Here is a 498,900-nt window from a genome sequence, read left to right as displayed (position 1 = left end):
AAACTAATTAATAAGATCCCTATATTTATGACAGGTTTTAACACTTTTGTTTTGTTTTTTTCTTATAAACAACTTATATATTTCCTAAACAATTCTTGAAATATAGTTTTGGTGATGTTAAATCGTGTTATTTCAGATGTGCATGGCTCACATATATCAATTTTAATATTTTTAAATCTATTTGTGAAGTTTAAACATCACAGGACAATTTAAAACATAATTTAATGTACTTTTTTAGACATTTTTCTTCCTTTCACATAGAACGAGCTCTTGTATGGAGCTGTCTAAAGGACATATTTTGGACCAAACAGATTTAGTCATTTTGTTGGAGTGGGAGAAATGAAAAATGCATGAAAAATAGAAAATGTACTGCATTCACCTAGCTTGAACATATACTTCTGGCTTACAGCTAAAGGTGACTTATTTTGTATAATGGTACATCAATATTTAACATGATCATGTTTATATGGATTCACTATCTGATATTTGTTTTACCCTGAGCAATGTCTATATAAACAATGTTTTGCTTGTTTACCTATCCAAATTTCATTTATGAAAACAAGAATATATTTAAACCAAATAGAAATCTAAAAAATATGTGATATGCTAACAGGTTTATTACTTTACAAAACCATTAAGATTACATATTTCCAATCAATACAGTATTTTTCTTTGCAAAACTGTTTAGCTACATTCATCGGACCTTAATGTTTGTTTGTTTGTTTATTTGTTTGTTGTTTAATGCCACTCAGCAATTTCCAGCTATGTGGAGGCGTGGCTTGCCAAGCATAAACTTTTTGCCCAAAATGAACTTAAGAAAAACCAACCGAGTTTTGATCAAATCACTATTACAAAGATGCAATCTGGGTAACATATGTTCTTAACAGAAAACATTCAGATAAGTGTAAGGAGTGTGAAAAACATAACCTTATATTCCAGTGAGTGAGTGAGTGAGGAGGAGTGGTGGGTGGGTGGGTGGGTGGGTGGGTGGGTGGGTGAGTGAGTGAGTGAGGAGGTGAGTGAGTGAGTGAGTGAGTGAGTGAGTGACTGAGTGGGTGGGTGGGTGGTGAGTTAGTGGAGTGGGTGGGTGGGTGGGTGGTGGTGGGTGAGTGGGTGAGTGGTGAGGTGGTGAGTGAGTGGTGGTGGAGTGAGTGAGTGAGTGGTGAGTGAGTGAGTGAGTGGTGAGTGAGTGAGTGAGTGAGTGAGGTTAGTGAGTGAGTGGGTGGGTGGGTGAGTGAGTGAGTGAGTGAGTGAGTGAGTGAGTGAGTGGTGAGTGAGTGAGTGAGTGAGTGAGTGGTAAGAGTGAGTGAGTGGGTGGGTGAGTGGTGTGGGAGTGTGGTGAGTGTGAGTGAGTGAGTGAGTGAGTGAGGTGGGTGGGTGGGTGAGTGGGTGAGTGAGTGGGAGGGTGGGTGGGTGGAGTGAGTGAGTGGTGAGTGAGTGGAGTGGGTGGGTGAGTGAGTGAGTGAGTGAGTGAGTGAGTAGGTGGGTGAGTGAATGGGTGAGTGTGGTGAGTGGGTGGTGGAGTGGGTGGGTGGGTGGGTGGGAGTGGGTGAGTGTGGTGGGGTGGGTGGGTGGGTGAGGTGGTGAGTGGAGTGGGTTGGTGGGTGAGTTAGTGAGTGAGTGGGTGAATGGGTGAGTGAGTGAGTGTGGTGAGTGAGGTGAGTGGGTGGGTGGGTGGGGGGTGGGTGGGTGGGTGGATGGGTGAGTGAGTGAGTGAGTGGGTGGGTGGGTGGGTGGGTGGGTGAGTGGGTGAGTGAGTGAGTGAGTGGGTTGGTGGGTGAGTTAGTGAGTGAGTGGGTGAATGGGTGAGTGAGTGAGTGTGGTGAGTGAGTGAGTGGGTGGGTGGAGTGGGTGGGTGAGTGGGAGTGAGTGAGTGAGTGAGTGAGTGGGTGGGTGGGGTGAGTAAGAGTGAGTGAGTGGGTGGGTGGGTGGGTGGGTGAGTGGGTGTGAGTGGGTGAGTGAGTGAGTGAGTGGGTTGGTGGGTGAGTTAGTGAGTGAGTGAGTGAATGGGTGAGTGAGTGAGTGTGGTGAGTGGAGTGAGTGAGTGGGTGGAGTGAGTGGGTGAGTGAGTGAGTGAGGTGAGTGGGTGGGTGGGTGGGTGAGTGAGTGAGTGAGTGAGTGAGTGGGTGACTGGGTGGGTTGGTGTGTGTTGGGTGAGTGAGTGAGTGAAGTAGGGAGGGAAGGAGGGAGGGAGCAAGCAAATGCATTAACAACTAGGCTACCCATCGCCCCGATGGTCTAGACCATGTATTGTGGAAGCTATGGTGTAATCCCAAATATTACATATATGACATTTGACCAATTTCTATGAGGCAGTGTAAAGTAATGATATAAGTGAGAATTTAGATCTGGTCTTCACTGATCACAAGTATCAGTAAACAAAAGAATCACCGTGTGCGAAATATGCATTATGTTAAAAGTGCACATAAATATCAATGCCCTTGATGTCAATCACTGGATTGTCCAGTCTGGACTCAATTATCTTCAGACCAATGTCACATAGCTTGAATATTGTTTAATTTGGCATTTAAAATACCTACAACAACTTAAACAATAAATACAACAAATATCATATAAATTTCACTATCACTATACCTGATCTTCCTCACTATGTCACGTAAGTGACTTTCTAAGAAATGTTGCTAAGAGACCAAAGGAAGCAAAAGTACCTTATCTTGCAGCACAGATCAACTTTGAGTTGAAACATCATGGTTTGACTGTTCAAATCACATCATCAGTGTATCCATGGTAATGACACTGTTCTGTAATTACTGTCACACAAGATGAACCATAACATGTGTGGATGAAATATATTTTTCAAAATGAGTTTTCAAAATAAGACACTGACAATGGTTAGACAAATACCATGTGGGATGTCTTCCTCCTTGTTGTTAACAATTAGTGATTTTCGTGTTTGCACATTTCCTGTCAAAATGGAATTATTGATATTTTTGGAAGCACGTGGGGATAAACAGTCATAGAAAGATTACTAACTACCTGCCAAGACATGCTTACTATAACAACTGTTAGTGGCACACCCATGCATAAAGGGCGGCGGGGTAGCCTAGTGGTTAAGGCTTTCGCTAGTCAAACCGAAGACCCAGGTTCGATTCCCCACATGGGTACAATGTGTGAAGCTCATTTCTTGTGCCCCTGCTGTGATATTGCTGGAATATTGCTAAAAGCGGTGTAAAACCATACTCACACACCCATGCATGAACCACTGTGTCAGTGATAAAAACATGCTTAAGCCATACTGGCAGTGCTGCAAACATCCCTAAACTACAAGCAAGACAGATATGTCTGAGGCAGGAATTATGAGACAATGGTTACACGAAAATGCATACTTTCAAAATTTACATAATCACACCTTCTGTTGTTCAGCCCAATATATTTAGGCCAGACCAATTTAATTTCTTGTTATACACATTTTTGTCCTAAAAAAAAATCACCAGTCAAAGCAAAAACCCAGTTTTCAATGTTAACTCTTTGGGTTTGTTTATATCAACTAAAAATAAGTTGAGTGAGGGTTCACGCTGATTTCAAGAGTATTTCACTTATATCATCATTGACATTAGGATTTTAGTTTTTGAGAGGGGAAAATCAATTTTTTTCTTCTTATTCCTGTAGCGTAGGTACAGGATGCCCGGGTTGATGCCATGGGTGACACTCCGCTAGTCAACAATGCCGTCCGCTTCATCGGCTACATCATGACCGCCTGGGTCGACGACGACACCAAGTTCCCCAATGCCTTGTGGAATCACCACCGCAATCTTGGATCCCGAACAAACAACAATCTGGATGGGTTCCATTATGGAATGAACAAGACCCTGCCTCATGACCACCCCAACATCTTCAGGTCATGGAGCTAATCCAGAGGATCGAGAAGTCGGAGTCAGCAAAAATGGCACAGCTGGATATTGTACTCCCCAGGAAACAGGTGTATTGTGAATAGAACAGACTTGTCAGGCTCTGGGACCAACATCAAGTTGGCCAGAAAACGTTTCTGGACGCTGCTGAATATCTGTATCTGCCAGAGATCCAGGTAGTGAAACTGACTATGTTGTAAAGTAAAAAGAAAAAGTGAAGATTTTCCCTGAGGTAAAATCAGAAGTACTGAAGAAATGTTTTATATATTTATACTTGTATGAAAATAAATAAAATCTGCTGGTTAAAGATTCTGTTTTGTGGTCGTTTCATATGGGTCATTCCAATACCTACAGAGGTACTTTGGGTTCATATGTAAGAGCAATCAACCATGACATGTGTTTAGTAAAGGCACATAACTAATGGGTCGTTTGACTGATGGGGTGCCACCTAAGTAATTATACAGTCATCACTATGTTATATAAGTAATTATACAGTCATCACTATGTTACATAAGTAATTATACAGTCACCACTATGTTACATAAGTAATTATACAGTCATCACTATGTTACATAAGTAATTATACAGTCATCACTATGTTACATAAGTAATTATACAGTCACAACTTATTACATAAGTAATTATACAGTCATCACTATGTTACATAAGTAATTATACAGTCATCACTATGTTACATAAGTAATTATACAGTCATCACTATGTTACATAAGTAATTATACAGTCATCACTATGTTACATAAGTAATTATACAGTCATCACTATGTTACATAAGTAATTATACAGTCATCACTATGTTACATAAGTAATTATACAGTCATCACTATGTTATATGTTTTATACAGTAACTATGTTACATAAGTAATTATAGTCATCACTATGTTACATAAGTAATTATACAGTCATCACTATGTTACATAAGTAATTATACAGTCATCACTATGTTACATAAGTAATTATACAGTCATCACTGTGTTACATAAAGTAATTATACAGTCATCACTATGTTACATAAGTAATTATACAGTCATCACTATGTTACATAAGTAATTATACAGTCATCACTATGTTACATAAGTAATTATACAGTCATCACTATGTTACATAGTAATTAAGTCATCAATTATAAGTAGTCATCACATCACTATGTTACATAAGTAATTATACAGTCATCACTATGTTACATAAGTAATTATACAGTCATCACTATGTTACATAAGTAATTATACAGTCATCACTATGTTACATAAGTAATTATACAGTCATCACTATGTTACATAAGTAATTATACAGTCATCACTATGTTATGCAAATGATTACACAGTGATCACTGTACACATCAGGTTGGTGATTATACACTGTGATTACTTCATACAAGTGACTTATTATAATGGCCAACGATCACTAATGACCAATGTTGGTCCAACATATAAACATCATCTGACTTATTATAATACACCCATATAAAATCAGGGCTCCAGATAAGGGCCGTAACGGCCTATGTACGGATTAAAAATATGCATGATACGGTAGGAAATAAATGAGAAAACGTAGCAGATACGCACTACAGCAATGGTGTATGGTCTTAAAATCATTTATAGATGTATTTATCTGAAAAGGTATTGTTTTATTGTTTATTTACCTGTTTACACTAGAGTAGCAATGTTGTGGTGCATATATGAAACTAAACACAAGATTACAGATACTCCATTAAATTCCATTCAGGGCCTACATTTTCGAAGCTCTCTTAGAGCTATGATAGTCGTAAGTTAATGTTAATGTATGGCACTTATGACTATCTTAGCAATAAGAGAGCTTGGAAAATCTAGGCCCAGTACTCTAAATGTACTCTTAAGGTTTTCCAGTACTCCTATATTGAAAAAATAAGGAGTACGTACTCCTGATCATGAAAAATTATCTGGAGCCCTTTAAAATGGTTGCTATGGTCTTTAAGTGACTACACCATTATCAAATTTGATATAAATGGGTACACATATGATAATCACATGGTGAATATATATGTAAATAGGGTGACAGACATTTATAACCGTTATATACTTGACCAAGTTGTCCATCAAGATTTGATGCTCATTTACATTATTACTTTTGAATAGTTATTGATAAACACTTTCACCTTCAGTCTTTTCCTTGATGACCGCCTCTGTGGTGTAGTGGTTAGAGCGTCCGCTCAGAGAGCGGAAGGTCGCGGGTTGGATCCCCGACCGCGTCATACCAAAAGACGTTAAAATATGGTACTTGTTGGTCCCTGCCTGGTGCTCGGCATTAATGGCTACAACAAGGACTGGTCGGCTCGGAGTCAGTATAATGTGTCTGAGTGGGGTATTCATGCTTCACTGCGGCATGATATCTCAGTGGGCTAGCACTATAAAACCAGCTTGAGTCTGGGCTAGTACAAGCAGCCGCACATACACATACACAGGCATGCACATCGTCATATGAGCGAAATATTCTCAAGCACAACGTTAAACCCAATTTCACCTCACCTCACCTTTTCCTTGACAGATGATATTGTTATAGATTTACTTCATTTTACAGCTATAACTGTTTATCAGGTAAACATATTTCAACCTTGTTTGTTGTGAAATATCTTCCTTGATCCATTTTGATAAAACCATGTCAATAACTTCTTGAAGAACAGACAATTAGCAACTCATATAAACATGCTGCCTATCCAAAACTTGTTCAATTTCATAATCAGGAAAATTTCAGGATCCCTCAAACATTAATATTTGATTGGTCATTTGGGTCTAGGTCAAAAGCCTCTTGGTACAAAAGCACCTCGACCAAAAGCCCCTCAGGACAAAAGCCCATCAAAAGATGACTAAAAGCCCCTCACTTTATGTATTAATGGGAAAATAAGGTTAAAGACAAGAAGTGATTAATGGCATGAAACATTTTATTGCTTCATAAAATAATGGCCCTAAATAATATATAAATTGCTATGTAATTAGCAAATAATTTTAGTGAATAAGAAATATATATCATCAAACAAATGATAACAAATCAACAAGAAATGATTAATGGCATGAAAAATTATATTGCATCATAATTAATATTTAAACAAATCAACACAACCTAATGCTGCGGCCTATGGCGGAAAGAAGTCCTCAGTAGAGGACAACGGATAGTGTGCTGTTTTTTTCCAAATTTTTTGTTTTGCAAAATACCAATTTCCTTCATAGGTTGCAGACTTTCCAAGTAATAAATTATCATATTTTCTCCATTTCCTTTACATTTTAATGATAAAATACTTAAAATACTTTATAAAACACATAACAGCAATGAGAAAAGTTCATTATACTTTATGAAATATAAAATACTTTTTCATACTTGAAATACTAAAATTTTATTGAATACATGAATTGAAGGGCTTTTGACAGGGGTGCTAAAATTAGCAAGTGTTTTTTGTCCAGAGGGGCTTTTGGTCGAGAAGCTTTTGTACCAAGGGACTTTTGTCCTGAGGGTGTGAGTACGGTTTTACGCTGCTTTTAGCAATATTACAGCAATATCACGGCCAGGGACACCAGAAATGGGCTTCACACATTGTACCCATGTGGGGAATCGAACCCGGGTCTTTGGCGTGACGAGCTAACGCTTTAACCACTAGGCTACCCCACCGCCCCTGAGGGCATTCAATGTTCATGACTAATGCAATAAGCATTTTGCTGTGAATTAATATGTAATACATCAATGTGTCAGGAAGCAGTCACCAATGCATGATTATACAGTCATTATTATGCTATCTAATGAATGATCCAGTGAGGCCTATACACAAGCATCTGTCCAGTCATCACTATGTTATATTATACAATTACAGACTGGTGATGAGGTCGAAGTCCGAGGTCAATATTGCTTTTCGCGGGTCCATAAAAACAGGTATTGACCGAATTCACCAGTCCATAATTGTTTTATTATGTAATTACCAAAAACAAAAGCTTCTAAAAACCAAAACATGTCCATTTAGTCAAGAAAAGTAATTTTATTTTTGCTACAAACCAAAAACGTTATGTCAACAATACCGTGACATGTTAACAATAGAATAACGTCATAGCTTGACGTCAAAATCTATTATTAGTAACTCAAGTCAATATGACTTTTGGTCGGACCTGGGTTGGAGTCAATATGCTTTTCTGTTGACGGTCACGTGACCACCTCTAGACCAATCAGGTGGCCGGAACAATATGCTTACATTATAACACTGAACATGGATTGTACTAACATTTGCTATAGATTGTAGTAACACTGGATATGGATTGTTACATAAATAACACTGAACATGGATTGTAATAACATTTGCTATAGACTGTAGTAACACTGGATATGGATTGTTATAGCACTGAACATGGATTGTAATAACATTTGCTATAGATTGCAAAACACTGGATATGGATTGTTACATAAATAACACTGAACATGGATTGTAATAACATTTGCTATAGATTGTAATAACACTGGATATGGATTGTTACATAAATAACACTGAACATGGATTGTAATAACATTTTCTATAGATTGTAAAACACTGGATATGGATTGTAATAACACTGAACATGGATTGTAATAACATTTGCTATAGATTGTAATAACACTGGATATGGATTGTTACATAAATAACACTGAACATGGATTGTAATAACATTTGCTATAGATTGTAATAACACTGGATATGGATTGTAATAACACTGAACACAGATTGTAATAACATTTGCTATAGATTGCAGTAACACTGGATATGGATTGTTACATAAATAACACTGAACATGGATTGTAATAACATTTGCTATAGATTGCAGTAACACTGGATATGGATTGTAATAACACTGAACATGGATTGTAATAACATTTGCTATAGATTGTAATAACACTGAACATGGATTGTAATAACATTTGCTATAGATTGTAATAACACTGAACATGGATTGTAATAACACTGAACATGGATTGTAATAACATTTGCTATAGATTGTAATAACACTGAACATGGATTGTAATAACATTTGCTATAGATTGCAGTAACACTGAACATGGATTGTACTAACACTGAACATGGATTGTAATAACATTTGCTATAGATTGTAATAACACTGAACATGGATTGTAATAACATTTGCTATAGATTGTAATAACACTGAACACAGATTGTAATAACATTTGCTATAGATTGTAATAACACTGGATATGGATTGTAATAACACTGAACATGGATTGTAATAACATTTGCTATAGATTGCAGTAACACTGGATATGGATTGTAATAACACTGAACATGGATTGTAACAACTCTGCATATGGATTAGAATAACTCTGATCCCTTATTGTGGAACTGTCCTCCAAATATTTGAAACCGAAATGGCTCTACTTTCTTGTTCTGTATAACATATGTTCAAATTGTTCACACATTATTTTAAGTTATATCAACAGTCAGATTCAATTCTGAGTTGAAAGCAATAGTTAGATGTTACATTTCTTATCACAACTATATTATCACAGAGAAGATAACGTGTATTTTTGTCACACAGTTTAGGACTCAGTTCAATCAAGTGACAGGAAATTACCTCCCAAAAAGCAATATTTGGAATTAAGTTTGATTTTTTATCATTTAAAATTGTACATGCGTGACATTGAATATGGCTGTCTTGAGCTGTCAGAATTGCATTACTTTCTATCTTGGCCTGCAATGCCACAGTGGTTGAGAAGGTATACTGAACCAATATCTTGTTCTTATGCATGGCCATGTTGCAAGTTAACAGAAAGGGCAATGTTTATATTTTAAACTAAGAACTTATTTGCTTATTGTATAAACAGATTATCCCTATTTTTTAAAACAAAAAATACATAATTTTGTTCATTAAAACTATGTTATTTAAATATATGTTATACCTTATCTCAAGAGGTTGTGTTAATGAAATTGACCACAAATAAACTTGAAATGGTACTTAATAGAATTCCGATGACTTTTCCACTTAAACTTGACAATTTCACTGACTAAAAACCATTACAAAATATAAAAAATTAAACATGAAAAGCAGTTAATTTAATAATTCACCAATGAAATATAAGTACACATTAAAAAACAAGTATTGCACTGTTGCTATGCATATACTCATCAAAAGAAGTTAAGCAACATGATATGGTAATTGCATTGATGATGCAAGTTCACATTGTACAATAAAACAATGGCAAATCAGTTTTTCATGGATTACATCAGCAATATTCCAGCTATATGGCTGCTGTCTGTAAATAATCAAGTCTGGACCAGACAATCCAGTGATCAACAGCACGAGCATCGATCAAGGCAATTGGGTTAAGATGACACTTTTCTCACGAACCGCTTCACCCGATACGATCCGCAACTTCATGCTTGGTAATTTTCTTGATGTAGTCACAAAAACTAGTAACATTTGTATTTCCTTTATATTACTATACATTAATAGTTTTGAAAATGTTTATTGGTCATATAATTGCATTTGCGTGACTTTTAAACCATATGAATAAAAAAATAGATTGGTACTGACACTCGTTGTAGGGATAAACAAGCGAAAAATGGCGGACGCTACTGCAGACGCTTTTTCTCGAGTTCCAAACTTTAGAGTGAGGTCTTCAATTTGGAAACATTTTCAATTGATCTCTTGTACAATCACACCTGAGTCCTGACAGTGTTTCAAAAGAAAGGAAACAGTAATTTCATTACCTTAAACCATGTGTTACACTTTCACAATACATCGCGGTACGAAAATGTTTGGCAATACCCAACCCTAATAGGAACAGCAGTGCCATCAAGAACACATCTCTCATGCATCTACTCCACATCATTTTTTTTCATGTAAAATTGATGACCTATCATTTTCCAGTGTTTAGTGGGATGTATCAAACAACAAAAATAGTTTAATTCAAATTGATCTGCACAATTAGATCTACAAAATTTTCAGAAAAAAATGGAATTTGAAAAAATGAGAATTTTATTCAAATTTTAAATAACTTCTTTGAGTGGCATTTTAGAAGTTGGGAAGTACAATATAGAACAAACTTTATGGATAACAACTTCTTTTTATTCTATGGTTTAGTCCTCTGTCTAGACATAATGAGACATATATTTTAGATGCCATCGATGACACAGATTCTTGTACACCATAAATAGCCCATTGTCGAGCAGGGACTCGAATGTACTAGAATCTGTACTTTACTATATGAAAGTGTAATGCCAAAAATATAATGTGTTACTTTTGACCACTTTCTAAATGGCATTGTGTAACAAATTGAAAATTAGCCCATATGTGAGAATGGTTGATAGTGATAGTCTATTACAACTATTGCAATAGTGATGTCTATTATGCGACCGACTATTGCAATAGATTTTTTCTCCTTGAATTGTCTAATTTGAAATCATTTCCAAATGAATGACATATATGTATAGTTTATATGAAATAAATACAAGCTGAAATAGTTTCAGTCTCTCTTAATGACACTTGAAACCCAGATCAAGTTTGTTTAAGAGGTAACAGAAAAATCTAAATCAAAGTGAACAAATCTGGTACTTCCTGTATTTTGCGCTGCACATTTATCAACGGAAGTCAATTGCTAAACTATCGATAGTCACACATACTATCGATGCATCGATAGTTTTTCGTGTCTACTATTGATTAATTGCTATCGGATACTCAACAATTGCAATCCATTGATAGTTTGATGCTTTGTTAGGAAATATATTCACATGTCTGTCAAAATCTTCATAGTATCATGGTAAGAAATCATTGTTAAAATGCATACATGGACAAAGTTTACAGACGGTACCCTAGTCTCTTGGCATGCTCAAATTTTGCAGCAACAAATCTGGATTGTCATGTTACTGTGTTTGGGATGCAATTCTTTACAGCGAATTGTGGTGCCTTATCTCATTTGGACAGACAGACAGACAGACAGACAGACAGACAGATGAATCAACAGACAGATGGATGGGCAGACAGACGGATGGCCGGATAGATAGACAAGTTTTTGGCAAGTATGTAAGTTCATGTTGCAGCTGCAGACCAGAAGTGATGACGCATTTGGATGGCATGTAAATATTGTCCTGTGAAGACAAAATGGCACCTTCCACAGATAATTTGCTATTTTCATCCATCAGGAGACAATTTGATCAGCACATTCAGACCAAGTAAGAGTGCAAGAGGTGTCAGACAGTTCCCCACTGGAACATTACCCAACAGGACATTTTCCAGTCACCAATTAGTGTCCACAAACACTTCTAAATTCCTAAGGGTAGTTTTTTAGATAATACTATTTTAGACATTTTGGGGCACAGTTATGAAAACACAAATTTGATATTTCTCTATCATTATTCATAAAAAGTCAATGGTTATTGTCTGAACAAACATAGAATATTCTCACTGTTGACCTCTCACTTGTGAATGGAAAGTCACGAAGCAATATCTCAAAACCATCATAAATCTTGGTAGATGTACAATTCATGTGTGGTGGGTCAGTGAAAAGGCATTTTATGAGGTGACCGTGGTCAAGATTATGTCAACAGCAATAAGACAGCATGTACCAGGATCACCTGACCTGAGTGTTGATACAAGACTGATGTCCTTGGACATCGTCCAACAGGACCGAGAGTCATCTATCACTGTCACAGGTCCAACCCAAGTAGAACAAGTCTTATCATAAGTGCTGGTTTATAGTGGAGAACATCTACCGAAACATAAGCAGTTGTTAGGGGTCTGATTTTGCTGATCAAATTGTGGTGGTGTGTGGTCCTGTGTATAGAGCTCAGGTCACAAATCAGTTGAAGTTAAGCAACGTTGGGCGCGGAGAGTCCTTGGATGGGTGACCGTGTTTGGCAGTTTGACTCCTGAGAGTTTCTAGAACTACAGTCCTGCCCCACAACAAAGCACATGTGATACATGTGGTCTCACCTTAGGCAAGGGAGTTTGTTCAAAATTGCCTCTGTTCACCCAGCAGAAGATGGGTACCCGGTGGGATAAGCCATGTGACTATTAACCTTCTAGCACCTCACAGGCAGCTTGGGTTGTCCAGGGTAATAATAATCAAATTGTGCCCTTTGAGCAGGATATTAAGTTGGGAAAGGTGTGTTGTAAATATTTTTAACTATGAATGAAATTAAAATTAAATTATAACCAGTGCATAGCAACCGGGACAAAAGACCCTATGGATGTAATCCCCATAGGTAAAAATCTCACTGTCCAAAATCCCAAAAGGATGAAAGCCTGGGGGAAACCCCTTATTTGTAAAGGAAGTCATAAATCATATTAAAGGCTCAATATTTTATTTTGTCATTTTTTGTCAATAAGATTTACTTGAAATAACAATGTTCATCTGCTCCCTTACAGAAATTTGCTACAAGGCCTCTGGATTCCATGGGATGAACATAGAGGATAGGGGGAGCGTGTACAAGTGTGTTCATTAAATACAAGACATAAAACTAGCAGTGAGTGAGTGAGTTAAGTTTTAGACCACATTCAGCAATATTCCAGCTAAGTGGCGATGGTCTGTAAATAATCGAGTCTGGATTAATAAACCAATCCAGTGATCAACAGCATGAGCATTGCTCTGCGCAATTGGGAACCGATGACATGTGTCAAACAAGCCAGCGAGCCTGACCACCCGATCCCGTTAGTCGCCTCTTACGACAAGTGTGGGTTACTGAAGGCTCATTCTAACCCGGACCTTCATGGGTCGCGACTCATAGGAACTGATTTGCTGACTTGCTGATGTCATCATATCCACATTGCATAGATCGATGCTCATGACATCAATCATTGGATCGGTCAAAACTCCTTTGTTTACATGTTCCCAGCATAAGGATAAAATCTTGTTGAATGCAGTGTCAAACAGGAAAAATCTGTTTCACACAACAATACATTTTATTGATTAATCTGTGGCATGTATTAATTATTTCCTGAATGAATTGTTGTACTTTTTGAATTCATGTAGTACTTAAAGTGCACTCAGGCTAAAAAGAAAGTTGAGCATATCTCCATTTTATTCAGAAATCCAAAACCAGGCACCAGTTCACCTCTAGACCTACCTATGTATGAAATTTGGTGATGAAACAGTGAACAGTTTTTAAGCTCTGCTCCGGAAAATAGTACTACCTACAATTTTAGTCTAAGTCAAACTTGTTGCCATGGAAACTCAAAAAATATTTTATTCAGAAATCCAAAAATACCAAAAGGCACCAGTTCACCACCAGATCTATCTATGTGCCACGTTTGGTGAAGAAACATTGAATAGTTTTTTAGAGTTGTTCTCGAAAAGAGTACTATCACCAATTTCAGTCTAAGTCAAACTTAATGTTGCCATGGAAATGCAAAAAAAATATTTTATTCAGAAACCAAAAAATACCAAAAGGCACCAGGAGACCATCAGATCTATCTATGTGCCAAGTTTGGTGAAGAAATAGTGAAATGCTTTCGGAAAAAGAGTTATGCTAAGTCAAACTTGTTGAAAAGTCAAATGTGCACAAAGGCACCAGGACGGAGTCCATTTTGAAGAAAATACGGTTTTAGCAGTCAAATGTGTTGACCTTACGGGGATAATACCCCCTGCAAAATGTGTTGCTGGGATAACAAGTGGTTCATATTTTAGATGGATGAAAGCCTTTGTGCAAGTAGAACAAAGAATAAGTATTATTTTGTCTTAAAACTACCATCTGGTTGACCCTTGCTGTTATAAGATGATCTTGACCCCTTGACATTAAAGGCAAAGAGTTGCCTATAAAAACCCACAGATCTAGAAAATCATGTTGACAAGCAGTCTACAGAAAAAGAGCCATTTTCTTTCCTGTCATACCAGGTTGTCTCCATCATGAAGGACTTCCAGGTGACTTTAATCACTGGACACATCCATCTTGGTAAACTGACCCATGATGACATGGCCGGGTTATAAGTGATCTTCAGTAACCCCTGCTTGTTGTAAGATTGGTTGGTTGGTTTGTTGTTTAAACGCCACACTCAGCAATATTCCAGCTATATGGCGGTCACCGGGTCTGTAAATAATCAAATCTGTACCAGACAATCCAGTGATCAACAGGATGAGCATCAGTCTATGCAGTTAGGATACGATAACATATGTGAACCAAGTCAGTGAGTCTGAGCACCCAATCCTGTTAGTCGCCTCTTACGTATGCGATAAACATGGGTCGTCGTTGTAAGAGATAATCAGGCTTGCTGATATCATGTCATGTCATCCCAATAGATGCTCATGATGTCAATCCCTGGATCGTATGTTCCAAGGGAAATTGCTGAGTTCACCGGTAACAGCAAGCAAGAAAAAAACGTACAGTCATACGCCAATGCATCAGCATATCTGTGCAATAATCTTGAATATGTTTGACAAAATTTTGCATCTCCTAATTCTGTTCTAATTCTTTAAATAGTTTCTTTAAAGCTCCTAATTTCCAGCATCATATAATGACTAGTGTTCTCAATATAATAAACCAATCCAAAAACTTTGATATCACTGTCTGATAAATATGCAAATGAACTCACCAACCCAAAGAAACTTGTTTGCTCCACATGTCCATGCAATGCCTTATTTCTCAATAAACCTTCCCTGATATCTGTTTGACTGGCATTTTACCCTGATAACAGTATTAGAATACTCACCGAAATGTATCATAATGTAATAAAGAAGTTGTCATCTGTAACGTGTCCTACCTTTCTTACTTCCCCAGAGAAATATTCTCCTAATATATCATCGTGTTTGTGATAAATTGGACAATTCACTCAAACATTATATTCCTACAGTTTCTAAAGCTACATGATTATATGAAATTAAAATTTAAACATCCATTATCCATTTATTTTGAAATAAAATGATAAAGAGATTCTTTCCCTTGTGTATTTCCAGATTACAAATTTTGTATTAAGACCAAAGCCTGTGGCTGTGTGGCGGTGGCTGAGTGGGTTAGGCGTCTGACTTTGTGTGCTGGCTATTAGGTGCCTGACTCTGAGGGTGTGGGTTCGAATCCCGGATGGGACTCAACGCAACAAAAGTACTAGAATTTGTACTTTACTAAGAAAGTGTAATCCAAATTATGACATATGTTACATTTGACCACTTTCTAAATGGCATTGTGTATTTCTAAATCTGTGACCTAAGGTTTACAAGTAAGAACAGGGTGCTGTTGTTCAAAACAACCTTAGCGCTAAGGCTACCTTAAGTCAGTGTTAAAGTATGGGAGTTACGGTCACCTTAGCTCTAAGATCGCTTTGTACAACGGCATCCTGGTCAAGATCTCTGACTTAAGAATTAGATGTAAAGATCCCCAGTAACCAGGCTTGCTTAGTGGTCAGGATCTTGGTCTAAAGGTTCCCACTGACCCATGGTTGCACAATGGTCAAGGAAAGATCGTTCCAACAGAACCCTTTGCATGACCAGTGTCCAGATGTGTGACTTGAGGATTACAAGGAAAGACAGGTCGCCCAAGTAGCCCCAGTAGCCAGTAAATTGTCCATCAGTCTGGATCTGTTAATGGACTATGTGATTTGCAAAATGATGGCATTGATCATGGTCTATTGGTTCCATTGTGTTAACTTAGTTCCTTAGAGTCTTCCTCAAAACAAATAAAGTAATATGGCTGACCACTTCAGTTGGGAAGGGCTTGGAGATATATTTTTAAGTAAATACATTCCCAAAAATTGTTAGAAAGATTTTCCAGTCTTTTTCACCCCAAAACTAGAACTTGTTAATCCAAATGTTTGATGTTCTAAAAATAATAGAAGTGGTAAAAATTCATTTTATTTACTCTTTCAAGTGAGTGAGTTTAGTTTTATGCCACTTTTAGCAATATTCCAGCAATATCACAGTGGAGGACACCAGAAATGGGCTTCACACATTACCCCTATGGAGAATTGAACCCAGATCTTCGGCATGATGAGCAAACGTCATAACCACTAGGCTACCTCCCTGCCCCTACTCCTTTAAGAGAAAATAATTGTAAGCATAAATATATGTTCAGTCTGAATGAATAATCCCAGTCTTTCCTGCCCCTGAACATGAAATGGTTGGTCCCATAGGTGTATATACATAATGGTAGCTCTGGGTCACTTGGAAGCTATGCAATAAAGGGAAAAACATAAACTCATAACAGCTCATGACTGCTTGTCCATTCACAGTGATGTTTCTGTATCTGTGAGTGATCTAAATCTAACCCAACTGTCATTACAGCAAGACAAATTGTCTCCTACAGTCACAGTGCTGTCAGTGTTGATGTCTCCTCTTTGATGATGAGATGTAGATAGACTCTGAGCTGAGGAATTTATTGTTCTCTTATCACATTTATAAGAAATGTTTGTGAGGCATGTCGACAAAACATGTTGTTGACAAGGACATATTTGTTGTGTGAACTTCGAGCATTCATCAGAGTGAAGTGTCAGTATGACGGTGGTGAGTCTTGGTTGAGTAAGTAAGTAAGTTTAGTTTTACGCAGCTGTTAGCAATATTCCAGCAATATATGTTGTTTGTTTTTAAATTTTTTATAATTGGATATTTATATAGCGCACATATCCATACAACTAGTACATGCTCAAGGCGCTGGTATTTTTTCCCTCGATCAGTGGATTTCAATCTCAACGGCACATTGTATTATCAATCTCAACTCCCTGGGGAGTATACAACTCTTGCAGCCACTAGGCGTACCGAGCTATTGCGGCTTTCTCATCCTTACAAGGTACCCATTCACAGCTGGGTGGACTGGGACACATTATCACAGTACTTTTTCCAAGTTTGCTGCAAGCTGATGTATCCGCAACTAAAGTACTGTCGGAAATGCTAGAAAAATGCTTTTTAGCCTTAATATCTTTATAAAGGTGATAAATGTACTATGTTGTCAATATATCAACTCGCCTATTGTCTACCTAATTTTTATTTCAATCGATTTAACATTCCCATGCATTTAAAGGGCAGTTTACAGGAGAGAATTTGGTACCAAAACAGCAACTTAAGATTTTTTCAGAGTTCAACAACAGAAATCTGAAATAGTCTTTACATTTATGCTAATAATACAGGTGCTGTAAAAACATGAATTAACGTTTATCCTAAACAAATAAATGTTGAATGTTTGTGTTACTTTACTAAAGTATCGTTTTCTTTATTGAAGAAATATTAATATAAATGTTAAGTCTTGATAAATAAGTTTCCCGTCATGCATGCACATCTTTATCACAGCGTCCACTATGGCCAACGATTTGCAGTCGATTGTTGCAAAGGTTTATAGTTTTTTTCTGCTTAAAAAAGACAGAGGTAAACCTTTCATTAGTTTAGAAAGGGTTTATTACAGAACTTGTAGAGCTGTTGGCATGTCTTACCAACAAGTTTACAATATTGTAAACAAATCAGACAAGACAGGGACCGTCTCAAATGCAAAACCGGGGACGAAAACCATCCTTGACAACTTTGACAAGAGAGTGCTTAGACGGGCGGTCTACAAACTTTATGAGAAGAAAAATATATATATTCTAAAGAAGCTACACCAGTGACTTCGTTAAATCTTTGGCCAATGTTCACAACTAGATTAAACTGACCGAATTACATCCATATTTTTCAATGAAATATACTGTTGACATGCAAAACATTTATTAAAACGTTGCACATTTCTACAATCAGTCGATAAGATAACACAAGTGATAGGATTCTTTCCAATGTACAGTAATTCGTATGTTTATTTCAAAACAAACACACATACACAAATGATCCCTTACATAACTGATAATGCGATACTATAATGCACATATTCAACATTTTGCAGAAAACATCTATTGAGCGCGGTGTGCTCAGGTGTCAATTTCACCTGTCGATACCGTGCATGCTGATGACGTAACACAGGCAGTTAATGTTTGTTTCAAATAACGTCCAACTACCCCTTATTTTTCTAAGTTTTTGGTATTTTCATCAGTAAAAACACATTTTAGAGCATGTCTCAACATTTATTCCCTCGGTCTACATTAGGTAGATGTTTCTTGAAGTGATATTTGTTATTTAAGTAACTGTAATACCTCTGAATTTTAAATATAAGTCAAAAAGCATTTTTCTAGCATTTCCGACAGTACTTTAGGTGTTTGCACGTATTCATGTGGCCACCATCTGTCATATATTATGACAGGGAACACCAGAAATGGGCTTCACTCATTGTACCCATGTGGAGAATCGAACCCGGGTCTTTGGCATGATGAGTGAATGCTTTAACCACTAGGCTACCCAACCACCTCATCAAGTAAAAGTGTCATGTCAATATACAACATATTATACAAAAGATACGCCATACGTTTGGCGCCCAAAATATGAAATCCCATTCTGCTACTGCATATTGTATATTCTATTCACTATGGGCTGTAAAGTGAAAATATTCCTTGCCGTTTTAAATATTGAATAAATAAAAAATGTATATGGTGAGGTGAGGTGAAATTGGGTTTAACGTTGTGCTTGAGAATATTTCGCTCATATGACGACGTGCATGCGTGTGTATGTGTATGTGTGCGGCTGCTTGTACTAGCCCAGACTGAAGCTGGTTTTATAGTGCTAGCCCACTGAGATACCATGCCGCAGTGAAGCATGAATACCCCACTCAACACATTATACTGACTCCCAGCAGACCAGTCCTTGTTGTACCCATGAATGCCGAGCGCCAGGCAGGGACCAACAAGTTCCATATTTTAACGTCTTTTGGTATGACGCGGTCGGGGATCGAACCCGCGACCTTCCGCTCTCCAGGCGGACGCTCTAACCACTACACCACGGAGGTGGTCTAAAAAATTGCTATGTCATATATCTTATTATGTCAAGACAGAAGACTAAACCATAGCATAAAACCCTCATCTGAGCCTCAGTTCAACTTGTTAAAATAAAACTCAGCTACCCCTCCGCTCCTGAGTCTTGGTTGAGGTTTTGGAGGTATCAGGACACTGAGATCCTTTTTGAAATATGGTGATGGATCCCTTGGGATCTCTGCTTTGTGTTTCAGGAAGTAACTGGTGCAGTTGGCATCACTGTTTGTAAAGTGAGTGAGTGAGTTGGTGGATGAGTGGGTAAATTAAAGAAGCTAGTGATGGAGACTGCATGAGAGATGGGTATGTGGGTGAGTGAGAGAGTGACAGTCAGTGAGTAAATGAGTTTGTGGGTGAGTGAGTGAGTGAGGGAGTGATGGATGAGTGGGTGAATTTAACCAGTGTGTGAGTGTTTATGTGAATGACGGTAAGTGAGTAAGTGGGTTTGTGAGTGAGTGAGTGAGTGAGTGAGTGATAGACTGAGTGATAGACTGAGTCGTGGATGAGTGGGTGAATTTAACCTGCAGTGTGTGAGTGATATAAAGTAAGTGAATAGATGTGTTTTTGTGAGTGAGTATGTGAATGACGGTAAGTGAGTAAGTGGATTTGTGGGTGAGTGAGAGAGTCACAGTCAGTGAGTAAGTGGGTTTGTGGGTGAGTGAGTGAGTGAGTGATAGATTGAGTCGTGGTGGTCGAGTGAGTGAATAACCCGCATGTGAGTGATATAGAGTGTGTGAATAGATGTGTTTTTTGTGAGTGAGTATGTGACAGTAAGTGAGTGAGTGGATTTGTGGGTGAGTGAGTGAGTATGTGATGGTAAGTGAGTAAGTGAGTGAGTGGATTTGTGGGTGAGTGAGTGAGTATGTGATGGTAAGTGAGTGAGAGACATAGTGAGTGGATGGTTTTGAGAATGAGTGAGTGAGTGAGCATGATTCTCATGGCTTTGATTTACAGAAATATGTATCATACATCAAGAATTTCATAAAGGTGCTGGTCAAAGAATATTTTGGTTACAAAGTAAAATGACAATATAATAACAATAATATGATAATATTATTCCAAAGATAAATACGGCAAACAAGGGCATAGTTTTCAGCATGATCACATGTGCGACAATTAAATAATATGCAAGCTGTATTAAACTGTTCCAGCTTCAGGGTATAGTTTTACATAGAACCTTCTCTCATTCTTCACTAAACTCTCACAGTACACTACATACTCATAAGCATGAAATGTTGACTTTATGTTTTGAGATAAAAATATCATAATCAATAAATATGTACTTAAATTCCTTTGTTACTAGGTTACAACAAGCAAGCATATCATCCATTTGAATCATGAGCTTACGGGAACATACGACAATTTTTATTATTTTCAAATCCCATTTATATGAAATTTTCAAACCCATGTACATTTCAATACCTTTATTTTCCATAGTGGAATATGAAATTCAGTTCATGCTTCATTACGAACTGGGAGAGTTCCATCACAGCAATGGCAAGCACAGGTGGATTATTGATTAAAGAGTGGTATCTAGGTACTTCATAACTATACTACCCATCAAAAGTTTAGACTCACTAGTGTAAATGTAGCCACTTACTTCAGTCAACTGTTCTGAACAAGATTTTGCAAAATATTCCATACTGTTTTAAGGTACTGTTTACACATGAACTGATGTATTGTAAAACAAATTTGTAACCTTGAACAGATTATTGTCATATGAGTTCAACAAATAATGAAATTCAGTGAAAATTGGCAAATTCTTAACAAAACTTTACACCTAAACGCAACTATTCACATGCACGATATTTGCACATGGTTTACAGCAATTTGGTGCATGATCCAATTCATCTGCATAAGGTCTGCAGTTGGTTCCCCCAAGTTAGTGGAGAATTTCATCTTCGATGTAACCATACATATAAACATAACATATAGTGAGTGCTTTAAGTGAGGCTAAACTTTTGCTGGGTAGTATACATTATTAAAAACGTGTCTTGTGGAAGTAGCTCGGAGAATTGAATTACTATTCAAACAAAGTGTACCTTAGGATTGCATTTTGCCTTTTGTAATTTGTTTTCTTGTCACAACTCATGTTCATAATGATTTTAAAGAACCGCGTGTGTGTGGTCTGGTGCACCGAGCCAAGGTCACACAGTTGAAGTTAAGTAACAGTGGTCACGATGAGTCTTTGGATAGGTGACCGTGTTTGGCAGCCTGACTTTTGAGAGTTTCTAGGACTTCTGTCCAGCTCCACAATGAAGCACAAAGATCAAAATTAGTAGTTTGACCATGGCATACAATTAGTAGTCAACTAAATACATTTTAGACTAGACCCTCGCACTCGTATTAAATTTGTGTCGTATTAATTTCATGATTTACAGTACTTAAAATCATGATGGACTCTGAGAAAGATTTAGTATGACACTAATCAAGAGTGAAGCTTTAATTTCACATACCTCCAACAGAAGATTTTCAAATTATCAGCATTATGTTTCATCTTGTCGTCTCTTTTTGGCGAAATTGTTTTTAATCGATGAAAATATATGTTTTTGTCAATATATTTGAATTTTAATGGATTTTCTTCAAATTTTGTAGAATTTCTAGTGCAATTGTATTAGCGTAGTTTGTAGCGACCACAATAAAATCGTAGAGGTTGGCATCTCTGCATAAGTCACATGACTTGTTAACCTTCTAGCCCGACAGCTTGGGTTAACTGGGGTAATAATGTCTTGTTGCTTTTAAAATGCACAAGTGCGTATACATACAGACACTTTATAAATATCCATTATTATTATTATGTTTTACAGATTAAGATGAAAATGCAGGGTTCAGGTGATCCTGGCACAGTCAGGCTGGTAAGGCTCATCATCAGCTCAGGGCCCCTCCCCCTCTACACACAGCCCAGACAGTGAATGGGACTTCTCCCAGGAAACACTGCCTAGACGAACCCACCAAGAACTTTCCAGAGAATATGTAGACTCCCCGGCACTGCAGCCTTCTGCATCACCCAGAGTGTCAGAAGGGCTGTGCTCCCGGTGGAGAACCCGGGCACTCTCCTGATCTGCGCCAAGAGATCAGGAGGTACCAAACCAAGGGCACCGAGAACAATGGGGAGTCTGATGACAGTGTACTTTGGATGCAAGCGAGACATTTCAAAGGTGAAGTCCGCATATTTCGTATGCTTTTCCTGAATCTTGCCAATCACATTGCTGTCAAAAGGGACAGAAAATTCAATTATATAAATAAATTCATTTGCTTTATCAAAAAGGACAAGATCAGGTTTGTTGGCAGGAATTCTTCTCAGGCTGTATATGGGCCTATTCCACAGCAGTTATGAAAGCATCATTTTCCATGACGCCCTGGACATGTTCAGGGTCGTACCATGGATGGACCTCGGAGTCAAAGCCACAGGCATGGCGAAGATGATAGTAGAAATAACAAGCCATGCCATCATGTCGTTTAAGGTATGCTGTTTATGCCAAGGAAGGGCATCCACTGACTATTATTATTATCATTATTAAACTGAATTTATAACATGAGTGTTCAAATGATACTTTTAGTGTTGTTAAATCAACAGGTTACCTTGAAAACACAGTATGTATGTCTCCATTCTGCCATGATTAAAATATGTCTCCACTCTGCCATGATTAAATAGAACGCAAACTCTTTAGTCCTGCAAATATGTTAAGTGAAGCAGAATTGTTCAGTCCAATGTTTTCAGTGGTGGTTGATCTGTATTACAGAATCTAAACAAAATATATGTTCAAGCAGTTTGGTTACATCTTAATAGTTCTGTTAACCATGAAATAAACCCTGAACACTGCCACTAATCTATATGTTCACTTTTAACTCTATACTTGTACAATTGTCTATATTATTCACAATGATATATCTTCTTTGAGTTGCATTTTAGAAGTCAGGACGTTCAATCTATTGAACAGAGTTTATGAACAACAACTTGTTCTATTTCTTGAGAGCAATGTTTCGATACAGATTCTTGTACCATTGTCAAGCAGAGATGATGAAGCTCTGGCTTCCACTCCTGTCCTTTGTCAACTCACTGGCTTCATCTGCTTACTGCCTAGCCAGTTATGTTAATTATGTTGTTTTCCTTGTTACATTCAGTATATACACATCTCCTCCTCTTCGTGTCCCATTCCTGCTTGACAAAGGTACAAGAATCTGCATCAAAACATCGCACTCAAGAAAAAAAAGAAGTTTACCCATAAGGCTTGTTCAGTATTACACATTGATATAGCCCTAAAGTGTCTGTATGAAAAAAAAACACCACCAATGAAAGTCGTCGAATAAACAATTTATCTATGGTGAGTTCCAAAATCAAATGTAATGAGATGCCATTGAATGTACAACCACTCGCCAGTTAAGTTCAAACACTAATTTAACGAGAGGCTGTTGAATATATGACTGATCGCGTCTAGGTTCTGTCATGAATGACTAAATGCTCTCAAATGTTCATATTTCATAAAACACCCATGAAGATCTGGGTAAGAGTTGGTCTTCAGTAATCCATGCTTGTCAAAAGAGGCCAATAACAGGATCCTTCGGTCATGCTCGCTGACTTGGTATACACCTGTCATCATATCCCAATTGTGTAGATCGATGCTCATGCTGTTGATCAAAGGATTGTCGGGTCTAGACTCGATTATTTAAAGACCACCAACATATAGCTGGAATATTGCTGAGTGCATCCTTAAACAACAAACCAACCAACCAAAACCTCAAAACAGCTCCTTACACTCTCCTTACATAAGATGATCAACAGTCAGCCCCTGAGAACTCAAAGCTCTGGTGCACTGCTAGTGCACTTACAGGTACACAATACTCACCCAGCCAAAATTCTCAGTGACGGATACATTTGTTGCCAGGGTATTCTGACATAATGTTCTTTTAATAATAATAATGATAATACTAATAATGAGTGCCCAGGTTCTCCACCAGGAGCACAGCCCTTCTGACACTCAGGGTCATGCAGAAGGCTGCAGTGTTGGGGAGTCTACATATTCTCCGGAAAGTTCTTGGTGGGTTCGACTAGGCAGTGTTTCCTGGTAGAAGTCCCATTCACTGTCTGGGCTGTGTGTAGAGTGGGAAGGGCCCTGAGCCCATGATGAGCCTTACCAGCCTGACTGTGCCAGGATCACCCGAACCCTCTCTGTTGCATTTTTCATCTAAATCTGTAAAAAATAATGGAAAGCATTTATATAGTGCTAATCTCCGAAATGACTCTTTGTGCATTTCCGTGCAGCATCGTGTCTGTGCTATTTCGGACTTCATATTTATAGCCGTTGTAATTTCCGAAGAACCAGATGAACAATGAGAATCATATCCTCTTTGTAATTTCCATTATAATTGAACTAATTTGCTCCAGCAGTGATTCCTGCATCTTGATTTTCTAAAAATATTTACTCCTGAAAAATAATGAACCAACTCACACTATGTTTGCCATATGAAATGAAATTTTCAGTGCAGTGTTAGAATTTAACATTATGCCATCAATATTTCGGGCATCTCATGATAAGAGAAACTTATACATTACTTAGTACCACATTTCATCTAATAAGCGCCCAGGTGTTTAATTTTTCAACGGATTTCCAGACCCGGTGCTTACTGGCATTTATTGCACTTACTGGGTGTACCGTAAGTAATTGTTAGTGAGCGCCGCATCAAAGTTAGGGAGTATTCCTCAATAAATGTGTTTTTGGATCAAGAGATATTACATTTTTTAAAAAGTACCTGGCACTGGGAAAATATGATGTATACAAATCATATGGTAGCTTCTTTACCTCACATTGTCTTTCTATTCTGTCTTTGTTTTAAAATATACTTTTCGTTTTTATACAGTTGTTCATGGAAACACAATTTTTCATGTTTTAGAGTATGGAAATAATTTATATTATTATAGGATATTTATATAGCGCACATATGCAGGCAACTAGTGCATGCTCAAGGTGCTGGTATTTTTCCCTCGATCATTGGATGTCAATCTCAACGGCACATCGTATCATCAATCTCAACTCCTTGAGGAGTATACAACTCTTGCAGCCAATAGGCGCGCCGAGTTATTGTGGCTTTCTCATCCTTACGAGGTACCCATTCACAGCTGGGTGGACTGGGACACATAGTCACAGTACTTTGTCCAAGTTCACTTGCTGTACCTGCAACTAGGTGTTTGCACGTATTCATGTGGCCACCATCTGGTCATATACCAACGGATTCGTGGGTTCTTGTGTACTGTACACTAGGGGTTGTGACAACACTGAAAGAGTCTGCACACAAAGCTGGATCCAAGGTTTTTACACCTGGTCACAGGTGGGCTCGATCCCGACACCTCGACCTTGCTGGATCACTAGCCTGGCGCCTGAGCCAGCTCGCCCACCGCGATGTTTGATCTAAACCTTCATCCAATTAATTTGTCAAACATATATAACAATACATGTTTACACAAAATAGCAATGTAATAACAATAGACAAAATATCATGTTTCTCTGTTTTCTGAATGCAAAACCACCTTACAGCCGGAATATTGCTGAGTGCCGCGTAAAACTCAACTCACTCTGAATGCAAAAAAACTGGAAAACATTTGATTTAATATTCTCTTTTTTTCATTCAATACCATACACATATAAATCGACACTACATAAACCAATTCATAAATCAAATCAGAAAATGTTTTAAAAAAACACCTGGACTGACTTTCATTAAGTATATCTATGAATTTGAAATATTCCATTCATCCCATCACTCAATAGGCCAAAACCTCTCATGCAACTCTCACAAAGAAATTTGACTGCTCTTTCCAAACTCGGTGGGTGATATTGACATTCTCCACGGCCTCTGAATCTAATCGTATTTAGGGGGATAGCAATTCCTATGAACTCTCCCAGAAACTTATTAATCTGACATGGCTTGTTCAAGCTTCTAATTTTCCTTCTACCATTTGGTATTACTTTGGGGACACATTATTCAATATTTATGAATTTAGTTCCTGGAATTGATTTCTCAGCAGTATTTGTAAGGAATCATATATACAGCTGACATGAAACCAGTTAGAGAGATGCTTTTCATGGGATAAAGCACTTTATCAATATTATATTTTTTATGGGATAAAGCGCTTTATAAATATATATTACATATACAAAATCAAGCCAATTTTATAGTGTTTCCTGATGATGTGCTGAACAATCTCATTTCTTGTACAAACAAAAAGAACGAGAGAGTGGGTGAGTTTAGTTTTACACCACTTTTTGCAATATCACGCTGAGGGACACCAGAAATGGGCTTCACACATATTATCATCCAAAACTGTGTTCTGCAGGAGATATTGCTTGTGTGAGATCAAACGATATCCCCTAAGAGATATCATGTTGACAGTAGATTTTGTACAATGCCCTGACAATGCTATGGCGTCATGAACTTGATGACGTCACAATGCTTTGACATCGCTGCACTGCAAGTCTAATGGTAGAACCGTGTTCAGTGATGTACATTTATCATTGAAAACTAATGAAGAGTGATTCTGGATGATAAAATAAAATCTCACCCTCGTGTCTTCTGATATCAAATATATCAACAGTCATTCTACCATGAATCAAGAAAATACTAGATTCTGATTGGTTGTTCAGAAAAATCAGACGGCATCAATTGTGGATTGACGCTCATCTGATTGTAAGGCCGCTTCACCGCGCATTAACAAATCTTATTGTGAGAACTACTTCCGTTTGACCACAATGATGGCGGATCATAACAACAACTCCATGGATTTTGACGCTGACTTTCGAATTTTACACATAGGCAATTGGAAATTTTTGGATTAAAAATGCGTTTGATTTCATTGCGCTTCACTGCGCACGTATAGAACACTGCCCCACTACTTCAGCTTGACCACCAACATGACTAATATCAACACAACAGACGTGATGGAAATGCTGATGAAACATTTATTAAACTCGAAAAATACAGTTATATGATTTTCCCCCCTACAATTATGAGGGAACTCACTATCATATTACCTTCTATTATAAAAAATATTCAAACTCAATTACAATACACAGCCCCAAGCATAAACAAAACAATATCTAACATATAAATCAGAAAGCCTTGTAAAAATACATCCCTATCTATACAAAATATGCAGCAAAACATTAGTAAATATTTACCTACCTGGTAAATGGTATATTTAATTCCGTTTAGAATGGGAAATTTGCAAGATAGATCTAAGGGTCTGGCAAAACACCACATTTATGCCACTCATAGTCATACTCCAACATATCCCGTTGCATCGTTCACAAAATAATTCTGCCCTCTGCCAGTTTCCCCGCAAGGTTGTCACTGTTATGTTCATCTACTTTGAAAAACGCTTGGACACATCCCAGTCCCAAACGATGAAAACAAAGTTCCAAGGAATCACAAGTTAGTCGCATGTACAATAAGCAGCAGTACTGTCACTCTTTTGTCGCGATGCCGGGTGGAGGCAGTACGGAAATCATGATCGGCCGGTCATAAAAATCAACAGTCTTTGATAAGTTACAGGTCGTAGGTTGATCAGGAAAGGATCTATTCTTCGATTCTGCAGGGTTCAGATTCAACAGTCAGTCAAGTATTGTCCACTGTCACTTCAAATTTCAACCTTCGCGAAAATGTAAACAACACTGGCTCGTCCGCCATTTCAAACTGTTGCGTAACTGTCTACTTCCAAGAAAATAAGTAGGTCAGACGATTTCATTATAGTGTGGCCAGGGGGGTACAGTTTCACGGCACACAAAACAATAGGCTGGTTTTAGTCGTGTGGAGTTGGTATTACTCGGGTATTACCTAATTGCATTGAATAAACAGTAGTTTGATTTCTTTGGACAGAATATTGTTATGTTGTAATGTTAAAAAAATACGAACAGCATCTACCGCTCCCTTCACAGACGAGTTCAATTCGCCTCTCGTCCCATGCCGGATTACGCAGTGTCTTCCGCAGAGCGAGGAAGTTCGATTTTAAATGGGTCATGGTAGAATGGAGATAACCCTAGTGTGTTTGAAAATCAGAGACATGCTTTACTGAATTGATGGCGACTAAATATTTCAATTGAAACCTCACGCTACGCGTTGACACATGTCATCGTATCCCTTAGTTGACACATGTCATCGTATCCCAGTTGGGTAGATCGATGCTCATCATGTTGTCTGGTCCAGATTTGATTATTTACAGACCGCCGCCATGTCGTTAGAATATTGCTCAATGTGATGTTTAACAACAAATATTTCAATTGAAACCTCACGCTACGCGTTCGGTTCCAATTGAAATTTAGTCGCCATCAATTCAGTAAAGCATGTCTCTGATTTTCAAACACACTAGGTTTATCTCCTAATTGATAAATGTTAAAATATCCTCGGCAAGCCTTTATCAACTCGTGGTGATATAATTGATATCAGAAGACACTTGGGTCAGATTCTGTATGTATCCAGTATGGAATTGAGCACCAACAAAGAGCTATGGATCTGTAGGTCACTTACACATGAACATACAGTTTAAAATTTTACACCCTGAAAAATGTTGCTGTTACAATAAGAACAATTTAAACTGAAAACTGTTAAGTTGAACAAATTAACCTGCTGAGCAAAACAAAATATACACCTGAAAATCTGAAATAGCTAAAACGTTAACAGTTTTATTAAAACTTACTAGCTGAAAACAATTGCTCGAAAAGAGCAAGATACTATCAATTGTGGTCCGGAACAGTGGTTCTGTTTCAGCATTTAAAGGCCAAATACAACTGATACAAAACCTCGGTGCCTCTTTACTTTGCGAATGGTATTAGAAAATTAAATATCATCCATACCAGACTGAGATATATGACCAGTATATATATGACTTATATAAATACTGAATAATGATACTAACTGAATCAGCATGTCAGTTTAGTTCTCCATGTGAATACCCATGAAGAATTGATGCTCATGCTATTGATCACTGGCTTTTCTGGTCCAGACTTAATTATTTACGGGCTGCCACCATATTGCTGGAATACTGCTGAGTTCGTTTTTAAATAACAACCAAACCAAACTCATGAAGATCCAGGTTAGAATTGGTCTTCAGCATCCAATGCTTGTCATAAGAGGCGACTAACAGGATCGGGTGGTCAGGTTCACTGACTTAGTTGACACATGTCATCGTATCCCAATTGGGTAGATGGATGCTCATCATGTTGTCTGGTCCAGATTTGATTATTTACAGACCGCCGCCATGTCGCTAGAATATTGCTCAATGTGATGTTTAACAACAAACCAACCAATCTGTACATGAAAATCCTGTTCATTATTATTTTAAAATGTCCATTTTACATTTCAAAGAGAGATGCTATGTTTGCTGGTTTAAAGAACATTGTACAGAATCTTGATCTAATTTTACATGGCAATGCAGGTCTCTCAATCAGTGAGAATCAGAATATTTTCAAATGTGTCCATATGTATTTAAGTAGAATTAAAGGCAATCTCTGATTGTAAACAGACAGTAGTATTCCTTTGAACGATCACTAGATTGTCTGTTCCAGATTCGATTTGTTTATAAATGCCATCATAGAGCTTTTAAACTGCTGATACCAATATATACTCGTATAGTCACAATTGTACAATCGATTCTGCTTTCAGCAGAGATTTCTTATGAATGTGGAAAGAGTATTGTCAGCTTCTATTTATCCTTTACTCTCTGTAATTATTCATTTTTGTCACATTCTGTTTATGCATACTGCAAATATATGCATGCAACTGCTAAGAAAGGGATTTTCTCAAAGTTGGACAACTATTTACCAATCTCTTTTCTCTCATGGATTAAATATGTTTCCACAAAACAGAGCAGACTTACCATCCAGCTGCAATACCGTTATCAATTACTTCACCGTCTTGTTTGTACAATTTATTTCCAACAGCAAACATGGGTGTTTGCTTTCTTTTCCAGCATTTTATAGCATCATAAGGTCAGACCAATTGTATTTCTTGTTTTATGGATTTTTGTCCTCAGAAAACCGAAGGCAGGGGGGAAAAAAATCAAAATCAAAATCACCATTCAAAGTAATATTCCTTCTAAATACTAAAAGTATTTTACTTTTGGCATGTATATGGGGCAAAAAACAATCTAAAAATATTTTCTTGCACATTTACATTTTTTGCCAACAGAAATATTAAAATTTTATTTTTTTGAGTGTTGAAAATTAAGTTTAATGTTTTTTCTTATTCTTGAAAACATATGACCAGCGGATCTGTAAAACAAGAAATAAAATTGGTCTGGCCTAAGGGAGAAACATTTTTGCAATAATTCAGCTTGTTCAGTTTGTCAGTTTCAGAGAAGACAATACTGAGACAAATCTGCATTTTGAGACAATCTACAGGTAACTTCTTTGAGTTGCATTACCTGAGTGAAGAAGTTTTTCATCCATAAAGTCTGTCCTTATCCAATCTACAAAAAAGAGATATGAAAAAAAATTGACCCCTCCTAATCCCAAGGAAAATAATTATTATTATGTGTTCCCTTCCACAACAACCAAACAACCATCATGTTTCATAACATTGTGTACAAGCTTGAATAACTGGCTTTTCAATATGGCTGATGTGGTGGCCATTTTGAAAATTGAATTTTAACCCCTTGGAAAAGGTCATTGGTGGGCACAAGCATCTGAGGTGCATACACAATGCCATTCGGAAAGTGGTCAAATGTAACATATGTTATATTTGGGATTACACTTTCTCAGTAAAGTACAGACTTTTGTACATTTGTTGAGTTGAGTCCCATCCGGCTTCAGCTTCATTGGTCAGGTATTTTCTGAGGACCACTACTGCTATTGCCACGGCGACACCGATAAGGACATCCTGCTATGACATAAGTCCTTAAGTCAAGTGTGTATCCTGTTCCATCACCCACTAGTTTATTCAGGATCCAGGTCCTTTTTCCGGAATCACTCTCATCCCGATCTGTTTGTGACTGAGTCTGTTCATAATCAGGTTGAAAAACAAGACCAATTTTCTTCCGTTGAATTGCGTATAGTCGCATCTTCGGACTACAGACCAGACGATTGAAGTGAGTGAATGAATATTGTTTTATGCCACAATGTTCCAGTTATATCCCAGTGGCCTGTATACAATCATGCCTGGACCAGACAAGGAAGAAATACTTGAGCTATGATCCATGCTGGTTTTGGCATGATGACATGCAAGCCAAAGAGCCTCACAGCACAACCTAAATTTCTCTTTTGATTAACGCAGGGTGTTTTTGACTGAAGCATCTGGGTGTCAGTTGGATTTAGAAAAGGCCAAAAGTATTCAAACTGTTGAGAGAAATGACTGGTTTTGCTACAATGTTGATAGGGTGGACACAAAGATGACTTGGTGGATACAATGATTGGGTGATTGGATGGACACATTAGAGATTTACTGGAAACAATCATGATTGGTTCAATACAGGGATGATTTGGTTGATTGAGTGAGTTGAGTTTTAGCTTTAGCAATATTCCAGAAATAACACGGCGTGGGACACCAGAAATGGGTTTCACACATTGTACCCATGTGGGGAATGGAACTCGGGTCTTCGGCGTGACACTTTAACCACTGGGCTACCCCACTGTCCTGGTATGACTGAAGCAATAACATTTCCCTGGAAACACAATAGTGATTAGGTGATTGGTTGGACACAATGATGAACTGGTTGAAACAGTAAGAAGTCACTGGTGACAATGATTATTAGGTGATTGGTTGGATACAATGGTGATTGAAGGATAAGAATCTGCACGACAATGATTTATGGACACAGTGTTGGATATGGTTGACAAAATGGTCATTGGATGGTTGGTTTGTTGGTTGGTTGGCTGTTTGGTTGGTTTGTTGTTTAACGCCACACTCAGCAATATTCCAACTATATGGTGGCAGTCTGTAAATAATCACATCTGGATCAAATCAAGTGACAATCAAGTGATCAACAGCATAAGCATCTACGCAATTGGGATATGATGACATGTGTCAACCAAGTGAGCGAGTCTGACCACCCGATCCCGTTAGGAACCTCTTATGACAAGCATGGGTTACTGAAGATCAATTCTAACTCGGATCTGCATGGGTTAGGTTTAGCTTGTAAGATCAGACAATGAGGTGATTGAGTCACAAGGCTCTGTAGCTCACCCGACGTATAAAGTAATAACAATTCAAGATTATTATGGTATCTACAGTGAATGCAAAAGAGTTTTGAAAACAAAACAAAAACTATATTATGCCTTTATGCAGATTTGAACAATCTTGACTCTTCTTGTGATCCCTACATTAACACATAATTTAAGTTTAAGTGGTTCAGTGAAAGAAACACTGAAACTTTGCAAATTTGGATATTTTGACACAAATTTGTCATAAAATTAAGAGGATGGTCAAAGAGAAAAGTCAGTATCAAGGTCACTGGGGGTCATTGGGAGATTACCTTCCCATCAAAAGAAAGAGCTATCTCTTTGACCTGCTGGAGATCTCCTCGCCCTTGATTTAGTGTCCCATGTCCCAATTATATCTCGTTACACTCATAGCACTATAGATGAATAGTTTGGCTCTTCATGTGCACAGAAAGCCCTCCAGTTTTATCACAGAATGGCAGGTTAATTCCAACAAAAGTCCAAGGTGTCACATGTGCCACAAACATGAGTAGATCAAGAAACATATCATCATCATCATCATCACTCATCATCATCATCATCATCATCAATTTCATCATCATCATCATCATCATCGCCATCATCATCATCATTGCCATCAGCACCATCATCATCAACATCATCATCACCACCACACCATCGTCATCATCATCATTGCCATCAGCACCATCATCATCATCATCACCACCACACCACCATCATCATCATCATTGCCATCAGCACCACCATCATCATCATCATCACCACCACACCACCACACCATCATCATCACTACCACCACCATCATCATCATCATCATCGCCATCATCATCACCATCACCATCAGCACCATCATCATCATCATCATCACCACCACACCTCCATCATCATTGCCATCAGCACCCCCATCATCATCATCATCACCACCAGGCAGGTTAATATCCAACAAAAGTCCAAGTGGTCACAGTTGAAGCCACAAACATGGTAGATCAAGAAACATATCATCATCATCATCACCATAATAATAATAATAATAATAATCATCATCATCATCATCATCATCATCATCATCATTGCCATCATCAGCACCATCATCATCATCATCATCATTGCCATCATCATCATCATCATCATCATCACCACCACCAGCACCATCATCATCATCACCACCACACCACCATCATCATCATCATTGCTAGCAGCACCACCATCATCATCACCACACCACCATCATCATCACCACCACCACCATCATCATCATCATCATCATCATCATCATCATCATCATCATCATCATCATCGCCATCATCATCACCATCATCATTGCCATCAGCATCATCATCATCATCATCATCACCAGCAGCAGGAGTAGTAGTGCTTCACAAACATGCGTGAGGGTCCAACTCACCATACTGTCACTACAATTTATTAATTCTTTTTTCAAAACAATACTTTTTTCCAATCCATCCATTTTGATACCAAACAGTTCTGTCAATACAGAAAATGCTGTCATAACTTTATGTCATGGATAATGTTTACTTACATGACACATTGCAATACAGGTATCTGCATTGTAATGCATATTATTACGTTTTTGGAGTGAAAGTGTTTCACAGTGAGTGAGTGATTGAGTGAGTGTTTAGTTTTACGCTGCTTTTAACAATATTCCACCGGTGGACACCTTTAATGGGCTTCCCATATTGTGCCCTCATGGGGGTATCAAGATAACTGTCCTCAGACAACTGCCCCTCCATCCATTATGCCCCCAGACAACTGCCCCTAGGCTAATTACCCCCTAGGACAAGTGCCCCCATCATAACAAAAACACACAAACTAAAAGTAATAGTTTTAAATTTTTAATTTATAGCACTATGTAATACAACACAACATATCAATCTTCAGATTCACTTAGAGCTCATTTTTCAGAAAGTTCATAAATATCAATTCACTTAAAAGGACAGATAGTGGGAGATGGCTCTGTAAAAGTTCCATACACCATACCTAGAACCAGTGCCGACCTGATAGTCCCAGAGGAACTTACACAAACTTGGCAGGAGAACCTTTCCTTCTGTATGACAATGGTGCTGAGCAAGATCGTCTGTTATTGTTTTCCACTGCCAAAAATCTAAACCTCCTCGAAACGTCATCTACATGGTTAAGTGATGGTACATTCCAGGTAGTTCCAGAGCTTTTTTATCAACTTATAAATTATAAAATTTGAAACTATTACTTTTAGTTTGTGTGTTTTTGTTATGATGGGGGGGCAGTTGTCCTAGGGGGCAATTAACCCAGGGGCAATTGTCTGGGGGGCACAATGGATTAGGGGCAGATAGCCAGGGGGCAGTTGTTCGGGGGCAGTTAGCCTAGACCCCTTATGGGGAATAGAACCTGGGTCTCCATTGTCATCAGCGAACGCTTTAACCACAAGGCTACCCCACTGCCCTTGTTTGACAGTGATTCTGCATGCAAATCCTGTTTTCTTCATATTAAGATAAGCATTACCATTTCATCTTCATGGATAGTCAAGCAAGAAAAACCTGAGAAAAACATCACTTCAAGGTTTTCACCAATTTCAACAGAAAAGATCACTTGTGAATGAATTTTACTGTAGAGTTTAAGTTAAATAATACAAATAATAATAAAATAAAGAAAAGAAATCAAATGAACAGAAAAAAATGAAGCCATATCATTTGACGTTTATTGCAGCATTCCGGTAATGCCATGGATTCCTGGTCCAACAAGCAGCTTGTCAATAACCATGAATGATTGACTGCTATTGATTGTGTACTTAAAGACTGAATGGAGGATCCTCAATACAATGTCCGATCCTTGCCTGATATTGATTTGTGGGCAGATACAATCACATTTACAATAGTTGGTCGCAGAATACCAGGTTTGGCAGCAATTAGTGAAAATAGTGCCAATTAGGCCCTTGATAGACTAGGTGTTGATTGAGAGGTCTTCATAGTTTGGAGGACAAGGTTGCTGGGTGTGACAGTGAGTAAGTGAGTGAGTTGGTTTGAACATTATTTCATTATATCACAGTTTGATATGTGAAGACGTGAGGCTGGTCTTTGACCTTTACCAATTTTGTGAAATGAACTTACAGGTGTACAGTATGGGCAAACCTAGAGACATAATCAGTGTGCAATGGGATTCCAACACATGATGACACAATCCTGTCTATAGCAAGGGACATAACTCCTTTCAATGAATTGCAGCACAGATGAGCCACCTGTGCTTTTGTTGACTGAGAGGGTGGTGGGGTAGCCTAGTGGTTAAAGCGTTTGCTCATCATACTGAAGACCTGGGTTCGATTCCCCATATGGGTACGATGTGTGAAGCACATTTTTGGTGTCCCCCTTCTTGACACTGCTGGAATATTGCTAAAAGCAGCATAAAACCATACTCACTCACGTATGTGTCATATTTCATAAGTCAGCTGGGGCGCTGGACATTGGTAAGCCTAATGGTTAAAGCATCCCCTTGTCACACCGAAGATCCGGGTTCTAATCCCCGTATGGACACAATGTGTGAAGCCAATTTCTGGTGTTTCATGATATTGCTGGAATGTTCCTAAAAGTGGTGAAAAACTAAACTCACTCACTCACATGTTGACTGAGATACAAGGGAATATTTCATTCTTGTCACCTGTTAAACACAGTTAACAATGATTTATATCAGCTGTCCACATTATCATGCTGATTCTGTCTTAATGTTTGTTATTATCTGATTTTGAACTTCTAATAGACCATACAAGCTGATGAAGTTGACCATTCCTTGTTTACAGCCTACCTTAAAGCCAAGCCTCCAGTATTAATAGCCATTGCAAGGAAACAGGTACACGTTGCTGTTCGAAATCTCACCGTACAAAAGAGATGAGATAACAGCCCCATGAAATCTGGTACCATTCAGGATGAATTGGCATTTCTATTGCAGTGCTCTGGTCTTGGAGGATGGTAATGTTACCATGATGGAAATGTGGTGCTTATATTTGGCAGCATGGCATATGTGGGATGGAGTGGCTTCTGGCGCTTTAAATGAACATCTCTGGGATTAACTTGGGTTATCTGTTTACAGTAAACGTTTATAATAAACACGCTTATAATGAACTGATGGATATTCTGAACTGTTTTTTTTGTTCCTGTTTTTTAGCTGTATATTTTTGCATAACATTATGGTTTTAATGAACCAAAATTTATGGTCCCTTTGAGTTGGTTATAGTGTTGTTTGGTCCTTGCTTAACGCTGCACTTAGTAATATTCCAGCTATATGGCGGCGATCTGTAAATAATAGAGCTTGGACTAGACAATCCAGTGATTAACAGCATGTGCATTGACCTATGCAATAGGGATACGATGACTTGTGTCAACCAAGACAATGAGCCTGACCACCTGGTCCCCTTAGTCACCTCAAATGACAAGCATGGTTTACTGAAGACCAATTCTAACCCAGACCTTCACAAGTCGAGTTGGTTATAACTTTAGTTTAGTGAATCACATGCCTCTCTTAAGACCCTGATGGAACCATGTCATAATTGTTTTAGTTAAAATCAGTTCACCAGGTGTAACTTCATATAAGATCCACACAAAACTATACAGGTCAACTAAACTTAAGAAGATCTGAAGTCATTTTATGAAATCTTCATAACGTAAAGAATACAGTGAAACACTTCTGTGTCAAGTTTGAACGAACCAAGGTAAATATGTGAAGGATAAAAACCGACTCCAAGGTTTTGATCCAACTTATGAACTGACCAAAGATATACTTTAGATATAAATTTAATATTTGGTATTTACTGTTGAAATCAACTGAGATGCGACTGGCAGCTGATACCTTGCCTTGCATGCACAATCGAATGCTCTGCACATGCTACCTGTGTCCTGCATGTGCGCTGCATGCACTACCAATCTGGTGAGGAACACACGGTTCATATTGACAAACAATAACGTTCTCAACAGCAATCCTTCGTAGCCTAGTGGATAAAACCACCAAGCTAGTGGGCAAATGGTTGTAGGTTCGAAACCATGGGCACAATTTATTGGACGTTTTCAATAATGTGATATTTTATGACTGTATTCAGTTATATCAATCTTCAAAATGTGTAACATAGCTCAAAGTCAAGGACTGTTCCTCAGAAAATCCCTGGGACCTTGGCAGTTCTGAAGAAAATCCCTGGGACCTGGGATTTCTTGGAGAATGCCCGCGAAAGTGCTTGTAGAGGTTCACTCGGTAAAAGAAGACCTGGCGAGACAATAGAATAATGTCACTGGAGGTTTATAATTCAAGTAAGTCAATACTTGGCACAGCCTGACGACAAACCCAAAACAAATACAGACAAAGACCCTTCTCAGATCAACTACAGACCACATACAGACCAACAACAAATACAAAGACCCATCTCAGATCAACAACAGGCCACATACAGACCAACAAGAAATACAAAGACCCATCTCAGATCAACTACAGGCCACATACAGACCAACAGCAAATACAAAGACCAGTCTCAGATCAACAACAGGCCACATACAGACCAACAAGAAATACAAAGACCCATCTCAGATCAACTACAGGCCACATACAGACCAACAGCAAATACAGACAAAGACCCATCTCAGATCAACAACAGGCCACATACAGACCAACAACAAACTAACTAACCTGTATTACAGGCAGAATTGAATAATATTTCCTTTTTGCTAATGCATGGCAATCAGTGTTCGAGACAATCTGGATACAAACTGTAATTAACTCATCAGGATGTTCCAACTGGAACATAATCAACATTGACCAAAGAATGGCGCCAATGTCCCTGGTTGACCAAGAGTTCATCATCGGGCTGTTACACCTCATACTGACTGCCACTGACCAATGTCCAGACTGACAATGCTTAATATTGATGCCCACAATGACTGGTCAAGCAGAAGTTTCCATTGAGTTGACCTGATGAGGATGCAGTTACTTCACCAGCCAACTGGCAAATGAAGTTTCGAGGTAAACATTGGCGCCAGATTACTGTCTTTGAGGGCTATTTATCTTCACTGAGGACATCCATGGGGTCATGTTTTGCTTTCTTTTCAACATATTGACTGGGAAAGTGTGGGGTACTGAGTGCTGCTGTTGTTAGAGGGGGATGCCACTGAAGTGTGAACCGCACCCTTATCTGTGAGTGAAAGGACGTCAATGAAGTGTTTATTTAACCTTTAAACTGAAAATATGCAAAGAGATTTTGATTTGACATACCTGAACCATTCTTGAATATGTGACTAAAGCAATATTTTGTTTTGTTTCTTTTCAGAAAAAGCTTTCTGAGTGGATGAGTGAGTGGGTTGAGTGAGTGAGTGAAGAGAGAGTGAGTGAGTGTGTGTGTGTGTGTGTGTGTGTGAGTGAGTGAAAGAGAGGATGAGTGTGTGAGTGAGTGAGTGAAAGAGGGTGAGTGAGTGAAAGAGAGGGTGAGTGAGTGTGTGAGTGAGTGAAAGAGAGAGTGATTGAGTGTGTGAGTGAGTGAGTGAGTGAGTGTGAGTGAATGAAAGAGAGGGTGAGTGAGTGAGTGTGTGAGTGAGTGAAAGAGTAGGTGAAGGAGTGAGTGTGTTTGAGTGAGCGAGTGAGAGATTGAGTGAGTGAGTGAGATGGTGAGTGAGTGAGTGAGTGGCACTCATTAATGTGGAGGGAGGCCTGAAGTGAGCAAAGACCAATTCACTGATGACCTGATAATATTCTCTGAAACATGGTGTACACTTATTTCCCACCCCACCAGAACCACACAGGACTTGAATCCTCATCTTGGATGCACATTGGACTTTATTATCCCCACATCAACAAAGGGCTGTCCTATCCCCTGAGCCAAAAAAGGACTTCCCTATCCCCAAATCCAACCCAGATTATCCCATTTGCACATCCACAAAGGACTATCCTTTCCCCTGAGACCAAACAGACTACTGTAACTACTACATCCACACAAGACTATCTCCTTTACACATCCACAAAGGACTATCCTATCCACTCATACTATCCAGATCTACAGAGGCCTCTGTTTAATAACCCAGGTGGGGATTCAGCTATTTTATAAGGCAATGTGCTCTCCAAACAACATATCTGATAAAATAAACATCATGAAACTACCAGGTCTGGGTAATATTTTTAAACTAAATAGTTTAGTAGGATTATATTCACCTTTACACTATTGATACAGTATGTATACAAGAAAATTGCATGCATTTATGGTGATCTAATCTTAAAAGAAAGGAAAAGTTGGTTTGTTTGTTTGTTGTTTAATGCCGCACTCAGCAATATTAAAGCTATATGATGACAGTCTGTAAATAATCAAGTCTGGACCACACAATCCAGTGATCAACATCATGAGCATTGATCTACACAATTGGGATATGATGACATGTGTCAACCAAGTCAGCGAGTCTGACTGCCCGATCCCGTTAGTCGCCTTTTACGACAACCGTGGGTTCTGAAGACCAAATTCTAACCCAGATCTTCACGGATCGAAAGAATTGGCAGTTGCCCCAGTCAACAATTCTACTGACAATAGTTCCACTATATATCATCACACCAACTTCAAAGCAGGATCTAAGTATGTCAGCACGAAACAAATATATTTCAAACACCTGCTCCTCAACGCACTGACAACAAGAAATATGTGTCATGCTTGTGGTGTTTTCTTTCATTTTAAATCTTCTCAAAACTCAAGCACCATTCAGACTGAGTGAGTACAAGCAGTAAACCTTGGCCTATCAGAAACGTCTAATTAGTAATGTGACATGCCACGAACCCCTCCTCCAGCGTCTGCCAGAGTGCTTGTATACTTGTGTGTGCGTCATAGAGTTGTGATTAAACACCTGAGACACTCTACTTGACAGGGGTGGCCTGTCATCTGTGTTCATGTTTACCCATGTTTACACATGTTTACCCGATCTGGCCTTCCTGCTGGGAGATGTAGGTCACAGGCGATAAGTAATTCTCATCATTTTGAAGATTCTTTTCATGTGTTTGTGCATGTGAAATTGAAACATGTGTGTCCATTGTTGAAGTGTGGGAGGGAGTTGACTGCAGTTCCATTATATCACTAAGTAGGAAGAAAGATCAAAGGTATTCATCATGTCATTTTGGTTAAACCAGAGGCATTGATATGGTGCAGACAAAACTAGGATAACAGTCATAGCAGATATGGTATTCAAACCTGGAAACAGTGGATCCTAGCACCTTGAGGGCATGTAACTCAGGGTAAACCTTCTAATTCAAATCCATATGTTGCGGCAATAAAATTTCCAAGTCCCATGCTGAGATTGGAACCACGGACCTTCCGATCTGTGGTCGGACACCTTGACCACTTGATCAAAGAGGTTAACCCCGTCGGCAAGCTGACAAGGTAAGGATGTCATCTGTGGGATGACTCTACGCCCTGTTACATATTCCCCCATCAACAGAACGCATGTCCCGAGCCACATTGCAGGGTACTAAGATGTATTTCATATGAGACGTACTCAGCCTAGTGTTGGGAGCCAATTTAGCGGGCATAAAATGTCTGAGTCCTGTGCTGAGATTCGAACCACAGACCTTCGAATACAAAGTTGGACACTTTGTCCACTTAATCAAAGAGGTTAACCCTGTCAGCATTGTAAGCTGACATGGTAAGGATGTCATCCATGGGATGACTCCACGCCTTGCTACTAGTGTTGGGAATTGGTTAAAATCTAATAATTGATGATTGGTCTGTTACAACCGATCAATCATCGAAAATAATTGGTTAGCTTCATTTATAAAATGTTCCTGTTATTTTTGTTAATGCACACAAAATAATAAAGAAAAAACATGTAGTAATTTGGTTTTTTTGCAAATTGCATAAAGTCCATTTGCAAATTTTGCATATTTAAATGATGATTAGTATGTTAGGAACACATATTTCCTGGATTCTTTAAGATAAATTTAATCATGACTTGTAGTGCTTATGAAATGTAAATTTAATGACACAGACAAAACCAGCCTTGTGAAAAATATTGTTAATGCAAACAAGTGTTGCAAGATTGGTCGTGTTCGATCATGGGAAAACATGTTCGATTGCTTGGTTGTTTAGTCACTGCGACCAATCTTCGATTATTTCAAGTAATCGGAACACCACTACTTGCTACACATACATCTAAAATCATATCACAGAACACCTGATTCAATCATATTACAATAGTTAATCTGAAATGGCACTCAAATTAAATTAAAGGACACCTGCTTCTATCTAATTACTATAGTTAATCTGTCGTGCCACTCACATATAAGTCAAAGAACACCTGATTCTATCATATTACTAGAATTAATCAGCCGTAGCACTCAAATGAAATTAATGAACACATGATTATTCTGTGATGTGGCAGGTTAGTAACATGACAGGATCAGGTGTTGTTTGAATACTTTGAGTTTAAAGGGTGAAATTCTTTAGTATGAGAAACACAACATTTTGGAGAATATCCTTACTCCTTCATCATGTGAATGAGGTGAGGTGAGGTGAAATGGGGTTTAACATCGTACTTAAGAATATTTCACTCATATGACGATGTGCATGCGTGTGTCTATGTGTGGCTGTGACTAAAGCTTAAGCTGGTTTTGTAGTGCTAGCTCACTGAGATACCATGCCGCAGTGAAGCATGAATACCCCACTCAGACACATTATACTGACTCCAAGCCGACCAGTCCTTGTTGTACCCATTAATTCCGAGCGCCAGGCAGGGACCAACAAGTATCATATTTTAACGTCTTTTGGTATGACGTGGCAGGGGATCGAACCCGCGACCTTCCACTCTCCGGGCGGACACTCTAACCTCTACACCACTGGGGCATTCATCAGGTCAATGAAAGGTAGGAAGCAAAGAGATATATATGAACATGTGAGAACAACTAAAGTCAAATGACAACAAGTGTTTGCCACTGATATGGCAATGTCCCCCGCCGCTAAAGAATGGAATATTCATAACATATTTACTACTTTTTATTGTTTGGTCACATACAAGATGCCTGAAATGACTGGTGTCTGCATAATCACCCAATGTAGGTTGTCGACATAATTGAAAACATTGGGTTCAATGTTTTATGAGATATCACGTTTACATAAGTTTGAAAAGTGGTCAAAGTGTGGTGGTGACCCTGAAAATAAGGTCAAGGTCACCCAAATCAACTGCTGTCTGGGTAATCCCCCCAATGTAGGCTGTCACCAAATTTGAAGACATTGGGTACAACAGTTCAAGAGATATCGCGTTAACAAGAATCGGACGCATACGAATGACATGGTCCCCGCTCCGGATGCGCAACAAAGCTTAATACAGTGGTCCCCCGTTCCACATTAATTGGGGCAGGGGACAACAAAGCTTCCATTCCACTGCCATTAGTGGCAACTAACTTACTGACTTCCCTTGTAAGTGTTATCTTATGACTTTATAAAAGTTGACATCCATACAATTTTCCCATTTGATAGGTGTCACTTCTAAATGCCATTCAAAGATTTTTTTTACTGCAGTAAATGTATTTATATCTATAAATATTTCATTACAAAATACAACCCATGAAGATCCGGGTTAGAACTGAGCTTCAGTAACCAATGCTTGTCATAACAGATGACTAACGGGATCGGGTGGTCAGGCTTGCTGACTTGGCTGACACATGTTCATCATATCCAAATTGTGTCAGTCGATGCTCATGCTGTTGATCACTATATTGTCTGGTCCAGATTTGATTATTTACAGACCGCTGCCATATAGCTGGAATATTGCTGAGTGCGGCGTTAAACAACAACCAACGAACCTATGTGCTTTGTTCTGAGGGCCTTCTAAGTGAGTGAGTGAGTGAGTGAGTGAGTTAATATTTAACGTCACATCGGCAATACTGCAGCCATATCGTGACGAGCCTTTTAAGTCAACCCCTGAACCCCACATACCACAGGGGGTTGCAACCTCATCTAAACCTCGGTCAACAGACTTCTGTTAGATTCAAGGATGCTGACCTGTATACTGATTGTGGTTCCTCAGATGACTGGGTCATCTGTTCCCCACAAGTGACAAGGCTGTGACAGTTTCATTTATTGTTAATTACAGAATGTAGATTCCACCCTAGAATGAGGCAACATCAAACACATATGTTATTAGCCTTACCCAGTACAGTAGACTGACTGACCATCTTGTCCTCTTGAATGAAATTCAGAATTTAATACTTTGTTTTGTACAGTAGATGATTTCGTTACATTGTAGGTGTCTGTCGCCTTCAAGCCCTCCAAAACACTGCTGCAAGAATCATTACAAAGTCTTTGATCACATTACTCCAATACTAAAAGATTTACACTGCCTACCAATCCATTGGCGGAACCAGATGGGGGGTTCAGGGGGTTCGACATCACCCCCTTTTGAAAATGACTTAACACCACATTGAAGATTTTTTTTTTCATTGGCAGAGCCAATGGGGAGAACCCCCTCCCCGCCCCAAAATTCCTGCATCCGCCCTGCAATCACTCCAGAATTGACTACAAAACCGTTGTAATGACGTACAAGCGTCTCAACAGAATGGCCCCTGACTACCTCGCAGAGTTACTGCCCCTGTATCAGCCCTCACGCTCACTGAGATCACAAAAACAAATGCTAGTGACAGTGCCAAACATCAAGAATAACTTTGGCAGAAAGTCATTTGCTTTCAATGCAGCAATGAAATGGGAACTCTACTGCTTGAAAACCTGCGTGTCACAAACATCTTTTTAGACTGCCCTCAAAACATATCTTTTCCAGTGTCAATTTCCATCTTAAGTGCACAGAGCATTTACTAGTGAATGATGGGCTATGTAAATGCAAGTATTATTATTATTATGTGTCACCTGTGAAGATCCAGGTTAAAATTGGTCTTCAGCAACCCATGCTTGTTGTAAGAGGCCACTAATGGATCGGATGGTCAGACTTGTTGACTTGGTTGACACATGTCATCGTATAGATCGATGCTCATGATGTTGATCAGGTCATTTCCTGGGAAGCAAAATAGTTTCACGTTCTAGATTTTTACATCACCCACTGTTTTAATCCCATAAAATCACATTACCACCACATCAAAGGGATTATACTAAAACAACCCATTCTGATACCCAGAGGAATACCTTGTTGATCATGGGATTGTCTGGTCCAGACTCAAGACTCAATATAGCTGGGTTATTGTTGAGTGTGGCAAAAAACAGACAGACAGATAGAAAGAAAATAAATGAAGGAATGAATGAATAAAAATAGAATGAATGAATGAATAAAAATAGAATGAATAAATAAATAAATAAATAAATAAATAAATAAATAAATAAATAAATAAATAAATAAATAAATAAATAAATGTAAATAAATAAATAAATAGATAAATATTGTATGTGCACATCACTCTCCCCTGACCCTAGAGAATTAGAAAATGAATCCAATTCAAGGCTGTAACAATTGAGAAAGTCTAGACTTCTTCAGCTCTGGGCTGAAATGAACCATTGTTTTGGGCTCTGTTTGGATTATAGTTACTAAGTTGTATTTCTAGTCCTCAATGTAAACTACAGTAACAACATGCCATTTAGAAAGTGGTCAAACGTAACATATGTTATATTTGGGATAACACTTTCTCATTAAAGTTCCGATTCAAGTTCTGTTGTTAGTTGAGTCCCATCCGGGATTCAAACCCACACTCTAAGAGTCAGGCACCTAACTGACAGCACACAAAGTCAGCCATCTAACCCACTCAGCCACTGCTACTGCCAAGGTAACAACAGGAACTGATGTATGCACGCTAACGTAGTTATAAGCTAAATTAAGTCAGTAATGTAGATACATTTTTGTGAATAAAATCTTTACAGAAAGGACTGATAGAGGGGTAGCATGGAAATGGATAAAACAAATAAAGTTAAAGTTAAAAAATATATATTGATAAAGCTCTGTGGCATCCTTGTCCTACATAAGATATCTCTGTTCTTAGATGATAGATACCCTGAGTCCATTTGTCACTGTAGCTTGGACAAGGTAGACCCAGTTTTAGTGGCCCTTCACTATAGAGCTCATACTGTAGTCAAACAGGTCTGAATACCTTGACTTGAGTCTACTTCAAAGAAATATCTATTAAATAAATCACTCAATCCGATTCTGCCCACACAACAAAAACAGAAACCCATCCATCTAGTTCTTACTCATTCACAGAAACATCCACCTGCATGGATAAACACCCACCCACCTGAAGACAAACTCTCACATCCACCTACTCACTCGATCACTCACACGACTCAATCTATCACTCACTCACTCACCCACAAACCCACTTACTCACTGACTGTCACTCTCTCACTCACAAAAACACATCTATTCACTCACTTTATATCACTCACACACTGGTTAAATTCACCCACTCATCCACGACTCAATCTATCACTCACTCACTCACTCTCTCACTCACCTCACAAATCCACTCACTCACTTACCGTCATTCACATACTCACTCACAAAAACACATCTATTTACTCACTTTATATCACTCACACACTGGTTAAATTCACCCACTCATCCATCACTCATTCACAAATCCACTCTTAATCATTTACTCACTCACAAAACTCACTGTCACTCACTCACTCACTCACTCACTCACTCACTCACACAGACACTAATCCATCTGCCCCATCACTTGGCACACCAGCCCTTTCAACCATCCACCTCTCACTCTCTCACTCACTCTGAGCACAGAAACTACAGAACACAAAACTCCACCAACTTGCTCTCATACACCTATCCACACACCTTCACAATACCACTCACTTATCCACTCACTCACTCACACACCTTCACAAAACCACTCACTTATCCGCTCACACACCTTCACAATACCACTCACACACCTTCACAATACTACTCACTTATCCACTCACACTCCTTCACAATACCACTCACTTATCCACTCACTCACACACCCTCACAAGACCACTCACTTATCCACTCACACACACTCACAATACCACTCACTTATCCACTCACTCACACACCTTCACAATACCACTGACACTCACTCAGACACTCCTCACATGACCACTCACTCACACTTCCCACCACTCACCACACACACACACTCACAATACCACTCACTTATCCACCTCACTCACTCACACACACTTCACAATACCACTCACTTATCCACTCACTCACACACCTTCACAATACCACTCACTTATACACTCACCCTCCTTCACAAAACCACTCACTTATCCACTCACTCACACACCCTCACAATACCACTCACTTATCCACTCACTCACACACCTTCACAATACCACCACTTCACTCACACACTCCACTCACACACCACTCACACATCTTTCCACATACCACTCACTTATCCACTCACTCACTCAAACACCCTCACAAGACCACTCACTTATTCACTCACTCACTCACACACACTCACATACTTATCACTTATCCACTCACTCACACACTCCTTCACAATACCACTCACTTATCCACTCAATCACTCAAACACATTCTTAATACACAATACACACTCACAATACCACTCCACTTACTCACACACTCACACACACTCACCACCACTCACTTATCCACTCACTCACTCACACACCCTCACAATACCACTCACTTATCCCTCACTCACTCACACACCCTCATAATACCACTCACTTATCCACTCACTCACACACCTTCCTGCCTACCATTTACTCACTCATTCACCATCAACCCACACACCCACACACTCACTCACTCACACAAACATCTGAACACAGAAACCCTCATGCTCCACTTACTCCATCCACTTGTTCTCAAACACCCATCCTGCACACCTTAAATTTCCACTCACTCACTCATTACATCCATATACATACCAGCCCACCCACCTGCCGACTCACTCACTCACCAACCAATCACCCACTCACTCCTTGAAAGATTCCCACTACAAAACCCCTCACCAAATTTCAATCAGAAATCTACATTACAAAAGTTTCAAATCAATATTCCCCACAATTTTAAAAGAAATTCAAACAGCAATCTTAAAACACGAATCAGCTCATCCCCATTGCCAGAGAATCCCATAAACCATAGAATCCCAACATAAAGAGGGGATTGTCCATGTATTCTTAATGAAATACAAGTAATTACACACTGGTGGTGATTTCACAGCTTGGCACTAAGCTAGACATGTTACAAGAAGTCTGAGTTTTAATACGTGTTTTTGCGTCACTGGGGCCATGACTGTATTGCCGTAATTACTTTGCCTCGAGTCATGACAGTCAGTCTCATATTGTCATTTTTTTCTTCATCTTTATAATGTAAAATCTTGAAGCGTTCATCTGGACAGACAAAAAGTCGCAAGAAGTTGTTATTTTTATCCGAATGTGTTTCATATACACAGGTGGAAAATTAAGGGAACAGCAGAAAAGAGAAGCGTGATTTTCCGTAAGATTCTTGTGTGCCCTGAAAATATAAACGTGCTTCTTGTCAATTTAGAAACTATCATCTCTCTCACTTGTGAGTATTTAGTACACAATATACGGTAAAATATGCATGCATATGTACAGATATATTTGAATCCCTGAGAACTCATCACTTGTGTCAGTGCTCTGAACAATGCTCTGCGGTGTAGAACATGCATACTACTACTTCCCTACCACCAGGAACTGACTAGCCCCCTCTCTAATGTATTTACATCATCATCATCATCATCATCATCATCATCATCATCATCATCCTCATCCTCATCCTCATCATCACCACCACCACCACCACCACCACCACCATCACCACCACCACCATCATCATCATCATCATCATCATCATCACCATCATCATCATCATCACCACCACCACCATCACCACCACCACCACCACCACCACCATCATCATCATCATCATCATCATCATCATCATCATCATCATCATCATCATCATCATCCTAATACCACCACCACCACATGACCACCCCACCCAAACCACCGGGAGGGATGTCATCTGTGGCTGATCATCATCCTCATCATCATCATCATCATCACTCATCATCATCATCACCATCACCATCACCACCACCACCACCATCATCATCATCATCATCATCACCACCACCATCACCATCATCATCCTAATATCACCACTTTGTCCACATGACCAAAGAGGTTAACCCCACCCACCACCTGTGACACGGGAGGGATGTCATCTGTGGTCATCATCATCAATGCCATCATCATCATCATCATCATCATCACCATCACCATCACCATCACCATCATCATCCTAATATAAACTTGGATACTTTGTCCACATGACCAAAGAGGTTAACCCCACCCAAAACCTGTGACACGGTAGGGATGTCATCTGTGGCTGACTCAATGCCATCATCATCATCATCCTCATCATCATCATCATCATCATCATCACCATCACCATCACCATCATCATCATCATCATCATCATCATCATCACCATCATCATCATCATCCTTTGTCCAATCATAAACATGGATATCTTTGTCCACATCACCCATCAGGTTATCACCATCATCCCAAAACCATGACCGGAGGTAGGGATGTCATCTGTGGCTGACTCACCACTCACCACCATCATCATCATCATCATCACCATCACCATCACCATCATCATCATCACCATCACCATCATCATCCTAATATAAACTTGGATACTTTGTCCACATGACCAAAGAGGTTAACCCCACCCAAAACCTGTGACACGGTAGGGATGTCATCTGTGGCTGACTCAATGCCTTGCTCCATATTTCCACAGAAGGCATGACTCTGGTTGCATTAAATGGTACTGAGAAATATTAGGCTCAAAGTTGATATGTGAACATACTCAGCTGCACATTGGTTTTCAGTGTAGGATTTCCAGGTCCCAAAATGGGATTTGAACCAAGGACCTGATGATCCAAGGCCTTGTCCATATGACAAAAGAGGTTAGTGCAACCATCTAGAGCATGGAATGAGTGAGCGAGTATGAGTTTGCGCCACTTTCAGCAATATTCCAGCAACATCACAGCAGGGTACACCAGAAGTGGGCTTCACACATTGTACCCATGTGGGGAATCTTCAGGGTGACGAGCAGACGCTTAAACCATCAGGCAGCATTATGCATAAATCGAATGAATGTATGAACAAATGAATAAACAAACGAAACAAACGACACCAGAAGGAATAAACAACCCGGTCGAGCAACGAATGAACGAAGGAATAAACAAACAAACGACCAACAGTGGAGGCGGACTAGCCTTGTGGTTCAAGTGAGAGAGTTGGGATTAATGCCTCATTTAACAGTATTCCATTCCATTGGCATATCATATATTTATGTTATGTACATCACACTTAATGAAGTACATTCAGGTGAGATCACAGGGACTGAGAAACTCTTGCAATATCAGGTATATTGTGCAGTTGTCAAAGAATTATGCTTAATATTTAACCAATGTCAGCCAATCAGAATTATGGAAAGGAGAATTTCATGCACACTTTGCTATTATTAAACATTTACAAGTGTCACGCCTGAAGCGCTGGTGTTCATTAGACATCAGGAAACTATTTAATATAAATTCCAGAAATAAAACCTTTTACAAAGAGACACAACATAATGTTTAAATCATGCTGTATTTCATGTTTTGATAAAAAACATATTTTCTTTTATTCATCACCAGGTGTTAAATGGAATATCATTGTATTGTAAATGACTGTAGTCTACAGTTAGGTGATAAATATTCATGATAACTATTTCTAAATAATTTAAGAATTGATTCACTACAGAAAAATGGATAAAACATTTGGCCATATATCCTGTATATGAGCATAGCTGATGTATTGGATAAGCCTTTAGAATTGTTTACAAATAATTCCTGGAATATATTGGCCGATTCTTATTTACCCGCCATTTATCATAATTTTATTTTCTCGTTATCCAGTAAGTTAAAAAGACTAGATGAATATGTTCCCCAAAATTCTTAAAACAGAAAATGAAAAGCTTTATTTGATTAAAAGGAATCTATTTCTTTTAAATGTTATTTCAAGGGGTTTCTAACTTCAACACAAATGACACAATGTTCATAGTGTATTTGTTTTTCTCCTACATCTTTGACAAACAAACCCTGTGAAACAAGAAATTTATCAACAAGACCAAAATCAAACTTTAAGAATAGACTTTATTAACCAAGAATTTTTACATATCAAATTTCCTTTTTAGGAATAAAAATTGTATTGTGCAAAGCTTTGACAGGCATAATACTAAGGGCCTGTTCGATTATTGCGAAACTGGTTTTGGTTTTTGAAACTGGTTTTCCTGTTATAAACGAGTGTCTAGTTTCGGATACATGGTTTCAAAGTGAAACTAGTTTCTAGTTTTATAAACAAGTGGATGGTTTCACCATCTGGTTTCAAAATGGATACCAAAACAATGTCTCAGCTACTGTATATGTGGAACGAATTGGATGACAGCATGTGTTTTTCATTTTATCAGTGAATTAACAAATAATAAAGAGATGAGATGCTTTTGGAAGTAAATATTTGCATATATGTAATTATACTGTTACAAGTAATTATATGTATACAAGTTACATAACATAGTCATGTTCAATAGACTGGGGTTTTAAATAATATTTTCCTAGTTCTCAGTTGATTTTTTATCATTATTTTGGTTAACAAAACTATTTTGCCACCAGGATCAGTTGAACTTGGCGTTTTCGTTTCCGCCATGGTTGTTGGGAGAGAACGCGAAACTGAAACTGCGAAACCTGCTTCGTAGATGTTTTCGAAGTTTCAGAACCCAGTTTTAGGTTTCGACATAATCGAGTGCATGGTTTTCCCGAAAACAAAACTGGTTTAGCATAATCGAATAGGCCCTAAGTTTCTGTTTTTATATATTATTTGGCAATCTGAAAATACACATGGCTTGGAATTTTACCTCAAAATAATCCAGATGATGGACAGTTAAGATTTGATTTCACACAATCATGAAGCTTTAAAATTTGTGTATGAATATAATGTTTGAGTTAACTGTCCAATTTACCACAACACGATGATGTATTTGAAAATCTTTCCCTCAGCATATTAGGGAGGGTTTATTGAGAAAGAAGACATTGCATGGACAAATGGAGCTTAAACCGGTTCTTGCTTGGTGACCTAATTTGCATATTTATCAGATAGTGATACCAAAGTTACCTGCTTTGTTTATTGCATTGATAACACAAGCCAAAATATGGTGATTGACATCATGAGCATCAATCTATACAAATGGGACACGATGACATGTGTCAATTAAGTTAGTGTGCCTGACCACCCGACCCGTTAGTTGCCCTTTACGACAAGCATGGGTTGCTGACGACCAATTCTAACCCGGATCTTCACGGGTTATGTGTAAGTTTGTATGTTAGTGCATGTGTGTGTTAGTGTGTTAGTGTTTAGTGAGTGAGTGAGTGAGTGAGTGAGTGAGTGAGTGAGTGAGTGAGTGAGTGAGTGAGTGAGTGAGTGAGTGAGTGAGTGAGTGAGTGAGTGAGTGAGTGAGTGAGTGAGTGAGTGAGTGAGTGAGTGAGTGAGTGAGTGAGTGAGTGAGTGAGTTTAGTTTTACACCGCTTTCAGCAATATCCTAGCAATATCCTAGCAGGGAACACCTGAAATGGGTTTCACACATTGTACCCATGTGGAGAATCGAACCCGGGACGAGCGAACACTTTAACCACTTGGCTTGTTACTCCACTGCCCCTCTTCATGATACTCTACTTATCTATCCACCAACTCAAATATTGAAATATGACCAAAAATATGTAAATGAAAAGCAGTGGGGTTTTTTAAAATAAAGATATTATGCTGACCAGATATTTAGAAGAAAATAACTCATCTACATGTTGCTTTCGGTATAAATACTCTAATTAGAATGTGTTGAAATTTTATCAAAAAATGAGAATAATTGTAAAAGAATATATTAAAAAAATTATTTTTATTATCTTTTATTTCCTACTGACCTCAATTTTTGGGGCCCAAATAAATGTGCTTAGAGTGAGTGGGTGAGTGAGTGAGTTTAGTTTTACACCGCTTTCAGCATATCATAGCAATATCATAGCAGGGAACACCTGAAATGGGCTTCACACATTGTGCCCATGTGGGGAATTGAACCCGGGTCTTTGGTGTGACAAGCAAACACCTTAACCACTAGGCTAGCCAACCACCCTGTTAGTGCTTAGAGTGTCTGTGTGTGCTTGTATTAGTCCAAATACAATGCCTCAGTTTAACATGGGCAGCCATACTCAGTTGACCAGTGGGGCAGTGGGGTAGCCTAGCGGATAAAGCGTCCGCCGAAAACCCGGGTTTAATTCCCCACATGGGTACAATGTGTGAAGCCCATTTCTGGTGTCCCCCGCTGTGATATTGCTGGAATATTGCTACTAGTGGCATAAAACTAATCTCACTCACTCACTCAGTTGACCAGTCCTTGTTCATCCTCTTAATGCTGAACACAAGGCAGGGCAACAACATGTACATCTTTTAGTTCCGGCAGCCAGTTGGATGAACCACTGACCTTTCACTCTCAGTGCAGATGCTCTATCCACTGAACTATAAGAAGAAGTCAGACATTATGAAACTCTAACAATAAAGTTTTCATGACGACTAACGAGATCGGGGGGTTCAGACTCGCTGACTTGATTGATGCATGTCATCGTATCCCAATTGCGTAGATCAATGCTCACGATGTTGATCGCTGGATTGTCTTGTCCAGACTCGATTATTTACAGGCTGCCATTATATAGCTGAAATATTGCTGAGTGTGGCGTTACACAATAAACAAACAAAAAAACTACTTTTTCAAACAGGGGCAGTGGGTAGCCTAGTGGTTAAATTGTTAACTTGTCACGTTGAATACCCATGCTTCTTCTCAACATGAGTACAATATATGAAACCCATTTCTTGTGTCCCCTGCAAGATATTGCTGGGATATTGCTAAAAGTTGCATAAAACCCAACTCACTCATTCTTTTTAAACAGACATTGTCAATATTTCATAGGTTGGTAATTTGGTATGGATGACAATTTCCCCCATGAATCCTTTCTGCCAAAATATGATATAGTTGTGTCTAATTTTTCTGTCCAAGTGAAACTCACAGAAGTCAAATGAGCATTTGCATAAATTTGCTCAAATCCTTCTGATGAATGTAAAGCAGGCTGGAGCAAGGCTGTTGCACGTTGCATGATCCCCAGGGAGTTGAGATTGATAATACATTGTGCCGTTTGAGACTGACATCCAATGATCGAGGGAAAAACAAAGCGCCTTTGAGCAGGTGATCTGGATAATGGTGCTATATAAATATATATAAATAAAATATAAATAAAAAAACACACATGTGCAATATATCGTGAGTACACACTGACTTCCAAACCAGTGGGAACCACAATCTGGTATGATTTATCCATGTATCATAAAGGATCATTGTATAAACAAATCAGTAAAATACCCATGATATACGGAATGCCAAGTAATGCATATTAAGAGAAAATGTTCCATGTTTAAGAGATGTGTTACATATATGAAATATTGAACCACATGAATTTTTTTCTGATTCTGAATCTAAATAATTACAGTATTACAGAGTTCGGTGCAGATGAATACCAAATCAATAAATTCCAGACTAAGTAGTAATAATGCATTAATGTCCTCATAAACATACTTTGAAGTTTGACAAGAAAATTCATTAACGCTAACAATGGGAGATGAAAGTACTCAGAGCTCCAGTAATCGATGTAGTTAATAGCTTTGTCTTTATACTTATAAGCACTAGATGTCTTTTTCCTATATGTGATACAGGATATCTAAAGAGCAATGGAAAAACACAATAGAGACTAGCACATGTAATAATATTAACATGCCCAGTACAAAGCAATTAACAATCTCAGTGCCCTGTTGCCATAGGAATAGGCTGTGTGACTTTGCAGTTTCATCCAGCAGTTATAGCAGGATCTGCTGAAATTGAGTTTGAATCCTATATTGTGATGGTTTGTGTGTGCCATTGCTCATATGTTTGGCTGAAGTAATGCATGTCTTGATAAATTGTCAAGTTTAGAATGCAGGTATATATACCTGTAGTACTGTTCAAAGTGGTATAAAAGCAATTATCTTGGCTATGTTAACTGTTCGTAGCAATATATAGCAATATATATATATATATATATATTATATATATCAATATATATAATATATATGTGTTTGTAATAATTGTCAGTAGCAGCAAATGATTGAAATACTAGTAACACAACATCAAATGCTGCTATGGCTGGATTTGAACCTGAGTCAACTGAACAGCACTAAGTGCCTTTTGAAAAGGGTTTTGTACTCTATTTAGAGTTACCTGCCCCTTGTTTTTCCACAAGGAAATGGCTGACTTGATTGACATTGATAATTTGAGAAGTTTGGGAATGTGATAGATTCTAGATGGTTGGTTGTGCCTGTGTAAGTGTGTCTAGAGAGACCGGATTTGTATTTAACCTAACTGTCTGGAAACACTGATTTATTTCATGCAGTTTGTAACCATAATTCTGATTCTCAGTTCAAGCCACACAGTGTTACGATCCAGGTTAGATTTGGTCTTTAGTAACCCATGCTTGTCATAAGATACGACTAACGGGATCTGATGGCCAGGCTCGCTGACTTGGTTGACACATGTCATGGTATTCCAATTGCGTAGAATGATGCTCATGCTGTTGATCTTTGGATTGTCTGGTCTAGACTCGATTATTTACAGACCGCCGCCATATAGCTGGAATATTGCTGAGTGCAGTGTTAAAACAACATCAAAACCAAACCAGTTCCAGCAGAGAGACCGAGCTCTTTCAAGACAATCAACAATGAAAATATTCTAAGCAATCATGAGTGCACGTACATTAATTCCATGGCCTGCTACTTCTTGTTATTACAGTGTTTTACATTTTTTATTGAATACCCAAAATTGTGTTTTTTAATACATTTATAAAATTTACTGACGATTATACATTAATCTTCTCTGGTTTTCACAATTCAGCTCTGTACACACACCCCTGGGGGCAGTGGGCTAGCCTAGTGGTTAAAGCAATCGCTTGTCACGCCATAGATCCAGGTCTGATCACACACCCACCCCACCCCACCCCACCCCATGGGTACAATGTGTGAGGTCCACTTCTGCTGTCCCCAGTTGTCATATTTAGGATATAAATGTACTGTGTTGGAAAACCAGAGGTATATAACGAAATTATAATAGCTCTAAATTTGATTTAATACCGAACACGTAGCGTGAGGTTTTAAATAAATTTTTTTAGATCTATTATAATTTCGTTATATACCTCTGGTTTTCCAACACAGTACGTTTATCTCCATTCTACCATAACCGCGTTATTAAGATTTTGCAAAAATACATACTGTGTTGGAAAATCAGAGGTATATAACGTGATTATATACCTCAGAATGACTTTGATTAACCAATCACAATCCAGTATGAGAAATCTAGACTTGCTTCATTTAGGGCTTTAGCACTGCAGGGAGGTCAAGGTTGTAGGGAAAATAATATGGTTCAGGGACTGTGAGACAGACTAAACGAAACTCACTCTCACCAATTTCTGGGTTAATGTTTAATTTGAAATCACCTCATAACACTTAGTAAACAGTAAATACCATTTTCTCCTGCTTAGTCATTGAAGACTATAAAGGACTGAAGTTAGACCCAGTCAAAGAATAAACCTCAAAGAGGTTGACATTTCTTGAACCTGTTAGACTTGCTTCATTTGTGGCTGTAGAATTAGCATTACAATAAGGGCTATTGTATTATATTGTTCATGGACTCTTAGACAAACAAGGGCATGGCAAAAACCAGACTTGTATTAGAGGATTTACGGTACGTCAAAACCATGATTCCTTGCTACAGAAAACATGGCTTAGCACAGGTATGACATCAAACAAGCACGTGGTATATACACAGGCTAAAAGCAGACATCAGCAGTACTGTTAATTAAACAAACACATTAACAGCCCCAGTTTATAGGGGATGGTTTCTAAATGACTTAGTAAACGCCCAACCCGCTTGCTGTAGCAGATGGTATCGAAGCCAGACATGTTAACCACAGATGAGCTGAGTGTTTTGTCAATATGAAGACATTGGCAAAATACTGAATGAAGACCACAGTCAACAGATTCATCTAATAGGATAATAGCTTTTTGACATTTGTAAATCAATGATGAAATGTACATCATTGTCAATATCAATTTTTGTTAATCACAGTAATATAACATTTTACTTTAAAAAACCCTGAGTGCTGGAGAAATAAACTGATGGGTTTGACGCAAACAACCTGAATTATTACTGTCTGATCAACCATGCTGCCATAGAAAGTAAATGTACTATATTGTTCATGTTAGGTATATCACATTTACTTAAACAGAAATAGAAACAGAAGTATTAGTTGTAAGGTGATGATAATTGATAAAACATTGACTGTAGGGTTTCGACCTATTTCATGACCTATCAATATATTTTGGATGATTGGGACCATGAATTAGTTTTGAGATATTGGAATTTGACACTCCTGTTCCAGGCTCAGTGATAGATACAGGACAAGGCAAAGCCAAACCATTTGTTCTTGTACCCATGCTGTAATGTCAATCTAAAGTACTGGCACAGGTTCTTCACCTATCCTTGCTTGAAATAGTACTTACAGATTTAGGAATTTGTGACAGGAACTTAAGATGTGATTTTTTAGATAGAGAGAAAGAAGCTCGAGAAAAGAGTATGAGATAATAAGAAGCTAATTAGACAGGATCTTGTGATTATTGCTGGAAGTATAAGCTGGAAGTAACATGTGTTATATTTGGGTTTACACTTTCTTAGTAAAGTACAAATTCTAGTACTTTTTGAGTTGAGCCCCATCCGGGATTCAAACTCACACCCTCAGAGTCAGCCACCTAATCGCCAGCACACAAAGTCAGCCGCCTAACCCTCTCAGCTACCGCATGACTTCCACTTCCACTTAGCTGAGGTGTGTGAGTTGAATCCTGGATGGGGCTCAACTCAAAAAGTACTAGAATTTGTAGTGTAATCCCAAATATAACACATGTTAAGAAAGTGTAATCCCAAATATAACACATGTTAAGAAAGTGTAATCCCAAATATAACACATGTTACATTTGACGACTTTCTAAATGGCATTGTGTAATCATAAGAAGCTGGAGGCCAGAGTTTGACATACGGGTTTGAGATAGGAAGTTGAGGTAGGAGTTTGAGATAGGATGGTAGGAAGTTGAGGTAGGAGTTTGAAATAGGATGATAGTAAGTTGAGGTAGGAGTTTGAAATAGGATGATAGGAAGTTGAGGTAGGAGTTTGAGATAGGATGGTAGGAAGTTGAGGTAAGAGTTTGAGATGAAGGAGTTGAGGTAGGAGTTTGAGATAGGATGGTAGGTTTGAGAATGGGATGGTAGGAAGTTGAGGTAGGAGTTTGAGATAGGATAGTAGGAAGTTGAGGTAGGCGTTTGAGATAGGATGGTAGGAAGTTGAGGTAGGAGTTTGAGATAGGATGGCGTTTAGGAAGTTGAGTTAGGAGTTTGAGAAAGGATGGTAGGAAGTTGAGGTAGGAGTTTGAGATAGGATGGTAGGAAGTTGAGGTAGGAGTTTGAGATAGGAGAAATGGTGCCGGGGAAGTAAGTTCATACATGAAGCAGCAGTGACAGGTTGGTCCTGAGTATGTATCATAATACAGTGGAGATATAATGTACTCTGGAGAATCAAGGCAGACTGTTTATAACTACTGGCATCATCAGTTTCCACTCCGATAAGACATACATGGTCATAAAATACAAACAAATATAAGGGTAGTTATAATATGGTAACTACATCCTGATACGGTTGATAACATTTAGTTCAAATGTTCAATAGGGAAGTCTGTGAAGTGAAAGTCTGTTTCAATCACTTTGAAACTTCCGAGTGCAAACATGACTCAATGACGTCACATGTTTTTTTTCACCTACTTGACGTGCTATTTACATCGTGCACAAGCCATATGATTTTCTGATAGGAGATGTTAACAGCAAATGGACGATCTATCACTTAGGATTTTGACAGCACTAATTTTGAAAACTTTTAAAAATACTATATCAATTTCCAAATGCAGATCACTAAATACAATACGAGAACCATCATGTTCCAGGACTCAGCTGATGATAACCGTGGCTACCTCTGATGTGAATGGGGTGCCTTCTGTCAATAACAGAAGTTTGAAAGTTTGATTTTGTCCATTTCCATGGCAACAAGTGGCACTGACAGTCAATGAGATAAGGCCATTTCCGGACCTTATCTGAGATCCACTGAACATTTCTATAAAAACATTGCAATAAGTGAGGATGGTAATTGTCCCAGCTCTTGTAAGTGTAGCTGCACAGTTTGCGCTCTGGATGTTGGTTGTAAAAAATTAGGGATATTTTTTATCGATGTTTCATCTGGATTTATTATGGGAAAATCTGTACTCATATCTGATATTAAGAATGGGCTGACCCTGAGCTTTGAGTGAGTGAGTGAGTTTGGTTTTACGCCACTTTGAGCAATATTCCAGCAATATTACGCTGAATGTTCTTCACACATTTCACCCATGTGGGGGATTGAACCCGGGTCTTAGGCGCAACAAGCGTACGCTTTAACCACAAGGCTACCCCACCGCCCCTATGAGTTTGAGCTTGGAGCAGTGTTGAGAATGAACCCATCCCACTATTGGCTAGAGTTGATCTTGTGTTACAGTATAAACAATAAGCTGAACATGTTACAGGCTTTAGCTGGTCTTGGTTTAACATGGAGAATGAACTGATCATTCATGCATTTAAGCTGGTATAAATAATGCTTTTTATCAGAACATATTAGGGGTGGTTATTGCACAAATGAAACAAGGAAATATCCGAAGATTTCCGAGTGTTACGAAGTTTTCCGAATGCAAGTCAAAATACCGGTTTTCGATCGGCGTACCGCAATACGTATCGTTGTTATGTCTGAACCGGCAAATACCGGTAAACCGGTTATATTGCACAGCCCTAGAAAATATCTATAATAATATCAAATTTTGCACATTAAAGTAAAATGGGGTCAAGGCATATATTAATGCAAAACCCATGCAAAGTCTATTAGAGATTGTTTTTAATATCTCCGTCAACATCACACATAGTGATGTATATATATATATATTCCCTGTTTTCAAATTTTCGGTAAATTGAAATGGAATTAATTAAAGCAACATGCATGTGTCAAAGCTGCAAATGAACATGCAATATATTGTGTGGTTCTTTTTAAAAAAGGCGGTGGGGTAGCCTAGTGGTTAAAGCGTTGGCTCGTCACGCCAAAGACCGGGTTTGAATCCCCTACATGGGTACAATTTGTGAAGCCCATTTCTGGTGTCCCCGCCGTGATGTTGCTGGAATATTGCTAAAAGAAGCGTAAAACCAAATTCTGTCAGTCTTTTTAACAAAGCTCTATTGTATTCAGGGAAACAGTGTTTATGAATATTACACTGGAGCCTATTGTACAGTGGGAACAGGTGCCCCCACAAGAGTGACATGGAACTTCAGTGTTCTTGGCATCAGGCACGTCTCACACGTTGAAGGGGCAGACCCGGAACAAATAAAACAATGCAAAATGCAAAATGTGAACTGAATCTCACTAGCTTCTCATCAGAATTGCAAGTGTGGTGCTGTTTTGAAGAATAATGACGTGCTGAAACAATAGACTTAACCCAGAGTAGATGTGTGATATATCATATGAGAATATCAGATATGATGAATATTTTTGAAATTTGTAATGATAAGCTTTTTTTCACTGATATGATACATCTGTATGTGTGTGAATATATTTTGACACCTCCGAAGAAGGTCCCATTGGGTGTACCATGAGCAAACTTGGACCAATCGATCTGAGAGAACAAGGGCAGTAAGATAGCCTAATTGTTAAGGTGTTTGCTTATCATGGTGAAGACTTGGGTTTGATTCCCCACATGGGTCCAATGTGTGAAGCTCATTTCTGGTGTCCGATGCCATGATATTGATGGAATATTGCTAAAAGTGGCATAGAACCAGACTTATTCACTCTAAATATACAAAGTGTGGATTTTTGAACTAGTCAGCAGTCAGCTTTCTAAAACAATTCAGTATGATGACAAAGACATGATGACATGGTGAAATGTTAAAAAACCACCAGATTTCAACATCTCTAAATCTGATTTCCCTGAAACTTGAAATACAATTGCCTAGTTGAATCTTATACTCAGACCAGGGGGCGGTGGGGTAGCCTAGTGGTTAAAGTGCCAAAGACCTGGGTTCGATGGACTTCACACATTGTACCCATGTGGGGAAGCAAACCCGAGTCTTTGGTGTGACGAGCGAACACTTTAACCACTAGGCTACCCCACCACCCCTGTTTTTTATAATAACCATGACTTTGTAAACTATCACCATGCTTTAGATTCCTGGGTGGTGTGGCCATTAAAGTGGCTCTTTTACTCAAGGCAGAGATGCCAACCCTAATTTAGCACAATTAATATTTTTGCCAAAATTAGTATTAACCTTTCGAAAGAATTTTCATATTTAATAAAGAAGCGATATATATTCTAAGAACTTGTTGTTAACATTGTATTCACCTCAATCAGTAGTAAATATCCGCATATACCTTGATACTGAATAAAATGTCGCGGGTTCGATCCCCGGCCGCGTCATACCAAAAGACGTTAAATTATGGTACTTGTTGGTTCCTGCCTGGCGCTCGGCATTAATAGGTTCAACAAGGACTGGTCGGCTCGGAGTCAGTATAATGTGTCTGAGTGGGGTATTCATGCTTCACTGCGACATGGTATCTCCGTGAGCTAGCACTACAAAACCAGCTTCAGTCTGGGCTAGTACAAGCAGCCGCACATACACATACACACGCATGCACGTTGTCATATGAGCGAAAGATTCTCAAGCACGACGTTAAACCCAATTTCACCTCACCTCACCTCTCTGCAATGATGAAGCCCTAAATGAAGCAAGTCTAGATTTCCTCAGGTTTATGGGTGATTTAATGTTTCTGTATTTAGTCTTTTATCTAGTGGTTGTATAAGTCATTTTTTTATTGATAATCACCCACAAGTAGCCAATTAGTGAGAATCTCCCATCTCACTGGGGCTTCTTTTCAATTTAAATGGAATTATTTGTTTTTTTATCAAACTTATATATATTCAGCGTTAGTCTTCATTACCACCAAATATCAAGTTCATGGTAACTGATTCTTTACATATTCATCCCCAAACTTTAAACAGGATTGTTAGAACTGACCACTATCTGTTGGGAGGCCAGAATTTATCAAGAATAATTTATCTCACTAAAAGTTGTTCCTAGTCCTGTTGAATGGAACAAAGTTGTGTGTTTTATAAAACATTACATTGTTCATCTTTTTCAAGGAAACAAATATATACATGTATTTTGAATTAGCAACTTAAAGGCACAAATTTACACCACACTTCTCTAAAAATAAATAATGCATTTCTCTCAATAATACTATCAGCCCCCAGGGAAGCTACCATATACAGTACAACCAGAAATTATTGAGAATTTAAGATTGTAATTTTTAAAAAAATTCATTCATTACTCACGTATTAAATGTGAATATTAGCAGAACATAACTCCAGATTCAAAGACAGGTGAACAGTTAGTATTTTGTCAAGTCACCATGGGCAGCAATGCAGGCTTCAATGCTGGCGGGGCATACTACTGATCAAAGAAGTTAGAAAGTCGTGGTCCATGCTGTCCCAATATCGGACCACCTCTTCTTTCATTTCAGCAATATTTGTCTGATTTTTCTTATTGACTCTTTCCTTCATAAGTCCCCAAACATTTTCTATTGGATTTAGGTCATGGCTATAGCTTGGCCAATCTAATAATGTCATATTTTGTGTCTGAAACCAGGCCTGTGAATGCTTTGAACGATGTTTTGAGTCGTTGTCCTGCTGGAAAATCCAAACATTGCCTTAGAACACGTGAGCAGATGGAAGTAAATGTCCTCGATAAAATATCTATGTACCGCTCACTGTTCGTATTCCCTTCAAAAACACAGAGGGGCGTTGCCCCTAACACAGATATGCCACCCCACACGTTACATTTCGGACTGTACTTTGGGCGCTGATACAAAGGTTTTCAGTTTGTTTGGTCCAGAATTTCAGTGTATTAGGAAACAGCCACACAGAACTTTCATCTGAGAAAATCACATTGTCCCAGTTAAAATTCCTATGCTGTAAGCACCAGTTCAACCTTCGCTCCTTTTGTTCAGGTTTCATGATCGGTGATGGAATTCCTCGACTTTTCTGCCAACCCATTGCATGCAGCTCAGTTCTACTTGTCTCCTTACAGACAGCCACAGTTCCTCTATCAATCATATCCAGCCTTAAGTTTTCTAAACTCCTTCGTTTGTTTTTAGAAACAAGAATACCAAGCCGCCTCCTGTCACCGACAGTCAATGCTCTGGGCCTACCTGCGCCTCCCTGGTGCTCAATGCCATATCCATTTGCAATATTTTTCAAAACACGATAAACAGTGGACGAAGGGATGCCTGTTCTACTTGAAATCACTTTAGCTGATCTGATGTCCTTGTTATAATACTCTAAAATCAACTTCCTCTTACGTATTTAGATTACAATATTTAATTTAAAAATTCGAATGAATTAATGCAACGTTGCCCTCTTCTGGCTGAATATTATTACTAGCGAACCCGATAAAACGTCCCTTGGAACGATCTTTACGAATATCATATAACACAACTTGGGATTGAAACCAGTTCGGCAAATACCCACAACACTGTATACGATAATTTTCGATGCACGGAGTAATTTACATTCCATATATGGCAATTATTCTCTGTTTGGAAGCTGTTCGCCTCGATGTTTCAATTATCAATTTCAGGCAAGTCATAAGGGATAATAAGTCTTTTATTGCATCAACAGAAAGCTAAAGTGAGTACATATGCCCCAATATATGTAATATAGGCCAAAACATTGTTGAAAATGTGTGACATTGTGCCTTTAAATATCCTGTATGGAAACAAGTTTCGGTCTAGAATATCAAATACTGGCTTCCTGGTGGTTACAGAGATCTACTAAAAAGCCAAGCTGTCATAAAAACCAGATGAGCTCATACTGGTGACAAAATGTTCTGTCAGAAATTTTAAGTGCTGCAATCTGTCACATGAATACACACTACTGTAATAATTTTACGGAAAGGATAAAAACTCTGGCAATGATAAATGCATTTCATAACAGTTGCTTCCTTAAAAGTTGTCATTAACCATAAAATAAATGCACAGTCAAAATAATTATCATTTATGTCTGTGTAGCCACATGGTAATATAAAAAAACAACCAAAACACTGGAAATTATGCTCAGGATGTTGAACTTTATTATTTAGAGTTTCTCGGACAAATTGCCATGTATCTGGAGGGACATTTATATACATGATAAAGTTTATAATGTTTTGTTGCTTTACACATTTATTTGGGCCCCCAAAATTGAGGTAAGTAGGAAATAAAAGATAACAAAAATATATTTTTTAATATATTCTTTTACAATTATTCTCATTTTTGGATAAAATTTCAGCACATTCTAATTAGAGTATTTATACCGAAAGCAATATGTAGATGAGTTATTTTTTTCTAAATATCTGGTCAGCATGATATCTTTATTTTTAAAAAACCCACTGCTTTTCATTTACATATTTTTTGTCATATTTCAATATTTGAGTTGTTTGATAGATAAATAGAGTATCATGAAGAGGGGCAGTGGGGCAGCCAAGTGGTTAAAGCGTTCGCTCGTCCCGGGTTCGATTCTCCACAGAGTACAATGTGTGAAACCCATTTCTGGTGTCCCCCACCGTGATATTGCTGGAGTATTGCTAAAAGCGGCGTAAAGCTAAACTCACTCACTCACTCACTATTTTTATTTCAAAGAAATCTGGATAGGTAAAAAAGCAAAACTTGCTCCAGGTAATGTGCTGAATCAGCTGGTTAGTATGCACAGATAGTGTAAACATAATGTACAATTGCATAAATGAAATACATAAAGTCAGTGGTATCTGTGGAAAATTGTAATTATGCAGATATTCTTGCTAGGTAAGTTTAAAATTGCTCAAATCTTTTGCTTTTGACAATAAAATCTTTAAATTTGTTTGGACCAGCCAAAATACAGTACTAGAAAACTATGATTAATTTATTTCATGCTTTGGATTTATCAAATCTGTAAAATGAAAAAGTGATACTTCAGCTTCACAGAAATAGGTTACCTTATTTGAAAATAAATATCTTAGAAAAATAAATAACACAAAGTCAACAATTCAACCCACTCAGCCACCATTGCTTCCAAAAATATTGAAGTCTGACAATTGGTAGTCTTTTAAATTTGTGTTCCACTATGATATCGGGATTGGGTGGTCAGGCTTGCTGACTTGGTTGAATCATGTCATCATATCCCAATTGTTGAGATCGATGCTCATGCTGTTGATCACTGGATTGTCTGGTCCAGACTTGATTATTTACAGACCACCGCTTTATAGCTGGAATATTGCTGAGTGTGGCATAAAACTAAACTCACTCACTCACTCAACAGACTGTCCCATGGCAGTTGTGGTGTAGAATTACCTTTATAATGAGTTGAAACATGGGCATATCTATGCCCAAACTCTACTGCACAAGATTAGATCATGATTCATCAGAATAGATAACAGCGTGTGTACAACAAGGAAAAAAGATTACCTGAGAACAAACATCCCAGCACAAATCAGGTTTGAGACTTTATCGCTGACCTACATAGTGAGACAAAAATGTGTGTTTTTAAGGCAAGTTTGGATTAAACTGAAACTCCCCAAATCCATTAATCTCTTTAAATAATCTGATCAAATACCACTATCTCCTTAAGATGCTTGTATCTCTACAAGCCTATATCTAATGACACCTCTTTGGAAAGTTATGTCAGGTTAACCCTGAACGAAATATTTTTAAGAATATGTGGCTTCTTGACCCAATCAGATATGAGCTTTCTTTATCTGTTTGGCTTAATTTCTGAGCCACTTCCATGGTAATTAGAAATGGCAAAGTGAATGAAATATTCAAAAAGAAATGGTGCCACATTTTCGTTCAGAACAGGACAATTCTAATAAATTTTGTCACCCATGAAGATCCAGGTTAGAATTGGTCTTCCATAACCCATGCTTGTCCTAAGAGGCAACTAACAGGATTTGGTGGTCAGGCTCGCTGGCTTGGTTGACACATGTCATAGTATCCCAATTGTGCAGATTGATGCTCATGCTGTTGATCAGTGGATTGTCTGGTCCTGGCTTGATTATTTACAGACTGCCGCCATATTGCTGAGTGCGGAGTGAAACTAAACTCACTCACTCACTAATAATTTTTATGATGCTACATCTGATATAGGGGTGACTATTGATGGGGAAACAACTATTGCGATAGATTCACGACTATTGCAATAGTTTTTTCCTCTCCTTGAATTGTCTCATTTGATTAGTCATTTCCCCAATGAATGTATAGTTTATACGGAATAAATACAAGCTGAAGTAGTTTAAGTGTCTTTCTGACAAGAAACTTGAAACCCAGATCAAAGACGTACCCGGGGTATATACGTCTTTGCCCAGATCAAGTTTGCTTAAGAGGTAACAGGGGTGGGCAACTCTAAATCAAAGTGAACGAATCTGAAACTTGCTGTATTTTGCGCTGCACATTTATCAACGGAAGTCAATAATTAAACTATCGATAGTCACACATACTATCGATGCATCAACAATTTTTCGGTTCTACCATCGATTAATTGCTATCGGAGAATCAACAATTGCAATCCATCGATAGTTTGATGCATCGTTACAGCCCTAATCTGATATGAGAATCCAGGAAAAGAGCAATGGCTGGCTATGTATAAGTTCAGCTGACAGGACCTCTGGACATCCTGTCAGAACATCATTCACAGAAGTATCATATTAATGTAAACAATCTGACATTGCAAAATTCATCATTCACTCTACATTCATACATCACTCATGAATATTCATAGCCAATAGGATGGAGACCAGAGAACAATGAGGGTTCACACAATGGCAGCCTTTCTCATACAACACCACAGCCTTGCAACCAGCCACGTGCACTCTGCACAACTTCATCATCGGACAATGGTCACATCCATTCATGATTCATGAATATAGTTGGGCTCATTTGACTTCAGTGACTTAAAATGGACATGCTGAATTTATTGATGGAGGAATGGACTGTACACAAAGCCATGAAGTATTGACTGTGCACCGTGACAGACTTTAGAGTTGTTTGAATGACATTGATGACAAATCAGTCACATCTGCAAGAGAATACTGTGATAGGTTTATTGAACATAAAGACGAGGATAACCATTAAGGGTTTTATATGAGGAAGTCTTCAGACTCTGGAAGCTGTCTTATGTAAACATAGAGGCAATGTTGTATTTATTACCGTGGCATGAAGGTAATTGTTGGCTGGAACAGGTGGAGATCATATAAACTATTTATAACACCATGACCAGATGTACCTCAAGGTCAGATCCAGGACACAAAATCAGAAATGTTGCAATGAGATTTTGTCAAAGATAAGAATTTGTATCTGTGTTTGTGTTTATTTCTTATGTGTGGTTTTGTTACCCAATTTATGCTTATGGTTTACAGCTAATTCACTGGGTGAGTGAGTGAGTTTAGTTTTACACAGATTTTAGCAATATTCCAGCAATATCATGGCAGGGGACACCAGAAATGGGCTTCACACATTGTAACCATGTGGGGAATCGAACCGGGTCTTAGCGTGACGAGCGAATGCTTTAACCACTAGGCTACCCCACTGCCCCCTGTTTTACTGGGTCTAAGCAGGATTGGTTTAACACTGTTTAATAATATTCAAATTATATTCATGTCGACATGACGGGGAAGGAAAGCCCACAGTGATACCATTGCTTGTTTGATATTTACTAATGCTGCAATTAATAAACTATGAGGTAAATACGATATGTTTTAAGAACTTAGAGAACAAGTTTGAATATGTATTCATAAACTACTCTATGTTAAATATAAAGATATTAAAATAACAAACATGTCATGTAATTTCTTAAGTTGAAACATTTACATATGTTCTATACACCAAAAACAGCAATACATTGCAAATGCCAAAGATGATGACTTTTATGGAGAAGCATGTACAGTGTGAATGCCCCACCCACCCAAGTTTATGTACAAAATCAATGACCCCCTCCCCCCCATAATTTCTAAGCATAATTTTAAACATGCATTTATGTACAAAATTGCTGCCTCTTGACATTAGTGTTGGAATTGGTTATAATCTCATAATTGATGATTGGTTCATTACACCCGATCAATCATCGAAAATAATTTGTTAGTGTCAATTATCAAATTTTCTTGTTATGTTTGTTAATGGACAAAAGTATTGTTGCTTTTTTCTCAAATTGCACAAAACACATTTGCAAATTTCACATCTTTAAAGGATTACTAGTATATTTGGAACATAAATTTCCTGGAATCTTTAAGATAAATTCAGTCATGACTGGCACATGCTTGTAGTGCATGAAATGTAACTTTAATGACACAGACAAAACCAACCTTGTGAAAAATATTGTTGATGCAAACAAGTGTTTGAAAGTTGTTTGTGTTTTATGAGAAAACATGATTGATTGCTTGGTAGTTTAGTCACTACAACCAATCATCGATAATTTGAATTAATCGGAACATTGACATGAGGATAAAACAAGGAATTGTGGATTCATAATTAGTGTGAGTGGAGTATCCAGAGTAAACTGAAACATGGTATCTATAAGTTGGCTAGCACAGTAAAACATAAACCATAAGTGGTGCAAGAATGGCACAAGCACCAACATACATAGTTTGTCATAAGGGCTGGATATTGCCCTGATTCTCATATTGCGATATATTGCAATAATTTAAGAGATATTGCAATATATATTGTGATATATTGAATGGAGGGTTTCTGCCCAAGTACGTACATCATAAATTCATAATTAAGCTCTCTGTGTGTGACATCACCTTCTTAGTTACACCATACTGTCAGGCTCCCAGTCCTCATTGTGCATTGCTGTATGCCAATGGATTAGAGATAAATAAAATGGATATAGAACCTTAATGTGGAATGTTTAATTGAGGTATTGCAACAAAGGTTTGAGAACATAATGATAAAGTATAGTAATAGTATAACATAAGTTTCATGGTCAGTGCTTCAACAGAATGCACTTCAATGCAGTATGTTGTAATGATTGTTACTGTATGTCAGTGATGAATTCAGATTCAACTCCAATATAAACATGTGTTAACATAAACTATTGCAAAATGAAACAAAAACAAGATTCAGGTGAACTGCTTGAGCTTAAACCCCTCATGTAACCTCCAACAACTGAGAGCCTTGACTACTATTTCATTATACAGTTAGTAAGACTTAGACCTTTTATAAATGACAAATTGATAACATATGTCTTATTATGAAACAAACAAAAATAACAAAATAATGGGAATCGTGAAATGGTCACTCAGAGCCAGAGCCTCTACTGATAAGTCCAAATAAAGAATTGGTCCATTTGAGGCCACTTAATTCCTCCAAAATGTAACATATATGAAACCATGAAACCCACAAAACGTAAAGTATTTGGTAGAATATTTAATTGGCACTTTTTGAGCCACTTATAAAGATACTCCAACTTGTAAAATGGTACATGAAACCAACAGAAATATAAATATATTTGGCACTTTTTGAGCACATTTGTTTGCTTTGGAAACCAAGGGCAGATAATTCAAAGGGAGTTAACTCTGGATGACCGGATATATTGCAGAATCTGAACCATATTGCGTACACAGCCCTATTTGTCATACACACTCTGAAACAAGTATATCTAATGCACCCAATGTGTAATAAACCTTTGGCAAGTCTAGATTACTACTGCACTGAAAATGATGAAAGTTTCTGGCTTTAATAATTTATTGAGATAATTTAACAACTTTGTTTCTTTAAAATGTTTTCATCTTCATGAGTAGATGTAAGTCTACCACACACATACAGGTACAGGCATATTTATATTTGAATGCAATTATTTTGATTCTGATGTTCAAATGAAATCTTCATTTACAATTTACAATTCATCTGAGTAGGAGCTTTATAACAGGTATATGATTAATGATTCTCATTCTCCTTTTATTAATCTTTCTCTGTAGTGGATCAGTTAAAGGCAATCAATTACCATATGTTTTGCTGCATCTAGTAAAATCATATCTTTATCAGCTTCAGAATACATCACAGCTGAGTGAGTGAGTGAGTTGGGTTTTACACCACTTTTAGCAATATTCCAGCACATCACAGCTGGAATTGCAGATCCATATATATTTGGTCCTAAACCTTAGTCCCATTGGAAGCTTCCATAAACAGTCGGACAACTGATAAACCAGATCACCTACTTTGTGTAACCCTCTGGAACTGCGTATACCTTTGAGATCAATATATACAAAAAAAATATCTCTGGCACTGTTCAAAATATCTAGCATTTCTAAAATACAAATTATATAATAACCCGTAAACAAGATTTATCTAGTGTTTTGTGGTCATGAGTCATGCGACGGTGTCATGTTGGTGTTCAGTTTAGCGACAGACTTTCCCGTTGTTATCATGACACGATCTGTGTCAGACTCCCAGGTCATCAGCTGAGCCTTGTTTGGCTCTAACGACGGTTCGCCACACCCTGATTATGTTATCAGAACCAATCAATAATGATCACGATCATGAATGAAGGAGGCAATCTCGACATAATAACACAATGACTGCTACGACTCTATCAGCTTAGCGAAAACAATTGGCAATAATCCAAATCGGATGACTGCTAAACCCTCAAAAGTGAAGGTTTCACAGATACACTTCCGGATTCCGTTTCGTTAGCAAACGCATGTTGTGGATCTTCAAACACATGCCAAATGATTTGACTGCAGATATAATGTATATTTTATACACCACAATAAGAAATAAATGAAATAAAACCGATATTACTTACCAACTGCAATCCAAAATTCCAGATCCCCTACGCAAAGGCGACAGTTCGACACAATGTCTGTGGTTCCAAATTATGTTCTCACGTCCCCACTGTATAATTTTACTGTTATATTACTTTCTACATGCTTGACGCATTTAGGTTCGCTTTAATATAGCCATGCGATCCATAAACGGTCCACTCACGCCGGCCGCTGCGGTTTGGCGGTTATCCAAGCGATAAAACCGCAGGTGAAATTCGCGAACAACGTCAGACAAATATAACGCTAATTGTAACATTGCCCTAAGACGGTCCTGGCATTAATCTGACTCGTCTCATCTAAATATTTATGGATTGTAAATGCTACTTTCCCAGTAATTTCTGTCATGGATTATGAGTATATTGAAATACTGAGAAGCAGGGACACTTTATTGTCGAGCATGATACACACGCAAATCTATTGTGTTACTTTATACAAGGTTTAGTACGCTGATTCGTAAGAAGGCTTTACGAGCACGGGACAGTTGTAAACTATTTACGTTACTATGTGAGATTTTTTAGAGCCTTGGGTGTATAAAGCCCTTTCTGTTATCTTCTTTGAAAGGTCTGCACTGCCTGGTCGGCCTTCATCGACATATGAAAGACCTCAATTCTTCAGAAGCCGCGCCTTGACAAGAAACCGTGAATGGTCTTGCGGACTTCTTCGTTCTGAATGTGTAGATTTTGTCCTAACATTAAAAGAGCGGATCCTTAGAAATGGTTTTTCTTTCATGTTTTTTGCTGTTTGGAGAGCAGGTATGCCTTGGCTCTCGTTGTTGTAACACTCGCCAATAACAGAAAAGTCATTTATCTCTGTGTTGTAAAGAAATCGTTAGCTCTTTTTATACATGTTTTTTCCCAGACCTTGGAGAAGAGCTCTTAATTCTCACGTGCCAGCAGTGTTAGGGAGCTGAGGAATCTTTGTATTTTTTACATGGAAATAATTGTCAGGTATCGATTGTTAAGATCAAGGCCCTGTACACAATATTTGAGATTGTGTTAGGCATGTTGTTCTGATGAACCTAAGCATATGATATGCGGCATGGTGGACGAATGGTCCTATTTCATTTGTCATGTCCTCTGGTCAAGTCTGTTGGTAGTTGGGTCGTATTCATACCTCGTGGGAATATTCGCTACCATGACTGCTACGTTATGAGCCACGCTCTGGTGAAAATGCGAAGTAGTGAAATCCAGTTTTTATATTGCATGATGGCAGAGAGGTTTATACACAAAATAACTTGAGTTAATGTGCAGATTTTTTGGGTTGTGACAGGTCCGTAAAGTATGGAACTGTCCGTAACCCTTGGAAAGTGGCCAGACTCGGCGAGCTATCATTGATCAAGCTGAAACAAAAGGGCTTAACACCAAATGCCATCCATGCAGATAGGACTACAACATTAGGGGAAGGATGCCTCTTCCCATGTGACGTCAGTGGGTGGCTAGCAGTGTATAAACCTTGCAGGGAGAGTTTGAAGATTGAGAGTTTGAGGTCAGCGACCTCGAAAATGATCCAGAGAACCCACAACATGGCAATGATGACCGACGACGACTGTGCGTCGTTTTCAAGTTCAGTAGGGAATTCCTGGGAGAGAGTATATTCCATCATCACTACGAAGAAATGGCAAGGAAGAAAGTAACACTTTCGGTTCCAAAGTTTCTGATATCTGGTAAAAAATGCGCCTAGCACAACATGTCTCATGACTATCTAGCTCTGTTTGGAGTTTGTCCAGAAGGTTTCTTGCAGCGATAAATAATGTGATTGTGAATGAAACCTGGGTTCTGGGTTCACTTGAGACCTGAGACCAAACAACAACCAAAACAATGGAATCATGTTGCATCACCATCACGACAGAAGGTAAAGACTTTCCTATCAGCGAGAACGGTACCCTGTCATGGCGACGGGGTCATCAGCTCTTCAGAAAGGCCAGTCAATAAACAGAGGATATTATGCACTTTACGGGCAATTACTGGGTAATTAAGACTATGACACGAAGAAAGCCGACATGGTCTCTTCCGGCAAGGGAGGTGGGGTAGCCTAGTGGTTTAAGCGTTCGCTCGCCACGCCGAAGACCCGGGTTCGATTCCCCACATGGGTACGATGTGTGAAGCCCATTTCTGGTGTCCCCTCCGTGGTATTGGTAAAAGCGGCGTAAAACCATACTCACTCACTCACTCTTCCGTTGCTTCTTTACACAGTGCCAGGATATTCTGTTTGAGTATTCTTATCCCTGAGACCGCCTCCGTGGTGTAGTGGTTAGAGCGTCCGCCCAGAGAGCGGAAGGTCGCGGGTTCGATCCCCGACCGCGTCATACCAAAAGACGTTAAAATATGGTACTTGTTGGTCCCTGCCTGGCGCTCGGCATTAATGGGTACAACAAGGACTGGTCGGCTCGGAGTCAGTATAATGTGTCTGAGTGGGGTATTCATGCGGCATGGTATCTCAGTGGGCTAGCACTATAAAATCAGCTTCAGTCTGGGCTAGTACAAGCAGCCGCACATACACATACACACGCATGCAGGTCGTCATATGAGCGAAATATTCTCAAGCACGACGTTAAACCCAATTTCACCTCACCTCACAATCCGCTCTAGCACAAATCAGTACTTTAATATTTTCTACGTGTGTGTGTGGCTTTATGCTCCTTCAGTACCAACCCTATTCTCCTGGTCTGGTTCCCTCAGATTTCCAGCATGAATCTCATGAATTAAGCTCTGAACTGGAACCCATTTCGAACGATGATGTCACAGCAGTTAATTGGATTTGTTTGGACAACCAAAAGGACTTCAACAAAATCGGGATAAATTCCCCCAACATTGTGGGCAAATGTGTATCAATCTGGAAAGGGATTGTGTAGCAAAATATATCGTTTTAATTGGTTCAGTTGAAGTATTTCGATGTAAGGACCTTTACAATCGACCTACTCATCTTTGTTTAAGGAGTGACGACACGCTCTCCATATCTCCTATAGCACAACATTTCACTTTCTCATGGGAATAATTTGATTGGAAGGCTATATTTAACGTGTTCAAAAGAATTAAAAAAAAATAAGAAACATGGGTCATATTATTCTTCGACCAGTACCTGGAAACTTCTTCGAGTGGCATTTAGAAGTTGGTGTGATGAAAAGCGGGGGAGTTCTATGGATATACAACTTCTTTAATATCAAAATGAGCGAAGTTTCGGTGTAGCTACTAACACGAGATTTTGCGGTGTCAGGACATCCAGTATGTCCAACAAATAATTTATTTTTACTACTAATAATAATATAAAATCTGAGGATTGTTTTTTTTTATTTTCCGGAACATAATGGTTTTCTTTTGAGTCTGACAATCCGGTGATTGATATTGTCAGCAACGATCCATGTCTGTTAACCCGATCTATCAGGCGCCTCTAGCATAGTTTGCTGGGGAGCCATTCTTTCTGACCCGGAATCCACACGTGTATGTCCTTTATGAAACCTAGCAATATTCCATTCCATGCGAACAATGAGTTTTGAATTTTTCTCAAGGCAAATACCTAACAGGCAACATCATGTGATTAAATCCTTAGTGAAGTACACGAGTTAGTGCTGTTATTACGCTTTGTCTGGTGTATGTAGTGTAAGTGTAGCTTTCAATCGTTATTCCATTCAATTAATTTCATCCAATATTATTTTCTAATTTCTTCAACTGAGCGGCGTGTAATCTACCTTACAGTTCCTTTCACAGTGTTCGAAATTAACGTCGGTCCTTAGGCCCGAAGCCGACTGAAAACTATTTGGATCCACAGCTTTTGTTTTCTACAGGTCCTTATGGCCGACAGCTTTTTCATCCCCAGTAACTTTTCAGGAGTATTATTTTTTAGAAATATCATTCAGTAATTACTAGGTTGTATCAGTCCCTAGAGTTAAATTAAACTCTTTAACTCAGTTTGTTAGTTGTCACATTTTTGCTTGCCGGGAATAACTTATATTGTAGCTAAAATATAGGGCCTACACAATCTGATCAGGACCCACAACTTTTTATGGTTCTGGGTCCTTAGGGCCTGCGGCTTTTCAGGGTTGAGGGCAAACACTGTTCTTTCCTCACCAACATAATTGTTATGAAAAGAAGCTTTTGTGAAAGACCAAGAACTCGGGGCTTGTTGACAATCCGGGGATCAAACTGTGTGAACCAAATGTGTGATGTGTGTGAACCCAGACGGCGTTGGCAGCTGCAGCAACTACCCATGATCTGTTACTCTGGGTGTTAAACGCGGTGTAAAACAAAATTCACCTATACAATGTAGAATAAATCCGACGGATTACAGTTAACCTGCTTGATATATTTTTGGCCTTATTCAAAGTCACCCCAAAGCCCTTTAAACCTCTAAGTTTAAAATGTACCAGCAATGCTATCATCACTTCCTTGAACAGTAATCGAACGAGGTAACATCTCACATTTAAGGTCCGCTTCAAAAGTCCGCTAGTGTTCAAACATGACACTTTTCGCGCCACGAGGGAGCAATAAATTACCAATTTGTAAACTTAATTTTTTTGTGTATTTCAATTCCAAAATTGACTAAAATGTTGCAAAAGATATTTTACAAATTAATAAAATACTCACACCAGATGATATTTATAGTAACCATAAAAAATGAGAAAATTATCTTTATGTTTTTCGAATTAATAACTTGTCCCTAAGACGGAAGTGAACAGAACGTTTGTTGATATTCCTGTGCTCTCGTGTGTGTAAGTGTATCTGTTAACCTTGCGATGCTAAGTGTTGTCGAATACTCGAGCAGCTCTGATGAAAATGACATTCATGATTCAACGGAAGCAATTCTTCCACCCACCGTCTCTGACAAACGATCAGCTTCACCGTCAAATGACACCAGCGATTGCAAACGCTTAAAAACTGTCGAGCCAGAAATTCGGTGAGTGAATATAAGCATATTGACGCCATGCGCGTGTCTAAGTGCACAACACATTAATAAGATATTTACAGCCATCTCAGCAAAGTAGCTCAGTGTCGTCCGCATAAGCAACAGCGGATGTGGGGTTATTTATGTTTTTTTTTATTCTCGTCTAGAATACAGAATTTAAATAAATTGAATTTTAGTTCGATGGCTCAAGGATGGATCGTGTCAGCTGGACGCATAGACGAATGCAAAATATGATAAGCTTAAGGGGTTGGGGGAGTCTTTCTGGAATGTTGAAAGTTATGAAAGTTTATTATTTGAAATGTTTCCTTAAAAGGAACTGAAAAATTTACAATAGAGTATCCGGGATATCACTCATATCAGGAACACTAGTTGTTGCTTCAGTTACTAATATAAAGGTGTTGTTCGTTTGTATAGTCTGTTTGCAGTGAAAATGCACTGATGAATTTCACTCTAAACAAAAAAGTAAATCGATTAAAGCGAAATTAAGATTGCGAATCCTCATAATTTTACCTTGCCAATTGAACATTCAAATCTCAGAATTTTATTCAACTTAGGATAAAAGTTGTTTAACAAACGATCATAGTTTCAAATCGCTATTATTGGGTTGTATTACAGGGGGTATGCACATCAAATGAAACACCGAGAACAAGTAGGGCTGGTCTAAGTTAACGCTCATTACGTACCGCATGTGCATTTGTTTCACTGTTCCATCTACTGCGTTTTCATTGCAAACAGACTATAATCAGTGTTTATACATCAGGTAATTCGGTATTTCCTCAGACGTGAAGACCAGCTCCTCCCTCTGCCTTCAGCAATACAGAAGTTGTATGATGATGGAACTGAGAAGACTCGCAGGGTGGATAACAGTAAACATTGTGGCCGGATACGATCCTTTGCTCATGTGGAAGGCAACTGGGCCACATTTGTGTATGTCCCAGGTATGTATATAATGGTATGTGGGTTGGGTGGGTAGGGTGGTGACAGCAGTAGGGTTGGGGTGGACACCGGGGAGGGTAGGTAGGGTAGGGTGGTGACAGGAATACCTACATGTTGGGGTTTGGTGGACATGGATGAAGACAAGTGGAGACAGTAGGGACGGGAATACAATTTGGGGTGGGATGGATGTAGAGCTGGTGGGGACAGGTGGAAACAGGGATGGGTCACAGGTGACAGGGAATGGATAGGAGTGTGGGTTGGTCGGACACAGAGACAAGGGTGGGGATAGGCAAACAGTAGAAATGGATGCAGATTAGATCGATACAAGGGATGATGGGACAAGAATATGGGTTGGATGGAAACAGACAAGCAAGGGGACATGGGAAGCAGTGGAGACGGATGGTGATAGGTGGATACAGATAGATACACCATATACAGGGATAACTGGGTCAAGAAAGAGTTGTACTGTAGACAGCTTGTGCACAGAATCGGGTTTGGTCAGGGAGTATGGACGCAGGGAGTTGGGAAGAGTTGGACTGCTGGTACCTTTCCTCAGGGGTGGAAATAACCCATTGCCCGACGCCCGAGCCCAGTGTTTTTTTCTGTCGGGCAAGCAAATTTGTATATCACACTGTACCGGTGTCCAGTTGATATTCCAATGTTAATTATGTTGTTTATTTAAAAAATCAACAAGAAAACGGCCGGTATAGTGGAAAAATTATCAGGGCAAGTGATTTTACATGTGCCACTGTACCGGAGTACATTAGCAATTTTAGAGTTATTTCCACCCCTGTTACTGTTTGAACCATGATTCATCAGTGATTTTCCAAATGATTCCATGATTTCCATGGCATGCAAATTGAGAAAAAAAATTAGTTATCTTTTAGAATTTGATCATTTCCCTGTTCATACATTTACAAATTTTGAGATAATAGGAAATATTCATTTCAACTGGGCATTTTTATTGTCATTTGCTACAGACTCTGGATTGATTGTCAACGCAACAAATCCATGTTGAGTGTAAGACACTTATGTGTGATGCATATTACAGAAACCTAATTTTTTAGATATCTTTGCCATGTCATATATGCTGTCATGTGAACTGAATTCACACATTCTCTTTTGTTGTTGATGTAGAGAAAAACGTAAGATTCGTCAAGTGTTTGTGTTTCTGTGTTCCAGTCACCCCTGACGACAGACTTCTGGAACTGTTCACCTCCCTGCTCTCATGCCTCCGCCCCCTCAAGTTCCAACTGATGTCAGATCACCATGTGACCCTCTCTCGAACCGTAGTGATCCGGCACCACTGGATAGAGTCACTCAGAGACTCCCTGAAGGAAAATCTCTCATCTTGTGATGGGTAAGAATTTGTCGTGTGTATAATACGAAATGAGTGATTCAGTGGATGTCTTAATATTTCACGACCCGTGAAGCTCTGGGTTAGAAGGTCAGTAACCCACACTTGTCGTAAGAGGCGACTAACGGGATCTGGTGGTCAGGCTCACTAACTTGGTTGACACATGTCATCAGTTCCCAATTGCGCAGATCGATGCTCATGCTGTTGATCACTGGATCGTCTGGTCCAGACTCGATTATTTACAGACCGCCGCCATATTGCTGGAATATTGCTGAGTGCTGAGTGAGCGTAAAACTAAACTCACTCATTTAATATTTCACAGTTGCCTGCCCATGAAGATCGGGGTTAGAATTGGTCTTCAGCAGCCCATGTTTGTCATAATGACGAACTGGTTCAGACAGTTAGTTTGAATATTTTGGTGCATTTTATAACTGCACAGTATTACCGTTATACCGGTATATCGCAATACACAAACAATACATATTACAATATGTTTTCTGAGAGTGAGTGAGTGAGTTTGGTTTACGCCACTTTTAGCAATATTCCAGCAATATGTGGGGACACCAGAAATGGGCTTCACACATTGTGTTCATGGGGGGATTGAACCAGGGTCTTATATGACGAGCCAACGCTTTAACCACTAGGCTACCCCACCGCCCTGTTTTCTGAGAACTGGTATATTGGGTAAAGAGCATATATGAAGTTTTTGTGATTATCTCTATGGTTTAAATTAAAATCTACACAGACTTTCATTCACAACAAATGTTGCCTTCGTTATTCAATGACAGATTAATTTGTATAAAAAAGAAAATAGAACCCATGACTATGCAACCTAATTTTGAGATTGTTGTTGTAAGAAACATAACATATATGTTTAGGGACTTAGAATGTAGAAAATAGGATTGCAATTGACATGCACAATTAGTGTCACACACTGTCAAACACTTAAGTTTGCAATATATCGAAATACGTATCGCAATACAGGTGCCTCTATATATATATATACCTAGTGCATGTCATCATCCCAATTGTGTAGATTGAATGATGCCAGTCACCTGATTGTCTGGTCCAGTCTTGATTATTTACAGACTAATAGCTGGAATCCATCGTATAGCTGGAATATTGCTGAGTGTGGTATTAAACTACAAACAAGGTAAACATGTAACAGCTGGCCAGTTCATATTGTGATAGTAAAGCAGATGCCTATCCTTACGCTTTGGGCGTAATTATTACAATTGTAACCATTAAATTACGCCATTACACTTAATCTGCGAAAATTATGGTTTTCTACTCGTTTTACGAAAATCAGTAATGTGGATAAATTTTCACAGGAAAGTGTTTATAACGCACAGGTGCAGGGGTGCACAAATGGCCTTGCACCAGGATAGGAATCGCAATATTCCAGCTCTTAGCACTCTTAGCATCGCTCATTCCAATTAACTTGTAAGGAATTAAAGTATTTTGTGTCACATGACCAACAATTTTCAATGTATGGAGCTTCATAATGATTGGTCACATATGTTTCTGTCTAGAATCTTCCTTTCGTGAAAAGGTGCACCATGTCGAAGCGTTCGGCAGACAAGTATTACACTTTTTAGGTCCAAATTACACTTTTTGACCTCCAGTATTACACTTAGGCCCCAAATAGGGTTGGCATCTCTGGTAAAGCCTTAACATAGGTCATAGATGTTTTACCACATCGGTAGAACACACAAAGATGGGTATTGGGAAGACAGTGCTAGGTTCTAATCAGGGATAAGAATACTCAAACAGAATATCCTGGCACTATGTAAAGAACCAGCTCTACACTCCCAAGAAAATGTCGAAAAACTGAAGCTATCGAACCACCATCAGACAGAGGCAGACCTTATATTCTTCTCTGAGTTTGGGGGTGGTGGGGTAGCCTAGTGGTTAAAGTGTTTGCTCGTCACGCCTTCCGGTTTGATTCCCCACATGGGTACAATGTGTGAAGCCCATTTCTGGTGTCCCCCGCAGTGATATTGCTGGAATATTGCTAAAAGCGGCATAAAACTAAACTCACTCACTTCTCTGTGTTTCTTTGGGACCAGAATTGTCTCCCTTAGTTACAGATTTTGTAATCAGCAAATATTGAGTCACTCACTTCTCTGCATTTCTTTGGGACCAGAATTGTCTCCCTTAGTTACAGATTTTGTAATCAGCAAACATTGAGTTGTACATGTCAAGTTTTTCATCAGTTACATGTTAGAAAAAAATGTTAAGACCTGTTCATGTTTGTGTTGTTTCTTTGTGAAGGAAGCTGATCTGATTTGTGCTACTGCTGAATGTAGTTTATGGATCAATTTTGTTGGCACTTAGAGGAATAAAAATATGCTCTTTGTAGTTAGTTTGTTTCATTTGTCATGTTTTAGGGTCATCAGACCTGTGAACAAAGTATTAATAATCACCCCCTTACATTTTGCAGCATGCCTCATGTCTCAGGAATCGAATAATCTTTGGAGAAATCTGGAGTTGCTCTTGCAGAACACTGTACATAACCTTGCTAAACATAGATATCTATGTGTATTAATCGTTTGTTGTTTCAGCTGTATCTGTGATATTGTGCAACCACGACTCTACACCAATGATGAGAAGACCAGGTGAGTGAGTGAGTGAGTTACAATTTATGCCGCACTCAGCAATATTCCATCTGTATGGTGGCAGTCTGTAAATAATCGTGTCTGGACCAGACAATCCAGTGATCAACATCATGAGCATCAATATACTGGGATACGATGACATGTGTCAACCAAGTCAGCGAGCCTGACAACCCGATCCCGTTAGTCGCCTCTTACGACAAACATAGGTTACTGAAGATCAATTCTAACCCGATGAGTTATCAAGTGGCCTTATTCAGGGTTTTATCTTGGGTCTGAAATGTGTGCCTGTGACAGGAAACTTTGAAATGTTTTGGGGTCAAACATTGAGATTATTTTTGAATTCTCTATTTTCCTGAAATAAACATGATAAAATGACCATTTATTATGAGTGTAATAAAGTAAAGTTCAGTATTAATATAAAGCCCTTTTCGAATTCATTAGTTCACTTGTCACTGTTTTTCAGAAAATCCAAGTAATCTTTGCCAAGATAAAACACTGACTTATGACATGATGTTAGTGACAAACTGTTAAACACAAGTTTCACCTATCAGTGTACATTTCAACTAAAGTGTTTCCTCTTGGCTTTGACATCAAAAACAGAGCTCTCCGAAACATTTTATGTGCTGAGCTGGTTGAAAATTGTAGGTATTGTCTTGTATGACAGGGCTCGAAAACTTAAAAAATATGTAGGGCGAGTAATATGAACTTTCCACTCTTCCTTCGTCCAACTTTCCCAATAGATCATGCATCACAATGAATATACATTTAAATTATTTTATTTCAAAATGTTTGCTTGGAATAAAACTACAATAAACAGTACTTACTTTGTCTTCTGTACAAAATCTTTGACAAAATTGAATTCATTCACCATTTAAGATAGCTGAACTTCAAGGAAAAAGAAAAATGTTACTTTTGGGTCAGAAAACATACTCGTCCTCTAGGACGAGCAAATTATGTTTTTCACTTGCCCGAAACAAATTTTGACTCGTCAATACGAGCGGACGAGTGGAATTTTCGAGCCCTGCTGTATGGAAGGAACTCAGACACAAATTAACAAACATGTGGATGGTATCAAGTAAATGCGTTCTTAAGTGATCTTTGAGGAATGTTTCTACCCAGGACGTTCCTGAGTCTGGAAGTTCAGGAGGAGGGGACTCACTTACGTCACTATGTGGATGTGGTCAACAAATGCTTCAAGGAGTTCCGATTACAGTCGTACTACGAGGTAGGTTACTCTGGAAGCTAGACTTGCATTTAGGTGATATTGGCTACAGAGGTTCTATGCAGTACTCTACAGTAGGGTTTCTCTATGATTAATCATTTTGTTTGTGAGAAAGAAGCTGAATTCCCTACTTGGGTACATCCATGGCACACCCTTTGATGAGATTGGTGGAATTTTGCAGGCTTGCTCCTGTTAAATGTTTGACTATACAGTTGGCCATTGGAATTGGTTTGATGTTTGTTATACAGGGCTGCAGATAATTTTTCAACATCAGGGAGTACGTACTCCTTATTTATTCAATATAGGAGTACTGGAAAACAATAAGAGTACATTAGAGTACTGAATGGAATTTAATGGAGTATCAGTAATCTTGTGTTTCGTTTCATATATGCACCACAACATTGCTACTCTTGTGTAAACAGGTCAATAAACAATAAAACAATACTCTTTCACATGAATATGTCTGTAAATGATTCTAAGACTGTAAACCATTACTGTGGTGCGTATGTGCTACGTTTTCTAAATTATTTCCTACCGTATCGTGCATATTTTTTACCCGTACATACGCCGATACGGCCCTTATCTGGAGCCCTGTTATATCTTGGCCTCACATCAGTTTGACATCGTATTATGATTGAATGGTCAAGAACGAGTGAGTGAATGTAGTTTTACGCCACCCTCAGCAATATTCCAGCTATATGGCGGCAGTCTGTAAATAATTGAGTCCAGACAATCCAGTGATCAACATCATGAACATCGATCTCCGCAATTGGGATACGATGACGTGTCATCCAAATCAGTGAGCCTGACCACCCGATCCCGTTAGTCACTTCTTACAACAAGCATGGGTTGATGAAGATCAATTCTAACCCGGATCTTCATGGGTTGAGTGAGTGAGTGAATGACTGAACATGGATCCAGAAGAGGCTGATGCAATCAAATAACCCTGTTGCCAAACATTGAATCCCTCAATTCCAGTACTATAAGAACAAGCTTTGAGGAACATCTCTAACTTTCAAGTACTGTATAAAAATAGGATGTATTCAGTGTGTGTTACTACTGATCAGGCAATAGAATGTAGTATCATCATCAGTCATTCAGGGATACAGAGAAACATATAGTCCTCATGCCACCTGAATTGGTGGTATCTTCCTACCACTGATGTTGATTGACAGATATGAATATTCCCATATTTCAGAATCCATCTTTTCACATCAGCATCGCTTGGTGCTTGGGAGATGTTACAGCTGATGTAACCGACCAAAAGTTCCGTCAGATGAAGGTAAAGTGTTACAGCAGACAATTTAGATGCACCTTGGTTAATATTGCCCCTGTGTTATATGGGCCTCCTGACATGATATGTCTTTCACATGACCTAGAGGTTTCCACAGGTAATTCCTTGATGTACCTACTTGTATCAAATACAGCTCTGATGATGCTCTTCACATGGATTAGTAACTTGATAATTGGATGATTTGTTATGCCATGTTCAGACATATATTGACAATTCAAAACCTGCAAGTTGACCCATGAAGATCAGATTTAAAACTGATCTCCAGGAACCCTTTCTTGTCATAAAAGGTGACCCATTGGATTGGATGGCCTGGCTAGTTTGGTTGATGCGTATCTTCTTATCCCAATTCCAATGTTCATGATGTCAATCAGTGGATTGTCTGGTCCAGATTTGTTTTTACAGACTGCCCTCATATTGTTAGAAAAATAACAGTGAATTCTTAGATAATAGACGTTTAGAATAATTTTAAAATCCATACTTTTAATCTTGGCGTTTCGAAGGTTTATGGTCTGCAGCAATTGTGATTGTATTTCAGAAAATGGTTCAAGTGTTTGGCCGGGAGAATCCAGATCTCAGTGTCCTCGAGGTTCAGGAGATCGAGTGCAAGTCAGGGAACAAGGTGTTCCGGTTTCCACTACAGCAGGACAGCTGACCCTAGGCAAATAAAATCCTCACACAACATTGCTGTTTGTCGTTTTAGTTTTAATATACCACTGTCTCTGAATTATGGATGGCCTCAAAACACTAGATTCCTTCCACAGTTTCATCAATGCCGTTCGTGACAGTCCTACTGAACAAGGTTCCTGTTTCCTAAACAGAGGACCATCACCTGATTCTAGAATTCCAACTGAAACTCAAGGCAGGAAGAGATCAATTTTGCAGAATTTGATCAAGGAATGTATCTTCAGCAACCTATCCTTGTCGTAACAGGTGACTGATTGGATATGGTGGTCAGGTTTGCTGACTTGGTTGAGACATGTCGTAGCCAAATACTGTTGATGTTCATGATGTCGATCATTTTACTTAATTGTTTATAACGCGCCATCGCGAGGGTTCGAATCCCGGATGGGACTCAACCCAACAAATGTACTGGAATATGTACTTTTCCAAGACAGTGTAATCCCAGATATGACATGTTACATTTGACCACTTTCTAAATGGCACCGTGAAGGTCCGGGTTAGAATATTGGCCTTCAGTAACCCATGCTTGTGGTAAGAGGCGACTAACGGGATCGGGATCGGGTGTCAATTTACGACAGACTTGGTACTGTGTTTGAACTGAAATACCATATGGATGGTTTCACAAGGAAGTTAGCTGTTCACGTATATTTCTTGTCTTGCATGACATTTCCGGTATTAACTACCTGTGAAGATCCGGGTTAGAATTGATCTTCAGTAACCCATGCTTGTCGTAAGAGGCGACTAACGGGATCGTGTTGTCAGGCTCGCTGACTTGGTTGACACATGTCATCGGTTCCCAATTGCGCAGATCGATGCTCATGCTGTTGATCTCTTGATTGTCTGGTCCAGACTTGATTATTTACAGACCGCCGCCATATAGCTGGAATATTGCTAAGTGCAGCATAAAACTAAATTCACTCACTCACTTTCTAAATGGCATTGTGTATTCATCGCCCTTATATGTAGCTGGAAAATTGCTGACTGTGGTGTTAACAAGACAACAATAATGATGTTTGCAACAAAATCAGGTTAAGTTACATGTTATGGGTGTACAACATTAAGTGTATATAAATTGTCATAAAACGTACCATTTAGAGAGAAACGATTTGCTGATAGTTCTGTCCGTCCGCAAAATATCCCAAGAGGCGTTCGTAAAATCGTCTATCTGTCTTTGCTTTGGACTGTCGTCATTCAGCTGTAATATTGCGTTAAGCAAACAAACACATGCTCATGATACAGTCGGAATTTTAAGCAGAGATTTCTAATGGATGGGGAAAACGTTTTGTCGTGTTTATTGCAAATTTCACAACATAACGCGCTATTAGCTGAACGGCACCTAAAATTACGACTTCCCAACTTGTGTTAGTTTAGAGAAAATTCACTCCGTAATGAACAAACCTGAAACCAGAGTTTTCCGCATGAAAAACGGACGCGGGACATTGTAAGAGGGGTGTATTCATTTAATCATGACCAGTTACTTTTCTTTGAATTTAATGGGCTGAATTGAACGGCTCTTCGGCAAACGTCATGAAATGGCTGCTGAGACCAAGCGAAAGCGAAAGATAAAAGTAATCAATTTAATTAAAACGAAAAACGAATGTAATTTATCAGTTATGAGGCTACCCCATTTTCATTTCAGCATAATTAAATCCCAGGACATGGGAAGGGACAAGTGTTTATGAAACATGCTATTAAGAGTTAAAAGTAAGTGTTCTTGTGTCATCGATAGTGGTTAAACGAGTATAAATAGACTTGGAACTTGGAACTGTCCCCACATATTTACTGCCGGATTTCTAACACCTCTTGCAGACCTGGGCCTAGATTTTCGAAGCTCTCTTAGCGCCAAGAGAGCTTCGAAAATCTAGGCCCAGTCCGTTTAGCCAAATATGGACCCAAACCGGCACAGACTGCAACAGAAATGGTTTCTGCTGATTTGCACTCAGAATCTATTCCTCTATCAGGTTTGACCTAGAAGGTCAGGACCATCTCCAGCACTTTACGTGAGGTTAGTTATTCTTTTCGGTTGTGTTTTAACTGTGTCATGATGCATGTCAAATGAAGGCATTGGTCTGATTTGTTTTAGAAATTTATAATTTAACAACATCAGATATCTGCATTTTGAGAATCTGCATCCTTGAAATGCAAAACTGTTACACATATGATAAGTCTCAGATTAGTTTCATCCTTATCTACCCATTGTTTTTGCGATCGTATCGTACCGTGTGAGTTTACGTACAATTAAATAGATTTGGAATACATGCTAGAATAACTGATTTTCTGTTGAAATCCGTTTAGCCTGCAACCAACGAATCAGATCGTAAATAATAAAACACACACACACACACACACACGAAAAAACCCATCATATAATTTTTTTCACTTAGAAACGCAGTCATCTGCCACCTGCCTGTTGTGTCTTCAGGAACGGGGGCGGTGGGGTAGCCTAGTGGTTAAAGCGTTGGCTCGTCACGCCGAAGACCCGGGTTCGAATCCCCACATGGGTACAATGAGTGAAGCCCATTTCTGGTGTTCCCCGCCGTGATATTGCTGGAATATTGCTAAAAGCGGCGTTAAACCAAACTCAGTCAGTCAGTCAGTCAGTCTTCAGGAACGTGACTCGACACAGGTGAGCCCCTTGTTGTAATCACATTGTGCATGGATATTGTCACTGAAACATGGAACAGTGTGGGCAGTTCCAAGTTTTATAATACCTAAGTGCTATTTTTCAGATACGTAAAAGTTTAGACAGCTGCTGGTTTGATAGAACATAAACCTGCCGCTCATCAGTTTATTGCTTCAGATTTGAATTCGTTTTTAAATTACAAAGACATTAAAAATTTTAAGAACCTGATCTGATCGCTGTTGCATGTATAATAAACTGATTTACGACATGCAGTATTGCATTACAAGGGTGTTTTTCTACCACAGCAATGCCCTTAAAAATAGCCCTAATAGTTACATTGAGATCACAGACTTCTTACATTAAGATCATTGAAGCAAATGTCTCTGATATTGTATGGGTCTTTTTGCAAGAAATAGCGAATATTCTGGAGAAATTGCGTCAGATGTTCCCTGTAAAAGGTCAGATATTCAATTCGAGATCTTTGCCACACTTAGCTATCATCGGAAGTAAGGATTTCAGAAAAAAGCTAGTTTTGATGAGACTTCACAGTGAAAAGCGTAAGTGAAAATGACAGATGGCGAGGTTCGGGAATGAATGCCCGACTCCAGTAGCTTCCAGGGTGACGTCTACATTAAGACGTGACATTTATGTCGACGTGACCGACAGAACAACAACGTCTCTGACCGTGCCCGTAGAAGCCGCGACTAAGCTTCAACAGACATACGGCTTGGAACCTTGCATCTTGAACACAGGTTTCAGATTGTTGGGGCGATGGATAGCCTAGTGGTTAAAGCGTCCACTCGTCATGCCGAAGACCCGGGTTTGATTCCCAGTTCTGGTGTCCCTCGCCGTGATATTGCTATAATATTGCTAAAAGCGGCGTAAAGCCCTACTCACTTAATCACTCCAGGTAGTCCCGCTTCAACAGAGGCGTACCGGCGAAGACAGTCAGACGACGTCTTTCCATCCGCAGCAACATCTGCAACGACCCAGAGAGGCGCCAAGCAAGACCAATACTGACAGCAGAACAAGAGCGTTAACTCTTCATGTTGTGTAGACAAATACCAGCAGTGGACGGCACGTTAATTGATCAAGGTCCTATTCACTGGTCAGTCACGTTTCTTTCCTACTGCTGACTGAGTCACCCTGGCTTTCGAAACACATGATCTGTAACAGTCGCACTTGTCTGAGATGAAAAATAATGGAAACACGTTTTCATCATCCCAAGACACCTAGCAACGTTGCAAGAACTCCTGGCTGTCTCTAGGACTTTCTCCAACGTTTATGGCCGCCTGAAACATCGTCAACAACAGCAATGACAGCAGTCTGACCGATTTTATTTTTCTTTTGCGTGTCACAATAAATTTTGCCTTCGGTGTCCTTTTGAGCCATGTAATTTTGATATTATCTTATTATATAGCTTTGGTGACATACAAAAAATAAATTGTGGTAAAGTTCTTGTGTACCTCTAAAAGCGGTCGTAAAATCCTCCTGTATTCACTGTTCTGACTTATGTGACATTCAGTTTGAGACGCACGTAATACATCATAGGTAGATCTTATGTCGTTCTGTTTATCGATATTTAATCATTTACATACCCCGGGGTAACAACTAGCGTATTTTGAAGTGACAGCAGAAACAATCAACTGTCTTTGTCTTTGAAACCAATTAAGATTTACATTTTCAATTTTCAAGAAAGTACTTTTTCATTATTATCCATTTATTTCATATAAAGAAAACCGCAACTATAAACATGTCTGGTAATATACGCCGAAAGGCTTACAGAGGAATTGTGCGATCTGAGCTCTGGACATGTTTTTATAAGTTTACATACCACATTACTCAAATTATGCTAGGGATTATGCGTCAACGTTAGCGCGTCAAACTCTGTGTATATGTGCAAATAGTCAAAGCAATGCTTCGAGAAGCACCATTGTGCCATACTACCAATACGTGTCTGAGTGGTTGCCGATAGAGAGTAAGATAGTTCCAGGGTTCTTACTTGCGTTCTGCAGGTCATTTCTGAGTGTAGTGGCATCGAAGTGATGAAGTCTTGCTGTAATCGGGACAAACGCGTCTTCCAGATGTGTGGCCTAATGCTGTCGACCACTAGCGTGTCGGTGGGTAGCGGATCCAATAGTCTGATATCGATTTCTTGCCCTGATCACTCTTTGTCTGACAGCAATGGCATTTTTGTAGACCCAGTTTCAAGTATACAATCTTTCTCGGTCGGCGTTGACGCTGAGAAGGCACGCGTGTTGCAGTCTTCCGTAGCAGGTTGTCAGGTTCGTTGACATATGTAATCATATCCCAATTACGTAGTTCGATGCTCATGTCTTTGTCACCGGATTGTCTAGTCCAGACTCGAATTTATAGACAGCCGACATATTGCTGAATATTGCGCTGAGTGCTGTGTTACACAACAAACAAAAAACAAATGTAGCAAACGATGTTGTGCTCTCTGATAACTGCGTGCAAGGATTCTGCAATTCAAACAATTTATAGCATCTTGTGCAATGTCCGTTCATCATGAAACGTCCTATACGGGTGACCCAATCATTGTGTATTACATTATTTCAATATCCATTTGTTAATGGATCATTTGATATCTACAAATCTTGATCCTCGGTAAACTTTGAGCAGTATAATTCTTTATTGAATCACTTGAAAAACATGTTACACTCATTTATCGAAACGTCGAGTAAGTATTGTAGATCGAAGGCAAGAACCGGTAATGGTTTTAGCAAGGAAGATGACTTCATCGAAAACATTACCTGTTCTGTTTTCAATCTGGAATTCATATTCAGCGTCACTTTCCACATGGATCTGTGATAAAAGGGATGATTTCAATATCTCTTTATGCCGAGCAATAATCCAAGAACTTTTAAGGTACAATAGAGCATGCTGTTTACCAAGACTCCAAAGATGGTCGTACTACTCTTGCTCAGAAGTTGTTCGATCAAAATTACATTCAAGGTCTCAGTAAAGCTTCAAGAAGTTTAATGGGTGACATGCGGAGGACATTGCTAACTTTGATGCATTAATGTCAAAATGAAGTTCGATGCAATTCCCTATCAGGACTTGTACCATACATTCCCGACTTTTGCAGGTGAACAATTGACTAGCCTGTGGATGTGTGTGTGACATGCGTCATCGGTGTGCAAGATACCCTTACATTTTTGCGAACACCGGATACCATCATAAGCTGGGCCCCGTCTCGCATATCGCTTTGTCGCAAGGTGGCGCGCGAAAAGGGAGCCGGGAACCAGCTTAATATCATCACTACTTTATAGGGATTCACACACAAATGCTCATTTCATACTCAAAATTGTGACCCGTAAAGATCCGGTTAGAATATTGATCTTCAGTAACCCATGCTTGTCGTAAGAGGCGACTAACGGGATCGGGTGGTCAGGCTCGCTTACTTGGTTGACACATGTCATCGGTTCCCAATTGCGTAGATCGATGCTCATCCTGTTGATCACTGGATTGTCTGGTTCAGACTCGATTATTTACAGTCCGCCGCCATATAGCTGGAATATTGCTGGGTGCGGTGATAAACAACAAATCAACCAACCAGCGAAATCGCATCCTCAAACGACCTTGGAAAGTGTTCTATTTGTTTTTGTCTACGAACGATATTCTGCTTTCATAGTGAATTTTCTGATGACGAGATTTGTGTTAATGTGCATTCGGGTCTCAAGGATGAGCAAATGTGACAGGGTGAGACATGGACTATTCTAAATCTGTGAAGTGGTGCTTTGCAGCCTCATCACTGACTGTTTGCCTTCCACGTCTCTTTGACGTTACCACCGAAATTTTGACGTCATGCCTTGATATAGTGACAATTCCATGCACTTACCAACTACTATCGTTTATTTTGATACCATGAAGATCCTGTTTAGAACTGATCTTCAGCAACCCATGCATATTGGAAGAGGCGACTAACGGAATCGGGTGGTCAGGCTCGCTGATTTGGCTGATGCATGTTATCGTATCCCAAATGCGTTGATCGTTTCTCATGATGTCAAGTCACTGGATTGTCAGGTCCAGACTCGATAATTTACAGACTGACGTCATATAGCTGGAAAACTGCTTAGTTCCACGTCATACTACAAACAAACACAATTGATATTTTGTAAAGGAACGGGTGGCCAAGTAGAGTTACGTCCCCTGTGCGTGCCAGAATCCTGTGAGCATGGGTTCAAATACCATTCTCCTGGGTATCCTGCATCAGGATCAAATAGGAAAAATCACTCGTCAATAAAAATTCTGAAATCTCTCTCGAAACAGAATTCATTGTTCCAGGAGTAGATCAATAAATTGTTTGTGAAAATGCACGCCCTGAGATGTTTAAACTAAAAGTCCTTTAAGTAGAAATAAGGTGAACTCATATCTTTATTACATCAAACATATCCGACGTCAAATACACACTATCCCCGTGGACAATCATTTGATACCGCAAAACATGTCCTTAAATCCGAAACTGAGCAACAGAGATATTATTGGCTGCCTTTGATAATTACACTTTTTGTCTTTTTCCTTTATTATATTGAAGCCATTAAATACTTTAATCAGGAAGTAGAAACATTACAGAAAGGATCAAAGACTCGTTAATGGCTTCTTCTTGTGATTGTATTCAAGTGTTCCGCGACCGTAAAGACCAGCTACTTGCAAATAACACCAGGTGTCAAGTAGGGTCTTTACGCTCTTGGGTGTTAAAGCTGTTTCCTCACTCGTGCTGTTTTTTATTTCATTAGCAGAAGCTTTGTTACCGCCCTCTGCCTCTTTGTTGATTAACGCTACAATATATCAGCATTATAAACCAGCGATTGATATTACGAGTAAAGATGCACACCTATAGACGAGGTTAAGTGAGGTGAGGTGAAATTGGGTTTAACGTCGTGCTTGAGAATTATATTTCGCTCATATGACGACGTGCATGCGCGTGTGTATGTGTATGTGGATGTGGATGTGCGGCTGCTTGTACTAGCCCAGACTTAAGCTGGTTTTATAGTGCTAGCCCACTGAGATACCATGCCGCAGTGAAGCATGAATACCCCACTCAGACACATTATACTGACTCCGAGCCGACCAGTCCTTGTACCCATTAAAGCCGAGCGCCAGGCAGGGACCAACAAGTACAATATTTTAACGTCTTTTGGTATGACGCGGTCGGGGATCGAACCCGCGACCTTCCGCTCTCCGGCCGGACGCTCTAACCACTACACCACGGAGGGGGTCTTGTTTAGGCGAGACTTGGATGTTCACTGAGTGTCCTAGTATTATGAGACTACCTGATATTGGACTGTGAAGCCAGTGATTGATGTTATGATTAAAGATGCACGCTTTAAGGGAAGACACAGTTACAGGCGTTAGTTTGACACATGGTTGTTTATATATAATGGACGTATACCTATAAGTGCGTGTACGTGTACGTGTGCGTGTGCGTGTGCGTGTGTGTGTGTACAGACTTTATCTTCCAAAGCATGACCCACCTGGGCCCCATCTGAAATCAACACCGGGCTCCTTAATAGGGGTGAAACGGTACGCTCTTACCACGGCACGGTAAGTATTGCGGTATAAGGCCTTCGGTTTGGTTCGTTTTGGTTCGGAATATAAGATATGATCATAATGCAGAAAATTGACAACAAGAGCCAAACCTTACATTGTTTAGTAACATGGAATAAACATAACCATAATATTTGTTACTTTGAATAAACAAAACTGTCATTTCATGACTAGATAGAAGAACGGTACGAAAACCGAAAATACCGAAGTTTTGGATTGCATTGTATACCGAACCGAAGGCAAAATACCGCTGTTGTAATAATACCGCGGTATACCGTTTCACCTCTACTCCTTAAAGCGTCAGCTCGTCACGCCAAGACCCTGCTTTGTTTCCCCATATGGGTACTATGTGTGAAGCCCATTTCTGGTGTCCCTCGCTGTGATATTGCTGGAATATTGCTATAAGCGGCGTAAAACCAAACTCACTCACTCTCCCTATCTTAAATATCGACTTAACAGTTACCAATGAGTCTGATGTCTGGTCTGGCAGCTTGGACAGATCTTGCAAGGTATTGACTTCTAACCCTTTCCCGCTTTATAGATTGTGTCTTTGTTGTTGGCCATTCTTGACTTGAATTTGCGCAAAACATCGTGAAACTGTAGCCCATCATTCCAGTGTTTCACTTTAAACCGACTCGATGGAAATATTCCAGGGCAGAATATGTTTCCAAGCACCATTTCTTTGGAAGGATCCGGCCAGAATGAAGATCAATCGGTTATGTATGTGTTTCTGGCAACAGTGCTGGTTGATTGTAATCGAACGGCGAACATCGTATCAGTTTCCGGTTTATCTGATCCAGACACGACTGGTTACTTGTGGCATATTGGAATATTGCATCTAAAGACCTAAAATCACATTCGACCCTTGAAGGACCGGGTTAGAATGAACCTTCAGTAACACATGCTTGTCGTAAGAGGCGACTAACGGGATCGGGTGGTAAGGCTCGCTGACTGAGTTGACACGCAGATCGATGCTCATGATGTTGATCACTGGATTGTCTGGTCTAGACTCGATTATTTACACACCGCTGCCTGCCATATACCTGGAATATTGCTGAGTGCGGCGTAAAACAAAACTCACTCACTCACTCACTCAGAATCACATTCAATCGTTCAGGAAGGTTTCTATGGACCACCGTATTATCATCACCATGTTTTTGTTTCTGGAGAAAGGGACTGGGCATATGCCGAGGACATGGCAGCATGGCATACTGACTTCTTTCTTACCATACAATATGAATTGTTGCTCTCCCTATCAACCACTGGTTTGTCTGGTCTAGTTTCGATCACCTACACTCACGCACTCCAGGTTGTACAAGTGCACGGAACGTCCAGTTGCCTGTGCTAGTTGCACCGCCGTAGGCACGACAGAAACCTATGATTGTGTAACGCTTTCCCCCAAGGCTACCCCAGCGTCCCCCTGACTGGCCGCTGATTTAGCAAGTTTGAGTTTCTGACTATGTATCAGTGAACGACGGTATGCATGATCTAAAGCACACGTTCTTCAAATAATCTTCCTAGTCGTTCAAGGCGACGTGTTTCGCTGTGTAGAGTTGCGTACCTTGGCTGCACCAGAATCAGTGATGTGTTTGCCCGGTATATGTTTCAGGGTTTGTCAGCTGACACACCAAATTAAACTGGAAAATTATTCAAAGCAGCGATAAAACCCAACTCACTCACTCCTGCACCAGCCGGTCCTTTCTCAAAGGGGTAGGTGGGGTAGCCTAGTGGTTAAAGCGTTCACTCGTCACGCCGAAGACCGGGGTTCGATTCCCCACATGGGTACAATGTGTGAAGCTCATTTCTGGTGTCCCTCGACGTGATATTGCTGGAATATTGCTAAAAGCGGCGTAAAACTAAAGTCACTCACTCACTCCTTTCTCAAGTCAGAAAACTAACCTATTGTTTTCAACCCGGCCTTAAAGCACCGATTTACCTCGTTCAAATGTAGCTGTAAAACAGAATAGCTTCATCTTTCAACATAACAAATCGAAGTCAACAATTCCAATCCGGGTTCTCCTGGAGCATGAAATCACGGAGTTTATGTTTTGCAGGATAAGTGTCCCATATGACGGTTGTGCTTTACAGCCTTTGCCAGACAATAAAAAAATACGATTACGTTCGTGTACGCCGGGAATTGAAATGGAACGTTAAGCATAGTGCGTCGTGCACTCTCCAGAGAGGCTTCTAATGGCGTTTGCGACAAGTGGGTATTGTTGGCTAAACGTTAGACTAAAACTACACAGCCCCTTCCTACACAGGGTTACTGGACTGAATAGTAGTGCACCCAATGTGTATTGTAGAGTCGGGCCAGCTTTCATGTAGAGTTAAAAAACAGAGTCAACCAGTTTAATGTATCCGGCAAAGAATTTTGAAATCTGTGTAAAACCAGGCGTACCATTTGTCAAGCACCACTGGTAGAATTTCCTATTATGCCATGGCCCCGAGTATTTGGGGTGATCTGACACGTAATGACTCCAGACATTAACCCCCTGAGTCCAAACTGCTGGAACTGAACTTTGTTTTGAGTGCTTAGTTTGCTGATGTTTAAAAGTTAAAAATTAAAATGTTTGGTTTTTGTGTTCGTCTGTGTGCTTTTTGTTTAACAGACAGCTTGCAAATACTCCAATCTGGACCAGACAGTGTAATTGATGTCTTGAATATTACCTTCACCGTCGTAAATCAAGCCACACTGACAATATGTTTGCTTGGACGATTCACTAATTAGAATATTTTTTATTTTCAAAGCATTTCTTTATTTTCTTATAATTAATCATGTAATATCCGCATTAAAACTAATTTATCCGTAAGTAAAAATAATGTCAAAAATAAACTCTTCAGCAAATATACCGCCTCCGTGGTGTAGTGGTTAGAGCGTCCGCCCGGAGAGCGGAAGGTCGCGGGTTCGATCCCCGACCGCGTCATACCAAAAGACGTTAAAATATGGTACTTGTTGGTCCCTGCCTGGCGCTCGGCATTAATGGGTACAAGAAGGACTGGTCGGCTCGGAGTCAGTATAATGTGTTTGAGTGGGGTATTCATGCTTCACTGCGGCATGGTATCTCAGTGAGCTAGCACTATAAAACCAGCTTAAGTCTGGGCTAGTACAAGCAGCCGCACATACACATACACACGCATGCACGTCGTCATATGAGCGAAATATTCTCAAGCACGACGTTAAACCCAATTTCACCTCACCTCACCTTCAGCAAATATATCAAGCAATTTTAAACAGACAATAAACTTATCCCACTGGGTACCATACAGAGCCTAAAAACGTTCTAAAATGTTCAAGCACTTGAGGATGAAAAACATCCAAACACTATTCGTGCCTCTCCTTTCTCACAAACCACCAAATATTTCCGGCGTTTTGACAGAAGAGAGACCTGTCTCAAACCATGACTCTGTCACACTGATACAGATTGTTTCTCCAAGCCGATGTTATATATTACTGCTCCCGGGACACACGGTACTTTGGTACCCAGGTGTGCCCTAAAATCGAAGCTCCAGTTTTTCGAAAGCCATGTGGGTATCTAGGGGGCACTTCGCTGGGAAGAATGTTGTATTGTTTTTGTTTTTCTTGAAATACATCAACTGTAACAGAAGCAATATGTCTGATAAACAAATCCCCTCAGCATGGGCAAGAAATATGGTTGTCAAGTTCAGATGGAAGGAGAATCATTTTGCTTCATAAATATATAAAGTTTTGCATCACCGGATACGTCAGTTTCAGCTCTCCATAACTATGTGTGGGTGTGTAAAACACACTCCATCGATTGATCGGTATCGTCAACTTCTGAACGCCGCTGCTTCGGAATATTGGAATGTTTATTTGTAAAACGGTATTATCATTCCAAAGGGAATCGCTTATGTCAGCTTTTCCATGGGGAATGATAGACACGTTTTTGTGGAGTGAATAACATCCCCTGAAATCTTGAAGATGGCTACCTAGGCAGAATGTGTCGTGTTTGAATTATCAAATCTTGAATTAAAGGAAATAATATTGTCAGTTATAGACCCTAACCGCTTTTGCCAAGGTGTATTTCTAATGGAAATGGTGGTGAAACTTACGACAGACTTGGTACTGTGTCTTGACTGAAATAACATTAATCCTATGCATAGTTTCACAAGGAAGTTACGCTATTCTCGTATATTACGCTCATTCAGTGTCTTGCGAGGCATTTCTGATGGTATTAATTTCAGTAGTTTTTGAGAGCGGAGGAGCCGATGGGATGCGGTGTTAATCTGATGATCTGATGGTTGACTGATGTGGTGACGTGGTTATATGGATGGTGACGTCAATGATCAGGTGATGTGACGGATGACGCAAGTGTCGGAACGCTGACGTTGGTTTGGCCGCCATCAATAATGCCATGGCGTATAGAAGTTAAAATTGATTGAACTGTGAACTGTGTTCCTGTTATATCATGGCTTGCTGTGGTTGAAAGTCTGATGCGGGTCTGAGATATTTACAAATTGTGTGAAAGGACGGATATTATGCTGACAAATGAAGAAACACAACAGGACCTCACCCAAAGGATTCGAACTCAGGGTCATAGGTTGCTGGCTTGTACAAGGGACGCAACTCTGTAGGGCTGAGCCAACGGTGTCCTTCCTGTATTGGGAAGATTATTCGAGGAACATGCTTTGGAGATAATTCTAACCGTCTTGTATTGCTATCTTGTAATTGTCTGAATGTTGTAAACTGCCGTAGTCAGTTGCCACGTGAGGAGGACAGTAGGCTAGCCTATGGGCAGCATTTTGATTTTCTGTGTTTCTCATCGTCCGATCGACCCTTCTAATTTTATTGCCGACCCCCGAAAATAACATTTTTTTCATTCCAACACCGCCGACTCGAACCTAAAACATACCGCCTCGTCATGTAAAATGTTTATCTTTTAATCAGTCGCTGCCACAAGTCCAAAGAAGGCGAGAAATTGTAATAGGAATTACAATAAATGATAATCAAAAACATGATCCAGATAATTTTGTCTTTATTTTTTTTTTTTCATGACCGACCGACCCATGTTCAGAATTTGGTGGCTACGCGAAACACAAAAAAATGATGCCCTATTTGACAAAGCATTACTCTAGCAGTGGCTTATAGTTCCACTCCATTCAGTATGTCAGACGGTCTATGCCGTCTGAATAGATCAATCTATGATCAGGATGGTAATCAATAACTTGTGTTTTTGGGTGTGTCTAACCGTAGCCAGTAGATCAGATCGCCCGGTTTTATAACCAAGGTAATGGTACCCCGACAACGTTAGTTGATGCTTATAATATCAACCACTGGTTTGTCAGAACAACACTTAGATATTCCCATCCGGAAGGAAGGATTGACTATTGCTGACTTCCGCATCGCACAACAGATGCGCATATAATGGAGCGCCTCAAAGGTCGGAAGCCAGATACTTAAATGAACTTCATTGGGTCCGGATGGCTATATCCCATAACCCCTTTCACCAAATTGAAATACGGAAGTTACGCAATATAATCACTGCAGTCATGGGTAGGATTTCACGTGCATTTTATGAGGGCATAAATTGAGCCTTTCTGCTGTAATCGACGGACCGTTTCTTGAACCTGTTATTGTGTTAGATTTCACTATGTTCAGTACTTCCAATAAGAAACAATTAACTAACTGAATTTGTCAATAAAACAAGATTTTATCTTTCAAAACACGACCCACTGAGAACCCATCTGAAATCAGCACCATGATTTTTGAATGTGTATTGACACTTCGTTTATCGGACACAGTTCTCATTTTAAATATCAACTTAACAGTTGCAGTCGAGAGGCTGGTGGTTTTACTTGCAGTCTGTGAAGATCTTAAAGGGCATTGGCTTGTAACCACGTTCCCTCTTACAACTTGTAGTTTTGTTGCTCTTGATCAAAGTCAACATATATCCTTTATTGCTGTCTTTGGCCAATCCAGACTAGAATTTGAACAAAATATCTTGAAACATTACTTCACTTTAACGACTTTCTCTTTGAACAACTCCATTTCTCGTACCAGTAGTTTTCCGGCATCAGCACTTTCGAATAATTGTTTTGATATTGGCCACTCAGATAAGATTTTTGAAGGTTTGACAGCACATCACCCGTGCTCGTGGGATTTTAACAAACCGTTGAAGGTTTTAGATCTGCATGGCTTCAGGCTTCCCTCCCGCATTCAGCTGACACGTTATGGTGTGTCAGGAATACTGTCTAAAGTGGTGCTAAACCCAACTCCTTTGTGGTGCCGGTCGTTGGCTGCCTACTATTTCCCAATACAGCCATAACGCACCTGATCCAGCAAGTCCAAATGTAGCTGCAGGACAGAACAGCTTCTACTTCCAATACGCCAAACTGAAACCAACAATCCTAATCTGGGTTCTCCTGAAGCGTGGAATCACGGCGTTTATGTTTATGTCGTCCCATATGACGGTAGTGATTTACAGCCCTTGTGTGCACCGCTAGTTGAAATGGAACTCTAGCTATGCTTTATCACACTCTACAGAGAACTTTCTCATGGCAGTTAAGAGAGGTGGGTTTTGTTGGTGAAACGTTGGACTAAAACCTCTGCCACTTACTGGACCGAATAGTAGTGTATTGTAGAGTTGAGTCAGCCTGTAGAATGTATCCGGCAATGAATTTTGAAATCTGTGTAAAACTGGGCGGACCATTTGTCAAGCTCCATCAGCGGAATTTCATATTATGCCATGATCCCGAATATTTGAGGTTATTTGACACGTAATGTCTCCAGATAAAGTAACCCAAACTGCTGGAACCGATCTTTGGTTTAAAATGCCAGAATGATTAGCTTGCTGATGTTGATAGTGTCTGTTCCTTTGGTGTCTGATTTAAGAATGTTATTATTTACATGTAGTTTTTCTTATGTGTGGATAAGCCAAGATGTTAATTGGCAATGTTTCGTTATTCTTAAATATTTGCTGTCAACGTCTGAGAGACATATCTACTCAAAATTGGCACGCAAGTATTAAAAACCCAAAGTTTTTAAGATATTATAGTAATCTAAATTCTCTTTTAGAGCCTGAAATGTACATTCTCCATTTGAATGACATATCTTTAATCAGAGCATTTTGTAAATTTCGAATTTCTTTACACAACCTTAGAGTTAACAATTATCGTAAATCTAAAGATAACGATTTGAGTAATTCATTTTGTAAATTATGCAATATCGGGGCATTAGAAGATGAATTTCATAATATGTTTATCTGTGAGAAATATTCAACTATTCGTAAAAAATATATTCCATCTCACCTAAATTTGCATAGCATTCTGAGTACAAACATTGTCAAAATTATTAAAAATGTAGCCATATTTTTTAGAAATGTATTTAATTTACGTCTAACGTCACTGTCACGTGATACTTGAATGTATTTAATTAACTTTAGTGTACTCTAGGCCATGAGCCCCTTATACTGAATCAATTCTGTTCTGTTCTGTTCTTTTCTGTTTCTTTGTAGACAATCTCTGAGTCAGATATGTTCGTTTGTTTGTTGTTGACAGACAGTTTGTAAATATTCCAATCTGGACCAGACAATCCAGTGATTGACATCATGAGTATACATATGTCATATCTCAATTTCCACTTCATCTTCACATAATCCTTCCCATTTCAAAAGAATTTTTCAAACTGATAACAGCAACTCTCATGTTAAAATAGTAAAATAAAAACAATGGTCAGTGAACTTGCTTCTAGCCCACTGTGCGCTGTACAGAACCTAAACACGCCCTGAAAATGTTCACGCACCTGTTTCAAATGACATGCACGATAATGAGAAACATTTAAAGAATATTCGTACATCCCCATCTCACCAGCCAAACACATTATTTTCGGTGTTTTGACAGAAGAGACACCTATCTCAATTGACAATCTGTCAACTGTCATAGGTTATTGTAGATGTTTTCTTCAAGCCGATGGTATATACATGTTCATGTATGTAACCTACTCTGGGACTCGGGAAATTTTCAGAAAGCCTCTTGGGTGTCGAGAGGGCAGTTCGCAGAAGGTTACTGTTAGAATTAATGTGTTGTTTTTACTTTCTTTGTATCACACCGACTGTAATAGCGGCAATATACCTGACAAATTCCGTTAGCACGTGCGAGAAATATGACTTCCAAGTTTAGATGGAAGGAGAATCCTCTTGCTTCATAAATAAAATATGTTTTTCACGATCGGTTGCGGCAGTTTCGTCTTTTATAGCTATTCTCAACTATGTTTTGGGTATAAAACACGCTCCATCGATTGGTCGGTATCGACAACGTCTGCTATTGGAATTTCGATTTGGGACCGTTAAAAATAGTATCATTATCAAGTCCAAAAGGAAATAGTTATGTCAACTTTGGGATTGATGCTCACGTTTTTATGAAGTGAATAATATCCCCTGAAATCTTAAAGATTTATATGAGGGAAATTGTTTGGTGGTTGAATTATCAAATCTTGAAGGGAAGGGAAATGATATTGTCAGTTTTAGATCATAACAGCTTTTGCCAATAGTGTATGTTTATGGAAATGGTGCTGAAATTTGCGACACACTTTCTACTCCCTCTTGGCTAAAATAATATTAATCCTATGGATGGTTTCACAATGATGTTATGCTGGTCTCGTATATATACGATATATTATTTACTGTCTTGCAAGGCATGATATTAATTCCAATAGTTTCTGTGTCAGAGTGGAACCGGTGTTAATCTGATAATGTTATTGTTAATAGATCGATGTGGTGACGTGTTTATACGAATGTTGATGTCAGTGATCTGGGCCCTTATTCTCGAAACGTTCGTAGCCCTACGAACTTCTTAAGCCATTCGTAACACATTGGTTACGATCAAAGTTAAGAATTCTTAGGGTCTACGAACGTTTCGAGAATAAGGGCCCTGGTGATGTGATGGATACCGAAAAGGTGACTTGGTATCGACGCCATCATTAATGAGTTTATTAATGACATATATTGGTTTAAACTGCTATTTGAACAGTATTCAAAGCAGCGTCCAGGTGTCGAGGTGTGTGTTTAGCTTGAGTATTTAATTCCTCACTCATTGGTTTATTCCTCTTATTATTTTACTGACGCTAGTTTGCCTGAATGCAACACTCTGCAATGTTTCAGTATTGTGACAGTGGCATGAAACCAGTGATTGATGTAATGAGCAACAATGTATCCCTGGGGTAGGATGGTGATGGTGGGTTTAGTTCTACGCCGTTTTTAGCAACATCACGGCGGGGGACACCAGAAATGGGCTCCACACATTGTACCCATGTGGGGAATCGAACCCAGTACTTCGGCGTGACCCCCATTAGGCTACCGCACTGCCCTAATGGAGGTACGAACAACCGTGTCACCAGGTCTGCCCCCCTCCATCCTTCTTACCCCCCCATCTCTCCCCTCCCTCTCTCTGTCTCCGTTATGTATTGGGTCGCGCTTCAAGACTAGCATAAGTTTCTGAGGAGCTGTTCTATTCCGGAATCCCTGGGATGTGAGACTGTGGTGTGACACTAACCTATCTTAGGTGAAAGTTTATTCCCGGTTAGAATACACCCCCAATTAAGTCTGATCAGATGGCCAGGCTGTTTTACCTTCCTAGTCGATGCTTAACATATCATTCACTGTTTATTCAGGCCAACTCTGATATATTCGAACCCGGCCGTTGAAATGATTGAGCATTGCCAACTGCCGCTTTTCACAACAAATGCACCTATGTTCAAGCGTGTCCACGTCTAGATGTTGGGTACTTAAATGGGCTTCCGTAGGTCATGATACATCTCTACCATTACTGCTTTTACCAAATGGAGATCCGGAAGTTACGCAATATAATCACTGCAGTCGGAGATAAGGTTTCACGAGCATTTACAGAGGGTATAAATTGAACCTTCCTTCTGGAATCGAGACCCGTGAAGATCCGGTTTAGAATTGATCTTCAGTAACCCATGCTTGTCGTGAGAGGCGACCAACGGGATCGGGTCTCGTCTCGCATATTGCTTTGTCGCAAGGTGGGGCGCGCAAAGGGAGCCGGGAACCAGCTTAATATCATCACTACTTAATAGTGATTCACACACAAATGCACATTACATACTCAAAATTGTGATCCGTGAAGATCCGGTTAGAATATTGATCTTCAGTAACCCATGCTTGTCGTAAGAGGCGACCAACGGGATCGGGTGGTCAGGCTCGCTGACTTGGTTGACACATGTCATCGGTTCCCAATTGCGTAGGTCGATGCTCATGCTGTTGATCATTGGATTGTCTGGTCCAGACTCGATTATTTACAGACCGCCGCCATATAGCTGGAATATTGCTGAGTGTGGCGTACAACTAAACTCACTCATTATCCCGATACATCAGGTTCACATGTAGCTGTAAAACAGAACAATTTCATCCCTCAGTTTACCACTTATCCTAATGTTTTCACCTGAAGCGTCAAATCATGGCTTTTATGTTTTTCAGGTATGTCGTCCCATATGACGCTAGTGTTTTACAGCCTTTGCTAGACGATTAAAAAATCCGATTTCACTTGTGTGCGCCGGAGTTAAAATGGAACGCTGGCCATACTTTATGGCGTCTCTCAGAGAACTTTCTGATGACGGTTAAGGCAACTTCTTTGAGTGGCATTCAGAAGTTGGTGTGATGAAATAACGAGGAGAGTTCTAGGGATATAATACTTCTTTAACTTGCTTGATAACGGTGTTAGTAGCTACACCGAAACGTCGCTCATGTCAATATTAAAGAAATTGTATTTCCATAGAACTCTCCTCGTTGTCTCTGTTAAGACAAGTTGGCATTATTGGTTGAAATGTACAATAAAACCACGTTGGGCTACTGGACCCAGAAGCAATGTGCGAAATATATAGTTTTCAAATTTTGCAATCAGTCTGAAATTTACTAGCCCACAACATAATTCACTACCCCGAAATTTGAATGTAGACACAGGTTTTATCATTAAGATGCTAATGTGAATGACATTTTTATCAGGCCATAATCTTGATTTAAAAGTGTGTTATAATTTAACAAGCCGGAGAGAGTTATATATTTACAACATGACCCCATGAAAATGAACTAGCCAGTCGGGCCAGTGACTGTGGAGATTTACTGTCCCGACTGGATTTTTAATATCCATGGGCGAGCGGGCCAGTGACTGTGGAGATGTACTGGCACGACTGGATTTTTACTAGTTCCCAGTGTGAATTTTAAAATGGAACATTTTCATGGTCACTGATCAAGATTATGACTGGACTATCTGCGTGTCCCAGGATGTCCCACAAAGTTGATTTCAAGCATTTCCCATTCAAGTAAGTGTCCAATGTATATGACTTTAATATGTATATACAGCACTTGCTATTTCTTCATAGGCAATGTATTGCTCGACCACCAAATGTTAAAACAAATCTAGCTGAAGATCGGTTACAGTTTGATGTCAGCGGTAGTTGTGCTGATACAGAGATCCGTATCCGCTTAAACATGTGAATAGAATCCAGCAAAAGATACACAACACATACTTCTAAAATACAAACAGTTCAAAAATGCAAGATCAAATACACTAACACGTGGAGGTAATCACTCAAAGACATTGTAAAATTTCTTGATAATTCCAAAGTGCAAGATATTTTTTTTATTAACACACTTCCTTATAAAATGTTTTGCACAAATTGACTGCTTAAGAAAGATTACAAGTATTTACAAAAAAATCACAAAACAGCCAAAATGTACATTGGTTTTTTTTGTCTCGAGGCTCTGAAGAACTTTACATTGTTAAATACTCAAAAGGGCTCAACAACGTAAGGTCCCAATACTTACTTACGGGCCCTATTCTTCAAATTCGAGCAGTGGAATCTTTGATTGTGGGACAATGATGCCCCAGCAAATATAGTCAATGCTTGACATATCAATCACTGGTTTGTTAGGTCAGCAATCGAGCAATTACATCCCACCGCGAGAAGGTCTGACACATTAAACAACAGACGCATATATGATCAACTGCGTCAACGTTTGGAAGTTAGAAACATAAATAAGCTTCCATGGTTACGGTGGCTCTGTTCCGTTACCCCTTTCACCAAATAGAAGTTCGGAGGTTACACAATATAATCACTTCAGTCAGCGATAAGTTTTAACGAGCCATTTATGAGGGTAGAAATCGAGTCTTCCTCCTGGAATCGAGTTTTCAGACTCTGGAATTGTGTTCGACTTTTACCATGTTTAGTACGTTTCATTAAAAACAATTACGTCTGTAATAAAATGTGGTAATTTGAACAAGATTGTATCTTCCTAAACACGATCCAATTTGATACCATCTGAAATCAGTAGCAGCCACACGATTCTGTACTGACTCTCTGTTTATCGGATGCTATTCTCAGCTTGATTATCAGCTTAACAGATGCCATCGAGAGGCTGATGTTTGAACTAGCAGCCTGTAAATAAGATCTTAAAGTTCCGTTTCCGTTTTACAATTGGCCTTCAGTAACCCATGCTTGTCTTAAGAGGCGACTAACGGGATCGGGTGGTCAGGCTCGCTGACTTGGTTGACACATGTCATCGTATCCATATTGCGTAGATCGATGCTCATGATGTTGATCACTGGATTGTCTGGTCCAGACTCGATTATTTACAGACCGCTGCCATATAGCTGGAATATTGCTGAGTGTGGCGTACAACTAAACTCACTCATTATCCCGATACATCAGGTTCACATGTAGCTGTAAAACAGAACAATTTCATCCCTCAGTTTACCACTTATCCTAATGTTTTCACCTGAAGCGTCAAATCATGGTTTTTATGTTTTTCAGGTATGTCGTTCCATATGACGCTAGTGTTTTACAGCCTTACTGAGTCTTCTCGGTGGCTAGTCAGAAGACAGCGCCTTTGTCTCTCTGTACCCGATTCATCAGGTTCAAATGCAGCTGTAAAATAGAAAAGTTTCATATTTCAATTCACCAATGATCCTAATTTACGTTCTCCTGAAGCATGAAATCATGGCGTTTTTGTGGGGTTTTGTTTCAGGAAATGTTGTCCCCTATGATGGTCGTGCTTTGCAGCCTTTGCTAGGCGGTTAACAAAACTCCGACTTCACTTGTGTGCGCTGGGAGATGAAATGGAACCATAACCATGCTTTATCGCATTTTCTCGAGAGAACTTTCTGATGGCGGTTAAGACACAGTGGGTATTGTTGGTTGAACTTTAGACTTCCCCGTCACTTCCTACTTAGGGTTACTGGACCAAATAGTTCCCAGTGTGCATTTCAATATGGAGTGTATCCGAATTTTTTTCGAAAGTTTCGTAAAACCAGACGGACCATTTTCAAGCACCAACAGCGGCTGAAATGAAACGCTAGCCATGCTTTATGGCATTCTCCAGAGAACTTTCATTTGGCGGTTAAGACAAAAGGGTATTGTTCTTGTTCCGTGCCGCAACGCGGAACGGGGGACTATGTATTCAGCAGTGTCCGTACGTCCCGATTCTTGTTAATGCGATATTTCAAGAACTGTTGTACCCAATGTCTTCAAATTTGGTGACAGCCTACATTGGGGGATTACGCAGATGCCAGTCGATGTGAGTGACCTTGATCTTATCTTCAATTTCACAAAGACATTCTCCTAATCCTTTTCAAATCGTTTCTGGGTTATTTCGCAATCTACAAAATCAGAATTTTCCTATAAAAACGGTTCCACCATAGCACTCTGACTTCGACAAAATTGTCAGAAGGAAGGGCTGATTGACAGTATCAATTAGTATTCTTTTGTTTGTTTGTATTTTGTACATAAATGATTTCGCAATCTACAAAATCAGAAGTTTTTTTCAGAATAATGCACAAGGACACCCATGCACAAGGACACCCAGAATTTCTTTCCCAGAAAGGTGAGTACACATCTCATATACATTTCTCACTCATCATATTATCAATAATATATTACCAAGTAGCATTTCAAATAGATAGTAAAGGGATACATTTTTATGAAGTACATGTGTTTTGACATATGATCTGCGATCCACTTCCATTGATGTGTTACATTCATCACTTGTTTCAGGTTTCACAAATGTTTACTTCTTATTTATTTCCTGCCTAATATAATTCATGATGAGGACAAACACCAGAGCCTAGTAGAACGAGCTGCACGAGCAAGAGAGATGGAAAGGCAAAAACGACACGATGATAATTTTGAAAAGGCAACATACGTTCAATGTTTGCCATGATAAATGTATTTAAACAGACCTACTTCTTTCACTTTTCAAAACTGAAAATGGGACACTTGTCCACCCCATTGTGAATTGATTGGGCTTTTTCTGCCCCTGCTCAGGGCAGACGTCTTCATTTATTTTACAACTGAGTCCGTAGTCAGTAAAATGGGGGTAATTATGAAAACTCTTGAGTAAAGTTTTGCTTTAACAATCATTTTACTGTATGTTGCATTCATGATTTGTTGTTTTCTCCATTGTTTTCAGATAGCACCTTCAAACATAGCCCCCACCACAGTTTCCAGCACAGTGCAATGCATAGTAAGATTGACACATTACTAAGAACGCTTTACGTATGGTGAGGCGCTACAAAACAATGCACATGTACAAGCTTTGTGTTCTTCTTAAACTTCCTCCTTGTATCTGATATCTCCACGTGGACAAGAAATCTTTGGATTCTCTGATTCGCCATGGATCTGGACTTTACTTGGATGTTGTTGGTAGTGAATTCTATTTGTTAATAACTGAACTTCCTACTGGGATAAGGAGAAAACGGACCCCAGCGAAAACGGCCACCGCCCACGAGAAAACGGCCACTAAGCCAAGAGAAAAATTGTGCTTAGGGAAAACGGCCAACATAGTTGCACCAGGACCAAAGGATATATTATTTATCCTAAATAATACAGATTTACTTCATTGTGGATAAGCTTTTAAAATGTATTGATTGTTTTGTTAGTTTATTGAATTAAACATTTACCAACTGAAGTACTATTATTTGAGTATTAACATAATATATATATTGCATTTTTCAGTGTGCGTACATGGAGAACGGACGAGTGCAGAAATTCGTTGCGAAGCTGATGTCCACGTCCTTCCTCCCACACAATCACATCAAGCCTGTCTTCGGGGAGATCATCACCAGAGTGAAAGAACATGGGAAGATGAGAGATACGTCGAGAGACATTGGGTCTACAGTCCTTCCTCCCACACAATCACATCAAGCCTGTGTTCGGGGAGATCATCACCAGAGTGAAAGAACATGGGAAGATGAGAGATACGTCGAGAGACATTGGGTCTACAGTGGCACGTTCGGGATCTATCTATCTCATGCTTCAACCAGTCGGTTCGCACAAACAACCATGTTGAAGGTAATATGTCAAACACGTTTCTTAAACACTTGGTAAAATCAGTAAACACTGAATATAAACCTTTGTTTGAGTTTCCATATTTCAAAAGTATTTAAAGTCCCTTTCGTATTTTTAGGTTGGCATAGGCGATTAAATCAGAAGTGCGGGGAACAAGCCATCAACATGTACAGACTGGTACTCGTACTTCATCGTGAGGCGAAAATATTGATCAGCGGATTAGTTGAAGATTTAATTAAATCAAAGGTTAATAAAGACTGAGACATGAATAAAAGTAAAATAAACACTACAAATAGTTTGGCCGTTTTCTCTAGGCTTAAGGGCCGTTTTCTCTAGCAGCGGTGGACGTTTTCTCGTGAGCGGTGGACGTTTTTCGACGTTTTTTTTTTTTTTTGGGGGCATTTTTGCTGGGGTCCGTTTTCACTATAACCGTTCCTACTACTGTCTCCTATAAAACAATGATTTCAAAATGAATGTTTTCCCATCAGTCAGTGGATGTATGAAGTTATCTCAAAGTAGTGCACCATATTTTTCAATTGAAGATGCACTCCAAGTGTTGAAAACTCTCGCCCAAGACTATGTAATACTCTCTCTCTCTCTCTCTCTCTCTCTCTCTCTCTCTCTCTCTCTCTCTCTCATCCCCAAAATTACCCGCCGAACATATTATTTCTGGGGTATTGACAGACGAGAGACAGCAGGCGCCTGTCATACGTCAATGTATATAGATATCTATTCCAGGTCGGTGTGATACTTTACTATAACTAGTCAGTCTCACAGTCCCAGAACCATATTATCTCCCTTCACGCCAGCGCTGCCTGTAATGTAAACCTACACGTAGCAAGTCTAAATTTCCTCAGGTTAATGATCTCCAACCTCCTTGGGGCTCCTATTCAATCTTAATGGAGCTCTTTGTTTCTCTGAGAGTTTATATCAACAAGAAGTCCCTGTTTCCAGAATGCCATGGGTGTCAAGAGAGCATTCCGCTGAGAAGGTTACACTTAAGAATATTTCATGCAATACATCAAGTAAAACAGCAGCAAAATACCTGATAAGCCACAAAAAAATATATAAAAAATATGGAAGGAGAATCCTTTTGCCTCATAAATATAGAAAGCTTTGTTTGATTGGCCAAGACAGTTTCGTGTTTCCGAGCTGTTCTTAACAGGTTTTTTGTCGGCCTTCAAAACACGGCCAGTCGATTGGTCGGTATTGTCCACTGCTGCTTCGAAAAATTGGAATTTCGATTTAGGACCGTAAAAAATAGCATTTTCATTTTCTTTGAGTCCAAGAGGAAATAGTTATGCCAACTTTTCAACAGGGATTGATGTTTTTCAAGCATTGAACGACAGCCTTTAAATGTTCAAGATTAATTTTGAGATGAAATGTGTCGTGCTTAAATTATCAAGTCTTAAATTGAAATGAAATAATATTGTCAGTTATAAGTTGTAACCGCTTTTTAAGCGTGTATTTATAATGGAAATGGTGATGTCATTTACAACAGACTTAGTACTGTGTTTTAACTGAAGTTGACTGTTCTCGTATATTTATTGTCTTGCATGACATTTCTGGTATTAAGTACCCGTGAAGATCTGGGTTAGGATTGATCTTCAGTAACCCATGCTTGTCGTAAGAGGCGACTAACGGGATCGGGTGGTCAGGCTCGCTGACTTGGTTGACACATGTCATCGGTTCCCAATTGCTAAGATCGATGCTCATGATGTTGATCACTGGATTGTCTGGTCCAGACTCGATTATTTACAGACCGCCGCCATATAGCTGGAATATTGCTGAGTGCGGCATAAAACTAAACTGGCTTAATCTGGTATTAACTTCAATAGATTTTGTGTCTGTGGGGAGCCAAGGGGATTGTGTTAATGTTATGACGTGATTATTGATGCAGTTATGCAAATGGTGACGAATGTATTGGGAAGATTTTTTAAGGAGTATGTATTGTAGCTAATTCTAAGGGACTTGCTTTGCTATATAGTCAGTGACTGAATCTTGTTAAGCGCTGTAGCCAGTGGCAATGTCACGGGGTGGTAGGGTAGCCTATGTTGCAATGTACAATATAGAACAAACTTTATGGATAACAACTTCTTTTTATGCGTGAGTGCGACGTTTCGATACAGATTCTTGTACCGTTGTCAAGCATAATGGAACTTGAAGAAGGGGGAAGTGTATATATACTGGATGTAACAATGTAACAAAGAAAACAACATAATTAACATAATTGGCTAGGCAGAAAGCTGATGAAGCCAGAGAGTAGACAAAGGACAGGCGTGGAAGCCAATGATGTACAAATAATAATGAGATGTTTATACAGCAGAGTTTATACAGTAGATTGGGCTTGGTGGATGAGTGCATCATAAGCGGATGGAATGAAGTATCCTTGGTCTCGGTTGATGGTGGGCTTTTGGCGTTTGATGTGGATGGCTTCGGTGAGCTTGCGTTTAGTGAAGTCTGTTTGTTTGTTAGAGAGAATGGTGATGTCAGACCACTCTATTTGATGATTGGGGCTTGCTTTGATGTGGTCGGAAATGGCAAGAATCTGTGTCGAAACGTCGCACTCACGAATAAAAAGAAGTTGTTATCCATAAAGTTTGTTCTATATTGTACTTCCCAACTTCTAAAATGCTACTCAAAGAAGTTATTTGGCAATGCATTCACACTGGCTGTAGGCAGCAGTTCTACTCCATACGCTAGTCTTCAGATATGATGCGGTCATCTGGGCACCTAGCGCAAGATTTGACCACGGTATCTGTTTGAATGGCCACAAGTGAGGCCGACAGTCAAAGTTCTGTGTCCCTGTTGAGCCAACACATTCCAGTACCGTTCATGTGAGAATCCTTACATCGGACTCTCATCCATGCAGACACACAATAATACAACTGAAATATTTTTGAGAAAGAAAACTTCACTCATGAACTGATATTTTGAAAATTTCTCTCGAAACGGAACTCATTTGTTTCAAGAGTAGATTCATAATTTAAAAGTGTTCTGTGAACATTTATCAACTCATATGTTTGTTTTATCAAACATGTCTGATTTCAAATGCACACAATCATAGTTGAAAATATCATGCAAAACCCTAGAACATTTGCTTGAAACTGAAAATGCAACAGGGTTATGTTTGGCTGCTTTGAAAACTGCATCTTTCATCTATTTTTCTGAAAACATTTAAACATTGTAATGTAAATATAGAAATATTACAGAACAGATCAAAGGCCCTTGAAAAGCTTCAGCTGGCGAGTGAATGTGTTTCTCGACCGTGTCTTTCTTTAGCAGCTTGCACATAACACCAGGTGTTGAGTGATGCCATAACCCTATATCGGGTGAAAGCTGCTTCTGATGTTTGTCGTTAAAACTGCACTAATCAAAATTTCATTTGTGTGAAACAGGTGATTGATGTAATGAGCAACGACGTATACCATTGAGGTAGGGACAACCGTGCCACCAAGTCTGGCCCACGATCTACTGAGTCACCCTGAGGCCCAGTCCTAGCCCAGAATCCCGGGGGTGTGGGACTGTGGTGTCTCAGGCAATAGTTTATTCTTGGTTAGAATACGTCCCAAGGACTCCAGTCCTTGTCGGAAGTGCAGATATAATTTAACAAGATGTGCAACTGGCTAACGATACCCCGATTAATAGTCGATGCTTACAATATCACTCACTGGTTTGTCAGGTAACACTCGAACATTTACTTCCCACTTAAATAAACATCCTTAGGTTACGATGCGACCCGGGTTAGAATTGGTCTTCAGCAACCAATGCTTGTCGCAAGAGGCGACTAACGGGATCGGGTGGTCAGGCTCGCTGTATTGGTTGACACAAGTCATCGTATCGATGCTGATTCCAATAGATCGATGCTCATGATGTTGATCACTGGATTGTCTGGTGCAGACTCGATTATTTCCAGACCGCCGCCATATAGCTAGGGTATTGCTGAGTGCGGCGTTAAAAACAAACGAACCAAACCAGAAGGTTACAATGGCTCTCCTCTAACACCCCTTCACCAAATGGAAATGCGGAAGTTGCGCAGTATAATCGACGTACCGTTTCTGGGACCTATAATTGTGTCTGACCTTTACCATATTTAGTATTTTCCATGAGAAACAATAAAACCAAACAAATTTGTAAATTAAACAAGATTTTACCTTCCGAAACACGACCCACTTAGAACCCATCTCAAATCAGCATCACGCCATTTGAGTCAGTATTGACTCTACTTTCATTGGATGCAATTCTCAGCAAAACTATCAACTTAACAGCTGCAATCGAGAGGCTGATGTTTGGACTTGTGGTGAAGATCTTAAAGGGCATTAGCACGCAACAGCTTTCCCACTTACAGCTTGTAGTTTTGTTGTTTCTTGATCAAAGTCAATATTTAGCCTTTATGGCTGTCATTGGCTATTTCAGACTTGAGTCTGAGCGAAATGCCGTGAAACATTACTTCACTTTAACAAGTTGTTTCTCTTTAAACCAACTCCATTTCTCGTCACAGAAGTTTTCTCAAAAGATTATTTTTATGCTGGTCGACACGATTATGTTTTTCAAGGTTTGTCAGCTTTTTTGTCGTCATAGGCTATTCTTAACGTGAATTTGCGGTAAAAATCGCGAATAACTTCTCCACTTTAACATCTTTTACGATTTGACTTTGAACCAATTTCTTTCGCGGTCACAGTAGTTTCCCATCACCAGTTCTGTCTGAAGTTTACCTCATATATTGGTCAGCCCGATTACGTTTTCAAATATTTGTCAGCACCTGTGCTCGTGAGTTTTATGACATATATGTTAAAGGTCTGATATTTGCATCAATTCAGGCTTCCCTCCCACATTAAGCTGACATGCCATGATATATCTGGAATACTGTTTAAAGTGGTGCTAAACCCAGCTAACTCACTTAATCCTTTCTGCATACAGTGGTGCTGATCGTTGGCTTGTTAGAAAATGTACCTACTGTTTCTCAATGCAGCCATAACACACCCGATCCTGCACGTCCAACTGTACATGCAAAACAGAACAGATTCATCTTTCAATACACTGAATCGGATCCAACGATTCTAATCCGGGTTCTCCTGAAGAAGCCTGAGTTCACAGTGTATATTTTCCCCATATGACAGAAGTGTTTTACGGCCTTTGCTAGACGACAAAAAATCGAATTTTGCTTATGTGCTCGGGAATCTGAAATGGAACGCTAGCCATATTTTATGGCTATCACTCTCCAGAGAACTTCATGATGTTTGAAAATTTCAGAAAATTCCACGCAGTGTAAAATCGGGATTTGTCTTTGCTTACATTTCAAACAAGTTCAGTCTTTCGAGCACAGCGTTCGTTTTCACACCCAATATGTTTCGTCTCATTTTATCTAGACAGTTGATATTGGTGACAAAGACCAGTTGCAATTTGATTCTAAAATGTTTGGGGAATTCAGTGATGCATTTTTCGAGGCTGAATATGAAATATACGTCATGTAATAGGCGTCTCAATACCGGCCTTCGCGAAACGTGATTATGTAAACACTATCCAATATGGCGGAAAGCGCTCTACGGCGTTCGTGTAAGTGTATTTTCGAAAACATCCCAACCGATTCTAGATTCATCGGCAACGTTTCAGAATTATCATTAGCGATTTCATGTAAAACTGATATCAGTGATCATGAATCTGTTAATTTTGAAATTCAATACTCCCAGTAATTATCCGATTTTCACATTTCAAAATATACAGCAAATAACGCTGTGAATCGCGATTTCGTATTGTGTCAAAAATGACGACATTTTCGATGAAGCCTATTTTGAAATGTCATTTTCAGCACTTGAGCTTTGTCTAAAATAATAGTGGATGGTATCAAGAAACAGGAAATTTCCCGCAGAATTCGAAACTGTGAAGTGTATTTGTGTGCGTGGGAAATTTTGATTTTTATTGGACCTTAAAGTGAGGGTTGAAGGGGAAGGATATATATGTCCCTGTGGCACCCAGGGGGTTAGAACAAGTGGATATTGTTGGTTGAACTTTAGACTACGTAGGGTTTCTGGACCAAATAGTTCCAGTGTGAATTTTGAATGGAGTCACCGCGTGGAATGTTTGGAGCAATGAATTTAAATCCGTGTAAAACGAAACGGACAATTCCCATGAAACTGTAGGGCACATCCATTTATGCCACGGCCCGGAGTATTTGAGATGATATGACAGGTAATGACTCCAGACATTAACCCCCTGAGTCCAAACTGCTGCAACTGAACCTATTTTCATTTGGCTCGAATGCTTACTTTGCTGAAATTGAAAGGTGACTTAGATATGTCCTTAGGTCTTATTTAACAGGCAGTTCCAATCTATACAAGACAATATAGTGATTTACATCATGATAATAAATACGTCATCTCTCCATTTTCTATTCATCGTAACTGACGCCAACGCCCGGTGAATAACCCATGCTGACAATATATGTGTTATGGCAGTTTGTGACTTGTCAGAATGAAACCACTTTTCAAAGTATTAACTTTGGCAAAATAACCCCAAAGCACTTTCTGGCACAGGTGGGTACTTTCTTTTGTTTGACAGTTTGTTATCATCTTTTAAGGTCTTGGAGATCCACTTCTACCAATTCGACCACCGAAGTTTTACACGTATGTTGTCAATTTTCCACTTCATCCTACTTGACGTCAACGCCCGGTGAATCACCCATACTGACAATATGTTTGCATTTCAGATTCATTAATTTGAATACTCTTTGAAAGAATTTCTTTTAAATTTCCTATATTTTTTGTGTATGGAAAAGAATTTCCCCGTACGCAGAAATTTGATTCAAACTGTAATGGGGATTCAAACTATAAAAGGTAACTCAAACATAAACAAAAAAGGTCAGTGCACACGTACATAGCCCACACAGAGCCTAAATTCGCTGTAAAAATGTTCACGCGCTCGTTTTAAATCAACTGCACGATGATGAGAAACATCCCCAAAACAGTCGAGCCTCACCCGTCCACCGAGCCGAAAAAAATATTTCCAATGTTTTGACACAAAATCATAAATGTCTTAAATCATTTTAGATTTCTTTTACAAGCTGTTGTTTTATATCACTTCCTCTTTGACTCTTGGTATAAGATATTATGTGGTTTGGTTCATAGGTGTGCCCTAACACGAAGAGCAGGTTTCCAGAAAGCCGTGGGTGTGATGGCAGACCGCTGAAGAGGTTATTGTTGAGAATATTTTATTATTCTTTTGTGTTTCTTGTATTATATCGATTATAACAATGGCAATATCCCTGAAAAACAAATACCTTTTACAGGGCAGGAAAATAAGACTGTCAAGTTTAGATGAAAGGAGAATCCCTTTGCTTCAGAAATGAATAATGATTTGCATCGTCGGTTACAACATGTACAGTTTCGTCTTTTACAGCTGTTCATAACTGTTTTGTTGGTCTATAAAACACTCTCAGTGGATTAATGTTATTCTGAATACAGCTGCCTCGAACTATCGGAATTTCGATTTTGAACCTTGAAAAACGGTAGTATCATTTTCTGAAAGGTAATAGGTATCTCAAATTTTCAATGGGGATTCACACATACATTTTTTTAAAGTAGGATTTTAAGGATGATATCGAAGGAAGATTTATCATATTTGAAGTATCAAATCTTAAAATAATATTGCCAGTTATAGATCATAGCCTACCATGGAAATGGTGATGAAATTTACGACAGGCCTAGTACCGTGTCTTGACTGAAATAACATGAATCCTCTGCATGGTTTTACAAGGAAGTTAGGCTGTTCTCGTATGTTACGCCTATTAATGAGAATGAGGAATCGGATGAGTACATCTATATATATACTGTTCACTATCACCATTATCCACCTGAAGAAGGGGCAAGAACAAGTCCAGACACGTTGTGAAAAATAAATCAAGAAGTTGTTATCCATAAGATTTGTCTTGTATTACTACACCAATTTCTAAATGCCTTTGAAGAATTACTTTCCTTTAGCCCAGGGACAGATATAAACTGGTTGTTGGACAATGCTACTTTTACACTTTGTACTTGATGTTTTGTACACTGGTGCTCTGTGAACCACGTACTATAATGTACAGTTCAAGAATCCTCTTTTCTTCTTGTGTTTTTAGGTCTGAGATACTGTACAGAAAGCAAAAGATGAAGCAGCACACAGCGACCTCAGGTCACCAGTGGCCAAAATGCAAGACCAAATACACTAAAACAGGGAAGAAATCACTCAAAGATATTTCCTGTATTGTGAATGATACCAAACCAATACATGAAGTGTAATTGATAAATTAGACGTGTTGATGTTATGTACAACTGAACATGTTACGCCCTAAACAAAGGCTTAATGTGGCCGTAGTTATCAAACACATATACACATTACATTTATGAGAGACACCTATTGAGAGCTCTTAAAATGAAACATTGCGCATCTTTTGTTCTGTTGGAGTTCATATTGTTGATGTACATAATGCATCTTGCATGTGACATATTTATTCATAAGAGCTGCAGGAATAAGCCGTATTTTAATATTATCCATTTGTGCTTTTATATTAATGCAACTGTATCTGACGCGTGAAGAGATACTTTTTTTACAAGTTGGGATCATATTTATTAAAGTAAGTGTTTTCTATTCACGGTCCTGTGCGATCAACTAGGAACCAATTCTTTATATTAGTATAACTTCACTCATTTGCGGCTGCCACAAGGAATCGGACGTTTTGGGTTTGTGCTCTTAAATAAATCATAGTGAAGTAATTAATTTGGTCATTTATAATAAAAGGTGACTGAATGTTTAATAAATGATTCAGTTTAGATCACGTTAAATAATTTCTAGAGAAATCAGTACACAAGTTTATATCACAGACGATTCCAGAGAGAACTAGTTTGTGAGATTCTAGTTTATGGAAAGCATTAAATTCCAAAATAAGCAAGCCACTCTGATCTCTAATGCTCAGGAATTAATACCAATTATATGACAATAGTTTGAGATGAGTGTTCAAATCCGCAGTCGTCTAGATCTGCTGTTTAATGTGATTCTTAAAAGGCTTTAGGCGACATCTGCATGTTCATCTTTTGACGTATTGATATAAAATATGCCTCTTTAGTGACACCCGCGACGAAGGAACTTATATTTGTTTAGAACATGTTAAAACCTGGATGGACAACACAACACCAATCGTAACCCAATGCTTGTTTCATCGGCATTCTTAAAGTACGAATTCACCGATGCCGATTTCTTGTTGATTCATAGAGGGGCGTTTTCGTGTTTATTCTCACACCGTTATCGAGATAAAAGTTACTACAACCAGGTGAATAGAATTAAGTATATTTGCAGAGTGAGTGAGTGATAGATGTATATATGCATAGTGAGTGAGTGATAGATGTATATATGCATAGTGAGTGAGTGATAGATGTAATTATGCATAGTGAGTGAGTGATAGATGTATATATGCATAGTGAGTGAGTGATAGATGTATATATGCATAGTGAGTGAGTGATAGGTGTATATATGCATAGCGAGTGAGTGATAGATGTATATATGCATAGTGAGTGAGTGATAGATATATATATAGATAGTGATAGGTGTATATATGCATAGTGAGTGAGTGATAGGTGTATATATGCATAGCGAGTGAGTGATAGATGTATATTTGCATAGTGAGTGAGTGATAGATGTATATATGCATAATGAGTGAGTGATAGATGTATATATGCATAGTGAGTGATAGATGTATATATGCATAGTGAGTGAGTGATAGATGTATATATGCATAGTGAGTGAGTGATAGATGTATATATGCATAGTGAGTGAGTGATAGATGTATATATGCATAGTGAGTGAGTGATAGATGTATATATGCATAGTGAGTGAGTGATAGATGTATATATGCACAGTGAGTGAGTGATAGATGTATATATGCATAGTGAGTGAGTGATAGATGTATATATGCATAGTGAGTGAGTGATAGATGTATATATGCATAGTGAGTGAGTGATAGATGTATATATGCATAGTGAGTGAGTGATAGATGTATATATGCATAGTGAGTGAATGATAGATGTATATATGCACAGTGAGTGATAGAAGTATATATGCACAGTGAGTGAGTGATAGAAGTATATATGCATAGTGACCAGCAGAAGATCAACAACAACATGTAATTCAGCAAGTAGCACATCGTTGGATGGGGCCAGCAGGAGAGTAGGATCAACAAATTGTAAACAGGTTGATTGGATGCTAATTGAACAGCTGATTGACAGATTCTATCTGTAAATCAACTTCAGTATGACAAAGTCGAAATTCACTCCATTGTCCAAGTGATGGAATCAATCAACAATCAATCAGCTTGTTTATCCTGAAGGGTGTACATCGAAATGCCGCTCTATGCAATAAACGGAATAGTTATCACGTAAGCGGTATGTTTTTGTTATCATGTATCCACACACTGTTTACTGCAGTATAAGTGAGATTTGCTTCAGTTTGCGAATGACCAATCTTTTGAAGTTGAGTTGAAGTTCTACTTTAGTAAACTGCTTTCTAACAAATAGATCTCAGATTTAAACATCTCATTCCAAATTCTTGTAATCTTGTCCCAGTTACTAAGAAATACTTAATCTTTACATGATTATATGATCTTACTGATTATGTTGACATTTATCGTAACTCGTCTGTATTTGGTACTAAAAATAAATGGTCAAATCTTGTAAAAGATAAAGTCTCAAAATTTGAAGCAAATGTCGTTACCTCTGAACTTAACTACAGAGTCAATCTCCACAGATACTCTCTCTTACGCAATCCAGCTGCTGGTTAATAACTCTTAATGATTCAGATGATTTCTATGACATATCCTACCTTATCCGTGTCGGCACTTTCTCTTTACAATCTAAAGAATGTTTATGTGGCATACATGCTTATGACATTGTAAAACTTGTATTTCTGTTTTGTCCACAAACGGAATGTAACAGAGAGAGACTATTTAGCTCTCTTATTGATCCATTGGATTTGCTTGATAACGGTTTTAGTAGCTACACCGAAACGTCGCTCATATTATATTAAAGAAGTTGAATATCCATAGAACTCTCCTCGGTGTCTTAAGTGACTTGACTCTCTCATCAATTAACAAAGCAGTAGGCCTTGGGACGTACAAACAACAATCATTTACCATCACCCACCAGTTGTATCCCCTTGTTGACACTTTCAAGATTGTAAATTTTTGTAAATCTCATCTTTCCAAAATTGCAAATGTCTTGTAAACCTCATCTTTACAAGACATTTACAAGCTTGTAAATGTGGACATATTTTCCAGTGTTAAGTCTATTCGACCGTAAGATCTAGATGGTGCGATTTTATGGTGTTTAAGCAACATATTATTGTTCTCGTGTCTGTCAGATACCATTTATCTTACAACTCGTTGTTTCAAAACGTTCGTTTAGTAATCTCTATATCAACTATCACAAACGGGAAGGAAGATAAGATGTATATACCGGACGCTAGGCGATGGAAGATATACCGCATAAAGTGAGTGAGGAAGTTAACATTTTAAGTCACATCTGCAGTAGTTCAGTCACATCGATACAATAACAAGTTATACATTAATAATAATTAAAGATAAATAATAAAAACACATAAAAAGCACATTTCACAAGAATGACAGTCATCATAGTCATTACTGCTGTCCACGAGGTGACGTTGACGTTACTACCTTGTATGACCACCTCTTACTGCTAGAACTGCACGACACCTCCTTGACACTGATCGAATCAGTTGTTGGATGTTTCGTTGTGGAATCCTTCTCCATTCCTCCCGCAGCATGTTGAACAACTGTTAAAGGGTCAATGGCGGATTACGACGTTGACGTACACGTTTATCGATCTGATCCCACAGATATTCAATTGATTTCTGATCTGGGGATGTGGAGGCCCAGGGGAGGACATTGATGTTGTTATTGGCCAGGTAGTCCACTGTAGCACGTGCGGCGTGAAGTCTGGCGTTGTCCTGTTGGAACAGCTCCCTTTGGCGGGTTGACAAGGCGATGCACGCGAGGACAGAGAATCTGGTAGATATATCGAGCGGCGGTTAGATTGCTTTGGACGAGCACCAATTCCGTTCCGCAGATGTATGAGATGGCTCCCGACACCACGTCACCATCTTTCACCAAATCTGTCCACTTGCCTGATACAGTTGGGTGCAAAGGGTTCATTGCGTGGTCTATAGACACGTGGTCTTCCGTGATTCATCACTGAACCATATGTGCCTCCAGTTTCCAAGGTTCAATAGCTACACCGTGTTACACTTACACCACCTGACTCACGGACATTGATGTAATCGTGTCAGAAAGGGGGCAACATTTGGACGTCTGGCACGCATACCTGCCTTTCGGAGACGGTTCCTGATTGTCTGGTCGGACATTCTCCGGGCTCCAAACCGTTCTTGTGCTGTGTCCCGGGCGGAACGATGGCAGTCACGTAGGTGGGTTACCCGGATGTAGCGATTTTGGGGCTGGTGTGGTGACTCGCGGTCTTCCTGGTTTTGGATGGTCATTTGTCGAATTGGAATGCACAAAACAATCCCACAAACGAGTTATTGTTCTGGGATGAACGCTGAAGGTCCTTGCAACGACACTCTTTGATTGGCCAGCTTGTAATCATCCAATGGCAATACTTCGGTCGGCACCGTTGAGACGTCCCATTTTCTCATCAAGTATTTGCAAGGGTCTTGGATGAATTTGCGAGTTGCATATGGGTCTTTTTAATAGTCATAGGTTGTACTCATACTTTGCACGTGAAAAGCAATAATTGCGGCTTTGATTGTGTTCCAAAACAGTCAAGCTCATAATGACAATCATGATCGATAAAACCATTTAAAATCGTTTATGGTAGCATTCGCTCACGCATGTTCTTCTAAACCATACCAACAACAATATTCAACCCTCAAAACATGCTTAACTTGACATATGCGTACAAACTTTCGATCATTATTTTTCAATTATTTTCAAATTTTATTTTGCGTTTCTTTTTTGAAGAGTGTATGTTAAAGTACATGTACGCAGAGGTACTTTGAAAATAATCCTAAGGTTAAGTAGATTGGGAATATGAATAATATCTCAAAAAGTGATGGATAGATTTGAATGAATCTTGGTGGTTATGTTAGGTATGTCGAAAGGGCTATCTGCGTACGGTTTGGTGAAAGTACATTAACGTACAAGTACACAGTAGCACTTTAACAATGTAATAGTGAATGGAGATTGCTGTGCAAGGCAAAATTTTCAAAATTAAGAAACAAATATGCATAGAATTCATGCTCACATGTGTTTTGTATGTCAAATAATTTCGGAGATTGTATTTCAATAGCATATTCTGTTCTTGCAGGTTAATGACGGATTGATTGGCAATGCACGTTACCTAACAATGCTAAATCCTTGTGAAATTTAAAATAAATATACTAGTACACATTATACATTGCACTTGAATTCCCACTTGTAACATGTAGTTATCTGTTCACTATGATATAATTTGCCACTCCTGTATTAATACATTCAGTTTATATTGACTGCTGATTTGGCTTTATGTCATTCGTCATTTAATTACCCAGACACGAGTTTCTTTTTTTGAAGTGTGTCAGTGACTACTGGTAGGCCTGATTTGACACTTGTGCATGACTATATGTTAGTCACATTAACCTTACCTGGGTACTATTATTACTACATAAGTGTGTCACAGTTGTATGTATTATGAAATGGGAGAATACATTAATTGAATAATCGTTTCCATTAATATAGGCCAATACTTACAATGTTGGAGTCCGATGAAGGAAAGACAATATTTGATTAATTTGTCATCATCATCATCATCATCATCATCATCATCATCATCATCATTATAACCATTTGTAATGCGCTGGCATCCATGCAGTCCATGCTCAAAGCGCAGATAGAATGTAACAAATTACACGATGATATTTGAAAAGGCTATCCTGAACAAATGTGTTTTTAACTGGGATTTGAATGTGACAAAGTCAGTACAGTCCCTGAGATTCTGTGGAAGTTTGTTCCAGGCCACTGGTGCTGCATAGCCAAAGGATCTGTTTCCATACTGCACTGTTCTTGTTTTAGGGACAACAAGCAGAGTTTTATGGTCATTATTCCTGGATCTTGTGACAATGCTGGCTGCTACATTCTGGACTCTTTGTAGCTTTTGTATCTGAGACTTGGTTGCACCGGCCAACAGACAGTTGCAATAGTCAAGTCTGCCCATGACAAGGGATAGAACAAGAGTTGTTGCTGTTTCAGTAGTCAGGTATTGACCGATATTGCCAATGTTCCGGAGTGAGATGAAGCAGGTCTTAACTAAACTAGAGACATGATTGTCAAGTGACAAATCTGAGTCTAGGATTACACCAAGATCTCTGACTTGATCTGAAAAAAGGAATATGTGAGTTGTCGAACTCGAAGGAATCAATAGCACACAGATCCCTCCGTTTCACTGGACCCAGGAGAATAGATTCGGTCTTGCTGCTATGAAATTTTAGTTTATTTACTAGCATCCAGGATTTGATACCGACACAGCATTGGGGCATGCCTCTCGAGGCAATATCTGTTTGGTCCTTGTCAGGAGTGAAGCATCTGTTCACCTATGCATCATCTGCATAGTGATGACGCTTCACACGGTGCTCATCAATTACGCTTCTGTTATGTACAATGTGACCATACTTGATGCTGGCCGACTTAGAGTAATGCTCATCAATGATGACGGTCTGAACACGACCCGACAGATACGACTGGAACAAAGTAACAGGTGTTCCGTCAAAGGAGAAATCACCCCTGAGACGATTGATGAGTTTGTAATTGTCGATGGTATCAAAGGCACTGCTTAAATCGAGAAGGGTTAATATACCAACTTGTGTTCATCAACACCACGCCTCAGATCATCGAGGACCTTGACTAGTGCCGTCTCAGTACTGTGATGACCACGATATGCAGACTGGAGATTGTCATACAAATCGTGTTGTTGGAGATGTTCTGACAGTCAAACACACACTGCACGTTCATTGCGCTTGGAGACATAGGTGAGGTTAGAAACCGGTCTATAGTTGCTAAATTCATCACAATCCAGGTTTGGCTTTTTCAGCAATGGTTTTACAAGTGCTGATTTGAAGACATGAAGCATTTCACCAGATTCAAGGCTCGTATTGATGATAACCGTCAAGACTGGGAGAAGGACGTCAAGGTTGTTTAACAGCACGGACGTTGGTAAAGGATCCAGAGCACATGATGTTGGTTTAAGTCTCTTGATCAGCTTGAGTACTTCCTCCTCACTGAAAGATCTGAATTTAGTGAGCTTCTGCTGATTACGAACACTACTGTCAATGGACCTACTGATAGGTTCCAGATCAACTTCACTAGGGTCAGACACAGAATGGTGTTTCCATCTGCCATAGAGTCACGGATCTTTTGGATTTTGTTCTTGAAAAACTGCTGGCGGCGCTGTGGAAGACGGAAGAGGGTGCGTTGAAACCTTGCCTATGTCCACAGACGGGACATAGGTCTGTGTAATGATTTAGAATCATGCATTGATGCAGTGATTTCACTATTGAGGGATGCTTGCTTAGCTCACCTTATTTCAGAGGTGACCTTCAGGAGTTTCTGGCTTCACAAAATATTTGTCTGTCCACTTCAAGGCATGAACGTCTCCACGTCCTCTTGGCACGGCGACGCCTCTGTTTAGCAGCTAGTACTTCTGTTGTCATCGTCCATGGCGTAACAGATGTGTCTGTTATCCGTTTGTTACTAGCTGGTGCATGTTTATCCAAGGTTTCACAAAGCACAGAGTTGTACAGATTTGCGAGTTCATTCGGATCAGTGGGCGGACAAAGCACGAGGCTGCTGGCCGATAGAGCACCACTGAAGGCAGAGTGGTCAATACCCTTTATGTTTCTGTACTTTATGAGCTTCTGTGGAAGAGGAGGCTTCGCTGTGTCCAAGAAGAAGGAAACCAAATAGTGATCAGATATTTGGAGGTCAATTACAGTTGTGTCCACAACACAGCACACATCCTTAATAGACACAACCCAATCCAGATTGTGCCCACTCTTGTGTGTTGGAACTTTTACCAACTGTATGCACTGCAGGGATTCAAGGAGTTTTCTCCTCTTGAGGCATTGTATACTGCCTTCGTTATTAAAGTCAACATTAAAACCTCCAAAGGCAATGAGTCTTAAATGCAGGGTACACTTTGTTTCCAGCAATACATAGAATTCGTCATGGAATTGTATATTGCTGGAAGAGGGAGGTGGTCGATACCAGGCAACAAAATGTATTGCAGTTTTGCCAGCTGTTACGACAGCCGTAGCAGGGCTTTCAAAAGAGGAGACAGAAGAAGCATCATCAAGCATTTCACGCTGAGAAACAACTTGTAAACAATGGCCTCACCCCCACCACGTGATGGACGGGACTTGTGTTTAACCTCATAGCCTTTATACGATTATGTCATATTTTATGTCACCAAATTGAAATTACAAGCATATTGTAAGGTTATTTCTAGATCATGCATCATCAGTTATCTTTTGATATGCTACATTAAAATTGTTGTGATAAGTTTATGTAAATATTGTTTTATCGAAATGGTGTCGCAAGCAAATTTGGGAACTCATATTCAATCACCCTACAATGACACTTATAGCAAACAGAAAAAATAGAACCATGTTTTTTTCTGAATCCATGCACAAAAGTGATTACAGTTAGTATTGGTTCCAACAATTAACATGTAATTCCCACTGAGAGGAACATTATTTATGGAGAGACAACTTCTGTATTGCAGTGGATGCGACGTTTCGGTGTAGATCCTAACACTGTTATCAAGTAAATGATGTTCCTCTTCATCATAGCAGCTTCTCAGTGCCACTTAAGAAAGGAATTCCCACGGAATTGGTGGTGGCGCGTGGTCCTGTGCTCAAAGCTCAGGTCACAAGTTAAGCAGCGTCGAGCTCGGAGAGTCCTTGGATGGGTGACCGTGTTTGGCAGCTTGACTCCTGAGAGTTTCTAGGACTTGAGTCCTGCCCTCAACGAAGCACATGTGACACATGTGGTCTCACCTTAGGCAAGTGAGTTTGTTCAAAATTGTCTCTGTTCACCCAGCAGGAAAATGGGTACCCGGTGGAAAAAGTCATATGACTATAACTTTCTAGCGCCTAACAGGCAGCTTGGGTTATCCGGGGTAATAATGTGCTGTGCCTTTACAAAGAACGCATCTGAAATTTTGTAAGTATATACTTAAGGTAAGACAATCTACTCCAAATTTTATGGTTTATGGGGAACTCGGTAGATATCCTATTGAAGTAATGATTAAAACAAGAATAATAAGTTACTGGTGTAAAGTCATTACATCAATACATAAGTTTCCTCATATAGTGTATAATGTAATGGCTAATGTGTCAACTTGTTTGGGTATTCAATTTGATCTTTTAAATGTAGTGAAAAGTATACTTCAAAAAGTTGGGTTATCTTATATATGGCAGTCCCAAAGGTTTCCTTCCGCATCCTGGCTAAAAAAAATACGTTAAATACACACTTATAGATCAGTTTAAGCAATCATGGAATGCTGACCTTCAAAACTCATGAAAAGGTAAATACTACTCCTTATATAAGCATACTCCCAACTTAGAACCTTATTTAATCAGTCTCCCACTGAAACAACGTATCTGGTTAACAAAACTGCGAACATGCAATCACAGATTACCGATTGGAACCGGCAGATGGTATAATACAGACACAGAAAATAGAATATGTACAATTTGTAACCAGCCTGTTATATGTGACGAATTTCATATTGTATTATCATGCAGAGCTCTAGATGATGTAAGAAAAAGTATACTCCATAGCTATTTTTGTAATAACCCCCATATTGATAAATTTGTTTCCCTTATGAAATCTGACTATCATCCTTTGGTACAGAAACTGTCACGTTTAACGAAAATTGGATTATCCCTGTTTTAGTTATATATTTATATTATATTCATATGCATATAAGCCAAAATGGCACTTTGTATTTATCAAAATATATGTATGTTCTCGATATCATTTTGTATGATTTATGAGAATAAAATCCTGAGTCTGAGTCTGAGCCTTGATTGTTAGCGCTATGAGCATACCTAGTGTGGAGTTTGGCGCTATATAAATGGACACATTATTATTAGTGTGCTGGCAGAATAAATAATATACTGAAAGGCAAAGAAATGTTGTAATATTGGAAATGACATTTAAGTATCAATGGAATATTTGAACCTATGTTTTTAAAATATTACGCCACTGAAATGCAGTACCGACTTTCATCAGAGAAGATAGCCCCTCTCCATTGTCCCCCACGACAGTTTTGCCGCTGTTGTGTCCACTTGGAGACGTTCCCGGCGGTGACGTTGGGTGAATATGGGTCTCCTGGCAGGACGTCAACAAAACAGGTTCCTGAATTGGAGACGTCGCCGAATGGTTCGGTCACTGACTGGTCGCTGGTGGTTTCCTATGGTCACCCAAGCTGTTTCTCTTCCCCTTGCGAATAGGTCTTGCACGTGTTGATGGACGATATGACGGTCCTGGCGACGTGTTGTTACACGGGGTTGACCACTACGTGGACGGTCATCAGTGCTGCTGGTGGCGTTGTATCGCTCTCTAAGACGTTCTATCGTTCGTGCGCTGCAATTGAAGTCATTAGCAATGACTCGAGCATGTTGACCAGCATGTAGACGTCCAATGGCTTGTTGTCGTTGATCTCTCGTTAACCTAGCCATAGCTGCTGTGTTCAGACAACAAGTGAACGACTGCCATTCAAGCCGGCAATTTATGCCTGAATGCATTTATGATGCACGTGCATCTCGATTTCAATGTTGTGCTTGTGGGAACTCCTTCCTCTCCAAAAACAAAAACATTTCTAACTTCAATCTCCAACAATACTTTATTGGGCAATGCAGGCTATACGACCACGATTCATGTTTCCTCAAACTTGACTTCTGGTGTATATTTAAAAAAAATAGGTTCAAATACTCCAAATGTCATTTCAAATATTACGACGTTTCTTTTGCCTTTCAGTATATATTGCAAACGATGTACCCGCCGACTAATGGATTAAAAAGGAACAGCTTTGTCCGTGTGCATTCACGCCTGCCCTCTAAAGATGGCAGTGCTCTCACGGGATTTTGCCGTAAGTATATCCAGCATTCTTCCGTTTCGTTCCAATGAGTTAAAAGATTGCAGGCGAAAGGCAATAAATAGACATAGCGAAACAGAATTACATGAGATATTCAAAATGAGTTTGATGTCTGTTGGAGTATATGCTATAGCTCTATTGATGACGTATGTTGTGAAACAAAAGCAGTTTGTCAACAGTAGGTGTGAGGAGTGTGAAGTGAGATATGTCCCATCTTTTGACGACTTGATGGTCCTGGAGTACAAGATGTGGACGAAGCAAGCCCCGAGACAGGACCAATGTTACAGGCTCTGCCAGCTGGATGTCCCCTGCCTCAGTTTCCAATACAACGAAGTCACCAAGCTATGCCGCGGGTACGCCTCTGGTTTCACGTCGCCAACCATCGTCCAGACATCTGCGGAAAATGGGACTAAACTATACGTGACATGCAGAGGTGAGTGTTTTCATCACATGTTTGTTTATACTGATAGTCATAATCATTGGTCTTCAGAAGATCGGTGGTGAGTCTCTGTGTCTTGTTTGACGGCGTGAATGTTAGCCCATAATATCAATCCCTGGATTGACTCCGACCATCAGAGTGCAACGTTAAACAACAAAGACATATTCACAATTACAAAGGATATGTACGTGAAACAGTGTTGTATATGTATTACATTGTTTCTGTCAAGGGCAAAGACGTGCTGGTTACTATATTTAGAATGGGAGATAACAATGGTCTGAGAATGTGCCTCTTACAATATACCCAGATAGTTTGAAGGTCTGGAACCTCAGTCATCTCAAGTTAGATCAAATTAAACACCGTGACAAGGTCTGTATTGGAAGCTTGACTGTTGACGCAGTGAGGTAAATGTTATCAATGACATGTTTTGCTATGGTCATCTTTGTGTTATATATTGTCTTTCTGTTTGTGCTTCCACTGAATTTGCTGCAAGGGGTGGTTAATACAGCAAGGTATTTTGTTAACTGAGATAGTTGAAGTTAACCAACGTTGGGCGCGGAGAGTCCTTCGATTGGTGACCGTGTTTGGCAGCTTGACTCCTGAGAGTTTCTAGGACTTCAGTCCTGCCCCACAACGAAGCACATGTGATACATGTGGTCTCACCTTAGGCAAGTGGGTTTGTTCAAAATTGCTTCTGTTCACCCAGCAGAAAATCGGTACCCGGTGGGATAGGCCATGGGAACATTAACCTCCTAGCGCCTTACAGGCAGCTTGGCTTATCTGGGGTAATGATAATCAGATTGTGTGTTAGTGCTTTGAGCATGTGCCTTGTAAATTCACAATTATTGTTATCATCATATGGTTAGATGTTTGAGCGGAGGTGGTCGGACTGGTTGGCGGGCTTGATTTGATGCTGGATTTAATACACAATACTTTAACGTATAACTACTTCCGGGTTGTTTCCTGTGGCACCACAATACAATCCTAAAGCACTTTGTGGCACAGTACTCTCTCAGTCAGCGCATGTAGCTGAAACCGATTATCTTTTTTCTGGATGACTTAGATTATTGCCAGTTTTCGGTTCTTTGAAAACTGTAGTGATTTCCTCCAGTGTTCGAGCAGCAGCCTACACGTTACAGTTAGCATCATGCAAAGAAGAGTCGAATAAGAGTGGCAGGAATATTTCATGTAATCATTCTGTGGAAATTATTTCTTAAATTTCATAGTTGGCCTCCGTTTCTCAATCGGTAAATCAGAGTTTTTATTTTAAAGTGACATGAACAAAACATACAATGGATCCTCCACAACAAATATAGACGGAATCGAAAGAAACCTCCAACTCTCCGAGGTCCAAATGTGTTATTCTTATATTGGCTGGGTCGTCATTTCGCACGAGTAATGCTGAGTAAGTGAAAACCTTGCTATCGAACAACGCATTTTGTCTTTGCCTTGACACATGCAGATTATCCAGAAGACTTGGCTTTGTTCGTGAAGATTTTCTCATGATATGATGTCCATCACTATTCCAGCGACAAATCACATGGGCTCAGCGTGTGCCCTTGCTGGAGACTGTCTTGCCCCTGCAACTGGCTGTGTTGACGGGATCTGCAACTGTTCCACCGATCACAAGTACTCCATGCACACATGGTCGTGCTTCAAATGTAAGTCAATGCAAGACACAAAGGACAACACACGACAACTGTTCTGTTGACCCTCAGGATCCGAAGAGATTTTAAGAAAGGAGCAAAGGGTTCAGTGAATGAAATAAACATGATGATATCCGATGTATGCTTATGGATGGGTATCGGCATCTTTCTAAACCTTTATGTTTAATAACATCATTAAATATATACATATGCAAGGTTAATGTGAGCAAACATACACATAGTTGATTTTATAGCTTTTTGGTGCATTTTTGGAATATTTGACTCTTGATTAGTGGGATATGTTGACAAACGCCATACAAATATGTGGTACAATACAGACTTTCAGACTAATATGAGCCAGACCGATAAACTCTTAGAACAGAAAGAAAGCAGACTCGTTGTTAAGTACATTTACATGTCAGACAATCTTTGTGTCAACAATTTGAAGAAAGACAAGTTTTATGCAAGTATTTCGGAGGTTTCTGTAACTTCAATATTGGCGACTTCCAGTGAACAAGAACTGTTCCTATTATTTCGGCATTTGATCCGTTAATTGGAAACAACTTTCAGACATGTTCAATGCATGATCTACAGTGAGTGAGTGAGTTTAGTTTTACACCGCTTTTAGCTACGCTGGCAGCAGAACGATCACTTCGGTGAACGGCTCCGGAAGACGGCGTGTATCGTCTTTCATAACTCTCACTTGTTTTCTTTGTAGATTATCATGGGTGTTTTACCGACAATGAAAGTCGTATATTGGATTATGCAGGCTTGGATTGGACTAACATGACTAACGACATATGCGTCAGCCACTGTCGTACCCTTGGCTACCCGTTTGCTGGAACAGAGGTAAGTTACCATGACGGAACGGTATGTGGGGGTTTGTTCCATACAGTGTTCCTGACGCTGCGATGGTTGCCGCCTATGTATGGGAGTAACGATCACCTTAACGGGAAGATGGCGTATCACTACATCTATAAACAATAATGTTACACTTCACTACATCTATGAACAATAATGTTACACTTCACTACATCTTCTATGATAAAATAATGTAACACTTCACTACATCTTCTATGAACAATAATGTGACATTTGACTACATCTTCTATGAGCAATAATGTAACAATTCACTTCATCTTCTGTGAACAATAATATTCAACTTCACTACATCTATCAACAATTATGTGACACTTGACTACATTTTCTAGGAATAATAATGTTACACTTCAGTATATTGTATTCCACTGAACCTCCTATGAACAGTACGTGGTCAGGCTTATGCATGGCATCGAATCCCAACAGCGTCTATCTCACATTTAATCTAGTTAACCTCACCTCTGCCACTATACGTCATTGTGTTATATTTCAGCATTCTCAGAGCTGCTTCTGTGATAATGCTATAAGCCCGGCCTATCCGAAGCTACCAGATGATCGATGTAATTATAAATGTGCAGGGGACGCACAACATATTTGTGGCGGTTTCTATACCATCTCTATCTATGCAACTCAACAATGAACTGTCCGCTTGTGCTCCTTGGTATACACCGCCGTGATATTGCTGGAATATTGCTAAAAGCGGCGTAAAATCAAACTCACTCACTCACTCATTCCTTGGTACACCTGATATTGTCAAACATGTTATTATGTCTTGTACAGTTCTCAATCATCTGAGAAAGGAAATGTTTGAAAGGATATATGATATCATATCAGTTTCTGATTTTGTTGAAATCTCGGGAAATGATGACGATGCAGTAATTGCTGATTTGCTTGGTGGACAACATTTGTTAATTTAAATATGACAGGATGGGAGAAAGTTATGCTATTGGTGTCTGATTTTATGACTGTCTGTCACTCCAAATTATTCCCACAATAAACTGTGTATTGTTTCAATGTATATTCAACTTGTAATATTGTTGTAATATGTAACAATCTCCATATTTTTTGGAGGAAATAAAGATGATCTGTCTGACTATCCTACTTTGAGTGTAATCCTTCAAGTATATTTCCCCGCTTGAAACTGAGTGTGTGATTATGGTTTTACGCCGCTTTTAGCAATATTCCAGGAATGTCACGGCGGGGACACCAAATGGGCTTCACATGTGGGGAATCGAACCCGGTTGTTCAGCGTGACGAGTGGACGCTTTAACCATTAGGCTACTTCACCGCCCTCGCGTGAAACTGAACGGGTTGGGACAGCAATGTAGCAGTCAGCATGTCTGTCCACAGGCCTTCGTTTCCAACGAAAACCCCCCAAACCGTTGACTATACACATCAGCCTAGGGTCGAACTGGTGCCCTTTGATGATTTAGACTGTATGCTGTTCTATTATTTTTTAATCTTTTCATGACGGCAAGTAGTGAGTGAGTAAATTACAAATGATAGTCATATCGGCAGTATATGGTGACAAACTATTTATATATTTGTTATAAACACAGTTAAATGGAAATACCTGTCGACGAAGGACAACAAAACCAACTAGAATATCACAGCAACAGAATTTTAAAACTAGCATCTATTTCTAAAATTTGATTTGATTTCGATCAGGACAATATAATATAAAAACGGTCTGTAGATCGCCAGCAACTGAAGGCAGATCACCGTACTAAGGACCATGGGTACTTACAGTACCTTCGCTTCCAGCATGGACCCTACATAATCCCCTCAGCTGTTGGCAATTTGGACAAATTTAGCCATGAATTAAAACAATATATATGCTACGATTAGACATGTGTTCAGATTAAGCATATTTTAATGGCCTGGTCTTACATACCCTCTCAGGAGGACAATGATTTTACAACACCATTGTTCTATTTACAAAAAAACCCACGTTATTCAAAATTATTCCAACAATTCTATTTTTAAAAAAAACCCATTTATCAAATGATAATTAACTTTAATATAATGATCTTTAATTATTTGTACACTGAGTATTGAGGATATTGTTCTGGGTCCAATGACAGTGGCACAAGCAACTGCGCCACCCTCCTTGGATCCATCTGTTAATAAGGATTTGTATGTATTATATTAATCATTATTTACTTATCATTGAATTATTATGTAACTTTTTACACATTTATTACACTTGGTTTATTTTATGAAACCTGAAAATTCAACGTAGATAAAATTATCATCTTGATGTTATTTTTATTAACACACTTCCCCCTAAAATGTCTTTGTACAACTTGAATGCATGGAAAGATTACAAGTATTGACAGAAGTAATCACAAAGTTATCAAAATGTTTTACCCATCTCCTTTGGTCACCAAAACTATTTTTTGCCAGGTTCCAAAGTACTTTGATTAGCTATATACTGAAAAAGGCTTGAAATAATGAGTGAGTGAGTGAGTTTAGTTTTACGCCGCACTCAGCAATATTCCAGCTATATGGCGGTGATCTGTAAATAATCGAGTCTGGACAATGTTGATCAATGTCAACGTTTGGAAGCTAGAAACTTAAATAAGCTTCCTTGGGTCACGATGGCTCTCTCCCATTACCGCTTTCACCAAATAGAAATTCAGAAGTTTCACAATATAATCACTGCAGTCAGGTAAAGGTTTCAGCTGGCTTTATGTGATGGTAGAAATAGATCCTTCCTCCTGGAATCCCTGGCGTGTGGGACTGTGGTGTGACAGTCTCAGGTGAAGGTTTATTCACGGTTAGAACACAACCCCAGTAGTCCAGTACTTGTGGTAATAACTAGTGTTGGGAATTGGTTGAAATCTCACAATTGATGATTGGTTCAATACCAACGACCAATCATCGAAAAAAATTGGTTCGCGTCATTTTTTAGATTTTCCTTTTCAGGTTGGAGTTGCATTTGGTTCTCAGTTGTTTTTTGAAACTCACAAATTACATTTGCAAATTTCACATCCAGTGTAAAATGATTCAGTTCCAGTGTAACATAAACTTCCCAGATTCTTCAAGAAATATTCAGTCATGACTTTTCAGAAAGTGAAGTGAATTTTCTTAGAAATAAACACGTTTTCAGGCCCTGACAACGTCCTAAATATGTTCTCTCATCAAGTATTTCAAACTCTATTACAGCGGTTCCAAAATCTTTTGTGTTCGATTATGAGAAAATGTGATCGATTGCTTGGTCGTTTGGCCACTGCGACCAATCTTCGATTATTTCAATTAATCGGAACACCACTAGTAATAACAGATAAAATTCGATCAGATGGCCAGATGACAACGTTAGCCGATGTTTAACATGTTAATCACTGGTGTGGATGGATGGTCAGCACTCCGATATTCACTTTCCACCGTTGCAATGGCTGCTCCATTACACCACAGACGTATATATGATGAAGCACGTCCACGTTTGGAAGTTAGAAACTTAAGTAAGCTTCCCTAGGTCACGATGGCTCTCTTCCGTCAGCACTTTCACCAAACGTAAATGCGGAAGTTACGCAATATAATCACTGCAGCCAGGAAGTTTTAACGAGCTTTTTATGAGGGTAGAAATTGAGCCTTCCTGCTGGAATCGACGTACCGTTTCTGGAACCTGTAATTGTGTCGCACGTTTACCATATTCGGTGTTTTCAATAAGAAACAATTAAGCTAGCTACATTTGTTAATATAGGAAGATTTTATATTCCGAAACACGACCAACACAGGACTCATCTGAAATCAGCATCACGCCATTTGAGTCTGTATTGACTCTGCTTTTATCGGATGTAATTCTAAGCGGAAATATCAACTTATCAGCTGCAATCGAGAGACTGATGTTTGGACTTGTGGTGAAGATCTTAAAGGGCATTGGCATGTAACAGCTTTCCCACTTACATCTTGCAGTTTTGTTGTTTCTTGATCAAAGTCAAATGTTAGCCTTTATGGCTGTCATTGGCTATTTCAGACTTGAATCTGAGCGAAATGTCTTCATACATTACTTCACTTTAAACAAGTTGTTTCTCTTTCAACAAACTCCATTTCTCGCAACAGTGGCTTCCCAGCACCAGTTCTTTCGGAAGATTATTTTTATGTTGGTCGGCACGATAATGTTTTTGAAGATTTGCCACCCCCATGCCTGTGCCGTGGGTTTCAATAAATGAAGGTCTGAGATTTGCATCAGTTCGGGCTTCCCCCCGACATTTTATCTGGGGTACTGTTTAAAGTGGCGCTAAACCCATCTCACTCATTTACTACTTTCTGCATACAGAGGTACCGGTCGTTGGCTTGTCAGAAATAAACCTACTGTTTCCCAATACAGCCATAACACACCCTATCCATTACGTCCAAATATAGCTGCAAAACAGAACAGCTTCATCTTTCAAAACACCAAATCAAAACCAACAATCCTAATCTTGGTTCTCCCGAAGCGTGACATTACAGTTTATGTTTTCGAGGAATGTCGTCCCATATGACAATAATGTTTCACGGAAAACCCGATTTCTCTTGTGTGCGCTGGAAGTTGAAATGGAACGCTGGTCATTCTTTACGGCGTCTTGCACTCTCCAGAGAATATTCTGATGGTGGTTAAGCCAAGTGGGTATTGTTGGCTAAACGTTAGTCTAAAAGTTTAATCAGTCACTTCCTACGTACGGTTACTGGACCCAATAGTTCCCTGTGTGTATTGTAAAGTAGAGTCAGCCTGTGGAATGTTTTGGGCAATGAATTTTGGAATCGGTGTAAAACCAGGCAGACCATTTTTTTAAATAGCACAGCGGAATTACCTATTATGCCATGATCCCGAGTATTTGTGGGTGCTCGAACACGGAATGACCCTTGAATTCAAACTACTGGCCAGAATGCTTAATTTGCCTACCTTTAAAGGTTTCTGTTTTGTAGAAAGTTTCTGTTCGTTTGTTTGTGTTTTGTTTAACAGGCAGTTTGTAAATATTCAAATCTTTCCCAGACCGTATAGTTAATGACATCATTTAGTTTAAAGTGTAATTTTTACATCCTTAACATATATTCATGATAACTGCACGTTGACTTTTGTCAAATCCACATTCAGAAACTGGCCACAGTGCCAAAATTGTTTCAAATTTTACCGATCGGTGGAATGCGATGAATTTTAAGACGTTTTTAATTCGAGTCGCTTGGTAGCGTCAGTTCTCTCTCCCTCTCCCCTCTTTTATAGTTGATATGATAATCACTTCCCGTCATCCACCACTTTGGTGTACGCAGTTCCAGAAGTTGATTTGTCGTCTGCTTGGCTGTGTGACATAAACAATAACAACCATGTCACAAAACAGGTCACTATCAATATGATAAATGATGGATATAGATCAGCCGATGGTTGAAGAGATATCGAGAATGGGTAAGTATCGAAAACAGACGTCATTCTGGTAAGACCTGCAAAAATCACAGCATGGGGCAGTAACGAACTTTCGAGGATCGTTAAAATATATCGCCGGAAATCTTTCCAGAAGAACTGTTCAAAGAAATTTACATTCACTGGGATGTGTTCGACGGACCATTTGCAAAAAAGCTCGGAATACCTGAAGTCAACAGGAAAAAACATGTGGCATGGTGAAGAGGAAAACATCGTTGGACTGTTGATAGGGACAGGAAAAAGGTCATCTTTACCGATGAAATGACTATTGTTAAACCTGGTGGAAGAGTTAAAGTGTGGCAAAAGCGATCAGAAAGATCGGGGGTGGAGGAGGAATGTCTCGGGTATTTCACTCAGGGAATAGGGCGGTCTATGAAGTTGATGATGTGGGGGTGCATTACGTATTACGGTGTTTGGTATTCTTCGATGGAAATATGAACAGTGCCAAGAGTATTGATACACTTGACAACCTTTTGAGGCCTGTTGTTGTAAAGCATTTCCTAGGCTAACCATGGCTGTTTCAAGATGAGGGACTTGAGCCTCAAGTACTGAGGGGGGTGTATCCAGTCCGCTTGGGATGATCTGCCTCTTTTATACATTCAGAGACTGCATGGGTCGCTACCTAAACGTTTACGACAAGTACTAATCTCAAAGGGACACATAACAAAATATTAAAGCATCACGACATCGATAAGGTAAGCAACAAGTTCTTTATTATCCATAACCAGATGCGAGCGAAATGTCTGCCATCTTGAACACTGTCTACGTCTTCTCTGCATTTTCCACTTCATCTTCCTTGACGTCAGCGCGCGGTGACAAAACATACCGACAATATGTTTGCTTGGCAGGATCATCAATGAGAGTACTATTTGTTTTCGAAAGATTTTCATTTTAATTTCGTATTTTTTTCGCATCAAATAGAATTTCCTGGTACGCAGGAAACTCTTTCAAACTGAAAACGGTAACTCGTCAGTAAAACATAAATTTAAAAAAAAAGGGTCAACGAATTTGTAAATTGTCTCTGTTAACGTCGCTCTAGAAATGATGATGATGATGTGATGATGATGATGATGATTTTGAATGGTATTTCGAAGTGATACACATAAGGCAGAGAGTTTTATGAATGTCAGTTTCTTTATTACAACGTTTCGGAGTATACACTTACTCCTACATCACCTGAGTAAGAGGACCGCCTCCGTGGTGTAGTGGTTAGAGCGTCCGCCCGGAGAGCGGAAGGTCGTGGGTTCGATCCCGACCGCGTCATACCAAAAGACGTTAAAATATGGTACTTGTTGGTCCCTGCCTGGCGCTCGGCATTAATGGGTACAAGAAGGACTGGTCGGCTCGGAGTCATGTGTCTGAGTGGGGTATTCATGCTTCAGTTCGGCATGGTATCTCAGTGGGTTAGCACTATAAAACCAGCTTCAGTCTGGGCTAGTACAAGCAGCCGCACATACACATACACACGCATGCACGTCGTCATATGAGCGAAATATTCTCAAGCACGACGTTAAACCCAATTTCACCTCACCTCACCTCACCTGAGTAAGGAGTAAGCACATACTCCGGAACGTTATGTTTCTCACAATAAAGAAGTTGACATTCACAAACCAACCTTTTCTGGTGATGATGATTATGATTTGGAGATTTTACGTGCGCTTTCCGACATACTGCGTATTTCGCACTCGGGCCCGCCAGACAGAAAGACGTACATGGCAGCCTAAACGGAGTTTTAGGGATGCATTATTACAGCTTGTTCAGCTTGACCTGATCAAGTGAATACTAATGCATTGTGTGACCGTGTCACAACTGGTTGGGTCTATTATTGTGAAGGAGTGCACCTTTGTCAGTCGATTGTCAACATGTCCGCACAGCCGAGACAAGGTCGCCGTTTGACATTTCAGTGTCGAGAAATCAGCAATGTCCTAACTTTCTTTGAAACTTAAAAAAGAAGCTACATGTGGTTTAATGTTTCCGATTCGGGCTTAACATTAATAACATTCTCTGCTCCCCTATTTAAAAAAGTTAACTCGACCTGCCGTTTGCGTCATTTGACCTCCCGGGTCATGCATATGTCGAGTAGCTCAGGTCAAGCTAAACAAGCTGTAAGTGTTGTATGGATTCTGAATTTGTAAATTTGCCAGAAGTGGTAAAGGGAGCTGAACTACTGTGTGGTTTGGTTGGTATGTGTCTTTTTTGTGTGAGTTTTTTTCACAGTAGAGTGTTTCATGTTTTTTATATTGGTACTAATTGGTTATGTGGGATTATATGCGACCTAGGTGATTAGTTTTGAATAGATATATACCTAAAGCTTTGGAAGTTTGGGTCGTTTTATTGGGCTCAGGAGTGATTTAAACATATTTTATTCACAAATGTGAAGGTATTGGGGATAAGTTATCCAACTTAAAATACCCGCTCCCTAATATTTTCATACATACAATTTCAATTATGTACATCTTAGGAAAGAATACAGAGAAGAGATAGGAAGGTAGAAGAGAGGAAGGGACACGACTTATGTGATCACTCAAAACGTTTTGATTGATGAATAAAAGTTTGTACACATTTGAAAATGCATTCATTCTGTTGAATAGTCAGGTCAGGACTTCCAAGTAACATCAGCGACAATGTGATTGGAGAATCACGTTTTACAATATTTTTAATATTTAACATTAATATCTCTCTTTGAATGCTGTACAGTCTACATTCTAATAGGAAGTGATGTACATTTTCACAAGCATTGTGAGTCAGGAGTCTTTGTTGTGTTAGGTGTGTTTGGTGTCCAGAGAGCTCTGGAGCACCATTCAGTGTTGTTGGTAGTGTTTGCAGAGAAGGACGTGATCGGGCGTCTCTGTTTTGCTGCAGTGGGTGCACTTGTCTGCTTGGTGTGTTTTATGTAGATTAGAATTTAATTTTCTATGGCCTGTTTGTAATTTGGTTATCACCCTGTCAGTGTTTTCAGATTAATGGTAGATTTTATACGGTGGTTTTAGTTGTTTTTTTAGTTCATGTTTTAGTTTAGAATTTGAAATTTGCGCTTTGCAACTTTTGGAAGAATTTTAGTCTTGATAGGCTGTAAGAGCCGCTTTGGCTGCTTGGTCGGCATGTGTGTTGCCAAACACACCAGCATGGGCTTGGATCCATATGAACTCTAGGGGCGGTGGGGTAGCCTAGTAGTTAAAGCGTTGACTCGTCACGCCGAAGGCCCGGGTTCGATTCCCCACATGGGTACAGTGTGTGAAGCCCATTTCTGGTGTCCCCCCGCCGTGATATTGCTGGAATATTGCTAAAAGCGGCGTTAAACCATACTCACTCACTCACTCACTCATATGAACTCTACCTTTTTGCTGAAGGCGTTTAGATCCTGAGTGCTTTTTAGTATTTCGTTTATTCGTTTAGGATGTTTTTTGGTGTGTTTGTTTGTTAATGCTTGGAACCCGCTGAGTGAGCTCTAAAAATGTTCACAAGCCCGTTCTCAATGACCTGCACGATGATGAGAATATCCGTGGCTCACACGTCTCAAGCCAAACAAGTCATATCCTGTGTTTTGGCAGAAAAGAGACCGGTCCCAAACCAACACTCTGTCAGCTGTCATAAATGAGTGTAGATTTCGTCTCCAAGCTGGTGTTAGATATCACTACCCCAGGACTCCCTGTATTTAAGATACCCTTGAAGATCCGGGTTGGAATTTGTCTTCAGCAACCCATGCTTGTCGTAACAGGCGACTAACGGGATCGGGTGGTCAGGTTCACTGACTTAGTTGACAATATATCATCGTATCCCATTTGTGTAGATCAATGCTAATGCTGTTGATCACTGGATTGTCTGGTACAGACTCGATTTTTTACAGACCACCGCCATATAGCAAGAGTGCGGCGTAAAACAACAAACCAAACCAAAACCAGTATAAGAGGGGATGTGATTTTATACCCACCTGGGCCCAAAAAGGAAATGCTTGTTTTCGGAAGGCCGTGTGGGTGTCAAGAGGGCAGTTCGCTGAGAAGGTTACGGTCAAGAGTATTGTATTATTTCTGTTTTTCATGTATTATGGCAATATTCCTAATAAACAAATCTCAGCGTGGGTAAGAATATGACTGAGAGGTTCAGTTGGAAAGAGAATATTTTTGCTTGATAAATTAATAAAGTTATGCATGATTGGCTACGGCAGTTTCGTCTTTCAGAACTATCCATAACTACGCTTTGGCGTATAAAGCACTGTCAATCGATTGGTTCCGCTACTTTGGAATATTGGAATTTCGATTTAGGACCGTAATAAAGGGTATTATCATTTTCTTTAAGTCCGATAGGAAATAGTTCTGTCAGCTTTTCGATGGGGATTAATAGACACATTTTTATTGAGTGAATTATATCCCCATAAATCTCGAAGTTTAACATGAGGAGAAATGTGTCGTGTTTGAATTATCAAATTTTGAAAGGAAAGGAAATAATATTGACAGTTATAGATCCTAACAGCTTTTGCCAACGATGTATTTCTAATGGAAATGGTGCTGAAATTTACGACAAACTAAGTACTGTGTTTTGACTGACATAACATTAATCCTATGCATGGTTCCACAAGGAAGTTACGCTGTTCTCGTATATTGCGCTCATTGACTTCCTTGCATGGCATTTCTGGCATGGCATAAATTTCCATAGTTTGTGTGTGGAGGTGCCGAGGGGATGTGGCGATGGTGTGATCGTTGATTGATGTGGTGACGTGGTTATACGGAATGGTGACGTCAGTGATCAGATGATGTGACGGATGACACAAGTGACGTGAAGTTGATGCTGCATTCTGTCTCAATGCTGTATTGGGTAGATTATTCGAGGAGCATGCATTCTAGATAATTCTAACGGAATTGTATTGATATATAACCAGTAACTGAATGTTGTTTTACACCGCAGTCTGTGGCCATGTCGGGAGGGTGGTAGTGTGGCCTAGTTGGTAAAGCGTTCGCTCTGGCAGGATCCCGTAGTTCCACTCCATTCACTATGTTAGACTTTTGATCAGGTTGGTTGGTTAGCCGCCCTCAGCAATATTCCAGCTATATGGTGGCAGTCTGTGAATAATCGAGTCTGCTGTAAGATTTCCTTGAATCACCACTAGCTCTGATCTACCCGTGTAGGACATGGCTCCCCACGCCACGACGCTTTCGCCACCAAATCTGTCCACCTGTCGAACGCAGTTCGGCGCAAAGCTCAGCTCAGGTCGTTTGTTTTCCCTCCACTGGATGTCGACGTCGATAGACACGTTGTCTTCCATCCCGTCGTTGCAGAAGGAAAGGCGATCGAGTCATGGCATGAAATATACAAACTCGTCGCCAGTTCCCCAGGTTCCATACCGGTACCCTGTTGCACCACTGGATACGCCGTGTCAGGACAGGTTCAACTTTTGGTCGATATGTTCGAATTCCCACTTCTCTCAGACGATTTCTGATGGTTTGATTGGAAATTCTTCGAAGACCAGGCACCTGTCCTGCAGTACTCGTTGCTGTAGCAAATCGGTGACGTTGGTGAAACACCCGGATGAGTCGGTTCTCAGCAGGAGTGGTTCCTCTTTGTCTCCCACTTCTGGGATGATCTTGGTTCGAATTGAAGCGAGTATATTGATATCATAATCGAGATTTGGTGCTGTGGTGGACACTGATGTGTCGACAATGACAGACTGGGACTCCCCTGCTTCCACACGTCCAATGGCAATATTTCGGTCAGTTGCATTTAATTTTGGCATTTTTTATCTTCGTTTACGTCATAAATTTCGTAATGAAATGATGCATTAGGTTTGGCCTTTTACAGACGATGTCTCAACTCATGTTTCCAACACATTGTACATGCATTACGTGGAAAAGATTTTCTGCATACACTTTTCATGTATCGTTCTCATTTTTTATGACAAACTTTTACAAACACATTTTGGGATGCGCCCATGCAGGAAGCAAATGTACTGTTAGTCCCCATGGTCCCTAGTATGGTGATCTACCTTCAGTTGTTGGCAATCTATAGCCTGTTTTATATTGTATTGTCCAAATAGTGCTATTACTTTTAACTTTCCACACTTTGTAATTGTGATATGCTAGTTGTTTTACTGTCCTTTGACGACAGGTTTTTATAATATACACATATTCCATTTCAATGACAAACATGATCTCGTCACGATATGGCTGAAATATTGCCGATGTGACGTTAAATATTAACTCACTCACTCATTTTGGGATGCGTTTGCACGCAATACACAACAAACACGACATGATTAATGGGAGTCAAACATAGAAATGGGTTTAATGACGATTGCTGTCAAAATATATCGAAATGAACTACTGTGCGTTTCTTTTTTCTTTTGAAGATTGTAGTTCAAAGCAGCTTTGAACTAAACTGATCCATTTTGGGTGCAACTTTCATATCAAAGATGCGACTGCGAAAACGGCGATAAAAAGTGTCAACCCTTAGGTTCATGAATCACCAGCATGGCCAAGTGGTGAAAGCGTTTGCTCGTTGCTTTGCGATGGGGTAGCATAGTTGTTACAGTGTTCGCCTATCACGCCGAAGTCCCAGGTTCGATTCCCCTTTCCTGGTACTGTGCAATGTGTGACGTCAACATCTCCAGTCCTGGGCCTAGATTTTCGAAGCTCTCTTAGCGTAAGTTAATGTTAATGAATAGCACTTACGATCATCTTAACTCTGAGAGAGCTTCGAAAATCTAGGCCCTGGGCCCCGTTCCTCAAAAGATCGTAGCGCTAAGATGATCGTAACTCCAATATTTTAACATAGACGTACGACTGTCGTAGCGCTACGATCGCTTTGAGGAACGGGGCCCTGGTATTGCTGGAACGTTTCTAAAGACGCTCACTTTTGTTCAATAATAACAAAACTGAAACTCTGAAAAACAAAATCCTTTATTTGAGAATGCGTCTTTATATACAGTGGTGAGAATTGCATACAATGATGTGTCAACATGATGATGAGTATAGTACATTGGGAGGATGAAGGCAAACAACACTGGCAACAAACAATGGATACTTTCATATGACAAAACGTAAATAAATTCTTCTCAACCAACAATGTTATTTAATAACAGATAATAACGGCGAACCATCGTTAGTTCACGGATACTTTCATCGCGGCTTCTTGTCGTGCCTCGCAGATCGTTACATGTTTAATCCAGACATGGATAGACGGCGGATAGACTACCATTTGGCTGTGGCACTAACGTGCTGTACGATTTCAGAATTGAAGCATAAAGCTTGCAGGGCTTTCGTGAGTTCCATCAAAATAGCACCTTTTTTGACAGTTATTGTGTAACAGTTAAAGCATATATTAAGGCTTCAGCTGTTAAAGTGTTTTGATTTTGTCACCAGGGTGTAGTTTCCTCGTCTTTCATTAAGGATACGTCAATTAATAATGAAGTCCGCATAACGTTAACCGACGTGGTAGATGACCTTCGCCTTCACACACTGAGGAATGAGGATTAATGACAGGTGTTATCGTTTTGGAAAGGGGTCGTTGGGGAAGACGGAACCCAGTGTTAGCGTATCACACACGTGGTGTCATCTCGAGTTATCGGATGAGCCCATGGTGTGAAGGTCATTCACGACGTCACTCAGGACACTGCACCATCGCTGTCTTAACGTTGCACGTGGAGCTTCTTTGTATCCCTAACCAAATACGAGTAGTGTAGTTCACAAAAGTAACACTGCCATTCGGAAGAGCGGACTACTTGAGGCTAATATACCAACTTTTATTATTTGAAGTCTTACTCGTTGGTGTTTCTTAACAGACGTTTGTATAACAAAGCAAAACAGTATAATACACACGGTGGGACATGGTTAAATCAATACTGGACTAGCGGTGCTCAATTGACATGGGTATCAAAATTAATGCATTAATGCATATTTAAGTGCATTTATTGACTAAAAACAAGATTACACACTTGTACTGTCATTGCTAAGGTCAAGGCTATATTTACACATGCAGCTCCTTAATAATACATAGTATTAACAGAAATGGTATTGTCTCTCGTTCATTCGTAACACACACGAATCTACTGACGCATATTCAGGGTTGAGTATTTGCTGTGAAGGAGCATGCCAACACAAACTTCCTGAAAAATCAGTAGGTTATACATATGACTTGAAAGTGATAGATATATTCAGCACCAGTTCAACAACTGACGTAAAGGACACAGATGAGATTTCGTTAGAGTTACGTCATCAATAACCCCCAAACATGTTCATACACCACGTTCCTCAATCACCCGTGAATTCAAACAGCCTCTATGGTGTCATGTGACGATTGAACCGCAGGGCCTAGATTTCGAAGCTCTGTTAGAGCTAAGATAGTCGTAAGTTAATGTTAATGTATGGCACTTACGGCCATCTTAACACTAGGAGAGCTTCGAAAATCTGGGTCCAGGTCTCTTTCAGAAATATTTAGACCAATGAGTGCTCAAATTACATCGGCCTTGTGATCATCTCTACACAATGCTTCAATGTCAGGACTCCATTAATTGGTTGACTAGAATAGAAACGTGACAAATCGACTGTGTGTTTGCAGAACGTGATTGAAGAACGTGGTATACATACATACCTTCGAGAAGTATTGATGACGTTAGAGTTCATGCAATGAAACTATGATAGGAACACAACAATGACCTCAGCCCAGACCTTGGATCATTTTCCATTACACGACTGTTAACTTGATGAGGGCGAATCAAATGCCCTTCTTTTCAATATCAAATAGAGGCAGGTCCTGAATAGCTGAACGTTACATAGAATTGAGATCAGTGTCTTGAATCATGAGGTTCGGTTACTTAGGTCTAGTTGCATTTTACATGTTTTGAGAAGGTCAAGGTTGAGATTGTATCTGGAAAAGGCGAACTACTATTCTCAAGGTCATTCACAAAGAATCCGGACTTCGTTGGCTGTATGGCCACTGTGGATAATTCAAGCAGTGTATCTGCCTGAGAAGGTATAAATTGTGCTTTAATTGTCACACCCCTAACGACACAGGTGTAATCTTGGAGCAGTGTCTTCAGTCCAATACGTTGTTATATATCGCAGGTAACAGAACAAACCAACCATCTACCTGTACGGTGCTAATACACTCGGATGTATCGTGCTCAAGCTAGATTTCCACGCATTCAGCTGAGGGGTCGGAGCTGGAGGTGCGTGAAGTTGGTATCTTCATGTCTACATCATGTTGAGCAATAGGTGGCACTGGCTGGTACCCATCAGTACCGTGGAAGCAAAGATGCAGAGAACTCGTAAATATGTGACAACCCACGGGCGTCAATCGTTGGTATGACGCGTTTCGTGGGAGGTCACACCCATCCACACTGGCGTTTTCGTTGGGACGACGCACTTAGTGGGAGATCGCAAGCAGTCACACACGCGTTGTTTTCGCTGGGGCAACGCGTTTAATGTGACATCGCAAGCAACCACTCACTGGCGTTTTTCGTTGGGACAACGCATTTCGTGTTCGGTACCAAGCATTCACACACAAAAGAAAACCGTGGCAAAATGACAAGGTAATAATTCCTCGAAATTGAACAATACTGGAGTCGCCTGTACGTCGTGGCGAAGGTCACGGCAAACGTCATTCACTCATCCATTCATACTGAATGAAGCGTTTCAACGTGTGCACAAAACGCTTCGGTCTTCATAATTCTAAATAAAAACACTTCCGCTTCTCCTGGCATACTCGAAGACATTGCAGATATTGTCTGTACATACACAAACACTATTGCATCGAATACATGAGATACACAACTTTCGCTATACGTTGGTAGATTCATGGTAGTCGTCCAGATTGATTATAATCCTCTTGCCGTTAAGATTGGGCGTAGAGGGTGTGGAGTCTGGGAGGTCATCCTTCTGAGCGGCCTCTGTCATGGCGGACAGCTTGTATTGGAGGTGGCGGTTGCCTATCTTCATGTTTCGCTGTTTCAGGGTCTCCAGCTGCATGTACAGCCTTTTGAACTCCTCCTGAAACAGGACACATCAACAGTGTACGTACCTACTGAGAGCTGGCAGGGTTACATGTAGACAGGGTTAATACCTACTGAGAGCTGGCAGGGTTACATGTAATCAGTGTTAATACCTACTGAGAGGTGGTAGTTACATATAGTCAGTGTTAATACATACTGAGATCTCAAAGGGTTACATATAGGCAGAGTTAATACCTACTGCGAGCTGGCAGGGTCACATGTAATCTGTGTCAACACCTACTGACACCTGGCAGGGTCACATGTAATCAGTGTTAATACCTACTGAGAGCTGGCTGTGTTAATACCTACCTGGCAGGGTTACATGAGAGCTGGCAGGGTTACATGTAATCAGTGTTAACACCTACTGAGAGCTGGCAGGGTTACATGTAATCAGTGTTAATACCTACTGAGAGCTGGCAGGGTTACATGTAGGCAGTGTTAATTCCTACTGAGAGCTGGCAGGGTTACTGGTCAGTGTTAACACCAACTGAGATCTGGCAGGGTTACATGTAGGTAGTGTCAATACCTACTGACAGCTGGCAGGGTTACATGTAATCTGTGTTAATACCTACTGAGAGCTGGCAGGGTTACATGTAATCTGTGTTAATACCTACTGACAGTGGTTACATGTAGTCAGTGTAAATACCTACTGAGAGCTGAATCAGTGTTAACACCTACTGAGCTGATAGTGGTTACATGCAATCTGTGTTAACACCTACTGAGAGCTGGCAGGGTTACATGTAATCAGTGTTAATACCTACTGACAGCTGGCAGTGTTACATGTAATCAGTGTTAATACCTACTGACAGCTGGCAGGGTTACATGTAGTCAGTGCCAATACCTACTGAGAGCTGACAGTGTTAATACCTACAGGGAGCTAACAAGTTACATATAATCAGTGTTAATACCTACTGAGAGCCGGCAGTGTTACATGTTATCAGTGTTAATACCTACTAACAGCTGGCAGGGTTACATGTAGTCAGTGCCAATACCTACTGAGAGCTGACAGTGTTAATACCTACAGGGAGCTAACAAGTTACATGTAATCTGTGTTAATACCTACTGACAGTGGTTACATGTAGTCAGTGTCAATACCTACTGAGAGCTGGCAGGGCTACATGTAATCAGTGTTAACACCTACAGCGAGCTAACAGGTTACATGTAGTCAATGTTAATACCTACTGAGAGCTGCGAATTATAGAGCGAGTTAGTGTTAATATGCACAGAGACCATGTACAAGGAGCGTTACATGAGCTAGAGAGTAGGTATTACTTTACGCCTTTTTCAGTAATACCAGAGGAATATCATGGTGAAGTGTGTGAAGTGGGAAGGCTACTGAACAACCCATATGCATACCTACAGGAACTTGAAAGTGACATTGAGTGGGTGTTGGTAGTACTTAGAAGGACCTTTCAGGGTAAGTTCTATTTCCTACACGTGACGTCGCGGGCATGTGCTAGCAATAGCTTATAATAGCCATGGGTCATTTCAGAGGCATATTTTTTTAGCAGAAATGACCTATCGTCTCTGTTGTGTTGACGTCAATGAGTTTCAATAAGCCAACCTTTAAGGGGTAAAGTATTACAGGAACATAAATAAACTTCCCATATATACGAGAACAACAAACATGTCATCTTGAACAGCGAAAATCCTTCACTGACAACTGTTTGTATTCTGTAAATCTTTGCAAGATCAGTGTTTGTTGGTTGGTTGGTTTGCTGTTTAACGCCGCACTCAGCAATATTCCAGCTATATGGCGGCGGTCTGTAAATACTCGAGGCTGGACCAAACAATCCAGTGATCAATAGCATGAGCATCAAACTACGCAATTAGGATACGATGACATGTGTCAACCAAGTCAGTGAGCCTGACCACGCGATCCCGTTGGTCGCCTCTTACGACAAGCATGGGTTGCTGAAGAACAATTCTAACCCGGATCTTCACGGGAACACGATCGGTGAATGGCTCGGCGAAGCGGAAATGTTTTCCGCGGAGCAGGGCGCGTTCTTACGAAGTGTTCATGTACCATGAACCTATTTCAATAGTCATATCCCTCCACATAAAAAAATTACGTCAACGGTTTCTTGTCTCAATGTAGGTAGTATATTACACGAGCTCTCATTCTTACAGCACAACACAAATTTGTAATGTACGTGCTTGAATATGCAAATGTACTGCACGTGATCACATGACGATGTTCATTCGACAAGAGCCTTTAGCTGTGCTTCAAGCAGTGAGTGAGTGAGTTTAGTTTTACGCCGCAATATGCCAGCTATATGGCGGCGGTCTGTAAATAATCGAGTCTGGACCCGACAATCCAGTGATCAACAGCATGAGCATCGATGTGCGCACTTGGGAACCGATGACATGTGTCAACCAAGTCAGCGAGCCTGACCACCCGATCCCGTTAGTCGCCTCTTACGACAAGCATGGGTTGCTGAAGATCAATATTCTAACCCGGATCTTCACGGGTATTCAAGCAGTGAGATATAAGTGTTTATCGCAATCACATTACGCAAGCAGATGCATTAACGATGCGGACATTATGAAGGTGTACCCTGAGATCCAATCTAAGTACCTTTAAGTCCTTATCCAAGACAACTACCTGTATATCCTTCTCAAGAAAACTCTCGCACTCTGCCTCGTCAACACGGTCTCCATATCCGTTTGAAGAAGCTGTGTTTGTCATAGCAGTTGCTGGCTTGGTCCCGAGGGTGTATTTGGAGCCCCTACTCAGCATTGTTGATTGTTGTTGGTTTTGCTGTTCTTTTGCGCCAGAACTGGACTTAAGCACAAGGTAGCACTGTGGAAAAAACCCCATAAAATGTAAATGTTGTAAAATGAAATCGATAATTGAAACTTTGAGGCGAACAGCTTCCAAACAGGGAACACTTGCTTTATTTGGACATTCGTAACTACTCGTGTCATTCCGGCAAGCCGAATGGCGTTTCGTACCCCTATCGTGGTCATGTTTACGACTAGGCCCTGTCTAAGCGCAAACGGGCACGGAGATGAAAATAGTCTAGTACTTGTACCAAGGAAAGATAACTATGAATTTCCAAACATGGCTACTCCAAGAATACCCTATAGCTATATCCCGTGGACAAAACAAATATACAGTCATTCAAGCATGTTTCTGTGTTGAGAGTTGCTGATCCTCTAGCTCAAAGTTTATGTATAAAATTGTGCTTTGCATAGCTAGCGAAGTTTCAAAGTTCAACGGTGCTGCCATTTAAATGCTTCGAAATGCGGTTTACTATGCGCGATTTGATTGGTTTGCCACGATTCTTGACAATAATGGCGTACGATAGAAGTACGAGTCTTCTTGTAGGTCACGGAAAGAGGCGAGTAGTTACGAATGATATTTGGAACGTAAACAATTGCTCCGTACATCGAAAACTGTCGCACGCGGTGTTTCAATCACAATTTGCGCGTATTTTTTGTGTATCTAGAACTGAGTTCTGACTCCAAAGGCGTTATAGAATATTCGTAGATAGGGCTAAAAGGGACATAACTCTATGGGGTTCGCTTGAAATAATGTTCAGCCGGTAGAGGGCGCGAAAGTCGATTTAAAGCAATGTTGCATTAATTCATTCCCACTTTTTAATTTAATATCGTAATCTGAATACGTAAATGTTTTCGGGAATAAATTATATGGTAGCTTCCCTGAGGGCTGATAATTGGTATTATTGAGAGAAATGCATGATTTTTTTTTAAGGGAAGTGTGGTTTAAAATAGTGCCTTAAAGTTTATTTTTCAAACCATTTTCATTGTAATAACCGAGTTTATCTGAGAGTGTGTGAGTTAGTTTGCTGTAACTTTGATTAAAGTACTGGCGATGCTGGATTTAAAGACTTTGGTAAAACCAACGGGCACACGTGGTGCTGACAGACCGTTCAGAGTTGCGAACCCTTTTAAGCTGTAAATAGAAAAATTGCTTTGAAAAAACACTATTTTCACAACATTCACACACATAACGGTCAATATGAATTCCAACAGTAATAGCATGTCTGTTATGTTATAGAAGGGTATATTACAAACTTTAGTAGTAACTTGATTGATCAAATTTGCAATTGCACCAGAAGCATTCGTTTTTCTAATTGGGTGTATTCTTGGGGATTCCTGCCTATCAGTTCTTGTGTGCTATTTACCCTTCACTGCTTATGCAGCTTTACATATTAAACTGAGAATCGGACATCGTGAGTATGTTCAACACGGAAGTGTTATTAATGACGTTTACGCAATTGAATCTCCAACATTGTACTCATGATATTACAAAAATTCACATGTACCAAATATAAGAAATTCCTACTTTGGATGATCGCACTGTCGTATTTTTTAGTATAAAACCGTAACAACAACGAAACAACCGAACGGGTTGGCTCCTCTGCAAAGCAGGAACCATAATGAAGGCGAACTGGGACTTGAACTCACTATGATAGGATTTTGGCGTGTCCAAGGGAGGCAACTCTGCACAGGAAATTGCAGCGCTTTAAAGGACTGGTCCGTAAGGGTTGGTGCTAACAAACTAGGAAGCCAAATAATAGCAAATAGGGTCAGGTACTCCTCGAGTATGTCGTTCCTGGTAGACCAAATGACGTTGATCACTTACCTTGCTACCAAAGAGGAATGCCAAGGTGACCGTGGTCGTCAGCTGGGTATGAATAAACACCACTAAATACAACAGGTCAGGGTTGGTTGGGAAGGGATCTTTCAAAAATATCCTGAAATAAAAAAAACACGTATTAGTTATCATATTAATAATTACTAAATAACGAAGAATAAGAGAGTGGATGACGCAAGTTTCGTCAATATTCGTCAATAATCAGGTGATTGACAGCACGAGCATTGATACGATGATATGTGTCAACCAAGACAGCGAGCCTGACCACCCGATCCCGTTAGTCGCCTCTTACGACAAGCATGGGTTAGTGAAGACTAATAGTACTTGACTTGAAAAGATATGATGCGACGTAAAGACTGAAAAATATGCTGACGAATGCTCGGCTATGATGGGGTCAACGTCGTGGTGAAGACGACGTTTCACATCTGTATACCCACCATCCCAAGGTCCTCACAATTATGACGGTAAAGCAATGGTCAGTTTAAATTTGTGATGGCTGTTAGTTAGAACATAGTGATATGTGCATTAACTTTCAAACCTCAAGGCCCTTCTAACAAGACGGGCATAGCGCTCGTCTCTCGAATTCCCATAGAGTTAACATAGAGTTAAAATCATCGTAATACAATCGTTTTGTTTGTTTCTTATTTAACACCGCTTCAACATTAAGGCTATATTACTGAGGTTTGAAAATCATCAAGTCTGAACCAGTCTGAACCAGGTTAGCATCGACCTTAGCCTTGCTCCAAGGCTGTACTGAATGCTAAGCCCATGGATGTATAGTACAGTACTTCTATCATTTAAAGAGGCAAGTCTCGGTAAGCGGACAGTAGAAGGACCTCAGTCTGTTATTTATTATTTTTTAGAAACTATCATTTAAACTATTAATTTTTACCTATCATTTAAACTATTGATTTTTGCCTATCATTTAAACTATTATTTTTTACCTATCATTTAAACTATTAATTTTTATGCAAGGCTACATCGACGATGGCACTCATCAACCTGGTCAGCGAGCCTGACCACCCAATCCCGTTAGTCGACCTTTACAAGCATGGGCTGCTGAAAACAATTCTAACCCGCATCTTCACGGATCCATCTTTGGAAAACGGATCTAGCTCAGTGGACTATTGTCAGCTGGTCCCAAAGGCCCACAGAAGTTCGCTGAAATCCCAAGGGACCTGCAAATGTTCAGTGATTTGCAATGGGCTGCAGGTGACAGAGGAAGGCCCTAACGAGGGCGCACTTGGTTTAAGAGCTTTGGTGACCTTGAGGGTGACATCTTACGCACATGGGCTCATAAAGCACACCCATCTTCTGCCCGGTTGCAGATGATAATGATATGTTTAAGTAACTCGATACAAAAGAGCATTAGGATTTGAAAATTGATACTGCAAAAAGAGACACTCATGTATGGAGTAATCGATTGGCTTGCCATATTAGAGGTATTATTTTTGCTCTAATTTGGTGAAAAACTGACACTAGATTATGTTTAAATTATCTCAGATTTAGGTTTTATTTTCAAATTTCCGTCACATTTCCTGACACCAAAGTACATCACGCCACAAGGAGAACCATATGCAATAAAGTTTTGCATCTCATCTTGAGCTTGGTGTTTACCTTTTAGGAGAAAACTCACTCACTGGATTGTTCCACTTCCTTTTTAGCAGAAATATGGCAAGTGAGTGTTTAATATACTGAAATACCATACTTTACATTCGTCTATGAATCTATGTGAACTTGTCACTTAAACGCATATGGAACATATTAAACTCCGAACAATTTCTGAAGTAAAAATATTTAATACGTTTAAGAAAAATGCCACCGCAAATTTGGAAAACGTTCCTGCAGTCATTTCAGTTAACAATAGTTATTTGGTAGCCTCATTTATTTTATTTTTCTGAAATAGATCGATTATTACCTTTTCTATGAAGTAAAAGTAGTTTTTTACCACTATTTCATGACAACATATCATGAGTCCCATTAAAGCGAGAGGAGTGTCGAATGTGCACAGATCGCCAACTATACAGATTTGAGATTCAATCTCACAGTCAAGTGTTCCTTCACAGCAAAGGGACACAACTGCGGCGCCTCAAAACAATGACTATGTCAGAGATTAACTGAGAACGTGGGTGAGTTTAGTTTTACGCCGCTTATGGCAACATCCCCGCAATATCACGGCTGGGTACACCAGAAATGGGCTTCACAAATTGTACCCACGTGGGGAATCGAACCCTGGTCTTCGGCGTGACAAGCGAACGATTTAACCACTAGGCTACCCCAACGTCCCTAACTGAGATCGGCACTCTATCGACTTCTGCGGCTATTGCGTCAGAAATTCAATAAATATTTCATCAGAATGTTATATATGTATTAAACTTTGAACTTACATTGACACATTGAGAAATAAAGAAAGTAGAAATTCGTTGTATATTGCCCAGCTTATAAAACGACTCTCGTTGAACTCTGACGGTGCTTTCCGTACGACTATACACAGCCTCACGCCCCACAGTAAAAACAACAGCTCCGCTGAAACCAAAAAGACATAAATATAGACATATTTGAAGTGAGTGAGTGAGTTTAATTTGGTTTTACGCCGCTTTTAGCAATATTCCAGCAATATTATGGCGGGGGACACCAGAAATGGGCTTCACACATGGTACCCATGTAGGGAATCGAACCCAGATCTTGGGCGTGACGAGCGAACGCTTTAACCTTGAGGCTACCCCCATCGAACCTTAGACATATTTTAAACAATCTGGGTATCATTGTAGGAAAATAACGGATCTGACAAAATAGAAAGAGTGAGTGACTGAGTTTTACGCAGCTTTTTGCAATATCTCAGCAATATCACGGCGGGGGACACCAGAAATGGGCTTCACACATTGTACCCATGTTGGTAATCGAACCCAGGTCTTCGGCGTGACGAGCGAACGATTTGACCACTAGGCTACCCCACCGCCCCCAAAAGAGAAAAAAAGTCATTATCCATCGGACAGATGTTAAATCGTTACCTGCCTTCCCCGACACCATGCAATCGATGTCCTAACCTCCGAGGAATTTACTAATCACATGTTTTTCAGATGTGACATTTACGTGTTTATAATCACGTTATTAGTAAACAGATTCTTAATGATCCATATACTAGATCTTCCAAGGATCTCATTTTCGTGTCGGATTTAATTGCGCGGGACGTACAAGCAAAGCGGCCTGTTGACACTCACCAATTACAGCGGAGTGATCCCACCAGTCGGAAGAACACTGGTACGCCTTGAGGCCGCTTACATCTTTACCTAAAACATAAAAAGCGAATCGAGAATTAAATTATTATCAAATAACGTGTTCATATGGGACTTACTCCTAATTCCACTAATGACAGCTGTGGTGGCCTGGCTCTACAGCAGAACAAAGACGATTGAAGCCGTGAGTACTTCATTCTCCTGGTTCGAGATCAAAGACGGAAGTGACGTCATGGCACAAACTACTGACCTGCAGATGTCAAATCTCCGCTTAGAGAATACTTGTCCAATTACGTGATGTCGAACATAAAGATAGGATTTTATAGCAATCAGAGACAAAGTGGTGTTCTTTAAGAAACGAAGAAGAGTGACGCTTATAACCAGATTGGGACTTAACCTGCAACGGAAATTATGCGAGAACAGAAAACCACACCGACCGCTGCGTGAGTGGGTGACTGAGCGAGTATGGTTTTACGCCGTTTTTAAGAAATATTCCAGCAATATTACCAGAAATCAACTTCACACATTGTACTATTGTGGGGAATCGAACCGTGGCCTTCGGCGTGACGAGCGAACGCTTTGACCACAAGGCTACCCCACCGTCCCCGTACCATTTAGAAAACATGCCTGTGCATTTGATTTATCGTTCTAGTGAGAATTTGTTTTGACTTTCAACAATCATTCGTTGATACGCAGCTAAAATAAAGGTTATGCCCTTTGAGATATTTGTAAAACTGGTTTCCTGATAAAATGAGCTAAGCATTCCTATCCGCACCAATCAACTAATCCAGTCAGCTGAGCATTCTTGCATTTTCTGTCAATTTTCGACTAAATATTGTGTCACAGGTTATGCAGGACGAAAACCATATCTTTTCTTCTTTTGATTATTGATAGATGTTACAAGATTGAACTTCATCGCTTTCCGGGAAAGACTGTATTATTCCTATACTGGGTTCAAGTTGATTTGTTTGTTGTTTAGCACCGAGTACCCGATCCCGTTAGTCGCCTCATGTGACAAGCCTGGGTTGTTGAAGACCAGTTCTAACCTGTCTGGATCCTTCTGGATCCGCCTATGTTACCTAGAAAAGATGCTTCAGGATGTTCAGGCAATACTTTTGGCATGTTGTGTCTACATACGATATACTATGCGAAGCGGTAGTAAAATGTCTTCTCTCGAGGTCACGGTCAACGCTAAACGTTCTTGCTGCCGTCTTTGCAATTTATATAAAATACTAGTACAACATCTTGACATGCATGATTCATGATCAAACTCCATCACACTGTGCCGAAATGGTTAAAGTTTGGGTGAAAGGACGTATACTCTTGAGAAATGGATTTGGCATCGTTAATAATTAAGTAGTTTTAAAATAGTCGCGGAATCACTACAAACCAATACAAACCCTGTTCCCCCCCATCCGTATACGAACACCACCTTCCCCAAAACAAACAAAGAAACAAACAACCCTTCCCAATAACAAAACATCAAACAAAACAACAAAATAACAGAAACAAAAGAAACCAAGATAGAAACAAACACAATACACTATTTTCTGTTTGCCCATAAGCTTAGAGCTATCCGAACTAGAAATCAAGTTTTATCATGAGCTACTCGGTTTTTACAATAATAACTAACAAGGTTTTACGTTGCAGGGCTGCTTCCGCGAAGCCTGCGAGAAAACCTATGATCACGTGTTCGAATCTCAGTTCAGCCGAAATAAGTTTCTAGTATTTTTTTCACCACCATGTCGTCACTTAGGTCTGTCCTTCCACATGCAACCATGTAACAATAATATGGTTCAAAAGAGGCCAAAAGAGGAACTAATTCAACACCACTTTCATTAACGTGTCATCTTCCAGGTACGTCAAAATTGTATTATAGCAAATCAACAATAGATGAAGACAAAAAACGTAGTTGGTAGACATATAAAACAATGAGGAAACCAATGAGTATCGGATTGAACTGAGGGTAATGATTTGTGAGTATTCGGATCCTGGCGCGGCAAAGGGGACATAACCCTGCGACTCCTTTCACCACGAGGCCATCGAGACCAAAGTTACAGATACAGATCACGACGAGACATTGCAGGCTACTTTGAAATGAGTGAGTGACCGGGTTTAAGATCGCTTTGAACATCTTCAATATGTGCTGAAGTATTTTATATATCTTTTATATATTTCAGCTCAATACCCATCCCAAATAAGTGACCGGTCCCTAATTATTTTCAAAGTAACTCCCTCTGAGTGCCAAACACTTCTGCCAACAATGCTGAGTATCTTGATCTCACTCTCGTATCCTCCAGGTGGTGTACAAAGTCTCCATTGGAGACACAACGTCATCGCATGCTTGAAATTCCTTTGAACCCTGCGTGTCGAAACCTTCGTAATTCTCAGTTCATTCATTAGAATGCTCTCAACTTTCTCATGAGAAGTGCCTTGATTTCATCAGTGGTGACATTTGGCAGTCTCCGGTATCTTGGATCATCTTCTTGATCTCAATCTCAAACTGCACGCCCACCTTCTACCAGCTTCAAAGGAAAAACTTCATCCAGTAACGATGACACCGTGTCATCAAGGATGGCGTTTGTCCAATTAGTTGGATATACAGTACAACCAGAAATTATTGAAAATTTAAGATTGTAATTTTTTTTTTATTCACTCATTACTCACGTATTAAATGTGAATATTAGCAGAACTAACTCCAGATTCAAAGACAGGTGAACAGTTAGTATTTTGTCAAGTCACCATGGGCAGCAATGCAGGCTTCAATGCGGCGGGGCATACTACTGATCAAAGAAGTTAGAAAGTCGTGGTCCATGCTGTCCCAATATCGGACCACCTCTTCTTTCATTTCAGCAATATTTGTCAGATTTTTCTTATTGACACTTTCCCCAAACATTTTCTATTGGATTTAGGTCAGGGCTATAGCTTGGCCAATCTAATAATGTCATATTTTGGGTCCGAAAACAGGCCTGTGAATGCTTTGAACGATGTTTTGGGTCGTTGTCCTGCTGGAAAATAAAAAAATATCCATAGAACACGTGAGCAGATGGAAGTAAATGTCCCTCACTGCTCACTCCTACTGCTCACTGTTCATATTCCCTTCAAATACACAGAGGGGCGCTGCCCCTAACACAGATATGCCACCCCACACGTTACATTTCGGACTGTGCATTGGGGGCTGATTCAAAGGTTTTTCAGTTTGTTTGGTCCAGAATTTCAGTGTATTAGGAAACAGCCACACAGAACTTTCATCTGAGAAAATCACATTGTCCCAGTTAAAATTTCTATGCTGTAAGCACCAGTTCAACCTTCGCTCCTTTTGTTCAGGTTTCATGATCGGTGATGGAATTCCTCGACTTTTCTGCCAACCCATTGCATGCAGCTCAGTTCTAATTGTCTCCTTACAGACAGCCACAGTTCCTCTATCAATCATATCCAGCCTTAAGTTTTCTAAACTCCTTCGTTTGTTTTTAGAAACAAGAATACCAAGCCGCCTCCTGTCACCGACAGTCAATTTTCTGGGCCTACCTGCGCCTCCCTGGTGCTCAGTGCCATATCCAGTTGCAATATTTTTCAAAACACGATAAACAGTGGACAAAGGGATGCCTGTTCTACTTGAAATCACTTTAGCTGATCTGATGTCCTTGTTATAATACTCTAAATTCAACTTCCTCTTCTCTAAATCATCCATACTGAGTATCACTGAAAATGTCGTCTGCTAGCAAGTAAACAAAGGGGGATAACTCTTCACAAACTAATGAAAAAGGATTAACGGAGTTGTCTCTCTTGAATGAAACCAAGCACTTGATAGCTGGTCAAGGTTGTTTATACCAGAGATCCAATTAAACATATTCCTAAAATTCTCAATAATTTCTGGTCATACTATACTTAATGACAATGGGGTAGAAATATTTTTCCATTTTAAACAACAGAACACCAAGCGATGTCTGCAAACATATTCTGCCTTGTTCTGTATTGGTATGGAGGATTGGTTGGTTGATTTGTTGTTTAACGCTGCACTCAGCAATATTCCAGCTATGTGGCAGCGGTCTGTAAATAATCGAGTTTTGACCTGACAATCCAGTGATCAACATAATGAGCATCGATCTACGTAATTGGGATACATGTGTCAAACATGTCAGCGAACCTGACCACGTTAGTCGCCTCTTATGGCAAGCTTGGGTTGCTGAAGATCAATTCTACCCGGGATCTTCAGGGGTTGTAAGTATGGAGGGCGTTTACTTAAATGCAATCTGTTATGGAAGTACTATAAATCGTACAGACTAAGAACGTGCCAACCACCTCTCGCTCATATCTTTATGAAGGGGCGGTGGGGTAGCCTAATGGTTAAAGCGTTGGCTCGTCACGCCGAAGACCCGGGTTCGAATCCCCACATGGGCACAATGTGTGAAGCCCATTTCTGGTGTCCCCCGCCGTGATGTTGCTGGAATATTGCTAAAAGCGGCGTAAAACTCAGTCAGTCAGTCAGTCTTTATGAGCCTGACCCCCAATCCCGATAGTTTTACGATAAGCATGGGTTGCCTGAGACCAATTCAAGACCCTCATCACGGGTCTGGCTCGTGGAAACGGAAAAAATATACAATACTGCGAAATGAAAGCAAGAAAACCTGAGCTTTACTCGAAGGAAAACGTCAAATCACGATTCCTGGCAGAAAAAAGAGCAATAGAAGTGTTTTCCTTCTCCAAATTCCTGTGACACGCAGTTCTTGGGTCAAATCGCTAATGGAATCAGGCCGTGTTTCTGTCTGCGCAGTCATCTGTTAGAACCTGCACGTACACATCTACATCTCCATGAGTGTTGGGACTTGTTTTGATCACGGATACCTGCCGACTCTGCATATGTCCCAACTCAGACGGCGTCTGTGCTTTGATTGGACAATTTCCTCATGAGGAAATTAAGAATGCCCACGAAACTGACTTCTTCCCTTTCAGGATTCCCATGCGAGTTGTGAATTATTACCAAGTGCTTACACATATGGACGTGCTGCAGACCATAATCATAGTTTTGAGACGAAGCAGAGTTTTAGAACTTAGTGAATGTTCACTTGTCACTTAAGATCGGGGACGATTTATAGCAAGTTGGTCTCACAACATTGTAGGAAACATTACAGTAGCAACAACAATAATAAATCTAATGCTGCTGCTGCTGATGATGACGACGTTGCTGATGACGGTGATGGTGACGAATATTACGACGTTGATGATGATGATCAGGAGGAGGAGGAGGAGAATAAAGAAAATAATAACGCTCCATTCCGTGAGTGAGTTTAGTTTTACGCCGCTTTAAACAATATTCCAGCAATATTACAGACACCAGTAATGGGCTTCATACATTGTACCCATGTGGGGAATTGAAAACGGGTCTTCGGCGTGACGAGCGAACGCTTTAATCACTAGGCTACCCCATCGCCCCGAATTATCATGAAGCTGAATCAGGCAATGGTTTCGTGTGCTCTCGAATTTTATTCTCAGTAATATTAAATATCTCCTGTTCGGCAATACACTTAAATGTTCAAGTTTCTCGATCAAAGATGATGTATATATATAACAGAATCTGATGAGGTCTGGATCATTAAGAGTCAACAAAGACCACAATCAGCTCCACACACGTGGGCTGGCACATCTCGGGTACCGACACTGGACACCTCACTATTAACAACGACTGATGAAACTAGATGCCGAACAATCTCATCCTGCACCTTCTACCCTGGGGAAATCAGGGGAACCTGCATCCGTTTATCCTCGGCAACAACCCCACGTTTGAAAGTTGATATGGAATTGTTAAATGTGCAATTTTATTCCTGCCAAGCCGAAAGGCAATGCATTATATTTGATGAAAAGTACACGTTATTGCAAGGGCTTGGAACGAGAAAATTTCGCGCCTGGAGACATCTCAATGTTTGTGTCGATGAACGTTGGCTCACATTGTGGAGAGAATGAGGGATGCATTAACGAGACTTGGGGGGGGGGTGGGTGGGTGTCAGTCAGTGGAGCTGTGCAGCACTGCTAAACAGTGAACAACAGAACAGGGGCACGGGTGGACAATGTCTCAAGTTCCGTAACAGAGTTGCATCCCTCAGTGCCGGGAACCTATGACCTGTGTCCGTGGTTTCGCCATGTTAGTTCGAGCTTTAACCATTTCAAGATGGCATACACTAAAACAAAAAATCATTAAACATAAAATCGTCAAGCGGCTTCAAGCACATAACCGTTTACTTCGGGCAGAGTGAGTGAGTGAGTGCAGCTTGACACGGAAGAGATCACGGAGACGTCCAATGTGGATCAGGCAAAGATTGTTGGATAGCCAAAGATAAGTTCTGTCAATGTGAGATTCGAACCACGGTCGAACCACGACCCTGTTATCCGTCGAACTACGGCGATTCGACGTCAATCACCAGAACAGCGATTGCCGAAACAATTTCGGAACTGAAAACCCACTATTTCTTTGAAATAACTACACGATCATTGATTTGGAAACGCCATTTGTTAATAACTTTGAACAACTAACTACCAGCCAAATCCAAAATGAACGTCTTCATCATGAGCTCCATCAATTACCCGTACTTACCACGCAGCCATCAACAGAGACGACGAACGACGTAATTGAATAATTAGGTTTGTTGACAAGCGCTTACGTCTTGTGACACCCATGACCATTAACAAAGCGACATTCCTTCCGCTTAACTGAAATCGCTGGATAATTTACGAAATGCGAGACAGGGCAAATTGGGTTGATCCTCGCGATCACTGTCTAGACCTTGGAATAGAACGCGTTCCTCGTTTGGTCTACGTGTACGTTTAAAGATATCAAAAGTGATGGGCGAATTAAAAGTTTTCAGGAATAAGTTCATGAAGGTTCTACAATTGACATCTTCTCTGGGCAAGGGAGTTTACCGTCTGTGAAACTCCGATGCCCACAGCTAGGCTGGATGGCGACGTTATATTTTGCCTGGACTAACGAGCCTAAGTATAGTCCAATCAAACCGAGAAACAAAATCGACACCAAAATGGCGACTGCCGCAGATTTCGGTCGATTGAAAGATTTACATTGCATGTGTACCGTCAACTCGACGTCGAGAGATATTTTCCAAATCTTTTCATGTTTTCAATGAAAGTGCTCAAGTGATTGGAAGCAGTTTGTGAGGTAAGGCTGTTTTATTACAATATAGATCTTGATTATCAATCGGATCGCCTTGACTGGGCGCCGTGAGTTAATTTAAAGCATCTGCTGGTGATATGAGGTGGAATCTGATTGGTGAATAAGAGGGACGTCAAAGGGACATAACTCATGTTATTCACACGTGGCGCTACCATCGATCCAGACTTGTTTGGTAAGGGTGCAAACCGGACTTCTGAAGTCTGTTGACACCCTTTTCACGGCAAGATGAACTGAAATCACTTGATAATTTACGAAAGACAGGATAAATGAGGTTGATTATCATAATGACAGTCTAGACAGTGAAACAGAGCGCGTTCGTCGCACAGTGCCATTTAGAAAGTGGTCAAGTGTAATATATGTTATATTTGGGATAACATTTCTCAGTAAATTACAGATTCTAGAACCTTTTCAGCTGAGTCCCATCCGGGATTCGAACCCCCACTCTCAGAGTTATGCACCTAATCGCCAGCACGCAAAGTCAGCCGTCTAGCCCACTCAGCCATCGCAGCTTCCACAAAAAGAGAAGGTCGGACAACTTGGAGTCTATATCACGTACAAATGCATGTATTTTGTGTAACACTCTGACAAGTGTAAATTGGCACGGCTCCCACGGCCGGAAGCTAGGAGTACACAATGCCACTTAGAAAGTGGTCAAAGGTAACATGGGGCCTTATTTGGGACTCCACTTTCTCGGTAAAGTACAAATTCTAGAACTTTTGTTGGGTTGAGACCCATCCATCGATCACTCCCAGAGTCAGATTCTTAATGGTCAGCAGAAATGTGGACAGTGAATTTTTTAGGAATAACACGAGGGCTGTATGAGTGAGTGACTTTGATTTAAACCCGCTTTCAGTGGTACTCCAGTGATTTCACGACGGATGTTGGACTAGTGTAGGAACAAGAACCCAGGATAGACGACCACTTTATCCCCTGGGCCACGTATCACCCTCATCTGAACTGGACTTAAGAGGTAGCCGAAATCAACGTGGATAAATATTCAGCAATATAACAACCGTGCAACTAATATCGACTCTTCACAAAACAAACGAATGGTCGATAGCATGAACAGCGATCTATTCTTTCGCTTCATAATGACTCACCAATATATACGTCACATCTGTTAGCAATGACACTGGTTATGATCAAGAAGGAAAACTCCAATACAACTGAAGTATTTTCAAAGAATCTAAATATATTCAGACATTAAAGGGTGGTTGATAGCCCTGTGGTAAAAGCGTTGGCCGTAAATGGCCTGGGTTCGAGTTCTAATATGGACACCGTGTGTGGAGATCATTTCTGGTATCTCTGTAATATTGCTACAACCGGCGGAAAAACAGCACTCACTTAAGGCTTATCACGGTCATGGCTACTTAGGAAAGATGCCAAATTGGTTCCGACTCCAACCCGGTATTTTTGCGAATCAAAGTGACCATCGGCTGACCCGCCGCCCGAGATGAAGCCCCAGAGGATGAACCACCTTCAGCAACATGTCACATGACCCTCTTCTGAGATCGACGTTACATCGTCCGACATTACCTCTAAGTGAAATTGTCCGGCCAGGCCAAGTCCGGTCTAGCCAAGTCCGGCGAAAGACTCCGGCCAGGCTGCATTGTCAATACCACGTGGAATTACCTAAAGTAAAGGTCACTTTGTCCCACATTGATAGAATATCTTGGAGGATTAAGTAAAGAATCTTAAAGCTTTATGCATTGATTATAGGCAATCAATAAGCGTCTAAGACCCTTGCTGCTATTTCGGTAAGTCATCTTTGGCTGATGTCTGGAATTTGTTTATTTTTGTAGTGGGAGGTGAAAGAAACAGCTAATGACAAAGTCATGTGTGGGCAACGAGGAAGGTCATTGTTGGGGAGGAACTGTAAAGCCGGGAAGAGCCAACAAGCGACGCGGCTATTGCTCTAATGTAGGGGCAATGGTCAGTGTTGACCAAACAAACTTTGATAGCCTGCTTCGGCCGCTGAGTGATTTCGAATCATTACTTATGGGTGAGGACCATGTCCGCGAGCTTGTAATTCCGAGTGTTTGGGGTCAGACAGATGGATCTTGAAGAGAAGGAATGGTAAATTAATAGTTTCTGTTAGTCTTGTTGTTCAATCACTGAGTGAGTGAGTGAGTGGGTGGGTGGGTAGGTGGGCCTGTAGGTGCGTGCGTGAGTGAGTGAGTTTATGTTTTTCACCACAGCCACCAATAATCAAACTAAAACATTTCGAATATCTGGACAAAGAAAACGAGTGATTAATAGCTATCCTCCCGAGAAAGGGGAGATAACTGACATTAAATGTCCAGTTTCTACCCTAATCGAACAAAACAGGTATTCCTGAGTGACATGTATTGCCTGGACTGACTAGTACACGATCTCAGTCTCGTAATGAAATTGACATCAACATGGTGAATGCGAATTCAGTGTTTTCATCCCAGTAACGTTTAATAACGTATTTCATTTTTGGCTAAATGTTTCGACAATTCTTGTTCGTTAGCGTAGTAACGATGTGTGTGTGTAATTTTGACTTCACGTATCTTTCCCCAATTATAAAAAGGATATGGAAATAAATTTGAAATGGGAAAACACGTTTTGGCCTCCCCCGGATTGGAAATATACATCTTTCCCAACATTATTGAAAAAATACCTGCATTTCTTATCAATCTAATTTCAATTTACACATCAAAGTGACCTTAGAATCTAAAACATTCCAAACAATATTAGTTACATAATATTGCGTCCCTGTTCCGACAAAGGCCATATTGACATGGACAAGTGACAAGCCCCAGATTAAATACCCCTCCAATTTGACAGTTGAGCGTGCTGAATCTATCATTATGCCGTGTCGATCTCTCCAGGGAGACGGCTGATGATGAGGGGGGCGAGATGGTGAGATATTTTCTGTGACAGCATTAATATCTGTGAAAAACGAAACCTCGTTACTCCGGGAACACCATGGTCGGAATGCTTACTGCTAGATTGTCTGCGAATGATTTTGTTTTTTTTATTGCTGAACGCCGCGCTAAAATATTCCAGCAGCCTGGAACAATCGAGTTTCGACCAGACAATCCAGTGAGTGACATCACAAGCATCGATCTACGTAACTGAGACACGATGACATGTGTCAATCAAGTCAGCGAGCCTGACCACCCGATCCCGTTAGTCGCCTCTTACTACAACTGACTGACTGACTGAGTTTGGTTTTACGCCGCTTTTAGCAATATTCCAGCAACATCACGGCGGGGGACACCAGAAATGGGCTTCACACATTGTACCCATGTGGGGATTCGAACCCGGGTCTTCGGCGTGACGAGCCAACGCTTTAACCACTAGGCTACCCCACCGCCCCCTCTTACTACAAGCATTGGTGATGTTTACTTATTTAAGTCCGGATCTTCACAGGGTGTCTACGAATGGAAAAACGACCGATAATTCGGTGTACTATAACACAATAAACTTCCCCTTTTACAGCGGTAACCAAATCATCCTGTCTAAAATACAAACCCAGTAAATTAAATTTAAAAAACACCCCAAACTCATTTCGTCTGAAAATTTGTGAAAAATATATTCTTCCCGAGATCAATGTCCTATCCACTGTTAGAACTTCCAAACCCCTGTGCAACCATACAGTCTGGTCGCTGGTCGGAGTTCCACTACCTCTTCAAATGCCAAGCCTTTTACCATTATAGATCGTCATACACCAGACATCCCAATAAGCTGAATGTTTGCGTCAAATACGCAGCAGAAATGACCATTCCCCAGTTGCAAACACGCGTGAGGAATTTCAATAAACAAGATGGTATATGAACAGCTTGCGAACTTGCATTTGTAAACATATCTTTAAATAAACGAATGCAGACACAGCCAATTGTTGTAAATAATGCATAATGAATGAATGAACATTGCTTTATGCCTCATCAGCAATTTCCCAGCTATTCGAGGCGAGAGTAATGTATTCACGTGACGCTAAATCTCGCCTACTGTTAATTAGGTCACGTGACACACCTGGGACATCATACGACTAAATATAAATTACAAGTCACTTGAAACTATATTTTAGCAAAATTATAAAACACCCGTCAAGTCAGATGTATTAAAATAACCAGGGAATGATTGATTTGTTTCTTCGTTGTTTGCTGCACGCAGCAATTTTCCAGCTATATGGCGGTGGTCTGTAAGTAATCGAGTCTGGACCAGACAATCCAGTGATTCGCATCATGAGAACAAAACCAGGGAATGGATCTAAAGGAGCAACAATAAACTGAATTCACAAAAACATCAATAACAAGTGTCAATGATAACATCGTATTCAATGACTGAAATACATATCTCAATCTGTCAATCATTTCTTCGATTTTGTGTTTGCGAGCAATCGCTCATAACGGTAAACGACAACTGTCCAAATGCATTGCAATTGTACATCGCATATTAATAATATACTATCAATCATAGCGGTCAGTGATACCAGTCGTCATTTCTCTTAAGGTGGTTCCAATACAATGAGTGATCATGAGTGAGTGAGTGAGTGAGAGAATGGGTGAATGTGTTGGTTGAATGAGGTGAACGGGTGGTGTTTGAGGAAGCGAGTGGTGTAGTGGGTGGGGTGGGAGAGGGATTGAGATGAGAGAGTGCGTGAGTGAGTGAGTGAGTGAGTGTAGGTTTCCTAAATGCGAGTCCTGAAGATATAGATGATAGACGACTAGGACATTCGCTCCTTTAAGTCAGATAACTCATAGTTAAACAGTGGTTCGCACTGTTTCAAGAATTGTGAAAAGTCTACAGACGTTTTCCATCTACATATATACTAATGCCAATAATGGTTGTCACCCCCCCCCCCAACCCCACACCCCTCTCCAATAAAAAATTGAAGGGGGTGACAACCATTATTGGCATGAGTATATATGAAAAGTTCAATTTTTCTTCACGTCTCTCATATGCAAAGGTCATTTTATAGCAAAGCTAAGTAACAACCCTATCAAGCCAAAGCTGTATCTGATACAGACGTGTAAGTACCGTGTGGTCGACAACTAATTACAGACAAAAATCGACATAAGAAACCCTAAAATGTTGGCCAACATATTGGCGCGAAAAAACCCCGATTCTCTTCCTTGCCAGAGGTTTGTCAGACTGTACAAACCAGTTTGCCAAATTGTCCACGAACAGGAACATTTGGAAACGTTACTCGCAAACTAGTATGTCGCGTGAAGCCATGTTTCCTGTCTGTGGTCGGGAATTGTCCAGTCTTGTAAAGTCTAGTATCCCTCGCCTCGACAGCATATTGTCTGTAGTCAAGGTTCCAGCTGTTGAAGTGTTTCCATGATGCTCGAGGGATTGGACGGTCAAACGGAGTGATACAAACGACATATCTGTTTGTACTGAGTTGAACTAGACATTGTCGACCAACATCTGTATGAGAGTATGGAGGGGAGAGGAGGAGGGTGTGTGTATGTGTAGTGGTGATGGGGGGTTGTGTTTGGGGATGGGGTGGTGGTAGGGCGTTGGGGGGTGGGTGTGTGGGTGTTTTATGGACTTCATCCTGCGTTCAGTTCATGCAGGTTAACCATTTCTTTCATATAATATATTATACTATAAGCACCAAATCCATTTTCGTGAGTTTCACCAGTATGGGTCTTAGACTTGCATTACTCCAGGCTTCAGTCCCTCATTAAGCAGACACACAGGGATAACACTACTAGACTGTCCTTAAATCCAACTCACTCAATCACATGCATGTAGGTGGCGCAGTCGTTCAAGGTACTGCAGTTCGCCTCCCTGGGATACGATTCCGGGTTCGAAGCCCAATTCCTCCATTACGTATGTAGGTTTGTCTGCACCATATCTGTGCCTAAAGGTTTTACCAAGGTAGAAAACGTCCAACCCATTTAAGGGCTACTACATGGATCATTACAGGCTTATGTCAGATTCAGTTCACGAAGTATCTCCGCTTTGAAGTTTCAGATATTCCAAAAGCTCTGAACACAACACCCCCACCCCCACCCCCTCGTTTCCAAACCAGTTCGGCCGGTGTGGTACGTTCGCTCGTCACGTCTAAGACCTGGGTTCGATTCCCCACATGGTTCCAGTGTGTGAAGCCCATTTCTAGTGTGCCCCGCCGTGATATTGCTGGAATATTGCTAAAAGCGACGTAAAACCATATTCACTCACTCACTCACTTCAAACCAGTCTACCATCTATAGTCTCCGACGCATCTCACGGAAACTGCCGAAGACCGCTGACTACCTATCTCCGCCTTCGTACACACATAAATCCCCCGACTGCGCTGTAACGCTACTCGTCCAGTATATCACGAGTAGGTATTACACTGTCTCACACTCCCATACCATCTCCAACGACCTAACCAAATTTCCTTTCGTAATTGTGTAAACTGCTATTATCTCTGGTTTCTTTGACATAACACGCCGAGCTGCGGTCTAAATACCTATTCATCCTCTGCATCCAGAAGCTTGTTGCGACAGATAAGCTAAGATTCTCAGCGGAGTCATTGCGATAATGTTAAAAGCTTTGTGAAGTATGTGTTTTACATGGTAATAATAGGAAAATGGGAATCACGCGAGGAAGTGGGTAAGTCTAGTCGTCCAAATGACTTGTATTGGTGAGCCTCCTTTCCGTCAGGAATCTGATGATGCTTCGTCTTAGAAATGTAGTCTTGTGTTTTCCTAACCCGGTGTAGAAAGGACCTCATCAGCGTCCTGCCGTTCATATCCGACTCATCAGACACATTTGTCCTTGCCGAACCTCGCTAATACGATGATGAAGGCTTTACTTAGTTAGCTTTTAGCTGAGGTAAGTTTGTTTGGCGCTGAATCGAAGGCTGATTTGTGACAAGTTAATGAGCGTGTGTTTTGATGTTTCAGGAAGAAGTTCAAAAGTTCGTCCGAAACTTGTGCCTATTGTCGATTTTAGCAATTCCAACACAGCTTGGTACACCAGGAACAGGACGAATACAATGAAACCATGTGAGGAATCGAACTCTTTGGTATGACTATAACCGGTGGAACAACATTCAGAAGTCTGTCAATAATTGAGCCAATTTAAAAGGCCACTGCCTCAGCGTTTGTTAGTCAAAGCTTGGGTACATTGAGTGAGTGAGTATGATTTTACGCCGCTTTAAGCAATATTCCAGCAATACCAAGGCACGGGACACCAGAAATGGGCTTCACACATTGTGCCCATGTAGGGAATCGAACCCGGGTCTTCAGCGTGACGAGCGGATGCTTTAACCATCAGACTACCCCACCGCCCCCTTGGGTATATTGTGTAGTATTTGTCATATTGTGATACTGCTTAAAAATTGCGTCCTCTCATTGACAGCAGTAGGTATTCAAACCGAGCAGTCAAAACACACCTCGCATACAAAAAAGACAACTTTCTGTAATGGACTGATGATCCGCACACACAATCCTCCCAAAATGAGAGGACGTAAAACTGTGATCACTCAAAACTTCAAAGTAATTCCACTTTAAGACGCAAATCCCCCAAATGCTACATATTGGCGTCAACTTGATTGCTTAGTGGGCTTCAATGATTGCTCTACGAAAACATATGACTTGATGTCATCCACGTCACAGGATCAAAGAAGATGGAGCGCGTTATGAATTGGTTTCATCAGCAGTGGCTATGTCACTGAGAAAAAAGATCGACAGCCAACCGTCCCGAAATAATCACCGCCAATAAAGGTATGCGTTATTCATACACAGTATTACTAAAACCAGGCCACTCAACTCACCAGCTGAGCAACCATAATCGAACAAATCCAGTAATGTTAGTTCCACTGACATAACGTCAGACCATTATCTCTTGGTAATTGAGATTCCAGTGCCGATGAGTATTAACGTTCTGTGACAAATGAATACCCGATGTCGGTAGTTGACCTTGAACTGTGGCGTTATTTCGATAACGTAAAATTGACGTCGTGAACTGAGTATTCTCTGATCCACACTCGGTGACACGAGAATAACAAATGAATAGCCGATGCTGATAGTTGACCTTGAACTCTGGCGTTATTTCGATAACGTAAAATTGACGTCGGGAACTGAGTATTCACACTCGGTGACACGAGAGAAACGCATTTACATCTAAAATGAATACGAATTTGGCAACACTGAACAGGTCATTAAACAAAGTAATGGTCATAATCACTAGTTGCTGTAACAAATATTGGCGATATGATTATGGAATTATTAAATATTTCTCAGTTCGTTTATGTTCTTCCAGATCTTCTCGGTGGTCTGGTGCCCGGAACAGATGAAAGGTCGGCGGTTCGTTCCGTTGACCTCGTCAAACCAAATGATGATAAAACGTGGTACTTTTTGTTGCCGTGCCTGGCGCTCGGCACCGAGTGATACAACAACGGTAGTCTGACTCAGAGACAACATGACGTCTGAATGGGGTAACCATGTTAAGCGTCGCGAGGTTAACAATAAACCACCGCCAAACTAACATTTGTTGCTATGTACGTTAAATAGCTGATATGGGCGAAGTGACATGCTGTCCCCCTCCCTGATATTTTTGGAATATTGCTAAAAGCTGCGTAAAAATACACTCACTCACTCGCTCACTCAATAGCTGATATACTGTGTACATGTATGCTGTGTCGGAGAAAGCATTCATGCTTCGTGGTATCTCATGAGGCTAGCACTATAAACTGGTTTTAGCCCTGACTAGTGCACACGTGACTAGTGCATGTCATTATATTTAGCAAGTTTCAACGTCATGTCAAACCCTCTAGTGTTTTTAAAAACAGTTCAAACCAATGTTTTGTTATGTTTTTAATTTCATTCGCAGTAAAACTTTTCTTTGAAGATAAAATGAAAAACACGACTACAAGAATCACACAGCACGTTCTTTCAACAACAGAGCGCACACTTTACATATTTTCAGATGTCGCCTCGTGCTGTGTTCGTGAAACGTAGTTATATTCTTCGATAATCCGCCACTGTCCCCCCGATCAATGAAATGAGTAAGTGAAAATTGTTTTTCGCCGCCATTCGCAATATTCCAAGAATAACACGGCGGGGAACAGCAGAAATGGGCTTCATTCATTGAATTAAGCACAATGCTACCCCACCACACCCGATCAAAGAAATGGTCTGGCGACCTTATAACTGATAGTTTTGGTATTCAAGATCTCACGCTTAAAGATATATTAAAGACACACTGGCTGTCACATTGCATCACATCACTCGACGTACAACATGTATAGTAGATAAAATATGTGTCCGGGAAGCAATTTCAAACAAATATACGCCACCATAACATAAAATCTGTCCAAAGAAAACATCCCCAAGAAAAGCTGAATTGATGTTTTTCCCCCAGCATATTAACCACAATCATTCTGCACTGGAAGTCATCTTGGACGCCGCTGTGAAGAGTTGCGCCCCTTACTCGTTTCAGGAAACTGTAATCGTGGGTTTGAATCCTTGTTCGGACTTATTATTAGTCTACGTTTTAGTACAATATACTACATTCCTGAACAATATACAACATTCCTGAACAATATACAACATTCCTGAACAATATACAGCCTCTGAAACCTTTAGCAATTCAGGCGCTCCCCATGATCAAAGTGGCAAGCCGTGTTATAGTAGACAGTATCGGGAGTTGAATGGATACAGGCTACAGAATGTATCAATGAAGTATGGACACAAAACAAACCAAGTAATGTCTGTGAAGTATTTGTTGTAACGCCCCGTCGCTTTCATCCACAGAAAGACTTATTCAGCGTTCCCATTTGTCACCAAATCAAACACCGACCAGCAAGTTTATCCAATCAAAGTTCTGGTTATTGGATTCGGAATTGAAGATAGGCCTTTAAGATCAAATATACCACTAACCTGAACTGGCAAGGCCCTACAATGAAATCAAGAATATTTTTTTCTTCTCTCAGTGAAATACGAATTTATCTACGAATTTAAAAACATGTTTTCACTTTAGTAACAAAAGTTAAATTCCCCAAGTAGACAAAATGTTTCACTTCGATGTATATGTGCCGTGAAATTAAAAGAAAAAAAATCAACTAAGTTAATCAGCCAACACCCTAAGGAAATCAAGGACCCGCCAATCAATGCTACGTGAGGTCACATGAAGCTTAATTCTGTATAAAAACCGGGATTAGGTCACCACGAGATTGAAAAAAAAGACACTTTTCAATTAGCGGGTTAAACCAGGGTGGGCTTCTAATCTTTTTTAAATACTAGAGTTTGAAAGCGACAGCTTCGTGACCTCACGAAGTCGGGGCGTACGTAGCTCGTCGTTCGAATCACTCACGTGATTGGCGGCCTCGTTCTCGGACCCAAGGTCACGGCCATGTCAAGACGCGACCAATCAAATGACTGGATACGATAAGTCGAGCCGTCATAGGGTTGCCAGCCATCTCAGCCAGTGTCGCGCTGAGTGTTTTTTTTCGCACTGAGTATAAGATTTAATCTTGTGAATTACAACTGTCACCTTTTGATACAGTGAAGAAGTAAAATCGAAGATCTCATTGAAAAGAAGTACTCGTTTAGATCTTCCTTGATAAAAAGAAATCACAGAGGGCATAATTCCTGATGGCCCAGATACTGTTAATGGATTGAAAAGTCCGTAAGAGTACAATCTGACTTACACATTGATGTGCTATGATAGCCCAGATACTGTTAATATATTGAAAAGTCTGTAAGAGTACAATCTGACTTATACATTGATGTGCTATGATAGACCCAAGTGGTCTCACGAAGGCAACGGATGACTGATTGACTTGAGTTTTACACCCCTTTTAGCAATATTTCAGCAATATCACGGCGAAGGACACCAGGAATGGGCTTCACACATTGTACCCATGTGGGGAATTGCATCCGGGTTTTCGGCGTGACAAGCGAACGAATTAACCACTAGGCTACCCCACCGCCCCGATTGATTAAGGACCATATTTGGGTGATTCGTTTAACAGCGGATCCTGTTAGTAATAGGGACTGCGACTCTACACAGCATATTGGAATGACTTATACGTACCACTGGCAATAAAACATGGACCTATATAATGCATGTGACTAATTTTCATATTCCCTGAGCAAGGGAGATGACTGACAATAAATGTTTTTCAGTCAGCTAACTCCCTTGCCTCGGGAAGATGGCTAACTTTCATAGCTAATACTTCAATGGTCTGTATACACTGCGCGTAAGTATATATACTCATGCCAATAATGGATGTCACCCCCTTCAATTTTTTTAATTGGAGAGGGGGTGTGCAGTGGGGGTGTGAGGTGTGTGTGGGGTTGGGGTGGGGAGGGGGGTGACAACCATTATTGGCATGAGTATATATGATCACTTTAAGTGATAGGTAGAGTTTCTTTTGCTCTTCAGTATTTACAATTTTTACTGATGCATCGGATAGTGTCCGTACATACATGTATTCATAACATACACAAATCCAAACAAGTTAAAGAACTACGAATTCTTTATATACCTATAGTTAATCTGTCATTGCTAGGATATTTGAGGGGCCAGGTTGCCAGCTGTTTTGAGCTACATATATACTTCGTTTATAACGTACAGGCTTATAACGAACTGTGTCTTTTACCCGGCCACTTACTGAATATTTTAGTCGAACTACAATAACAACGAACTAAAATTAACTGGCATATGATCGCTTTTACGAGTGAGTTTAGCTGTACGCCGCTTTTAGCAATATTCCAGCAATATCATGGCGGGGGACACCAGAAATGGGCTTCACATATTGTACCCATGTTGGAAATCGAACCCGGGTCTTCGGCGTGACGAACGAACGCTTTAACCGCTAGGCTACCCCACCGCCCTATGATCGTTATAACTGAAGTTTATTGTAGTTTTATTCTGTTCATTCAGCTTGCAGAATGTCTATATAGTGCGAGTGAGAGAGACAGTTATAAAGAAAATTTAAGATCAACAGTTTCCAGTGGCAACGCCATAATTCCGTCGCCTGCCTGGACGGCCAACGTGATCAAAACTGCATGTAATAACACCCTAAACCCACGTAATAATTTTCCAATATTACAAGTGTAAAAATTGTGCAAGTTCTAATTTCATGAAAAATCTAATATGTCATATCAATATTAAAACGTATTTAAAATATTGATATAAAATACCCAATCTTTCGTGTCCATCTTATCATATCGCACCAGGAAGCCTTACAAGGTGATTATTTGAGTTTAAAAAGATGCAAGGAGGAGCGTCTCTGGATCTCAAATTATAGAAATTCAATTACTGACACATGAGTATAGAACGTTTACGTGACGTTTTCAAATACTGTAATGTCTGCTGGTTTTGCTTCCGCACTTCCTGGCTATGAATCTAATCAAGCCGTGTGTTATTCAGGCTAGGTTTTAATGTTTGTTGTCCAAGAAAGCCTTCGAGTTACATGTCTGACAAATATGAACGAGCAGTCAAAAGTGCATTCTCCCCAAGGAAGCTGAGAAAGGAAATCCAGTGAAAGTTGATCCATATATAAATGGAAATAATGGGTGGATCGTGGCGCATCATCGCCATCGTCATCGTCATCATCATCATCATCATCATCATCATCATCATCGTCGTCGTCGTCGTCGTCATCATCATCATCATCATCATCATCACCATCATCATCATCATCATCATCACCATCATCTTTATCATTATCATCATCATCGACGTTGTCGTCGTATGTAATACCTCAGCTGCATCGATCGGCATCGCACGTTGATGATACATCTTTGCCCCACATTTTATGTACACAATGCACAATTTCTAAATGCCAACCCTCCCAACCTTTCCAAAACCTATCTTACCCGTGAAGATCAGGGTTAGAATTGATCTTCAGTAACCTATGCTTGTCGTAAGGCGCAACTAACGCGATCGGGTGGTCAGGCTCGCTGACTTGGTTGACACATGTCATCGGTTCCCAATTGCGTAGATCGATGCTCATGCTGTTGAGTATTTACAGACCGCCGCCATATAGCTGGAATATTGCTGAGTGCGGCGTAAAACTAAACTCACTCACTCACTCACACCAAATCCTCTCTGCAACTGCTACCATCGAAATCTTTTCTATAAACGATCGATATCTGAGCTTTTGGATGTCAAGCATCATGAAATTCAAAATTAACACATTTTAGTTTTAAGAGCTCTAATGACCTAGAGGGCGGAATATTACGCACGAGGGATCCTGCAGCGCCGCAATATCTCGCCCTTTTACGGGAAATTATTATAGTAATGTTCCAGTTGAAGAATAATGAAAAGTGTTTAACCGGGGTTTAATAATCTGAAACGGCGAAAAGGGGCATGCGTTTATCGATTAATTGATCCGAGTGCATTATTTTAGATATTACGAAAACCTTTGGTCTAATTTGGTAAAAAACTGACCCTATTTTAGTCTAATTATCTTAAAGTTTGCTTATTTGCACATTTCTGTCACATTCCATGCGCAAGACATCATACCACGCCGTGAGTAGGCTCGGTTAGACGCCTGTTTTCACAGTATTCACGTTATATTACGGCCTGTCAGTATTGATGTGGACAAAGCTTGCAGTGAAACATGTATTAGAAACCCGCGAGACCTGTTATAGTGCTGATCAGGGTTGGGGGTAGCCTTGTGTTTAAAGCCTCATGACCAAGTCCGGGGATTTATTACAAGGGGGTAAAAGTGTGAAGCTCATTTCTGGTGCCAACCTGCAATATTGCTCAAAGCGTAGAAAAAAGACAATGTCATATTTACTCACTCACTCACTAAGGCGCTGATCATTATAAATCAAGAACCATAATTCGAGTAAATATATAATTCGAAGCAACGTTTTCTGGAGGCGGACAGCTTCCAAAAAGAGAACACTTGCCATATATGGAATGTAAACAATTGCTCAGTAATCGAAAACGGTCGCACGCGGTGTTGTCGGTGTTTACCGAACTGGTTTCAATCACAAGTTGCGCGCAGGATATTCGTAGAGAGCGCTCCAAGGGACATAACTCTATGGGGTTAGCTTGAAATAATGTTCGGCCGGTAGAGGGCGCGAGAGTCTATTTAATGCAATGTTGCTTTAATTCATTCGAACTTTTGAATTTAACATTGTAATCTGAATACGTAATTTTTGGGGAAAATTCTATGGTAACTTCCGAGGGCTGATAGTTAGTATTATTGAGAGAAATGCACTATTTATTTTTAGAGAATTGAAGTGTGGTGTGATACAGTGCCTTTAAAGTGATAAGTCATCTTATACTCCAAATTAAATCTTGCGTGTAACGAAACGAATACAAAAACAGACGTTTCTTCTACGTTTCATGTTTGAAGCACGATCCAGTCTGAATCAAGATTGCCATACTTCTCGCTACTTACATGGCACACGGAAGATATACGTCTATCGACCGCATTGCGCTTGTACATCGTGTAGCTGGCTTGACACTTCGTGTATTTGGCAATTATAACGTAAGGAATGCCATAGGCAATCAGTTTGTATGCAGTCGTCATTTGAGATGAAAATAAGAAACGATTTGTAGCAATAATGCTAGTTACCGTTTTTCCGGAGGAATTTGGGTATAGTTGCATAAACACGCCAAGCCTAATGCTTCAGATAATAGAAAAATATAAACAATAAAGATCAATAATCTTTTCCCAGATACGTCATTATTTCGTCAGAGGTTTTCTGAGCATCCTTCCGAGTATTTGGTGTTAATGAGCAAGTGGTGCCATTAGAGGGTTTCATCGTCGTCATTCAGGAAATATTCATTCTTGTAGGAAAAACACCACCGGAGAGAGAGAAAGATAGCGAAAGACAGAGAGATTTGGTTTAACAGACATTGCACAGGATTCCAGTTATATTACCACTTACCATCTTTAAGTGCGAGAACAATCTGTCTCAGACGACTATCAGATTGGTGAAACCACGAGTATTCTGATAAAAAACCCTACATACATTGGCAGAGAAGAAACTGCCATATGTTTCTGGCGAGCCCTGCCGGCCCAACTCAGCACAGCGAATGCCGGTCCATTGGTCGGACCCTGGACAATGGACACCTCAGTTGAATCCAGGTCTTTCGAGATCGTGCTTCGTCTGCTCCCAGTTCTTCAGCGTGCTGCGATCTCTACAGCCAGCCATTCCTGCAGTTGAACTCCTCCATCCTTGTTTTGTTTACAATTCCATTCCATGTCAACTGCATGTAATCATTATAGCGAGAATATAAAAGGGAACCTGAGAATACGAGTGCTTTCCTGTTTCCAATCTTGGAATTACTGATTAAACACGTAAACGAAGAGAACTATGTTTTGGGTTGAAAGAAAATATTCAAGATGGCCGATTCCATGTCAGTGACAGTGCAGGTGTTGCGGGGATGTCAAGGGCTGGAAAGAAGTATGAAACTGCATGTCGGCTTGACAACGCGTCAAATCATCCTCGTATCTCATTGTTTTGAGCTGTTTCAATGTATAACCACGCTGCACATTGTACAGAACACGCATCTCAATGTATATATGCACGCTTCACATTGTATAGAACACGCGTCTCAATGTATATTTGCACGCTTCACATTGTATAGATCACGCGTCTCAATGTATAACCACGTTTCACATTGAATAGAACACGCGTCTCAATGTATATTTGCACGCTTCACATTGTATAGAACACGCGTCTCAATGTATAACCACGCTTCACATTGAATAGAACACGCGTCTCAATGTATATTTGCACGCTTCACATTGTATAGAACACGCGTCTCAATGTATATATGCACGCTTCACATTGTATAGAACACGCGTCTCAATGTATATTTGCACGCTTCACATTGTATTGAACACGCGTCTCATTGTATAACCACGTTTCACATTGTATTGAACACGCGTCTCAATGTATATAATATGCACTCTTCACATTGTATAAAACACGCGTCTTAATGTACAACCCAGCTTCACATTGTATAGTACACGCGTCTCAATGTATATATGCACGCTTCACATTGTATAGAACACGCGTCTTGATGTACAACCCAGCTTCACATTGTATAGAACACGCGCATTGATGTACAACCTAGCTTCACATTGAATAGAACACGCGTCTCAATGAATATATGTACGCTTCACATTGTATAGAACACGCATCTCAATGTATATATGCACGCTTCACATTGTATTGAACACGTGTCTCAATGTATAACCACGCTTCACATTGTATAGAACACATGTGTCAATGTATATATGCACGCTTCACATTGTATTGAACACGTGTCTCAATGTATAACCACCCTTCACATTGTATTGAACACGTGTCTCAATGTATAACCACCCTTCACATTGTATAGAACACGCGTCTGAATGTATAACCTCGCTTCACATTGTATAGAACACGTGTCTCAATGCATAACCACGCTTTACATTGTATAGAACACGCGTCTCAGTGCATAACAACTTTTCACATTGTATGGATCACGCATCCCAATGTATAAACCACGCTTCTCATTGTATTAAACATGTCTCAATGCCTAGAACACGCTTCTCAATGCATAGAACACGCTTTTCAATCTATAGAACATGCTTCACGTTGTATCAAACACGTCTCAGTGTATAAACATCGCTTCTCATTGAGTTAAACATTTTTCAGAATATAAACCATGCATCTCATTGTATCGAACACACCCAATCCCACGCTGTCATTCTATCGAACACATCCCAATGTATAAACCACGCTTCTCATTGCATTGAACACATCCCATGTATAAACCACGCTTCTCATTGCATTGAACACATCCCAATGTATAAACCACGCTTCTCATTGCATTGAACACATCCCAATGTATAAACCACGCTTCTCATTGCTTTGAACACATCCCAATGTATAAACCACGCTTCTCATTGCATCGAACACATCCCAATGTATAAACCACGCTTCTCATTGCATCCCAATGAACACATCCTCCCAATGATGTATAAACCACGCTTCTCATTGCAACGTTTTTCATTGAACACATCCCAATGTATAAACCACGCTTCATTGTATCATTGCTTTTGCATTGAACACATCCCAATGTATAAACAACGCTTCTCATTGTATCCCAAGGTATAAACCACGAACACACATCCCAATGTATAAACAACACTTCTCATTGTATCCCATCCCAATGTATAAACTACGCTTCTCATTGCATCGAACACATCCCGGTGTATAAACCACGCTTTTCATTGCATCGAACACATCCCAATGTATAAACCACGCTTTTCATTCTATCGAACACATCCCAATGTATAAACCACGCGTTTGATTGTATCGAACACATCCCAATGTTTAAACCACGCTTTTCATTGTATCGAACACCTCCCGATGTAACATGTATCAGACAGTTCCACTCCTGTTCCGACATTACTCACCTTGCACCACTCTAGGCATGCCCGCCACAGTCCTGGCTGTTAGGTAAGCAGCGAACACCAGCACAATGACAATGAGGCGCTTGATGAGATCACCGTCGGAGATCTTGATGCGCGCCGCTGACCTCACTCGGAATACAACTGATATCCTGAAACAGAGAGTGAGTTAGTTAGGTTTAACGCTGGTTTGAACAACTTTTCAATTTCATCACGGCAAATCAGTTTGACGTGCGAGAAGTCCATAAGTAATTCCGAAGTCCACAAAGCGATCGTAGCGTTACCAGTCGTAACTCCAATACTTTAACACGGAATTACGATAGCCGTACTGCTGAGATCGATTTGTGGAATGAATCACGAATCTGTAGCCCTCCCCACTTGAAACAGAACCATGAAATATCTGGAACAAGTCTAATGACGCTTTACGTACAGTAACTACATGTGCACTTATCTCTATGAGTTCGAATTCGTACTAGTAGCGTACATACGTACGTACGTACGCTGGACACGCTGCTAAATGTAATCACACTGTCAACCACTAGCTTTGCGGACCTGTGCCATTTGCACAGAGCTTAGCGCCACGTTATCTTAAGTCTCTATTGGACTGTGGGAGTTACGATCATTGTAGCGCTTTGTGCATTGTCCAAGCGGGTACCGTTGTACAAAGCGATCCTAGTGCTAAGGTGATCGTAACTCTTATACCTTAACATAGACTTATAAGGTAGTCTTAGCGCTAAGGGTGTTTTGTTCAACGGCACCCTGGCTCACAAAGCGACCTGGGTGCCATTGTTCAAAACGATCGTAGCGCTAAGGTGACCGTAACTCTTATACCTTAACATAGACTTATAAGGTAGTCTTAGCGCTAAGGGTGTTTTGTACAACGGCACCCTGGCTCACAAAGCGACCCGGGTGCCATTGTACAAAACGATCGTAGCGCTAAGGTGACCGTAACTCTTTTACCTTAACATATACTTATAAGGTAGTCTTAGCGCTAAGGATGTTTCGTACAACGGCACCCTGGCTCACAAAGCGACCTGGGTGCCATTGTGCAAAGCGATCGTAGCGCCCATTAATTAACATCGACTTACGACTGCCGCTAAGGTTGCGGTGTTCAACGGCACCCTGGGCCCTGTTCCTCAAAGCGATCGTAGCGCTACGACTGTCGTAAGTCTATGTTAAAGTATGGGAGTTACGATCATCTTAGGGTTACGATCGCTTTGAGGAACGGGGCCCAGTGGCTAAGGCGATCGCAGCTCCCATGCTTTAACCGCCCATCATTTTCTCAAACGGAGCCAAGCACCCTGTTCCACAAAGGGATCTTAGCGTTACGACTATCGTAAGTCTATGTCGAATTTATGAGCGTTACGATCTCCTCACGGGTAAGATCGGTAATGTACTCAGGGCTCTAATTTGTGACGGATCAAACATTACATCGATCTTACTAAAATATATGATGGTACATCACGTTAAGACAGGTTCATGTGGGGGAAAGACCGAAAGTGACACACGTTGGTAAAACGCTTGAGAACGAGTATGGAAATCTGCGGAGGTTATTTTGGGACGTTTCTGTTTCTGTCGTTCAACTATCACCGCTCTCTAAAAACTTAAGGAGTTTGTGAGTGGCTATTCCGACCCTACCACACCTCGGAAGGTTTCCGGAATGGGATACGTATAGAACGCAACAATGACGGTAAACAAATGCAAAACCTTTTATTCAATAAAGGGACACAACTGGTCCAACAAGGACTCGGACCACTAGAAATAATGAAGAAAAGGGCTACGACTACGAGCTTAATTGCCTCCGCTTAATGGCTTTCAACATGAAGGTGAAACAAACGGAATAAAGCTATATCTATGAATAAAAGAACTATTACTGCAGTAATGCGTATGCATGAATTCCAATTTATACATGTTCGCGTGGATGCTGACCAATCGGGGGTCAAGCATTTGCCCTGCTCGAGTGCTGACCCCATTTCATCTTCTGCAGCATCAATCACCACTGGAGACCCTTCAACGTGTCCATATTACTCCGAAACAAGAGACCCAGGACACTATGTGTGTTTAGTACGATGGGAACAACTCCAACCGAAATCACCAAAGCTATTATAATAATTACATCTATTTCATGAAGGTCGCCGTTGCTCTGTTTTAAGAGCACTTGGCATCGCTCTTGAAATAGACGAATGAGATGGAAATTAAATATGCGAGATAGTTATCATTGTTGAAAAAGCTCTTGGAAAACGTTTTAAGGTTAAAGGGGTCGATTTACTTAAGAATAATCGTTACAGAACAGGTTGGATCATTTCCCAATGTAGTTTTACTGTCCTCCCTCTGAAACGCAAGCTGCAAGCAATTATTGTTATTTTTCTGCATGTCGCAACGAGTCAGTAACGAAAATTCACTCAGATTGCAAAAACGCGTGTTTTCTCGCCATGAAATTGGAAAACGGAATTGGGAAAAGAATTTTTACGACTGGTTTACGCAAAATAGGAAAGTTTGTTATTGTTCACGTTTAACAATTGTCAGCCCGCAGTCGCCAGCAATAATGAAAAGAAAACATGCTTATCGATGTTTATCCCAGACGGGCATGTTACGTTTATGAAACTACACGACTTGATCTCTGTAAGGAAGAGGGTGCATGTAGGTTTGGATTCGGGAGATTTCATTTCAGTTTTATCGTCAGCGCTTCTTGGGCCCAGGTGGCGCATGCCGTGCAATTATCGCCCTTTTGGCATTTGTTTGAAGATCATGCATTGATGTGGGAATCGGAGTCATAGGGCTGTAAAAATGTATCTGGTTTAAACCAATTCATTGTCAGGGTTGTTTTTCTTTTAACGTTTTCTTTCGACTTCGCTTTGTGTTGTAACGGTTTCATGGCAACACGCATTGATTACAGTGTTTGTTCATCGTAAGGCGTTTATCGCACCAGTTCCGTCGGGTGGTTGACAAGTTCTGATCCTAGAGTTTTCCGTTTGTTTGTTGTATAACGCCGCACTCGGCAAATTTCCAGCCATATGACCATATGGAAATACATGTAATCGAGTCCAGACCAGACAATCCAGTGATCGTTATCATTAACATGGGATACGATCACATTCATCAACCACGTTTGCGAGCCTGACCACCCAATCCTCAAATCATAGGCTCCTGAATTTCAGTTTGATAGTGACCCTGAACCTATTTATATTGAGTGAGTGAGTGAGTTTAGTTTTACGCCGCACTACGCCGCAATATTCCAGCTTTGTGGCGGCGGTCTGTAAATAATCGAGTCTGGACCAGACAATCCAGTTTTGCATGAGCATCGGTCTACGGTCTATGGGAGCCGATGACATGTGTCAACCAAGTCATCGAACCTGACCGCCCTATCCCGTTAGTCGCCTCTGACACACAAGCATGGGTTACTGAAAATCAATTCTAACCCGGATCGTCACGGGTCGAACCTATTTAAAACTGGTTGGAAGTTTCTGCAACAAAATCCCAACCAACTTCCAGGCACTTCTGTCATCGAAGCCGGAGTGTTTGGATCCCATTGATGAAAAAGGCTTTGTTACAGATTTACCAACCTCGAGCACGATTATGGCGCTGCCACATAGAGAAACATGATCAGGATACTAACCTGCGATCATTGTTTCCTAGCAAGCTATCTCACTGTCTTGAGCAAATGATAATAATATTCAATTAGTTTTGCGCTTTTCCGTGTATCATGCCCCAAAGCGCAGCCAGGAAGAAAAGTTCATTCGAAAGCTTGATGGAAGATATAATTCTTGAAATTATTTCTAAAGGTCCATTAGATTTCCAAATTTGATGCATCAGTGACAAAAATGAAGTCCGATGCAAGTCCCTATTTTGACTTATACCATACGTTCCCGAATTATTTCAGGTGAACAAATGACTAGACTTAGCATATGTTTATGACGGGTGCATCTGTGGGACAGGATACGCTCACCTTTTCGCGAACATCTGGTATCATCACTATTTCATAGCGATTCATAAACACCTGTTATGTCATCGTATCGTATGGTGACAATCACTGGATTGTCTGGTCCAGACTCGATTTGTATACTAACAACATCGTTCACCTGTAATACTGCTGAAACAAGTGTATACTCACAATTGTACAATCGACACTAGTTTTAGCAGAGATTTCTCATGCATGTAGGAAAGGGTTTTGTCGCTTCTATTAGAGAAGAACAGAGTTCAGGTGGAAGAAGAGATAGTTCTTGAGAGCAGTTCTAAAGGTGAGGTGAGGAGAAATTGGGTTTAACGTCGTGCTTGAGAATATTTCGCTCATATGACGACGTGCATGCGTGTGTATGTGTATGTGCGGCTGCTTGTACTAGCCCAGACTTAAGCTGGTTTTATAGTGCTAGCCCACTGAGATACCATGCCGCAGTGAAGCATTAATACCCCACTCAGACACATTATACTGACTCCGAGCCGACCAGTCCTTGTTGTACCCATTAATGCCGAGCGCCAGGCAGTGACCAACAAGTACCATATTTTAACGTCTTTTGGTATGACGCGGTCGGGGATCGAACCCGCAACCTTCCGCTCTCCGGGCGGACGTTCTAACCACTACACCACGGAGGCGGTAGTTCTAAAGGTGGAATAGGTTGGAGAAATACTGAGTTCAAGGGAAGACTGGTGACACGATGCTGAGAAGGAGAAGCGTCTGCATCCATACCTAATAAGCGTCACTGGTACAAGAACAGATGCTGGGGCTCTGAACGAAGCGATCTGGATGAAATGTAAGATTGGAGAAGCTCTAACAAATGGCGGAGCTGTTAGTGAATGGCATCTATCGGCAGAGCAGAGGAGGTTAATTCCGTTCCGTTGTACAGAAAGCCAAAGAAGATGAGTCAGGATGGGAGTGATGTGCTCGTGTTTAGGGGTTAGAGAAGCAAGACTGACTGTTTTGCTCTGGATGGCTTGTATTAGTGGATTTGGGGAGAACCACCAAGCGGGCTGTTACAATAATATATCATCGGTCAAAAGCCATATTAAAGAAGACGGACGACACAACCAAAATTTCGGTAAAAATGGCCATGTTATACCAATCGTCTGCGTTGGTCTGGAAAAGTGTCGCTGTAGACAACTGTGTCCCCTCTCCTTACCCCCAGTCAGGATTGGGCCATCCATTTTTTTCTGTTCAAAACTTTTCATCGCCCGGAACTTTCATTCCGACGAGAAATAAAAAAACAAAAAACAATCATACTTATCTCCATTTTTCCCGCCGCTGTTGAAATTAATTTCCCGATTTGATAAAAAAGATACCAATGCAAAAAAAACCAACCAAAAAACAGGTTGCCAGTTTGGATACAGAAAGCGGACTGCAATCATTCATCGCCTGAATGCCAAGCTTGAGGGAAAACAACTCGTACCACATGTTAACGTCTTCTGATCTGACGCTGACGGGGTTCGAACAACCGACCTTTTGCTCTCAGAGCGTGCTATCCAGTAGTTGCTCCCGTGAAGATCCGGGTTAGAATTGGCCTTCATCAACCCATGCTTGTCTTAAGAGGCGACTTATGGGATCGGCCGGTGAGGCTCGCTGACTTGGTTGACACGTGTCATCGTACCCAATTTGCGTAAATCGATGCTCATGCTGTTGATCACTGGATTGTCTGGTCCACATTCGATTATTTACAGACTGCCGCCATACAGCTGGAATATTGCTGAGTGCGGCGTTAAACAACAAACCAACCAAATCCTGACTTAATGCACACCATCATAAACGTGGTTCTTCCCCAAAGCATTAGTTCTTTCCTTCAGTTCTAACTGTCTGTGCATATACGACATTCAGCTGTCTGGCAGTCAACCTTTCATCAGTGATAAATGCACTTTACTTGTTCACGCAAAGATCCGACTTTCAAGTGGACCCGATGATGCTCATAGCAGGAGTATTTTTGATTTTCATTACACTCTTCAGGGGCCAGTTGTACGACCTTTACTTTTTACAACGTCAAAGATAAAAGATGAAATACAGAATTAACACCGAAAAAAGATACGTCTTCCTTATCAAGTCAAACATTTATATCTTGTAAGCATTGCAGGGAAAAAACGTCTTCAAAGATCTCAATTTACCCAAACTACGTGGAAAAAGCCGTTAGTGTTCCTTATCCGCAAAACGTTGCTTTCAGAGAGGAATGTCAGGCACCATTAAACGACTCAAGATATTTCTAGAACGAGAGGTTTTAACATTTCTTCTGTTTTTGTGGTTCCGAATTGACAGTTTCGGCAGAGGCACTTATTCTGAGCGGATGGTTTATGTCACAGGACGGCCATAACTGATCACTGGCTAGGGATGGACGTGAACAGGCTGAGAGGGCGGACGACTTCCTGATGAGGTTAAGGCAGTTGCAAACGCTCCGGAATAGCTGTATACAAACTTCACATGTCGCTGGTTCAGATCAGGGTCCCGATGGGTCAATGTGACATTGCAGCGGATGATATTGATGGCAGTAAGTGTTTAATGGTGCAAGTAACTTTCCTGGCTTATAACAAGTTTGGGGGATTTATTTAGAGTGGTTTTATGTCTCACTCGTAACCCGACACAATGGTCAGACATAACTGAAGAAGTTCTGTTGAATTTTGCCCTTAATGTCACTCGATGCGAGACAATAATATTCTTCTATTGAAACTAAACTAAACAACTTCCCAAAAATAAATAAACAAAATATCATCGTATGTTTGCATGTCATGATACCATGCAAAATTATTTTCATCACAAGTCTTTCCCCAAAACGACCATCAAAACAGAGTTTACCAATTCGGCTTTTTCTCAATAGACAGAAACCTATTCACAATTTCGTTACCAACAATGGCGGCATACTTCATGCAAAGAAAGACAACTCTCTTAAAATGCGGACATCGCATTTGTGTATGGAACGAACATAAAACCCGGATTTATTCCCAGACAAAGACCTAAAAGCATCGATCGGCCTATACTGGTTCACTGCTTGTTTGAATTGTCTCAGAGAAAGATGAAAGCATTTTAAGTAATGTTCACAGAAGCTGGCAAGAAAAACAATGTACTAGTCTAAGGAAATTAAGACGTGGAAAATCTTTCTCATTTATGTCCTAATGTGCGTGAAACCGTTCTATTATCCCGGTCTAAGGAATCCGATTTAATAACAAATAAACTGAGTACATTTCACCCTCTCACAGCCTCAAGCATAGAGTCATAATATCGTTTCCATTTTGTGTCTGTTTTCTCGAGTGTTAATGGTGTCTCGGCCAAGATTATCGTATATGTTCAGTGAAGTGAAAAATATTTATTTGAATTACACACTTCAAGTTAATAACCAGCTAAGTGACTTTTTCATTAAATCGATATAGTCACACATAGATTCCTAATGGATTAAAAGGTATCCTGACACATGACCCGCGAGTTAATTGCATCTGTGCAACTTGACCAGCATCACCATGATACCAATGCAACATCCCAAGATGGTTAGTGCATCACCGAAACCATATCAAAGAGAATCGAATTATTTGACCTCAGTTTTTACATAAATAGGGACGGTAATAAAATCATCGACTCGAACCGTGGATGCATCGAGGGTATAGTGGATATTTATCGGCACGTATACCATGGAGATTATCAAGGATAGAAAAGACCTAGTTCACGTTAATGTCATAACTACAACCTCTAACCCCGGATGTCTTTCACCTTTCTTTAGCGCTCGCTGTAATAGATTCATCAAGTGACCCCACTTTCAGACAACCAATCATGAAACTTTGTGTTCTTAGTTGTTAAAAAACCCACAAATTTGCAAGGGCAGTTTAAATAAAATATACTCATGCCAATAATGGTTGTCACCCCTTCAATTTTATTAATTGGAGAGGGTGTGTGGGTGGTTGGGGTGGGTGGGGGGGGACAACCATTATTGACATGAGTATATAAATGTTTAATCAATTATTCTTAAAAGAAGGATTTTCAAAACGACTGCATCATCAAAGTTTGATGAAAAAAAGTTTACAAACCTAATTTCGTTTATCCCTATGTGTATACTGAACATGATAATAAAAATATAATTAGAGAAAATTCATGTTTGCCTTTTCAGCCCGAAGGTTCCGGTACGAACATTATGGTATTTTTCATGTTTGATCGAAAAAGAATTACTTTGTAAGCACGTCCTATATGAACCAAAATTAATGGAATAATTAAATTTTCAAACACAACACGTAACAACAGAGAAGACCAATTACTCACCTCCACGTTTTTAATAATAATGCTCCGTATGATATCGAAAATCCAATTTCACGAAACCAGAATCGCAAACAGCACGTCACAACGCTAGCTTCAAAATAACCCACGACCAGCTGTAACAAAAAAGAACACAATTAAGATCTTGTAACAGATGTAACAGATGTAAGGGCAGGGTAACTGATAATGATTGGTAATTGTTTCGTTTGAAAATCTATTTTGATAAAATTAAACGATACTCACGGATATGAACTTGAATGCTTGTTGCTGTACATTTTGAGATTATAGCAAAGTATGTTAACTTTGAGTTATAATATACTGGACAAAAATAGTTAGGGATATATGTAGATTTTGAAAACATAAATAATGCTCTATTTATTCCTCGCACACTGATAAAATATCAATCATAACAATACCAATATCCCTAACTTATTTTGTCCAGTATATTACCTTACGCTAATACCGACTTTAATTTTCCTGAGACCTAAAATGACTGTTTGTGTAGATTTGTCTGGATACTTATTAGGTATCCAGTACTCATTGGATGAATTAATTTAAGGTCGCTTTGAATAGTGATTCCGTTACATCAGTCCGCTGTATTAAGGAGTGAGTGAGTAAGTTTTTTTACGCCGCTTTTAGCAATATTCCAGCAATATCGCTGCGGGGGACACCAGAAATGGGCTTCATACATTGTACCCATGTTGGGAATCGAACCTAGGTCTTTAGCGTGACGAGCGAACGCTTTAACCACTCGGCTACCGCCCATGTATCAAGGAGGAATTCCAAATGTTTATGCAGGTATTAGACGTTTACTTATTTGTTGAAACCTCTATCAAATGCATCGTGTAGACAAACCCAGAATCTGGGATTCGAACCAACTAGAATAGGTTCCTGGCAGGCCTAAGGGACGTAACTCCAATACTGAGGGAATATGTGCACTGACTGTAGCGTGTGACTTTCACTGCGAGGCCACCGCAATATACTCTTTAGGGCCCTGTAGGGAATCGAACCCGGAACAGCGGACTGGAGACGGGTTAAGCACTTTGCTCAATATTAATACCATTCCTTCGTTGTCCTTGGTAATTTTCCATCCTGATTATATTGTAGTGAGTATTCTGACCATTTGTGAAGTTTAAATCATATCATTAAGTACAGTCAGTTCAAAATTTCAGTTTAAAAAATTAAATTCCTTCAGTGAATAAAATACATTAATATTCCCCTAAATAATTCATGAAATTCTATTACTTAATTAGAGAAACCGCTTTCATCATTTATTGGGTTTCACTAACGTTAACACAGAGGTATCAATTTTCGCGTGTTTGTAAAGTTAATTTGCATAAATATAATCCCTCGGGGAATTTTAATCATCCCCGTATGATATGTTTGAATGCTTCCGGTTTCAAATTCCACAACTTAATTTGATTACCATTCCTGGTTCCAGGTAACCTCTATGGACTTAATCGTGTCCGTTTGCAGATGTTTAATGTAAATCACTCAAATAAATATACTTGAGCAGCTGTTAAACACAGAGGGGATTCCATGATTGGCACTACATGACTGAATTTGTCTTAGAAGAAGTGATGAGTGGGTGCGTGAATTATTTTGAGTTTAAAAACATTGAACGAAATTTCAATTATATCACGATGTGAACGTTCAATGAGGCATTAAGGGCAACACTGCATAAATAACGGTAACGTTTTCTGTATATTTATACAGAGTAAAGACCCCTGGGATTCGGAGCCATACGCCGATACGCCGACAGTTTGTTGGTTGGTTGTTGTTTAACGCCGTACTCAGCCATATTCCAGCTATGTGACGGTGGTCTGTAAATAATCGATTCCGGACCAGACCATCCAGTGATCAACAGCAAAAACATCGATCTACGCAATTGGGATGCGATGACATGTGTCAACCAAGCCTGACCACCCGATCCCGTTAATCAAAAACAAAAGACCAACAGATTGTTTTGGTTTTAACTGAAAATGTCAACCGAGCATACTTACCGGACAGTACAAAAAAAAAATGCACCGAGCAGAATAATTCTCAAGAGCACGGGGCTAGCTGCCTTTAATACCTGCAATGACAGAAAGAGGATTAAGTATAAGTCTTAAATAAATTTTAAATACAAAGCGGATGAACCTAAAAACGGCCTCGGCTTTGAAAGTTTAATTTCGTATAAAATGGTATCAATCAAACGACAACCAAAGGTTTGAAGGTTGGCACTTGTCATCAGAGTTGTCTCCCTTGAGGAACAACACAAAAATGGCGGTTGCGAAACAGATGTGTATTTTTCAGCTCTCGCTTTGAACATTTCAAGTAGGTTGAAAACCATAAAAACAACGATGAACGGTTTGGTTGAGAACAAATGGCTTTGTGGGGGTGGGTGGGGGATGGGGTGTGATGTTTAGGCAGCTTGAAATCTAATAAGGCTTTGGGTGTGATGATTGAATGCTTTCACCATTACGTCACCCCACGCATCCGAACTCGATCGTAATTTATTGGTTGATTTGTTGTTTACCGCTGCACTCAGCAATATTCCAGCATATCATGATAATAATCGAGTCTGGACCAGAACATTTAGTGATTAACATCATGAGCTTCAATCTACGCAATTGGGATACAATGACATGTGCCAACCAAGTCAGCGAGCCTGACCACCTGATCCCGTTAGTCGCCTCTTACGACAAGCATTGGTTAGTGAAGATCAATTCTAACCCGGATCTTCACGGTTTTGTAATTTGTAAACAAAGTTATCAATGCATAAAGATAGTTGCATAAATAAAGGAACAAAAATGTAATAATTGTATGGGTGTCATATTTGATAGGATACAATTTGTCGCTTACTGTTATCTTGAAGCCATCGCGACCAAAGGTTATTTTCGATGCGGTATTAAAAAATGTGTTCTGTGATATTTGTGCACAGAATATCATGGAATATTATGAATATGTCACGACTTCCCACAAATTGACCAGGTATGTAGAAAGATCAGTAGTGGTTTGTTGTTCAGCAATTTGCCAGCTATGCGCTGGCCGCCTGTAAATAATAGAATGTAGATCAGACAACCCAGTGATTGACAGCATGAGCATTGCTCTAAGAAATACGATACGATGACACACATTAACCAAGTCAGCGATCCTGACCACCCGATCCCGTTAGTCTCTTACAACAAGCGTGGGTTGATGAAGACCAATTCTAACCCGATTCTTCACGGCCCAGAAGGATCATTAGAGCACGTGGATGACCGTGTGAAGGGTACCGCTTCCGGCAGCGTGAGACAACGATCAAGGTCACGTTCCGACAACATGTCTTCCCAGGGAGTCCATTCATCAAAGGTTTATCCCAAAGCCAATCCTCATCCCTACTTTAACTACCTATTATAGCTAGCATGGGGTAATGGGGAACTGTCCTGTGTCGGAATCGCTGCAGGGATAGTTACAGGAAAGTGTTAGAACTCAGAGAAGCACGCTCTGTTAATTAGACCAATCTGACGTTGGCATCACACAATGAGAATCGCCGTGATTGAGTTATCACAGGGTAAAACGCCTTTGGGTTTAAATGTCAATTCTGATTTATAAAACAACCAAAATTTCCAGGTTTTTATTTCCGCAAAATATGTATTGTACATTTTACGGATACTGTTTCTGACTCATGGTTACAAAACCTCCGTTCAAGCACGACAGTGCTAAAAGTTGGAAGTCACACATACTGCCAGAAAACGTTATGGATCACGCGACTCTATGTTTTTTGTTTGTTTGTTGATCAAAGCTCTACTCAGTAATAGTCCAGCTGTATGTCGGCTGAAAATAATCGCATCTGGATCAGATTATCCAGTGATTGACATCATGAGCATCTAAACCATAGGACACGATGACCCGCATTAACCAAGTCAGCGAACCTTCCTGTCCATTGGATCCCGTCGTTTTTACCTCAAGTCGGGAATAATACACTCAGCGTGTATAATTCTTTTATCTGATATGTTACACCTTAAAGGTTATTTGACGTATTAGACTCAATTTGTAGTATTAATTAATATAACATGTTTTACCTTAAATAGGACACATTACAATCAATTTGCACTATTCGCTAATCAAACGTGCGTTACCTAACATCTGACGTATTACACTCCATTTTGTATAATTCGCTAATCTGACATGTGTACTTTAAATCTGGGACATTACACTCAATTTGTATAATTCGTCAGTCTAAGTAAACTTAGGCTCAGTATTATTCGTTACACTGCTACACTGATTCTAACAAAACATAGTAGAAGGTCGCGTCAGCTAACCAATCAGAACACAGCTTACCAAATCGCGAAAATTAACAGTCGCACATACCGTTTGAACCTTTACCTAAAAAACTTGAACGATTCCGAATGCTATTTTCCGCACGATCGCTTCCGAGTGATACACGCAATGAGTAAACAGTCGCCGAAAATAGCGTTTTTGTTAATATTGAAGGATGCCATCTTGCGGAAATATAAGCTAATAGTAACCATGTCATTACAAACCCCTAAGCGTATATACTGCAGGCCAAATATCTGTGTTTTATGGGGATTTTCGTTTGTTGATAGATCAGTGTCAGCGACCAGGGAAGATCCAAAAACCGTTTTGTAAGTCCCGCTGAACCCTAACAAGTAGTCGTTGTCTGGTTGGTTAAATCCGTTCGGCCGTCTCGCGTTTGAGTGGACGGTCAAAGGTCACTCAAAGGTTAGCTGACGCGACCTTCTGCTAGGGTTTGTTAGACTCAGTATAGCAGTGTAACGAATAATACTGAGCCCAAGTTTACTTCGACTGTATAATTCGTTAATCTGACATGTTTACCTTAAATCTGGGACATTCCCCTCAATTTGTATAATTCGTTCACCCTGCGTGCTTTACATACAAGTATCATTATCAATCTAATTAAGCATCCCTTAATCTAACGTATAATACTCCACCCTTACGCACTATACCCCTATTCGAAGAATTATGCAACAATCAACCGAATTATAGGCCAATCTGGAACACTATATCCCAATATAATGTATTATGCACCAGTCTGATTGTAGTCCATTCAGGGCCTATCCTCAAACCGTCAACCATTGTCTCACCGATATAACAAAACAAATGCCCCCCGTGGACGAGGTGAATCATGGCCATCGGAGTTCACTACCCACCACGTGACCAAACGTGATTAAAGTGCTGCAAGTGTTAATGTAATGACGTAGTCTGATGTCCACGAGACCCAATGGAGATGGGTGATTTCATTGGTGGCTGCGTCTTACATTATCTTCATGTGTGACCGACAGAGGACACATATACCTTCATTAGGAGACAACATAAATGTGTTTTCATTGCAGAGCCGTATTACGAGTACATATGACGGTGTTAAACAAGGTATGGAATTGGACGCTCGGGGGGTTTCAGTTGTTAAAGTTACCAATGCCGGATAACATGAAAATCACAAAACAGTGATCAATTCACAGAGGCCAATGAAATCGCCGAATTCAATCTCACTGTATATTCACATTAACAGAATGAGCAGATTCAGTGCGCGAGATTGGGAGTTAATATTTAACATCTTCTCGGCGTTATTTCAACCATATGGAACAAGAACAGGTTTTACACCTACGAGAACTTCATAAAATACAAAGTTACATTTATTAGCAAATTTGTCAAGCAAAATTTAACATACCAATTTCATTACAACTGTTTAAGATACGGACTGTAAGCCACAAGCAATCAAAGATAGGACACCTGGATTCAAACTGACGTTACAAGATGTTTGGCGCGACTAAGGGAGGTAACTGTACACATTTTATCAGGGCACCTTACGCGACTGGGCCATCCGTATCGCCATTCCTTCTCTCTTAGTTATCCTTGCTTATAATAGGCCTTGTTCCTGTAGAATTTCAGGATTTCCCCCCATTATTAGAATACTGATGGGTTTGCAATTGTAATGTTAAAACAATCCGGATCGAACGCCTTCGGAAGCCAATCCACTCGCAATTGGCAGGTGATTTCTAATCTTAAACATCGTCCTCATGTCAAGATAATCATATTCCCTAAGGGACAACGAACGAAAAATCGATACATGTTAAAACTAGCTGGAGCGCTTGTCTTCGATGGCAGGTATGCGTTCCCGGACTATGGAGTTATGTATACTGAACACAAAATATTAAGCAACAATACTTTGGTGTACCTTGCTTCAACGGCCCCAAGAATCCAACCACTTCAATATTTTTTATAGTACAAAACTCTTATTGTTTATTGATGACTATTTTAGAATTTGAATCCATAAATCTTTGTGAGGAAAACACTTTCATGAAATCCAGCATGTCAAGTAAACAATTATTTTGCTTTCGTGAAATATGTGGCTTTTATTATATAAAGATTGTATCGAACAAACGATTCACAAGAACAAAATCCTAACTCTCATCCCTGTTTCGCAGGATACGTGTACTTCATAGCATCGCTATCAACTGACTTTCAAAAGTGAACATCCAGGTTAGACTTGATCTTCAGTAACCCATGCTTGTCGTAAGAGGCGACTAACGGGATCGGATGGTCATTCTCGCTGACTTGGTCGACATATGTCATCGTATCCCAATTGCGCAGATCGATGCTCATGATGTTGATCACTGGATTGTTTGCTCCAGACACGATTATCTACAGACCGCCGCCATGTAGCTGGAATATTGCGTTAAACAACAAACGAACAAAGAAAACATATGATCAATTTCAGAGTTGCAGCTAATCCACACGGTCTCAACTGCTGTCTTGTATCCAGGACGACCTCAAAGAGTGTGCAAGAAAAACGCCTTAAACCAAACCCTTGTAAGCCAACTCTGACACGTGTCTTTGTGAAATAGCGTCCAAACGCATTATGTGCAATGACCTTAATTTGATCACGCTTCCACTAAAAGCTCATCCTTTCAAAGCGTGGACCATTTTCAGCTGAGTGACAAGTTCGCGCAACAATTCCGGTGCAAACAATCTGTTATTGGAATTCAATCTGCTAGCAGTGCTTAATCTCACTGGGGTATTGAAAGGTAAATTTTAAGCGTGTCACATACGCTCTTTGGAACAAATTTTCACGTCTATTTAAATGTTAGTTTAACACTGATTGTCAAAATGATTCTCCACTGTCGATTAACCCGCACTGCTGAATCGGTAAAAAGGTTTCTTGAGAAAATGTCCAGGGTAAATATACTTAAGGATTTGATTTGGCACACCTGACAGAAAACAGATTTATCTCCCCGGAATGTCACATACGGATATTGGGATCAAATACGGCAAAAACTGAAACTACAAAGAAAATCAAATTGTAAAAGTACAGTTCAGTCCACCAAATATACTAGCCACATAAAGAAACTGTGCATTTTCAAAATATTATCCCAGTTGATAAGTACGATAACAATGTCAAAGGTACATATACACTTTAATGGAGGGATCATGAGACCATAACAAGTCGGGAGAATTTCAATTGAAAGTCAATCACAATGACGTCACGAGTCCACAAGCGGGACAGGGGTCAAACGACCATGTCACAGGCTCAATAACGGGTATGTCCACCATCGGCATTGAGAACAGCAGTGCATCGACGACGCATAGAGCCTATCAAACTTACAAGGAAGGCTTGTGGGATGTCACGCCAGATTCTCTCAAGTTCTATTGCAAGGTCAAGGACGTTATCTGGCGGATGAGGAAGACGGCGTAGACGTCGATCCATCTCGTCCCAAACTTCTCTATCTGGGAGAGATCCGGTGAATTTGCAGGCCAAGGCAATAAGTCAACGTTGTGGTGTTGCAAGAAATCCATAGCAACCCTTACCGTATGAGGGCGGGCATTGTCCTGTTGGAATGTTAACCCAGGGCCATGACGTTGCAGAAAAGGAATTGCCACAGGTCGAAGAATCTGACCCCTGTAGCCCACACCAGTTACGTTGCCCTGAACAATCACCAAAGGAGTTCTTTGGCGTGCTGTTATTCCACCCCAAATCATCACGGAACCACCACCAAAGCGATTCCTCTCCAAGACACAGGCCTGTGCATAACGTTCTCCCACGCGTCTATAGGCACGTTGACGTCCATCACTATGGGAAATGTTAAACCGGGACTCATCTGTAAAAACAACATTTCTCCACCAAAACAAGGGTCTGCGGACATGATTTCGGCACCACATTCGGCGAGCTTGTCGATGACGTTGTGTCAGGATAGGCCGTATGGCGGGACGTCGTGGTCTGATCCCGTGATGACGTAAACGTTGTCGAACTGTGTTGGGGTGGATACGGTGAAGTCCAGGGATGGTTCGGAACGATCGCAAGGGCAGGGGTTGAGCTTTCCAAAGTGACAGTATTGTGTGGCATTCATTTGCTCTGTTTCTCTTTCCCGGAATGCACGTGCAACAACGTATTGCACATCTCAAGGACGAACCCACTGACGTCACGGAACGTGGCACGTGCTTGCATGTTGGATACATGTCACTAATCTCTGAGTTTAAATCCTTATGTGTCTACACAGGTTTGATAAATTTATATCTTAAAATTTTGGATGCACTGTTTCTTTATGTGCCTAGTATATATTGTTCTTTTTTTTATCAAATTTAAAATGGTAAAGTGAGACTTATTCAAATAAAACGTCACCATTTAAATGGACGTAAGTCTACAGTTAAAATAATGAAATAAATTAGCAAAGTAAGTACCTTTGAAAGGTGAACATATAGTCGGTAAAATATATAACAAAACAAAGAAGCCCATCACCAATACTGTGGGTCTGCAGAAAAACCATGTAAGATTGGTTCAAAATCATTTGTGGTTCAAAAATCAAAGTATTGCCTCGAAATGCCTAGTACAGAGCTGTGTATATAGCAAATATGTATAAATCAACAATAACAACGTAAAGAAGAACTAGAATATGCTCATTAGGCTAAGATGTAACAAACCTTACTCATCTTTTATGAAACCAATGAAATTATTTATTTCATTGAATTTTCTGTCGCTTTTGACACACGATTAGGACAATCATGGCACATATATGCGCACCTGGCTTATGAAATGCCACGCTTGCATTTCAAGTTGTCCGACTTCCATTGTCCATCGGGAACACAGCCTTTCTGACATTCTGGGTAATGCAGAAGGCTACAGTGTTAGGGAGTCATCACGACCCCCGAAAGTTCTTGGTGGGGTTGACTAGACAGTACTTCCTGGGAGAAGTCCCTTTGTTGCCTGGCTGCGTGTAGAGGGGACACGGACCCTGAGCTGGTGGTGAGCAAAACCAGCCTGACTGCCAGAATCACGCAAACCCTCTTTGCTGCATTTATTTATCTTAGATGTAAATAGCAACAATGTAAGTTGCCGAAACTACTCATTAAGGATTGCTCACAGCACCACATCTAGGAGGGGCGGTGGGGTAGCCCAGTGGTTAAAGCGTTGGCTCGTCACGCCGAAGACCCGGGTTCGATTCCACACATGGGCACAATGTGTTAAGCCCATTTCTGGTGTCCCCCGCCGTGATATTGCTGGAATATTGCTAAAAGCGGCGTAAAACTAAACTCAGTCAGTCAGTCCACATCTAGGAGAGAGACACAAATAAGACGTTAATTGTAGTTCAGTATCGGACGTCCAGTTGTAAGAGCAGTCTTCAAAGAAAATGAATTCCACAGTTTGTGGTGGTGTGTGGCCACAATCAGTTGACGTTAAGCAACGTTGGTCACCGGGAGACTATGGATGGGCGACGTGTTTGGCAGCATGACTCTGAGAGTGTCTTGGACTTCAGCCCTGCCCCACAATGAAGCACACGTGACACATATGGTCTCATCGTAGGCAAGTGGGTTTGTTTAAAATTGTCTCTGTTCACCCAGCAGAGAATGGGTACCAAGTGGGATAAGTCATCTGACTATTAACCTTCTAGCGCCTCACAGACAGAATGGATTATCCGGAGTAATAATGCCCATGCACTTAGAGCATGCCCGTTTGACGTGGAGTTTATAGCGCTATATAAGTGGCATTATGAAACAAAACGGCAAACGTTTTCTAGCAAAACGATGTTTCTGGTTTGGTACTAGGGGTGGGTATTGCAGGGAATTTTCATATTGCGATATATTGCGATACGAAAGCATGTATTGCGATATGTATTGCAATATATTGCAAGAAGGTTTTTTTTAACAAAAAATACTTATAGTCGAGTTAATGCTTGATTTATAAAGCAAAAACACAACAAAATCACAATGCTTGATTAGGCTTTAATAACAACTTTTAATCATGACAAAATAAAAATGTAAATAATGTTTGGCACAAATGAAACAAGGAAAGGAACAATTTAAAAACGGAAATATCCGAAGATTTCCAAGTGTTACGAAGTTTTCCGATTGCATGTCAAAATACCGGTTTTCGATCAGCGTATCGCAATACGTATCGTTTTCATGTCTGAACCGGTAAATACCGGTAAACCGGTTATTTTGCGCAGCCCTACTTGGTACTGCTGGTGGTTGCTGATTGGCCAATCTCAGATTCTTTGTTTGTGTACCCACTGATGTCAGATTTGTTTGTTTGTTTGTTCTACTCAATTAGAATACGATGACATGTGTGAACCAGGTCAGCAAGTCTGACCACCCGATCCCTTTAGTCGCCTCTTACGACAAGCATGGGTTGCTGAAGATCAATTCTAACCCGAATCTTCACAAGATCTCGAAGTCAGATATTCACGTGCCATGTTGGCGCTAGTAACTTAGAGTAGGAACTTTGTATTGTGTTCGACCCGTGAAGATCCGGGGTAGAAATAGTCTTCAGCAACCCATGCTTGCCACAAAAGGTGACTATGCTTGTCGTAAGAGGCGACTAACGGGATCGGGTGGTCAGGCTCGCTGACTTGGTTGACACATGTCATCGGTTCCCAATTGCGCAGATCGATGCTCATGCTGTTGATCACTGGATTGTCTGGTCCAGACTCGATTATTTACAGACCGCCGCCATATAGCTGTAATATTGCTGAGTGCGGCGTAAAACTAAACTCACTCACTCACTTGTATTGTGTTCACACTGACGTGTCTCCAGTCATAACTGATGAAGCCTCCACAGCGGATGTAGTAGCAGTTCGGGCCAATTCGTGTTTCACATCAGTAATGAAGAAACTTAACTCACGCCGATTCGAATCTAAATCCATCGAAATTCAGGTATCCAACTTAAGCTCATCAAATTGTACTTGCTTTTAAAGGGTAAATACAGCCGCCAGCTTTGACCCAACGACTACTATGGAGGATTAATTTCAGAAGATTGATTTTGCTATCAAAAGTCATGCAGTACACCCGTTCTTTGCCATAGATAGAGTAGGAACAAATCACGCCTTGATGTTACATCCGTGTTTAAGAGCACCAAGCCTCTATGCCTCGTTTGAATACCATGCTACACAACATGTGTTAGGGATATTCTGAGTATGGTGTCTGAACTTCGCGAATGAGAGAGTTGGGGTACGCCGCTTTTAATAGTATTGTTTAGTGCTCGAGAATAACACAAACACCATGAATGCCTGTGTGTGCGCGTGCGTACGTGCGTGCGTGCGTGTGTTGAAAAGTTTTGTGTGTTTTAAACGTTTCTGTGCATTTCAGTGCTTGTGGGATTGTTGTAGCAATTGTTTGTTTCATGATATATATATTTCTGACGTGCGTGCGTGCGTGGATGATGTATGTATGCATGCACGCACGTATATTTCTATGCATGCATGCACGTATGTATGAAAGCATGTACGTACGTACACATACATACATACGTCCGTCCGTGCGTGCGTATGCACGCGCTCACGCACGCACGTGCATGCATGTTTGTATGTAGTTCTTTTATTCGCGCATCTGGAATGTTACCCATCCTGCTTGACCTATAACTGCTTTGATTACCGTTGAAAGTAACTATAGCTGATTCTACTACAGAAAGTCATCAACATTATCGTTAACCACAACACATCACTAAACAAACCTTTAACGAGGTTCTCGCTAGGCAACACAAGAAAACAAGTGTCACAGCTTCACTATGGCACGAACAGACTATAAGAGGTTGTTTCAAAACATGTTGGCAGTTCCTAAATCAATGACGCAAATGAAAGACAATTCCTCATTGGCTATAAGGTCATTACGCTGAGAGAGATTGGCTGAAAATCAATATAGGAACCCGGACGTGACAGTGTGGGAGAAGGCGATATACAAATATAATGTCTGGGAAAAAAGTATATACATTCTCGGCTCCAGAACTGCAAACGTTGTCAAAAGGCTTTGCTGAAAACAATCGCCTTATGACAGCGTAAAACAGTGTCCCCTAACGACATGTGTGATACCGTACTGAAACACTATAATAGACCACTTCCTGTTTATTTCATTTTAGCCATCAACAAACATGGGTGAATATTTTGTTAGCTTTGTATTTGGTACCCATTAATAGAGGGCCAATTGCTCAAAGTGATTTTTCTTCAACAGTTATCACAACCCCCATATTTTGACGAGGTCTTACGTCAGTCGTACCACTAAGATCGTTTTGTGCAAGTAGGCCCTGGTATCACATAATGGATGAGTTTAGGCTTCATACATTGTACCCATGTGGGGAATCGAACCCCGGGTCTTCGGCATGACGAGCGAACGCTTTAACCACTAGGCTACCCAACCATCCCCTGATATGACATCAACAATGATATTACTTTAATCACTTTACCAAACTCGCGTTTACAGGTTTCGTGTAAAACTCGCGGTTGACGTTTCGCGGATTCTGAGTAAGTCGTAAGATGATCCAAACGCATGGCAGGATTTCCCTTCCAGGGTGATGAGGGGCGGTGGGGTAGCCTAGTGGTTAAGGCGTTCGCTCGTCACGCCGATGACCCGGGTTCGATTCCCCACATGGGTACAGCGTGTGAAGCCCATTTCTGGTGTCCCCCGCCGTGATATTGCAGGAATATTGCTAAAAGCGTGCTCACTCACTGTTGAGAAAACAACCCTTTATGAAGATCCAACAAACGACCATGGTTATAAACATTGTTGAATTTCTGAATGAAAAAAAATCAAGGCATTTAAAATGTCACTTCCACCACTGACACGTGTGTGTTCGTTGGGGATGCAAATACCGTTATCTCCAGGCAGGGACTTCGATGAAAAGGACAAGTTTTTGCTCCAGCGTCCAGTGATGGGTCCATATGTAACATTTATGTCACTTGTTTGAAGTTATTTTTTGCCGATCACAGACCTTGATCAAAGAGTTACGAAACGACAATCTTGCAGTTCCATTTAGGAAAGTCATCATTATTTGCCAAACTACATGCATGGACGGGGTCGATCAAACTGGGCACTTAAATTATACATGTCTGAAATGAGAATGCTATCATTATGAAATACGGCGTTCTTCAAATTATGTGTATCAAGGGTTTGGTTCAAGGAAACAAATACTTGATTTCTGCCGGTCCCGATATGGACGTAGAAACTAGTTGCATCGTCATTGCCGCCAGGTTTCAGCAAGAATACTTGCTGCTGCCAATGCCGAAATAGCTTTGGTTAGAAGTACATAAAGTAATTTTATGGCCACTTTGGCGTTTATTGAATCAAAATTTCTTTGATAGAGACGCTGCCAATTTTCATGCTCTTACAAACATAACAGTGATAATAATGTAATTGTTTTCCTTCCGAAACACCAGACAATCAAGAATATTGAAGCGCCGCTGTTTCGGGAGGGCTAACAATCGGAACTACGGGAGTGAGCGAGCGAACACAAACGATGCGTGCAGATAGACATGACCAACCGCGAAAGAAACCATCTGAAACTGCTCCGCTGCTCGGCATTCCGCGCTGTTGTTCACCGCAGTCGCCTTCAGATCAGCTCTTATCCCCAGTAGTTTTACTCCGTCAATAAAGACACTTTCTCAAGAGGGAAAACCTTCCGTCAGAATGTACCGATAAGGAAAAATGTATATTTGACATCCGCTGCTGAGTTTAAGGCTCCAAAGGGAGGCTATCGCTTTTGAACATGTATTTGAGAGAACCAGATGAGTGGAGTTTTGTAATCACAGAAGCCAGCTTCCGGTTGTAACCGCAAAGTAGCTTCCTTTGATTTCTATGACATTTAACATGAGTCTGTTTTCTCCAGCTAAATACCCCATCAGTCATGGGTTGGCCTGGCTCTAATGCCGACCTTTGTTAAGGGTCACTTATCTGAGCAAGCAATTACCTTGTATTTTAGAAATCTTTTTAACTCAGTCTCGTTCGCCCGCGAGGTTTGTCAGTGTTCGTTTATCGTAACTTCTGTCACCACAGGTCGCCAAAGATCTTTGATCTACCCCAACACTCTTACGTTTGATCCATCAAACATTTGGATCACATATCAAATAAAGTTTTCCCACACAAACTTCGCAGTCATATTACAATTTTTTAAATTTCAAAACAGACAAGCTTCCTGTCCATCTAGAAAACCGCACGTCCATTAGCATATTTCAAAGTGTAATTGCGTTTGAAATAACTGATTTTAACCTCTTTTTCTTCTTGCCAATAAACCTGCTTTATTTGTCACTTTTCCCTCCAGACATCTTTGGTCTTTAATCATCAATAGAACATGGCGGCTGAGAAAATATCGACTATTTTGATAAGAAATAGATGATGCATACTGACAAGAAAATATGGTTTACACATATATTCTAAAATTAGCCCTTCGAAAAGAAAACCATTTAAAATTTCGCTTTTGAAGTTTCGAATTTTGGTTGAACATTTAAAAGTTATGATAAAAAAACCATTTATGATACGGCAAATTCCACTCCAGTGAATGGTTATGCGTTATGTTATTCTAGCCCAGATTACTGGATCCTGTCCCCCTCGTTCTCTGCTCTCTCCCCCTCGATGTATGCATCCATCTAAAAGTCCGAAATGTATTAAACGTATTATTTTATTGTGAACTTATTATAGTCTGTAGGCGGTGGGTAGCCTAATGGTTAAGGCGTTCGCTCGTCACGCCAAAGGCCCGGGTTCGATTCCCTACAAATAAGTAAACGTCTAATACCTGCATAACATTTGGCCTTCCTCCTTGATACAGGGGCGGTGGGGTAGCCGAGTGGTTAAAGCATTCGCTCGTCACGCTAAAGACCCAGGTCCGATTCCCCACGCGGGTACACACACATACACGCACGCACGCACGCACATACATACATACAATCCGAGACATACCAAGCCTACCTCCAACGCCTCATATTTTAGATGTCATAAAACATTCAACTGCTACAACAATCCCCCAAGCACTTCAATGTGTAGAAAAGTTAAAAATATTCAAATTACTTTTCCAATAAGTCACGAAACTGTATTAGTTACATCTGAGGAGTTCCTTTAAGCCTTTTAAAAACCATGATTGTTGCTTGGCTAAGCGTAAGTAAATTTAGACTTGGGCTATTTGTGGAGTATCAATCACTCTCTGAAAAAATGAATTTAACTGAAGAGAAATCAATAGAACGTCCTTAACATTTTAATCAACATAAGGTCCAAGCATGTATGGCTTACAATTCAGCGTTTACGTACCGTCAATCATTGGCACCATGGTACCATGGCGTGGTAGGTTCGAACCGCGTTTTATTGGTGATAGGGGAGAGAGTGTGAATCAGTGCGTCTTGGACAGTGTAATGATCCATCGAGTCAGATACCTGTCTTTGAAAGGGGACCTGAGACGTATACCTCCGGGCCTTACTCCCATATTAAACAGACACATCATATCACTGGAATACTGTGCAGGAAGCCCTTAACGAGCTACGAGGTTCTTGCTAGGCAACACAAGAAAACAAGTGTCACTGCTTCAAAATAGCACGAAAAGACCATAAGTGGTTGTTTCAAAAGATGTTCGCAGTTCCTTAATCAATGACGCAAACGAAGGACAATTCCTCATTGGCTATAAGGTCGTTACAATGAGTGAGTGAGTGAGTGAGTTAAGTTTTACGCCGCACTCAGCAATCTTCCAGCTATATGGCGGCGGTCTGTAAATAATCGAGTCTGGACCAGAAAATCCAGTGATCAACAGCATCTACGCAAATTGGATACGATGCCATGTGTCAACCAAGTCAGAGAGTCTGACCACCCGATGCCGTTAGTCGCCTAAGACAAGCATGGGTTAATGAAGATCAGTTCTAACCCGGATCTTCACCAGTGTCGTTACGATGAGAGAGGTTGGCTGAAAAAACAACATGGAGGTTCGAGACATCTTTTGGGTGATAGGGGATATGTGGGCTGGTGGGTCTTCGACATTGTAATGAGCTAACGCTTCCAGATATCCTTCTTTAAAAGGTTCTCGTGAGACCTGCATACCTCCGGATCTTCCTCCCATGCAAAACAGACACGTCGCAAGATGGGAATACTGCTCAAAGCAGCAATAAACTTAACTCACTCACTCTGAAAGGGAACTGAAGAATTTCTTGTAGTCCAAATCCCATTGTTTAAGATATTCGTGAAGATCCGTGTTAGAATTGTAACCCAAGCTTGTCGTAAGAGGCGGGGATCGGGAGGGATCGGGTGGTCAGGCTCGCTGACTTGGTTGACACATATCATCGTAGATCAATGCTCATGGTGTTGATCACTGGATTGTCTGGTCCAGACTCGATTATTTACAGACCGCCGCCATCTAGCTGGAATATTGCTGAGTGCGGCGTAAAACTAAAGTCACTCACTCATCGTTGTTTAAGAACCCACAGCGTGTCAAGTGTACGGCTTTGTAGGATGTGAAAGCCAGGGTCAAATTCCTTTATATGCAGCATTTTTCAAAACACATTTAAAAAAGACACCCGTCCCTGAAGAATATTGGCAAAGTCAGCATAAAAATGACCCCAAAGATCGTAACACCCTCATGTCACATCCTGGAACATCGGTTCTTGAAGGACGAGACTATCCCTCTCGTATGAAACATATTATTGTTAGTGGAAGATTAACCATTCACAGTCAGGAATAACAAATGTGTATTTCAACATCTGTTGACCTGGAAGTCGTCCATCATAGGATCAAAGTCATTATTGGCGAGTTAGCAAAACATATCGACTGAATGACACATGTTGCTGATTAAAATCTCATTACGACAGATAACAACCTGGGTAGGGGTGAGAACTTCTGATTATGCGTGCTACAAACGACACATTATGGTCCAGAAGCTTCAAACACCCAAGAAGACTTATGTCACCATTGGAAGTTTGTCATGGCAACCAGAGAATCAGAAATGTGGCACTGTCATGATAATGTTCTTTCTTTTTTTCTTTGTAACAGAATAAATGTCCATTATTGTTATCGTGACGCTAATGGCAACCTTCGGTTAACCGACGGAGAAAAAGAAAATAACGATCATGTATCTTATTTCAATGTGAATGTTGGTTTTATTGTATTGCATTTCTTCAGCAGTCATGCGATAAGGGTTAATTACACCCGCCAGGCATGCAGATAAACAGAGTTGACGAACTAATGCTTTTGACAAAATTGCGAGGAAGAAATTCTAATTTTTTGATAAAATATTGTTCATTGGATACACTGTGTTTGAAAAATAGAACCTCCATTAGAGTTAGGTTTGTTAGAGGTAGTTAGAGCCAGTTAGGTCAACAAGACATAATCCAGATAATCAGTTACATCAGATACGAAACACAATTAGTCATGATGTACGTTTAGAATCGTGCACTGTTGTGTATTTTCAAGCACTGTTACTTTCGTCTTGGAAGTAAGATCAACATGAGATGGTGTTATTACAAGAGAATGTTAACAGGGTATTCAAGTAATTCTCTTTTTCAATATTTCTCGTAAGAATCGCAGCGAATTATGAAATGTGCTACTTAATCTCAGTGATCGGAATCGCGACCTATGCTAACAACGTCAAGAACTGACTCGTGGCCTTGACCTTACGTGACCTATTTAAGGGCCGTGACCGCCATCCACTATTCAATCGGGTCACTGTTGTTATTTTTTTTCTGTCATTCTAGAAGCGAAAAATGTAAATTCTCGAAACGGAATAGGAAACCTCTGACACTGACCACCAGGATATGGATTCGTTGAGGGAATTGCGTCCCATAGCCATACAAGGATCCGATGACCATAGGTACGAGTCCCTATTACCCCGCTTAGAATTTGTTTCCGTTTAATAGCAAAATACTGCGTAACTTTGATAGCTCTCTCCTACAGTATAGATGTTGTTAAAGGCAACAATGGACAGACGCTGGGACAACAATGGACATACACTAGACGCCAAAAGAAACGTTACCCTCCTACCTTTATGAATTATTGAAAAACTGTCAAAGATATGCTAGAAGGTTTTAGTTTACAAGAAAGCTTAACAACACAGCTTTATGCAAATCACGAAAAAGCATTCTCAAATGCATTCATATTTAGGTGAAATGCATCTTTTTCAGAAGAGTTAAATTGTCCTATATTCGTCCATGCCGAAATTAACCAATCACAGTGATTTTGATGTCCAAAAGAAAGGTTGAGATAAAATCCTGCTTTGGGACAATGATAAACCATTTAAAGTTACCATTTTTCAACTATTAAAACAAGAAACAACCGTTGTATAGTGTGTAAAATTGTAAAATAATCATTCCTGTGATTTCAGTATTTTAAAACATTTTCTGCTGATTTTCATTAGTGAAAACAAGTAAAACGTGTCTTTGATATAGTGAAAAATGTTTAGGAACATCTACAATTATGTTTGTTAACATTTTTGCTTGCAAAGTAACATTTTTCTATTTTTTGTTTTCACATTGCAATATCAATCGCCAAAACGAAGCAATATTCAGGCAGTATTTGCATCCATTTCACATGTAGAATGATTCTATAGGGTATGAAGAGAGTCTAGAAGACGTGATCTGATACACAAGTACGAGAAATATGCCACGATTAACACCTGAATGGAGAGAAAGAGCCATTGGGATGGTGCAGATGGAGTCGACATACGATGGTGTTGCCAATGCCCTCGGATTATTCAGGGCTTCAGACAGACTGGGGTCACCGTAGACAGACCAAGAAGTGGACGTCCACGTATCACAACGCCAGCTGAAGATAGGTACCTCCGTCATTAAGGAAGGAGGGTAACGTTTCTTTTGGCGTGTAGTGTATAGAGATACGATGGTATTGACTTGGAATTCTTGAAGTCTAGGCAAGCCGTTATTTAAGAGTCACAGAAAACACTCACTCACCCACTCACTCACTCACTAACACTCCGCATACTCCTACAAACACACACCTCGACTTTTGATATACTATTCAAACATGCTTAAACACCGATGCATTCAGACCAATGGTAATATGAAGTGAGCGAGTGAGTGAGATTAGTTTTACGCCGCACCCAGCAATATTCCAGCTATATGGCGGAGGTCTGTAAATAATCGCGTCTGGACCAGACAATCCAGTTATCAACAGCATGAGCATTGGTCTGTGCAGTTGGGAACCTATGACATGTGTGAACCAAGTCAGCGAGCCTAACCACCCGATCCCGTTAGTTGCCTCTTACGACCAGCATGGGTTACTGAAGATCAACATTCTAACCCGGACCTTCACGGGTCTTCACGAGTGACCCTTTTCTTCTTTGAGCAGTGTATATTCAATAATCACCTCCATACGACTTGAAACGCATTCCACATCTGAAGTCGTAATGTGTTCGATGGAATATATTTCCATATGGCAATATAACATAAAGCCATAACATTATGTCTGGGTCCCCTCGGTCACAACAAATTGATTATTTTACGACAGTAAGTGACATTAAAAGAAGCGTGTTTTTTAAGGACATAAAATTCGCATATTTTCTTGGCGCGTATTGGAATTCTGGTGAATTCCGTCAGGCCTCATTATGCTATTTTCTAGGATCTTTCTTCATGAAAATTTCAAACACGTGTGAAGGTTTTGAACGTTCAGAATATCAACCGGTCGGGCCCGCAGGGGGTTTTGAAGAACGCGGGGCGGTGGGGAAGCCTAGTTGTTAAAGCGTTGGCTCGTTATGTTGAAGGTCCGGGTTCGATTCCCCACAAGGGTACAGTATTTGAAGCCCATTTCTGGTGTCCCCGTCTTGATATGGCTGGAATATTGCTAAAAGCGGCACAAAACAGCCTCACTCCCTCTGAAGAAGGCACGATATTGTTGTGGGTTCAGATTGCCTCAGTCATGAAATTGTGGCATCAGGAACCTTTCAGACACTATCGTTTCTTCAACTGTTCACCCTGTGCTCTGACACATTCCAGATTTACTGTCATGGATGCGCCTCCTTTGGGCTCGCCTTACATGAGGAATGTACCGTTAGACAGTTCAGCTTCAACGTAACTTGACGGGGCGTGACATGCATTTAAACCCAGAGACACTTGTCGATCTTACTGGGAGCGAGTCTGGGTCTATATCGTGGCTATCACACACCTCATTGCAGTCCACTTGTCACAAGTCTGAAGATTGTTTCAGACACGACAGCCAATAACCGATAGGCGGCGCGCATGATCGTCGGTGTCAGACTCTCAGCACACACTGAGGGTAAGCAATGGAAGTGTCATTTGGGCAGCTCATAATATTGACACTCACACACCCGCCAGGCTTGTAGAATTCGTTAAGGGAACAGGCTGTTGGCAATCGTGATCACTCGGATCATTCCGAGACAAGCCGAATGGCGTCTTCTCGTTCCATTTGATCAACTTGGTTCTGTCTTCGCGCGGACAGGAAACGAAACTAGTCAACTTTGGTTGGTATATTTTCTAAATATAACACAGCAAAATTTACAATTACGTTTATTCAATATCGTAAAACAGTCATATAAGACATCTATATAATTAGATACAAACTATTCCCTTGAAAAGTTTAAAGAGGAATTGTCTAACCAAAGTAAACGAAAAATATCGTCATTCTCGCACTCTGATGGCGTGCTTTCGAACAGAAAATTTAAGGAGAGGCGGGATAGGTTACGGAAATAGGCGAGTGGTGACGAATAATACTGTTGTTGTGTTGTCGCAACTAATTCAGTACAGTCGGGTGTCCTCAGAATAATTCGGACGCAAAGAGGTGAACAATTTCTATAGCTGTTACGAATGAAAATAATATAGTTTGTTATTTTGATACAAGAGTGAATTGATTTTAACACCGCTTTACACAGAATGCCAGTGAGGGGGTTTAGTTTTATGCCGCACTCAGAAATATTCAAGCTATATGGCAGCGGTCTGTAAATAATCGAGTCTGGACCAGACAATCCAGTGATGAACAGCATGAGCATCGATCTACGCAATTGGGATACGATGACATGTCAACCAAGTCAGCGAGCCTGACCACAGGATCCGTTAGTTGCCTCTTGCGGCAAGCGACTTTCGTAGATCGATACTCATGATGTCAGTCACTGGATTGTCTGGTCCAGAATCTATTATTTGCAGACTATTTAGCTGAAGTATTGCGAGCGGCGTCAAACAACAAAATAGCAAAGAAATAAAACATTACGACAGTCAACTTCGTTGGAGAAAAGTCACAAGCCACCTTGAGACATAACCATGGTGAACTGGGATTCAAACACAAAATCATCGGATCCTTGCATGGCCAATGGACACCATTCTGCACAGCGAATCCATAAAATGACTGTCAATAACATCGTGTTGATTGGGTATAAGCTGCTTAAGTTGTTTCAGAAAAAAATGCTTTAACCTTCACGTACAGAGAAATCTCGACAAACAAAAACGAGCTAATATGTGAACCATCGGCAATTACGGAACAATATCAGGCTGGTCTCTCAATTAATGCAGCTAAATTTGATCAATCTAAATCTGAGGCTTAATTATAACACGAACAACATTTCCCGACACCTGGGATCGCAGCATCCGTGACAGATGTAGGTCAACACAAGTCAAGGCCACAGAACATACTAGTATACTACTTTCCTAATAACATGGTAACACTCCGTCTGTTCTGTTTGTTTGATTTATAATTCAGCAAAGTGTATTTCAGTGTCTAATTTAGCTATTTAAAAATACATTAGTTGTCTTACGCAACTTGGGTAAAAAATTTCTGCGGATTTAATACAGCTGTGAGCATGAAATTGATCTTCGAAAGTATTACCTTGACACAAATTAGATTTCCGTCAGTGAATTAATTCTAATTCATCGACCCAATTCAACTAGAAGCCGTGACAAGATGTGCTGAAATGAATTAGTGAATTATATTGACTCTTTGAATAGAAATAAGTTATAAGCTGAGATTAAAAACGCCATCCAGGCAACAGAAAACCTACTCTGATGACTCAAGGTGGGGTACTGGGGTTATAGTCAGGTTTGATGACCCAGTCTGATAATATTCTTTAGATCTGCGACCAGACACCTGTGAACATGGGTTGGAATCCCTGTTACATTTTTCCAGATTATCACCGTAGGTTTTACAAACGTTCAACAGCATAGTCAAGCTCTGGCTCCATCACTTCGGGCGTAACTTCGGTGTAACCTTCGACATCAAGTTGAAGTACTGTTCAAACGAGCGTTTAACCGACTCACCGAAATTATCATTGTTATATGAGGAGTTCAAGCTACAGCTGAAAGTTGTAAACTAATACAGATTCTAGACACGATCACACCACATATACCATTCACACTAGTGGTTCATCACCAATAACACACAATCCCGATTTACAGACAAGTCTTCCCTGCTATTCATCACGCCAACGAGGTACCTTATCCTCAGGGACCGCCTCCGTGGTGTAGTGGTTAGAGCGTCCGCCCGGAGTGCGGAAGGTCGCGGGTTCGATCCCCGACCGCGTCATACCAAAAGACGTTAAAATATGGTACTTGTTGGTCCCTGCCTGGCGCTCGGCATTAATGGGTACAACAAGGACTGGTCGGCTCGGAGTCAGTATAATGTGTCTGAGTGGCGTTTTCATGCTTCACTGCGGCATGGTATCTCAGTGGGCTAGCACTATAAAACCAGCTTCAGTCTGGGCTAGTACAAGCAGCCTCACATACACATACACACGCATGCATGTCGTCATATGAGCGAAATATTCTCAAGCACGACGTTAAACCCAATTTCTCCACCACCACCACCTTATCCTCAGTCTCCAATTTGCCTAGTGCTAATCGCTCCATATCCATACAGTGTAAAATGAAGTTGCCGTCAACGCAGGACACATATGCTTCTGGTTCAATAAGATAGGTTACAGCTGGCTCGTTTTACTTTAGAACTGACCCGATAGCTATTACATACAGTATCGGAGACGCCATAGCTATCTATATGACCTAACTAGCTATAGAAAAACAAAATACCGACCTCTTGCGCGCGTCAGTAACGACAATAGACGACATCGTCGCAATGTCTCGTCATATCACCGTTACACAACCACGGCTCTGTACCTCGAGAGCAGATGTATTAAGTGGCGTCTACGTGAGATATACTCTATACCTTAACTCAATTATTTAGCGAGTTGCCCGATAAAGCGCCAAAGAAATATCTAAAGCTGCCACACCTAATTACATCGTATCAAACTGGCCTAAATAAGACTTAATGGGATCTTCAGACTCTCGCAAATCGTCCACTATGTACAATTTTCTGATCATTCCAATGGTCATCTGGTCTTTATTACTTATTTTGACCAACCCAGATGACGGCATCGCCGTCTCCATGACGGCTCAGGACTGACACTCAAACAATGTCGGGTCTGAAGGCGGACACGTTATCTTCTCCAGATGTTTCGTTTGAACACACCTACGTAAATAGTTTAGATTTTCAGCTCCGATATGTCTCGCTTAAATTGACTACGTCCTTAAATATAATATGGTATATCAGGACTTTGTCACAGTCGATGTCCAAGTTTAAATTTCGATCGAACTTTCAAAGAAGACGCCCCTCTTTTTATGAAAATACTTTTTTTCGTTTAAAAACATATTAAATTCACGAAAAGGCTTGAAAATAATTCGTGTCAGGTTTTACTCAAAACGAATAAATCCATCCATGATGGGTGTACGTTGAAGGTCAACACATTGTGTGGCTCCTTTCATAAAAGTAAAAAGTAGCCAACATCACACATCAATCCGAGCTAAAATGCTACTACCATCTCATATTAAATAGTTAGACACCAAGAATCGAAAAGTGCTATTTACGTTATGCACCAAAATACCCAACCCAAAAATTAAAAACACTTTGTAGAATCTAATATATCCATAAAATTGTAATTCCAAATTTTGATGAAAAAAAAATGAATTCAAATTTAGCTGTAGCAAAATCATACTAAAACCCCACAGAGAATAATGTACAATTTCTGTAGGTTCGCTAGCGGACATTGGTACGCATGAAGATAGCTGACGGAAACGCCGGAGTTCCTGCAATGTTGATGGCGTTTTTGGAAGACGTCGTTAACGTCGGCACGTTTCATCCCAGACATTTTCGATTGGAGGCAGATCAAGACATCTTACAGGTCAGAGTACACATTAATAATGTCCCATTCGTGCGCAGCTATATCGATACGTAGTCTGCTTTATCCCGATGTACCGTCACTTCAGGACCATTCCGTTGCTGTAACGTCAAACAATCCGTTTGCAAAGTGTATGATGGTTTCTCGTAGCATTTAAAATCTAAATCCAGAACTCATTTTTAATTTCTACCTGTAGCCTTTCCTCCGCAGATCATTACGCCACCACCTCTAAATATAAAGAAGAAAACATTGTTACCCCGAAAAACATGGCGCGACGTTACGTCACCTCAACGTCAGTAGACACGTATCCTGCTATCTGATTGGCGAGGACGTAAACGTTGTCCTACAATAAAGATGGCTGTTTCAAAATTTGTAATTAATGACGCAAGTGATGGAAACGTTGACGCTGATGTTCTGCGATCAGAATTGCCGTTCTGGCTTGGCGTCTCACACGGATTCTGAGTTGCGTGACCGGCGTCGATCCGACTTCTCAAATATGCATCTGTTGCCATAGACACAGGCTGGACAGTTGCTGACTGGAAGCATTTGCAGGAGAAGGGTGCTTCAATCTGTATGTCTTGGTGAGTGGTTGTCACGGGTGGGCGACAACTGCAGGGTCGGTCTTTCTCGTAGTTTATAACGTCACTATTAAAAGTCACGCTGCGAAGTATCGGATTCCCGCATTGATACGGTTCGCCATCTGTCATTTTCACTTAGGCGTGGCACCGTGAAATCTCATTAAAGCGATCAAGAGTGGTGTTTTTCGGAACTCTCCACGACCGAAGATTGTTTATAGTGGCACTGATATGGGTTTGGATATCTGGCCTTTTATGCAAATCGTTTGAAGCAATTCCTCCCGATTTTGCGTTATTTCTTGCAAATCACATCAAGTATTCCATTTGGTTGGTTGCGTCTCTTAGTGTTTTTCATGATGTTTATCCTCGGTTTAGATCCACAATTCATATTAAGATTTCGAAGGGGAAAAGATCCACTTCACAATAACGTTAGTGTTTGAGAGAATTTTAAAAGTATAAATATTGGTACTTTTGGGGGGGGGTTTCGTCAAATTTTTATTTCGTCACGACTGAGTGAATGGAATAATATAGTACACCACATACTTAAAGATACAATTCTATTTGTCAGTTTGGTGTAAGCAGTCATATACAAAAGCACTGCAGCGACATTTGGCAAAATATCCAATTTATATCATTAGAAAAAGTATAAGGCGGCGGTTTTTGGTTGGAGTTTTGATTAGTTTTTCCAATACATGTTTATGCACATGTCTGGAGCTATATGCTACATATGAACGAGTGTGAAATCAAAACGGAATGCATGCACCGAACACCACCACCACCAACACCACAAGCAACACCAACACCAACAACAGGGATTTTCATCGACGACTACCGTATCCCACCAGCTTATTAAGGGACAGTGCCAGTGTACTTGTAACGAAATACATGTCTGCAAAGAAATGTCTTTCACGTAAACTAACGGACCCAGTGGTCAGACTCTCCGACGTCGTTGATTGCGCGTCATCGTACGCCTGGTCGTAGATCGTTGCTCATGATATCCATCACTGGTCCCGACTCTATTCTTACCGGCTGCCTTGCCGAAAAACATTTAAATAGGTGCAACTAAACAACTAAAAAACGAAACGTAAAGTTTGCTCTAGACTCAACCTTACCTTTACTTCCTTGTACTGATAGGTAAACCAGACGAGAAAGGCAATAAAACACATGATGAGTCCCGACACGCCCAGCTCTATTGACCTCTGAATCCAGTTCAAGGTCAAAACGCACGGACTTGAATCAATGCATGTATCACAGCCGGGCGCGCATTGTAAACACTGGAACGTGTCATAAGTGTTGGGCTTGTTCTGTAAATAGAAAAAACTCAGACATTTGTAACTCATTTTCATGATTTCAGTTTTACATCAAGTATGGCACAAGTGTCATTACTAACTGGGTTCGATTCAATGATAAAACATCATAACGGGGACGAATCGGGGCTTCGAATTCATGACCTACAACCAAGGGACGCTACTCCGAATAGGACCACTCGACCGCTCGTTACCACCCACACTCTGCTGGAGACAGCCAAACACATGTGTGTCGAACGTTGATTCTTCGAAGATACGGTTGTCTCAAAGAAATAGCTATGACCCTGGGTATTAACTTTTTAGTCATATTTGCCTTTGCTTTGTTTTTGTGATAGAACGAACTTTGGGGTATAAACAACTTCCCTGATACATCAGTGTTGAACATATTTGCAATGTCCATGTTACGGTATTCATACGGGTTACCGAAATGTCTGGGCGGCCTGTTTCACAAAGCGATCATAACGCTCAGACTATCGTAAGCCCATCTTATAGTGTATCACTTACGACAGCTGCAACATAACGATTGCCGTGTGAAACGGGACCCTTGTCTGACCACCCTTCCCTCTTGTGACAAGTACAGATTGATGAACACCGATTCTAAACCAGGTCTTCACAGACACTGAGCATTTATTGGCTGAAACATTTATTTCAGTATATCCGAACATAAAGTAACAAAACTGATGTACTTACTTTTCGCTTTCTTGCAAACTGTTCCTCCACGTCCTGTCCTCTGTAGAACCTGTCTTCAGCCGTCATGTCGGGGAAGTAATAGCCGTCTTTGCAGACGCAGGAGTAGGAACCACGGCGGAAGCCACGTCCAGGGAGGTGGTCGCACTGAAACACAAGCGGTCTAGGTCATGGGGTAGCCTAGTGGTAAAAGCTTTCCCTCGTCACGCGGAAGACCCGGGCTCGATTTCCCCCATGGGTACAATGTGTGAAGCCCATTTCTGCTGTCCCTCGCTGTGATATTGCTGGAATATGGCTAAAAACGGCCCAAAATAATACCCACTCTGTGTCACAAGGGAATGGGCAGAAATTCTGCGGCTTAAGAAGACGATTCGAACAATGTGCCACAACATACACTCAGATAATGTGTCATTTCCAGGCCGTTATTTTAGGGAATGATTAGACCATACCAGTGCTCCTTGCAATTGGTTTTAGCAAGATGTAACCCTCCAATATATGCATCATTTCGGGCTTTCCTCCCACATTAAACAGACACGTGGCAACATCACTAGATTGTTGAACAATGGTGATAGTTCTATGGGTACCAACTTCTAAACACCAATCAAAGAAGTTAACTGGAATGTTTAAAGCTGCATAAAATCCTAACTCACTCACTAATAATGGGTCTCCATAATTAAGGAAACAGTGGCTGAGGTGACAACCTGACATCCACTTCATACTACGTACCCTTGATGTCGTAGTGCTGAATCTTTTATTGTTGGTCTTTGAGCACACATGTTGTTAGGTGGCAGCGTTATTCAGAGTCAAACAACGTTCCAAGTATAAAACATTGTATATGTGGATGGTGATGGAGGGCAGTTGTATACAATATTTAGACATGTGCTATACATTGGCCCTTTTGGGTTTTGCAATATATTCTGATATAGGGAGTTGGAGAATCTCCTGGGATCTTTGGTATACAAGGGAGCTACCTCTTGCCTCGTATCTCACATTACGTCTCAAGTTACAAAAAGACCAGCAATTGTGTAGAGATCGTTTTAAATCTGGATACTCTATTTTGGAAACTTCATCACTGTAGCAGTGAGCTCAGGACCCCGATCCACAAAGCGTTCGTAACGTTACGACCTATCGTAACTCTATAGTTTATCATAGACTTACGAATGTCGTAGCGCCACGAACTATTTGTGGATCAGGGTCCAGTATTACCATCTCTGTCGTTCCTGCTACAATCACTGTTTCTGTAACATACTGCCTCTGTATTTGTACTGCCACTCTCATACTATACCATTCAAAAAAAGTAGGGGATATTCCATTTAGCGAGCATACCACTAGCCAATGCCAATGCCTATGTGAAACAGTAATATATACTGAACAACATTAGAAACGCACCACCCATATAATACGAAATATCCCCGTCAGACTGAAATGTACCCATGATATCTGAGCATCGTCGGTGCATTTTAGTGTGGTGCGTTTATAATGTTGTTTAGTATATATCCATACAGACGAAACATTTCCAAAGGAATGGATTAAATTGTCACATTTTCCCTTAATTTCTTTTCACCATCTGTTTACTCCTTGGCTTCAATCATCTGCATTTTATCAATCTTGTAAATCCAATATCCCCTACCTTTTTGAATGGTATATTATAGTGATTTGTATATTTTTTGTAGACTTATATACTTTTAGAATACAGTTGCTTTGTTGTCTGTTTGTTTGTTTGTTTGTTTCACACCAAGTTATTTTCCGGACTGATTTAAGGTTAACGTTTAGTTTCAACTTGGAAACCAACACATAACATAACATCATACATCGAGAAGGGACCAGCAAGCCACGATCATATATGAACTCAACTGAACATTTTTTACACTCCGGCCGCAAGTATACATACATACTTTTTGCCATCTATCTAAAACGTGTCCATCAGGATTGTCAACAACCCTTTCACTGACTTCTGACCGGAACACATCCAGAATGATCGTTCTTATAGTCTGTCAACCCAACTTTTGGGACACCCCTTTTGTGAAATATCTTCCAAATAACACCAAATGACCACATGTCATTAACGTATATCTTAATGACCCCCTTTGATGTTATAAGAAAAAATAGTTATAACTTTGTTTGTCACTTGGGGAAAAAAGTTACTTTAGTAACTATCACTAAAATTTCTGTTTGTTTTGGTGTCAAGAGACGGGATATAGTCGCATTACTATCGGATAATATGGACATGTTACTAATATATCAATTGCACTGGCAAGACGTACGGATATTTCCAGGGATATATGGATTTTCTACCAGATCTATCATCTGGGAACATGGGTAAATGCAATTCAGTCACTAATCAGAAAAGAGTATCTTATTGCGAGGTAAGTTAAGCTAATATCACTATGACGTAAACGACCTTCCTTTAAATACTAGTACATGTTTTACCCACTTTCTCTACAAAGTTGAGCCATCATCAAAGTGGGTTTCGTGACGTCTCATGATACCAATGACCATATGTTGTCATTAAACCCAATTCAGACACGTAAAGGAACCTTCAGTTATTCTACCCCAAGCCATTGAGAGTAAATCGCTTATTCAGCAAAGTCAACGATCCAATGCTTTAATGACCAGGTCCCTGCTGAAGAAGCTCCTACAAATTAGTTCCGTACTCACCAACGTTAGTTCAAATTACCATATATCATGTGACTTTTCCCTTCTCCTCTATTAACCATACGCCACTCTGTCACGACAGCGCCATGTCTAGTCACGTCAATGGAACAGACCAAGGGTGGATTTGAAAGGGGGCCGTAACTCAATTTCTTTGACAACCCAGTGACCATTTTTATGAATTAACCTTCTGAAGTGATCTTTAACATTCGCGGAGTATCTCGTTAACATCTTTAACGAGGGTCCGTAGACTACTCATTGTTGGTGTCCCGCGTATAATATAGTCGACGTAAAGCAATAACGTGTAAATCAACGGCACACAGGGGAGATAACCGCGTTGATACTTCCTTTGTGCGGAGCATCATGGGTCCTTTCCGAAGTTCCCAGAAGGCATAATTTAATTTTTGAATATTGTAGCCGGTGTACTTTTGCACAGTTAAAGTTATTCTATGTTGTGGATGGGAGTAGACGTTGAATTTCTGTCTCGACAATCGCATTTCTTATGTTCACGACAGTAAGAAAGAAACGTATGTTGTTGAATAGTGGGTTATAATTTATTACATATGATTTATTCCAAAAACAATTACGTGTTTAGATTACAATATTGTTTACATTCCATACAAGGCAAGTGTTCTCTGTTTGGAAGCTGTTCTCCTCGAAGTTTATCGATTTCAGGCAAGTCGTATGGAATACTAAGTCTTTCACTGCATCAATAGGAAGCTAAATTGAATGCATACGCCCCAATATATATAACATAGGCCAAAATATTGTAAAATCTGTGTGACATCGGGCCTTTAAGAGCTGTATCTAGACAGCAAATGATGATAAAGTTTTCAAATCTTCTGTGACGCCTATGCGAAAGGTACGCCAGGGCGGCTATCATACTTGTTACAGTTTATGGTTTATGGGGAATGTGGGAGATATCAAGTTTATATAAATTCACAAATCAGATGTTTAAAGTATTGGCTTAAGATTCTGGAAATGCATGAACAACGAATACCTAATAAAGTTTATAATATGCTTGTTCATCTTGATAACATGGGCAAGACAACTTGGGCTTCACATATTAGAAATCTTTTATTTTCTCATGGCTTTGGATTTGCATGGTTAAATCAGACAGTGGGTAATGTAACTCTGTTTCTTAAACGTTTCCGAGAACAGTCAGTTGATATGTTACATCAAGAATGGCATTCGACTCTCGAAAATAGTTCAAGGTATGATCTATATAGGTCCTTTTAAGAGCCTTATCCAACCAGAAATATATTTATCTGTATTGACATCAAGAAATATCAGACGCACATTTGTTCAGCTCCGACTAGGTTTATTAGATTTAAGTATTAATAAAGGAAGAAGATTGTCTATAGAAAGAAATATGAGAATTTGTCCATTATGCACTTCATCTATTGAAGATGAAATTCATTTTATATTTGTATGTCCATATTATGATGATCTTAGAAGAAAATATATTTCAAGTAATTATCTATCAAAATATCCAACGATAGCCTTTGTCTCGATTCTCACTTTGTAAAACATGCTGTTGTCTTGAGAAATGATAGGTTATCTAAGCAATAACCATTATAATTGCCATTGTATTATGTACTGTAGTTATGTATATGTATGCAACTCCTTGTATATGGGCCGGAGGACTTGAATACAATAAACTTGACTTGACTTGACAGTCACACAGTGGTGTCGAACTTTGATCCGTACTGAACCTACGGTTGTAACGAAGGGAAAGTTTCCTTCCTATGCTTTCTTTCATTTTCGATTGTTGTCTAACCTCGCTTTACTCAAAGTATTCACTTCGACATAACGACGTTTAACTGTACATTTGTATATCTCATAGTAAACTGTCAGCCAATTTAAAGGGCACCCTCGTGTGGGATGGTGGCTTGTGGCTACCATGAAACATATGTGATGTGTTTAATACGGGTACCAAGGTTCAGTTTTGGAACCTTCAGTAGAACTTGTGCTGCTCTTTGGAATCATCTTCCAGTGGATATCAGGAGATCGGAAAATATCAAAGCTTCCGGAAAAACTACAAGACCAAGTTTTTCAAAACAACATATGAATCAGCGCTCTTGGTCAGGGAATATCTGGATAAGATGCGCAACAAAAATCTATATTTTTATTTTCAGTTTTTCGGCGACGTTTTTCAAACTTGTAACGTTTTGATAACGTTTGTAATTTGCTTTTTATCAAATCCAATTTTCAAGTGTATGCTTTCTTTTGTCCGTTAGTTTCGTTTTGAAATCTTCTATGACATGGATGTCAATGTACAAAAAGGGAGTTATCATAGCAGTCATATCAGAAATCGGTTTTACACAAGAAATGTATCCATCATACTCTTCGGGGATGAAAAACGGTGACTGAAACTGAGAAATGCAATCATGTTTCTGTCGACTCATGCGATGGAAAACACATTTCTTTTTATTAGCAAACCCATACAGTAACTTCACCAGATATTGATAAAAAGCCTTTGATCGGCCTACAATTTTCAAAGACGCGGTGCTTGGGCACTGTTCTCTGCATTTGTTGATAGGTATTTTTTAATGATAAACTTTTGAGCATCGCGATATGCATGCAGAAATGTAAATGCCTGTAAAATACCTCACTAATTCTCTGGGATTTATCATAACATAATAATCTGTTAATTTCAAACAACGCAAAGATATTAAGGTTGTGGAATAGTGAACTTTTGACTAACTGGTATTGTACGAGCGCTTCGGGCTCATGCTGTTTTCACACTTCATTGAAGAACGTGAGGTGGTTGTTCATTGTTTAGCGCCGCACTCATCACTGCCCCGCTATATGCCGGCCCTCTGTAAGTAATCGATTCTGAACTGATTGAAATCATGATCATCGATCTAATCAATAGGATACGACTAGCATCAACCAAGTCAGTACGCCTGACCCACCCGATCCCGTTAGTCGCATCTAACGACGAGCATGGGTTGTTCAGTTCTAACCATGATTTTAGATGTTGAAAACGTGGGTTTGCACACTGAAGAGTTGGAACATATCAAGGATATTTTTCCTTTCCATTAGCATAGACCCGTTTTATATATTTCTCTAGCATTTAGGACCCTTTACTCATAGGCGCCATAATTCGCAAAGCAAATTGTTGTTTCTATGAGGATACTTCACTAGTGTAAGATTACAGTTTCTCTAACGGGAGACAAATATTATATGGGGCACCACAGCATAATATTTTGGCATGATCAGCGAAAGATATATACTTCCAATCAAAAGTTTAGACTCAATGAAAACACTCACTATATGTTATGTATATATATATGGTTACATCGAAGATTGATTTTTCCACTAACTTGGGGGAACCAACTGCAAACCTTATGCAGATGAACTGCACGAGGACCATGCATCAGATTGCTGAAAAGCGTGTGCAAATATGCATGCGAACAGTTGCGTTTTGGTGTAAAGTTTTGTTAAGAATTCGCCAATTTTCACTGATGTTTTATCATTTCTTGAACTCATGACAATAATCTTTTCAACGTAACGAATTTGTTTTACAAATGAATACATGAGTTCAAGTGTAAACAGTACCCTTAAGCAGTATGGAATATTTTGCACAATTAATTTAGTTGCCTGAAGTAAGTGGCTATATTTACACTAGTGAGTTTAAACTTTTGATGGGAAGTATATATTGAAAATCCTGAACACAATGTGTTTTTGGGAACAGCTTAATTTTTAGAACCATTTCCATACATAACAAAACATCAGCTGGTTCTCCCATAACGGTACAGGGCATGCAGAAAATCATAATCAAGATTCGCCAATTCAAAAATTGGGATTAAACTATCTGAGACAAATTTGGTTTAAGTGACACTCATTTGAACTGCCAACTCGACTGGAAGGCCGTACCTAAAAATAAACACGGGAATTTACCGCTAGGAACCTGCTCTACGCTTGAATGATTCTAATGCAGATGAGTTTGAAAAGCAGCAGAAACATCACCTCTACTGGGAATCGGGATACAATGTGAGCTTTACACAACCGTCATGCGTGTCTCATTAAACACGCTCCCAAGTGGCGTACCGTTTTATGCCTCGTCCCTTGGGACATTTGAATATTGCGTGCGAACCTTGTCCAACGCTTCCGCAAGTTGCGACAGATCCGATGAGACCATGCGCCACTTTAACAGCTTTTTAACCTAAAAGTGCATGCCATTCCAAACAAGTGTTAACGTTTAAGCGATTTTAGGATGTCATTTGGATGATAGAAATGAAATCCGTGTTTTGCTCATCTCACAGATAGCGAAAGTACAAGCTCTGATTATTACAAATATTAACAATCCTTTTAGGACCCTGCTTTCAAATATGACGTAGTTCTGTAATTAAATGGCATTTTCTAAACGCAGAAAACGTTTCTTCGGAGACAAAATGTTCTCACTAATATTTGCACTAATGGAGACCCGTACTGCGAAGGAATCGTTTCACTGGGTTTTTGAGCTTTGCAATTCCGCGAAGATTATTGGAAAAAAGTCGTGGCCTGTCACAGAGTGATTGACAGCTCGAAAGGTGCAATAGAATAGATCTATTTCACCCTACCCTTGCGTTTCAGTAGAGACACATTATACAATGTAGAAAATTGAAGCGGGAACATTTCTAATTTCCTTGAAATCAAATCTTTTAAGCTTCGAATGGCCAGTGCGCAATCACCCTAAGCGACGTAAACCAAGCAGAGTGCCAATCTCAGTGTATGCTTGATGGTAGTTGGGTTGACGAGCAAATAAAAGAAAGTCCCCCCCATCTTTTCAGCGGCTAGGTTGGAACGAAATTTCAGTTTTGAGAAAACCACATAAGCTTTCCTATTTCCACGATTTTTTAAAAGTTCCGTTTACTGGCCTTTTATACAAACATCTCCGGCTTTGGGTATCCTCAGAAAACATAATACCATAGCTGGGTTCGGGGAAAAACTGTAGACTTTTAATTACTCTGTGATTCAGCGCCATTTCAGAAAACTTAAACGCACCACTTAATACCGCATTTGCTACTGGAATCAATATACTGGTAGTTGAAGTGACACACACGAGAATGGCCATGGTCGCTGTTTGAAAGAACGAATCTATAAGCCCATGCTATTACAACGAAGGGTCTGTGTCATTCAAGGAACGTTAAAGACATTTGTAAATTCTCGAATGGAAACGGGGAGGACAATTTCGTTCTGTGTGGAACCCATACAACCATTGAGGTTGTAGCCTGAAACTTCAACTTTAATATCCCCCCTTCGTCTTTTGTGAATAAAATCGGACGCGGTTTGATGAGGGACCAATTCCAAGGCCCAGCGTTCCGTCATAACCGTACATGTTAGTTCGATATCGGAGGATGTTTATGTATACCGCGGACCGAAGAGCGAGCGTAAATTTTACGACATCACGATTTTTTCATTGATGTTGCTGTTGCGAGTTTAATCGGAATGAGCCTCGAAAGCCAATGGCACTGCGTCGTGATGTTTGCATTTAAAAGCCGGAAAAGACAATAAAAACGATACAATCTTGTCCATAGAAATAAAGAGTCTCTATTAGACGGTGTCTACTATATCTTAAGGTGAACACCAGGTGCCATTGCCGATTTCATTCATGCGATAATCACCACTATTTTGCCCAATGGAATGAAGTTTGTAATCGAGATAATCACTACCTGGCTTTGAGTATTTGTTACATAATTATATAGAGATGAGTGAGTGAGTTTAGTTTTACATCGCTTTTAGCAATATTCCAGCAATATCACGTCGGGGGACACCAGAAATGGGCTTCACACATTGTACCCATGTGGGGAATCGAACCCGGGTCTTCGGCGTGAAGAGTGAACGCTTTAACCACTAGGCTACCCCGCGGGCATTCAGATCACCACATCATATTCCTTATATTTTTTTAGCACAAGTGTCTCTCATAATTTGTACGGAATGGCTCAACTTATCACTGTGATATTGTGTTTATGTACTTAGCTGTTACTGTACCATGTTGAGGCGAGACGTAAATAAATATCTATCTATCTATCTATCTACCTATCTATCACATGATACTGACTCCGAGCCGACCAGTGGTTTATATCCTCAATGTCGAGCACCAGGCAGGATGACAATAAGTACCATATTTCTAGAATGATGGGGACGGAAATCGAACCATGAAACGTACGGTCAGGAGAGGGCGTTCTACCCACTACACCACAGAGGCAGATTGTTCGTCAAGGAATATCCTTGTTGTAGGGAACTGATGGGATATTCGGAATGTGTTTCCTAACTGTTCGCCAGATTCATCCTTCACTGTTCAGCTGATGCCCTAACCAACGGGGAGGTGGGGAAGCCTAGTGGTTAAAGCGTTCGCTCGTCACACCGAAGACCCGGGTTCGATTCCCCTCATGGGTACAATGTATGAAGCCCATTACTGGTGTCCCTCGCCGTGATATTGCTGGAATATTGCTAAAAGCGGCGTAAAACCATACTCACTCACATATTTTTGCCAACATAAGGCTCGAGTATTGTCGATGCTGGTCTACATTGGTGTTACACTCCATACATGTACTTCGGTGATATCAGAAAGAACGTTCGATTCCAAAACACATGAGTATAACGATAAGATCATTCTTTTACATCTTGTATTTGTACACCCAATAAGTGTATATGCATTACTTAAAGAATGGTCACATGACGTGTTCAAATAGTAAGCGTAAGAGTTAATGATTTAATTCGCAACGAACATTAATATCCGTTTCAAAACAACTTCGCATTATCGCATTCCTTAATGTTCCATTAAGAATCTTTACACATTCTTTGTGTGATAGTTAATTATAAACTTCAAAACGCCCATAATTATTTTCCTTTTAAAACTTTTTAATGTCCCTAGACATTCTTCAAATCTCCAGATTAAACAGGGCAAGCATAATCGCTATTATCCTAAGAACTAATCTAAGTACAGTCCATCTCAATGCAAACCATCACATCAAACAAATGTACCCTGTCTACAAGACTTAATCGTTGCGCCACTCAAACCAACGATCTCCAAAACAGTATTTGGAACTGCTGTTTAAACAAACAGCCCGACAAGGAGGGCAATGCGTCAGAGCGAGAGAAGGCAGATCGCCATACTGTCTTCATAATGACTTATTGGCTTTTCCAAAAGTTTTATTGATCCTGATGTTAGTTGACCGATGTGGTGATGGGGCCTTAAATCCTGATCCATCGGTACAGTTTGCACAGTCTTTCGTGAACTTTGTAAGGATCGTTGGTGAACTGATGGCATATATTGGCAATCCGAGTTCATCCAGTCTTAAGTGAAAAAATCGGCTGATATTTCCGCGTTTGGTTTCTTTGAAGACTAAATTGGGTGGTCAAGAGGGTCTGACTATTGGCCGAGGAAGTTTCACGTGCTGAATGGTGCCTAAATTGGTCATCTTTTTTTCAATTTAAGTAGAGGGCATTTTTAAAGGGGTGCCCATTTTGGGTCTTGGTCCAAACTTTGATCTTGTAATTAGTGCCTGTATCATTCTGAGACATTGTCAATGTGTGATTGGGGAATGTATTAATTTTAGATTGCAATGGTCGTCGGTACTTCCAGGGTTTATGTACCCAACGTTCATCCATCATTTGTGAATACATACGATAGAATCAAGCCTCGGCATCGTTCCAGAGTTGTGGAGACGTTTGGGTGCTCTGACCAATAAGAGCTCAGATGACATCGTACAAAGCAACATATCTCGCGACACCGATGCCGCAGCCGTGTCGCCACGTACTCCCCACATGGCTTTGATATCAAGCAATAATAGGGCTCGCACAAAAACCATGTATGGAGCTTGGACCGATTGACCTCCAACTTCATTCGCTGACTAACAGGGCCCGTAAGTAGGTCACGGCACTTCGCGAGACCTTTGTACTTCCGGTGACAAGCGATGTTTCATTACCGTCTCATAGTTGTCAGTTGACAGTATGGAACCGATAATCCTTGCAGGAATTAGAAATTTCCGATCTAACCATCCCCAAATTAGCCAACTATTACAACTGTCAACAGCTGTGACAAGCATGGTTGTACACATCGTCCGGTCTAGTAAAGTCATATTTGGTGGTTGTGCAATTTGGAACCAGAACTGGAAATCTGGTACCGGAAGTAAGCTGGGCCCCGTCTCGCATATCGTAAGTTGAGAGCCGTGAACCAGCTTAGCACCGGAGGTAGCGCCTCGCGAGACTTACGGCTGTGAGTGAGTGAGTGAGTTTAGTTTTACGCCGCACTCAGCAATATACCAGCTATATGGCGGCGGTCTGGCAATAATCGAGTCTGGACCAGACAATCCAGTGATCATCAGCATGAGCATCGATCTACGCAATTGGGAACCAATGACATGTGTTAACCAAGTCAGCGAGCCTGACCACCCGATTCCGTTAGTCGCCTCTTACGACAAGCATGGGTTACTGAAGACCAATTCTAACCCGGACCTTCACAGGTCACTTACGGGTGTATTCACTCAGTGTATACAAAACCGTGAAGTCTTGACGATGGGACATGCATTGATTACCATAAGCTATTAATTATTTATACATGATTACCGACAAACAAAATGGTTTTTCACACAACAATGCCAAAATGTGAAGACGGCGTACTTCCATTTAACGATTTTTTCCTGATGAAATTAAATAATATGTATTTGATTTCTTTACACATGAAAAAGAAAAAATGATAAATTTCACGAGATAAATGACCATAAAAACAATAAAGGATCACCTATGTCAATCGCAATCCATTAAATACTTTTTGTTGAGTTTCGCTCTCATATATCACCACTCGGTTGTTTCCGTTAGTCACGCCGAAATTAGCCGGAACAACACGAGTGATCGACGTAGTTCTTTCTGGCATTTTGTTTTTATACATATACGTCAATTATTTATTGTCCATTATTATCGCGGCGTGTGTAGTCTCTGGTTCAGTGAAAAGAGGACAGCTATTTATGTGGTCCTCTCCTCAGTGACATTTAATAAAGCAATGATTTATCTTACCAATATAGGAACGTAGGGTCACATCAGTCATATTGATTTAGTGTAAATGCAATTGTTTTTCAGAGGCCAATAATACTTCTCATTGCGCAGTGACTGATATATGGATGACAGTGCTCCACTAACCCCATATTTCTAAAAACACTTCATCAGTCAGAAAAAAAGTTATAATAAGCGATTAAATTAAAATTAAGATTGCCTACATAATCTACTCCAGCTAAGTGAGTGAGTTTAGTTTTACGCCGCACTCCAGCTATATGGCGGCGGTCTGTAAATCATCGAGTCTGGACCAGACAATTCAGTGATCAACAGCATGAGCATCGATCTACGCAATTGGGAACCGATGACATGTGTCAATCAAGTCAGCGAGCCTGACCACCCGATCCCGTTAGTCGCGTCTTGCGACAAGCATGCGTTACTGAAGATCAATTCTAACCCGGTTAGTAAGTGAGTTGGGTTTAACACAGTTTTTAACAGTATTTCGGTTATCTCACGACACCTACGTTTGATGAGGGAGGAAAGTTAAAATGATGCAGGTCTACGACGTTTGCCACATTGGTGAAGGGGCAGTAGGGTAGCCTAGTGGTTAAAGCGTTCGCTCGTAACGCTGAAGACTCGGGTTCGATTTCCCTCGTGGGTGCAAAATGTGATGCCCATTTCTGGTTTGTTTGTTGTTTAACGCCGCACTCAGCAATATTTCAGCTATATGACGGCGGTCTGGAAATAATCGAGACAGGACCAGACAATCCAGTGATCAACAGCATGAACATCGATCTACGCAATTGGGAACCGATGACATGTGTCAATCAAGTCAGCGAGCCTGACCACCCTATCCCGTTAGTCGCCTCTTACGACAAGCATGGGTTACTGAAGACCAATATAACCCGGATCTTCAAGGGTTCGTCCACATCAAGATGACACGCAGTGCTATAAGTGAAATGCTGCATCATTAAACAGGACGCACTCACTGATTCAAATAGTATTCGACAGGGGAGACTCCGGATAAACAGGGTCCCGTTTTTAGGGGTTTCACGTCATTGCTACATGATGGAGAGATCTGAGATGCAGACTGCGGCAGATGTCGTTATTTAGGAAATTCATCTGTACATACCCTCGTCGTCTCGGGAGTACATCGCGACGATCCCGCAAACACGTTGTCCTCACTTGACTTTCCGTCTAGTGGACACTGGTCAATATCCACTTTCTGTAGATCGATATCTATTCCGCTAGTTCCTCTGAAATAAAAAAAAAATAATGACATTTAGGCTTGTTGTGTGATGAAAAAAGGTACTAAAGCGTCCTTAATGATTTGACCTCTCGTCTAGTGGACAATGGTCAATATCCATTTTCTGTATATCGATGTCTATTTCACTAGTTCCTCTGAAATACAAAATAACATTTAGGCTTATTGTTTAATGAAAACAAAGAGCTGATACCAAAGCGTTCTCAATGACGCAGGCAGGGAATAACCTCAACGTTATAATAACCTTCAGACGTCAATGGAAAACGTCAAAACTGACTGGATAATGAATTGCAGACACATTTGTTACCAAACAGGATAGTTAGAAGTAGGTCGTTACAACGGAAATGCAAGGGCAGGATAAGTATGCCGTATTTTCATGATTGCATAGTCTTTGAACTGTTTCTATTCTTGGTAATTCGTAGACAAATTTGCTTCCGGCATTGAGAGTCGGAGTCATTAATCCTAATTGATTTATACCAATGTCAACATCGGGAACAAATGTCCTAATTGTTTAGCAGGGTTTGTTCGATTCCCTACATTCACAATGGCACATCCTTCATCTTGGACAATTTTCAAGGCTCATTAATCACGCGTACATGTCTCTAAGTGTTATGTTCGTATTTGGAAAGAACACAGCAAACCTTTGCTGTATTCCATATATCGACCTGATATCAGTCATTATGGTGAGAGAATTATGAGCAAGACTGCAGACTCATACTGTTTCCACCGTGCAAACCCTCAATCCCATCAAGTGCATAACTCCAAACTCCAAAGAAGGTAATGACCACTAGCCTATGTCATGACGTGACAGATTAACTATCGGAAGATGAAAGAATCGGGTCAAAGCATGACAGATTAACTACTGAAATATGAAAGAATCGGTCGCGACATGACTGATTAACAAAAGAAGTAAGGAAACTCGTCCCTTTGAGTAGTATATAACCACGATAAACACAAAACTTTGACAAAATTGGACACGCGTACCCAAGTCGTCTTAGATTGATTGATTGGGTTTAGTTTTACGCCGCACTCAGCAACATTCCAGCTATATGTCGGAGGTCTGTAAATAATGGTCTGGACCAGACAATCCGGTGATCAACAGCATCTACGCAGTTGGGATACGATGACATGTGTCAACCAAGTCAGCGAGCCTGACCACCCAATCCCGTTAGTCGTGTCAGCTCTTCCCCGGATCCTCACGGGTCTCGTCTAAGACATCATAGGCGTTCTCTAGTCATACAAAAGTCCTATTAGGGGTTCGAATCCAGCATTCCGATTATACTTGTCATCTTATAAGCAGAATAACCATGTTGAATCTTAAAACGCTCAATGCTTGCATCATGGTAAGCTATTCTTGCTAATAAACTGGAATTTTCCGTTGAAAACGACTTGCGTTCAAACGAGTGCTAAGCCCTACTCAAGCATTGACAGGTGAAAAAATACCATGACCTGTCCGTTGACTTGAAGGAATTGGATCGAGAGAATTGACTGGATTAGATGTCTCTTTTTAAACGTATTCAATCATATCATGTAAGGTCTCAGAAACTCCTACATAACCCGAACACATCCTCACTTGCATCTTCAGTAAAGCCCAAGTGTGAGAGCTGTTTATAGAGATTCCCATGTAACGCAAACGTCTCATTCGATTTTGCTACTTTAAGTGAGTTTGGTTTAACGCTTATTTGAACAATATTTCATTTATTTCACAACGTGTCAGCGGGATGTTGTTGGAAAGTCGAAATGATGCAGTTCTTATATGATGCAAGGTCATGAAACCCCCGAGCACTTTTATGGTAGTGTGACCAGGATGATACTCTAAAAGAATCTTGGATTCACAGCCCTAGACCTGATGATCCACGAGACGAAATCGTTAAAACCTTGGATCGTAATATAGTAGCTTCCGTGTAATACGGGCCAAATATAACAAAATATACCCTCACATAATTTTTAAATCCTTGACGCTTTTACGACTTTAAAAATGAAAGAAATTCTCGTTAGACAAACAGCTATGAAAATAATAACGTTTCCTTTTAAAGATAAGATGAATACCTATCAAGGGACTAACGAAGTCGTGTTTGTGTGCACATCTGTCAAAAAAAATGGTAAAATATTGGAAATCTAGTAATAGGCAAATATACGAGTGCAATTCCTGCAACAAATGATGTTATTTTATCATTTTTAAATCTGCATATTCCGATAAGGGTTATGTCATTGCAGGCAGTCTGGGACTCAAGGGTACATCAATCTAGGTCCTAATATCTTTGCAAATCGTAAAATGATATATTTTTGCTCTCCTTTCCTTGGAAAGTGAGTATTAGGAATATTGGTCTGGGCGTGAGGCATTGAGATAATCCCTATATTTCATATCATTGTCAATATATTCCTAAAAATGTACTCCTAAATTGCACAGATCGACGCTGCGATTAATCACGGTGTTAACTTGAAACCAATCATCGGGTTTTTCCGTCACCTGAACGGCATCGCGAGCACAGCAAGCGCGCGGACGTCGGAGAGAGCAAACAGGAAATCCCATTCGGGTGATAAACACGACACACACATGGCCTTAGAACGATTTATCCTCTACTATCTTATGCGCTGGCATGAATTGGGGATGGGGTGGTCAAGAAACCAGAATAGTTCACATATCTTTGAGAATTATGAGATTTTTTCTTGGGGAATTTAATAACAAATTCCAGCCTGGTCACTGCATGAGATGTAATTTCCTGTATGTGAGCGTTGTTTGAGATTCTGATGTTTCATGCGATGCAAAGATCCCATCATTTCAATAACCAATAGTATAAAGAAAATTAGAAATGACAGCGCATATTGAAATCATAGAGTTATTCAATGCCATATTCTGCCCATGGTTTATTGTGACGTTAAAGGGAGCCGAGCACTGTGCGGTACAAGGCAGTCACCCTCTGGAGCTATTTGTGATCCATAACAATCTCGACGCATTTTCTCGTTCCTTCATTTCAGACAAACAAACTGATTCAGCTGTAGATGTAGATGTTAACTGAGGATGGGTGATGAGGTTTACTGAACTTAAATCATTTCACTTACATGCATCGAGATGCACGTGTGTGTGTGTGTGTGTGTGTGTGTGTATGTGTGCGTGTGTGTGACTGCGTGCACTTATTCCGACTATTGTAGTGCCAGCACGGGGCGGTGGATTAGCCTAGTAGTTACAGCGTTCGCTCGTCAGTCCAAAACCCCGGGTTCGATTCCCCACATGGGTATATCACACTGAGTGAAGCCCATTTCTCGTGTTCATCGTTGTGATCTTGCTGGAATATTGCCAAAAGCAGCGTAAAACTAAACTCACTTTCCAATCGACAACCATTTGACACACCAAACATGTGTAAAATGGGGCATTCCTGTTGAGCACCTCGTTGATTTCTGCTTTGCCTACACGACGTCTGGAAGGAAAATCAGTATCTGTGTTCCAGAACAGTTACTGTACACCATACAATCAATGGTACAACTACCATGTACAGAATACCTGCTCGCATAGCAGCTGAAACGATGAGAGGAGTTTCCTGCACAGATGTAGTGAGCGAAGAGTCTGTGCACAAGCAGTCAGAATTCCAAATTAATAGGTCTTCATGATGTTGGGCATCCTGTTCAGCGACACGTATACTGTTCAGAAGAAGTTGAGCGGTGGGGTAGCCTAGTGGTTAAAGCGTTCGCTCGTCACGCCGAAGACCCGGGTTCGAATCCCCACATGGGTACAATGAGTGAAGCCCATTTCTGGTGTCCCCTGCCGTGATATTGCTGGAATATTGCTAAAAGCGGCGTAAAACCAAACTCAGTCAGTCAGTCAGTCAGTCAGAAGAAGAAGTTAAAAAGATCCTATTCATCCCTGTCATCATATGTCAATTATTATTTCAAGTATTCTTGAACTTTCTGAGAATTAGTTCGAAGCAATATTCCAATATTCACTCATTGTACCCATGTGGGGAATCGAGCCTGTGTCTTCTGCGTGAAGGGCGGTGGGGTAACTTAATGGTTAAAGCGTTCGTTCGTAACGTCGGAGACCCGGGTTCGATTCCCCACAGGGGTACAATGTGTGAAACCCATTTCTGGTGTCCCCCGCCATGATATTGCTTGAATATTGCTAAAAGCGGCGTAAAACCACACTCACTCTCTGACTCTTTTGCGTGACGAGTGAGCGCTTCAACCACTAGGTTACACCCTGACTTGTATATCGCAAATGCTCATGTAACGGATTAATACGACATATTACCGTGGATAAAAAATGTATAATGATTTAATCTATTACGGTAAGGGTGAATAACAATAGATTGACTGACACGAAAGCCTAGTCATCGATTGTAATTGACTATTGCATAATATGCAATGAAATGTATCAAACATAGAGATGATTTAGCTGAATGGTTAAATGTCACTGAACTATGTAGTGAGTGAATTTAGTTTTACGCCGCTTTGAACAAAGTGCCAGCAATACCACGGCGGTTCGGAACTATGTAACTGAATATGACAATGTTATATTAACATTTATGTTAGTAGACAAACAAAGTCGAGTCTGAATTGCTTTAATAAAATTCGCTGGGACTGGCAATGTGCCCACATGTAGTGCCCCTTTAAGTGTTTTCACACACGTAGGTGCTGCCCATCCTATGTAGCTTCGAGCTGTTAAGAAATTCGTCTTTTTAAACCAAAAACCTATTTTCGAACTGAATTTGAGTTTTAGAATCTTTTTTCAATATGCATAAAACATTTTTCCTCTGGTAATCCATCACGTTGATGTTTCTTCTGCAACCTAACGCCCTCCGAGCCCACTTATCAGATAGATTGTAATAACGGGTGTGAAGTCGAGAACCCGACTCTATCAAACACATCTTAACGTGATTAGAAGCACATTTGGCAATAACTAAAAAAAAAAACCCTGTTAACAAGAAATTCAGCAACTTTTCCCAACAACTTCTTCGTGGTCATATTTTTTTCAACTCTATCACCCTCGTTTCCCGTTATAGTGTGCCTCATATATTTCATTTTTTGATTCAATAAAAAAACCTTGCTAACCTCCACACCAAGGATATCAATTTAACAATTAAAATGGTAACTAGACTCTAAAGTGTGTTTTTTTTCTATTTAAAAGTTAATCAGCGTTACATAAGATCCTCGTTATAAAACCCGATCAAGGTCACACTCACTGAGCGAGAACCTTACTTCCGTGTTGACAACGAAATCTCCCGGTTGTGCATGTTGTTTTTTCAGTGTCACTGCACATAATTCAGCTAGTTTCTTAACACGGTGCGTGTCACGAATGCCAAGAATGAGCGCTCGTTTGAAGGATGTACTGGATGCGTGCAATGGATATGGCCTCGTAACAGACTTCATTCATTATTTGCCATGCACCTGTTAAGCTGCTGGTGCTGGTGACGGTGACGGTGGAATGTTGAGACGTCCAGGTCACAACCAACACAGAACGGACTAAAATATATTTTTTCACTCATCCAGACTACAGCCTACCAAAATGTAACCATACATTTACATTTTGGGAGGTCCGACATTATCAATTATATCTTATAGAAGTCATGCACTTAGGCCACATTTCACAAAGCGATTGTAGCGCTTAGGTGATAACTCCCATACTTTAACATAGATTTCCGACAGTCGTAGCGGTACGATCGCTTTGTGAAACGGGCCCCTGAACAGGGTTAGAATTGGCCTCTAGTAACCCATGCTTGTCGCAAGAGGCGACTAACGGGATCGGGTGGTCAGGCTCGCTGACTTGGTTGACACATGTCATTGTTTCCAAATTTGCGTATATCCACGCTCACGCTGTTGACCACTGGATTGTCTGGTTCCGACTCGATTATTTACAGACGCCACCATCTAAGTGGAATCTTACTGAGTGCGGCGTAAAACAACAAATAAAGTAAACAGTCAGTAGTCTCTGACCCTAATATCCCCGTCCGTGAACTAGGGCGAATATTGTTGGCTAGACGTAATTGACGTCACTGAAACCTTAATACGAGGAGGAAGGCGGAACGATAAAAGTTCCAAAATAGGTTCAGACCTACAACCAACTAATCCTGCTGGGGCCATAAATCTTTTAATCAGGTTAGATACAAACCATGTCTTTAGACTTGCAAGATTTCTGCAACGGGGTGTATTGTTCTTTGTATCTTAGAAACGTAAAACTTTGTTCACACTATCAACCACTGGTTTGCCTTTTCAGATTCGGTAAGCTGCATCCTTCCTGGTACCCTGCCTTTCGCGTGGCATTATGGGTATAAAACAAGGACTGTCGGTTCGGATAAGTTATGCTACCCATCAAAAGTTTAGACTCACTTAAAACACTCACTAAATGTTATGGATGTATATATGGTTACATCGAAGATGAATTTTTCCACTAACTTGGGGGAACCAACTGCAAACATTATGCAGATGAATTGTACAATGCTCCTACGTCAAATTGCCGAAAAGCATGTGCAAATATCGTGCATGTGAACAGGTGCGTTTTGGTGTAAAGTTTTGTTAAGAATTCGCCAATTTTAAATGAGTTTCATCATTTATTGAACTCATGACAATAATCTTTTCAACGTTACGAATTTGTTTTACAATACATCAGTTCATGTGCAAAAAGTACCTTTAAACAGTATGGAAAAAATTTCAAAATCTAGTTTAGAACAATTGACTGAAGGAAGTCTAAACTACACTAGTGAGTCTAAACTTTTGATGGGTAGTATATATTGTGTCTGAGGGGTGCTCAGGTTAAATTGCGGAATGGCGTCTCTGTGGGTTAGGTAGGGCTGGCTAAATGACAAATATCGATAAATATCGGAGAAGTAACTTTGCCAAAAAATGTTTGAAAGAAATTGATATATTTCACATCACTGGTCCGAGATGACATGTTTTTGCATGTGTAACTAACAAAACAGCGCACTCAACTTAATGTAGAGCCGCCCTAACTGTGTATATTGTGTGAGTAAATTAAAACATGATCCTCCTATCACAAATGTCAATGTACAATAGTATCGATAACACAATTTTCATAACGATAATCATGAATAATTTTTAATATCGACGATATTGCCGATTATCGATCATTTTAGCCAGCCCTAAGGTTAGCACTATCAAACCGACATCAGTCCGGACTAGAACAAGCAGACAGACAGAGACAGACACGCACATAAGTACAATAATCTTGAACGCGACGTTAACCCCCCTTTAACCTCACCTCAATTCAACCCTTTCATTATGTATGTGAACCAGCGCATGCGCATGCTAATGACAGTGCCAGTCTGTATTGTTCGCAATGGCGTATTTTCGTTTTACCATGCTATAACAGTACTCAGCGAGCGGAGTGCTCCATGAGGATAATGGCACGGATCGATACAATGAAACCATCGGATAAGCAACTAAGGATAAGACTCTGATCATGTTCAGATCGATGAGGCTGGATTATGGCATCAGACGGATCTGATTTGTACCACGCTGTTTCTGATTTAGCTGCAGATGCAGACAAAACGTGGATGAATGATCCTTTTTTCTTTATCTCAGGTTTATCATTGGTATTGACAAAATTGTCTGTGTAGACACTGGGTCTACACCTTCACACACAATGTCACAAATAGACCGGGGCATTAGTGACCCAATTGTCGCTCCAATTCGTTGTACAGAGTTGCGTCCCTTGGGTACGTCAGAATCCTGTGGTTATGGGTTCGAATTCCGTTTCGCCTGGTTTGCCTGCTCCCTGCTCCTGCGTTTTGCAGTATAGGTAATCGTCTGTGACCTGGATGTCATGGGTGGTCCTCCGTCATTAAGCTGGCACGCCATGATATGGCTGGAGTGAGTGAGTGATTGAGTGAGTATGGTTTTACGCCGCTTTTAGCAATAGTCAAGCAACATCACGGCGGGGGGCACCAGAAATGGGCTTCACACATTGTACCCATGTCGGGAATCGAACCTGCGTCTTCGGCGTGACGAGTGAATGCTTTACCCAATAGGCTACCACACCGCCCAGACTTGTGTACTGCCGAAAGCCGCCTCAAAACTCATCCACACACAGCAATACAAAATCTGTCAACTGTACCAATTTGTTAATTACATGTGACTCCTACACCTACAATTTTCAGTTACCAATCGGGGGCGGTGGGGTAGCCTAGTGGTTAAAGCGCCCGTTTGTCACGCTGAAGACCCGGGTTCGATTCCCCACATGGGTACAATATGTGATGCCCCTCGTGTCCCCAGCCTTGATGTTGGTGGAAAATTTCTGAAAGCGGCGTAAAACCGAAAATAATAGAATTCTTTTGCCTGACTCTAGACGAAAATACAATCGAGCATTAGGAGTTATGTCCCTTGAAAGATATCACGTGTGCTGCTCATTTAGTTCACCCGTGATCAAGCGAATACGTCATGAATTATTCGGTAGCGGAATATCCCGAGAAGATCCGAATGGTGATGTACAATGTACTGATCGTTTTTACGCGTCGTTTGTTAAACGCCAAAGTCACGAATATTCTCGCAATGTCCCGACTGCCTGTAAATAATCGAGTCTGGACCACAAAATCCAGTGACTGAACGATATGAGCAGATTCTCACCATCGGGACATATGACACAGAAGTGAGTGAATGAGTTTAGTTTTACTCCGCTTTTAGCAATATTCCAGTAATATCACGGCGGGGGACACCAGAAATGGGCTTCACACATTGTACCCATGTGGGGAATCGAACCCGGGTCGTCTAGGGACGAACGAACGCTTTAACCACTAGGCTACCCTACCGCCCCTATGACACAGGACCAGGAGAGAGAAACTGGTGTCTTTAACGGGATGTCATCAGGTCAGATCTAACTGAAGTTTGAAACGGGACGAGTATTTATAGTTAAACCGGTGGAGAAAGTAACTTTGCTCCGCAGTTTCACATTTCTGTTGTCAGTGCATGAGTCACTGGGTTATGTTTTCAGCCGAAGACCTATTCTACCCCGGATCTTCACGGGTCTAATCGTAAAGAACAAAGTTTCTATCCTATCCACAAGTGATACAAATATGGATATATGTATATAATTGAATAAATATGGTTTTACTCCGCAATATTCAAGCAATATGATCTACATGGGCGTCAATACGCAGTGCCACCACGATAAAGGGCGTCCGTTGCCTCTAATCACACAGGGGCGGTGGGGTAGCCTAGTGGTAAAGTGTTCGCTGGTCACGCCGAAGGCCCGGGTTCGATTCTCCACGTGGGCACAGTGTGTGAAGCCCATTTCTGGAGTCCCCTATCGTGATTTTGCAAAAGAAAACGGAGTAAAACGTAAGAAAATAAATCATGGAGCATGTTATTTATCTAGTCAATAATGCCAATAAAAATGGTTCTTAAAAACTGCCAAATCCTGTATCACATCCGCCATTTAACAGACATTGAGTGGTGAAGTAGCTGATCCATGTTTTAGGAAGACCCGGGTTCGAGTCCCGGAATGGTTGTACATGTGAAAGGCCAGTCGCCTGGCGAGACCCGCCCTGAGATTGCGGGAACTTTAGTCTGATTACAGGACCTTCGCTGCATGACGCTCTGAACAGAAATAACCAGCATGCTATATCAGAAACACTAACTCCTTCCACATGACGCCGATATCGATTTTAAACACCGTATTCCGACGTGGATACACTATTGTAGTCAGTCTAAAAGCTTTCTAAAAAGGTCTGGCTTTTTCATACCATGTTGGGGAATAGAACGTCGGGAACAGGACGTGATTAAGTTATTATAAATATCATCTGTTTGCGAAAATGTTTGAGTAATGATGATGATGATGATGATAGTTTTTCAAGGATGTACTAGATGTTCTGATAATGATGATGATGATGATGATGATATTGATGATGATGTGGTGATGATGATGATGATCATGATGATAGTTTGTCATGGGCATACTGAATGTTCTTAAAATGATGATGATGATGATGATGATGATACTGGATGTTCTGAACATATATGTTGTGGAAAAATAATGATTATTTCACTTTGTATAGTTTGTAATAGCTTCTGAAAAAGTTCGTCCAAACCAAAATCCCAGTTCGTTTCCGCCCCGTCCATAATATAAAAGTGACGGTCCCCAACATGTCTGAACCTTTGTTAAAGTTAAACCTCTCTTCTGCCAATTACTGATTTTGTCGACCTCAGTCTTAAATTATTTCTCCAGGTCAATCAGTGTCGAAATACTTGATTCAAACACTCCCTCGCTATAACGCGGGTCGCCCAGTCTACATCATCCATGACTAAGTAAACATTAGTTCAATGGCTCTATTAAAAAAACTATTGTTGTTGTTATTGGCAAGATCCTCCTCTTCACTGAGTCTATACATGCAGTCTCTCCCAAGGGTCCGTCTCAATGACGTCCAACTTTGTTTCCAGCTCGATGTAATCCCCCTGCTTCGACAGTCCCTTTTGTTTAGAAGGTCGTTTTTATTTCTCGGTTAGTCGTTAGGGAATATCTATTTAATCAGGCTTTGCTACTTAGTAATGAGAAAATGATAACTGGGAGATCTGATAATAGGTTAGGTAAATCAATTAATTACAGTTGACGATATCAGTAATTGGTCGTTCAGATACATGTTATATCCGGTTCCTAGTTTTATCCTGTATTTTCTAAAATCCAGGATTCTTTATAATACGGGTCAACGCGTATACACGGAGACTCCATTAAGACTGCTTTGGTAATGACAGTCAGACAACTGTTTCCGACTAAAACACGCAGCACAAAACCTGAAACGGCTTGACTGAAAGTATCCTATTTCAGCTTTTGAACTCGGGATGACCCCCAAATCACAACTATTTTAAAAATTCACACAATGAGAATAAGTAATTAGTTTTTTGCATTAAATAAAACAAAGTATTTTTGTTCATGGTATCTCTCGTAACATCATTGTGTATTCGCTTTGTCTACGACCTCTTCGGAGAATAAATAATTAATTGTCTTTGATCAGCAAATTAGGCGTATATCCCTACTTGCGCGACATGTGGCTATAGTTTCAGAGCTTGGAGCATATCTAGCTCGTGCAGCACGCACAAATACCTCTGGCAACGACGAGGCTGCAATGTGATCGGAGCATCGGTCCAAGAAGCCTTGCCGCACTGGCAAACCGTGTCTCGGGTTATTGAGTTCGAGTGATAGGGGGTCTCATGCATATTTCATTGTATACGTAAGATATACGATGGAAATACGACACTGGTTTTATTACATTGAGACACTCCTTAACAGTCCCACCTAACAGACCAGTACAGATCTTGGAACGCAGTAACGGGATGGTTTGTATGTATCCGTTTTCTGTTAATGATGTTCTCGGTTTCAGATCAAAGCGTTGAAACGGTGTAGAGATGAAGAGGTGAAGTAGGTGTTTCTTGCCATGACGAGACTGATTAAACTGTAGCTTGTTACTGGCATTCAAAATGTGTATATAGCTTAGTGAAAACCGTGATATAATAATTTCACAATAATGGCTGAGTGAGTGAGTGAGTGAGTGAGTGAGTTAGTGGGCATGGGTGGGTGAGTGAGTGAGTGAGTGTTTTGTTGTTGCTAAACGTCCCATACATCATTATTCCAGCGGTCTGTAAATAAATGAATCGAATCTGAACCTGACAATCCTGTGGTCAACAGCATGAGCATCGATCTTCGCAATTGGGATACGACCACATGTGTCAACCAAGTTAGCAAGCCTGACCACCCAATCCCGTTAGATACCTCTTAAGACAAGCATGGGTTGCTGAAGACCAATTCTAACCCAGGTCTTCACGGGTCACATCTTACTTCAGCCAGAAGATAATGATGAGTTGGGGTTTAGGTCACATCGGCATTTTTCCAGCCATATAGTGAGTTTCAACCAGAACGCTGCTTTGGTAGCCAAATCACTAATCGCTGACTCGGGTTGTAGTCGTGTTGTACAAACAGTGATTTAAGCATCACTCTCCATGTCAGCGTTCGAAATTAACGTCGGTGCTTAGACCCGAAGCCGACTGAAAACCACTCGGACCCACAGCTTTTGTTTTCTGCAGGTCCTCATGACCTTGTCTGCTGGGAATTACTTATATCGTAGCTTAAAATATAGGGCCTACACTTTCTGATCAGGACCCACAACGTTTCATGGATCTGGGTCCTTAGGGCTTACAGCTCATCATATGACCTTGTTTGCTGGGAGGTTTGCTGGGAATTTTTCGGCGGTGGGGTAGCATAGTGGTTAAAGCGTTCGCTCGTCACGCCGAACACCCGGGTTCGATTCCCCACATGGGTACAATGTGTGAAGCTCATTTTCCGTGTGTCCCCCACCCTGATATTGCTGGAATATTGCTAAAAGCGGTGTAAAACTTGGGAATTGCTTATGTCGCAGCTAAAAATTTTGGCCCTACACTTTCTGATCGGGACCCACAACTTTTTATGGTTCAGGGTGTCGATCCACAAAGCGTTCGTAGCGCTACGACATTCGTAAGCCTATGATAAACTATAGAGTTACGACAGGTCGTAACGTTACGAAGGCTTTGTGGATCGGGACCCTGGGTCCTTAGGGCCTGCAGCTCTACAGGGTTGAGGGCAAACACTGCTCCATGTTGTGAATACATTCTGAACTTCAGTCCAACAGAGAGCTCCAAACACGTGCCTGAGTGTATGAATGTATGAGGGTTACAACAGAAAGGGCATCGTATCAGGTGATCGTGTTGTAGGGACGCAACTGCTTTAGAAAAACGTTGCTTTCGTTTTGGATTTTTGTTCAGATATGTGACATCTAATTTCAGTTAATCTAAAATACATCAGTGAAATGCAAGGTTCATTTGATGATATCCTGTTTCGAATTAAATGACAAATTACACTTTTTGGATTCCCCGCAAAGAATGAAATTTTCGGATTGGACAATTTGTCGACAAGTGTGATCAAATCTCAGTCAGTTCAAGTTTCTTACATTCATGACCACTCCTGTCATTCGGGACGAGCCGGAATCAGGCGTGTGAGTGAGTGAGTATGGTTTTACGCCGCTCTTAGCAATATTCCAGCAAGACCACGGCAGGGGACACCAGAAATGGGCTTCACACATTGTACCCATGTGGGGATTCGAACCCGGGTCATCGGCGTGACGAGCCAACGCTTTAACCACTAGGCTACCCCACCGCCCCAAATCAAGTGAAGAATGGTGACGAATATTTCAATTCATCACAAGGCCATGGATATAAAATGAAGTTGAGTTGATAGTTTTCAAGTAAAGTTCACACAAGACAGATACATGAAGTTCATTGATACGATCCATTGGAATGAGCGAATATTGTTTTACACATTAGTCAGTAATAGCTAACAGTGATCTGTAAGAGTTTTATCTTTGTTGTTTAACGTCATTATTTCAGCTGTATGACAGTGGCCTGTACTTAATCGTACCTGGACTAAACAACCCAGTGATCGACATCATTAGCATAGATCCACGCAATTTGAATACGATCCCGTTAGTCTTGCGGAAAGCATGGGATGCCGAAGACCAAACTTCGAACCCGGAACCTTCACGGGAGTCCTGTAAGTATTCGATTTAAATGGTTGAGGTATGAACAGCAGTGTCTGAGTATGGCGTTATAAACCACGTCTCACACTGGTTATCAAATTCGGGCACGATTCGGACCAAATCTTCCTCAGTTGCAGTCAAAGAGGGCAGACCTGGCATATGAGTGGGTTTGTGTATGACTACATATTAATTTGTGCATGACCAAACCGAACGTAAATGCATGTTTAATAATAATAATAATGCTAATTTTTGCGCCTAGAATCCAACGCGATGCTGTTCTCTGGCGTTGCATTATTACCCTGACGGAATTGTACTTTCAAAGCTGCTACTAAGCGCTAAGCGCGACCGTATAGGTCCGTACATCCGCTTTTCAGGTTCCCATTTTAAACAGCTGGGTGGACTGAGTGCAATGTGGACGAAGTGCCTTGCCCAGGGACACAACACAGTATGAGACCCAGGTCACAAAGTTTGGTGTCTCCACCGGGATTTGAACCCGGGCCTATGGCTTGAGAGGCCAGCATCCTAACCACTACACCACCAGGGTCAACGTGAACTTGCGCATGACCCAAACAAAATGTGAGTTTGCGTATGTCCAGGCTAAACGTAAGGTTTGTTTAAGACACAACTCACTGGGAGTTTTTTTTCAAACTAAATGTGAGGTTTGTGTAAGACAAAACTGAGTGTTAGGTTGTGCATGATCAAACTGAATATAAGATCAAACATTTCAAAATTAAGTGTTCTTCCCTACGCGTCCAAACGGAGCTTCGTAACCCTCCCTTGAATCAACAATTGCTTCAAACCTTTCAGAAACACCTAAAACGTCTATTCCACCTACGCGTGAAATGTGTATTAAAGCAATAACAATGCTTTATGATCAGCTCGTTTGACACAGTTTGCTTTTACACCCACAAATCGAAATCTACATATGCCACGAAGCCATCTCACACAATGCATTGCTATGCATTACAATTGTAAAGGAGTTCATCATCCACAGAAAGGAGAAATTGTAAGTCTGAAATTGCATTCTGGAAACTATTCAGGGCGCTATCAACATTTAACAAAAGGAAATGGAGAATAACCAAAAAACACCAAATAGCACTGTCCGTTTCGATTTGGCTTATCAACTCAAAAGTCATTGAACATACCCTAAAACGAAATCTCTCATGCGAACTGCCAAACCAATTTTATTCTGATACCAGGCTTAGCACGGCAATTAAGGGTTCGGATGACGTTGGCAGTTAAAAATGGTATCTTTTTGATCAGTGAACGGCAACCAGACGGGTCAAAGCCAACTAAAAACATGTATAGGAAATAATGTTCGTGAGGTAGAATTTCAAGCTGGTGCCAGACTTTGTACGTCTCCATTTCATGCCCACCGATTTGGCGACCTCTACGATTAAATAATCGGGGACGGTCTCCTGCTATTTACTCTATCAGTACCAAATAGCTTCGCTACTGTTTGCAACAAAGAACCAGGTAAAAAATGACGTCTTTGCTTGAATCGCAGTAAATTTTCCCCCAGGATAAAGGGCGCTGTTGTTTCATTTCCGAAATGATTTTTCGCTATGGGGGAAAATGTGATGAGATAATTCCACATAAAAGTCGTGTTTCGGTAAAACAAATGAAGTGCACTGATCTAAAGCCTTGGTACATTAATTATTTTTTTCTCAAACGAAAAATTCATTATTTAATCCTGATAAATTCTTTGAGTTGAGGGAGTAAGCGGAAGTGCCCAGATCTCAATAAGTATTAAATGAGTAATTGTTCCGGTTATATTTTTACGGTAATGCAGTATAAAGAACTAAATTAATTCGTTTACTGTTAAGCAAAGGTCAGACTGCATGTGTATATGTGCGACTTGAAGGCATGTCATGAAGTTCGTCAACTTTACTTTTGAGAGAGTATTTTCTTCTCATGATTTATGACTATATTAAGGATTAATTGTTTGATCGAAAAAGCTATCAAATATGTAAGAGTAATGTAGCTTTTTTTCTGGATAATCATTCAATTATATGGTCATTCTGAAAAATGGAGTTATTTACCAAGTTATCGTTCAGTCCCATTCTTCATTATCTAATAAAGAGAAGAATATGATTATGATCATGATGACGTTGGAGATTAAGCGTGCTTTTTCACTGGACTCCGGTCGACAACACAAGACGCGCAAGTGAGTGAGTGAACGTTGTATAACGCCCCTCTTAGCTACTGTAAAACCTCTTCAGTCTGGGGACTGTACCGCTTCGGTAGAATTTTCAGACTAACGAGTAAATGTTACGAAATTGTGTCATTTGAATAGTAATAGACTTCCCCATAACCGTACTCGTTCGCAAATGGTGATATGTGGTCTTGTGCATCGGGCGCAGGTCACAGATCAGGTTAAGTTAAGCAACGGTGGGCGCGGAGAGTTCTTGGATGGGTGACCGCGACAGCCAAGCATGGTTGTACACTTGAACCAGTCTAGTAAAGTCTCATTTGGCGGTCGTGCAATTTTGAACCAGAACTGTTTCTTGAATATACGCTTGTCACCAGAAATCTGGTACCGGAAGTAAGCTGGGCTCCATCTCGCATATCACAAGATGGCGCGCGCAAAGGGAGCCAGGAACCACCTAAGTACCGGAAGTAGCGCATCGCGAAAATTATAAGCTGACTGACTGAGTTTGGTTTTACGCCGCTTTTAGCAATATTCCAGCAATATCACGGCGGGGGACACCAGAAATGGGCTTCACTCATTGTACCCATGTAGGTATCCGAACCCGGGTCTTCGGCGTGACGAGCCAACGCTTTAACCACTAGACTCCCCACCGCCCCTATAAGCACTATAGTGGCTCAGCAACTTTAAACAAAAGTTTTCGTTGTTGCTTTGGGGTCAAATCATACATTGCACATGTTTGCCAAGATCTTCGAAGAACCGACGAGAATATATTTTTTGTACACTTAAAGGTCTCCAAGCGACTGCCAAAATAACGGTAAAATTATACAACAAACGATTGCTTATGCATATAAAATATACACATCTATAAACATTTCGGTTAATGGAATCATATGAACTCTGGGGCCAACAAGAATTATGATCATGCCCTTGGGATTATATTGGAGGATAAATGGATTACCGTAACTCGTTTGGCATTTACGGGCAGCATTTGTTGCTGTTGATCAGATTCTGATTATAGAGGTCGCAAATTGGTGGACGTCATTAAGAGCTAAAACGACATGCCTCTCATTATCTGATATGGAATGTCATCCTCATAGAGGGCAAATACATGGGTCTATTATTACGTTAACCGCGATGCTGGCGAATCTATACAGTTGCATCCTTACATTCTACTTGGTGGAAACGTCACGCAGGGAGTGCGCAACCCCCTTCGCCCCTGAAAAAGAAATCCCCCAACCTCATTCGTAACTACTCGTGTCATTCCGGCAAGCCGGATGGCGTCTCGTACCCCTCTCGTGGTCATGTTTACCACTGGGCCCTGTCTAAGAGCAAACGGGCATGAAGATGAAAATAGTCTAGTACTATTACCAACTAGAATCTGTACTTTACTAAGAAAGTGCAATCCCAAATATAACATATGTTACTATTACCAAGGGAAGATAACTCTGAATTTCCACACATGGCTCCCACTATATCCTATATCCCGTGGGCAAAACAGCAATACAGTTATTCCCTTTGTAAAAATGCTTCAGTGTTAAAGTTGCTGATCCTTTAGCTCAAAGTTTATATTTGAATTGTGCTTTGCATAGTTTAGCGAAGTTTCAAAGTTCAACGGGCTGCTATTTTCATGCTTCGAAATGCGTTTTACTACGCACGATTTGATTGGTTTGCCACGATTCATGGCAAGAATGGCGTACGATAGGGGTACGAGTCTTCTTGTAGGTCACGGAAAGAGGCGGGTAGTTACGAATGCCCCTAACCTTTGGACTTCATGATTTGTGTGCGCACCAACGGAAATATTTCCCATTTTACTGTGCTTCAGTCATCTACTCCTCACATTACTTCAATGTAACGGTAGGGTTCGCACGAACTCCATGCACGGAAGTGGAAAACGCTCATGTTTCAATTGCTTGATTCATATGTGACAATTGCACCGCACATAGGTCGTCCGTATCATCTGTTGATAGAAGTTGTGTTTAGTTGTTATTTAATGCTGCACTGAGCGGGCCGGCGGGAAAGCCTAGTGGTTAAAGCGTTGGCTCGTTACGCTGAAGGCCCGGGTTAGATTCCCCACATGGGTACAATGCGTGAAACCCATTTCCGGTGTCCCCCCGACGTGATATTGCTGGAAAATTGCTAAAAGCGGGGTAAAACTAAACTCACTCACTGCCCTGAGCAACATGCCATTTATGTTACAACGATCTGTAAATCATCGCAACTGGCTTACAACATTAATGAAGTCAGTAGCCCTGAACCCCTTTTTATCAGGATTATCATTCATTAATTGAGATGATCATAGTCAGATTTTTATTGTTATTTTCATTGCTTTTTATATTATGAATATTCATTTTGTTACGATTATCATTCTTTTTTTTTCCAGAATGATTACGATTACCTTGAACTTTATGCTCTTGATTCATCGGGGTAGATAACGTATCAATACGGCAAGATACTGTGTGGGTGATAACATCTTTTTACATTATTATCATATTTTTATTGGGTTGTTCATTACTTTTTTATTATGAATATTCATTTTGTTGTGATTATCATTCGGGTTCTTTTCCACAAGGATTACCATTACCTTTGAACCTGACGCTCTAGATTCATCACAGTAGATAACGTATCAATACGGCATGATACTAAATATATATATATATATATATATATATATATATATATATATGGATGATAACATCATTATTACTAGTATATTATTACGATATTTCTAAAATGCCAAAATGCCAATCACCCCGTGATGATCCGGGTTAGAATTGGTCTTCAACAACCCATGATTTGTCCTAAGCAGCGACTAACGGGATCTACCGTCGTCATATAGTTGTATCGACGTTACAACAGTAACGTCAAACAAAACAAACTGAACTGCCAAGTCGATGGAATTGCTGTATGGAACTATCTTCGTACACACACAACAGTGACTTTGAGTGCTTAAGATGAAGCTTTGGATAAGCTGAAAACACGTAAAATTAATTCAAAATGTCAAACTCTAAACAAACACAGTTGCTGTACGAAACATGATCCATCGGATTGATAAAACTGCGTAGGATCTAAACAAATTGTTTATCTAACGTCGAGGGTTATATCCATAATGAAATACACATCTCCCGTTCATTACACACAAACGACATGTAGATTCTATGTCATACGAAGCCACATTTAAATCTGCGTGACACTTATTGGCTCATAAATATACCCCCAAACCCACTCGAATAATAACAGCTATGGATACAGAGACAGTACCTAGTATATTCCAGCCCACTGGCTCTGATTGACATTCACATACAAGGACAATGGCAGGCTCTGAATGCCGAACATTTGTCATGCGTCAATTGTCCGTGAAACGTGACGTGGTGCCAGGAACAGGTTGCATGCCCGGTGAATACTTCTTAAGTGGACATGACTTGTATTTATGGCATTATATTACAGTATGTTCTTATTCATGGTGTATGTTTCGGTGAGACGCGTGTTTTTATTGTATTAGGGCGTCTGTTTATTATCCAAGAGTAGTTGCGTGGTAAATGCTATCTGTGTCCCAGGCTTCGGTGTCTCTGTGTCGTCAACGTTGCTAATGATGCCGTGTGGAGACGTAGTAGCATTTGTGTTGTGGGTGTGTAGATGGTTTGTAATGTCTGACCTGGGTTCGTATTTATAGAAAGTTTGATGTGGTATATACTCTTGTTCTCGCCCCCCCTGATGTTCAAGTGAGTGAGTGAGTTTAGTCTTACGCCGCACTCAGCAATATTCCAGCTATATGGTGATGTTCAAGTATTTGTCTCTCGTTTATTGGTTGTTTCAGTCTGTATTTGAGAGAAGTGGAGTACATTCGTTTTACCATTTTCCCAATTTTTCATCATCACACCACCATCATCATCCTACTGCTCCTTATCAACGTAATCATCATCATCATCATATCATCCTCATACTACTCCTTATAAATATAATCATCACCACCACAGCATCATCATCATCAGCCCCGTTCCATTGCAGCTTCTAATCTAGCAGGGGCGGTGGGGTAGCCTAGAGGTTAAAGCGTTGGCTCGTCACGCCGAAGACCCGGGTTCGAATCCCCACATGGGTACAATGAGTGAAGCCCATTTCTGGTGTCCCCCGCCGTGATATTGCTGGAATATTGCTAAAAGCGGCGTAAAACCATACTCACTCAGTCAGTCAGTCAGTGTTATCTAGCATAGTTATTCCAAGACATTCTGCCATTTGTCAATGACAGAGATCAAATCAGCTGTCTGCCATTATTTTCATCTGAATATCGTTGTGTTATAGTAGTGGTCAAATCACATTTTCTGGAATATCACATTTTCGACCCTTATTGATTAAACACGATCCGAGACATTGTATTGTAATACAAATATCATCACTGACGTCAAACATACACCGTAATTGCCGCAACATTCAGTGATGTTGCAATACTAACGTCACGACAGTCACAGCATCTCATTGCTGGCGTCGAAACTGTTTTCTTCCAGTACTTTAGACTCCTGTCTCACAACAGGTAATTGTGGAGTGAGGATTTTAAAGAGTAGGGGCCTACCCCATTTCCCTGTCTGTGTCCAATTGAATTAACCACACGGTTCGTGTTCGGAAAATACAAAACATCAATTTAAGGATTTTACACTGATAAAAGCGGTACAAAACATATTTGCCATATTCAAAAGTCCATATTTACGATTTCGACTATATCATAACCATGTATAAATGACGATATCACGCGTTCTCAGACCCGTGAAATTCTGGGGTAGAATTATTCTTGAGTAACCCATGCTTGTCTTAAAAGGCAACTAACGGGATCGGGTGGTCAGACTCGCTGACATGGTTGACACCTGTCATCGTATCCCAATTGCGTACATCGATGATCATGCTGTTGGTCACTGGATTGTCTGGTCCAGACTCGATTATTTACAGACCGCCGCCATATAGCTGGAATATTGCTGAGTGCGGCGTAAAACTAAACTCACTCACTCAGTCACCCATATATACTATACACAAGGAGCAATTTCGCCCTGTAATTCCACTTGATGAAAAAACAATAAGCTATTTCAAATCCAATTTTGAAATGTCCGTAAACAAGAACAGAAGTAAAGAGTTTTCCATTAAACCTGTCAGAAAAATCAAACCCAATTCTGCGCATGCGCGCCACGTAGTTTTAGATCAATCCACTGTCGCCAAAGTCAAAGCGCTGTCATTGCCGATATTGGTTATCTAGCGTCGATGTTCGCAATACAACAAAAAAACATTATTAAATGCATGTTCACGTCCAAACGAGCAGTTTCCCTTGAACAAGGAGATACCTCGCTCCTTGTTCAATTTTGAAATTGCCATTCAGTGTAATATAAAACCAGACACAAGTAGGAATTATTTTAACTGGACTTCATTTTCACTTTACAATCGATTCCCATGTTCTCGGAATGGACTTTAAGTGTTAGACCTTTTTTTCTCATAAAACCGCCCTTTCACAAAAAGAATACTAAATGATTTTAAAGTATTGCATGACACAGAGAAACAACTGGGACGCCGCAATGAGCTTCTGTTGGGACTAATGAGGCCTATCCTCCAGCGCATCAGATGTTTATATGAACGCCGCATTTTATCACAAAGACAAGAATTTCTAATTGTAGGCTGTAAGGCGCACAGTAAGAAATCACATTACTTTAGCTGAAGCATCCTCTCAGGCATTTGCCACTCGTAAAACAAATCTACAGCTATAAGCTGACTGTTTTTGGACGAAGCATCGATGAGAGAAGATTTTATGCACAAGTTCCTAATTTTTAATACTGGGTTATTTAAAGGAAGGTGGTCTGACAACGAATAGCGGGGAATATTTGCCAATAATGAATGTGTGAATGTGTATGGGAGAGATGGAGGATGGAACGAGCGTCTATGTGGCTGCTGAGGTTGGCCGCAGTAATTCCGAGCAGGCAGAGTAACATCAAGTACCAGCTCTAACGTCGTTCAGGGACGGTGGGGTAGACGAGTGGTCAAAGCGTTCGTCGTCACGACGAAGATCCGGGTTCGATTCCCCACATGGAAACAAAGTGTGAAGCGCATTTCTGGTGTCCTCTGTCGTGATATTGCTGGAATATTGCTAAAAGCAGCGTAAAACTAAACTCACTCATATGTTTTTTATGTGGATGTCGCGTTGGCTGAGCGGGTTAGGCGGCTGACTTTGTGTGCTGGCGATTAGCTGCCTGACTCTGAGGGTGTGGGTTCGAACCTCGAATGGGACTCAACCCAACAAAAGTACTAGAATCTGTACTTTACTAAGAAAGTGTAATCCCAAATATAACATTTGTTACATGTTAAATTCACTCACTCACTCGGTGTGTGGTTGGACGTTACACTGAATCGAAACACAACTACCCGCTCCACTTGATGCTCTGGGTCGGTTTCCGATACGAGCACATACTGTTTGTTAAATTTGCTTTACCTAACTTGAAACCATTTGACTGCGTTAATGGATAGAGCGCCAAATTAGCATCCCTTATTAAAAGACTGTTTCAATTTCAGACATGACAACGTCTAGACGACCGTAAAAAAGCCGCGGCATTACGGACAGAATTTCTCATGTAGAAGGTTACTGTCCATCTATATTAACTTTGGAGCAATATGGGAATGTCACTTTAGTGCCCTTTTCTCATTAATGTCTGATGAAAGAAATCTAAATAGCCGCTCGCTACCAGAACTACACATATACGTTAAGACAGGAGTGAGTGAGGGGGCTGAGTGGCACCGCTATGAACAAATGACCAGTTATGTGACGGCGAGTCAGTTGAATGGAGTGGGTGAGTGAGTTTAGTTTTCGCCGCACTCAGCAAGATGTATCCGCCCCTGTGACACTCCTACAATAGCACTGGCGACTCCGAGACTTGCGTGATGCCACTGATGGCTTTACACTTGAATCGGGTATGACTTTGAGCACGCCTTTGCTAAGACAACTTTGACTGCAATTATTTAAATGCTAGGTATGATGCAGGATTCAAACCACCGACCTTTCACTCCCCGGTAGGTGCTATATCCACTGGGCCATCGAGTGAAGGAGTGTGTTAAAAATGATACGGGGAGATTACTTCGCGAGGCGATTCGTTTTCGCAATATTTGAAGGGCGGAAGTGCTTCAGCTCCACTGCATCACATCCATCAAAAATCACTGTTAATGTACATTACGCGACGCCGTTTCGCTGTAAGGAGCTTGAATTTCAGAAATCATTTGGATCAGACAGGTGAGAAAAATGTCATTTGCCTTGACGACGAGTGTATTTTTCCATTTGTCCACCGCTTCAGGAAGACACATGCAAATTTATTGAAATGTAATTGAAATTGAAGAACTACACGAGGGAGGCAGAAATAGATCTCTACAGCATATAATTGCCTGTCTCGGGTATATTATTGTTATCATATCATTGGGCGTAAAAGATAAAATGCCTGTGACAATTATGTGAATAGATATCTGTAAAATCATTGACAATTCAGTCATCGTAAAAAGGGTCAGCATATAATGCCCTCGAGTTAGTACATCTCACTCTTGTAATTTTCCCTAAAAAGGTTATTGTCTGTCTCCTGATGCCGCATTCATTGTCAACATAATTGTCAAGAGATAAATGTGTTCAAGATAAATGCCAAAGGGGCAATCGTTTGTTTGTTGTTCAACGCCGCACTCAGCTGTCAACCAGTGTGACGACGGTCTGTAAATAAACGCGTGGACGAGACAATCCAGAGACTGACGTCATGATTGATCTACGCAGTTGGGATACAATGGCATGTGCGAACCAAGAAAGCGCTTGATCACCCAATCCATTCAAAACTCTCTTGAGTTAGTGAGTGAATGAGTATGGTTTTACGCCGCTTTTAGCAATATTCCAGCAATTTCACGACGGGGGAAACAAGAAATGGGCTTCACACATTGTACCCATGTGGGGAATCGAACTCTGGTCTTCGGCGTGACGAACGAACGCTTTTACCACTCGGCTACCCCACCGCCCAAGGAGTCTCTTGAGACTCGCATGGGTTGCTGGAGACCAGTGTTAATCCTGATCTAATAAGGTAAATGTATATGCAAGAAATAGCTCTACTCACTTGAAATGAAAACTTCCATTTTTGTATCCAAAAAAAGGCACAGTATATGTCATCATCCAAATATTCCCACCGCCACAGTCGAAGTATGGCAGACTCCAATGGCCGTCTCCGTACGTCACGGTGATAACGCTGTCGTTCAGGAAGGGCCCGTGAGTTGTTTGGTTGTAACGCCATTGTTCAGTGCCTGAAACAGACAAAATAGATCTCCAGGAAAAAAATACACGAAGTCTTGATAAACAAGGTGTCCAATCTTTTAAAGGCACCGCCCTGATTAAACTTTTTTAACGGTTTCCAGCAAGGTGCCAGTTTCACTAATGGTGCACGTTTAAGATCGGCATCACTTCGAGCTCTCATACAAACACCGTAATATACTTCAAGCGACTTTAAACCAGCTCACTCGCTAACTGTAAAAATATTTTGACCCAAAACGCGTCAATGGTATGGGGCAAGGAGCGCGCATTGACTTGTGTTTATGATCTAAACACATTTTTATTGTGTAAACAAACCAAATATTCGATGAATCAATTAGTTGAAAAAAGGGCCCAGCCACCTGTCTCTCGGTTTGAAGTAGTTGTAAAAATATATATCTCTCAAACTAAAGATGCGTAGACGAATATAACCAACTGTAAACGTGTTTATGTAAAATGCCTGGACTTTTGCAGGAATCAAACGAACCAACAACTGATGAACAAGGCTATTAAAAAGGAAATAAAAATGACATCTATTTCAACGCTGAAGGAAAAGGAAGCTTTCACATTGGACAAAAAGCTATTAAAGAGGATAAGGCGCCACAAATGGGATACATTTGGAATCAATATGGCAACGTATCACAGAAGCAATCCATCGTGAAGGCAGAACGAATCAACTGAACGAACGTGATTACATTTGCCATCATTACTAAATAGTGTATCGCCAAAAGTTCAACATTGTTATATCACGCGTTACATTATATTGATATAAGGCCTTGAAAAGTTAAAAACTGTGTCTTGTTCTAGTGGGGGTGGTGTTAGTATGAACACCAACGATAGAGAATAACCAGACTCGGTTATCCGAACGTAAATGGAAAATAGGGGTGAACAATATCTGAATGGATTACTGAAAATCAGTTATGAAACCAGGTGTTCGCGAAACAGGTGTACGTACCTATAGCACCCGCCACTCAAACATTTTGAATTTTTGGTGTCTGAAACTCCTTAGCAGTCATCCTGACATGTTACGGCATCCATCCATGTATGGAACAATCAACGAGGTTGGTTTTATTCGGTAAAACATCCGGGTTTTTCGTGTTATGTATGCCCGTCCATGCTGCCCGGGTGTTAACGGAAGCGTTACCTCAACTGTATGTGCCTCAAAGTCTGTTAACCTTTTAAATTATATGTCTACTGTCATAACTAAAGCAAGACAAAATATGACAGATTATTTTTAACATTTTGGTTTGACCATGGCCATCCGCACTGAAGTGAAACACAGACGCCATTTTCAAATATTCTGTATAAATCATTGTGAAAGTATTGTGAATGGATAATTTGCCATTGAGGTGTCCAATGACCGATGACGCTCAGAATAATACAACGGCTCTGTATGTTGTAGAGACACAAGACCAACCTCACAAATTGTTAAATATCATATTTGCTGATTGTGATGCAATATATTTCTTGTGGTAAATGGTGGGAATGGACCCTACGGCCCCCTGGTGTTGGCACTTCCAAGGGACGCAACTCTTCAATCGAAGTGAGGACTGCTATCGCCAAACGTACGTACGAAATAATATCAACATCTTGAACAAAGATGATTCGTCCACTGAATTATAGTAGGCTTATCATCAAAAAGGGACACACCATTCTATATTTTCGTGGCGGGTATATATCTTGTTTTCAGCTGCAGCTGCAAAACCATATATGTTTCTAAATTAGAAACTATGATCCTGAATATGAATTGAAGTAAAAGAACTTGACGAAATGTAATTCTCTCGGCAGACAATATCACGTTTTGTTTGTCTGAAGCACAATTATTAGGACAATTAATTATTTCAAGGACAATAAATAGTATTAATTATTTTCGATAAAATCCCCGTCAATATGCAATTGTCAGTACCAAGGGATGTGTTTCATTACTATAATCTTGAAAAAGAAATACGAGGCGATATCAAAATTTCATTAATGTACATCGCTCGAGAGAACATTCTTACATATATCAACTCAATATAGGAGGCAAGGGCATCGATATTACCAATTCATATTAATGTATGCAATTATTCTGAAAAAAAAAGTATCGTCGAAAAATAATGATAAAAAAATATTTCTGGAGAATTTCTAACAAATTGCTTCTTGTAATGAATGCTTCAAGACAGTCGTTCTATGAATTCTTCAAGACAGTCTTGGTATGAATGCTTCAGGAGGGGGTTGAAATGGAGGTCCAGTTGTGACTTCTTTAGGCTGACATTCAATGAAATCGATGGATGTTTCCATAAAGAATATCCCATCTCTGGAAGCCTGGAAATGAAATGATCTGAGGTGATCCTCAGGGTATATGGTAAGATCTTCAAGCCCAGAGGCTGAGCAACCGTATCAATCTTAATCAATTAGGCGAATGCACAGAGGCACTTCATCATGCCTCTGTGGAAAATGTCATAATACATAGAGGTTGATCGTATAATCATCAGAACGGATTGTCTCGTATATCATAGCTCCGGAGATCCAGTTCGGCGTACTCTGTCGTCACAGCAGAGCTTGTCGAATTAAACACTGATTACCTATGTATATATTTCAGTCGCTCATAAAATCTTTTGTTCCTGGGGCATTGTGGAATTGATTATAAGAATCATGTGACCTGTCAGTTGAAAACAATATCACATTATTCAAAGTAAAATCGTTTGAAATATTATTCAGATTGAAAAATAATTCATTTGAGTGCCTTTAAATTGTATATCATTTTTATCATGGCGGGTCTGCTTCATTTGGGAGGGAAGCCCGAAGGCGATTCGGGACCCGAACCCGTGACTTCAGATATCACACACGCCTAAGGGACGCAACTCTCAACTGACATTTAGAAAACTGACTTACCCGCTAAAAAATTAAAACACTTTGAGTGTAGCCGTACCATACTGGATTAGTTGGCTTTCTTTTCCATTAATATGAAAATAATTAGTTGTGTTATTTCTGTGTTTAACCTCGTAAAAGCCAGATAATTTTGTTAAAAATTGTTCTTTCATCTACAAATTAACATTCACAGACCGTTCACCTACTCTACAAAAGGCAGGTGTGATGTTTAAACAACTCCGCAAACTTAAGTTATCAATATCTTATGAAATATGTATCCTTGTTGCTACGTTTCACAACGCTTCAAACCAAAGAAAAAAAAGCATCAAAGAAGTTTTCGTCGGCACTGAAGAAAGATTCTAAAGTATACCCACAGACGTGTTTGCTTAAAATAACACAGGGCACAAACATTAACCTTGTAGTACGTATTTCAAACTTGATATGAATACGAGATAATTTCCTCAGCTAAAATTTATATTTAAAAATAGTCAAGAACTATTTTCCCCTGGCATCAATTATGCAAGTTTTCTTGCCTCTTTGATTCAAAGAAAGGATGTGTAAATAGTCTATACATTTATCTAATCGTCGACTGCTTGCCATAGTATGACGCTGTGCTAGACGCATTGCCGCAGCACCATGCTCCCCGAGGACACGTTGGCTCCGTGAGTCTGTCACCACGTCTCTAAGACGTCACTGATGATGCTGCGAGCGATTCACACAGCTTTGCAGAGTAAGTTTAAAATTGTCATCACGATTTTTAATATACCAAGAGAGAGAATGCCGACTGGGTCTGTCTATTTTATACGAGACCATTCCCGTGTGTTAAAACGATGGCCGTGAGAAATCGATTAGTTTATACTATATTTGATTTCCTGGAAAACAAGCAGAAATTACTGACTTGCCTCTAAAGATATATCCGCTGTGGTTTGTACAGAAAAGGGACATGATGTAGCTGAGACCGGAAGTAGATGAACGTGGACGAGTAAAACTGGCGGTCAGTAGCGAGAGCATCGCCATGGTACGAGGAAACACAATTTGTTAAGGTTGGAGCTAGAGATGATTACGACATTGCAATCAACCCAAGTATTATCGGCCGTAAATAATCGCATCTGTTTGAGGGAAACAAGTGGTGGCTCGCGTTAGTATTACTGAGGTTCGAGGACACAGCTATATTAGTGAGTGAGGTTAGTTTTACGCCACTTTTAGCAATATTCCAGCAATATCACGGCGGGAGACACCAGAAACTGGCTTCACACATTGTACCCATGTGGGGAATCGAACCCGGGTCTTTGGCGTGACGAGCGAACGCTTTAACCACGAGGCTACCCCACCTGCCCGCAGCTAGAATAATCCTCCACTATCAATCCAAAAGCCATGTCCTGGCTAAATGAGCATGGCATTCTGTAGGTTACAGTTCTTCATAAAATTAAGCCCACTCAAACACAGCAGCCATTTAAACCTTCTGATCAACACCGACGCGACTTCCAGATCCAACTGTAGCAGTGGAGTTGCATAGTGGTTAAAGCGTTTGCCCGTCACTCCGAAGAACCCAGTTCGATTCCCACATGGCTGGAATGTTTGAGACACTCGTCCGGTGTCACCCCTCACCGCCGAGAGATTGCTGGAATATTACTAAAAACGTTGGAATGAAAATTTAGGGCGGGAGACGAGAAACAAATTAAAATACGGACGGCCACAGACAATTGTATCTTTTCTCATGCACGTGACTACCCCATGTTTCTTTGTCTTCACCTTCAAGTCCCTGAATACATATGTTAAAATAGCGTTACAAAAGCAAATCGATCTTCCACCCTCGGGGGACAAGTGGAATAGGTTTCAAGACTCATGCTACCAATATGTAACAAATGATTCTCAACTGTTTCCAAATGTCATTCGATCCCATTGAAATAATATCCTTTACTGCCAAAACAAAACCTTGCCGAGATGTATCTTATCGGAGTTAATGTGTTTGTAAATATTCACCGCTCTTGTTACGCCCAAACAAATCTGTTTCGAGACTGGCTTGTCTCTGGTGCTGATGTTAAGTATTTGATGAGATTGAAACGTCTCACAGAAAGTTCAGTGTCTTTAACGATGATTTTCTTTGCATATTTTGAGACGAATATATGAATTGATTTGCTTATATATACGGTGGTATGAAATTATGTCTTTTTCATCTGACAAATATTGTAAAGGATATTCTGACTAGGCTTTGCGCTTCGTCAAACGTCAGATTTGGGATGTCAGAGATTAAGGCGTCAGTGATGGTGTACAGATGAAAGTAAATGTATACAGGACTTTCTGACACGAGAATATGTACATAAAGAGTTGCAACAATTGGGTCAGTGTTATATGAGAGAGAGAGGCAACGTCCGTACACTAAAATCAAGGGCGTTCACTGTTCTTAAAGGGGCGGTGAGGTAGCCTAGTGGTTAAAGCGTTGGCTCGTCACGCCGAAGACCCGGGTTCGATTCTCCACATGGGCACAATGTGTGAAGCCCATTTCTGGTGTACTCCACTGTGATATTGCTGGAATATTGCTAAAAGCGGCGTAAAACCATACTCACTCACTCACTCACTCACTCACTGTTCCTAAAGGAGGCAGTGAGTGAACTGGGATTCCAACAATATCAAGGCGGGGACACCAGACATGGGCTTCACACATTGTGCCCATGTTGGGAATCGAACCTGGGCCTTCGACTTGACGAGTAAACGCTTTAACCATTAGGCTACACCGCCGCTCCTACACTTAAGGTGAACAAGTATCGTACTGATAGTTTATGATCACAAGCTCGACCAGCTGATCAGGCTACCACGAAGGGACATAACACTGAATTACGAATCTTAGATTATGTGATGAATATCTTCCCACTGAATAGTCTTATTTGCGTGGGGGCGAGGGTAGCCTAGTGGTTAAACCGTTCACGCGTCACGCCGAAGTCCTGGGTTCGATTCCCGACATGGATACAATGTGCGAAGCCCATTTCTGGTGTCTCCCTCCGTGATATTGCTGGGCTATTGCTAAAATCGGCGTAAAAACATACTCACTCACTCACTCAGTTATTTGAGTGAGTGAGGTGGGTTTGATGTCGCTCTTTGACAGCTGTTTATCAGTCTATGTTTAGGTAAAGCCAAACTTCACAGGTCGTTTATGTTAAACAAGTTGAGAAAAGTGATCATTTTCAAGACGAATCTGGCATTTTGCGTTCTGGCTCATCGAAGGGAGGTAATCCTGTATATCGAAGTGCGGCGCCTTGTTGGCGCAAATACATAAAGTAGGTTAGTACGTGAAGCCTGCCATACAAGCTACTGCCGGTACTGCTACGACTGCTACTTATGCTGCTGCTGCTGCTGCTACTACTACTGGAGTCCTAATGTTACTACTTCCACAGCTACTATTGTTACAAGTAACATTACCATTCCTGCTCTTGCTACTAATGTTACTACAACTACTTCTTCCACTTCTACAACTACAACGTCTACGGCTACTACTGCTTCTTCTATTTCCACTAATACTACAGCTGCTACTACTGCTACGACTACAACTACTGCAACTACTTCTACAACTTTACAACAACATCAACGATAACAACAACAACAACTGCTACTACTACTACGACCACGACGACGAGTACTACCTCTACTTATACTACTGTCACTGCTGCTGCAGTTGGTTCAGTGACTAAACAGTTACAGTTGATTCTCAGGAGCAGCCTCTCGAGATTTCCTCTATTTCTGGTAAACCATAAATGGTCAGATAACAGGGGGCGCTTTTTAGTGACGACCATAACGACCGATCCCGTCACTGTCCAACGTCATTATGCACGTTGTAAGAATATCACATTCCCTTTTAAATATATGACAGTTTTGTCATCAATTGTCATCAATATTCATTCGCTTTTGAAGGAACACGCTGACTTTCCTAAGACCTAACTCTACATCAGATGTCAGACAAGAGAGATACATAAATAACATCACGACACGTGGCTTATTTTATCTTCACTAATTGACACTGATATAGTACCTCGCTGAGAAGATTTAAATTTGAATCCATTGCTGAGCTGGCAACTTGGCTTGATTAAGGAAACGATCGAATCAATCCAAACAAGGTCACAATCAATAAACAGCGGTTCGGAAGAAGGCATTGTGTACTTTATACATTACATCATGCATGTGGCGACATACATTAAAAGGAACAAAAGGCTCATTTCAGAAGAAAGACAAGGACGTGTTAGCGCGACCTCCGTCTTGCATATTTTATTCATGTGTTCGAGCTCTGTTCGTCAATAATAGTATTCGTAACACCTGAGCCTATATTAACGACTTTCTACGATGACATGAAGATGAAGACGGCCACTGAAGTTGAAATTTCGCGTCATTAATTTTCATGCACGGGTGCGTGCAAACAGGTTGTGACTTGCAAATGTATCTCAATAGATTGGTGATTGTGTTTCTGAGTCAATAAGTTTTCGATTCTATCATAGGTTCGTGCATGGAGTAAGTATACGATCATTTAAATGTGTGCGGGTTGGTTGGGGTGAGTTTACTTCCTGTTGTCGACAAGTTTTCGGTCCTATCATAGGTTCTTGTATGGAGTAAGGATCCGTTCTTTTAAATGTGTGCGTGAGTTGGTTGGGGTGAGTTTTCTTCCTGTTGTCGACAAGTTTTCGATCCTATCATAGGTTCTTGTTTGGAGCAAGGATCCCTCCTTTATAATTTTTGCGTGAGTTAGTTGGGGGAGTTTTCTTCCTGTTGTCGACATGTTTTCGATCCTATCATAGGTTCTTGTTTGGAGCAAGGATCCCTCCTTTATAATTTTTGCGTGAGTTAGTTGGGGTGAGTTTTCTTCCTGTTGTCGACAAGTTTTCGATCCTATCATAGGTTCTTGTTTGGAGCAAGGATCCCTCCTTTATAATTTTTGCGTGAGTTAGTTGGGGGAGTTTTCTTCCTGTTGTCGACAAGTTTTCGATCCTATCATAGGTTCTTGTTTGGAGCAAGGATCCCTCCTTTATAATTTTTGCGTGAGTTAGTTGGGGTGAGTTTTCTTCCTGTTGTCGACAAGTTTTCGATCCTATCATAGGTTCTTGTTTGGAGCAAGGATCCCTCCTTTATAATTTTTGCGTGAGTTAGTTGGGGGAGTTTTCTTCCTGTTGTCGACAAGTTTTCGATCCTATCATAGGTTCTTGTTTGGAGCAAGGATCCCTCCTTTATAATTTTTGCGTGAGTTAGTTGGGGTGAGTTTTCTTCCTGTTGTCGACATGTTTTCGATCCTATCATAGGTTCTTGTTTGGAGCAAGGATCCCTCCTTTATAATTTTTGCGTGAGTTAGTTGGGGTGAGTTTTCTTCCTGTTGTCGACAAGTTTTCGATCCTATCATAGGTTCTTGTTTGGAGCAAGGATCCTCCTTTATAATGTTTGCGTGAGTTGGTTGGGGTGAGTTTTCTTCCTGTTGTCGACATGTTTTCGATCCTATCATAGGTTCTTGTTTGGAGCAAGGATCCCTCCTTTATAATTTTTGCGTGAGTTAGTTGGGGTGAGTTTTCTTCCTGTTGTCGACATGTTTTCGATCCTATCATAGGTTCTTGTTTGGAGCAAGGATCCCTCCTTTATAATTTTTGCGTGAGTTAGTTGGGGTGAGTTTTCTTCCTGTTGTCGACAAGTTTTCGATCCTATCATAGGTTCTTGTTTGGAGCAAGGATCCCTCCTTTATAATTTTTGCGTGAGTTAGTTGGGGGAGTTTTCTTCCTGTTGTCGACATGTTTTCTATCACTGGTTCTTCTATGGAATAAGGATTCCATTATTTAAATGTGTGCGTGGGTTGGTCGGGATGAGTTTGTTTAGACAACATATTTTCGGTCACAACTTCAAAACTTTCATTCTTTTCTCTTTTACGGGGCGAGTAAAAGGATTATCTAAAGCAAATGTTTGGAGATTAATCCAGACTGTCCAGATCTAACATCAACCTATCCACAAAATAAACCCCTCTATCTAATAACCTACCTTACAACTTTATCCCTTTATAAAACATCACACCAATCTACCTCTGAACTAAACCTCTTTCCGAAACCCACATCAACTCTATCCCACAACTAAATCCCCTTACGTAACATCAAAACAGCCTACCCTCAATTAAACCTCTTCATAAGGGCCAACAAGAAAAATCCAATGCCTTCCGTTAACCAATCTCCCTCTTATATCATAATGGAACGGTCTCCTCGAAGCTAATCCCCATCTCCCGTAGCTACAAAGACTGCACTCTTCTAAACCTACATGCACCCATGGTTCTAATCACGTGATCAGATCCAAGAACACCATCTCGAGATAAGTGGGAGCCAAGTGCAGTTTTATTCGCACGAAGCAGTTACTGCTGCACACGCTATTACTTTTAATGCGCAGTTCCGTCTCGCAATCCTGTGGTATAATGCGGTTTATGTAATAACTGGTATATTTATCATTTACATGTTTCAAAGAACACCATTACCTTTATAATACCCTATCTATAAAGTAAGAGCGATACTGAGTGTCGGCAGTAAAACTGCCGTATCTGCTGTATGAAGAAGGCTTGGATATCAGTGTTCGGGTGTTGTGGTGTTGTGTTGTGACGTGAGGTAGGGGTCATGTGTGATTTGATGTGATGTGATGTGGTGTGATATGTGGTGTGGTGTGTCCTGGTGAGGTGGGGCGGTGGGGTGGCCTAGTGGTTAAAGCGTTCGCTCGTCACGCCGAAGACCCGGGTTCGATTCCCCACAAGGGTACAATGTGTGAAGCCCATTTCTGGTGTCCCCCGCCGTGATATAGCTGGAATATTGTTACAAGCGGCGTAAAACTGAACTCACTCACTCACTCCTGGTGAGGTGTGGTGAGTTGAGGTGATGAAATACACAATGCCATTTTAGAAAGTGGTCAAATGTTACATATGTTATATTTGGGATTACACTTTCTTAGTAAAGTACAGATTCTAGTACTTTTTGGGTTGAGTCCAATCCGGGATTCGAACCCACACCCTCAGAGTCAGGCACCTAATCGCCAGCACACAAAGTCAGACGCCTAGACCCTCAGCCGCCGCGGCTTTCACAAAAATGGAAGTCGGACAACTGGTAGTCTAGACTGCGGACTTTGTGTACCCCTCTGATAAGTGTTAATTGACACGGCTGCCACGCCCGAAAGCCCAAATATAACATATGTTTGAGTTGAGTTCAGTTGAGTTGGAGTTGAGTTGATTGTGGTATGTGATGTGATTTCGTGTGGCGTGGCGTGGCGTGGCGTGGCGTGGCGTGGCGTGGTTTGGCTTGGCGCAACGTTATAGTCAAGTAATTAATGAATGTTTCGAATAGAACAACCAATTGTCTCGACTCTCCGTCTTGTGACAAGGTCAAGTCATCAGGTCGAGAACATGTTCTGCCCTTGTCCCATTTGTCTGACACGACGAATCAATTCTACATTTTGTAAGCCGAATGCAAATCTATTTATACAATAATTCACCCTAAATTGCAACCTTACAATAAACTGATTATTTACGAGTAAACTATTTCCCTAATCCTTATTAAACGACACAAAGGACAATCGTGTCCTTGCGCCAATAATCTCTGATTATGGAAAAATGATGAAGACGAAGCGGGTCCTCGTTGTAAGAATCACAAGTTGACAGGACTGCTCGACAAAGAACAGATGTCCATTCATCCTCATTTCCGTTGTAGTCCCAACTGACCACAGCTGACCAACTCTCCGCCTAGTCCTGACGTGTCGCGAACCTTTGGTGTCCCACGTGACCTGTTATCAAGCAAATAGCGCTGGACATTAATTTTAATCATTATGAACCATTAATTATAAGCTCGGCGCCATGTTCTTGATGTCCCTGAGATAGCTGATTGGTCACATCGCTGACTGTTTGAGCAGATAAAACAGCTTGGCACAATTAGGTCGTTGGCGACCGCCATTGCCAGTGATGGATTTGTGATTCAGTGGCAGGGGTTCAGACATGACGGAGCCTGGTGATGAGTGATGGTTAAGGAACAGACTTATCGATATGGAATCACTACAAGAGTCACACCGGGACACAAGCGTTAATAACTCCACTGTATGTCAAGTTCTGCTTCATAATTGTTGCAGCTTTAATATGGGAATGTGGTTGTTGCAAAGATGATGTACAGCGTCGTGTTTACATATTTCTTCCAATGAAATTTGGTTTCCAATATGATATGAAAACGATGTTATATTAATAAATATAATCATTTCTTGAATAATGTCCGTTTTCAGAATTCGTCTCTATTCAGATGATGAATCAGGGATACTTTAGTAAATGAATAACAAAATAAAATTTACTGTAAAATGTTATCAAAATAACAATGATATTAAAAACACAATTTATAAGAAAATATAATTAATTATTCCGGAATCGAAAGAAATCAATGCCACGCTATATTTGCATGATCTAATTTAGATTAGTTTATATAAGCTTGCGTAAAGTTAATAGTGTGGCGGCTTTGATTTGATTTTGAATTATGAATGATGAATGTGAATAATAATATGAAATATATTGTTGAGAAATGTGCAGAAGAGAGTGTTTTTTGTAATGATTTACGTTCAGCTCGTCTTTAATGAATAACAGGTGAAAAGGTCAAGTTTCTTGATTTCTCAAAACTCATATCATGGCCTCCTAAACGAAAACTTGATTTGTTTGTCTAATCTAAATTTCATTTCAAGTGTTCGATTGTCTGGTGACGCGAAGGAATATTGATTTATCAGAAGAACACCATCGGACCTGTAGGTGAGGTGAGTGTTTAATAAACGTTAAAGATTAGAGCACTTCTAGTGTGTGTGTGTCTGTGCGTCCGTGCGTGTGCGTGAGCGCATGCGCGTGCGTATGCGTGTGTGTGTGGTGGGAGAGAGACACTCAGTTTACCTGTATTATTTTATCCCTTGAATGCCCAACTCAAGTTGTTCACAAAAAACCCCATCTTTTGACGTCTTTTTGGGCAGGATACCCTTACCTTTTTGAGAACACCTGGTATCATATATTTAGATCTTTTATGTTTTATTCTTAAACACGTCCTCACAGTCGGATATAGTGGGGGTCCTACCACAGACCCTGCCGACAGCAGAGATACCTGATGAGTGAGTGAGTGAGTGAGTTTGGTTTTACGCCGCGCTCAGCCATATTCCAGCTATATGGCGGCGGTCTGTAAATAACCGCATCTGGACCAGACAATCCAAGGATCAAATTTACGCAATACGCAATTGGGATACGATGACATGTGTCAACCCAGACAGCGAGCCTGACCACTTGATCCCGTTGGTCGCCTCTTACGACAGCATGGGTTACTGAAGATCAATTCTAACCCGGATCTTCACGGGTAGATACCTGATGAGGATGGAAGTCCTTGGATCGAAACACCGACCTTTCAGACCGACCCTCAGTCTACTAGACCATGGATGCAGTCTTAGGCAGGTGACGTTATTGACATCTTAACACTTCATGACATTCGTCCACTCTTCCTCATGTCAGTGAAATGGAGCACGGTATGGCATTTTGGACATCAAAATAACAACTAGAATCATTAATATAAGACGAGTATATAAACTTCTAAATGCCTCTCAAGAATCTCATTAGAATCATTAGTATGTATCTTCTGAAACATGCCTCGTCCACATGATGTACATAATGTAGATTCGATGTGTCAAACTCTTTTGCTCCTGACGGGTACCCGTGACTTGTCAATGACTTCCGATTACGAAGGATCAGCTCTAGAAGGTAATGCGATCACATTCTTAACTCCTGATGGGTACCCATAACTGACTTGTCAATGTTCAGATTACGAAGGATCAGACAAGAGAAGCTGATGTTATTACATTCTTAACTCCTGATGGGTACCCATAACTGACTTGTCAATGTTCAGATAACGAAGGATCAGACAAGAGAAGCTGATGTTATTACATTCTTAACTCCTGATGGGTACCCATAACTGACTTGTCAATGTTCAGATTACGAAGGATCAGACAAGAGAAGCTGATGTTATTACATTCTTAACTCCTGATGGGTACCCATAACTGACTTGTCAATGTTCAGATTACGGAGGATCAGACAAGAGAAGCTGATGTTATTACATTCTTAACTCCTGATGGGTACCCATAACTGACTTGTCAATGTTCAGATTACGAAGGATCAGACAAGAGAAGCTGATGTTATTACATTCTTAACTCCTGATGGGTACCCATAACTGACTTGTCAATGTTCAGATTACGAAGGATCAGACAAGAGAAGCTGATGTTATTACATTCTTAACTCCTGATGGGTACCCATAACTGACTTGTAAATGTTCAGATTACGAAGGATCAGACAAGAGAAGCTGATGTTATTACATTCTTAACTCCTGATGGGTACCCATAACTGACTTGTCAATGTTCAGATTACGGAGGATCAGACAAGAGAAGCTGATGTTATTACATTCTTAACTCCTGATGGGTACCCATTTTATGACTGACTCGTGAATGACTTTAGATTACGAAGGATCAGACAATAGATAGTAAGGCTATCATATTCCTAACTGCAGACGCGTACCTTTTCATAACCTGTTGGGGAATATCCAGTTCGCATGTTAACCACATTTTGAACAAAAAAGTCACATTTTAAAGCTACAAGTTTAGCGTACCCTTTTCAAAACCGTTTGGACATTTTGGTGTTGATGACGCATATTATTATACCAGTAAACATTTTATTAAAACATCATAAATGTTTAAGGAATAATATTTTCAGATGACTAAAAGCCAGCAAAGCTGAACCTAACACACTCTGTCTTACTTGGGGTGTGGTTCTGAAGCACGTTACATCATTGCTTTTTATCAACGTCATTGCACATGATCCAAACAGAAATAACAGCAATAATTTTTGTACTCAAAAGCTTTCCGTGATCCCATTACCTACCACGGCAGTTAAGAACTCTCCTAGACAGCGAGCTATTCACTTCTTCAAACTCTTTGATCTTCTTCAAGGGAAGAACGAAATCTAACCCATTTGACGTGACTAGGTATAAAATTGACCGGTCACAAAATCTCAGTGTTATTCGTACGCTAAAACATATATCCAGACCCATCCAACTCATCCCGACAATGGCACCTGAGCTTAAATTAACGTCTAAGCTTCCATTCACCCAATCTATTATTTTATGGCCACGCCATCCTAAAAACTATTCTTTACTTGACAAAAAGAAACACTGATTGAGTGCACTCGCTATGTCGCGTGACCGTTGTTAGATATGTGCTGGTCGTGTACCGAAGTACATGCGGAAGGCAGGTTATCAAGTGTCCATTTATGTGAAGGATACACTGGGTTCAGGTCTGCACGGCGCGTGTTTTTAATGCGCAGCTTTCGGGTCATTTTGTTTCCGCTGAGAAGAGCTTGTTTGGACTTGCAGTCTGATACTATTTTCAAGACCTTGGAAAACAACAAAACCATTCCCTCCCCTTCACGACTGCCCATCCACAACCCACTACCACCCCCTCCCCACTCCACCCAGACCCCCAGTCCGTCATAGGGTCTTAGCAGATGGCCATTTTAATGACATGGGTAATTAAGAGCATGTAACGTCTTTCCATCCAGTGACGGTGAGTGTACACCAAATACTATCCCTACAGTGAAGATAGAGGTCAATATACGGGCAGTTTGGTCATTTGTGGCAGTGATGATACAGGTCAGTACATGACCATTAAGTGCAGAGAATCCGGAGGTCGGTATTTGGCCATTTAATTCCATCCTCCAATTGCTGTAGAAGAATGATACCATTTTACAGGAACATAGAGGTCAGTTCCCAACCATCAAAGTCCTTCCCTATGGAGAAAGCACAGAAGACGTAGGGAGGTGGCCCCAAATAGTATCTCTCACAAAAATAACCACCAGGATTTACTACTCACCAGAACCATTGATTTATGGATACCTTCTCCATATATGCTTAAAACAATGATTCTCTGAGTTCCTCATAAAATCATGATCTCTGAAGGGGCGGTGGGATAGTTTAGACCCGGGTTCGATTCCCCACATGGGTACAATATATGAAGCCCATTTCTGGTGTTCCCCCCCGTGATATTGCTGGAATATTGCTGAAGCGGTGTAAATCCATACTCACTCACTCGATGACCTCTGTGGGATGTTCTTGCTACAAACTGCCTCCGTGGTGTAGTGGTTAGAGCGTCCGCCCGGAGAGCGGAAGGTCGCGGGTTCGATCCCCGACCGCGTCATACCAAAAGACGTTAAAATATGGTACTTGTTGGTCCCTGCCTGGCGCTCGGCATTAATGGGTATAACAAGGACTGGTCGGCTCGGAGTCAGTATAATGTGTCTGAGTGGCGTTTTCATGCTTCACTGCGGCATGGTATCTCAGTGAGCTAGCACTATAAAACCAGCTTCAGTCTGGGCTAGTACAAGCAGCCGCACATACACATACACACGCATGCCCGTCGTCATATGAGTGAAATATTCTCAAGCACAACGTAAAACCCAATTTCATCTCACCTCTTGCTACAAACGCCAAACACTCAGTGACATTTGTCCACAGCGAATGTTGTAATCTACCTCCTGACTTGAGACTTCATTCAGTGTTGCCACAAACGTAGACTAGTATATTACCATCCAGTTCGTGATTACTGAATTCTCACGGGACAAACACAGGGTTATGGATGCATTGCGCAAGGACAGTGACCATGTATTAAATGCCGATTCGCTTTATGGCTGCACCTTGGATCCGATGATTTATACAATCGTGTATGTTTATCCTAACACTCGCTGTTGGCAACAAACAGGAATACATAGAAATGAAAAAAATGATTAATTATGAATCGTATGTCTTGTAGATGTTTTAACGTTACCATGGTGATGTATACGTATTTCTGGTTGATGGTATGACATTTTTCTGTATAAAGATGAAAAGAAATTAATTTCAGATACTTTATAGCTCTTATTAAAGGAGACATTTTTAATCTTCATTCGCGAAGACGCGAAAGACAGACGTACACGCACACGCAAACGCACACACGCTCAGACACATCTGCACAAGTGCAGTAATCCCCTATATACCTAGGCTCACCTGTCAGCAACTCTTATTAACAAACTTAAACTGCACATTTTGTAATAATTATGTGTTATAATTATTGCTAATTTACGTTACTTAGTTAGGTTACGTTCGCTGTTCGCGAGTTTGAATCTCACATTCATTATAAAACAGTTCCTGCATAGGCCATCAATAGCCTACATTGGTGGTAAACGTCGCTTTGAATGAGAAAGTGGATGGTAGGTTTTACCAATATGCCAGCAATATCACGATTGGTAACAACAGGAATGTTTTTTATAGGGCCACATTTTACCCATGTTGAAAATTGAACCCGGGCAGCGGGAAGGGAAAACCTTTTAACCACTGACCAACCATACAGTCCAGATAAATGTGTGCACAATTGCCATAATAATGGTTAAAGCGTGACTGTTAGGAACACATAATGTAACACATTCAATTTGTTAGACACAACCAATAATTACAGCTGACAGCTATCGGTGGATCAGACTCTGTCAGGAAGCATCCCTCGTCCAAGAACCGGAAGTGTAATGATCGGTTCTCAAGAGAAGTCAGATGCTGTATGTATAATTCATAGCGTGCGCAATAACGGTTCTTGTTCATATGAAAACTCATGAATTATCTATACAGAACTTGTTTCAGCCTCCATAATGACGTTTCACAATAGGACTCCCTGATGCATAGCACCCTTAACAACATATTCTTTAGGACACAGTGATCGGAATATATTGATCCTCGATGTACACTTAACACCCTAATCCCTGTTCCATAACGTGGTTCCATAAGTTTGTTCTGAGTGAAATTACCAGTACTCGAGGCGGAACGTCTAAAAACATGTGTCTGGGTTTATTTAAATTTAGGAACGGAACTGGTCTTTGCGGACCCAAAAATGTCTGATTAGAAATGGCAATCGATGGCAACAACATGGGTACGGCGGTATTAGATAAACATTAATCGTTTGAAACAGCACATAAGAGCCTTATCTAAAAGGGAAAATCTTTATTTCGTCCACTTTGAAGAAAAAATAATCTTCAGAACGTGTTCAAAACGAATTATTGAGGAATTGGAAAGACTCACTTCGATTTCAGATCAAACAAGAATATCTGCCGTGATGGAACGTATAGACTGTTAAAGCAGGTGTCTTGGGCACTTTATACATGACGAGAAAGGTTTCAACTAGTTACAAAGCTCATTAACGGCTCAACGCAAAATAAGATGGAGCTTTTTAGGTTAGATGCCGTTTCTGGACGGACAGAAAAAATATGACATTTAATAAATAACGTCGGGCTATGAAAAGAACATTGAACTTGATCAAGATGTACCAGATTGTCAACATCAAACCAATAAGTGATACAATCAGTAATGATTGATATTTACCCAATCAATCGGATTCGTCTGTAGATGAAAAGAGTGTTCAATGAATCATCGGATGTTACGTCGCCGTAGTCCCGTACCCGTTACATGGGACGTCACGTTCACATATACACTTTTTCACAGCTCTGACATTTCTTTAAAAACGTGGCCTCGGTTGGGAAAGCCGTAATTCATCTTGAAGCATCGATTGTGGGCAACTCCAATCTTAGTCGTCCCTCAAAGTGCTCTTACGTGTCGCTGATGTAGGGTGGCCTAGCGGTTAAAGCGTTCGCTTGTCACACTGAAGCACCGGGTTTTACTCTCTGAATGGCTACAATGACTGCTATCCATTGACGCAGTGTTGCTGGAATGTCTCTAAAAATCATACTCTCTTACTCGCTCGTAAGTGCTGCTAATCATTAGATTGGGTGGTACGTTTGTTTCTTTGTTTGTGTGTTTGTTTGTTTGTTGAACGCCTCACTTACGCCGCACTCGCTATGAGAAAGCTTTGAGGGAGAATGTTTCTGTATAAGTGACTGAGTTTAGTTTTACGCCGTACTCAGGAATATTCCAGCTATATGACGGCGGTCTGTAAATAATCGCGTCTGGACAGGACAATCCAGTGATCAGCAGCATGGGCATCGATCTACGCAAATTGCGATACGTGGCCATGCAATCAGCGAGCCTGACCACCCGATCCCGTTAGTGGTCTCTTACGACAGGCAGGGTGCGTGGTCTGACTCAGGGACTTGCCAGATTGTTTGTACCCCGATGGCGGACACAGTTCCCGTACATCAAGGTTTGCTCGGACGTCCGTATCGGCAAAACGCCATCACGTCTCTAGGACGTTTCGGCGTTCATCGACGCCATTCGCTGACTTACAACGCAACTGACTTATACAACAAACGTACTAATACAATCTTGATAAACTTTACTTTATGTGCGACGAAGCATCCATCGAAGAGTTGATAAACCACAAAACAAATTCATTGTTTACGTTCACAACGATCTTCCAGCTGATTACTACACAACGTAATCCTGATCAGATGTAAACGTCAGTGTTGAATAATGACACGTTTCTCGTTGGCCTTGCCGACGTTCCCAACAAATCAGCCTGTTTACGACCATTTGATTATAATCGCAACCTCTGTGTCATTAACACCATCGTACATCTTCCCCGAGATGGACAAGTTAGCGGTAATTGAAAACTCGTTACACGTCAAAGGGCATCGGCACGACCATGAGACGTAATCGAGCAGCCATGTTAGGAGTTCAGCCTTGCGTTACATGTATACGCGTTCCAAAGTGTCGTGGACCGTGGATCGATTCGTTTGCACGGACGTGACCATTTATCCGCGAAGAGGATGCAGAATGAAAGCAATTCTTCCACGTTATCCCCCATTAACACGAACTAGCAAACACTTGACTATTTCAGGTTGTACCGAACGGCTGATATATATCGAGATACAGTCGATCAATTCTCCATCTGCCTCGAGCTGTTGTCAATATATTCTCAATCAGTGCGATCACTCGATCTATCGAGCCCGAAGGAGGAATACATTGCAATTTAGTAGCAAAATAACACATAAAAAGAATAAAAACGCAGAAAACAAACACTATTATGTCGAAGATACGGTTGTCTCGAGTAAAAACTTGGTCCATGTGTATTCCTTATGTATTATGTTCTGGTTGTGTCGAATCTCGGATAACTCGAATTTTTACCTAGATGCCGTCAACTTAGACACAACCGTGTTTAAATGTTACGATATATGAATTTGTTGTCGTTTTCTTATGCGTGTTAAAAAATTAGAAACTGCCTGTCTGGCTTATTGAAACATGTATAGATATATTCACTAGGCATTAATGTATGAGAGCTCAAAAAAGTTCTTCCTTTTCTGGGGCAGTGGGGTAACCTAGTGATTAAAGCATTCGCTCGTCACTCCCAAGGCCTGGGTTCGATTCTCCACATGGGTACAATGTGTGAAGCCCATTTCTGGTGTCCCCCCGCCGCGATATTGCTGGAATATTGGTAAAAGCGGCGTAAAACTAAACTCACTCACTCACTCATTGTCTTCTCTTTATCTCCATGATGCCCATATACAGTTCTTAAATTCAGAAAAAACAATGGGTCTTTGGTGAGAAAATAGAGTTCTATTCAATCGTAGAATTGTACGTAATTAATGTATACGTAAATGAAAAACGCTGATAAGAAAGCGAATATGCCGATAACTTACTACGCCTGCTTTGTCTTCAAAGACGGCTATTTGTGATTTCAGATATTTTCAAGCAGTCACCGGTGTGTTCAGAATGTCGTACATACTTGTCCGGTTTTCGATATACCTATCCCTCGAGTTCTTGTTGTGAACTTCATTTCGACATTTACATTCACGAGGAGAGTTCGTTATATTAATAGCCCTAGATCACGGCAACAACGTGTTATTTGAATACATTTTAATAATATAAGTGAAAGTTTTAATCCATTTCAGATTCAGGGACAAAATTGTGCCCTAAGAAGTTTAAAACGGCTGCAAGAATGATTTCCCAAGCGGATTTCGCTTGCTGATCTGGAGCACGTTGAGTGAAAACTTTACCTTTGTTTCCGAATGATTTAGTGTGTTTTCACACCAGGCCGCGAGAGGTTATTGTGGGAGGGAAAATAAAGGGCTAGACTGACAGAGTGATTGATAGACAGACACAGGGGTGAGAGAATCGTTTCGTGCTTTGTATAACGCTGTCGTTGGTGTACGATCACGTGATGACGGGTAAAGACGTTAACGCTGCTCCTCAGTCGGGTATCTACGTTCGGTCTATGTCCAGACGTTGCAATTAACGCCATGTGTGGAGCAGATACAGTGGATCTGTTCAATTCGGGTAATCGGTATCTGCCAGATTGCTGCCTTACCGTAGAGACCCTGTTAGGAATGGGTTTCAGGAATTCTTGTTTGTAAGAGACCACGAGTCGGATCGGGTGGTGAAAGGTGATTTGGTGGATGAGGGTCACCATATGCCAGATGCTGAAAGCGATGATCGTGATGTTAATCACTGGATTGTGTGGTACACACTCTTGTATCTACAGGTCGCTGTCGTACAGCGGTCGGTGATTTGGTTGATGAGGGTCACCATATGCCAGATGCTGAAAGCGATGATCGTGATGTTAATCACTGGATTGTGTGGTACACACTCGTGTATCTACAGGTCGCTGTCGTACATCGGTCGGTGATTTGGTTGATGAGGGTCACCATATGCCAGATGCTGAAAGCGATGATCGTGATGTTAATCACTGGATTGTGTGGTACACACTCTTGTATCTATAGTTTGGCATGAAATGCATGTGGACCCGGTTTTTTGTAAATATCTCTTCATCCAATGACCCAATCGATCTCAAACTGTGCAAGTGGATGTTTTGTCAGACAACCTAATCACATTGTAAATCACCGATTTTATGCATTTGTATTAAAGAATCTGTCTATGTAACTGTCAACAAAATAAACAGCAGAACGCAGAATGCTTGCAGAGGGCGGGAGCCAATGACCTGTAACAGCGTCAGTGTTGGGTCATAAAGGTCAACGTTCGTCAATGTAGCTCAGCTATACACGTGACAGGTATGAAGAGGTGTCACAGGTCGTGAATAGGGTAAGGTGGGTGCTAACTGTTAACCATCATACGGAGTTTGTTTCTCTGAGTTCAACATCAACCACAAAACCCATTAGTGAGAATTATTCTGTAGGTTAAAATCTTTAAATTTTGCAAATAGCCGGCGAATGACATTTCTGATGACCCTGATGTCAAAAGAATCTAACTTTGGATGCCTACCTTTTGTACAAGGTTTTGTTTATTGGTTGTTGTTTTTTTTTTCACAATTTTTAGCACGATATTCTTTTCATGCCAAGAGCAAAAGTTGTAGTTTCATGTAATCCGACCCCTTATCAATCGGTTTGCTACGTTTGCTCTCTTTTAAAAAAAAATTCAACACATTTCTAATTAAACGTTTAGCATCATCTGAATAAGCTTTCATGATGACAGCTAGAAGTAGTCAATGTGAATGATCCAAACGGTCTATCACTGTGCAGTGCACAGGTAACTATCATGAACTGCACGTGCATTGACCTTTATGACCCAACACTGCAGCTGTTACAGGTCATTGGCTCCCGCCCTCTGCAAGCATTCTGCGTTCTGCTGTTTATTTTGTTGACAGTTACATAGACAGATTCTTTAATACAAATGCTTAAACCCGGTGATTTACAATGTGATTAGGTTGTCTGACAAAACATCCACTTGCACAGTTTGAGATCGATTGGGTCATTGGATGAAGAGATATTTACAAAAAAACCGGGTCCACATGCATTTCATGCCAAACTATACAGGTCGCTGTCGTACATCGGTCGGTGATTTGGTTGATGAGGGTCACCATATCCCAGATGCTGAAAGCGATGATCGTGATGTTAATCACTGGATTGTGTGGTACACACTCTTGTATCTACAGGTCGCTGTCGTACATCGGTCGGTGATTTGGTTGATGAGGGTCACCATATCCCAGATGCTGAAAGCGATGATCGTGATGTTAATCACTGGATTGTGTGGTACACACTCTTGTATCTACAGTTCGCTGTCGTACATCGGTCGGTGATTTGGTTGATGAGGGTCACCATATCCCAGATGCTGAAAGCGATGATCGTGATGTTAATCACTGGATTGTGTGGTACACACTCTTGTATCTACAGGTCGCTGTCGTACATCGGTCGGTGATTTGTTTGATGAGGGTCACCATATCCCAGATGCTGAAAGCGATGATCGTGATGTTAATCACTGGATTGTGTGGTACACACTCTTGTATCTACAGGTCGCTGTCGTACATCGGTCGGTGATTTGGTTGATGAGGGTCACCATATCCCAGATGCTGAAAGCGATGATCGTGATGTTAATCACTGGATTGTTCCTCCCAAACACCTCTGACTTTCTATCCCCTCTGACTCGCTTTCCCCTCTGACTCTCTTTCCCCTCTGACTCTGTTTCCTCTCTACCCGGGGCGGTGGGGTAGCTTAGTGGTTAAAGCGTTGGCTCGTCACGCCGAAGACCCGGGTTCCAATCCCCACATGGGTACAATGTATGAAGACCATTTCTGGTGTCCCCCGCCTTGATGTTGCTGGAATATTGCTAAAAGCGGCGTAAACCTAAACTCTCTGACTCACCCATTCTGAAACCACCACAGAGCTATGCCGTCACGCTGCAATGTTTCGAAATCGCGACGTCAACCACTGAGAATGGCTCCCGGTAAACACTAAATTGCTGTAAAAATTAAATCAACCTTTTTCATTGCTTACTAGTACCTTGGCGTTATTAATTTATGCTTGAAGGATACCAGGTAAGCCTACATGCCAGTTCCGAGAAAGATCAGGAACTGTGTAATTTGTGCTATTTATGTTAAAAAGAAAACACCCAAAACAAATGGGTTTGGAAATAAACATCTTTTCTGAGAAACTCTTTGTATGAATTCAACTGAAAACCTTACACGCATTGCTGCATATTTCAGAGTACTTATTGCGTTCGACATTTCAATATATAGAGCATGCAGTGTGTGTAAGTGGAATGACCAATATATACGCGTGCAACCCACACAGCTATATTTGGTTTCAAATAAACAAGAGGAAGATGATTTTGTTTCAACGGTTTTCGCTCGGATCAGAGAGTAGGCGATAGATATTTCATAATGTTCATTCGATTCTGTTTTTATCCATTCCGACGTGCAACGTCGAGTCGACCATACACATTAGCTGTTGCAAAAAGGCTGTTGCTATAGTGAGCGGGGAAGTGAAGATCTCACCAATTCTGTGTTTTGGTATATATAACTATGACTGTTGCGAGTAGGTGGATTAGGTTTAGTACAGATTTAGGTATGTGTAGGGGGTAGGGGTGGGGTGGTGTCAGGGTTGTCTCGGGTGTTTGTGTACGTTAGATTTATATTTTGCAATTTGAACTATCGATGTGTCCAATGGTTGGACGTTGGAGGCTGTATTAGGGGTGCCTTTTACCTTGAGAGTTTGGGAGGCCTTTGAGGTCAATGTACAGAGTCGTGCAAAAAGTATTCGTCACTTGACGTAATTTCCATAGACGTACATGTTAATTTAGTGTAGCATAAATAATTTTCATGAATTCACTTTTCGTAAGATCCAAGTCAAATTTTGCACATTTGTGAGGAATCACCTTACCTACAATCACATAATTGTCGTTAATTTTCCGTGCTTATTTATCGAATGGCAACTATTTAATCAACATATGTACAGTGCCGTGAACTCCACTAACATGGCGATCTATGGGACTGTGGATTGTGGAACCATACTTAATACCATTGATAAATGTGATGTCATTAGTTAAATAGTGGTCGGAAAATTGAACTGAAATTATGTCCTAAACTCACTTCATGAACATCATTTCTGCTACAATGTAAGAACATATGAGTCTATGGAAATTACGTCAAGTGTCCGAATATATAATGGCACGGGTTTGTAGTGACCGCCCTGTTCCGTCATTTCCTAGACCGACTAAGCCTTGGTCACTGCTTCAATGACTGCAAATTCTGCCAAGACTAAATAGCGGTTTAAGAAAAAGAAAATTCTTAGCACTGGTTCTCCGAAGAGGACTTGGCGAAAAAAGCAGGGGAGATTTTTCTACTAAGGTATAGTGCATGTTTTTAATCAATGTCCGGTTAGCATAACACTATATTTAGAAAGAAATTAATCGCATATCAGATACGCGTCTGGATGCAATTTTGAGAGTGACCCTTGACCTTCACCCTGATGGATTAGTCTGAGTAATGGGGCAGGTTTATTTTTACCTACGCCCTTTCGAGTGCGAATATCCACTCGATTTATGAATTACGCCAAAGTAAATTGCTCGGCAGATAGTGATTTTACGGAAATATAGTTTCGTATTATTAGTCAATAGGGAATTGGGAATGTAATACTGGTTTTGTTTATGCCGAGTTGTAGTGATCCATGTAATAATGGGTGTAATAAGTCTTGATTTGATTAAATATATTTGTGGAGACGACCTTTTCTTCTTGCCTTTATGAACTGCCTGAATTTCAAGACCGAAATGGAAACACGCTTCAATGCATACAATGTCGTTTCAAGTCATAATAATTTGATACATAATATTGTTGGATCCTGGCGAATGAATACATTAGATATTGTCTGGTTCTACTTTCGGTACCAGGATATCAATTGATGCTCGCGAACTATTTTGTTTCCTATTTGAATCCAGCACGAGACTTATAGAACGGCTTGATTATGAGAGTGAATGATTTGGTTTTAACCCGTATTGAGCAATATTCCAGCAATATTACCCCAGGGACACAAGAAGTAGGCATCACTCGTGTTACCCATATGGGGAATCGAAACCGGACCTTCGGCGAGACGACCGAACGCTTTATCCACTGGGCTACCCTACTGCCCATTCACCAGTGCGGTAAACGTCTTTGACCTGCCTTACCTTGAACGTTATTCCTACATCAAGCTTAGACATCGTGAGAAAACTAGAAAGTAAATTACTATTATTATGAAATTATTATTATCTTTTCACTTTTAACACTGCTTGTAGAGGTATTGCGTGGAAAAGATTTTGTCGCTTTCATTTAGTATTGCAATGTGTTGTTTAGTTTTCTCCTTTTGTAAACGAATCCCGCCAAACGTGATCATTGTCATGAGGATTATTACACTACTAAACCCCACGAGCATAGATATCGTGCTGACATATCAAGAACCATAATCTGGAGTACAACTAAGAAAAGTGGATACTTTCACTACTCCGCATAATTCAAACTTCACATACTTCAATGGTTTCACCGCATGACCAAGATCACTTACTTGGCAGATTAACATGCCTAAAGCTTTATACATGAAATAACTGATGTTAAGAACGTCACCTAATCTGCCTGAGGCCGCATCTATGGTCCAGTAGACAGAGGGTCTGTCTGAAAGGTCGGTGGTTCCATCCAAGGAAAGCGACAAACTTCTCCATCCTCATCAGGTATCTACCCGTGAAGATCCGGGTTAGAATTGATCTTCAGTATCCCATGCTTGTCGTAAGAGGCGACTAGCGGGATCGGGTGATATGGTTCGCACGACTTGGTTGACACATGTCACCGTATTCCAATTGCGTAGATCGATGTTCATGCTGCTGATCACTGGCTTGTCTGGTCCAGACTCAGTCTAAGTAAACGTAGACTCAGTATTATTCGTTACACTGCTATACTGAGTCTAACAAAATCTAGTAGAAGGTCGCGTTTTAAGTTTACTTAGACTGGTCCAGACTCGAATATTTTCAGACCGCCGCCATATAGCTGGAATATTGCTGAGTGCGGCGTAAAACTAAACTCAATCACTTATACAGAAATATTCTCCCTCAAACCTTTCTAATACAACCTCACCAAATCTGTTGACAGATACGTGCGAGAATGGCAACAAAGTACCCATGACCCCAGACAAGAAAGTCATCTATCATTGCATATCATGAGATCAATGTGGCATGGCCAATTCCCAAAGCAAGAGGTCGAGTTGGAGATCATCAGTTGTCTTAAACGCGCATCCCAGCCTTCTACACGCACAACGAAGACCAGAAGCAAGGGAGTCACAAACTTCTTCCCCTGTAGCAAGCAAACCGCAATCTCCTCCTCTATAATACACAGTAATGACTGATAAGAATTCGGAGAGGATCTCTGCAGGGTTTGAGATGAACACACACTCCTGCCTAATCCGATTTAGTCCCGTTTGAAGTGAGTCTTCCTTGCACGGCTCGCCTTACTATTCCAGCACTCGTTTCCGCATCAAACAGTCATTGAACATCAACTTGCACCAAGATACCATCATTTGATCACGAACGGTGTGAACCATCAGGAGGAATCTCTTGGAACATATAAATCATTTTGGAAAACAATATTACATTTTTCGCGCATGAAACAGATTTAGATCGTAGGGGGTGATAAAAAGTTGGCTTTCAACACAAAGTTGCTTTCTGAAAACCATCCTGCTCTGTTTTCCTTTGTTGGGAAGGCCTCTGTGCATCTTGTAAAAGAAATTGCAAATAGGATCACGAATATGAATACACATGCACGTATTTACGTGTACGTCAAGTGGTTTCAGTGCCTGAAGGCTCAAACTGTCCGGTTTCTTGGTCATTGTTATCCTGAACATTATGTAACATTAATCATCCGCAGATGAAGGAGAACGTTTCGCCATTCTTTTGTGTTATCGCTTATATTCGTTTGAAGTTAGACAAGTTTTTTATTTTATATTTTTATTTTTTATTTCCACTTTTTGGTTACATTTTCATTCATTTCCAAACAACAATACATATATCTAAAACATTAAACAGAGTTGCTGTAAAGCATATGTAGAGACGACCAAAAGGCATGGAAGCTTGCTTGTTTACAGTTTGGGAAAGCTGTATATTTTATTGTTTGGTAGTATCTATATATTTCTTGTTGCAAAGACTTCAAATGTAGTTTGATTTTCTTAGTGGTACATCTGTAAAGCATAGATTTTGCTATCAGAATAATTGCATTCAGAGGGTTATTTAGACAAGTTAATATCTATTGTTGAAGGGTTTATTCTCTGTAGAGGACGTTTTATAACGTTAGGAAATACTACGCTGGTCGGATAAAGAAAAGCAGCCATGTTTTATGGAAGCTAAATAAGAAACTGGGTTTCACAGTATTATCTTCTTTACCTTTGCAGTGTTTAAGTGAAACCAATTGGAAATGGTACTTCGATAGTGATTTATTATTATATTATTATATGATATTTATATATCCAGGCAACTAGTGCATGCTCAAGGCGCTGGTATTTTTTCCCTCGATCATTGGATGTCAGTCTCAACGGCACATCGTGTTATCAATCTCAACTCACTGGGGATCATACAACTCTTGCAGCCACTAGGCGGCAGTTTTATTTAGAGAACATAATAATAAGTTATTTTCGTTTGTAATATCCTTCTTAAACGTCATAACCTAACAAGGAAGCATGCATATGAATATAGACTACACTGCAATTGACCACCCAACCTCGGAGGATTATGAACAAACAGCCACAAACAACGCACAAACAGCCCTAACCAACGCAAAGCACATTCCCAAAAGAACAGAGAGCAAACCCCAAACATCACACAAACAGCTGAAAGTGAAAGCCCAAACAACGCACAGCAAAACCCCAAACAACGCATAGCAAAACCCCAAACAACGCACAAACAGCCCCAGACAGCACAAAAACAGCCACAAACAACCCCAACCAACGCACAAACAGCCCCAACCAACGCAAAGCACATTCCAAAAAGAACAGAGAGCAACCAAACAAGTTATTAAAAGCAACCAAAGCACTATTTATGGAAATGGATTCCGTGATATTTATGTGAAAAAACCTGTTCGTTCTTCACATCAACACATCGCAAGGAGCGTCCACTGCAGTATTCTTCCTGATTGGGCTGTATGTATAATCCGCAGAGAAACAGCTAGCAGTATTAGATCGGCGTTTGCGATACACTTCAGATATAAGCTAGCAAACACCTCCCATCTAGAGCTCCACGTACTACGATAGCGACACTTGAAGTTCTGAGTGAAACACTCTCGCTGATGTCATGACATGCAACATGGAACTCAGTAAGTGACACGTAAATGAATCGCTCTCCTTTCCAACACTTATCACGATTTCAAGACCCAGTTCAATTTCATTCTTTCCAAATTTAATCAATTATATCCGTCTGAATATCCGTGCTTCTACCGACAGAAAATTTAATTTGAAAGCGAAAATCACTTGAAATCGGGTTTCGAATGTGTATGATCCGTAACAGAAAGTTCTGCCTCCAAAGGAACTTAAACCGAGCATGATATATAACACCATTACCGACGCTTTTAACTATCGGTGTGGGAACTTCTTACTGCGATAGAATTCGATACGGAATATGTAATTCATGGTCCGGATTGGAATATATGTTACCAAGTCTGTTGATATGGAAATGTAAGACTGTAAACGATTCTGGTTACGAAGCTCTTGAATAAGCTGAATTTCCAATTGCTTCATAAGCACGCGAATGGCGTTATCTAATATAAGGAGAGACCATTTCAGATATGCGCTAGCGTCTCCGCATCGTAATAGAGCATTGTACAGACATGGTAAGACTTGTATACAGACAGGCTAAGACTCTTGTATAAACGTCTCCTCTTCATAACCTTAGTTCTAGCAGAGAAACATGTTATCGCATTCAGTAACTCGATTGACTCCAAAATGGCCATCGTCATAAGGTGAGACAATATGACTAAAAACAAATTGATGTTCCGCTGAATATATATACTCACTGTGTGTATCTGATTGTAGGAACGAGAAAACTTCATATGTTCGCGAACGGCGCTTGGATGGGAATGTAAATATTTAAATTTCCAGATTCATGAGGTGGAATAAACATGGTGTTTGGAAATAAAGTAGGAATAATCCATCGGTTGTATATCTATCAGTTATTATGCGACGGGAAACTGTTGGTTTAGCGGATTTGTTTCGGAATATTCTCAAACTAATTGCTTGTTGCCCATGGCAACACATGACATCAATTGCTCGATGGCGTCATTGCCGTTGAACGCATCACCATCTCTGGTCGTTATCGATAACATCATCTGCAGTGGCAGCATCAGTTCACTGCGTTATCCCAACTCACTACGTGCATTAAAGCGAATAACCATCATGGACTGGTGCCAAAATGAAAGTAAACAAAACCGCTCGCAATCGAACGTACTGTAACTGGTTATAACAACGTCAATTTTGTTTCTCGCAAGTTATAACGAAAGTTTTATAAATGTGGATATCGAAATTAGGTTACATCTCCCAGATGCTTCTATGATTTCTATCAAGTGGGTTTTGTTTTACGCCGCTTGTATTTTTCCCTGTTCCAGCATTATCACTGCAGAGACACTAAAATAGGATTCACGTTTAGTGAGTGAGTGAGTTTAGTTTTACACTCTACAATATTTCAGCTATATGGCGGCGGTCTGTAAATAACAGAGTCTGGATCACACAATCCAGTGATCGCTTTCTCGTCTCGTGTTATCGCTTTCTCGCGGGGATAATTACAGGCGATGAAACGATGTCCCTTCGCAGCCACCATACACGTCATGAGTTCAAGATGTTCCCATACCCGTATTATTTGCAAGTAATCAAGTAATATTCTTTATTTTTAATCAAGTATTTAATCAAGTATTTAAAACTTTTTAAGCACATTACTAATGCCTGCCATGTTGGAAACAACTTTTGAGTCGTTTTAATATGTTAATCAAAAGAACATACTCAACTCTACCTCAAAAGATTGGAACTGCAGACACAAAAGACGAGAAATGCTTTTTTAGTTTGCTTCAAGTTGATGTTCTTTACAATTGTCTACCCTACTATAATCAAACCAAATTGGTCATGCAACAAATCACTAATGCAGTGGATATTGTCTTCGACTGATATCGTTAAAGATAATCGTGAGCAAACCAATGCGCATGCGCATTTCAACCAAAGTAACAGATTTTCCTTGCAAGGGCGAAACAAAAGGCTTTAACTATCCCTGTCGCAATGCGTTTTTAATTTGTCTGACGTCTTTTCTGAGATGAAGAGTTACTTGAACACATCTCAAGATTCCTTGCATCTGGGATGCGTTCCTTTAATCTTATCCGCTGCATCCCTCAGCGGCATTGACTCAATCTACACTCCAGAAGAAGCACAAATGACCACGGGAAAGGACTCTCTCGCTGTTTGACTTCAGTGTACTTGAGCAAGTAGAAATGTCAAACGTCTAGCTTTTAGAGAAAACCTGGGAGCATCTGATTACACTATTGAATTGAGATTCATTAACACAAAGCTCATGATTTTAGAGTTTTGTAAGAGTTTTAAATATTTTTACAACAAACTTAATCGTTGTTACTTCATATCCACGATCCTTGTTGTGTCAGACCTAGAAAGTTTGGGGGCGGTGTGGTAGCCTAGTGGTTAAAGCGTTTGCTCGTCAGGCCGAATACCCGGGTTCGATTCCCCACATGAGTACAATGTGTGAAGCCAATTTCTAACTCACTCGATCACTCACTTAGAAAGTGAATGTGTGAGTATGGTTCAACGCTTATTCAACGATATGACACTAATGGTATAATATCTATAATATCACTTGGCTCAAAAACTCTGTATCTAAACCCAACAACAACCCCCACACACACACACCCTAGACTAACAACTAGTCTCTGAAATGAACATATTTTACTGAAAAAAACGTTCATAGTAAAAACATATATAATATAATGAAAGGGAGCCCTGAGACTTTCTTCATTTTCAGAAGCTGAGGAAATCTAGACTTGCCACATTTTCTAGACTTGCGTGGGCTTTCTTGGATATATTTGCTTCAGGGTCTGTACGACAGACTACCACACACCCACGAAACCCTCCAAAGCAACAACAACCAACAACCAAAAGAACCAATGTTTTAATTACCAAATTATGTAAATTTTGAATTTATTTTCACGTGTAAATTATGAAAGCGTTTGAAAAACAAAAACAAAGTTCAATTCTGAGTATATGTTAAACATTATTTTGAACTCATGATATTGATTATTGTAACTATTTTAATTTGTTATTTTTGCTCTGTTTACAGTGGATTGCTGACTAAACTGTTGGTTTTGTTCAAATAAATCGATTCAAGAATCATGTTTCGTCAAACCATGTATGTAGATATATGATACATGACTTGTTGCGAGGGCAGTAACGCGATGTATCGCAGACAATTAAACTAAAGAGAGGCAATAAAACGTAGAGGAGAAACGCAGAAGAAACGCTCCGAAACAGTAAAATAATTTATCATGTAAAGTCATCTCCTAATGACGGTACTGTTACACGCTGTGCAGAATATATAGGATTATGCTTTTCGAGCTAACAACTCGGGCAAATTGCGCAGGGCGGAAATCAATGTATCCCTCCGCGACTCGTTACACACTGTGTGATTTAACACTGCGCTATAAATCACATCTAAAATTCACGCCCTGTCAAGAATTCCGTCCAACGTAAGATAGCAATAACGGAATGATGATAGCAGATACAGACTGTAAACAGTGGATGCTTCTAGATCTCGGAAGGAAACGTTATACGAACAGTTAACTTTAATGGAGACAACCCAAGACATTTCTTGACATGCAGCTCTGTGTCCCATTATGTAGCTTACGGTTATTCTTCAAAGAGGCGGTATACGCTTTAATCGATCCAATTTATCGCTGAGAGGCGGGCATTTTTGGAAACAATTAATTCGAAACATGAAGTCAAACTTCAAAAATCAAAAGGAATATACATTGTATGTGTTCTTCGAGAACCTTGTATTTCGCATCTTGTTCAGCTGATTGGTAAACTAAACAAGTACAAGTCATGTTTGTTAAGGAGGATAGCGGTAGTTTAATTAAGGATGTACGAAACGATACATTATTAAGGAATGAGAAATATAGTTCAAACATTGGTAGTGTATTAGTACGGTTAAACGTCACTAGTCCATCCGTATGATGGATTGTTGGTTGTTTTATGCCGCACTCAGCAATATTCCAGCTACATGGCGGCGGTCAATAAATAATCGAGTCTGGACCAGACAATCCAGTGATCAACAGCATGAGCATCGATCTGCGCAACTGGGATACGAGAACATGTGTCAACCAAGTCAGTGAGCCTGACCACCTGATCCCGTTGGACGCCTCTTACGACAAGCATGGGTTGCTAAAGATCAATTCTAACCCGGATTCTCACAGGCCTTTAGGCGGTTTGAAAACTGAACCAGTGTAACTCTGTTAAGGGGGACAACGGTATTTTAATAAAGGATGTACGAAACGGTACTTTTATCAAGGATTGAGAAATAAAGCTGAAAACGTTGCAGTGAATTAGGAAGGTTTGGCGTCACTACTCCATCCATATGAAAACAAGGGGCACCAGAATTGTCTTCACTTACTGCACGTAACTTCTTTGAGAGGCATTTAGAAGTTGGAGCAGTAAGGAAGGATAACAATATAGGGAAGAACAACTTGTTTATTGCTGTGAGAGCATTGTTGCTCTCACAGCAATTAAGAAGTTGTTCATCCATACATTGTTGCTCACACAGCAATTAAGAAGTTGTTCATCCATACATTGTTGCTCTCACAGCAATTAAGAAGTTGTTCATCCATACATTGTTGCTCACACAGCAATTAAGAAGTTGTTCATCCATACATTGTTGCTCACACAGCAATTAAGAAGTTGTTCATCCATACATTGTTGCTCTCACAGCAATTAAGAAGTTGTTCATCCATACATTGTTGCTCTCACAGCAATTAAGAAGTTGTTCATCCATACATTGTTGCTCACACAGCAATTAAGAAGTTGTTCATCCATACATTGTTGCTCACACAGCAATTAAGAAGTTGTTCATCCATACATTGTTGCTCTCACAGCAATTAAGAAGTTGTTCATCCATACATTGTTGCTCACACAGCAATTAAGAAGTTGTTCATCCATACATTGTTGCTCTCACAGCAATTAAGAAGTTGTTCATCCATACATTGTTGCTCTCACAGCAATTAAGAAGTTGTTCATCCATACATTGTTGCTCACACAGCAATTAAGAAGTTGTTCATCCATACATTGTTGCTCTCACAGCAATTAAGAAGTTGTTCATCCATACATTGTTGCTCTCACAGCAATTAAGAAGTTGTTCATCCATACATTGTTGCTCTCACAGCAATTAAGAAGTTGATCATCCATACATTGTTATCCTTCCTTACTGCACGTATTTGGTATTCGAACCACCATGACGACAGATTATTCAAAGACAAGGTTCGTTTCGGGCCTTTGGTTCTCCCAGTGTTTAAAGCGTTCTTTTGTCACGTCAAGGACCCGAATTCCGAGTCCCGACAAAGAAACGATGTGTTAAAACCTTGCTGGCATCCCTAACTGTGAATCTTTTGGAAAAAAAACAAAAAACGAGAACAACATTCACTCATTCAATGTATGTTCACATATCATTCAAACAATAATTAATGTCGATTGTTTATGTTAAATAAGGACTAGCATACCGTAAATACCTAATTTACGGTATGCCATGACTCAATGTCGTGAGGCTTGCATTATATAGGTGGTCGTTTAACATGAAGCTGTCCGTACTGTTTCCCGTCTTTCCAGTCTACCACACGTTCCGTTTTTATTTCCCAGTGAATGATACAAATATTTCTTATCTCAATTTTTCCCACCGCTGTGGATATGTATTCCCAATGTAAAAAATATTCTTACCCTTGCATTCTAAAAAAGTACAAGATCAGCTTAATCATTCTTCAGCATTTATTAACAATTATTTCCCCAAGCAACGTGTCTCCATCTACACGCTGACTCAACTAGTTTAAAGACCATTACCAAATGATCTAAGTTTAAATGTTCCTGGAAAAGGTCACACAATTAGAAAAACCCTGTTTTTTATTCTTATTTATGTTTCGTCGCCCCCGGTTTTCTTCTAGTTGAGGTGGACATGAGAAAAATATTGATGGCCTTAACAATATAATCTGAAGCAAGCCCCTTCATCAAGCAGCCTCCAAATTGAGAAGATACTTAATATATCTGATCAGAAACTAGTATTGATGAGATACCAATTACGACCCTGTTCTCTCAGCAAAAACACGATCTATTGTGTGCAAGACGGCCGGGCTACTGAACCAGACATAAGCAGCTACTGATTCATTAGGCGGGAGAAGATGTGTACGACGTTTGGGCAATGTTTCCAACAAATTGAAATTAATGATGTTGTCTCAGAAAACATGCGCAGGTTGTACATTTACAGTGCAAACGATGTGTTGAGGGTTTGTGTTTAGTAACAGAAACGCACTTCATTACTGTTGGGTCGATTCTCGAAGACCGGTTTGACGAAACGGATTGTGATTATGTCTTTGGCGCCAATACGGTGCAGTTTGGGCCAATAAAAGAACATTTGATTCACATGAAATATCGTGTATTGAATTTAGCAGGCGTGAGACTGTGCAGTGCTATTTAGATTGTTTGTTAATTCATTGGTTTGTTGGTTGTTGCTTAACGCCGCACTCAGCAATATTCCAGCAATATGGCGGCGGTAGGTAAATATTAGAGACTGGACCAGACAATCAAGTGATCAGCAGCATGAACATCGAGTTACGCAAATGGGATAAAATGACATGTGTCAACCAAGTCAGCGAGTCTGATCACCCGATCCCGTTAGTCGCCTCTTACGACAAGCATGGATTACTGAAGATCAATTCTTACCCGGATCTTCACGGGTCTCCCAGTCAGGATAGAATATGTCGGGTCTAACATTACATTAACAGGTTGCTGAAGATCAATTCTAACCCGGATCATCACGGGTAGGTCATTTGGACAAGATGAGATGGATGAAGAGTGAAGATGAAGAAATGGAAAGTGGTTCGCAACACTGGACGATTGAGAAGACCCGGGTTAGAATTGATCTTCAGCAACCCTTGCTTGTCGTAAGAGGCGACTAACGGGAGACTTGTGGCCAGGCTCGCTGACTTGGTTGATACATGTCATCGTATCCCAATTACGTAGATCGATGCTCAAGCTGATAATCACTAGGTTGTCTGGTCCAGATTCGATTATTTACAGACCCCTTCATATAGCTGTAATATTGCCGAGTGCGGCGTAAAACTAAACTCACTCACTCACTCTTGGACGCCCAAGGGACGCAACTGTGCAGAGCAAACTACTGGCCTAAAGCGAGCTTGACCTCAGTGTCCCCTTGAGAAGATCGTAAGAACATAACCCAAAGTTCTGGATTTCATAAACAGCGTATTGCCACAATGCAAGACCGCTTCAATGGCCACTTCAAAAATGTCCATTATCACAGACCGTTTGATGCTGGAGTCAGTTTTATGTAAGAACTGCAAATTCATTTCCGTTTATAAAACACAAACGAGACATTTACCACAACCCCGAAATCTAATCATATTGAAAATACATTCTTATAGTGGCTTGGGGCGATTCGTTTGTGATTCTCAAACCACTTTCAGTTTCTGATTAAACAGGTTTTTAGGAAATGTTTTGCTTTCAGCAAACATATTGTCCTGTGTTGAACAAGATTTGAAATTACGAAAAAAATGCTGATAACTTTTAGATTTATTTGATATTCTTCTACATTATTCAATAAAACATGTAAAAAAGTTTCATTTTCTGAATGCTGAACGGATACCTTCTTGTTTCATGAAGTTAAACGTTAAATGATTAACTGTTTGTGTGAGTGAGTGAATGGGTTCAACACTGTATATAGCATTCCAGTCACAGAGGACCGCCTCCGTGGTGTAATGGTTAGAGCGTCCGCCCGGAGAGCGGAAGGTCGCAGGTTCGATCCCCGGCCGCGTCATACCAAAACACGTTAAAATATGGTACTTGTTTGTCCCTGGCTGGCGCTCGGCATTAATGGGTACAACAAGGACTGGTCGGCTCGGAGTCAGTATAATGTGTCTGAGTGGGGTATTCATGCTTCACTGCGGCATGGTATCTCAGTGGGCTAGCACTATAAAACCAGCTTAAGTCTGGGATAGTACAAGCAGCCGCACATACACATACACCCGCATGCACGTCGTCATATGAGCGAAATATTCTCAAGCACGACGTAAAACCCAATTTCACCTCACCTCACCCAGTCACAGAGCGGAATGGCAGCGTAATAACGAGGAATTCGGAAATTATGCAAGTCTCAGATATTTACCGCACAAGCGAAATGCGCAATGTTCGGGTATGGTTCTGGCACACCCGGAAGCATAACCGGTTCAATAGCAGATTAGCTCTACATCAAGGCATAGATTGCCAATGCATAGTTACCAGGGTTACCGTTTTCAAGGAGCGATAGGATTGCCTCGTGGTCACAAAATTTCATAGTCACGCTAAAGAACCGGGTTCGATTCTCCACATGGGTATAATGTGTGGACTAATTTCTGATGTCCCTTGACGTATTGCTGGAATACTTAAAACGGCACAAAACTATAATCTCACGCTCACTTATATTTTCCAGTTGTTTTCCAGGCGGATGAGCTGTTGCATTAACGCGGATTAAACATTTGAAGTTTTAAGATTGAAAGAAATGCTGCATCAGCAATCTTGCAGCTGTCATTCAACGAAGCGTTAGACGTTGCACGTTGCAGGTGTGTTTCATTACGTTGACACCAATAAACACGGTTTGGTTGAACTGTAATTGAAAATTTTGGAAAAGAACCCGTTGCTCTTTTGACCACTGTGCCATCTTTTGCATGAGTTATGTCCACGGGGATTCCGAGAACGAATGGGTTCCGACGTCAGATGTCCGACGCAATACCATATTTTGATTTGTACCATACGTTCCATTATTGTTCCCTTATGATGGGACGTTTCGGCATTGGTTTTCTTGCTTGACAACGGCATAAGAACCTAAACCGAAACGTCGCATCATGATAAAATAAAGAAGGTTTCATCCATGAAGTATCATACCTTTCTTACCATTCTTCAACTTCTGAAATGCCAATCAAACAGATCAACAGAGTTAGATTTAATCTCCAGTAACCCATGCTTGTAAGAGGCGACTAACGGGATCGGGTGGTCAGACTCGCTGACTTGGTTGACACATGTATTCCAACTGCGCAGATCGATGCCCATGCTGTTGATGACTGGATTGTTTGGTCCAGACTCGATTATTTACAGACCGCCGCCATATAGCTGGGATATTGCTGAGTGTGGTGTTAAACAACCAATCATCCAATCATCCATCCATCATATGGAAGGACTAGTGACGTTTAGCCTTACTCATTCACCTCACCTTTTTCAACTTTATTTCTCATTCCTTAATAAAGTACCGTTTCGTACATCGTTAATTAAAATACCGTGCAGCATAAACCTAAACTCACTCACTCACTCATACGCATTCTTCATTCATCAATATTCCGGTTGTGTCGAACCCCGGATAAGCCCGTATTTACTTCGACACATCGGTATTTGACTTTGTGTACATATACATATACACATACACATGTACATATACTAATGCCAATAATGGTTGTCACCCACTTCAATTTTTTTAATTGTACAACCATTATTGGCATGAGTATATATGCCCATGTATCATTGCTTCAATAATTCAACACGTCATGATAATCTCTCAAACATTGTTCATCAAGACACTTTCATTACAGCTTACATTTGAAAACTAACCTCGACACATCCCCATGCAAATTTGAACTGAAGTCTCAGTAATCTGAAACAGATTCCCATCAAACCGAATACATAATAGGCCTGTGACATTTCATTCCCAGTGGTAGATGTTTACCTGATTCAAAGTATAATATTTCATTCACAAAGGTTGATAGTTTTTAACTCCTTCTGGAAAGATAATTAAGTGTCAGCCGTAAAGGTTGTTATGTAAAAACGATGGCTTCTGCATGATGAAGTCTGTTGTTAGTGTGTCACAGTCACGGTCTGTACAAGTCACGGAAGGAAAATTAATTGGTTTAAAAGTCTCCTGTGACTCTGGCAGGGGGTGGCAATTTGCCGAAACCGATATCATTCGTCTGAGAATATCCTGGTGCTACCCTGTGATATTGCCATGGATAGTCATCGTGGTAGTCCGGTGATATCTTACCCTGAAGACGATCGATGTCATGCCATTCCGATGATATCACACCGTTCTGTACTCGTGATATCCTCTATGAAGAATAATTCGTCTTATACTAGTAATATCATTCTATAAGCAATTCTTCGACCTATCCTGGTGATATCATACTATTGGGAATACTTCCACCTATCCTGGTGATATCTTACTATTGGAAATACTTCGTCCTATCCTGGCGATATCCTACAATGGAGAATGTTTCGCCCCATCAGGGCAGTACGAGAATATTGAAACCACTTTGTCCCATCCTGGTAATATCCTTCTATGGAGAATACTTCCACCTATCCTGTTGATATCATACTATTGGGAATACTTCCACCTATCCTAGTCATATCCTACTATTGGGAATACTTCGTCCTATCCTAGTCATATCATACTATTGGGAATACTTCCACCTATCCTGTTGATATCATACTATTTGGAATACTTCGTCCTATCTTAGTGATATCATACTATTGGGAATACTTCGAACTATCCTAGTGATATCCTACAATGGAGAATGTTTCGCTCCATCAGGGTAGTACGAGAATATTGAAACCACTTTGTCCCATCCTGGTAATATCCTTCTATGGAGAATACTTCCACCTATCCTAGTGATATCCTACTATTGGGAATACTTCGTCCTATCCTAGTCATATCATACTATTGGGAATACTTCCACCTATCCTGTTGATATCATACTATTTGGAATACTTCGTCCTATCCTAGTGATATCATACTATTGGGAATACTTCGAACTATCCTAGTGATATCCTACAATGGAGAATGTTTCGCTCCATCAGGGTAGTACGAGAATATTGAAACCACTTTGTCCCATCCTGGTAATATCCTTCTATGGAGAATACTTCCACCTATCCTGTTTATATCATACTATTGGGAATACTTCGTCCTATCCTAGTGATATCCTACTATTGGGAATACTTCGTCCCATCCTAGTGATATCATACTATTGGGAATACTTCCACCTATCCTGGTGATATCTTACTATTGGGAATACTTCGTCCTATCCTGGTGATATCCTACAATGGAGCATGTTTCGCCCCATCAGGGCAGTACGAGAATATTGAAACCACTTTGTCCCATCCTGGTAATATCCTTCTATGGAGAATACTTCCACCTATCCTGGTGATATCTTACTTTTGAGAATACTTCGTCATACATTGTGATATCCCCTTATGAAAAATAGCCTAACTATAGAGGCTCATAAAATAAATCATCATTTTCTCTGGTCCGCATTCTATTATTTTCAGGCTATATCCACATTACTGGGCTTTTGCTGAAAATGTTACCCAACAAATGAATCTCTGTTTTCCAATTCCAGATTCCTTGTCAACATTTCAAAAGACCATGGTGTAACCCCAGCCTCACAACAACCATTATCCCCAGCTTATAATAATCCTAAGAAGGTAAAATGAAAATGTAGGCTTCCTAAATGTTACATGTGAATCCCATCAATACAAATCATGTCTTCTTAGATAATATGACATTTGAACTGAATAATATTTTCGACAGAGAAAACGGCGGGTGAAGCTTAAGGAGGACCCAAAGAATGTCGTTTTTGCACTAAAAGATTACATGGCCGTCTGCACTTCTATACTTCCTGCTGTTTTCCTGACAACATTTTTTTGCGACGTGGTCGACGTTGACAGGAGACAATGAAGCAGTCTGGTTATCTAAGTAACTCCAAATACCAGCTACAACATGAGTATGCTTCTGTCACCGTGCATGGAAGACCTCCAGAATAAATCATCAGCTGATGCTGATGTCTATCAGACTCGCGACAGTGCCATTTAGGACTTAGTGCAGTGGAAAGTTTGCGAGACGGCGTTTCTTGCTATTAGACGTAACTCAGGCAATACCGTAAGTAGCGTCTTGGCTCACGTCAACATACCTACGCTCATGGTTTCTGCTATCAAGAAAGATGGATTTGTAACCGTTCTGAAAATACGTCTTAGCCTAAGACTAAAACATCGAAGAACCATCTCCAGTAGCTGAAGACCCTGGTTCGATTTTCAACGTGGTTGTACTTCATGAATTCCATTTCTGGTGCCCCAGTCACGATGTAACTGGAATATTTCGAAAGTCGGTTAAAAACCTTCCCGAATACCATTGCATCGTCTTGTTCATTTGCAATTTTTAAAACATACCGAGGTCTTTAGTGAAGGTAGATGATAAAAAATGGCCATCCTATTGTTGACGATACGACACTGTATTGAGGCTACGTTGGGATAGGGGCGGTGGGGTAGCCTAGTGGTTAAAGTGTTCGCTTGTCACGCCGAAGACTCGGGTTCGATTCCCCACATGGGTACAATGTGTGAAGCCCATTTCGGGGTGACCACCCCCTCAACGCCGTGATTTTGCTAGAATATTGTTAAAAGCGGCGTAAAATCAAACTCATTCATTCACTCACTATGTTGGGATATATACATGGATGGGTCGACCTTTAGCTTTAGTCGAGTTTTAAGGCGTCCCATACTCACACAAGGCTTAGTGGGTACGAGTGGAGCCAATTATTGTCCCACGACTTCATGTGATTGGCCAGTAAAACCTTACTCACACATAACTAAATGTTTTTAGAGATTCATGTTAAAGCATCGCGTGAGAGGAAGCGTAGCCTAGTGGTTAAAGCGTTCGAAAGTCACGGCGAAGGATCGGGTTCGATTCCGCACATGTGTTTAATGTGTGAAGCCAATAAATGATGTAACCTACCGAAATATTCCTGCAACACTAACGAAAGCCACGAAAAACAAACCTTTTTCACCACGTGTAATGTAATGTTAGACCCGACATATTCTATCCTGACTGGGAGACCCGTGAAGATCCGGGTCAGAATTGATCTTCATTAACCCATGCTTGTCGTAAAAGGCGACTACCGAGATCGGGTGGTCGGGTCGCTGACTTGGTTGACACATGTCATCGTATCCCAATTGCGTAGCTCGAAGCCCATGCTGTTGCTCACTGAATTGTCTGGTCCAGACTGGATTATTTACAGAGTGTCACCCTCTAGCTTGAGTATTGCTGAGTGCGGCGCACAACTAAAGTACTCTCTCACTTGACTAGGAACATTGTGGTGCGTTCATCTACCCGCTTTCGGATGATTACAAGAATTCATTGCATGTCGAGATGAATCAATTCCTGAATCATTCCCAGGGACCGCTAGAGGACGCTGATGGGATGTCTGCACTTAATGGTAAACCAACACACCAACTAGGCTCCGATAAGATGTGCCCATTAAGGAAGCTTAAAGGCAGTTCGACATTTTGAAAATATGACACCCTGTAGTTTTTGCCAACTTCAGCTTGTGTAATAGGGTAACTAAGCGAAGGTGTTTAGCTGTGACATTTGCATTGCTGCTTGGTAATCATCTCGGGATTAAGAACCATGTATTGAAGAAGGTAGTGAGTGAGATCTGGCTTTAACGCTGCTTGGATCCTACTCTAGGTGCTTGTGTAGGGGGGTCACGTGACTAACCAGAACAAAATCACTCTGGACTGATTTCATCCTGGGATCAAGTCTCTTCACTCAGGGTCAAAACATTCCCACAATGCAGGATAAAAACATTCCCATGGCAGAAGCACTCCAGTTATACTTCACTTCACGATGCATTGTCCCGGGTAGTTTATCCTGGATGTATTGTTTTGATATATTTATATACACGTCAACGATGTTTTTGTTACAAGAGGTCAATTCTCAAAATTCACTTTCGATAAGGAACTAGCTATTTCATGTGGACTATTGTGTTATTCATTTGTAAAACACTGATTGATTATATTAGATCGCGAAGTTTCTGGAACGGTATAGACCAAATAAACAGAGTATGGACTCTGGAAGCTTTAGATAGATACAAGTGGGCCAACCCATGCCTCTGCCATCTAACGTGAGTGAGTGAGTGAGTGAGTGAGTGAGTTTAGTTTTACGCCGCACTCAGCAATATTACAGCAATATGGCGGCGGTCTGTAAATAATCGAGTCTGGACCAGACAATCCAGTGATCAACAGCATGATCATCGATCTGCGCAATTGGGAACCAATGACATATGCCAACCAAGTCAGCGAGCCTGACCACCCGATCCCGTTAGTCGCCTCTTACGACAAGCATAGTCGCCGTTTGTGGCAAGCATGGGTTGCTTAAGACCTATTCTAACCCGGATCTTCACGGGTCTGTCATCTAACAGTTCATTACAGACAGAACAGTACCCAGATGAGCGTTATTTTCGCACCCCTGAATATCCGGGTTAGAATTGGTCTGCAGCAACCCGTGCTTGTATGAGGCGATCGGGTGGTCAAGCTCACTGACTTGGTTGACATTCACTGACCATTTCAGTAGATATATGCTCATACTGTTGATCACTGGATTGTCTAATCTGGTCCAGAATCGATTACTAGCATTTCCAGACAAACGCCATATCGCTGGAATATTGCTGAGTATGGCGTCAAACAACCAACCAACGTTATTTTTACTCTGGATCCAGTCTACTGATCACTGAATGGAGACAAGCCAATACTTGCAAACTTCTCTGGAGTTCCAGCATGGCTGTGCATTTTGTCGGAGAGCGGAATGGAACAGAATGCTGTGTGGGCAACGTACGTAAAACATGTAGGAGCATTTCTTATTAGGCCAAATATAAAATATTCTTGTTTCTCATTATCGCCCGACCAAAACATTCTAAGTTTTGATTTTCTGTCGGAGAAAAGGTGTAAATTTCTACAGAAATCAAGGGGTTGTGATCATAAAATAAAATAAAATGTAAAAATAAAATCCGCTCGTTCGTCTCATTTTGTGTGTGTAAAAAGTGATGAGAAACAGGAATATATTTTTATGTGGCCTTAACACATCTATTGTTATCCATACCTGGGGCAACCAACACGCAAACAGGGCATTCGGTAAGACCCCCCTGCGCGTTATGGTTTCCACTCGTGCTCCCACCCAATTGTAAGGAGAACCTCTTAGTTTACCATGGACACATCAATCGTGTTTTGCAGACATAGAATACTGACATGCATGAAGATGATTCCCCCATTCAAAGTGAGCGATTGATTCTTTATATTGCTTCATAGTATTGCAGACATATAGTGAGTCAGATGGGTTTGACGCCGCTTTTAGCAATATTCCAGCAATATCACGGCGGGGGACACCAGAAATGGACAGTGTTGCGATTGTATTATATCTCCAAGTTTCTAGAACGGTCTAGAACAAATATAGACGTATGGAGTATGGAAACCTTTGGAAGCTTTTTAATAAATGTAAAGGGACATCTCACAGCATGCAAGGCCTTCATGAAGCTTTATGCAAGTCATTTTCAAATTTGACGTAACAGTGACCGAAATGATGTAAGATGCAATTACCTATTTTGGAAACTTGACTTGCCTTTGCGTGTATTCCGGACGAATGCAACCGGGATACGTTCACCATTCTGAGAACAACTGGCATCGTCAGTATTCTACATTGATTAATAGACATACTTATGTTGTCAGATCTCTACTTTCAGCAGATGTTTCTGTAGATCATGGAAAGGGGTTTGTCGATTTAAGTACACATGTTCGACAATATCTCGTTCGTGAAACGCAAATTGAACAGAACTCTAATCTGGCGCGTCATCAAAGGTTTTTGTCGGACTGCCGGACCAGTCGTAATATGATCTTTTGCTTAAGCGCATTAACGCCGCTTTTATGTTTCTCCACTACTATAAATAGATGCAATACTGTTACTGTTTCTAACGTGGCATTATATAATTTCCGTTACAGATGACGTTTTTGGGATGAAACACTCCTTTGATGAAATATTTTAGTACATACAGAGGACATAGCAACACCACCGCCTTTTAAGTCTGGTATTACTTATAGATCATCAAATGTAACGTAACAAGATAAAGTGCAATGCAGAAAAACACATTCATGACGAACACGCTTATGACAACTGCATTTTGGTCACGGCCACTTGCGGTGTATTGTAGTCACAATGTATATTACGAATTACGGTTATGACGATTTAAAATTGGTGACCCATTTCAGATGAAAATGATGCAAGGTGAGGTGAAATGGGGTTTAACGTCGTGCTTGAGAATATTTAGCTCATATGACGACGTGCATGCGTGTGTATGTGTATGTGCGGCTGCTTGTACTAGCCCAGACTTAAGCTGGTTTTATAGTGCCAGCCCACTGAGATACCATGCCGCAGTGAAGCATGAATACCCCACTCAGACACACTATACTGACTCCGAGACGACCAGTCTTTGTTGTACCCATTAATGCCGAGCGCCAGGCAGGGACCAACAAGTACCATATTTTAACGTCTTTTGGTATGACGCGGCCGGGGATCGAACCTTCGACCATCCGCTCTCCAGGAGGACGCTCTAACCACTACACCACGGGGGCGGTGACAAAATAATAATCCGAAACTAGGAAGGTTTTTGAAAGGTCAGGTCAGAGATCAAAGGGACCACTGACCCAAATTTGAGGTCTACTCCCATTTGTGAGAACTCCCAGTTGTGAGACAGCGGAGTAGGTAATTAGCAAAGAAAACACACCTTACTCCCCTATCTGATAGAATGGATTAACCCCAGCTAATTATGGATTAGCTATTTAACTGAATCTTGTGGAGGTTTACTTAATGAAACTCTAAAAGATAAAGTAATTAACCTACTCAGATAAATGGCTTCAAAAAATAAACATTTTGTGTAGGTAACTTCGTGATCATTTGAAAGAGATATTAATTTACCTACTTAGATTTACGTGTTAGAAAAATCTAGCAATAACTGTTGTAACTATAATTAATCCAATGTATTTATTAACCTTTGACTGCTCTTTCCGATCACCATTATGGCAGGCCTTCAACAAGTAGAATATATCACCAGTTCACGATAATCTTTTTCAGTATTTCAGTATCTAATGAAAACAATAAATGCTCTTCAACGAACAATGTCTTCTGTGTTAATTAACTCATTAATGAACTATGCCTCCTGCGGGTACTCTTCAGCAACAGGGCTGTTCCCACTTTCATCGTAGGGATGGGGAAGCACCACCTGTGTGCACTGAACCATTAATTAATGTGTCTCACAATTTTGAGTTCTCACAAATTGGAGGACACCAAATTTGATGATGACTGGGAATCTGGATAATCAAGACTGGTTCTTTCATACATAGGCGTTTAAATATTTACGCTCACTGAGTCAGCGTTTCTGCTGGTGGAGTTAAGTTCGCTGTTTTAATCATAAGCTTAGTGACATTTACCTATGCCGAATCAACTTAAAAAGAATTTGTGGGGGCCGAAACATTATGTCTACTCCCCGGTGTGTCGCAGAACTAATATACTTCTTCAGCGATTTAATTAGGTTGTCCGTATTTTGTATGTGTTCATTTCAGCCTCAACCAGTAAGAGAGCATTCTCTTCCCACAGAGGTTACTCCTGTCATATCTTCCTACGTAGGAAGATATGACACGAGTAACCTCTGTGGGAAGAGAATGGTAAGAGAGTGGTTAGGCGAGGAAATAACATAACTTAAGTGTTTTTCACTAATTGTGTGAAATATTTTTATTAAAATTTTAATCACTTGGTGTTGGTCTTTAAATTGCTTTATGGTGTAAATTGAGTCGCTAGGTTTCAGCTTGGGAGACATTATTTTTCCTTATCCTGACTCATTCGTATTGCTTATCTCACGTGGGTAACTGATGCACAAGCGCGGGAGAGGCCCATTTGGGGTGAGCTGTTTTTAAACTGTTCTTGGGAACAATGGGGCAGAGGTTTCTACTGTACCTGGGGAAGAAAGGGAGTTAAGTAATAAGTATGATTCAGGAAAAGTGTAATATAAATAAATAAAAGTTTAAAGCAAAAAAAAAGAAAAAAAAAGGATAAGTATAGAATATCATCTTGATCCAAAAGAATACATTTTTGTCAAGTTCAGACGAAGAACGATCAAGAGGACAGTAGTCTGCCCGGACAAGAGGGTCTTTGTCATCACATATGGGTATAAATATTCACAGTGGCAGAGAAAAATGAGATGAGAAAAGTTGTTATTGTTTTATGTCGGACGAAAATTCAAGGTGGGCGAGGAATTGGAAACAGAAATGTAAGGATGGCCTTACTCATAAGCAGTAGAATCTCTGCATTCGTACACCGGCGGCATAATTCAGGATTAACATCTAGCTTTTATTAGTTTCAATAAAATCAATAAATACACGATCATAATTAGGGATTTGGGTTCCATTTGATCACTGGATTGTCTGGTTTGTTTTATAGGTCGGTGACAGGAGAAAAACCAAAAATGAATACCCGAATACCTGAGGTCATAGCTGGTGTATCGTTATCCATTCCCATGATTTTCTATCTATTTTGCCCTATACGACAAATGGAATCTTTTTCGTCGGATAACCAAGACGAGCTGCCCTCTTCCATTGACGTTATATATTCCTATCGTCTTAATGGAGCGAGACGCGCACACAATGAATACAGCTATTGAGGATCTGATGATATTATCGCACTATGGAGAACATGTGGGTTAGCAGCTCTCGAAATCTCCATGCTAACTGACAAGGTTAATAAGCTATTAGCCCGGTTTCCACTATACTGTTAATTGTAAGTGGAATCAAGCTGACAGTGACCGGTGAGGATAACTCGGAGCGATCGCTCTGCTTGTAAACGTTAAAGAATCAAAACACAGCAGTAGAATTGTGTGTTTCCATTCGGTTATTCTTAAAATGCATCGGTAAATATCAACGTGTCTTTGTTCGTGTAAACGTAGGATATTACATTTGTAGTTATAGGATAAATAATAAACAGTTTACTTCCTTTCATGACCTTTGTAATGATAATATAGAGATTCAATTCGTGACAACAATGGTAAAATTGGTTCCAGTTCCAAAGTGTTTCTTAGAGGTTTCAATGAGTGAGTGAGTGAGTTTAGTTTTATGCCGCTTTTAGCAATATTACTTCAAAATCACGGCGGGGGGCACCAGAAATGGGCTTCACACATTGTACCATATTGGGAATTGAACTCGCGTCTTCGGCGTGACGAGCGAACGCTTTAATCACTAGGCTACCCCACCGCCCCGATTTCAAAGAGAATCAGGAAACTCATGTCCATGTTTAAAATTAATTATACCAATAAATTCAACGCCTCAGCAACGCTTTTATGCCGTCTTATAGTAGACATATGTCTGGTATTTCCACAAATGGAAACATGAGTCTCAGACAATGACCTACTTTCCAGCCGACCGAATTTTCTCGTGTGAAAGTGAAAAGAGACACTACAAAAATCTATGGTTACACTAAATTTCACTTCCTTGTATAATAAGAAAATGGTATTTACAAATTGATTTTGATTTTAAAGTTTATAAAATCTTATTTCTATATTTTATGTCGGGGTTTAGGCAGCATGTCGTTAACTAAGACGTCACAGACTACCCCTGTTTGAAGTGGTTGTACAATGATTCACAATTCATCTGGCTGACTGGTTACACCTGTTATGTGTTCTTTGCGGTTACTTAGTGTATTTTTATAACGTACAATGTCATTGATATAATATCATGTCCGTACCAGACCGCCACACATTCCAGCGGTCGATCAGAGCACGTTCTCGTTTTGAGATTTCCACGATTTCCAGATTTCCGTTTGTCAGAGCACGCTGTACGACAGAGCACTCTGCACGAAGTGTTTGCAAGGATTAGAAGGGGCGTAGTGTTGCAATATACAAGTGATTAGATGTATCAAACAATACTGATTAATATTTACAAACTCGGGAAGATCAGTTATTGACGTCGCAAGAGCAATGGGATGCAGCCGTCGTACTGTGTATGACTTGCGAGGTCATCTACAACAAACTGGCACCACTTCTGATGGCCACAGGTCGGGTCGTCCACGTGTGACGTCACGAGCAGAAGACCGTCAAATCGTCCTACGTGACAGATTTCTGCCGGCTACACGAACCAGGGCTGAGATGTTTAGAGGTCGACTGTCCTCACAGACCATTCGAAATCGGTTGCGGGCTGCCAATCTCCATTCTCGACGTCCATATCGTGGGCCAATATTGACGCCGTTTCATCAACGTCAACGTCTGCTGTGGGCCCAACGTCACCTCCGATGGACCCAGAGAGACTGGAATCGAGTCGTCTTTAGCGATGAATCCAGGTTTACCCTCAGATTCGCGGACGGCAGGCATAGAGTCTGGAGACGACGTCGTGAACGGTATGCCCAATGTTGTGTACAGGAATTCGACAGATTCGGGGGCGGAAGTTGGATGGTGTGGGGTGCTTTCTGTGGAAACAATCGTTCCCGACTTCTGGTCATCCGTGGAAACCTCACAGCTGCTGCTTACCGCGACCAGGTGCTCACCCTGAACTCGTTCCTTTCATGGCGGCTCATGGCCCAGGTCTACAGTTCCAGCATGATAATGCTCGGCCGCATACCGCGATGTTGACACGAAATTTCCTTCAAAACGCTGGAATCAACGTCATGGACTGGACATCGAGGTCCCCTGACCTTAATCAATAGAGCACGTTTGGGATGCACTTGGGAGAAGGCTTCGTGGTCTTAGGAACCAACCTCAGAATTTGCAGGAACTTGGCGCTGCCATGCAGGAGCAATGGCGCAGAATCCCCAACCACGTGTTTACAAGCATCAGGCAGTCGATGAGGAGGCGGTGTTTGGCAGTGGTGAATGCGCGGGGCGGCCATACACGATATTGAACTGAGAAATTTCGCATTTTATTCTTGTGACTTGACATTCTGTATACCCATGTTTTGGAACGGCGGTGTAGCCTAATGGAACTGATTATGGCACTGTCAGTGTATCGAGTACATCACACAGATCTCAGCAATGAAATAATAACAATTTAACCATCTTACCATCTCTTGTTCTTTTATAGTGCCCTAAAGAAAAGAATGTGAAGTTTCTTTTGAAATATTTACATATCAAAAATTCTGGACTGGTTATTGTACTAACTTGCGCAACAGGACAGAACCCAGTCAGCAAGAAACGATACTGTAGTGAAATCAATGTTTTGACTTGATCTGATGCATCGGTGACGCAATGTCCTTGTATTGACTTGTGCAATATGTTCCAAGAATTTCTCCTGTGTGTGATCGTTCCTAGAGATGAAGCAGGATACGCTTACATGTTCAGGAACAATCAGTATCTTCACTATTTGATAGTGCGTCATATATACATGCTTATGATTTAATTGGAATCTAAACTAAACTCTGAATTTCATTATACTTATGATCATTTAAAGGGTCATATCAGAGCACGTTACAAGATGGCACTTGTTGTTGCCCCGTCTGAAGCTCCGAATTAGTAATCATTTAACGTCACATCGGTTTCAAGGTGATGAAACAAGGTCTAGTTGGCCTTGGTATAATGTTAAGTGTGAAACCCATTTCTGGTATCCCCCCGCCGTGATATTACTGGAATATTGCTAAAAGTATCGTAAGACTCACCCACTCACTCACAAAAATGTCGGTTAGCCATGTCAAACTGCGGCATTAGAAATGAGTGGGATAACGCTACACAATCTCACGCAACCAGTACAAGCAGACTTATACATGCACACACCTACACACACACGTGCATAGACACGTGCTTGAACGGCGTTACATAAGTAAAATAGCCTCGTTACATAACTGAAATAACCTCGCCCGTGACGTTAAACCTCATCTCACGTCGACCCCACAGATACAAGCACATCAACGCTTGCCCAACTACATCAACGCATGACCTAGTACATCAACGCTAATCCTCAATCAGCTCCAGTAGGAAGTGGTTGATTGTCGTAGGTCCATCACAGCACTGTACCAAGTCTCATCAACCCAGTACAGAAAAGTCAATACAAAATCACAAGGAAAAGATACGTCGGATGAATAGGAACACGTCACCCGAACACCAGTCATCATAAATGTTCCCCGGGGGTAATTACCCTTGTTTCTGTCAGACGTTGTTATACCCCCATCAACATTACCCATAACTACACCGTCTTAACAGGTAATTGTGAAAGAGGGACCCTAAGTATCGCTTACAGACCACCATCCCTTTGCGGAAGCTGTGTGCCAAATCTACATCCTCCATTAGGACCAGGAATGACGGACTATAATGAAAGCCTTTAATAGCCTCGGACATTCTGTTCAGTGTGGCCATGTCTCATGCATTTGTTCAGCCCGGCCTGTCGGAATTCGGGATGGACATTGTGTGTGTGTCAAATGGTTAGGGATCTCCCCGGCTTAGATAATAGCTCTCATCACATGATGTCCGCAGAGGCAAAGAGACCTCTCCAGACAGTCTCGAGTCTTTGGTGGGATTAGGTTGCAATGCATACAACAGTACTCACGTGAACAAACATCCTTGTTTAAGTAGTGCATTGCTGCAAAAGTATATAGATCTACGATCCGTTGCTACGCCTCTAAGCCAGCAACGGCAAGGAAACCGAAATGAACTATGTATGCAACAGCATTAACTTGTTAGGTCGTTGTATTACCATGTTTTCTTTTTTGGAATGACGGGCAAGGCTACATCCGGAAGGCACGCATATATCTACACAATGTCCGTTATAACGAATTACTGTCAGGTTATTCAAATATTTCGTGATTGTGTAATTCAGTTTTGAACTAACAAGATTTGCTTCTAGAACATATTGGATCAGCAATTCAGATGCTTGCCTTTGCAACAGACTGGCAGAGACAATTGATGGATAAAGACTCTTTTTATATCATTAATGGCATACAGTAGACAAGGGGAAGAACGAAGATGCTTATCAGTATGGTGATCGCGTTATTTGCTTGACGTTCAGTGTGTTGTGAAAGCGGCTGGAACGTGTTCTCGTGGAGTGAGCGAATGAGTAAGGTTTTACGCCGCTTTTAGCAATATTCCAGCAATATCACGGCGGGGACACCAGAAATGGGCTTCACACATTGTACCCATGTCGGAAATCGAACCCGGGTCTTCTAGTAACGAGCGAACACTTTAACCACTATAGGCTAACCTTTTTCTGGGGCTATTGAACTATAGAAATTAATTACAGTGGAAGGACAGATTGAGAGCAAGATAGATAGATGATAGGTAAATGACAGCTCGATAGATAGATAACAGATAGACGATAAACTAATGATGGATAAATATAAAAATAATTTTATAAATATGTTGCATAGATATATACATAGATATATAAACTATTTTTTTGAAAAAAATAATCCTTTTACATGCAAGCGCTGTCAGCTCCAATGTACCTTTTAACATTCGCCCATAAAGGCATTAAATTACTTCAAGCTGCTTTTTCACCTGTATGCAGCCTGTGTTTTAAAATTCATGAAAAAGTTTTGAAACCAAACACTGAGGTAGACCTTGTGTTGTCAGGTGCACCCTGGGTGATCAAAGACGTGCACCTTTTTACTAAGGGTGTGTGTTAAACTGTAAAGGTCGTTATGTACATAGAAGATTGAGTTAAAGTCCATCTGAGTATCATCTGCACAACGGAGTCGTAGACGTACACAACACGGAGCGTTAATACGGTGTCCACAGACCACGGATCTTAGTGAGTGTGTGAGTATAGTTTTAAGCCGCATTTAACCATATTCCTACCAAATTACGACAGTGGACATCGGAAATGGGCTTCACTCAATGTGCCCATGTGGGGAATCGAATCCGGGTCTTCAACGTAACGAGCAAACGCTTTAACCACTAGGCTACCCCACCGCCGCTCCTAGGATCATAACTGGGAATCGAACTTGTAGCTAAGTGGGATCCCACTCAAACAGCCACCCGCGGCATCATCTGTGTCAAGAGTTAAGGTTCGGTCAGCAAACAACACAAGAAGATGGGATCCAGTCTTCATGACCTTGTGAAAGACTCAAACTGGAATTATTAAATCGTTTAAATATTGGCATAATTCCAAAATATATATTTGACGCGCTCAACGGGATAGCCCGATCCCTTTAGTCGACTAGTGCGACAAGCATCTTATGTTGAAGGTCAATTCCAACCCGGATCGTATCGGGTACATGCTGAAGCTGATTCAACAGATGGCACTGCATACTTTAACCACTTTCTGGTGTCTCTCGCCGCGATATTACTGGAATATTGCTAAAAACGACGTAAAACCATACTCACTCACTCACTACTTTAACCAAAGAAACGCGCTTCTATAACTGACAATACGACATCGGCCATTTTGGAACTACTTTCGTACACGTGACCATCACATGACAACCATCTCTAACCATATATAACCGTTCAAAAGGCATGATAATGAGTCCAAATATAAAGGAATATCTGATATGTTTTAATCACGTTCTAAACTGTCAAAAAACGGCCACCACAAAGGCGAACTACATGCGGCAAGATATGTTGCTACACGGCTTAAACTGAATTCACGTCATATCACTACTCCATTGCTGTCTGAGGTGTTATGTTATCGGAATAAGACCCGAGTTGAGTCAAAGGCCTGTCCCTCTCCATCATTACAAACCTCCCAAAACCCAAATACGTGAAATAGATTTTCACTACATTTCTACATCCCGGACTTAAGCAAATGTCAGACAACACACGTTGGTAACGCGTTGTTAACTCAACCAACTGTCTGCTACCATCCAGGCTTGTATCGTAAATATAAGTTAAGCCAATGCTCATTCAGTTGAAATGGGTACAATTTCGGTGAAACGCGACGGCCGTGTTCCGTCAGCCAAATCTTAGACAGCAACCGGGCCAATTCAAGCCATCAGTCACATTGAGAGACAGAAATTTGTGATTGCACCCCTCCGTCTGATTGATTGGGTTCAGATAAGCAATACCATGGAATCCTTCAATTCTGTTTGTTCAGCCATTGGGAACTTAAGTGAGAATATTACTGCCTCAAATGTATTTTGTGTAAATCAATCTGACACCTTTGTCGATAAAATGCCATATATCATCCCAAACAGCCCGAGTTTCAGATGACCGCTTCAAGGCGTTTTAGCCCGAGCCTTCACAAAGGGGAGATTCTGCCTGAGAATTAGTCTTTCACTGGGAAGAATTACCGCTTGTTATATCCCAATATGTTGAGGACAAAAGTTGCTACTTTTAGAAAGTCTTCCTGATCCCAACCAGAACGTAGTCCTTAAGCACGCGTAGGAATATAGCCGGAAGCGGTTATCTGGTGATGGAATGCTGCACGCGGAGGGATCTCACTATCGTCCATCTCCCTTCCTTCTGACCTGTGGCAAGCAGCAATGCTAATGAGGGAAAAGACGTCAAAATGTGCTACAGAGATCAAAATTGGATAAATAATTGTTTGATCGCCTTCCAACAAATTAGACAAACCATCATTTATACTATACGCACATGGAATGTTAAGAAGCAGTACGCATGCGCAAAAGGGCTAAGGCTGACATAGCGGATTTTAACCACTCAATCAATTGTCGTTCTTCGCTCCCAGTTTTGTTTGCGTAAAGCTGTGTTTATATTAGACATGGAAGTTGTGTATTTTAATCATTGTAAAATATGTTTTATGCTGAAATTTGTCACTCAGGTGTTTGTATTTCGAAAATTTGATAGTCACGCAATAACGATGCCTAAGAGGTTGCAGATTTGAAGTAGTGGAAAGTCGTGATTAAGTGATGGGGAGAGACACGTGCGATTGTGGAAACGAAGAGTTCAATGCCCGCTACCAGACACTGTGATGACATGAGTGAGTGAGTGAGGGAGCTTCGGGTAATCGAATTGGGATCCTTGAAGAGTGAGTGTGTGAGTTTAGTTTTACGCCGCACTCAGCAATATTCCAGCTATATGGCGGCGGTCTGTAAATAATCGAGTCTGGATCAGACAATCCAGTGATAAACAGCATGAGCATCGATCTGCGCAATTGGGAACCAATGACAGGTGTCAACCAAGCCAGCGAACCTGACCACCCGATCCCGTTAGTCGCCTCTTACGACAAACATGGGTTACTGCAGATCAATATTCTAAACTCATCAAAATCCTCATCAGTGAATAATAACATGTGAGCAAATACTCAAGAGTTTAAGATTGATCGGTTGTCGTTTGACGCAGCTCTCTGCAATATTCCGTCAATATGGCGGCGATCTGTAAATAATCGAGTCTGGACCAGAAAATGATCAACAGCATGAGCATCGATCTGCGCAATTGGGAACCGATGACATGTGTCAACCAAGCCAGCGAGCCTGACCACCCGATCCCGGGATTTTTTAAGAAAAGTACATTGTTGGACTTAATAAAAACACTCGGAAAAAAATTAGTATGTTTTATTGAACAGGGGTTTTCTCATAAGCATTGAAGTTATAAGTAATTAATTTTCACTTACCCTTCGAGAAAACGCAAATTTGAAAACAATATGTTGATTAACACGATGATGTATTCGTCAAGGACAAATCGGGCGTTTTATCGATCATTTTTCGTCAAAACAGGAAATAAATTACCCGTGATCAAATATACGATACACACGGTAACTTTAACATTAGTCGGTGATTCACGCATTCGACTTGTTTCACGCATTCGACTTGTTTTTATAAACAATTGATCTCTATATACACCAATAGAAGCTTTGAGGACAAACTGCTATCATTGTGTTGATGCCAATGTTCGCCTATATTGCACTACGTGGTCTTCAAACATTGTTTGCCTTTATACATTTTAACTCATTTCTCTCCGCTGTCATTAGCTTCCTGTCATAGAAGATTGGTTCAAAGTGGTTTAGCTGTTTGACATTCCGCTGACCATTTGATATATAAGAGGAAAATACCACTCAAGAAGGTAACATGACCTTAAGGACATATAAATTACGAAAATGTGTTCCACTGTTCAGTTGAAATGGACAATGCTCCAGTGAGCGAGTTTAGTTTTACGCCGCTTTCAGCAATATTCCATCAATATCACGGCGGGGGGACACCAGAAATGGGCTTCCCCATGTGGGGAATCGATCCCGGGTCTTCGGCGTGACGAGCGAACGCTTTAACCACTAGGCTTTCCCACCGCCACCCGACAATGCTCCAGTTTGCTTATTCTACCTTGCGATTAGACGACATTATATATATTGTTTATTTGGTCCTGTAAACTGTTCTCGCCAAATTAGCTGTACATGTCGATACTTCGTCCTTTGTATTTACATTAAGGTCGATGCACGTCGGGGGCGGTGGGGTAGCCTAGTGGTTAAAGCGTGCGGTCGTCACGTCGAAGACCCGGGTTCGATTCCCCACATGGGTACAATGTGTGAAACCCATTTCTGGTGTCTGGTGTCCCCTGCCGTGATATTGCTGGAATATTGCTAAAGGCGGCGTAAAACTAAACTCACTCACTCACTCGATGCACGTGGGCACCTTCAACTGGATATGGCATTTTGGCTGCCTCCTGATGGGTAAATTTCTAAGATTCCTTCGGGAAACTACCTTGGTACCACTGTAAATATCATTTTATAGCCTGATTATTGGATCCCTTTGACGGCCTCAAGCAGTCAGTCATGAAAATAATCGGTCTCTATACCATTAGGAATATCCATGAGGGGGTGAATTGGGTTTTACGCCGCTTTTAGCAATATTCCAGCAATATCACGCCGGGTGGCACGAGAAATGGGCTTCACACATTGGACCATGTTGGGAATTGAACTCGCGTCTTCGGATTGACGAGCGAACGCTTTAATCACTAGGCTACCCCACCGCCCCGAATATCCAAATGATTAGTGTATGTGGATATTATTGGTGTTTTGTGACAGTAAGGAATATTGTTACATCGGGCACTGCAGGAGTTCCTTATAGGAGTTCACCTTACACAGTGTGAACACGGAGCGATGTTCTCTTCATTCTTTGACGGTAATATGTCATTCTGGAAGACGAACGCTTCCTACCCCATTTTGAGATTGTAGGTCGATGCTCTAACTATCGATGTTTTAATTCCAATCACTTGAAAACAGACAATTAAATCTGTCAGCAGGCTATTGATCTGTTGTCAGACTCTGGTTATCGTTGACACGGCCTCTACCCAGGCACCGAGTGTGTTTACTGAGAGTGTCAGATATCAACAGGGCGTTCCATCTTGCTGTGGGTCCGAGATGTTGAGCAAAGAGGTCGGTTATATTCAAACGTACGCCATAGCATGGTGGTCTTCGAGAATGAGATGGCCTGCGAGGAAATGTAGGGTGAGATGGTGTCCGAGAGGGGTTGGTTTGAGATGGACTCCGACAACGAGATGGGTTGGGATGAGATGGCCTTCGAAGTTGGGTGGGATGAGATGGTCTCTGAGAATGGGTGGGGTGAGATGGTCTCCGAGAATGGACGGGGTGAGGTGGTCTCAGAGATGTGTGGGGTGAGATGGCCTCCTAGATGTGGGAAGGGTGAGATGGTCTACGAGATGGGGTTGGGTGAGATAGTCTCCGAGAATGAATGGGGTGAGATGGTCTCCGAGATGGGCTGGGGTGAAGTGCTCTTTTTCAATGTGGGGTTGTCTCCGGAAAGGGGATGAAATGGTATGGGATTTAGGTGGTTTAGACTGGGTGAGGCGAACTAAAAAATGGTGTAGGGTGACATGGTTTCTGAGATGGGGTATGATTGTCTAGGCTGGAGTAAGGTGTCTCCTAGACAGGCTTGGTTGAGATAACCTAGGCTGAGGTGAGGTGATCACCGAGATAGGATAGAGAGGGGTAAGATCAGCTCATCACCGAGATAGGATAGAGAGGGGTTTAGATAGGGGTAAGATCAGCCCATCACCGAGATGGGATGGAAAGGAGTCAAGGCCTGAATGAGGTGGATTAAAGCTGTGTTTGCTTGCATTGGAAGTCCAAAAACATGTACAGGACAGGACATTACAAATTCCAAATCTCGCGTTGTCTCGCGATATCCTTCCGGGAATACAACCAAGGTGGGCATAGCATTCACAAAATAAGATTGTATGATAATCATCTATATTAGACTAAATGAAAACTAGATGTTGAGAAAACATATTCGTAGGGTTTGAGAGACCGAAGAAAAGAAACCTATATCTTAATTAACTGAAGATGAAGCCCAGTTAAGGTGAAGGTCTCAACGGCATGATCTGTTCCGTGTCTAAACTTGACGCTTTGCCCTTGTGCGAAATACAATTAGAGCAGGACTTGTTTACCGTTTTCCCGAACACCTGGTGTCATCACCGGTCATCTTTTACGACAATAATCTGTATCGGTAGATAATCGATATTGTTAGTTCTCTGTCGTTGACTTGTTGTTTGTTTGTTATCTTGTTGCATTATAACGCCGCACTCAGCATCACCCGACCCGTAAGTCCCCTCATACGACGAGACCGCCTCCGTGGTGTAGTGGTTAGAGCGTCCGCCCGGAGAGCGAAAGGTCGCGGGTTCGATCCCCGACCGCTTCATACCAAAAGACGTTAAAATATGGTACTTGTTGGTCCCTGCCTCGCGCTCGGCATTAATGGGCACAACAAGGACTGGTCGGCTCGGAGTCAGTATAATGTGTCTGAGTGGGGTATTCATGTTTCACTGCGGCATGGTATCTCAGTTGGCTAGCACTATAAAACCAGCTTCAGTCTGGGCTAGTACAAGCAGCTGCACATACATATACACACGCATGCACGTCGTCATATGAGCGAAATATTCTCAAGCACGACGTTAAACCCAATTCCACCACCACTACCTCATACGACGAGCGTGGGTAATTAAATTAATTCTAACCTGGATCGCTATGGGTTGACATGTTTTAATTGGTATCTGTAATATTACACAAAATATTGTTCAGTAGATCATGTTGGTCACAGACGTTGATAATAGGACAACGGTGTCACTGATCCATTCAAGGACATCTCGTACCAATATGTTCTAGGTACACTTCTCTATTTTGCTAAACAACAATCATCTATAGAGAATATCGAACCCGTCATTATTGTATATATGAAATAACAGTACCAAATGTTACCACAGATAACTGCACCCGTGTATTTCTATCCAACATGCATACGTCACAGCGGGTTTGTAATATTATTCTTATTGTAGTATAGACAATATTTCAGATCTATTACACATGTAGATATTTTGTGAACTTGTCACAGGTGTGCTTGAACCGATAAATGACAAATGCACTGATTAACCCGTGTCGTTGCGTACAACGTTCCATAAATGTCTGTTAGTTATACACGACTGAGTTCAGTTTAAGCAGTGGTTGAATACCTTCGTGCATGACTATCCCATATGTACAATGTCCAATGACAAATGCACTGCTTGAACTTAACAACCGATCCTTCGCCATCCCAAATCGGTGTTTTCAAGACTATTATGTATCTTACAATACATATTTAATAACGCCCATGAATAATCAACATTAAGTTAAACAGGAAAAACAAGTAATTACATCTATTTTTTTCAGGGATACTTTATGCTTGCTCGAAGACTAGTTACAACAGTATATATTACATCATATCAAAAGGTTTATAGCTTCCATAGTTATGATTTTATATGTCGTTGAATGTACACAATCGATTGTAGATGTGGTAGATATATTTGGGTATTCTTTGAGTATGTTTGGTAGAATCAAGTATTACAGAGTCATTTCCAAATATCATGTGAATATTATCATAGATCAGTTGTGTTGTAGCTTGGGTAATTAAGTTAGCGATGGGGTGGAATAAATCGACAGGGTAGCAGACAGAGTGAGTGAGTGGATGATTGAGTGAATGAGTGACGTCTCAATTGTTTTACAGTGTAATAGAAGAAAGTAGGAAAAGCCAAAGAAAACGAGGTGGGACCCATGTTTTTTAAAGGTGAGGTGTGTGAGAGAGAGAGAGAGAGAGAGAGAGAGAGAGAGAGAGAGAGAGAGAGAGAGAGAGAGAGAGAGAGAGAGAGAGAGAGAGAGAGAGAGAGAGAGAGAGAGAGAGAGAGAGAGAGAGAGAGAGAGAGAGAGAAACGCTCTATCCGCCAAACCACGGCGGCGCTTCTATTGACTTCAACCCTAATAGCCTCTTCATCCGTTTAATCATACGGGCAAGCATTTTCACAGATCATTATTTTTATTCACTACTCAAGCGCAGCATGAACCCAAGTCTACCTTTAAATAATTCATATACAAGGTGCGACGTCTCGCCTATTGTTAACTAGAAAGTCTATATCACTATCGAGAAATTATGCAACACTTTACACACTTGGGGCAGCACACGAAATGATACAATTTAGGCGTCTCCTGAAACAGCATTGATGCCGAATATATAAATATAATTTCTGGTAAAGGTTTGGCCCCAAGGGGCTAAAATATATTAAATACTCCAAAATCCTCACCAGTGAATAATGACCTGTGAGCAAATACTCCGGAGTTTAAGACTGATTAATTGTTGTGTAACGCCGCACTCAGCAATATTCCAGCAATATGGCGGCGATCTGTAAATAAACGAGTCCGGACCAGACAGTGATCAACAACTTGAGCATCTACCTACGCAATTGGGATACGATGACATGTGTCAACCAAGTCAGCGAGCCTGATTACCCGATCCCGTTAGTCGCCTCTTATGACAAGCATGGGTTGCTGAAGGCTAGTTCTAACTCGCATCTTCACGGGTCAGAGTGCCCAGTGCTGTTGCTGACAACGTAGACAAGAAACAGTTTAACTGGACAATGGTCAGTCCAACTTGTAGTTGCCAGGGTAGCAAAGGATCCCTGTTTTGAAATGATGGGCACCTGTTCGTATCCGAACCATACTTCCATCCATTTCTGTCATCCGATCCCCTTTAAAGTCGAGTCTGGCGTCATAAAGAATGGTAAACCTTCACCAGAAAACTTTTAACGATGGCCTCGTACAAGAAGTTTATTGTTGACATTTGCCGTTCATCATTAAAGCTCCTTTAAATGTGATCAAAGAACATCGGAATCCCCTAGAGAACAGGATGGGTTGTTGTGCCATCATCTGTTATCCTGTGCCGAGAAAGTCCAACATGCACATTTACTTCTCGAGGAGGGTAATTTGAAAATAGTGTCCAATTAAACACTCCAAGGAGGGGAACAAATCATGCCCCTTGATGAACTATTCCCTGTCGCTCTCTGGATCAGTTCAGTCAATGGAATAAACGTCCCGACTAGGCGTAAACTTTGATCATCCGCCAAAAGACCACGGGTGGCACAGACACTGGTATTGACTACAGCAGTTTCATGCTTTGTAATGGCCCCGGTTTCTTTCCAATGAGAGGGTATGTTCAATTGGAACAAGGAAATAGAGCCGGATCTCCTGCTATTATTTCACAATTAATCCCTTCACTGGCGCATTCAATAAACGAACTTTTCTTGCCAGTGTTTAACTCGACGAGGCCAGTTTGATGCAAGGATTGAGAGAGGAGCTGCCCCAGTAATTATGTGTTACAGAATTTAAGACCATCTCAACCACTGGTAGGAATTCCATGGGTACTAGACCCCGTGCCAGTCAAAGGCGAGAGGTCGACCTTTTATCGTTGGAATCTGCCATCGATTCAGCGCGGAGACAGTTCTTGGGATGCAATGAACTCCCTTGCACGGCAGACAGAGGGGGCACTGAATATATTGGTAATGAAAATATAAAGGCTTTTTTAGAAGATGGTCTCAGTCTTTGAGAATGTTGGAATCAGAGGGGAGATTTATAGATGATGAACATTAACCCTCGCTGCTATCATTTCGAGGTGGCAATGTGTTGTTTACACCCCCAAGTATGGATTTTTTCGTCACTGGCGAGAAATTTATTTTTTCGTACGGGAATCCATTTTCTTTGAGAAAAAATAGCTTAGGCTCTCTTAAGCTGTTATTCTTCAGTGTGAGATATCTCCCACATGTTGTCATACAAAAGACTCCAGGCCTGGGTGCTGTGCGTTCAGATTTAATAGATCAAATTGTTCCTGGCAAAATTTGTTCTGAATAGCACCGAGATCTGTAATGCTCAATTTGTGATCACAAATTGCCACGGAGATTTACATTGAATCAATTCCCTGCTTTAGAATTCCGGATCCGTGCTATCCTTTTTCCATTCACGAGATAGTAGTTACTTTCAATCATCGATGAAAATCATTTTTTTCCGTGAACAAACTGAGAGTGACCATCAAAGATTGACCATCAGTGAAGGAGCACTCGGGTCAATATCAACACTCTCAATATCTTCCTCGTGCATCTACTTCATGTTTTGTCAATAATAACCTATTACTTCGGCGCGTTGCAAAATTACACCAAGCTTTGACTGAAATGAAGATCGGGTGGTCAATGGATAAACAGAATTTCCTTCTTTGCTTTTTTGTGTATTTATTGTTTCACGCCGCACTAAGCACTATTTCAACAATATGACGGCGGTCTGTAAATAATCCAGTCTGGACCAGACAATCAAGTGAATAAAAATATAAGCATCGCTCTACGCAACTGGGATATGATGACATGTGTCAACCAAATCAGCGAGCCTGACCACCCGGTCCTGTTAGTCGCCTCTTTCGATAAGGATGGGTTGCTGAAGACCAATTCTAACCCAGAATTTCAAAGGTAGGGTAAAACAAGGACATGTTGACTGCAGCTATCTTGGAAGGAAAGCTTGTTTCAGGATAATTATTCCAAAATTTATCGAAACAATAATTATGTCACGTGTGCCCGTGCAAAAGAATTCAAAGTGCCAAGGGGGGCGTTGGGGTAGCCTAGTGGTTAAAGGGTTCGTTCGTCACGTCGAAGACCCGGGTTCCATCCCCACATTGGTACAATCATTTTGTGTGAAGTCCATTTCTGGTGTCCTCTGCGGGATATTGCTGATATATTTCTAAAAGGCGGCTTAAAACTAAATTCACTCACTCACGCACACACTCAAAGTGCCAAGATATAAGCAGGGCCATTTCGCGATCGACAGTGAGCATTTATGTGTCCGTCAAAGTCACAACGATTCTTAACTGCGGGGGAGTTGCCAGGAACATGTAGTCGTGGGTTCGAATAATAGATTCGTTCTGATTACGTTTCGAGGTTTGCTAGCAGCATACACGTACGCTTCTGTTTCACCGACGTGCTATACGCCCAAGTCGTGCATCTCTACCAGCGTCCCTCCCACGTTAAGCTGACTTACTATGATATAACTGAAATATTGCAGATTTGGAATACGTGATACCAATCACCTTGCTCCTACAGTGCTCCCGCTTTGGCCGCAACAATGATACACTGGCATTTGACAAACGACTCTTACTCGTATTGTGCTGACCTTTGAAAGGAAAGACTCGTTGGCATTCCCAAAGACGCTTACCAGACACTACACATAAAACTTGAAGACCGACGTGGCCACAGTGTTCCAAGGATGAGTGAGTGGGTGCTTTACGCCCACCGTGTAAGAACACGCCAGCGTATGGAAAGTTCAACGTCACACAGACGTTGACGGTGAGCCCATGAGATATGATGTTGATAAAGCAAGGTAGGGTTAACAGTCGATCGGTGAGTGAGTGAGTTTAGTTTTACTCCGCACTCAGCAATAGTCCAGCTATATGGCGGCGGTCTGTAAATAATCGAGTCTGGACCAGACAATCCAGTGATCAACAGCATGAGCATCGATCTGCTGAATGGGGAACCGATGTCATGTGTCAACCAAGTCAGCGAGCCTGACCACCCGATCCCGTTAGTCGCCTCTTACGACAAGCATGAGTTACTGAAGGTTCATTCTAACCCGGACCTTCACGGGTCAGTCGATCAATAGGGGATTCTAAGTCTATCCTGGTAACCAAGGAACGGAACTCTGAATTGCGAAATTACAAGCAATCAAGTTCCATGTATGAGATATGCACTGTCAAAAACTATACATTACATTTCTCAATGAAAAACCCCCATCTCTTTGTCATCCTTTTAACTGTCAGATATGAGTTATCTGGCCATAATCCCAAAACATTTATTCCTGGCAATTCTGCAAATGCCACACCATTACAAGAATGTTCAAATGTTACATGGTATAATTGTCAAACTATTGAAAATATGCACCGATTTCTGAAATTATTTCATACTGCAGAAAAAAACAAGTTAGTCATAATCATACGATTTCTCTACTGGGTGAAATATGATAGCCTTTCTTAATGAGGTCGTTTGCGATTCAGCTTCGCTAAAGTCAAATAACAAAACATCTCAGGAGAGTCACACACCCCAAGACACTCCACGCTCTAATCCGTTTAAGAGACAATTCATGTTCACTTTCTTTAACCAGGAACTTCACTTATCGTCTTCAGCATAACCTTGTTGCACCGAAGGGGACGTGATTACATAAACGGTGCTTGTAGACAGTGGACATATATATATTGATGTTTGCCACATGTAAATGTATGCACGACCAATAACCCCGCTGTGACCTATAACTCTGTCAGAACACGCCATGACAGCTCCCGTCGGTAACTCACTCAAACCCACCACCATCGCATCCTCCAACAAGCCAAATTACTCTTCCGACAACTACCTCCAATAGTTGTCGAAATCACAAATCCAATTTCCACCGGCAAAAGGTACTAATACGTTGCCGATTCCTACCATGTGTTGGAAGCTGTTCCTGAAAGCCCGAATTCCAACGCACAACACACAACCAAATCCCTGATTCCTCTGGCAACCGACGGCAGATTTACAGTTAGGTGTTAGACCGTTAATAGACCGCAGTAACTGCATTAACGCTGGCAACTTGTTCGGACTCTGGCCCCATTGCTCATTACCCTACAACCGTTGACAACAGCAGCACATTCAGACAATACCCTTATCAACTTAAGCCCATTCCACATCTTTTCAATCTTAACCCTCCCAAGGTTTCAGATAAACCGCAATCGATAGGGGCCTTAGACCGGTGTTGACAAACCCGTACTTTCAAAGAAAAGTGTTTTTCTGTTATTTGGACCAAGGAAAACCATTTAGAAGAGAAGCTGAGCACAGATTGTGCTTCATCTCACTGCTTACTTATTAAACATATTATCGAGGCCTGGATTTCTTGTAAAGACGTTGCTTTTAATCCACGGGTTTGAAGTTGGTAGCATGGGAACATTGTGACACGACCCAAGAAACGATAGTGAGCTTGTGTACTGCAGTCAGTTTTAAACTCTGTTGTGAAGAAATCAGTGCAAACAGATCCAAGTTTACTTTCATCGTATTCTATTCTAATAAAAGCACTGGGCTGCGTGACGTCTTCTCCACCTCATATATCATAGGACAGAACCTCTCTTTTTAATGCATTCTTCCCCTTTATTTGTTTCACTTCTAAATGCTATTCGAAGACCATGTGTGATATACTTTTGAGACTGCTCTTTAAGCGTCGTGCCATTGAATGAAAGCTTTTCATGATAGAATAGTTAATTTGGATAATCGATGATAGCCTCCCAAACATATTATTCAAAATAATAACCTTTTAATGTGACTATAGTCTACCACATATACTACTCAAAAGCAATTAAGGAACATTCGATGTTATCATAGATGATCACATAAATCTTTTTGTCAAATTTTTCAATTTTTAGAGAGTTGTGAAAACCATCTGTACAATTTGTGTTTCTTTTTTAAGGAAAACGATAATACAATAGCCAATTAAAAAGTATTTACCTATGCATTTACGAATATGAAACCATTCTGTTTCATATACTTGATCTGAAGGATGCTGATACCAGGATAACAGATATGGGAGACTACGAACAAAACATAAGGATATATTGCCTCATCATTCCATCATTGTAATCACCATTGTTCACAAGTCATCCCAATGAAAATGAATAATTTATAAATAACCAAATCAAAATCTTTTTGGACCCAATTGATGCCCTCATTTCAAATATGATTGATAAGACATTCCAAATTAATCAGAAGGATGAGTCCCGATGGATCTATGGCTAAATTTATGTTCCTTATTGGGGATCAAAATTCCAAAAGACCATCTCCCAGAGACTGATGGACTTAGAGTCCGACGTATCGGAACCGGTATCACTGCTTGCGATAAAAATGACAGCGCCATTTAATTAATAGAGGTTTTGCTAGAAACGTCAATAGGTGGACGGCATGGGCCATTAGGTCTTTGCCTCGACTGAAGACGGTTGACTTGCCGATATGTTTCACTACTGACGGCCTAATGAAGCACAGAAGCGATATGTACGGAACGTATCACGAGCGTCCTACCACGAATCAAATCTTGCCTCAGTGTCTTTTAACACCAGGCATATAAACCAAACGAACCACTCCATCAGTACATTTCGACATGGAAGGTCTGAACGGGATATCTTTATGTTTCGAGTATGTGTTAATTATTACAACCGTGGTCTGGATGCTGTAGGTCATGCTGGAGAACTTGTTCACAGTCGACCTTGAAGCCTGCTCAGACGCAGACATCTCAACTCAGACATCTCAACGCATGCAATCTAGATGACTGGGTAGAGAACTCGGCGATGTTGACAGCAAATCGGGTTCTGGTAATGCAGTGTTCTTTGGACAAAACAATTGAAGCGGATAGATACAAGGGTGTCCAAATAGAACTTTTGTTACGGTTGGGTCAATTTTATCACCTCAGTTCGTGTTCAGGACGATATGTACCGTCTGTTCTCCTGACACAGACGCGAGATGATTTAGATTGCCAGATGTCCTCGCAACGTCTTGGGCCAGCTCGGAAATTGAGAGACTAAAAAACATACACCGCAGCCCTACCCTCAAACGTTCTAATCTATTTTCTCCTCAGTGGCTACGTTCTAATCATCGGCAGGTACAGTTTGGGCAATTCGATGTGGGAAAATGCATTTCGACTGAAACATATTTAGATTTTCTAATAAATCATGCATCACCTTCCATGACCACTGCAGCCTGAAGGTGGCGCGTCCACTGAGTGTGTCGTACAGTATCTGCTCCTCGGTGCCACACGAAATTGAATGAGTCTGCACTTGTTGGAGATGTGGGATGGGTAAGATCTATTAGTGCACCGCGCGTCGTGCCTGTAGGTGTTCCCTGTTTACAGATGGGAGACAAGGGTAGTGCTTAGATGTGCAGGAGGCGGTGATCACAGTGCTTAGATGTGGCAGGAGCAAACACCTGTGATCACAGATAGTGTTCTCAATAAATGAAGACATGACATATGTTATATTGTTTATGAATTGTGATATTTTGTGATAGTGACTTCGTTAAGATTTCTGGAAATGGTTCAGTTGCTTCTCCAAAATGGACATTCTGTCTTGCAAGATATCTTCCACTAACCATATGGTTCAAACAGACTTTTATTATTCAACTCACCTACCTGGTGGAACCAGACGACCATATGGAACAAAGACCATATGGAACACACTGCACACAAATTGAGTTCCTATCGTTTCGTGATTGAGCGAGTGAGTGAGTCAGTCTGTTGGTATTAATGTCCAAATGAACTGTATTTCAGTAATATATTTACGCAACAGCTCGATGTTTGAAACTCTGAGTCTCAGACACTTACCACTTTGACAAATCTAGAAACGTTATCAGATTCGAACCCAAGATAATGTTTCTGGCACTTTCAAGGGGGGCAGCTCATTTGAACTCAAACTCTGAATTATGAGGCACCTGAGACGCATTAGCTTTCCCAAATCCGTGAAGATCCGGGTTAGAATTGATCTTCAGTAACCCATGCTTGTCGTAAGATGCGACTAACGGGATCGGGTGGTCAGGCTCGCTGACTTGGTTGCGTATCTCAGTTGCGTAGATCGATGCTCATACTGTTGATCACTGGACTCTCTGGTCCAGACTCGATTATTTACAGACCGCCTCCATATAGCTGGAATTCTGCTGAGTGCGGCGTTAAACAACAACCAAACCAAACCATAAGCTTACCCTTGGCCCGTGGCTTCTGAAATTGTTTACTTGTAATAACATCTAACGTCAAAATACCACAGACGGCCTCCTCCGAGCCGCCTGGGATTCGAACGAATGAAAAGTGGTTCCTAGCTGCTGAAGATGCATCACATCACAGCGAGCTATGGCGCCTTTAAGCCGCAGCGAATAACACGTGTTAATTATCCTTGTTGTGATGAACTGTCAAAGGCATGGAAGCAGGACAACAGATTGCAGTTGTCCCCACGGTCATCTCATCAATTGGAAGCTTAAGAGACTCATTATTATATTCCACGATCATTATCCCTACTCCATGCATTACGCTTCGATACGGTGTCACCAAACAGGTTCCAGCAACGTCGCATTATATCCCGAAAACCAGTTTTATTACTTAAAAACACCCGTATATGTGGCATACCCATTAAGTCAGCTCCTGTTTCATGCAAAATATTATACATATACATTTTTAAACCTTAAACCATCTCCCTGGACGTAATCATCGTCTGAAATGGAAATACAATCTTTTCACGAAGATATGAATTTATAAATGGATTTCCCGGACCCAAGTTTAAAGATTATTTTTAACCTATTCAAAATTCAGAGTGAAGTTGCACTTAAGTAGTTCTAACGTTTTCTTCAAAATCGTAACCATAACCAAATTTGCTTCGTCAATATCAACTTGTTTTGTTCATTCTGCATGGCTTCATCCGTCTCAGATGAATGTAGGAATATGGTAATTTTCATTTCTTGTCATGGAAATCGTTGTCACACTGTCATCTTTATGACAACATTACAGTGTATTTGACAGATAGTATTTGGATGCGTGTCCCGTCAATGATGCTAGGCTAAGATAGCCCTCTATTTCAGTGGGTTGGCAGCAGGTTGGATTCCAGCGTTATGTCACTTGTCACAAGAGACGACTTTGCGACTAAACACGACAAATTAGTTTTGTCAATATAAGAGACATTCTGTTCAGGTTCATGGAGACGAGCTGATGCGACGAAGATCCGCGGAACATTAAAATAGTGAATAATTGAAAGAAAACCATCTCCTTCAAGAGCCATCTTCTCAACAGGGATTGAGGACCCGTGTTGGTTTCGACGTAATAAATGTAATTATAATGTCCCGTGTCAATTAGTAAGACCATTGTGCGAAAAGTGGTGGCACCAGATTTCTATGACAGGCCAATAATGTAACAATATCAGATCGGTGAATATAATTGACTTTAATTCAAGCAACCATGAGCAAACAGTGCAATGTGACATTTGAACACTTTTACAAATACCAATGATTAGCTAACGGCCTCAACACAACGAAGGAGCACATTGCGTATGGTGTAACTGTATTAGCCACAAAACATATTAATAGAGGTACTATTTAGCTGATCCCCGGCCGCGTCATACCAAAAGACGTTAAAATATGGTACTTGTTGGTCCCTGCCTGGCGCTCGGCATTAATGGGCACAACAAGGACTGGTCGGCTCGGAGTCAGTATAATGTGTCTGAGTGGGGTACTCATGCTTCACTGCGGCATGGTATCTCAGTGGGCTAGCACTATAAAACCAGCTTAAGTCTGGGCTAGTACAAGCAGCCGCACATACACATACACACGCATGCACGTCGTCATATGAGCGAAATATTCTCAAGCACGCCGTTAAACCCAATTCCACCACCATTATTTAGCTGCAGATTAATAACAGGAGAGGAATTTCCCTTCTGAATTTCGAGGCTACACCGATTGCACGCGTCACAAACACATGCAAAGGAAGATCAGTTAGTCACCACTGGAACGTGTGGTACACGTCACAATAGGGAATGACATCAGACATATTTTTTGTCTCTGGAGCGTCACATTTGGAAAAGTTCTTCACAATTATATCATAATTTCTTTTAACTATTTGCAGAAGCGTCGAATTTTGAAACCCTTGAAACCATTTTTTGAGCAGGCGTCGAATGACGATCTATAGAATCTCCGTAGAAAGAACGTGATCGATTGTACTTGATCGGCATGAATATTGCTCGACATTTAAAGTGAAAGTTGCCTTTTGGAAAGTTCAAGTCATCATTCTTGTCAAACAGTTTGCGGGGGCATATTATTTCATAGTTCTAAATATAAAAACAGATTATGCGGATTTGGTGTAAATAAGTGGCAGTGTTCTGGCTCTTTGGCCTTCATTGAGCGACATCAGATCATCGATATAAAGTGAAAGTTTATACTTCTTGGCAAATTGTTTTTATGATCCAGTCCGACAAGAAATTCCTATGTCTAAAGAAAAAAAACCTGGAGTACAACAGGCGCTCCTGATGCCTCATATTTACAGGTTGCCTTCCTGGATGACATTTGGTTTCATGTTTGTCAAATTATACTGAACCTTTGAATATACAACTAGTTTTATTGACAATAAATAATTTCTTTGCTTGCTTATATCCCTGCAGTAGATCAAGTGCCATGCTGATAGTATTAACTAATACATCAAAATACTGTATAACTAGTTACAGTATTTCGATGTATAGGTTAGTACGTACTTTAACTAATAAATTCATCTGCTGATGACTACATGTTCAGGGTTGATATATGCTCTGTTAGTAGCAAGCCTTCCTGAAAAAAATGTTGTTTTTGAACAATCTTTCAAACCAATCATTAAAGTAATTATCATAAAGTGCTCTGTATCCTTTTAGCAAATATTTCAATTTATGAACTAATAACCAGGACCTTGATCTTGAGTTCTGTTAATATCACGATCAGCGGTAAAATTTGGGTTTTTGTAAACCTTCTTTCACACTATCCATGAAGACAAATCAACAACTGAAATTCTTCAAAGGCATTTAGAAGTTGGTGTAGTACTCTTATGGATAACAACTTGTTTATGTGTTTCTCAGGACGTTTCTGGGCTAGTTCTTGCCCCTTCTTCAGGTGGATCTCACGACGTTTCTGGGTTAGTTCTTGCCCCATCTTCACACAACATCCACTTGAAGAAGGGGCAAGAACTAGCCCAGAAATAGAGAAATTAATAACTGTTATTAAGCGTTCCGTAATATTTTGATTTTCATTATCTTTCTCGAATCACATAACTGACAAAACGATGTACACAAATCCTGACCAAATGTTACGAGTGTCACAAGAAGACTGACGTCAGTTAAATATAACAAAAGTAATGTATCTGTCTAGTCCTTCTTTGATTCACACGTATACCAGTTCCAATCAGTCATCACTATCTCTTTAAGACATGATGCCAAGACTCAAAGAATGGTAAGAAATTAATATACGCTGAATTGAAACACTGATCCACAACTTAAGGAAAAGATAACCGCTCTTTTGATAAATGATGGTTCTTTCAAGAGATGTAGAATTACCTGTATTTATAAATACTACTTCTAAGATTTCTGGTTACTTGCAGTAATGACATAGTGATATCTCGATGTCATTTTTGTCTGTGGTGATTTGGTAACCTGGGAATGTGCTGGTTAAATACATGTAATGGCGTTTTAGGCTGACTAAGATGAACTGAATATGACATAGAAATAAATGTCTATTCTCTGACTTCAGATGCCTTGTCACAGCTACCAATTAGTTTGCAAATACATGTAGCTAGAAGCGTGAATGTCAGATGATTCAGTTCAGCACATAGTTGGGCAGTATTCAGTTCACAGCGATACGCCAAATACCACGATTTCGATATTAGATGAGTCTGAAACAAGTCAAAGAACTAGAAGCACTTATAAACGTTGGAATAAAAGAGACGAATTGAGAAAGTGCTCGAAATATTAAGGTCAATATTTCAAGCTATTTTTCCTTTAGAACCGCACCAAGCCACAGATCCTCGGCCACAGAAGTCGATTTGTGATCCATTGTAATGTCTCAACTCTTCTCATCTGAATTCCGATTCCTAACAAAGGTAACCTTTGAGCGAGTTAAACCTATTACGACCGGTCACGTGGGAACAGACGGGCGATGAGGCACTCTTGTCATTTCGTGTGTGCCTTGACAAACTTGTTGAACAATATTCGATTCTCCATGAAACAATGCCCTCCCCGTCAGCCAATGCAAGTATTCTCTGCCATTCTCAAGCACTAACACTGCACTAACGTCAGTCAAATAAATGATCGATTGTCTCTCAACATCACGTCAAACCTAGATGTACAGTTGGAGATTTCTAGATTCCAGAACTGAACAGTCGTAAATAGTCTAAATGTTCTCTTCCTGTTCTTGAAAAAGACTAATAACGTTATATATTGGTTGTTTAATCCAAGTCAGCCATTCGGACTTGAAGAGCGTCTTCAGTATGATGAGGAAAATAGTTATCATTCACTGGACTTATGTTTAATACCTTGGGTATAACGCCGCAATTATGTTAGCATTGTTCTGTGTTTAATTGAGCACTATATACGGACAGATTTTTCTTTTTAAAATAATGGTTGGGGGGAATCATAAAAGATCAAAAGACGAAAGAAAAGAGTTTGCATTTACGTCACTGACATAAAACCTTTCAGAACGTGATATCGTAAATCATGTCTTTTCCTTGTAGCACCACAACGTTTTCTATCTCCATAGAATTCACTTGACATTTCCTCATGTTTAATATGCAAAGGAAGGAATTAAGTGATTGTTAATGGAATATAGGCTGCAGTGGATATAGATAGAGTCAGTATTCTACTGAATCCTTCAATCGATTCCGCACCTGGCTTCTTCAAAAGCATAGGCACCTATTGTTTAATATTTCACACGCTTGCAATCAAATTCTTTGTTAGTAGATGCACGATGTATTTCTTGTAACGATATACAGTATCAGGATTGAAACATTTTGTGTTGTTAAACATCATTAACCGGCCTATGATAAAAAGCCCTTTTCTAATGAATGTCATTATTTCTACATCATTGAAGATACTGCGGAAGAAGGAAGTTTTTTAGCATGAAGCAATTCATGTTCACTGAACCTGTGTCGAAAAAGTAATGAATATATTAATAACCATATTTGTTGGTATGTATCAATTTACAATTTTAGAATGTATGACTGCTATTCAGATAGTGATTTTCGTCGCGAAATGATATCGTCATTCCACTCAGCTTCACATGTACAAATACTATTGGAATGTGCCACACTATCAGCGCAATGATGTTGTTGTTTGTATGTTTCAGAAGTTGCATAACGTTGATTTGTACACCAATATGTGAAAACAGTAATATTTAGGCCATCAGTACTTGTTTATGTTAAACGATTGACAGGAGCTACAAAGTAACATTAACTTCGCAATCTATATTTCCTGCACATTGCACATTTATATTTAAATACTGTCCAAGCTGTCGCGTTCTATTCACCAGGCATTGACAAAGTAATATACACTATATGTGTGATGTTATCGTTGTTTGTCGGGGTAAAAATGTGTACTATCCATCTGCAAAGTTGATAAACATCAACACAAGCGTCAACACCACCGTCATCAGTAAGCGGTGATCTACACCATGTAACTGTAAAGAAACTTATTATTTTTTGCTATTATTACTGTATGTACTTACCATAAGTATAATTGAAGTTCTCCACCATTCCCGCCCTCATCCTAGCGGAGTAGAACCACTCTGAACTGTTGTCAAGGTAGTCGTACTCAACTGACAAGTCCTTGACGTTAACTTGCCCAATTTCGGTCCGATATGCATATGGGCAAAAAAGGTGGTAGTTCTTAAACTCGAAGTTATCGTAACAATTTCCTGCACCAAATATATCAGGATCTCCTTCAACCATGGATCTCACCTGTGTGTAGAACAGATATTCAGACCTAGTAACGGCATCTCCTGCCTTCATCCATATTCGTGTGAGAAAGTTTGCCCGGTTTACAGCAACCATGGCTTGTCCTTTGAACCGTTTAAGTCCGTACTGTCTTATGACTCCTTTGCCCAGGTTATAATGAGTTCCTGGGGTACAGTTTTCTTTTCCAGTTTGGTATTGCTCAACGACCTCTAGAAACTGTTCCACAACATCTAGTTCCGGCTGGGTGGTTGGTTCGGGCAGTGCTGCAGAGGACACTCCATCCACCCATCTGATGGTGGAGTTGTGGTCGTCCATGTCCGGTTGATGACTATACACAGTGTAGTTCACTATATTGCTACTCTGGGTGGCGAGAAATGAATTAAAGAATAGGATGTATCCAAAGAAAACACACAGGTTTAGGCTCCCGCGATACATCTCTCCAAACATAATAAACACACGACAGTATCCACTTAACCACTGCGGCAATCCCTCCGAATCATTCCATCTCTAAAACAATGTCGTTGGCTCGAAGCAAACGCACGAAAAATGGCATCAGAGCTTCACACAAGGAACAACAGATGGTTTAAGCAGGGCAGAAGCTGAATATGACACTGAGAAAGAACCGAGCCGTCAAAGAAAAGATTTAGTCCAGACCCCCACCGCACGCGCTTCCGAAATGCTTCCAAGCCATGATTGAGAAAGTTGTGTTAGACACAGCCTCTAGATCGATGATACAGCGAAGTCCAGGTGCAACTCTCAGCGTTCATTTGGCGGGACTCGCTTGTGGATCAGCTTGCGGTGACAGCACTAGGGGCGGGCTGAAGCGATGGTCTGGAATACAAAGGGGGAAAATGAGGTTTGTGTATACTGTGGATGACAGTCACGGACATGGCAGTGGTGGACTTCACTAACGACGATGTCGCAATAAGTTGATGACCGTCTTTGGGAGCATAAACCCCGCACTGACAATGAGGAATTGAACTGGAAGACATGCATTATTAACTGTCGACCTGCGGACTAAAGAAGTGCTTACTTTCTTACTACCTGTTTTTAATGACGCCCTCCTAATCCGTTAAGTGTAGGTCGCCCTGGTATAAGCTAATTAACGCACGTTTATAACGGTAACGGAAGAATGCTGGGGAGCGCCAGGGGGAATCTTAGTTTCGGGATTTTCATTGGGATAATATTGGTATAATTTGCTTTGGTCACACTATGGTTGGGGTTTACTGAAACGCATGAAGAGTCGTGCGTCATGGCTGTTAGTGCTTAAAGGGTGTATTCCCCGTGGATCTCTCTAGGAGGACAATGACAAGTGTATGTCTAACACTAGACATGTTTAGTCTGTTTAATGAGCGATAACAGCGGTCATGTTTTCTAAAAGCTATTCTCAAATAGGAAAGTGACAAAATACCAACTATATATTTTTTTGTGCATTGTTGCTTTAGGTTTACATAAAGTAGGCCGACCGACCATCAAATATGATTTTTCATAAGATGTCTACTTTAAGGACACGTTTATTTGTAACCATATAGGATTGCAAGTATTTCTGAGGCACTGTAGCTCACCTTGATACGGTATCAGTCCATTAGTTAAAATTTATTGTCACATTGGCAGTGTTGCTGTCATATCGTGGCTAGCGATGTGATATCAATAGTTTTGTTTGAACGCCATCCAATGTCCCAAGGTTGATGTCGCGTGATTGATATCATAAAATTGCATAAGTACCGATAAGAAATTGCACTATATATGAAATGTTTTATTGATTTTATAATCCAAACCTTCTCAAGGAGACGAGCAGTTACGCCGAGTTTCAGCAAAGTTTGTTTGCTTGTTGTTTGATGCCGCAGTCAGCAATCTTCCAGCTTTATAGCGGCTTTCAGCAAAATTGATTCACCATATTCAGAGAAAGGAATCTACATCTTGTGTTTACTGACGTTAAACACCTACCACAACTGTTGAAAAGAAAGAAAACGTATTTTAAAAATAATGAAATAAAAATGTTTATCACGATGCCTTTGATCTCCGTTGGTGATAACTGACGTTTTTATAGACGGTCTTGATAGTCAAATGTTTACTTCTTCGTGCACTGTAAATTTTGTAATGTTTAAAACTGAACGCTATAATTCTAACAGTACGTACTCTTAGCCTGTCATTTCAGAGGAGAAGATTGTAAATAACATAGTCAATGATCAAATGAAGTTATTATTAATCTATCAAATCAAAATGAAACGTGGTCAGTTAAACAACCAAATACAATTTTACCAAATTACAGTATAATATATGTATAAGTCTTTTTATAATGACTACAAAACTGTTTTTGTCGTGACGGTCATATTGGATCTCTTCAAATCAATCTTGAGCAAAACCAGATGTCATCAGTCGAAACAATATGTTAGGTTTTAGCTTCATCTGTCCAGTTGTTTCTGAGGAGATGACGTTTATGTTCCAGCAACTGTGGACTATAGCGTCTACACAGCTTTTGAGTTACAATCGAACTTTTGCCTTCTACGAAGATCTCAAAGAGTGCCGAATTGATCTTGAAGTTGTTTGATCAGGGTTACAGCATTCAAGTCGTTTTGTTAGACACAAGTTTCCATTAAACATGTACAGCTGACATGCCTTTGAATGTGCTTATTAGCAAATGATGCAGTACTCATCGACGCAAAAGAAATTGATACCACAAAAAATGTGTGCCAGAACGTAACTGGACAATGTCAAGATCAATCTCACTTAAACGTAGTCATAAATAAGGATACTTAAAAGATTACAAAAAGAAATTCCAGAACCATGTTCCCGTAAAGGTTTCATTATATTGGAAACATCACGGAATATTTGTTTTGGCATCCCCTCTGGGCATAATAATAATCGTAACACTCTTTATGAAAGCACGATGCCAAAGTGTCCAATCATCTCTCATTTCCTGTTAAACTAATAGCCAGCATATTTGGCACGAAATGTTTCAATTCACTTTCAAACTGGCATGATCAACAACCAACAATTCTTCATTTCATTAAGGACACTTTTATCGTTGTTAAACATTCTCTAAAAATGTAAATACTCCCAAATGGATGGTGAAAATCAGGACATAATCACGTTTACAGAACGTTTTAAACATTATAGTCCCATCTGCAGAAAGACGAGAACAATTATGGACATAAAACATGTCCTTGTATAACTGCATATCAACATGCTTTGAAATGTGACCGAAGTTTCATAATACTTACAGCATTAAAGGCTCCAGAAAGCTCAAGAACAAATGCGTTCATTTGCAATCTTCGCTACGTAGGTATATGTTGTTTGTAGTAAAATATATAATATTAGTTATTAAAGTTCGAAAGTTACCTGAAACCTGATTGTGCCTCAAGCATCTTTTCTAAAGGTTCCACCCAGAATAGAAATCGCTTGCTATTGATACACTTGGATGCAAATGGTTCATACTACAAGGTTTGAATATAACAGTAGTTATTTGTATCGTTCACTGATTATAGTTATGGAGAGTGAGGCCATTATCAGGCGTCTAGTCTCCAGTAAATATAATGTCTCCAACATAATATTAATATCCAACACTAGTCCCAATACTGTTTGACAGTAATTTCTAATCATATGCTTTTCCTACAATGGGAACTGTACGACAGATGTTAATTTTCGCATCCCTATTCTTCATGAATGGGTTTTGAACCTTTAATGTTCCATGGCTGCATGCATGAGTATAACGTCTGAATAAACGCTGCAGTGTTCATTACATACACATGTTGATACATACAATTATAAAATGCAGTTTTAGAAATGATGATCCACGTGAATATATACATGTTAATAAAGCACATTTAATCCCACATTCTCACGTACACATATATATTGCTTTAAACCATGATATCAAATATAATCCAATATCACTTTTAATTAAACACCTTTAACTAAGTAATATATCCTGAAATATGATGCAATGAAACTACCTTTTAATTAACCTCCTTTTTTACCCTTTCTGTCCTTACCAGCGGTAATTCAAAGTGTGAGCCATACGTAAACTGTTTGTAGTTGTTCCCACTGAAAGGGCCTTAAATGGGGCGCGGTTGACGAGCTGGCTAAGGCGCCAGGCTAGTGATCCAGCGAGGTTGAAGTGTCGGGATCGAGCCCACCTGTGACCGGGTGTAAAAACCTTGGAGTCAACTTTGTGTGCAGACTCCTTCAGTGTTGTCACAACCCCTAGTGTACAGTACACAACCCTGTGCACTTGAAAGAACCCACGAATACGTTGGTATTTGACCAGATGGTGGTCACATGAATACGTGCAAACACCTAGTTGCGAGTGCAGGAACGTGCAGTAAACATGGACAAAGTACTGTGACTATGTGTCCCAGTCCACCCAGCTGTGAATGGGTACCTCGTTAGGATGAGAAAGCCACAATAACTCGGCGCGCCTAGTGGCTGCAAGCGTTGTATACTCCCCAGGGAGTTGAGATTGATAATGCGATGTGCCGTTGAGATTGACATCCAATGATCGAGGGAAAAAATACCAGGGCCTTGAGCATGCACTAGTGCGTGGATATGTGCGCTATATAAATATCCTATAAAAAATAAAAAATAAAAAGATACCACAACTGTACCGTGTTACGTCACTACAGTAATTGTTTGATTGAAAATAATGCGTGATACAGCAAATAATGCTTGTATGTTTATTGTTAATGCTGCACCAAGCAATATTCCAGCTAAATGGCGGCGCTCTGTAACTAATCGAGTCTGGACCAGACAATCCAGTGACCAATCTCATGAGCATCGACATATGCAACTGGTATATCAGGTTGTGAAATGGATAGCAATCAGCCTAAATTAGGCATCAAAATCTGAAGACATTTTCATGCCTCATTTGCACTGGCCTCCAAAGCTCCCAAAGTGTGGTGGTGGTGGTGGAATTGGGTTTAACGTCGTGCTTGATAATATTTCGCTCATATGACGACGTGCATGCGTGCGTATGTGCGGCTGCTTGTACTAGCCCAGACTGAAGCTGGTTTTATAGTCCTAGCCCACTGTGATACCATGCCGCAGTGAAGCATGAATACCCCACTCAGACACATTATACTGACTCCGAGACGACCAGTCCTTGATGTACCCATTAATGCCGTGCGCCAGGCAAGGACCAACAAGTACCATATTTTAACGTCTTTTGGTATGACGCAGTCGGGGATCGAACCCGCGACCTTCCGCACTCCGGGCGGACGCTCTAACCACTACACCACGGAGGCTGTCTCCCAAAGTGTAGGTAAACATGGGAGTATAGTGCGAGGGCCACCAAATGTATATACAATGAAGTTCTTGGAACGAACAGCAGGGCAAGTGCTGGTATATAAGACAGTCACGATGCAATTCAGTTTCCTATTTTCTTAGAAAGTACAGCTTGTTCAGCTTGACCTGAGCTACTCTACATATGCATGACCCGGGAGGTCAAATGGCACAAACGGCAGGTCAAGATTAACTTCATTAAATAAGGGAGCAAAGAATGTTATTAATGTTGCTGCTCGCTGCCTAAAAGCTCGAATCGGAAACAATAAACCATCTGAAGCTTATTTTTTAAAGAAAGTTAGGACATTGCTGACGATTTCTCGACACTGAGGTGTCAAACGGCGACCTTGTCTCGACTGTTCGGACATGTTGACAATCGATGCACCCCTTCACAATAATAGACCCAACCAGTGCACGGTCACACAATGCATTAGTATTCACTTGATGAGGTCAAGCTGAACGAGCTGTAGTAGAGATTTCTTTTGTCATTTGTCACTATCCCTGTCACTCTCGTCACATTTAATTCAAATCTACAATGACTTACATATATGGACAACCACCTTTGTAATGGACAAAAGGAAATGTTTTAACGGAATAAAGTGTAAATCGCATCAAAGAACGCCTCCATGACTACTCAACAACCGATTGCAAAGAGCATTTCTCTAGATATACTCCGTGTTCGATCTCTAAACGTGGACGAGGAAGTGAAACATCTCAAGCACATTGACAGTGAATATGTACCTAGTCCGCATCCCAGACACCAGCCAAACATCAAACAAGTGGAAAGTATTATGAGAAAAAATACATTTTGTCACAAAGACGTGGCAGTATCAAGCCCAATCACAAGCCGCGTGGGTTCTCTGTAAGATGCTTATAGCGTCGGCCGTTAGAACATAGACAAAGCCAGAGAAAAATTAATATGTAATAGACTCTTTCAAATGCCTTCCGAGAACATTGATTGGGCAATCAGTGACTCGGAACGCTAGTGGATGGATGTAATGTAGCTTTGTGCTGTTATCAACTTCCCCATTGAGATAAACACACATCCTTTGAGCATGTTATAAACAAATCGATGAAATCAAACTGATTTGTCTCATAATCGATTGATGTAACAACTTGAGGCTTTTTTACAGACTGTATGGTTTAAGGGATATCATGTTGAGTAGGCCTTTGAAGCCTGGCACTCAGATGGTTTGTGTGAGTTTTTGTAACATAGATAATGGTGAGCTTGTGTTTGTTTCTGTTGAAAGGAAATTTACTGTGTATATGTATTTGCGTAGATAAATGCTTGGGATGAGCTTGTGAACGAGTAGGTTGTTTTGCTGTTGATGGGTGACCAGGAAATTTACTGTGTATATGTGATTTGCGTATTTGTGTGCAGGAAAATGTGTGTGTCATGTGATGTGTAATAAAGGAAATTTACTGTGTAATGCTTTGGATGTGTGTGTGTGTATGTGTGAATGCTTGGGATGTGTGTGTGTGTATTTACGTATGCGCGTATGTGAACGAGTAGGTATGTATTTGCGCGAAGTGCGTCTCTCTGCGGGAGTGTATGAAGCATTTATGTGTGTGTGTGTGCGTGTGTGCGAGTGAAAGGAGGTGTATGCATGTGCCTACCCAGACACACACACACACACACACAACACAACACATACACCAAACACATATATACGCTGTAGGTATCTGTGTGGAGAATGTTTTGTGTATGTATGCATGGGTGTGTGTGTGTGTGTGTGTGTGTGTGTGTGTGTGTGTGTGTGTGTGTGTGTGTGTATGTGTATGTTGAATGTGGTTTTGTTTGAATGTGTGTGTGTGTGTGTGTAGGTAGTGATGTGATGTATGTATGTATGCATGCATGCATGTGTGTGTGTGTGTATCCATGTATGCATGCATTATGCATGAGATAATCCTCATCGTCATTCTTATAATGCCATAAATTGACCATCTGTAAACTCATTCCTGTGCTGGCACGTGGTCCTGTCACGAATCAGTTAAGCAACGTCGAGCTCGGACAATCCTTGGATTGGTGACCATGTTTAGCAGCTGACTCCTGAGAGTTTCTGGGACTTCAGTCCTGCCCCACAACCAAGCACATGTGATGCATGTGGTCTCACCTTAGGCAAGTGAGTTTGTTCAAATTGCCTCTGTTCACCCAGCAGAAATGGGTACCCGGTTGGATAGAGTCATGTGACTATAACCTTCTAGCGCCTAACAGGCAGCTTGGGTTATCCGGGGTAATAAGAATCAGATTCTGATTAAGCGCCGCGAGTAATCACTTGGTGTTTGGAAACTGTGCGCTATAGAATATGACTTATTATAAGGATTTTTGTAATTTCTGCGTATCGTTCCAAGTATGTCTTTTATAAGAGATAAGTTGTAATAAGCATTTTCTATGGTTCCTGTCAAAACGAAAGAGTAAACAGACCATACCTATCTCTCGTTGGCTGTGATTTGGTAACACATAGCTAAGCATTCATTGGTTTTCAGTATCCAATCAAATGCGGAATACGGGAGTTTGTGTGTTATGTAAAATCACCCTCTTCAAAGTAATACTGTTATCAGGAGAACACTGACAAACATGGACTCAGGCGTGTGTCTCCACGTATGTATATATCTGTTACCATAAGTGTTTGAGGTGAAATTTCCATTCGCCACCATTCGTCACTTTCCGTAAACTGCAAGATTAGGCTTGTTCCGGAATGACCCGAGTTGGTTACGAATTAAACTTCTCCTGACAGCCGCTTGTTGCTGGAACCACATATCTATTTGCTCCAGTCGACAGTGGAACCAGTTCAAATAACATCGCACCATTGTTTGTTTGTTGGCTTGCTGTTTACCTCTGCACATATCAATACTATGTAAATAATGAAGAAACGGTGCATTGGCAAGTCTTAACCAATGATTGACATCATGAGCATGGAGTACGATGACATACATTACATCGAGTTAGCAAGCTTTAAAACTATGATTAAAAAACCGGAAATATCCTTTCATCATAGAACAGTCATCACGTAGGTATTTTATTCTATTTTCCCAACTGCCAGTGAAGATAAGGGGTGGAATTGGTTTTCTTCACCAATACATTTTGTCATAACAGGCGACTAACGGGATCGGGTGGTCAGGCTCGCAGACTTGTTTGACACATGTCATCGTATCCCAATTGCGTAGATCGATGTTCATGCTGTTGATCACTGGATTGTCTGGTCCATTATTTACCGACCGCCGCAATATTGCTAAAATACTGCTGAGTGCGGCGTTAAACAACAATCAACCAACCATTTCCCCAACAACATCAAATAAACAACATACGGCCGCTCAACGACAGTTACAGCCCCGCAGAGCTAAACAATAGACCAAATGCTACTTACTTTATATGCCTACAAATGCAAAATATTTCGTTCAATTATTCCTAGCATGGATAAACACACCATCTAGAGTCTGATTCTCATTGACTTTTTCACTCGTGTACAAATTAATATACATACTATGTGAAAATAATATATTAAAACTTCGTGACGAGGACATGACGCTGAGACGTGACATATATTGCATCCTGCAGAGATTATTAAGACGGAGCTTACCTTGCGAGCTCCATTTCTTCTGGAACTATAAAACCAGACTTAATCTCGGATGGCAGCACAACAGGACCAGTCTCCGATCCTGGTCTACACTTGTATGTGTAATACACCATAGGGCGAAGGAAATGGGTGACAATGGCAGTCTACAATACGGGCTGGATATCAGCCACGGTCGTAATTGCGTCATCAGCGGTCAGGTTGACGGGATGGTTTACGTTCCTTTCCGCTGTAATAATTGGAAAGTGGCTGCTGGAAGCTCGACAGTGGCGGATTATAACGATCTGTCCGAGAAAACCCAGCAGTTGGGTCACACTGTTGACAAACCCGGCCTCAATATTGGTAGACGATATTCGTTTGGCATTTGAAGTTTCTTAGTTTGAGTTCCTGCTGAATGTCATAGATCGCCTTGTTGTAATTATGAGTCGTTTGTGTTGATGCTGTGTTCATGTTGTTTGTGTTGATGGTGTCTGTGTTGATGATGATGCTGTCGGTCTTGATGCTGTGTTGATGTATGTGTTGATATTTCTTTGTAGGTGTTGTCTGTGTTGATGTTGTCTTCGTTGTTGTCTGTGTTGCTGTCTTTGAGGTTGTGTGTGTTTATGTTGTCTGTGTTGGCGTCGGCTTTGATTGTGTAGATGTTGTCTGTGTTGATGTCTCTGTTGAGGCTCCCGTGTTGATGTTATCTTTGTTTATACTGTCTTTGCTTTTTTCTGTGCTGATACTGTATGTGGTTGATCTTGTATGTGTCGATGATGTATCGATAACGTCTGTGTCGATGATGTGTTGATGTTGTCTATGTTGAAATCTTTGTGGAGGTTATCTCTGTTGATATCTGTGTTGAGGTTATCTATGTTGATATCTTTGTTGAGGTTGCCTATAGTTATGTTGCCTGTGCCGATGATGTGTCGATGATGTGTTGATGTTGTCTATGTTGAAATCGTTGTTGAGGTTGCGTATGATGATGTTGTCTATGCCGATGATGTGTTGATGTTTGTGGATGTTGTCTGTGTTGAAATCTTTGTTGAGGTTGCCTATGATTATGTTGTCTGTGTCGATGATGTGTTGATGTTGTCTATGGTGAAATCTTTGTTGAGGTTGCCTATGATGATGTTGTCTATGCCGATGATGTGTTGATGTTTGTGGATGTTGTCTATGTTGAAATCTTTGTTGAAGTTGCCTATGATTATGTTGTCTGTGTCGATGATGTGTTGATGTTGTCTATGTTGAAATCGTTGTTGAGGTTGCCTATGATGATGTTGTCTAGGCCGATGATGTGTTGATGTTTGTGGATGTTGTCTGTGTTGAAATCTTTGTTGAGGTTGCATATGATTATGTTGTCTGTATCGATGATGTGTTGATGTTGTCTGTGTTGAAATCTTTGTTGAGGTTGCCTATGATGATGTTGTCTATGCCGATGATGTGTTGATGTTTGCGGATGTTGTCTATGCTGAAATCTTTGTTGAGGTTGCCTATGATGATGTTGTCTAGGCCGATGATGATGTATGTTGAAATCTTTGTTGAGGTCGATGATGTTGTCTGTGTCGATGATGTGTTGATGTTGTCTATGGTGAAATCTTTGTTGAGGTTGCCTATGATGATGTTGTCTATGCCGATGATGTGTTGATGTTTGCGGATGTTGTCTATGCTGAAATCTTTGTTGAGGTTGCGTATGATGATGTTGTCTAGGCCGATGATGTGTTGATGTTTGTGGATGTTGTCTATGTTGAAATCTTTGTTGAGGTTGCCTATGATTATGTTGTCTGTGTCGATGATGTGTTGATGTTGTCTATGGTGAAATCTTTGTTGAGGTTGCCTATGATGATGTTGTCTATGCCGATGATGTGTTGATGTTTGTGGGTGTTGTCTGTGTTGAAATCTTTGTTGAGGTTGCCTATGATGATGTTGCCTGTGCCGATGATGTGTTGATGTTTGTGGATGTTGTCTGTGTTGAAATCTTTGTTGAGGTTGCCTATGAATATGTTGTCTGTGTTGATGTTGTCTGTGTTGATATTTTTGTTGAGGTTGCCTATGATTATGCTGTCTGTGTTGATGATGTGTTGATGTTGTTTATGTCGATATCTTTGTTGATGTTGCCTATGTATATGCTGTCTGTGTTAATGCTGTTTATGTTGGTATCTTTGTTGAGGCTACCTGTGATTATGTTGTCTGTGTTAATGTTGTTTATGTTGATATCTGTGTTGAGGCATCCTGTGATTATGTTGTCTGTGTTGATGTTGTCTATGTTGATATCTTTGTTGAGATTGCCTATGGATATGTTGTCTGTGTTGATATGTTGAGGTTGCCTGTGTTGTTGTCATTGTTGAGGTTGCCTGTGTTATGTTGTCTGTGGTGGAGTTGTCACTGTGTATACTGTGTCGGTAATGTATTGATAGCATCTGTGTTGACGATGTATGGATGTTGTTTGTGTTGACACTGTCTGTGTCGATGATGTGTGGATATTGTCTGTGTTGATATCTTTATTGTAGCTGACTGCATTGATGTTGTCTGTGTCGATGCTGTTTTTACACCGTCTGTGTCGATGATGTGTTGACGTGCTGATACCGCCTTTGTCAATGATGCGTTGATACTGTCTGCGTTGACGATGTGTTGATGTTGTCTTTGTTGATATTGTCCGTATTCATAATTTGTTGACGTAGTCTGTGTTGAACCACTCTAAACCACTCTGGGTATATCTAGATTATATATCAAGTGTATTGTGCATACAGCTGTGAGTAATTTCTCTGTCTGTTGAAACAGATAATTACATTATCGTATTTAGCAGTTAATAATTTATGTAATGTAAAGTGTTGGGGCGGGCCTCTTCATCGCCTGCGTCGAGTAGCAATGCAATAATTAATTGTAAAGCGCGGGTTTTCACAATTGGGGCCATTGTACTGTCATCCAGAAATAAACTGGCCTCACTAAACCCATGTGGGAATCGAACTCGGGCCTTCACGAGCGACCACTTCAACGCTTACCCATGTCGGTGTTTTGAACTAATACGGCAACCGATGGGGGTGATATGACAAGTTCGCACGAGTTGCACATCGTCCAATGTAACCATTCTCGCTCTATGCTTTGAGTGTAACCGTAACATTCACCATCACAACACAGAACCTTTTTTTCAAATTTTAATTACATCACACTTCAATGCTACAGCTTAGCAAGAGAGTTTCTGTGATGATAACAAAAATATCCCACAATGCCATGATCATTCCTTGGCATTTAAAGCAAGATAATTGACTCAGCAGAAAAGAAATTTCATACAACAGACCATCAAGTGAAAGGGGTCCTCTCAGAAGCACTGTGGAATCACGTTAGCCTCGTCCATCCTTATACAGCTAACGCAAAACCCCAAATATAAGGTAACTTATTTTATCAGTGTAAACTTTTTAATACTCTTCGAGAGCCAATTGATTTCTGTAAAGTTTTGAACTCTCCACAATAAAACATCTTTCTCCCTGATTGTAACACGTAAGTGATAAAAAATCAATTTACAAGCAGGATCTTAGACTGACAAGCCCTTAGTTAATTCGTTCGAAATCTCTTAACCAAATATTCTGAAAGCTTACCAACTGCATTACAGTATTTATTTAATAACACTGCCAATATAACATCATTTGAAGTCTTAATGCACATTTAACAAAACTGAAAAGTATGTATGGATATTTATTTTATTATTTTTTTAAACTGTGATGTGACTCAAAGTTTTACCTCACGTGCTTGGGCTTGCTAATGGTACTGGACGCTGATTGTTTGAGATTAAAGACCACTTCTTAAAATAATTGGCACTGCTGATTTTTAAGGACTTCAAAGTGGCACGGTATATGTTGGGGCTTATACCAGGTTAGTTAACGGTATGTCTGATGGCCATTTTACCCCCAGGAGAAAGAAATGTGTCTGGTTTTCTGGAAATCTCAGACAATAGACGACTTCATAATAGACACTGTCTATCCAAGAATGAGTTAACTACCAGTCATAAGACAGCGTGAATATACGTCTAATCTGCGAACGGATAATTAAGCATCTTTGAATAAAACCATTTAGTCTACTGTATACGTGCGTAATCAGGCAACGATAATGCATTGGCTCAATAGCTGCGACCGGGATCTGTGAAACTCATGTATCAATTCTAAAACGTCTGATCTCACATACATCCCAAAATATATGTCTATTCATGTAATTGAAATTTGTCATAGAATTCGTTCAATTCTTGAATATATGTAGGTAAACAATTCTGTTAATTTAATTGAAATTTGTAATAAGGTTAGTGTTTTGCGTCAGATATATCCAAACGAAAATGATAAAATATTGATAAAAATATTTCATTATTCTCAGTACGATTTGCTCTAAAATCAACTAAATTGAAACAGGCAGATGGTACCACAAGAGTCAGCAAGCACGGTTATTAAGCTCACTAGGCACATGCTTGACATGCGCTGTAGCAGACTGAGGCCCCATGGGGCTTACACTGTATATTCCATTGATCTGATTATGAAGTGGGGACACGCTTGTTACCGGATTTGTCTAGGATTGACAAATTGTCGAGGGAATACTGGGTTGTGGTGAAGATATGATTGGATTATATTTGCAGGAGGTTTCAACATACTGACTGTCCAGGCAGTATGAGTAAAGACTTAAAACATAGAAAATATAATACACGTACCGATATGTATTATGATTGATATGCATTGGAAATAATGATTTTCATCATCTAAAAGGAAAGTCACAAATGGCGTGTTTTAAAAAAGTAATCTGCATTTTTTCGAACATGTCACCTCTATAATCCTTCTATATTTGTAATTTGATTATTGGTTTTGTTTGTTTGTTGTTTAACGCCGCACTCAGCAATATTGCAGCTATATGGTGGATTTGTAATACATTGCAATACGAAATAACCAAAGGTGGATTTCTAAATTCGATCTTATCTTTCATCCATAGAATACAAATTCCAAAAGGCTAATATATTTTCGCTTTGCTTATCAGATACCACAAACAGCATCTTGGAATGCACGTTTCAGAAGGTCACACAACCCAAACAATCCAAAGCATCTGTGGAATAAGCATGTTTTACTGATGAATAAGATAAAAAGGATTCATATGACACTTTCATAATTAACATGATGATATATTGCCTTCTGATGTCTCCTCGTACAGAACAACTTTGCTCCAATCAGGCATCTATCAGCCACACTTCATCAAACAATTATATAAGGCAGCAATTAATATTTATCGGACGTGCACCATCCTGGCTTGTCCTCCTTTCCCGATGATACTATCTATCATTGTGACAAGCAGAGCATGAGAAGATTGTAAGTATCACACCTTGGGTCTATGGTTAATAATGCATGGCTTGTTGCATCACATGCAGTGATATAGAGACATAGACTAGCGATTGACAAGGTACGACCTTGACCAATAGCATTGCCAATATCAGATGAAGTGTTATTGACAAGAAATGGATTACCTCTTTGCGTTCCCCATTGTATCTATATGGAAAGGATTTGTTGTTCATTGTTGACATGTGTGTGAAATCCATATTTGTACATGTACCTAATTGGCAGCGTGCTGTGCACAAGGAAGACGTATGTCTTGGTGGCACTGGACGTCATGCTGTTCTTAAAGCCAGTGTCTGGATTTCGGTTTCTCTTAGAGTACGTAGTGGTTCCAGAATTGGTAACTGAATGAATTAAGTATAATCCGTTTCCGTGGGTACAATATGGTTCGCATGTCTGGCACAAACAAAGCTGTGGCTGACAGTCTATTAGTGTTTCTATTGAATGTGATGCCATACTTTGCATGACCAGAGTGGAAGGTAGTATGCTTAGAAAGTGCACGTGTATGTCTTTGGTTGTAGCCTGTAAAGATAATCAATATTTACTCTTTGTTGGTAGCCTGTAAAGGTACAATCAATAGTCACTCCTAGATGACATTATGTAAACGTACTGTCAATAGTAACTCTTACATAGTAGCCAGTAAAGGTATAATTATTATACAGCCTCAGATGGTAGTATGTTAAGGTGCAACCAATAAACATATTCTTTGATGGTAGACCGTAAAGGTACAATCAATAGTCACTCCTAGATGACATTATGTAAACGTACTGTCAATAGTAACTCTTACATAGTAGCCAGTAAAGGTATAATTATTATACAGCCTCAGATGGTAGTATGTTAAGGTGCAACCAATAAACATATTCTTTGATGGTAGACCGTAAAGGTACAATCAATAGTCACTCCTAGATGACATTATGTAAACGTACTGTCAATAGTAACTCTTACATAGTAGCCAGTAGAGGTATAATTATTATACAGCCTCAGATGGAAGTATGTTAAGGTGCAACCAATAAACATATTCTTTGATGGTAGACCGTAAAGGTACAATCAATAGTCACTCCTAGATGGCATTATGTAAACGTACTATCAATAGTAGCTCTTAGATGGTAGCCAGTGGAGGTATAGTTGTTATTCAGCCTCAGATGGGAGTATGTTCAAGTGAAACCAATATAGATAATCTTAGATGGTAGCCAGTGGAGGTATAGTTGTTATTAAGCTTCAGATGGGAGTGTGTTCAAGTGAAACCAATATAAATAGTCTTAGAATGGTAGCCAGTGAAGGTATAGTTGTCATTCAGCCTGAGATGGGAGTATGTTCAAGTGAAACCAATATAGATAATCTTAGATAGTAGCCAGTGAAGGTATACATGTAGTTGTTATTCAGCCTCAAATTAGAGTATGTTCAAGTGAAACCAATATAGATAATCTTAGATGGTAGCCAGTGAAGGTATAGTTGTTATTCAGCCTCAGATGGGAGTATGTTCAAGTGAAACCAATATAGATAATCTTAGATGGTAGCCAGTGAAGGTATAGTTGTTATTCAGCCTCAGATGGGAGTATGTTCAAGTGAAACCAATATAGATAATCTTAGATGGTAGCCAGTGAAGGTATAGTTGTTATTCAGCCTCAGATGGGAGTATGTTCAAGTGAAACCAATATAGATAATCTTAGATGGTAGCCAGTGAAGGTATAGTAGTTGTTATTCAGCCTCAGATGGGAGTATGTTCAAGTGAAACCAATATAGATAATCTTAGATGGTAGCCAGTGAAGGTATAGTTGTTATTCAGCCTCAGATGGGAGTATGTTCAAGTGAAACCAATATAGATAATCTTAGATGGTAGCCAGTGAAGGTATAGTTGTTATTCAGCCTCAGATGGGAGTATGTTCAAGTGAAACCAATATAGATAATCTTAGATGGTAGCCAGTGAAGGTATAGTTGTTATTCAGCCTCAGATGGGAGTATGTTCAAGTGAAACCAATATAGATAATCTTAGATGGTAGCCAGTGAAGGTATAGTTGTTATTCAGCCTGAGATGGGAGTATGTTCAAGTGAAACCAATATAGATAATCTTAGATGGTAGCCAGTGAAGGTATAGTTGTTATTCAGCCTCAGATGGGAGTATGTTCAAGTGAAACCAATATAGATAATCTTAGATGGTAGCCAGTGAAGGTATAGTTGTTATTCAGCTTCAGATGGGAGTATGTTCAAGTGAAACCAATATAGATAATCTTAGATGGTAGCCAGTGAAGGTATAGTTGTTATTCAGCCTCAGATGGGAGTATGTTCAAGTGAAACCAATATAGATAATCTTAGATGGTAGCCAGTGAAGGTATAGTTGTTATTCAGCCTCAGATGGGAGTATGTTCAAGTGAAACCAATATAGATAATCTTAGATGGTAGCCAGTGAAGGTATAGTTGTTATTCAGCCTCAGATGGGAGTATGTTCAAGTGAAACCAATATAGATAATCTTAGATGGTAGCCAGTGAAGGTATAGTTGTTATTCAGCCTCAGATGGGAGTATGTTCAAGTGAAACCAATATAGATAATCTTAGATGGTAGCCAGTGAAGGTATAGTTGTTATTCAGCCTCAGATGGGAGTATGTTCAAGTGAAACCAATATAGATAATCTTAGATGGTAGCCAGTGAAGGTATAGTTGTTATTCAGCCTCAGATGGGAGTATGTTCAAGTGAAACCAATATAGATAATCTTAGATGGTAGCCAGTGAAGGTATAGTTGTTATTCAGCCTCAGATGGGAGTATGTTCAAGTGAAACCAATATAGATAATCTTAGATGGTAGCCAGTGAAGGTATAGTTGTTATTCAGCCTCAGATGGGAGTATGTTCAAGTGAAACCAATATAGATAATCTTAGATGGTAGCCAGTGAAGGTATAGTTGTTATTCAGCCTCAGATGGGAGTATGTTCAAGTGAAACCAATATAGATAGTCTTAGATAGTAGCCAGTGAAGGTATAGTTGTTATTCAGCCTCAGATGGGAGTATGTTCAAGTGAAACCAATATAGATAGTCTTAGATGGTAGCCAGTGAAGGTATAGTTGTTATTCAGCCTCAGATGGGAGTATGTTCAAGTGAAACCAATATAGATAATCTTAGATGGTAGCCAGTGAAGGTATAGTTGTTATTCAGCCTGAGATGGGAGTATGTTCAAGTGAAACTAATATAAATAATCTTAGATGGTAGCCAGTGAAGGTTCAGCCAATAGCCCATCGCAAGTGGGAACATGTAAAAATAAATAATCAGCCACATTTAGATAGTAGCCTGTAAATATACAAAGAAAAGTCAATCTAAAATAGTAGCCTGTGAAGGTATAATCATTGTCATTCTTAGAAGCTAGACAGTGACGGTATAATAAACAGTCACTGTTAAATGGTGGACCGTGAAGATATAATCAAAAGTAATATTTAGATAGTGGACAGTGAAAGTATAATCGATAGTCATTCTTAGATGATAGTCTTTAAGTGCACAATAAATAGTCATTTTAAATGGTTACCAGTAAATGTACAATCAGTTGATGGGATCAGATGGGTGTCTGTAAGCGTACAACCAATAACGTTTTTAGATGTAGCCAGTAAGGTATAATTATTAGTCAGCCTCGAAAGATAGTGTGTTAAGATACAAAGGTATAGTCCTCTGAAACACCTGTAAAGGTACAACCAACAGTAACTCTTAGATGGTAGCCTCGGTACATCCAAAATACATTACAATCCCCCTTAGTATTTACTAGTAATCTTTAACCAGGTATGTGGCCCAGGGCCCCGTTCCACAAAGCGATCGTAGCGCTAAGATGATCGTAACTCCCATACTTTAACATAGACTTACGACTGTCGTAGCGCTACGATCGCTTTAAGGAACGGGGCCCTGAGCTGGGGTGACAATCAGTTGAAGTTTAGCAACGTTGTGCGCTGAGAGTCCTTGGACTAGTGACCGTGTGTGACAGCTTGACTCCTGAGAGTTTCTAAGACTTCAGTTCTGCCCCACAACGAAGCACATGTGATACATGTGGTCTCGCCCTAGGCAAGTAGGTTTCTCCCAGCAAAAAATGGGTACCCGGTGGAATAAGGCATGAAACTATGAACCTTCTAGCACCTAACAGGCAGCTTGGGTCATCCGGGGTAATAATGATCAGATTGTGCGCGTTGAGCAGGATATCTAGCCTGGAAAAGGCGCGTCATAAATATCCTCATTATTCTCATGTTTTAAAAGGTACCATCAGAAGTTACAAATGCCGAAAATAAACGAGATCGCGTAGTCCTGGAAAATCGGTATTCAGGAATCCTGTAGAATTTCCTGCCCGGAACCAATCAGCGGCTACGACCACTACATACGCTCCTCTAATGTCACCCAGTGCTGAGTGTCTCCCATCAACTACCAGCTCGTGTAGGATCTATTGTAATCATGCTATCCCTACAGTTGCATTTACAACAGGAACCTACCAACAGAGAGCTATGTACTTATAGGTACCACACGTATATATTGCCGAACGTTATGGTTGCTCATTCATGAATGATTCAGAAAGCAACGGAAGCAGCACTAACTATCTGCTACAAATGAGGCAGTGCGGATCGAAACACGTCCTTGATTGAAATGAACTGTTTAGAACCTGCTTCCAAATCTATAATCTACATAATGGCTTATGCTCACACTCAAGTACATATTCCTGCAAGCTTCGTTGACATTTTCAATGTGGGTATTTTCAGCTAAGTGTTTTGATATCGAATATTGGTATTTCTGAAACGCTTATGTGAAAAACGTAAATGGTGTTCTCGTTTTGCAATGTCAAATATTGGCTTAAAATAAAGCATTCCAACATTCTATTCACTTTGATGATTCACGTTTTGCAGTGTCAAATATTGGATTAAAATAGACAGTTCCTACATGCTATTCACTTAGATAATAAACATGCTGCTACTTCAGATGCGTGTGTTTCTGAGAATTTTATACCTTCGAATGACATTTGGAAATTAGAGAGTTACCAATTCCGTGGCCGCCCACATTTTTGTCGACTGAGAAAATAACAAATTCTAACAAGATAAAATAGTCTCTTTTTATGCATTCACATTGAAAAGTCTGCAAGATATGTTTCAGGGTAACTTCAAACCCCTTTAAACCGCGTTTGCCAAACAATCTGAATAGGGCTCAGGAACATTGATTCTTAGACTCAGAGATAAAGCAGTTGAATCAAAAAACTATGATTACTGCATTTCAATAATATTTCTAAATCGTATCGCGTCTGTTTTGAAAGATGCTATATCCTTGCTTGCGAGAAATGAAAAGAAAATAACCAAAATTTACAATTCGGATCGGGCTTAAAGGTTATACATTTAAATCTCCAAGATTCAGAAAGTTTCCATGCATACCGCCTGTGCCCAGCTTCCTTTACAATCATTTGCTGTGAAACAGGTCTTGTCCTATGGCTTTTAACTGTTTCACGAACGTTCTTTAAATTCAGGTGAACTCGTTTCCCCACAATAAATACATTTGGGCATTTATGAGGTCTTAGCGTGAGCGGTTTTGTATTCTGAGAGGTCATGTCGGAAACGCAATGGACTGACTGACGCTTTAAAATGTCGTTACCGACGCTGTTTGGCTCACCAACATTTCTGGATGAAGGCACTCAAATTTAAGCGTCACATAAAGGCAGGTACGCACGGTTCGATTGAAGTATAATGATCGGCTTATTCCACCCTCAACATCCATATTACGACACTAGTAAAATGGACAATGACACAACGTGTACCCATTATCCCGTTTCTGAAGAATTATTTACATTCAAACTGAAATGAGAGGCAGACACTTGTAAGGATCCCTTGTCTAATTGTGTTCAATACCACTGCAAATATATGTACCGCAGTCCATGCTGCTGTCGCAAAACCACATCCGTCCACGTCTTCGCTACTGTGGACGTACATGAACCCGATAGTTTTACAAATATTTGCCGACACATTTACTCCAGCGCAAGCTACAAAGATGACATAAACACCATCACACTGTGCTTCGGCTGGTACGTAGATGTACATAGCGTTGATAAATCATACATATAGACAGCATTGTAAACACGTAACAGAGAGGGAAGCCATGAAATATAGCACTTTCTGCTCTCAATCCTCACTCCGGCATGAAAGTAGTGAGTTGCACTTGTGATGTATGTCATATGTCGCTTGAGCAAACAGTCATTAAAGCACCCTCAGAGTAACCCTATGTTTCCCAATAGAAATCAAGAATATGTTCCCTGCTTTATGGGTAAAGTGGCTTCGGTACATGTTAATGGTCTTCATGAACATTTTCCAGAGAGATTGAATATGTATGATATGGATCTGTGGTGAAACGTATTTTAAACAAATACAACACTAATCATCTTAATAGCTTTGTAACATTACAAGCCGTGGCATAACTTGCACGGCTTCCCATTATATCCGTGATGGGAATTAGAGTGAGTTTTTAACGCTGTGGAGATTTAATGCTGGCGATTTTTCTGTACCTAATGATGTGGAGAGCGATACCAAGGTGAACGTGTTGTATTTTATGGGTAGCACTGGACTAGTGACCCCTAATGGCTGAGTGTATGTAGTGCACTTTCAGAAATAAAAACTATTTACGGGTGTTATGGTGATCCAATAACGTAATGATCAAAGAATATATCAGACCTAAATCAATATTCAGGACTGAGAGGATTTTTGGTCAGCTTTTAACAGGCTCTGGGAACATTTCCCGAAAATTATTGCTAAGGTAGTGCCCTGTATAGACTACGTTAAGGATCGCGTGGTTTAAAATGTATGTTGATGTTGGGCGTACGTATTTTAAAGCTGATCATCAAATTACAAGTCTGCATCACAGACGAAGTAGAGGCTTGGGTCCACTCTCAGAGAGTCGCAAGTGATGCTAGATTTTAGACTTTGGACCTCAACAGGAAAGGTTAGAGCAAGAGTACATTGGTTTACATTGGCAGTCAAACCAGAGGATCACGGCACGCACGTAATGAGGATTGATGCTCTCACTATCACCCCCTAGTTTACTTACTAACACACGACATGAGAGCCAATTAACGCCGATTCCTAAACTTTACCTCATTTCACTAAGATCTTTCACCTCGACACTTTATCCGCAATAAAGTTCAAATTTATTTAAATTTAAGAAACGTATTTGCGTCCACCATAAGAATACGTACATGTATATATCTGTACAGCTAGTCATCCTTTGATAAAATTAGCCGGTTCATTACAGTCAAATGGTATTCAGGTTAAGGAACTTAGTATTGAGGCTTCTTTGAGAGGCATAGAAGTTGGAGCAGTAAGGAAGAATAACAATATATAGATGCAATAAAGAAGTTGTTCATCCATACAATGTTATCCTTCCTTAAGCATTGAGGCGCTTTATGAATAGTTGAACCATATCAGAACATATTATCGTCTTACTGTCATACTCGCCGTCCCTTTAAGATTTAGATCTATGACAAATGTTATTGTCCCTTCATTTCAAGAATTGCCCGTTCTTCTATCGGCATTACTACAGAAACCCCACCACTTTCGAAATGATCCTAATATCAAAGCAAAGGTTCATCCTCTGCATTAATGACATAATGCCATCATACAAATGTTCACAAACTAAGATGATATTGATTAATAAACCGGAAACCTGACATTTACTGTGATGCATCGTTTTGATGAAGAATAAAATGATCTATTGTCCCCGAGCCACGCATTGACCGTTAATACCTGAAGAGACTTCACCATATGACGTTACTTGGTGTTCGCGCAGAACATGAGCTTAATTCCTCCTAAACAACTTCTGCAGTTCAAAGCGTGTGATCAGGCTTTCTCTTATAATCCTATTTAATGCATAGACAGGATCCGTACCATCTTAACGTCGAAAATATGTTTGAAGATATACTCAAGTGTGGCAATAAAAGAAGTTTGTTTGCTTCATCCGATGTCAATGGAAGATCCGTTTCAGGATGATGATGAAAGCATGTTTTCCCATTGTCAAATCGAAAGGATTTTAACTATAAGGTCAGCAGCCTGAAGGGTAAAGTCAAGGTGCAGACTCGACTGAAGTGATAATCTATATGACTTCTCACTTCCTCTTAAGGCCATGCTTACTCAACCCCTACATTTGAAACCTACAAGAGAAATCCTTATACAAACATCATACCGGTCCAACTTGAGGTAATTACATAATGTTTGCCGGATCACCAATGTTAATTCCCTTTCTACGAATCTCAGACGACTTAGCAATGATATCAAAAGCAAAATCTAAAGACTCTGTTAAGTCAGGCTCTGTGGTATTGATTGGGTGTGTTCTCTGTCTAATTTCCGTTTTAAACTGGCTACATTATCCGACATAGTTCCATGGTAAACATTTGTGTAAAGTAGTGTGAAATACGCTGAAAAACCAAGGGGTGATTGTTGATAAACACGAAAGTTTTTGGAGTGTACTGTCAAAAATAGATGCAGCCAGGCACTGTAATTATTTGAGACGCGCGGGTGAATATTTGATCAATTCTTCATTAGATGAGGGACCCCAGATTTGATCGAACCTTTACCTCCTCGGATCGTGTCTGTAGATCGAAGTGGCATCTGTTAAATGAACTCGAAGACTATAACTAAAGCTGTGGCTCTTTACTGTACGGCGTCTAACGTGTGTGCCTAAGAAACCTTCGCAAAGCATGCTCAAATTTAATTTAACAGAATGGAGCAATCCCTTATCCCCCAAATAATGGAATTGAAATCCAAGTTAAAGTTATGCTCTCCCTCTTGAAATTCACCCGGGAGCACAGTTCGGATTTATATACGCTATTGTGGTTAACTGATGCAATGATAACCCTGTCGAGCTGGTGTTTTGATGTGCCAAAATTGGTCCGTCAATAGTTGCAGACGATTCTCGTTTACCAATCGCGGTTCGAATAGGAAAGAGAAATCTGACAATGCTCATGCTCCCATAACATATCTTGCCGTCAAGCGCACTATGAGATTCGTTTCAGCATTGTTAGTGTTATTTTCCGGTGTGAGCCGCGATGGGCACCATTCGTCTTGGAGGCTGCTTCTGAGAACATGGTCCAAGAACTCCAGAAGAGCATGACTTGTAAGCATCGATGTAACTAGCATGTGCAGCAAATTATACCCCGAAGGACGTTGTTTCCACAACGGTCTAGTCTCATGTTGAATGTGGTGTGAATGAAGGATCGAGAGAGCCCTCACGAAACCAATTGCCTCGTCCACCGTTTGACTTTGATAAATGGCCACTGTTTAGGAAGATTGGTCAAAGAAACGCTGCCTAGACTTGCGTTCCGATTGCGAATGGAGCAAAGGCGTTGATTTTATGAGAATGAGAGCAATCTATTCAAGTTTCCTTAACAATCTTTGACAGAAACTGCTATCGTCTTGCTCACAGCTCTGCAACTTACACTGTCAGTCTTCAGTGACAACCTCTTGGGACCAAGGAAGAGGGTGATGGACACGGCCTTTCAACCCAAGGAAATCAGATTTGTTTCACTAGTGCAACCATGACTAGAACCAGGACATGTCCCAAGTGCCCAAATTAAAAAAAAAGCTGTTACGTTATTTTGACGTCATTCCAGACGTTACTAGACGTCTGTGTATGCAACTGGACGTCGTTGCATGTATACCTTGACGTTAATACTGTGTTTGGCCTTATTTAGACGTCCTTACAAAGACGTCATTGTATCGAACTGAACGTCATTACAGGTGTATCTAGACGTCGTAACATGTATACCTTGACGTTATTACAGTGTATTACCTTATTTAGACGTCCTTACAAATGCCACTAGACGTCATTGTATCGACGTTCGTATTGTATAGACGTTATTACAGTGTATCCTTAGAACTGAACGTCATTACACGAACTGAAGGTTATTACAGGCGTATCTTTAGACGTCGTTGACGTTATTACAGTGTGTTACCTTATTTAGACGTCCTTACAGATGCCACTAGACGTCATTGTATGCAACTGAACGCCAGTAGAGGTGTAACTAGACGTCGTTATATGTATAACTAGACGTTATTATGGTTGCAATTGGACGTCATTACAGGTGTAACTAGACGTCGTTACATGTATAACTAGACGATACTATTGGTGTAATTAGACGTCATTACAACCGTAAATAGACGTCATGGTAATGAAAATGTCATTACATTTGTAACTACAGTAAACAGCATTGCAGGGTAACATCAAGTACTTTCTTGTAACTTCTCGCATTCTGTTACCGGGTTTTGTTCACCTACCACCTCTCTGTTTTCACGCTCTAGCCACTTGAGTGAGTGAGTGAATTTAGTTTAACGCCGGTTTTAGCAATATTCCACCAATATCACGGCGGGGGACACCAGAAATGGGCTTCACGCATTATACCCATGTGGGGAATCGAACCCGGGTCCTCGGCGTGACGAGCGAACGCTTTAACCACTAGGCTACCCCACCGCCCCTCTAGCCGTTTGACCAGACAGGCGGTCGCACTGTTTACAAACAAGTTAGTACAACTGTATTTAATGGTGTAATTAAAGGTTATGTAGCATTCGGTCATTAAAGACTGTCAAATGTGTAACGGGTGATGTGAGGTGAAAGCGGTAGTGATTACATGTAACGTTGAGGTTATTACAGATGGAAGAAGGAGTTATTACAGGCGAAACAAGAGGTAATTCCACAACATAGAAGTTACAAGAGAATACCTAGAAGTTATTTAAGGTACACAAGTAGCCATTTCAAGTGAAACCAGATAGTATTTCTGTCAGAAGGCGTTTATTATGTTTAAACTAGTCAACGTTTTTAAGTCTAAACCAGAAGGTAGTCATGTAAAAACTAGAAATAGTTCCAGGTTTAACTAATTGTAAAACATATAACAGGTACATTTGGAGTATTTAGGAACTATCACAAGGAACATCTGAGCTTTGTGAAAAGGTATCACTGATGAAAAGATCCATGAATGCGTTAGATGTGCTATAGTCCTTTTGATCGAAAGTATAACTGTCATAGCAACAGTTACACTGGATAATGAATACCTGCATTTATGAAAGAAACAGATCGCACGCTTATAACAATTAGAACAATTAAAAATATGCAAGGCAAAAGGAGAAAATTAATTCTGTTCACCTTACAACCCACTCACTGCCACCTTGCCTCACCCCTACCCTCACCCCACCCCCACCTCCAAAGCACCACCACCCCATAGCTGGTCTGATGAGAAAGAGTGAAGGCAGTTCGACGGCCATAATATATCACTGATCATTGTTACTTGAAACCTGTGACAGAAGTGCGTGATACCTATTTGGGTTAATTGCGCCCTATTCGGTTTGGCCCTACACCAAGCCATCCTGCGATGGTATTTCGTGACCCAGCGCGTTATATATTGACAGCCCCGTGGTCATTTGAGCGAACGCGTAACGTAATCGGACAGTGGTCAATACACGCGCTTCTCAACAGACACATTCACGATACCGCTGTCAGTGCTTATTGTAAGCGATTTCACTTTTCAATCGCGCCACGTGGCTCTTAATAAGCGACGGCGTGAACCTTGGCCAGGCCATCGCATGGCTGGAGACTTTCAGACGTTTGTGTCCAGCTGATGGTGTGTGCGTCGTCTAGACGATGATGGTGTTTGTGTTTTCCAATAGATGATGGTAAATATGACGTTGTCATTTTGTTGATGGCGTGCATGTCAAATATTAAAGACATGATTACATTCAAACTTTCAGTCGACAGTCGACACCATATTCAATACCACATTAAATACAACATTCGACACTACATTCAACATTCAACACTACGATTCATACTACTGTCAACAGACACTAAGACATTGAAAACTTAGCGGATACTGCCTTCAATACTACGTTTAAAACTAGTAAACTCTACAAGTGATACAAAGTTCAATATTGCAGTGGTCATTACCGTGAACACTCCATTCAATACTACTTTCAGCACTTCAGTCGATGCCACATTCAACACCACATTCAACACTGTAGCCATTAGTAGTCAACACTACGGTGAATCAGGTTAACGGTATATTCGATACTATATTCAGCACTGCATTCAACACTTCAGTTATTGGTACAGTCAACACTACGGTGAATCAGGTGATTTGATACTACATTCCCCTCTCCAGTCAATACTACAGACAGGTCGATACTCTATTCAATAGTTCTATCAACACTATATGCGATGCTACGCTTAACATTATAGTCACCACGATATATTGAATATAGTACATGTATATTGAATACTACAGCCAGTACTACAACCAATAATCAACGCTACAATCAATATAATACTCAGTGCTATTTCTATCGATACCACATTTAATACATCATTCAACAATGAAGTCTACATTGCAGTCATCAGTACATTCATCACTAAACGATAGTCAGCACTACAGTCAACACTAAAGTCAACACAGTCAACAAAATGAATCAAGTCAACACTACATACAATCATCAGGTCACAGTCAACACTGCATACAATCATCAGCACAGTCAACACTACATACAGTCATCACGTCAATCAACAATCATCACCACAGTCAACACTACATACAATCATCAGGTCAGTCAACACTACATACAATCATCACCACAGTCAACACTACATACAATCATCAGCACCGCAACACTACAATCAACACCACAGTCAACACTAGATACAATCATCACCACAGTCAACACTACATGCAATCATCAGCACAGTCAACACTCCATACAATCATCAGCACAGCAACACTACAATCAACACCACAGTCAACACTAGATCATACAACACTACATACAATCAACACCACAGTCAACACTACATACAATCATCACCACAGTCAACACACATACAATCAACACCACAGTCAACACTCACAATCAACACCACAGCCAACACTACAATCAACACCACAATCAGCACAGTAATCAACACTACAATCAACACTAACAGTACACATCACAGTACACTCATCAGCACAGTCAACAGCACAGTCAACACTACATACAATCATCACCACAGTCAACACTACTAATCATACAATCATCAGCACAGTCAACACTACAATCAACACCACAGTCAACACTACATACAGTCATCAGCGCAGTCATCACTACATACAATCATCAGCACAGTCAACACTACCAATCAACACCAGTCAAACTACATACAATCATCAGCACAGTCAACACTACAATCAACACCACAGTCAACACTACATCAACACTCATCAACATCAGTCATCACAACATACAATCATCACCACGCACAGTCAACACTCCAATCAACACCACAGTCAAACTACATACAATCACAGCACAGCAACACTACAATCAACACCACAGTCAACACTACATACAGTCATCAGCGCAGTCAACACTACATACAATCAACACCACAGTCAACACTATAATCAACACCACAATCAACACTACAGTCAACACTACAATCAACACCACAGTCAACACTACAATCAACACCACAGTCAACACTACAATCATCAGCACAGTCAACACTACATACAATCATCACCACAGTCAACACTATAATCAACACCACAGTTAACACCACAGTCAACACTACAATCAACACGACAGCCAACACTATAATCAATCATCACCACAGTCAACACTTCAACACCACAGTCAACACTACAATCAACACCACAGTCAACACTACAATCAACACCACAGTCAACACTTCAGTCAACACTACAATCAACACCACAGTCAACACTACAATCAACACCACAGTCAACACTACAATCAACACTACAATCAACACCACAGTCAACACTACAATCAACACCACAGTCAACACTACAATCAACACCACAGTCAACACTACAGTCAACACTACAATCAACACCACAGTCAACACTACAATCAACACCACAGTCAACACTACAATCAACACCACACCCAACACAGTCAACACCGCAGTGAATCAAGTCAACACTACATACAATCATCAGCTCAGCCAACACTACAATCAACACTCAAGCTATCTCCCGACTCAAACACACTCCAATACCGGCTAAACTACTTGTTACAAGGACTCCTGCTAGATACAATAATCCCGAACTTCTCATCTCAAATTCCCTTGCCAGAGGTAGGCTTCGTCAAAAAATACCTTTCCCCACTGGCATGTACGTAGAATATTGAAAAAGGTCCTTGAGTCCTTGAAAAAGTAGTAGCGATGACTACACAGGAAAATTATTTTCAAGATACTGCGCCTTCGGTGACATTGAGTTAATGCTTAAAGATAACACGCCTACAAGATGGCATGATATAAGCTGTAGAGATTACGGAAGCACTTAAAGGTAGTTGGTATAATTTGTACAAGAAACTCTTTGGTGTTTGACTCGTGTCATAGAGAACTATCTTTTTATGATCAAAGACACATTCCGCATCAAAGCATAAATTCGTTCATGAAAAGTAACAAGTGGTGCTTGTGTCAAAGTGACCAAGTTTTTAATGGGATTTTGTCCAGTATTTCAGTTATATCACGTGTTAGCTGTATGTAGGGGGGAAGTTAGAGTTAATGCATGTGTTTACCACGATGGTGAAAACCATGTGTTTTAAGCTGAGATACCTAGGAGTATCATTACGAGGAATCTCGAATTCGAAACCTGGCATAGTCGAGTTACAGGCATTTCTCAGGAACGGAACTACACAGGTTCCGGTTCCTCTGACGAACGGACCGGTCCAAGCAGGATATCAGTTCGGCCTATGCAGGAATATATATTACACACAAAGGCAAGCGTAATTGTAATCATATAGCTGTAACCAGAGGCAGGCTGTACTCCCATTGATTGGTGGCTAATATTGCCCTGGGAATCGAACCTGGATCTTCAGCGTTACAAATAAACACTTTTCCCACTCGTCTAATTTTCTTTACCATCTTCCCTCCACTTGGATAATTACATATCCATGGTTACTGTGATGCGCACAACGTGAAATCCCTGTCTTCATCCTCACGACACGGAGGCGTTCTTGGTGATTGTTATTCTTGCCCCAAATCCATAAATATCACAACGGTCACAATGCAGGTGTCGATACTACTTCGACAATTTTCACAGAAATTAGTATCATTGACGTGAACCTTGCCGTCGCTGAATACATTCCAATACCTGTTCAAAATTTATCTTTCCCAAATAGAAGACTTCTGTTTACATTATCACTGGACGCTCCTTTCACCAGAACGCCCGATGCATTGGTTCTCAACAACGCCAAGGCAAAAGGGATGCTATTAGTATTACCAATAACTCCATAGCAAATTCTGAAACTTACTAGAATCAATTAACAAAAAGATTTTCAGCATCAATAGAACGCCAGCGTTTTCGGTTGCAGCTATGTAGGTTTTAGGAGCAGCAGAATCTAAACCACACAGAACGAGACGATCACTTGATACGGAGCCTGGGGGAAGAACTTCCTGAAGCATTGGAAGGGTCGCTTAACGTGTGATGGCATTGTTGGCTGAGGCGCTAGGATTCGTAAGACCCAGTCGATATGAACGTGATGCGGAGCGCAGGTCTTGTAAATCATATTCTTAGTGTGGCGTTGGACAGATTTGCTGCCTGGTATTTCAACACTGAAGCGTCACCCAGTGTTTTCTCTTAAAGGTCTACCTCCCAGAATTGTTTTAAACATTGTTTCAATATTCAGGTGATTTTGAAGCTAGAATGAGTGAGTATGGTTTTACGCCGCTTTTAGCAATATTCTAGCAATATCACGGCGGTGGACATCGGAAATGGGCTTCACACATTGTACCCATGTTGAGAATCGAACCCAGTCTTCGGCGTGACGAGCAAACGCTTTAACCACTAGGCTACCCCGCCGTCCCTTTTGAGGTTGGAAACGTTGGAAGACTACGTCAATGTTACTAAAGAGAACCGGTGTTTGACCTTCACTGACTGTGGTTGCAAAGGTAAATTACCTGCTTTACACGCCCACTCGTTTCGAACACCTAGTGTCTATAATGGTGAAGTAATTCGCAAGTGTATAAGTCACAGAGCATCACTAATATACAAATTATTAATTTATAGCATCACAACATTCTACGCCACGTCATGTTACGACCTTGAACTTCCTGTTGTAAATTAGAGTAAAGTCCCTTGGAACACGTGGACTGTCGATTGAAATACCGTGTTAATGTCATCGGACGCATTCTCGTATCGTTATTCTATTGAGATCCGAAATTGAATAGATAGCTTAAGGATAATTAAAACCTTATTCACAGCAGATCAAAAATCTACTGAGTCGAATGCAATCACATAGCAAACAGGAACCCAAACAAGTTGAACCGAGTTTGACATTTGATTTACATGCATATAAATGAACATGATTTTGGGGACCTTGAGCAGTACACCACCTTAAAATCAAGGAAATGGTCGGAAACCTGCCAAAATGGCGTTTGAAAGTACATGGAATAAATCAGTTAAGGAGATGGGCGAATGGGTGAATACGTACATGATGAATAGAGTTTGACAATCATTTGATTTACATGGAGGACAGAGAGGAGTCCCACACCTTAAATGCAGAAAAACGGCTTTTTAAAAGGTATTGAAGGAATCAGTTAAGTAGATGGGCGAATGAGTGAATACAATCTATGTTTAACGTTCTGGTCATCAATATTCCACATATATGGCGGTCACCCGAAAATAATCGAATCATTTTCATGAGACAGAAAATGATCTTGCCAGGGTTTACTCTGCTACATATGAAACTTATAAACCAATCATGGAACATTTCGTTTCGTAGTGTTGACTTGAATATCGCTTTGGCCAAGACAAATATTCGTTCTCGCAAATAGAAATTTAACGTACCCTCCAAATAATGCCATTCCAGTTCCTTTCGAAGAGCAGGAAAGAGTACTGCCGGAATTGTTACTAACCAAATTCTGTACATATGCATACCAAAACTTGCTCCATACCAAGAGATGGTTCTATAATGTGTGGACATAATTCCAGAAGCTTTCACGAAACAATATTCGTACAAAAGGAATATTTCTCATTGTTCCAAAACTAGAAATGAAAATCATAAAGAATTCTTTAGGTGTTAAAAACTCATCCTATTTACTGCCCAGACAATTGATTTGAGAGAATGCTGCCAGCAGGGTCTTTCTTCTTCACGGATGAGGCAGGAAATGAACGCGGCAATGTGGCCAAGAGATGGTCATTACAGCAAGAAACGGCGTTGGAAATCATTGCGCGGGGCCTACTTGTAAGAATTGCAAATGTTGGGGCATATTCGCAATCAATTATCATCCGAAGATTGAACTATTATGCAACTCCAATATTATTTACGGTGGCTTGCTGTGAATGGGGCCCTCATGCTATTTTGCGTATGGCTTTGAGATAGGGGATTAGACGTGAGCTGTTGAAGAAATTACCCAATTAGATCCTAGGTATTACTGGTTTTTCTTCGCAGGTGCGTGTCTGTATTAGACCGTTGTCGTATTTCACTTGCGAGTATCTCATTGATTGTTTTCAATCTGAGATTAAAATAACATCAAGTTCCATGTGTGATCTTCGAAGATGTTACACAATTCTGTTTGAATTACGTTAGGTCTGAACTTTAGATGCCTGTGGTCTTCTGTGGGTTGCCTGTGTTCGAGTAGATGCATTCAATTAATGACTGGATAGTATAATTAAACTCCCTTTGTTGTAATAATTCACACCATTCCATCTCTGCCATACCAAATCGTTCGACGTAATGTGATAAGGGTTACATTTCTAGACAGTAATTATACTTACTGTATCAAAGCACATGCATTCCAATACATATCACATATATCATACCCAATAATAGAAAATCTGGTGCCTGAATTATGAAATATTGATGTATTATCTACTAATAATCAACAGAAGTGACTGTACTTCTTATTAAATTCACACTCACCACTCAATATTAATCTGGTGCCTGAATGATTAAGACTTTTATAAATAGCTTTTTCTACCAATCGTCAAAGGATGAGACTATATTACTTCACACTCACTAATTGATAAAAAATGGTGTCTGAATTATGAAGACTTTGATAAATATTATGTTCTACCAATCGTTAACAGAAATGACTATGATACTTATTAAAGCAGCATTTACAAATAATAATGGGTGAGTGAGTTTAGTTTTATGCCGCACTCAGCAATATTCCAACTATATGGCGGTACAAACAATAAAAAGCCCTGGTGTCTGAATTATTAAGACCTTGATAAATGCATTTTTCCATCAATCATCAACAGAATTGACTGTAATATCTATTAAAGTCGTACTCTATGGATGTGATACTTGTAACCCGATCAACACCCATGACAAACGCTATTTCTGTACCAATGTAATTCGGAATTAGTGTCGATGTTAGAATTACCTTGATGCACAGCACTCGTCGAAAAGGTACGTGTTTTAAGATACCCAGCTACTAAGTGAAATGTCGATGTTGAACAGGTGCAATAAACGTCACCATTGACTCAGAGGTCCAGTGCTGGTCAAGTTTCCAATGCATTTTCCATTACCAAGACGAAGACGTTCGTCCAGCAGCGGGATTCTTGACGTGAGTTTAGGCTTAACCTAACTAAGTGAAAGCACCAACGCACACTGCGTTGGTCATCAGTGTCGCCAGTCGACAAGCTGCAGTAGATTTACCTTTCCTGGCTCATGTAGCGTTAAGGGACATTGATCCTGTGTTAAAGCTCGAGGGCCCGACGACCAAGAAGCTATTGCATTTGCTGTACATTTCTTGTTATTAACCTCAACGTGACCCTGGTACGTTAATTATATTATCTATGAAGAACAAATGTTTCCATTATTGTACGTGATCTCATTTAGAACATGGACGAATATGTTGAGTATTTATTAGCGAGGCCAGTTCAATTATGCAATGTGTTTTCAGTTGAATGGTTGATGATTGACGTCGGTAAATTTCATAATGACGATGGCCTCTCGAACTACGACGTTACGACGTCACGTTGAATATTGGAAATCAACCTAAAATTCCCCAAATATATGCCAGTCTTAAAATACGATTAGTGGAACATGAGATCTGCTTTTTAGCACGCCCAACATCTGGGTAGTCTTCTCTCCCGGGCCGCTCATTGCAGTAAGATAGGAAAAACGGCTTTGAGCTTCACCCGTTCAAGCATTGCATTCACAAGCGACGTCTAAAATGACCTCAGTAAGTGAACAGCGATTGTTTTAAGACTAGTACTCCGTGATAAAAAAGATTCTGTGCTTCTGTTATTTAAATAACTTGCCGAAGACTCTCATGTGATTTTTGGCAAGATATACAAACACGGTTGATATGAATTATTTACCTACATGACATCGAATCACTTTTGTTTGTATTTCTTCAAATTGGTAAAAGCTTGACAACAAGTCACTTGAACACGGTCATATGCCATTAACAATGATATCATCATAATCATCATCGCCATCAACACTAACATCACCACCACCACCACCACATCATCATCATCATCATCATCATCATCATCATCATCATCATCATCATCATCATATATTTATTATATGTATATCATGTATTCTCCTTGTATGTGGGCCGGAGGCCTTAAATACCATAAACACTTTGACTTGACTTTGACATCATAATCACCGCCATCATCATCATCATCATCATGACAGGTGCATCTATAACACAGTTCATCGCTGACTATACAGATTTAATGTGTTCATTACGCGCTGTATTGAACGGGAATAGCTAACAACTCGACTATAGCCAGTCAATATTCAGTGATCAATGCACAACCTTCCTACCATCCAGGTTTTACTTCACATTAAAATAACACATTAGATTTTCTAATCTACAGTCCCGATAAATTTTCCAAGTAGTTTTACAGCCATTTTGTCAGCAAATATTTGTCCCTAATGATTACAACCAAGATGCTGAACAAAACGTGTCTCTGTCCTTTAATACAAAGCTGCCTATTGATTGCTGTCGAAGGGTGGGTATGTTTTATCATGAGGAGCAGGAAAAAACATTGAAAGAAATTGATATACGTGTTAGGATCCCCCTGCTCATTATATAAAACGTAAATAGGTTTCACAAGGTTATCTAAACATCGTTAAACTTTGTAAGAGCGGGCTTCGTGATGAAAACCCCCATTTCCTGACCGGAATGCATTACACTGGATGTCGCTTCTTCATTACATTTTTTCACATCCCTTGTCCCTATTTTACAAATCAAATATTGATACATACGACGTCTTTGAATTCCCTTAAGCTTTTTAAAATTGGCCGCTGGAAAGATTTAAGAGTTAAAATAACGGGATGAGTTGCCAATAGAACCGGCATAAATTCTTCCTATGGATGTGTGTTATCATTGGTATGGCAAATTGAAATCTGAGGTTGGATGAGGTTGGATGAGGTTGCATGAACCTCGACAGTGATGACAGGAAGGAATATGCAACTCTGACTGTTTTTGATGACTTGTTTACGATACATTTGTACATCTGAAATCAGGTTCAGCATCGTCACCATTCTATTTTCCTTTACCGTAAACTTCCATTTTTCTTTTTGGAAATATCTACGAATGAAACTGACAATAATCTGATGAAGGGGTAAGATGCAGAGATGGCATAAGAATAAGTTATCTGTAATATTCATGCAATATGACATTGTCTATTGCCAAAGTTAGTGGTTTCGTTCACTGCACGCCGAAGGTCGATGACAAAGGGTGAAGTTTCTTCCCCGCCGTGATATTGCTGGATTATTGCTAAAATCAGCGTAACACCCAACTGGTTAAATTGCCAAATTCACGGTAATATCGGTACCTCCTGGTCAAGAACAAGATCAATGCATGTTCACCCAGAAGGTCACGAAGGACTTTGCCGTTTGAAATGAAAAGTCTAATGTTAGCAAAGTGTGAAGCCCATTTCTGGTGTCCCCCGCCGTGATATTGCTGGAATACTGCTAAAATCAGCGTAAAACCCAACTCACTCACTCTATTGCCAAATATCCACGGTAATATCGGTACCTCCTGGTCAAGAACAAGATCAATGGATGTTCACCCAGAAGGTCACGAAGGACTTTGTCGTTTGAAATGACAAGTCTAATGTTAGCATCAACTTGACTGACAGAGTGCGAGTTTAATTCAGTGTCATTTTGTCAGCAATAGCATAGCGGATTGTAAATAATCAAGTGTGGTCCAGAACAACCAATATAATGAACATTGTCCCACATTGTCGCGATACGCTGACACCCAAGAAACAAGTCGCCAATCTGACAACATGATCCATTACCGTAGACGAAGTAGTAACGGTTGCTATAGTATTCCGACAAAAATCATACGGGGTAGTTACACGTGACCTTAATCTGAACGTTAATCTTCGATAACATGCATATCAGTTGGACGAAGATGCGCATTATAAATGCACAATGCATACTAGCAATAATTATCAGTGTGAGTAGATTCGTAAATCTGTGATACGTTTTGCACATACGGACCATGACGAACGATGATGAACGTAACCTGACAACAGGTTTTGGCAACACCCGGTGTTATTACTATTTTTTTCAGTGATCTATTCCAATAATCTTCACAGACATATTTTATACCCAATTGAACCTCTATCGATTAATAATCGAACCTGGTTATTTACTGGCGTTAAGATTGTATATTTATGAATAAAAACTGAAAAAAAGTTCTATGGATATAATATTCGTCTTATGAATATTTCTATGTATGGTATACATATATAACGTCTTAAAATCTCACGAACCAAATACCTCCACATGTCTGCTTAAAAATCCCTGTTTTGTAGAAGATCAAGCAAGTGCACTAACTCTTTTTCTCGTGTTTCACCAAGTTTTTTAGTTAAGCTGAAACGTGGTTAACATGTTACCTTAATAGCATGCAACGTTTGTCACCTTTAGATAATACTCGGTCTGGACTTGACTGGAATTGGACACCAGACTGAGGAAGATGGTCAGACTTTTAGTATTACCTGTCCATGTGCATTGTTACCAAGTGGAAATTACCCTTTAAGTGCCTTGCACCTGTCCCCTAGCATTTGGCTAATGTTCGCTCTTAACACATTCCTCCAGACAACGGGTTATACGTCATTCGGCGGGCCATGTCCACGCCGTGAAAGAACGTAAAACGATAGATGCCCATGTGACGCTTTGTTCCACAATCAACACTTCCTCACCTAGCGAGTCGTGATGATCGTAGAACCTTTAGTACATAACATGACAAGCTTGGTCGTATAGTCCAGTCAATAAAGCCATGGTTATCGTCCCGGGTTATGGCTTTGCAAGACATACATCAATAAGTACACCGTTAATGGGCAATTTGTTGACATTACTTCTCCCATACAAGCCAGCTTACCTAAACCTCAACATGCCTGAAGTAAAGAAAATACTGGTTATCTTCGGAACCGCAACTTCGCACGTATATGGGCCGAATTAATGTCTTAATGATCTGCCCTAAAAAATAGCTTCATAGCTTTAGGCGACATGAACAGATCAATGCATTTAAGTGGGAATGAATTGCACATGGTAGAAGCGGCATGTTGAGCGGATAATGGGTTAGGAGTAAAGTTTGTTTTACATCTGTTGATTTTTTAAAGTTATTGATTGAAGGAATTCACCAAGAGTATAAAACGATTAACAAATAATTCATCACGAACGTTGGGTAGAAGAGCATGTCGTTTAAAAACTTGCTTTTTCGGAGATTAATGACCATCGGTTGATGTTTCGCTATTTCAGGAACTGTATTTACAGTACGTAAGGTTGAATTTTTAAAATACACAAATGAATGTTTGATAAACAAATACAATGACGATAGAAATGTTAGACGAGAAATAAACGTGGCGTTGTTTGATTACTTTGAATACATTCAAAAGATGAAATGTCACGTATCAAGTGTTTTATTGCAACATGTTATTATTAACTGTTCATCGCTTCATATACTCAAGGAATTTAAAAAAGCGACATAAACAAATCGTCGTGTGACTTCGGTGAAAGGCGTCAGTCAACTTGTTGAGAACTGCTTGATGTATATCTTCGGAAGCCAGGAGTGTTCCATGAATGCAAAACCTCTTTTCAAATTACTAATAATACAAGCCCTTAATGCATTGTGTTCGGAGTCTAAACGCCATTAAAGAAATTCTAAGTTACGTCAAGATTAATTCAGATCAAATTAACATGTATCATTACGCATTGTAATTCCATTTTATACGTTACATGGAGATGATTAACAAGGTAAATGCGAGGTGGAAAGTAGAAAGCAGACATCTTGGTAGAACTGCAGGAAAAACTTTGTTTTTTATAACGAACAACCCACACGCTGACCCCTTCTGTAAGTTTGACGTTAATTCCCCTCAGCCGATCCTCAAATCTTAAACATTCTATAAAAATACACTTGTTTTATGGTGAATCAAACAACAATATAAGAGTTGGAGCTGTATTTGAAATCGTAATAATTTATCGACTGTACATTGAAAGGTTTCTTGATCACGCTCTCTTTACCATTGCAATGTTAACAGCTCAGTCTAGCCATTCACTGTTGGCAAAATAGCAGTCAGGTCACACATGGTGAAGTTAATCTAAAAACCAATCGAATTACTTGAAATTCAAGGAAATAGATGCACTACTTTAATTTTATTTATTCATTTATGTTTGTCGAGTGGTTGATTTCGAACACCAGACAGGGCCGTCTATTTCAATAAGAAACAAACTCATACATAGTGATTTAACACTCAATGGGCTTGGAGCCATCTCGCTCCAATCTTCAGATTATAGATAAAAACGTAATGGACATTGAGGCAATAGTGATTCATTGCTGATATAACCACATCGCAAGAAGAAATATAACCGGAGGCACAAAAGCAGTGTACATCTCTTTAATATGGTCTTCTACTTCGTTTAGTAATTCAAGCCGTAATTTGTGTATTTCCTACTCTTAAATTGTCCACAAATCGAAACTCCACAGCAGGCCTAAGGCCTGTTCAAGCATTTCTTGCTCTTTTTGCAATAAATTCCAGAATCCCGACCCGTTAGGGGCTCAGAGCAAGCCGGATATGGGGTTATCACTTTTACAACTTACGTAAAGAAGTCTCCGTTTCAAAGCGTGATATATCACCCAACGCTCAACAGATTGGTCCGTTTGCAGACATTTGTGAATTGGTGCAAATTGTTACTGTTGATTTCTGAAAGACGAAAAATTGACTTTGCATCTTTGTAATAGAAGCAGGAGTGATGAACGCCAACCCTGATCCCAAACGCACAAGCAGAGCGATGAAGTAATGCCACTTATTGCTTTGCTCATAAGCCATGTGTGAAATTGCTCACCTAAGCGGACTTTGAGGATGGGGAAGCATTATCCGAACTTAAAGCTGAGCGCACCAGTTAAAATTCAGCTTGGGATTTTACCGGGCAGAAACCGATTTGAGGTTATCAAACCTGGCTCTAGGACGATGACTCCCAGCCAAGATGTGCATAGTTCTACATGCCTTATAATTAAAGTGTTTTATGCTGTGTCCTTTAATCAAATTCCCATCAAATCCATTCGAGAAACAGGTTTTTAGCTAACATATGCTGTAGTTTACGAATCGAAAGATACAAAAACTCCTCTCGTTGAATCAAAAGACAGATTTTATTGCACGGCCTTAATCGCAAGTGTGAAATCAGAGGCCCAACGCGTGGATGCCTATGCTTAGATTGTCTTATAATCAAACGTATTTGGCAAGCTTGTATAAATCATTGCATAGTTGCTTAGGCAGAAGCTCTCCCTGCCAATAATCTAAGATCGAGGCAGAAATATGCCAGTAGCCGCAGAGCGTCACTAAGCCTGTGGCTTTGATGTAACGCATAAATCATGAAACCGACACTTCTTTCCCGAGTCTCTTTTTCCGCAACTGTATTTTTTACACATCGCATCTGTAATGCCATTACGGAAATAATTATCATGGGAATTTTGGTATGTTAGTGATAATTAACGGTAAACCGTAAAATGTATTAGATAGATGATATTTCATGCGAGCGTTTCGGATTATGATGGATGCAGGTTGGAGGAATGTGTTAGGATGCCGGCACAATGAGAAGCGCAACCACTGGTGATAATTACACAAGTCTCTTGACACGGGCTTCACGTCATGGGCAAAGCTTCAGTTTATGTTATACTGCATTGATGTAATACATGATATTGCAGAAAGTTTTAAAATTTCATACGTTGGTTGGAAAATCCTCGAAACCGCATGACTGGAGTTTGGTTTACGTGGACCGATCGCTATGTACGAATGAGTTAGTAAGCGAGTGAGTGAGTTTGAGTGCATGCCCGTGTGTGCGTTTGTGCATGTGCTTGTGCGTGTGCGAGTGATTGTGCGCGTGCATTAATCACGATTTAGACCAGTACAGATGCACTTGGAATATCGGTGACACAGTATTGCAAAGTCACGAAACCTGATCACCGTTTCTAATGAAACTTGTTACATTGCCTTGAGCCATGTGAGGCACCAAAGTCACGATCCAGTTTCCTTGGAGCCGCCATTGTAATTCCTATGGTTCTCAAAATGGCATCAACGTATCGTTCCAAAATATTATAGAAAATCAGACATATCTTGTGATTTAAGCTTATGCATGTATTTATCTTCTCCAGCTGTAGAATGAAGGCGAAGTTCTCAGAATAACAGAATCCGGACTTCTCTATACAAGTAAGGTGTTCCGGTACATGCAGGATCATTTTCCGATAGCTTTGTTTATACAGCATATTTTCATGCTTTTGTTTAGCCGGACAAAAAACGTAGGTTATATTGTTAAACACCGCATTCAATAATATTTGAGCTATATGACATCGGTCTGTAAATATGCGATCCTGGACCAGTGATTTTCATCTTCATCATCGTCGTCGTCGTCTTCGTCGTCGTCGTCGTCATCATCATCATCGTCGTCGTCATCATCATCATCATCATCATATCATCACCACCACCATCACCATCATCATCTTCGTCGTAGTCATCATCACCACCATCATCATCGTCGTCGTCGTCGTCGTCATCATCATCATCACCATCATCAATCATCATCATCATCATCATCATCATCATCATCGATCTACGCTTTTGGGATACGATAGCATGCTTCTACCAAGTCAGAAATATCATTTCCAAGCCAATTTTGTACATAATCATAAAATGGTACTCTCATTCAGATGTAGCCATTTTTACATGGCCAATGAGGAAGGTATAAATTTGATTGAATATAAAGCAGACTAAATATACAGGACAAACCCATTCCACAATCATTGTACAAGTCAATGCCCGATTCAATGCATGTGTCACCATCATGAATCACCATCAAATGGTGACTTTGCCAGGCGCTCGCCAACCAACACTGCCACAGACACTACCACAGACACTGCCATCAAATGTGACCTCATCACACCAATCAATAATGATATAAATCAATAAATCATGTGTCACGACGAGGAAGAAAAAAAATCTGAATTCTCAAACCACGAAAAATACGAATGCGGATTTGGAAAAATATTTTATACATTCTCACGCGGTAAAAAGTACCAAAATGTGATACCAAATGCTGAAAATAGCAAAATCATTTGCTCGTATCCGAATCGTGTCATGCCACTTGGATTTACGTAAATGTGAGAGCTAACATCCTTTTCACAGTAATCCCTATCTTAGCCAGTGGGTGCTTATCATTTGTCCGCCATTGAAATAATACTTAATTGTTGGTAATGGAGTGGGATCGCCTACATCAAAGAAGGGCTTATCATTAAGGTGTTGTCTCCTTCTTGGTAGTTAATTGTACTTTAGAAATGCCGAGTCTAGACTCCCTGCCTCACAAGGTTTTATGAAGCCACCGAAAGACACGTTTCAGCGCCTGTGGGAATTAAACACCAAAATCGAAGCATCCTAAGTAAGTGCTGACCTTTCAGGGGTAGGGTCCAGTGCACGGACACTATACCAGGAATAATGGCGGCTGCCAAAATCATTGTGCGAATAATGGTGAAATGAAAGAATCCATAGCATGTATCAATACCGCTTAAATGGGAAGGCGCAAGAGCCGTGCAGTGATGGTCAAGGAGAGGGACAGTGTCCAGACGCCTGGGGCCATTAGTGACCGGAATGAAAGGGGGATATGAATGGAGACAGTTTTAGGGAGGTGGGCCAATATTGAACGGATCATGGGCAGATTATTGTCAGTAAGTTCTATTTTGGAGATTGGTGAGGTTGGTTCCGTATCAGATTCCGACTGAGAGGAAAGGAGTTACAGGGTCATCCCAGGGTGGACAAGAGGTAGCAAGAGTTGAATGTCATGGGTGGGTCAGAATGACAAAGGAGAACAGGCTAACAGATGGTCAACTTCGGGAGAATAAGATTGGGGACTGTTTTGCCGGTATATAGTAAATGAGTGTGGTTTTTACGCCGCTTTTAGCAATATTCCAGCAATATCACGGCGGGGGACACCAGAAATGGCCTTCACACATTGTACCCATGTGGGGAATCGAACCCAGGTCTTCGGCGTGGCAAGCGAACGCTTTAACCACTATGCTACCCCACCGCCCCATTTCTGGTATGTAAATACTAACTGTCGGGACACTGTCTTGACATATTGTACCCACGTAGAAATTAAACAAGGTTTTCTCCGCCATGAGCGGACGCTTCAACCACCAGGCTATTCGTCCGCCCTGGGAGGAAATCATCCCAAAATGACATCCGTATTAAGATTGCTACTTGAACCTAAACCACTTCAGAGTTGCTGGCATGACAAAGAATATTATTCGGGGCGAATCTGTGATTTGGATCTTCAACCCAATGGAATGGATCCACGCAAAGCGAAGACACAACTCTTGGTGAGACCACTTGAACGCTCTTAGTTAGAAATGATAGAAATGGTATGTGATAGATGAATCGAGAGATAGCTGAGATTGTACCACTTATCTGGACATCAGGAGTTGGAAATGTTCAAAGGATGGGTCATTATAATCGACAGACTCAACGCAACGTGTCTACGGACGACTAAAGAACTAGTTTTTCTTGTGATATTTAACGAGGGTGGAAGGGCACACAAACGTCTTCTAGGGACGAATCGAATTCTCTGTGTGGGCTATTGACCAATTTCATTCAGAAACTATATCTACAATCTGATCTTTTGTGTTCAGATCTTTTCTTCTTCACTTAACCTACTTCCACATCGACCAGTGAGGTGATGCTTTTAGCCCACTCTAAGACTTCCCCCAGTCCGCTCTCAGACTGTCCCTGGTTCGGTTTGATATGGTCATCTGTTCCCTCTGAGATTGCACACAGTTCGCTTTGATTGTTCCTAGCTTGAGATTGTTCACAGTTCGCCCACTGTCTCCTTTAGCCCCTCAGATTGTCCACTTTACCCTCTGAGGTTGCCAAGTGTCTCCTATGAGATTGCCCGGTGTACTCCCTGGGATTGTCGACTGTACCCTCTGATGTTGTCGACTGTACCGTCTGAGATTGCCCAGTGTACTCTCTGAGACTGCCAAGTGTACCCTCTGAGATTGTTCATTGTACTCCCTGATATTGTCCATTGTACACTCTGAAATTGCCAAATGTACCCTTGGAGATTGTCCACTGTACCCTCTGAGATTGCCCACTGTACCCTCTGAGACTGTCAAGTGCCCCCTCTGAGATGGCCCAGTGTACCCTCTGAGACTGCCAAGTGTACTCCTTCACAATGTCCAATGTCCCCATTACATTGTCCTGTGTACCCTTTGAGATTGTCCACTGTACCGTTGTTGTCTTGTTGGAGATATCATCATGTACAACAATACAAAGTGTCGGGTTTGCATGTGGAGGGCATATGGACGGCAATACCGTAACGCGGTTCGAGATTACAAAAAATCGACACAATCATGATTAACAATGTATTATTGACAAAACACTTCATAAAGGTGAAGCTGGCAACGGTGTGTTGATTTGAAGGAGTCTTTGTGATCTGTTGTCTGTTATGTGGAATATAACGAAAAGCTGCATCTGATTTCAATAATAGATTGGCGTCTCATATGTCTGGTTTAACATCTCATTGTTGACATTTAACCAACTGAATGAGTAAATTCAACGGTCCATGAAAGTGAATGTTTTTCAAATGGCTGAGGCAAACTGATGCACAAAACACAGTCTGTTTAATAGTTTATAAGTTTGAAAATGTTAAAGTTAGTACGAAATACCAAAATGACCTAGTTGTCATTAGTAGATGTAACTATTCATGGAAAGCAAGATGTCACCAATCGATGTAGACAGGTGTTCAGCTAGTGCATGGTCTATCTCTACCGCAACCATTATGTGGAATGGTTTTCATTTTTTTTTATGTGAATATTCAATTAACCTTCGTTCTCATGGTTTCTCGTAACCCGTGAAGATCCGGGTTAGAATTGATCTTCAGTAACCCATGCTTGCCATAAGAGGCGACTAACTGGATCGGGTGGTCAGGCTCGCTGACATAGTTGACACATGTCACCGTATCCCAATTGCGTAGATGGATACTCATGCTCTTGAGCACTGGATTGTTTGGTCCAGACTCGATTATTTACAGACCACTGCATTTATCTGGATTGTTGCTGAGTGCGTTGTAAAACTCAACTCTCTCATTGTTCGCGAGAACAGTCGGTTACCACTGTAGTTATGATAATCACTACTGATATCTGTATACACAGTACAACTGTGAGAATAGGACGTCAGCCGTTACTAGAGTAAGACTCTACAATATGTGCATATACAGCTTAACTATCGTTGATAATGTTTGTTCGTGGGAACCGATGACACTCATCATAGATGATGCCACCCAACTTGTATATTTGCATCTTAAATTCCGCCTTTCATGTTTGTTCGCGAGAACCGACGGCAACCGCCACAGTTGATAACACTGCGGAAACTACTTCTTTCATCTTTATATTTTGTTCGTGAGAGGCTGTTATGGGGGATGATCATCAGCTCTCACAACTCCATGCACAATTTATACTCGTTTAGTGTTTGTTCGTAAGAACCAACATAGAAGTCATCATGGTTGAACGTAACACTGCAATAAATCCACTTGTACTGCCACCTGACATATATTTCTTATTTAGAGACCAAAGACAACCGGTGTTTTTCACTACAAATATTTAGACAAACAATATATTTACATTCTGAACTGTTTGTTCATTTGAGGTACTGTTTGCGCTGAACTGACCGACCTCCCCTTCAGATATTGATGACTGACAAATGACCACCAAACACTGCAATTCTTTGAGCAAACAAACACAATTGGTTTCGCACTGAATAACGATGTTTTTTCCACGCGGGAAGGTAAACAAGTGGAAAACACAAACACAACTAATGGTATTTATCTGGTTTAGTGAGAGCCAGGACTCCTTAGGGACTATCTGGCTGGACTTACGTGGTGCTTGCACGGCCATATTGACACACGTCCTCCTACTCATCAATCAGGGAACAACGCATTGGGGCGAAACTCATTTACTTATCTAACTCATTTAAGGATCTTAGAATGATGCACGGGATGATTCCTGTAGGTTAAAAGGACGATAATGCGGAGTATAATGTCATATACTTCACATAAGAAATGCCACTGCCAGGTATATTTAAGAGGTATTTTGTTTGAGATTTGTGAGCTCATTGAAATGCTAACTCTTGATAAATGGCTTGTCTGTCTTGATAAATGTAATCCCATCAGCTATTTCACCACGCATAAAGTTAATCTTATGACCAACAAACGAATGTCGAAGACATTTGGCGATTTAATTTTGATTTTATGTGATGTTATCTGCATCTGTACGTCGAGATTTCGTAATTAGAGGAACCAGGTTGAAAAAACAGTCAAATACAAACAGATCAACAACAGCTTAAGGAAGTGTATGAAATGCTGGTATATGTAATGGTGCTGACATCCGATCCATCCCGAGTCCTGCAAAGGTCATCTTAAAATGATGCATTTCTTCCTTCAGTTCGCTGGTTTGTTGGTTTGTTGTTTAACACTGCACTCGGCAATATTCCAGCTATATGACGGCTGTCTGTAAATAATCGAGTCTGGACCAAACAACCCAGTGATCAAGATCATGAGCATCGATCTACGCAATTTGGATGCGACATGCGTCAAACAAGTCAGCGAGCCTTACCACCCGATCCCGTTAGTCGCCTCTTACGAGATCTATAGCATGTACATCTACTTGTAACTCATATCGTATTTCCCCGCGGTGTAGTATCTGTATATTGTGATTTGTAACCTGGAGTTGGATTGAGAGTCCGTGAAGATTTGGGGTAAAATTGATCATCAGCTACCAATGCTTGTCGTAAGAGGCGTCAAACGGGATCGGGTGGTCAGGGTCGCTGACTTGATTGACACATGTCATCGTATCCGAGCAGATCCATGCTCGTGATTTTAATCACTAGATTGACCGGTCCAGAAGCGCTTATTTACAGACCGTGGTAATGTAGCTGTAATACTGCTGAGTGTGGAGGTAAACAACAAACAAACAAACAAACAATACAGTAGTGGTAATCTTTGGGTACAGTAAAATCAGGCGCTTTAGGGTCTCTTGTGATAATTTCCAAGTTTCAATTTCCCGTTTCCAAGTTTAACAGATCCCATTTTGCCCTTGGCGACATTGACGACCATTTTGGATTGGCTGACATTTTCTTCTATATTCACTCTTTAATTAGCTGTCCTCTTCAGTTAGATACTAATCTACAATCATTATGTATTATATTTTTGTCTTTAGTTATAAGACACTTTATGGACCCTTTGATGGCATGATTCTTTGTTGTCTGATGGATAACGAGGAAGAAAATAAGTGATTAAAGAATGATTAAAGACATTAATCACAGTGTTATGGGTAAATGAGTTTAACTGTGCGCTGCTTTAAACAGTATTTCCGTTACATACCGGCGTTAATATGGGAAGGGGACGGTGGGGTAGCCTAGTGGTTAAAGCGTCACGCCGAATATCCCGGTTCGGTTCTCCACATGGGAACAACGTATGAAGCCTATTTCTAGTGTCCCCCGCCGTAATATTGCTGAAATATTGCAAAAGGCAGTGTAGAACTTAACTCACTCACTCAGCTGGGAAGCAAAAAGCGAAAAGTAATGCAACTCTTAGTGTTACCACGTGAAGATCCAGGTTAGAACTGATCTTCAGTAACCCATGCTTGTCGTAAGAGGCGACTAATTGGATTGGGTGGTCAGGCTCGCTGACACATGTCATCGTATCCAAATTGCGTAGATCGATGCTCATGCTGTTGATCACTGCATTGTCTGGTCCAGACTCGATTATTTACAGACTGCCGCCATATAGTTGGAACATTGCTGAGTGCGGCGTAAAACTCACTCACTCACTTAGAGTTACCACTTTTCTATACCCTACACACATGATTGTGGGGGTTGACAAAAATATGAATAATCAGGGCAAATCCGCCGTTCGAACCAGAAATTATAAGTTTCTGGTATATCTAAGGGACGCAACTCTGTGACGATTTGACTGACTTCAAATGTATCTGAGAGTATCACATGTTATATTTGGTGTCACACTCTCTCAACAAAGTACATATTCTAGTACGTTTGTTGGGTTGCGTCCCACCCGCCATTCGAATCCACACCATCAGAGACAGCACCTAATCGCCAGCAAACAAAGTCAGACGTCTAACCCACTCAGCCAACGCGGCTTCCACACAGCGATACTAGACCTGCGTTACCTTTTATGTTCCTTACAGAAAAAAACGAACACTGTTTCAAACGGCGTATATCTTAATAATTAAATGAGTGATTGTCTGCCTGACTGAATAAATGATGATATGACCGAATAACTGAATGAATGAACGATTGACTGGTGGATGAATGGAGGGATGAATGAATTGGTGGATGGATGGATGGATGGATGGATGGATGGATTGGTGGATGGGTGGATGGGTGGGTGGATGGATGAATTGGTGGATGGATGGATGCATGGATGGATGGAAGGATGGATGGATGAATGGATGAACACAAGTGTCAAAAATATGAAACCGATCCTCGGAGCTTGTTACATCCGGGTACATGTTTTTACATGATGACTTCAAATTCAACACCTTTTACCATCCGCTTCAGAACACTTAACTAGCTTCACATCAATACGACCACAGACTACATCATCTCCACAAGTATTTACCGGAATATTTACCTAGATACTATCCTTCCTTTTTATTCCCAGGACAAACGAACTGTCATGTATTCTCATCAGCGAATATAGATTTTACGTGGCCTGGAATCAGAACATTTCATTCTGAACGATCGGGAGTAGGTCAAACCGAACAACGCTCAACGTTAGGATACAATCAGCTTATGTGCTGATCAATGGTACTGTAATTAAGCCGCATTGTTGTCAGTGCTAAGATCACGGGACAGACCGTACATTATTCGATTTCATTAGCATTGTTTACGGATGACAAGGAAGTCCATTTAAGCCAGTGTACCTAAGCAAATAACAATACATGACTCGGTGCAGTGTTTTGTTCGTAGCATCTCTCCTTACAGTCAACTTCCTTTGATGAGGAGCTGAACACGACCAGAAAATACCAGTCTGTCTGACTGTGACTGTTGGACTATCATTTCAGAGACTTGTTTGATATTTGTGGTAGCGAAGCGCTGCGGAGATTGGTGGAACTAAATTGACGTAAAGGTTTTATTAAAATTGTGAATACCTTTAAAGGACATGGTGAGGAACAATGGTTTCAGGAACACTTTGTATGCTGTCCTCAAGTTTGAATTACATCTTGGATCTTTCTTTATGTAGTATAGGAGGAACCATAAAGAAGTAATTATATGAGACTATTCATTTTGTGAGTGAGTGAGTTTTACGCCACTTTTAGCAATATTCCAGCAATACCAAGGCAGGGTACACCAGAAATGGCCTTCACACATTGTACCCATGTGGGGAATCGAACCCAGGTCTTGATAGTGCTGGATTATTGATAAATGCAGCGTAAAACCTAACCCACTCACGTTGGAATTAACTCCCACACCAATCCGAACCGCCATGACTGAAATGTCGTCCAGAGCTGTGATGGGCCAAGACACAAACAAACAAAATGCAAATATACACCTTAGAAATAGCCAAGTACTACTCATTCTTCATGACCATAGTTTCGGAACTCCTGTGCAACATTTGAAACGTCTGCAGATAATGGCATTCAAGTAAGCTTCAGGAATGTCAAAGACACCACTGATATCTGCGGTAAGGTTGATAAATGAACATGTATGTGATTCTGAAAGGGCACAAGTACTGTTTCACGTCATGTGAATCTTATGAACACTTATTAAGTGATTTGACCCAAAAAGTCCTAGCATTTTCAAGCCGTTAACAGGATGGAAACAGTCGTCGTCGAAAAAATGCAAGTCCAACGTTCAAAACACAACTATGATATCCCTGTATTGTATCTTCATACAAAAAGCAGTTTTGTTTCACACTTAGAACCCTTAGAACACGTTAATATGTTTTAGCCCGTCTGGAAACTGGAACAGCACTCAAGTATTCATTGGAGTTATGAACCATGATATTGGATAATTGATTTCAGTTTCTGTGTTTCAGAATGTGTACAATAGATTGAAAATAAAAACAAAAGGTAATCTATTTTTCAGTACTTGAGTACTACCGAGTTGTTGTTTTTTAAAATTACATGTATTAGATAAACTTGCTTTATATATGTCAGATCCGTGAAGATCCTTGTTAGAATTGATCTTCAGTAACCCATGCTTGTCGTAAGAGGCGACTAACGAGATTGGGTGGTCAGGCTCGCTGACTTGGTTGACACATGTCATCGTATCCCAATTGCGCAGATCGATGCTCAAGCTGTTGGATCACTGGATTGTCTGGTCCAGACTCGATTATTTACAGACCGCCATCATATAGCTGGAATATTGCTAAATGTGGCGCAAAACTAAACTCACTCACTCTCTCATATGTTTTATGTATGTATATACAAGTATGAAAAAGCAAGTGAGTTGGTTTCTAGGCTTCATTAATATGTATATCAGTACATTTCATCTTGATAAAAAAAAGTGGTGAATCAACCAGTTTAGTGCTGCTCCCAAAGAGGCAAAATCAGAGTGAATCTGGTGTTGCCTATTTAAGATCCTTGAGAGAACTTTAACGAAATAAGGAACACGTAGTTATATAACATCAATGGATCAAAATATACAATTCAATCACAGTTAACTGCGATATTAAATTCAATACAGCAACAAATAAAAGCGTATCTTATTTTAAATTTAAAATAACCACCAGTTTAGGTTCAAATCTGTAACTTTAGTCGTTTAGCTCTTATAAAACAAAACCCGACTTGTATCAGACACATTAACCTTTTCTTGTAGGCAATGGTATATTCTCACCACATTTCAGAAACTCCAACCATGTGATACAAGTAGAAACCATATTGACAGTTCCTCTCTTCTTTATAAGATCAATCACTTAGATCATAGACGGCAGATAATACGCCTGACTGGATGTACGTACAGGCAGATACTGATGGTTTCAGTGTAAGGCAATATAATATAATACAGACAGTTTAAACAGTATACGTTAATAATCTCAGCAACACTGATTCGTTCTTGCAGTCCTGATTCTCAATTACAAAGGTCGTGTATTCATAGAAATCATTTATTTATTAAATTGTTAAATTGATCGTCAGCAACCAATGCTTGTCGTAAGAGGCGACTAACGGGATCGGGTGGTCAGGCTTGCTGACTTGGTTGACACGTGTCGTCGTTTAACAATTGCTTAGATCGATGTTCATGCTGTTGATCACTGGATAGCCTGGTCCAGACTCGATTACTTACAGACCGTCACCATATAGATGGAATATTGCTTAGTGCGGCGTAAAACAACCAACCAACCAACCAACAACGTTTTGGTAAATTAATCCATTTTTCGTCATTCACTTTGACAAAACCATGGTCACTTATCCGAAGAAACAGATTCATTTGGGCAGAATAGTGCGGAATAGTGGCATCCTGGATGGATCACTGATGGTAACACCCGGTGTGGGAATTCCAGTACAGATCCGCTCCAACAATTTAACCAATGGGTACGCCCACGCCGCTTAAAGTCGATAGCAGATTCTGAGCCAACTATCAGGTTTCAGATGGCCTAATCAAACGTTGTCAAGATCACCTTTGAAGCATGTATATATCATTGCATGCACACAAAACACCACAACCGCCGGTACATATATCGAAGGTAGGGGATAAGTACCTTTAATCATCCAGCCATCGCATGCAGAATCAATTATCTTGGCCACCGACTGTCAAACTAGCCATTGACATGTCTAGTTGTCTTTGAGCTCAACGCTAAAAGCGGCAGGAAGCAATTCGTGTGTTACATATTCCTTGCTAATACCCCTGAACAAGATTGATCTTTCATAGCTGCAGATGATTAATCCAAGAATATCAAGAGAACAGGTGTGAACCGCTCCACACCCAACACATGCGTGACTGCTTTTACGCCCACTGCGCATGCGTTGACGGGTCGGTGATTAATACAATGTACAGATGCGACTGCTTCCAATAGAATTGCATTCTGTCTAGACTGATGACCGTGTTTCAATATATATCACGTGTTTAACATGATCTATCTGGTCTTTTTATTTTAACAGTAGCAAAAGGGGCGCGGGGAAGCCTAGTGGTTGAATCGTTCGCTCGGCCCGATGAGTGTTCGAGTTCTCTATGAGCACAACGCGTGTGGACCATTTCTAGTTCCCAAACCGTGATATGAATGGAGCAGTGATAAAACGGCGTGTGCAATACTCACTGACTTTAATATAATGTGTGGACGTAGTTTTACGCCGCGTTTGCATAATTTCAACCCGGGGCGAACACAATATGACTTAAACATTGTACCCATGTTTGCGATTCATTGGTCATCGGTGTATCGAGCGACTGTTGAAACCATTTGACTATCTTATATGGTCAGAATGAGATCAATCTCTTTGTGCCATTATGGTCTACGGCTGAGCATAATGCGTAAAGATGCAATGGTTGTAATTAAAAGAGTATTGGTCGTAATCTGTCTGTATTTATGTAGCATCGTACCCGGATGTCGATTATAGCGTTAACCAACTTTAACATAAATGGTTATGGTGCTGAAAAAGTGCTTTAGATTTACTGTGCTGCCACAGCTGATGTGCTGTCCCTTACACGTGCGAGCAACGTGTTGATGGCGCGTGTGGAATCCGCTCGCCCCGCGTATGCAATTCATGTATAACCAGTGAAGCACCAGGGTAACATGCGAATACCACGCGTTCCCAAAGCGTCAAAGGGCAAGGCATTTATAGTCTACAATGTACATGCGCTTTGTTAACCAACTAAGCATTGATCTTTCGGGCCCATTTACACAAAACATTGGGAGACATGGTTCTGCTAACTTTAAATTGTTGCTGTCTACGTCTGACTGGCACATGGATGACACTCCGTCCATAAAGCTTTGATGTCTCGTAAAGAGAGTACATATCAGGGCTGTGTGTCTCCTTTAGCCTTTGGTGAAATGTACCGTCGGGGACACAAAGAGTGTAGATTACACAAATAACATGGTAGGGGAAACAAGCCACCGACTTATGACCAACAACAAAGAGGAAGACGTGTGAGTGAATAAGCCATTGTGCCTTTCCTACAATCTCACTTTGATAACGCATCCTTTCATACCCTGAACCGACTCAGATTTATTTAATCTCTTTAGACAGGTCGGCAGCGGTAAAAACCTCGCTAATTAAATAAAACTAAATTTACAGCCTAAGGAAAACCCCCAAACGACAATTGTAGCAATATCAGGAAGTTTCGTAAGACAGGGCCTCAGATGTTTCAACTCAAGCCGTAATGCCATCATTAGAACTGGTACACAAGTCCTTGCCCTATCATGTGGTACTCAAGCTTTTGGGTTACCGTTAGGTTTGGTTTGGTTGTTGTTTAATGCCGCACTCAGCAATTTTTCCAGTTATTTGGCCGCGGTCTGTAAATAAACGAGTCTGGACCAGACAATCCAGTGATCAACAACATGACATGTGTCAACCAAGTCAGCGAGCCCGACCACCCGATCCCGTTAATCGTCTTTTACGATATGAATGGGCTACTGTTCAAAGATGAAAACTAACCCTGATTTTCACGGATCCTATCGTTAGGAACTGTGCACAACACATACTGCTATCATGAGACATTGTACACAATATATAGTGACATATTGTTAAACCTTACGTTCACGAGTATCTACTTACTTGGCGATGTGCATGCACGTGTATGTGTCTGATTATGCTAATCCGGACTAAAATGGATTTGCTAGTACCAGGCCACTGACGTTGTAATATGAAAATGCCACTCAGGCAGAGTATATTGAACCTGAACCAACCAGTCTTTGTTTCACTAACCTTAAGCCATGGTAACGACAAGCAACATCTTTAAACATGAAGAGGCACACGTTTTATGGATTATCAACTATTATTGCAATAGATGTCAATCCATAAAGGTTGTTTCTCTTTATCAGCATTTATTGCAATAAAGAAGCTGTCAGTCCATAAACCCTGTTCCTCCTCATCATAACTAAGTCTTCAAATGCCACTTGGGTAGGTGGGGTAGCCTAGTGGTTAAAGCGTTCGCTGGTCACGCCGAAGACCCTGGTTCAATTCCCCACATGGGTACAATGTGTGAAGCCCATTTCTGGTGTCCCCCGCCGTGATGTTGCTGGAATATTGCTAAAAGCGGCGTAAAACTAAACTCAGTCAGTCAGTCAGTCAGTCAGTCAGTCTGGGCGACGGAGACGGTATCACCAGTGTACCAACTATCCAAGGTAGGGTGCTGTCAATAGACGTTATGCACACGGTACAGTAAGCTTCGGTTATAACGAACTCAAAGAGACCACTAGCCGGTTTTTTACACATTTCTTATCGGTATATCCGTTAGTGCGTTATAGGCATGTTCGTTTTAAACGTAGTTTACTGTGTATGACTAACATTCGACATGATTCACGATGTGTAATAGTGTTACTACGTGAAGGCTCAGAACGAACAGTGGATCAAGCTGACGAGTGTGTGAGTGAGTGAGTTTAGTTTTACGCCGCTTTTAGCAATATTCCAGCAACATCACGGCGGGGGGACACCAGAAATGGGCTTCACACATTGTACCCATGTGGGGAATCGAACCCGGGTCTTTGGCGTGAGCGGCGAACGCTTTAACCACTAGGCTACCCCACCACCCTTCAAGCTGACGAAGGGTCATAAGGGTCAAGGGTCATAACTGGACGTAACATCAAAATAACACATTTGTATTTTGTTTCAAGTTCCTTTGTTGACGTAGCAATACTGCATGGAATCGAGATCAATAACCAATGTCAATAACACATCAGGGTTGAGTACCTTCTTTAGCATCTATATGTATCAAAGGTAATGGGTTAACTATACGGTATAGACCTAGTCAATAATACATTAGGAGCTAGCAAATTATACGGTCTGACACTTCTCTATAAATATTATTGACAAATCGAGAAGACGCCTTCCCCGCTGATACAATCGTTCCTTATTACCCCACCAAAACTCCAGTCAGCGTTCTGTTCGTCACGACCATGCCCGTTCCATACACACCAATCTGTCCTTATGCGTGGAGGTTCAACTATCATCATACGAGGTGACCCGATGCGATATTTCTCAAAATCAACATTGCCCTGACCCAGAGCTCTCCCAATAACCGGATCTGTTTATCCAACGAAAACAAATCCATGCTGAACCGAATCAATCTTGAGTTAAGGGCCAATAGAGGGAAGAGCAAAACTGCTTTACTCGCCTTTAATTGGAGTCTTCAGCGTGACTGTTGGAAGATTGTTCCATTACATGTAGCTACCAATGTCTCAATCCGACCTCCCTGTATTATTACCCCGCTGTAATGTGTCCCTGCACTCAAAGCCAAAAACACCAGTCTAACCCCAGTTGTGTTACCGCGTGAGCATCACCAAGACTACAGTCTAGGAACAACCAAGATAAGAGATTAACGGTAGAGTCTGTGATTAGATCAGATGTTATTCCACACCACCAGAAGGATTGAGAACAAAAGCTTGTATACCATCAGTTCCAAGCGTCAGTCGAAGATTGCATGCAGCGCAGGGATTCTAGAGTTCTAAGGGTGGGTTGGAAACGGCTTTACAGACTTCAGCTACGATGTTATTAATTCATCTTCTTTCAGGATTACTGAAAATTGAGAAGTTGCCTCATAAAGAAGAAGGTTCATTCCCATCTTCCTTGCAATAGTTCTTTAAGCTAACGTGCGTTCCTGGATAGAGCCTAGCATCGTGTTATGTTACACAGGACTGAAGCTGCTCTGTAATCTACACACCGTTCTTTAGATATTTGCCACTTACACGTAAAATGGCTCATCAATAACAAAAATTGAAAAGTCAAATTGTTCTCATCTCTGAATATACAGCCAGATGTCGTCATCTGGAGAGACTCTAGCACTGCAGCTGGATGGTATCAAGTGTTTAGTCAGCTCCGTAAACCTTTGTCTACTTTCTGAGGTAGGATTTAGTCAGTTCGTAAGGTTTTACGTCGTGTTGCAGTCAAATGCTTAGATTATATTTATATTTAGATTAAGATCATGTGATCTGGTGTAAGTCACATGACTGTCAAAGGGGAGACAACCTGGTGACAGGGGTATGCAGTGTTATCCAGTTTCAGTTGGGAGTCCAGTGCTGCAGTACGGTTTATGAACCGGAAATAGCAGAAGACGCTAAGAAAGCAGAAATGTACACAGATGTCACAGAATGAAAGGTCTACTGTTTTGGAACCGTGAAAATTGTCAGTTGTTACAGATATTTGCGCTGCCAATGACAATATTGCAGAATCGTCTCGTCAGGGGATACCAAAAACCGGCTACACACATTGTACCCGTTTGGGAATCAAACTCGTGCCTTCGGTGTGACAAGCAGAGGCTTTAACCACCTGACTACCCTACCGCCCCCGTAGGCTTTCATCACGTTTGAAAGGTATACTTTAGGACAATTAACCTAAGCCGTATCGTTTTCTTTAATTGTATATCACTAAAAATGTTTTGATTGTTTACGTCCGTGTTTCACCCTATGACCTGAAGAGAAATTTGTGTCAACGCCAAGTAAACAAATGAAAACCAAACCCACCTTCTCGTGCATTGAAACTCTAAACGACATTTATTGTCCCATAGGTAACCATAAACTGCCCAGTAACGTGCAGACATCTGTCCATGAATTTTTGACCTGAACGAGCTAATGCGGCTGTAGTATTGCTACAACTCTCGTTGTGAAACCGTAATGAATTTCTCTCTCGTTGTTTCAATTACCATTCCGACTTTTTGCAGTATATTACCAGACAGCGCGTCACTACCAGAGTAATTACATGGAAGTACACAGATAACGGTGTGACCTTGGTGGAAAGTAACACGATACAACGGACGCATGCTGGTAGCTCATATGTTGGTATTCCTGTACAGTGTTGCGGCAGCAAGAGAGGCAAGATAACCTGGAAGATTTATGTAGAAAGAAGATTAATTTACTGTCTTCCAGTATAGGTCAATTAGAATCGAACCCAACTTCGCATCGTCTCCTTTTAGAGGTCTGTTAACCATCGCAAATTGGCATAGCGGCATAGAACAATAGAACATGTCCCATGAAGGAAAACACAGGCTTCCTCCATGGACGTTGAAGTGAGACTTTTTGTCGCGTCATTGCGCTGCTGACGTCACTGACGCTCGCAACGGTAAGGTCGTCGCTGTCAAAATCTATTCGGAACAAGCGTGCTCTTCAGACTGCAGAAGAGGGTGCTGTTATGTAATGGATTGGAAGAATGCCTTCCTCCTTTGTGAATTATTTTGAGAGTGAGTACACATGAAGAACGATGCATTGCTTCGCGAGTCCTCTAATTAGGTTCTGTGAATAGAGGAATATTTTATTGAGCTGCAGAATTTCTGCACCAACTTCCATGCTCATTACCGAAATAACGCGCTCTCTACGTTCTTATAACGCCTAACGTAATTCAAATGGGCAGCCCTCCATGATCATTGTAAATAAAACGTCGAACCATTTAAAATGATTGAATAATTTTGTTGTAAGGACAAAATACACAATTAAGTCTTGCTTCTGGCCTGTCAATAACCCAAATAACTCCGAAATCGCACCTATCATACCAATTTTGGGTTAATGTAATATGGTAGCTTAAATTTGCTGAGAATCATCACGCTTCTTAGTCAGCTTCCGGACAGCAAGTGGCTGATAATTACATAGGAATAAATCTCCCTCTGACCTTAAGCCAAAGCAATCAAAGAGTATAACTAAAATCATTTGATAATTAGGGTAAGACCGTCCCTGGCCCTAAGTGACCAGCTATCATCTGGCCACTGGTAGCCACTGGGCAAGCAGTAAATCAAGGGTAATCACCATTTGCCCATGGTGTGTAAGAAGCGCGATATTGTTATAGCTGTATCTGGGATGAAGATGCAGCTGGGTCTGAGGGAATACCTAGGCCAGGAGGAATTAGGTTCCCAGCTTTTGTTATTGTAAATATTGTGATTGTGGGAGCAATTGGAAGAATATCACGTTGTCGAATGTCCAGATTGTTGGTTTTGGTCTTAATCAGGGTTTTCATTGAGTTCTGGGAGAAATGAATCTGAAAACGGATTCCAGAAGCATTGTGTCCTTATCATATACCAGGGACAAATTGATTACAAGGATGAAAGCCGTTTAGAGAGGTTTGTATCTGAAACGTATGTTAAGTTTTTCAGAGAAAGATGCCAGACAACGTCCATTGAACCAAGATGATGAGTAAGTGAGTGAGTTTAGTTTTACGCCGCACTCAGCAACATTCCAGCTATATGGCGGCGGTCTGTAAATAATCGAGTCTGGACCAGGCAATACTGGGATCAACAACATGAGCATCGATCTACGCAATTGGGATACGATGGCATGTGTCAACCAAGTCAGCGAACCTGACCACCCGATCCTGTTACTCGCCTCTTACGACAAGCATGGGTTACTGAAGATCAATTCTAACCCGGATCTTCACGCGCCATCCAGAGGTGGAGATCCAGATGCTTTATTGCCACAGATCATTCAATGTTATGTTCAGGTAGTAGTAACATAATATGCCAACTTGATTGATCCGGGTTAGATTGGTCTTCAGCAACCAATGCTTTTCATAAGAAGCGACTTGTGGGATCGGGTGGTCAGGCTCGCTGACTTGGTTGACACATGTCATCGTATCCCAGTTACGTACTCAGCTAGATTGATGCTCCTGCTGTTGATCACCGGATTGTCTGATACAGAATCGAGGATTTACAAACCGCCGCCGTAAAGCTGGAATAATGCTGAGCGCGGCGTTAAAAAATAAAAACATCGGTTATTTTGGCGAAACATCATATAAACGAGTTCCCGTGATTCCCTTGGAAATTTCGTGCCACAGACAGTCTTACGGAACGGTTCCTGAAATGCTTCTAAGACAACGCTGTTTTATGGAAGCTTTAAAATTACTTTCCAATGAGATCCCTATTTTCACTTTAACAATGTGTTCCCATGTTGGTCTTAGTGAACTTGACTTGCCTTTCCGTGTGTTTATGAGGGTGCTACCAGTGTGGCAGGAATCGTCGGACTAAAACCAGACATTTCTCAAGTTTTGTCGCCTTTAATTACATTGCAAGATCCACCAACAATCTCCAGAATTCGACAGCCTGCCAAAGCTGTCTGTAAAGGAACTTCGTCACATTGGTAATCAATGTAACATTTGCTTTTACAGACAAGTCTATGACCATTCGTGTCATAATACCTCTCCTTGAAAAAACTATTGATTTACTGTCGATGATACATATTTTATCGTCACAATATCACGTAACACTGGCGCCCCAACATAAGCAGGGCATTAGGGTCAGACGTCAATTATTAACGTAAATCGAAACTCAATTTTAAAGCAAACGTTTCACAAGAGCTCAGTAAACAACAACTTGTTAACATTTGCTGAATCATGTGCAACGAATGAAACAGACCCAGTCGCGCGTTTCTGTGTATCTTATTAACTAATGTGTTGGCTTGTTACAGAATGAAATATTTACTTTGTCAAGGTCGAAGAACATAAGTTCATCTGTTTCACGGATCATGGACGTCTTAAGGATCAGGCAACCGTGCTTTTCCGCCTACATCTCCCACTGCCGCTGGTTTGTCTCGATGAAGTGACTGCGTTGGCATTAAAGGTTCTGGTCTAATAAACCAGCTCGGAAACAATAGGAAAATAAACTTCTCCCACGCGGGTTTATTCAAGCTACATCATACCCTTGAGAACGCGCGTGATGGAAAGTGCTTACAAGCAATAATTCAATAGTCAATGTCACATCAGCAGCGTCTTTCTGATTCCGAAAATATAAACAAACTTGTCCCCATAGCATGAATGACCATATGTGAAAACATATTCTTCCCTATGATCAAATTCGTCCAGAATTTATGGATCCTTTCCCAGATATATTTGTCCAAAGTGAGATCCGTTCATAGTTATATAAATCATATGTTTGTTTGAAATCACAAAACAATGCTCATCAGATATAACATACAATTTCTTTACACAACGTGGTCTTCGTAAAGTGAATAAATGCATAAATGACGACATTATGGCATGTAACATTTACATTTGTCATTTGAAAGCTTTGTCGGCATGAGCATGACGTCGTTCTTGTATTACAGAGCATTGACATCGACACTAAATAAACAATTATAACAAGATATCCAGTAATATTCCAGGTGAGCATCTGTAAATATGACTTGTTCTTTGGCCATCAGAATTGTCCATTATAACTATTCTGTTAAGGGCGGTTGGGTAGCCTAGTGGTTGAGGCGTTCTCTCGTCACGCCGAAGGCCTGGAATCGATCCCCCACATGGGCACAATGTGTGAAGCCCATTTCTGGTATTCCCCGCCGTGATATTGCTAAAACCCAAATCACTCACCCACTCACTCACTCACTCACTCACTCACTCACTCACTGTACTGTTAACCGACAAAGGCAGTGTCAGTCTTTTTCTCTAATTATCGCAACATTCGGGGTGATTGATTCCAATCATAGAATGCCAATTCAAGATGCATTGCAGCGAGGACACCCAGTGAGCTTGAAACACTAGCATTTCCCGTGCACCAATTGAAAAATATATGCCACTATAGGGGTGAATGACATGTGATTAATTTCTTCGAGGATTAACAGTTCGACCTTGCTACTCCGGAACCCCGATATTCCGTACGCTGTTCATGGGAACGTGTTTATGTGCCAACGAAAATATCCTTTTATTACTTTTATTTGTAATTCTTTATTTTTTAAATTTGTTCATTCAAATGGTTTCAATAGTACTGTCCGGTTTACAAGGGTTTAATTAACAACGGTTTTAGATGGTGTATCCGATGTACACTATAATGTGTGGTTTTCATTGCATATACACACTTACCTCCTATTCACTGCTTCTTAGGTTGACCAATCTATCCTTCTAAAAGACATGCTTTCATTCAATGACGTACATCGCCAATCGTGTGACGTCACAGGTTTGTGAGCTTGAAATGTAGCACTACACTAAAACTCTACACAGCGACAGAGCGATGCCTACCGCTGCAACAAGGTCTCGATGTACATCAGTAGCAGAAATCACAGCCATCGTAAGTGAGTGAGTTTAGCATGAATCCAGCAATATCACGGCGGGGAACACCAGAAATGGGGTTCAGGCAATGGGCCCATGTGGGGATTCGAACTTGGGTCTTCGGCGTGACGAGCGAACGATTTAACCGCTAGGCTACCGCACAGCCCCCACCATCATAAGTACATCCCGGTATGCAATGCGTTCCTCCATTCTCTATGAATTCCTACTGTTGACACCCTGGCGAGTGATGAAAAGGGTCGAGTAGCCTATGAATTGTGTAGGGCCCGGACAGATGCCTCGTGGTGATTGTCAGACGGTGTTGTCTTTCAGGCTGGTTGCAGGAGAAAGTATGCAGTGTGTGATATGTAATATGTGAGTTCATTGGTATGAAACTATGCCGGTCTCCCTTCTACTGAGTGAGTGAATTGGGTTTTACGCCGCTGTTAGCAATACTCCAGCACGGCGGGAGACACCAGGAATGGGTTTTACGCATTGTGCCCATGTAAGGAACTGAACACTGTCCTTAGCTACTCCCATATAGCTGGATCATTGACGAGTGAAACACTGAAAACTGTGTTGCCATGCACTGACACTGTCTTCTAAGGGCCTATTCGATTATGCTAAACCGGTTTGGGTTTCTGGAAAACCATGCACTCGATTATGTCGAAACCAAAAACTGGGTTCTGAAACTTGGAAACAATCTCCGAGGCAGGTTTCGCAGTTTCGGTTTCGCGTTCTCTCATAACAAACATGGTGGAAACCACCACGCTAAGCTGCATTTTCATGCGCCAAGGTCAGCTGACCTTGGTGGCAATATAGAGCAGCAGTTTCTGTGACCAAAATAATGATAAAAACCAACTGAGAACTAGGAAAATATTATTCAAAACCCCAGTCTACTGAACATGACTATTTTATGTAAATTGTATACATATAATACCTTGTAACAGTATCATTACATATACGCTTCCAAAGTATCTTGTCTCTTTATTATTTCTTAATTCACTGATAAAATAACAAAACAATATGCTGCAATCCAATTCGTTCCTCATATATAGTAGCTGGGACATTTTTTGGGTATCCATTTTGAAACCGGATGGTGAAACCATCCACTCGTTTATAAAAATAGAATTTAGTTTCACTTTGAAACGATGTATCCGAAACTAGACACTCGTTTATGACAGGAGAAACCAGTTTCAGGAACCAAAACCAGTTTCGCAATAATCGAACAGGCCCTTAGAAACTGTGACACATTAGTTTCAGCTAAAACAAAGCACTCGCATTGCAATTTATTACAAGTACCTTTTATGTTATAAATAATATAGATAAGTAGAAAAAAAATCATAAACATTCATTAACGATGGTAAAACATTGTACAGAGTATATGAGCTGTTGCAAGGGAAGGGTTTCAACAACGTGACAGTCTCATATAGTTCAGAGCGTAACGTTCGAAAGACCGTTATTAATCATGTTACATAGTTGAATAACGGTTCTATTTGATTAAATACTTATGTATCAGCAAGGTAAAAAAGGAAACCAGATCATTATGATTCCTAATTATTCATAGTTCTTCACCTTCGACGAAATCAGTCTGCCCAGCTAAAAACATCTGTATCACATTCATATCATAAGGCGTCACTTCTTGCACTGAAACGTAAATGTCAAACGTATCAATTTCATTTCAAATCTATATTGATTACCCAAATCACTACAGACGGGTACAAGATCACATATTCATAACAATTACAAAGCAATGAATAACGTGATCTCTTTTGCGGTTTCGTTTTAACTTCATTCTTATTGCACGAGATGCAATTACAATAGAATAAGTCAGTTTGTTATCATAGGAACATTGGAAGTATACAAGAGTGACTTGTATTTCTACAGTGTAGGCACTTCACAATAAATGTGCAATGTCCTTAGATCTGGAGTTTGGAAATGTGTTGCCATTAGAAGGACACTGGGAACTAGGATGGTAATTAGATGTGCAAAAGCAGATAATGGATATGTTAAGGAACTTGCATGCAAAGCAATTCTCAAAATAGGGGGTTTGAGTATGACTGTGTGCGCGTGCGTGCGTGCGAGCGTGTGAACGTGTGTCTGCGTGGATGTGGTTGGGCGTGTGAGTGTGTCTGGGAGAATGAGGGTGTGTGTGTGTGTGGAGGTGTGTGTGTGTGTGTCTGTCTGTCTGTCTTTGTGGATGGGAGTCTGCCTGTGCGTGTGTGTCTGCGTGGATGGGGGTGGACGTGTGTGTGTCTGCGTGGATGGGGATGGACGTGTGTGCGTGTGAGTGTGTGTCTGCGTGGATGTGTGTGTGTTTGTGAATGGGAGTCTGCCTTTGTGTGTGTGTGTGTATGTGTGTGTGTCTGCGTGGATGGGGGTGGACGTGTGTGAGTGTGTGTGTGAGTGCGTGTATGTGATAGTTAAAACATTTGGTGGTTGAGGGGTGGGCGTGAGGGATCGAATGTGATGCACATGTATACAGATCACTACAAATCACTATCATCACTGATTCCCTCAGATCCGTTCTTGCAGTTTTCATGACTTTTAAGCCTTTTATGTACTATGGGACCTGATATCAGTGGATAAACTCGATGTCGTTGTCTGTTGCTGCTGTTATTTATTAACACTTACTTGTCTGATCCATACAGACTAATATGTTTTTAGAATCATTATAATACTTCTTTATTGTACTGGGGCGGCGGGATAGCCTAGCGGTTACAGTGTTTGCTCGTCACACCGAAGACCTGGTTTTGATTCCCCACATAGGTACCATGCGTGAAGCCAACTTATGGTGTTCCTGCCTTGATTTTGCTGCAAAACGTTTAACACTAGTCTAAACACCATCACTCACTCTTTATACGCTGACAACATTTGTCATACATGTACAAATTCTTGAACATATGTTCAAATCAAATAAGTAACACATCTGACTTTCCATATGAAAACACGCAGTACCATTTTCAAACATGATATCGCTTTTTCCAGAGGATAGCTCTGTTCCTCATCTTATGATCTGTTGATCTTATGATCACCAAAATCCAACTGCACTGAAAAAAGCAGGTTTGCTATGGAATGCAGAACACAGATTGAGCAAGGACCGATAATAAAGTACAGATCCTTGAAATCTATGACAAGCTCAATCACTTTGGTAATTTCAGCCACTTTGACAGTCCTTCTGTCGATGCACAGAAGGACCACGTGTTGTCAACATAACATTTTGTCTCTCGAACCCCACGGTGTTGGCATTGATTTAATACTTGGAAACAACAAACAACGGGTTTTCACGAACCCTCGTTCTCGTTTACAGTTTCGCCATTGACCATGTTTACCTCGATGATGAATTTGTTCGTTAAACAGTGAACCCAGTTGAATGCGTACATAAACTGACATTCAAAAGAAAGTATACACTTGAAAATTGATTTGAACATACGTTATCAAAACGTTCCTAGTCGTTTAGGGGCAAGGCACAGATATGATACCCATACCCAAATCCATTACCATCGAATTACCATCCATTACCATCATTGTACACAATAACAATCAAAAGCGTAGACTTTCTCTCGAGAGACCTATGCTTGCTTGTAATGGCTCGAGAAATGAGTGAGTGAGTGAGTTTGATTTTCACAATATTCAAGCAATATCACACCGGGGGACACCAGAAATGGGCTTGACGCAATGTATCCATTGTGATTTTACAGTGTAGCAGTTCGCCTTGGAAACATCTAGAACATACATGTATTTGTCACACAGAATAGCTCATATGTGTGAGAATGTGAGTGATTGAGTGAGTGAGTTTAGCAATATTCCAGCAATATCACCGCGTTGGACACCAGAAATGGTCTTCACACATTGTACCCATGTGGGGAATCGAACCCGGGTCTTCGGCATGACGAGCGAACGCTTTAACCACTAAGTTACCCAACCGCCCCGTCTCGAGAAGCGAGGAAGTAGAGGTGTAATGTCGTTTTAAACAAATGTGTTATATTACGACGTGTCATCTGGGAAGAAACCCCAAAATATTTATGGGCATTAGACATTTACCATTGAGAACATTCAGTAAACGTTTGTGTAATGCTGAACTTTACACTGGTATTACCACTGATGTTTTGTTTGTTGGTTAAAGCCGCATTCAGCAGTATTTCGCTATATGGCCGCGGTGTGTAAATAATAGAGTCTGGACCAGACAAGCCAGTGATCAACAGCATAAGCGTCGATGTACACAACTGGGATACGATGACATGTGTCAACCCAGTCAGCGAGTCTGACCACCCGATCCCGTTAGTCGCCTCTTACGACAACTATGGGTTGCTGAAGACCAATTCTAACCCTGATCTTCACGGGACACTACTGATGTCGAATCTAGTGTCATGGATAATCCGTAAGAAGTGTAATGGATAATCCGTAAGAACAGTGACAAGCTAACTTGCATAAAACGTTTCAGATTTTCGGAGCTAATTAGATATTTGTATGCATTTAATGATCGATCTTAACTATTAAGAGTAATTAATTTAACCCACATTTTAACCGTGTTTAAAGTGTGACTAATCCATGCATATTTTATATTGCCAAACTGATGTGCGTTGGTTTTCCTTGATCGATTTCAATTTTCAAAATGGCGACACCATGTTTGTTGTTTAACATCTGAAGCGCAAAAATAAGCGCGAGTTAGACACTAGATTTGTTGCAATTATCGAGATGACGATACGAGAACATGTGCATGACTACAAGCAGCCAAATGGCATGTAGTTCCTGAAAGCCAATCTCTGAAACGTTATTTCCTTGGAAAGGAAAATCTGGAAACATTTCTGATTCACTAAATGCATGTCCACACAACCATGTCTGGTAAAGGGATTTGCACCCCCGATTAGTAATATGGTACGACAGATATATAAATGAGATACTGTGGGAAGGTGTCACGTCACATCGGCCCCTAATATACAAATACGCATGCGTGGGAGAAAGTTTCAAATTACGATCAGAAACTTATATCCGGACTGTGTTCAGACGAGTTCAGACCCATGCATACACAGACATCTATGCGTTATCTAAGTGGATGCCTTTGAATTACATACCACGTACACCTATCGACTGGTTAGGTCAGTTTCTTTCTACATACACACACAGTACACCTATGCGTTATCTAAGCGGATGCCTTTGAATTACATACCACGTACACCTATCAACTGGCTAGGTAAGTTTCTTTCTACATACATACAGAGTGACCTGTCTAGGTCCTTACGTATCTTAGTAATACCACGTACATCTATCAGTCGGCTAAGTCAATACTTCTACCATCTGAATCATTAGATACATGCTTACAAAACCTTTTTACCTGCGTACCCTGTATCTCCCGTCGTGGCGTTGTATGTCTTAAACCAATAACAGCAACATGTACACGATTCAATCTCCTATTTATCTTTTGAAGGATGAAATCAATAGGACTACCAGCGTGATAGAGTGGCCTGGGAGACAATTATAGACGGTGATTTGAGGAAGATCTCTCATGCTAAGATGTGCAGTAGGGTCAACGGGACATGGATGAGGCCATGGAGGATGGCAGAAGCTTCTCACCCAATAAGTTCTTCAAACTAGCTGTGCTGAGCCAATTTGGACTCAGCAGCACCAGCAGTTGCATAAGGTTAGGCACAATGAATATCTACACACAAGTAATGAAATTCTGATGAAAACACCATCTCCAATTGAGAACTAATGTCATGCGTCTTTCTTCCAAGTGGGAAAGTGTTCAATATCGGTATCAAAGTGTAGCCATAATCTTAATTAGGAAATGTGCTCCATCAACAGTGAGGCGTGTGTTGCCAGTCTCTTAGCCCATATAATCAATGCGTATTGCAGAAAGAGTATCAGAGATATTTTCAATATGATTCTGGATGATGTCATTTGCTGCTACAAACCCATATCTTGAGTATTGCCCTTAATCGAAGATTCTGACGTAGTTTCTGCATATGACCCCACAAGTATCGTCTCGGGACATATTGAATCGGTAAATACAACACAGAAACCGTTCCTGGGTGAATTTTTTATGAATCACCATTCACACTTCTAAAAAGGGACTACGGTTGGTATTTAATAATCTAACACCACGAAAACAGTTATCATTGAAACATGGCTTTCGGATGTTATTTGGAACGTCTTGGACGAGATCGTATTTTTGACTCCTTAATACATACATTTGGCAGTTCCAACTATTACACAGGTACCACAGTCGTCTGGATTAACGGGTAACACTGTACCATTCTGTATTGGTACCATATCTTCAACATCCCATGCACCCGTGAAGATCCGGGTTAGAATTAATCTTCAGTAACCCATGCTTGTCGTAAGAGCCGACTAACGGGATCGTGTGGTCAGGCTTGCTGACTTGGTTGACACATGTCATAGGTTCCCAATTGCGTAGATCGATGCTCATGCTGTTGATCACTGGATTGTCTGGCCAGGACTCTATTATTTACAGACCGCCACCATATAGCTGGAATATTGCTGAATGCGGCGTAAAACTAAACTCACTCACTCAGCATCCCTTGCAAAGGAATCTGGTGGTCATTCTCTCTGACTTCGTTGATGCTGATTATGTCAGTTATTTCCCTTGTCGATTATTTAAAGGCCGCTGTCATATAGCTGGGATATTGAGCTAAACAAACAAACAAACAAACAAACAAACAGTCCTTATCTTGGGGGATCATCACAAAGAGCTGATGGAACATCTTCCCTAAGGATGAAATGGAAATGAATCTACGAAGATACGGAGTCGGAAATATTTGTAACATATACCCTGTTCCATATTACTGCCCATGACTGGCAAAGAGGATACCAAGAAACTTCCTTATGAATATAGCGTCTCAGTAAATGAATGCAACCTTCCCCATAATTCCATAAGGAACCAGTTATATTATTCTGACTATATCATAAACAGTTGTTTAGGAATTGCAATGCAACAGTGATGAAACACTGTGTTCACTAAAAGGTGTCCCACCTATGAATCCCGTCACAAACACATGCGAAGGAAAGCGAAGTGCCAGAATGAAACAACACGGGTACACAATGACACCAGTTTGGTCACATAAGCGTCAAAGTTGGACATTTTCTCCACACATTACCCACAAAACTCATCAGCGCTGCCATAAGTGTAATATGAACATTGATTGATAAGACTGGGAATCTGTACAATGACTGACAAAGATTGGAATCTGTGCAATGACTGACAAAGATTGGGATCTGTAAAATGACTGTCAAAGATGGGAATGTATTACAATTACTGTCAAAGATGGAAATCTGTACAATGACTGTCAAAAATGGGAATCTGTACAATGACCGTCAAAGATGGGAATCTGTACAATGACTGACAAAGATTGGAATCTGTACAATGACTGTCAAAGTTGGGAATGTATTACAATTACTGTCAAAGATGGAAATCTGTACAATGACTGTCAAAAATGGAAATCTGTACAATGACCGTCAGAGATGGGAATCTGTACATTGACTGCCAAAGATTGGAATCTGTACAATAACTGTCAAAGATGGGAATCTATACAATGACTGTCAAAGATGGAAATCTGTACAATGACCGTCAGAGATGGCAATCTGTACAGTGAATGTCAGAGATGGGAATATGTACAGTGACTCTATAAATCTGAACCTTTTCAATGACTGTCCTACAATGACCGTCCAAGATTTGAATGTGTGCAACGAATATCAAACAAGGGAATCTGTACAATCTGACTCTCAAAGATTATTGTCAACGATGGAAATCTGTACATTGACTATCGCAAAGTACTGTCAAAGATGGGAATCCGTAAAATGACACTATCAGTACTGTTAAAGATGTACAGTACCTAAAACTAAAAACAAACTGTAATCCTCATTAAATAATGATACGACCAGGTATCTACCACAACATCTATTATAGCTAAAATACCTGGAATTATCATGAAACAGCCCTCCTGTTATCAGAAATTTGCGGTCCGCTGCAAATGATATTGGACCGCTCAACCTTAACGACGGGCCACTATCAGTTCTGTTGTCAAGTGACGTCATAGTTCGACATTAGTGGCTTTCGACTGGCAGATATTCTGGGTCAAACAAGTCAAAGCAACCCAAATTCCCGCTTTAAATAGCGGTAATATTGGCTTTCTTGTTGGTGCTAACCTTAACAATTGCACTATTAAGACTGTTGATGGACCAAAACCGAACACTGTCATAGCTTGTCATGTTGCAGGCTATGGTCTTGTCAAAGGCCAAGGTCGAATATCGTCATTTTCTGTTGTGACGTCACTTGAATTGTTCGATGACGTAATTGCATTCGGGCAGTCAAGCCCGTAAGAAGTTGGTTTTGGGTAAACTTACAGTCAAATTCCTTCATTGTTTCCTTTTTCTTTTCAACACAAATTCCATGTATTTTAGCAATAATAACGGTAATGCTATTTTTGAGGGCATTATCATTTGCAGAAGCCCTCGGTCTTTATCAACTGCCCTCCTTCGTCGGGCAGTTAATGGAATACCTCAGGCTTCTGCAAATGATAATGCCCTCAAAAATAGCATTACCCTATAATATTATACCCTCTTGCTATTATATCCTCTAACCCGTGAAGGTCCGGGTTAGAATGAACCTTCAGTAACCCATGCTTGTCGTAACAGGCGACTTACGGGATCGGGTAGTCAGGCTCGAATGACCTGGTTGACACATGTCATCGGTTCCCAATTGCGTAGATCGATGCTCATGCTGTTGATCACTGGATTGTCAGGTCCAGACTCGATTATTTACAGACCTCCGCCATATAGCTGGAATATTGCTGAGTGCGGCGTAAAACTAAACTCACTAACAATTATATCCTCTTATCAGTCAACTGTGAAGTTATTAAGTTACTGACATTCAAAGTTTCAAGCTTCACAACAGAATCAAATACTTACAGTAAATAAACATTCGAGGTACATGCGGTTTCGATATTGCGGAAGTGGAACGACAACGATAGCCACAGGAAAAGTCGGTTAAATCGTCTCTTCGCCATAACCTAGTTGAAATGATATGATCGTTCGCCTGAATTGAATTCACAACCATAAATCTCTTCCGAGCTGCGGTCGATACACCCACTCTGACTACATGCGATATACATAATATTTTGTCAGTTCAATATCAAATGACATCTGCACACTACAACCGCAATGGCAGCGATGGATTGTGAACAGTCTTAACTTACTGCACTAAAATTACAAAAGTGGTATATCATGAGACAAGATTAAGAGTGAACACCATTTACGCCAACGCATGGTGAAAAGGATGTCGTACGTCGTCGTGATGTATGGCATGCCGATTCATGCACCCGACTACAATCAGCAAAGTGTTCCAAGAGCTCTCAATTCACCGTCTGGAAGAATAGGGGCATGCTTTTGACAGGAAATGACACAATACATCTTCGGTTTGTCGTTCACGCACACCGTTTGGAACTAAAAATCCATAAACCTACGTTTTTAAAACAGTCAGAAATGAGCCAGCTGTTACGTGCTGTCTGTAGCCGTTCGCCGTTTTACAAGGAAATATCTATTAGTATTCCATGGACTGTGCTTTATCACCATGTCAGAGCCCCAGAGGCATAAAGCGGTACATTATTCCTGTTATTGATTTCTTTCAATTATAAATAATATACGTTCCTTTGGGTTTACGTAAATACATCGATATCATTTACAAAAAAACCGCATTTAAAATGTTTTAATTTAATATTTCGTCATTGTTGTCACAAACTTCCACCTTCTCCCATCACTCCGACTCTATATCAGATAGACAATTATTCTGTTGATTTTTGCTTCGACCATGGGATACGTATAATTATATTATCACAGCAGTAATTGATTCGTGTTTAAATATACATCCCTTCGCGGGTACGTTATTGAGTTTAGATACGCTACAATATAAAGTCATGTTCAAATATTAATATTCAGCATTGTGGGGATCCAGCGACCTTGACTACTAGCACCACGCCATCGGGATCCTGGCTCTCTGGCCAAATAGACAATTCCTCGATAGACTCTTCAGAAATTTGCCACCAGAAAATCGTTTTCCGAGGGCTGAATACCATCTTCATAATCAGTGCTATTTTTCATCCAGTCAATCAAAATTTGACAGAACAATCAATGTGTTGGAGACTCGGTGATTTTCTCGCATCTAAAACAATTAGTATTAGTCTACCGTGAGCTGTGTCGCCAGGGGTTCATACAGGCAGACCCTTGCTGTGGTTGCTACAAGACAAAGTCCTTAAGACCTCTTAGTTTCAACAGACTAACTCGCATCAATTTACTATAGGAGATTTTGCCAGTTTTATTGATAGTGAAGTGCCCCTTGTGCGTTTGGCGTTAAAGACGGACGTACTAAATCACGAATATTTTCTCAACTTAAATCACTTTGTCCAAGGGATATTTTTAGATGGATGGCAGGGTTATATTTTAGCATTATGGAAATTGTGCACTTTAAAGCCACGGAATTGTCATTGGATCATGAACGCAGGTCATTTGGGTTTTCAAGATATAAACCAATTTATTTGAGAATTATTATAATGTTTGAGATAAATGTCTTGAATCTGACGTTTCGGTGGTTTATGTAATATTTCAACTTGGACGTTTTCAAGTGAGTGCATATTTGTCAAATGACATTTGGAACAAGACGTACCGGTTTCAAAAAGGGACAAATTCGTTTCTCCAAATAATTTCAAAGTAGCAGATGAATATTATGTAAGACGGCACATGCATTGTGCGATGAAAGCTAATGAAACAAAATGAACTCATTATCTTGAAACAGTATCTGTTTGTCTAATGCCACGTGTGAAGCATATTTCTGGTGTCCCCCGCCGTGATATTGCTGGTATATTGCGGCGTAAAACTTTACTCAGTCAGTCAGTTTATCTAATGTCAGTATGACATTGCTTTTCCTATTTCCACACTAAGCAACCGGTCTCCCGGCCTCTACAACCTACTAGCATATTTATTGTATTTATGGATTCACCCAAACGAGCAGTCTACCTACTCATACCGCACAAAAGCGTAAGCAGAATAGCTTTGTTGAACATCAGAGTCGTAAGTAGCAAAAAACGGGATTTCTTTGTCAGAGCCATTGTCAATGATTCCAAGAATACAGTTGCTAAAAGCAAAGTATCCCTGTTGCTCATCCAGAAGCTTGTGCTTCAGGTTGACAAAGACGAGCGTCCTTTGGTGGGACTCTATCTATCTATTCCTCAATATCTGAAGTTATATCGTGACAATGACATCAATATATGTCATTTAACCATCACGCTGACATGTGACCGCGTCCACCTTAATGTCCACCGGTACCACATCAATGAGCTACTGTTATCAAATATCGAATCAGTGCCTATTGCCCTCGGTTCCAAGGCAAATGTGCCATTGTCTCAAAGTGAGTCTATATATGTCTAGCCTATATACTGGTGTAACCACATGGAAAATTACACATAGCTGTGGGAACGCGTTCGATTTACTCTCTTTGTTCCTGTAATGAGATTTGGGTTGAATTCTTTGTTCCCTCAATATAAATCGCTCTTCACTTGCGATGAGGCAATGCAAAGAGGATCTGAAACAGTCCTGGTAATGGTATCTGGTAGTCTGGATGTTTATTATGTTTACTCAGCATGACCTCTACATTACAGCGGACAATGCAGCTATACACACAGTCTTCATCGTCCATTTGTTGACAATCCCAGCATTCACAGGATTTGTCGTTCCATTTCAATTTGCTCATCACGGTATTTAATAAGGATATTTGATCGGCTGAACTATAAAACGTATATTATGATTGAATTTGAAAATTTAGATTTAATTTACTTCCAACACTTTTTAAATAATTAAAAAATAACAATTTTAGCATCACACTGATCAGGAACTGGATTCAGATATGGATCCAAATTCAGGTCATGTGTCAGAGTACCAAGGATTAGAATTGAAAATGCACGTGGCACTGTATTGATAAGAATTTTATATCAGACATTTAGCCGTGATTTCCTAACTTTATGGAAAAGGTTATGTCTTTCGTGTACCAAGTTTCGGCAAGACATTTTCCTGGTTTATCTGTAATTAAATTTTAGACTTCTAATACTACCTGTATAGTGTCCGACACCATCGTAACATACTGTTATATCCACAAGAACCGAACTAGAATTCCATGCTGGAACACATTAACCACTACGCCACTATTTATGGAACTTGTACTTAAAGCAATCACTGAAGATTCTAGATCCCAAAAGCAAGTAGTATAGGGATGACATTGCATATTATGATTCTGTGTTGTTTGTAGTTTTATATATTTATTTAGGGCTACACTCATCATTATTTCAGATATAATTCCAGAAGATCCGTTAATAATTGAGTCTAGTGATTGACATCATGAGCAACGATAAATGCAACTTGAGAACGATAGCATGCAATTTACCCAATCACCCTACCAGATTGTCCGGCCCATACAGTAACCCCATACGGCATCTCAGCTTGCAGGTGATCTGTATCCTTGCCCGAAATTCATACTGAATTCATGTACTGACATACGCGCTTCACTTGCCCACGTGATGAAGAGTAACGGTAAATGGTAATTGCTTTTTTCGATACAACTAGATGATGGTGCTTTTTAAGTTTCAATGTTCATAAAACTAGCCATATATATTCATCATGAAAAAAAGAATGCAGATTTGTCATGCTTGAAACTGACAATATATGTTGGTGAGGTCTGGTACAAACATCAGGCTACCTCGCTGACCTTCAATAATTCAATAATTTCCACACTTTTTCGCGCCCGTCCGATAATTGAGACTGGTTGTTCTCTGGCATTGACGGTCTATATTTAGATTCTTATGAGAATAGGGGCGGTGGGGTAGCCTAGTGGTTAAAGCGTTGGCTCGTCACGCCGAAGACCCGGGTTCGAATCCCCACATAGGTACAATGTGTGAAGCCCATTTCTGGTATCCCCCGCCGTGATGTTGCTGGAATATTGCTAAAAGCGGCGTAAAACCAAACTCAGTCAGTCTTATGAGAATAACTCTGTCTTGCAATAAACTGAAATAGATTTGATGGGCTTTACTTACAGACACGTACCTACTATCTATTTACAACAAACACATCTTAAAATGCCACTTCAAGAGCAAACACATCATTTAAAACAGATGCAATTATTAATGTTGTCGATTCTGATCCACCGAATAGCACTAAGCGCAGCTTATAGAAACGACGGTATTTCAATATGAAGATCAACGTTATCAGAATTGGCTGAAAACCATGAACTATATATTACACCAACAGCACGGATACCCTGAATATTATCATTGACTGTTTACTTACACTAGGAAAGACATCTGGCTAAACAATAAAGATCTAACACCACATTGGAAAATGGTTTTGAAATCACTCCGACGGAAAACAACCGAAACCAGGATTCCTACAGCATTGGAACCGCCGGAGTGACTAAAAGACTCCTCGCTCTCTGCTTTAGTACAACATCTATCGTAGAGTTACAACCATTGTCTGTACGACCACGGTATTGATTGAATAATCCAGTCCATCTCATCTCCAATGAACGATCTCCTTTAACTTACAAGCGGCTGTCTACGACAATAAACACAATTTGTCGACATAAAGCGGAATTCTATTTCAAAAGCCGCGCAAATAAAATCGATTTCAATTAATTTTCATCGAACCAAGAGCCTTGTCAAGGTTTCTTTTAGCGAAGAACAAAGCAGAATTTACAGAGCGAGTGTTTTTTCGCAAAATGCCTCTTTCAACTTTCTCCATTTTTCTAACAAATCCTATCATCTCAGAAATAATTTAGCTGATAGCATCATAATATACAAAGAAGAAGAAATACTTGTGGGTTATAATTAACTAAATGACAAAAGCGTCATTGCAAGAGTAATCGGAGTTATTTCCCTTGGGTGTGATATCTGTACTGCAGCGTACTTCGGACAATGATTCCTTCGCCTGTGTTATAGGTTTCTGAATCAGTTGATGCTGCAGGACTCACCGTGCCGCATCCTCATCGGCGTACACAAACTCGGGGGATATACGTGTGTGAGATTTTGATATGTATTGCAAGTGACATGAAATAAACATTGACATCCCAGTGTGTCTAGACCGACAAAAACTGCAATGTGCATCGATGTAGGCTAGTGCTTTTGTAATTAATCCTGACCTTCATTTGCTTCATTCTTCTGTATCGTATTAATGACTGTGGGCACGAACTGACAGTGCAAATACACGATCGGTGTTCAAGTGATGTCGTTATTTGCTGACAGGGATCCGTCAACACAGAATGAACATTCAGATGTTGAAATCCATGACAAATATACATGATTTGGAGCTACAGCTGATTAAAGTGTAATGCTATAAGTACACATGCATATGTGATATAAAACACATGGGAATTGCCATTGCTTCCGTTGCACTGTGTTTGATTTGTGGCACATGTAAAGCACTGACCCAAATGCACTCCATCGAATCAACACAATTACAGCCCGATATTCGAATTTCCCAACGCAAATCTACAGCCGACATTTAAATGATATCATGCAACTGTAATACAATTAGGTGTGTTTTCAAAAGCGTGTTTCTGAAATTGTTATCATGAAATATGAATGTGGAAATCGCCCTTCAAGTCCAATTCACAAGCACGGGAGTAATCCAGTGTGTTTTGAAACAGTCGCTCTTAAAGGGGCGAGGGTACAATTTTCAGTAGTTCCTAGGCGCTCTTATAAGGACTGTAATACGAGCATTGCATGAAGTAATCCATAGTTGTGCACCTGTTCCCATTGACTTTACGATAGTTTGTGCTGCATTTGTAAATGAAATAGGGATATGGGATAAAAGGTGTTAGAAATGTACTACGCTGGGCGAAATCATCAGAAAGGGAAGACACAAATGCTTTTCAAAAGCGTGTTTCTGAAATTGTTATCATGAAATATGAATGTGGAAATCGCCCTTCACGTCCAGTTAACAAGCACGGGAGTAATTCAAGGCGTTTTCAGTAGTTCCTAGGTTCTCTGATAAGGGCCATAACACGCGTATTGTATAAAGTAATCCATAACTGCATACCCAAAACCGTTGACTTTACGATATGTTAGTACTGCATTTAAACTGCTGGGCGAAATCATCAGAAAGGGAAGACACAAAGGCTTTTCAAAAGCGTGTTTCTGAAATTGTTATCATGAAATGTGAATGTGGAAATCGCCCTTCACGTCCAGTTAACAAGCACGGGAGTAAGTCAAGGCGTTTTCAGTAGTTCCTAGGCTCTCTGATAAGGGCCATAACACGCGTATTGTATAAAGTAATCCATGACTGCATACCCAAAACCATTGACTTTACGATATGTTAGTACTGCATTTAAACTGCGATAGGAACATATGGGGTAAAATGTGTTAGAAATGTATAACGCTGGGCGAAATGATCAGAAAGGGAAGACACAAAGGGTATTCGTTAACATTAACATTCCATTACCTGCATGACAACAACGGCTGTATTTTAAACTCAAGGATGTTTGAAGTGTCGTGGAATGCCATTGTTCTGAACAATATATACAAATGTAATCAGCTTTATTACCTCTTTCAACGATTTACATCATATTCATTGCTTTAACAGAAACTCTATACTTAATTCCTCTTTGGAAACTAGACCAATAAAAACTTAACCTTTTTATTTCAATACACGACCAAATTTGTAACGTTATATTGGTGTTGGCATCACTTTATACCACCAGAAATTGTTCCAGAAATGATCTACGGCAACAAACATTATCAATTAATTATTGATATAAACATTGGTACGTATGGTGCTCTGGGATGTTAATGGTGTCTGAATGACAACTACTGTTTATAACATTCAAATTCTGATATATTTCTTGTTGACGTAAGGACATTGGGGTAGCTTAGTGGTTAAAGCGTTCGCTTGTTTCGCTTAAGACCCGGGTTCGAATTCCCACATGGGTACAGTGTGTGAAGCCCATTTGGGTGTCCCACGCCGTGATATTGCTGGAATATTGCTAAACGCGGTGTAAAACCATGTTCACTCACTCTGGTTCACGTAGACAAACATTAAGTAATCATTTCGAAACACACCAAAAATGTTATTAAATCTGTACAACCGTCACTTAATATCATTCCAAATTGGTTAAGTTTTGCAATCGCATTACTGTTTTAATAGTAAATTGGGAATCACAATGCAACAAAATACAGCAATCTTTTTAAAAATGCATCTAAAATTGGTAACTATACCACAGGAATGAAAAACAATTTTCCATCGATCTGGTACAAGTAGCTATAGTAAACCATTTATCATGGAAATAACGTCTCCTAGCCTTCCATGATTTCGTAATCACGATATTGAGGATAGTTATGATCAATTACTTTACGTCCAATTGTGTAAAGATAGTAAAGGCGGCATTTGTGGCATTAAAGTTCGACTGCCGTTTCTATGGCAAATGGCTCTAACGGGCAGAGCGTGTGGTTTCGATTTCACATACATCCCATCGAGACGTGACTCTACCTTATGTCATTTTGTCGATGCTCATTTCAAATCAATATACACGGTATCAATCAAATCTGGAGCCTTTCATAGACGCAACTACATAGAAGAGATAGGAATCTGTCGCATACTACGATCGCTATGAAATATATTTCCGTGTACAAGCTCGATAAAGACTGGTTTAGCGTCTGTCTATTCAAGTGAAATATGGCTGACGTTTTAATGTGCATGTTTTATTTACCAAAACATGTCCGTTATAACGGCCATATGGTCAGAAGAAACATCTTATATTTCAAACAAACATGCAATCACCTCTTATCAACCTAATGCAGACATATACACGATCTGCCCTCGAAGACCTTGATTATGTTTAAATGTAGACACGGTCGACATCGGTAACATCGACCATAGACAAACTCATATCCGGTGTACTCAAAAAGAGAAACTCAGACGAATGGAACAGAAATCGGAAATAAACGAAATTGGATTGGAGTATACACTTAATTAAAGACAACGGTACCGGGATATGGAGTCCGTGAAGAGCGTCACCAGATTTTCTTGCACGACATGTGATTAAAACATGGACTTTATTACACGTAAATCGCACTCGCTAAGAGTGGGTGGTTTAATTACAACCGTCTTAGACTGAACTGATTGTAAGTGCATGTGTATGTGTATGGTTGTCGGTCTGGGAGGGAAGGCGCGGCGAGGTCTTCCGCCCTTAACATCGAGACTTTGTGGGCGATTAACATCCGTTCAATAACACCTGGCTGGTAAATGGCTGCTATTGACGCATGTACATTTCAGATATCTTGTCAATGACACAATGACTGTGCTTATTTATATGCACGGATTATCACTAGGCATTCCAAGAGTGTAGGATTGCTTTTTATGTGTTAATAACAATTTACCAGGTTGATGAATGATCATTCTAAATTGTAAATATGAAACATGGGATTTACCCCAGTGTTATAGCTCTTGATAGGTATAGTGTTGTATGGAAAAAACACTAGTGATGCCTACACTAGACGGTGTCGATCAAATTAAGTTGGGTTATGCATAGAAATTGGATATTTGTACTGATTGTTTATCTGGATAGGCAGAGTGCTGTTTTTAAATATATATCTTATTATAATAGATAATACTGCTGTTAGCTATGGAGGGTTGTAGGTAAACACATTTATTGTACTTGCAGTATAGGAATATATGACATGGATGTATAAGAGATAGTTTAACTATACATGGTATAGCTATGGTGTTAGAGAGTGCTGCGTATAAATATGGTATATGAAATTCTCAATAGATACTTCAATATTTTTTAAGAATTATAGAAAGCATAAATCATTTTGCCTCGCTACATTTATAAGCAGGATTTTATACCAGGGGTCAATTTGTTTAACTCAAATGAACAGCAATTTCGAAGGCATATTCGAAATTTCTAACGTATATCTTCATGTATTTTCTAATTCTATTTGCCAAAGTAGCAAGTGCGATATACACATGCTTTCATCACATTTTACAGTTGTCTGACGATATTGGGAAAACACGACGCATGACCAGGTACGTTCTACCTTTCCCGACAACGTTTGATTAAATAAATGTGAAGCTTCACATGATTAATATATCACATATCACTGAAAACAGCATTGTTTTACACCATGGGTGATATACCATTTATATTATGATTATATGGGTGTTCACTTGTCAACTATGGACATCTGTTGCGTGGTTACCGATACCAGGAATCATCAGCGTTAGTAGAGGTAACCGTTTCTTGCTTGAAAATTCGATGCCAGAATCTAAATATAACCATTTTCGCTGTGTTCTTAAGTCTTTCCAAACATTTTTTATTGTCTTGGCAAACTAAACTAAAAGTGGTCGATCTAGACACCTGTGAAGCGTTTAACGGTATTGATCAGCAGAAGCTGTTCAGTTGGCCGATATCCACGTCACTAGTTCAGCTCGATGTGCAATGCCAACGGCAGATCTTCGTGATATTTAAGCTTTCATAAAGCCATCTTAGGTTTTGCAATCTAGCGGAGGAACGTTGAATGTTCCAATGAATCTTTATCCAGTATCAACCTAAATAACATTTTACATAGAATTTAGCCCCTTTTTATACAACCATTTACCATTTCCAAAGAGGATAAATATTCTACCCTATTTTCTTCATATTCACCACGACGTATCAATTACAGGATGATCGGGAATAATTTGGAACTGCCATATTCTCACAGAGTGTATACTACCACTCGGCATTGCCCATTAGTGAATGCAAATTCAAGCGTTAGACATGTAGTGCTAGATAGGTTAACGATCGTCGTTGAAAGTCATGGAAAGGCTGGAAAATCCCACTCTCTTGCGTGTAAGTCATCTTATCAAGCCTTTTGCGTGTCAGCGACAGCAGAGGCGATCTCCCATATCGCCTATAAGGCATATCAAACCCAGATATTAATGAAATACGAACTAATACTCATCTTTATATTAAATATCGATACCTTGTCCATGCGAATGTAAATACGTCATAGATTTCAAGTCAGGTCTCTTCAGCCATAAACATTTCAAACCACTAAATCCTGAAATACGGACTCCCAATATGCTCTTAAAGGAATACTGGTTAGGAGGGGCTCTTCTGCGGTTGAGTGTAAGAGAGGGAAGTAATAACAATTATTCACCTCTTTGTGAGGGAGGAGATCTATTCGCTTTGAAATCCGAAACTTCTGACTTTTTCATTTGCACAGATTCGCGTTCAAGCAGCGAATTGCATGCGGTCGTAGATTCAACTGTTTGAAGTTGATGTTAATTCATGCCTAATTGGATTCTAATTCGAACAGTTCCTGTGCCAGAAAAGAACTGAAAATGACACTTTTGAACCTAATCGTTTTTATGCTTTATTCAAAATGTTTTCTGCGTGCAGATCACGAGCGCGTTAATTTAGTTACAAAACAAATGATGGGGTTGAAAGTTATTCTGTCGTCTTTGTTTTTATTGTTGATGATAAAAAGCAATGTTTTCAAAGCACTCGACGCTTGGAGAAGGTCGATCAACGTTCAAGCATGTTTTCTAAAGGTTAGCAAGCTGTGTCAACTGTAGTTAATACTATCACTCCTACCTTGCAACCTTTTCAACAAACGTTCAATAGAATCCCTGTATTGGACATGTTAGAGAAATCTTTATGTATCGACCTGCTTACCATCGCCGTGCTTGAAGTTTAAAAAGCAAGTCACCCACGATTACAATCACTATACAAATACCATAGATCAATAAAACACAGATGCCGTAAAACTCACCTGGAGAGAGAAAAGTTACTCCTCTTTTCGCTATTTCAAGTTGGAGTATCTCCGTGAAGAGTTCTGACAAAGCAGTAGATCCCTTGGTCTATTAACGATAAATCTAATCTGTCCGTCTGCTTTAGATTCACCCACATCGATCTATGCCCAGCACTGATGCCGACACTATTCAAGATGGGACATCACTTGCAATACTGGGTTCGAGGTTATTCCAGTCGTAGCCAATGAGCGACGCCGATACAAGGCTATTCACTGCGGGACCACCTCCTCTCGTGCTGGTGTCCGTCACGAACACATATCCTTGTCAAGCCCGTGGATGAAATCTGCTCAGGCCTGGAAACTGCCTTGGGAAACGTTAAGGGAGATCTTCTAGTTTAAGCGAGTCAACGGCGTTCTTGAAGGAAACATCGCCTCCGCTGTAATTGATCCTTGTGATGTCAAAACTGAAGGTGGAAAAAGAGATTCTGATTCACGTTATTTGACACCGTTCGATTCCGTGGGAAAATAATCAAATCATTTTACTGATAATTGTGTCATTGCCAACTTGCGATTGAGCCGATAACAGTTTGCCACTTAAAGTGATTCGGAAGCAAACACTATATCAGAGCATCCCTTTTTAACTTCCCCCAGTAACCACAAGATTCGGCGTCTGATGCAGGAGCTGTCCTTTACTTGTCAAACACATGACCGATCCGTCATCTTGTCCAACTTAGCTCAGATCAATACCATTCTTTATAATCGCAGTATGTTGATGTTCCGTCACGATTAAACGAACATTTACCCCATCAGCTGAAGGGGATATTTCGGGTTAAAGAATGGTCATGTTCATGCGGACTAGGAACAAACCAGAATAGAACTACACTTTTCTAATTTGTTGTCCAAGTGTATGGTCAAAAATCCGATTTTCCGTTTTGCAGTCAAGTAGTATCATATGATTTTTTGTTTGGTTGGTTGTTTTTTGGGTTTTTTTGTTTAACGGTGCACTCACCAATATTCTCGTTTTGTAATGGCTGCTTAAAAATAACCAGATAATCCAATGATTGATGTTTAAGAGCCGCGGTCCACGGTTTTGGATTACAGTGGTATACAATGCAGTCAAGGAACCCGACCACCTGATCCACAGGGCCACCTTTAACGAAGAAGTTCCTGGGGATCTGTTGCATCACAGAGTACAATCAAACGGATGAAGCAGGGAGACTGTCACATTTTCAAGGTACTATTATGAGAGCAAGTATTGTGTTTTTTTCTCTGAATGTGTATTATCTAACCAAATATATACATTTTATTAATCTATTCTCCCACGGGAATGGTTGTTCGACTTTCCAACGTTTACCATCGGCCTCTTATAAATAGAATCTTCATAAGGCACCTAGACAAGCAGAGGCCATCGTTCGATTCCGACGACATCATAAGCACTATAAAATTTGTGATGCATTTCTGAAAAACTACACCGATGAATGTAAAATAAGTAAAGATATAAAAGATTGTTTTTTGAAACAAGATTTCCAGAATTACAAACATTCGGAAGAAATTATTTCTTAATTAATGTTCTTTTTTAATATGAAATTTAGAGATAATGGAAGCGAAATCTGATTTTATTTGGCCATATTATATTTTCGCAAAATTGCTAATCATAGTTGACGTGCGTATACTTGTTAGAGTATCCAAGTATCCAAGGTTTCACGTCTCGCAGATCCCATGCATTATCAGTTTGAGCGAGTGAGTGAGTTCTACGCCGAGAGAGAGAGAGAGAGAGAGAGAGAGAGAGAGAGAGAGATAGAGATAGATAGAGAGAGAGAGAGAGAGAGAGAGAGATGGATAGAGAGAGATAGATAGATAGAGAGAGAGAGAGAGAGAGATGGATAGAGAGATAGATAGAGAGAGAGAGCAGACGGCAGATAGATAGAAAGAGCTACGGGGGGCAGACAGACATACAGTGAGAAGTCAGATATGGATTGGTCTTGAACACGACGTCAAAGTTCACACCTACTGTAAGCTGGGATGTGTAAGGTACCGGAATTCACTGTCCGACCCGCGATGGTACCGGAATCCTATTACCCTGTCTGTGGTGATTCCTGGTTTGGGTATGTTGTTGTGGGACTTTTCCACATTTGCAAGTTCACAGTATTACAGGAATACTTTTCATATGAATACTAGCTATATTACATCATAACGTTAACCACCATACGAGGGGCGGTGGGGTAACCTTGTGGTTAAAGCGTTCGCTCGTCACGCCGAAGACCCGGGTTCAATTCCCCACATGGCTACAATGTGTGATGTCCATTTCTGGTGTTCCCCGCTGTGATATTGCTGGAATATTGCTAAAAGCGGCGTAAATACAAACTCACTAACTAGGGTAGAAAGCTTAGGTTTAATCGGTACCTTACGTTACAAAATTGTTTTTATAACCAGCAATGTTAACTATGAATATCATAACACTGTATACAGAATGCAAAGTTCAGTTGGTACACGACTTACATTAACTTTATTTAAAAAAATGATACAATGCTAATAATACTAGTATTACTATATATACAGTATATTATGCTTTTACAATGTAAAAACACTTTTACGTGCAACAAAATGGAATATATCCATTCAAACGGTAAATAATACATTACATTGCAGAAACTCTTCTTGCAACGGAACTAAAAGAAATAATGGCAAGCGACTGCGATCATTAGGACACGTGGCTTTGCCGGACACTTTACGATGAGCTTGCCAGTACATCATTAAGCTAATGTATGACATGAATACTCAACATTCAGCAGGATGCTATTTTCATACGTCCCTTGATAAATCCTGAGCCCACCTGAGTGAAGACGCTTTCAATGGAGAAAGAAGGATTTGGCCTGTTCTGATAGTCAAAGTTACCGTTACTTAGTACATTAAGATAAAGAATGTCCCTGTTCCTTAGCGCTTGTAAATCATCGACATATTAGTACTAATGGTCGATGTGATTAATTCCAGACCAGCATCACATGAGGCCCGTCTGTAATGGCGAAAGAAGCCAAAGGAACACAGGTCTTTTTCCAAGACTGCTAGATGTCACGGAATGATGAATTTCTGGAGAATGTTTTTTTCCGGATTGACTCAGATGAAGAAGTGGATTTTTACCAATATTTTGTAATAGATCAATCAGGTTAGGATTTTCACCTTTTCCGAACACCTGGTATCATCATAATTTGACAGCGATCTATAAAAACAGTAATATTTCCATATGTTTTCAAGAAATCTCTGCTGAATTCAAAGACCATTGCCCAAATCTGACCATAACAAGAGCATATGCTTATGACTTACTCACTTAAAGGAACACAGGTCATTACTGAAAAAATTATTTTGTACAGAGGCCAGTGAAGATCCGGGTTAGAATTAGTCTTCAGCAGCCCATGCCAACGGGATGGGGTCGTCAAGGTCGCTGAATTGGGTACCACATGTCATCGTATCCCAGTTTCGTAGATCGATGCTCATGCTGTTGATCACTGGATTGTCTGGTCTAGACTCCGTTATTTACAGACCGCCGCCATAAGGTAGATTATTGACGAGTGCGGCGTTAAACAACTAACAAGCAAACAAAAACAAACATAATTGTCGGAAAAGACAATGTAGATCCACTTGCAAATGCGGAATATATAATTTGTTTTGTTTCACGCCGCACTCAGTAACGTTCGCGTTATATGGAGGAGGCCTGTGGATTAAGTGGTCAAAATGGCTGCAGTATACAGGCCAAACAAAATCACCAGTAGTGGAACCGTTGAAATAGCTCTTTGGCTTGGTGAGTGAGTGAGTGAGTATATGGTTTTACGACGCTTGTAGTAATGTTCCAGCAATATCACGGCAAGGGACACCACGACAAGGGCTTCACACATTGTATCCATGTCGGTAATCGAACCCGGGGCCTCGGCGTGACGAGCGAACGCTTTAACCACTAGGCTTCCCCACCGCCCCTTCGGCTTGGTATTATATCCATTTAGTAAACTTCCTGACAACTCAGCTAACAGCATCGGTGCCACGTCGTCTCGAAAACGTATCTCATTGTAATAGCATGATTGTCTCTCTATTGGCACAGTCAAATGTTAATGAACGAATGACCAAATGTCAGGCAGGTTCTTAGACAGAATCTCGCATTTAAAGATGCAGTTTTGAATTCTGTCCACCGAGAACAACAGTTTCTTAATGCCAGAGGTACGTCTTTGATTCTGTAATAGTCAGGGTTCCTAACGAAACAGAAGACACACACACATACACGCATATGCGCACGCACGCATGCACGCACGCAGGCACACACGCACACACGCTTACACTCACTACTGGTTTGTATACTAGCATATCATAAAGTGCTATATTTAAGATCCGGCTAAGAATTGGTCTTCAGCAACCCATGCTTGTCGTAAGATGCGACTAACGGGATCGGGTGGTGAGGCTTGCTGACTGGGTTGACACATGTCATCGTATCTCAGTTGCGTAGATCGATGCTCATGCTGTTGATCCCTGGATTGTCTGGCCCAGACCCGATTGTTTACAAACCGCTGCCATATAGCTTGAATGTTGCTGAGTGCGACGTAAAACTCACTCAGTTGTGTGTGTTGCTGCCATGTAAGTTCGCACTAGACCTTCGGCAACCTACGTTTGGAATCGGACCCGGGCGAATGCTGTCCGACCACTATTCTACACTAAGTAAGTGACTGGAATAGAAAAAGCAAGTTCGTTATATCACTTCGTTAGAAGCGTGTTGTTTAGTTCGTTTTAAAGCATGGTGCTCAGAGCATACATTGTAGATCTTAATATCTGTGCCAGAGAACAATCAGTCTCGATCGTCTTCCGGAATAATTGTCATTGGATTTTAAAGGACAAATAGTGATTAAACTTATATGACTAGATTAATGAAAACACGCTTGAGGATATATCCGAGAATCTGTTTAACCCAGTCTTGTGTTCCCTCGCTTGAAAACGAATGAAGCCTTGTGTGAATTCCATTCGGCATCTGTCCTTACGTTACTATTCACGGCTGTGTTAATCATATAGCTTTCAACGTCAAGCTTTAAATAACTGACACTAGAGTCAGTGATGTGAAAATGACCGTTATCTTATACTACTGTGTCCTTGACCTTGTTAGTGGAACGTTATTGTAATACCCATGGTGTATACACATTGTATCAGAAGAGCGTTGTTATACAGACTGGAGTTTGGATAATATCCAGGTTGTTACAACATTTTATCCTTGACAATATTTATCAGAGCAATATAATACCCAGACAGTTCCCCCACGGTATTCTTGACCTTACTCAGCGTTATGATAATACCAAGACAGCACCCCTTATCATCATCAAGTTTAACGTCAGCTTCATGTTCTAGCCTATGTCGCCGACAGAACTTTATGAAATGACAGTACTTAGACTAATCACTCTTGTATCCTTGACCTTAATCCGCACAGCGTTACGATAGTTCCCAGGTCACGCCCCTATTGTGTGCTCGACCTTTATCAACAGAGCCTTAAACTAATACCCGGGTAGTGCTTACATTGTATCCTTGGCTTATCGAACCGATATCATAATACCCAGAATGTACCCCTTTTGTGTTCTTGACCTTTATCAGCAGAGCCTTAACCTAACACCCAGGAAGTGCCCACATTGTATCCTTGGCTTTTCAAACCGTTATCATAATACTCGGAATTTACCCCTTTTGTGTTCTTGACCTTTATCAGCAGAGCCTTAACCTAACACACAGGAAGTGCCCACATTGTATCCTTGGCTTATCAAACCGTTATCATAATACTCGGAATGTACCCTTTTTGTGTTCTTGACCTTTATCAGCAGAGCCTTAAACTAACAACCAGGAAGAGCCCATATTTTATCCTTGGCTTATCAAACCGTTATCCTAATACCCAGAATGTACCCCTTTTGTACCTCGACCTTTATCAGCGGAGCCTTAACCTAATACCCAGGAAGTGCCCACACTGTATCCTTGGCTTATCAAACCGTTATCCTAATACCCAGAATGTACCCTTTTGTGTTTTCGAGCTTTATCAGCAGAGCCTTAACCTAATACCCAGGAAGTGCCCACATTGTATCTTTGGCTTATCAAACCGTTATCATAATATTCAGAATGTACCCCTTTTGTGTTTTCGAGCTTTAACAGCAGAGCCTTAAACTAATACCCAGGAAGTGCTCACATTGCATCGTCGTTTCAGAAGAGCGTTGTGATATTACCATTGGCTCCATTATATCCTTGACCCCACGTTATGATGATACCCTAACTGTACCCACATCCTTACCGTGGTTAGCAGAGCGTTGTGATAAGACCAAGGCTATGTACACAATACATACATATTTTATTACATTTGTTCAGTAGCGTTGTCCAAAGAACTAAATAGGATACAGTGTGTTGGTTTGAACAAGACAGCCGTCGTCCCATGGGCATTAAAGCAATGTTCCTAAAACTAGTGTAACTAATTAAGCCGAAGATATTATTGATATTAATATCCATTGCAGTGCTTATAAACGGTACTGCTATTACACAGAAAAATGGAAAGGACAATACCTTCATAGAAAGAGTATACTCTTGTGTCGGTGTGAACTGGTTCGCTTGGTGCATCGTCATATTAGTTGAGTGTTCGTTCGTTCGTTCGTTCGTTCGTTCGTTCGTTCGACCGTTCGTTCGTAAATTATACTTTTCCGGCGGTGTGTAAATAATCGAGCCTGGACCAGAAGATACAGAGACTGGCATCAGGAACATCTATCTACAAACATGATCTATCTACACATGATATTAATGGGTGATTTTAGGCTTGCGGTTCTTATTGAGCATTTGATACCCGAATATTTCATTTATAACCTACGGTGCTAAATATGAAAAATTATCGGGAAATTGAATAGTCATTGACACAAGCAAATTTGAAAAGATATGTAAGAGTTATTCCATATTAATTCGACCAGGCGTCCCAGTTCATGTCATCGATGTTCTTCATTTTTACAGTGTATGGAACATACATGGAACACACATAAAATTCATTCGAAAATCTATTCACTCACTCACTCACTCACTCACTCACTCACTACCTCACTCACTCACTCACTCTGTGTTACCACGTCTACCTAGTGAGGGTTAAACAGTACATTCGGAAATCCATCCCGACTCCTGGAGGTCCTTACCCTATGTATATTATTGATGAAATAGATATGGTCAGTAACCCCGGAACACCGTAACTATGACTTGTGCATCGATGCTCCCTGACAGTTACTTAAATAAAGAAGTAACTAAAATATAGCAAATATAATAGTTGAGTTATAGGATACCTGATGACCCCGAGATAAGAACAGTAGAGGAGGCCGTGGGGATTAGCCAGGGCTCAAGACCATGTTAAATGGCTTCATTTGAACGTTCCTTATAAAAGGATTAGGACTGACAACGCGAATTGTCCGGAAGGGTTTTTTTAAAGTATGGATCAAAGGCACCCAGTGACCGAAAGGAGTCTTAAATATAAGGCCATGGCAAATCATTTCTTTGGCCATTGAGAATGTGGCTATCGGGTTATGTTTATTTTGTATTATGCCGCAGTTGGCAGTATGCAAACTAAATCACAAATTAGCTGGACCAGGAAATAAGTGATAATTACGAGGTACTTAAGGCCTTTTTCACTATCCGAAAAGGACATTGATCTTTTCTTCTGCTCAGAAACAGAGTATGTTTCTTGTCGTGTACACATATCATTAGAAGCATGTATATATACACCACCAAAGTATATATTAACGGAAAAAGTTATCATGGTCCATGTTAAGTGGTGTAAATGTTTTGTTATAAAAAATAATGCATATTTGTTAGATCTACTGATCAGTATTTTACCATAACATATTCAGTGATGAGCCTAATATCTGGTACCAGGTGACAGAGCGACACACCCAAACGAGGGCTGACGTAACAACGCGGTTAACAATATTAGCTGTGCTTGCTGTTTAACGCCGCACTCAATATTCCAGCAATATGTCGGAGGTCTGTAAATAATCGAATCTGGACCAAACAATCCAATGATCATTTTTCCAAATGCCAACTGAAGATTGGTCAACAGAGCATGCGTTGCTGGTTCTGGTCCTGTCGTAGGCGTCGTCAATCTTACTCCATACGTTTCAGCAGAACAAGAGGTCTGGGGAAACAGCCGTCCATGGCAGTACAGCATGTTTCAAAATGTCTGTTACATTATGTGAAACGAGTCTGTTACATCACGTGAAACGAGTGGGCGTCACGTGATGTTACTTTCCTGCAATAATAATAATCAGAACATGATCTCTAATGATGTGGTCCCGCTAGCAAACGCACTGAAATGTTGATTAACAAATAATTGTGATGCCACATCATACTATTAACTTCCATCTTCACTGTGACGATGTTAAGTAACCGCTACAACGTTCTCGATTTTAACAAAGACCACTTGCTCCCAAATCGTGACAAGGAAAATACACATTACAGTAGCATTGGCCTCCAGGCTCAAATTACAGAGAAAATACGGAGTTCAACTCCATTGAATACTTGAAAAAACGCAGATGGGCCTTAACAAAATCTAAATATATTATAAGCTACAAATGATGTTTTGAACGAAAATGTTTTTGCCAACAAATACCTTCACCACAAGTGAAACACACAAAAAATAAGGAAACCCCCTTAAAGAGGTTTCAGCGAGTTGATAGTGTTTTTCTTTTTTGTTGCATTGCCTCTTTTTCAAGTTGTACATTAAGCAGATCTCAGTGAACATCTCGCGCTTTAAGTCCTGAATCTAATTTACAGGTTTCCAACAATCTGTCTCATCGCTAAAACACAAGTCAGGAGGCGAGAAGAAATTATAGGTTCCCAAAGAGGATGTTTCAGCAGAAAAAGTGCTCCGTGAGCCTTGTGCATGATAAGATTTAGAGCTCGTTTCCCTCCTAATTTGACCCGCACCAGTTCAAGACGGATATTCTGAAGTTCGAGGGACACCAGAGCAGGAAGCACCTGCTTCACTTTGGTCAGCTTCTTCTGGAGAATTGGCAGCTTTCTGGTATTGAACTGACATTTTCAGTCGCATGAATTACATATGAGTATACTGAAAAGCATAAGAAACGTCGTAATATTGGAAATGACATTTAAGTATCAATGGAGTATTTGAACCTATTATTTTATAAATATACGCCGAAAGTCAAGTTTGAGGAAAACTTGAATCGTGGTCGTATAGTCTGTTTGAGTATTGTTTGAGATTGAGGTTAGAAATATTTTTGTTTGTGAAAAGGGAAGAGTTCGCACACACATTGAAATCGAGATGCACGTGCATCATGCATGCATTCAGGCATAAATTGCCGGCTTGAATGGCAGTCGTTCACTTGTTGTCTGAACACAACAGCTAAGGCTAGGTTAACGAGAGATCAACGACAACAAGCCATTGGGCGTCTTCGCTGGTCAACGTGCTCGAGTCATTGCTAATGACTTCAAGTGCAGCGTACGAACAATAGAACGTCTTAGATAGCGATACAACGCCACCAATAGAACTGATGACCGTCCACGTAGTGGTCCACCCCGTGTAACAACACGTCGCCAGGACCGTCATATCGTCCAACACCTGCAACACCGATTCGCAAATGCCACAGAAACAGCTCGGGGAGCACAGGAAACCACCAGCGACCAGTCAGTAATCGAACCATTCGACGACGTCTCCAAGCCTATAACCTGTTTTGTCGACGTTCTACTCTGATGAAAGTCGGTACTTTATAACACAATCTCCAGCGACGTTTCTATTGCCTTTCAGTATTATTATAAAGATATATTTACAAAATTCTTCTTTATAAATGGACACATGCTCTGATTTAGAACAGCAACAATTGGCTTCACACGTACCAATTTTAGAATCGGAACACAACCTTCGGTATAAGGAGCGAACGCTTTAACCACTGTGCTACAAATATAAAAAGTCAATGCCAGAGAATCACCAGTCCCGATTTTCTGACGAAACAAATTCCATTGGACGGAAAAGACTTTAGCCTTTTCTTTATACACTTTACAGACTTTAATTTGTTTCCAGTTCATGTTACAATGGTCAGAGTAGGACAGATCAGATATGTTAGTGTCGACTGGCTTGACAACTACAGACAAGGGGAAGACACATTCTCCTTATACCTAAGCATTTTAATCAAGGTATCACGATCAAAGACGTTGTTCTGTGATTCAGAGTCACGTCTCTTGGCAGATGATGCTCCATGCTATCCTTTCGTATGACCTTTAGATGGTGTCTTATTTCAAGTGATCCGTTTGAATCATTACAAATTTGTTTTTCACGATCTCTGAAACCTGTGGATTAGTGACATCCTGCACTGACGTATGTCATTGAGAACTCCATTTGAAACTACCATGCACCTGTAAATATCAACATTTTGAATCGTATCACACTATCGATCTCATAGTGAAAATCATATAACAGACCGTTGTCACAAACACGATCTGAGATATTTAAAAAGGGAATAAAAAACGCATTCAAATTTACCCCATCAATCACAACAACACGCAAACATAAGCACAAAGTGTAAAACAACCCCCACCATCAACACATATATTAATCTAACAATAGAAAATAAAATCACTTAACAATATGTGTTGATGTGTATGAAAAATCACATAAATAATACAAACTCATTATTTAGGGAACCAGGGTCTAAAACGAGGTCATGCGTTAAACTTGAATGACATAAAGTTATTTCCTACTGTTAATTTACACACCCATAATTCATGTTCTGCCGTGGAATTGAAATATGATTTAGAACACACATGTACTGCATGTGGTGAATAAAATCAGTTTGTTGTATGATACATGTCGTCCTGTGAGTATCAAAATTTGAATTTTGAGTATATATGGCAAATAATAAAAAAATGCTCAAAAGTGATCGTATCGACTGGTGTCAAAGGGCTGGTGTCAAACAGCATAATGGATTATTTGTAGGGCATAAAAGCTATCTTAAAACTAATTAATTCAACTCTCACTTCATGTTTCCAATAACCATTATATGAAGCTAGTGACCATCCCATAACTCTTTTTTCAGCCAGGCAGACGACAACTGACACTCGATGAATATTTGTGTCGATGAAGCCATGAGTACAATATAATATTTTACAAGATCTCCTATAATTCGTGTAGTTGTATTCATTAATGTTTTTAGTAGTTCATTTTTTATCATAAATATAGGGATTTAACACCTTCTCAATCCTCTCATTTTACAAGCCTTAAACGTGCAAGTCCATCTGGCGATCATCTGATAGCCATCTGATAACCTAGTTTGACTGTCATGGAAAAAACGATCCACTCTCTTAAAGACGTTTAACAACGTTTTTGCAAACCTCCAAAATGCTTTAATAATCCATTTAACACTCTTACAACCCTCAAAGTTTTATAAACCTCTTAAACCCTTCTGACAAAGTGACAAAACTAGAATAACGCTCAGAGTTTAGCGATGTAATGGTTAAAAGAGTTAAAAAAAACACCAAGTGTTTATTCGTTCTTTAGCAACCCCTTTAAAAATGTTACCCTCTTACGGCTGTATTTCAAACACCGCATTTTTAGTCATTTGGTACATGTATCTCGGGCTATAAAATAACGTTTTAACAATATACTGTTCACTTCGTGATATTTGACAAAAGTGTGCAACATGTAACATACAATCATATAGAACAATTTGAATGTCGGTGAAAAGGTTACGAGGATTTCAATGTGGACTCCATGAAGGTGTTTTAACTGGTTCATGAACATCTATCTATAAGTATACATAACCACTTGTCGATTTCATACATACGTGTACCTCAACTCTCGTACTCACCAACTTGTGAATTACCTTCGCACGTATACATAAACTGTCATTCTTCAATCGACACAAGCTCTTGCCAATGTCCTACACACATGTACATAAACTTTTCATACTCGTCAATATACAAAACCACTTGTCGATTTCCTACACACATGTACATTAACTCCAACACTCGTCAATATCCATAACCACTTGTAGATGTCCTAAACACATATACATTAACTCCCATACTCGTCAATATCCATAACCACTTGTAGATGTCCTAAACACATGTACATTAACTCCCATACTCGTCAATATCCATAACCACTTGTAGATGTCCTACACATATACATTAACTCCATACTCGTCAATATTCATAACCACTTGTAGATGTCCTAAACACATGTACATTAACTCCCATACTCGTCAATATACACAACCACTTGTAGATGTCCTAAACACATGTACATTAACTCCCATACTCGTCAATATCCATAACCACTTGTAGATGTCCTAAACACATGTACATTAACTCTCATACTCGTCAATATACACAACCACTTGTAGATGTCCTAAACACATGTACATTAACTCCCATACTCGTCAATATCCATAACCACTTGTAGATGTCCTAAACACATATACATTAACTCCCATACTCGTCAATATCCATAACCACTTGTAGATGTCCTAAACATACATGTACATTAACTCCCATACTCGTCAATATCCATAACCACTTGTAGATGTCCTAAACACATATACATTAACTCCCATACTCGTCAATATCCATAACCACTTGTAGATGTCCTAAACACATGTACATTAACTCCCATACTCGTCAATATCCATAACCACTTGTAGATGTCCTAAACACATATACATTAACTTGTAGATGTCCTAAACACATATACATTAACTCCCATACTCGTCAATATCCATAACCACTTGTAGATGTCCTAAACACATATACATTAACTCCCATACTCGTCAATATCCATAACCACTAGCTGATATCCTACACATACATGTACATTAACTCCCATACTCGTCAATATCCATAACCACTTGTAGATGTCCTAAACACATATACATTAACTCCCATACTCGTCAATATCCATAACCACTTGTAGATGTCCTAAACACATGTACATTAACTCCCATACTCGTCAATATACACAACCACTAGCTGATATCCTACACATACATGTACATTAACTCCCTTACTCGTCAATATACACAACCACTAGCTGATATCCTACACATACATGTACATTAACTCCCATACTCGTCAATATCCATAACCACTTGTAGATGTCCTAAACACATATACATTTACTCCCATACTCGTCAATATCCATAACCACTTGTAGATGTCCTATACACATGTACATTAACTCCCATACTCGTCAATATCCATAACCACTTGTAGATGTCCTAAACACATGTACATTAACTCCCATACTCGTCAATATCCATAACCACTTGTAGATGTCCTAAACACATGTACATTAACTCCCATACTCGTCAATATCCATAACCACTTGTAGATGTCCTATACACATGTACATTAACTCCCATACTCGTCAATATCCATAACCACTTGTAGATGTCCTAAACACATGTACATTAACTCCCATACTCGTCAATATCCATAACCACTTGTAGATGTCCTATACACATGTACATTAACTCCCATACTCGTCAATATCCATAACCACTTGTAGATGTCCTAAACACACATGTACATTAACTCCCATACTCGTCAATATCCATAACCACTTGTAGATGTCCTAAACACATGTACATTAACTCCCATACTCGTCAATATACCATAACCACTAGCTGATATCCTACACATACATGTACATTAACTCCCATACTCGTCAATATCCATAACCACTTGTAGATGTCCTAACTCCAACACATATCCATACATTAACTCCCATACTCGTCAATATCCATAACCACTTGTAGATGTCCTACACACATGTACATTAACTCCCATACTCGTCAATATCCATAACCACTTGTAGATGTCCTACACACATGTACATTAACTCCCATACTCGTCAATATACATAGCCACTTGTAGATGTCCTAAACACATATACATTAACTCCCATACTCGTCAATATACACAACCACTAGCTGATATCCTACACATACATGTACATTAACTCCCATACTCGTCAATATACACAACCACTTGTAGATGTCATACACACATGTACATTAACTCCCATACTCGTCAATATACACAACCACTAGCTGATATCCTACACATACATGTACATTAACTCACATACTCGTCAATATACATAACCACTTGTAGATGTCCTACACACATGAACATTAACTCCCATACTCGTCAATATACACAGCCATTTGTCCATTTCTTACACACGTGTACATCTATTTATACAACCACGTTTCAATGCCTATATATTATTGCAGGGTAGCATTAACTCCCTAACAGACGTACTTAGAAAAATGAAACGTTTAATGTCCTCTCATCGTGTTACATTCAGCACGTAAATGAAACCTACAATAACAATAGGGTCAAACCTATTTTTGTTTTAACAAAACATTACCTGACTAGATGTTGAATAAGCAAGCATTTTATTCCCTACCAAATATATAAATAATTAATCATAAGAATAAACAACCTCTTTCGATAACACGCCATGTGTGTCTTCACTGCATACAATTGTCTGACAATACAACACGCTTCTCTAAGGAGGTACTCAGAGAGAAGCCACTGTCTTGAAACCCGGTCCTGGGTGATTCAAATCGTATCAGAAACCCCACTTTCACCAGTAAGTGTTCCCTCGGCTTGGACAGGTCGCATGAATTATTCAGACCGTGTCGTCTACCGACCCCGAGTTAATATGATACACCGTTGTCTTCAGCGTGCTAACACTGCCACGAAGCCAATGTGTTGTATAATCCAACTTTCAAATTCACATTTTTACTTTCACCTTTATCATTCATGAAGCCTGCCAGCAAGGTTGACATTGAGGGAGTCCACGTCCCGTACACTGGAGTAATGCTTTACGACCTTCTTAACTGCAGCTTGGCTCACCTGGGGAGGTGTCAGTGTTTCTATTAGCCAACAATTGAGCACGAAGGGGATTTTCAGTGAAGTAAACTTCCCAACAAGAGAAGGAAGACATGTCTGTTTGATAGTGTCGACAATAAAACAAACATTGGGGAGCTGTTTCAGCGTTTCTCTTTGCTAACATTTGAGCACGAAAGGGCTTGTCAACAGATAGATAGGCAGTTTGAGCAAGAGGGAGAGAGAGAGATAGGGAGAGCTAGAGAGTGAAAGAGAGATGGGTGGAGCGTGACGCACTAGGTTCCGGAAACACGAGAGAGAGAGAGAGAGAGAGAGAGAGAGAGAGAGAGAGAGAGAGAGAGAGAGAGAGAGAGAGAGAGAAGAGAGAGAGGAGAGAGAGAGAACAATTTTAAACATCATCTTGAGGTAATCAAAACCAATCTTATGTTCAGTTTTGTGATGGGTGACTCCGTTCAGCACTGGGTTGTAAATGCAATCTAAAACAAAGCTGTTTTAATTAATTAAGACTGGATCTTTTTGATGAAATTGTTTTTTTAATGATGATTTGATCGGAATGTAATGATAATCGATACAGAAGAAGATTCAAGTAATGTCAATTTTATGTCTGACACAATGCCTGTTTTCATCAATACTATGTCGGGCCTCTTCAGCAGATTAGTGGAATGATCCTGAAAGTATACACTCCAAGAATCGCAGAGGATGTGTACATTCATGAAGGTAAAGAAGGTATGCATTGATATACAGCTATGTTAAACTTGGTCGTGAGATAGATGGATAGAGTTAGAGAGAGAAGGAGCTAGAGGAGTGAGACAAACACACAGAGAGTAAGAGAGAGGGGGAGAATGACTGAATGACTGGGAGTGAGATATGGACAGAGAGATAGAGCGAAAGGGACAGAGTCGGGAGAGAGAGACAGATAGAGATGAGTGAGACAAACGTACAGAGAGAAAGAGAGAGGGCTGAATGACTGGGAGTGAGAGACACATGGAGAGAGAGAAAGACAGAGATAGGGAGAGATATAGAGAGAGGGTGGATTGTGAGTTGGATATAGTGAAACTTATGATTTTATAATTAGATTCCGGATAAACGAGAGAGAGAGACAGACAGAGACAGACAGAGAGACAGAGAAATGGAGAAAGCGAGAGAGAGAGACAGAGAGAGAGACAGAGAGAGACAGAGAAATAGGAAAGAAAGAGAGAGACAGAGAGACACAGAGAGAGAGACAAAGAGAGACAGAGAGATACAGAGAAATAGAGAAAGAAAGAGAGAGACAGACAGACACAGAGAGAAACACAGAGAGACATGGGTGTGGTGTGTGGGGCCTTTGGCGTTCTACAGGACATTGGTCATTTTGTTGTAAATATCTACTCCGTCATTAAGTATAAAGACGTCACGATCCATATACGCTTGGTTACACTCGGTCATTGACCCATTTTGTCAGGTCGAAAGAAATAAGAAGTTCCGTGCGTGATAGTTCAGTCGACTTTGCCGTAGTCTTATCAGTTCCGACTCACGCTTTACCTTGTTTGTCACCCATAACTCTACAACTGTCGATGTGCTGCTGTTAGGACGGCGAGAGTGTGTCACCAGTGCATAAAAGTGCATGGTTAGGCGCGATAATTTTGATACGTAATATTGCTGATTGTCATATGTAACTGACTCATGATCGTGGACGCGCTATTCTTGTTGTTTGAGATCTAAGCGAGAGATTGGGAGTGGGGGTAGGTGGAGGTAAGTGTGTAGGTGAGATGTGTAGAGACAGAGACAGAGTGAGAAAGAAAGAAAGAGAGAGAGAGAGAGAGAGAGAGAGAGAGAGAGAGAGAGAGAGAGAGAGAGAGAGAGAGAGAGAGCAAGAGAGAGAGAGAGTGGGTGTGTGTGAAACCTGTCAGGTCAGACATGGTCCTGACAAACCTTCAAATAATCAGAGCGAAGCTGGGATTCGAGCAAACGAAATGGCACAAGATTTCTTTGATCTTGATAGAGGATGAGTGAGTAAGTTTAGTGTTACGCCGCGTCAGCAATATTCCAGCTATATGGGGGCGCTCTGTATATAATCGAATCTGGACCAGACAATCCGGTGATCAACAGCATGAGCATCAATCTGCTCAATTGAGAACCGATGACATATGTCAACCAGGCCAGCGAGCCTGACCACCCGATCCCGTTAGTCGCCCCTTACGACAAGAGACAGAGAGTGATGAAGAGAGACAGACAGAGACAGGGAGGGAGAATGAGAGAGAGTTCAAAGGAGCGAGAGACAGACAGATAGCAATGACTAAATCAGAGAAGGAGAGAGTGAGAGAAGGAACGGAGGAGAGATAGAGAGAGCGCAAGAGAGAGAGAAAGCAAATGTTACGGATATACGCATAACTCGGCGTATGAAACGCGTGTATTTCTGACATAGTTTGGTCTGGTACATTCTCGTGTAAGGCTTACTTGCTGGGTAGCCATTTTGGGAAAGGTAAATGCATTTAGAAATTAAATGTAAAAGTTGAATTCGTTCAAACATCTGACTGCATTATTCATCAGATGCATTTTTTATGATTGCGCTGCATGTTTGTAATAAAAATTATATAAAATATATGTAATTCTTTCACCACTTAAATATTCCTATTGACATCTGTCACATGTTGGTTATGAAATACATTCTGAGAATATTTTCTGAATTTTCAAAAAATGATGACGCACGTTAAAAAGATATCGTGTTTAGTTCCCGTCTAGTGCACAGAGCGCCTGACCGAAAGCAGAAGGTCGATGGTCGCGTTCCTGGCCACGCCAGAATTCGAAGGTACTTGTTGCTTCCTTGCCTGTCATCATTGTGGGAGTAATCAAGAAGTGGCTGAGTCAGGGTATCCATGCTATACTGCGGAAAATATCGACATTAATCCGGACGAGCAAAAGTGTACACGCGCGCCTGCGCACGCACGCACGCACGCACGCACGCACAATTGCAATAATAGTGATATTCATGGAGATCCGGGCTACAATTTCTCTTCAGCAAGCCATGCTTTTCGTGAGAGGGATCGAGTGGAAAGGCTCGCTGACTTGGTTTGACACATGTTACCGTACCCATGTTGCGTAGATCGATGCTCATGATGTTGATCACCTGACACAATCACTGGACTGTCCCCAGCCTCAGAGAACTAGGTTTGGCCGAGTATATACCGTCCCACCGACCTGCACGCACGTCTGAAGATCATGTTTTTTTCTATAGAAGAAATGTTCAGCCTAAGCTTGATTCTTTTAGAAAGTGAGTGAGTGAGTTTGGGAAGGGATATATACAATCAGCAATTATTTTTAACGTACAGTAATCCTGAATCTATTCTAAATTAAGTTGAATAGAAACATTACATTTGCCGTGGCATCATGACCCTATAGAGATACTCTCATGACCAAAACAACTGATCCATGATCCATTATATCTGACATACAATGGCGGCTGTCCTACGTCCCCAATTTTAAGTCACTACAAATCGAAGAACATTAATCTTCATGTCTATTTGTACCGTCATGCAAACTGATGCCCCCAAACCGTAATCTTTAATGGAATATTTGAGTTCCACTATTTTTTATCTCAGTAACTGTGTTTACAGAAATGTATTCATGGTGACAATAACAGAAATAATTGCAATTATACGGACTATGTATGACGTCACTCAATTCTGTCTTGAAGTTTTAGATTTTATGTGTATTGAGTTTAAAATATAAATTGAATGGAATTTACACGTTAATTGTATATTGCTTGGCAGCATGCAAAATAACAAAAATATCAATTTCATAAAAATTGTAAATGTATTGGCAAACCATCTCATTTAAAACCTTGAGTTTCATCTTCCGACAATTTAATGGTGCATCTTAAATCTTTGAAAAGAAAAAAGCAGATAAGACTTACGTGGTAAAAAATAATTTTGCATCAAGATATCATAAATATTACAAACAAGCACATTTACACTCTTTGACGTCTTCGTTCCCAAGCAGTTAAAATCTGCCTTTAAAAGGTAGTGCTTCTCTGTAAGCCTGTTCCAACTCTACGTAAACGAATATAATGATTTACAGTAAAACTACATTTATATCGAGCACGATTATAGCGAACTGACGAATATTGCTAACTGTTTTTTTCGGATATTTTACAAATGGACCCACATAATGGCACTATCTTGATATAAACCGTGTCAGTTTCTTTGTTCTTACACATCTATATAATGGTACGTCAAAAATCTTTAACAATTTCTGTTGAATTTACCAAATCATTGTATCTGATTCCCGAATTCTTGTAACGATACGGGCGGTGGGGTAGCCTACTGGTTAAAGCTTACGCTCGTCACGCCGAAGACCCGGATTCGATTCCCCATATAGGTACAATGTGTGAAGCCCAGTTCTGGTGTCCCCCACCGTGATATTGCTGGAATATTGCTAAAAGCGCCGTAACACTAAACTCACTCACTCACTCACATTCTCACACATATGAGCTATTCTGTATGACAAATACACGTAGGTTCTAGATGTTTCCAAGGCGAACTGCTACACTGTAAAATCACAATGTTGTTTTGTCAACGTTTTCAAACAAGTACAGCGTTCTTTTTATGATATGTTTCACAATTTGCAGCAACAATTCGTTTGTTTGACACTATTCACAGCAAAGTTCCAAGTATATGACGGTAGCCTGAAAATAATCAAAATATCATATCATAGTTATTATATTATATCATTATCATAATTATCATATCATAATTATCTTATCATATCATATCATAATTATCTTATCATATCATAATTATCATATATCATATCATAATTATCATATCATAATTATCATCATTATGGTATATCATATCATATCATAATTATCATATCTTATCATAAGTATCATATCATAATTATCATATCATATATCATGACTATCATATTGTATCATAATTATATATCATATCATATCATATCATAATTATCATATCATATCATATCATATCAACAATCAAGCCTGTACCCTGACATCCAGTGATTGATATTATGAGTAACGCTCCATGCAGTCGAGGTAGAAAGATCCCGACCAGCTAATCAAGTAAGTAGTGACCACTTACGACCAGCATTGATTGTGGCCTACCTATTCTAATCCAGAATACCCAAAGGGGTTGACGGCAATTTGATTGATTTTAGTTTACAATGAATGCCGTGAGAAACTAACGATGTTGTAAATCTGACCACAGTAGCATTTCACTGTCTGCTGAAAGTGAAAAATAAGAATGGCTGAGATCCAAATCTGATATATGACATTGGACTGCTCGTTCTTGGGGTTTATGCTCTGATGAATCGCATCATCCAATTTATGCATTTGGAAAGAAAAATTAAATTTATACGATTCATGCAATGATTTTTCATTGATATGAACCTATATGTAAATGACATAATTGAATTCAGAGAATTATCCGGCACTGTTTTTATAACGTTATGAGAGATGAAAATTAACAAAACTGTCCTTATCTACAATGATCAGCTGCTTGATTTCTATTAAATGATAATGTATTTATACAGCTGTATGTACATCACTCCGAGTTAAGATGAGGTTGCGTGCTATGTGACCTATAACTAACCATATTCATTCACTTGATATTATCAAATAAATATTCCATGATTACAACCAGAATCTCTTTCCTGAATTGAAAGTTTCGGAGAGAGATAAAGGGATAAATGCTGGGTCCACTAGCATTTGCCGTCGGTATCTTAGATATAAAATCAACATATAGGACATTTGCACATGAAGGAGCTTTTCCCATTGGCATCGGATGCATTTCGCTTCTTGCTGAGATGTTTCTTAATGTATGTGAATCTGAACTAATGCATTCATACAATGTGACATCTATACAAGAAGTCGTCATTCTGTTAGGTGCTATTTGCACTCCACGTCTTGCTGGACTGTTTCTCTAGGTAGATGAATCTGAATTACTGCATTCATACAATGTGATATCTATACAAAAGGTTGGCATTCTCTTGGGCACCAATTCCACCCCACTTCTTGCTGAGCTGTTCTCTATGTATATGAATTTAAATGACTCCATTCACACAATCTGACATTTATACAAGAATTAGGCATTCTCCTGGGCACCAATTCCAACCCACTTCTTGCTGAGCTGTTTCTCAATGTATATGAATTTAAATAACCGCATTCACACAATCTGACATTTATACAAGAATTAGGCATTCTCCTGGGCACCAATTCCCACCCACTTCTTGCTGAGCTGTTTCTCAATGTATATGAATTTAAATAACTGCATTCACACAATCTGACATTTATACAAGAAGTAGGCATTATGTTGAGCACCAATTGCATTCCACGTCTTGCTGAGCTGTTTCTGTTGTATAGCATCTGAATGAATAACTGTATTAACTTAATCTGACATTTAGCAAGAAGCGGGCATTCTTCTTGGGACCAGTTGCATTCCTCTTCTTTCTGCCTGTATACGATTCTGAAATACTGCATTAACACAGTCTGGCATTTATACAAGAAGTGGGTTTTCCCATGGGCACGAATGTTATTCCACTTCTTGTTGAGCTGTTTCGTTATGCATATGAATCATAATTACTGCTCAAACTGGCAAAACTAAACCACTGAAATTTGGAATTTGGTCTAACTTTGTTGTAAAGTCGTCTTCAGTTGATTTAACCACCTGACCAGTGACTAGTAGATATATTATTTGGCAACGAGGTATCCACAAGAAGGTCTGGCAAGACTTTCCCCTCCTGTCAACTCCAGCTATTTGTGTATAGCATAATATTAATGGTACACTCAAGGGTGGTCCTTCTACCACACATTAAAGAACGTCATACGACTCTTGCATAAACGTTATGTGATTATGAACACAGAATCCAGGGCATTTGAAAGCACACAAAACATTATGGAACACATGTGGAAGGATATTCTAAATTAGAAACCTGGTTATGTTTGTAGGACAGGATACGCTCACCTTTTCTCAAACAAATTTCATCTTCACTATTATTTTGAAAGTGATTCATAGAAGCATGCCTTTGATCTAAAGTGGAAATCATACATTGGACTCTTCATGTCAAGTAGCATTTTCACATATTGTTTTCTCACCATTGTCACCATGTTTAATAACAAATACACCTTGAATGAAGAAATGACGTCTTCGCATTTTCGTTAAGGATATAGTGGTAATGATTTGTTCTTCTTTAAGCAGGCAAGATCATGATCCACGAGACATATGTTGTTGGTTATATTAAGGAGTATAGATGATATCTTTGGCATCTATCTGTAGGAAATTTGCTGATTCCAGCAATATATCTAATGTCACATGTGTACCTCCAGAATGAAGTACAAAAGTAAAATGGATCAGTATTCAGATTTTACACTCACTCACTCACTCTGTGTTCCATGCACAACTCACCCTTTCAGGCACTTTTCCGATAAACTTTGGTAACTGGTATCTCTATGACACTGTGACTTCACTCGAGCAACATGGCACCGTGAGACCTGTTAGTACTCGATGCACTTGGACTCATGGTATTTGTGCCTTTAAGAGTTCTAGCCTCAGTAACTATCGGCAGTCTAGCATGTGCATCACACCCAAGAAGAGAACTTATTTTCGGACCAATTACTTCTGCACCTGATTAAACCCAATACGCACGAAACCAATATAGTTTCATTTTGTAACAAAAGTACGTTTGTGATAGCGTTTCATCGCATTTGATGTCTCAAATTCTTGAACATTGAAGTTACTAGAGCGGTTCTTGGATAGATTCTATTTCGCGTCTACATTTATCATTCTTATTCTGTCAATATTATCACTTTTGTTTCACTTTCGCGCGTCATCAGAATATAACTGTTAATGTTTTGTTAAAATACCATACTAAAGTATCCCATTACCAATTATATCATTTTGTTTCTTTGACCTTACAGACCCCGATTTCCGGAAGGCTGTCTTGCTCATGAATGATTATATTTCTTCTTCTTCAGGTCACATGTGATGGTGCTCTCGGCAGACCATTCTTATCCATTTTTAGCGAACACCAGGTGTCATGACCACTGATTTCCAGTGATAAATTCATATAACTTATACCAATACTTTGCCTTTTACATTCTGCGGAAACTGTTTTGGTAGAAAGACGAGACTGATTATACCCTGACGTTGACATTTGCTTCCAACTTGTGTCTTCTCAACGGTTTCTTCTATTTTTCTCAATTTTCTTGCTCAAATCCCCCGATTCTACGCTCTAAACGATCTTGTTAAGAAAATCAATTTCATACAAGACACATGTACCTTATATAAACGAAATAAGTGTTTCCTTAAAGTAGTGAGTCATGACATTATGTGTGATTCATCTCCAGTGTAATTCATTAAACGTTCATAGACAGGCTTTAAGGCGATTCCTAAAACTCAGCAGTATTATTTTTTATGAGAAAGTTAAAATTAACAATCCAACTTAAAACAGAGCTGTTTGAATTCCTCAACGCATACAACACCAGTGCTATTCTCCATATCAGTCAATAAATGATTTCTGTTGGCATGTCAGAATTGTCAAATTTTAAGTCATTGTCAAGATTATTCTTGGCAGCTCTATCCAATTTGCTGTTTGAGGAACAATTTTGGAGTTTCATCTCATAAGCATCATGCTAACAAACATTCCTCTTCCCAGAAATATTGGTTTCTGAGAAATTTTCGGGATTAAGATGCAGAGTCAATGTATGGTTACAAGAACCTGGAATCTTAAATTATGTTATGTTATTGACTGTGAAATATTGAAATCAGGCAATTGCAGACATGGATAAAGAAACGAAAATAAACGTCATGAGATGCTTACTAATTTATATTGATGGCAAAAAATAACTCGGTCTTTAGGTTGAGGAAAAAATCAACAAAGACGTATTGTGACATTTGACATATTAAACAGATCCTCCATCATTTTTTCTTTCTCAGCATTTCATTTATCTCAATTCCAAAGCCATGTGTAAGATTCAACAGATAAAATGTTTGTATTCCTGTTGTCACGTGTATCAATCAGAAGATGTTGGTGATCTGTAAGAAATGAAGATTAAATAGCAAGCTTGAAGAATCTCATTTCCTAATCCGATTATAATTCAGCAAACTCATCACTGGAATTTGAGGCTTCAAATGATAATCTGATTACTTCTGTTCAATGGGATTATTGGAAATTCATTTGGTACCTGTGTCTAATGTCACACTTCACTAGACGGTATTTTTACAGCAGTGGTTTTAATTAAACCTACTCTCAATAGTCTCTGTTTAAAGTTCTTTGCAGAAGTAGTCTGGGTCGAGTGATAGTCTTCTTTAATCTCGGCAATATAGGTTCCGTCATGGAACGGAGATTGGTATGTCTAAGTATGTGCTAAGTCTTATTGCATGAGGAATCTCTGTCCCCTTGGGAAATTCATTACGAGGACTGGCATGTTTCCGTTTTCGCTTGGTCAGTTTTGACCACTGATAGATCATTCGGTACCTAAGACGAAATATCCGCTACTTTGGACTTTGGATCGTGATTAATATCATTCACATCTCGCGTCCATCTGGAGACACTTGTTAGTTTTCTACGCCACTGAGTGACGGGTGTGCTAAGCGTAATGACTATGCCATTGGATGAGAAATTACTTACGTCCGTATAGACATGGTGTCAAAAATGTTATTAACGGTCAGTAGCCGTGAACACCCGTGATTCTGACAGTCGTGATGGCTTGAAGTTATTATTTGGTATTTGAAAACAGGACCATCGTTGAACCATGTATAGATCCTTGGAGAATGTATATGAAGTGTGTTCTGACAGCAAGATCAGTACTTAATCACAGAGAGAGAACGATTGAAAGAGGTGGGGTAGAGACACAGAGAGAATGAGAGAAAGAGTAAGTGATAGTGGGAGTAAAAGAGGAGAGAGAGAGGAGTAGAGACAGACCGAGAACGAATGAGAGTGAGGTGAGAAAGAAGGAGTAAAAGAAAAGAGTAGAGAGAGAGGGGATAGGTGCAGAGACAGGACAAATGAGAGAGAGTGAGTGAGAGAGGGAGTAAAAGAGAAGAGAGGAGTAGAGAGAGAGAGGCAGATACAGAGAGAGAACGAATGAGTGAGTGAAGGAGAGGGAGTAAAACAGAAGAGAGGCGTAGAGAGAGAGACAATTACAGAGGGGAACGAATGAGAGAGAGGTACGGATGGAGATAGAGAGAACGTACAAGAGAGACACAGAGAGAGAAACGTCCGCAGAAAGTCAGCAACTGTGTTTGAGTGGTGTTTAACATCACGTTTCTCTGATACTGGTTTTGATTGTAATTATAACAGAAGGTGTGGTGACATTAAGAACGGACGCTGCACAAGAAAGGAACGAATTGACTTCTTTAGGTCTTTTCAACTCTTTTTGAGAGAGGCAATTTTGAAAGTGAAACAGTCCCCATGTCTCCATGCTTGTTTGGAAGTTATTCGTGGTTTCAAAAACATATGTTCAAGTATTCAAGGCTATAACTCAAATTCCAGTTACGCAGAAAAAGTAATTGATCGAAATTTACAGAATAAAAATGATCGAATAGAAATAAACGTATTTTTTACCAAAATACATTTCTTTTTTAAAGTAATGATGATCATGATTGGTGTTTTAGGTTGAAATGTATGAACTATGATAAATTATTAGATATATTATATTTAAGATTCATACACCAGAGACTTTCACTGCTTTCACCAATGGTAAGACCCGTGAAGATCCGGGTTAGAATTGATCTTCAGAAACCCATGCTTGCTGTAAGAGGCGACTTACGGGAGCGGGTGGTCAGGATCGCTGGCTTGGTTGACACATGTCATCGTATCCCAATTGCGTATATCGATGCTCATGCTGTTGATCACTGGATTGTCTAGTCCAGACTCGATTATTTACAGACCGCCGCCATAAAGCTGGAATATTACTGAGTGCAGCGTAAATCTAAACTCACTCACCAAAGGGGCGTGGTGGGCGAGCTGGCTAAGGCGCCAGGCTAGTGATCCAGTGAGCTTGAGGTGACGGAATCGAGCCCACCTGTGACTGGGTGTAAAAACCTTGGAGTCAACTTTGCGTGCAGACTCTCTCAGTGTTGTCACAACGCCTAGCGTACAGTGCACAACCCTCTGCACTTACAAGAACCTACGAATCCGTTGGTATATGACCAGATGGTGACCACATGAAAACGTGCAAACACCCAGTTGCGGGTACAGCAACGTGCAGTAAACCTGAACAAATTACTGTGACTACGTGTCCCAGTCCACCTAGCTGTGAATGGATACCTCGTAAGGATGGTAAAGCCACATAAACTCGGTGCGCCTAGTGGCTGCAAGAGTTGTATGATCCCCAGGGAGTTGAGATTGATAATACATTGTGCCGTTTGAGACTGACATCCAATGATCGAGGGAAAAACAAAGCACCTTTGAGCAGGTGATCTGGATATTGGCGCTATATAAATAAATAAATAAATAAATAAATAAATAAAATGGTAAACTTCCGGCTTTAATTCGATATCAACTGAATGTCGTGATATTCAAAGAGGCGTTACATCCAACTACAAAGAGCTAAGAATGACCCTTTCAATTATATCTGACAGCAGAGGTTCATAGAACTGCGTCTGGGAAACGTCTTTGGACAGATACCGTTCAAGGCGTTAAAGACTTTACTTAATATTTATAGTGATAAAAAGGAATATGTTTTATATGTTCAGATTCAATGGTGGTATAACAAGAAACATCTTAAATTACCTACCTTTTTGAACGAGCTTCAGATTGTCACTGTCAAACTTTGACAAGAGTAGACCATGATTTACATGAACACTTTTTAATGGTGGTATGACAAAACAATATCTTAAGTTACCACCCTTTGTGAACGAACGTCAGCTTGTCAATGTCAAACTTTGACAAGAATACACCGTGATTTACATGAACACTTTTTGAAAGTAAAGAAAATCGAGAACTATTTAAATTTACAGTGTTACCAAACTGACCCAGTATATATTGGTCTTGAAAACGTATTTTGAATATTGAATGTCGGGTGTTTAATGAAAGGTATCCTTGCCATATACTTGTAGAATTACGTGCCTTACTTTTGTCCTTGACTTTGCAGGCGCAGTGTTTACGCAATAGCGAAAAAAGTGAAGCATCTTTTTTCATCTTTTTCAATTCCCAAAGTCATAGTGTGGTAACACTACTCGTTATTAATCATAACAGGTCTTGCGTCAGAAAGTTGTTTTTACATAACTCATGTGCATGTACCAAGAAAGCCTAGAATCCATGAGAAAATTTGTCACTTGAAATCGTGCAGTTGAACTAAATAGTGCGTCTACAAATGAGAAAATATCGTGCGCGATTTCAGAAAATTGTCATTCGTGGAGCAAGCGTGCAATAGAATGGACGATAGTTATACTATATGTCAAACAGACATGCATGTACATTTATCATTTGAAGAAGTTGGTGTGTATAGTACGAGTTGCTAATACACAGCAGTGCAGTAATTGTGATGACCCAATATACAGTATAATGTCTTTGAAAAGCATTTAGAAGGGATACACATAAAGGGGATCATTTATGGATGTCAGCTTCTTTATTTTGAGGACGTTTCGGAGTATATATTTATAAACGAAGAATATACTCCGAAACGTCGGGTTCGTCAAAATACAGAAGTTGACATCCATAAATTCTCGCCTTTAATATGCTGTATTGTCACTATAAATTTCTGTCTCAACAAGGTGTCGTAGCGTATTCGTTAAAGTGTTCGCTCGTCACGCCAAAGACCCAGGTTCGATTCCCCACATGGGTACAATGTGTGAAGCTCATTTCTGTTGTCCCACACCGTGATATTTTAGGAATATTGCTAAAAACGGCGTAAAACTAAACTCACTCACTGTTTCAACAATACATTTATGTAAAAGTAATTAAGCATAATTATCCCAGAGTTGATCCGTTTAAGTGTGCGAGTGAGTTAAGAATTAAGGTCACACCATCCTTTTAAGACAAACAGCTTCATTTCATTTCGGTCTCGACTCGATCTCTGCCAAACAGACCTACCACAGAACAGAAACCCTCCCTAGTAACCATAGAGGGTGTAGATGTCGCCCATTTCTGTTGTCCACCGCCGTGATATTGCTGGAATATTGCAAAAAGCGGCTTAAAACATAATCACTTACTCACTCACTCATAACTCAGGGTGCCGTTATTTCTTTTTGGCGTTCCGTTTTTCCCGGTAATATTCGTTTTCGAGACAACAAAAGCACAGATACTTCTCTGAACGCTTTATTCTTTCGTACCAAGGAAAAAGCCACCATACATATTGGCAGATTAGAAAGTTCGCCTGAAATGACTTCTGTGGAGGTATCCTCAGATATTTGTGGTAAATCTACTGCTTCGCGCAATGAGATCACGCATCCCATATACGACATCTGTTGAACAAATGCTGTCCCATGAGATCTTATAATGAACACGTAAATAGTTTCACGAACTTCATCAGTTCTTGATAACGTCACAGAGTGTTGTATTATTCTCTACTTATTACTCAATTACTCTTGGCGGATGTTCTATAAGATGAATGCAAATAGAGTTATCAAATTGTCTGACGAATATAATCGGAAAATTCTTCAATGAAAGAACCGTTTAGATGAGGGTTAAATTGACAAGGCGATAAAACCATACTTAGGTTTACAGTACCCACTTTGAAGGTTAATGAAGGATGCTTGATTCTGATTGGTCAAACTATGATTAAAATCAATTATCTAATTCCACATATGAATCGTATAATATTATCGATCTGGCTGTTAATAGTCCACTGAGGTGTACAGGTTTTGTTTTTAGAATAACAGCTTCTGAAACATGATCACATCTGTTTCGATGAAATTACAACACAAATTTAGCAGTGTCCCAGAATCTATGTAGCACCTGCAATACGTGTTTGCGCTCTTCCTCCTAACATTTTCCCCTAACAACTTTTCCACTGATGATTATGAGAATAACAAACAGAAGATATCGGGTGCAGGGTATTCATTGCCATGTACCGTGTCGTTGTTTACTCATTTTGCAGTTCATCGTTTTTATTTGTAGACAAACGGACTGTAATAATTGAAAATAATTCCGTTCAGCGGTTTGGGGTATTACTGTCACAGACGATCACAGAGAGGGTACTTCAAAGTGTACTCTCGGAAACTCACTTATTTGTCGCCATAAAGCTAAACATGTGTTTATGTTGAGGCTCTGTGCATCACATGTGTTTAAAGTCCGTGTTAATTTAGATTACGCGACGCCATATCGCTGTAATGAGCTTGAAATGATCGGAAAGATCGGACGGAAGGGGTGGTGTACATTTCATCAGCTGTACTATGCTTTACTAACACTGTTGAAGTATGATAAAAGCGAAAAAATGCATTCCGAATCCATATGATATCGCTTCTAAAAGCAAGGTCATTTGCACAACTACGACTATATCATAACATGAGTTAGTAAATCACTATCAAATGCTAATAATGTCACATATCGCTTATAGGTGAGCTTATCCTGCCCGATGGTGGCACTCGTCATGAACACGCCCAAAGGCTAGTCAATTGTTTACCTGAAAGAAATCGGAACGTGTGGTGAAAGTCAAAAGTGGGAATTAAATCGAAAATTACTGCGTCACTGATGCCAATGTCTACCATGTCTTCATATTTTGGTAAAGAACTTGATAGTGCCGATGGATGGTAGATTTCTTCATCAGTTAACATATTGGCCTTTTATGTAGCAATATGAGCTAATACTGTGTTTTCCTTTATCGTTTCAATTTAATTATGTCAAGTAATGTGAAAAAACCCACTGAATATGACATCAGTACCCTTAAGCTACATGTGACTTCAAGCACAATCGTGACGAGTAAGCAAATTAGTAACAAACAAAAAAATTGGGTGGGGGGGGGGATCCTGAGTATATATTTTCTTTTCTAAATTTGGATGTGTTATTTAAACAATACGTTACAGCACCATTGGACTCTAACAAGCACCTCATCCCTAACTATATGTGATACGTAGCGGTTCATGAAATGCAACGGGAAGCCTATGTGGTGTAGGTTGTGTGGAGCGGAAGATAGGAAGTTCGATGCCCTGATCGAGTCGTACCTATACTTTAAGATAACTGATGCTGCCCTGCATGCGCGTTGGCATGAACAATATGTCTTGCTACGGGAAGCCATTCCTCCAAATTCACTCACTTTCAATAAGGAACCAGCCATTTCATGTGGACTGTTGTGTCATATGCGGTGTGTTATTCGTGATTGTGAAAACAATTATTGCTATGTTTCTTTTTTGAAATTTGGTAGAGCTTGTTATATTTAGTTTTGAAGCTCCAAAACCTCCACAGATCATCTAGGCACTGTATAGAAAATTCTGGCAGCTGTTTAATATGTATGAGGGGGTCGGACGAGTGCATTTGTCATCTCACGTTTCATTACAGCAGTCTGTTGAGACCATTATTTTCACCCTGGATACCCAGCCTAGGCCTATTTTGCTAGCTTGACCAACTGATGCTCCCAGGTGGACGTTATTATCATTGACTTTATAGCTTTTACCGCTACTATATGTCCATACTTATGTGTAATATAGTAACACAGAAATATATTTAAAGGTAATTTTATGACTAATGTATTGTGCAGAATTAGTTAAACTATTAACTACTATAATATTAATCACTATATTTATTCAGATATTTGTGGAAATAGTAATGCTTTAGTTAGTGCCGAAGGTACTTGCTTTAACTCACTTTCAATATTACTAATATGTACACAATGTACATATCTTAAATATATTTAAGGCTAATTTTAAGTCATTTTAATTTATTATGCAGATTAAGTTGAACTATTCACTACTAAATGAAAAATGTCCGTTATTACTGATGCATCATGCTTTGTCTGACTGTCAACAAACAGTGTGTGTGTGTGTGTGTGTGTATGTATATATATATATATATATATATATATATATATATAGATATATTGGATTTTGCTCCAAAAACTCATCATGATCATGAAGAAAACTTGAAAATAAAGTGATTCGGGTTTTTTGTCCGTTCATGGATTGCGACAGTTGTTCTTTGAAAATGAAACACAGTGTGCAAACAGCCAAAGACCCAACAGTACTTCAACACCATCGAATTATTAAAACTATCGCTTCTTAGCAATCCAACTGATAGACCTCATCACAGACAGGTACAAAGTCTTTCTCCACTACAGAGTGGAAGCTATTAAAGGTTATTCACGAGTCCAAAGCTACAAAGGGACTACTTGGTCAGAAACGACAACATGATATACAACATTCCAGCAAGTGTATACTGACCTCTTTATAAAAACTCGTTCCCATAGAGTAAGTTTTATGATAAAAATACGAGGCATAATATGAATTTGTCTAGACAGCAAAGTAGGGGTAATTCTTGCCATTGGACACGGTTCATAATGTGTGGTATAGGAACATCTTATAAGCCCATTCGACTTAATCATGGGCGTGTGTTGACCAAAGAAGTTAAGCCTGATTAGGATTTCGTACCACTATTCTCAAGGAACGATGACGGCAAGTACAATATATTTATACAGCCAGAGTTAGTATAAAAGGCCGAGTTGATTGATTATAGGTATTTTGTCTTGTAATGGCTTGGTGAACTCATGAATAAGGTTACGCACAATTAATTAGAAAGATGCCACTATAGAATACATCGAAGATAAAAATACTATATTAGTAATAGCTGTATATTTTTGATTGGTAAAAGCTTTTACTGGTTCGTAAGTTAATGGATCAGGATTGATGTAGGTATTTGTGGAAATTCAACTAACACTTTTTGCTCAACTTGAGTCACGTTTTTTATGCCGTTTTGAGTAATTTCATATATTATGCATCATTTGATACATCACAATTTATTATTGTGGTAATTGATTGAAATTGACATAACGCTTATCTGTGAGACGGTACAGAGCGTATTATTTTCTTTGGTTGTTGGGAATAGAAACGTACACTATTGAATAGGAAATAAAGACTTGACAGAACTTGTTCTGTGGGTTGTGTTGTGCTAGTCGTTTCTGCATCGCGACCGTCATAAATAGTGTGCAGGCAAGTGTATGTATGTATTAGTTGAAGTTCTTGAACATTTGTACATTCTCCCACCTTAGGTCCTGTAAACATGCTCTATGTATATATATATTACCTCTGTGCATTGACTCAACATACACCTGATGAAGGAGCAAGAATTAGCTATGGAGCTTTGTGTGAAAGAATTAGAAGAAGTTGTTATCCTTAAAACGTGTCAAGTTGTTTACATGTCACGAGGGAGCCATGGGTTGATGTACCCTCTGTTTGTTTATGTTCATTGTGCCCAAAGGGCAAGGGAACACAAACAAATATAGAGGATACATCAACCCATGGGCCCTGAGGGACCAGTGAACAACGTATTTATCTTACCGAACACCTCAATGTTAATTTGTTTGAAGCACGGGTATTGGATCATAATAAGGAGTATCAGAGTTAGGCAACAGGTCAAACACTACTAACACGAAGTACCAAACGAACTCCCACAGTTCGGCATTTTCAGCGGGTAACATAGAAAACGTTACTGGCTTGAAAGCGGGGTACATTGATTGGTTCAGCCAAAAAGAAAACGACACTTACGTGTGAGGTAAGATACGTATTTATGTATTAGTTGTATATAGGTAAAACGCGGTGAGGTAGCAGAGTTGTTAAAGCACCTTCTCCAAGAGTCATATTTAAGGGGTACTCAGTTCTAAGTTTACCGTGACTAACCCACTCAAGGTTACGTTCTCTTAAAAGCGTTGAGTTAATTAAGTGGTCACAGCCAACCTATTGGATGTCTACGCTTCTTTCAGTTGTCTAATCAGAGTGTTCCTTCAGTGATCTTCGTCAATAGCACTTTCACCAAAGCTTAGGTAATCAGCTGTACGTTTGCTCACGGTTTGTTAATCAGCGACCTGTCCTTTGTGAGTATTAATTTGGGCATTGAGCCTCACCCTGCTTGACTTCAGTTACAGTTAGCTGCTGATAATAAAATTGTCAACTTTTACAACTTTTTAGTTTTACTTTGTTCCTATTTTAATCACAACCTTCTTTCAGGGCGGGCGACGGGTAGCCTAGCTAGACCCGGGTTCGATTGCCCACATGGGTACAATGTGTGAAGCCCATTTATGCTGTCAACCGCCGTGATGTTGCTGTAATATTGCTAAAAGCGGCGTAAAACTAAACTGACTCACTTATATCAGGAACACAGCTCCATGCCAACCTGGGTCACGATCACGCTTTGAGCATGGCCATGTGTTGTGGAATTAGCGCTATATAAATATCCTACTACCACTACTTCTACGATGCATAAAGCGTGTGTAGTGCTACGACACTCGTAAGCCCATGGTAAACAGTTACGAATGCTTTGGGGATCGGGACCTTGAACTGTAACCGTCATGCCCAAGACGACTGTCCCATATCGTGCTACTGTCGTGAAGAACAGGATCATGAATTTAGAAACAGATTCGGGATTGAGGATTGGGGATTGGGGATTCGAATCCCGAATCTGAATATTTTTCACATTCGGGTTTTTTCTTTTGCACATTCGGCACTCGGCATTGGGCATTTGGTATGTGGTATTTGAACGCTTATTATGCATTTCATTAACACATTTGGTGAGTGAGGGAGTGAGTTTAGTTTTACGCCACACTCAGCAATATTCCAGCTATATGGCGGCGGTCTGTAAATATCGAGTCTGTACCAGACAATCCAGTGATCAACAACATGAGCATCGATCTCCGCAGTGGGGAACCGATGATATGTGTCAACCAAGCCAGCGAGCCTGACCACCCGCGGCCGATCCCGTTATTCGCCTCTACCGACAAGCATGGGTTACTGAAGGCCAATTCTAACCCGGACCTTCACGGATATTAACACATTTGGAATTCGGAACTTCACTGTCCTTGTAACTATACTCTTTGCACCTTCATCTGTCAAACCTATCTATCCTTATATCCCTAATCTGAATATAGTCACAAGGACAGTGTGTGGCTCGTTGACTTGGTTGACACATGTCATCGTATCCCCATTACCTATATGGATGCTCATGATTTTGGTCACTGGATTGTCTGGTCAAGACTCGATTATTTACAGACCGTCGCCGTATAGTTGTTATATTGCCAAGTGTGGCGTTAAACAACAACCCAACCAACCAACCAAACAGAACGGTCACATGCCCAGTTTCCCATCACGTCTTACGAGTTCGAACAGGAAGGAAGTTTGATATGGAACACTGTTAGGGACATTGTCATGTTGTAGCACTTTTGGACAGTATATGACTGATTGCAAAAAGTAGAGAACGCCATAACGATGTCCCTTACAGTGTTCAATAGACAGAAGCACTGACATTCAAAAAATAGTGTTGCTCTGTCTGAGTGTAATTTATCAAGCATGTCAGCTACTGACTGATTCTGCTCGTATTTCCTCACGGATCGGAAGAGACTTCTTTGGCTTACTAGAGACTCCATGACCCGGCGCCAGGCCTCTCCTTTCCGCTGCTCGGATCGCGTCGATGCAATGTGTTCACAGATGTAAAAAATACCACGCAGTCATGCTGTCAATTTTTTATGTCGCTGAAAATACTGCGCACTTAATTTTTTCTTATTTTGACATTTTGACCTGGCCCCGATTTCTCGAAACAAACTTAAGTTTTTACTCAAATTTCAAACTGAGTTTGACAATTTGAAACAGCTGAATTTTAAACTCAACTGCATTTTTTAAATAAAAGAGCCCAAACAACTTAAGTAATCTATCCACCAAACTCAAACTGTCTACTATGTTTGAGTTTACAATCGATTTTAGTTCATTTTGGGAAATGCATTTTCTCAAATTTGAGTAAAAACTCTAACTTAAGTCAAAACTCAGACTTAAGTTTGTTTCGAGAATTCGGGGCCTGATGTTATAAAGGTGATATTGTGAATACTGTAAATGTAGGCTCACTGAGCTTCTCTGGTATAAATTCGCACTGGATTAATGAGTGGATGTTAGCAATTTTCATGTTGTTTCAAGTAAATGTTCAAGTCTGTAAATTACTATGTAATGACCACCGGTCAACGGGTCACGTGTACGTCACAGGGGAGCAGTGACCCGCAAGCCATCGGAACCCTATCAACCGTCCCACGTACCCTCACAGGTTGTACATTTCTAAAGGAGCTGAGAATGAGGAGTGACCATTGAACCACTGACGTTTGAGGGAATGGTAACCCTGCCCTGTCCTGCTCTACCTTTCTCGTAGCGCAAGCCATTCACACAGTTTGCTTGAAAAAGTAAGTACTTACTGCCAGACGCCAACCAGCAGCAAGCTTGTCATGCGATAGCGTCCTGTTAACAAACCAGACAATCAAGTGATATAAGGCATTTGAAAAAGAGAAGCGCGTCTTCTCCACGAACCACATGATTAAGCCGAGAAAAAGAACGACACATCTTTGTGTATTACAGTACTAACTTGAAATATGAACATCACGTCTCTGTGTACCAAAGTGTTAAGCTCAGAACAAGAACAGCACGTCTCTGTGTACCAAAGTGTCATGCTCAGAACAAGAACAGCACGTCTCTGTGTACCAAAGTGTCATGCTTAGAAAAGAACAGCACGTCTCTGTGTACCAAAGTGTTAAGCTCAGAACAAGAACAGCACGCAGTTTTGTCTCAAAGTGTCATGCTCAGAACAAGAACAGCACGTCTCTGTGTACCAAAGTGTCAAGCTCAGAACACGAACAGCACGTCTCTGTGTACCAAAGTGTCAAGCTCAGAACGAGAACAGCACGTCTCTGTGTACCAAAGTGTCAAGCTCAGAACAAGAACAGCACGCATCTTTGTCTCTGTGTACCAAAGTGTCAAGCTCAGAACAAGAAAACAGCACGTCTCTGTGTACCAAAGTGTCAAGCTCAGAACAAGAACAGCACGTCTCTGTGTACCAAAGTGTTAAGCTCAGAACAAGAACAGCACGTCTCTGTGTACCAAAGTGTCAAGCTCAGAAGAAAACAGCACGTCTCTGTGTACCAAAGTGTCAAGCTCAGAACAAGAACAGCACGTCTCTGTGTACCAAAGTGTTAAGCTCAGAACAAAAACAACACGTCTCAGAACAAGAACAGCACGTCTGTGTACCAAAGTGTCAAGCTCAGAACAAAACAGCACGTCTCTGTGTACCAAAGTGTTAAGCTCAGAACAAGAACAGCACGTCTCTGTGTACCAAAGTGTTAAGCTCAGAACAAAAACAGCACGTCTCTGTGTACCAAAGTGTTAAGCTCAGAACAAAAACAGCACGTCTCTGTGTACCAAAGTGTTAAGCTAAGAACAAGAACAACACGTCTCTGTGTACCAAAGTGTCATGCTCAGAACAAGAACATCACGTCTCTGTGTACCAAAGTGTCAAGCTCAGAACAAGAACAGCACGTCTCTGTGTACCAAAGTGTCAAGCTCAGAACAAGAACAGCACGTCTCTGTGTACCAAAGTGTCATGCTCAGAACAAGAACAGCACGCATCTTTGTACCGAAGTGTTAAGCTCAGAACAAGAACAGCACGTCTCTGTGTACCGTAGTACTAACGAGAACAGCAGGTCCTTATGTACCAAAGTGTTGAGGTAAGTACAAAAAAGCACGTCCTTATGTAGCACATCACTGACAGCAGAACATGAACAACACGTCTCTGTGTACCAAAGTGTTAAAGTCAGAGAGAGTGCGTGAGCATGGTTTCACGCCGCTTTTAGAAATATTCAAGCAATATTACGGCGAGGGACACCATTGTAGCCATGTGGGGAATCGAACCCGGGCCTTCGGCGTGACGAGCAAACTTTAAGCTCTGAACAAAAAGCACGTCTCTGTGTACCTAAGGTTTAAGCTCAGAACAAGAACAGCATGCTATGTGCATCACAATGTTGACCTTAGATCCAAATAGAGCGTCTCTGTATACCTCTGAACAGGAAAACCATGTATATGTATACTACTGGGTTAATGGATTGCAAACCGCTGGGTCTGGACATTTGATAAGAGTCAGGCGGAGGTAAGTAATGGTTTTACCTGACGGGGAGTTGTGAGGCACACTTCCGTGTGGTGCTACTCTCAACAATTATTACCGTCAATTCCAGAATCCCCAAAGACAAACAGCCATGACTCTTACTGACATACATGAGAAATACCGTGTACACTGTGTCTCACTTTGGCCCCGTTTGTTCAAGGTGACAGAGAATGTAGGTGTATTAATAGTGTAGAAAGAGACTAGTTGCACCATTGCAGTCGAGTTGGAGCCTGGTAACTATGTTGAGTGTATTCAATATTGATAAGCAGCAGCAGAGGTGTAACATTGAAATATCACATCAATGAAGGAAATGCACTTCTACTTAACGTTTCCGTGCAGCAGAATGTTCCTCTAAAAACATCATCACCTCTGGAGGAATTTGTAATGGAATTGTTCTCGACATCGTTGTTTTATTAAGAGAAGCCTCAGTTGTATTTCATTTAGCCACTGGAACAAACGCTCGCATGTGTTCAGGGCGAGTGTGTACAATGCAATGTCTTTATAAATGAAAACTGGCTAACTTGGAAGCATTTAGATAATCGAAAATATATCGCCTTGTTCTCAGTTCAAGAGAAGCAGTCTTCCAATATAAAACCATAGAGACGGTATCTTCTGGCCTCTGTACGAATGAAAGAAGTCGATTAAATGGATTACGAGGAGATGAGCTTTCATCAAATCTTCAAATCTAGTGACCACAACGTGTAAAAATATGAATTATGAAATACCCATCGACATGGAATCACATGGAATATCATATGTCATAGTGTTGATTACTTTGCCAGAAAATAACATAATGCATGTTATTGACCTTGTTATTATCATCCTGAATAGAATGTGAAATTAATCGTTCGATTATCTCAAACTGTTGTACATTTAAGACATTATCCGTGTTAACTTTAATGAGAATTCTTTTTAGCCTCAACTGTTATATACAAGGCACTTAAAGAAACTGTGCATACAAAAATTTAAAATCTAAATTTATCAAACCTGTGTAGACACATAAGGATTTAAACTCAGAGATTAGTGACATGTATCCTACATGCATGCACGTGCCGCGTTCCGTGACGTCAGTGGGTTCGTCCTTGAGACGTGCAATACGTTGTTGCACGTGCATTCCGGGAAAGAGAAACAGAGCAAATGAATGCCACACAATACTGTTACTTTGGAAAGCTCAACCCCTGCCCTTGCGATCGTTCAAAAAATTAAACGGCTATTGAAACGCATAGCATGCCAAGGCTCACGTCTGCACAACGTCATGAGGCCATTGGGATGGTCCGTGGGGGAATGTCTCAACGACAAGTGGCTGCACATTTCCACTGCCACCGGAACACCATTTCTGCACTGGTGAGACGCTACCAGAACACAAATGACGTCATCGATCGGCCACGTTCTGGACGTCCACGCGTAACAACGCCAAGACAGGACATATGTATAAGGGTGACCCATCTTCGCCACAGGTTTTAGACTGCAGTGATGACTGCCCGAACCATCCCAGGACTTCGCCGTATCCACCCCAACACAGTTCGACAACGTTTATGTCATCACGGGGTCAGACCACGACGTCCCGCCATACGGCCTATCCTGACACAACGTCATCGACAAGCTCGCCGAATGTGGTGCCGAAATCATGTCCGCAGACCCTTGTTTTGGTGGAGAAATGTTGTTTTTACAGATGTGTCCAGGTTTAACATTTCCCATAGTGATGGACGTCAACGTGCCTATAGACGCGTGGGAGAACGTTATGCACAGGCCTGTGTCTTGGAGAGGAATCGCTTTGGTGCTGGTTCCGTGATGATTTGGGGTGGAATAACAGCACGCCAAAGAACTCCTTTGGTGATTGTTCAGGGCAACGTAACTGGTGTGGGCTACAGGGATCAGATTCTTCGACCTGTGGCAATTCCTTTTCTGCAACGTCATGGCGCTGGGTTAACATTCCAACAGGACAATGCCCGCCCTCATACGCAACACTACAACGTTGACTTACTGCCACGGCCTGCAAATTCACCGGATCTCTCCCTGATAGTGCATGTTTGGGACGAGATGGATTGACGTCTACTCCGTCTTCCTCATCCGCCAGATAACGTCCTTGACCTTGCAACAGAACTTGAGAGAATCTGGCGTGACATCCCACAAGCCTTCCTTGCACGTTTGATAGGCTCTATGCGTCGTCGATGCACTGCTGTTCTCAATGCCGATGGTAGACATACCCGTTATTGAGTTTATGACATGGTCGTTTGACCCCTGTCCCGCTTGTGGACTCGTGACGTCATTGTGATTGACTTTTCAATTGAAATTCTCCCGACTTGTTATGGTCTCATGATCCCTCCATTAAAGTTTATATTTACCTTTGACATTGTTATCGTACTTATCAACTGGGATAATATTTTGACAATGCACAGTTTCTTTATGTGGCTAGTATTTTAATTTATTTTTTAAAAACTTTTTTCAATGAATTCCATTGACAATTCAAAATATACCTTAGTATAATTAATAGCATGGATTCATGACATGCTTTATGGATAACTCTTTCTTCTACTGATGAAGGAGCAAGAATTAGCTCCGAAACGTCGTATAAAGAATAAACAGAAGGTGTTATCCATAAAAACGTGTCATGTGTTAATGTTTGTCCAACTTCTAAAAGCCTTTCAAAAACTTAACTTGTAGCAATATGTCATTATCGATTGGCTAACTACCTAGTTGAGAATTTGCTAGAATGTATAGAAACTTACATCAAGAGAATGAATGGATACCATATGTATGTATGAGTCCTTTTCATGAATTGAAATTATTAGAAATAACAGTTTGCCAACGAATTTAATGTATTAATGTTCTGAAGAGTACATATCGCCAATATGTACTCGCTATTAGATTACGAATTGGCCGCGAACCTCATTACTTCAGACTGTTCTCCAATAACGTATATAAATTTCGTACACGTTCAACTTTTTCTCGTTGGTGTTATTTGATACGGAAATTTACGAACGTGCCTTCTTTGATGTCCCGAAGAAGCTTTTCGTCCACTGCCATCACTCACTTGAAACGTCTTTCATGTCACAGGTCACGTGATGCTTTTTTCATGCACGTATTACGGCTTTGTCACGCAAGGAGCATCCATATTGTATACCGATACATGATGCACTCATGAAATAGATATACGTGATGTCCCACTGAAATAAACTCCACTTCCTCATCCGTCCATCTAAAGTTGTCTCCTCAGCGGCGGAACAAATACGTACCCATTTACTGTGTTCTTTGATGTACATAAGCTATTTATAAGCCAATGAATGGAGTCGGTTTATCCATGGCGAGCACAACCGACTGACTACTGAAGTCATTACCTGCGCTAGTATTATATTCTTTTATACGCTGCAGGCGTTGGTTATGTTATGACTGCAGTAACATTCATGGAATACCGAATTACAGAAAGCAATGAACCAATAATAATATACTCTTTTCTTATCAGCCGCTGGTGTAAAACTCATATATATTACATAGTTCTTTTTATACGCTGTTATACCATGGTGTGGTACAATTCACCTCAACCAGAATAGGCGACTACACCAATCGTACATTGTGCTTAATCTGTTGATGATGCTGGACGACACAGAGCAATGACTCCGCGATGTTAACCTTTGAAAATTCTCCGTTTCATCATCCATATTTAGAGGTTTTTCACATGGTCTTATGACATAAAGGGTTGATGGCATAATAATATGAATTATAACAGCTTGCGCAAACTTTGATCATTAAATAAATAATTATTGAAAATGAATACTACTTTTTGATGGTGTGCCCTTACCACACTAATTTATTTATTTTAAATTAAAAGGTCACATTGGCAGTATTTCAGCCATATCGTGACAATACTCATTTTAAGAATACTTATCCGACGCATTATAATCATACAGATTAACAACATATAGAATATGTTATGCTTTTATATGTCCATTTCAAGAACGGCTATCGGACAATTGCTAGCATTACTGTCACCAGTACAAATATTGTTGGTGTTGAATCATATATTACAAGAAACAAACTTATATTTATCATAACGTAGGTGTAATGACTTTAAATTATATTTCGAGATCGGAATAATATTCCTCATAAAGTAGATTTCTAGGAAAGTAATATATAGATCCTAGTTGCACATACTATCCAACTAATGAACTGATAGACATTCTATAAATAATACCAGACTACATTCATATACAGTGTTTTGCAATGAGAAATTAGAATGTACGGATTTGTTACCAATACCTATATATACACGATAAATCTCTAGTATTGTGGTGAGATGACCTTTATAGCTGCATCAGCCTCTCGTGGTCTGTCTTATACCATGGCATTATACTTACTTCAGATAACTGAGATATATTTCATGGCTCGCCATATTTGATAACCCATAATGCGCTAAGTATATTGAATTGAAGTATTGGTTTTTTATTGGTCCACCAAATCACCCATGGGATGCAATGATGAACGTGTGTGGTGGGTGGTGGGTGGGGCTGGAGCTTCTGTTATTATAGATACTTTTCTTATGATTACTATTCTTACAAGTCATTTATAGTTGATTGTTGGTTGTTAAACGCCACACTCAGCGATATTCCAGCTATATGGCGGCAGTCTGTCAATAACTGCGTCTGGAGCTGACAATCCAGTGATTGACACTTGCCTATATATCTAATCAACTGTGATACGATGACATGCATCAACCAGACGGACCACCCGATCCCGTTAGTCACCTCATACAAAGCATGATGCTGAAGATCAATTCAACTCGAGTCTTCACAGGAAAAGTTATACGATTCATTTTATTCACATTATGCATATTAACTCAACGTCAAAGCTTTCACATTGGCGAAAATTATAAGTATTCCTGGATGAAATTCGTAAGTGAATACTTTATTATATCTACTTATGAATAACAATATAGTTTCTTGAAATACCTTATCTGAAAAGGGGCTTCAGATGTTAAGATTTAAAAAGCGATATTTCTATCCATGTTTTGGTGTTTATCAAATTTAATTTTCAAACAGATATTAAGGTTACCCGCGTGCTTCTGTACCAAAACTTCATAAAGGCTCAACATAGCAAATACAATTAAACGACGCTTGAAAAATGACTTGTTTGTCGCAAACACGGATACTCCCCTGGAGTTAAACAAACAAGAATATTCGCCTTGGGGCCAAACAACCACAACGTTGCATAATACAATTACAGTAATAACTTGCACGTACCCTTTAAAACGAATTTTACAAAGAAAATTTCAAACGCTTGACATATTCAATATATTAGGCTCTGATGTTTTACCAGTATAAAAGTTAATCCCACATTGAACGCTCAATGGAAACTGGACTTGTTGCTTTTGAATTGAAGGCTAATTTCCAGCCTCAGAGTTCAATTATATGCTTGAGGCTATATGTGATTTGTGAGAAATCACCCATTTGTCATGTACTGATCTTAGCATTGGATAATGTCCATTATGATTCTGGTCACTGTGAGCATGTCAAAGGAAGCATGCTACGGGTCTGTGCCAATTAGCCTGCTTCTTGGAATTAACGGCCTTTTTTTATCAAAGGTTAGCGTGGTATTGAACTTGTGTTTAAGAATACTCCCTCAGCATACGTAGTTGTCATTGAGAATATTTTGTACTTGGCCTTCTTTTACATCAACAATGCAGCTCGCAATGTCTCGGCTTTCTGGTTCAGGAAAACCCATTGTGGTGAATGCTTTGTTGAAGCGAGTGAGTGAGTTTAGTTTTACGCCGCGCTAAGCAATATTCCAGCTATATGGCGGCGGTCTGTAAATAATCGAGTCTGGACCAGACAATCAAGTGATCAACAGCATGAGCATCGATTTACGCATTTGGCATACGATGACATGTGTCAACCAAGTCAGCGAGCCTGACCATCCGATCCCGTTAGTCGCCTCTTACGACAAGCATGGGTTACTGAAGATCAATTCTAACCCGGATCTTCACGGGTGAATGATTTCTTGAAACCTAACTTGGTTGGCACGAAGATTACAATCGAAGAATAGTAGACCCTGGCAACTGTGGATAGCCTTTGCTAAGTCTTTAACGGCAGGTCAAAACTTACCTTCAACAAACTATGTAAAGAGAAAAAAGATATATATCCCCAACATATGTAACTAGTCTCAAAAGAGCTGAGTATTACTGAAGGCTAAATGCGTTCAGCTTTTTGTGCTAGACTCCATATTCTGAAGAACAATTACATACAGTTAAATGTGGCATTTAGCAATTTAACGAGCATTCAAAGAGCACTTAACCAAGACGATGACGTCAAAAACAAATACCAGCAAGAAAGTAGTCGTTTCCTTGTTCTTGATAGTATATAAACAGGATTAAATTACCCGCTCAACCGCCATATAGCTGGCGCTCAACCGCCATATATTGTTGAACACGGCGTTAAATAACTAATAAACAAACCTGCTCAAAATGACCTTTCCATCTTGTACATATTAAATCCTTTTGAAACCTATTGATGTGCCATTAACAGAGATTAGAAATGTCATTGCAATGTCTATGTTGTTTTCCTCTAGACTCTTAGTTCACCTTTTATATGCAACTATACGTTAATGTGACAGACTATCTGAACCTTTAGTTCTTAGTGAGGGGGCGGTGGGGTAGCCTAGTGGTTAAAGCGTTCCCTCGTCACGCCGAAAGCTTGGGTTCGATTCCCGAAATGGATATAATGTGTGAAGCCCATTTCTGGTGTCTCCCGCCGTGATATTGCTGGAATATTGCTAAGAGCGGCGTAAAACCCAACCCACTCACTCGAAAACAGTGACAAGCCACCCTGGAAATGTCACATTAGGGCTTGTTTCTTTCGTCTTTCCTTAGACACCAAATTTGGTCTCATGACATGGTCAAATACATAGATATGCCTAAAATGAGAGGAACAAATAATAGGTGTTGCTTCCGAAAGGACCTCTATCCCCCGCCACCCACATACTGTTTCGACAGTGACATGACACCATCATCACCAACTGTTGTCAGATATCGCTGTTGTCCCTGTTTAGTATAGTCAAGCAAAGCCATGGCGACGTGTAGGTAGTCGACGTTGGCCCAGACATCCAGTAAACGATAATTAAGACATCCCACGCTGTCGGGTTATGATTGCATACAATCCATAACACGTCTCTCCAGCAGATCCTTCGAGTTGCTTCTTAAGACAAGTCAAGGGATACTATTCTGAATCGGTTGTCCACTGGGAGCAACCAATACAGGCAATACCTTTCAGGAAAGTGTCAGTTCACACTTATTAATTACAAACATGATTTATCAACAATATTTCCCTCACATAAATGGAATAACGTTGTTCAAGGTTAATATTAATAACCAATGTAACAACAGTGAGTGAGTGAGTATGGTTTTACGTCGCTGTTAGCAATATTCCAGCAATATCACACATTGTACCCAAGGGAGGAATAAACCCGGGTCTTTGGCGTGTCGAGCAAATGCTTTAATCACTAGGCTACACCAAGGCCCCACACAAATCAAAAAACAAATTTCTATCAACTGGACGTCACTTGTTGCACTACGTATGCGTGATAACGGTATTCGCACACTGTGCAATAAACATGAAGTTGTTATTCATGAAGTCGTATACTTGGTAACTGACTCACCAACTTCTGGAATGCTGATCAAACAATGGCCAATCAAACAAGTATGCATCTGGAAATCTTGGGGATACGAGGCCCCAAGTGTGCATTGCTTGAATGTAGAAAGGGACAGCTGGATTGGGTATTGGCTGGTTACAATGGGCGACATGTCCGATTAAGATTCATCGTGTCAGGATGATGCAGACGTTGATGCAGGATGATGTTGATCCGGCGACCATTCACATGCATGTTTTCCCGGCAAAGTCTCGATACTTTCAGTGATCTGTCAGTTCATAACATCTATCCACCCACCAGTCAAAACAGTGTAAACATTATCATCATGACTGCTCTGTATTATCTTATATCTTATAGCAAAATAGGCAGTGGGGTAGCCTAGTGGTTAAAGCGTTCGCCCGCCACGCCGAAGATCCTGGTTCGGTTCCCCACATGTGTACAATGTGTGAAGCCCATTGCTGGAATATTTCCTAAAATGGCGTAAAACAAAACTCACTCACTCACTCTTATACCAAAAGTGCTTGTGATCTTTAAATCGAGTCAGAATGTGTTGTCTCAGGGTGTGGTATCTCAATCTCTTTACTAAGCAAGATTACGCTGAGTGAACTCTCCACAACACCATGGGTCACTGCTCTGTATACCATCGTGTTTAAAGATGGACATAAGCCAAATGGGGACAATGAAAACCTGATAAGCTTTTAAGGCGGGAGGTTTTACCTGTCAGGCAGCTTTTAGATGAGCGTCCGATTGGTAATCTTGTACACGAACCTGACACAACTGATTCAAGAAAGTCCGGAGACAACACCGATTTCTCTCAGACATGTACCAAGCCCTTGCTCTCTTTGGATGGTTTTCAACTTTCACGGATCACGTTCTGCAATGTAAGTGTTCTACGTTAGTTCAAGTATATATCTCAGCAATCCTTTAATCAGCTGTCTCTGGAAGTCCTTTCAAGGAAAATAGATGCTACAACGTTGGTTCTAAAAACAGCCATCGCATCTTTTGTAATTTTTATCCTGCCATGTCTATTATCTTGTTATCGAACTGGTATATTTATGCTGCTTTCAAGGCGGTAAGGTTTGACCTGCTTAAATGGGATCAGGTGTAATGGCGCAACATCTCGTTGGTATGAACTGTATCGTTACCAGAGAGGGTATTCGGGATGATACGAAGGTGCTATTATACCTAATTATACCTAGACATGGGCGTACCTAGCAGCGCTTGTCAATGGCTGACGTATTTCAGCGTGATTTGTTTGTTTTACGTCGTACTCAGCATAACTCCAGCTGCATGACAGCAGCCTTTCGTAATTCGGGTCTAGACCAGGCAATCCGGTGACTGACGTCATGAGCATGATGGCACATGCACATAATGCACATGTACGCACGGCGTTATATACATGTAATCATCTTGAAGTTCTGCAACCCAGCTTGCCGTAAGATCCGACTAAGAGGATCGGTTGCAAAGGCTCGTTGACCTGATCGATGTCATCGTATCAAATGCGTTAATAGATGATCATGCTGATGATCACTGGATTGTCGGTTCCAGGCTCGATTATTACAAACAGACGCTATATAGCTGGATGTTTACCAAGTGCAGCGTTTAACAACAAGCAAATAATCAACTCAACCTCAGTACCTCAAATACTGGAGTTGTATTCCCATTGCAATGTGGGTACTAAACGGTGACCTGTTTAGGCGAGGTGGCTGATTGCATTGTATATCGCGGTTAAATTGGGCGTTGCTTATACCATCCATCACCGGATTGTCTGGTCCAGACTTGATTATTTACAGACCGCCGCCATATAGCTGGAATATTGCTGAGTGCTGCGTTAAAAGACAAACAATCAACTCAGCCTCACTACCTCAAATGCTGGAGTTGCATTCCCATTGCACTATGGGTACTAAATCGTGACTTGTTTGGTAAGGCAAGGTGGATGATTGCATTGAGTATCGCGGTGAAAAATGCTACAGAAAAATGTATGCGCTGGATCCAAAAAACTACATCACTCATTCTGCTTGATTGATATAATTATTATCTGTGGGAAACAAACAATCTCAATTTCTAAAACAATAATGTTCATCTTTGTCGTCCTAAAGATACATCCTTCCACTTATGAAAAGATCTCATCTAAGCTGTAATGAGCATGTGGATATTTCAAAAGCAATATGTCTTTTAATGTTTCATGTTATTCTATTTTTGTTTTCAAATAGAGATCAAGCGTTTGCTGATTGTCGAATTAATCTTTCATGTTTCGGATATTTCATCTCTGCTAAAACTTCTCAAAGTGGTAACGCAGCAAATACAATTAATCGAGGCTTTAATGAAAACGGACTTGTTTTTCGAAAACACAGATATTCGCCTATGGTAAAACATCAACAAACAAGGATATTTGCCCTGGGGCCTTACATCCTCAACGTGGCTTAATGTAGTTGCAATAATGACTTGATATGTATCCTTTCAACACGATTTTGCAAAGTAACATTTCAAACGGTTGACATGTTCAATATATAAGGGTCTTAGATTTCTCCTGTATAGAAGTTAAGCCCACGTGAACGCTCAAGGAGAACCCGCCATGTTGCTTTTGAACTGAAGACTAATTTCCAATAGCGGAGTTCAATGCTTGAGGCTATATGTGATTTGTGAGAAACCAGTCATTTGTCATGTACTGATCTTAGCATTGGATAATGTCCATTATGATTCTGTTCACTGTGGGAATGGTAAAGGAAGCATGCTACGGGCCTGTGTCAATTAGCCTGCTTCTTGGAATCAGAGGTCTGTGCTCGTCAATAGGTCGAACTTTGTATTGAATATTTTTGGCATAGAAAATGTCCCAGTAGTTGTCATTAAGAAAACACGTTTCGTTCGTGTCTTAATGCACAAGCTATCGGAAATACATATATATTTGGAATGATCTTAGAATTTTCACCTATGCTGGAAACCCGTGAAGGTCCGGGTCAGTAGCCCATGCTTGTCGTAAGAAGCGACTAACGGGATCGGGTGGTCAGGCTCGCTGACTTGGTTGACACATGTCATCGGTTCCCAATTGCGTAGATCGATGCTCATGTTGTTGATCACTGGATTGTCTGGTCCAGACTCGATTATTTACAGACTGCTGCCATATAGCAGGAATATTGCTGAGTGCGGCGTAAAGCTAAACACACTCACCCACTCCCCTATGCTGGATGTCCATTGATACAAAATGCAGTCCCGAACAAATGCAACAAAATACACTTCAGCTGCATAATTAATGCAACATCGGGATATAATAAAGATGTATTTATAGAATAGAATAGAAAAATACTTTAATGCCTGTTCAGGAATTTGTGTTACATCAACAGAGCTACTGACACATCAGAGAGATACAAATACGTAACATATTTACAGAAATTCATGAAATTAAGTATCTTCACATTAGTTTAAGAGAGATATGGTACTTGGAATATAGGATGTAGTTTTCACAATTGGAACTTAGTAGCGGCGGCCTGGAGGAAGGAGGTTGTATTCCGAATTTAAGTAGTGAGTTGGGTCAGATATAATTTTGACAGCCTGATTCACGATATTCTGATAATAAACATTCAAATTTGACCCCAGCGATTTTACTTGCAGTATTAACAATTTTGTCTATTTTAGATTTGAGATGAACTGAAAGATACCCGTACCATTAGAATTTCTACAGTTTCTAGGATTAGAAACCTCAGTTTCAGGAAACTCGGTATACGATTCACTGAGGAGGTAGTCCGGACAGGAAGATGCACTGTGTATTTGTGAATTGGGTTTGCCTTGAGGAACCAGGTAAGAATTATAGGATCCCCATTACTCCTCTGTTTGTAAACAAACTTGGATCGGGTAATCGGGGTTGGCAACTTGGCTCTGTTACCAATGGCTAGTGAGTCCCTTGTTTGTATACAGAAGACCATAAAATGCATGGAGAACTATTCATATCACATGTTAAGTTTAATCAAATATCTATATTTTTACATTATGTATTTTTTCTTTCAGGGAGCATCGAGCCTCCTTTAGTACATTGGCATTTTGCATAGACAATCACTAATGACGTATTGGTGGTTTTTGGTTTTTGGGTTGTTTTTGGGTTGTTGTTTTTTTGTTGTGGTCTTTTTGTTTTGTTTTGTTGTTGTTGTTTTGTTGTTGTTGTTTGTTAGTTTGTTGTTTTTTGGGGGGAGGGGGGTCACCAGCATGCTTTTTAGCCAGATGGCATAGACTGCAATCATAGATTTTGGTGTGTTTGATTGTTATTTAGCGACACACTCCAACTACATGATGGCGCCATATTTAGTAATCTAGTTTGAAACACACAATGCAGTGACTGACATTATGAGCATCGATAATCAATTGGGATACGATGGTATGCATCAACCAAGTCAGTGACCCCGTCTGTAACTGTGGATTTATAACCCCTCGTAAGTTCTTCCGTTGGCATAACATGCCAAGTTTATTGCTTCCTTCCGGAAAATGTAATCTAGACCATCTATTCCAGGTACTGGAATCGTATGCCTGGTATATACGTTTACCCCGAAACATTAAAAGAGGGAATGAATTACCAACGTTCAAATAATATGTATTCCAATGCCCGCATTCAAAATTCCCCGCGTATAAAGAGCTGACATAAACACCAAAACTCGAATTATGCACAATTCATAGTATGTGCATATTATGAGACAAGTGAGTATGGTTTTACTAATATCACATCCAGGGACACCAGAAATTGGCTGCACATCTGTACCCATCTGTGGAATCGAAACTGAATTCAACGTGATGAGCGAACACTTTAACCACAAGCCTTCCCGGTGCTGCTTTTAGCAAAGATTTCTTGTGGATGTGGAAAGGATTTTGCCGCTTCTATTAACAGTGTAATGAATCAATATACCTGCAGAACCAACTGCCCAAACCTAAAGATATAACCATTACAATTCATGCTAAGGATTTCAATCAAACGTTTTGTAAGTTTGTTTTAAGTAGGAGTTTGAAATTATACAAAACATAGGAGCAAAACCTCATGTGTACAAACCATCACTGATTGGAATTTCTTAACGGTCTAAATAACTCAACTGATTCTATAAAATAGTCCATAGAGTGGTTTCACAATAAAAAATGCTTACAAATATTTGTTTAATCCGTAGCTGTCTTTTTGTACTTCATAATTGTAACTTTCACTCTTGAACTACAATTCTCCAATTCCAGATACTGTTTACCTCAAACAGTGGAATGTGTAACTGTGAGAGACTTGCTAATGCACTAATGTTATTCATATCGTAAGATCCTTTGTGCTGACATAAACCTTCAGAATTCCAATGGAAGATGTCTGTTTGGAGGGGTGATCCCAAAACTAGTTTCCGGAAGTTCTACCACAGTATATTTAAATCGTAAATATTTTGGTGCGTGCATCTGGCCATACGAACTGTTGAACCTAAACAATCGAGGAAAAGGCAGTAAATATTTAACTTCACCTTTGTCAATAAACTAACCAGCGTGAAATGAGACCGTACAGGTAGAAAAAGCCACCCGGTTCCTGATTTCCGACAACAAAGATTTCTATTGATCTTCTTGATAGCTACTCATTGGTTCAAGATCGAGATCATTGTGTGATGCTCGGTATGAAAGGAAACAGTAATGGTATCGCCATCAGTCTGATTTTCAGTCACTTTCACTGACGAGGAGTGATTGATTTTCTTGCCGAGCCATCATGAATGCAAACATAGGGTACGCCTGGTGACAAAGTTTACCCCAAACACGCCTGGAATCGTTAAATGACCAGATCACATTTTGTCATCATATGGCTCGGCACGGTCTGTCAATGTCTCTCTTGCAAGAGGATATCCAAAGACCAACTTTGGCTCCGTCCAAATTGGGAAGATTCATTTCTGCTCATCCCAATACCGCTCCGACCTTCTTGTGTGGTAAAGTTACCTGTCTCGGCTCTGGAAAACTAGACGAATATTCGCCGCTTAAGTGGTCAAAATTCTGAAGTCGATCTCAGCGCATAAGTATTGGCCATTAGCAATATTATCACACGTTCCTCTCGGTAATGTATTAGTCCAAAATTACGGTTTTGTTGATTTGATCTAGAGCTCTTGCCTCTTAAATGGATAAAGATGTAAGAGAGTTGAGATTGGTTTTGCAGCTTCGTATATCCCTCGAGAAGGAGATGTCGGTAGCGAGACGTCTTGCAAAAGTACCTGCCACAAAAGTTTCTGTGAGGGAATTTAGTCCCGTATTCAAACTACATAACAGGCTTCGTTCGACGTCCCAGGGGAATCTAAGCTTGAAGAGTCGAGCCTGCATGTGTATACGCGAAGGACTACTTAGTCATTAGTAAATGGGTACTTTTAGTTAATGTAAAAGAGATTCAGTTCAAAACAAGGTTTTTCTCACCATTTGTGCACTGCAACTATTTGAAAAAAACTGTAAATGAGCATTTTTCCCAGTCACATGATATTTTTTTTACAGCCAATACGTCTTGTACTAAGTGAGTGAGTGAGTTTAGGTTTACGCCACACTCAGCAATATTCCAGCTATATGGCGGCGGTCTGTAAATAATCGAGTCTGAACCAGACAATCCAGTGATCAACAGCATGAGCATCGATCTACGCAATTGGGAACCGATGACATGTGTCAACCAAGTCAGCGAGCCTGACCACCCGATCCCGTTCGTCGCCTCTTACGACAAGCATAGTCGCATTTTGTGGCAAGCATGGGTAGCTGAAGACCTATTCTACCCCGGATCGTCACGGGTCACGTCTTGTAGTAACCTTGATAAAGTTTTATGAAGAGTAGCAAACGTTCTTATATATTGAGTGAATGCAATTTTGTGGATGGCGTGAGAAGAAATGGGGTTCAAACTGGGGTTCGCTATCTGGGTTATTGTATATTAGGTAGATGGGGTCTTTCATGCACGTACCCGTGAAGGTCCGGGTTAGAATTGATCTTCAGTTACCCATGCTTGTCGTAAGAGGCGACTAACAGGATCGGGTGGTCAGGCTCGCTGACTGGGTTGACACATGGCATCGTATCCCATTTGCGTAGATCGATGTCCATGCTGTTGATCACTGGATTGTCTAGTCCAGACTCGATTATTTACATATTGTGTGTGCCGTAACACTAAACTCACTCACTCACTTTCATTCACGTGTGTGTATTTGTTCGTTAGTAGTGTTGTATTCAGCAATATACCAGCTATATGGCGGCGGTGTGTAAATAATCGTGACTAGATGAGATAATCCAGTGTCTGACACCATGAGCATCAATGTACTAAGTTGAGATGCTATGATGTGCATCAATCAAATCAGCGAGGGTGAGATCCCGATCTTTCTGAAGATAAATTCTAACCCTGTTCTATCCTCGTTTGTTTGTGTGTGTGCGTGTGTGTGCGCGCGTATGTGTATGTGTGTGTGTTCTAGCCCATCTCATTTTGCATGAAGCACTCCGCTCATACACATCATGCATGCTCCAAGCTCCCATACTCCAGACAGTCTAATGTTCGTTTTACATCCATACTCCAGACAAATTAACAAGTTCGTACCATCGTATGTTTTCATGTGGTTTTGTGTGATGAGGCCACTGGATCGAACCACCGACCTTCCGCTCTCCGGTCAGACGCTCTGTCCACTCGACCAAAGAGGCGTTCCAACAGACAAATGACTGCCATTAATCATCAGTCTCTAGTTCCATTGAACGTAGGCGCTATGACCCGCTCTGACGATGAACGTTACAGTCTGCAATTCTTGATAGACAGGAGGACAATTGTTGGCTAATTCGGTAGCTTTTTCTAGCTCTGAAGTAGGATCAAAATACATAACTTGCATACGGAAATAGAAGCAGGGCGGCAAAGAATGAACTTGGTTCGCCTTTTGTGCTGGCATCCTCGTGTGGCCTTATTTTGTATTTAATCCTGTTTGCTGTCGATCGTGTCATAATCATCCTCCTGAATGGGGTCAGTGCTAATGAGATTTTTGGACATAAACCGTTTGTCAGTGCAACGATGTGAATCTACTGGCAATATGGTGCGGCTAAAGTCGTTTTGTCATGTTAGTAAAAGTGTTGGAGTTCCTGTCTGCTAAGGTTGGTATTGTAATGTATAAGGTATGGAATCTTATTAGGGCAACAGTCTCTTCTTATCGTCTACATAGAGAAACTTACATCTGGGTTGAATATATTTACATCTACGAGTACGTAAAAAGATAGTATTTTTCAGACCGAGATATTATCTTTTAAAGTCACGACTCTAGTTAGATATTGTGTATGCAATTACGTCGTGTATTTTCATTTGATGGCAATGAACTATGTCACGGGGCATTGGCACTGGTCCATTTAGATTGCCGGAGACCAATTCTATAATTATGATCATCCTTGGTAATATATTTTTGTTGTTTGTTTAACACTCAGTAATCCTCCAGCTATATGACGTAAACACTTAGCTCTGGAGCTGACAATCCAATGATCGATATTAAGAGCATCGATCCATTCCATCGGAATACAATGACACGTCATCATAGAGATTTTACTCTTATGAGAAGCATGGGTTGCTGGGGACCACCTATATCCCGGATATCGTGACATTCACTTGAATTTATGATCTTGATGCTGCACCTTGCCCTCAGGGTGTGTGTATGAAAACAGGCATTGTGTCAGACATAAAATTGACATTACTTGAATCTTCTTCTGTATCGATTATCATTACATTCCGATCAAATCATCATTAAAAAAACAATTTCATCAAAAAGATCCAGTCTGAATTAATTAAAACAGCTTTGTTTTAGATTGCATTTACAACCCAGTGCTGAACGGAGTCACCCATCACAAAACTGAACATAAGATTGGTTTTGATTACCTCAAGATGATGTTTAAAATTGTTTCTCTCTCTCTCTCTCTCTCTCTCTCTCTCTCTCTCTCTCTCTCTCTCTCTCTCTCTCTCTCTCTCTCTCTCTCTCTCTCTCACACACACACACACGCATACCTTGATCACCCGATTCTCTAGGTCGTCCTTTACTTTATCGTATTTTTAGCCTATTATATGGGTAATAAGTTCGTGGTAATAGAGTGAGAGGCGTCGACATGACCCGTTCATCTGTACGACATATCTCACATGACAGCAGTTCCATTCTTGGGTTCCCGGAAGGATCATGCCGTCTGGGGCATTACTAATGGTACGTATTATCTGGCGTCGATGATGATATCAATATCGGAATACAAGTACATTTATTGTATTGACCGGCGGGAGTCCTTACCGGCGGTACACAGCGTCATTTGATAATTCAATCAGGACTATATATCATCAATGTAAGATGTCGAGTGTTTCTCAAGTGAAAATGTTTTTTTTCACAAACAAACAGTGTACATTTAAGCTAGCATTACCTATGTTTTTCAAAGTCAATACGTCATAATAGACTGTAAATGTTTCTTGTTTAACATTGTGTCATCGTATCCCAATTGCGTAGATCGATACCCATACTGTTGATTACTGGATTGTCTGGTCCAGACTCGATTATTTACAGACCGCTGCCATATAGCTGGAATATTGCAGAGTGCGGCGTAAAACTAAACTCACTCACTCTTGAACATTGATTTCACCATTTCGCTTACAAGTGATCTCATAATTTAACAGTGATTCATAAACAAATGCCTTTGCTACAGTTGTAACTGTACAATGAACTCCACTTTTAACACAGATTTCTTACGATTATGGAAACAGTTTTCGTCGCTGTTTGCTCAAAGAAAGAGTTTTGACATCGTTATAACGGCACAGATGAGAAAGCAAATTCTGATTCATATAAACTATTCAAACCCAAAACACTTTAATTACCTGAAAAAATAATTTTGTACCATTTTATTCAATGTTCATGACGTGTTCACGATATGTTCATGTCAATGATGACCTTCACTAAAGAGGTGTTCCGCACCATGATGCAACACAAGCGATCACGTAAAAACATATGGCAAAATGAAAGGTTCCGGAAACTGTTTCCTGGATTTATTTCCGGTTTCCATAGAATTTCTTCGGTAAACCATTTGCCTGTAACATATTTAAAACAATTTAAGACACCGGTTTGCTTTTGCTGACACTAATGATTAAAGCAGATACCGAAATATAGGAAACTTGACGTGAAATGGTTTGAAGACACATTATTAAAGTGGCCCGTCAATCATGAACAATTTGCGAACGAGAAGGACGAATGTGTGACATGTTTTTTGTGATATTATTTTTCTTACTATCAGAAAAGCAGCTATTTGACAGTGACCATCAAAAGCAATGCCGCAACGAACACATCTGAGAGCTACTCATCCTTGGTGTCGACCACGGGTAACTCTGTTCTATAAAGGTGCGCATAATTACTGTTACTAATTGTCCCAGGATAACATGTACATTTGGTTCAAATAATATTATGGGCGGTGAGGTAGCCGAGTGGTTAAGGCGTTCGCTCGTCACGCCGTAGACCCAGTTTGATTCCCCACTTGGGTAAAAGGTGTGAAGCGGATTTTTGGTGTCCCCTGTCGTGATATTGCTGGAATATTGCGTAAGCATAAACTCACTCACTCACTCACTCACTCACTCAAATACTATAAATTCGCCCTCGGTCATTTACAGCCATTAAAGTGTAGGTTGGTTAAAGTGATTGACGTCTATAAACTTAATGCAAATCAAACTGACGATCCATGATGTAATGAAATAGAGCTCAAGGCTGCGTTTGTTACCAACTGCGTCACCGTCTCTTCCCTCGTAGTCACTCATATACATACCGTTCACTTGGTAATAATTGATGACTCCGGAGAACATACGTAACAGCATCCTTAAGTGTAAGGTGCAATATTGCTGGCGGCGCAAAACAACATATACTCATGCAAGGGCAGAGTCAGAATTTCGGCTGTATCTTACATAAACATGGACGATCTAACACGACCTTCCCTACCTAGTAATAAGAAAAAAATCGGAATAAGAACACTATGAGAACTGATATCAGTGTAATAATCGGGTCTGATGTTCCTATGCATTACATGTGGACGTCACGTTCCCAATTGTGATGTCTAGAGGCCATCGTAGAAACTTGTGAATCTTTTTGCCCCTCTTTAAACGAACTTGCAGCGGCTGTGATTAAGCGTGGCTACTGGAGAAATTGTCCATGGTTTTTCAAACGATATCGATTTTTCTTTCAATATAATTGCCGTGCTGACATTTAACCTTGATGTTGTCTCCTCCAAGCCTCCCAGGCTGTAACCATTGCACCTACCGGAACCTCCCGTAAATTTCTCTATCATGCCCCGAAAAACCCCAATTCAATTCCAATGCCATTTTACGAATTGGTTAGTATAACTTGATAGTTTTTATATTACATATCTGTCAATCCGTATTTGCGAAAAGATTAGGATTTTTATGAGTGAATGATTTTTAAAAGAGATCAAGCTATATTTTCATTTTGTCCCTGAACCTATAATTGTGACTAGAACAGGAGTTCGAAGTGGACTTGTGATTTCAACTTGTGGATGTGTTCCAGGTCCCTGAGCCGGTGTCAGTCATTTGACTGCGTCTGTAACGAACATTCGTGCATCAAGAAGGATTGGATAGTTCGAGTCGAAAAAGGTCGAAAATACCTAGGACCTTCCATAATGACGTATTGCAACGAATGAAGTCCTTAACTCGTGCAGGATCGTATAGAAATGTACGTTCTGCAGTACATATATAGACTGCGGTATACTGCAATACATATCGTACTCTCTGTACGTCTTGCAGAACATATAGTACCTCCCTGCGGTACCTTTAAATCGGTGTATCGCAGTACATATGGTAGTTCCTTAAGGGAGTACTGCAAGTCTGCAACACATGTCGAACTGTATAAATGTCGAAATGAAGACTTAGTATATGTAACATTTTCCGAAAAACGTTTTACTTCCCATTAATGACATCTATGGGTGTCATGCAAATTTGTAGTAGTTCCCTAAAGACTAATACTTATGCACATGTAGCACTTTCCAAGGGAACACACAGTCATTATCTTTGGATGTACTGTAATACAAACAGTCGTTCCCTAATGACTTACCGTACTATCATCTTCATAAGAAATATTTACTATGGGCGTATGATAGTACGTTTTATGAAAGAGCTTCAAGGCATGAAGTACTTCCCTGCTGACGTATGCAGCATAGACAGTACTTACCGACGATTGTACAGCAGCACGTGTAGTTTCTTTGCATATGGTCGTACTGCAGCGCATATGGTACAGCGCATATGGTACTGCAATACGTTTATCTAAGACGAATCACCTCAGTACTTGTCACACATTTCTACTGACATCCTTCGGTGTGTAAAGTACCTTCTTATGCAAGTCCCTAGTACACATGCATGATACTTCCCTATGGTTACACAGCAGCGTATATAATTACTTCCTTTAAGATTGCAGGACAGGTAATGTTTTCCAATGAGATAATGCAACACTTCTGTATGAATGCTCTGTGACAAAAATAATACTTTCCTTATGAACTCTTGCAGCACAGATAATACTTTCCTAATCACGTATTGCAGAACAGATAAAACTTTGCATTATGACGTTTGCAGCACAGATAGTACTTTCCTAGTGACGTACTGCAGAACAGATAATACTTTCCTAATGATGTACTGCAGAACAGATAAGCCTTTGCCTTATGGCGTTTGCAGCGCAGATAATACTTTTCTAGTGACGTATTGCAGAACAGATAATACTTTCCTAATGACGAATTGCAGCACAGCTAATACTCTGACTAATGACGTATTGCGGCACAGAAAAAAAACTTTCCTAATGACGTATTGCAGCACACATAATACTTTCCCAATGACGTAAATACAGCATGGCTATCTGGACGCACTAAAACGCATATAATGCGTCCATCATGGCGTATAGCAGCACAGATAATACTCCCTAAAGGTCTTCCTGTGTGATTGTGGATGGCTGTTACAGGTTGCACAATAATAAGTCTAAGCCCAGTTCCAAATACATATAGCGGATAATAGAATCGAAGGGAGCATGTTGAGAGCCTCATCCCATGGGCTCTGATATCTGACGAAAGGTTCCATTCAAGCTCTTACCATGACACAATTCTAAATCCTTTTGCAATGGAAATCTAATTTTAGCTCCATTTGGTAAAACAGATCCATTAATACAAATCTGAACACAGAATATGATTTTTATCTTTTCTCCTTCGAATTCCCTTTACGAGCTCAATGACATCGTGCATCAGGTCACTTGTTGTTAAAGGTTAGTGATAATTATCAGCGCGTCCCTACAGAACCAAAATACGTTTTCAAAGGATTGTGCACTTCAAGTGGCGAGCTTATTGTGGCGGCTTTCCAAGGATATGAGGGGATTTTCTGCAAGCAGATTTAGAAGGAGATTTATTATGAACTATTTTTTGCACGAGGTGTTCTCGTTTGCGGACGCTTGATGTTCTTTAAAAATTCATTAAAATTTACAGAACTGAAAGATGTTTTTCCGGGTTTTCTTTATCCATGGTTCTTTATCTGTAGATTGGTTAATCAGAATAATGTCAGTGTCATTGTTGTTATTTATGAGTGTGTCATAAAAACCATTAAATGCACTCATGAAAGTAATATTTAAAAAAGGTTTTATAATCTGGATCCATTTATGGCCTGCAGGTGGTAATGTCATGTTTAGTGCTCCATATGGGACCGTGATGTTTTCTGTACCTATTTATTTTCGTATACGAGCAATGAGGATAATAGACTTTCAAACTGCAAAGTCATTGTCATGTTTAAATGTATGTACATGACTAGCTGTGTCTTTCAGATAACGTGAATTCCAAGGTGAAAGCAAGTTAAAAGGTATGCACCCTCATTGTGTGCGTGTGTGTGTGTGTGTGTGAGAGAGAGAGAGAGAGAGAGAGTGAGTGTGTGAGAGAGAGTATGTGAGTGTGTGTGCAGCCATCTTAGAGAGCATGTCACAGGTAAACATAGATACACCACTCTAACTCATAATGCACTAACACTCAGACAAAGCTGTGAACATCTATATAAAGGCGAAAGAAAACTTCCATGATCGTAACATTATTCTGCTGTCAGCAAAGCCCATTTTACGATTCACCCATACGCATTCGTCCTTAAATAGGGGCGATACAAGGCACGTACCCGGCCGTACAGGTGACGCCGTCACAAACACACGCAAAGGCAAGTCAACTGTCCAGGAAAAAGGACTTTGTAATTGTAACGTCGCGTCAAGAACACCAAATGCCTTTTCATCATCCGATGTGTTTTACAGAAATAAACTGATGTGTTTACTCGAGAGTTGAAAATTACCTACAGGGCTAAACGATTATTGCGAAAGGATGATTTTCTTCGATATACTTATAGGAAACATTGGTAACGGATTTGCTTATACTTCTATTTTCTCTTGAAATTAAAGTAATTTTCACTTTTCGCTAAAGTTTTTTAACTAAAAGTTTGTTCTTCATCGTGCTTTTCTTCCAATACATACCAGTAGAGAACTTGTTTGTTCAGACCAGCACCCAGTTCTGGATGGGACTCAACTAGAATCTGTAAGTTATTGGGAAAGTGTAATCCCAATATATCCTTTGTTACATTTGGCCATTTTCAGAAAGACTTTGCGCATTCACTTTTGCCTTGGGAGCAAATACTACCAGCAGTCAGAATCCCATATTTGTAAAAACGGCGATGGCTGAGTGGGTTAGATCGCTGACTGAGTGTGCTGGCGATGAGGTGCTTAATGCGGAAAGTGCGGGTTCTCTTTCCAGATGGAATTTAACCACAAAAGGCCTCTAATCCGTACTTCTACACATGCTACATTTGCCCACTTTCTACAAGGTATTGTACATCTGTTTTTACTTTACGGCTCCCCACTTACTTCTGTCTGCCACACCTCTTTCTTTCTATTCATCATCAGCGCTCACTAGTTCCTCCACACTTCTCTTGTGCCTCTGATATGTCTCTCATTCTACCAATCCCTCTTCTTCCCATGTCCACATTCCCTTGTGCAACTACCATCTCCGTCCCCCCAACCCTTCTTACATATTCGTTCATGATCGTACTGTACATCCAAAACATGCAATCAATGATAGCAAGAACACTATGGTGGTTTGTCAGTAATATAAAGAGATAATATGTCTGATATTTTCTGTAACAAAACAAATTGTGTACATATATAAACCTGACATTTCCCTGTTCCGGAAAGAGACCTAAGCATACATTGTCCTCTTTAATTAGAAAGTACGACCACAATAATGTACAGAGAGTCAAAACGGTAAACAGAAAGGCACCTATTTCACTGGACCGTTATATAAATATAATATTGTACAAGGTGGCCACAGCATATTTTATAGAAATATTCTTAAAATACAAAATGAATTAACGATTCCCAACGATTTTATCAGCGTATCAAATATTTCACCCCACATGGTCGCTAATGTAAAAAAATCCGTTATGGTTCAGACTGGAGTATCGCTTCCCCTTTCAGACAAATAAACGTATATATGAAATCACTGACTGAAAAAGTATTCTCTCTCATTCTAAAATCTGAGAGACCACCCAAGTCCTGTTAATGGTTGGTACCTGATACAGACTTGTTCGACACTGGACTCCTTCCCGTACCAGACATTAATGTATCGTAAGTAGACCATAAAAGCCAACAGTTTACATATGAATACCTAGGTAACAATTCCCTAATTTACCTGGTCACTGTGACCACATGATCCGATCGACATTGTCTGACATAAGGTTCCACATTGGCAGACTACGTACACCACCAAAAATGCCATAACTATATGCATTACAGGAAACAGAGCCAATTTGCACCGTGTTGGCATCAATGGCAATCATTTCCAAAGGAAGCCAATGCCAGAGAAAAGTCTGCTAGGGCGTACAAGCGTTTGATTAGGAGTTCAGTAAACAGTGTGTGATATCTACTCTTACTTCCAGTTTTGTCCCAGACGCCGGGTGCACGCATGCGATCAACTAATTTCAAGTGCCACTGGTTTGCGTATCGTTGCGTGCTGTTGCAATCATTGATGTCCGGAGACTCTAGTTTTGAACGGTACACGTAGTTTGCTTATAGTTTTAAGATAGCTGATGCGACATAAATATGACTTCATTAACCAGTGAACAACATAATCATTGTTTGTTTGTTGTATAACGCCGCATATTCAGCTATACGGAGTTGGTCTGTAAATAATCGAATCTGGACTAGACAATCTAGTGATCAATATCATCAGCATCTACGCAATTGAAATACGACATGTGAGACCAAGTCAAGGAACCTGACTACCCGATCCCGTTAGTCGCCTCTACAGGCATGGGTTGCTGAAGATTAATTTCAACCCGGATCGTCACGGGTAACAACATAATGAAGTCTGAATTCGACTTCTTTAATTTCTTTCGTTCCTGGGCGTCTTGGTCATTTGCTTGTCATCGTATCCCTACGGTGTGGACAGTCATTATTTTTGTCGGGATTGTCTGGTCCACAATTAATTAACTACAGACCGCCGTCATATAGAATATTGATACATGCGTTGTGTTAAAATTCAGACATTGACGGTCATGAAGGTAAACGTGAGGATTTACATGGATACCACTCAAATAATACAAAGAACTTTTCATGAATCTTGGAAGCGATGCGACCAGATGAGTGAAAACCATGCACAATATGATGGTGCCAATTAAGACTCGTCCTTGGGCATTTCAACATTCTGCTTATGTTGGAATGGCACATATTATTTCCCTCGAGTGCGACAAACATGATTTCCTTTTGAAACACTTAAGCATCCCCAGTCCGCAAATCCAATAGTTGGTCATTTAAGTACCCCTTCCTGATAAAGAAGATCAACATCTCCAAGGTTGAAATATATCTTTTGAAGTTAATGTCTGTATTATTGTTTATGTACACTAATATATATAATAACTTTAACAATAAAATTTGTGTCAATGAAAAATCCTAAAGAAAACACAATTTTAGGTTCCTGTCATGAAGACCCCTCAGACACTATATGAGTTCCCGGGAACTATTTTTTATAGCAAATCGACTTTTGCTTATATAAGGTGTCCGGGTCATCTATATATCATATATCATGTCATGCCTGATCCATAGCTATATTTGTATATCACATGTCATATTTTAGGTATATAGGTATTTTTTTAGTCACGTTTTGCTTTTTGCACTTTTTCAGTTGCATCTCTATTATGAAACTGGTAGAAACGATGTCAACACACAAATATTCTTCCATCGTGTCTAATTGCTTCGTATCAACAAGGTTTCAGAAATCAGATCATTATCGTAAAAGGAAACATTTGTTCACGCGCACCTCATCCCATGTGACGCATCCGGGCAACATAACGCGCGTGACAGAAGGAGGTTAAGTCAAGCCTGTCCCGTGAAGATCCGGATTAGAATAATTGACAAACCCGTGCTTGTCGTTTGTGACTATCGGGATGGGGTGGCCAGGCAAGCTGACTTGGTTGACACATGTCATCGCATCCTAATTGTTTAGATGGATGCTCATGATATCATTCACTGGATTGTCTGGTCCAGACTCGAGTATTTACAGACGCGATATAGCTGGAATAGTGTGAGTGCGTGAGTTTAGTTTTACGCCGCTTAGCAATATTCCAGCAATATCACGGCGGAGGAGACCAGAAATGGGCTTCACACATTGTATTCATGTGGGGAATCGAACCCGGGTCTTAGGCGTGACGAGCGAACGCTTTAACCACTATGCTACCCCACCGCCCCGGTAATTCAAGAAATGTCATAGTGGACACTCAGAGGAATTTATCAAGTATGACACGTCGGGCGATGCTATCCTATGCTGTGACCTTTACTTGAAGGTTTCACTTCTCCTTACTTCCCGGCTCTGATTCCACGGACATTTTGAGTGGCGAGTGTTACCGGTAGCACAGGACATCTTACTCTTCTTCGCGAACACCTGGCGCCATCACTGATTTTCATTGATCCTTTCTCATCATGTTCGTCACTTTCTGGCCTTTAACACAGAATCAGTTTCTCTAGATGTTCTTAGAGTATTCCCTGGCGTACACTGACAGCTCTACATCAAGACACTCCGATGGAACGGTTCCTGGCTTCGGTTGCATCATTTCTGACGCTGCCAGAAGGGTGGTTGGTTGCACCATTTGTGATGCTAACAGAAGGGTTTGGGATTGCAGCATTTGTGATGCTAACAGAAAGATGGTGGGTTGCAGCATTTGTGAAGCTGCTAGAAAGATGGTGGGTTGCATCATTTGTGATGCTAACAGAAGGGTGGTAGGTTGCATCATTTGTGATTCTAACAGAAGGGTGGTAGGTTGCATCATTTGTGATGCTAACAGAAGGGTGGTAGGTTGCATCATTTGTGATGCTAACAGAAAGATGGTGGGTTGCATCATTTGTGATGCTAACAGAAAGATGGTGGGTTGCATCATTTGTGATGCTAACAGAAAGAAGGGTGGTAGGTTGCATCATTTGTGATGCTAACAGAAGGTGGTAGGTTGCATCATTTGTGATGCTAACAGAAAAGGTGGTGGGTTGCATCATCTTGTGATGCTAACAGAAAGATGGGTAGTAGGTTGCATCATTTGTGATGCTAACAGAAAGATGGTGGGTTGCATCATTTGTGATGCTAACAGAAAGATGGTGGGTTGCATCATTTGTGATGCTAACAGAAAGATGGTAGGTTGCATCATTTGTGATGCTAACAGAAAGATGGTGGGTTGCATCATTTGTGATGCTAAAGAAGGGTGGTAGGTTGCATCATTTGTGATGCTAACAGAAGGGTGGTAGGTTGCATCATTTGTGATGCTAACAGAAAGATGGTAGGTTGCATCATTTGTGATGCTAACAGAAAGATGGTAGGTTGCATCATTTGTGATGCTAACAGAAAGATGGTAGGTTGCATCATTTGTGATGCTAACAGAAAGATGGTAGGTTGCATCATTTGTGATGCTAACAGAAAGATGGTAGGTTGCATCATTTGTGATGCATCATTTGTGATGCTACAGAAGAGGTGGTAGGTTGCATCATTTGTGATGCTGCCAGAAAGATGTTGGGTTGCATCATTTGTGATGCTGCCAGAAAGATGTTGGGTTGCATCATTTGTGACAAAAAAGATGCAAGTGGATCATGCATCATTTGTGATGCTGACAGGAGCATCCTTGGTGGGTCCTGACAAAATGCAAGTGGATCACAGTGTTTTACTGGAGCATCCTTGTTTTACTGCAGTATCTCAGTTGAATAGCACTATAAATCCGTCTTAATTCGGACCTGTACACAGCCAGACTCATGTGCATTTACGTCTTACTGTGAAATAACCTGCACGCACTTTTAAACCCATTTGTCTTTACAGTGCGGTAAAAGTTGTGTTACAACATAATCGGCATGTTGTGGCAGTATCTCTAACGATAAAATGGAAAATCAGTTTTCGAAGAGATTATTGTATTTTCTTCACGAAATATTTTGAAAAATGTGATTATTATGCCAAATGTTGAATAAAAGATTGGTGAATTAAAGGGGAGAATTTTGACCCAGTTGCACTGAAAGCCATGAAGAAGTTAAGTCACTGAGGGTCATCGTTAAACTGTCACAGAACTGCGTGTATTGGCTATCGCTGAGGGCGACTGAATCAAAAAGATACTCTAGCATGCAGTCATCTCATTTCTTGCTGGAGTCCCCACAGATACAAGATTGTTCTAACATGTTTTCCGAACGTCTCAATTTCATTGAACCACGCCGCTAGGAATAGATGCTACCTACTTAAATATTAATTATAAGTTTGTGAAACAATTTATTCTTCTTCTTTGTGCACTCAGGTTCAATCGAAGACAATTGTACAGAAGAACACAAGTTGACTCCATTGGCGTCCGAATGTCCAGCTAGGGTGTCCCGTGACACACTACGGCCTCAGCAACCGGTAATTACGATATCTTCCCAAGTCCTAATTGAAGACGATGATGAGGTGGAGGAAAGAGCCAGTGTTTTGTATCAATGTACACCGAGGCAGCTCGCAGTCAAAACCTTTCCTTGCTGTGCATCGCAGAGTGGTTCAGCGACTTCAAACGTTTCGAAACACCCTATTATCCCTCTCTATCGACAGTTGTCATCTGGGTGGTTTCGGGACAACACCGTTGTGGTGTATGTGGCTTTTCTTGACGTCACATTTGGAGGAAAAAACAAGTGAGGATCCAGGCATTAGTCATTATCTGTCTCGGGGGAATTAATTGAGTAAGTTCCGATCTTAGCGATGGACATTCAGCATTTTTTCACGTGGCACAGATAATCCTATTTCCGAGTTTCGAGTAGGTCATTCTATAATAAAAGAAATTTAAATCTGAGAAATCAGCTGAGTTTCTCTAATGGAACGACGACATAATTTGTGACGACAAAGCGTTCATTTGACGTCATATTACGATAGCTGTCAACGGAATAGATAAGTGGAAGAACTGGAACTAAATAGCCAATCAGAAAGAAACATAAAATGATTAATTGAATGAGACTCTTTTCACCCATGTAGCTGCTCTGGATAAAGTTATATACTGTCTTGTAACAAATGTATATGTATCTTAGTACAGATTGCAGATTCGCAGACTTGCCTGGTAGATTAAAAGCAATGTTAACCACATCTGTCAAAACATACGTAGCAGGGTTAAATAATGTATCTTAAGCTTTACGATAAAAATGTATTTCATATATATGCAAGACAAACACATATATTGTATATATTATTCATGTCCTTTAAATATTTATCATATCACATGTATCTGTGTTATTCAGGTCTGTTATATTAACGCAAATATGTTATATTTCTACATACCCTTGATGCGTTATACAAGTTTGGTAATATACATCTGACATGGACCGCCGTCATATAGCTGGAATATTGCTGAGTGTGGCGTTAAACAACATCCAAACCAAACCAAAGCATATACCATGGTCGTCTCATCCTGCACGTGGAATTGCCACGTGGATGGAGGTTCATTACCATACTGGGATACCACACCACTGATGCCATACCACCTAAGTCGGACACGTGGAACCCGTCCTGGAGCTGTAGTGACATGCTGCAGGCGCCGATACACGCCGTCGGATACGATGGCACCGAGTGCACTTGGCCAGGGTTAACAGTAAATGAAGATCATAGGTGGTCACCAATCCTCCATGTCGTACTCTGAGGGTGTAATTCGTAATGATAGCCCATCTTGATAGTCTTACTGATATGGTAAGGAAAGTGTCACTTTAATAAGCTTACCACATGAACCAAAAATGTCGATACTATGTCAAATGAGATACACCAGAACGGAATGTAGGCAATTATCTGCATTCAGAAACCTGTGAATATATAATGTCAGCGCTAAAGATTAATAAAAAAAACCCAAAATGAGCAAGATAGCTGCGAACATTATTTGAGTGGATCACTAAAATCCTTTGATGACACCCGGTGTAAGCATGTCCAGCGTGTTTGTGCGTGGATCCCTTAACTGAGTGTTGGTGATACAAAAATATACAAAAGTAAAATAATCTCAAATAGTTAAGGGTAAACTAAAAAATAGCGGTCTCAGGAAACGGTGCTCAGAGGGAAAATGAAGTTCTAACAAATTCAGAACTGTAGTAACAACAAGGCTAACATTTCCTTCAGCTGGTTCAAGAAGAAAGATGCCTTTCGAACAAATGCAGGACAATAATAACCATGAGTGTAACATTTCCAACATTAGCTCAAGGAGAAAAAGGCCGTTGGAACAAATAGAGCACTGTACTAACCAAAAGGTTAACATTTCCTTCAGCTGGCTCAAGAAGAAAAATGCCTTTCGAACAAATGCAGAACTATAGTAACTATAAGTTTAACATTTCCAACATTAACTCAAGAAGAAAAGACAATTCGAACAAATGCAGAACTCTAGTATGAATAACGTTAACATTTCCCACATCTGACCCAAGAAGGAAAAAGACGCATAAACAAATGCAGAATTGTAGTTACCACGGCGTCAGCATTTCCTACAACTACTCATGAAGGAAATGACGCTTGAATAAATGCAGAACTGTAGAAACCATAACGTAAACAAATGCAGAATTAGTCCCGGCGTCACATTTCTGACTACCAAGAGGAAATGACGCTTGAAAGAACTGTAGAAACCATAACGTAAATATTTCCCACATCTGACCCAAGAAGGGAAAGGACGCATACACAAATGCAGAACTGTAGTAATCATAATGTTAACATTTCCTACAGCTACTCAAGAAGGAAAAGGCCATTCGAACAATTGACAAAATGTAATAATCATATATTTAGTCTGATGAACATAATATGGAACGGTAAAGTGACTTTCCTTGTTATCAATAGTTGATATATAATGTGATCACATTTTCCACAACTGACAAATGTTTTGACTTTGATAGAGACAAAGTGAAAATACTCCTACCGATCACTGGAACTGGAGCTATAATTTCCCAAACGGTATTCGCTGGAACGTTCATCATCACGAGTATAAGAAAAGGCAACCCTTTTGATCTTATGATTGAGTCAGCAGATGATGAATGAACAAAACAACCTTAATCTGTGGGAAATAAGAAGGCATTGACTACAGAGAGTAACCGCCAAATTATTAATGCCTAGTCACGTAGGACGATGTTCAAACATGATCCCGTAGTGGAATATTAGTTGCATCCCATTAACAAGGTCAAACACAGACACCACAAGGTCAAACAAGAATGTTTAAATTAAATAGAAGTCATCGCTCTTGAGAACTATTTCTGTTTTATGCATATTTTTGGCAAAGGGACAAATGGATTGGACAACATTGTGTAACTTATGTAGCCGTTTCTAGTACTCACAAATGATCCTGCAGAAAAGATTAAGCATATAATGCTGACCAATGTTAAAATGTTACTATGATTCACATAAAGTCCAATCAAAATACATTTATTCTGAAATATAATTATACATCTTGCAATACATAACCATGAAGACATTAAGGTCGTGATTCATAATTTGCACGTGCATGTTAATGCGAAGCGCACTATTTGGATGTTAGCGTGTTTGCTGGGACCATGTTAGTCACACATTTGCCTTTTTAATGTGAAACATTCAACTAACGAACTGTGGTTGTTCAGCTCTGAGGTGCTCGTAAAAACACTGTCACCACGACAACCATATTTGGTTGCTGCAGCTACGGAATCGAAACCAAATGCAAATTGCCATGCTCACAGCTCGACTGAATCCTGGATTGAGATCAGTTACTGGCAGAATCGTATGCAACCGGCCCCGATGTCCATGCAAACTCCAATGTTGCTTATACTTCGCTTTCAGGCACACGTACTTTGGTGCAGACAGCATTTGGGGTTCAGAAGACAAAATTAGCAGACTATAAGTCCAGGTTTAATAATGTCAGCCCTGATAGTTGAGCAATGGTCTAAAGGCGTCCAGTAGAACGTTTTAGCGACTGTTGCGTTACTCAAAGTGGATTGTTTGGGCCTGGCAATGGAATGGTATGGAGTGACCCTTTGGTGTCCACAACTCGCCATTGTTGATGGCAATTTGTAAGATGTACGACACCACCCAATGTCACGTTCCATCCTTTGCGCAAATTCAGCATATTGCAGAAGGATAATGACCTCCTACATGTTCCAGATGTTTTGAGGTAACATAACATTCCTGCATTAAAAGGACCGCCTCCGCGGTGTAGTGGTTAGAGCGTCCGCCCGGAGAGCGGAAGGTCGCGGGTTCGATCCCCGACCGCGTCAAACCAAAAGACGTTAAAATATGGTACTTGTTGGTCGCTGCCTGGCGCTCGGCATTAATGGGTACAACAAGGACTGGTCGGCTCGGAGTCAGTATAATGTGTCTGAGTGGGGTATTCATACTTCACTGCGGCATGGTATCTCAGTGGGCTAGCACTATAAAACCAGCTTCAGTCTGGGCTAGTACAAGCAGCCGCACATACACATACACACGCATGCATGTCGTCATATGAGCGAAATATTCTCAAGCACGACGTAAAACCCAATTTCACCTCACCTCACTTCACCTCCTGCATTACCATAGGTGGCTGCTCCCCCCTTCACTGAGTGAGGGAGTTTCGTTTTACGCCGCATTCAGCAATATTCCAGCTTTATGGTGGCGGTCTGTAAATATTTGAATCTGGACCAGACAACCCAGTGATCAACAGCATGAGCATCGATCTACGCAATTGGGATACGATGGTTCACTGAAAATGGCTTGGATGATATGGAACGACGCCTACAACAGACCAGAACCAGCACGTAGCACAAGCACAACGACATCACCCCTCATTTAAGGCGTGTTTCTCTGTCACCGGTCAGCAAGTATAGGTTTTTGTAATAATTTGATGATGATAAAATATTGATCAGACAAAGGACCAAACATTAGGTTATCATTTTCAATAACATAACATTGTATATATAAGATGCTAGTGCAAAAGAATACCCAATCGTGACTATCCTCAGAAAGATTATATTTGGTGTCAACGGCAAAATACGTATGAAAACCTTATGAATGAACCACTGAAAATCAGTGCCGACAGCAGGTGTTCGCTAAAAGCATGTCTTTACCTACTAATACTATCCGCCGTTCGTACAATTTGCTTTAAAAGTTAGTATTTACAGTCCGACACCTCACAACGATACTCTTACCATGCGACGTCGGAAAGTAAACAGTGATTAAAACTAATACCTTTGAAGCACATACTTTTTTCAATTAGTAATCAAAGTGGTATGCCAATGTTCTCAAATAATTTCTATTTCTCCTTAGTAATGTTTTTATTCTATCTGGGATATTGCTGAGTGCGGCGTTAAACAACAAACCAACCAATCATTATTCTATCTCCTTCTACATCATTCTCCGTCATTGATATCCGTTTTAAAAATTAAAATGCATGGCTACACATTACACACAAAGTGAAATGAAATAAATGTCTTTTCTGATTAGCGGCAACCATCCTTTATGTACCGTAATGAAATGGCGAACATAACGGCATTTATCATGTTCTCCATATGCCCTACATCCGACTGCATATTTAATCTCTATTTATACAATATGAACATAAAGGTCAAAATATTTAGCAAATACAAAATATGAAATTCAAATGACCTCATTTATAATCTATGACACACATTCATTTCCTTACCCACGTCAAATCTAGAAGACAAGAAAGTTCATTTTCATAAGACAGCACGCCAATGGCTCACCTCAAGGTATTAATAGTGTTATGGTTTCATGGCCAGAATCCCCCAACCTAATCGACAACATATGCTATTCATTTTCTCGAAAAAGATAATGATAGATTTCGTCTCCTCTATCACACTTCTGGCATAAAGTAATAAATCTTTTTTTAAATTAACGGAAACTATCGATTTGGTAATTTTTTAAAGATTACAAAATGTCCGTGCGTGATTTAGGAGCTTGACTCAGATTTGTTTTACATGAAGGATCCAGTTGATGTTAACGGCCGCATCATGGCAAATAAGATCTGTGTTTCACAATACAAACTGACAGACTAAAGAAATATACACCCATGTGTGATGATGACTCAAGATGAAAAAAACGTGAAATGGTTATTCTATAGTGATGTATTGGGTGCGGGTATCATTGTTGTCTTTTAAATGAAACGTATTAGACACATGCTAATGTTTTTAACGAGCAGTTTCATTCTTGCATTTGCAAGTTGTTCTTCTGACATATTCAAGTATATTGAAATGACCTAAAAGATTAGAAAAGGATATCACTGTTATCTTTTAAAATAAACGTGTGAGACATGCACATGTTTTAAAGAGCGTTTTCCTTTTTGCATTTGCATGTAGTTGTTCTGACATAGTCAAGTATATTCAAATGACGTTAGAATAACAACCAAATTATCTGTTCTACTTCAAGAGAATTGATGAAAAAACCCGGTTATCTGCCTTGATTTTGTTGTTGCATATTTGTCAGTCTTCTTCTATATCTCCTAACAAAATAATAAAGAGTGGAAGACTCACTGATATTCAAGAATGTAGAATATGCGTCCGGAACAAACATCTGAAACCAGCGTTTTCGAATAAGTTGACCAAATTGATAATTTTAGTATCATTACAGGGTTAGAGTCAACGAAATTGTTGAAATAGAGAAAGTCGTTTTTCTAAGATTCCATATAATAGTGTTCGTAACAATTGTGTTTGTTTGCTTTACGCCGCACTCAATAATATTCCAGTTACATGGTGGCGGTCTGTAAATAATCGGTAAATAGTCGCCTCTTACGACAAGTATGGGTTGCTGAAGACCAATTCTAGTTAAGATCTTCACGGGTTCGTAACAAATGCTTCTTTTGCAAGTTTCGTAAAACTTCGAAGGTTTTCTTGCATGTTTCGTAATATTTCGTAACATGCTCTGTCATCGTATCGCATGGTGACAAACACTTTATTGTCTAGTTCAGACCCGATTTGTTTACAAACAACATCATACAGCTGTAATACTGCTGAAACAAATATCTGCTCATGATATAGTCACCACTGTACAATCGACTCTGCTTTTGGCAGAGATTTCTTATGAATGTGGAAAGGGTTTTGTCGCTTCTATTATGATGGTAAATTATGTTATTGTACTTGGTATAATGCTGCGGAAGTCAATGCTTCTATGTTCATGGTAACACGTACGTTGCAGATAAGGCTTTGGTGTCTTGATGAAGGTTATTGCTTGTGTTTCTTCACTACACAACACTTTCTATTAATCTAGACTTCTCAACCATTATGCAAAAACTGTGTTGCGTTGTAGTGGTCCTTTCCGCGTTCAACATCTCGAATTGATTGTCTGTCAAGTCACGTTCATATGCGTGGTTGCATAATAGTTTTTGTGTGTAAACTTCAATAAAGTGTCATGCTTGTGTCTTACGTGAAACGCGGACATGACATCAAAAAAGATTCTAGTTTCAGGCAGTTTGCATTTTTTGTTGAACGCTCAGCAATCTTGCAGATATGACGACGAACCGATGATGATATAATGAGCTGTCGAGGTACGATGATGACACAGTCACGGAATCCACCAAGCGTAATCACCAGATCCTTTACGGTAAACAAGGTAACTGTTGACCAGTAATCACTGTTATGATAAACAAGGCTAAAGATGACAAGTAATCACCATTACGGTAAACAAGGTTACTGATGACCAGTAATCACCATTACGGTAAACAAGGCTACTGATGACCAGTAATCACCGTTACGGCAAACAAGGTTACTGATGACCAGTAATCACCGTTACAGTAAACAAGGCTACTGATGACCAGTAATCACCATTACGGTAAACAAGGCTACTGATGACCAGTAATCACTATTACGGCAAACATGGTTACTGATGACCACTAATCACCGTTACAGTAAACATGGCTACTGATGACCAGTAATCACCATTACGGTAAACAAGGCTACTGATGACCAGTAATCACTATTACGGTAAACATGGCCACTACTGATGACCACTAATCACTAATCACTATTACGGTAAACAAGGCTACTGATGACCAGTAATCACCATTATTACGGTTACTGATGACCAAATCACTATAACGGTAAACAAGGTTACTGATGACCACTAATCACTATTACGGTAAACAAGGCTACTGATGACCAGTAATCACCATTACGGTAAACAAGGCTACTGATGACCAGTAATCACTATTACGGTAAACAAGGTTACTGATGACCACTAATCACTATTACGGTAAACAAGGCTACTGATGACCACTAATCACTATTACGGTAAACAAGGCTACTGATGACCAGTAATCACCATTACGGTAAACAAGGCTACTGATGACCACTAATCACGAATACGGTAAACAAGGCTACTGATGACCAGTAATCACCATTACGGTAAACATGGTTACTGATGACCACTAATCACGAATACGGTAAACAAGGCTACTGATGACCAGTAATCACAATTACGGTAAACATGGTTACTGATGACCACTAATCACGAATACGGTAAACAAGGCTACTGATGACCAGTAATCACTATGATGGTAAACATGGTTACTGATGACCACTAATCACGAATACTGTAAACAAGGTTACTGATGACCACTAATCACAATTACGGTAAAAAAGGTTACTGATGACCAGTTCCAAACCTGAACGCACGAAACCAGATATTTTGCTGTCTTGGAATACAGAGCTCAGGAGACTACTGGTTGCCTTTTAACTATATTTACTTGCAATTTAGAGTATGCCAACAGACCACACATATAAATATCATTGCAGTGCGTGATTACCTTTGTATGCGATAATGGTCAGTGGCAGGAAAAAGGAATCGTTCGTTCGCAGTGGTTAGATTGCTACCGGAAGTGTGATTGTGTGCTACCTCCCTTCGTATTTGTTCACATATATGACATTCAATTTCAACTTATCGTTTCAAAAATCGTGATGTGTTTCCAGAAGGCTGTTTTACCTTTATATGAGGTGAGGTGAAATTTGGTTTAACGTCGCACTTAAGATTATTTCGCTCATATGACGACGTGCATGCTTGTTCATGTGCGGCTGCTTGTACTAGCCCATACTTAAGCTGGTTTTATAGTGTCAGGATACCATGCCGCAGTTAAGCATGAATTACCCGCTCAGACAGATTATACTGACTCAGAGCCGACCAATCCTTGTTGTACCCATAAATGCCGAGCGCCAGGCAGGGTACAACAAGTACCATAGTTTAACGTCTTTTGGTATGACGCGGCCGGGGATCGAACCCGTGACCTTTCGCTCTCCGGGAGGACGCACAACACCACGGAGGCGGTCACCTGTATATGACCGACGAAAGGGAGGGCCAATGCATTTTACGACCTTCCATGTGTCTTATCTACTTCCTAGACGCGGAATAGATGCCTATCTGAAAGCACCTTACCATATTCAAAGCATGTGCTTCTCTCAACACATTCGACACTGACAATTTCTAAGATTCGTTACTTATGCCATAGAGCCTGTTATTGATGCAGCCACTTATTAGACACTTTATATTGCCTTTTGTCAATGTAACTATGTTTAAATGAAATTTGTTAGCTATTCATTGATATTGGTGGTCACATACTGTCAAAACTTTCTTTTTGCACGAAGCGATTTCTGGGTTATTGCGTTGCAATATGGAAATCATGTCATTATACAGTACATACATATTTATCATGATGGAAAGCTTTTGTAAAATGATACATCGACATGATTTATCGTTGCTGCATTACAAGTTGAAAAAAGCGGTGATGAATCATGTAATATGTCTCGACGACAGTCAGAGATATCATAAAAGCATTGGTAAATGTATATTCATATTGATTTATTGCTGAATATGTTATATGCCAATCTCGTTTTTGTTTAAGGTTTTGTCGTCAAGATCATAAAAACGAATTGTTGGTGTTAAATCTAAAACAATGCCTGATTTAAGGAATTATTCGTTGTTTGCCAAGTTGTAAAAAGAAGCCAGTCTACTCTGTATACGCTGTGACTGGTTCATAGTACATGGAACCTTTTGGACGAAATATGATATTATCATAGGCTGGGATTTGAGTTATAATTGAAAATATTCAAACACTTATTTCTGTTTCTATACTTATATATGTGAAAATATTCTTTCTGTTAATTTTTGTACCTATGTTTATCATATGGCTTGTTGGATTAGATTACTGCAATCCAGAAATTTCACAAATATTGTCAGTGTGTATGTATCCACATATATTAGGAACTAATTGAATTCTGTATTAAGGTATCGAGGGCCATAACTTAATGACACCTTATCGGTGAACGAGAGGTATGTATTTCAGTTATTTATTATGGGAAGAGAATTGTGACAGTATTGTTAACTTTTAACTCTTATAAAACTTTAAAATCTTGATAATGGTGTCAGCATTCATGGCCTCAATTAGGCTGTTTTATTATGATAATCAAGTGGAGGACAGTTCTAAAGTTGACCACATCAGTGACTATAGTGACGTCCTATGTAGCTCCCTATTCTGTGCCTGTGAAGATCCGGGTTAGACCACCGCCATATACCTGGAATATTGCTGAGTACGGCGTAACACGGCGTAACTCATTGACTCACTCCCCAAAATCTACTTGTTGATATTTGTATGTTTCACCGAAAAGCTGCCTTCTGAATTCATGTATGTCAAGGTCAGGGGACAATCTGAAGATCTGTAACACAGATCTGGCAAAGCACCAAAGAAGACATCCTTGTAAGGTTAACCGAATCAAAGATGCGGTTCTGTTATTCAAACAACAGGAGTTACATGTATACATGATATATATACATGAACATGTCATAAATTCTAGTGAATTTTGTCAAGAACGATCACCGTCCTTGGTTCCCTGGCCATAAACAGTCACACTGCAACATCAAGTCATGATTTGTAGAACAGGTCTAGATTTCCATAAAGAAATACTATTTTTTCACCATATTCATTAAAACGGAATCCCCAAAAGGTATTAAAACAACCCACATCCGCATATTTGATGCACTCCATGTAAATGTATCTATGTCTCACCAAGAAAGAAGAAACATATGCTTCACACTATCTCCAAGGCATTTGACCTTGCACTGTCCTGAATTGACAAATGTGCAGTTCTACAATATTAATTCCAAAGACAATATACGTTACACACCGTATGAAAGTATGGGTCAAAAGGTCGTATGGAGGCAACAACACACCAGACATGCTGCCTGTTCTCCTGTTGGCGAAGAATTACGCCAGGCCATCACATACGCAATGTTATAACTCATAACACACCTCCCCTTGCGGACAAAACAAGAAATGCGATATTTTTCTTCTATTGATTTGTCTGTCATCTGCAAAGCGGATCAATACCAGGCCACGGGGTGGAGGCATTTGTCCACGACCTTCATCAGTAAGGACTTGATCGGGCGCTTCAATCGTGGGCAGGTCATCCAATGATATTGTGGTCGATCTCTGCTTCTCATGACAACCCAAGAGACCTCGGTCTAAATTGTCTGTAATGAACATGAATAATATTGTCCCCGAGAGCCGTCACGTCAAAATGCGAATACGGTACCACACAACTGAACATGAATATCATTCACTTGAATAATGGGCAACAATGACAGCTGTTTTACGTATTGTTAACCATGCAGCCATGATCACAGTTTGACGTTTATGTGTGGATGATGTGACTGCTTGTCCAAATGACTTTGGTGACATTTGAATTGTTGCTTGAATGTTCCAGCTGAATGTTAGGAAAACATTCCGTGTTTTCTTCTGAAAATACCTCTTTTGGTGTTCTAAATTTTGAAAGGTGTTATGCTTTCCGTTCCGCAATTACTATCTCAATCAAAATCGAGTCAAATGGAGAAACACTGACAAAATAATTATAATTACATGTTTACGCATGACAATTTAGTATTACTATAGTGAGTGAGTTTTTAGCAATATTCAAGCAATATCACGGCGGGGGGACACCAGAAATGGGCTTAACACATTCTACTCATGTGGGGAATCGAACCCGGGTCTTCGGCGTGACGAGCCAACGCTTTAACCACTATGCTACCCCACCGCCCTTATTCTTATTATTCTTATAAAGCTGAAACGGAACCATCATATTCTCTGCTTCCCTCAACACCTGTTTCAATGACACCACACGGAAGAAGTAATCTGCAATTTGATGTATCAACTAATCAAATCGATATCTACAGGTGTGTGTTGAGCTGCAGGCTTGATCCCACACAATCGGCGATTGATGACGCACGTAATCCACTTTAGACATCCAAAAGACTGTGATGGTTACCCAATCTGTATTGGGATGCAGAAAGCTGCTCCAAGGAGTTGTTAGATTATCTTTTTCGAGTGAGTGAGTTTAGTTTTACACCGCACTCAGCAATATTCCAGCTATATGGCGGCGGTCTGTCAATAATCGAGTCTGGACCAGACAATCTAGTGATCAACATCATGAGTATCGACCTACGCAACTGGGATACGATGACATGTGTCAACCAAGTCAGCGAGCCTGACCACCAGATCTCGTTAGTCGTCTCTTACTACAAGCACGTGTTGCTGAAGATCAATTGTAACCCGGATCTTCACGGGTATCTCTTTAGCAATGAAATGGAAAAAACAGAGGTCATCGAGCATCGATAACACGTTTATATATTACAATGACGAAATCTTACACTTTGCAATGTTCCTGCAGCACATCATCTGGAAAATTGTGGATTCTGAAAGCAATATCAGGAAAATGTCTGTGCTGCTAATTATTACTAGTGATATTTGTATTCGACAGCATTATGGTAAGAAGTCAGTGATCTTTACAAAACGTTCAATATTGTGTTCCTAATTTAATTATAATTTTCAACGTCAACGCCAGTGAATAATCAGTATCAATTATCAATTATTAGCCAAAACAGATAATTTGTTTTGGCGTAAGTTGCAAAACAGAGTGAACAGTGCGTGAATGAATCAATGACAGAGATAACACTAAACAATGCGCCATTTTTGGACCCTAATACAGCCTAGTAAATACCACGTTTACACGATAGTTTACCCTGCCATTTGTTAGTCATGGTGATACTATGATATGGGTACCCTTGAAGATCCGGGTAAAAATTGATCTTCAGTAACCCATGCTTGTCGTAAGAGGCGACTAACAGGGTCGGGTGGTCAGGCTCGCTGACTTGTTTGACGCATGCCATATCCCATTTGCGTAGATCGATGCTCATGCTGTTGATCACTGGATTGTCTGGTCCAGACTCGATTATGAACAAATCGCCGCCGTATAGCTGGAATATTGCTGAGCGTGCCGTTAAACAAGAATTAAACCAAACTAAGATCTGGGGTAATAAAACCCTAAAACGTTCTTAAAAATATACAAAATCAAAACCTTTCACATACTGGACTGGAATTTCAGAACAATAATGTGTGGGTAGTAAATTGAAAACGTTACAATCAAGAGTTTCTGTTTCAATGCTTGGCGAAATGGCTGAAATAACATGATCAAATTGTTCACGAAATGGTAGAACATCACCTTATGCAGTGATAAAGGTGAGGTGAGGTGAAATTGGGTTTAACGTCGTGCTTGAGAATATTTCGCTCATATGACGACATGCATGCGTGTGTATGTGTATGTACGGCTGTTTGTACTAGCCCAGACTGAAGCTGGTTTTATAGTGCTAGCCCACTGAGATACCATTCCGCAGTGAAGCATGAATACCCAACTCAGACACATTATACTGACTCCGAGCCGACCAGCCCTTGATGTACCCATTAATGCCGAGCGCCAGGCAGGGACCAACAAGTACCATATTTTAACGTCTTTTGGTATGACGCGGCCGGGGATCGAACCTGCGACCTTCCGCTCTCCGGGCGGACGCTCTAACCACTACACCACGGAGGCGGCCCCAGTGATAAAGTGGTTGTACATGGCTTGATATGGTACTGATGACAGATGTCGTTTGCAAAATGATTGAAACTCAGCTGACCTATCGAAGACAGCATGTTACTGCTGATCGCATACTATCATATGTTCTTACACTCGAAAAGCAATGTTTTGAAAAAAAAAATTCACGTTACATCTACATGTCTTAACATAACGTGATGAAACTAGGAAACCCTAATTGCAATAAGGCAAGTGAGAGAAAAAATCGATACACGATTTAAAAGTTGTACGACAACTGCCTTGAGGTTCCAATTTCAGTATATAGTCGGCGCTTATATTGACCTGGGATAAATTAGTTACTTCGTTGAAAATGTCTCCCACAGTAAATCAAGCTAAAAGGTGCTCCGCTTGTGGTATTTTCTATCTAATTAAATAAAAAGCCTTCATCGAAGCAGATATATCACCTTGTGCCTTAGAGACAGCTATGGAGGAAGCCATTCGTTGCACGAACAATCTCCCGAAAATATTTAGTGGACTTCGTTCAGCAGAACATGGTCTATTACAAAACATTCCGAAGCAGATTCATACGAATTAAGCAATATTCCAACAATACAACTGCTGGATACATCAGAAATGGGCTTCACACATTGTACCCACGGGGGGAATCGAACCTGGGTCTTCGGCGTGACGAGACAACGCTTTAACCACTATGCTACCCACCGCCCTCGATTCACACGACTCAATATATATTTAAATACAAAAATGAGGAGCTCTGAATTTAGATACAGGTACTTTCGTGTATGATTTAATTATTTAGAAAATATTTCAAATTGAAGCCTAATTCATCAAACGTAAACACATTGTTTTTTCATCAATGCAAGTGAACGGTATGCCATTGTTGACCAACGGAAACTGGTGCTCCTGGAGTCAAAGTGATGCCAGTGTGTAATTGTCTCAGTATGTTTTACTGGTTTTTAACATGCAGCCATATATTCATTGTTCTGGGTGTATAGGGGCGGTGGGGTAGTCTAGCGGTTAAAGCGTTGGCTCGTCACGCCGAAGACCCGGGTTCGAATCCCCACATGGGTACAATGAGTGAAGCCCATTTCTGGTGTCCCCCGCCGTGATATTGCTAAAAGCGGCGTAAAACCAAAAACTCAGTCAGTCAGTCAGTCTGGGTGTATAGCTCTTAAATGTGTTGTGCTGGCAGTGGGCTGCCCAAATAGCTGACCTGTTCTCTCATCACTCCAGTTCCAGGTCCATTTCCAAACCTGTCTTCCGTGATATAGCAAGACTTCAGTTGAAGGCAGCGTGCAACCATGCTCGTGCCCTCGTAGCACTCGATCAGCAGACATCCAAGTCGTAGGTGTTCAACTAACAAGGTAAACATAATATCTAGCTCTCAAATAATGTTATTCTTTATTTGACTTGAATACGTCATATCAGAAATAAGATAATCTCTTACTCGCATTCATGGTTCATGTCAAGATGGTCCTTCCTGGACTGACTGACTGACTGACTGAGTTTGGTTTGACGCCGCTTTTAGCAATTTTCCAGCAACATCACGGCGGGGGACACCAGAAATGGGCTTCACACATTGTACCCATGTGGGGATTCGAACCGGGGTCTTCGGCGTGACGAGCCAACGCTTTAACCATTAGGCTACCCCACCGCCCTTCCTTCCTGGAGAAAATGAAGAAACATAAACTGATCATGCCCAATTTTCTATAAAATGTTCGGTGCTTATGTTTTTCTCTTGATCGGTCTAAATTCGGCGTGTCATTGACTCGAAACACCTTTCCCATAAACCTTCTGGTGACGGTTTAAGGAATGTTTATTGTTCTTTTGTTATCTCGCTGGAATGTCATCATAAGCACATTATAGATATTTCCATTTTGTTGTTTTGGCGTTCACGAAGACAAACCGTCTTCGGAATACATTCATACCGGGGTATTCTCTGGACGTGGACACCCTATGTCGTGTAAAAACAGAGTCCAGAAAAAAAGTGTCTACTTTGTGCGAATGGGTTACTTCATACCATCTCAAATGAAATAAAAAAATATAAACAAATTTCCTTATTATACAGCCTGTCTGTATCCTTCCACCTGATCTAATAAAACGTCAGGGTCTGAGTGTCGTGTTCTGACGTGATGCCCTCGATGTGACGTACTCTTTTCAACCCAGAGCCAGAGGGCGAGGTTTTAACAGACAGCTGCTGTTGTGGCTACACACTTTTCAAAACAATTACACCGGTTCTATTTCTTTGTAATTGCTTTGGACATAATCTTCTTCTTTCAAACTGTGTAATGCAATTTGAAACATGCAAAAACATGGAGAACGCAATGACAATATAATGACATGATTGGTTAAAATTGAAATGAATCTAACTGTGCAGATCAGTGGGGTTTCGAATTTGTCGATATGGCGCAAGCGTAGAGTTCCGGCGATGGAGTATTGTAACCGTATGACGCACAACACTCTCTGTCTATGAACTCCAAGTGCCAGTACACCTTTTCACTTTTTAATGTCATTTCGACTTTTTAGATGATCCAACAACATAGAAAATTGTCCGAATTTGCCTGACTAACAAAGGAAAGCACGCACAGCACTATTTAAACGGGTTCCTTATAATGTTTTATCAATAACTATCCAAATTACTTTGTCCCAACATACGATATCTGAATGGATTTCATGGTCATCGTTCCACGAGCGAATGGAATGGTTCGATTCCATGGGCGCTTCACATAGACGTTAAGATGGGACTCGTTGTTGCCCTTTCAGTGGTTAGGAATAATAATAATAATAATAATAATAATAATAATAATAATAATAATAATAATAATAATAATAATAATACCGTCTCCGACATGCCTGTGGCTTTGACTCCGAGGTCCATCCATGGTACGACCCTGAACATGTCCAGGGCATCATTGAAAATGATGCTTTCAAACTTCTGTGGAATAGGCCCATATACAGCCTCAGAAGAATTCCAGCAAACAAACCTGATCTTGTCCTTTTTGATAAAGCCAATGAATTTATTTATATCATAGAATTTTCTGTCCCTTTTGACACCAATGTGATTGGCAAGATTAAGGAAAAGCATGATAAATATGCGGACCTCGCCTTTGAAATGTCTCGCTTGCATCCCAAGTACACTGTCGTCAGGCTCCCCATTGTTCTCGGTGCCCTTGGTTTGGTACCTCCTGATCTCTTGGCGCAGATCAGGAGAGTGCCCGGGTTCTCCACCGGGAGTACAGCCCTTCTGACACTCTGGGTATTGCAGACGGCTGCAGTGTTGGGGAGCCGTCATATTCTCCGGAAAGTTCTTGGTGGGTTCGACTAGGCAGCGTTTCCTGGGAGAAGTCCCATTCGCTGTCTGGGCTGCGTGTAGAGGGGGCAAGGGCCCTGAGCTGATGATGAGCCTTACCAGCCTGACTGTTCCAGGATCACCCGAACCCTCTCTGCTGCATACTATCTTTAATCTGTAAAACATAATAATAATAATAATAATAATAATAGGCTATTTATATAGCGCCTTTCCACGTCACAGGGATATGCTCAAAGCGCTTCCTGAGCTCAAGTTAAAACTATATACAGGTGGCAGGTACGGATGATTGGAAGTCATTTGTAGCGGAGAAATAGATGAGTCTTTAGTCGTGTTTTGAATGTACTTAGGGAAGGAGATGATTTTAACTCGAGAGAGTTCCATAGAGAAGCTGCTGCATATGAAAAGGTTCTTAAGCCAAATGATTTTAGATTGTAGCTCGGGACAGCAAGTAACAGTTGTTGTGATGACCTTAATGGGTCCGTATGGTATTGGGGAACGAAGGGGCTGGGGAAAGAGGGGGAAGAGGGAATGGGATGAGAGTTCTGAGATCACTTTGAAACAAAAACCAAAACTTGTGCCAGAATAAAATATGTAATATAGAATAACCGTCCTCAAGATATTAACCCACATTAACATTATCCAATTGATAGGCTTGTCCTTCAGCATATAAAATGACCGCTGGTAAGTAAACAAGGGTCAAGTGCTTTCTATATGAGGAATTGAACGTAACCAGAAAAAAACAAATTTCCCACGTTTATCTTAGATGAGGTAACTTTTATCTTCCGTGTTCAGTGTTGAACGCCTTGAATAGAACTTTCAAAATGTTAGTTAACGTTTGACAGTTACGTTTGCAGCAAACCACCCAACGCCAAAGGGCTTATAGTATTTGGGATAAAGTCCACAAAATGTGTTTGTATTTGTGTTTAGATCACTACTGAAGTCATAGGGACTGTCAACAGTTAATACAAGACTTACTTGAGAGGAAATATGTTCCATGTATACAGTTTAAAACAAAAGACATGTACAAATGTCGAATTATCACCAAACTGTATGTATTTATTGCTTGTTAACTAATGCACATGGGCATGTGGCCTTTATTCTGATTAAAGTCTTCTTCTAACAAGACTATAACCGCCGTCTACAAACACATCAGAACTACCAGCAGTTCATGACACTCGCGGCACAAAGATTCACGTAGCAATTGGCCCCACTGAGGTTTCATGCTTCTTTGGGAAGCATGTCTGGGTATTCTGATTAACGCTGGCATGGCCTCTGATTACATACTTTTGTTTCACTGAACCTTTCCTATATCAGATGGAACTGAATACATGCATTACGTGCCTTTGGGGTACATCTTTCGATGTTTCAAAGCTGTTTCTCTGGCAGCTGAGTGGACCGAAATAGTGTTTTTAAATTATTGTTTACTGCAAAACGATGTTTCTAAAGATCTTCGATGAATCTGTTCGTCTGGCTGCTTCCCAGGAGATAACAACGCTGTTTCGGTGATGGCTTCTCAAACGGAGCATCTGCCAAGCTAGCACCGTGATGGTTGGTTCAGAGGGACCCTTGGGACGTGTTAAAGTAGGGCCTTGGTATTGTCATTGATCCCAGATAACGAAGCTGTTGGGACTATCAGAAAGTACGAGTTTAGAAATTGGAGGTAATGGATTATTTGGAAATATCTATGCACATCGTGCAATGTTTTTTTATAACATCACGCTAATATATTTCTCAAGTTGGATACCCTTTGTAATAACGTGCAATGTGTATGTAATTAAAAAGTCGAAGAAATGCTTACTTGTCTGCACTTGAATTGGGTTTTGGAAATATTTATTAAAGTGCTATTTCTTACGTGTTTCATTTTTATTACTCAGGAACTGTCCCACAAGAGAACAACCACTAAAAATAATCGACTCTGGAGCAGACCAATACTGATATCACAACAGCACCTTTCTAGTGGCATACTATAAGGAATACATGGTGCTGAGAATACGTTTAATTGTGAATAGCAACTCATAGGCGGATCCCAGCACACACACACACACACACACACACACACACACACACACACACACACACACACACACACACACACACACACACACACACACACACACACACACACACACTTTTGTGCTGTAGTCATGACCTCTTTCATTATTCAAAAATATTATCACCTTTCACAAACAACACAAACTGTGTGTGCAGAACTCTCGTTCTCTGTTCTCGTTATCTGTGACAGACAGAAATTGGCAAAGTATTAATAATTCAGTGTATGACAGTTTGGCCGATAAATAAATAATAAATACAACGTAGAAAATGTCAATGCCCATTCCAGATCCATTCCACAACGACGAACGCATGGATAGAGCCAGGACGAGGAATCGGAAGTGTTAACTACAGGGATTTGACACCTGTCCTCCAGGCGCTCAGGAACTGCCAAACTGTAGCGTCAATATTTCTAAGGACACTGAGGTTGTTTATGCTGTGTAACTGATATCGCTTGACTCGGCCTTAACTGCTCGGTCATGGTCTGTGATTCTCGTTTTGGATTGATTCGCTTGTGCCAGAACCTTTTGTCCAGTTTGAAACACTGGACAGCCACTGGTGAACCTGCCCTCCTGTGTTGACTTGGCACTTTAACATTCTGATCGGAGCATTTCTATATTTATCATGTTGTGATTGTGGAGAAGCGCAAATGCTATTTCAGCAATATTACTGGTATTGGGAGTAACTGGATCCGATTAGGGGATGCATGGTAGCTAATAGTTACTGTGTAGTGTTGCAAAAGACTCATCAAAGTGTTCGATATTGGAGTTAAACAAGCGACGTCTTCATGTCGCTGTGGCAGTTCGTTATTACCTCTATGGGAGGTCTAATCGTCTTTTGCAATCTTCTTCTTAAAAACGCAACATGGTACCTTTACAATGTCCAGTGAATGTCCACACGAATCGTACCAGGATTTAACTATAAATAACGGAAATACATCAATTTTCAATTTTCGAAACGAAACACAGAGACATTAATTGTATGTAGCTTAATAACTGGAGACGTACCCTCCTCTTGGCATTTCGTGACCAAGGGATATTTGTTAAACTCAAAACGGAAGGTTAACTTGGCAAAAAGCGTGGACTTGTCGTCTTGACCAAGGATATCTTCAATTACCTATTACGAAATCAGATAACCTTTTTCATGAAGTTGCCTTTTGTCTGAACAGTGGTCTTCGGGGTAATGCAGAAAATGGGTGTTGATTGTTTCACATATATATATATTTGCTTTCTCAATGCGATTGTCATCCAGTCAATACCCATATGTCCTGAAGAATAATTGAAGGAAGGTTTTTGTATTGAAGTGTTTGTTAGAAATCTCGAAGTATAAAGTTCATGTCAACAGGCAGAATGCAAAGTTACATGCCACACACACACTTTGTTATAATCTGGGTCCCGTTCCTCTAAGCGATCGTAGCGCTACGACAGTCGTAAGTCTATGTTAAAGTATGGGAGTTACGATCACCTTAGCGTTACGATCGCTTTCAGGAACAGGGCCCAGCTCGTTGGCCACTACTGGTGTCTGTTACACAAAACTAATGGGAAATATGGATCGATTGTTTTTCACTTTTTGTAATTAGATTGTTTTGTCATTAACATTTCTCGATCAATTTCGCTCTTATTTTCACAATGTTCAATCTCTGGTCCATTGCATTCAAACGATTCTTTAGTGAAATTTGTTTATCTCAAACCATTACAGTTACCTCTTTGATTAACATTTATTGGAAAGACAGTGTCCCTTTTTAGAGTCACATTTTCAATCGAGCCAAGCCAAAGTCTCAGAAAAAATGTACATTCATGTGTACACGGTGGACATTTACCGAATTTCCTGCAATTTGATTTCATTTGACATCGTGTATTTATAGTTATACAGACCATTAAGCATTTAGACATTTCACCATTTAGAGAAGAACTGGTTCAGAAATGTCTTTTGCGTTTCGGGGCGTTTCCGTTTCAACGTTCTGCAAATGAACATTGTACACCGTCGGCAGTCTTTGGGTCGGAAATTAGTTCTTCGAGCTTCTAGCTAATTCGAATTCGTTTGTGTTATTTAACCTTTATTTATGTCTTTGGGTGAAGGTTCTACGTGATGATAACTTCACATATCACGGATTATCTCCCTTTGAAATGTGAACCATGTCTTTTTGATAAGGTTAGACCCTTAATGGTATATTATTCAGGATACTGGGCAAACATTTTACTGTTAAAAGACAACGCTTTGTGACAGCAACGCCGGAATTGGAGACACTTTCACCAAAGATCAATGGATTCCAAAAAAGCAGTACATCCGATTTGTAGCAAAGCTTAATTGTATTTAGGCCACGCAGGGCGGGCATTCACTTAAGGTGATCTGCAGGGCAAGGGCGAAAGTAGGTCGCTCTGCATGTGTTGAGAAGAGATCATAATGAATTTTGTGTCACATCTTATTTAGTTAGTTCTCTTCTCTGACCCGTGAATAAGCCCAGGATGCACGAAGATATGACAGTCACGGATCTGACTAGGCTTCAGTAGAACATTTACTCCCAGTGCAATCGTGTATTTGGAATAAGGTTGATATTTGTAATGTCACACGGCAGACCGGTTTTTGAAGATGGATACATTAAATTGATCTGACACTTACGCGTTTACTGGTGATGACAAAGTTCGGTTGCATGCCTAACATTTGTAGGATTTGTGAAACCCCTTCTTGTGTACGTCGTACGTCTTGCTTTGAAGGCGGTTCAACACCACATGGACACCATATGTGAAGTCTATTTGCCAGGCGCCTCTATAAAAGAAGCAAAATTGACTCGTTCCCCAAACTATTGTAAAAAGTCATATGTCCTTAGATTTCAAAGAAGGCACATTAACTGGACATGCATGATGTTGTAAAACTTAAACAGAATATATCCAGTGTTAAACAGCAAAACCCAGCTTGCCACACCCCACCACACCTAAAAACCCACACAAATACCTGGTCTTAGATTTTGTGTTCCTCGTAGAGCCATTACTGGATTATGGTTAAGCTTGCTGACAACTATCTACTCCTGTTTCTTATTGACATAATACGATCAATTCACAGTGATATCCATTAAAGTATTGAACACATCTTGAAGAAGTAATTCTTTATCCCCTGATAAATGCCACACGCATGGCTTGGTTTGTGAGTGAATGAGGAAACAAGGAGGATTTGACTCCAACTGCTGTATGTATTACACGGATCATTTATATCTGATTACTGTCTTCGAGTGTTTGCGCTCACATTATTGTCGAATCCAGATTCACCATATGATGGAGCTAAAGTTAAACTTCTTAGCCAAATTACCTTGTTTTGATTTTGACAATCTGAGCAGAAATTCTAAAAATATACAATGATTATAAGCCAATAAAGTTAACCCAAATACGGATATTCGGCATGAAGAGCGCATAGTATACTTTGCCGACATATGCACAGGAGTCCTTTGTTTAATATATACATTATATATATATATATCTATATATATATATATATATATATATATATATATGTGATATATATCTAAAGAAGAAATAGTTGGACGCATCTTGCTTTTACACCTGCAGAAATCACGTGTGTGTGTGTAATATATATATATATATATAGTGTGTGTGTGTGTGTGTGTGTGTGTGTGTGTGTGTGTGTGTGTGTGTGTGTGTGTGTGTGTGTGTGTGTGTGTGTGTGTGTGAGTGTTACTTATTTATATGCCACCTGACCATATGTTGCACACATTAACAGGAATCTATTGGTGTTAAACAATAGAGATAATATGATTTGGTGCCTGAGCCCGTGCTTAACAATTATCCTACAAACTGGGGCAATTTGTGGTGTATTTGAATCGAGGATAGTATTTGAAGTCCAAAGCTTTAATAAAGCCAGTGATGCAGTGGGTACTATTACAAATCGTTACGTTTATATTAGTCAGTAATAATAGCATAATAAAATCAATGATGACCTCTGGTTTTTTTCCATTTCATTGCTAAAGAGATACCCGTGAAGATCCGGGTTACAATTGATCTTCAGCAACACGTGCTTATCGTAAGAGACGACTAACGAGATCTGGTGGTCAGGCTCGCAGACTTGGTTGACACATGTCATCGTATCCCAGTTGCGTAGGTCGATACTCATGATGTTGATCACTGGATTGTCTGGTCCAGACTCGATTATTGACAGAACGCGGCCATATAGCTGGAATACTGCTGAGTGCGGCGTAAAACTAAACTCACTCACTAGAAAAGAGAACGCCAAAGCCTCAATTATCAGCCAAAGCAGATCCCATGACAACAAACGATGCTCAGTTCGTGTTGTTAATACAGTCCAATAAACTAGAATTATGTGTAACGCCTCTTAGACGAATAGCATGTAAGCAGCCTTCCATTTGATGGTCACAGTGATCCTATGATTGGGTAAAGAACTATTTCCCCAAATGCTAAACATGTAGTCAAATATATTTGAGTTTTATGAAATGTTTCAACTTGTCATGCTGGAATTTCGGAACATGGATGTGTAGACATGCAGTACAGTTAAAGATGACGTGACTACCGATGAGCGCTTGAACAAAGGCTGAAAGCGGTTGTTTGTGAAATGGTTGAACATGACCTTGTATCTGGATGACAGGGTTTGTGTCCAAATGATTTATCCTCCCCTGGTATACGCACGTGAAGACAATTTTAACAAATTACTATTATATATATTTTCTAACACTCAAGTGCTTTAGATGTTTCTAAGTGGCATTTACATTACAAAACTAAGGTAAATGACGACAGGACAAGATTTGCTAACTGCAATAAGGCAAAATAGTCAGTTTGAAAGTTGTAATAGAGCTGCCTTAGGGCTCTATTTTCCGTACAGACGTCGCATTTTTGGCACAGGGATAAATTGGGTTCTTCATTGACAATATCACCCACAGTAAATCAAGCTGAAGTGTACGTTGCTCCGGGTATTTTTCCTGTAATTAAATAAAAGGTCTATATTGAACTACATAAGGCAACCTTGTGCCTTTGAGGCAAGTACATGCAGAACAGAACACATTTTGTTACAACAAGAAGACAAAGTCATCAATATCCCCCGCAAAGGCAAAATACTCTTCATGATTATGTCTACGAGTTATGATTATGTCAAATATTTATGTGTGTATATAGAAAAGTGGAAGGAGAGTATTGAAAGGTTTTGAAAGTTCTGCTCCAGAAAGGAGCACTGTCACCAATTTCATTCTATGTCAAACTTGTTGGCATGGAAACGCCAAAAATATTTTATTCAGAATTCCAAAACTACCAAAAGGCACCAGTACACCACCAGATCTATCTATGTGCCAAGTTTGGTGAAGAAAAAGTGAATGGTTTTAGAGTTCTGCTACGGAAAAGAGCACAACCACCAATTTCAGTCTAAGTCAAACTTGTTGCCATTGAAACGCCAAAAATATTTTATTCAGAATTCCAAAACTACCAAAAGGCACAAGTACACCACCAGATCTATCTATGTGCCAAGTTTGGTGAAGAAATAGTGAACAGTTTTAGAGTTCAGCTCCGGAAAAGAGCACAACCACAATTTCAGGCTAAGTGAAAATTGTTGCCATGGAAACGCCAAAAATATTTTATTCAGAATTCCAAAACTACCAAAAGGCACAAGTACACCACCAGATCCATGTATGTGCCAAGTTTGGTGAAGAAATATTGAACGGTTTTAGAGTTCTGCTCCGGAAAAGACAAATTTGCACGTACCACCAATTCCAGGCTAAGAGAAACTTGTTGCCATGGAAATGCCAAACAATTTTTATTCAGAATTCCAAAACAACCAAAAGGCACCACTACACCACCAGATCTATCTATGTGCCAAGTTTGGTGAAGAAATATTGAACAGTTTTAGAGTTCTGCTCCGGAAAAGAGCACTACCACCAATTTCAGTCTAAGTCGAACTTGTTGCCATGGAAACGCCAAAAATATTTAATTCAGAATTCCAAAACTACCAAAAGGCACAAGTACACCACCAGATCCATGTATGTGCCAAGTTTGGTGAAGAAATATTAAACGGTTTTAGAGTTCTGCTCCGGAAAAGACAAATGTGCACGGATGGACGGACGGACGGACGGACGGAGTCCATTTTAATACCCCCCGCAAAACGCGTTGCGGGGGATAACAATCTACCAACGACATTTAGTAGAGCTCGTTCATTTAACCAACACAAAATTGTCTTATAGGGCCACTGATCCAGAGCAATTTCCGTGGACTGGTTGTTGCTTTTGTTATTGTTTTTACCCGGATGATATCCCAGAATTCATAACTGGTTCGTTACCTTTGCTGCGCCACCCTCATGCACAATTGATAGTATAAGTATAGACTGATCAACAAAACTAAAAACCTTTTTACTCGATAATCTTAAGTTGATTTTGTTGTAAAATTATGTTGACTTTGATGAATAATTTGGTTTCTTATAAAAAATATTCACTTTGATAAAACTGCTGATTTTGATTTCATAGTAGTGTTGACTTTATAAAAATGTTAACGTAAATGGATGTAGAATTTGATTTACGAAATAGTTTGACCTTGAATTTGGTGAGAAGCCTGATACAATAGCATTGTTTTGAAAGTAAGGCTAACTAAGTACATGGGGAGTCTTGGGGAGAGTAGTGAGCTCGGGTTCACTGCTAGTCAATCTGAATGTTGTATTAAATGGCATTATTTTGATAACAAATGAAAACATTTTAAGTTTAACCAATTGTCAGTGGCTAAAAATCCTAGGACTGAAATAACGAAGTCAATGTACGTCTTTATATTTTGTCTTATAATCCTAATTAGTTTACTATCATATTTGTATGCATTTTGAAACTTGATAAAATGCACACGATCTGCTTATACTTAGTGAATTTATAACATAATTGTAATATCTAGACATTTTATAGATTGCCAACGTGTATCATATTTCACACACACTTCCTGAGTGCGACCTAGTGTGTGTTGTCTGTCTCATGACACTTCACGGCAAAACAAATTGATTCTATTGAATGCCATAACAAATAAAAACAAAATGCAAATATTAAAATTAAAACGGACTAAATGTATAGCAACAATATCAGGCTATTACCTTGTAATGTATCCATCAATATCCACATAGGAATGAGATACCGTTCATCTGCAGCTGACAAAGTATCCTGTTCCATGTCATGTGTCTTTTAACAATCTCACATGCGACAAAATGATCTATCGTTTCAGGTTTTTCACATTGGTGTATAGTCCCATTGGTCACCCAAGATAGCACACCTGGCAACTAATCGCATGATGTCCGCCATTCTTTAAAAAAGTAATTTAGTTAGCCAATAATGAGCAATCAATCAATGTATTGGGGGTTAATCCTTTGAGGGAAGGACGTTGTTTTTACAAAGAGACTTTACGACAGGTGTATTCAGTATAGATTAGTAAATCTACATATATAAACACTATCTTTTGACAAATACGCTGTGCAGGATAGAAGCAATTAATCAATCAGCATGTTATCAGTTAATCCTTTGATCGATGTTTGTTTTGTACTCAGCTGATAATTCCTCTTACTGCACTTCAGTGCGCATATTACATAAGATGTAATACATTTGCCACATCAGACCTCAATTTATAATGATGAGTATTTACTCCAGACACAAGAAATGCCAAATGGGAACCTTTGTCGGGTAATCTGAGTGGTGTTATCACTAATTATATCTGTTATAAATTCATTAACTGACCATCAAGTGAATGATGACAAATAACATGTGTAGGTGGTTCATTCTCACTTATCCACCACCCTTTAGTTTTGACAAAGGGATTAGATGGGATTAGTTGACACGGGTTTAGTGATTACACTGCTCACTCTGAAATTTGGTCCTGGTGGGTGACACTAATTAGCTGATTTTGCCCTGTTACAGTGAACAGTGTTCGTGAACTTTAATTAAATTGTGTCGATTATGCTATTTGTGTTTTTTAATTCAGTGAACACTTTTCACTATTACACGATTATAAAATGGTACATGAGGTTCTTTAAGGTCAGTCACGATGGCTAACCAACAGGTTAATGTCCAAAGCCAAAGACATCCTGGTACCAGTGGACTGTGTGAGTGATGTGTGGTGGCAGGCCCTGGAAGATGCACCTCCTGGGGTGGAACAGTTTACAGACTATATGACATCGTACTGGGTGGAGGGTGACCATGGCAGGACCATGTGGAACCACTTCGCCACCGAAGGCCCCCGCACTACTAATCATGTTGAGGGCTGGCACAGGAAGCTTTCCTGTTTAGAAAACCATCCCAATATCTTCAAGATTATTGAATTCTTGAAAAAAGAACAATCTTACGTAGAGGCATCATGTATGCAATTAAGAGGAGGTGCCAAACCTCCTCGCAAGAAAAGTTAAATATGTCAATTTAACAAACAGATTATGTAACATCAAACAGCAATTCTTGGCTGGCCATATGGATGTATATGCATATTGCGATGCAGTATCCCATTTAACAGGCTATTGAGGATTGTCATAGATATTGAATGTATTGTTGATTTTGATATTGTATGTATTGTTGAAATAAAAAAATGTAGAAAGACTTACTTTTTACTACTAATAAACGAGAAGACCCGTGTAGGTTTACCACCAAACAAGGGTTACAGTGGTAATCGCTCTATTGCATGCAAGTTTGATTGCCTGAAAAAAATACTTAAGGGCCGACACTGTTTTGAGGATACGAACGGAACTTCATTGTTACATAAGAAATATATATAAGCATTTGCTGTGTACTTAGTTAAAATCTATATACCTATGTATCTAAGTAAAATTTCAGATTTATTTTGCAATGGCAAAGTGGGGTTGTTTAGTTTATGGATTCAAATATATTAAATGTGTGTTTTTGATATTATAGCATACGTAGTACAGTAATAGGATCAAATTGGATCAGTCACTATACCATCCAAACATTTGAAAATCTGAAGAAGCCTACAGTGCTGGGATGCCTTATTACAATCAGACAAGAACTAACAGGGATATTTTCAAATAACAGCATCTAATGGGCATCCACCCTTCCTAATGCCCCACTGATTAGGTTGAAGAAATTCTGCAAAGGTGTACAGTAGCCCAGTCCCCGTGTCCGTCACGGTCCAGGGAGCAGGGGCTGACCATTTTGCAGCTAGGTTTCGTAATTAGACTGTTGGCGAGAAACACTAATCGCTCTGGATCAGTGGCCCTTTAAATATGTACATAATTGATTCACACTACTTAAACAAAATACATAAATGCAAAATTTTATAATTAATGTAATATTCAAAGCTATGAATTATGCTTGATTCAACGTGTTCTTAAGGTATTCAAGGGAAGTCTAATCAAAGATATAACGGATAACGTAAAAATCGTTGTCATCAAACGTGCTTACACTTGGTCATCACATCAAGTACAATTAGCACGTACCATGAAGATCCGGGTTAGAATTGATCTTCAGCAACCCATGCTTTTCGTAAGAGGCGACTAACGGGATCGGTTGGTCAGGCTCCCTGACTTGGTTGACTCATGTCGTCGTATCCCAGTTGAGTAGATCGATGTTCATGCGGTTAATCAGTGGATTGTTTGGTCCAAACTCAATTATTTTCAGCCCGCCGCCATATAGCTTTAATATTGCATAGTGCGGCGTTAAACAACAAACCAACCAGCGAATAGCACGTATTTGACTCAGTATGTTTTAGTGGCCTTCATCATGCTGCCGGGGGCGGTGGGGTAGCCAAGTGCTTAAAGCGTTCGCTCGTTACGCCGAAGACCCGGGTTCGGATCCCCACATGGGTACATTGTGTGAAGCCCATTTCTGATGTCCTCCGCCGTGATATTGCTGAAATATTGCTAAAAACGGCGTAAAACCAAACTCACTCACTCACTCATCATGCTGCCATTTTCATTGTACCTTTGTAAGGGTGATATGTGTTATACGAGCAGTTGTAACAGGTGTTCTCTCGTCACTCCAGGTCCGATTTGACAAGAATCTACCTGTTGATATTTGTGTGTTTCACCGAAAATCTGCCTTCTGAATTCATATATGTCAAGGTCAGGGGACAATCTGCAGATCTGAAACACATTTCTATATTGTAAAGGCTATGCGTGTCCTTCTAGCTGATCAATGAAACGTCAAGGTCTGAGGTTCATCTTTCTGACGTGATGTCATCGATGTGACGTATTCCGGTATATGCATAGTCATTTCAGTAAATAGTTCGCAGAATGGGTATACAAGTCTGATATGAAAGTGCTACAGTGATACGCAAAATCACAATTGAAATGACAGTCAGGCTAGAAATATCTTGTTGATTATACCAGTGTCCGTGATGGATGGCGGTTTTGGATATGAATAAAAAGCTACATTTCTGTGATCAATTTGTCTTTTTGTCAGCTAAAATATAATCATAAACGGATTTTCTGGAATTTCAGTAAAGTACAGAACTAGGGTTAATATCCCGTGGTATAGAAGTATGAATGTGATCTTATGGTACTATAATTTGGACATATAAAGAAATAACAAGCACTATCCTTGCATATCGAACCGCTAGAACAAGAGGGTCTTCAGAAATGTGTCTGTCGCAATTTGGGGCATTCAAATCACTATATCCTACTATGCGACGCGACTGAAATACTCGCGATCCGTAGTCCAGATTTGAAAATATCCTGTGGATCCTGTGGTCAAATCTAACGAAACAATATTCCATAACTTAGTGGCAGGGGAATACAACATTTTAGTAGTTCTTGATTCAATAACTTGTAGGTTGGAACTACTCCTTAACAAGTAATTATCTTAAGTGGAAACGCAGAAGTAACAAGATCAGTGAGATAGTCGGGAGTAACTTATTTACCCTTTTACAGCAGAGCAGCATCTTCCCGAGAGAAGTTAATTTTCTTTCTTCAGATATTTTTTTCATGACTAGTACCTTTGGGAACCCTTCAGATTGTTCTAAAACCATCTAGGTGAAGATTTTCTATCATGTGACGGATCTATCGTCTACTTGTCTTATATATTACTACAATAATCAAAATTTGGTAAGATAAATGATTGGTACGAAGTCTCTACGGACGTAGTTTTATCCCGGGGGCGAAGTATTAACAGAGAGTTGGTGTTGTGGCTATACACTTTTAAGGCTTTTACATTTGATTGCCTTGGACATAGTACATTACCTTCAAACAATGTAATAATAAACAGTGCAGTGATTATATAATAGCGTGATTGGCTTGAATTCCATTGTGGAAGCAAAGAGGATTTCGAGAGAGAGAGAGAGAGAGACAGACAGACAGACAGACAGACAGACAGACAGAGAGAGAGAGAGACAGAGACAGAGATACGCCAAACGTCAATGACCAGAAGTTGTTGCTTCCGTACAAGAGCCCTTGATTCAATTCGGACCTTTTGATCAGCTTTAGGTATAATCATAGGTGGGAACGGGTATGTTAAGTTTCCGGGTCATAGGACAAATCGTTTCCAAGCTGACATACAAATGTAAAACGGACCTGAGATCGAAAATTAGGAACTGATGATGGAAGAAATGCAACAATAAGGCCATAAAATTGATTTTAATATTACAAACAAATGAGTGTTGTTTACGATTTAGATAGCATTTCCGCCTACACACCATACAAGAAGCAGACGCCTTCCACGTCAGATACAGGAGAGGTGGACACAGTAGACTTTCCAAGTTACTCTAAGTTCGGTATACTTTTAACTGTTATGCTCCATGTGTACGGTCGATGGAAGTAGAAAATAGAGCAATAAAAAAAGGCTTAATCTTAAAAGCCTAGGGCACAGTTAATCGCCAGACGCTAGACAGCTGATACTACTTAGAACAGAGTACCAATAATGCGTTTTGAATCACAGCGTATTTTAACAACCTTCAGATAATTATTGGAGCCATAATGACTGTCTACGATTACCGCAAGTCTGTAACCGCCATCTACCAACACATCAGAACTACAATTTCACGAACCTTAATGCGCGAACATTCACTAAGCAATTGGCCATACTGAAAGTTCATACTTTTGGGGAGTATGTCTGGAGATTCTGCATAGCCTCTGACATACTTTTTGTTTCAATACTGCTGTCTTACATCAGTTAGAACTAAGTACATGAATTAAACCTTTTAGAAGGGGCTTTCGATGTTTCAAAGCTGTTTTCTAGTACCTGAGCAGACCAAACTGGTGTTGCTTGGATTGCTGGTTTTTTGACTATTGTGTTTTACAATGCAAAAGGATGTTTCCAAAGATCTTCGATATCGTCTGGCTGCTTCCCAAGAGATAACAACGCTGTTTCGGTGAAAACGGAGCATCTGCCAAACATACACCGTGATGGTGGGTTCAGAGGCACCTTTGGGACATGTTCGAGTTGGGCCTTGGTTCTGCCTTTGATCTGAGATGAACAAAGCCGTCAGTACGAACCGAACTGCGAGTGTGAATATCAGTAATGATGATTTTTCCTAAAAAAATATCGACGTTCTTCGTTCGATGGGTATATTTTCTTGTGATACCTAGTGAAACTATTTTACATATTGGATACCATGTGTTTCAAATTGCAACATGGGGTGCTTCTGAAGAGTTGCAATTTACTGGTGGCATTTTTTCCATTGTTTTCTTATTTGTAATAGTCGTAATTAATTTGGAATTATCGCGATGCATGCTCTTGAATCTGTCGTCATCGGCATTAGTCCCTCCACAGCACGATGGCCTATATATAATCGAGACTGGACCAGAGCTACAGATGGGGGATACCATGAGCAGTATTCATAAAAAAATACAGAGCCTGGGCATCAGTCTATCCCCCTAGTACTAGACATACAGGCTGCTCGGAACAAATTTAATCCGGAATGCCAAACATGCTCTTAAACAGATATAATTGAAGAAAAAAAGATATTTTCCTTAAAGCCCAATTGACCTGTATAAGTTCAACCCTTCCTGTTGCAATGTTTAAACCGAAAAAACCCCAAAACACCAATAAAAACTAGCGTACTTTGCATGTGAACAAAACATGCACAACAAACGTACTAACTAAGTTGAAACAACAATGCAGTCCCGGCCGAGACATTTGTTAGGTTTGACACAAGCAATTACCATAAATGAAACCCAAGCTATGTGGGCGTCATTTTCGTGATTTTGCTCCCGTTATCTGTGACAGGTATTAACAAACTATCAAGAATGTAGTCAGTGACAGTTAAGCAGATAAATAAATAATACATACAATGAAGAATATGCCTCTGGCATTTCCAGATTCATTCCACGACCAGCAACGCATGGTTTGAGCCAGGACGATGAATCGGAAGTGTTAACTACAGGGAGTTGACACCGACCCTTCTGGCGCTCTGGGACTGCCCAACTGTAATATCAGGGTTTTGAAGGCTGTTTATACTGTGCAAGCAATACCATTTGACTCGACCTTAAGCATTCAGATACATTCTGCGCTTTTGCATTCTGGATTGATGCCCTTATGTCAGTACCGCTTGTCTGTTTACAAAGACTGAACAGAAAAGATTGAAATTGTCCTAAATGGTGCTTTGGCTCTTCCACAGCGTGACCGTGGGATTTCTATTTTTGTTGTGAGTGTGGAGAAACTGAAGTGGCACTGCAGCTGTAGTAAGTATTGAATAACTGGATCCGATTAGGAGTGGCTTGATTGCTGGCAGTTGCTGTGAAGTGAAGCAGAAGACGACGCATCATTGTGTTCGGTATTGGAGTGAAACCAGCAACGTCTTCATGTCGCTTTGGCAGTTCGCTTGTACTTCTTAAACGCAACACAGTACTCTGTACAAAATGTAGATTTAATTATTTGTAATTTGATTCTGGAAAACGTACATGTAGAAGGGACACCATTTGTTGTATGTAGCCACAACATTCGAGACGTATTCTCCTTTTGGCATTGTGTGACGATGGTCTATTTGTCAAGCCCGCACAAAAGTTACCTTTGAAAAAGAGTGGTTTTGTCGTCTTTAACAGGAATATCTTCATTTACCTATTACGAAAACTGTAACCTTTTTTGTTATTCTTGAGTCTTTTTTGTAAACGATGGTTCTCGTGAGGAAAATGTGTTTATACATTTTTTTGTTGCTTTCTCGTTGCGATAGCTCCATCAAGTGACAAAACATATGTCTTGGAGTACAATTGAAGGAATGTTTTTACAAAAGATTTTCTACGTATACACTTCATGTCAGCAAATGCAACGCATGGCGTTGTAT

General features: G+C 40.2%; 3 protein-coding genes across 3 annotated transcripts; 2 read left to right on the top strand and 1 right to left on the bottom strand.

The window, feature by feature from the left end:
* The first annotated feature begins 75,665 nt into the window (after positions 1-75,665).
* Positions 75,666-84,007, top strand: LOC124266374 (U6 snRNA phosphodiesterase-like). Its single transcript, XM_046701185.1, has 7 exons — positions 75,666-75,890; positions 76,680-76,837; positions 78,018-78,195; positions 80,757-80,810; positions 81,930-82,035; positions 83,231-83,314; positions 83,862-84,007. Exons 1-7 carry the CDS (start codon positions 75,730-75,732, stop codon positions 83,976-83,978), a joined length of 858 nt encoding a protein of 285 aa, XP_046557141.1. The 5' UTR covers positions 75,666-75,729; the 3' UTR covers positions 83,979-84,007.
* A 42,780-nt stretch (positions 84,008-126,787) lies between these two features.
* On the top strand, positions 126,788-128,854 carry LOC124266339. Its single transcript, XM_046701141.1, has 2 exons — positions 126,788-127,137; positions 128,673-128,854. Exons 1-2 carry the CDS (start codon positions 126,804-126,806, stop codon positions 128,852-128,854), a joined length of 516 nt encoding a protein of 171 aa, XP_046557097.1. The 5' UTR covers positions 126,788-126,803.
* A 13,089-nt stretch (positions 128,855-141,943) lies between these two features.
* LOC124266361 (probable G-protein coupled receptor CG31760) lies at positions 141,944-401,590 on the bottom strand. The gene is made up of 14 exons (XM_046701172.1): positions 401,432-401,590; positions 321,584-322,643; positions 249,226-249,409; positions 225,335-225,458; positions 212,572-212,715; positions 211,687-211,878; positions 187,653-187,718; positions 185,651-185,760; positions 177,442-177,587; positions 152,894-152,962; positions 152,060-152,198; positions 149,661-149,772; positions 147,654-147,851; positions 141,944-145,046 (listed from the first exon to the last, which is right to left on the bottom strand). The coding sequence occupies exons 2-14, from the start codon at positions 322,257-322,259 to the stop codon at positions 144,837-144,839; spliced, it is 2,370 nt and encodes a 789-aa protein (XP_046557128.1). The 5' UTR covers positions 322,260-322,643; positions 401,432-401,590; the 3' UTR covers positions 141,944-144,836.
* Positions 401,591-498,900: the final 97,310 nt, after the last annotated feature.

Source organism: Haliotis rubra, unplaced genomic scaffold (assembly GCF_003918875.1).
Source record: "Haliotis rubra isolate DU_JTF1 unplaced genomic scaffold, ASM391887v1 Scf125, whole genome shotgun sequence".
Lineage (NCBI taxonomy): Eukaryota > Metazoa > Mollusca > Gastropoda > Lepetellida > Haliotidae > Haliotis > Haliotis rubra.
The sequence above is the reverse complement of the archived record's forward strand: the minus strand, read 5'-3'. Positions and strand labels throughout refer to the sequence as shown.

Excerpts from the sequence above, each read along its gene's own strand:
- LOC124266374 (XM_046701185.1), top strand. The coding sequence starts at position 75,730 with ATGCTAAGTGTTGTCGAATACTCGAGCAGCTCTGATGAAAATGACATT. Across the intron at positions 75,891-76,679 it reads ACTGTCGAGCCAGAAATTCG|ACGTGAAGACCAGCTCCTCC; the intron begins GTGAGTGAATAT and ends GTATTTCCTCAG. Across the intron at positions 78,196-80,756 it reads AATCTCTCATCTTGTGATGG|CTGTATCTGTGATATTGTGC; the intron begins GTAAGAATTTGT and ends TTGTTGTTTCAG.
- LOC124266361 (XM_046701172.1), bottom strand. The coding sequence starts at position 322,259 with ATGTTTGGAGAGATGTATCGCGGGAGCCTAAACCTGTGTGTTTTCTTT. Across the intron at positions 225,459-249,225 it reads AATGGAAGTTTTCATTTCAA|AGGAACTAGCGGAATAGATA; the intron begins GTGAGTAGAGCT and ends TTTTTATTTCAG. Across the intron at positions 152,199-152,893 it reads GGATCACTCCGCTGTAATTG|CGGAGCTGTTGTTTTTACTG; the intron begins GTGAGTGTCAAC and ends TTTTGGTTTCAG.
- LOC124266339 (XM_046701141.1), top strand. The coding sequence starts at position 126,804 with ATGAGTTTGATGTCTGTTGGAGTATATGCTATAGCTCTATTGATGACG. Across the intron at positions 127,138-128,672 it reads ACTATACGTGACATGCAGAG|CGACAAATCACATGGGCTCA; the intron begins GTGAGTGTTTTC and ends TCACTATTCCAG.